At 38.4% G+C, this 576716-nt stretch overlaps 4 protein-coding genes across 11 annotated transcripts; 1 reads left to right on the top strand and 3 right to left on the bottom strand.

Annotated features, from left to right (window-relative positions):
* Positions 1–226840: 226840 nt before the first annotated feature.
* MTRR (5-methyltetrahydrofolate-homocysteine methyltransferase reductase) lies at positions 226841–255208 on the bottom strand. 7 transcript variants are annotated; one of them, XM_063399688.1, is made up of 16 exons: positions 254169–254299; positions 252594–252706; positions 251208–251372; positions 247020–247173; positions 243774–243891; positions 242484–242856; positions 239507–239629; positions 237722–237875; positions 236845–236933; positions 234965–235145; positions 233588–233630; positions 232993–233179; positions 230605–230723; positions 229055–229147; positions 228788–228967; positions 226841–227833 (listed from the first exon to the last, which is right to left on the bottom strand). In XM_063399688.1, the coding sequence occupies exons 3-16, from the start codon at positions 251349–251351 to the stop codon at positions 227689–227691; spliced, it is 2103 nt and encodes a 700-aa protein (XP_063255758.1). In that variant the 5' UTR covers positions 251352–251372; positions 252594–252706; positions 254169–254299; the 3' UTR covers positions 226841–227688. The 7 variants fall into 7 exon arrangements, with proteins under 7 accessions (XP_063255758.1, XP_063255776.1, XP_063255785.1 ...); XM_063399706.1 differs by lacking the exons at positions 251208–251372; positions 252594–252706 and adding an exon at positions 255056–255208 and having other exon boundaries at positions 254169–254296; XM_063399715.1 differs by lacking the exons at positions 251208–251372; positions 252594–252706 and adding an exon at positions 255040–255196 and having other exon boundaries at positions 254169–254296.
* A 27-nt stretch (positions 255209–255235) lies between these two features.
* Positions 255236–262188, top strand: FASTKD3 (FAST kinase domains 3). Of its 2 annotated transcripts, none has more exons than XM_063399745.1 (7): positions 255236–255385; positions 255646–257106; positions 258200–258285; positions 258692–258854; positions 259867–259936; positions 261220–261334; positions 261907–262188. In XM_063399745.1, exons 2-7 carry the CDS (start codon positions 255675–255677, stop codon positions 262003–262005), a joined length of 1965 nt encoding a protein of 654 aa, XP_063255815.1. In that variant the 5' UTR covers positions 255236–255385; positions 255646–255674; the 3' UTR covers positions 262006–262188. The 2 variants fall into 2 exon arrangements, with proteins under 2 accessions (XP_063255815.1, XP_063255824.1); XM_063399754.1 differs by having other exon boundaries at positions 255275–255389.
* Positions 262189–265285: 3097 nt separating this feature from the next.
* On the bottom strand, positions 265286–273166 carry CFAP90 (cilia and flagella associated protein 90). Its single transcript, XM_063399767.1, has 3 exons — positions 272851–273166; positions 269035–269148; positions 265286–265514 (listed from the first exon to the last, which is right to left on the bottom strand). Exons 1-3 carry the CDS (start codon positions 273025–273027, stop codon positions 265368–265370), a joined length of 438 nt encoding a protein of 145 aa, XP_063255837.1. The 5' UTR covers positions 273028–273166; the 3' UTR covers positions 265286–265367.
* A 4150-nt stretch (positions 273167–277316) lies between these two features.
* On the bottom strand, positions 277317–487542 carry ADCY2 (adenylate cyclase 2). Its single transcript, XM_063399668.1, has 25 exons — positions 487088–487542; positions 467134–467331; positions 422519–422680; positions 387790–387939; positions 354243–354391; positions 353081–353192; positions 351881–352008; positions 346914–347072; positions 346055–346187; positions 345549–345725; positions 344191–344234; positions 341822–341902; positions 337610–337679; positions 335211–335308; positions 329159–329243; positions 317333–317470; positions 307889–308008; positions 304018–304202; positions 302402–302486; positions 296590–296748; positions 289312–289458; positions 288137–288244; positions 285989–286103; positions 281804–281928; positions 277317–281282 (listed from the first exon to the last, which is right to left on the bottom strand). The coding sequence occupies exons 1-25, from the start codon at positions 487313–487315 to the stop codon at positions 281130–281132; spliced, it is 3309 nt and encodes a 1102-aa protein (XP_063255738.1). The 5' UTR covers positions 487316–487542; the 3' UTR covers positions 277317–281129.
* Between the last annotated feature and the right edge of the window lie 89174 nt (positions 487543–576716).

Here is a 576716-nt window from a genome sequence, read left to right as displayed (position 1 = left end):
GGCCAAAATTTAGCTTTTATGATTTTCAAGCAACAGGACAAGAAGGTTGTTATCTTTGAAAGGGTCTAAAAACCTGTGTGCATATATTTCTGTATGTTGCATTCCAAACAAGCTGTCTGCTCTCACTAGATATTCATAAAACAGGACCTTAGCAGCATTGTTGTCTCAGCTAATTTAAGGAGATCCAGCAAACCTTTGCTTTAGCTGTAAGACAGCCCCCCTGGTTCTTTCTTTACTGGCAGTCTTTTCCTAGGTACTGCTTGTGTTTTTAATTCCAAATGCTATTGACTTTTATCTGATATCTAAGAGGGTACAACCCAATACCTCCCAGATTGTATCTTCAGCCCTTTAACCCTTCAGGTTATATTGTGTGATTTGTACTGATTTGAAGGAAAAGAAGCTAACAGCAGCACTTGCTTTTAGATAAAGAGTACTACGTATCTTGAAATTTTATTCCCTTTCATGGAAAGAAAATCTGTGATCTGAAAAATGATTTATTTATTTATTTTCCACAGCAGTCTTGGTGAAAACATAGCCAAACTCTGTTTTGTGAGATGATGAATAGCAATAGTTCATACTCCAATCATCTCCAATAATTCACACTTACAGAATAGGACGAGTGCTGATGGTTACACAGAGACAGTACATTCTTAATGGGCAAAGCCTACTATGTACTTTATGAAAACAGTATTTTGTTACATGCAAACTTCCATACTACTGCAGAGAATTGGTAGAGTGCTGGAAATTGATGAGATAATAATTAGAGAGAAATAAACGAGGCTGAGACTGTGGAATAATTATTTATGTACTTTGCCCAAGCCTTATCACATCTTGACACTACTGTTTTGAACAAAAATATATAAGCTGCTGATCTCAGATGGTGCAAAGTACTTCAGAGTGGCAGTGCTACCTTCTTGTAGGGAATTCTGCACAAAAAGTGCAAATGAGTAACACAGCTGTAGTTTGCATTGACATCCAAAGCAGAGTGGTACAGAACCACCAGAAAGTACAGAAAAGTCATTTACTGTGACCCCAGATGTACTATATAGAAATGAAAAAGTCTGTAACAGAGAACAGTTTTCAAAGTGCTGATGCAAATAAGGTAAGAGTTTAAAAAAACAGTAAGAAACAGTCTAGTCCACATTACTGGTGCCTGTTTTGCAAGAAATATCCTGCCTCACATTGTAAGCAAGGCTGCTTCCTGCCACTGGATTTCACTGGAACCATCTTATAGGCAACATCAGCTTCTGAGCTGGAAGTTCAGCCTGCTGAATAAGACCTCACCCAGTGCTTATACAACTGACCACTTACAGCTCTGGGCTCCTGACACAAAGAGCTGGATGCCTCCAACCTACTGCACCTCATGCCTGAGCCCAGCCGTCCCTTTAGCCCAGGCTGCAGCCAAGGCTGGGTGGCCCAACCAGCCTGGGAAGGACAACTGAGGAGCAGCACCATGCAGGCCCCAGCTCTCTGCACAACCATTATAACATTTTTTAGGAGAATAGAAGCTGAGGCAATTCAGGAAGCATTGAAATATTTCTGACGATTTTTATATTCTCTGTAGGATGAAGTGTTCACGGAAAGAGAAGACATCATTGTTCACACAGCTCTGGAAGAGCTGGGACAATTCCAGCTGTTCAGACAGAATCTCTAAACCCACTTGGTTCTGAATATTCAAATTTCTTTCACAGTGCTTTTGAATGTATCAATTAATTCTCACAAAAAAAAAAAAAAAGAATAAATTAACTAAGTGAAATTGTTTGTAAATATCTTTTTCATAGTTTCCCTGGCTATGTTGTACCCTTATTAATATCCATAATTTTCATCTGCAATGCCAGTTGCTTTGGCTGTTTCTGTGTCAAATAATTTGTCTTTCTCTTTCTATCACATAAACTACAAGAGCATTTTTGAGATCGCTGTCCCATTTATTCCTTGATGGGCTATAATAATCCTAATCAATATTGTGTTGGAGTCCATTTGGCCCACTGTGCTGTCATTTTTGCAGCAAATGGGAGTCATTTGCTGTCTTGCTGTCTCATACAAAAATAAAAAAGAGATTTATACTTTTTTATTCTTGCAGTTAACTCTGCTTGTTCTTTGTGCAGAAAGAAAATAAGGAAAAGTGGGATTCTGTTTTTTCTTTTTTTTTCCTACTAGAAATCAGCAATATATTTTCTGTAAAAATGTTGGATGGGAAGGGAAAAGCTGAAGAACATCCTACCTGCTGGACACCAAAAATTTGTCACTGACCATCTCCCATAAATTAAGGATTCATGCTCATAGCTGTGAGAGAGTCTTTTCTGCTGTGTACGTTTTACACTCTTGGAATATCATGCTGATCTTGACATAAATTTGCCTGGATCTCAGCTTTAATACCAATTGATTTGTCATAGACACACCAACTGGAAGGCAGGAAAGCATTTCCTATAATTTTGTAAGTGTTTTCATTTCCTATTTTATTTCATACCAAATGCAATCAACAAAAAACCTGCTTTTTTAAAACAAGAAACTATAAATGCCAAAACAAGTTTTTTCCCCAGAACCATTCCATATTCTCCTGAACATGGCATAGCTCTGGATTGAATGTCAGATGGAGAACAGAAAGTTCAGAAAGCTAGGTTTTGCAGAATTTTTATGAACAACTACATTTAAAGAAAAAACAGGATGGAGGAACTCTTAAACTAGAGTCTCCAGTTCTAGCTTCTTTTTTCAGCTTCTCTTTCTGCACCACTCTAAAATATTCCTTCAGGCTGAGTGTTCTCAAGGGTGTAGAGTCGCGGCTTCTGCAGAATCACAGACACCTGTCCATTTTGAGCTTGTTAATTTTGCAATTACAATGGAATACTGTCTGGTAAAAAGCATGTCTGTCTTTCCCTCTCTTCTATCAAAATTTTCTGTGTGGGTCTATGGTGACTGTGAATATTATCAAAGCTTTTTCTGCAGTGTGTATGACTTAGGGACTTTTCCACTACCTGCACCCTTCTTGCTCTGCAGAAAGTCTTCATTCAACGTCTCGCTGGTCAGTTGGTCACCTTTACAAATTTTTGTGTACACACAAGGAGATTAACTATTGCCTATTTTCCCCAATGCACTGGAAATATAAAAAGTTTCTTCACCACAACCCAATTCTGCCTCCTTACAGACACAAATAATATCGTACTATTAACTTTATAACATCAACTAGCTCTTCTCAGAGAGGTCAGTCACTGCAATGTCCTCAGTATTTCATTATCTCTGCTTTTCATTAAGTTATTTTTCTGGTTTGGACAGATCTGTATTCCATCTCAGAAATTATTTCCTTCCCTCTTTTCCTTTCTTGGCCTTTCCCCACTTTGGTATGTCGTATAATCTTTATCAAAATTAATCTCCACGGAAAACAAAGACATTTAAAAAACATTTTTAAATGTTGTAAAATCTGTAGCCAAACCACATGATAAACTAAGTCTTTATACCAAAAATTAGTTGTTAATTTTCTGCCTCTCCCTCCTTCCACAGTTTTCAGAGAGATTTTTAGTGATCACATAACAGTGGCTCAAAAGATACATTCCACATTATTTGTTACATGTGTTTTTAACATCGTACACCTCTTATCTTTTTCTAATCTCCCTTCTGCAAAACAAATTATGTTAAAAGCAAAGCTCTGTTTCTGCCTGTGATTTACAAATTTCTGGTGACTTCAGGATGCAGGACTGCAGTCAGTCTCTAACTCAATTAGTTTTCATTGACTGTTTTGAAGCTTTTGCTTCCCAGTAGGAATGCAGTACTTCAGTGTACAGTCATCCAAAGGAAGGCAGAGTTACTCTTCATGTCCATAGGAAGGACTCGTCCATCAGCTAATATGGATGAACTTTTGGGTAAGGTTGTTAGTGAAATCTGGTCATATTACAATTTGAGACTGCACTATCTGTTTATTTATTTATTTAGTTAGTTAGTTAGTTTTATTTTTTATTTTTTCAATTGTGCACCATGAAGAAGATACAAACTGTGTTAGGTCAACCTGAATAGCATAAAGATAAAATTGTTGGGGCAAAATTCTTGCAGAAGGAGACCTACTGAGGGAGGCAGCAGAATCAGAACATGCCATGGGTGCTAGCAGTTCATACCAGGAAAGAACATATTAAAAGAAAGAGGGAGCTTGCATATACTTCTTCCTTATTTGTATATTTTTTAGCTTTAATTCCACACTGTGAGTAATGGATTTGATTCTACATTTCCTCCTTCTCTTTACCCTCAAACCCATATTTGAGTGTGTCTGTGCTCAGCAACGTAGTAAGCAGGTAGGGCACCCTAAAAATAACGTTTCTTCATTTTTAGAGAAGCTTTCAGTTTGCCATAACCATATGCTATAAATTCATGAGCTGCATAAACGTGTATTCTGATCTGGAATCTTCACTACCAGAAGAAAATTGCCTTAAAAATACTTCACTTGGACAGAAACTGGTGACTCTTGTGGACAGGTAAGATCTGATCCTGTAGATCATGCTATTTTGCTCATAGGAAGTTTGACCTAAAAGCGTTCCAGTATATTGGAAGTCTTGTGTGCGTTGTGACATCTGCATCTTTCACCTGCTTTATATTTTCAAAGGTTCCTGCTTCACACTGGCAAAAGGAGCCATCTTTGCAAACCTTTTCAAAACAGACTTGGCATGAAAGTCAAGGAGAACTAGGTAAGCCAGGCCTTGGCACATGTTTAATAGTTTTAAGATCAGAAGGAGTTTGGCCTTTACAAGTCTCATTTTGGAATGATTCATTATTTTTTTCCTGCTTCTGCAAATAGCTAATGTCAATCATTCAAATGCACACCTAAATGTGCAGCTAAGCCAGGAAAAATATATCTGTCAAAAGAGAGACTGAATATTATCATTCTGTCTATTTGTCTTTGAATACTAGTGTTGATGCAGGAGTCTTTCTCCAAATATTGTCTGAAATGAAGCTTTCATCTTTTCTTGTCTTTTTGGAGAGGTAATGCTGTTTTTTCCATTGAATAGAAACAGGGTAAACCAAGACTGTATTGAAAGTTCCTAAGAGTTGGGTGTCAGTTGTCTGAAAGAGTTCTTGGGAATATATTCAGATTTTTTTGAGGGGCATTTAGTAGGCCTTAAAGCTTATTGTTTCTGACTTAAAGGGGAAAAGGAAGGTTTAGTGAAGGAAAGAATGGGAAAAGCTACATATTAAGACAATTTGAGTAGAAGTCACAGTAACATCAAATAAGGGAGTTGGTAATTTTCAGAGATGTTTTGATAGAGATTCCAAGAACTTCAACTAATTTGTTTTGAGAAGAACCGATTGCAAAATCCCTGGATACTTTTCTACCCAGTCATTTCCTGAAAGAAAGATTTTCATACTACAAGTTTTCAAGAAAGATTTTCACTTATTTACCCATAACTGTTATACTTGCAGGCTATCTTTGTGCCCCAAGGTTGTCAGTACAATCTTTAGATGAACAAGAAAACACCACTCAGAGATAAATTGCAGAAAATTGTTTTTCCATTACCTGATAATGTTGAACTGACAAGTTGGATGGCTAAAGGATAAAACTAGGAATGAAAACAAGTGTTTCATGCTATAGCAAAGAGCAAGTGAAAAGAAAGTGTCACTCTTCATTTGTTGAAAATCACCCATTTCTAACCAGACTGGATTTGAAAACACCAAGGATGTCAGTAGCTGAAGATTGAACACTTCTGTGCTTTACCATCAGGCCATTTTTTATTGATGGAGTCAGATAGGAGAAAAAGAATGACAGCAAGGACTAACATAAGATAAAAAGACTTTTGAAAGCTGCTCAGAGGTTTTAAGTCTTCAAAATAATCCTCCTAGAAGTGAGTTAGTATACAGAAAGCTGGCCAACTGTTGAATTCATTCTAAAAATTCTGCAAGTGTGAAACACAGACAAAGCATGTGACTTTATTGCAGCTTGCCATAACACCTGCAGTGAAGATTATCTGCCCCTTTCTAGGTCAGAGAGCCTCTTCATTGTTTAAAATACTATCAACATTTTAACTATTGGTGATAAAGTATCCCTCATGTGGTGCCTGGCAGTATTTTTTTCTAAATTTGAATGAAAATATGACAGTTGTATTAAATGACTAATGGCATAATATTTTGTCATTACCATACATCACAAAATTTTATTTTATGGCCTTCTATTTCATCAATTACAGAAAACACTTGAAATTAATCACAGGCAGAAACTAGAGTTTGCATATTTGTATCCAATCTGAGGGAGAGCAATTTCAAATGGTAAATATTAAGACTACGAAGAAGCATTGATATGCTTTCATAATTTAATTTTGTCGTATATTTTAGTGCTGTTTTGGAGCACACTTTGTGCAAGCAAAAGCAAGGAGCAGAAAAATCACTGTTTGAATGTTAGGGTTATACATTAATACAATGAAAAATCATTGTTTCCTTCACTTTAAATTATAGTTCTCTGACAATTAGTAATTTTGTCCTGTTTTGTAAGGTTTTGCCAAGAGTACCTCTCTTTGTTACTGTATTAACAGAAATTTTTGACTGAGGTTTCCTCCCATTAATAACTAACCACTGAAAAGATCAATCAGAAAGTGTCAAACACAATACAGCATTATTACTTATGAACAAATTGATTATCACCACTTTCTATAAGACTCTTCTTTAGAATTTATCAAAACTATTCTTGTCCATCAGACACAGAAAAAAACATTCCTGGTCACATTTATATTCTACCTGCACTATGGAGTTTGGCATCAAAAAGGAAAATTTCTCGAAGTATATTTAAATAAAAGGTAGCTTTCTAAACCAATCATTGCTGTAGTTAAATTCTTCTCATTCCTCCTTTTGTCTTGACAGCCTAGGAATACTGAGAAATTACATTACTTTCCTTCAAACTGTTAAAATGTAATTTGCCAGGTATCACATTTTATAACACCCAATGCAATCTGTATTATATCATTGTCAGGAGACAAGGCATTTAAAGCACAGACCTTCAAGCAACCAAGTCCAATGGGACAAAGGGGAAAGAGAATTAAGTAGAAAGAAAACATAATTTGATATCTGAAATACTGACTGTGCATAAAAGGTGGATAACTCTTGTCACAGTCACTGTGTTCCACTTGACTTCCAGCTGTCTGAATTTTATGCTATTAAAAAAAGGAGAAAACCAATATTTTCAGATAATGAATATTTCTGAAATAATTCAAATGAGTCAGACAGAAAATGAAACATAAGGTGCAAAATATACTGGAAATGAGATGTTATTAGAGAGCATTATTTTTCATGGGGAAGAATTACGAGTTTTAGGGAAGGTAGAAAATTTCCTCATGAAAGTCCTGTTTTTGAGGGGATCTACAGGATTAATAAATATGTACTGATCACGTAGTCACAAAAACATTGATGTTGGAAGGGACTTCTGGAGGTCAGCTGGTGCATCCCCCTATTCAAGCAGGTCTACCCAGAGCTGTTTGACAAGACTATGTTCAGTCAGATGGCTTTTCAGTATCTCCCAAGAGCGACGTACTGTGTGTTCCATTTCTCCTGGTCCTCTCGCTGGGCACCACTGAAAAGAGCCTGGCTTCTTCCCCCTCTTCCTCTTCCTCTTCCTTCTCCTCCTCCTCTTCCTCCTCCTCCTCTTCCTATCACCCTTTCTTCATGTGTTTATATATATGTATTTATACACATTTATAAGAACCCACCACTGACATCAGATAGCACTCACTGTATCACTCCTCCTATTTTCCTATAAGACAGCAAAGAAAGTAACCTCCTCTAACAACAATCATTTAACATGGTAAATAAAAGGGTTTTCAGGTAAGGATCCATGAAAAAATACAGAAGCAAAGGATTTGGAGTAGCTACTGAAGAAAGGGATTTTTTTTCATTCAACTTTCTAGCTGGTGGATTCTCAAATTCTAAGTTTCTGTTATTTCCTTCTTTAAACTTCCTGTGTCACAACCTTTCACAAAATTCTCATTTTAGTATTTAGCTTAAGGATCAGTCCCCTAAACTTGTGAAGAAGAAACAGAGTGGTAATATAAAACCACTGAGAAAATGTCACTTGAATGGGTGATATTTTCCACCAAATAAAATTGAACTTAGGTATATGGTGTTGGGTTACTTGGGGAAAGAAATGATTGACTTTAACTAACCCTTGTTAATACCACTATAATAGTCTCTAAACACAATCCTGTTCGAATTTCTCCCTGATATTGTTGCATTTAGAGTTAGGGAATAATATGTTTCAGCTCTCCTATTCACTTTAATGTTGTATAAACATAAATGTGTGTTTGTCCAACTGGTTGAATAAAATAGCTCTAAAGAGTCTCAAAGATTTTATCACAAAAAATTCAATATTCATCTTCTAAAGAGAATCAGGTAACCAAAGCACCATATACCAGCTTGTTTAAACTTTCTCTTTGAATCTGGGAATCTTTTACTGAGCAGTGTAATACTTGGCCCTTAAAAGAACTGAGGATTATGCTGTACCTTTTTTTGAAGATTGAAGTGTAGACTGAATGCTGCAGAAATAGTTCAAATTCTTGCAGTTCATGGAGATTCTGTTCTGAACTACACAACATTTGGAACTTTGCTGTTGATTCCATCTATTGTAAAGAAATACAAATACTTATCTACCTATATATCAAAATGGTATAAACCGAAAAAAGTGTACCCATAATTCTGAAGTGATCTGTGGTCACCACCTTTATCACTGACAAGAACAACACGCCTCACCCATGCAGGAAACACACTTCACACAGGGACACTGGGCACTGAATAATGAAAAACAGACTTTTACAGATTTTACAAACCTGTATCAGGGAAATATATATTTTTAAATTTGTTCTTTCTGCTGCAGAAGTTCAGGATAGTTTGTATGTGTCTAATTAAATAACATGAGAAGAAAAATATTCCACTGTGCTCATTCTTCCTTATGGGAGAGACATTGAAAAAACAAACATATGGCGCATGTTAAGTACATTCCTTCAGACTTTATTTAGGAAGTGCTTTAATGAGATGGATAATACATAAAAACTTATGGAATAGAATGTGTTTGATAGAAGGACTAGTGTGTAGAAACCACAATTTATGCTTAAAATGTTTTTTAAATTCCTTATAAGTTAGAAGAAACACTGCTGTTAAAAAAAAATAATTTCAAACACATGAGGAGTTGAAGACACAAAGATATGAAACAAATCTTGAGAGCGGGCATGTTTTACCCTTCATTCTTAGTATGTTCAAAGTCTCTGTGATGATCACTTAGCTTTCCTTCCCACAAAGTTCTTTGTTTCCTGTCAAAACTATTAAAATATGAATAATGGAATGAAAAGAAAGTCTTATAGAACACTGGATTAAAAGCACACAGTAGACATTTCTGTCGAGTTAGAAGGATCTTCCAGGATACTGTCTTGAATGAATCTAAAAAAAAGGTGGCGTGCTCAGAGGACAATTCTGATATTTGGGATTCAGGGTTTGGCTAAACACTGCTTGGGAAAGCCCCTTGGATTCTCGGAAACTTGCGCCCAATAGAACGATCAGTACAGGCTGGACTAACTCCAGGGCTGATAGAATCTGCAATTATTTGTAATTGTGTATTACTGTAGAGTCAAATGCCCTGTATAATGGGTGAGTGTTACAGACATTGCAACCTTGCTCCTTTAGAATCCTGCAGCAGCTTAATACAAATGTCTAAAGGTAAACCAGATTCCCAAGAAAATTAATGTTTTAAGTAACAAGTTTCCATAAGATGAACCAACCAAATTTAACCTATATTTAATTGCCCTTCTTTGGTCATTGTGATTTTAAGCATCCCCTTAGAATACTTTAAAATGTGCACCATTTAAGAAAGACAATATTAGCAAGCAGATTTAAATAGCTATTTTGTGCAAGTATCACCATGCTGCCATGAGTCTTTTTTAATTATCTGGTCCAATTTTCTGTGTGTAGCTCCCATGAATGGGAGAAAATTTTCTGGAAGAATTTGGATTTTTGATTTATATTTCTAATCGGCAAGTGGCTGAGCTTCTCAGGGAAGGAAAAAAACAACCAAACAACCACCCAACTCCCTGTCAAAAAATACACCAAAAAAAAACCCACAAGAAAAAAAAAAAAGAACTTCAGAAGGGCATGGGCATTGGGAGCTGGATAAAATCTACGTCTCATATTTTTGTTTCTGTGTCTGTGTGAGTGCACCAACACAACCGGTGTGCTCAGATAAAAGACTAGAGTAGTCACTGGACATTGCTAAAGGTAGGGTCTTGGGTCTCTTCCCCTCTTAGGAGGGAGTCTCCCTTTCTCATCTGTAAAATGTAAGGCATGTCAGGTGGAAGCGTCCTTTTATGCAGACATCCAGTGGAGCAGAAGAGAGTAAAATACTTTTTATCTTTTTTTTTTTGCTGGGAAGTGATCTAAGGCTGAGTCACAGACTCTATTGGGGACAAACCTGAATCCCGAAGGTATGAACAAAGCCAGGATAGAATTTCCTTCTGTTTGGCTGAGGTGAGTCAATACAGTTTTAAGGAGAGGAAGGCAGCACAAAAGATTTAACTAGAACATAATTTACCTGAGGATAGTCTTACCAGAGATGGTAAAATCCCACACTCATACTGAGAACTGTGAACGCATTCGGTGGTATTGTTGCTATGGTGGCAACTCTGAGTACAGCTGAAAATTTTCAGGGCTCATTTTCTCAGAAGAGAAACATGTATATTGATGCCAAAAGCTGAGATGCTCAAGAAATTTAAGTGCCTCAAGAGCTAAGTGGGTCAGGCTACAAAAGGCTTTAAAGATTTATACCCTGATCATTTAAATTGTCGTTAGAATGTCACCTTAGGCATCTCAATGCCAGTCTGGATATGGACCTATGATCTTAGTGGTGCTGGGCCAAACAGAGTGTCTCTCAAATACAGAAGTGCAAGCAGAGTTACGTGGCAGGCATCCTGAGATAAGGCACCCCAGCCTGCCACAGAAACAAAGTACTGCTATTCAGCTGATTTGTAGTATCTCACAGCTCTGACAGATAGATACTGGATGCAATAACCACAGATGTGTTTGCCTTTCTACTGGCTATGACACAATGGGTATAGAAGGAAAGAATATTTGTGATTTCTTTGAGAAGCCAGTTGCCATCTTTCTAGAGTTCTCTGATCAACACAGTGTTGTGGTCTTACAATGAGGATTTCTAAGAAAATTTTGGTTTCTACATACCACAGCATAGCAAAAAATGCAGGATTTATGTGTAAGAAGACAGGAAAAAATTATTAATTACAGGATCATTAGTATATTTCCAACAGGAATAAAAATCAGATTTTGGGGGAAAAATATGTGAAGTCATGAAAGTAAAACAAAAATGGAAATAAACTTTTTGCCAAAGCTATAATATACCATATAACAGTTTCTTATCTTACTGTAACTGATTTTCCAGACTAAGAAAAACAAATTTTAATCAAATGACAATACTAGAACCAAACAAGTAGATAAAGGGCCTTTATTAAATTATACCCAGAGACTGGATGACACTTTCTTTTGCTAAGTTTCCTAACAAAGCTCAGGACTGAATTTTTTATTTAGGACTTTAAAATTCTCCTTGTTTTTCCTGTAGTGGTCCTCAAATATTTCTTACATGGCTATTTCAATTAACAAGTCTAATTGATGAATAAGAATCTGAACATCAAGTAAAATTTCAGAAGCTCCTTTATCACTTGGAAAAAAAAAATGGGCAACTTAAATTTTCTGTGAACTTTGAATAACTAAATAAAACTAAGAGACCTGATGACCAAGTGGTAGCATTAGATTATTAAATGAAAATGTCATTTTGCACATAGATCCTTCAGTTTATCAAAAGACATTGAATAAATGTATTTTTTTCTATAAGCAATGGTAAATTTCCATACGTTTTTGTAGTCGCATTAGTGAGTTATTAAGCTGCACAGATGGATTTTTACAGCTAACGAAGATTCTACAGCCCATATGCTACCTCAGTGTTTTTTGAAGAATCAGGAGAGAGAGAAGAGGGAAAGCTTGTTTTAGGTTTCTGTTGGAAATTCTTTCTTATTTAGTTTTTAAATTCACTGTTAAAATAATAGAGATACATCAGTCACAGTTATTTCTAGGGTACTAGACCCTTTCAACATTCCTCAGTTTTAGACATCTCAAAGACAAAAATATAAAGTGATCAGCAAGGTGATTAAACAAACAAGCAAGCAGACAATATGTACTGGGAACAAATCACCTCTCCAACTTCATAAAACTCCACTAAACAGAAGGCTATCTCAATTAAGCTGTTAAGTCACTTTTTATTAATTGCTTCTTTCCTTCATCAAATACTAATGTGTCAAAGAAAAATCTTACTGAACAATCGCTGTGCAGGCCTAGCCAGAAAACAGACTGGGGACACAGGTCTGGGTGTAACAGAGCAGCAGGGCAGAAGCCCCTGCCCCTTAGTTTATTTTGCCATTATATACCTGTGGCAAGGTGACCATGGATTGGAGAAGGGTATCCCCACCTCTCCTACCACATTGGTCCAGGAGGCTGTCATTCAACCTCCCCTTCTCTTGGAGAAGGCATTCATAACATTGCCAATATTTACAAAACATGGTCCTGTGTTTACAATTCACCTGCGTGAGAAACTGCACATTTCTCCTTTAATATGAATGCTCAGCAAACCAGGAAAATTCATGGCAACACCAAACTATCTTGGAAGTAATTAAAAGATATCAATAGTTGTGTGTTGAATTACTGATAAAAATCAGGCTGATAGTTGCAGTGATGCTGTAAAGAAGGACCATAAACATACCCATTTTGCAAGATTACAGAGCTGTGGCATTATTTATGAGGAAGAGGCAACATGAATTTACAGAGCAAACAAATCCAGGCAGTCATACAATGAACTTCTTCCTCACTTTGAATGTAGATTATGTCACATTCAAGCACTTATTAAGTATCTGAGCCCCAGTCTACATGCCCTTTAAATAAACTTAGAGGCTGAGATGAATTGCTTGAGGCAGAAGAAATATCCCCACTGAAATCAACAGGCACAGATGCAACACTTGTTGTGTGACCAGCATGAATGTACAAACACACTCTCGTGTTCCCTCTCAGTGAGGCTGTCAGGCATCCCCCAGAGGCACATGGAATGCTCGCTACTGTCACAGAGCACAAAACAAGGCTGAGCATCCATGTTTCCCACCTTGTACTGTATCTTCTAGGATACTCCATTATTAATATTTCATTGGAGGTCTGCTGGTCTGGCTCTCTGATGTGGTTAGGGTGCTCCAGATTTGGTGCACAATACTTGAATTGCCAAGTGTGTTGTTGTGAGACTGCTTTAGCACTACAACAGGACTTCCAGGGTACCCCAGCTGTTATTGTGCATTAGGTTTCTAATGGATGCTTCTGGTGGTTTTGCTCCCAGACACAGTCCATGGACTCTTGCTGCAGCACCACAATCAGTAACAGGCCCTATAGATTCACAGAGAAGACACAATTGAGATTAGTGTTGGGAGTCACTCACTACACATCTACCAACATTATTGTAATATGGACAAAAACAAACAGCTCAGAGGCTGTGTTATTATACTGTTAGTGAATCTAGTATTAAATACACTTGTCAGGTTAAGAAGTCATCCCCAGCATGCTCCTTGGGGCAATGAAGTTAAAAACAACATTCAAATGTTCTGCAATATTTAGCTTACTCTTGCAAAACAAATCACTGTGACAAAGTAATAAAAACTCTATCTTACCTGGGAGAGAGAAGTAAAAAGTCTCAACAGAGAAAATTTTTGGTGCTTGTTTGGTTGTTTTTTCGCTTGCCCTTCAGTACAGAGGCTTTATTAATTTGAACTACTCCTAACCACACATGTAAATGATATTCTGGTCATTTTATCCTGACCTTCATTCTTCTAGGAGTATCTTTCCTGTCTTCCACTGAGTTCCAGTAAATGACTTGTGTTCTGTGTATTTTAGAAGGACTGAATCCATGCAGCAAGAAAACATTAACTGTCATAGCACAGCAAAATGTAGAGTCCAATACAAACCTGTATCAAAACATGAAAGCTCTCACAAAGAATTTTAGATCATAAGGCTTGGGTCATTAATTGTTAATTCAGGCTAGAGGCCATTATGTAATTGTCAGATTCACAGATAAATAAACACAATAACATCTGATAAATTTTCAGTACAGAAAGAATCGAAACTTTCTGATCTTGTTTCAATTTTCAATCATATTTTTCATCATTTAGTGGTGCTAAAATTGTTGTTGATTGTAATGACCCTAACCAGTATTGCAAAAAAAAATGCAGCATCTCTCAAAGAGAGCTTTCATCCTATATAGCCATCTTAATTACTAGATTGAGCTTCAAATGCTAGATGCTAAGTAAGTTTTCCCAAATATGTTTAAATCATCCATTTAAAACATCAGTTGTTTAAATCATCAGCTGAACAGATTCTTTTCTTTCCCTCCGCTTCCAAGTAACTTCTTTCCTCCACAAACCTCCTCATAAGAATCATGGGGATTGTAGTCCTAAAAGAATTCCACTGTTGGCTTTTGAAACAAAGAAGTGAGAATGAAAGTGCAAGTTAACAAAGAGAAGAATTAACATAATAGACACATGGATGGATATGAACTGCTCCCAATGGAAAAGAGTCAAAAATATATCTGCAAAACAAAGTACTCCTTCTTAAACCCATTAGAGGTGATTAAAAGCAAATGGATAAAATCCAGTTATTTTAAAGTAAACTAAGCGATGCAGTTCTGTGTAAGCCAGGAGGTATGGCCCTTACTAGCACAAAAGTCAGGAAATAAACAGTGTGAAGGATGAGCCTATTCTTGCAAGGAGGGAAAGAATGACAACTTTGGGATTTGTGCTCTTCCTCATATGTATGAACAACCTGAAAAAAAGAATACAAGAGGTGGCTAAATACATCATTGATACTAAATTGTTTGGAGCAGCAAAAAAAAAGGGGCCAATTTTAAAGAGACCTTCAGAGAATAAATGACATGACAATAACTTGTATTTGAATTTCACTGTAGATAAGCCTGAAATGATACACAGAAAATAGTATAATACCATATATAAAATTATTATAAGCTTTGAATTGCTGTTATCAGTCAGGACAACAAGATTGATTCTTACAATTAAAATATTTATTCAGTAGCACTATGGTCTTTTTTGTATTTCTTCCCACATATTTTTGAATGGTGCCTACAGGCGACATTGTTCACTAACAGCTTGAAAATGTGAAATTCTGATTCTTTCATCTCCGTGAGGATATTAACAAAGTTCAGAGAAGGAAGATAAATTAGACAGATAGCAGGTCAGCAAAGTACAACAGATCAGACTGCAAAGGAGGTAACTGAAGACAAATATTATACATGTCGACAAAACCAGCAGTGTCACACAGCAGCTGGGTTCTAATTCAAGAACTGGAGGGAATAAAATAAAAACAGTATGAGAAATTTTCAAAATAAGCACAAGAGAAAGTTCTTCCCACAAGTGAAGACAGATCTGCAGAAGTTGTTGTCACGGGATGCTGTAGGTGAGACAGTTTTCCTTGGGTTCCAAGAGACGTTTGATATGTCCTTAGAAGAGCAATCTACCCGGTGGTGTTAAACAGAAAAAAGTTTCTCTTGGCACTGGAAATCCCTTAGAAAGATATTAGGGCCAAAGAAATCATTTATAGTTGGCCTATTCCTTAACAATGTCCTGTGGCAGTTGTTGAAGGCAAGAAATAGATCTTGGTGCACCATTTTTGGTAAAAACAAACACTGGGTCAGTTACAACAAGAGTTTCCATCAGTGCCAGATCTGTATTCCAATGTCCAGTCAACCTGGAAGAGGCCTCCATGCCCTCAGATGTTGTGATTGCGGGAATGGTGACAATTTTTTCAAATTGATAACCACTTCTGCATACCAGATGAATTTAACAGGTCTCCATCTAACTCACCTAGCAACCTACTATAATCCTGGGTTTCATTCTAGAATTCGTCTATCCCTAGGAGCTGGCTGATTCACAAATCACTGAGAAGTACACTGTCACACTGAGCAATGAGCATCTATTCCCTGCATTTTCACAGCCTTCTAACAGGCTGCAAATTTTGGATTTGGATATGTGTATGACTTGAATCACTGTGAAAAAAATTAATGCAATTAATTATTACAATTAATGTAATGAACGTAAAGAAGAGTGTGTCTTCAAAGACCAAGTACTCAGTCTGGGAAGCATTCTTCTCATTAGTTTAAAAACTTCCATTTTCTACAAACACTTTTGAGTTAAAGTTTTTCTTTCCCAAATGTCTAGCTTGCTTGGTATAAGGAAACAAATAGTTTGAACCTAATAAATCTTATGCAAAAATGTAATGATATGATGATAGTTGTTGTATGTTTGTGCTCCAAGCCATACATTTTATCACTGAATTTCAAATATTTTCCTTTAATGACTTTTTTTTAATTCCAGAAAATGCCCGAATGCTATTAATTCTGTTTCCTCCCTCAAAAAGGTATTGTGTAAAGAGACTACTTTTTAAAAAGAAACAATCAGATATGAATACTGATGATTATCAAATCCAGAATAAAGCCATTTTGTTCCCAAAGACCCTATGAGAAAAAAAAAATAAAATGCATGTTCTATAAAATAATATTGCAAGAAATATCCTTAAAATTAGCTCCAGTATTCTTTATCAGGCATTAGTATTCAACAGTATGAAAATATTTTCCATTTGGTTATATCAGGTTTGATGAATAGATGAAGTAGTAAACTCTGAATGGAAAGAGCTTCCTTTTTCTGCAGACCTGCTCTTCTGCGTGCCTGTGCCTGAGAACAGCACATCAGAAATCAGCTTTAAGTTTGACAATTTAGACTGAAATGTTGAGTATTTTCAGATCAGGATATAATTACTTAGAAACTATGTAAGAATTTGGTACCTACTGGTGAAGAAATCAGGTGGAGAAATTTGGTTTAAGACTGTAAAAAAGAAAAGATTAGATCTTTTCTTGGGTCACTCTTTTTTAGGGCCTTTATTTAACCAAACACATCAAGTGAAAAAAAAAAACATACTAGACCTCCCTCCTTCTAAATTAAAGTGTAGTTTAAAAAATCTTTTGAAACATCAAATCTAAAAGAAAACAAAACCAATAACAACAACAACAAAAAAAACCCTGGAGACATAAACAGTTCTGACAAAAATTGAAAAATCATATTCCAACAGTTTGTGGTTTACATACATACAGTGTGACAAAAGGGCAACCATTTTTGTTCTGAGAGAAACAGTGAATAAGAAAAAATATGATTAAAATATACAGAAAATCTGATGTGAAATATCTATTTTCCTTCTTATTATGGCTGGAAAATCCAGCTAGTTGAGTTAGAATATGCAGAGAATAAAAATTACTACCCTACCTAAAAAGTGGAGTCAGTGGAAATAGCATAAGGCATATGGGACATTTCATTAATTATTTGTTCAGCAGTTGTATTCCTCCTAATGTATAAAGACACTGTCAAAGATTGTGAGCCAAAACATGACTTGTTTCTGTTCTGCTTCCAATCAAATAGATGTTTGTTTCCTTTTTCTCTTTTCTTGTTTTACACTGATGCTTCTCATTAGGTGTTAGCCTTGATCTATAGACGTCATCTGGTGTACACTCTCTGCGATGTGGTTGAGGAACTCCACTGTAATTTACCATGGTTAGTCATAATGTAGAACACATCAACTGGAAATAACTTCCATTTGGCTAGGCACATTCTTCAGCAGTTAAAGCATTTGGGAATTGTTACCAGAAATGCTGATACCATTCCTCCAGAAAAATAACTTCCGTTATCTATGTAATATTTTGGCTTGTGTTTTAAGTTTTTCTGAATATTGAAGGTGACATGTTATCATGAAATATCCTGCCTCTGTTTTTTAAGAGCTGGGCTATTTCTTCACCTTGTTCTAATTCTGGATTATACATTTGTTGCTTTGCAGGACATGGAAATGCTATGTAAGAGCCTGCAGAGGTCTGAACAGTCAAGAGATAAGCCACACTAAAACATAGAATTCTGCCTCTGTACTTCAATAGCACTGGAAAAGTTAACTACCAACATTGTAATATAATTTACAAAGAATTGGTAAAATTTGGAAGCTTCCTCTTCACCACAATTTTATTTTTTCAGTACTATTTATATATATATATATGTTTTTCTGTTTTGGGGGGTGCAGGGTCTTTTTTTTTTTTTTTTTTTTTTTAATAGTGTAGTCTCACAAGAGCAAAGGAATGTCGTTTGCCAGCTGGGATGCAGTGCTTTCATCTTTGAAACCTGTTGCAAAGGTGTACTTTAACTCAGACATCTAGCTAATCTTCCTTTAGGTTTCAAAATCTCTAAAGTTCAAATGTGCCTGGATCATGTTGTTGTTTTGATTTATGACTGTGTAGGTAGGAAGGTGCAGCTGCTCTGAAATTCCATTAATGATTCTGGCTCAAATTTAGGCTTCCTGAAATAAATGGATTCTGAATCTGGCCAATTTCTAACTGGTGATTTTAAACAGCTGCGGAAATGGAACAACTTTAAGACAATAAGAGAAAGATGATAAGGAAGACTCAGGGTTGCCTTGTAGCTCTGACCAAACTGAAATGGGAATAGCTGAATATCAGCAAATACCAATCAAAGATCACTGTCCCGTGGAAAAGAAGACTGGCCTCTCTTTGATGAAGGGATAGGAGTACCCTGAAGCCAAGTACAGAGATAGATAGCTGAGCTATGAAAGCACAGAGATTCTATCACTAGTTTTAAAGTTTTTTGTTCTGCACAAGTTGAGTAACTGCAAGACAATACATGCCATGGGAATGTAAGTACAGTTTACAGAGTAGAGAGTTGTTCAGGCTGAGGAAAGAGAAAATATTTGTTTTCTAGCTTATACATTCCCTTCTTTTTCTACATGGGCCACTGCTATTCATACCAAAACCCCAACCTAATTCCTTCTTTGCTATCACAAGTCAGTCCTTACATTCATACGTAAACATCAAGGAATCTCTTAATTCCTTGTTCAAGGACTGCAGTATTTAAATTCTGCAACTGTCAGGAAAGATCTTCTTTTCCTCTGGCCTTAACATACCAGCTGAACAGTGACATTTTTCCATTGTTTCCTCTGAACACTGGCATCCAACTATGTGACAAGAATGCATCCTCTTGGCCACAGGATCCAAAGCTGGTTGTGGAGCACCCATGTCTCTTGAAGAGTCACCAGCCAACAGGCCTGTTTTTTTCAAATATCTGGGATTCAGAAGTAGGATGGTAGAAACCATGGCAAAGGTCATGCAAGTCTTGGCTCTGGGACAGAATCTTTCATCACAAGATCAACAGCAGAGCCAGGTGCTCCACCCTCCCTGTTCTGAGCTCTTTCAGCCAGCTTGTCTTCACCAGGGAGATGATGTGATATAACGAGTGCGCACAACTGAACAGCAACTTTTGCTTCAGCATTTGTCCCCTTAGTGCACGCACCTGAAGATTAAAGCAGCATATTGCACATGGTAAGCTGTCAACCTTGGGGAAAGGGCAGAGGTTTCCCCTTGAGCTGAAAAAAGCAGGCCTGAATCACCTGTGTATTCCAGACATGGTCATGTTCCTGATCACTTGGATACACTGGTGGTGCTTGGAAGTTATTGCTGGACAGGGGTCATGCCACAGCTCTAGGAGAGGCAGTAAAGTCAGCACTGGAGGATAATCTGTCTGCCATATGTGCCAACACTTTCAGGTCTGTAGTTCAAGGGGATTTAGCAAGTGATAGATAGTCTTCTCATAGTTGCTTGAAGTGCATGAACAGGGAATTTCTGTGGTTTCAATAGCATCTGGTGCATGGTGTGAATGGCTGGGTATTTCAAAACTTTTTTTTTTGTGAAATACAGGCCCTTCAGGTCTTCAAAAATTTTATTTATGAGGGTTAAAGCCATAGAAACACATAATATACTCAGGTGGAAGGAACCCATGAAGATCATGGAGTCCAACTCCTGGGCCTACACAGGACACCCTAAGTATCACACCATGTACCTTAGACATTTTCAAAACCCTTCTTGAACTCTGTCAAGTTTCGTACTGTGAACACTTCCTTGGGGAACCTCTTCCAGTGCCCAACCATCCTCTGTGTGGAGAACCTTTTTTTAATATCCAACCTAAACCTCCCATGACACAACTTTTTGCTTTTTTTTTTCAAGCCCTGTCACTGGAGACAAGTGAAGAGATCAGTGTTTGCCCCTCCTCTTCCCCTCACAAGGAAGTTTTAGACTGATGAAGTCGCCTTTCAGTCTCCTCCAAGATGAACAGACCAAGTGACCTCAGCCACTCCTCATACAGGTTCTCCTTAAGGTCTTTCACCATCCTCATTGTCCTCCTTTGGACACTCTCTAATAGTTTAGTAGGTTTTTTATATTGTGGAAACAACACTGCACATGGGAGTCAGGGTGAGGCTGCCCCAGCTCAGAGCAGAGCAGGACAATCCCCTCCCTCGCCCGCCTGGCCATGCTGTCCCTGATGCACCCCAGGACAGGGTTGGCCCTCCTGGCTGCCAGGACACTGCTGACTCCTGTTCAACTCGCCATCGACCAGGATCTCCAGGTTGTTTTCCACTGCACTGCTTTCCAACATCTCATTCCCCAGTCTGTCTGTGCATTCAGGGTTGCCCCACCCCAGGCACAGAACCCGACACTTTTCCTTGTTGAATTTCATATGGTCGGTGATTGTCCATCTCTCTGATTTGTCAAGGTCTCTCTGCAGGGCCTCTCTGCCTCAAGAGAGTCAACATTTCCTGCCAGTTTAATGTGCCTGGCAAACTTATTTTGTATTTGTTCGAGTCCTGTGTCCAGATCTCTAAAGCAGTTGTTGAAGAGCACAGGGCCAAGGATGAGGCCCTGCAGAACCTCACTAGTGACAGGTCACCAGTCTGATGTCACCCCATTCACTGTAACTCCTTATGCCCAACCCGTGAGCCAGTTGCTCATCCACTGTGTAGCATTGTTATCTGGCTGAGTGCTGGAAAATATACAAGAGCTCTAACTATTATGACATTTTTTATTCTTGGAATCAGGAACTAGAAGATGAATGTCAGTGTTGCTCATCTCTGATTTTACTAGCTGGAATATTAATATTAATGAGAATATTAATTCTCATGAGAAACTTGGAAATTTAAAATATCTTAGGTCAAAGTAGTATTTGCATTAAAATAATGGCAGTAACAATCATTGCAGATAAACAAAGTATAAGAATTTTTTAAATTAGATAACCATTTTTTAAATATCTGATATAATAAATATTTCTATTACATCTTCTAACAAAATCTAACACAGTTTAGATGGAGACAACCAATTCTCATTTTTTTTTAAACAAATGAAATTAAAGGACAAAAACATAATTCTTGCATCAGGTAAACCCATCAAAATCTTGAGAAACCCATTTCTGTCAGAATACAGGAGTTTACCAGTCTGAATTCTTGAAATGAGGTATTATTCTCTACAACAGAGTAGAGTTACCCTGCAGGAATTGAGTATCATTATATAAAACGTGCTGAGATGCTCCAAGTTGTAATATCTACTTAATAAACCAATTTACATAACTTGCTAGTTTAATCAAGACATTCTGAGCCTCAAATATATTTTATCATCTTTCTTCCAGTTGAGCTGTCTTTCTAAATTCTCTTTTCCCAGTGGAAGTCCATTATCCACTAAGAAGATTAGCTAAATCCATTTTTTTGTCTGGTTTGAAAAAAAAGCTCATAAGGATACAACTAATCAAAGTGTACTGGCATAATGAAAGTCCATTCCACCGTCTTTTTATCTTGGGAAGTTTTATGGTAAGCTTTTTCTTTTACTAGACATTTTCTTTGCTGAGCTCTTTTGTTCTAAATTTGACCTAAGCACCATAAATTCAAGCAAAGCATGATGGTAGTTCTCCATTTCTTCCTTGTCCAGCTCTCTTCTTCATTATGGAAACTGCAGAGTCCTATTCTAGGCAGGATGTAGGGGAACATCACATGCATTTCAGGTTTGGTGTGCTGGATGGAGAAGTGGAGTCAGAACCTGCATTTCTCCCACTGTTTTGCTCTCCTGTTACCATGCAGAAAACTAGAGAAGCTGCAGGGTCCTGTTACCTAGCACTATACTGTAAAATAGAAATGTGTAGTTACTAATTCCCTTTAATACCCAAACTACTGTTTACACAATATACTCTGTATTTTGCTTCTCTATGCTTCCTAAACTAAATTTGAGATTTAATTGTATCAAATATTTCCAAAGTGAAAGTGTCAGTAAAGCCATCTCCATTACACTGTAAAACACCTTGATGTATTTTGTGAAGACAACTGGAAAGGTCATGGCCTAGCATTGCCTAGAGCAAGACATACAGTTCACATTCCAAGGGTAAATAAATTTGGATTACTGTGTTTCAGTGCTTATTCTGGATTTAAGTTTTAAAGGATCTGGCTTTTTTTTTCTTTGCCTTTGTCATGTCAAAATTTGCCATTAGATGACTGGGTACATCAAGAAAATCCACATAGTTTGTAGGAGGATAGCTTGTATCATAAGGTAGAGCTATCCACACCTGGGCCTCAAACCAGGCCTCAGACCAGGCCTCAGGCCTGGTCTAGCAGGCCTCAGTACGTTCAGCATACGTACTGGCAGATAAACTTATCTACTACTAAGGATGTCTCAAGGTGGTAGTGTCACTAACATAGAACAGTTACTGGGAAGACACGGTGGCTACCTTAAACTGCAATAGCTTACATATTTCTGTATTCTCACTGCCTATCAGAATGCACCTGTTCTTGTAAACTATTCCGTCTGTATTTAACCCACCATCTCACAGAATAAATCGAATTACGTGCTTAGAACCATATTGGTGTGGACGCACGTTATTCTAGTCCCCAGTCTTTCCAGGGTTCAACGTCAATAGTTGAGTGCAAATCTCTTCCTTTGGTCATTGAATCAGTATTCCCATGGAGCTCACCTCAGTGTAATTTGGCACAGTCCCCCATAAAATTTACATTTTAGAGGACAACTCACAGTTTAGCTAGGCGAAAGACAATGTGTTAGATGAGTCCTTTTTGCTGTAATGAAAAGAAATCTCCAGACTCACCAGAAAGACTTATGAACCAGATTATAATAGGAAGATTCATGGCCTCCAGCAAATTCACAGCCCTAAGGCAATTACTTTTTTTTCATCTGCTGGCTGAAGAAATAAGGAACTGATGAACAATTGTCCTTTCTGATGAGTCTCAGTGACAGACTTCAAGAAACAAATGAATTTTAGTTACTAGTCATCTTCTTTCTTTGATGCACTCCTAGACTGTATGAAATTCAGAAAATAGTATATGCAGCCTGTACATAGTAGAGAAAATCAAAAATTCCACTAGAATCTATATAAAAGTCATAATCAGATTTTAAATACCAAGCCCGATGATCCTTTTTCTTTTCAATTAGTACTCAAATCTTTTAAAACATCAGCTTTATGTACAATTAGCATTGTTGTCTGTATTGCATTTGGAATTAGATGGTGACTGCAGGGAAACTTAATAAGCTGTAAACTGCACGGGCATTTTTTGTGTTTTCTATCTCTTGTTCTTACTGACCACTTTTGGAATGCATCATGGCTTTTTCAATGTTTTCACACTCTTCAAGATTTTCAATTCCCTGTGTGTGCAGCACCTTGATATTTGTATGCAGCTCCATCCCAGGGCAAAAGGAGATTTTTTCCAACACTTTTGGAAATAAAATTTTAGCTCTAGAAATTCCTTAAATAACACCTAATTTACTTGGTAATATGAATCTTTTAAAAGAAGTATTAGCTACTCCTTTCAGTCTAACACTCACTGTGATTTAAATCTCATCTATTTCTTATTCCAAAGATTTATGTAATCTGGATTGTCCTGGAACTGTTTAATGTTCCAGTCTTCGTGTCCTAGTCTGTGAAGAGACAGTGCTAATGGTTGTTTCAGAAGGGCTGGAAGTTCACAGGTATTCAAAACACATTTTCAACTCATATACTCTTCTAACAGCAATTGCAGAGGATTGCTAGGATTCACATCTTTAAAATGCACCATCTGAATCTATGGCAGATGTTATTTACAGGCATACAATTAAACTGAACAGGGATCATGGCTCTGATGTCAACTGGCAAGACCACAACAAACTTGGCCAAGCTGACTGAGGGGTCACCAACAGAAAGGTATAGTTTGAAACGGAAACTATGTCACTGGAAAAGAAAAAGACTGAATGATAATCTTGTTTTCCATTAAGAGTGTCTTTGAACAGAACAGGTGGAATTCAAATTCTGGAAGAGAGAGCAATTTTTGGTATGTAGATCTATGTGTCTTCCAAGGACTTCAGCCTTTATGAAATGTCACAGGATTGGAAAGAAACTATTACAGTGTGTTGCATTCACTGTGCTCCCCAGATCATTTACATTCTTGGAAAGAAAAACAATTTAGTTGTTCAGACAGAAACATGACAGAGTAAAGAATAAGACAATATTTTTGAGCAACAGAATAAGCGGGATGGAAAAGTGGTATAAAATAAGTATGAATCCCGACTCTATTCTGTCTTAGTAGAGACTCTCTTAGGGGATATTGGGTTATATTCATTCTATCACTGTCAACTTTACAGTTAAGATAGCTTCACTGCTGGTATCAAATCATACTGTTCAAATCTACTGTAGGGGTTTGTGGTCAGTCCTGAAGAGATTTTCCTTAAAGCTTCTGCAGTAGTGTTTGCTATCAGTGCACTGATTTAGCAAATTTTATTGTTGTATTCCTGCAGTGACATAGGAAATATTTCACCTCCTCTGTCCCAAAGGTGTGATCCCCTTCTCACAAGTAGCAGGGCCAGGAGAAAAACAAAATTGTGCATCTGATGGAGAACCATGACTCAGAAGTTCTACTCATCTGCCTCTAGAATTAAATCTCATATCACCCTGCAGCAACAGCAGCAGCAGCACCTGTTTCCAGAATATTTGCAAATCCAAGCTTGCAAATCTTCATATCTCTTCATATCCTTCTCCAGAGATGTTACTCTAACTCACAGATTCCTCCATTCTGACTGGTAGTTAATCATAGAATCACAAATTGATTTGGGTTGGTAAGGACCTTAAATTAGATAATTTATTCCAAATCCCTGCCATAGGCAGGGACATTTTCCATTAGACCAAGTTGCTCAAAGCCCCATTCAACCTAACCTTAATTTTTATCAGCTTAAGGGCTTCACTTATCTTCCAGACATGCATTCAAATTTCCATTGACATTTTCTGGTATTTCCAAATGGACATCTGGTTGGATAGCTCTAAATACAAGTCACCTACTAGAAAGCTCGTTACAGGCAGGAGAATTTTCAGAATCCAAAATTTTAGTATGGGTATCTGTATTGCATTTGGAATCAAATGGTAACTGTGAGCAAACTGAATGAACTGCAAACTGCATAGAAATATTTTGTGTTTTCTATTTCTTGTCTTTACTGAGAACTTTTGGAATTAATTAGGGTTTTTTCCATATGCTTTTGGACTTTCCAGCCTATTCAATTCCCTGTGTGAGCAGTACCTTGGTATGCATATTTAACTTCATCCTATGACACACAGCAAGATTTCTTCCAACTCTTTTGGAAACAAACCTGTGGCTCTCAAAATTCTCTAAGCAAAGTCTGCCTTATAAATATGAATTTTATAAAGGAAATCTTAATTATTGCTTTCAGTCTAAGACTGTAATCCAAATCTAGTCTGTTGCTTACTTTGAAGATTCACGTAATCTAGATTGTGCTTAGGAACAGTTTAATAGTCCTGTCCTAGACTGTTAAGGCATAGTGCTAATGGTATTTCAAAAGGGCTGAAGGTTCACTGTTACCCAAAAGCATATTCACAAAAAGATGGAATGGACTTTAAATTGAGCTAAGCTATTCCAAATCTTATATTCTGCTAACAGCAACTGCAGCTAACTGTTTTAGAGTTTTAGGAATAAGACAGCATGGTGTAAAGATGCTAAAACTGGAACAGCTGTTTGGCAGGTTTGGTTGGTAGTGCCTTGAGAATAACCTAACACAAGTTTAAGTATTCCTTTTTTGGTTTGCCACTTCTTTCATATTGCCGCTAGGCAGTAAACAATGGAGAGGAATAATAAAAATCAGAAAGCAAGAGAGAAATAAAATCTGTCAGTTGGCTGGCAAAATCCCCCCAAAATCCCTCTTTATGTTTCATTTCCACCACAATGGCTGAACTCTGTTGTCCTGGCTTTCACAGGAATACAGTTCATAGTTTTTCTGTAGCTGGCGCTGTGCTGAATTTTGGATTCAGTATGAGATGCTGAATAGCACACCGATGTTTCAGTTGTTGCTGAGCAGTGCTTACCCTAAATCAAGGACTTTTCAGTTTCCCACCCTCTGCCAATGAGGAGGTGCATAGTCAATACAGCTAATCCAAAGTGGCCAAATGGGTATTCCATTCAAGAGAATGTCGTGCCCAGTATGACATTATAAACTGTGTGAGTAAGCTGGAAGAGAGAGCTGATTGCAATTCAGGGATGGGATTTTGGCATCACTGAGAAGACGGTTAGCAATTGTATTGTGCTTTTTTTCAAACTACAAGTTTTTCTTTTCATTACCAGAAGTGAGCAAATGGCTGTGCGGTGGTTAGTTGCTTGCTAGGGCTAAACCATGACATATGTGAATTTCCAAAGGCAACTTGGCCATTTTATTTTATTTTATTTTGTCTAGTTTGTAAAGTTGTCACTTACTGTATCCTGATACAAAAACTTTCCTGCAGAATGCCCTACTGAAATGGTTTATCTGAAATTTTGCTTTGCTTTAATGCATAGAAAATTATAACTATATAAAATAATGCTGAATAAAAGATGACCAGACAAATAGAGGAATTTGTGGATGACCTGCAACTGAAAAAACAAAACAAAACAAAACAAGACAAAACAAAACTGTTGTCAATATTCACATCTGAAGGCAGCTGTCTAAAAATTGAACTTACATGAAGAGCTGCCCTTTGACAATTCAAATATTCCTGAGATGCTAATATACCTTGGTATTTTGTTGATTCATCAGGCTGCTTTTGATCTTAAGCTGTGATTTCCTCATTTTATACGTAGGTTGATGAATTGTCCAGTTTCTTAACTAGCCCATGGATTAGATTTATTTTCTGTAGTAGATTTTGTTAAGGATATTAAGATACTGAATTGTCATGGTAACAAGAGGCAAGTAGTAGCTGATGAAATACAGACACACTTGTATTAACCTTGGTATCAATATATACAAATGCATTAGATTTTGCATATTTTTTGTTTCTTTTATGAATAATACTATGAGATAGTGTATGTTACATAGTAAATTTACGGTCCATGCATTAAAAGGTGTAGTGAATTTTGGAGGAACAAGTGTTTTATTTTTATATTTGGAGAATAATGCAATTGTGTGTGAAGAATAGTATAACTGGCTGACTAGTACAGCAGACTTTGACATTGAATTGAAGTGTGCAACTTTAGATGAAGGAGGCTCATGATTTTGTGATCTCCACTTGGTGATACAATCATTTGCAGGTGTGTGAATGGACACTGCTGTGGAAAACCACAGCCAAAATGCAAAGAGTAGATTTATCTCATTATCTTGCTAACAACATGGGGACATGGGCTCTGTTTGGCTTAGTTCATCCCGGCAAACAGGGACACAGGGTCTGTTCAGCCTAGTACATCCCATGGGAGGGTTGTTGCCTGTCCCACTGGAACAAAAAGCTTCAGGCATGTCTGAGATTCTCATCTCTCCACAGGAACTCTTCTTCTCAAAACAGGCAGAGGATGCACCACACTTGGCATAAGAAATGATATTTTTCCACACTGACATTTTTAGCACTCCCAGATACAAGGTCACTTTGGAGCTATTTCCTTGTCCTTGACAAATCTTCTGGTTTTAAGCCTTTCCTCCCAGTAGTAAATTTCTTTTTCTGATCATTGACATGGTTATCAAATTGTGTACCTGCTGGTTAAAGCCTTTTCTTCTTTCTCTCCACTGCATAAAAGCCAGGAAACGTCTTCTTATCTTTTCTTTTCTGGATACAGAAAAATAAAGTCTGCTTTTAACAGCTGTTCAAGATGCCATGTGCTTTTGAAAGTAATGGTTGATAACACCCATGGCTTTGAAAATGGTAAATTCAGGGTGAAAAACCTGTGAATTCGAACCAGAACACATGTGCAAGTTGTGCTAAACTTGGTAGTTTCTTTGTGTTTGATGGCATGCCTGCTCAGAACATTTATTTGGAACAGGAATCCTTCACATGGTTACCAAAATACTCTTGCTTTTGCTCATCCAAAGCCATCATCAAACACAGGAAATATGTCCTGCATTGATTTGTAAAGCAAACATTCAGATAAAGAAAATAGAAAGTTACTTAACAATCTCTCAGAAAAAGGTAGAGGCAAAACATATTGGCTATTTGTCTAAGGTAGAGAGGAAACAAAAAAAAAATGCACTAAAACTATAAACACTTTACACAGAAGCTGTGAAAAAGAAAATTCCATGCCAAATATGTAAGAAAATGTACATAACTTTATGCTACCTTTTTGAGTTTACAATCCTGCATGGCTTTAGGAGGTACATTTTTTAGGAAAGTCTCTGCCCAATATCTTCACTTTGTTGCCCTGTCAGCTCTGAAATGAGGAGACTCTGTCTTAACTTCTTGATAAAGCACAGTCTTGCACTCATGTCTTGGACTGCCAGTGTTAGAATTCCCACAAGAGCCTCTTTATGGCAGCATTTTGCCTCCTGAGGAAAGGCTGGAGTAGTATTGAGAGTATTAAAAAGCAGGATTTCTTTTTTATTGTCTCATATTGTCTAAGCAAATGGAGCAGTGTCTTTACTGTCTCTCTGCTAAACAATGCTCATTTCTACTGCTCAGGGTAATTGATCACTTTCACATAAGTAGTGCTCCTTCTCTTACAAGCACCTATAAATGTCTACCGGTACATGAAAACAAAATCTAGCAGTGTGTTGTATGTTCTTTTCCCTGTCGTTCTCAACCAAATTTGAATTTTAAGAATCCTATAGGAAAATATTTTCCAGTGGTTATGTAAAATTCTTCACAGAATCATCCAATCATATGTTGAGTCAGAAGAGACCTGTCAAGAAAATTGAGTCCAAATCCTGGCCCTGTGCAGGACACTCCAGGTGTCACACCATGTCCCTGAGAGTGTAGTCCAAAAGCTTCTTCAACTCTGTCAGGCTCGGTGCTGTGACCACCTCCCTGGGGAGCCTGCTCATCAGTTCAGCCTTGGGGTGAAAAACGTTTTCCTGATATCCAGCCTACACCTTCCCTGACACAACTTCAGACCATTCCCTTGGATCCTGTCACTGTCACCACAGAGAAGAGACCAGTGCCTGCCCCTCCTTTTTTCCTTCGTGAGGAACTGCAGTGAGGTGTCCCCTTAGTCTCCTCCAGGCTGAACAGACCAAGTGACCTCACCCACTCCTCATTCTGTTCCCCCAAAAGTCCTTTCACCATACTTGTGGCCCTCCTTTGAACACTCTTTAGTAGCTTAATGGGGTTTTTTAACATTGTGGCACCCAAACCTGCCCCAGCACTGGAGGTGAGGCTGCCCCAGCTCAGAGCAGAGCAGGACAATCCCCTCCCGTGCCCGCCTGGCCATGCTGTGCCTGATGCCCCCAGACAGGGCTGGCCCTCCCGGCTGCCAGGACACTGCTGGCTCATGCTCAACTTGCCATGGACCAGGACCCCCAGGGCCCTTTTCACAGCAGTTGTCCCTTTCTCCAGCCTCTTGTTCATGTCTACACACACAACTAGGACTGACCTATCCCAGGTGTAGAGTCCTTTATGGAGGAAAATTTATCTTAAGTAGAAAGACTTTCTATGAAAGATCATGAGAACAAATAAAATTAAACTAAAAATATGCTATAAAAATGGTACCCTTCTTGAAAGAGAGATCTGCTTGTGTTTATACAGAGCAGAATGGGAACACAAACAGTTTAGAGACCTCAGGTAGCACTGCAACAGACAACAAACCTAAAATCAGAGGAGAAGTTCTGTGCCTCATCTTCAGAGAAATTTTTCATCCAAATTTTCATGTGAGCATTTATTTTCAGCTCTATGTTTTATTTCAAAGAGAGTCTTGTCTTGTAGTCATTTGAACAAAATTTCATTCTGTCTGGAATTGACAGTTCCCACACATGCAAAGATGAACTCCGCAGAGTTGACACAGAAAATCCAGAGTGCAGAACACACCAGACCAGCTACTGTGATGGGTATTTAGTTTGCAGCTCTGTAGTGTTATGGATACATTGCACTGACAGCATGTGAACAGATTGATTGTAAAGGACATGCACAGCACAAATGGATCTAAAACATGCTATTACCCACCATTTTCAGGAGCAATAAAACACTTTTCTGCTTCAAAACCAAAAGCAGAAATATAGCACCATCACTTCAACTACCTGGAAAAATTAATATCGTATCTTTCTTATTTGTTTCCAGATGATACCTCCTGCTTCTCCTCACCCATCTTGACTTGTTTTTTTCATTCATCGGCTAGAACTGCTTTTTACTATCATAGGTTGCTTTATATAGGATTTTCTGTTGTATTATAATTTTTACACTACCTAGAATAACGTAGATAAATATACCTGAGATATTGATATACAAATACAAGCCACTGTAGAATAACAATGATGCCTTTGTCATTTCTCCATTTCTAAATCCAACTTTCAGAACTGGCGATGATGATTATTATTATAATTGTTATTATTTGCAACTAAAAAGATTATTTATGTCAGTGTGGGCACAGTACTTTATCAGTTGAAGTGCACAGAAGCATTTAGCAATGAACAATTTGTGATTCAGTGTTATTAGGAAACAGCAAGAAGTTTTATCAATAAAAAAGGCCATTGAGCTAAATACCTAAATCCTCATAAATTAGTTCAAAGCGAATCAGCTCTGATATTTAGTGGATTCAATTCCCACTTCATTAATTGCTAATTGTCTTGACAATAAAAATATCAGTTCAAATAACAAGCAGTGAATTACAATAACTGCTCAAATGTCTGTTCAGATAAGCATGAAAAAACATAAGTAACTTACCATGAAAATTAATGTAAAAATCCATTCAAAATCCATTGGTATAGGTATTAAATTAGAACTGGTTTTCTTCATGTCAAAGAAAATTATACTTCACAGAAAATGCTTACAAGTGGGAAAAAAAAGATATTTCTGTTAATGGCACAGTAAAAAAGACATTGTGATGATCACTTTAGTAGTTTTGAATATTTCACCCAATTTTCTACTGTCATAGTAATAAATATGTAATTGTGTGGAAGAAAAGAGAAAAAATAGTAATTAATTAGATTTGCAGCATACAAGCACTTTCGGCTGTTTTCTAATTTTTGCTGTCTGAAGCAGGTCATGAAATTTTACAGCACAGTTGAGTTTGATGCTTTTGTGTAATGATATTTCCACTCCCTATCTAAATGTGAAAGTCTATATTAATGCCACACTTGGAGTGAGGATTTATGCAGTAAGAAATTCAGTACGTTTAATGTTATGTTCATATAATAATACTGCTCCTATACACTAAGCTAAACTACTAATAGCTCTTGGGAATTCCAATGAGGAGAAACTTTTTCAAATTGAACTGGAAGTTTCTTGATTCTTCACTGTCCAACAATGATACTGAGACCTTGGAGAGACAATAAACCCTCACTGGACTCATCATTTCAACTTGCTGCTGGATGTAAAACCCTTTTTCTAGTGTGGCAAGATTGTTAGTCTAGTCCAGTTAGTGCAGTGTGAAAGCTTTCGTGATAAATTCAGAGTGAAAACTTTCCTCTCCTCGGCCGTGACTTCTTAAAAAAGTAGGCATCCATTTAAAATATCATTGAATGTGTGGTGGCTTATCCTAAGAGAGTAAAAATCTATTACAGAACTTGTCTCAGAATCCAGTCTTGAAACATTCTTAAACTTTCTAGCTTGTCCAGAAATTCAGTACATAGGTTGTTCCATTCATCTCCATTCTCATTTTCTTTCTACAACCAAAGCTGTGTCTTCAGCATAGTGAAGACCAGCCTTTGACTCATTTTAATGTCTTTGCCATTATAACTCAGATTTTCAGGTTGTTGGGCTTGCAGACTCGTGAATAAACTGTAGCTGAAGCCTGTGAAGTTCCAGAAGAAAAGTTTTTAAGTTATTGTAGTCATGCCACTTCAATTCTTAATCATACATAATCAGTAGCTCCAGAGAAACATTTTGGCATCATTTTGCTGCCCAAACATCAGGTTACTTTTGGTACAGAGCCCAGCATTTTCTATCTCAGCATCCTTCCTGGGCATTACTTAGAGAAACAGATTGAAAAATATGAAGTATCAGGCATTGTTTATGTTTTGAAAGTATTCATTATTCCTCTTTGCTCTTCATTTAAGAATGTATCTTCATTTCACAATGTTAATCTCTTTCTGACTATGCCCTATGGGCAGATTTCTATTACAAGCTTAAATACAAAAATAGATGTAAAAAGAAGGTAATTTATTTCTTCCTCTGGGGTCATCCAGTCCAATATTCCGCTGCAAGGCAGACAATCACCAAAGTAATCATGCTAGCCATGGCTATGTCTGGATGTCTTACAAACCTCTAAGACAGAGATGAGCTCGTTTTCTGACCCATCAGCAGTTCCTGAGTTGTATCACACTCCTTGTGAGTGAGAGGACGTTAGACGTATGGCAAGAAGTTTCAGGGTCAGAAGACCTAAACAGATGACTTTGAGGAGCAGCTTTGGCTGCCATGTATGACTTGTCCAAAAAGTGCATTTCTAAGGCTGCAACTGTAATCTAAAAGGGAAGAAAAAGGAGACTTGCCATGTCTAAGGAAGACATACAATTGCATATAGCAGCGACAAGTGTTTTAAAATTTTCATTTTCTTCTTTACCAAGTGTTCTTTTCATAATATTACAGTCAGATAGGTCAGACATCTGCATCCACTGGAGTACATACATTGCTATATCACTGGTATGGCAAGCAATTATTTCAGTGTTAGTCAAGAATAACATCTTTTTTGTTGATTTTTTTTCCTACTGTCATCCATAGAGAACAGATTGTTTACTGACTAAGGGAAGAGTATAATTTATTTCAATGTAATTTTAGTATTATCTTTTTTACCATCCCATGTATGTAACAGTTAGTGGAAAATAAAGTCTGAGAAAGAGTGAGATCCACATCTGAAAGATATGCAGTCTGACGTGTCCTGTTGAAGGTGTCCTATTCAGTACAGAATATGGGTAATAGGCAGATGATTTTTTTTCCTGTCAGTGGTCCACACAGAGCATGTATGAATGGGGAATTAAAAGAAGCCCCAGTTAACTTTGGGAGCGCTGGTGCCATGGTGGTCAGGCTATGTCAACACCATCTTGTGTGATACTTATTCATGTGATGAATCTCTTTAATTCTGTTCTTTTCCACAGAGAAATCAATTTCACTGGTATTGCCTGGATGAACTCAGACATTGCACAACAAGCTAGTAAGCACATCTGAATTAATAGCTTATTTGCAAGTGTCAAGCTGCAAACAGCACAGGCATCATCCTTAGCATTGATCATTACTAGACATCATATTTCTAAAGCAAGTTTAATGTGCCTCTGGTAGCTGCTAACTGTGAAATAGTATTCTAAGCACATGCTAATAAAAATGCATGAACTCGTATGCTTTAAAATAACATCAATTTCCCTAGGCCTAGGGAAGACTAACGCATAAAGGCTTCATATTTGGATCTTATCCAGACTTTTTCCTGGCAAATGAAACACCACTGGTTAGGTTTTGAACTATATGGACTTAAATTTGCCCTTAAATGAAAAAATACACTCATGACTGAAATACTTAATAGGTGATTTTTACAATTAACACAACATCCTGGTAACCTTCCTCACAGCAGCTGAAATGCTCATCTCGTGCTGGCAAACCTCCAGGCCAGCCCATACAGCCCATCTCTGCCCTTTCACTGGCATAAGCATTCTACACTCACTTTCAGAAGAACTGTTGTCTCGTGCAGACATATTTTACAGCTGCTTTTCCCGTCGTGAGAAGCTTTATTTCAATAAAGAATAAGATTATTAGGTGAGGTGATTTGGAGGAGTTTTCAGGATCATTCTGATTCTGCAAGGATTCCAAAAAGAAGAGGTAATTGCTCCTATTAGAAGCTTTTTAGGATGTCTTTTCCACACTTGTTTTCCACCCTAGAGCCTTGCCAACGATGACAGGACTATTTTCCTCCTTTCAGTGACAGTGAAAGTCTAGTTGAAATTTAGCCACCACCATTCCACTTTCTTTTGATTGCTTTGTCAAGCAAAAGCTCCCCACTTCCATAAGTTTCTTCAGCTGCATGGAAAATTTTTCCTGTTAATTTTGCTCCGAGAACAAGCTTGTGTTAGTAACTAGAAAGACTAATTTCATGATATAACATCAATTAAATGTCAGCTTGGCAGCCTTGCTAAGCTCTTTGAACTTAAATGAAGAGAAAATAAGCCTCCATTTGGTGGTCTCCCAGTACCTGATGAGAAGTAGACATTCAGCCACAGACTGGGGACAGATACCACCAGTACTGGGAACAAAACTTAGGCTTATGAACTGGAAGAACAGAACTTGAAGAATACTTTTTAAAAAGACATTTCTCATTATGAACAGAGGGAAAGAATCAGAGCTGACCTGGCAACATGCTGAGGGCTCAAATTGGCAAGCACTTCTGACAGGCAAGAATTCCACTGAAAAATAATTGTATGGGAAGAGGGTAACCAGTCTCAGTATTCAAGTTTTTTTTCTAGGGTTCAACAAGCATTATTTTTTGGCTGCTAAATAAATTTTCTTCAAAGGATTATGTTTGCAGATTGCTATTTTTAATACCTCTGTGCTAATAAATAATACTCAGTACTAAAAAATAATAATATTCCTTTATAATTCACAACCTTTCCCTTCAAATCATGGCACTTTCATGGATAAAATCCAAAAGCACAAAATACTTTTCTCTGGAACACCCTTGCTTTTGGAACTCTACCACCTCTTATAGACCTCTCTAATAAGGCCAGTGCAGCTATGTTCTTCCCAAAGTCTAGTTTGTTTCTTTCCAAACTCCTCTGTAGGTCTCAGGAGATGTATGCTCTTAAATTAGTAGCAACTTCTAGGAAACCTAGTTAATATGTGCATTCGGGTTTTCATGTATTATCCTTTTTTTTTCTTTTTCTTTTTTGTACATACATGGTAAAAAAATCAAACTATTTCCTGCAGGGACAGATTAAAAAAAAAAACTTTGATGAACTCCTGTGACAGCAGGACTCACAGCAGAATACAGTTATCCGCTGTTACCGAAGACTTCTCTTCATCTCATCATTTTATTTCAAATACGAAAATGAAATTAATTTTTGAATGTTAAAATTATATTTGGGGAGATCAAAAAGGAATTTGTATGTTTTCAAGGAAGAAATGCTTGGCAAAAGGCGTATAAGAAAATTGACAAAAATCTTCCAGCTGGCATAAAAAATTGCATGAAAATATTCAATGATCAATTCCACATTACTGTGAAATTCAACCAGAAAGAATATAAACTACTTCTATTTAGATTTAGCATTTTGTTTGCTTTTTGGATCATGGAGAGCATATTTATTGGTAATGAGTAAGTGTTCTTACTTGTTCAGTGATTTTTTCAAAAAGGAAAAAAACTTACTGTCCATAGGGCCTTGACATCTACTTCTTCAGTCTGGTTTTGTTTCAGCAGCAACTGAAGTAGATTTGAATTCTTTGGATGTTTGTACTTCATGGAGTGTATAGTCATCTTTTTTTTTGAGTATGCGAAGAAGTGATATCTTTGACAACTTTGTGTTTTCACACTGATCTGTGAATGGCTGGCTGCTGTTTCCAGAATCCACCATATGAACCTTAGGACTAGAGTGTGCTCATATGTGAAAATACACCTTTATTTTCATCACCATCCTTATCTTGATATTGATATGAATGTACAAACCCTGAAGAAAAAAATAGTATTGTCATTCCAAACACCTCCCAAATGTGAAATCTTTTGTTTTATTCAGGACTTCAAAAATCTTCCATTCTCATTTTCAAAAGATATCAAATAGCTTTATACATTTATTAACTGTGTTTAGATTTCTTTTATCAACATTTAATTTAAGGAAAGTAATTAACTCAACTTTCTTAAAAGAGTCTGTGGAAATTGTTTTAGGATCCCTGTTAGGACAGAATGTCCTAAAGCAATTATGTCTTAGAGGTGTTCCCATTTTAGTCCTTTTCCATGTCTAATATAAATCATATTTGATTAAAGGTTGTTAGGCATTTTGGCTTTCTTCCCATGAGGAGGGAGTAGATATCTAAGTGTGTGAAATCAGACTCATACCATAGGATCTGATGTAAAGTTCTAGTGGAGCAGTGTAGGCCTTACATGTTTACCGGGGAGGGAACCCCACCTTGGAACTCATAGAGTTTGAAAAGTGTAACTTCTGGTTGCTAATCAAAATCTCTCTGTCTCATGTAGCTCTCTGGCCAGCAAAGCATAAGCTAACACTTGTCTGTACATACAGAAGGATAATCCTTCAGAGTAAACAGGATTGTTTGCCATTTGGCTCTTTTCTGATTTGGATAGATTTCCAGCTATGGTGTCCATAACTCAAGCACTGAAAGATGGGCCTTAAATCAGAAGTGTCTCATTTCCTTGAAATGCTCATGAAAATCACATTGTGTTTGATATCTATATGTCAGAGAAGACTGCTGAGAGAGGTGAGGATACTCTTGGCATAACAGAGTTCACTGCTGAGCTGGGTAGGCAGGCAGCCTGTGAAACCCAGCGATACCAGCAGCAGTTCTTTTTAGTGTCTTGCTTTCTTTCTTTACCCCAAAGACCTAACATTAGCTCATGTGTTGCCATTTAATCACCTCTGTGAGACAGGTGCAGAAACACAGTAACTTAACTTTTCTGAGATAAGTTAAAATGGGTTATTTCATCAAGGGCTGTAAAAATCCTAACAGGACATGCTGATTTTATAGTAGAAAATAATATAACAGTCAAGGCTATGACTTGATCGAACCACTGGAAGATTAAGGTAAAAACATTCAGTGCTGAAAAAGAAGTTATGGTTTCTGTATGTAACTCAAAAATTATTTAGCGTGTATGCTTAAAGTGTGTTGGTGTTCAAATTGCTCCAGATTTGTTTATAGGAAGGTAGAGAGTCAAATCATTCTGACTAGCATAATTCATGATGCAAGTTATTTCAACACAAACTATGAAAGTAACTCACATTATATAATTAGATTATTAGTACTGAACACATCTGATGTCCGTGAACACCCCTAAGTCATGAGAAAAATAAGTTTGTGATATGGATTGCTTACATAATGTGATTAAAAATCTACCTTCCCAATGAATTCTTACAATCAGAGAAGCCTCCGACAGCATAGATTGGTGCATTATGCTGTTTCAAACTGAGAAAGATTTTTTAACAAAATCAAAATTTTCTTCCTTTCCTTCTTTCCTAATATGACTTCTGTCATATCAAGGAAAGGGCTTATTCTCGAGAACGAACAAAATAAAGATATATTTTCTTTCATAAAATCTGTATTTGGCTGGATAAGTAAGCAAAAAAGGGATAAAACAGAGAAGCAATGCAGGTAAGAAATTAAGCTATATCTGCCATCTGTAGTGTAACTACATTTAACCCACCTGTTTGGGGTTTTTGGTCATGGACATGTACTGAAATACCATATATCTTCTGAGTTTGTTTTTATGTTTCAGAGGTATTTGCAATCACAACACAGATGCTTCTCATACATTCAGACCACAGTCGAGTGAGGGGATTTAAAAGTACTAATAATAGTGTTATGCTTATTTATTTTTATGCACATGCTCAATTCCAGACAAAGAAGAATGTCTTTTTGATAGAAGTCTTTCTACCTACTTCTAGCAGGAGTCTTTTGTAGCTATTCCATTGTGACAATGTTCACTCTCTCTGTCTTTGCTAAATCTTTTCTATTAAGATTTGTAATCTTAATCTTTTGGTATTGAATGCTAACACACTTTGTTAGTTAGAATAAGAAGTCAGTGTGTGTGTATCAAACACACACAAAAAAAGGTGTGCTTGCCAAAACCTGCTCATGTGTAAGTGAAAGACCGGCATCAGCAGGATTAAACAGTAATGGGGGAACTTTAGAAATAAAGAATAAATTAATCTTGAAAGCAGAATAAAAGAATCAAGAAAATTCATATCAGGAATCAGAGACCTTGGAGTGGAAACAGCAAACATCAAAACTTGGTTCAACACTGCCAGAATTTGTCCCACCAGCATCATCCCTTTGCTTTGACCAGCAAGAACAAATTCCCTGTGATGCCTTTTTAACTTTCCTATTTTCAGATTCTGTACTGCCTTAGTGTATGACTCTGAACTTCATATAAAGTGTTAGCAAGTTCTCTTCACAGGGTAGTTGGGCAAACTAATCCTTTTCTAGCCTGGAGAACTAAAGACACTGTTGCAGCTTCAGGCCTAAAAAAGTATAAACAACAGTGAATTGAGGAGAACAATGTGGGAGTATGAGACTTCATAACCAGAAGCTATAATTGGACAATCAACCCCACTATGTAAATGGACCAAAACTTATAGAAGTGTGAAGACTCGTGACTGGGCATCCATCTTGCATCTATCTTGGGTCCATCTTGGCTATAGCCATGGCTGGGCTCTTGTTCTGCCCAAGGTGTATCCTGTGAAGGCCTTTCAATAAATACCTACTTTATTCCTTTAACTCTGTCTAGCCTCTGTTCCAGATCAGCCTCTTTAGGCACCACTTGTGAGACACCATGAGCTGCCTGCTCTGCAGCTGGTGGGACAGCAGTTCAGTCGGCAAAAACAGGGACACGCACACCACGGGTTTGTCTGTGCAAAAGAACTCATGAGGTGCTTTCTCACCAGCTTTTAAATTGATAGGTTATAGAGAGTGACACAGACACCTATAAGGCTGTAGCATCCATGTCTTACAGCAAAAAATGCAAGCAGGGTAACTGGTACTTTTGAAGGAGTTTGTAGACCAGACATCCTTTGAGGAGGCCATGGGTGTGATGGTAGGTCTGTGAACATCTGTCTCTTTGTGTGTTTATGTTTATAAATTTTAGGGACTAGTTATTAAAAAAATTTAGACAGTTTTAGGTGTTTGATAGATTTTGAAAGTGTCTTGTAGTGTGATTTATATGTTGTATTACTGATATTGTCCCTGAAAATAAGATGATTGAAGGTTTTGTTTATTCATTTATAAATCTATAACTTGTTTCTGTCCTGATTCAGTTTAAACTAAATAAACTGAGATTTTTTTATCTATGACATAGTAGTTCATCAATTTTCCCCTTAACTTGCTCTGAGGACTTTTTGTCTGAGTTTACTGATAGTATAGATCAACCTTACAATGTTATGAATATTAAGTCTTTTCATGTTGTACTACCAGACACCACACTGCTTATACAGGTACGGTCCAGAACCCTGTAATTCCAACATGTACACCAGGAATATATGAAAGCGGGAAGTTCCTCATTCCTCAGGCTATTTTCTGTGTTTTGAAACAAGAGTATGATGAGGATGAAACACAAGCTGCTGCCCTTTGTTAAAAATCCTGGAAGCTTGTTCAATTGAAAGGTGCAGTTGTAAGCTGGTATAATTTTTTTGGCTCCTTTTTCAATAAGTAGATGAGGAGAATTAGAGATAGATCAAAAATGGAAAAAATCTGGAGAAAAGGTGAAAGTCTGCATCATGTTTAAGACTTGGAATGTGGAAATACCATAAGTAATATAGGTGAAATAATTTATTTACATTAATTTCAGAGTACCTAGGGCAATAAGTAACACTGGCTTAGAGCTGGAGTCCAGGAAAAACTTTGAGAATTCTATCTTAGTTATAGTCACAGAGTGACTAACAATACAAACTACAATCACATACACAGATCTTAACGTAATTGGTAATACAGGACAAGGAACAGGAACCTCAGAGTATGAAACCAGGAAATATCCAATATGAAGGAGGCCACCTCCATTTTAAGCATCTGTCATTCCTAGCATATCATTTTCCCAAAACATAGATGACTCTTTGACAGAAAGATTAGAAACATCTGAAAGTACTGATGAAGTGGCTGGTTATTATGTCTCAGCTGAATGTCATTCCATGATTTCTGGGTCTATGCAGAATAACAATTTAAAGAATAAAAGTACTGGAGTTAATATTGAATAACAATCAGGTGTAAATTCCTCAGCGGCTCCAGATGACATACAATTTTTAAGGCTGCTTTGTAATTGTAACAGTTTTTTAACTGCTCTTCATTTGCTTAGAGATTCAAATTTCTGTAGGATGCTTTACATTTCAAGCACAAACCTTATCCTCATATTTAACTAGTTCTAGGTAAATAACTTGATCTTCCAAGTGAAAACTGGGCCAAATAATCAACCATCAGAAACATCTGAGAAAACATAATTAATAGAACTTATGCATAGTATTTTATATATTTTCAAGCATTATTCAGCTTGCCACTGGCAATAACTCTGTGCCTTCATTTCTGTGTTTTATGTCTCACTCTATCATGTTATCAGGTGTCCAAGGAGCCAAACTATAGAATCACTGAAATGTGGAATAATAGAAAAGTCTGCAGTGGAAGGGATCTCTGGAGATCATCTGACTGAACTCTAGATTAAATGACCCAGGGCTCTGTAAAACACAGTCCTGTATATTTCCAGCAAGGGGTATTCCATCATTTCTCTGGGCAAACTATTCCAACATGTAATTGTTCTCATGGTGAATGAGCTTTTTCTTAGTCCAGGTGGAATTTCCCTCGAAGCAACTCATGACAATTTTCAGTTATCATTCTAATCCTTGTGAAGACAGTAACTTTACCTTCTCTATAGCTACCTTGGGACAACCAGATTCCCTGAGTCTCCTTTTTCTCCCTAGGCTAAAGTTTCTCTGGTTGTCTTTGTCTCCATGACTGTGCTCATTTTGGTGGGCTTCATAAGACCATCTGAAGGTTTGCAAGGATTCTCTTGAACAGCAGTGTCACAGATGACACGAAAAGAACGACACGAGGACACACAGGTGTGCAGAGCAGGAGAAAAGGGGCTGAGTTTATTTACAAAACTCAATTTATACATTTCCTAAGGGGCCTGTGGATTGGAGGATGGAATTCTACTTCTCAAACCACTTTGGTCAAGCCAACTGTCAATCAACTTTGTCCTCCCACCTAAAAATATGTAAACAATGAAAGACAGTTAGCAAAACATGGCCATTGTTTATAGTACAAACTGTGAGAAAGTAAAAATTCTGACTCTAATATGAAGAACATTACAGAAGACTTAGAAAAGTCTTCAAAACCAGGGTGACACAGCGGAAACCAACCTGGACTTCTGCTCGTTACCAACATACCTGTAAAATCCTTGTTATTGTTAGCACCTCTTTGCCAGGTTGAGGCACCTGAGCCCTGCTTTGCCATTCTGGGCCACCACACTTGCTGAACCCAGCTAAACAGCAAACAGAAAGTGAGCACAGGCACATGCTTGTCGTGTGTGAAGCCCCATGGGTCCCACTGAAGCACATGATGAACCCTGCCCTGCCCCCGTCCCTCTTCATTTCCGTGTGTGGTTTGCTTAGCTCATGAGTGCAGCTGCTACCACATACCCACACTGCTCTCACTACAAAGTTTAGGAAGAAATCACTGCCTATTTTTTTCCAGCTGGTTTTTTTATTATTATTTTTTAATGTATAAGCTCTTTCAAACAGTGGAGTAATTCTCAAGCACCAATTTGCTAGAGTGGGAAAACTAGGGAAGGAAAATGCTGCATTTGTTGCTTATCAGCTAATGGAAGCAGAAAGAGACAGGGCTGAAAAGTACATGTATATTCATCTGTACCAGACAAGAAAACAATAAAAAGAAATTTGTCTTTCTGTCAAAGAGAGACAGCTGGAAATAACTATCCTGCTCTGCTGCTGACAAGTAACACATCACATTATAGTGCCCGTATAAGCAGAAGGAACACAATCATACTCCTTAGAATAAACTCTCATATACCAAATTAAACAAATTCCAGACTGGCTTATACACTTCAAACCATAAATGTGTTAATATGACATAGCTTTTTGCTTGCACTTTTTTGATCAAGATATTTGTGCAGATTGCTCTGACCAACATAACTTTAATAGATGATAAATTATTCGAATATGCAAAGTGCATAATTTTTAACCCATTCTCAAAAAAAACAAATACTATCAACAATAATAATTATATTATTCTATATGTCATACAGTGTTGCTGGTGGGTCTCAGTTGAGTGTTTACAGATGAGCAATATAAATGATTGTTGTGAATTATTGAAATTCCCTTTAACATCTGCAACACTGAAAAAGTTGTGAAAAGGGTCTGAAAAAGGGTGCTGGCTCTAGTATGAAAAATTAGTTGAAGCAGTTGTGAGTCTGTAAACTAATTCTGCACATCGATTAAACACTGATTTCAATAATATATGTACATGCAAATATGCTTGAACAACCGTGTAATAAAGGATAAACAGTGCATTATGTTCAAGTGTGAAGAATTTTGTCTTCTTATGCCAGTATGTTTGTATTACAATGTTGACTAAAAATTAGGCTCTGTACTGTACATGGAAGCTCTGGAATCTTTTGCTGTTCAGGTAGCATGAATTGTAGAGTGCTGTAACCCGGCCATTATGGTCCTTTTTCTGGAAGAGACAACGATTAGGAAGAGGAAGAATAATTGAATCCACAATAATTGTTTAAGATTTCAAAGACTTCCTACTTCATCAAAAGCCAGCCTCCCAATCTGAGACATTTCATATCAACACAACTTTAAGTTCGTAGCATTTGAACTACACTATTGTCACTATCTAAAAACACAATATAAAAAGTATTTCAAAATATTTTTAAAAAGTCAAAACATGAGATTCCATAGAAATGTAAATCAGAATATGTAGGAAAGGCAGCTATCTCCTTTCATACAATGAAACGAGGCAATACTTTTTTGTTGTGCTATGTATCATCATCTCTAGGTGAATCTAAGATGGATTTTCAAATATTATCATCCATTTTAGAGAACAACCAATCTATATCACTTTGCTGTAACAATCTTTGGTATTCATCATCCCCAGAAACAATATCTTTGTTACTCCAAGTGAAATAACAGGATGCAAAAAGAGTTACATTCTTTTTCTAAAAGGAGGCAATGAGTCCTACAATAGGAAAAAAATCTCATTTTCCTGAAGAGAAATTAAATCTTGAATACACTTTGACATCAGCTGCATTATTTATTGGTATGATTAGCTGTAGTACAATATTAATAAATATTACAAATGAAAAAAAGAAGTAAATAGTTTTAATATAATGATTTTTAAATTTGATCTCTCTCCATATTAAATTATATTAAATATAAAATACTAGCTGGATACAATCTATAAATATTCTCAAGCTTTTTCTAATAACCTTGTAAGAATCTAATAAGATAGCAATATTTCATGATAGAATTCCATACCTGGAGTATAACATTATGTTGTACTCAAGCATGAAATCTTTCCTTTAGGTATCTGATATTAATTGAACCAGTTTCAAGCTATAATTTACACATTGAATGTCTATTTTGGTTTTTCCAAGTCAGGAAGTGTTTTTGCTATTTTGTAAGAAATGAGATTTATGATTCTGAAGATGTGGCATCCTCATAAATGCAAAGCATATTTTTGTGTGTTCCTTGCTTAGATGGTGGAGCTGCTGAATAATACTTTAGTGTGTGATTTGTTGTTTTGGTTTTTTGGGGTTTTTTTGCAAGTTCTATGATGAAATATTGATTTACATACATAATTACCACAGCCCTCATGCTCAAGGGGTTTATGTAGAAAGTCCTTCTTCATCTAACACTCGCCCACTATCAAGTGAAGAAATACACAAGTTATTTTTTAGCCCTTAGTGGAATAATCCTGGGAAGCTGAGTGTGGAATGGTGTAAGAGATTCTTCTTTCTGCTGCTGTTTAAATTGAAAAGGAAAAAAATGCCGACTTTTCTGCTCTGTCTGTCCTTTTCCTTTTCTGTCCCTCCCATCCTCTCAGCACTACTAGATTATTGCATGGTTACCAGAAGCTCCATGCAATTTCAAAAGCAGGAAACTATATTTTTTCTTTTTTATTTCTTCACCCCAATGTTTTGCCATGTGACACTGTTTCAAACACAAATTCCGTTTCCATGTTTTTTTCTAATGTAGCCAGTTAATAACTGTGTCATTGGCCAAATAGTTATTTGATTTAGTGTAATCAAGTCTATTTCCATTTGATCTATTGTTATTCAAGACTACATTCATTTAATCAAAATCTACTAAGTCACTATGCCCACTTTGAAGTCTTTCAGACAATTAATTTCATTCCAACAATTTTATTATATTTTCACAATACTTCTTTCTAAGAGATCCCTGAAGGGTCCAAAGATCTTTGATTACACTTAATCAGAAGATAAAGATGGGATACTAAATTCTGATCTTTTGGTGCAGTAATTGGAAATTCAAGTAAGGATTAAAACACTGAATGAAGTCTAATGTTCCTTTTTTTCCATTCAGCAATGGACAAGTGCATTTTAAACTTAATAAATCACAAGATAGACACCTACAGTATTTCTATGGATAATATAAAATGTAATATATATACCATATTTTATATAATATATACTATACAATATATACTATATAATATATACTATATTATATATTACATATTACATATTATACATTAGATGTTATATGATATATGTTATATGTTATATATAATATATAATGCACCTCTCAGTTCCTTATCTTTGTTTTTAGTTTATAATTGTTGTATAAATATATTGACCTTATTTGTTCAGTGTTTTTTATTTTATTAAAAATTTTAAAGTACAATCAGATCCTTATTTAATGAGTCAGTGGGTTGATGCAAGTCCAGTTACAAAAACAGAACTGTAGATTTATTTTCTGATGACCTGGTTCCTTAGGTAGGCAAACTGGGTCTAGAAACATGTATTAGACTTGATATAAATGTTTAAAATAGGTTTTTAAAAACATAAAAGATTGGACTTTTAACAATGCAGAAAATGAGTGGTTTTTTTTCACAAATAAGATGAGTGCACAGGCAGTGGTCACACAACCTGAGGTATGAGGATAAATCTTGTACATTGCAAATAACATTAAATTATCTTTATTCATTTCTTCTGTTTAGTTCTCTTAGAAGTAATATTACACATACTACGTGAGTTAAGCAAAGCCACTTTTTTTTTTTTTCACTGATGCCATTGCTGGTTTTGGACATGTGTGTTGTCATAAAATCACATAAACTTTTTCTAAAAGTTTATCTAAAATATTTGGTATTCAAGAATTCCACTGTTTTAAATTCACTGATATTTGCATGAATCACACAAAGCAAATAAACCTTCTATTAGGTGTCGGGGTGCTCACTCAGAGCCGACGGCTCTATTACAACCAGCCCAGATGCCGCGACAGAGTTTGCGAGGGTCAGCCCGCGAGCAGCGCAGGCAGTACTGACTCCTGTGGGCTCTTGTCTTATCAGGGGCTTGGGTGAGCGATGGAAATTCGACAGGCAGTGGAACGAAAGGAGGAAACAATTCCAGACGAACAGAGGGTTTATTACAAACACCTCTCCAGCCCGGGACTGTCCGGGGGGAGGAGGGTGCAGGGGGTTTTTGTCCGAGGGAGTCGGAAGGGGGGCAAAGGGAGTGGTCAGCCGCTGCCAGCCAACCAGGGCAGGTTGCTAGGGGATCCGGGGGTAGGAGAACATATTTTGGACTAATCAGGAGAGTGTAGGAGGGGTTTTACAAAGGCGGGAGAAATAACAGACAGCTAACCGTGTGCCGCATAACAGGTGCAGGAGTCATGTGAGTTAAACAAAGGAACCATCAGGGGGAAGGGTACAGAGAACTAAACAAGTAAAAAAATATATAAAGCATAACCGATTAAATTAATACACTGCCACATTAGGAGTAGGAATGCAGTAAACTTTTTTTTTTAGATAAAAAAGCCTGAAGCCAAAACATTATATTTGAAGTGCTCACTCACCAAAATTCCATATCAATTCTGAAAAATACCAAGATAGGAAGATTATAGTTATTATATTATGTCTCATGTAGTTTGTGAGATATCCTAGCAACTTCACAGGCTGAACATACTAAAATAAGAGCTGGAGTAACATATTTGCTTAAGAACTAGATGTTTGCACTGAATGACATAGTCTGAACACTGATAAGGGGGAGGAAAATTTTGTTGTTCAACTTAGCTAAATATTAGTGAGAAATAAGAGCTAAATAGTTTTGGGGTCATATTGACACAGCTCTGGGCTGTGGGAAGATAATGTTGTTCTCAATAGCTCCATGAGCTATTCAAAAGAAAATCGTACAGGAGATGGAGAATTTGACAGATGTATTTCACTTTCTGCTTACACAACAGAGAAATTTATTCCTTCCATAATGTTGCACATGTCAATAGACATTTCTGAACCTGGGAAAACCATGATGCAAAAGTCACTATAACGTAGGAGCAGCATTGACATTAACACATTTATTATGCAATTTTTGATTAATAAAAGACCTGTACAGGGTTTTAAAATCACCCACATTCAGCAGTCTAACGCTGCACATCATTAGATATGAATGTACTTCTTCCTGAAAGTCATTGTTATTTGTAAGCCTTTGAGTATATCTTCCAGAGCAGTGAGGTTTGACTGGAATTTTCAACAGTTTATTGAGAAGTTTGGGAATTCTAATGCCCTGCTTAATAGCTTTTTAACTTAATAACATAATAATTTTTTCAAAATTTGAAAAAACATCTTTGCTGACCTGGTAGGATGTCGCAGTTAGACACGAAATGAAGATGCTTGACTCTAGCAGGCAGAAGAGCATCTGAAGGCTTTATTACCAATTCCTTTCAGCCTTTTCATAACCCGCTGTGTATTGGTCTACAGGATGGACACCTCTCTTCACTGGTTAAGTAACACAACAACACCTGGGAGAGATGTTGTTATGGGAAAGGAATATTGTTTACCCAGAAATGTTACGGGAAGAAAAGTTATTTACACAAAGCTGCCTGAGAAAGGAGAAACTGCTGAAGACTTTCTCTTGGGAGAGCCAGCAATTCTCAGGCTTCAGCAAATCAAGCCCACAGTAGTTTATCCTGCAGAATCAATAATGTGAATAATTTTTAATAAACTGTAATCTGTATTACAAAAGTACTAATTCTTTTCCTGCCCTGTGTGGTTTTCCTCTGGAGTAAAACCCTCTAGGGATTTTAATCAGTGTTTGTCTCATGATGTTCCTTATTTGATCTGAAACATTGCTTTGAGTCAATTCATAGGCTGATATGCTATTACAATGAAACACTTTAAATCAAACATAGGATGAAATTAAGTTTTCTTTTTTGCAGTAAGTACTTATGAAAAGCAGGAAGTTCAGGACTTGTTTATTTAACTTCAAAAGAAAGCCCAAAAACTTTTATCACTTATCTTGCCTGTTAAATGCAAATGTTACATTCTGATTTTTGAAACTACAGCAGTGAATTAATGGCAAATTAATAAAGTATTGCAACTATATTAGTGCAGCAAGTTTAAGGGAGGCAGACCTTCGTCTCCAAGACAGCTTATTTTTTTCCAAAAGCATACAGAATTGTGAGATGGTAGAATTTTCTTAGATGAGATATTGGTGACTGGCCTACCCCTGAAAATTATTGTCTCCATTGATTAAAAATAAGTCAACACCTCTTAGACTAAATAATAATACATAGGCAAAATAATTCTCTTTAATCTTTTTTCTTTGGTAGAGGTATACTGTGGAATTGCATTACCATGGTGATTGATGAGGACCAGTTACAGAACACATATTAATTAGACCAAAGAGTCTTGGTTGAATGAATCATTCAAAGCCATAAGTAGCATAATATATAATATATATTCCAATGAATATAGCTTATTCCTGAAAGATTGCTTGAAGACAGGGTTCTTTATATTTTTGAAGATGATGGAGCCCTGAAATTCCAATTAGATCCAAGTGGCTTTTAAAATATTTTTTTCATGTTAAACACATTTTTAGAAGAGTAAGGGATTCATGTTTAGCATCCTTATCTGGACTACAGATCACAAAAGAAAAACAGCCCCTAAGGATAAATAAAACTGGCATCAGCTGATTTTCTTCACAGCACAGAACAGAAAGCGAGGAAGAGTGGAACACATTGAATTGCCATGGGAGAAGTTAGAGCTGCTTTCACATTTGGCTTGCACTGCCCCAAATGTGTTTTATTGTAGATCATTTCTCACTTCAGTCTCTAAAGCCAGCTCCTCTCCACTGGATGTTAATGTGTTCAGCAGTCCCCAAAGCGTATTTAACTAGGCCAAACAGTGTTTGCCCTTGAAGAGCTGCTTTTGGAGCATTCCAGAGCTTGACTATGAACTTGTGGAGCTTCAGCCTTCATGATTTTATTGTGTTTGATCCATCACGCCCTGTACTACAGTGGAAACATTATGGAAACAAGATGGCTCACAATTTACAATAATGATGTTGAAACCAGCTTTCCCATCTTCTGGAATCATGATCAGCTTGGTTATGTGGTAGTGAAATGGCAGTAATGGGCAGCCTTCAGCCTTTTTATTGTCTGCTGGAAAAGAAATTTTCAGCCACAAACTTGTGAGGAAACCTGCCAACCCATCTGCAGGGCACTCACCTCTGTCCAGGGAGTTTTGGGCTGTGTGGTTCCTGTGGTGCTCATCTGCATGGGAAGAACTGGGTCCACTGTGCTTTAGGTTTGGATCTTGTTTTCCTTTAGATGTCGACACTACAGCCAGAATATCTGATCTTAAAATAGGAATTTGACTTTCTACTATACGTCCTTAACACAAAAAAAGTATCCAAGAAAGTAAATGCTCACAATTTAATAACTAAGAAGTTTCTAGAACAGATCACATGGAAGAGTTACAAAGCTGTCACAGAGTTCAGGAAGCAGTGTCAGATTTTCCATGTTATTTCCATGGCAGTAATAAATCTCTTATAACTCCATATAGAAGGCTTTTTTTTTCCCTAGCGTGCTTGACTAAAAGAGTGTCTTAATTTTTGGTCACTGTGATAGAGCAATTGCATCTGTGCATACATATGCATACAGTCTGGGATTGCCTAGGTACTGCCACTTGCAAATTTAAGGAAAAATGAAAACCTAAGTTTTGCATCAATTCCTCTAGCTATAGAAAACCATTATTTCAGTCCAAATAAAGTGATTTTACAGCTTAAAATTCCAAACGTCACAGAAATCTACCTTAAGAGACCTATTCTCAATGTAATAGATATAGGAATGGAAAGGTATTTGGTTGTTTATAGGGTCCAGTTTGCTGTTGGGAAGGTGTTGGTAGTGGTGGAGAGAGGAGACTCTTGCAGCAGTGGCCTGAAGTCAAGACTCTTTTTCTAGTAACTAGTGAGTGTTTTCCTAATCTTGGTTTTGATCCAAGAGTTTCCTACTCCTATACCTCCTCTTTTCTCTCCTGTCCCACTGGTTGTGTGGGGATAGGGAGGTGAGCAAACGCCTGGCTGGGTCCCACCTGCCAACAACAGCCTGGGTCAACAACCCACAGACAGCAATTTTAAAATTCTTTGGCATTTTAGTTATAGATCTGGAATTTGTATAATTGTTAAGTATTTTTTTCCCTAACACATACACGTTGAAATAAATAATGTATTTTCAACCACTAATTTTAAAGGGCCAATCACCAACCCAAAAGAATTTCCCTATCCAATGACTACCACTCTTTTTTTTCCTTTTATCTTGCTGGAGTTTAATAAAAATGCAATTAAAAAAATCCATTCTTTGCTGTTTTACATTGACATTCCTGACTGTTCTGCTTAAGATTGCAGCCTCTTGCTTTAACCTTTGTGCTGGCACATTAGTCTGCTCAACCACAGCTCCAAAAGGCTGGATGATAGCCTTTTCCCATGGTAGGCAGTTCCATTTTTATCAGATATTTCCCATTTCTCTTTTTCCAAACAGTTTAGCTCAACTCATTTTCTACCAGACTGTCAGTATAGCACCATAAGGCAGTAATGATTCTTAATTAAAAATACAGGGCTACCTGCAGTCTAATTTGAGCAGAATCCAATTGTGAGAGAATAATTTTAGTGGAATCACACCTTTTTTGTATCTCAGAGCTAGTAAAGTGAGTTAATGTAATTGTCATCGATATGACATTATGATGTTCACGGTTTCCAAAACTTACACTATCTGTATTGTATCTCTGCAACACAGAGATAAAACATAAGCTTAGTTTCCTAATTTTTTTGTTGTCAAGTTTGCAGCAATTAGAAGAGTACAAAGCACACATGCACCAAAAATTCTTGTGAAACTTTTGCATATGATATTTGCAACCAGTCTTGCTCATAGTCACCTGCTCTTCTAAAATTCATATACAGCATTTCTATTGATACAGTGTTTTTTACATTATAAACATTAAAATTACACTGCTCCGCTTGTTGAGAAGACAATATTTTGTTTTGATGAAGCAGAAGTTCCTCATACCTATTTTGACTTATTAGATATATATTTAGATGAGCTTTATATATGTAATAGAATACAATAAGATTATTTTTGTATTTTGATTGGTGTGACTGATCTTAATAAAGAGGCTTAATACATATCAGAGGTTATAACTTGTAAGAATACTTTTCAAGCTTACTTTTTGCTTAACAAATATATTTTGTTTAATTTTGACATATGCAGTCATGATTTCATAATCTCATCTGGAACATAAAATTTAATGTATCTACTAAACTCCAAATGCTGAAAATAACTGTAGATATCCACCATAACCTTAGAGAAAACCTGAAATAGCAAATATTACTTATTTATTCAAAATAATTATCATTTACTACTAGCTCTCTTAAACCATATGTAGTTCACTTTATGGTTTTTACTTTTTAATTTATTTTTAACTGTTTTTCTGAATTTTTCATATTAAACAGTCAAAGAATATGGATTTAAATTTCATGTATAAAATGTTGGAAATTCATGGAGTATAGTTCAGATCCCTTGCATGTGCCTTAGCATCAAAAGTTACACATAAGAAATCATTTTTTCTGCATCTCAGAAAAAATGAGACTATAACTCATTTTCCCTTTGAAAACTAATCAGAAAAGTGTGCTTTAAGTCATGTTTTCACATTTGAAAATAAAAAACATGCAATATTAATCTTACTGGTAGAAGAGTTGTTACTTAAATATCCCATTTCTCGTGATTAGTTCAGCATAAAGTCTTTTGAAGTACAAACTAAACATCCTAAAATGTGTCCTGATGTCCACAGTTTCTCTTTTCCAAATATTTCTCCTTGATACTACTTCTCTCACAATCTATCATTAATACTTTACCAAAGCAAAAAAAAAACCACCCTCAAATGATTACTGAGGGTCCCTTCCCTTCCCTTCCCTTCCCTTCCCTTCCCTTCCCTTCCCTTCCCTTCCCTTCCCTTCCCTTCCCTTCCCTTCCCTTCCCTTCCCTTCCCTTCCCTTCCCTTCCCTTCCCTTCCCTTCCCTTCCCTTCCCTTCCCTTCCCTTCCCTTCCCTTCCCTTCCCTTCCCTTCCCTTCCCTTCCCTTCCCTTCCCTTCCCTTCCCTTCCCTTCCCTTCCCTTCCCTTCCCTTCCCTTCCCTTCCCTTCCCTTCCCTTCCCTTCCCTTCCCTTCCCTTCCCTTCCCTTCCCTTCCCTTCCCTTCCCTTCCCTTCCCTTCCCTTCCCTTCCCTTCCCTTCCCTTCCCTTCCCTTCCCTTCCCTTCCCGCACCTTCCCTTCCCTTCCCGCACCTTCCCTTCCCGCACCTTCCCGCACCTTCCCGCACCTTCCCGCACCTTCCCGCACCTTCCCGCACCTTCCCGCACCTTCCCTTCCCTTCCCTTCCCGCACCTTCCCGCACCTTCCCTTCCCTTCCCGCACCTTCCCGCACCTTCCCTTCCCTTCCCGCACCTTCCCTTCCCTTCCCTTCCCTTCCCGCACCTTCCCTTCCCTTCCCGCACCTTCCCTTCCCTTCTCGCACCTTCCCTTCCCGCACCTTCCCTTCCCGCACCTTCCCTTCCCGCACCTTCCCTTCCCGCACCTTCCCGCACCTTCCCGCACCTTCCCTTCCCGCACCTTCCCTTCCCGCACCTTCCCTTCCCGCACCTTCCCGCACCTTCCCGCACCTTCCCTTCCCTTCCCTTCCCTTCCCTTCCCGCACCTTCCCGCACCTTCCCGCACCTTCCCGCACCTTCCCGCACCTTCCCGCACCTTCCCTTCCCGCACCTTCCCGCACCTTCCCTTCCCGCACCTTCCCTATTTTTTTCCCTTGGATTTTTTTCCCATTAGAAATCTCACATCTGTAACACACTGAACTATTTTAAAGAGCCAACCCAAATAAGTGAGTGTTGCACGTGTTCACATAAAGCAGTCACCCAAGGAGCAGCATTCAGCAGCCTGGTCAAGCTGACAGGCTGATGCAGACCTGCAGTGCCCTCTGCCCCCTAGAAGCTAGGAGAGAATACATTTCAGAGAGTGGGGAGAGAAAGTCTGCAAAACCTCGGGGATAATGTCCTCCATAAAACTCTGTCAGATGGAAGAGAACAGCCTTGCATCAACAGACCATGTAACCAGGATTAACTTGTAATGAAACCACCCTAGAGTGCCTCTGTTATCCTTTCAAATTACAGTCAAGACAGTGTTAATTTGGTGTCCTTTTGGATTTTTAAAATCACTAGGTGCTTTTGCGCAGACTTTTGGAGAAGTGGGTTTACTGCATTGCTTTGAAAGCACTTGTGGGGCCAGATTTTTGTCATCTGTCCTACTCACTTATTTGTGGTGGTTCCTAAAAGCATGGTGGTAGCTTACTGTAAGCCAGACCACCACTTTAAAACAGCCTGGGCAAAACCAAACAGACTTTCTTGAGATTGCCAGGTCCATTCAGAATACTTCAAGTAAATGCCAAGAGCTGGGGAGCTGGGAAACTGAAAAGGATCAGAAGGGATATTGTTGAACAGCTTTGAGCAGACAAGGCATCCCAGATGGCTGCTCCCTCTTGGTAACTGAGCACAATACAAGAAATTAGGCAGCTGTAGAGCATGGGTTCTGCTGCCATTCTGGGATAGAGGGAAGCCCCTGCTGCAGTCCAAGGCCACCACCTAGCATCTGTGGACCTGTTTCCAGCAGCCTCCTTTCCTGACAGCCCTTCTCACTGATCAGTTTGGAAATGTCTCACCAGTGTGATGGGTCTTAGTCCAGAGCTCTCACAGAACAAAGTCTTATATCAGCAGGGATTGTGGTACCTTGGTGTTGGGAGTAAGGCAGCCTCCTCTGGCTCCCATTCCTCCCCAAACATGACAAAAACCTGCTACCAAGCTGGGACTGTACTCCCATAAGTCTTCCACCTCTCACACTGAGCACTTGCAGTAACTTCTCTTCAAAATTACATTTCTACATACTATAATGTCCTTATGTGTTCTATGTTCTATGGTAACTCATTGTGTCATTTCTTCTGTGTCTGTGACCAGAATCATCACCATAGCACAGAAATTCTCTTTGTTGTTACATCAGAGATTAATTTGTTTGCTAAAGCCAGTGACATGATTGAGACATTACTCATCAAGAAGCAGAGATCTGCATTTTTTTCTCCCCTCTATAGGCACAGAACCAAATTGTGTTCAGAACATTCAGCTGAAATCCGTACCCTTAAATTAGGTCATTGCCCTGATAAATCCTTCCTAACTATATATCCAGAGAGCTGATTAAAATCCAATCTATTTGACATTATAATTAAACCTCACATCTAGTTTACAGTTTTATAATTACAGCTCTGCATCCTGAGAAAGATCAGAGGTCTCTCTTTTTCAGCTGAGGGATCAGAACAGTTCTGCTGAGAGCATCTGAGGGGAGGCAGAACTGGTCTTTACACATATGTTGGAGATAGATAAATGCTGCTGAAAGAGACCCTTGCTGATAAGCAGTTCTGCCCAGACCTGCAGATGTGTCCTGCAGGAGACATGTGACATTTGGAATAAGAGGGGGATATGGGGAGACTGATTTTTCAATGCAACTTAGCAAGTGAAGGTCTGTGACCAGAAACAACACAGGCTGAACCTTTTTTATCATTATGGTATAATCCAGCTTTCTACAAAAGTCTACTGTTGCCCTTATTTGCCTAATTTTTGTATAATCCATTTTCTTAGGCATTTTTTTCCTTTTTTCATGTTTCTGAAAAGCAAGGGAGGGCACAGGAAAAGGTGAGAATTGCCCATAAAACCTCAAGGTTTTTGTGTCATCATGAACTTACTTAAAATGTGCCTTGAGGAGATGGAAGTTTGTGCTTTTTCTTCTTCTGACAGCAGTGAGTCTGAAGTTATTTAGAAAGTTAGCAGAGAAGACTGAGATACAGACTCACTTCTACTACATATCCCAGCAGAAGAGCACCCTTCCAGTAAGAGGCACAAAAATCCCTCACAGTTTCCTTGTTAGATTGCCACTTTCATTATGCACAGGTTTCTCCTCTTCATTCAGAAGTTTCCTTTGTTCAGTCAATGCTGCTTGAGCATCTGACATGCCCAGGCGCCTTCAACCTCACCCACTGCAAATACCCCACAACTTTTGCCATGAGCTGAAGCATGCACTCCACTTTCTGCTGAGAGCAGTGAAAACTGGTGCACAAGAACAATCCATGTGTTGTTTCCAATGGGATTTCCTTAAAAGGGTAGCAACCTCTGCCCTTAAATACTTTAAAGACCATTTGCCTATTTACTTACCTGTTAAACACCTACATGAATAGAAGTACTCTATTTTCACCACTGTTACATTGTTTGGAGTAAGTGTATACAAGGGCACACGGTCAAGGAAAAAAAAATCTGGTATTGTGTTCAATCGAAAACAAAACCTCCAGGTACCCATTGCAGCTCCTCTGTATATCATCTTTCCTTTCAAAGCATATCAGAGATTTCCTAATCACCTTTTGCTCAGGTCCTCCTGTACAAAACCCATTGTCAAAATTTCTTTACTGATATGTCTTTAAAAGACAGAAAAGTTTTATCACATTATTACCCTCAGAAAATTTCTGGTCATGGTGGAAAGGTAGTTTTTCACAGCTGTTATGTGGCAGACTGGCCCATACCTTAGTTGCATTTTAGGTGTCCCAAGAACTGGTGGTTGTTTACATTTATTGTCTATTGAGTTCACTTGCCATTACTCAGGTTACATAGCATCATTTTGTTAGAGGAACCTTTACCTCTGTATTGCACAGCAGGATCAGGAACATGCACTGATCAAATATTTTTTCCCGTTCAAACAGATGGTGTGCTACTCTTCGTTACCCTGGGAAGCTTCCCAATTCATCCTAATTTTGCTCTTTGCTTTTTCACTGTAAAAAAAAATAGGAAAGAAAAAGGCAAAGCAAAATAGCATTATAGTTAGTTCTCCAAATAAACCCATTTGTCAGCTTTGGAAATTATATTGTTTTTAGAAAGTGTGGTTCTTCTACACATAGCATTTTTATTTGATTTCTGTTGTACTGTATACATCTTCAAAAATATTAAAATATTTTCTTGTATTTTTGTGATCAGTTGTTTCAGTGCCTGCAGACCTCTTTTTTAGTGAAGAATTTTATAAGGCTATTTTGATCTGCATTACTTTAACATTATATTGCTGGCTCTGTTTACCAAAGAACTATCTGTATTTAGGTGTTGCACTGAGGAGACTGGAAAGTATCCTCTTATCAGTGCATTCTCCAGCTGAAATATCATTTCCTTTTTAGTGCATGCTCCTACATAGGGATCCCCTTTTGTAAATGTATTTCTAAGTATTTGCAGTTCTAGAGTTATCTACCCTTTTTATCAGGCAAATATGTATTTCAACACGATATTAGGTGCTTCCTTTTCTGGTGGGAATTGCACAGAAATTGCAAATTAAATTTGGCTTTATTTTCTGCATATGGTCAATCACATTCAAATTTTATTTTACAACACAGACTAACCTGTACATAAAATGAACCTTGTGATCTGCAAAGTATTCTGCAGTAAGACAAATAGGGTTTGTTTTTCCTTTTGTATGTCTTTCTTTTGCCTATTTTGATTGGTAATGTGCACCTCTTGCTCCATGAAAATCAATCCCTTTTATTTCTAACACCACTTTATTTTTCATCAGTCATATAACTTAGCTTGTGATTCTTGGGGTGTCCTGCATAAGGCCAGGAGTCGGACTCAGTGATCCTAATGGCTCTTTCCAACTCAGCATATTCCATGATTCTATGATTCTCTTTACTTATCCAACTTCTGTTTCTCTCTATGAGGCAGGAATAAAATTCATGTGTTCCTTCCTACTACGGACACAGAGGCAAAGTTAATGTAATGTTATCTAGATGGACCATTTGTCAAAGCTAGTTTTCTGAGGTCAGTGTCATTAAAATCACCCTTTCCTAGTGGGAACCCAGGAGCCAGTCAGTGCTGTCTCTCTCAAATACAGGTCTGCACAGTGAGATGGCAATTAAAGTTAACACAAGGAAGTTGTATCCCCTTGTTACCATTTGCCCTCCATTTACTTAGATCAGTCTGAGTTTCTCTTTTATCCTACTTCCTCTGTGTTTTAGTGCATGTGAAGAAGCTTTGACCTGCAATCAAGCTCAAAAGACCTGAGAAAAAGGATTTTTAACTAAGTCAATAATAATTCTTTCTAAATTCTATTCCCTCCATTCAATTAATTTAACTGTAGCCTGCTCTGAGAGGATCAGACTGAGACAATTCTTTTTACCCATTGTGTTGTGCAACCAGGAAAACATTTACAGTTGGTTGTATTGTGTTTGTGTAGGCTCTAGGGTTTTTTTCATATTAATACTACCACTACTGGGAAAAGAGTTAAACAATTTCTAGCTAGAAAATTGTCTGTCTAATTCAACGGAGCACTAAAATTTTATATATAAAAAGTATTGAAATATGAGTGTGTGTGGGGATATGAATATTTTAAGTAAATAATTAGGCTGACATAACTTGAAGTTCTAATAGAGTTTTCTGCCCTACTGATTTATGTAGCTCACCTTTCAAATTGTTTGGCAACAGATATTCATATTCATGCAAAATGAAATTAACCACACTTACTAAAATCTGTCGCTGCTTGGTGAGACAATGTCTTCTAAAGTCTGAGTCTCATCTATATCAGTGTAAAGCATCCTGAGGAAAGCAACCAAACACAATGAGTTCAAAAAACAGGATCATTTGGAAGAAAAAACCATGTTGTTTATGATTCAGTAATACTCCCTGCATGTTGGCTGCTGAACTGGAATCTACAAAAATGGGTTGTAATGGAAGCACAGTGACAAAAGGTGCAGTGCCTTCATTTAGCAGGTGTAAGTTTCCCTGAATACTAAAATGCTGCATTTTTAGAGAGAAGATGTAACAAAAGATGGCAAGTGAATGAGTAAGTCCTCAGTGCTAAAGCTTTGTGCACTCCTACTATTATTTTAAAGATATTTATAGTTGAATTTCCATGGGAAAAGCAGTTATATATAAAGCTAGATATAACTTGTGATAGAGAAATAAAAGAAGGAAGTATGTAAAGCTAGAACAAAAACAGCAACAACAATACAAAAAATAGGAAGAAGATGCTAATAAAGTTCTGGTACTATTTTAAACACCTTTTGTATAACTTCTTTGCTATTGTTTGCTTCTTTCCTATTTTTTTTCAGAAGTCAAAATGGTCACGTAATTATTTTCTCCACTATCTGATATACATTTTTTAATGAAAGACTGACACATTGGAGGACTAAAAACATTTTATCTTGCTAATGAGAACAACAAATTAAGCATAACAGTCCAAGTGTAAAATAAATCCAGTCACTTGGGTCAAGTGTTCCCTGTGTACATGAGAATCTCAAAGGGGTCATAACTAGGTAATTTCTATAATAATGAAAATTTTAAAGCAAACCTTCTTTCTGTAATGATATTTCTTTATATTTGTGAATCTAAAGTCTTGTGAAATAGACAACTGTACTAAGTCAACATCATCCTGAGCAAAATGAGGCAGGAAAGAGGAAAGCAGGAGAATGAGTAACATGTGAGCAACATCTAGTGGCTAACATCTCATTATGAAGCCTGGAGGCATTGGGCATTATTTTAAGCCTATTTTTGACACTGAATGTATCTGTGAGGAAGTGAAGCGTATTAGGGGAAAAGGAAACCCTGCCTGCTGGTGAAACCTCTGAACTAAAAGTTCCCAACAGCTCCTCTTGACTCTTTCTTCAGCTTGTGGCCTCAGGTAATAAACTGCATTTTAAGGATAAGCCAATACCTGCTCATTACTGTATTTTAGGTTCACTGGAAAGATGTGACACATCCCCTTTTTTGTAGTGTGCACAATAGCACTGCAACGCCATTTCTGAGATAAGCTGGAACTTGTTCGTAACAGCCCTCTCCAGATGTGAGGTAAAAAGTGGGGGAAACACCCGATCTTTGATTTCTGAGAGTAATTTTTATTCTGTCTGAGCAGTTGCTGAGCTCACATATCACCCACTGGATGTACAAATGATGAAAATGATCCTACTATAATCCTTTACTATAATCCTGCCTCTCATGCCTTCTCTTCATTAAAGACACAAAACTAGTGATATTTAAAAGATATAGACATAGATGATTTACCAATAGGTGTTTTGAAGGAATTTCTGATTGTTTTGTATTGCCACAGAAACAGACAATCCATTTAAGTGAATAACCCATAATCTTGTCACCTCATCCCACTGGAGAAGCAGTGCAGCTGTGGAGAATGAGAACTCAGTGTTCTTCTACCTAGCAGAGGGAAGAGTCAGTAGATGATTATGGATGGTTTTTGCAGCTTCTACTACAAAAACAATATGTTGCATATCCACACATGTCCATGGACAACCCTTAAAGCAATGTTAAAAGAATACAGAGAAAAAAACATAGTATTCTCTATGCAACTATTCTATGCTATCCCATTTCAAAAATTTTTCAGATGTGCTAGGTATCTGATTCTCCACATGCAGAAAGTAGGAAATAGGAATTAGGAACACAGACACCTCAGCTAATAAAAAATCTTGAAAAAAATTACATATGTCACTTCATGATTGTACCTTATGAAGTAACACTGGGTGCATAAATTATTCTGAAGCATTATAGATTTCTTTGTCAAGAATGTTAGTTTTTCCTACGTGTGGAAGGAAAAATTATCTCATTTACAGTTCCTTTGAGCAAACATTTTCTGTTGCTACTGAACCAAATCCCACTCCTACAGATCTGCTTAAATTTTTTCTAGCTATATGCCAAAAGTGGATAACAACATGCCTTCCTTTAGCAAGATTTAGCTAAATTGTCATAAAAATCATGTAAATTCCTTGCTTAAAATATTTTATGTTTAAACTTTATCTTCTGCTACCACTTTTTGAGACAGAATACTACTGTAATAGGAATACGTGTTTGAGTACATTTTATAATGTTCTTACCTTCTTATTTTTTCAGTGGATTACTGTTCACAACCTTGTCACTGGAATACTGCCTTCTTCTGCAGTTAGAGAAGATCCCTTTTTCCTTCTCTTTTTCAAATCCTCGAAGTCTTATTGGAAGCTGAGAAGCAACTCTGTGAATCTGGAGTCAGCACACTCCTCACTGAGAATCCTGGTGGAATGATGCGTCTCTCCCTACAGTTATGTAAGTGTTCATGGAGACAGAAGGCTACATGACTTCATTGACCTATTCCATACTATAGAAGCCTTCTAAACTAAAGGAATTATTGTAAGAGATGCTGTCAAAGGACACAACTTTTGCACTAAAATCAGTTCCTGAGCAACGAATCTAGAGTCACAGGCTCTTCTTGCTGGGTTTCGACGTACAGAAACAGACTTCTTTTTCAGACACTTCTACTGAATGCCCAGGTAGTATTTCAGTGTTTGTCAGAGTATTTTTCATAGCTGAGTGGGACCAGTACCTATTCTGTTCCCTTTGGAAATGCTGAAAACACAAGAGAAACAAAAAACTGTGAGACAGCAGAAGAAGTCTGGAGGTCCCTTATGCAAGTCATAACTCTCTAGCACAAAGCTGGACAGACTCCACAGGCCTCACTCAACCCTCATTAGCTATAGAGATATTATATTTTGTGGAAAAGCACACCATCATTTTAAACTGTTTCTTCTCATTTAAAATGCAAAAGCCTCTCCCCATGCTGCTAAGCCCATCACAGTTTGGCAAAGAACCCACTTTGAGAATACATCCTTTAATTTTACAATACATTGAACACAACACCTTCTATTCCATCTTACCCTGCATTTGGGAAAACAGCTCTGCTTGTCTTCAACTAATAAACGTAATTGAAAAGCTATTTAGAAACTTTCCTTGTTTCTTGTTGTATGTCCTCCTGGCAAGCTTTAAGATGTGACCAGCTGCAGAAGAGATTACCTGGTGACTTCATTAAACAGTAGTCATGCCCATGACAAAAGCTTTCCTGAGAAAAAGAAAAATGAAAATATTTCTATATTAACTCTGAACTGTGAACTGCTATCTTTTGACATCTCATTGTATCATGCATTTAAAAGGATAACTGGGAACGTGGCAGGCCCATTCTGAATGGGAGAATGTACAAAATTACCTCTAGACCACCCCTCTATTTCTTTACTTCTGTGAAATAATCCCACACTGACTCTCCAGGCTCATGAATCAGCCCATAAAGGAATCTAGCTAGAAGCAGAATTCAGGACCTGAACAGACTCCCAGAACTGTAGTTTCCTTCATCTCAGACCCTCAGAATACATCACCTATTTGCCTCCCAGCCTCAGCTGTCATTTTTAGTCTTTCATAGAAAAGTTCTGAGTGAACTCAGAAATGGGCTATTCATTTTTCTGCCTGCATCTGTCATATCTATGGAATTTAGGCCATATTGGAAGATTTCTTTTAAAGGGTCAACAACCTTATCAGGCAGCGCTAAAGAAATATAATCAAAGACCAATGACACTAAATTGCAATAGATTCTAAATTACATGTTTTGCACTTTCAAACGATGATTCAAAATTTTCTAGCTCCTCAGCTGACATTGGTTTCAAATTGGTGCTTCAAAATGCCTGCCTTTTAGCACCCAGATGCTGACCTTAAACCTGTTATTTGAGCAAAAAAAAAAAAAAAAAAAGAAAAAAAAAAAAAGAAAAGAAAAGAAAAGAAAAGAAAAGAAAAGAAAAGAAAAGAAAAGAAAAGAAAAGAAAAGAAAAGAAAAGAAAAGAAAAGAAAAGAAAAGAAAAGAAAAGAAAAGAAAAGAAAAGAAAAGAAAAGAAAAGAAAAGAAAAGAAAAGAAAAGAAAAGAAAAGAAAAGAAAAGAAAAGAAAAGAAAAGAAAAGAAAAGAAAAGAAAAGAAAAGAAAAGAAAAGAAAAGAAAAGAAAAGAAGAAAAGAAAAAAAAAAAAAAGCAGGAGGGAAAAAGAACTATTACCTGAGGAAAGACAGTGGTAAAAGCATTATAAAAGGAGCAACTGAAGAAAAAATATAGAAATGTTCAAAAACAGGACAGGTCAAAAAAAGGAGGAAAAGCAATTAAAATGGAAACATAACAGGGAAGGTGAATGGAAAGATAACAAGGGAGGTGAATGGAAATGAAGAAAAGCTAATGCAAGGAAACACTGCCTTATTGAAAATCTTTGTTTACTAGAGGAGGTATATTTTTCTCTATGTATTCATGTTCTGTATTTAATATCAAGGTGATACTTTGAGACAATATTCAAGCAATAGAAATATGCCTTAGTTTCAGTTGTCTGTCTTAGTTTGTGATCTCTCTTGGTGTTCATTAGTCTTTTTTGAATTTGAACTGTTTGAGATATGACAGAATACCCAGAAATTCTTTTTGGCAAACTTGTTCTCTGGAAATTTTACCGTAAAAAAAAAACTGGTATATAACAGGATAGAAGGAGGAACTATGATTTTTATATCTAAAAGATCATGATGTCACATACTTCAGGAGTGTCCAAGATTTAAAAAGAAAGGCTTGGGAAATCTTCCTAGTGTGTATGAGTACTTGATGAAAGACGCTGAAGAAGTTGCGGACAGACTCTTCTCAGTCATTCCAGTTAAAAGATGGGAGAAAATATGAACTAATTATATTTAGACCTAGGAATTCCACAGAGGCTGTGGGTCTCCATGGCTGGAGATAATCAAAACACAACTGTGTAAGGCCAAAGAATAACAAAGACAAGACTAGACACATTCATGTTCCTTTCCAACCTCAGTGATTCTGTGATGTTATATGGGTCTTGGGAGAGTCCTATTTGGAAATAGACTAAGTCTAGATTTGGCTGGCAAAGCCTCAGAACAGAAGAGGAAAAAGAAGAAAAGAGTGGGAAAATAGAATACATGATAAAAGATACTTGGATTTGCATAAATCTTCAAAGCAGTCCTAAGAGGTGATTCAAATAAAATGACACTGCTATGAAAACCGAGCATGATTACTCTTGGTGAAGATATCATACCCTAAAAGACATGTGAAATCTCTGGTTTTGTTTCAGGGAACATCAAAGACAGGGTTGTTGCATGAGGGGGGCAGAGCTGGAAAACAAAAATGACCACACGGACAGAAGGAGACAAATTTGGAGACAAGAGTGGAGACAAGGCTATGATATAGGACTAAGGTTTATGTGTGAGAAAGGATTGGAGACAGGTTTGTTACAAAGTCTGCTCAAGGTCCATCAGGAATAAAGGATGGAGACTCCAAGGATTGGAGACAAATATGCTTACAGCATAGCTGGGGGAAGCAAACAAGGCTTAGATGTGAACTTAAACGGACCAACATATAGAGTAGGTGTGCGTGGACACTGCAGATGAGAGCGTGCAGGGGGGTTAAGGACCACTTGTGCACACAGAGCCCTGGTGTGTTGAGACTTCTTGGGTTTGATGCTCATCTTTGAAGACTTTATTTTCATTAAATAATGTGCTGATATCACAAATTGTTGAAAGAACAACCAAAACACAGTGATTCAATCCTGCTGACATTTACATTGATTGCCTCTAGAATCCTTACGATTACTACTGTTTGTGTCACTGATGGTAGATTTTTGGCACCAGTAGAGACAAGGGTCTCAGGCTTACCCTTATGGATCTATTCATCCACACTCCATTGTTTACAGGAGTAAGACATGCAATTACCTAGTCAGAATAAAGACTTGTGAAGAATTAAAACATATTCTCTGGAAAAGGAGTAGAAATTTTCCCCACTATACTCTATGTAATATTCATGGAGTGTTCATGAACTGAAATTATTTTCAAAATTAATTTTTGTTAGTCTTACACTAGGTCATCAAAAAGTCTATCCATGAGCAAAGAAAAAAGTAACTATTATTTAATTCCAATATTGGCATATTTAATAATGCACAGGTTTCTTATCATCTTATTGTCAGAACTTGCATGACTCATTTCCAGAACAAAAGCAAATCTTCTCTTCAGCCTCAAGCAAAACACTGACACAGGGAATTTCATTCCCAACCTTTACACTGATAGGGAACTGACCCATAATAAAGGCCATCATGCAAATTATTTGGTAAGATTAAGAATTGTCAACAACCCCCCTTCCCAAGTATTTTACTTTGAAGTATGGTTTGAAATCCTGAAACTTCAATTTATTACCCCATTTACTGAGCAGAAACATCTTGGGTACAATAATAAAGTACAGTTTTGCTTATACAGCAGTATTAGATTCTCAGTATTAACTCTTAACACAGGATCATTTTCCTTTTTTGGATAGTACTCATCTTTGCAAATACATTTGCCACAACTTAATCCTTTTAGAAAAGTAGTAAAAAAAATTTCAAGTCCAAGTCAATTATCAGTCGTGTGTAAATATTAACTGAATTTGAAAGAATGAGTAAAGGAAAAAAACACACTGATTTTTTGAGCTTTCTGCTCCTTTTTGTGCTGTGAAAAAATAATATGGTTAAAAGGATCACACTGAAGCAGGGATAAGAGTGAGAGATATCAAAATAAAGACAAAGCTATATTGGCACATTGCTGTGGTATTTCTGTATATTCTTATTTTATATTCTGTCTAGAAAACAGTTCCTTTGCTTTTAGAAGTAAACCCTCCCCACATACAATTCGAAACAAACATGTTGAAAGTGACTCCTAGAAGAGTGAAGGACTCAATCAGTTATGTGAACATCTATTAAAAATATCATATGTTTTTGAGGGATGAATTCCGGATGAAATATTGAAGGATGAAATATTTAACAGCTCTATTTTGCTCTAGATGAATCTGAGATAAGAAACAAATTCTAAGAGTTTTATCCCACATAACAGGCAGAGACTGATGACTCATTTCCTGACACCATTGAAATTAGCATTAATATTTATCATGCAAAAGGTGTAGTAACAAACTTTGGGTTTATAATCTATTTAAATTCAATTAAAGTGTCAGCTAATGACCAGAATTAATTATTCTGCAAGCATGCATCCACTCAAAGGTCACATTCAGTGAATCTTGCTGTTCTCTGGCATTTTATACACTGAGATAAAATATTTTGTGGCTCCATCTATTATGAATACATTACTACTGTATAATATTTTCTGTATTTAGATCTGGTTAGTTGAGAAGTTCATTAGTTTAGTTCATTTATTTTATTCAAATCGACAGATGATTTTTCAGGGAAAGGAACAGGAATAGGAGCAGCTCAAACTATGTCACTCCTCAGTAGTTGTTTGAAAGCAGTTTAGTCACCAGCATTGGATATTTTGCCTCCATGCCTGCCACCCTAAAACAGTATTTAAACCATGAACAGAATCCCACAATGAATAACAAAAATCAAGGGAACTATCAAACAAAAATCAAGGGTTAGTTTATGAGGAAAACTTTAGGGAATAAATAAGACCAATTCTTTGAAGGAACAAGATTCAAATGTGAGCCCTCTAAAAATATCTCTAGAAGTTTCTCATTTCCATTCTCATAATAAACCAGTGTGGAAGTCTTTTAAAAAAACATTTCTCTAAGCACTTGCATATATAAATAAGAAAAACAAACGAAATTTTTGTTTTGAGGAGATGATTCTATCCATGGATTGCAGTTATGACAGTGCAAGAAAAGACACATTTTGGACATCCAAGGAGGGAACTGTTCAGACAGCAGCCTAGGATCAGGAGAAGTGGCAAAATTCCACCAAGGAGCATGGAAAGGCAAAACTTCTGTCATACAGGAGGACAATATGGAGACAACAGCTAAAAGTAAATCAAATCCTTTCATATGAACTCTTTATTCATATTTTCTGGATAAATGGTCAAGAATTTTTTATGTTTGAAGAGCTGTGTTTTCATAGAAATGAATTATTATTCCCACAATGCATCCACACATACGATTTAACTAGAAATAAGTATTGAATTTTCAAGGAAAAATTTTGCACTTGCATGGCTGCTAGAACTATGAAACAAAGCTTAAGCCACCATATTATCTCACTGTCTTTTAATTTCTTATGCTGCTTCTACCTGATGGTAACCCAGAACTCAGCATATGTGGCATGACTTCTCTGTCCTGTATGGGTCAGTCCTGTCATAACCACTCTCCCAGAATGAAAACACTCCACACTTGGACTGGGACTAACCCTCCTCAGTGCTTTGTTTATCTCAGTGATGACTTCAATCTTCTCTGCAAACAGTACAGTTGTGCCTGAAGGGAGGTACTGGATGTTCCCATAAAGGTACTGGCTGCTATCATAAAGTTTTTGTGCATCTCCTTATATGGGGTCTAGATCACTGGATGACTTACAAATGAAACCTTGAATTCAAAGGTGTGGAAAAACACAGGAAGTTCACAGTAGCCTGCAAAGCACAAAAGCTGCACCATTTTCTGGTGGAGAAATGAAATACACTGTTCTATTCTTGATGTCAAATCTCACCAGTAAAGGAAAGTATATGCATGACAATGTATTAAAAGTCACAACTGCACATTTCAGTCTCTCTGGTTTCATGAGATATTACCCCGTTTTGATACTCAGTCACTTCTCCCTTTGCTGCTTCTCAGCTGGCTATGGCTTAAAGACACATAAGACACAGTTGGTTGGGTTACCCTATCACTCAGCTGGACCTTTACAATGTTTTCTGTAAAATAATTTGTTCAATTTGGAAGGCTGGATACATAAAATAAATGTGTACTATATAAAATGACTCTTTCTATGAAAGCAAAAAAGCAATACTGTATATGAAAAATTTTGTTGCAGTTCTAACAGTGTAAATTATCTGAAAGCCATTAGGGCATTTCTCTTTGAAGGTTATTGTACATAAAATGCATTATTAACTTACTAAATGTTATTGAAATGTACAGTTAAAATAATGTGATTAAAAGACAGTGACTCTAAACTCAAATTGTCCTTTCCATTATAGAATTTTCTTTTTTTAACAGACTATAAAGGTATTTAGTTTACTAGCAGGAAAAATGTTCATTATAAAATGAAGATTTTACTTCTCTCTCAGCTGGAATTATTCAGTTATGGTAAAATCTTTCAAGCATTTAAGAAATAAAGAATAAATTTGAATCAAAAGTACTAAAATGTGTTTTGGCATCTTTAATCTACTGATGGTAGAAGCTGATTTGTGGAAAATCATAGAATCACAGAATCATTTAGGTTGGAAAATACCTCTAAGATCATCCAGTCTGACATTAACCCAGCACTACCAAGTCTATCATTAAACCATGTCCCTCATTCCCACGTTTACACATCCTTCAAATACCTCTACAGTGACTCCACAGCTTCCTTGGGCAGCCTGTTGCAAAGCTTGACAACCACTTTGGTGAAGAAATTTTTCCCAATATCCAATCAAAATCTTCTCTGGCACATCTTGATGCCACTTCGTCTTGTCCTACCACTTGTTTCTTGGGAGAAGAGACCCACACCCACCTCACAACAACCTCTTTTCAGGTAGTTATAGAGAACAAAATGGTCCTATGAGTATGTTACCCCACAGAGGTATCCTCAACACACAAAGGAAGCAGCAGACCAACAGGGATGCTGGACCTTGCAAAGCTCTAACTACATCCTTGCAGTAGAAGATGTTAACAAACATAAGTGTTGTATGGTTACACAATTGTCTGCTTTTGTACCAGTGCTGAGAAAGCATCCTTCACACTTGTGACTGGCAGTATCCATAAGCTACATCCAAACACAGAGCCATGCACATGAACCCTCACTGTGCACCAAAATTATTAGGGATAGCAACTTGCAAACACACTCTTTTTTGCCTTGCTTTTTTGAGAGAAGGGAATCTGATTGAGTGACAGGAAAGGGACATTACTGTTCCCTAGGTGAGTTCCTTCTCAGGATGGTCAAGGTGTCAGTGCTGCAGAAAATGTCTTGGCATATACTCACTCTTGATTCAGTCTAGAAGATGATGCAAAGGCAGTTCAGAAGTGACAGATTACCACATTTGGGCACTCTGGCACGTTTCAGACTTCTGGAAATTAACATACTTGAATGAAAACTTGGTTTTGTTTCTTTCCATGTAATTAAATCTTTAAAAACCCCTAACTTAATTTTTCATTTTACTTATCTCTTGCAAATCTTCTCTTGCAAAACCTCTACTTCTTGCAAAATATCAGTTTTGGGAAAAGATGTAAATATCCTTTCTCTACTAACACATGACCTAGATGTCACCATTGTATGTATTCTGGTGTGTGTTTATATTGGGGTGTAATTCAGAGAGCCAGAGTGTGGCACACTACCTGTGTCCTGTGCCACATAAAACAAAGCAGTGTCTGACTCAATGATCTTACAGTATAATCAATGAAATTCTTCATTTGCCAGTGTATGTTGTTGAGTGATTCTGTGGAAGGCATTTATGTTAATACATAAAGTCAAAGAGGGAAAGCATGGAATTTCTTATATATATCGAATAACTCAAGTAAAACAACTTCAGTGATCTATGAAGTATCAATTCACAAGGACTTTGAAAGAAATCAAGCTTTTTAAGTCCTCTGGGAAAATCCACTAAGTTTTAACCTGTTTCCTGCAATAAAAGATGGATTTGTGGAATGAATTATTTACAGCTTCAGAGATCTCCATCTGTTCTTATTTTGCAGTACTAACACTGTATACGCACTTCTTTATACCTCACTTGATCTGGTATCTGTCTCTGTTTCTTAATAATTCACTTCCAGCTTCATGATCTGTTAATAAGCAGCCAATTCCCAAGCTGATGTCTACAAGATCTCTTCAATGATCCTTGTGTATATAAACCACTGGTTAACCATACAAATGTTGCAACCAGATAAGTAAAGCTGTAAATTTCTAGACAGCTTTGAAATCATTAGTCTTATTTACAACATTGTTGCAACAGCTGTTATGCATCTGAAACTTGACAGTTGGTGGAAATTGTATAATTGCTTTATTAAATCAAAACTGTATTGAAGACCGGTTCAAAATATGTACCTATTTTTATATTTAGACTTGGAAAGAAATATACAAGCTCTTTTTGTTGGTTTTGGTGTTACTAATAGTTAATTAGATATGCTCAACGTTCAAGGGTAATCTACCCTTATCTTTTTGCAACTCGAGTTTTCTCACGCTTTCCTGACTGTTAAACAGGCCACATGCACATATGATCAAAGGAAAACCTAATTCTTCTTTCAAGAACAGTACATATGATACCTTCATGGAGTTTATCTACTTAAGTTGAAGGTGCTCACAAATGACAGAGATGAAAGCGATCAAAAGATTCTTCATTAAAAATAAGCAGTGAGGAATGACAGATTTCAGATTTTAAATGGAGAAACATCTTGCAATTTCTTAATGTTTTTAAGACATCAAATGTAGAAGGTCATGTCTCCTTTTGCTCTCCATGTTGCTTGTACCCTAATTCTAGTCAAACATATGCCAAAAGCCTGAGTTTGGGCAAATGTTCAAACCATTGTACTTCGCCTGAACTCGTTTATTTAAGGAGCAATGAGCTAATACTGGTGTGGTCTCATGGGTGAGCAGGCCACTCTGTTGCTGCTGACTTTCAGTGTCAGCAGACAGCAATATCCTCAAGCAAAAAGGAACTCACATTCTTGGTTTTATTGGGATATCTTCTAGTGGTTGTGTTCATGCTGTGATTCACTGCAGCTGTCACTGCAGTGTCTTGCACTGAGGGATGTGTATTTCACAAAATGCTTGTTCCCAGTACTGCCACTGGAACTGGGCAGCTTTCAACAGTATGTTTATTTACTCCAGAGTTTTGTCTGTGCCCTGGTATGCAATTCAAATTGGTCATCTTCTTTTCAGACTCTTGTTCAAGATTAGCTGTTTTAACTGACTGAAAAACATCTGTGTGTCTTGGCAATATACAGAGCCTATGTGGACCAAATTAGATAGACAGCCAGTTCTCTCACTGGTATTAAATGTGGGGTTTTGTTTGGGATTTTTTACTGTTTGCATAGCAAACGAATTAATTGTCTATTTATTGCTTTACTTACATATGATTCACATTTCACAGTGTGGTAGGGAAAAGGACATAGAAAAATTACAAATCCTTCAACCATTTAGCCCAATGCCACATCTTCCAGTCTGAGAACTTTTGGGATAGGTAGGTTCAGAGTTGCAGCCTCTTGCACTGAAGTGGATGAACCAACCTTTCAGATGCAGGTAAATTATTCTTATAATAGAGCCTTTTCAGACATTATTTCATTCTCATACTTGACTTTTTGCTTTTAAACTTGTTGATATACGCTTTTCTCATTGAATATTTGGGAATGAAAGGCACACTATCCAGTGGGTTTTTTTCCTGTGAGCTCTCTTTGTAGCTAAATCTAGGAAGTCATGTTGCATATGTTATCACTGTGTATGTTATTATATCAAGAGATAAGTTGAAAACTTTTGCCAACACGAGAGAAGAACAAACTTTAATACTTTAAGTTGTTAAGCATATATTGACACAAAACTATTGTTTTGTATTGTTGAATGAAGATATTCTTTTACTATGTGACAAATCATATGCTTTCACCTCTAGTCCAAAAATAATTGAAATATTGTTAATACTGCAAAGTTGAATTCATCTCCATATGAAACTTCTTTCCTACCTTAAGGAGGTACTGTTAATCTGGTTTTTGCAGTTATGGTTACCTATCAATTTCTCTGTTCTGTCAGTTACTGTTGGGAAATTTAGGCAGATGAAATGACCTTTTCTAATTTTATGTAAGAGCCTAGTCTGCCAAAGAAATAAAGCATATTTGTCTATTCTTTTTTTTTCCATAATTAACTGATTTTTTTTCCTTTAGTACTACACAAAGAATGGGAGCACAGAGAGCTTATTTAAATTTCTGACACTCAATAAAGGTCAGCATTACAGGTGGCTCCAGTGCCAGATTCTGTCTTTAGTGAATCACCGTGTGGAACTGCATGGGCTGCCCTACAGAGAGGTGGAGCCAGCAAGCAGCTGGATGGGGATTTTGCAGTTAGCCAAGGCTAACCCACCAGAGGAACTAAACAGGATTTCAACAGCAGCCTTGAAACTAGCATTTGTCACCACAACTACTCACTAGGAAGAAATGTTTGCACTTGCATGTAGCCAGTTGATTGTTTTTAATTGATGCTATGTTGCTTCAACCCAGATATTATTGTTTCACAGAGAAGCAGACAAACCACTGCATCCTCCATCATCAGTGACCTAAATTACAGGTATATCTTGTGTGTCTGTATGGGCAACTGTACTTTTACATAGATTTTACCAAAAATCTGGTGGAAAAAGTAAAAAATATTCTTCATTCCATATGGGGCATTTTTTGGTGTACTTGAATACAGTTACTCTTTCAGTGAATGTCATTAAATGTAGGAAAAAATCTTCAATACTTTCAATATTAATTAATTTACTGATTTAAAGACCTCCCTATCTGTAGACACCATTTGTTTGGAAAGAACAAATGAAAACAAGTTTAACAGGACAGATTTAGATAACAAACTCATAGCAATTGTAGAGTCAGCTCAAACTGCTTTGTAAGAGACAGTCACTGTCTCAGTGATGGCACAATAAAAAAAAAGATAGAAAAAAATTACTAGGAAAAAGAAAATAATCTCTCTGATACATTTATAAATATTACATAATTCCAGGACATTTTAGAATAAGCAGTTAAATTTTTGTCCCATATATATATAGTTATTCCAAATTAGTTCATAAAATAGACAATATGTGAAAATAGACAAAATATGAAAATCACAAATCAAAATATACAAAAAGTGATGAGTGAATAAAAGTTTCTAATTTGAAAACGGGTTTGTTGATTAGTCTTCATTAAGTAAATGCATTTTAATGTTATCTTGCTAGTTAGTTATTAATAGAATGTATTTTTTTCAATAATTACTATATCTAGGAAGCCTAGATCCAATTATCTAGAACCTTTTATTAATCGTGAATGAGTCATCATTAGGCAGTGACTTGAATATGATAGTCATATATTCCTTGAAAAATGGATTTGCATATTTGCAGAGATTTCACAGAGTTGTTTAAAAAAATCAACACAAAGGTTACAGATGTGAACATGAATGGTGGATAAATATAGAAAAACTATGATACTCCTTATATACAGTTAACAGATGAAGCTAATTTAACTGAGTACATTATTTACTCATCTTCAGTCTTAAACAGTCTTGCTAAAATGACATTATGTTCAACTCTTCAAATTTTAAAATGATTAGGGTATTGAAGTTATGTTTCTATTCCCATTATACCTGTAATAAACTTCTCTTACAGTCAGCAGTTTTAGCTGGCCCAATTATTTCTACAGTCTGTAAATACAGCCCTTACATTTTGCCATCAAAAATGACACTGAAACCTGCATGGTTAAAAAATTTATGCACTGTAACTTTACTGAAATAAAACTGTAATGTTACCATAAATCTTCAGTATTTAGTATGAAAATGGATTTCCATATTATTTACTGATGCTTTTCATGTATTTTTGTCTAAAATGTAAAAGGAATAGAAATCTGTGAGGTGATCATTTTGCACCTGAGTTTTTTGCAAAAAGAAAATTGTACAAAATAGATGATCTGTCTGCAATCATAATTGCTACCTGATAAGATTATTCAACTGCTTATTAAAGATACTGAAACCTGGGAATTGCAAAGGATTGGGGATTCTGTAAAAACTACTATTCCTGTTAGAAACTGTCACTCAAACTCAGGACTGCGAAGACTCAAAGCATGCATTGTGAATAATTTTTATGATATCAGTCTTGATGGAAAGATATGTACACTGGAAATAATGAAAACTTAAAAGAGTATGGGGGAACTAAAAAACCCTTGAAAGTACAGCACATAGTGAGACCTAAGCCCAAAATACCTAAAATGCCTGAGTGTGTCCACATAACTAAAATATAATAAATATTTGATAACCTTTTTTACTTTAGTGGGACTACAAAGTATATCGTCCTCTAGGATGTCACTGTGTGCTTTTGGAGATAGAAATTCAGGCAGTGCATTTCTCTGGTGTAGTATATTAGTTTACAAAAAATGCTTTTTACATCTATTTTTCACCATGGAGCAAAGATGGTTGATTCCTCTTTATAGCATTGGATGCAGCACTCCAGCAGAAATCTCATGAAAGAAGAGTAGAGCAGCAGAATCCCCTCCCTCCCCTGCTGCCCACGCTGCTTTGGATGCAGCCCAGGACACGTTTGGCTGTCTGGGCTGTGAGTGTCCACTGCTGGGTCATGTCCAGCCTCTCATCCACCAGCACCCCCAAGTCCTTCTGGGCAGGGCTGCTCTGGATCTGTTCCTCCCCCAGCCTGTGTTGGTACCAGGGGCTGTTTTGACCCAGCAGCAGAACCTTGCACTTGGTCTTGTTAAATCTCATGTGATTCCCATGCACCCACTTTATGAGTTTGTCCCTCTGGATGGCATCCCATCCCTAAGGTGTGTCAACTGCATCACTCAGCTTGCTATCACCTGCAAATTTGCTGAGGGTGCAGTCAGTCCCTTTTTCTATGTCATTAATGAAGGTCATAAAAGCAACTGGTCCCCACACAAATCCCTGAGGGACACCACTTACCCCTGATGTCCATCAGGATCCTGAGCCTATGACCACTACCCTCTGGATATGATCATCCATCTTACAGCCTTCTTATCCATCTTACAGTTCATCCATCAAATTCTTCTCTCTCCAGTATGGAGAATAGGATATTGTGGGGGACTGTGTCAAAGACCCTACAGAAGTCCAGATAAATCCATAACCTTTCCTTTGTCTGCTCATGAAGCCAATCCATCATAGAAGGCCATCAAGCTCATCAGCCAGGACTTGCCCTTGGTGAAGCTGTGCTGGTTGTCTCAAATCACCTCAATCTAAATTCTAGGAATTCATTATATTCCCAGGCACAGAAGTAAGGCTTTCACGTCAGTATTTCCCAGGGTTCTCCTTTCTATTCATAATGAAGATGTACAAATCCATATGATGAAATTCTGGGGCCCGAAGGAACAGCTTTCTCTCCTCTGCTTGTTGTCTGTTTGTCAACAGCTGTTTCAACATGTCAGCTGCTGTTAAATTCCTCTTTTTCAGTAGTACTTTCAATATCAACCCAGAAGCCTTATCTAAATTTGAAAATAATTCACTTTTATACCAGTCACAAGTTCCAGGAAAAAAAATGGATTAATTTATTGTGTTGATGGTCTAAGATTATTAAATAGTGAGTCTAAATTCCTTTTGTGCTTCTAGATTGTCTTTGTGTTCCTCAATAATTTACACAGATACAATTTTGATCTTTTGTTACCTGCAGATTGTGTTTAAATTATTTTATTTCAGTCTTGAATTTCAAGTTCAGGATAAATCTCATTTTTCATTTAAAATATATTGAACTTACTTGGACAGAAAACCAGCAAAAGGGGAGAATTGGTAAATAAGAAACATACTTATTTAGGAGGCTAAAAATTTTGAATTAAGAGCTTGATAAATCATTGCACATACTATGCTTCATGTGCACATTATTTACTAAAGTAGACTGAATCATCCTAAGAAGCTATTTGCATTTGAATTCAGCTCAATGCTTCATTTTATCGTGGGGAGGAGTAAAGAGGGTTGTCGAAAACAAGAAATTATGTAAGACAAGAACATTCTTAAAGTTTAGGAGTATTTGCTTAGTCTTTTCATTTCTTTATTGTTCTTGTACATTTGTCTTAATCTTTAAAGGGTTTCAAACAGATAATAAAAATGTAATCAAAAATAGGAAAAATGTCAGAGAATCTAAAGCAATGCAAATGAGGGTATTTTTAAGAATTCAAATGGACTTACAAATATTTACCTTAACTGTGAATGTGGCCTACCTTTTTTTATAATCGTGTTTAAACAAGTAGTATTTATAGCTTATCAAGGAAAAAGAAGAGTTCATATATTATTATTATTACTACTACTTTCTACCTTATCCAGCGACCACCTCATCCACCTTATGCATGAACATAAATGTGTTGAGCCAAACAAGAGGCAACAGGATGTCAATCATTTGCACATGGATGATGGTGTCCATCAAGTTTGCTACAATCTTTTCAATCAAAAAGAAAAACATCAAAGCCTTGTAGTGATTGTAAATTGCATGGATTTCCCATTCTCGTGAGCTAGTTCTGGTTTAGTTATTAAATCCACAGCCCATAGAAAGGTTTCTTTATATAAATATCAGTCTTTCTATCGATGGCGCATGAAACCTACCCAGCAACATAAAGTATTAAGATCATCCATCAGCAGCCTTATAGCAATCAAAAAGGTTTCTTCACTTTCTTCTGTTGACTGGCTTTTCTAAAGGCCAAATAGAACTTAACTGGATATTCACACCTCAGAGAAACTGTGGCCATTAACTATGCACACATGAGAAAATGCTGACATTTGCACTGGCAGGAATAGCACTGATTTAAGCATTTTGCTTTCATTCCTAATATTTTCATGACCAAGAAAGGACAGGTTTTTAGAAACAGAGAATTTTTTCTCAAATTCTGTGTGTTATTGAGGTTCTCCATTTTGTAAATTTATTGTTTCTCAATTGTGTAACAGGGAAGAGAAATATTACCTTGTTAGCATGTCTCTCTGTCTGATAAAAAAATACAGTTTGATGTGTGCTAAGAGAAGTGTGAGAGAGAAAGTATATGTATGTAAGCAGTCATGTATTCATAAAAAAATGATTTCTTATGAAGTAAAATTGAGGAAGTGAGGAAGTTAAATACAAACTGCAAAGTTTTAAATTAAATCTCAATATTAAAAAGATTCACTCATTCTCTCCTAGTATTTCACTCATTCTGCAGCTGAGAACTGAAAGGTCAACACACTGCCCACCATGTCACAGTCTTTTCTACAGAATAATTTACCACACCAGTAACTAAAAATACAGTAAATCAAAGTATTTGAAGATAGTCACAATTATCTTGTTCCTGTGATTACTCATGTTTGACCAAGGTAATTATTGCTTCTTTCCAGATTTACAGTAATTACCAAAGTGTGTTTTTAGAAGGATAGCTGGCAGAAGGGCAGAAGAAACAGCCCAGAGAATGCTAATAGGACTTAAAACCAGCAGCTTTTTAAAGGGTTGTGACCTTTCACACCAGAGTATCTGACTGCTGCATCTTAAATAACATCAGGGGAGTAGGGCCAGTAGTTTGATTTTGTGATTTCACTTGAAACCGATGACACTGCTTCAATCCACAGAATAACAAAACTTATATGGCAGAGATCACAGTATTTATGATTCACTGGAAGGAGTAGGTGTTGCCCTAAAGTTCATTTCAATACTTCGCTGGCAAAATATATCTTTATATATACCCAGATCTACAAGTTTAAAAAAAGAAAGACACATTTTCAATTACATATATTTGTTGATGTTCAGTAGGCACTAGATTTTAAAGAGAAACCAACTGATACAATTTTGTATAAACCCTGGAAAAAATTGATGGCACAGCTAAATCATGCAGAAAGTGACACAGAATTGATAGAAGCTTTGGTGGGAAGGCTAGTAAATAACTTACTTCTTCCCACTGTAAATGAAATATGATTCTAAATGTCTTATTAGATTAGCTACAGCATATTGCAGTATCTTTAATTTTGAATATCAGATTATCAACATTCATGAAGCAAACTGTTTGCAGTCAAACCTTAATCAAGGAATATTTTTTTAAAAGTAAGAGCGTAAATTTAAAATTCTACTAACTTCAAAGATATTACTCTTTTCTTAGACATCCAAGGCAATAAAAAGAAGTTAAAGTTGAGAAGCACATTCTTTAAAAAGTGCTGTTTATTTTGTCCTTTAAAGGCACAGAGATACTGCTGAAAGCTGCAGCAACATAACTCTTCTAAACCTACATTCCCTATTTCCCAGCAATACTGAGTAAATAACTGGTGTGACATGGAAAAGAAGGAAATTTTTAGAATTTAATATTTTACTATTGTCACTAGTACAAATCTCATAGCAATTAAGCTGCTGCTATTACCTAAGCAAAGAAGACTCAGAAATAAATCCATAATATAAGTCAAAATATAATATAGGTCCAGCCATGATTGAGATTTAGAGTTACAAAGGTGATGCATCTTAATGCAGTAATTTGCACTAAGAAAATCCTGACCAATCCCAGGTCAAGGTTATGGGAGACAGATCCATGTGTACCTATAATCTGATACAGTTTAAATTCACTTTCTGAATATCCCCAAAGGTTGTTTGCCATTACGGGTGAAAGCACAGAAATTGGGAAATTGATGATTTTTGTTAAAATATTCAAAAAGCACTAGACCAGAGAAAGGAATTGAGAACAGCAGTAAGTATGACTTCAAAGATTAATTATTAAGCAGGTAGGATCAAAAGAATCATTGCTGTCTAGCACTAATCAAAGGACTGGTAATGTTCTCCATGCAGTGACTTCATCTGAGAACAATACTCAAATTTCCTATCAAGGACCTTATTTTTGTTACACTTTGACCATCCCATTTCATCTAGCAGTGAGCCGAAGAGGAAAGGAAGTGAAGGATGTGCTCTGACTACTCAGCGTTGAGACTTGCAAAAGTCCACTGGAAGTGCAGCCTTTGTGTACGGTACAGAGTGTTATTCCTGTGATTACTTGGTTGCTTATATGTCCATTTTATTTCTTAAAATTCCAATATATTGTCTATCAACATATCACATAAGAACTTTCACTTTACTTGCCTCATTATCTGACAATTTTTGTAGTATTTCTGATTCTGCAGGATACACCTAAAATAGGAATCTACTGTTGCCAACATCTAATTTGTATTGACTGCACTTTGTAGAAAGGTTATGAAATTTTATGGTACTAAAACATTTAGCTAAGCACCGGCACTCAGCCTCCAAGCACTGTCTTACAGGTAATATGAATTACTTTCTTCTGACATATCGGTGATTTTATTCCATTTTCTTGGATATCATTAACACGTTTAAGTGCTACAGCTAATAATGAAATCCTAAGACTGGGTATCACTGTGCCACTGGAAGTACTGATCAATCAGTATCTAGGGGAGATGAAGCCAATTTACTTTAATATCATTGAAAATGGTCTGCCTATATAAGATGTATGAGCTATTTAACAGTTTAAATACCCCCTTGTTTGGATTAGTGCATTTTATCTGTTCTGTGCAGAAGATGCAGTGCAGCAGTGTCTGAAAAATCAGGTATGGTATTTAGTGATATTTTAATACCTCTGGGGTACTCATCTAACAGAAATTCCAATTCTGATCTAATTAGTCATGGGAATAAGCTAAATGTAGGAATGATTTTCCATTTTTAATACACTGAGCTCAGTGAAACTGTGACAGTAAGGGTAATGGGGTGAAACTGCTCATATGGCTGTTTTCAGAGTATTTTTTAATAGGACCCTTTTCAGCTAGACCATGCAAGTCTTGTTGATAGCATTGTATTACTGTGACTTTATTTATTGAATCAAGAAAAAACAAATGCTTATATTTTTTAATAATTTCTTCCTTAGAAATAAAAATGCTTGCTATGAATGAACACCACATTGAGACTATTCATAATGTAACTGCTACAAAATACATGGGTTTTTTCCAGGCAGGGTTGATCTTATGCTGACATTGGTTCTATAATTTGTTGGGAAAACCCTTCAGGAGACTTGTTCTTGCACACAGTGCTGGAAGACCTCTCTTGTACTAAGACCTCACTGTCAGTAGATCCTTACAGGGTTGCACAGACAATTTACTGTCTCTGGGATTTGAACAGAATGGCAAAGATTATTCTTTTTAAAGCAGAGGTAGACTAAATCAGTCCCCAAACAAGGACAATTTTAGCTAGTTTTCTAATTCTTGTAGTTAAAGTTCCATGAAAGAATTGTCTCAATCATATGTACATGGATTTAATGCTAGGGTTTGAAAAAACTGGATAGGAATCTCTTTGCAGTATTGATGCTGATTTACAGTAGCACCTGAAACACCTGGTAATGACCCAAAATACTGAAATAAAACAAATACTGTGATTGTATTTTGAAAGAGAGAGGCAGGCAAGAGAAAAGGTCCGATGGGGACATAATCAGCACAAGAAAAGAAAGTACAAAATCTTGCATGGGGAGGAACAACCTGATGCACTGCTGTAGGCTGGGGACATCCAGCTTGAAAGCAACTTTGCAGAAAAGAACCTGGGGTTTGCAGTGGACACCTAGTTGAACACGTGTGACCAAGAAATTGGGTCCCCATCCCTGGAGATATTTCAGATGTGCAGTTGTGGTACTAAGGGACATGGTTCAGTGGTGGACTTGGCTGTGCTGGATTAATGGTTGGACTCAGTGATCTTCAGGATCTTTTCCAACATAAATTAATCTATGAGCCCGTGCTGTGCACCTGCCACAAAGAATTCTGATGATATTCTGGGCTTCCTTAAGCAAAGCACAGTCAGAAGTTGAAAGGAGGTGATCCTTCCCCTTTATTAAGCACTGGTGAGGCCATGTTTGATGTACTGGATCAAGTTCTGGACCCCCAGTGACAGTGGCAGTGAGGATAGAATGAGACATCTATGACTGCTCAGTGTTAACAGTAGGCAGCTTAGAGGAGATCTTAATGTCTTGTAAAAATGCCTCATGGGAGAGCAGAAGAAGATGGAAGCAGGCTATTTTCCATGGTGCCCAGTGGCAGGACCAGAGACAATGGGCACAAAGTGAAACACAGGAGGTTCCCCCGAGGATCAGAAAACACATTTTTAGTGTGAGGGTGAGCAAGTTCCAGCACAGGTTGCCCAGAGAGGTTGTGGAATGTCCGTCCTTAAAAGTATTCTAAAGCCATCTGGACACTGGTCCTGGTAAATTGGCTCAATCTAAGTGGCCCCTCTCAGTGGACCATATGACTTCCACAGAACCCTGCAAACCTCAACCCTTCTGTACTTCTGAAACTCACAGTATATTTTTTTAGTTTTGTCAGCTTGACTTTCATCTTAGAAAAAAAAAAGTATATATAAATGAAACACATTGTGATAGCTCACGTGTGTTTAACTGTTCATTTCACACTGCAGTGTCCAATCCTGAAAGATGAGTGTGCCAAAATCATGTGGATTCTTGTGGAAGAAGATAGTGGATGGCTTTTTCTCTTATAATTGTCTGACCCTTCTACCAGGAAGACTTGAATATGGGACAGAAAAAGCAGAATTATTGAAACTTATTTTTATCACAAAGTTGTATACCAATTTTAGCAATGACCAGAAAAGGATCTATTGATACTGTTTACAGATTACTCAAAAATTGAGGGAATGATAAATAAAGGGGAGAAAAAATCATCAAGACAAAACATTCTGAGTTTCAATATAGGGAAATATAAAGTCAAAGTTTCTTAAAAGAAGGTTTGCCATGGATATCTGGCAGAAAATATTGTCTCTGATGAAGCTTTATTAAGAGTTGAAAACTTTAATAAACTTCATTGTGACCTATAAAAATTCTATGACATGGTGCAAAGATGTTCATCGAGACATACAAAGACAGACTAACTGAATTAGACTGAACCCTAGTAATTGACATTCCTACAAACTGTCAAGAGTCCCAATGGTAAAAAATTAGAGTCAAATAGAAACAAACTAAAAATAGTCAAATGAGTGAAAATCTTAGTGACAGATTTTCTCATATTACATTATTTGGGGTGTACAAGGAGACTTCACTGTGGTTTGTGTTTTCTGGAAACAACATAGATTGATGTCAGTTCCAGACAACACTGACTTTGTTGACAGAAACCTGTCAACTCTTTCACAGTTGCCAAGCCAACTACCTGAATTCTGTGCTACCACAGGCAGAGAAAGAAATAAAGACAAAATCTGAAAACCACTATATACCACATTGCCTTCTCCCTGCTCCACACATGAAGGGAGACTTGGCTCTTGCTGTCACTCCATTCTCTGCAGGTCTTTCTGCTTCCCCTCCTTGTTTCTCATGTTTTTCTTAGTCTCACACTTTTTTTGCTCCCCTGTGAAAATCCTACCTCAGACGTTAAAAGACTTCATTCCTTATGCTGTTGTTTTGTGCAGGCATACAGAAAAAGAGAATATCTTGAAAAACGCCTTTGTATAAATCTGTCAGGACTCAGGAGACCTTTGTTCCCAGAACTAAAGTGGTAGGTAAAGATGAAAAGGTGAAGGTGTATAACTGAATTTGCAGGCGAGCCCCTTCACATATTTAATTTAGTGTTCCTGGTTTTCTCTTTTTATGTGCATGTTTATTTTATGGTAAAAAAATGATCAGACTTTTACGATGACCATGAAAACAACATCCAGTTTATTTTTAAATGACTTTCTCATTATTGTGGAAGACTAATTATAACTATTCTAATACCATTGGAAAGGCTGAAAAACCCTTGGCTTCCTTGAAAAGCGATAAGTCTTAAAAAGAAATCCTTTAATATCATATTTTGATATTATAAAGTTTTATTTATCTTTACCTTTACTGAAGAGGATTCTAAAAAAACAAAATTACCAGTTGCTATGCAACTAAGCAAATTGAGTTCTCTGCCTTTGAAATGTCAAATGTTACTTAACCATTTAATATAAATGTTATATATCTATTTAAAATTGTACATGAGTGGGTTAAAGTGATTTTGTGGTTCTTCTAGGCCAATTTATTTAATCAGAAGTACTACAGCATCTCCAAGTGCAATGATTATCCCAAAGGAATAAAGCAATATTCTGATTTATGTACATGTAATTCTCAAATGGCAGCAGCTGGAGTCCCTTATGTCTCAAATTGGGACTTCAGTCGATGCTGAGCACAGTCATGATTTCAGAGCAAAAGATGAATGTTAATACATGGTAGCTGGATAAGTACTGAAGAAATCAGAATCATTAAATCTCTGGGAAATATTTAGGGAAATATATCTTCCAGTTTTGTATAATGGGAAAAAGAGTAATTTTCTTAATCATAGTCCTTACATAAATGCATTGAGAAAAACTTTTAATTAGCAAGAGTACTGCAGGAGCCTGTGGCTAAAAACTGACAGTGGAGAAGTGCAAACCACAATAAACCTTCTCTATTGTGGCACGCATGATTTTTGATCATTAAACCAAATTCTTTTTTTTTCAAAAGTGATGTTAGATCCCTTTTTCTGTAGTGTTTAAATTGTGATAGAAATACAAGTATACTCCTGTCTTCGACCTGAAATCAGACTACATTGTCATAGCAGTCTATACTACTTTGCCAGCCTGTGACCAGAGCAGTGGCCAGTGTGGAACACATATGAGACAAGGTTCAGAATCCAAAGAAATTACACTTTTTTGTTTATTTTTTTCCTACATCCCTTGGTGAGAAATAAATAAATTACTATTTTGCTTCAGCTTCATAACACAGCGTTCCTTTTAGGTTTGTAGGATGGACTTGGACTAGGGTAGAAATCAGGTAAATTACATCACACAATCTTTTTATGCCCCCAGAGAAGACTTAGAATTATTCCCAGAATATTTGACTCAATTTTCTCCAAAATATCACATCAGTAACAAGTACACTTATACTACACTATGGGGTCTTTTTGTTTTTGTTTTTTGTTTTCGGGTTTTGTTGTTTTTGGGGTTTTTTTTGACCTAGTCTTCCATATTATACCTTCTAGAGTCTAACTTCAAAAAGAACTGATGAAGATTAGTGCTTATGGTCAAGAAAATCTATATTTTATAGGTAAATTTAACCTCATTTGAACTTCAATAGTTGTACCATGCCAAAGACATTTCCTTTGACATTTTCACCTCAACTTCATACGTTACAAAATTAAAAGATTAACTATAAATCACTTTCAAATCCACATGTAACAGCATATACATACCTGTATTATATTCATTGTGATAACTTAGATGGTGCTACTCAAATAGACAATGCAATTTTTCATAGTAAAATGATTTATCCTTTATATATATACATATATATAACTATATATATACAGAACAGTGGACAGTATTTTTCTGTTTAAGAGGTAGGAGTCACATTTTCATAATGTAAACACACCCAGGCACCAGCAACATAATATTTCTGATGTGTATAAATGTTTTCATTGAATGATACATTTTCTAAAACGTTTGCATATAAACATTTATTTAAGGTCATCTTTTGGGATACACCTAATACTATGTATGTGATCTGAAGAAGTCAACAACGGGCAAGATGGGGCTAGAAGGGTACAAACACCACATCAGAGATACATAGAGCTAACCCAAAAACTAAGCATAAAATATTTTTCTCTTATGTGATGTTTGTATATCATCTTTACCTTAGCATCTAGATCTCAGATTCCACAGAATAACTTAGGCCTAATGTATGAGCAAGCCAGGGTTGCTGACTCAGCAGCTGCCAGGCTCCTCCAGCTGGATGATTATTCTTTAGACAAAACTTAATTTGCCTTCCTGTAAAGGTCCTGCATCCTCTCTAGGACTACAGAGTGTTGATCTTCAGATATATTTATCTTCTCTTTCTGAACAAAATTCCCTATTCAAATGCATCAGCAGTTTTCGACTTGCAGGTGTGAGGTGAATATGTGATAGAAACTCATAAAATGTCTGTGAACAGAGCTGGTAGGTCAATGGAAGTGTCCATTTCTAGCACCTCTATATCAAAAGTAGATGCAATTTCCACACAAGCACCTATGAAGATGTTTAATTAAGATATGTTTAGGTTACATCTCTACTTTTTAGTGATTTAGCCATCTTTCTTGAATAGCTACACAGTATTTATGCCTCTATTAACCAATAATGTTTGTTGTTACGATTTTCGGACAGCACAGGAATAACAACATGACTCTCCATGATGGTAAAGATGAGTGCAAACTTTATTCTTCTAAATTCTACTTTTATAGAGTAATTTGGTGCAAAGAACATGATTGGTTATTCAGTATCTACACCCTTTAGTAAACATTTCTTTTGACAGTAAAAATGTTAGAAAAACACCACCTATGGATGGTTTCTCACTTCTCAAGGTTTGTTTGAATTTCTCCTTTAGATTTCTCAGGCCAGAATGAGAAAGTTGCTCGCTTGCCTTTCACACAGACACTGGCAGAGCCTGAAGCCTAAGTTCAGACCAATGTCAGGCCCACATCTCACCCTTTTACTTTTTGCTGAGGGCGGCGTCTGTGTCTGTATCCCCTCCTGCAGGGCCCTTGCAAGAGAAAAAGACAAACATGACATCAGAAATCCCATTAGTAATCAACCAATCACTAAATAGAACTTCCATTGCCACCGACTTAAATGGTCAGGGAAGTTCTGTGGCATTCGGTGTTGACCCTTCACAACCATGTCCATGCACCAGCGTCACGCCTAGCTATTTACTAATTCTAATACAGAAAAACCAGAACATCATTAGCCTGCTTAAAAATGGCAGTCTAATTTGTCAAGATTCATCACTGTAGAGATGTTCAGCTAACTGATGTGGAAAATAAATCTGGCAGAAAGGAACCTGGATCTGATACAGAAAAAGTCCAGGAATTCATAGCAAGTACAGGGGAAGAGACAGAACAGACCAAGATTACCATTTTTCAAGACAATTTTCAGTTATTTCTTAGTCTTTACATCAAGATACATCAATACTCAGAGGTATGATAATATCCAAGGCTAAGAGAAATTTTTAGTTCTATTCCCAGTTCTGATTTAGCACAAGCTAACTAGATTTGTGTAGGAGGTTGATGGTGTTGCTGTTTGTCATGATATTATTCATGTTCTGCCCACTGAAAGTTAGCAGTGATGTTCCTGTTCCTTGTTTAAGCCTGGGGAGGTGCTGTAGCTCGTCAGGATTAGATTTTTCTTTTGTTACAATTTATTACAGCTACTTTGCAAGGTCAGTTCAGGTAGCTGAGGAAGGCTTGAATATCAGGCTCCAACTTTGTAGAAAATATATAAACATGAAACCTATCTATCTATGTCACAGCTGGAGAATATGTTTAACATTGAACTTGCTTCTAGCATTTCATGAGTAACAGTGAATTTGCCTGAACATATAATTCTGTATTATCCCATAATACAGTTTACTTCTTGCAGAGAGTTTACATACTCAATGTAAATAGCCACAGGCTATTTTCATAGCTATTAAATAAAACATCTTAAAGAATTAAAAGAACAGATACCATTCTACTTTACTTGTAAATTTTAGACAAAAATGTCAGGTTTTAATAGGAAATGTCCTTCCCCTTATGTGCAATGATAAATCCCCCTTTACATATTTTGATCTCCTCAGAATCTGTAGTGTACTGTAGAAAACATTTTTATTCCACCAGTTAGGCACAGCTGTAAGTAACTCAGCAATGAGTAATACTGGAGAGAAAATTTTTAAAAACCCACTGAATTGAATCCAGTTGAATCCAAATAGATCTAAAAGGAATAGTCTGACCTGGCACAGGCTGCACAAGGAAATTAAAAATGAAGATAAATACTATTCAGCTCTTTGGTGGTAGGTAATACAGCTAAATATTTATCTTTTCTATTGATGCAACCTCGTTGATTTTCCTACTGAAAATTCAGATGTAAATAATATTTAGGTAGAGAAGCTTTTAGCACACTGTTGACAATTCCATCTAATGATACTACTCTTCACAGCTTTTATTTCAAGTGTAAATAGAAGGTGTATTTTCCACTGATTCTTGTCCTGTCTAATATGAATATTTACTGAACATCAAAGGAAAATAGCAGTATTCCCTGAAGCTGTGGTCTCAAAGGACATGAACTCTCTAATGTGTTGGGCTTAGGATGTCATTGCAGCTTCTGCAAACATTGCAATGAATCCTTCTCCTGCCTCTGCAGATTTATGCCTTAATCCATTGCTGACTTAGTAATAGTGATGAGAGACAGTGATATGGCTACAAATATAAAGCTAACTTCACTTCCAGCTCGTTTTTCAGCTGACTTAGGACATTTTTTTAAGCAGCTAATTCTGAGTGAAAATGGTGCTCAGCAGTGATCTGGACAGAGCAGTTGAGTGCGCACTAAACTAAAAATAAGTTTTCCAACAATACTAATTTAGGAGGAGTCATTGATTCCCTCAAGGACAGAGAGGCTCTACAATAGAGAGGCTGTACAGAGAGATCTTGATAGAGTGTACAGTTATCACCAACCATATGAATCTTAGCAAGGACAAATGCTGGATACTGCATCTGCAGCCGTGTAATCCTGCATGCACTGGAAACACAGCCCTGAAGAAAGGGATGTGAGGGTTTGGGTTGATTTTTATCTCAGTATGAGCCAACAGTTTGTGCTGGCAGCCAAAAGGGTCAGCCACATCCTGGAGTGCATTGGGCACAGTATAGCTGACTCTTCAGGAGATGCCATTGTCCCACCATGCTGGGGACCCGAGCTGCCTCAGCTTGATTATCTGAGCAGTTTAGGGCTTCCCAGTATGGGGAATTCATTAGAATGTGTCCATAGAAGGCAAAAAAGACAGCAAAAGGAATAGAGGACATGAATTACAAAGAGTGACTGAAGATGTCACATCCCTAAGCCCTCCAGCATTCAAGAGACACTCGAAGAGTGCTTTAAGATACATGGTTTAGCTTACAGGTTGCCCTGTGCAGAGACAGGATTTGGATTGTTGTTTGTACAGCATAAGTTGCTTATCTTTTAAACTAAGGTAAGTCATTTTACTTAATCTTGACTCATTTATTTAGTTCTAATTTAGTACAGGCAAGTTTTTATCCTATGCATAGATTGTTTGCATGACTGAAAAACAGATTAACATGCTTTTCATAATCTGATTTTGTGTGCTTACACAACATCCTTGCACTTGAAAAGCTTTAACTACTTTTCTCATTGTGTACAAAGCTCTTATTTTAGGTAGCTATGAGGCTTTTGCAGCAGTAGGACCTCTTGGTTACAGTAAAACAAGTCCCAAACTAAGAAATTTTGAGGGATCTCTGCTGCATGGCTGTAAGCAGAGTCCAGTGTAACTGAGCACGGTAAAGAGTACTTTTAAGAATACATGTGCTGTGCTAAAACAGTTGTTTATACAAGCTGTGCTACTTTATATTTCCTTTTTCTTGCAGAGTACAAAACACTACAATGACACACAGTGTGAATAATTTTCTACTTCCTTTTCTGCACTGAAGCTCATGCAGAAACCTGACATAGTGTGTCCTCTCTCACAGTGATCAGTAGTTGTTCCACAATTAGCCAACATTGGCTAATTGCTCTGAGGAAAATCTTTGCTAGACTCCCTGTAAGCAAAGGGAAAGAATTTCTTTGGACTTAAAATTTTTTACACATCTTGAGAGGTCTAGTTACTTTGTTTAGCCATATAATTGTTGTGTTAGTCATATAAGCGCAGTCAGTGTCTCTTAGCTGTACCCAAAGCAATGCCAGTCATGTTATGTAAAGTCCAGTGCCCACACTACTCTCAGGTCCTAAACGATCTGCTCATAGTCACATGGCAAATCTGCATTAGTGTGCAGGACAGAACCAAGCAAGACTGCCAGGATGATAACTAAACATAGCACACTTGCTACCCCTCAGTTTATTATCCTTTTTTACCAATTAAATTACCAACATAGTGAGTACAAATTCCAAATCCTACAGATTTTGTGATTTTATATATCAATAAATAACTTTCCTTCTCCAAGCCTTATGACATATCATCATACTTCAGAGAATCTGGCCTATGTCCTAAAAACAGTTCTACTGTTGCCAGCAAAATTAGTAAACCTGCTGCTGTTCTAGGCGTGACAACATAGGCTTTTCTTACCTTTGGTGGATTGGGAATATTAAATTACTCTAGGGTTTTTTTTTTACAAATAAGGATTAAATTACATGTCTTTAAAATATATATTTATGAAAGAAGAGCCTATAGATATTAGACAGTTAAATGAAATATTTGATTGCTTTATTTCCATTTTCTTCATTTAATAATAACAAAAACCTGAATAGTATGACTTTCAACTAAGATTCACAGTATTTTTTATTAGCCTCCTTCTGAGTGACAGTACAGTGGTGCCCTGACCCGAGGTCATAACTGGTTGTATGTTGTAGTGGAGAGATTTTGTCCTCTGTTAACAAAAAACCAGCATGAACTTTACTATTTTCCTTACTGAGAATAGAACTATATCTACATATCCAGTTTTATACCTTCGGTACATCACTGACTTCTTCTCTGTTTGTTTGCATTGCCTTTTACTGTTGTTTTTAAATTTTTTCAAGAGCATTGTCATTTCAGCTTTACAAAGAACATTTGCCAGAGTATTTACTGATCAGTGAACTATGTACTATGATTAAAAACCTGATTTCATATAATTTCATGTCACTTGAAAAGATTAATGCGACTGAGTAATATCTCTGCTGCTTACAGTCATGCAGATCTGCAAATTCTCCTTCACTTGTGACCTCTTTCTTCAAATGCATCAATTTCCTAGACTTAATACTAAAAGCCTAGTCATAAAGTGTTCTGAAAGAATTTTTCTCTGGAGCTATTCTGAGATTTTTCCAATTAACTTAAAAAATGACTGACATTATAAAGGTCACATATTCCATCTCCTTTTCTGTAACACCACAATGTCAGAGAAAGGTTTGCAATAGTCACATAGCATTTTTTGTTCTTGTATTTTTTATGTTTCTTTTAATTATGATGTAAGAAGATTCCAGTGTATGCAAGAAGTGACAATAGGAAAAAAAAAAAAAAGCAGCAAAAAAAAGCAATATAAAAAAGATTTTTTTCATGGCAGACACCCAAATCACTGATATTAGCTTAGCTTCCCAAGCAATTACTATAACTGCAGGTGCACATTTGACCCCAGTACCTTTTGAACTGATTCAAGATATAGAAACAGATGTCTTCCTACAGATGAGGTAAGTTGAAGAGAAAACTCTCATTCCATGAAAGTCTGTCTCAGTCATATCAGACATCGGAGGGATCAACTACAGGAGACTTTCACAGTCTGCAAGGCTTCATTAATGTTGTCATAACTGTAATTAATTGTTTAAGTGTATTAGTTTGCTTAAAAAACTCTGAAAAGTATAGAAAAAAGCTCAGTAGAATACTCTTTAGAAAAAACCCACTGATTCCTTCCTGAGAAGTCCAGAAAGGAGAGGTGTGTGATTAGTAATTAAAATCTGTCTTTGTTAAAAAATGTAATGGTATTTGAATATTTCAGTATTTTTTTTTTCTAGATTTTCAGCTAATTTAATTCTTTCACATAAATTAGGCTTCATAGGATAGACAAGGCATTAAAATACAAAGAAAACACTTATTGGATTTAATTTTAGTTTAAGAAAATGGCCTCGAAAAGCTCAGGAGTATTTCTGCAGTTGTTGCTTAAGTATTTATTTTAATCAATCTATACCTTTGCTTTGCTTTTTATTACAATAAGATATTTTTATTGTAGCTATGTTTTTTTTCTTCATATCCAGTCATTCTCACCTAGCCTGGCTATTCTTCTTCTCTGGCTATTCTTCTTTGACAACAAAAAATATCACCAGATAATAACTCTATTGCTAGTGACCTTTGTTAGTTCTTTTCAGAGACGTTGAAGATGAAATCTCATTTTTTTGTATGCCAGTGGCCCCTATTAATGTATTTTGAGCAGGGTTTTAGACCTACTTCAAAGGGAAGATAAGAAGAAAGTGTGATGGAAATATTTCTTGAGGAGATCTACTGCTTACCATCTTGTGTCCATGGCACATTTACTGAGACCTGGTCACCAGATCAAGCTTTCTCAGTAGTGAAGGTAAAATGTCGCTTCCTTAACGTGTGTCAAAGGTCAGCTATCAAAGCAATCTCACCAGGAAAATGGGATATATTTTGTAAGCCTGGTATAAGCTTACAAAAATCTGACTGATGGGAAAGCCAAGAAGCATGGAATGGTGTCTATGCATAACACTGCCTTATACCTTCATTGTGAACCTGGAAGCAGTTATGGGTTCAGTAAGACTTAAAGAAATTACAGCCAATATTTGACAGGCTGACACGGCACTCAGGACAATAATAAAACACCTGGGAACAGCATTCTTTTCCCATCATTTTTAAATAAAGACTGCAAATATGAAGTGTTAGGATATTTATAGGAACATATTCTATCAAAAACATCACAAGGAAGGATTCAGTCATCCACTGGAGAGACTCAGATTGTTACTGAACTCTCATATTACTGAATGCAATGTGCCACACATTACAAAAACAAACTCATAAGGAATGGAAAAGAAAATTGGAAAAGCCTCTACTGAAAGAAAGAACATACATTGACTGCTTAGAGAATTAATAAAGCATATTCCTTCACTGATGACTCAAATTCACCTCTGGATTCTCCATGGTTATAAGAATTTCAAGCTTCAGATAAGCAAAAGAGGCCCATGCAATGCCATGAAAAAATGCAGAAAAACTAGAGACAGCAAGGAGGAATTAATAAGGAAGCTCTACTTCTCTGAAGACACAAAAAGACTGGAGTGTATTGTGTTGGACACTTTCAAAAATAAGAAGTTCCTATCAATTTTTTTTCAATGTGTTGAGCTCGAAGAAATTGGAACTTAAATGAAATAATATCTTTCGGGTTAAAATGAAACAATTCTGAGAAAGCATTTTAATTTTTTGTGCCTGCAGTGAATCATACCACAGAAGTAGAAAGGCTGTTTCAGTGATTGCCTCCAAGCCCATGCTGGCTGTGGGGAACACAATGCTGATCAGTCCAGGTTGCCCAGATCTCGCCCACACTTCACAAGGAAGCAGGCAGTGTCATAAAACCTATCTCAAGTCTTAACCTGGAAAAAAGTATCTGCCTGTTTGCAGATTTAACTATCAAAAACTTCTGGTTACGGTGTCGCAAATCCACCAAAGCATCTGTCACTGTATTAAAGCACATCCAGAACAGCTGCATTAATTTTAGAGCAATAGCACATTCTGCAGTCAGTGAGGGGAAGACAGAGATTGGGAATTACATTGCACTCCCACTTCCCAAGGAAATGAATCAGGAGATGAAAGGATGTTTTTTCTCAGACTTTTAAAATCACTTTAGTGAGAAAATTTCTGAAATCTCCATGTGTTTCTCAGGAGTAGTAAAGGTAGCTATTTCTTTGATTAAACACTAATTTCAGCTTATTATATCTTTAATCATTGCATCATTTAATACAGATCATTTAATTTCTTGTGAAATTATTTTGACATTATTTTTCTCAACATGTGTTGACAGAAGTTGTTATCCATGAGCTTGTCAATAGGATATGACAGAGTAATTTCTGTCTGTCTGTAGTGAACTGAACAGGTCCTGACATGCTGGAAAGCAGTTTTTCAACTTAACACTCCGATTGAATTTAATATTAATAGCATTAACATTCTGGCTATGCAAGGAAATATAATGACACAGGTTATTAAACTTCATGCTGGAGGGAAGAAGCTAATTGTCTGTAGAAGTCAGGAAAGAAGTTCCCTTTACTACAGTCTATCATCTCACAATAGGTTGCTGTATTACCCAAGAGTTCACTTTCATTTAGAGTGTCAGCTTCAACCTCTCTCTCAAGGGACAATATCAGCTGAGTCAATGTTCTGCCCTCAACAGGAGTTCCTATATTTTTGCATAGGAGCATTTGTTTCTTATCAGTTACTTTTAATATTAGACAACTTAATACCCTACTTGTTTATGAATCTTTGCCCCACTCATTGACCTGGGAAACACATCTCCTAGGATCTCTTCATTTTGGTTGAGAATGCTGCCTAATTCAATGTCTTACACTCCCAAAATCACATGCTGAATGCCCTTAGTAAAGCAGAAGTATCAACTATCACACAAAGTATTTGAAAGCACTTTTTCACTGGATATCGTGCCATTTATAGAGCTTGATTTCTGCTGGCATAAAGCATTGCTCCATAAATACTAATCAGAAATTCAAACATGCAAAGCTGTTTAAACTATATTCAAAAAGAATATAAACAGTCAATTCATTTTCCTTTTACATGTAGAGGCTGCTGCTAGGAAAACTCCATATTTTGGTAGGGAAATTAAGTGACACAAGGACTATGTTTGTAAAAAAACCTGTAAAAATGCCTACCCACCTTGCAAGAGTACTTGAAATCCAAGTACTGTCGAAACCACTCGATGTTCCTTTGTGAAATAATTTCTATTCAATTTAATGTAACAGCAACACTCCTAGATGTTATTTGCAAGCTGGTTCATGCGTTGGAGGTTTACAGGTGTCCCAGAGATGTAAGGCACAATGTGGGATCCAGTATTGATCCCTGTGGGACCTCACTTGGGACAGGCTTCCAGCCTGGGAAAAACCCACTGATTACCACTCTCTGTGACCTGTTAGCCCATTTCCCACCTATCTCACAGGCCACCCATCCAATTTGTGTCTCTCCAGATTGTCCATGAGACTGCTATGGGAAGCAATCTTGAATGTTTTTCTCAAATGCAAGTAAACAACATCCACTGCTCTTCCTGTGTTGATGGAAGAATTTTTTTGTTGTTGTAGAGGATGATTAAGCTAGTCTGGTGTGATTTAGCTTTTGTGACACTCCTCACCAGTTTGTCTGAAAACTTCCCCTTCTTTCATTAGCTGCCAGTTGTGTGTAGTGGAAAGGCACTTCTATTAGTCTCTAATTTGCTCAGGGTGTAGAAATCTCATTCTGAATGTTGTTATTTTCTTCTTGAGATGACCTCTTGAGAATAACCTTCCAACCAGGAAACACAGGAGTGAAAGTGAGTGAGCCTGACACCAAAAGGGATTCCTTGCTATAATTTAATTTCATAATTACTTTATTTCCAGGACAATCAGTTCTATTTTCAGACTTTATTTCCCAGCTATCAACTATATTATGTGAAAAGTGGAAAGAGGATTCTACTAATTACAGCTTAATGACTGAGTCAAAATTTTGTTCCACTTATCTGCCCTGCCTCTTCAAAGAAGAGAATGCTGCATATATTTGTCTGCTGACAAATCCTTCAGGATAGTGTATCCAGAAATAAAATAAAATGGATCATTAATTAATAATTCTCCCCAACCTCTGGGACTTCAGTTTTGGGAGGGGAAATGATGAATTGTTTGCAAATAATTTTTAATTGCTTATTTTTTATTATTACTTTTAATTGCCTACTCTAGTCAATTAGAGTCAGCACAGGCTGGCTGAATTTACACTGAGCTCAGGGATCCATAACAAACTCTTGACAAACGTTCTTTTCTGCTTGGTAGGTGACTGAGCAAAGGCTTTAACTAACCAAATGTGTTAACAGTGAAAATTCCTTTTAATTTAGTATTTTAAAAGTCTTTTCTGTATGCAGTGATGTAATTTGTTTTGCCGTAGTGTTGCTGTTCCATTAACACCATGAACATTATAGCAGCAATAAGGCTGACCAGATCTTGAGCTATGGGACACTTACATTGTCTGGAGTGGAAGCCTTCATATTAGTATGCTTAGAAGGACTGCAAACTTTGCAAATCCAGAAATCTGATGGAGAGTTTCTTTGCTAACTCAGATGCTGAAATTACAGTCTTGGACTAGAAACGGTACTTTAGAAAACTTTGCAAACAACTTGTTACAGAGAAGTCAGGCTTTTCAGGGCCTAGAGTGTTTCTTTTTCTGTATGTATCAAAGCCTGTTTTACCTCCTTCATATAGGTATCCTCCAATATTTGGACTGAATTCTTAATAACTTCAAAAGTAGGAGACAATGTTAACAACAGAAACTGTTTCTCAGCTAAAGATAACTTATGTTTTCACTTACCAGTTTGTAACTGGAATGAGACAACCATGGAAATATTTACTCTGGAAGTAAACTCTGGGCATCTCTAGTTCAAGCTCCTTCTCCAAGAATGTCTCAATTAAAAGCTATATCTGTTTGCTCAGGACCTCAAATAGAGGTTGAAGATCTTCAAGGATGTAGATTCCACAGCTTCTCTGGTTAATATTTCCCAATGCCAAATAATTTTCATGATGACAATTTTTTACTTTATCTTCATCCATACAACCAACATTCAAACATACCACCAACTTGCCAAGTATTTATTTGCATTGCATAATCATATCCAAAGTCTAACTGGCACTAAAAGTTTTCTTTGTTAAGTGTTGGAGTCCAGGATATTCCTCTGGCCGCCCTAGAGGATTTGAAGACTGTACAGGGGGGTCTGGGATCGGTACAGGGGGGTCAGTTAGACCCACACAGGTCCCAGGAGGACACTGACTCTGATTCCTGTCCATGGGAGTGAACACTCACATGCAGGAAGAATCACGAATCCTAAGAATTTAGAATAAGTAGTGGATGGTTTATTATAGAATATAAATATAGAAATTAGAATTCTTAGTATATGGGGCTGAAGAGGCAAGATGGAGGAATTGGGGAGTGGCCCTTGTCCTCCTAGTTCTTGCTCTCGTCCCCCATCTTGTGCTGAGTTGGGTTTTAGAGATTGGCTTAGAATAGAACTGACATGTTAGTATAGGTAATAGGTATTGGTAAAATTTTGTAAATAAAAAATGCGTCTCGGACAGTGGTTGGGTCAGGGGTACTGTACATAAGGTGCGGGGCTCTCTGATCCGCCCCAGTCCAGCCGCGTGTCTTGCTTTGCTGGGGACGCCTTGCAAAGCTAGACAAGAACTGATAGATAATTAAGAATAAACAGCTTGATAACACGAACTACTGGACTCAACTTGTCGTCTCTGGCTTCGGTGTGAAACACCCAGAGCGAAGAGAAGACTGAAAACCTTATTACCCCTAGGAACAGCAACCCAGGGGAAACTCCCAGGGAACAGCAACCCTGGGGGAACCCTTATTACCTTGGGGAACAGGAACCCCAAAGAGAATCTCAGGGAAACAACAACCCTGAGAGTTAAGAAAGGAACTTTTCCAGTCCCACCGAACTATGAGAGAGGAGTAAAAAAGAAAACACAACTACTTGAGGAGCTAACTTCCCAATGAAGGTATTTGTATTGGGAAGCAGCTGGTTGCTATTTAATTCCTTCTTCCTTAAAGAGATACAGAATCCTATTGACCTTTTTGACATGGTTAGCTAATTCTTAATTCTGACTGTGTTTGCCTTCAAAAGAGAAAATCTGATCACAAATGAAAACTGTAAAGCTGTTGGCATAAAATTAAATGAACAGACAATATCCAATTCCTTTCTCCATCACGCCTGCAATTTGTCTTGTAACAGTGTAGGTGATTTGACATGGTGTTGATTTTCATCATAAGTCACCTTCTACATTAAGCCCCCTCTTATCCTGTTTGAATGATACACTTGGATTCCCAGGTAATGCTCAGATGTCATAAATTTGTCATATTTAACTTTCCCCAGACTGCTAGCATACAGGAAAATTGCCAGTGGTTTTGATTATCTGTGGTCAGCCTGTTTTCTACTTTGGTGCACCGTCTAGCATAGTGTTAAACCACCTGAACACTGAAACAAATATTAAGCAACCAGTGATATGACCTTGTCAAGGAAATAACTCAGGAACTGAAATCTAGTAGCAGCCAAAATATTGATTTACTGTTGTAAGCATGTTCTTGGAGTCTCAAGGTTTATTGCCATGTCATATGAAGTATCAAGCAGAACATAATCATGGGCAAATTCTGTTCATTTATTGCTGCATCCCAAGGGTGCGAATGCTGGCAAAACATCCCAATTTTATTTAGTACTGATGTAGTTCACTGGGTTTTTAACATGCTGATCTCACAGGGAAAGTTTACATCTGCTTAACTAGAAATTAACTGAACCACCTTCCCCAGTAACACTTTATATGCTGGTTTTTTTCCAACGCTCACAGATTTTAAATTTGAAGCAGTGACAGATCTCCTTGCCACCATTGTAAGGAATGTGAAAAAACATCTAGAAAATATTCAGCAGCCTGAGGGATCTTAGCTGGGGCTCTTAAATTCTGCAAAATGATTAGAGGAAGGTTCTGGTCCTTAATAAGACTTTGACCTTTGTACTGAAATTAGTGCTTCTTTCATATTCTCTCTGACTTTATTTCCTTGAACATCCTGACCTACATAACAGGATCTCACCAGCTGTGACTTGTGTTTCATGAAGGGAAAGAAATGGAAAGCCCTATGGTTCAATGTGGCATCACCTGTTGTGTTTTTCCATAGTTTGCAGCATCAGCTGCAAGTCCATGTTCTTCTTCCCCTTTCCTTCTTTCATCCTTGTGCAAAAACTGTCTCCTAATCAAATTCTCTACTCTACCAAACAGCCACCCAGATCCTTAAAGACTAACAAATTTCTACAACACTCTCACTATTTTTCAGTAACACTGACACTAAACAATGGCAAAAGGAAATCAACCATTCCACTTTGAAGTGGCTTCCAGGAAAATGCATTATCTGATTACTCCCCAAAAGGGAAGACACTGTGTCCATTATTTATCTCTTTCTGGTGATCAGAGCCATCTTCCGTGGTTCTTCCAAGCCCTTGATGGTACCCTGGTACAGCATTTGGTACAGCACAAACACAAGCTGTTTGTGCTGAGCATTGCTGATGGGAACTTGGTTTCTGCCCTTCTACTGACATAATATTGGCACTACTCAAAGTCCAGGCTCATGACTTGTTTTTATTCTTTTTGCTGCCATTAGGATCTTCTCAAATGTCACAGCACTCTTCAGTGTGGGCCAGCCCCATCCACCTTTATCCTCACAAGCCATGAACACCACAAAAGTGCACTGTTAATAGAGACATCACAAATGGCTAGTTGGAATTCTGTTTATGTACAGAAGAGGGTATTCCAAAATCACTTTTCTTCCATCCTTGAGACAAGAAATAATTACTCAGGTTTTCAAAACTCTACTGAAATATGCTCTAAGTTTTCCATCAGAGTCACCTTTCAAACAATTTGCAAGTGTTTGACAGCAAACACACCACACCAAACCAGGCCCTTGCCCGTGTCCATTATTAGGAGCAGTGCAGGCAGCATTCCCTGCTGATATCTAGTCTAGTGGCTTCCTATTTTCTTCCCTGCTAATAAACATATGGACAACTAACTATTTCTTCATTCTACCTGACAATTCCAACAAAATAACTTTGTTGTTTGTTCACAACAAGAGTATTGAAGTACTTAAATCTTACCTTAATTTTGAACGCTTGCAAATGATCAGGTTGCTGAGTTTAACAAACCAAAAAAGGAGGGCTACTCCATATGATATTAGAAGCTGTTGGATGTGACAGATAACAGTATAAAAAGCTGCCAAAAGTCAGATAAAACCCTGTGAAATATAAGTGGACTTCACAGGTTGCTAGGGAAAGTCAGTTGAGGAAAATGGCCAGACTTTACATATGATGGAAGGGGAATATCAGTGACCTTTTGGGAAGTGAAGCCATAGTGTGGGCAGACAGTATCTATGTAATATGCATATTAGTAATAGAATTTACCTAGATTCAAGGTAAAAGTATCAGAAATATGAAATTTTGGTGTAGCAAAATCAGGATCAATCGCGAGAAAATAATAAAAGTGGGTTGCTATTTGGGAGGAAGCTGGAGTGGAGAAAAGATGGTACCGGAGCAGTGAAAAGGGGGATCAAAAAAAAAGGAAAACAGTTTAAAAAATCAGATCATGTTATTGGTGTTCTCTGGAGTTAGCCATGGGACAGCCTGGATTCTATCCTGCAGGTAAAGCATGATAACAAACTAAATCTGTTCTGACCATGACACATGTCAAAAATATTTCCACAGTCATGATGAATGGAGCAGAAATTTTACCTGTCAGGACAACACCTGGATGATCAGATGGAACATTAGTGTGTCACTGCTCATGCTAGGCCTGATGGCATTGACATCTTCCCAGTCGCTTACAACAGTGCATTACATCCTTTAAAATTTTGTAGTAGCTCCTCAGGGAAATCTGGGTGATTTTTTCAGTCCAAATCAACCTCTGCTTGGAAGTCCTCTAGGAACTGAGCAAAGGAAACATGAAAAACAAATGTGAAGCTGAAGAATCACTGCTATTTTTTCATTTTATTGCCCTGGAGTACCATTAACCTCTGACATTTTCCCAGCTGTTTACTGGAGAGGTACAGAAAATGTAACTTTCTCAATTTGCTTAACACAATATTTGTACAGCTGAACTTTCCAATAACTATTTTCAACAAACATTCACACAGAATTAATACCCACAAGCTTGATGTGCTATTCTATTTAAAAATTCCTACCAATAGAAAGTACTCTCAAGTCCTTTTTATCTTTCTCTTTTTTGGTAGATTTATTTTTAGTTTTTGGCTAATGTAACAGAATTACCCTGTAACTTGTCAGATATTCATAAAAACACCTTCCCACAGTTCAGCTGCATTTTTCCCAGGAAAAGTAGAGACAACTTTTGTTGTTATGTGGACAACTTTTCTTTGGGGAGTTTGCTTTTTTCGTGCAGTTGGCTGTGGACATTCATATGTGTAAGTTTAAAAGATGCATGAGCTGATTTATGTAACACCAAGATTTGCTTGTTACTGGTCGTGTAGGGATTGGAAAGCACTACCTCTACATACAAGGAAAGTTTCCAAGCACCTCCAGTGCTTAAATATAAGAAATACACGAAATTTAGAAAATATTAAACCAAAGGTAAGAACAATGTTTATTTGACATTGTCTTATATTTTCTTCTACATATGATCTGAAATACAATCTCTGATTACATGTTCACATAGAATTTTATTCTTAGGACTCTGTCTTACTCGGTACATGAAGTAGAACTGCTGTATTGATTCTTTGTCTTTTTATTAAAAAGATGTAAGGAAGCGGCTATTAGTAGAGTCTTCGCCTGTTTTGTTGCAGAAGCTAAATGTTTGGAAACAAATGAGAGAGAAATTGCAGGTGCATAAAAGAGGGTTAAAGTAAACGTGTATTGGCTGGAAAAGTGCTGTAATATTCTTATATCATACCAAACAGCCTTTTTATTTTGCCTGTTAATCTAAAATATTATTATCACCTGGGAGCTATGTAGCTCATGTTGGCAGTCAAACTTATACAACACTGGAGGTCATAGTCTTTCTTGCCCTTCTATACAGAGTGGAGATTATGGCATTTTCTCATCTACTTGTGCAAATGCATCATTTTTTAAGTATTCAGGTCTCTCAATTCACTTACATGTTCTCCATTCTAGCTTCACATGAGCAAACGCCAACCAAAATTGAGTTTTCTCCATAATATTGTCATGTCAGCGTTTCCTTAGTTGGGAAAATATGCTTGGGGTGGTCCATTTCTGGGTTTATTTTGTTGAAGTCTTCCTTGTCCACCTCTGCAGAAAGTTTTTATGGACTAGTTACATCTACATTCTCTGTGTTCAATGAAATCAATCCTACAACAGGAATGGGAACCTCTTGACCAGGCAGGTTTTCTACCTAGGATTTCAATCAACAATTAATAATAACAAAACAAACAAACAAACAAAAGTCTAGGCTCAGCAAGAAATTCTCTTGAACTGTCAAAAATTCTCCTCAGAAGCTCCTTTAACAACTGGTCAAAGGCTTGATTCTTTTATGGTAGCATGTTCAGTCATTTAGTTTCAAGTCAAGTCATCTAAGGAAGCATTTCAACATTCCTCAGAGTCATAAGTGGAATTAAGTCCTTCTATTGAACATTATCTTTAATTGTAAGACACCATGATGCTCTGGTTCCTTGTTATTTTCAGGATCCAATGTAAGCCTCATTCCAGCTAATATTTTCTCTAATTACTTCAGAAACACATGGGAGAACGCATTCATAAGTGTGTGGAGGAAGAGCAGAAAACCTCTACTTACCAGTTGAGATATTAAATGAAATCTGTTGAAAAGCAGTCCTCATCCTGACCTCTGATGAATCCTTTTAAAGGGCCTGCCCTTTTCACCAGTCTGGCAGGCTTCAGAGGGCTGAGCACACTCTGCACAGGTCCACTCACTCCTGAAGAAAAATTTTTCCCATCACCTCATTTCTAGGCTACATGTGGCATCTCTGCCTCCCTTTAAGCCCTCCAGCTTGCAGACTCCACTGAGTTCTAGCTGTCTGCACCATCCTCCTGCCTTCTCCACCCTGGAGCTTCTTGCACTCGCATTATTCCAGTGACACTCAGGAGACATCTAGAACCCATGCTTTCCCCTGAGGTCTGTGCATACCAAGGTGTGATATCCAAGATAAAGGAAATAAAAGTCCTGCTAGCAAACAAACTAGAGTCCTACCAGATTTTCTTATTATTTTTCTTAAGGTGGTTACCTTAACTTCAAAATACAAGCTACACCTAAGAATAACTTGAGGCAAAGGGCCTTTCAGCCCTCCTGCTTCTTTTCTAGGGCAGTTGTTGCCTTGATCATTAGTGCCCAAAGCATGCTCCCAGGCGCCCAGAACAGGAATGGAGCCTGCAGTTAGGAGGCAAAGCCCAGAGGTCCGTCACACAGCACCAGCATAGACAATCACCAATGGAAGATAACAAAATTCCAGTAAAAATGTTTCCTAATAGGAAACAATCACAGCTTTTGTTTGATTCACTTCAAATTAATTTATACATTCATAGGTTCATTTATGCTCTTGTGGCTGTTGCTTAACCTTGAGCAATCTTGGTAAGATGTTTTTTTATTTAATGAGTGTGTATGGAAGACTGAAGGCTAATGAGGTGTTAATATGATTTATCTGCTTTAAAAATGCTTCACGTGGACTATTCTTCTTGTGGTGTATCAGCCTTTTCTGGTTTGGTGGCACTGAAAATGTCAACAGCTGTTGCATACCGAGTCGTATAAAACATAATTACAACATCAGTGCGATTAACCCATTAGTTCTGTAAAACTAATACATAGAGATGTTATTCTGAAAGAGATAAATAGCCCTGAAACTGGTTGCACCATTACTTCAGAAACAATTAAGGGCTTTTTTGAATATGGCTCTTTATAAGGAGGTATTGATAATGTAAACACTTTCAATTAATACTCCAGTACAGAGAAATTTGCGTTGAAATGCGTTTTTCTATGCAAGCATCTTACAAAGTGCATGCACAGCATGTTACTATTAGAGGTGCTTTGTTCACAGTGGTTCATGGGCCACATTTCCCCATACAGGGGCAGTTCCTCAGATGATACAAACTGTTGTAACATTGGTGACTCTGCCATCATGATGGCAGTGTGCAAGGACCCTGAGCCCATGGGTTTGGTTGCCTTGCAATTCCTCATAATTTTGTTGCTTTGCAATTCCTGGTGATTGCCAGCACACATACAGTCTTCAGAATCAAGGGATTTGAGGTTAAGAGTGCATGGAGTCCCTAAGATACAACATGGCATGATGTAACATGGCATGATATAACATAACATAAAACATACCATAACATAACATACCATAACATAACATACCATAACATAACATACCATACCAAACATAACATAACATAACATAACATAACATAACATAACATAACATAACATAACATAACATAACATAACATAACATAACATAACATAACAACATAACATAACATAACATAACATAACATAACATAACATAACATATAACATAACAGACAATATATAGTACCTGACTCTCCATATTCTTCCATAATCAAGAGATATTTTCAAACAAGCCAGGACATGAAAACTGCAGCTGGTTTCATCGACCATAGCCACAAAACTAGGGTCCTGTGCTCTTAATGCTGACATCCTAAACCCTCTTCCAGCTCACAGAGAAGCTCCCACAGCAGCAGAGACACCTACTTTCCTTACAGTTAGAGTTGCATGGCTTATGTCACCCTACCTGTATTATCTGGACCAGAATACAAGTTTTCACTCTTTCCCTAATCTCTAGTAAGCAGGTTTACTGCTCACTGTTTTATTATTATGAGACCCCAAGCTTTCTACCCTGTACTTAGTGAAGTAGATATTGCCATAAAATTCTCACTCTCTGTGTGCAGTTATTAACATCTGTGCATGTTTATCTTTTTGAAGGCCTGACACAGAGCATTTTAATCTGGAAACTGCAAATGAGCTGTTAGTTATGTTATTAAACCTAGCAAAATCTTTACTGTCACATGTCAAAATTCTAAGAGTTATGGCAAAATTCCTAAATAGAATTGAGCATAATGATAACAATCAATGAATAGAACAAGAATATGGGACGTTAAGGGCATTATCAAATTAAAATGTGAAAATGATGTGCCACATCTACACCTGTATGAGTTTTGCTTGTATCTCATAGGGAAATGTTATCTTTTTTCCCATGTTTGCTACGCATTTGTTTCACAAATATTTCACACTAGACTTGAACCTATAATTTACCTTTTGCAATATTGAATAACATCAAAATGACCTATTATTTCAACAATGTTGTGTTAGATAATCCCACAATTTTACAACATATTAGGAAAGTTTTGTTAAAGGACCTTGCCTTATTTTCTTTTTAAAAGTAAAAAACCCTTTCATTTTGTGTGGACTTAAATGAACTATTAATTTAATTGACTGTAATTCCCATTACACTCTGAGAAAAGGGCCTTGGGAGCTACCCAACTGTCAGCCTCACCTCTGTGCCTGAAAAGGTCATGGAACAGATCCTCCCAGAACATTGCTAAGGCTCAGGGAGGTGATTTGAGACAGCCAGCACGGCTTCAACCAAGGGCAAGTCCTGACTGACCAACCTGGTGGCCTTCCATGATAGAGTGTCTGTATCAGCAGACGAAGGAAGAGTGACAGGTGTCATTTATCTGAACTTCTGTAAAGCCTTGGTCACAGTCCCCCACATCATCCTTCTCTCCAGATTGGAGAGTGATAGATTTGATAGATGGAGTGTTCAGGGTGTAGCTGGATGGTTTGATCAGAGAGCAGTGGTCACCAGCTCAGTGTCCAGAGAGCTGTCAGTGACAAGTGGTGTCCTTCAGGGGCCCGTATGGGGACCAGCCCTGCTTAATCTGCATCAGTCACACAGTCAGTGAGATGGAGTGCACCCTCAGCAAGTTTGCCAGCAAGACCAAGTGACACCAAGCTGACACACGTGATGGAAGGGATGCCATCCAGAGGGACCTGGACAAACTTAAGAGGTGGGCCCATGCAACCCCCTCACCAAGGCCAAGTCCTGTACCTGGGCCAGGGCAATCCCAAGCACAAATACAGGCTGGGTGGAGAATGGATGAAGGCAGTCCTGAGGAGAGGGACTTGGTTGATGAGAAGTTCAACATGAGCTGACAGTGTGCATTTGCAGTCCAGAAAGACAGTGGTGTCCTGGGCTGCATCCAAAGCAGCGTGGCCAGCAGGGACAGGGGGGATTCTTCCCCTCTGCTCTGCTCTGGTGACACCCCACCTGGAGTGCTGTGTCCAGCTCTGGAGCCCAAAACATAAGGACACAGTCCAGAGGAGGGCCATGATGGGGATCAGAAGACTGGAGATCCTTTCCTATGAGGAAAGACTCAGAGAGCAGGAGTTGTTTATCCAGAAGAAGTCTCCAGGGAGACTTCTTTGTGGCCCTTCAGTATCCAAAAGGGGTTTATAAGAAAAATGAGGATATATGTTTTAGTAGGACCTACTGTGATAGGGCAAAGTTTTAAACCAAAAGATGATAGAGACTGATTTTTATCACAAGTGTGGTAAAACAGTGGAACAAGTTGCCCAGATAGGTGGCAGATGCACGGTCCCCAAAAACATTCAAGGTCAGGCTAGAGGGGGGGTCTGAGTAACCCGATCTAGTTGAAAATGTCCCTGATCATTGCAGGAGGCTGGACTAGATGATATTTACTGGTCCCTTCCATCCCAAGCTCTTAAATTAATCTAAGAATAGATCTTGATGCCACAACATTGATTCAGGTTGATTTTGCAGGATTTATTTCTCTGCACAAAGAGTTGATGCCAAGAACCTATTAAAAATGCCTTCAGAGCAAGTATCTCTAATTGAAACATTTGTCTTTTTTCCTGTAATTATGTATTATTGACCACCCTCTATTTGTTGTGATACCTTGATTTATGGCATAGTGGAATGAAAATATTTATGTGACTGTAAATTCCCAGAAAAGATGCATCAAAGGAATTTTTTCTTTACTACTTTATTATCGGAGGTCAGTTGGCTCATGATTATTCTCTGAAGATCAGATTTATGTATAAATATATTGGTGTTCAGAGATCAGGGAGGAGGTAGACTGATGCACAAGAGTTTTGCTTGGTACACACAGAATAAATACTTGGAAGATTTTAAGCAACATATTGTAGAATGCTTCATAGAAGTGTTACAGAAGAATAATTGCGGCTCTTTTGTCTCAAAGTATTTATTACTTGTTTCTTTCTGAAATAAAAAAATATCCAGGTAGAGGCTTCTTGGGTTGCTTTTTTTGATTAAAAACCTCTCTTCATAAAATAAATAAAATTATCTCAATCTTCAATTTCCAAACTACCTTCAAGCTCCCACTGTACCCATTGTTCAATATTTTAAATTTTCAGTCATGATGAGCCTTTCTATTCACCACAAAAGTGTTTAGGTATCATTTAGTGTGCTTTGTTAAATAAGTTAACTGGTCTTTATGCTACTGAATTTCACAGGGATTATTGAAATCTAACCCTTAAAATTACATATTTTATTATGTTCCCTGTTCCTACCCTCCTGTGTATCTGTCTCCAGACTTTGCTTCATGAAATTGATGTGCTATGGACTTTGGTTTGTAGATGAATGGTACCAAGAATTTAAATCTCAAGGTCATTTTTAGCAAGCCATATAAGCACTGGCAGTTATTGGATTACATAAAGTCAATGAAGTTAATCAGGGCCTTAAAACCACTTCTAGTAATTAACATGTACAACGTATGCTCTGTGGAAAAACTATATGACAGTGAAAAGGATAGTATAAATCAGACAAGTGCAATCACTCTCTCAAATTAATACAATTCCCAAAACAGTGCATAAGATCTCTGATTAAAGCTTAAATAATTTCAGAAGTTTCTATAACCAATAAATACTTTCTAGCACACAATAAAAGACTACTCTAGAGTATCCTCATGGTATTTCAAATTTCAGTGTACTAAGATTTATTACGATAATTAGTTGAAACTACTCAAAAATTGGATCATCTTAGCCAGATATCAGCTGTTGTTAGTGATCTCTCGAGTAGAATTAAATAAAATATTATTAAACGTTGTACAAGGTAAATGGCTTAATTTTTTAGCAAACACATGGGATACATATAAATATATTCATATAGAATTACATACAGTTTAGTCAATAAAATATAGAATTAAACACATGAAAAGGCAAAATACTTAGATTCCTTTGAAAGAGTCTAATTTTACCTCTTTAAATTTTAGCCTCCCAAGCATTAGTGTAGGTCTTGCCATCTACTGAGAGAAAAAATTATAATGAATGTCAATATTTATTTATATTTTCAGTGTAGTCATACAAGTCTAATACTAATGTCTGTATACAGAAAAAAGCATTGCACAAACAATTCTCAGAAAGTGCACACCTCAGGAAGTTCCCTGTAATACAATATGAAATATTAAACTATGCTCAGTTGTTGTTATTTTATCCCTCGGTCGTCATTATGATACAAAAGCAGAGGAAGACCGAGGAAGCAGAGGTATTTTCTACAGGTTCACCATGCATAAAATAAGAATAACATGAGAACCTAAGAAGGATTTTGTAATTACTGTTGCTAATTTTCTGGAAAGATACTAAATGTAAAGAAGTTTCTTTCCTTAAAAAGAAATCCCAGTAGAACACTCAAAATTAGAAGTATCACAGTGAAGCAATGTACTTTATTGAACTATTTTGCTATAAGGTTTTATTCCAGGAGCTGGAGGCATAGATTGCTTTTGCAGCAGCCACTGAAAGCAATTCAATTATATATTTGCAGCAGTATTTACCAGCAAACCCTGTTGCTCAGCAGAGTTCTCCTTAGAAGTACTGTTTCCTTTCAAAGAGTCTCAGAAAGGTGTGGAATTTGATTGCTGCCTACTCTCTCTTTTAGCAATATTAAACTGTTTAAACTGAGATGCAAGAGTGGCTGAATTGACAAAGCCCTTGTGCTCTAGAGCAATTCAGATATTCTTATTTTAATTTTAGAATAACTTTAGAGGTAGAATATGCTTCCTCTCTAAAGCATGAAGAAGGGTAGAAAGGGTAGATATTTATATTTGTAGGTTTTGAGAAGTATGGGGACTCCATAGTCAGCTTGCCTCTTGCCTGTGTTTAATGTTTAGTGGTAATTTAAGATATCATCACATTTGTATTGCATTCTCATGAAATACCTTGACTTAACCTTCTCACTCCACAATACCGATCTTCCACTAAAGTTTTGTGCCTGATTTAGAGCTGCCCCCATAAAAAACTGCATCCTTTCACTTATTTTGTCATTTCTCTGAGGTTGCTTCTTCAGCATCTTGACTTTTTTACCATTTTTCTCTATATTAATTTTCAGATTTTGCTGAGGTACAGCCCAGAACTGTAGGCTGATACCATTCATAACATCCATGAACAGTGAGAGGCTGATACCCTCTTGCTGTGTACAACTCACAACAGCTTTGGTCCTTCCTAGGTGTCAGCAAAATCATCAATCACTTACTATTTGGTATCACCTCTCCTTGGGTCTGTACTGCTGATGTCCTTTTCCTCTTCCCTGTCAAAGGACTTCAATCCAGCCAGAGGTCTGAGGAAATTTTTTCCAGAGGATGCTGATCCAGTCCAGCTTTAGAGGAGGACTATTCAATGAGGTTTATAACAACACAGACATTATGAACAGGGCAGACCCTGTTTTTGTTTCTTTTGGTGTTGAATCCTACCACAAGGCCTTCTTGCAGACATCAGTTTCACTGTGTATGAATACAGCAATTTCCACTACTGGGTAATAAACAAAAAGCCAATTCCGTATAGATCAAAAGTTTGTTTTTCAGTCAACTCTGCTAAAAAAAGCAACTGAAGTGACAAAGATCATTGCTAGCAAGGCACATTATGTGAGAGATTCATCAGAATGGCTCACTCCTCACAGGAATGTGGAATGCACAGAAACATTCAACTGCACATGAATTGGGTGTCTTTGCATCAATGATTCATATGCTCATTTTGTTCCCCATGAACAGCTGATTAATAGTGAGTTTTGTGTTTGGGATTGAAAGATACATAAAAAACCCAATGAATTCTGAAGTCTAAACCCAGAATTCTGAATTTCCTTTCTTAATCCCCATCTTTTGTTCTTCCTCCTAGTTTGTTTTAGGTAAATCTCATTGGTGTTCATCGCACCAATCGAAGTGCAGAATGTAAAGAAATTGCCACAATAGTTGACTGATTATTTCTTTTTGCTGCACAACTTGCAGTAAGCTATGCTCTGTTTTAAGGTAAAGATGTGCACTGTTGTATCTCCTCCCATGGTTTCTATTTTAATACAAAAGGGTCAACATTAAAAGCTTTCTATGTGAAATCAGAGGTAGGTGAACATAGCTGAACCTCACTCCAAACCTCAGTGTGTTTTACACAATTTAGAAATTAAGGGCTCACACTTCCTCTGTTTAAGAAACAATAATTAATCTGTCTTTCTGCAGGATTTGGAAATTGTGTAGCAGAAGGGGTAAATGGCAACATTTAATGTTCTTATTCCTCAGTGGCATGGGGGGTAGAATGAGAAGAATGAAAGTGACTGAACTTGTGTATTTATATAAAGGTAGTTTAAAAGGAAAAGCAAACGCCACACATACGAACAAAGCAAAACAAGTAATTCATTCACCATTTTCCATGGGCAGGCAGGTGTTCAGCCAGCCCAGGAAAAGCAGGGTTCTATCACATGTAATTGTGATTTGGGAAGACAAACACCATCACTCCAAATGTCTTCCCTTTCCTTCTTTTTTGCCCAGCTTTATATGCTAAGCATGATGCCATATGGTATGGAATGTCCCTTGGTCAAGCAGGGTCAGCTGTCCCACTGTGGCCCTGGCCAGGCTCCTTGTGTATCCTCATTCCCCTTGCTGCTGGTGTGGGGTGAGGAGAAGAAAATGCCTTGGCTCTGTGTAAGGGCTGCTCAGCAATTGCTAAAACTCCCCTGAGTTAACAAAGCTGTTTTCAGCACAAATCCAAAACATGGGCTCATACCAGCTACTGTGAAGAAAACTAACTCTATCCCAGCTAAACCCCGGACATTATTGACAAAAAAAATAGAACTTCTAAGAGGCTTTAAAGTATTCATGACTTACCTGGTTTTCTAAGATGTCTGTGATTTTTTTTTTTTTTTTTTGCCATTTTCTGTCAACAGCAGGATAATAGGCAACATGTTGCAATGTACTTGCATTAAAAAAGCGAACATATTTTTAAGCAGCACTTGTACACACAGTCATCTGATTTGCATCTATGTCAGCATGGCTGGAAGACATGGTAAGTGAAAGCTTCTGTTACCACTTCTATCAAAAAAGCTATCAGGCTCACAATCATGGTGCAGTTATCGCTAAAAATATATAGAATTTTGCAAATGTATATATAATACGTGTATATATTTTGTGTGCTGCTCTGTGATGCACTTATGAGAATTCTTCCCTAATCCTTGGAAAGATTCTCTGTTCAAAGCAGAATTCAAGCTCTGAGTATTCCTAGTTTTTATATGGCAGCAAAACTGTCTGTTTAAATGAAACATGAGGAAACCTTCACAGCAGGAGATTGCTGTGAAACACTGATGTATTCTTCTGACATTTTCAGATATGTTGCCTGGAGTTACATCCAACTACTTCCCACAGTTTTATTAAGCAGTTTGTTCCTGTGTGACAAAGCAGAGATAACATTCAAAATGCACAAAATTATATTTCTATTATTTTCCTCTTTTAAGTAAGAACAAGGCTCACAATGATGCTGCAAATCAATAGGAAAATTTAAGAAAGTCATTAATATCAACTGTTTAACTATAAAACTGTCAAATATTCAAATGAATCAGGAAGGAGGAAGAGTTTGACTTCTCTTACAGCTGTGAGGGGAATGAGCATATCATATTTCCTCCTGTGTTATCTACAGCATTTAGCCTTTTATTTTTTATGTAAAAAAGCAAAGCCTTTTAATTTATAAGCATTTAAAATCCACTGACACTATTTTTATACTGTTTGCTGGTATTTCCTAGAGACTTGGAGCCACAATTCTGATACCTATTTTCAAACATATTAGATCTGAGTCCTCTATTTTTAGTGACCAGCAGTTTACTCCATCTTTAGTCAGTGTTTTGAATCAATCTCAATGTCAAGGAAATTTCCTTCTTCATGTGTTTATAAAAGATTAGGTACAAACTATTACATAGGTAGTAGGTCACAGAGGCTCAAGACATACAGTGTCCCAAAAGAACACGTAATCCTAACTCTTCCAAGTTTTCCTTGTCTTTGCCAGCCACTTCTCATTTGTTTTTCAGGGCTTTCATATGAAAAACTAAGTATTTTTAAATATGCCAAGGAACAAAAGAAGAATCTGACTTTTAGTTATCTTCCACCCATTCTGATAAGCATATTTGATAAGCCTTCGGATAAGCAAAAGTTTTCTTTAGAGTTTGAAATATATCTGAACAATCCAATAACTGTTTCTCTAAAATTATTAAAACAAAATGTAATATTGACTGATGAGGGCTAAAATATTTCAATTTTGTAAAAATTATTGCAATGTCTGGTAATATTTTAAGAAGCCAAAAATAATTAACACAAAAGAGAAATTATTTGAAAAAGTGATGTTTGCCTCAGCTGGGTGAAAAAAAAATTTAAAAAAATAACCCAGATAGTTTATAAACTAGATTTCTATGAACAAAGAGGGAATCCAAAATTCCATTTGAAAATGTTAAATATCCTGGAAATTTTAATGTCTGTGGTTTAACAGTATCAGCTGAAGTATCAGCAAAAGTATCTGCAGGTGTGCATTCATAAATAAATATCCAAAAGCATCAGTGTCAGACTGAAGGATAGCCACCAGCTCCTAATAGATAGAAAGGGAAGCAGGACTGTCTCTATATCTGAAAACTGAGTGTTTTGATAAAACCAAGATATTGTTTGATGAAACAGAATTGCTGAAGACAAAAAATTAAATATGTGTTTGAATTCCTGGGTATCTCATGTATTAACATCTCCAATAAAAATAAATTATGCATCTTTGCTTGGTATTTATATAGGTATTTATCTTATGTGAGGCTTCCTCCTTTCACTGGTGAGAGATAAAGAAGCACTGCTCTGCTTGCCTCTGAAACAAACGTGGCACAACATGGCATTGTAACCATTGATCTCTTCACTGAGGATGGCCAGGCATTGGAACAGGCTGCCCAGGGATGTGGTGGAATCACCTTCCCTGAAATGTTCAAAAGACACACGGATGTGGCAGCTGGGAATATGGTTTAGTGGCAAACACAGTGGTGACGGGTTTACAGTTGAACTCGATGATCTTGGAGGTCTTTTCCAACCTTAGTGACTCTCCAGTTCTCTCTCCTGCATGCTTAAGACCAATGTCTTGCATTTCATATGCATAGGCGTATGAAACCTCCTTTTGGGAATTTTGAGGGAATCTGTTTCTTGGAAGTAAGAGGGAGCTGGTATTGCAGGGTCCAGCTATGCCTGAGATTGCTCATAACTCTTTTCCAACAAAAATTACCTCCTTACCGTGGACCTATGTGTCAATTCACATTCATTGGGGAATAGCTGTCCTGTGGAACTTTCTGGATTGCACTCTTCAAGGTGACAGACCAGATGTCTGTGGGAGGACTCAACTCTGAGGTCTTCACTGATGCCACTTTCTTCTCATCCACTTTTGAAATGAAGCTGTGACTCAGCTGCCACTGAACTCAGCTGGCTAATTTCTAGGAGCGGTCTAGTATGAGGGAGAAGAGTTGAGTTTGGAGCAGATACAAAGAAATTCTAAGGGGGTCATAATTCAAGTATTTGTATTCTTTCAAGTCTCAGCTGGAAAGGGGAAGGGAGGGCAGGGGCAAAGTGCCTGTGACAAATCCGTGCCTGTTCATCTGCAGGGGTTTCAGAGAGGTGTGGTGTGCCCAACACTGTTCAGTGAGACATCCTCAGCTGAATCAGACTGTGCAATGAACGCTTAATTTTGTTTAAATGTGACACAGATGGCCCCCCTCCCAGATACACACTGCTCCCGTTGTACAGAGTTAGCGTTTTAGTTCGTACATGCAAAGGCAGCAGGAAAGGTTCGGATCTTACACAGAACACTTCTAAGGCTGCAAATCCTCAGAACAGATCTTTGTCCTTGCATAAAAGGAAGGGTGAAAAAGCAGCTGTTTCCCCACTCCATTTAATACATATATTCTCTTCTTTTGCATCTGATATGATGCACTCATTCTTTATTCCCTGCCTGCAATAATCAGTCATCTCGTGTCGGAGGATTTGCCCTATCATCACTGTTCCAGCCTGCTGTATCACTTAGCTTCTTCTCAAAAATGTATAACCTAAACAACTGCAAATAGCTCACACTTGTTATGGCTACGTATGTGGAATCTCTTGACAAAACAGCCTGCACTGTTTTAATCATCCACAGTGAGTTTTCAGAGAACTTGAACTGCACTGCAGCTTTTGCCTGTTCTTTGCTTGGGCAATGTTTTGTTGCCTGGCTAAAGTAAAACCAGAGTCTGCATGCAACTTTAATACACAGAGGATTTTGACTTCGAAGGAAAATGATGTTTGGACTAACTGCAACCATGCTGATATTGTGCTGTAGTTTGGCTTTGGCTCTGGCTCTGCAGGGTAGTGATGAATAATACATTCTATAGGGAGTAAATTAACCAACAGAAAAAATTCTGGTTATTTTCTTTTGTTAAAAGCCAGGCATTTTTATGTTAATGTCAAAGTTAGTGTGCCTGTAAGGATCAAGGCTTTAATCATGATGTGCTGAAGGAGTAGCTTGTTTCTGCTCTGGGTACCAATATTTAATACTGTGTATTTTTGTCTTGTGCTGCAGTGCTGCTGGTTTGCTGTTTTTCATACTACCAGTTTTCTTCAGACTGTAAAATCTTAACTAGAAAAGCCATGTATCTATAGCTGTAGGTTTTTATACATGTATTTATAGATAGATAGATGATAGATACATTGAGATAGATAGACAGATAGATAGATAGATAGATAGATAGATAGATAGATAGATAGATAGATGATAGAATTCAGCTGCAGAAAGCTGAAAGCCATCAAGTAACTGAACTAAAACATTAAAAAAAATATTATGAGAATGCCATGAAGGGAATGCCTCAGTAACTCAAAAACAACTTTATAAGAGTCACTTCAGGAACTAAAACCCCCACTTATTTTAAAATGTATCAAATTATTCAAAACACCAAATAACTACCCCATGAGATCTTGCTGTGACTGAGTGCCTTTTTTTATTAGAGTAACTTCCTTTACCTAAATGTTATTTAAAATAGTAGATAGCATGTGTTTCTTGTTTGGTTGGTTGGTTGATTTTGGTTTGGTTTGGTTCAATTTGGTGATTTTGGGGTTTTTAAACTTCATTATGAAACACGTTCTTCTAAGAAGAGAAAGGATTGGGGAAGGCAAGTCTCTGGAAGAAGGAGAGTAAGATTGCTTGATCCCCCTGGAATAACCAGGAGTTCTTGAGAAGAGAAGGTGGACACTTCAGAGTAAATCTGAAGGGGAGGCTTCCTTGGTGAGCAGGGACTGAAGAGAAGAGTAGTAATAGGAGCGAGCACACCTATGAGATGAGCAGCATCTCCGTGAGGGCTGAAGAGGAGCACACAAGAATATATTTTTTCCAGAAAGTCACTGAGTTAACAGAAACCAAACACAAGTGCAATGACACATCCTCTAAGGATACAGCAGTAGGAGGACATTGATTTATCAAATCTACTTTTCTGTCCTGATTTAATCATTTGAACTTTTCTCTGTTCTAAAAGTTAAATAATCTGGTTTACATTCTGTTCATGTAGACTTGGATTTAAAGCTTTCTTGAGTTATAGAGAGACCTTGAGCTCACTATTAGAAAAAGTGTAGTTCAGTCCACCTCATAACTCTATCTGATTTATCTTCCTGTGACAGAGACCATAATGGTTTATTAAAGAATGTTTTAAATAGTGTGTGTGTGTATTTGCAAGTGTGTGTATATGCTTCGTTTACATTACACTAGAAATAAATTGGAAATCTGAAATCTTAAGGACAAAAAATTGGTTGAACAACATAAATTAGTGTCTTTGTGATTTTACAACTTAAGAATTACCACAATTTTCAACACATATTTCTTTTCTATTCTTTACCATGGAAATAATGGTGTTGACCTCCTTCTGGGAAGCACTTGAAATTCAGTGGAGGTAACATGTAAGAGTAAGGAATTATTAGTTACAACTACTGTAAATACACTCCTAGCACTACCATGACACCAGAGATATTAAGCAAGCAGCTCTTTCTAGTGATAAACACCCTGGCCCATGTTTGATAAAAGAGTTTAACAAAGGGAATGTCCCTTTCTCTTTACAAATTGCCTCTTGTTTTCCAAATATTAGTAATACACAATTTTAAAATGCCAATTTTATTCGTGGGTATTATAAAATAATGTCAAATTCTTTATTTCCTTATGTACAGAATTACATTTTCCCCTCACATTTATTATTTTCTATTTATTTCATTTCTATTTCCCCCCTTCTATTTACCTTCTTCTATGATCTTTAAGCAGGTCTGGCATATAGAGAAGCCAAATTCTCAGGCAGATTTAAACTATTTGAAATTAAATGATAGGACTTGAATATTTTCTGTAAATTCATGAGATGTCTAAAACACAATCCGACTTTCAACATTTGTATAACAATAATAAATAATTCTTTAGGTGTGAGTTGGTTGTTTGTTTTTTTTTTTGCAGTGATTAATTAAATTGTTCCCATTTGCTGACCACTTCAAAAATAAATAAATGCTTTAATTTTGCTTTTCTTCTGAATAAATATCATTTTACAAAATCACAGAAAGGATGGGTAAGGTTGGAAGGGACCTCTTTGTTCCTGCCTTTCTCAATAATGCATCAGGGATGCCTAAGGCATAGTCATGATCTAGGTGTCAATCTAATCAGAAGATATCCATTAATTGTTTGTTCACGGGTGCTGTAAATTGTGAGTGTCCACAGTGTGCTTTCATTTAAATAATAGCATATAACCTATGAACATTTCCTTAAAAAGAAGCTACATTTTAGGTTTTTTCCTTCTAATGATTCTGACCAATCAAGTTTTAGAGGTATTCAATTTACATTTTCTAGCTAAAAATGCTTCCTAGGCTATTTACCTTAAATTAAAAGTTCTGATGGTATGATCTCTTTATACAAAATCATAGTACAAAGTCTCTGAAGAGTAGTTAACAGAAGGAATAAAAGATAATAACTTTTTCTCACAGTATATTAGGAGCAGAAAACTTAGTTGCAAATAACTTGGACTAATAGAAGAACAACATGGGAAAGGAGGCTCTGAAAAGAGCAGGATTTTGCAGACACTAAATCAATTCTCTGAGTTTACTGTGACAGAATCTAGGAAAATTCCCATGCTTGATCTTTTTTTTCCCCGAGGAAATAATCTGATCATTTGCTGAAAATGGAAAAGAGTATAAAAGAAGGAAAGAAACAAATTTATAAAATGCACAATAAAAAAATTACCAGAGCCAGATGGATTTTATCCAAGAGTTATAAAAAATTAATGGAGCCAACTGTAGAACTATAAAGGTTGGCATTGTGTTCCTTGCTTGAAATTGTGTTGGTCTGACATCAGCTTCTAAAGAGGCTTCCAGTGCATCTCTGGAAACAATAGATCTGTAAACCTGATGTCTCTAAGGACCCAAGAGCAGGAAATTTAATAAAGCAGAGGATTGGTGAGCATTGGTAAATATTATCCTGCTAACAAAAGTCAACACAGCTTTTTCAAAAAAATGAGGCAGGACTAGAAGAAATCACTGCCATTCTTTGAATTGTTAAACAAACAGGAGGATAAATGAGTCAAAATGGATTTCTGAAAGACTTCTGACAAAGCACGTCACCTACAGGCTTTTAAGGAAATTAAGATGTCATGGAATAAAATGGAAAGTCCTTGTTTGGATAAATAACTTCTTAAAGTAAACAAACAGAAAGAAAAAACAGATCATTTTTACTGTGAAAAAAAGCAATCCGAGAATTTCTGTGGGATTCTGTTACTGTCTGGGTACTGAAGTTCTGTTTGTCTCTCATATGACATCATATTTGTATGGCCATTTGTTGTTGCTGTATAATTCCTCTTCTTTTAAATCACTTTCTGCACACAGACTTTGGCTGATTGTTTCGTCTCTAAAGAGTCCTCTGTTGATTGAAAATCAATCTTTATTTCTCTTAGTCACGGAGGAGCCTTTAACTTGATTCTTACTCTGAACTTCTTTTTTTCCCCCATGATTCCTCCTTTTTGTCCATTCAGGTTTTAAAATACCCTATAGAAACATTCTAGGTGTTTTCAGTGCTTTGTCACAGTCTTGACTAAGACATGCAAGGTGCCACTGCTGATTAGCACTGATTAAAGTGTTGTCAAAGCAGTGGTGCACCATCTCCATCATCACTGACTGGCTCTCAACACTGTTGGTTCATCCTTCCCTGAACTGAAGAACGGCAGCCTCGCCCCCACTTCAGCTTCCAGTTTCAAATGTTTACATCTCGGGGTCATTAGTTATGCTTGTTGGCATTCATTGATCTAGCCAGAGGATTTGGTGGTTCTACTGGTGACATGGCTGAGAAGCAAATGTGCTTTTTTCTGTGCTCTCTGATCTCATCTGGATGCAAACACCTTTACCTATTGACCTGTGGAGTGCTCCCTATACCCAACTAGTAGTAAAAAAAAAAAAGCCATTATATTTCATATTCCTCTCACAGGTACTTTAAAATTTATTACTTAGAGCAAGTAAAATCCTTAAAAAATCCTAAGTGATTTTTCTTCTTTAGAACTAGATGCCTGGTTGCTCTGCATATTGACAATAGAAGGCAATCCTTGGTTATAGAAATATTTTGAAATTGATTATAGAAGCATTAAAATCTGAACTTTTTCTGATGTCAGGAATTAACTGTGATGTCTAGCAATCTATCCAGAGGAGGTAATTTCTGGTAAGGCTGTATAAACACTAGCAATTGCTGCAAAAAATATTTCAATGAGAAAAAGTCTAAATTGAAATATGATAGGTTTTTAAAAATTACATCCTTATCTGAAATGTGATGCTGAAATGTTGATATTCGCTATGGAAGACACTTTAAAGGGTACCTCTGATGCTTCATTTTTTTAACAAAGCAATACTGATAGAAAAGTGATGTTAAAAACTGATTCTAAACCTAAGAAAAATAATTGATTATTTCTAACACGTTAAAATAAAGACATTTTCTGACACAGGAAATGGAGGCGGGCTTTATGATAGAGTGGTTTAATGGAGTTTTCTTTGTAGTTTATTTTTAGATTCATATGGCTCACCAGGTTTTGCCCAAAAATTTATTTAAATTATTACAGGGGGAAGGTGCTTGCACAAAAGCAAACAAAATTTGAATTAATTTTATTTCAACAATGAAAATAGTTCATTTTATGAGACAAGGATGGAACTGCAGCACAGGATGAAAGGCAAGCACTGCTTGCTTCATGGATGTAGGTCCAGGAAGCAACTCTTTGACAGCCTCACTTTAATTTTAATTTATTCACATATTTCATCTATACTTACATTAACCTTCAATCACTGTGTTATTTAGCCCTGTCCAAAATCTCCAGTATCAAACCAGATAGTCTTCTGGCAGATCTCCTCTGCTGTGAATCCCTGTTCTCCCTCTTTCTTCTGAAACTCAGCTGTTGTACCACAACATAAGGAAAATATTCTACAGTCCCTCCAACCAAGTTTTTCACAAGATTGATGACTCAATTCCTTAATTAGGCAGATACAAGTGCTATGTCAAAGGTAAATTACACTTTCCCTATATTCAAGCTTTACTTTACTACTTTTATAAAGCCAGAGTCTTTTCTAACTTATGTCTAACCAAAATCATCTCTATGAGTAGCAAATAAAGATAAAACCAAGGCAAACAAACATGAAACAGTTGCCTGAGGAATTCAAAACTTTTTAGGTTGTAAGAACTTCCAATCACATTACTAGGCTATATGTGAAGTTTCAAGAACACAATGTATTTATTATGATCTGCCTGCAACTTAATGTGATCCTGGGAAATCTTTTCAGCATCTTGGCAAAAATTGAGGTCTCCCTCAGAGTTTTGCTCCTGTTTTCTTGACACCTTTGTGGCACATAAAAAAAAAAGTGTGCAATCACTGAATTTCAAAAAACATATATATATACAGATTCATAAAATAAATGTTTACATTTTCTTAATGGAAATATAGATTTATCTTTTGTGGCCCATGTTAGAAACTAATTACTAAGACAAACCAGGGAGGAGGGGGGCAGCTACTGAGTCAGGAATAACTCTAGGTTTGTGAAACTGCTACTTCTTCTCTGCATTGTGTGGGCAGTGAATTTCCCTGGAGAATATACCTAAGAGACTGCAGCTTTAACCCTGACTTAGTAGATCAAGATTCTGTTCTTCAAATTAATCACTGCACAGGACCTTCATAGAAGTTCCACACAACTGTGAAAATCTTTCTGCTTCTCTGGTAGTTTGAGGTCTCAACGAGAAAAACATTGTATTAATGCAAAATAAATAAAATGGTCTGGAGGGGAAGCCATATGATAAGTAGCTGAGGTCACTTGGTTTATTCAGCCTGGAGAAGAAGAGACTGAAGAGAGAGAGACCCAACTGAAACTTCCTTGGGAGGAGATGAGGAGGAGGGGCAGACACTGACATCTTCTCTGTGCTGACAGTGACAGGACCCAAGGGAACAGCCTGAGGCTGAGTCAGGGGAGGTTTAGGCCAGATATTAGAAAAAGGTTCTTCATCCAGAGGGTGGCCAAGCACTGGAACAGGCTCTGCAGGGAAGTGGTCACAGCACCAGCCTGAGAGAGTTCAAGGAGTGTTTGGACAACACGCTCAGGCACAGGGTGTGGCTCTTGGGGTGCCCTTTGCAGGGCCAGCAGTTGGACTGTGGGCTTGTGGATCTCTTCTAATACAAGATATTCTATGCTTCTATGAAGTTAATCGCAAAATTATTCAAATTACTTTTACCAAATAATAGAGAAAAGCAATCTCTGTACATGATGAGAAATCTGATTGCTTTAGAAATTACTTCTGGTTTTAGTTATAAGTTGACAGATCAACCTGTAACCAATGCTTTATCCTAAATTTTCCACAGTGCCCTGATAACAGTTGACCCTCATGGACCAAAGGGTCGTTCTATACCATATGTTGGCATTCTCAGTGTATAAACTGGGGGAAGAAGGAGAAAGGGAGTGGGGGATATTTGGAGTGAGGGTGTTTGTCTTTCTAAGTAACCATTGCACATGACAGAGCCAAGCTGTCTGAGGGGTAGCTGAAACCCAGCTGCCCAAGTGGGGAGTGAAGTACTTGTTCAGCTTTGCTTGTGAGTGTGCAGTCTTCTGCTTTCCCTGCAAAACTGTTTTTATCTCAAAACACAAGTTTTCCTACTTGTACTGCTCTGAGTCTCTCCCCCATCCCACCAGAGGGTAGTGAGTGAGCAGCTCTGTGGAGCTTAGTTGCCAGCTGGGGTTAAGCCACGACACTTATTTTTCAAAACATACATGAAAAGTTATAATGTCTTTGGATACGTTCAACAAACAATAAGTCTGCTTGGAGAGTATTTGCAGGTGGTGGACCTTTGAAAAATTTTAGTGCCTGTCTTTGAACACATGCAAGCTCTTGACAACTTTTCTTTATGCAACTGTTGTGCAACACTTTGTCCAGAGAATACCTGAAATTTGAGATACATTTAAAATATCTAAAACAATATTGATACATGATTGTGAAACTGGCTCTTTTTAAGCAGTCACACTGATTAAAATAAAATATTTTAAGTACTTGTGGCTGTAATTTCATTGTGATGTTTCCAAGGAGTCTCATATGTTATGCACAACACCACAAGAGCTTGTAGAAATCACATGTGAAAGGCAATATACAAACACAGGAGAAGTGAATATGCTCAAAAATTCAGGAAGATATTACTGTCAGACTTTACAGTGTTCAGCAACCTCTGTTGCTAATGCCAGGTGCTGCAAGCGAAAAAGCAAAATGTCTCCATTCAGTATAAAAGAAAATTGAAGCAAAGGGGTATTTTAACTCTATATATAGACATTCTCCCTCTGAAAAAGATCTTGCCTTGTTCTCCAAACTTCAGATATGGTTCTACTGTTGCTAATATGTACAGAGAAATGAAACAGTGCATCTTTTTTTTGTTTATTTGTTTGTTTTACAAAGGTAAGAAGGAAGGTAAGATATTTTTCCTACTACTTTAGGTTTCCACCAAGGTAGTAGCATAACTTTTATTTAATGGAGATGCAATACACATTTAGCAACACTTTTCAGTCACTATGCTGCTGGAATATTAATAAACTGGGTTATTATCAGCAATGAATTTAATTTATGGAAGTATAGTTATGGGCAAGTAAATGTAAAACTGAGAACACCCTAGACGACAGGATCATAGCATAATTTAAATTGAAAGGGGCCTCTGGAGTCATCTGGCCTAAATCCCAGATTGCAACAGGCCTAAATTCAAAGTCAGATCAGGTGACTCAGGACCTGTATTTCTCACTTTTAGGGATCAATTTAAACTGCTGTAATGTATGATTACTGGTAGTACTGATAACATGCACTGGTACTGAAACTGTGGATTGGAGGTCAGGTAGCCATATACAGAATGACAATGTCTGACCCAAAAGGCATATAACTTAAACCAGCACAGGAAGCTGAGCTGAGTAAATAATCCAGGTGAGCTGATGCAGGTAACTCAAGCAGTGCCAAGACCATGCCACCATCTGTAAGTAAGTATCAGTGTGCCAGCTTTTTATTTCTGAATCCTGCATAAAATGTTTAGCACCATCAGTTTTCAGTCTCAGCCAGAAGCAGATTGATTGATGGTTTTTCTTGGAAAGGTGTTACAGAGATCAAGGTCTGTCAGTTATGGTCTAGAGCCTCAAAGAGGTTGACATTGCAAGTAGTAATGCTCCATAGCGTAGTGAGAAAAGGAAGCAAACCTGATAACAGAGTCTGATTGTTACTTCATGGGTTTCTCCAAACTAGCACTCATTTAGCTATATAAGATACTAACTGCAGGGGAAATAACTTGTGGATTAAAAGGTGCTGTATTGGACCTTCAGATATCCTAGCACAATATGAAAGCTATTAATTTAATGTTCTCCAATAAAATCTTTGAAAATGTGAATTAAATGATTATTTTTACAACCAACTGGAGTTATGTGTATCTCAGTCTTTTGGGACTGACAACAAATGTGAATGTTGTTCACTGATGTACATTTAATAGCTTCAAAGTTATTAAACTGTGATTTATTTTGCTGCAACAATTAATTGGGTGAACTCAAGAGGTTCAGTGCAATTTATTATTGATTATTTTATATATATAACTTAATTTTGGTCTTGTATCTAGTAGCATAGTTTCGCAATGAGTCTAATTTAAAACTACAAGTCTAGAATACCATTTATGTTTTAAGAAAGCTCTGAGGAATGGAAAAAAATGCAATTTTCTTTTCCTGAAATACAGGGCACACACTAAAATTAAAATTAACTTTCAATTCAAATCATCCACTGCTGAATTGCTGCTTTTTTATGCATTTGATTCCTCTATTCTACAGAAAATTTATTTCTAATAATAAAATTTATTTCTAATTTCTTTTTTGCATTAGTTTTCCTAAAACATAGTTATTTTATACAGCCTAACCATAAGGTAATCAACACTGTATTTGAAGGTCACTTTAAGAAATTCACTAGAATGACAGGAGAAAACATTTTTATCAAATTTACCATTTGTTAAGGGAGAAGAGAAAATCCATTCAGAAAAAAAATGTGGATCCATTCAATTCTGAAATCCAAGTAAAAGTAGTAACAGCAGAAGTAAACTCAGGTCTAAAATATTTTCTTTTTGTTTTCTTTTGTAACAGGAAATTAATTCAATTAGTTGGAATAAACCATGCGTGTTTAATGTGACAATTTGAACCGGGAATGCTACCTTTTAGCCTTGAGAGTTCTAATGATATCATTAAGGTTGTTTATAGAAATCTACAAAATTAAACGCTTGCTATTAAACACCATCCTTTCTGAGATGGAAGCTGTAATGGCTCCTGGGTCTGATAAGAGACAACAGCCTTTCATTTCTACATCACTGCTTTGAACTTGAGCCAGGATAACAACAATGAGAAGTTATTATCAACAAAAGACAGGCAACATGCACTATGAAAGGAGATTATGGTGTCAAGCAGTTTCTTAGGATGCTGGTACCTTCCTGGGAAGCTTGTTTTGCATGCAGTGCTGCTCTACAAGGATATTAAGGTCAAGCTACTGCCTAGCTGAGAGTACAGTCACTGCTCTGCAGAGAGACTACAGTCCAAAATATCATCAAATATCCATCTTCCACCAAAATTAAAGTCATTTTATAAAACAGAAAGTAATGGCCTCTAGAATACAAATTCTCTTTGTTTAGGAGAAAAAGTAATCTACATCTACAAACTAAACAGCCTCTGTGATGGGAGAAATCCTGAAGAATATCCCGGGTGTGACTGGCAAGTATGTTTTCGATCTGGACCCTAATGCTGACTTGTAGACTTGATTTCCTGCCTTGTCCTTGTGTCTGCCTCACCACTTTCCTGGAGAGCATGGAGCTGTGGCTCAGTGGTTACTACTGAGTAACCTGGTTACTGTGTCTGGATCTGACCTGGATCATGGTTGTGCCTTGCTGGCTTGACTTCCTTGTTTGATTTCTTACTTATCATGACCTTATCTGGGAGCTGGACTTGTGACTTGTCACCACACCTGCGCTGCTCACCTTGCTCAGGTCTGTGGGATTGTTCCCTTGTTAGTGAGGTCTCTTTGACTGCTTTGTTCCTGTGTGTGCCCCTGCCTACCTGTGCCTGGCAGAGCAGCCTTCTCCTGCTCTGCCCTGCCCACTGCGTTGGGCATAACCAGCAGGGCTGGTGCAGCAGGAGCTGTGAGGTGCCCTGCGTAGAGGGAGGTGGTGAACCCCCCTGTGCTGGTCACTCATCTCCCACTGGCTTGGCAAAAGCCAACACCATTCCACTGCATGCCAAAACATCAGCCAAAGGAGAGCACAATGCTCCTGCTGAAATATATTCTTAAGGGATAGCGGTGGGAAAGACAGAATGGGCTCCTGCTTGTGTCAGGAGACACCGGAGATGTGAGACCACACACATGAAAGGACACAAAGGAAGATACAGGAGGAGAGATGTGAAAGATGACAGGTCAAAGGGGCAGAGCTGGAGACCCTGCCCTAGACTGAGGCACTCCTTGCTAGAGCAGGTGTGAACAGACTGGACCCAGTGAAATAACCAAGGTAGACCACAGGGAATGAATAAGGAAAGAGCAGTAGAAAACAGGAGTAAGGAGCAAGGTATGATAGAAAAAAATAATTTTGTTTCTCAATATGTCAGAATCAGAAATTTAAAGTTTATATTATTTTAAAATAAAATTAATTCAATGAACTTCCCATAGTGGAGGCTTGTTTTACTCATGACACCCTGGCAAGGCAAGTTGCAACAAGTTACCCAGACTTGTTCTAAAAAAGCTGCTGCAGTGTTGATTCTCCTGAAGTCTTGGTGTGAAAGGTTATGTTTAGAAGACCAGTATGATTCCATATATTCCAGAGACTTCTCTTCAATGACAATTTTAAGGTATGGCTGGATGATATATATTGTGTGCTAGCAGATGGACAAGGAGGTTTCCTGTTCAGCACTTTTTTCTGGAGCTCACCTCACAGATCTGACCAATCTTTAACCCCATTCTGCAAGACACTACAAATTTCTACCAAGCAGGTTTGGAAATGATAACATATTACCAGACCTTTAAAGACCAAGGTGTACCTTCTGAAGGAATAGCTGACTGTCTCATTTCCCTAAAATAATAACATATGTTCTAGAAAAATAAGTGGATGACAAACAATGCCACAATAATGCTGGTAAAGAAAATATCTCTTCACACAGTTTGGACTTTTAAGCTCAGACATGCCATTTTTAAAAATAAAATATTTTCATTCAAGTGATTATGTATAGAATTTGGCACATTTTTTTGGCATAAACAGTAAGAAATTATTATTTTTATGCAGAGGCCTGTATTTATGGCTCTGAAATTAGCTGAGAGAAATGGCACTGAGCTAGTTTAAACAGTTACATTTTGTGATAGTTGTTCTCAGGGAGACTTTTGAAGTGCAGAATATGTCCTTGGTTATGTTTTTAACAGCTTCTCTGAGTTATAGCATGCTAGTACAGACCGTATGAAAGGATCATTCTTTGACTGCTGCAGCCTCTGAAAAGACTGGATGTGTTAATAATTTTATTTCTCTTTACAGAATCCATCTTGATGTAATTTAAACTACTCTCTTTTTTTCACCCTTCCAGAGCAGTGTTAGAAAGTTGCAGTGGTTATAAATCCTTCACTGTGGCTTTTGAAGCTGGAAATGCCAAGGTGCACTCACCATTTACCTCAACAGGCCTGTTCATGGCAGCTATTACAAATGAGGTGAAATGTATGTCAATGTCATGCAGCATTATTCTGACTTATCACTGCAGCTGTCTTTGTAAATAACCTTTACAACATCAAAAATAGAATCTTTTGCTATTTCTAGAATTTAAACACTTGTTTTTAAATGGCATTTCAATAAATTGCTGGTATCCTTCAATTGCAAACAAAGAACTACTTCCTGGAATGCAAACACATGGCTCCAAGTTATCCACACTGTTAGACTGTGTCTGAGTCCTGCTTTGGAGCTAACTAGCCAGCTCCTTGGGGGTGCAAACTTGGGATAGTTGTGGGGAATGGATTTTCAGAAAACCCACCATACAGGTGCTAGGGTTGAGACTGCTCAAGTATATCCTACTGCACTTGGCACAGTCCTCTCAGTCTATGCCAGCCAGCTCATTTGCCCTCCCAGTATTGCTCCAGGGAATTCTACCCCACAAAAGAATCACATCATAATAAAACCATACTTTGAGACATTAGATAACATCCAGTTGTGCAGATAAGTTGAAGGGATGATGGCAGAGTTTTCTATATCTCTATCTGCAGTTGCAGATACACAGAGCTCTTTTGCACAAGAGTGTCTCCAGACACTGACTTATATCCTATGGGACTCACCCAGGATAGACAGTGGGTTTATACAAGAAAATTTGTTAAGGAAAATTATTTAGTAGGAAGATTGGCTAGATTGAGGTGATCAGGAACAGGGCTCAGACAAGCTGATTTCCAGCAGACTGTTTAGAAAGCCTATTTTTCTACCTTTTCCATATTTTCCCAAGTTTATTCCTCTTAGATCCACCCTGAACATAATTTCTCAGCCTCTGGCCCTTCCTTTAGGCTTTCCATAATGAGTTTTGCAAAGTCACAGAACCCCTCAAGCATCCCATAATAGTCAGCCTTGTTTCCACCTGCTTATCTGTTCCATGGTTCAGCTTGACCCTCTTCTAGACTGTGCCTGAGTAGTTTTTCAGTGAACTATCAAGCAGTTCTGGTTTTCGTTACTGTCTCAGTTATCACCTACCTGTCAGATTTGTGTATCTTTGTGTTCAATTTATCACCTTTCTTGTTATTTATTATTTAATTTATAATGAATAGTCAGGTAATTAATGAAGCAGATGGTCTCACGTTCCCCGTATTCTTACAATGATCAATCAGCCTGAAGGGTTGGCAAATGAAGTCCAGGATGCATCATGTGTGATAATAGGGTTTTTTCCTTTGTGTGCACTTTGATTTCCAGAATGCAAACATTTTTGTAAAGTAATGTAAAATGTATTATGTGTGCTTTGTGAGGACTAGGTGGATCCCCTGTATGGCCTTCTGCTGTGTCAGTGAGTAAGGAGGCTCCTGTAGGCACATAACCACAAATGCTGTACTTTTATTTTTATCTGTCTTCTCTGCTGTATGTTGAACTGTGGCAGCTCTCCAGTTTCAGATTGGATGTGCAAAAGCTGCAGGGCCAAATGCCACAACAATTAATCTGTAAGGAAAGGCAATAACATTCTCACACAGGTTGTGACAGATGTAACCAGAACTCTTTCTGTTCAGGAGATCTTGATGCCCAGCCTCTCCTCAGCATTTGCCAGCTCGTAAGCAGCGGTACATTTGCACATGCCAGATTTCTCATCCATCAGCACTGCCAAGTCCTTCTCCTCAGACCCTGCCCTGCTCAGCTTCCTGTCGCCTGCAAACCCATGCTGAGGGGGAGATCCAGCCGCTCTCTGTGTCTCTCTGGTGCCAAGGCAGAGCTCTGAGGGACACCCTTTGTCCCCAGCCTCCACCCAGACATGGAGCCAGGGACGACAGATCCCTGGCTGCATCCATCTGGCCAATTCCTCATGACCCACACAGGCCACCCTCCAAAGGTAGGGCTTGGCAGTGCTGGGCTCAGGGCATCATTTGGGACTGTGTCCAAAACCTCACAGGGCGTATGGGCACATCAGGGCTGCCAGAGCCTGAAGTGTTATGGTTAATGGCTTAAACATTGTATGAAGGAGTTTTGCCCATTATGGCAAAGCTGTATAAAGAAGCTGTGACCACCCAAGCCCACCCCTCTTGGGTGCCGACTGGAACTTCGGACTGTGAGTTAAACCACTGAAGGGAACCTGAGATACGATAAAGGTGACTCTGTGGTTCAAGTACTTCAGGTCGAGGGACAAGTAGACAAGACTAAGGGAGAAGAATGTATCCACAAGAAAGCCAAACTCAGCAGATGTCCTGAAAATCATTGTCTTGGGTTATTGTAGTGGTTGAGGGGGAGGTGAATTTTCCAAGAAGTTGTGGGCAAACCAATCAATGATCAGGTTTTATGCTGGCACTTGGAGTAGCCACTGGGAGGTTTGGACACCTCTGAGAACACAAGGGTTAAAAGCAAGGACTCCAAGAAGGTCTGCCTCTTTTGTGTTCCAGTTTCAGCAGAGAAACATCTTTGCCTCCTCCCCTGCTCAGCTTACAAGGGTAGGTGGGGGAGGGGAACCATGTGGCCGGGCTGAGGTGAGCCGGGGCCCCGGGGTGGGGAGAGAGTGGACAGGACTGGAGCTGAGCTGGCCCCATCCAGGATGGAGGGGTAGAAAACTGTGGAGGTGCTTTCTGTGTCTTCCTCCCCCCCGCCCCTCCGGGAGAAGGTGCCCAGCTGCGAGTGGGAGCTGCTGAGGCAGGGAGTGCCTGAGCCTGCAGCCCCGCTGGGAGCCAGGAAATGTTAACTCTTTCTGAGGCAGAAGGAAACTTTTCCCAAACATTGATTCTCATGGCTAGTAGTTTCAGAAGAGAAAGAGAAACAGCCTGGGACCGAGATGATAAAGCACGATTGAAAAGAACCCCAGATGATCAAAAATTGAAGAGGAGTGGCTTCTGAGCTGGACTTTTCTTGCATAATGTCAGCCATAGACTGAACTCGAGTCTCTTTTGAACATAAACTGCATTTGTGTGGATGCAGCTGGCTCGACTTTGCTACAGTGACTGGCACTTTAAGAGTGGAGCGAGCAGAGAAGAGAGGGGGAGGGTGAGGTGGCGCCCTCTGCCCTCAGGGGAGACCTGCTCTTGGAACCCTCAGCCCCTGGGAAAAAATGGGGAGAGCTCGGCATGCAAGTATCCTTAAAAGAGCCCTGTATGCAGCTTTCAGCCTATGGACAGCGGTGAGAGCGTTGGACATAGGAAAAAGAGAGTGTCACCCTGGCAGACTTCTCCGGGCGGTGCCATGGAAACACGTAAGGGGTGGACCCGTGTTTTCTGAGGAGCAGTCTGTGGTGCGAGAGAGACTCATCTCTCCCTTGCTGAATTGAAAATTAGTTTTTCGAGTGGTGATTGTTTGATTTAAAACCCAAGGTTTTGGTCAATGGCGGGTAACATGTAGGGGGTGGAAACTGGGGGAGAAGAAATGTTCTGGGAAGTTTTCATCTCTGTTTTTGTGTGTGTGTTTAGAGTTTTCCTTTCTATTTCTGTTCTTATGTAATGTAATAAAGTTTTGTTCTCTGTTTTCAAGTTTTAGGCCTGCTCTGCTCTGTTCTTGACCACATCTCACAGTAGCTCATTAGGAAAAACATACACTCATGGGTACATTAACATCTGACCAGTGCTAACCCATGACAGTTGTGTAACCAAAAATGTTTATTCTATTTTTCCATCTATTGAAACTGGTTGGGGAGACATTTTCTTTATCTCTTGTATGACACATTCCGCATAACTCCAGGGAGGAGGAGGGTGGATGCTTTCTGATAATAGGTCAGCTGTTAAAACCAGGTGGGGCAGTGTTTCTTATCTCTTTTATCCCCCTCCACTCTCTGGGGGAGAATATCTTCTGTTAATGGGCCACTAAGGCTCACCAATGACATGACACATTACATCATCCCATTGTGAGATGCTCCACCCAGTGGGGAGGAGCCAACTGTTCCTATCTAGATAAAAACTGAGACTCAGGAACAGCTGGTAGCCGATTTTCCACTGGATTCCCAGAGGAAGAACCAGACCCATCTCGCCACCAGATCCCTCTACAGGATTGTCTCTATTCCAACAGAACGACATCTGTTACTCCAAGAGGACTGATTTGGACTACTCCCAACACCCTGACCAGGGTGTGAGCTTGTATTCTGACTCTGTCAGTGCTTCTAGGATTTGTTTGTTTGCTTAACTACATTTGTATTTTTAATGTTCCTAGTAAAGAACTGTTATTCCTGTTCTCAAATCTTTGCCTGAAAGCCCTCAATTGCAAAATCATAATAATTTGGAGGGAGTGGTTTTACATTCTCTATTCCAAGGGAAGCTCCAGCTTTCTCTGGAAAGCCTGTCTTTCCAAACCAAGAATATAATCCCTACCTGTGTTCAGGGCGGGAGAGGCCATAGCCCACAGGCTTATCTGCTCAGGCCAGCAGACACTGTCCCACAACTAAGGGGGTAAGAGGAGACTTTTGGGGATGTGGCATAACCTCTGGTCAGAATACACAGAGCAAGGGCTGTCCCAAGGAGGAGTCAGTAGCTACCATTCTCTGACTGGAATGAATGCATCTGGAGCTGACAAGTCCTCCCAAGGAGGAAGATCCTCAGCTCTTCTAGCCTATCCCATCAGCAGAGCAGTGGAGACTGGTTGTCTAGCTCCCAAATCTCTCCACACTGTGAGAAAGCTGTTGGCCCCAGGAACTCAGGCAGGCCACCAGTCTGATGTTACTGACCATGGTTGGCCCACTGCATTTTTAGCTGCACCTCCAGAATGTCTTGCTCTTATGACACACAAGCAACTTGCCAGATGCTACAGCAGAGAGTGAGAGTTGTGCCAATGGCCAGCAAAAGTGCCAAACCAGCCTGGTGAAACACAGCCACGGCCAAAGGATCAGTTACCAGCAGCTGCAGAGCAACAGATGATGCAGCAGGGAGCCTGGCTTTGCTGTAGGCGGCAGATACAGACTGCCTACAGGCTGCACCCTGGTGTGGAGGCTACTGAAGCAGTCACAAGTCACACAGGGAGCTAATGAGCAGTGGGCTTATTCCATATTGAACTAGTAAAGCACTTCCATGAGAAGGCACAAAGATCTCTTTCATGTGGTACAGAGATACCCCCTCAAGTGCAATGCAATGTGGATATAGCACTTCTCTCTAGAGTGCTTGCAGCAATATAGTCATGAATGAATCCACCTAAGCAGTCCAGAGGGGCAGTGAAAACTCTCCAAGCTGAATACTGTCATCAGCATAGGCACAGAAATAATGCACTTAAGATGGTAAAGAACAAAGAAATATCCCTATGTTTTCATTATTTTTTTAAGAGCCAAGCAGATCGTACACTTTTTTCTTGATCAGATTGAGACACTGTAAAGAAATAAAAATGCCCTGTGTAGGAGGCAAATAAAGCAAACTAGATGAAATAATGCCCTTATTATTTTTGATGCTGAATTGCAATTCCTCAGCAGTGTTATAGCAGGATGATTAACTCAGTATAATACTCCCAGTCGTCTTATTTTCCTGTTAACAATGTTTGTTTCTGTCTGTGGCTGAAGTAACTCTTCACTCTTTCCACAAGAGTGATGTATGGAAACTTCTGCTAGTCAGCAGTGACTGCTAGTGGAGAAAACACTAAGGAAATATTTTTCTTCATCTGCACTATATTATCTATGACATAAACCAACATTTCCTGGTGAAAGAGAGCAGATAAAAAACACAAGAGACAGGGAAAGACAGGGAATGGCTGAGAAGGTAATTTTAAATTCTCTGCAATTTTTTTTTCTGTAAAACATGAATGTGGAGAAGTTACAATAATTTCTGGGATAAGACAAGTCAACTTTCAGCCATTATTCAAATTAAGTGTAGACTATCAAGGCACTTGCATTTCCAGTGGCCTTTGATTTGCACTTGGGCTGCACTGTGATATGTCTATGATCTAAAACTTAAGGATCTAAATAAATGTATGCAGTCAATAGCCCTTAGATTTTAATTTTTTTTTTTTTAACCAGAAAGCTTCTCCTGCAACAGCCTCTGCTGTGGAAGAAGATCTGGATTGATTTGGAGTTGGAGCAGAAGGATTTGGGAGGGCTCTGGTCCTCTCCACCCACTGGAGAGCATATTCCTGTGTCTGCTTCATCTCCCCAAATTCTTCCTTCTTCTCTTACATGTTTAGACTTAACTGTCTATTCTTAATTTACAAAATCAGACTCCATAGAAATCAATATTTTTGCCATTGATTTCAATCATTTCCGCATGCACCCTCTGTGCTTTTCTGGCACACCCACACATTCAGTATGTTCTAGGAATACACGTCCAAGTCACAGCAGGAGGGTCTCCAGTGGGCTCTTTGATGGAATAAGCAAGGCAAAAACATCTGTTGATGCACACAGGTGTAATTGTGTGTGAAGAGGGAAACATGGTCCTCTCTGTTTGCCTATGGTCTTTACAGTAATTTGATTTGTGCCACAGATATATCTAAACATCGTTGAGTCCTCTAAAGTTGAAAATTGAAAGATGGCTTCAGTTTAAGCAAAATTTGATAGTTTCAACTTATTTCCACCTTGCATAAACCGCTTAGCTAAACTTAAAATATAATTTTTCATACTATCATGACGATAGCTGGTTCTCCTATATCTTTGTTTCTCAGTGTTATTGGCTAACAAAGCAAGGAGAAATCATGTAATGACGTCTTTGAACACCACATCTGGAGAGGACTGCTTAAAATGTAGCATTTGGAAAAAGCACTTTGATTGTGACACTGTTTTAGCCTTTTATATTCACAAACTGAGTGAAAAATTATACTTTTCATTTTGCAGCATTTTATTATTTTAATTTTGACCCATCAATATGAATAATGTTAATTAAAAAAAACCCCACAGAATAATTTCGCTTTAAAAACTTGATATATCCTGGATTTTCTGTAGCTTTCAGAATATTACTCACAGATCTTCCTGTGCTGGTTCACAAAAGGTCAAAACTATTTCAAAGATAAGATAATTAAGGAAATGGCACTTATCCCTTCTAAGAGAAATAATTTCAGAGCATTCTTGTACCCTACTGAAAAAGAGAAAGGTGTGCCTTACAGAGCAGATCCTGAGATTAGATATGGCATTCATTCCTAAGGTTGCTTATATCAGCATGATGGACTCAAGACCCAAATCCATCAGTAAGGACCTTGAGCAGATACTTTGTACATGCAAGTTGTCCCATTGTCTCCATCACTTCCCATCTGTAAAAGTGTGAAGCAATACTAAGCTATTCCCTATGACAGCATGAAGATATCACTTAAAGCTTATAAAGATGAATTCATTAAGCATTTGAAAATCATAAAAATAAGTGCACAAAAAAAAACCCCAACTTAATTATTTCTGTCAGAGAGGGATTTGGATGTGATTCAGTAAATAAAGTATGCAGCCACATGCTCAATGAGTATAAAAAGATGTATAAAACAGCTGGTTCCTCCCTTGAGCAGATCCATTCTGTGTTGCAAGGCCGTAATCCAGTCAGTGTTTGTCACAAAAAGGTTTTAGCTAACAGGAGTCAGCTGCGGACTAACTCTTGGCAAGGAAGGCATCTGCTCTAAAATTAGAAGCAAAACGTGTCTATAGACTTAGAACATATACTCACACAAACAGGAAGGACCTGGAACCATGGAATAATTTGGCTTGGAAGGGACCTCTGAAGGTCTGCAGCCCAACATGCTGCTCCAAGCTAATCGCAAGGACAGGCTGCTCAGGATCTTCTCCTCTTGAGATTTTAAAACAGACAATCTCATTAAATCCAGCAGGCAGCCTCTTCTGGGACCCAGACACTCTTGCTGTGAAGTCTACGTGGTGATCATCCTCCAGAAACTTTCTAGCTTTTTGGTGTTAAATTTTGCAGGTATGCTTTTAGAATAGTTGCTTTTTCAAGTTTGTATCCAAGGTCCCTGTACATATGTGGGTAAGCTCTTTGAGAGGGAGCTGCATTTTGCACAAGCTGGGATAGACCCCATTCTTAATTGGTGAATTTGGTAGCAAGTGTAACATCAGCCATAAAATTAGGATCTCAAGTAAGCAAGATACAGTGACATTTTATATTCAGTGGCTCTTTGGGTATTTCAAGCCTCTCTCCCTTTAAAGGTTCTTTGTCCTGGAGATAAGAGTGATATGTATCCGCCAAGAAATTACTGACAAAAATGTGAACCACTTTAGAAAATCCCTTTGTTCTCTAATGTAGACAAGAAGGTTTTACCTATGCTAGGACACTTAGGAAGGTGAGATTGCATATATATTCAACTTAATAATGCATAAGGAAAAAAATTTCATGGGGAAGAAAAGCAGCTTTTCTGCCATTAGAGCCACCTAAAATCACTGAGTTATGCAGCACCTGTAGTGACACAGATGTTTATTCAGAGAGAAGTGAAGACTGCCTTCAGCATGCACACAAAATAACAAAGCATTCTTTCCTCTTGTCAAATCATTTTTCTAGATTTAACATTCTTGGCTTATTACAAAAAAAAAAATTCTTGTTGCCTGATTGATTTATAAATGTTTACGAATTCTGTTTTTCATTGCAATGCTTGTCTGTGGTCTTTGACTTGGTAAAAGTTGTTAGCCAATTTCAAAAAACAGACTTGCTCTAAGGACTGCAACCAGCACATGGTATCAGAGAGTTTACATAAAATCTCATTTTCTGGTGTGTTTGTTTTTTGTAGGCCATTTCATTATCATGCAAATGGAGTTAGGCCATTTTGCAGACAATCTAATTGTTGGCATAATACGTCCTCATTATTTGCATAGTGCAGCAGTTTGCATTAGGCATTACCAAGTGTAAGAGATACCAATATAACAGCATGATTTTTGAGAAACTGGGGCTACTTTTCATCAAAGGCTGTGCATACGGCTTTCTAAATCCAGTCTAGAATCACCAACAGCCCTCAGCAAACCTAAACTGCACAGCTTTCACAGGCTAAGCATGCACTGTTTGTGTCAATAGGAGCAAAATCACTTTTCTGACCCATACATTTGAAGTTTTCATCCTTTAATGTTTTCATTTCTGCACAAGCTTCATCTCTTAAATGTTGAAGACAGTATAACGCTATTCCTGCATAGTTGCAGCAAAAGAATAAAGATAAATAAAGCACTACTAAAATAGCAAATGGAAACCAAACTGATCTCTTTTTAGCTAGTAATAGGAATGCAAAGCTGAAACTTTCATCCTGTTTCCAAACAGTAAATCTTATCTTTTCAGAAAATGCTGCCAATTTAGCACTGTTGAACTTTGGAATACAGCCATCCACACATAAACACATTTGCGCATTATTTTGGTTGGCTCTTGCTAAAGCCATATGCTGGGATTTTTTTTAATTAAAAAGACACCTTAGATAATCTTACAGTGTTCACACAGAATAAAACATTCCTAAAGGTTCTAAAATGTCAACAAAATACTAAAGTAGAAAGGACAGTTTTATCCCCTCAACTAATGTAAATTATGTCGGCTGAATGAATTTTAACACCCATTTTTCATGCCTTTATGAAGACAGTTCAGTCACTTGCATTCTGACATTTAAAGTTTTGATGCAGGAAGGATCAGACACTTCTAAACCCCAGTGACAGAAAACAAGCAATTCATACTCCTTTGCCTGTTACCAGAGCTGAAATCTTCATCTACATAGTGCTGAGTATCAAAGCAGCCAAGGAGTTGGTTTTCATTTCTTAACAATATGCAAAATTACTGAATGTAATTGAGTAGATGAAAACTGAGGTATCAGAGATGGGTTTATTTTTTTTCACTCTCAATTTCCAGCTAAAAAATGTACCCTGGAAATACCTATGTTTTGCTAACTAAGAATAGATTAGACTGCAACGGCCATAATACCTCAAATACAAAGGGATTTGTGTCTTGTTTTCTTTCACTTTTGGCACTAAACTTGTGGATTGTTGAACAGTACTGAATGCAGATTTGCCTCTTCTAGTCATCAGGAAGTACCAATCACTGTTGAACTATGTATATAACTGCAGGATACCAAGCTGCCCTCACTAGTGCCACTATTTCTCAACCATGAGAGGGGACAATATAAGTTCCCTTTCCTTCCTTGCACAAAAGCTCCAACATTTAAACAGATTTCTCCAGTCTTCCAATAGCTTCCAGTTTGTGAGTCTCTTTGCTGGAAAAGGCCTGAAAGTCTTTTATTGAATTAAATTGAACATTTATCTCTTTAAAAGGATGGAGAAAAAGAAGAGAAGAATGAACCAGCTGTGTGGGGGGCTCCATTTTGAGTCCTTTTTTATGTTGCTTCCAGCAACAACTCTGCTGCTGGTACTGCTGGAGTAGTTGCAAGGAGCCATGGCTCCATTTCCTGCACTGGGGAGGGTGAGTGGAAGCTTTTTCCCTTGGTATGAAAGTGAGGAAGAACATCTCTTTGTTCCATACAGATCAGCCATCTCCTGAGCATTAATCAGACAGTGATTATTTTAAATGAAGATTCATGTCTACAGCAACCCACAGCAGCATAGGAATCCAAATTCTTTAAGGAGCAACAGATGTGCTGTCCAGAGGATGTGTACACACACACTGCTACCACTATGGTAGACTTCTGTACTATCAGAGGGAGCAGCAATTTGGTGCATGTTATCTCCTTTGCAAAGACTTCTGTATGCCCTTATTCTCCTGGTGCCAGTGATGGAAATGCTGGTGAGCTCCTAATCTTGTCTCAGGATGTGGGTGGGTTTGGATGTCAGTCAGTTTCTGTAGAGCAATGGCAGCTGGAACCAGTCACAGGCTTTAGGCTGATGCTGTTTGCCTCACATTAGCAGATCCTTTGTACTGTCATCACTGCTGCCTCGTCTTCATGGGACTGAGTTCAGCCTTGGCTCAGATCTCCAGTGTTTCTGCAAATACCCTTTAGAATCTCTCCATCTTTTCTCCCAAAGGCTCCTGTAGAAATACTGGCTGATTGCAGTATTTTTATATGAGATTAGAAATACACTGCTATAGATCCTTCCAGCAATTTGATTTATAGCAGTGTGAACACTTTGGTAATTGTGTGTAATAATTTACTGGTCCAGACTACAGTATTTTACACTTATAAATGGGGATGAAAACTTTATATTTGTAAAGATTTTCTGAGTCTTGTCGACTTTTCTTGGGTTTTTTTTGATACATTTTTAAAAGGATGCTTTGTTGCATTGGGAAAACTATGTAATGGGAAAGTCCTTCTTAATGTACTTTGTGTTTATGACCTCAGACAGAAGATATATAAACAATATTTTAGATACATTTTTTCACCATGCATATTCTCATCCAACAGATGAATAAATATTTCTAGTAAACTTTTGGACTAAACAATGGTATAAAATTATAAGAGCCACAGTTATAAATATTTTTGCTAATAATGATATGATCACATTATGTGAATTAGTCTCTTCTTCCTGATTTGTGAAAAAGTGAACACTTTATGCTTCCCAACTTTTCTGTTTCTACTTGGGTGCATTATTCATCTTGGATACCTTTTGTTTGGCAATCATGTTACCACAGGGAAGAATCTGAATGTATACTGTCAATGTATAGTAGTAGAGTAGTATAGAGTAGTCTTGTGTTGCTTTAACCTTTCTGTGTTTATTCCTCTCTTTATTCATTTTCATGATCTTTGGTTTTTCATTGAGCTAGGACTTTTCATTTGGAACCTGTAGCAACCTGCAGCTTTTTCCACCTGTTGCAGTTAATCTAGCATCCAGGAATATACTTGGTGGTCAATATTCCTCTGGAACTTGGATTTAGCAACAATGAACCCCATTTGATGCCAAAATTTTTGCTTACCTGACCAGATATGTTTGGGACTCTGAAAAGCCTCCATCTGCCATAGTCTGAATAACATCCTGCCATCTGAAAAATATTTACTTCTTCTTCTTTATTGTCCTTTCAGCCTTGTTAACATATCTTAGAATGCTCCAGAATTCAGTTTTATTTTCATCTGTCACCATCATTTATTAGAATTATCAGAAAAGCTGTGACTCCCAAATCATAACAAAAAATCACATTGAAGTAATGGAGGCCAGTCTTTATTGGAAAGATGTGAAAGAGCTTGAAACTAAAGTGTCCAATCCATCAGGCAAGAACACAGTAGCTAAAAATTGTTTCTGCTACAAAAAAATGCAATTTAATGACATCAAGATACAATTAAACATTGTCACATATACATGGTAAGGTCCATTGGGAAAGGCTCTGAAAGTTGTACCTGAAAGATGTAGGAGTACAACCTGTAAGAGCTGTAAACAGGGATGTACTTGGAAAGTCTTGAGCCAGGAAAATGTTCATATTGAAGTGCCAGTGAGTAAGCTAGGGGTGCACAAGAAGCTGGGAAGGGTCACAGCTGGAGACAGCTGACCCCAATTGGACAAAGGCACATTCCACACCATAAAGCATCACGCTGAACAGTCCAGCTGGAGGGAGTTGTCTAGGGAGCTGTCCCACAGCTGGAGCAGGCTGTGCAGTGCTTGGTGAGCAATTGCAATGTGCATCACTTGTTTTGTATACTGTCTTTTAATAATTACTAACATTTTCCTTTCTTTTTCTGTCCTACTAAACTGTCTTCATCTCAACCCAGGTATTCTACCTGTTTTCCCATTCTCTCCCCCATCTCTGGCAGACAGAGTGACCCAATGGCTCTGGTGTTCAGGTGTTGTTCAGCTGCCTGAAGATTAAATCATAGCAAAGGGATAAGAAAGTTCTGTGTTAGAAAAAGAATTCTTCCTAACATACAGCACCAGGTGGGATTGCTGAAGAGGCTGTGAAGCTGCAAGAGCCCTATAAAACAAATGTCTGTTGTGAATATCTTGGGGCATTACATAGCTGGGATTCATCTTGCCCAATTCTATCTGTCAAAAAGCATTCACCATTCCGTTTATCCTCTGGGAAGCCTTCACAGTTAGTGGAGGCAGACTTAATGCCAGAGACAATTTATCCTATGCTAAATGAGGTGTCTAGACTTTATGGAATCATGGAGTGTTTGCTTGGTTAACCCAAAAGGAGTCTGGAGGCACCACAGAGTTTAGGCCCTGTGACTGGCTTCTATAGTATTATTTTAATGGTTGTAAGAAAAAGGAAAAGTGCTCACTCTTTTTCACAAACCAGGAAGAAGAGACCAATTCACATTATGTGATCACATCATTGATTAGCAAAAATATTTAAAACCATAAATCTTATAATTTTATAATATCATTTAGCCCAAAAGTTTGCTAGAAACATTTATTGACCTTTTTGATGAGAATACGCATGGTGAAAAAAGGTCGAAATGTATCTAAAATACAAAGAATTGCATTGTGCTTGTTCAAGATATTTATATCTTTAGAGAACTGTAAGCCACACAGATTGCTATTTTTTCCCATGAGTGAATGTAAAAATGCATGAGTATGATTTGAACCAGTTGCTCATTTTAATGACAGTTCATCAACATATAGAAATAACTGAGGAACTCCCAATATTTCAAAATCTTTAGCATACAGCTTTCCCTGAAAGATGCAATTATTAACAGTTATCTTTCATTACATGCTACTTGTTCACACTTTGGAAAGCTTAACTTGTGCAGACAGACCCAAAGGCTTGCGTGAAACTGTTGTGACTCTACAAATCAAAAAAGGAGAATATTTTAGGAAAACAACTTACAAGAACTCCATGAAAATATAATGAGTCATGTATTTTGCACTTACAAGCCATATCTGCATTCAAAAATGAAAACAAAGGTTATCATCCTTGAATGGTTTATTTAGCAGGAGTTATTTTGCTGTCTTTAATAATAAAACCAATAATATAATTAATAATAATTTTGTAATAAGTAGTGCAGGAAAACCCCCAAGATAGTGAGAAGGATAAGGTATGAAGGAGCATTGATCCTAAGCAAAGAACAGAAATTCCAGAAACAACATTCTCACTGTCAGTTGACTTTATAAAGTTGGCATAAATAGGATCACAATACCTTAACTGATACTCATATTAAGTACCTTCCATTTGTAAGCAGCTCAGATAGGACATTAAACCAGAATGTGTTAAATGTGATATGACCATTGTACATGAAATTTCTTACCTTAGAGAAATACAAACACTTTGGAAAGAAAAGGCCATGTGATTATCATCATGCTAATTATTATTGATGGGTTCACTAGTGGTAAATCTCATCCCTAGTTATAAGAGAAAATCGTAAAAAATAGAGAACAACTCCCATTTCTTTTCCTTTTTCCTTCCCAAGCCAGACTGCTCAAACAGGTCTGCAGTCCAAAAGCTCCAGTGTCTGTTAATGAGAGCTGAGTCCATACAGCTGTTGCTTTTGTACCCCATTTCAGGTTGATAACATAGAAAAATATTCCCTTTTACCAGTAGCAAGTTAACAAATGGCTGATGTGGGAGCAGAGGGAATAAGTACTAACTTCCGAACTGACAATGCTCTGGAACTATAAGCTGTCAACTCTCTTCCACATCAACCAGCTACAAGAAAACCTCTGAAACCATTAAAGCTTTGATTAAAGCATTGATCTAAATCTGTAGAAATAGGAGATTAATTAAGTGTACCCAAAATAATTACTTCAAAATTAGCTTGACATTCACACTGGACACACAACAGGAAGGAGAGGCTTTCTTCAATATAGAATTAAAATGGCAAACTAGATTTCACTCAGGCAGGAAAAACTTACAGATTCTAATGCAGGAAAATATACAAAATTGTCCATGGGTGTAGTAACTGATCCTGGGCAATTGCAGTGTTGAGGATTTGTCCTAAAGTTACCAGTAAAATCTGACTAGGCTGGTGACTTGGAAAAATGCCATCAGTGCTCATACTTTTTGTGATGAAGTTTGTTCAAGATTTCAGCTTAAATAGAAGAGGATATATACCTTACACAAGGGTATAAAAACTTTCTGGGATGTGAAACTCTAATAAACTGGGGGGACAACCTTCTTGGAAAATGACTGTGGAAATTTTTACTGTTGACACATAAACCTGGGTTTAAATCAATATGAAGTGGGTTTTTTTGGTTTTTGTTTGTTTGTTTGTTTGTTTTGGTTTGGTTTTGTTTTTGTTGTTGTTTGTTTGAGTTTTTTTGGTTTGGGTTTTTTGGGGATTTTGTTGTTGTTGTTTTAGGGGTTTTGGGGGGGGTTGTTTTTGTTTGTTTATTTGTTTGTGGTTTTTTTGTTTTGGTTTTGGTTTTGGTGGGTTTTTTGGTTTTGTGGGGGTTTTTTGTTTTTTTGTTTTTTTGTTTTTTTGTTTTTAATTTGGGAAGGAATCAAATCATAAGCGTTATTATCATAAAGTGACTTACACATGACATCACTGATACAGTAAAAGGTGGAAGATAGAATGTTGGCAGAAATATGGCAAGTATTAGTCTTTGCAATGTACAACACATTATCCAAAGGATGGAAAGATGAATTTCAACTGCATCTGTCTGCATTTGATGGATGCTTTTGTTTTTCTTTCAGGAATACATTCAACAGAAAAAGAGCATCTCACTAAAATGTCATGTCTGAATACGGATTACTCCTGTGGTGTTTCACACAGCTTAACACTGAAAAACTACAAGATGCCACAAAGACATGGTATTATAAATTATGAATTTAAAATGCCAGTCACGTCACTCTTTATAAAATGCAATAATGCAGAGTACAGCCTAATGTCCTGGAAATATTAGGGTTGAGATTCATCTGCTACAACTTCAGACAGCTTTTCAGAAACTATCTGATTTATGTTGGAAACCCACATTCAGATAAGAAGAATCTAATTCTGAGATTGTCTCTTTCTATTGTCAACAATAAAAGGAGTCCAAACAACTAACAGTGTATTAAACACCTACAGTCTAATACTGCATCATTGCAATGCACATTGCAATGCTGAAAAATTCTATGTGAAGTCAGGTGAATGTCAGTCTAAGAGAGTTTCTCTGAATTTGATAATTTTGGAATTGCTTGCATTCCATTAGAATTATCAGAATGTCTCTGGAAACCAGTATGAAAGGAGGTGTCTTCCACCTCAAAATATTTTGTGTATCAATAGAGGACAGAATACCTGTATCTTTGATCCTCAGCACACCAAGCAATCTTTAAGCATGGACCTATCAGAAGGAGCAATGGTGAAACATTGCAGGAAGCATGTGAACTGTGTCTTCTGCACACAGTGGGCTTTCCCTATGAGCTCAGGTCTAGCACAGGACTCAAGGAGCTGCCCAAAGCAGTAGCCCTAAAGATGCAATGCTAACTCCCACGTATGCTCTTTGAACCAGTAATCCCTTTGCAGATTTTAGTTTGTGTTGTGTTGGGCAGCGTCAGCAAGTACTGATTATCAGAACCTGGTACATGAGAGATAATACCAACTGCTTTAGAAATATTCAGAAGTGAATAAAAGTAGAAAGAGGGAGGGATCCCTTTAATCATGCAGAGTAAATCTGAGAGTGAGCTTCCTTATATCTGCAGTGTCAGTCTCACCAGGATCACAAAGTAGCAACCTGACCACTAAGCTGAACCAGAACACTGCTTATGAGACATAGAATTACTAAAGCCTGTACACAAATTTTAGCATTTCAGACCCTGAGCAAGCCTTTGCACTCCATGAAAGAGCCCCTCCAAGCAAAGGTTCTCTGGTGAGCAAACAGAATTAAATTTAAGTGTTAATTAAAAAATAGTAAATACTTGAATTAATAATCATTCTATTCAATTAATAGTCATTCTTAAATCTTTACTGTGAAAAAAATGTCTTAGGTAAACTATGGTTTGCTCACTTCAACTTGATTTGTATGTAGAGGTCAAGGAGGTCTGTGCAGACCCGATGTCATAATCCACTGCCTCAAGTGAGCCACCAACACTGTTCCAGTGTCTATATGTAGACAGACCAAGTATGTGGTGTATCAGCATTCTGTGGTAGCTGTAAAATCTGCATGCTCAGGAGGCATTGACATCAGTGCCAGAAGTTCATATAATGCCACGGTGGCTCTCTCTCTAATGTGCATATTTTAATACACCTGACAGGAAAATATAGGTGCAGTTTTGCATGAAGACTATTTCTGCAAAACCTACCACTACCAAAAGCTGTGGCTTATTCTCCACTTTTACTCTTGACTTAGATAGCATTTTTTTCTGTATATCAGGGTGTGTTATTTCCATGCCTTGCAAGTCTGAAGGTGAGATGATGTTCAGTTGTGGGTAGTATTTTTTGTATTTTGCCTTGAGCTCAATAGAGCTGTTAGAGATTTAGAGGGTCACAGCAATGTTTGCTAAATAACACTGCTGCAATCTGACTTTTTACATTCTCAAAGAGAAAAAAAAAACAAACCCAAAACTCTTGCAAATGCACTAGCCAGTATTCCTTGGCAATAAATTGGATGATATGAAATCTCAGCATATACATGAAATAAGACCTTGATATTTCAACAGGTAAATTTCTAATCCATTTCAGGATCCAATTGTTTGAATGACGATTAGGCTTCTGGAAACATATATCCTGACTAATTTGGAGTGTTACTTGTGTTTGTTGCTGCATTTTTTTATGACTGCTCTTCAAAACGTAGTGCTACAAAAAATCAATTCTGTAAAGCTGTCCAGGCTTTTTCTAAAAGTACGTGCTACACCAAAACTTTAATCAATTCAAGTATCTCCAGAAATGCTATGTTGTTTTAGTTTACAAGAGTCTCCTGAAATGTTATGTTCTTGTTGCTTATGTTAGTGGCTGATGGTTTATGTTGGCCACAATTTCAGTTTTGCTGTCATCTGGCTGTATTCCTCCTGAAGACAGAAGGGATTTCACGTGATTAACTTAGATTTCTGCAGGCTGGATAATAACTTGATTTAACTTCACATAGTGTGTTTGGGTCCTTGCCATCAATTACATTTCCAGTTGTGTTCTGCCTGAGTTTATGCAGGTTTTATCATATCATCAACTCTTTAATAACAGTGTCTCCAAAACTTATTGTTCTTTTCCTGAAACTTTTCATTAACTGGCCCTAATGGAAAATATAGACAAAAATGTTTATAGCACCTAGGTGCCCACTTGAGAAATATACTTTGCTCCAACTAAATTTCATATATCTGACTTTCTTATCCATGATAATATTTTTAACTGCTTTTTTGGCTCCAAATGTATATCAATCCAGAAACAGAAAAGTTCTAACTCATTATAGCCTTGATTAAACTGATGGAATCCAAAAAATGCTAAAATACGTAAAATAGCCATAAACAGTAACATAATAATAAATCCTAATTCCTAGATAAAATTAAATAGGAACCCTGATCTTTAACCCTTACTGTAATCCTAAAATTAAACAAAACCCTAAACATAAACCCAAAACCTTAATTTAACCCAAATTTTAAACCTAGCCTTAATCCCAGCCATCAACCTAAAACTAACTGCACTCAAACACAAAATCCAAATATTAAGTGCAACACTAATCCTAAACTCTATCATAATGCTAAAGCCAAATTCAATCAGAATTCTATCGAAATCCAAATAATACCAGTGAATCATAATAACAACCTTATATGTCCTTCTTTGAAGAGTTGGAGTAATCCTAAACCATAATCCAAATTGTTGTGTGCAAGTACAGACATAACTTCTAAAACTAATCCTGACCCAAACTCTAGTTCTGTTCTGCCCAAACCCATAATTATAATTTCAAGCCCTAATACTAAACCTAGCAGTACTCTTTGGCCACTCTGTTACCTTTACCCTAGCAATACATCAAATCCTTAGCTTGACATGAAGCATTAACAAAAAAACAAACTTGAACTGAATCCTAACTCCACTGTTATCCACAAGATCAGATTTAGGGCTTTGGTGTTATAGCATGAATGTGGGGCTGGGTGTTAGAGGTTAGGGGTTTGGTTATGGTTTGGGATTAAAGTGTTAACTACGGGTTGATTTTTTGGTTAGGATATATTATATAATGGGGTTGGTGACTGGAGTTTGTTATAAGGTCTGGGGCTTGTGATTGGGGTTGGAAGCTGAAGTGAAGGTTGCCATTACAGAGTGTTTTTGCATGGAATGGGGAATGTCATAGAAAAATCAATTTTAAATTTAAATGTAAATAGACTATTCAAAGAAAAAAAAATAGTGATTGCAAATTACTGACTCGAGACAAATTTCACTCAGGCATTCCTTAAAAAATGTAAAGTAGTTGAGCAAGTAAGCCTGGCTTGTAACCTCTCACATAAACCCAGAATACAGTGTTAGTTTTTAATTATATTAGTGGGATCAAATAAGCATAGACCAATGCATTTGTTGCTTACCCAGTAAAATTATTAGCAACCGTGATAAAAAGATACAATTAGAGAAGTCATAGGTAAATACTGGGCTTCTGGGGAGGTCCAGAAAAGTTTTGTAGTGTTTAAATATGTTTAATTTATCTCTAAAAAGACATATATAGAGTTTGAGATGATAGACATACAATTCATAAAGTCTTTGTAGACTTGGAAAGGGTATTCAAAAAGATTAGTCACCAAATGCTCTTCAAAAAAAAAAAAAAACCACCCTATGATAGGATAATACACAAATCCTTCACACGACAGAATAACAATTAAAAGATTGGAATCAATTATCTGGTTTTGGAATATATGGAAGCTGCAAGTGAACTACACTCTGCATCATCATATTGATGCATATTAAAGTGACAGAGTTTGATAGCTGATATTTGTGATTTTAAAGACAACAAATGAATGTGCAGGAAGATCTTATGAGACTGGTTGATACAGAAGAATAAAGGAGCAAAATAACATTCAGTGTAAAATGGATGCAAAATGACAGAAAGAAAAAAATAATTTTAACACTGTATGCAGTGTGATTGACTCTGCATACACACTGAGTGGCAATTGATTACTGGGACTTTAAAAAAGGTCTTCAAAATATTTCAGAAAAAAAACAGAAAATAGACTTCTACTACACTCTGTTCGGAAGGTAGAAAAATACAGAGCAGAAAACATGACAGTATCAATGTACACAGGAAATATCTACCTGTTCTTGGAGTATCCTGTGTAGTTCCAATACCTCTCTGACAAAAAAGGATGGAGTAGATTTAGAAAAGAAAAAAGGGAGAAGGGTAATTGAACACCTGAAATAATTTCAGTACAAAACCAAATTAACTAACTAGTATTTTTCAGTGTTGTAAAGAAAGCAGTGTTGTGAACAGCTGTTCAGTGTCTCTGCCAGTATAGGAACGAGGCAATACCAAATACAACTAGATTTAAAATATGAAAAACGTAATGCATAGTTAAACTGAGGAAACACTTTCTTGTTCGATGTTGTGGTGAAGTTGACAGAGGTTCACTAAATGGATGGCTGATACTTCGAAGAAAAGTTGATTGCGTTGAGAAACTCAGAGATATCTCTAACTCAAAAATCTTAGTTTACTAGGAGAATTTCTGCAGTGTAACAAAATATGTTCACTTATGTATTTATGGTCACTGGCCATGGTAGGAGATAAGATTCCAGACTAATTATACACTTTGATTTATCCTGAAGTGACACTTCTAAAACTTCAGTTTGGTAGAATGGATGGGGAACCAGTCCAGAGTGGATGAATAAAAAGGAAAATCATAAATGAATCAAAGCAAAAGCAGAATGGAAAATAGGTCAGATCACAGAATGAAGAACAAAGAAAGATGAAAAAGAACAGTAGAGCAGTGATGGAGAAAAAAAATATAATAAAACACAGAAAACAATAGAATCATCTTTCAACATGCATGTTTTCTGACTGGAACAAATGTAGAGAAGGACTGCTGGCATAAATAGAACAGGAGCATGTATCACAGGAAAAAGCCAGAAAAAAATTAACAATTTGTAGGTCCATCAATCTAACTGAATATTGAATAGACGTGTTACTTTTCTACACAAATATACTTACCTACATCAGGAGCATAAGCTGAAGGACAACATCGTGAGAATGGAAATGTGTAAGCTGGCCACGTATAGATCAGGAATGCAAATTCAGTCAGCAGAGCAGTGAGACTGTGAAACAGACCTTGAATGGAATATCTGGCGCAATTTCAAAAATTGTGAAAAAATTTGTGAAAAAATACTGCAACATGTCAAAACAGGAGACAAGAATCTGTGAACTCATAATCTATTACAATTCTAGATCCCATGTTTTAAATGCCAGCAAAAAATTTAAAGGAAAAATATTAGAGTTCTCTGAGGTTTCTTTTTGGTTTTCTTTTTTTTCTAGGATGGCTTTATGCATCTCTCTATCACATAAAAAAATAGGTTCACACGGTGTGGAGATCATTTAGTTACCTAGTTAGGTGTCCAGTAACATCAGGCCATTATATTTCTTTCAGCTAACTCCCTCTTGAGGGCAATAAACTTTCTTTGCCCAAAATACATTTTGTAGGTGAGTGTCTGAGTTCAGTTTAAGGAATTTGAAAAACTGAGAGTGCACCACTGCCTTCAGAATTCATTTCTTTGGATGACCATGAGCTCAGTTAAACCTGTTTATGGAATATTTCTTATTTGAACTTCTTTGCCTTAAGGTTTTTACTGTAATATACTCCATGAGGTTAAAAAATCATCTTGGGAACTAGTATTTTCTGCCTGTTCAAGTATTTGTACAATACAACCAAGTAACTCAAATCTGGAAAAGATAAAAAGCCTGAGCTGAGCCATTTGTTGTAAATTATTCCTGCTAACCCATAAGTACTGCTTCTGTATATCTTCTAATTTTTCTTATTTTTTCATCAATCTTCTTGAAACATGGATAGCAGACTCATTTGTACAAGCCTTCTGTGCTGGGGTTCATCTTTTGGAATCATAGGGGCTTCAAATACAGACATATTGAAAAGTTATATATTATTAATCCACAAAATTTAGCAAAAAACTGTTATATCAATGGATCCTTGTTATATGCACCTGTTTTCCTGGCTCAGTGAGTGATGATTTTTGGAGAAAACACTGAAAAGATGAGGGGAATTGCTGTGATTCATTAATGAAATATATTCACCTGTGGAAATTTCCACATTCAAGAAGCTTAAAAAACTGCACAATGAGAGGATATGTACAGGACATAGATATCAGCAACAAGGCAAAGTCTGTAATGAAGATCTGAAAAACTTGTCCATCAGAGTCTAGTATTCTGACCAATTTGTACACTGAGGATTTAAAGTTTAACATCAAATTTACTGATTTGAATCTCATATGACGTTTCATGGAAGTTTGATCTTGCAAGGTGATAACAGCAACATACTTGAATCACAAGTACAAATAATCAGAGTATACAGCTGGAATAAATAATTGAATCACAATATTAACATAATTCTCAATAACATGCTTGCTATCCTCAGCTGCTGGCAAGAAGTATATGACAAGAATCCAGATCACGTCTGTCATTCTCATCAAAGTCCTTTTTGTTTGTTGTTCAGTTTTTCAACTCTGTGTTGTTCATGTTCTGTATTGGGCACCTTATTAAAAGTTGTGCAACTATTTCTGCTCTTTTTATTGACCATGGGACAGAAAAGTGGTTGATCCACTCAGATGGTACTATTGGTTGATTTACACAAGTAGTACAGCCACTCCACTCCTATAGATGTCTGATCACAGATCACAGAATATTCTGAGTTGGAAGGAACCCACAAGAATCACCAACTCCAACTCTTAAGGGAATGGCCAACACAGAGGTTGGCACACATTCTCTGATCAACTGAGCAAATCCACTCAACTGACATCTACTTATACAGAAGACAACCATTTAGTCCTCTTTGTGGTGAGTTCAGCTTTCTTTTTAGCCATGACCATTCCCTACATCTCTCTCTGATCTTCATGGGCATGCCCCCATCCACATCTCCTGTGAGCCTTCTAACATTTTTGTGGGTCATTGATCAGTCACAGCCAGAGAGGCTCTGGACAAATTGTAAGAAACACAAGAAATGCCTTTTATTTTAATATTGTTCTCTGCTATATGACCTGCATTTGCATCTTAAAACCTAATCATCACTAGCTAATTAAATAATTTCTTAAAATAAGGTGAACTGCATTTTCAGATCAAAACTTGGACCTGAGGTGATGGCAGATGGGCTAGAGTCATAATGCTGGTCATAATGTTTGTGGGACATGAATATTAATTTCATGAAGAGAAGTAAAGTTAGAAGATTACATGGCACAGCTTTGAGTCCAAAGTAGATCTTTTATATTATGCCATGCAGAGTAAGTCTTCTCTGGTGTTCCTTCCTCATGCAACCAAGTATTGTGTTCTCCTTGGTTGTCACATTACAACATGAGAGCTAATAGTGAGTTGGCAATCAGTTGTGTTCCTTACATTAAATGGCTTTCCAAGGTAACATCTTCCATTTCAGCCCAGTTCGTCAGAGCATGGTGCTAAAAATCACCGGGGTTGTGGTTTCAATCCCTATAGGGATTATTCACTTAAAAGCTGGACACCGTGACCCTTCTGGGTCCCTTCCAACTCAGGCTATTCTTCACTTCTGTGATTTGTTCAGATGGTCTTAATGATGGTATTCATTATCTTAAAAGATATATAGAGTAATTCAAATTTTTCTGCCTGGATAGCTCCTTTCCCATACAGCCTCTGACTAAAGAGAGATATTGCACTCCAGGATAGCTGCTCTGTTTGTCATGGCAGAGACCATCAAGCAGCCCTCAGTGTCACCTAACTCAGCCATGAGGAGCTCTAATGCCCTCGAAAGCTGCACCAAATTGTGCCAGATTGCCATTCCACACTCCACTGGATCATAGGGACACTTCTCTTTTTCTGGTAACAGGCAATTTGAGCCTGTATGTAAAATGTTATGTGCTAGAAATGAATGTCATAATAGCCGAGACTGGTACAAACAGGCAAGACAGAAAAGGTTTGACTGCTGGAGGTGGCTCTGGTTTGAAAGTTATAAACAAAGCAATGAAAGGCTGAAGAAGAAAGTCCTAGGATAATTTTTAAAAAGAACCCTCAAAATGTATGTTTTTACATTATAGAACTGCTGATGATGGAACAGTCTGAAAGAATGGTAAAAATTTCTTTACCAAGAGAAGGTGGACCAGAGGTACTGGCAGATCACATTCCTGTGATTCTGTTCAATATATTCATGTAACACATGACTGTATTATATATAAACTGGAATACAATGGCAAAAACAGGTGTCTCCAAACCTGTAAAGCATATCAGACTTAAAAACATTAAGAATATCTTTGCAGAATTTCACATTCCAATTTACATGAATGTGCTCCAGAGTTCTAACCAAAACATATTACTTTATTTTAAAGTAGTTTCTTTTTTTTTCATCTTGCAATATTTTTTATTTGCTGCTCAAATAAAATAATAAAAACAAATAGGAAATATATGCTGAAAAATGGATAAAAATCTGTCTATGGAAGAATATCACATGCTAAAATAGTATCAGAAACTCAGCCCAAGGAATGTTGAAATGTGTTTTTCTCTGAATATCTGTCTATGGAAATAAATGTAATCCATATACCAGATGTTAAGTTAAAAAAAGAACTACAACCTTCTTGAGGTGGATTCTATTTTTGCTTTAGTAAATATGTGGGCTTTCTTTATTTGAATCGGGACAGATAGCTTAAAAATATCTTAACACAGTAATCTAAACTATATATATCAGTAAACTAGAATGCATACATACAAAACTTATAAGTAAAATAGCAAGATTGCAATATAGTTGCTTTTTAGTGCCCACCTTTAGGTGCCATAGGAATGTTGACATTTTACAGAGAAGTCTGCACCTGGCTAGCTCACTGAATACCAAATTTACTGAATAGGAACTTGGCTAAAATTATTGCATCAGACTCAAAAGGGTATTGTCGGTTTATTTTGCAACAACATCCACAGAAGAAATGCAGTTTTAATTATTTGTTTGGTGTATTTAACAGGTAGGTAGAAATCTTCTCTTTCAGTCTGCAGTAGATTCTTGAAAACACAGCAATATTAAGCAGTCTGGATACTTGAGAGAGAATCAGCAGTATCTCAATGTTTCAAGGTTGAAATCACCACAGCAAGATACAAAATCCAAAAGAAATAAAACAAAAACAAGATTGTTTTGGTTGCTCAGTCTAATTGGGACCTCACTGGGAGTTATCATGTCATCAAATGGAGTTTTCAGAGTAGCTAGTTTTGGCTGGAGCTGGTTTTAGGCAGCAACTGGACAGCAATTAATTTCAAGCCAGGAAACTCCTCCCCTCTGTCTGGCCAGCAAAGATTTCTTTAGAATCTCGTTGGGATGATGAGCATGTTCATGTTTAGCTAATTGCTCTTTGCTCACAAAGGGCTTTGCAGGGATTGGTTGGGCACCTAAATGCCTCCTTTCCTCCTGTTTCTTTTCTCTGGCTCTCCAGCAACAAATTTATTGTGATACAATCAAGCAATTATAACTACAGTTCTTATTTGCTGGAAGCTCTCCTATTGGAAGCTGAGGGATGTTGCTAGCTGCTGCACTGGAGAGGTGAAGAAGGTATAGAGTGATCATTATAATCTTCCTTTAATTCCCTTCAAGAATTTGACTACACAGGTATTGAGAACATCCCAAGGGAGACACATTGCTGCAGGGACCCCCAAGGAAAGCACAGAGCATCCAAGGACCAGCATGTTATGCTGAACCAGCTTCTACAGGAAATAGGGGCAAGAGGATAAAAGTCATGGGTAGATTTCAAGTCTACCTTTGCCTTGTTCAACCATAATTCCAGATGTCTTCAGGTTTCTGTGAAGGTTGTGACTAGCATTGTCCAAAATCTAGTGTATGAAGTCTTTTTTTTCCTCCTTGTAGTCCTTTCGTTCATTGCAAAAATGCAATTTTTCTCCTCCTCACTGTCATAAATTTTCAGCTTACCACTTATAATTCTGTCTTGATAGTCCCACATCTCTGAGTGGCAGCAGATATGAGCCACATTAATCCACTGAGCTCAGCTTTATGTCTGGTGCCAGTTGGTGTCATTTGGGTGGCTGAACAGACGAAGGCAATGCGTTCATGTCATCGCTGCGGTCGGTTGGGTGCTGCTGGCACAAACAGGACTCTTGCCCATGGCACCTGTCACCCCTGTCACTGGATCAGGTCTGGTTCAAGGCTCGGAGCCCCACGGGTGTCAGTGGAAGTACTTCTTCCATATCTTGAGATTCTGCCTGATTAACCTCTCTGCATGGTCTGAATCTGATTCTATTGCACTGAGCTGTGAAAATATGTTTAAACAAATAAACAAAAACTCAGAAAGGCCATAAACCTTAGAAAAGAGTCCTGTTGGCTGCTTCTGCCTGGGACAGAGCTCTGTCCAACAAACTACAGAAGCCAAATAGATGAAAGTGAAGAGTACACAGCTATGCACTACGGAGCAAAATATTTTGTGACATCCTTTGAATAGAAATATAAGTAGAGGATAGGAAAGAAATAATGAAAGAAGTATGATTAAATTCTTTTGCATTTTCCTGATGCTTCATAAAAAAGTGAAAATCTGCTTCTTCTCTGTGTGAAATTAATATTATTTTTTGAGTTCTGATAGTCCACTGGGAAGTGGTAAGGAAATATTTTAATGTTAGGGAAATAGTTTCTTTAACCTGAAACTAAATAGTTTTCTTTAATTTATCAAATTAATTTTTTTTAAAAAATTGAAAATCCCAGGAGAGCTTATGAAAATTGGGCTTGTGTGGCATTGCTTTGAAGGTCTTGGTCACTAATTTTTAAAAACAAACAAACAAACAAATAGCTCCATCCTCTTAAAAGAACAGAGACAGTATTTAAGTCCTATTTGCAAAGAAAATACAATTATCATCACAAGCTCTCTTTCAAAGTGAACAAAAATGGGAGTAAATCTTTTGATAAGATTTCCAGTTAAACCCTAATCTTTAATTAGACAGATTTCTACAAACATTAAGGATATTTTTTCCCCTTTATGTAGTTCAAAATATGCATCAAATCGCCAAAAATTTAGGAGACCAGTAACTCAATACATATTTCCCTATGGAAACTGGGCTTCTCACATTTAAGTGATACTTCCATCTGTTTTTCACACCATGCAATAATTTTTCAAATAAAACACACACAAAATACCTAGGGAACAAATACCATTTCAGCAGAATAAAACCTCACCAAAAAGTGCTCTAGAAACAGAAATGTTGCCATATGAGCAACATCTGAGAAAATTCTCTGCCATAAACAGATAGCAGAAAAAGACTAGAGAAAACTTTGCCATTTACTCCATTTTTGGATCCTTGACCACAACAATTTTTATAATGTTGTGACATTAATTAAAACTCTCTAATTACTTTTGTTAGTCCACCCAGCTATGTAAAACATATGAGGACAATTAATTTGTCATTTCTTTTCAAATTTACATTTCTTTTATGAGAGTTATTTTTCTTTTTTAGATTAAAATAATTTCTTGCAAGTGAAGGTGCTACTTGTGTCGCCTCAAATGAGCAATTAAGTTTCCTGTCTTATTCTCTTCTTTAACTGACCTTTGCCACACCTCTTTGTATGCTATACTTGATGTTTTTCTACTAAGGAAAAAGATTAAGAATTTGTAGGAGGTTGCTTTTGTCAGCTCAAGAAATCAGATTTTTTTGCTGAGTAAGTTTAATGTATGCTGAATTATGACTTTAACACATTCACTGGGATCAAGACAAATGAACAGAAACACATTCTAAACATTCGTCATTTTTCTAGGAAGCCATAGTCACATAAGAAACTGTTTTGTATGCACAGAGTGGTAACAATTAATTTTTATATATTTGGTTAAGCTTAATAAGCCCTTTCTTCTTTGCATATTGTGACTACCTCTTGAATTAAGAACCATTTAAACATACTTACAAGATGGATGTTGAATGTGAAAAGGGTACTTCTTTTATATTTTTCTTGTAGCTTCATCTGCAGCAGTCACAGAAAGGGCTTGTTTCCCCTTGAAAGGGTTAGTGTCTCCTTCACTAAGGAAACTGCTCCATAATTTAGAACACCATTGAACAAACCACGATACATCAAGGGGAGTCCATTCAAGTGCTTAACCACCCTCTGGGTGGAAAGCTTTTTCCAATATCCAACGTAAACTTCCCCTGACACAGCTTTATGAGGCTCCCTCAGGTCCTATTGCTGGTCACCAGAGAGAGAAGATCATTGCCTAATCACCAACTGGCAATGGCTCCAAAGTAAGAAGGAAGTATAGTGCATTTCCTAGATGCTGCTGAACTGTAAATTGCACTTTCCTAGGGTAGTCACTATTTTTTGTATCCCATTGTCTCTTTAACCAATGAAAATAGTATATTGTAAGGGAAAAGGGGGACAGAAGTCACAACGTGACTGTTGCATAGCGTCTACATTGCTATGGTTGTACAGCATCAAGATCCATTACCTTCCTTTCTTCTGGTGAGAACCCTTTATAGCGCTTTATAAAGCAGTTTACTAACAGATTGAAAAGAAAATGTTTACAAAATGTGTAATTTTTGTAATTTGTGACTACAAATGAAAAAATGCAGAGAATATTGGAATGTTGTTTAAGTTTTATCATTATAATCATCATCATCTTGTTCTTAGCTACCTTCATGTAGAACTACAATTTCAGTCTCTGCCCATTAACACCATAAACCACTTTGATATTGAGGTGTATATTTCAAAGATAAACATCTATGTATTGTTATAAATTAGGTCATTATTACATTGATAAAAGTGTCAAGCATTTGAATGCCTTAAACAAATCAACATGCCAATGACATTTTTTCCATAATTTCTTTTGTGACAGAAAAGAAAAGGTCATAGATTTTCTCCATTTTCATTGGACTTCCAGTTTTTTTGAGTGCAAATGTGTCTCCAAACTTGCCAACTGGGCTTAAGAGTTCCTTGACATCTTTCACCCGCAGTGTAGGACTCCCACAGACACTGAAAGCAAGATCTAGATACTACTTAGATCTGATTTTCCTCTGCCCAGTCCTACCACTTGCTTCTCTAAACATCTCCCAATATCCACAGGGATGTAGTGCAGTGGTAATTCCACATCAGTTTCCTAACTCACTGCACTGATCCATCACCAGAAGATGCCCTCCAGAGATAAGATCTGTGCATCCAATGCTGCACAAAAGTGGGGTTCCCAGCATCTAGAGTGATGTCAGATTTAATTGTCATTTGCATTCCTTTTTTTATTCCAGCATTTTAACAAATCTTGTTAAAACCTCTGTTTTATTAACTTATTAGTTTCCAGCCCTATATCATCGAGCTCAAGAAAGAACCTGCACTGTTTCTCTCTCTCACCCCCTGTACTGGCACAGACCAGTTTCAATCTCTGCATAAGCATCTATGAAAGTGTCTGCAGCAGGGGTTCTGCTTAGAACAGTGCTTTTAGTGATCCTGTTTCTCTCTCTCTTCCATCCTAGTGTGCAACAAATGCACAGTAATACCACCCATACTTGTAAATTTTAAAAAACTGACAAATGGACAAATTTCAGTCATCCTTTGTATTTTCTAGCTGAGTTCTCTTTCCAGCCCCATGCTGAAATAAATATGGTCCTTGTTCATTAGGGCAGGCAGTTAAATTTAAAAACACAAATAACCTTCAGCTAGCTATTAGAGGGTTCTTCTCTTTATGATTAAGTGTTTCAATTCAGCTCTGTTTGTGCCTGGCCATGTATCCCACTAGTCCAGATCCTGATCCCTGGGACACATTTCTCACATTCTCAGACCTCCTTCATCACTCTGTGCTTACATGATGATCACTGGGCCATGGTCACCATCACCAGACCTGATCCTGACTTCTGTTCACAGTTTTACCTTGGACTTGCCTTTCCCCATGGTCTTACCCAATGATCTGGACCTTTGGGTGGCCCTGATTGTCTTTCTCAGGTCAGTCCTACCTGTCTTGGGGTGGTGGGGCTGAGCCTCAGCTGTCAAGGTCTCTGTCCTGCCTTGGTAGCATATTGGGGTCACCACCTGTTGGAGGGCAGCTGGGTTTTTCTGCTCCCCACCAAAACAGTGTGACAGTCTGTCATGCAGCTGTGTACTACTCTGTTTGATCACCGTGTAAGTTATTTGTCATTGAGCACCTTAAAGGACAAAATTAAGACTGATGTATTGGCTGTGCAAACCTCCTGGACCAGAGGGAAAAAAAAAAGTCAGATTGAAAGTAAAATGAAGGCTCGGTTGAATGGTTCATCTAACATCATTAAGAAAGCAAAAGGATGTAAAAGTGAAGGAGAAAATTAATAAACACCAGGAATAAAAATGACAGGTTTTGACTGCATCTCAAACTTTAAATAATTGCTAGAGGCTAGAGGCTCCTGGGATGATTTACAATGAATACTAAAAAAAAAAGCTTGTCGACCTTAAGTAAATAAATCCATGACTCCAAAGGATTGTGCTGGTCTGACATAATTCAATATGCATAGTATAAAAAAAAAATGTGTAAACTACTCAGCTCACATCTCACATAAAGTAATAAATGTTGTCAGATGAACACTGAAGTCAGGACGTTATTGGTTCTTGAGAGAAAGTTACTTCTAGAACTCAACTCATGCTCATTCTCTAAGCTCTCTGTAGGGTACTATTTTGTAACTACACATACATATATCTACTTTGCCATTTAATGGTATTTGAGAAACATTATTCAGATCTTTACTGTTTAACAAAAAAGCCTAAAAACACTCAATGTTTCAGCAAATTAATTTGAGTCTAATTGTCCTTTCCAGTGGAAAAGTGAGGGCAAGGATGGAAAAATCTGAGACATCTCAGAGACCTAGCTCTTCAAGGAAGCTAATCATTGTATCTTATCCCTTTGGGGACTCATTCTGAAAGATAAACAGAAGTCTGGAGTGGTTCTGTGAACAAATGGGTGCAAGGCCTTTATCTTCTAAAAATTAGTATCAGTAAGGAAAACAGAGTTTAGGATACTGTGAGTCTTGCATCATCTTACCTCTGACAGCAGGAGACTTCAAGAATCATATTGCTGTTGTTCTCCCCACAATTTTCTCCTCAGTCTTACACCAGAAGATGAAGGGTGAAAGTTAATGGTATTAAAACTAGATTAATTTACATCAATTTTCCAACTTTCATTTCAATAGTGTGTTAGAAGATAGAATCTAATGTCAAGTTCTGTGTATCTTACCCTTAACACCTGCAGAAAAATGCACAGGGCTCTTAATTGCCCCTGGCTACAGATATTTTGCTACTGTTCCTGTTGCCCTATGCAATAACAGGCTCAGTCAGGATCAGGTCCTACTGTGTTGTGATCTGTAAAATCCAAAAGACAGAATGTTTGCTCTAGAAATGATATATTCAAAATCAAAACAGGGAAAAATGCACCCATGCACAATAAGACAAGAAAAAGGTATTAAAAAACCACTTACCTTTCACTGAAATCATGTTTAAGAACAATTTATCTATTTGCTAGAAATCACCTTGAAATTAAGAGATAGGGTGTGAATAGCTAACAGAAACAGTAATTGCATATACAATTCATATCACTTTTACAGACTATAAATCTTCATGGAGGTGTTTGCCCACAGCTTCAGCCCTAATAGGTCTTTTATTAATGTCTATATTAATTTTGTCTTGTTTATTGTTGTAAATGTATCACCATTCTCCTGCTTACTGAGATGAAACTACATCTTTTTTTCTTACTGCTGCTTCCCAGGAGTATGAAACACAAATGAGTTACACCTCATCGAATCTTACATTTTTCTTCTGTGATATAGCTAGTCATGTTTTCTTGCAGGTACATAATTCAACTTGCAGATGTCTCATCAGCCTCCCTCTCTCCTTGACACCTGTCAACTCTTTGTCCTCTTGGTGAGGGTGTTCAGTGCATTATTATTCCAATCTGAGGAAAGTCCTTGGAAAGTGTCTGTCAAATAGAGTGTGTAAGAGCACTGACATACAAACTCATACCTTTCTCTAAGCCACTAGTCAAGAATGGCATGAGTCAGAATGCTAAGGTGATAATGAGAAAAACTCATTACATCCCTTATGCGTTAGAGACAAATCAAATTGCCACCTGTGCTGAGGATCCTGATCCTGCAACAGGCTCAATGCATGTAATAGAGAACCTTGGATAATAAGTTTTCACAACTGGCTTTAAGATCTTGTTTTTAATTACCCAACCTGTGTGAAACTACTTAAAAAGTGGCCAGAATGTTGGGGTTTTTTAAATTTCAATATTGAAATAGGGCATCCAAAAAACACCATGCCATACCATATTTATTACCTGGCATGCTTTAAAGGGCAGAAGTAGGCAGCATGAACAAACAGTAAAGATTGAGAAAACTGCTAAAGATAATGTTACTGACAAGGATTCACAGTCTAAACAGAGATGTCAGTGGCTCTTACATGAAAGGGAAGGACAAGTGCTGACAGGTGAGACTATTACAATTTTGTCAGAAAATTATGATCTTCAGGATTTGTTCAGTGATTTTTTTCTAGGCATGCGATCTCAAAGTCAGTGCAGGATTTCTGAACCGTGTTAGACTGAAACACACACAGAGGTAAGTGATAGAATCACAGATTGGTTTGGATCGGAAGGGACATTAAAAGCTCATCTAGTTCCAGCTCCCCTGCCATGGGCTGGGACACATTCCATTAGACCAGGCTCAAAACTCCTTATCTTGAACATCTCCAGGGATGATGCATCCCCAGCTTCTCTGGGAAACTTGTTCCAGTGCCTCACCACTCTTTTAGTAAAGAATTTCTCCCTAATATCTAATCTAAAGTTACCCTCTTTTAGCTTAAAGACATTACCCCATTCCCTTGTAAATAGTCCCTCACCAGCTCTCATGCTGGTCCCCTCCAGGTACTTGAAGTCCTCAGCCTGAACTCAGAAAACAAAAAGAAAGCAGCCTGGGATCAGCAACTTTGGGCCCGTTCTGAAGTGACCAAGTCTTGGAGTGATAGAATATTTAGCCTCAAAGCTGTTTCAATGCCTGACCACTGGCGACACTGCCAAATAGAGAACAGTGGCAGTTATATACGCTGTGTACATATATATATCTCCAGATATCTACTTGTATAAAGTAGACATCTGTCTGCTGAAAATTGACCACTATTTTTGTTTCAGTGAAGCCACTAAAAGCTGTCACTCAGAAGTGTGCCTCAAAGGCAAGCCTGCAGAAGAAGGCTAGAGTGAAATGCTTTCTTCAGTGAGGTTTTTTACCTTTCCAAATAAAGGCAAAGAATACTGAACCAGCATAAGCACACAGGAAAAAAAAAAAAAAAGATGCATCAAACACTGCAATGAGTCACACAGGGCTTTGAAACCAAGAAGATAAAGATATGACAGAACATTAGAAGGCGAAGAAAGGAAATGAGAGAATCAGATCAACAGGGCCTTAGAGACTAAATTTTATAAAGGGCTGGGTGATGGGTGCATTTGGAAAAGCAGGAAGAAAGGTGATGGTACTCATTGAATGATAATATGTCAGCCTAAATGGGAAATTTGGAATAAGGTGATGAGAAGGAGTTGATCTGGGGTAATACTGAAGATGAAAACGCAGCAGCACAGGGACATCTCATGGTTATCTGATGTAAATGAGCAAAACATGATCCTCAGATCTGGTTGTTCAAAGCTGTCAACTAGAACAGAGATGGAGAGGAAGAGAAGTGATGAAATAAACTTAAGGTGTTGACTTTTGGTCATACTGAGTTAAAAATGATGATGACTCATCCCAGATGAAATACTGGGGGTGCCACCCTCAGCATGCGATTAGAAAATACATAAATCAGCACAGAGCAGATGTGTATGGATGAACTGTCAGAGGAATAATGTACTTAGTGGGACAAACAGAGAGTGAGTGAAGGATAATGTTTTGGAGTACCTCAGGGACAAGAGGAGAAAAGAGACGCCATCAAAAGAGCTGATAAAAGAACAGTTAAAGGAAAACAAAGTGAATGGACTATTATCCTGAAAGCAAATGGCCCACAAGCACCAGCAGCGTTGCTCACAACTCTCAAAGAGAAGAAATACAGTCAATTCCCTAAGATGCAATAGCAACTTACAAATTATGGGTTCTGCTTAGGGCAGTACTCAGAAACCCAGCAACAGGAGACCAGCAGAAAAGCAGCAATATCCATCTCAGTTAAAAAGAATAAAGATGATGGAGCTCTGAACCTTGGGCATGAACAGACATTACCAGCAGTAGATATGCATTATACATATTTGGAGGAGGGAAGTAAATATGTAAACAGCGTTCCTGAGAAACAAAAGGAACCATCAGATGAAAAGACTGTAGTTTGCCTAATATATTCTTACTTGTTTTCAAAGAAAAAAAACAGAACTCAACCAAGTTATTTGGTGCTACAAATCAGTATTTCAGGAATTTCAATTAATAAATGCCTCAGAAGTATTTGTCCATTTATTTCCTGGAAAAAATGCAACTTATGAGTATATGCCCTGTTTACATAAAAATATGTCCCATTTTGTCAAGAGAATAAACAATAAAAGCAAAATAGCTTATATGCCATAGAAGAGATATAGAATTATATAGTTATGATATTATCAATTAATACAGAAGGGCAACTAAAATCAAGTCTAGAGTTTAAAAATTCCACTTACTGAAAGTCAAAGTTTTGTTGAGGGATTCCTAACTACAGTAGGCCACAGAGCTGAACTTTCACATTTAAAATCATAGAATTGTTTTGATTGGAAAAGACCTTCAAGATCATAAAGTCCAAATAATTTCACTCTACTGGGTGCATAACATTATTGTCAGCAGCTCTATTTACTCCAGGAATATTTGATAACCACCATGCCTGAATTCTGCATGTCTCTAGGGCCTTCACAAAGAAGTAATGGTTTTGGAAAAATGAGCAATATTTTTAGAGGAAACTTCTGGTATTATAGTAAATGGATGCTAAAGGCAATCTGTGGACACAAACACAGCTTTCTGTAGTGGTATAATTATTGCTAATTTTGTGCAGGAACAATCCAAAACAGCCAGAAACAGTTCCACCTGTCAGCTGCCATATTATTTTCAACTTCTTATGTGTTTATTCTCCAATGCCTCTCTCCATATAAATTAGTTTTACATGTGTTACAATAAAATCAACTCTTTTTTAGCTCAAAAAGTATTCCAAGATTACTGTATCTAAAAATAACTATTTGGTGTCTCAGCCATGTTAATAAAGAGAATTTCAATTAAAATATATCATTCTTATTAAGTGAAAAATAAACAGATTGAGGAGCAGCTTCATGGGGCATTGAGTACTGAACCCTTTTCATTTAAATGAGCTCTGCCACTAACTTCAGCTGGACCAACAATAAGCCTGCAGTTATTTGTTCTCAGTTAAGTTTTCAATAAGCTTTGATTGACATATGTGTACTTTGCTGAATTCAGCAGTACAGCACAGTAATCAATGTATTGTAGAACTAAGCTACTATTTCAGAAGCACCTGCCTCTCATATCAAGTAAAAAAAATCTTAGAGAATAAGCTATTTGTTTCCTATGACTCTGGAAACAGATACTCAAGTTGTGTCTATCTGTTTGTGTGTATTTTGTGTGACATCCTCAAAGAAAAGTATTTCTTAAACTATGTAATTTCCTATATTTCATTTTCATTATATTTAAATAAACCTTCACATTTCAAGAGAAGTCAATTATTTTAAAATGCAAGCTGTTGTTGTTTTATCAAAATTACCAAGAAAAACTAGGTCTGAGTGTTTGCTCTATAACACAAAGCTGAGGGAAGAGCAACATAAATCTGTCCCACGGGGATTTTGCACAGAATGCTGAGCTCAGAAACATGCCAGGGAAATTGCTGTGCAGGAGACATACTGTGAATTGTAAACACCATATCACAAAGCTGATAGCTTCAGACTCGCCTTCTTTCTTGGTAGGACTTTCATTGGTGGTTTCAGATGACAACATGGATATTATTCCCACATATCTACCTCAGTCAAAAATTTATCCAAGCTACAGCCTTCCCGCATTATTTCTTGTTGAGTCAATTCAATCAGAAAATTTCAAAAAGTCATTTAACAAGGAAACAAACCTCTGTATGTATGTCATCATCCTCCTAACACTCAAAAGGTTGCTGTGGCTTGGGCCCAAAGGACAGCATTAGCCCTGAACGGAGAGAAGGGCAACACTCTCTTCTCAACTCAGCTAATCTACTGAAAAGCTTTTATAAGGAATAATATTTTTTTTGTTGTAATAAGAAGACCAGAACAAGTTGCTTCTTTGAAATGTGTTTGAATATCTGGGCAATAACGATAGCCTTAGATCAACCCTAAAATAAGCTAGAACCTGCTCCAAACATTAATGCTTTGAGTCTAAAGGTGAAATAAGTAGTGAGAACTAAGATATGGATGGGGTATTTTTTCTTCTAAATATACTTTTTCTGCTATATGCACAAAATATACTTTTTGTGTTATTATGTATATAAGGATAGAAGGAGTGATAATGCTGAAAACAGCACAAGAAATCTTCTTTTCTAATATTTTCAGTAAAGTCATAAACAATACTCACACCTGGTTGCTCATCCGGGGTAGGGGAGGGAGGAAAAAAAAGAGAGAGATAATGTAGATCAAGAAATTTAGAATCTCATCCTTGAGCTGTTCATACAGGAATGGACTGATGGCTTACTTTGCCAGGACTTGTTTGATTCTAAAAACCCCACACAGCTATCAGTACTTGACTCAGCTAGGCACACAGAAAAGACCCTCAAGAGAAATGAATCCAGGAATTTTTTTTCTTGGGCACCAGACTGACTAACACAAATATGTTTTCCTTGCATCAGTAAATGAGGGATTTTTTTAAGCTATTATTACCTAGCTAATGACAAGCTGGTGTGCTAATTAATATCAATCCCTCCAAAAAACATTTTACTCTGGAATAAGAAGACTGCTAAGGGAGAACCATCAAAGAAAAATGCAAGATTGTAAAATTGCTTTTGAAAAGAGTTTCATGCTGCCTTCCAAAATAAATTACAAACAGTTTTGTTTTAGAAGTTCTCCTTAACTTCCCAAATTAGAGGGAATTTTAGGGAATTATTTTTTTTCCCATAAAAATATTTTTGGCCATTCCAGAAAACATAATTTATGCATTTCTTGCTCTCTCATTCTTTCTTTTTCTTTTCCCCCCAGTCTGTGTGTTGGTTATAGGTGGATACATGACACAGCAATTAGTTATTAGCTATGTGAGTTTTTTGTCCCAGACACACTGCCTTTCATTTTTAATGGGCATTTTTCATCAACTTGGGTGGGAAATAGCTCAGACAAAGTGAACAAATATTTTTATATATGAATGATTTTGTCGACTGCAGCTTGGAATGGACACGTTCTCATAACTGCTAACAGTCTTTACAAACCTTCCTATAGATAAGGACAAAGGAGCTTGAGGTATGACCAACAACAGGCTTACAGCAGTTTCTAAACTTCTCCCTTCTTCAAAATAAAATACAGGGTCTTTAAATTCAAATAAAAGTGCAAAATCTTATAAAGCTGTACATTATTGCAATCCTTCAGCAGGAAATTCTATATGTTGGCAAACGCTACAGATGTTTAGAAAAATCTGCATCAAATTTGCATGTCAAAACCTCCCTTCCTCTCCCATCTACCACACAATTTATGAAACTTGATTCCCTGGGTATAGTCCTCAAATACATTTTTATAGATTTTCTGGCAGATTTCACCTGATGGATTCTCTGGAGACATTGAAAAATGGGAAAGCCTGAGTTACCTCAATTTTTCAAATTTGGTGTTAATAAAACTATCATGATTGCTATGAAATGTCAGTCGATTTTTCCTTTTTAATTTGCTTAGCTAAATTAAGAGCAGCTAAGTTCATGTCCTGACTCATTTTTTCTGTGCTCATAATATAATGCATTTGCATAAAGCAAAGAGGGAAACATTGACTAAGCTTTCAGCAGCTTTAAAACCCCCTAAGGACACATTATGATTCTGCCAAGTGACGCAGGGGAAGGTGCTAATATTACACAGTCATATTCATACTAGTTGGGCAATGGATTCATGTTTGGGTTAACCTGCCACAGGAAACCTAAGGAATAGAATAATAGGATTTTTTTCCCTTTTGTAATACAGATGCAGTCCTTAAAGCCTTTCTAGCTACCACTGAAAAAACCCTTGTTTCCTTTTGTATCTTTAACAGCTTTAAAACATTCAGTCCTCAACCAAAAATAATTTGATGATGATTAAAAAAATATTATCTGTCTTCATTTTTGGAAGATTCATTTTTCATCAGACAGCTCAACTAAGTAGACCCTGTCAGGACTATTGCACTGGTTTCTTGGTTTGACCAGTTCATATCTCTTCTGCACTCACAGTCCCTTCTCATATCTGCCTAACTTCTTTCTCAGCCGCTTTCCAAAATACCCATTCTGTATTCGGTCTCTTATTCTGGCTGATTCCAGTCTTGTCTGTAACCTATTTCCCACTGACGGGGAAATTCTTCCTCTTTTTTTGTCTTTGCACCAATCTCTGTTGTTGTTTAAATTTTGGGGGGGTCCTGGGAAGTGGCCCCCGGGAGACCCCTGGGTCCTTGGGATCGTGGGATTCCCGTTCTGGCAGGCAAAGAGACTCAGACTCACCTGATGAGGTGAGGGTTTATTCACTGAGCGAGAGGGGAAGGGAAGGGGGGCAGGGGAAGGGGGGAGAGGGAAGGGGAGCGTCCAGAGGCCTCCAGCGGGAAGGGGGCAAAGAGGCAGAGCCTTCTGCCTTTGCACTCTTAACACCGAGGTTCAAAGGGGCGCGGTAACATTCTACAGCCAATAGAGTTACAGATACACGATACTGCAGGGAGGGTACAGACTTGGGATAAACCATACATTTTCCAGGGGTTAACAACAGCAAACCATTTCAATAAAATGCAATTCCACAAGTCACCCTTTTTTTCTTTAAAATGTGAGAAGAGAAATATGACATATGACAATTAACAATTTAAAAATGAAACAGTAATTACACAGTTTTGGAGCATAAAACCAAATACAATTGCAGTAAGGATTATGTTATACTGTGAACTCTTATCTAACCTTGTAATTGCAGTAGACAGGTTATGTGGGTTTATATTGCAAGATTTGAAACAAATTAACAAATTTGTTTGAGCCTTTCCAGTGTGACTGGCCTAATAGTGTCTAGCCTTTTCCAACTGGCTTTTCAGCCCACCACAGCCCCCAGTTTTAGACAGAGGCGCTGACCTCTGCTCCCACTCTAGGGACAGGAAAACACGTGGAGTTCCCCGGGCTCCACACACGGCCTCAGATTCTCACCCACGGATCTGAGCCAAATCACTCCTTTCACTTTCCAACTGGTTCAACCGAAAGGACCTAACTCTGCATGCAATTGTTTACATTCGTCCATATGTACCCATTGGGGATTTTTTTCATCCATACTTGCACCAGAAGTGTCAGAGACCTAACAAAAGACCCCCAGTTTTAGGTCATCAAAAGAAAAACAAAAGGAAAAAAACTACAAAAACCATCAAATACTTTCTCAGACACCAATTTAGGTTATCAGTCACCCTCAGAACTGAGGACAGCATAAACCCAAAAGCGTTACTGATTCAATAGTCTGCCACTGAATCGCGCCTTACAAGAAGACAATTCAAAAAACTGCTTCTCTTGGATCTACCCTTGTGACTTGAAAAAGCCTCTGCTTTCTGAAACAGAAAACAGGGGAATGTGCAATATTCACACACACAAAACTAGAAAGGCATAATTGTAAAACTACTTCATGGGGAAAATAGAATTAACAATTATACAAGGCTGTAAAACTGGTATTACAAATTCACTTTAGCTTTGGGGTTTGGTTCTTCTCGCTGCTGTCCAGTGGCGTTGGCTGCTCAGGCTCGATCGATGGTGTGCGGGGCTCTTCTCGCCGCTGCTGCCGAGCAGGGGGAGGGGCGTCTGTTCTCCGCGCGGCTTCTCCAGGTGCTGGGGCCGCTCCGCCGCCAGGGACGCGCTGGAGCCCCGCCGCACCGGCACTTGGGCCCGCGCCGGGCTTGCTGGGCCGGCCCAGGCAGCGGGGCCGCGCCAGGCCGGGCCCACGCCGCGGCCACGCACTGCATCAGTGGTCCCGCCGCGCCGGGGCTCACGCTGGAGCCTCGCCACACTGGAGCCGCACCGCCCGTGCCGCGCCGCCCGGTGGGGCTGCACAGCCCGCGCAGTGTCGAGGCGGGCCGGGGCCCCAAGGGGCCGGGACCCGGGCCCGCGCCGGGCTGGTCGGCGGTGGTGGAACAGCGGCGTGGTGGCTCACGAGGTCTCTGCGCGGTGGGGGAGGGGCCGCCCCAGGCCGCGATGGCCCGAGACAGCCGCTCCGCCGGAGACGGCACCGAAACGGAGTTACCATGGTCCATCTTGTCTCAGGGTCGCTGGTGCTGTTGCCCGACGTTGGTGCGTCATCTGTTGTAGTTTAAATTTATGGGGGGCTCCCGGGGAGGGTACCCCGGGAGACCCCCGGGGTCCTATGGGGTCGTGGTGTTCCCGTTCTGGCAGGCAAAGAGACTTCAGACGCCAGTGGGGTGCTGATGAGGTGAGGGTTTATTCACTGAGCGAGAGGGGAAGGGAAGGGGGGCAGGGGAAGGGGGGAGAGGGAAGGGGAGCGTCCAGAGGCCTCCAGCAGGAAGGGGGCAAAGAGGCAGAGCCTTCTGCCTTTGCACTCTTAACACCGAGGTTCAAAGGGGCGCGGTAACATTCTACAGCCAATAGAGTTACAGATACACGATACTGCAGGGAGGGTACAGACTTGGGATAAACCATACATTTTCCAGGGGTGAACAAGAGCAAACCATTTCCATAAAATGCAATCCCAGAAATCTCTTTCATGAGATCAGTAGTCTTGTTGAATCTGTCACTTCAGCAATGAGCTGGAACTAAAGCATCTGGTTAAAAGGTTTCAAACATTCCTTTAGGTGATCATACATAACTTTAATAAATGAATACAATTTTTCTAAGTTTATTAGAGCAACCTAATTTCTTGAAACAAATGTGATGTTATTGGTACTAAAGAAAGTCTAGACCATGTTGCAAGTCAGCAACAGAGAATGTGCTTTGCAAGACAGTCACTGGCTTATTTGAAAGGCATTGGGAGTTTCCTGTATTTTAGGATTAGGATATGCAGCAGCCAAAAGCAAATCCAGTTCTATTCAGATTGAAACAATTAATTGATACTTCAACAGCCATCATAAATAATCACTGCTAACAATTTTTTCTTTAAGGGCATTATGTTTCTGTCACGCTATCCCAATGGATAAGTATAGCTACCAGATTCCTCTTCATTAAAGGCTTGTTCTGCATCATGTCACAATTCCTCTGTTGCATTGGTAAGGAATGTTTTCAATTTCATATTTTCTCATCATTGACTTCCAGAGTTAGGGACTACTACCTAGCTGACAACAGGGATTTCCACTGTCTTGCCTTTTCTTCTCACTCAGGTTGCAGAGATGCTGATTTTTTCCTTCTCCTGAGAGCTCATGGCCTGATTTGTGTTACCCTGGCTATTCATTTCTGTTTTGTTTTGTTGGTAGGGTTTGAGGTTGTTTTTTGGGTTTTTTTTCTGGGGGAGGAGGGGTAGTATGGGGAGGAGCAGGCAATCCAGACAGTCTCATTTTTCAAGTATTCTTTCTCGGACTTTCTGAACTTCTTATTTTACTACTTTTCCTAATTTTCACTATTTTGAGTATTTGTCTGAATGTTCCCCATCATTTAATTTACAGCAGTTCTTCAAAACATGAGAGAAATTTTCATGCTCTGCCTGAATGCCACAATAAATTTAATCCATCATATGCATTTTAAAACTTTTTCAGCTCATGTTCCCATTCTACCTTACCTGTTGGGCACTCCAGAGCTTGTCTTAGTTCCAGCATATGTTATTAATTTAAATTAGAGCTTCTGTAAGAAATTCATCAACAGACTGATGTTTGATGAAGAAAGCTTCCTCACATTCTTGTATGATTATAGCTTTTCTGAGCTAGAGGAAAAGTGCAGACCAATGGAGGGAAGAAGGAGGGGGAAGTGGGGAGAAAATAAATTAGAATTAAATTAGAATCATACTAAACAAGTTTGGAAAGACAAGCTACACCAGTATGAAATTCAATGGATAAAAACAGTTGCCTGTTTTGCAATTACAGGCTTATGATGCAATTGCCTGTTAATGGCCCAGCTAAATTGTGAAGTAGATAAAAAAATATTAGTTACACAGATAATAACAGATATCTCAGGCTATAAATTTGATTTATATGAGGGCTGTTTTCCATGACTTCATCAATGCATTAGCATTAAAATCTTCACAGAAAATAGTTGCTGAGCTAATAACTCTGTCATCCATTCTCTATCATTCCATTTGGGCAAGAGCAGGACTTGTTTCTTCTGGGTCACTACTGTGGCATTTATAAATGTAGCAGGGCTTGACTCAGTAAATCTATGGATATCTGCAGTTTTCTCATTTTTCCTCTAAGGCTACCATCCTACCAGTTTGGCCAGTGCTGGATTGCTCCTTAAGGGTTAGTACAATGATACACAAACTCAGATTTCATACAGACACTTATTCCATTGTAAGCACAATTCTAGCTGCATGTCTCATTCTGGGTTAAAAAACAAATCACATGACTGGACACATCTCCCAGGAGGGCTCTAGAATATACACCTTCCAAAAGACTGTCTCTACAACACCCATCATTATATACTGACTGCCACACAGCTCTGGGAAACAATGACTTCTGATGCTGTTTGGGCAAGCTGTAAACAAAATCAGGATAGAAAGTTGATGCAAAAGTAAAGCAGCATAGAAGCCTTGTTCCCTTTCCATGCAGTACCACAAGACCCCTGCAGCTCAGTTAGCAGTAGCCACAGGGAGAAGCCAAAGCTGTGTGTCACTGCAGTCAGAGAGCCCTCAACTTGCAGCCACGGGCCAGAGTTCACCTTTATGTGTGACGATATTTGAGACATTTCCACATGCTCCCACCGTGTTTCACAAGCAGGAGACTCTGCTGCAGAAGAAAAGGAGACCTCCGTATGAACTTGCCGAGACACTTTTCCTGAAGACCAAACAGCCTGGGATCAGCCAGTTTACAGTGCTCAAGCAAGACCAGTACCTAATCCCCTCTTTCTAGGCCTGCTTATCATAGCATAGTCTGCTTCCCATTTCAGGCTTGTTGGAATCTCCCTGAAAAAAGCTAAAAAGTGACTATGCTGCTGCAGCCATCTTGACAAGACTTCTCTTTCTTTTAATCCAGCATAAAGTATTCTAAAATGTCTAAGGCTTGTTAGCTCCATTTTACAGACTGGTTAAATTCCAGAGCTTGAAACAGCAACCTGAAATCTATGCTTAGCCTAAAACTCTAAGACTGTGAGAATGAAAGACTGTGATATTAAGATGAAAGAGCTGACATGGTGAAATTGATATTGATGGTAGATTTCAATGAGTAAGTCCAGAATCATATTCAGATGTTCTCCTACAGTCACTATAAGGAATTTATCTTCCAAAAAGCATTCTTCCAAATAAAAAGAAAAGAACATCTATTATAATACAGGTGTAGAAAGCTGTCTACCCAAAGCCTCAAAAAAAGCATTAGATATTTCAATAAATTCCAAAATTCTGTTTTTCTCTGCCTTCCATCTGTGCACAGCTTGGATGTGTTAGAAAATACTCATTGTTTCCTGACTCCTTACTCAAGCATATGTTTAAATACAGTCAATTTCCATTAAATTCCTTGTTTGTGGTTTCTGAGCAGAAGTTCTTTTTATTGCCTTTATTTTGGTTTTTGGCCCTGTTTATTTGTTTGCCAAGGAAATGACAAGTTAATGGTAAAAAGGAATAAAGAGTGTTTATGATCCATCTCAGGGGACCATATTTATTTCTGTGTTCAATTAGTTTAATGATCTTACTGTCACTGTCACTACACAAAACTCCTACATCTCTAGGTAAGAACTTCATGCATGTAGCAGAAGATGAAAAAAATTCTTCACTTCATGTTCATGGTTATTTTTGGAACTTGTAGAGGAATTTTTTTGGCCAACTTCCTCCGTGTTCAAATGGCAAATTTATTCGCAGAGCCCCAGGTAATAGGATCTGTCTGCCTCATCTCTTTCAAAACATCTTCATCCTAGACATCTCCATGTGATCTAGTTTCCTAGAACTCTTCCATAACAAGTAGAAGAAAGAGCTATTGCTATATCCCATCTCAAGGTAGGCATCTGAAGTATATCAGATGCATCATGCACCTCACATTTTCCTCTCTTCACAAAAGTGATAAGGCAACTGCCTCAGACACAGATATTCAAAATTAATTCAAAATTATAAGTCGAATTCCTCCTTCAGATTGTTCTGTTGCAAGATCAAAATGGAGACTAACAATAATTCTTCCATCTGTGCATCATGAGATACATTTTAGCATACAGATTCTAACTAATAGGCCATTCAGAGATAAAATGCTTGGAGCAAGCAGGCCCCTGTAACTAAACTGAGCAAAAAGAGGGCTCTAAGCTGCTGTAGGAAGGAGATGACCAGGCTGTCCATCTCTGAAGGCAAGTCATAAAAGAGGCCAGGAGTTATCTGGGTGCAGAAGAAAACAATAAACCACCTAAAATACTGCAGACTCCTTCAGGTAGATGAACTGCGTGAAGAAGTACAGGAAGTTCTTATTTTACTGCATGTGCTTGTCTTTCTGATGGGCATGTGATATATGTACACACATTTCTCAAGGGAAAGGATTGTTCTTGAACTATAGGATTGGAGGATCTCAGTGGGGAAAGGGATGTTCAGTAGCTTCTATTTGGAGTCCAACCTCCAACTCAGCAGTTCCAGTTTCGCTGCCTAAGTTGAAACTGGAGAGGTTTATCAGTAGAGCTTCCAGGAAAATTAATGCCCAGTGTCGCTGTCAGGCAGTCATTTGTGGGACCGTCATTGGCATAGGTACAAACACTACTCTAAGCCCACAGCTGGTGAACTCATGAGCTATATTCAGGAAGCACTTTACAACAGCATTACTAAAAAGTCTAAGATACATAAGTGTTGTCATCACTTGGCTCAGAAATTACTGTTTTCCCCACAAGTTCAGTTATGTGCACCCTTCTGTCAAATTACTTCCAAAATCCGATTATGCAAATCTCATTTTTCAAACAGCATGGTCAGCATAAACAGTGTCAACTCACAAACTACGATACATGGAAGACCTGCATGCCAGGATCCCTATTTACAGACCACCTGCCATGTAAAACATACAACAAAAGCTAAAACGTCAAGGCAAAGTCTCTTCTACCATTGCATTTGGTTTGCAATAGCCACTTAGTAAACAAAAAAGGACTTTTATCCAACAAAGATACTTAGAGAAATTGATCATTTTTCTAAGAGTTTCCTGAACACTACATAAAGAATTACCTAAGGAAAAAAATAAATCCCACTTAGCACACCCCATTCTATCTTGGAACTTGAATATAAAGTCATTTAACAGAGTTGGAAGAAAATGCTGGAAGTAAATCTTTCCAAAACCACATTCCTGAGACTTTAAGCAGCTTCTCAGTCTCATGAAATCAACCAACAGGAGCAAATTCTCCCTAATCCCTGCTGCACTGAGCACAGACTGCACACAAGCTTCTCTGTACTAATTGCAATGAACACTCCCTGCAACAGCCCCCCGAGCAGCTTTGGCTGCCACACTTGGACAAGTGTAGGAGGCTTCACCCAGTGCACCAGAGGTTATCAAGGCATGTAGGTAACTGATAATAGACAACCATTAGTTACCAGCATGAACTGATATATCCAGGCTGTGCATGACAGAAATATCCAGCTGTCAGCGAAAGGCATTTCCCAGGAAACAATCATTCCATCTTCATCTTTGTGGAGATATTTTCATCTCCACAAAAGAAACATAACTAGAAAAACCTCAGAACTCTCTTTATAACATAATATGATGTCTTCCCTCAGCACTGACCTCTCCATATGCCACGAACTATACGCTAAGTCTCATTCCCTTAAGTGATAATAATCTATTCACCTTTCTCAGCTTCTCTTTCTCTTGCTTTTCATGCCTGTGTTTCTCTCCATTCAGTTCTTTTCATGCTCCAAAGGTTCCTTCTGCTTCCTGTGTAACAATACCTATTTCTTACAGAGATGGTTTAGCTGATGCATTATTAAGTAAATTCTGAATAATTGTTCTTAACAAATATTTTGTTTTGAAAACTGCTACCACTGTTTTGAAACCTGAAAGACACTTCCAGCTCATGTCCAAGGTAATTTTTCTTCCCCAAGAATATTGGCAAATCTACTAAAACACACTGGCTGTGCCTACAAAAGCCTCTCTTGTCTATGGATCCTTAGAAAGCCCTGTCAAAGGATAAAATATTCGCATGATTAGTTTTCCTAAACAGTTAAATTTCCTATTTAAATTTCCTAAATGCTTTTCATAATATACATTTTATGAAGTTATCATTTGTTCTTGCTTATGCTGTGTAATACATTAATGATGAAGTAGCAAAGAGATGACATTGAAACACTTTCTGACGGTATTAAGTTATTCAATATAATAAAGATGGGAAATGATTATGAAGAAGATTTTGATTCTGAATAACTGGGCAATAAAACAGTATATGAAATTCAATGTAGACAAAATTTTATGCACATTTTTAAAAACGTCACAGACTCTTCATGGAATACTGCCTCTGATCTGATGCAATTGTGAGCCTGGAATATATATTTGGGTTGAGGAATCTTATTCAATAGTTGTCAAGATAGGAAACTAAATGTTAAGTACAATTAAGAAAGTACAGAACAAAACAGAAAATATTATTTATTAGGCTGTGGTGTAAACCCATGCTGCACCACTTTCTGAGATACTGTGTGAGATTCATGTCTCTCCATTAAAAAATGTAAATGGAATCTGAAAGGAAAAACCAAGTGGTGTGAACACATAAGGATTTGGAAGGGATTCTGTAGGAGGAATGAATAACAAGATAAACTTCTGGCCAAAGGACAGACAGAGACAAGAATGGTGTGCCTATAAAGTCATGTGTAATGTGGAAAAGGTGAGCGGTCAACAGCTCACTCTATCTGCTAGTACAAGAACCAGAAACAGCAAATATGCCTTACAACACAAGCCAAAGGGAAGAGCTTTTCTTTGCAAACAATGCCCAGCTGAGCTGTCAAACTCCTTCCATGAAGAAACAGAAGGTGAAAAATATTGACATTTTCTCTATAAAAGATGGTAGAAAAATCCATTGATGGATATGGAAAACAGAAATTACCTCTGTTCCAGTAACCTCAGTGTCACTGCAGGATGAGTGTCAGGAGAACAATTTGGAGAACCTGCTGACAGAAACAGGATATTGATCTAAATGAACCTTCAATGTGAATCCATGCAGACACTCAATAGCTTTTTCTGGGCCTGAATCACTAAAAAGTTCTTAAGGAATGTCCCTGCATCTGAGGTATATCAGATGTATCATGCACCTCACATCTTACTCTCTAATCCACAATTGATGGGAGTTGGATGACTTCTCTATCAGAACTAGCTCAGAATAACTATTCTCTGGACAGGTTGCTTGCCAAGGTGACCTTTTTTAAAGATGCAGTCCCCTTTGATGGAAAATGTTCCAGATTAGCCACAATGATCATATTTCCTCACTGGTGAAGCCCTTAAACAGAAAGCCTTTGGGCTGGTAGTTTTATGTTGCTTGACTCTAAATCTCCAGCAGTCTAAATCTCTGAGGAGTTTTAACCCAAAAAGTTTTTGAAAAAGAGATAGCATGTGGTGGTGTGGTGGTTAGGTTTTTCCCATTTACTGTATGTTTTTCCCTCTGAACCCCCCAGAGAGAGCTGGACTGTAAGAGAAGGAAAGGCAAGTGATTTGAAGGACTGTGACAAGGAAAAGAAGGACAGACGAGGGAGAAGATTTGAAGAGAGACTTAAGAAAGAAGGAGAGGGTGCTGGAAGAAGGATATAAGAGAGAGAGTTTGAGGCGGAGGAAAGATGAAAGACATAGGAGTGGTTTACTAAGTGGTGTGGTTTTAGAAGTGTAATAGTTGGGAAAATTTTAAAAATGATGGGTTCTATGTTGTATGTTCTTTGTACTCCCTCCCCTAATTGTTATGCATGAGTTGATACATCCTCCCTACAAGTCCCTATTTTTAGCTCCTCTTAGTTACATGTAACTTTACCTCCTTTTCCCCCCGTTGTGTTACCCCTCCCCTTGTTCCCAATTGGCCCGAAGGTTGCAACCCCTCCCCTTGTCTCCCTAGTGATATTTTCTGATTGGATACCACAAAGAGGGAACTCCCATTTCTCCTCCCCTTCCCCAGGGTTTTATAAGCTGTTGCACTCCTTTGTTCGGGGCTCAGCTCAGCTCTGCTCAGTCTAGCCCTCAGTTGCTGTTGGTGAAGTAAAGTTTCTGTTCGACTGTTGACTGACTGAGCCCTCCTTTCTTACACTCCGCTCCGTCGCTTGGGACATCTAGCTGGTGTTTAGGCTTCTCTCAGGGCAAAAGAACCTGCGGAGTTGACCTCTCCGATCGCTGCGAGGGGCAACTCTTTTGACACTTGCTCCGGTGCCTGGGCTGGCTCGGGGTGAGGCCGAGGGGCTTCAAAATCAGCACCGCGACAATAGCAGAATAGTGCTGCCTTCTAGCAATACACATATACAAACCAGATGAAGCATGTTTAAAGAGTTTCCAACAAATAACACCAGCCTAGGCATGCCTAACACCTTTAAAAATTATGTATGAGCTATAGGAAGGCCATATCATCTTGCTGTTCAGAATGTTTGCCATGTCTTAAAAAGACAAAATATCCCATGTGCATTTTAATTGATTAAACAGTCCATAATAGCCTCAAATTTAAATTCTCAACTTTCATTAATTCTTGAAATTATTAATGCTATTCATGGGCTCAAAAATATTATTCTACCAAAAAATCCTCAGACTTATGAGCTCGTCTAAATTAAAACACACTGTTTGCATTATTCATGTTGAAAACTTCATTTTATTTCAGTGGGATTATTCATTACAGGAAAGATTGTGAGTATAATCACTGGACTCCAACCGCAGTTACTGTTCCCCAGTCTGAGCCTATTCCTGTCATCTGCTTACCCACTCTTGGCTCTTTACCATGATATCTGAAAACCTCCTTCTTTGTTATTTGCTAATATTTTCAGATATCTGGTGAACGATATCATGCTTAAAAAAACAAATTAAAAGGTACAATTACAGATATAATACCTTTTCAGGGTTTGTTGTCTTCTGAAAATTTTAGGCATCCTGGTAGCACGCATTCAGAATATCAAGGCTGGAACTATTTTCTTTAGGAGTGCACTTAACAAGTCTCTAACTAATTTATGTAATCTAATTCTCTGTCACCCTGTGACTCTAATTTAAGCAAGCCTTCTTTCTTTAGGTGTCCTACAACATCCAGTGTCTCCACCTCTTTGCCTCCTTTCTGCCCAAATTATGTTTCACTTTCTCAGGAAGATGTCAATGACAAGCAGAAGCAGAAAAATGTTGTCATGTTAGAGAACAAAGATATAAATTCTGCAGTGTCACATACAATTAGATTTTTTCAGAGACTATCTCAACGATGATGTGTAGTACTCCTTAACCCAGGGAAAAGTACAGCTCCTATGTAGTTCCACCCATACTGGCTGCCCTACAGTAGGACCACGTCAGGTTCCTGGTCAATATGTTCTGAATATGTCCCTTAGCACTGAAGCTGCACACTTGAGAAGCTGAGAATCGGGTCTCCAACACTCATCTGTAATTCCACTTCAGCCGTCTCTTTCCAGTTCGTGGCAGGGTTCACCCTTTGTTACTTGGCCTCTGATCAAAACTAGCTAATTACCAAAGCAGCTTGAAGCTGGCATGATTGACAGATAACACCCTGTGAATGAATAAAAAGCTGCTTTTTGAAAGGATAAAACAATAAAGATGTTAAAACAAGAAGATAAACAGCAGGCTTCCAGCAGGGAGTGTTAAAATGTTCCCAGAATATCACACCAGAATGGGTTTTTGTCATCTGGCTTCACAAGAAGTGACAAACTCAGCTCAGGGTGTTTGGCTGACTCTAGCTCATGCATTCAACTTTTGAAGCCACTGATATTCTGAGAACTCCACAGGAGAAGGGGACAGGTAGCAGATTACATCCAGAACTGCTTGAAAAAATACCTGTAAGTTTTCTGGAGCCAGCTGGAGAAAGGAGATATGGAGCAGAATTAAGTGTTCAGTGCACATTCTCTTTGTAGCTACGTGGATGTGGGTAAGGAACAAATTTGAACTGAGTTAACTAACACAGACAAACACCAGTCTCATACATAAGCCTGTATACAAAAAGAAGGCATTGTTATTTCTGCATGTAGAAGCACTATATTCATTAGGAACAGTTTTGTATAGTAAATTAAAGCAAGTTCAGTCATTTTAATAAGAGTTTTTATTTGTCTGGAACACTGATTTTATGAGGAGTTTCTTCACGGTGATTTTGTTGCTACTTATCTCATGTAACAGACAGAATAAACTGAATTTACTAATTCAAGATGGCAAAGTCACCACAAGTTCATGGTGCCACTCCATTCAAAGCTGTATTTACAGAATTGTTCTATTCCTCCTTAGTTATATGACAAAGAGTAAATTTCAAATAAATTATTAAATCCAAAACCAAGTTCTACCATTACAGTCAGTTTATTTATCTAACATTCTATCCTTAATTATCTGCTGTGCCATAATGCCTGTAAAAATATGGGTCCCTTCCAATTCCAGATAGTCTCTGATTCTATGAAAAGTTTTCTGTGATATTTTGTGAATGGAAATTAATACATAAAGGAGTTTCTATATGTGCTTGTCTTGATAAATTTATATCATTATTTGGTCTGACATTAAATTTATCTGCTACCCCATAAAGAATATTTTGTGGCTTGCAGGACAGTCTTCTCTGTCAAACTGTAATAGTATCAGACAATCTATCTTGGTTCATTATATTAATTATATTTATCATAATATTACAGCATATTAGAATCATGCAGCGGGCTAGTAATCATGTTAAATCACAATTCAGATTTCATTTTGGAAGATTATTTTCTAATTTTTAAAATGTGTTGCAGGAAAACCACAGATCTGAAAACATAGGACCAAATACAGCTCTGTGGAAATAAACACTCTTTAGAAGCCTGGTGGTTTAGTCAAGGCAATGTTAAATTTCTATTTAACTTGCATCTCTGTGAATATACAGAATTATTTTGATGATTCACAGAGGACTGTAAGTAGTGCTTCAAACACAAATGTGAAATTGGGGCAAATGAAAACAATAAGAAAGAGGAAATATCTTGTGAAAGTAATCAAAAATGTTATGTTGGTATACAGCTATCATTTATAACTGTGTACACAGGACTGAGGAAAAAAAACCCCTCAACTAGATTTCTTCATGTTTATGGTAATTCTGAAAAAAATTATAGGCTGCTGCAATATCAAAAAGCTCATTTTCTATTAAATGAAGATTTCCTGTTTTGAGGACCACCCAAGTGTAAATATTTGCTTTTCCAAGTGCTTTAAAATGTTGTCATATTGATTCAGCATATAAACAAAATTAATTTTGTTTAAGAATTTTGTCTTTCTGAATAAATAAGATTAAGCTGGATAAATCACTTCATCCAGTCTTAAGAGCAGGTCAAATCCAAAACTGTATTTGATGAGAAATCTCAGTGTTTATTTCATGTTCTCTGCATGGTGCCAGCATACTCAAGAGGAGAGAAAAAAGCCACACTACATGTCTCATATTTGATTTTGAAATTGGAGTAATAATTTACTTGTTAAGAGCTAAATATTATTCTTTGTACAAAGTATCAGGCTACAATATTTTAGGCAGTCCTCATGCTGGTTTCCTCATAGGTTTCCTGCCCACCCTTTAGTCAAAAGCCTTGGCTGAAGTATCCTGTATATCAAATTGCTCCTTTTCACTAACAGGAGAAAAATGCCAGAAAGTGCTTCACATATTACCTAAACACAAAATACATTTTTTGATAGATATCAAGTTCAAGGATGAGGAACCTCTCAAAAGAAGCTCACTTGAATTAGGAGGAAATCTTAACTCTAATTGCAGTTCCTGCTAATGTATCAGCTGTAACATCTTAATGTTGCCACCCAGACAGTGCTAAAGCAGACATTAAAGAGAAACAAACTAAAACCAGAAGAATAAAATGAGAAAAAGGGGAGGCTGAAGTAGGAGTGTATAGCTGATACATATTGCCTTATAGCAACTGGATGCATCAGCATTTCTAAAAATGATGGGGTTTGTATGTCAATGTCATTTTGAATGCAAATACAGACGGGCTAAGATTTTGTTCCCATTTCCCAATATTTTCCTTTCAAACAAACAAATTTCAAGTGTATCCTTTTTTAGGTTTTGATTGAAACACTTGTAAGTATTATGTGTCTAGATCCCTGTGGTGTCTTGGATTTAAAGAAGTATTATTTTATTTGCACACAATGAACCATGAAATCTCAGTTTAACTTAAAAGATATGATTGTTTTTTAAAATTGCAGAATACATAACATTTAGAGTAAGGTGAACAAACAAATTTGCCCTGCCTATTGTAAAACACAATACAGTTTTACACTGTTTTGTGCCTCTACATAGTCACTGATCACTGTCAGCGAGTTAGAATAAAATTTGAAACAACAAATTAAATCAACTGAACTATTCCCCCCTCTGTCTAAAAAAAAAGATAAACTGATCTATGTTTGTATAATTATACCGCTCAACTTTATTACCTTGTCTTACATTAGTTCCAGAGGAGGTTTTGGAAGTCCTAAATAAGATTTAGCATATAATACAAAACTTTTTCTTTAAAAGTAGGAGTCCTTATTTCACCTTCCAAGTATGAAGTTTGGACACAAAATCTTCACAATGGTCATTAGACTATAAATAATTGTCTTTATTTTCCACTAAAGCTCACATTAGGTCTGTTCAAGACTTAGTCAACATGTCTGTTCACTTCTTCCTGCTCAAAGACTTCTGAAAGGTTACCAATAGTATTTGCAAGAATATGAACAGTAGAAAAAATATGTGAATTATTATATCTTCTTAACAATAGGCTTAGAAACCATAATCACAATTATAGTTCTCCATTAGAATTCTCATTCTTTAGAATTCACAGATTTACTCTACCATTTTTCAGCTCTCTTTTAGTAGCTGCTAACAATCTATTATTCCAAAGCCTTGTGCCAATTCTACATCTATAAATCACCAACCCAACCAAGACTCACTAGGTCATTGGAAATTGTCTACATGACACAGGAAGGTAAGTGTAGAGTGAGTTCTTTGAGAATGTCTTACTGCAACCACTAAGATTCCAGCTGCTTCTTGTGATGATTCCTGCCAGATTCAAGATAACAAAATCAAACATCTAAGGCAGGCAACAGAATTTTATTACTGCAGTCCCATCCTTCCCTTCAAGAACTATTTGCAGTCCCCTCGTGAGACTGCTAAGCACAGAATTCTTTCTTCCTGTGGTACCTTCCATTATTCAAAACTTCCTTGCCTTAGTATTATTTTGTGCTTATCCTCAAAGCAAATCCTAATGCAACTGGTGTACACAATCTTGTACTTTAACACAGTATTCAAAGTTAGACGTTTTCATTTCTTTTTTCCTTCTTTTTTCTTCCAATACTGTTCACAGTGATTTCTCAATTGACATTTCTAAAAATTCTGATATCTATTCCAGCAAATCTATGGTTCACTGTCTTCAAAGAAAAGTAATAAAATCTTTAGGTTATTTTTCAAAAAGATAATTTTAAAAAGAAACATTCAAATTGAAACTTCTTTAGGGAAATTAAGATGCTGAACCTTATTCTATGCATTTTTGCCTTCAAGAACAGCTTGTTCCAGAACAGCTGGAAAAGTGTAGAAAACACTTTTCTCTTTTCTTTTTAATGTACATTTTTCCAAAATAAATACTTTACTTCACAATTGAAATCAGACAAGATATTTCAACTAAGAATACAATGGTTTGAGGAAGTTATGAGAAAGGAAAAATGGGGTCAAAGAGGAAAATGGAAACTCACATATAAACAACGGGTATGTGTTGTGATGTTGCATTAGAGCAAAAACAGTTTTGTATTTCTACTGTGACATGTGCTGCACTTTCTGCCACTACTGGTTTTTCAGCAATTAAACACTATGAATTCAAAATCTCACTCTAACTGTCTGGAAACTGTGCTGCAGTCCCATTTTAAAATAAATTTAAAAACTCCCAATACTGCAGCTGGCCTATTCATTACTTTTTAATATCAATAATGGAAACATAATCAGTGGAAATTTTGGTACCATTTAAACACTCCTCTTTAGAATTTTTTCAAGATATTTGAGTACAGCACCAAAAAGAAAAGATCATTCCTTAAAGAATACTGCTTCATTGAACAAGTGAAGCACATATTGCAGGCTTCTGAGGAGGTTTAGCAGCCTGTCTTCAATCTAAGGCATAAGAACTTGGAACTCTATGAAGCATCACTGCCAGAGAAGCTAGGATCACATTAATTAGAATTTCTTACCTCACAATTGATTTAAAAATACTCTCATTCATTAAGCCTTCATGCCAAAGGGATAGTAGAAAACCATATTAAATAATAATTTTAATGTAAGAAGTATTAAATTACTTCAGTTTGGTCTGGACCAGTAGCCAGAGAGCTATCTAGGAGTCATTAATGGGAAAATATAGCTTCAGCTTCAGTGATTGCAGAACTATGAATTGCGAATTACTCTCTGTAGCACAGATATTTCTGACTCAAAAGCAGAAACTTTATAAAAAATGCATATAGAAAATATCTCCTTTCAGAAAAAAAAAGCATATTGGTTGTGCAATTCCACATAACATTCATGTTAGCAATTCACTGGTTCTAGGGGATGCTTGTGAGAAGCTAAGCTTAATAAAATACTTTTAATTTAAATCTTTCTTTGTTCCCAAATTCACAATACCACGTTTCCATAAGGCTGTCATGAGAAAAGGTTGAGTAAATAAAAAACTGACTGGTAAATAAAAGGAACAAAATACATTTCTTAATTCCTAAGGGAATCATCCTCTACCCAAGTGTATGCATTTTGCAGGGTATGCATAAAAGTGTTTACTAGTTTTTGAAGGAGAGCACTTGCACGAGGGTTTGTTATGCAATGTTTAATCAGAATTTTTCAGGAAAAATTGCAGAAAATCCAGTATTTACTACTACACTTTGGGGCAGGTGAACCCTTCAGAAAAGAAGTGAAAAATGCATTTTGCCTGGAGACATCCAAGTGTCTATCCACTAACAGAATTTTTTAGAGAGCAGTAAGAAATGAGAGCTTCCCAGGAGTGTTGTATACAGATTGCAACAGAGACTGCTTCAAAGAACAAGGAGCAGGCACACCATGAGACCTCCAAAGGGGTGGAAGGACAGAATTCCTGCAAAGAGACAGACTGTGCTCTGCTGCCACCTAGAAAGAGACTTGTTTTAGGGTTTTAAAACCAATCCAGGACATAGGATATTTCCTGCAAAGGGAGTACAGACAGAGATTGGTCCATGATGCCCAATTTTTTTGTCTTCTTCAAGTGACTTTGTGCTTTCTCTCTATTAGAAAATCCCATGATCTTTTGTTGAGTAACCCCTGTGTTTTAAAATCTCTTTAGTGTTTTGATGTGTGCACAGTAAGGGATGAGTTTAGAGAACTTAGCTTGAAGTACTGTCACAAAACCACTCAACACAAAGCTCACATTATTTTTCTGAAATCCTCCCTCAAATATGTCATTTATTGTCTGTAGGATCACATGATTATCAGCCAGTGGCCATTTAAGTCTCCAGCTCTCCGCCTTGTCCTTCCTCCAAAGTTTGTGATGAATTGTACTGTTAGAAAGCCAAGAGAATATTTCATCCACATCTAAGAAATGAAAAGCACTTCCAACATCGCTATAACAAACTCAGTAATTCTCTTACAAAAGGCAAAATCTTTGAAGGGCTAAGGTACCCTGGGGAAGCACTGGAGAGATCAGAGGCAGCTGGTGTGTCCTGGGTTAACTGCTAAGTGACAGTTCTGCAGCTACATTTCTGATAACAGAAAAACAAAGTTCCAAAGTGACTTGTAGGGAAAAAGAAAGAAAAAGAAAAAAAAAATAAAAAAGAAAAAAGAAAAAAAGGGGAAGAAAGAAAAAAGGATAAAATCCTTCTTGAACTCGTGGTTGCAGATTTGAAAGGGAAACTTCTCACACCTGCTGGCAGTCATTGTTACATCAACTAAGGGACACCTCTGCATAGTTAAAAGACATATTCATTATTTGATTGTACAGGATACTGAGTTACAGGATTTAGCTTTGAAGTTAAAATCTGCCCTTCTTCCCTTCCCTGATCCTCCATCCGTACAGCTCCTAAAATGGCCTGGATCAGGATGAGAAGATCCTTCCAGCCTTTTCCTGTATCCCTTCAGGACCTGAGAAGACCAACAGCTCCTGGAAAATACCACACCAGCAGAGCAAGACCTCTTGGGTTGGCAGCATCACTGCTGCCTGCACGTAGGGGAGGCACAGGCAGCCCCAGGGATGGCTCGTGGTGGGCAGGTCCACAGCTGCCCTGGCAGTGCCACAGCACGGCCAACAATCTCCCTCTGTGCCCCTTCCCCCGTGTTCCTCCTCCCCAGGACAGCTCCTGCCCACTCGCCCCCCTCCCCAGGTCCCAGCTGCTGCAAGGGTGGATTCACAACTCAGGGAAGATGATCCCAGAGCAGACCTGCACTCAACAAGCCGTAAGAAAGCTCACAGGTTCTTGCTGAATAATTTTTAAGTATTATTATTATTATTATTATTATTATTATTATTATTATTGGTTACTTTCAAGTGCTGATTATTTCTTTGAATTCATAAATATAAGAATTATAAAAAGGTGGACATTTCATCCCACCTCTTAGTTTTTATCATTTCTTGTTTAAAAAAAAGCAAAGAAGGAAAGTAGTGAGTATTAAGCAAAATCAATCTGCTAAAAGGTGGATAAGGCTACGATTTTGAGTATAAAATTATTAGGCAAACAGTGTTCATGAGTTCAACACTGACACAAATTCAAAAGATGATGTATGCATTTATTTGGCACCCAGCAGTAAGAAGATAACAGGGGCAGACACACAGTAAAGATCCGTTTATGGATAATCTCATTACAAGGTGTCCTTCAAAAAGAGAAAATGAAATTTACATTTAATCAAGGCAGATAGTAGAGAATTAAAAACTGACTTAGGCCGAGAAATGAGTCCATGTAAATAACCGTATTGAAACAAAATATCTGCAAAATTGGCACTCCACTTATTAAGTTCTTTTTTCTTCTTAGAAAACCAGGCATCGTGACAGACAGATTTTTGCATCTTTAAATCTCCTGTGTGTCAGGGATGAATAGAAGGATGAGTACTTAAGGAAGGGCCAGGGTGATCATGACTTCCTAATGGGAATGTTGAGGCAAATGCTGCAGTTTTCTCTGCTGGCAACCCTGCTACCTGCAACCAAACAAATGTAATGAATGCTTATAGTAATACAAAGAGTTAGAACATATGAAACAAGTGATATACTATGGAGTTGGTTACCACTCACCAACTGGTGCCAAGCCAGTGACAAGCAGCAGCCCCCCAGCCAGCTTTCTCACTAGTTATAAACTGGACATATGGTATGGAATATTCCTTTCTCCAGTTTGGGTCAGCTATCCTGATGGTTCCAACTTTTAGCTTCCTGTGCTGCCCAGTCTCCTCACTACTAAAGTGATGTGAGAAGCTGAAAAGCCTTTGATTTTGTTTTAGCACTATGTAGAAACAATTAAAACATAAGTGTTTTATCAACATTATTCTCATCCTGAATCCAAAACACAGCACTATATGAGCTACGAGGAATAAATTTATTCTAGACAAAACCAGGACATTATTATAATTAAAGACTTCCATTCATCCATGATTACTGAAAACAAAAAGGTTAATATAATTCAGTTGGAGAATTATCTGTTTAACAGTATTCTGTCTCCCGAAACATTTACCTTTGTGTGGCCATGACTACAATCTTAATTTCAATCAAGACTGCTATTTGACAATTAATTCCCACGTCCTTTCAAGGGTAGAAAAGAAAGAAAATTAACATTTGGTGAGGAAATTAAATGTACCCTTTACCCCTTTACTCGAGGTGATTTCTAAGCCTTAGCTGATGGTGTCTATATTCCCTGTCTGTCTCCTCAGGAAACTGCAATACCAACCTGCAATACCAACACTGGATGGAAGCCCTTAGGTGCAGCTACTGCTGATAACTCATATATACCAAGTAGTATTTCAGCCCTGAGTATTGTGAAATTCTTTTTTTTTTTTTTTTTTTTTTTTTTTTTTAATAGATTCTTTCATTCATCAGCAAAATGCTGGGTTTTTGGAAGTAGGAGATGATATTTTGTTGTTAGTACTATAAACTGTATTTAAGAAAGGATCTTAAAAACTAATTACAAAAATGCTTAACTTGTAGTAATTTAACTGAAGTGAATATTTCATTATACTGAGACAATTTTTTTAGCAGGCTCAAGGAAGAATGGAAATCATTTCTGTTAACACTCAAGTCTGCCCTAATGGATTCACTTGATGTTGATCATATTCAAGCTGAGTTTGCAGCCCAAGTGGATATGCCCATAAGCATTAGATGTTAAAAATCTAACAGTTTCTATTACCAAAATGTCCTCTACAAAAATCATACAGTCATCATGCTCTCTAATTAGCCAAGAGTCAGCTCTACAGAGAACTAGGTGTGTGGGTTTGGGGCTTTTTTTAGTAGTGCTTTTCATATATTGGAAAATACTGATCTATCAGAAATAGAGCAGCAGTTAATAACTGCACAGTTTAGTGTTTAGATCATTCACCTAAGTAAGTCTAAGTTGAACTAGATCAGAGCCTCTGCTTTAGTTAATGATATATTGAATATTAAGAAGAAGAAAAAAAACCCCTTAAAAAACCCTGAAAATTAAACTAGGAATACATAAAAGACACAAGAAAGTAAACAGCCTTGGCTGCCCAATACTGACATGACTGAGTCTTCTCCATGAGAAGAATACTGGGATCTCAGACTAAAGGTCAAATTTGACAAAACAGAAATCCAAACCAGCAGATCACATTCCAACTGAAACTTCTCTTCTGAAGCTCATCAGGTCTTCTGTATGGTCTGACTCATTTTTGGAGTCCTTGCAAGGTCTTGGCTCAGCTTACTCCACAGTGGGAAAATCCTTGAAACTTCAGTAAAGTTACATAAAATGGTAAAAACTGTTCCTTTTGTGGCACTAGTTCCAAATATATACTTATAATCCCATCAGGAATTAGTAAACCTTAAAATGGATTAGGTAAATCATATTTTATGCTACTCGTTACCAAGGCAAGTTTCTGGCAGCATTCGTATAAGAGTAGTTTGATATATTTTCTCCACTAAAAGGGAGAAACCCTCCATATCAACGCACTTCCCACTTACAAATCATACAAATTTATTTTCCATCACAGAGTGTGTCACTGGGGATTGAAAAATTAAATTTAAATCCACTTTCCTCAGAAAAAGGACCAAAAAGTGCTTTACCATGTCCCTTGGTTACTCGAAAAATTCTTAGTTTTGAGAGGGAATGTTTATGGAAATTAATCTTTAAGATGCCAGAGATCAAAATGTTTAAAAAAATCACATAAAATCCTTAAAAATTTAAGCTTTAGTTTTGAATTGTTACTATATCTCTGAGCAGATGCTTAAAACTATGCTGACTCACTGTTTTCACATCAGATATACTTATTTCTTCAGAAAATTCCTAAAGACATGACAGAAACGAATGGCTTCAGTGAGCTGTTTTTACTAAAATCACAGTTCCTGTGATTCTCAAAAGCACAAAGTTCTGGATCATTTACTTGATCATTTACTCAGTTTTATCCTATGAAGATATTAATACAGAGGTTGATTAATATGAAAGGGTTTATCAAAACGGTAGTTCAGTGCAATTCCAGTGTTGGAAGAAATCTGGGTTGTGTTTGATGATTTGACAGCTGACAAAGGCAAGAGAAAAAAGATTGTTATGTTTAATTCGGTAAAGCTATTAATCTCTTTGGGCTTGTGCAATATAATGTTTTATTATATTTTTTCTTTTCCAAATGGTCTACATCATAATAATTGATCACTACTAAACTGTTTCTAACTACAACCTTGACAAGGGTAATAAGTCACTTATCAGTTTAAATTTAGTCATTCTCTAATTTGCCTTTTTTTTTAGAGACTGATACTTACTTTAAAGAAATATATCTTTACTGTCACAAAATAGTTTCCTGCTTCTGATCACGAACTTGCTGAGGCTATGGGAATAGACACTAAATAGACACAAAAGACAAAATTCATTATAAAATTTCCCCCTCATTATTAAAATAAAAAAATTGTTATTCCAGTGTATTTGAGAGACTTGCTTTTGTCATTTGTATTTTTTCATGGCAGATTCTTAAACTAAAAGATCAGAGGATGAACTGGCCTTAGTCAGCAGTGCTTGAGAGATTCCTTTTGTAAAATCTTTCCTTTTCTCCCATCCTTCCAGAAACATTCTCATTATATCCACTTTCAATCTAATTCCTCAGAAAAGATTCTACATTGTTTCTGAGACAAGTCTGGAAAACCTCCAGGGATGGAGATTCTACCACACTTCTCTGTGTGTTCTTGGAAAAAATGTCCAATTCAGCTTACAGGTTTTGTCCCTTACGTTGCCTGCCACAATCAAGAAGAGTGGGTTTAAAAGTGCTCTTCAAGCAGTTTTAGGCTGCTGTGAGGCTACTTACCATTTAACCCCTTGTTTTCCAAACTAAACAAGCCCAGCTCTGTTAACCACTTCTCACAACTTTATTGCAGTGGGCCCTGGCTCTCCTGTCCTCTGCTGGACTCTCTGCAGCTTGCTGACATCCTCTTGAAAGGGGTTGTCGAGTCCCAAACCCTGCCATCTGCTGCACTCTGCTGCAGATGACCTGCTCAGAAGGGCTAAAGGAAACCTTTTAAATGTGCCTGACACCACAGGCTCAGTCACTGCTTACTGAAGGAATGCAGTTTTGGGAGTTAGAATAGATTTCAGTATGCGACAGAAGTAAAATGAAATATATGTGCAACATACACAGGGAAAGCACAGGGATGACAATAAAAAAGGGGTAAAAGACGGTCACTGTGCTCATAAGAACAGGAACAAAGGAAGAACAAATAGCCAGGATATTTTTCAGTGTACCATTCGTTAAGCCTCAAAAAGTTAGTTTCCCTTTGGCAGAGTGAAAGCACTGCTTTTTGAGGAGTCATTTGTTATATTTCATTACTGTAGTTTCTGCAGTCTTCTTTTCTTCTGCATAATTTGGATTAGTGAACAAGATTTTTTAAAAGCATCACATGTCTGTGTGTTTTCTGCCACCCCCTTTTTGCATGACCAAGTAGTTGATGCTGCAACACTGAGTCAGCACAAACTCACCACACCAGGAGCCCTCCTTTAGTACTCAGTGTGAAAACCCCCAGTCTGTGAGTGCTGCTGCTGGACCTTCAGGTGCCACTGCTTCTTGCCTTCCTGCTCCTACCTGAGAACCAAAAAATCACCAAAGGCCCATCCCTGGGTTTCATTTTTCTGCAGCAGCAGGCTAGGTGTCATTATGACTCTGATATTTGACATTCCCAACAGTCAGTGGGAGGCTTCCTGAAGTCCTGCATTATGCTGAGAAATGCCTTACGTTGTTGACATCAGGCTTTCCTTGGGAATTGTACTCTAGTTAGAGACAGACACAGCATGCAAATTGGAGATGGCAAGAAAACTCAATTTCCCAGAAAGTTAAATACAGTGATTGATAAAACATATCTTACAAAATTTAGTTGCAAGTAAATCATAGTTCATGAAAGACATTTCTAATGTATTTCTTTATAAGTCTTGTTATAACAAAACATTAGCAGAAATCATCACTTCTGCATATGAAAGGCACATTAAAATGTTTCCACTTGTCAATTTTTATACTAACTCTATAGGTATGGAAAAGAAACACTGTATCATAAAATCACCCTTCTTGGCTTTTCAAATGTATTTTTACCAGAAAGGTTTTTCTTCATTAGCACCTTCAGATTATCCTGCTTTATTATGTCAGAGAATTGTGTAACTGTGCTCTGTGCAGCACACACCTGATTCAAATGCTGGGAAGATGTGAATTTATTTCATTCAAGACTGAAAAAAAATTCATACAAGTACATATAAATAATTCAAGTAATGGAAAAAAGAATATTTCTGTGAGAGTTTGCATATAATACCATTATACATACCTGTGCTTTATTGCTCTAGAAACTGTTTGGAGAGGAAAAGGTAGCAAAAGTAATGACAGAAATGGTAGGAAAACCAGAGTAACTGCAAAGAAATTGTCTATCTTATCAACTCCTTATACTGAGTCTGTTTTCTCTGGCTGTGGCTTGATTGTTTCTTTTCAATGCAAGGTCTTAAAGAGTATTATATCAACAACTCCTTATCAAAGGCTTGTTGACCTATTATAAATAAATAAAGAGAACTTAGTTTCTATTTAGCTTTGCTGTCACTAACTTTTCCTAGGTAGGAAACTGGCATGAAAAGCTCGACAAGCACCCAGCTGTTTAAATTCTAGAGGCAGTGACATACAGGCTGTACAACAGCTGCAGATAAGTTGTCCTTCCCATGCTGAAATCTTGAACACCATGGCTGCCTTTTGGCCTTGCTCACTAATCTTGAAATATTGATTTGACTAGAAATGTGAAGCAGCTTTATAAATGCTCCATAGGAAGAATAGAGACCCTCTGAGGAGGAGGAGTTTTCCTTTTAGCAACGAGCAGTTGGAACAGATGCAGCTGTGACTGGGGACAGATGATGAGGGCTTTCACTGGAATATCACCAAACTGGGAAGTGAGAGGAATGTCCTAGTGTTGAATTGGATAGAAGCACTGGTGACAAGGGGCAAGGAAAGCACTGAAGTACTGAATGTCTTCTTCATCTCTATTATTTTTGGCTAGATTTGTTCTCAGAGATACGAGGACCCTCCAACCCATGAGAAAGTTTGGGAAAATGTAGATATACCCTCAATAGAGCAAGATAAACTTTTGAGTGAAACATTTGAGTGAACTGGACATGCACAAGTCCATGGGACCTGACAAGATCACTCTTGAATATTAAGGGAGTTGGCATTGTGAGGCCACTCATTACCATATCTGAAAGGTTGTGGGAATGGGGAAAGTTTCATGGGTATTGGAAAAAAAAAAGCAACATCAGTCCTGTCTTCAAGAACAAGAAGGAGAATGAGGAGAGCTGCAGTCCAGCCAGCCTCACTGCATTCCCTGGGGCGTGCGGTGCATGAAAACCTCCTGGAACCCATTTCCAACCAAAAGTCAGTAATTGGGATTAAGCAAAAGTCAGTAATTGGGATTGTTCAGCCTGTGTTTGTGAAGTTGAAATACCTGACAAACTGCTCGTCTATGATGAGGTGACTGGTTCAGTGGACAAGGGGAAACCAGTGGAAGTTGTTTGTCTTGATTACAGGGAGATTTTTGACACCATCTCTCATGACACTCATAAGAAATTCTTCATTTTCTCCAGATTCCTTCTCACTCTCTCAAAGATATAGTGATGTGTTAAGGCTTTATCCACAATTTGTAGAAATGTGGAGAAATTATTTCCTGTCAAAGTGATTTTGCATATTTTGCTTAGTTCCTCCCTTGCCCTTGTATTCATCTATGAGCATATTTAAAATGGACATTGACAGATGTGATAGACTGTGCATTTATTTTGTCCTTAGCTTTCGTGTGACTTTTAGCTTGTATTTATAGTTGCTGTACACATATAGCATGTGTCAGAAGAGCTGAGAATTGGGATGGCACAATAGAGTTGACAGCAGAAAGATAATCAAAAAAACAGATATTTTTCAACAGGCACTAGAGTACTATGAGTTTGTCAATAAAATCCAAACTCAGAGCAAGGCTGACATATCATACAGAATTACTGATACTGAAACATCAATGAGGCAGCAGCAATGTTTTAAGAAATACCCCAGATTTTTTAAATTAATAATATATGCCTAATATGTTTTATCTGTAAAATAAAAGCTGCATTAATTTTGAAAATAAAGGAAGTCTTTTGTGTTCAAGCATTATAGTTTTTTGCTTTGTATTATAGAGGCTGACTTGTGCTCAGTCACATCACAGATGTTGAGCTCATATAATGATCCCACAAGCCACATTATGCAGATTACTTTGTTACACTTAACACTCTGATTGAAATCCCAGAAAATCTCAGAAGAAACACTTTTTTTCATTTGGAAGCTCCTGAAAGTGGGTGGCATTATAATCAATGGAGTGAAAAATGTAGAAGAAGCATAGAAAAATTGGAAAGTTTCAAGAGGCCGGTGCTTTTAAGATAGTAGATAATAGTCTAGTTTTTGTCAGCTTCATCTTAAAAGTTGTAAGGAGATCAGTGCTGCAGAAAAATAAAGTCCTATGTAAATAACTCCCCAAAGCAAATGGGCTATGGAAGATCTCCTTGAAGTTTTTCCAGATTCATCTGGACAAAGCCATGACTGGCCTGGCCTTATGTTGGCCATGGCCCTGATGCAAGAAATTGGATGAGGTGCTTCCAGTGGTACCCTCCAGCCACACAACATCTGTGATTCAGTGAAATATGCCTGACCACTGTAAGCCATTGGCACTATCTAGGAAAAAATAAAATGAGAAGTGGCAATGACTGGAAGGAGCACAAGGGTGGGAATGGGCTTCAAAATACTTCAAACATATCTCTTTGTTTTCCTAGCTGTTTTCCTACTGCTCAAACTTCCTGTCTTATTAAATCAGAAAGAAAAATGCCTGCAATTAGCATGTGCTTTACAAAACTTCATTACCATATCCAACAGAAACAAGGTAATTTTACTTTGATGAACAGAGCTGTCTATACACTGTTGTCCAGTTGTTCATGCTTTGGTTAAAGAAAAAGAAAAAAATGCATCCTGCTGCATTCTGAATAGCCAAATCTTCAGACTTTAACTTCCTGTGTCTCATCCTACTACTACAAGATATAAACTAATTTCAACTATAGTATATCCTGAACTGAATTTTCAGTAGTGTCTTCTGAACAAAACGATGAGTTTTGTCACAAGTATTAATCAAATTCAGCCCAATAACACAAATTCCTTTTGGAATTTGTCTGATAACACAGCATATACAAAACAGGGTGATTCTCATCTAAATATGGCAATGTTTAAAAATATGTTCAGCCTTTCTCTTCTGATGGAGACTAGTGCTTATTTACTTAAAAAAGTACCTAAGCTGCTGGTGAATAGCAAAACTGTAGCCTTTCAGGAATATTTAATACTCCAGGACCACAGCAAAAAGTAACTGCTTACACTCTTGCCACTTTTAGAACAGCCTTTAAGAAAAGGCATGTTTGTCAATACTTTCAACATCCAATCTACCCAACAAAATGCAAATTCTATACTTTCTTGTCTCCTCTGCCTGTTGTCTATGACTTCTAAAGGTGAAATTTAAATCATCGGTGGTTTCCAATCAAATTATAAATATTATCTTACATTATGCTAGAAGATCAAGAACTGCTACTTCTCCTATTTATAGAAATGCAGCTTGTCACTCAGAAACATTACAAGACCTGATCTAGAAAAGAAAAAGCGTTTAAAGTGTGATCCAAAGCCTACTGAAGTTCCACAGAAGTATCTGGAAATATTTTACTTCTGGGCCTTATTTGCATAAACTGACATTTTGTTTCTGGCAGCTCTTGTATCTGTATATGTAGACCATACAATTTAGCCAGTTGCAGGTGCAGTTTTCTATAGCCACTAGGTACTAGTGATAATTACCCCTGAAAATAATTCTACAGTGACTTCTCATTAGTACCTTTGAAAGGTAATGTCAAAAAGCACAAAAGATAAAGATTTAAAGACATGATCAGCTGTGGAAAAGAGAGCTTCCCTCCTCCCCTTTTACCAGTGAGTCTCTGTACAGTGACTTTATCAAGGCATGAGTACCAGACAATCAGATAGTAATCTCTGCAAATATTTATTCTTTCTATAAAACAAATTTCTGAATAACCCAAGTTCATGTTTAAAGCCAGTATGTTTTCCTACACACCTCATCCTCGGAACAGTGTCCATACAAACTTCTTCCTATGTACATAATTTTGCCATATCTTACATTTGAAAATGATAAGAGTAAATACAGTTCTGTATTTTCCACAATTTGAGTACTTTGTTCTTTAAAGTATCAAGTGTCTTAAACATTTTCTTGGCGTTACTTCCAAATTTAATACATTCTTCTAAACACCCTATCTTCTTATTTTTTTTAGTTTCGCAAAATTTAGAGTACTTTTAAGAGTGAGAAAAGATATGACTACACTCCATAAATACATCATCAGAAACATGAATTCTGGGAGGAAAAAATACTTAAATCAAAGGATGTTTTTTGTCACAGGAACAAATGGTTCTCTGTTAATGAATAAATGTGTGCTTGAACCTAGAGGTTTAATGCTACTTCAGTGAGTTCTGGAATATCTTTTTGAGTGATACAAGGGGTAGAAAACACATACTTGGTGTTAAAAATTGAGTTTCTATCAGTGTATGAAAAAGATCAAGTAGTCTGGCTGTCTGCAACAGCAGGAAAATGTTCTCAGTGAGTCAAGTGACCCATCCCAGTGTATATTCCTACTCATTTTTACAATAAATATAGTCAAGAAAACTTCAGCCACTGAAGTAGTAGCACTGTAAAACTTGGAAAACTCTTCATAATGTGAGACAATTATATATTTGCCCAGTAAAAACTGCTTTATTGAACAGAATTTCATTACATACATAGTAAAAATACTACCTTCTGGCATTTTCTCTCCCAAATTACACTAAATGACATCTGTAGAATCAAGATGGGAAATATTTTTCTTTACTGTTCACCTATTTACATGAAGTGTGTATTAGAACCGCACACATTAATCACTGAAGAAGACAAGCATCTGAGAGAAAGAAAAAGTCTTTATCTGATTTAAAATTTTTGTGCTAAATAGCTTCCCTAAAGGGAAGAAGAATGATCTCAAGTTACCAGGTGTTGTTGGGTTATAGAAATGGCACTACAAATCACCTGGGAAACCTGGGATGGAACTTCAGCTGAAATTCTCTTCTGAGCAGCCTTGTGTTCCAACTGATTTTTACTTGATTAATTTAACTAATTTAATTTTGGATGAGCCCTCCTCTGCAGTGAGAATCAGGAATTTTGTGAGGAAAGATGTTTTACCTCTTACTCTGCCTTTCAGCCTCTTTAACCTGTCTACTCTTTCCTATTTAGGAATGCCCTGATTGGGAACTTGCGGAACACAGGTCTTTTTTTCATTGCATACATCCCCACTGGTTGCTTTAATTACTGAAGATATAGTCATTTTTATATAGTGCTATTTGATATGAGAAACCATTCAGGATGCTCTACACAAAGTTTACTTATTGTTCATGTGGTCCAGCTTCTTGGAAGTATGTCTTAAGAAAAGGACGCTGCTCTGTGACCAAGAGAGAAACACCTACACAATACTGTTGTTTACATCTGTAGTTTCCTCACAGATGATGAAAATTGACAGTGCTGTGATCACTACTAAATACTATAATCTAGAAAATCATTCTGTTAATTCACTGCACCAGAGATGCTGATGAAACCTTTTCACACTGTTAGACTCTGTACTGCTGGGTGTAACAAACAAATCAAAGAGAAGTTGGACATTTGATCTGTGAGGTATTTTAAGTCAATATAAGCCTCCAAGCAGAGTTAATTCAATGCTTCTAAACAGTCAATCACACAAGAATTCATTAGAAGTCTGGGTAAGAACCACTACATGATTTCTAGGATGTTCTTCCTTTCATTATCTTTGCAACAAACACACTGCCACTAACGGGAAGAAAAAATAGGTGAGAAGCAGATTTAGAATGAGGAATCTTGAGAGAACATCTGGTAGGCTCTTTGAAAGTTAATGGTTACTGGAAATTGTTGACTCGGTTGTCCTGTATTTCCTGTCTTAAAATTCAGATGTCTTCTGCTCATGGACTTAATACTGATGCATTCTTAATGGATTGCATTTGTCTATTATGGTAGAGCACACTGGTTTTGCTTAAAACTCTGCTTCCACCCATTATCCTCCACCAGAGCAGTTAATTAGCTGCTTCATTTACAAATGCTTACATTTGGCTTCAAACTGCACTTAAGGAAGTAATACTTTGTGGGCAGGAATTTGATGTCACTAGAGGCCCTCCTTATTTAATCTTTTCTTGGTTTGCTTTTCAACTAAATTAGCTGTAAGTTAGTTGGCATGTACATGTAAGGACATGAGTGTGTCAGGAGACATTTTCCTGAGCGTCTGAGAGCTACTACCAACTCTACTAATTGCTAATTTTTGCATAGATGGAGTTAATAGTGAATGCAGCATCTGTACGTCATTAATCTGGGTAAGGAAAACATAAATTTCTTGATCATTTGAGAATATTGAAGAGGTAATGTTTTGTTGCAGCATTTCCGAAAGAGCAAAAAGGAGTGTAGAATAGCATAACAAGTTGCCTATTTTGACATCCAGCTTCCTGGTACTTGAATGACTAGGTCACAAGCTCTGAATTTCAGTTCATGAAGGAACATGGCTACTATTATTTCAGGTGAATTAAGGAATTAATGTCTGTATTCACAATTGCTTTGAGTTGTTTCTTCTGCAAGGACACAGGCGGTTTCTTTCTTCAGGCAGCCGTGCACAACACTCTGTGGTGCCAGAGCAATTGTGCTCTCAGACCAGTTGTGCTTGGGAGACTGACGTTTCCAGTCCAGTAAGACAGAGAAAGAGACAGAGTAGAAAGGATCTGCTAGCTGGGAGCCTTCTGCAGAGCCAAGGACCTCCAGGCAGCAGAGGAGAGGAGAATACATATATCACACCAAGGTGGCAGAAGCTAGGTAGGGTCAGGATTGAATAGAGACCATTCGATACAGTCTCTGAATTGGCCTGAGGGAAAGCCTGACAGAAAAAGCCATTTGAATTCAAAGCTCCTTTCAAAGACGTTCACTATAGAGAAAGGGACAGCCTGGGCAGCCCAGCCCAAGCAGTCATCACTGACCTATGGTCCCACCACGCTGCCAGTGAAGAAATACAGCCAGCACGGCTGTAGCCTCCTCTGCACTGCGAGACAGTGCTCAGCAAGCAGATTCCAAGGAGTGTGGTACTGTTGCTGCTTACATGTTCACCTGTCCTTCTTCCTCCAAGGAACTGTATCAGCCTTCCCTAATGCATCTGGAGTTGAGCACTGTACAGCCTGGCATTATTAATATCCACAGCTCCCTTATTTGGTGTGTCTGGCATGCGTATTTTCAAAGTGCTGAATGCAGTTGCAAGTCAATGATCATTTTTACACCACCACCACAGAGTTAATTCACCTAGAGAAGCAATGTTAATTCATCTAGGGAAGCCACACAGGCTGTGAAGCAATAACCCAGCGGGCAACCTGTATGCTTGTCTAAAGTGTCATTTTTGTCTCCCACAGATGCAGCCTTCAGCCATCATTTAACTTACTGTGATTAGTTTACTGAGAAAAACGTGGTGTTTTGTGTCACTGTCAAAAGTTGCCCTTATTATTTGTCTGAGTGCTTGGACATCAGAGCTCCCTTCCTTATGATTTGTAGTGTTATAGTTTGCCAGCAAATGAGATTCTCTTTGGCCCCTTTCCCCTTGTACTTTAAGCTGTTAAAAAGAAGAAAAAAACTTAGATGCAAAGGGGAGAATCTACTCCGAAGCTTATTAATGGTATTTATATTTGTCTCATACATGGCACATTTAATATCTGCATTTATTCCATTTAGGTGTTCCTTTGTATCAGCAGTGTGCCTCTGCAGCGATTGAAATGCCAGGTTCTAATATAGCAGTACTCACGTGATGGGTGTGGGGAGGGGAGAATGGGGTCCTCTATCAGATAGCCTCATTTGTATTTATTTGTTTATTATTTCAAAATTAATGATGGGCTGACAAGTTTCTGAGTTCAGTTCTGGGGTTAAAAAAATCTGAAAAGAGCTTGCCATGACATAGATCCTGAAAAGATTTCACTTTCAAATTTTGCAGAAAAAAACTTGTATTCATCAACACCCCTTTATAAATGATCAACCTTTAAAACCCATGGAGCTGGTTTCAAGCTTCACTATTTTGTAAATGTCAGCCACAGAGTCATTAGTGAGCAGATAAAAGGGATGTACTTAGTTAGAGTTGAAGGTCTCAGGATTGAAAGGTATGAAATAAAAATCATAAATGCTGCAGCTGGAGTTATCAAAAATAGAAATTGCCATCATTTTGAAGTACAAGATGAAAATGGAGAATGTGATAACATGAAAAATGGGAATGATCATATCTATGACATTCTTTTGATCTTCAAAGCACAAAGGGCTGAAATTTTGCCAATGAATCTTGCTAAAATCACTTCATGTCATTCAAATTCTGTGTGGCACAACATTGGAGAAGGGTTTCAGGTGATATTGTTATGGAAAAGGGAGGCTTGTTAGTCTTCTGATGATCTTTGCATCCCAGATGACAGGAAAAACAAGCTGCAGCTGATGGGATTTGCACTGACAAGTAGGTTTTTATTGTTTCTCATGAACTTGGTATCTCTCGGGCTTTCAAGAAGCTTTTGGAAATAAGGCTCATGTATCTTTCAGAAATATTGCCTTTCAGAGAGATTTAACTTCTCCAGTGCAGTGAGGAAAATATGAATTCTCTGGTATTAAGTAAATTCTACTGCTAGATTTTAAGGACTCTGTTGATTTGCTGCAGTGATCTGACCTATATCTTCTAATCTTCTTTGTTGAAGTGCAACTTCAAACCAGTGCTTAGAGTAAGCAGAGGCACACGAAAATTGGCCCTTCTCTACAAAATGCTAAGGCAGGGATTTCTGCATGTGACACTTGTGATCACAAGACCTGCTCAGAGCCCCCTCTATCAGCTCTGCTTTGGTGCCTGTTTGTACGGAGCAGTCAAATGCTGCTGGCTGCAGAGGGCAGTGAGGGCAGAGGGGCTGAGCTCAGGAACCCAAGAACAGACAACTCTGGCATCACAACCCAGCTCACCCTTTCAAGAAAGGGCTGTCTGAAATGGGCTCAAACAAGGCAACACAGGGGTTCCTCTGCCTCTCAGGCAAAAAGCAGTGTGCTGAAAAGCCAATCCTTACTATCCTGAGGATTGGCTCAGAAAGAAAGAAACTTCCTGCATATACTCCATATATACATTCTCACTGAAGAGGAAGGAGAGAGATCTGGAGTGAGGAAGGGGAGCCATAACCTCACACCATGGGGTTAGGAGGACTTGGGGTAACTGCAATTAAATGCAAGATAGTATATCTTTTCAAGGATAAATGAAACAATCTGAAGAAAATTGCTTCCAGCAGATGGGAAATACAAGTCACAAGGCGTGAATGCACATAGCTGCTGTATGCTGGCAGCAAAGGTTAGATTTCAAGACACCCTGAATTTAGGAGAAGGTAAGGAAGAAATATTTTTTTTAAAGTCCTGCATCTAAGTTGAATTCTGCATATTCTTGACCTATTTATTTCTAATAAGAATTTTTAGAAAGAGGAATTTTCAAAATTAAGAGCTGTGAGTTAGAGACCCACCAGAACTACTGTTCAAGAAGTTTTATCATTACTGTACAGCAAAGGAAAATGAACTTACATTCTTCCAGTGCATGATAAGACATCTTTTCTGTGACTGAGACAGAGAGGGAGTAAATAGCAAACACAGCATCGCTGCTATTATTCATTCCCAGCACCAGCAGTAGCCAGTTCTTTTGGATGAAAACAAAAGCATTCAGTCTTAAAGACCCAAAAAAAAAAAGCCCTTATTAACTAGCGGCACTCTGAAAAACCCAGCCTCTGGAAATAGTAGTTTACGTGGAAAAAAAATATTTTGTGTGTATTTTTATTTGGATGTGAGTTTTTCTGTCACAGAATCATATGGTAAATATATAAATGTTTATTGAGGAATTTTCTAACTGGTGTCATATTTATCAGCTACATTTTCTTCTACACTTAAAACAAGATTTTACTGAAATTTTTCTGTAATTATTATCCCAGGTCCCGTAAGAATTCTTTTAAACTTGTTGCTTCAGAACCCTTAATATCACCAGAGGACAGCAAAGGACACTGTTACTGAAAACACCTAAGAAGAAACCTTTTTTATCAATAGTTTTCTTTAAAAGATCTCATGCATCAATAGAAAATTCTGTTTCCACCTGTCAGTCTTGATTAGAATTATTGTCTTAGATGTTACCTAATAGATGTTTGTCCATAAACAATTTTTTTAAGTCATAAAACTTTATAATGAAAAAAGTTACTTCATTTGTGCTGTTTCTAGTGCCTTCAGGTAAGGCAGGGAAGGGCTTATCCAAGCCTCAACAAGTTGCACTAAGCTGTGGCAGCATTTCACAGACTTTTCACTCATCAAATGGGTCAGCAAAAGTCCATTCAACCATAAAAATGAAGATATAAAACTCCTCCTTTCACTGAGAGAAAACCAAGGATCTCTTGAGTAAATGATGAGAGAAAACAAGATAAAGCAAGGCAATAGGACCCCTTAAGAAGGAAGAGCTGCAGGATCAAGCCCAGCTGAGTGAATGAATTGTGCAGGAGAGGGCAGAAAGCTGGAATAACAACCCCAACTCTTGGCTGAAAGCCTCAAGTCTCTGATGCTAAATGTCTGAATCTTTTGACAGTCCCCAATCCAGATTTCCAGCCAATACAACAATCACTTGACTGCAAATTCCCAACTGTTTTATTAACCTGTGCTTATTTGACCTTTAGCATCTAAACAGTTTACAACACAGGGAAAGCTTCCTATCTTGCCAGTGCAAATCAACATTTCCTGGCAGGGCTGGTGACTGGGAATTGTTTGGACATGAATGTATTCAGAAACCTCTCAGGGTTATTGTTTCCTTGAGATTCTCCTTGGGGTTGCTGGTCCCCAAGGTAATAAGGGTTCCCCCAGGGTTGCTGTTCCCTGGGAGTTTCCTCTGGGTTGCTGTTCCCAGAGGTAATAAGGTTTTCAGTCTTCTCTTTGCCCTAAGTGTTTCACACCAGAGGTAGAGTCGACACGTTGAGTCTGCTGGTGCACATTTCCAAGGTTGTTTATTCTTCATTATCTCAGTCCTTTTTCAACTCTGCCAGGCACTTCCCTGGCAGGGTACCTTATCTTAGTTCTGTCTCAGCTCTGCAAGGCTTCCCCAGCAGAGCAGGACACGCGGCAGACTGGGCGGATCAGAGAGCCCCGCACCTTATGTACAGTACCCCTGACCCAACCACTGTCCGAGACGTATTTTTTATTTACAAAATTTTACCAATACCTATTACCTATACTAACATGTCAGTTCTACTCTAAACCAATCTCTAAAACCCAACTCAGCACAAGATGGGGGACGAGGACAAGAACAAGGAAGACAGGGGCCACTCCCCAATTCCTCCATCTTGTCTCTTCAGCCCCATATGCTAAGAATCCTAATTTCTATATTTATATTCTATAATAAACCATCCACTACTTATTTCAAATTCTTAGGATTTGTGATTCTTTCTGCATGTGAGTGTTCACTCCCATGGACAGGGATCAGAGTCAGTGTCCTCCTGGGACCTGTGTGGGTCTAACTGACCCCCCTGTACAGATCCCAGACCCCCCTGTCTGGTCTCCAAACCTTCCAGGGTGGCCAGAGGGATGTTCTAGACTCCGACAGAAACCCAGCACAGGAGGCAAAGCTACTTGCAGTGTGACATTAGTCCTAACAATACCTGAGTAAGAGCAAGACAATGCCCACAGTAATATTATGTTACTGTATTAGTGAACACATAGTGGAATGAAGTGAGTTAAAATACCAGAGACCTATAATGTGTTGGAGAGACTGCAGAATCCATAGTTCATGATCAATCAGGCAGCTAGAGCTGGAAAATTAGAATGTGACTTGTAATAACTCAGCAAACTGAAATGTGCAAAATCCACAAGAATTTTAAATTGATTAATTTATTTTTTACTGCACTGGTCATTTATTTACATTTTTTTCTCTTTATATATGTTTTATTATATTTTTTGTGAATGTGCTCTATTTATATTTGAGTTATTTGAAGAATAGGTAAGGGAAATAGTTGTATGCTAGTGCTCTTAACATCTGTTAAAGTGCCAAGTAATGAGCTTACAGTGAACTTTTGTAAGAATGGCACATTTTAAAATTAGACCAATAAAAGTTTGGGAAAAAAAGAAAAAATAAAGGAATGGGGTTTTATCTTTTATCTGAGAATGTAGAATACTTCACTTTCTAAACAGAGAAAACAAAAGGTAGCTAAAAAAACCCCCCTAAATTATAAAACTGGGCAAACTAGAAAATTTACAATCTCATGAATCACAATCCCTGCTATCTAATGTAATCTTTCTTTCAGTGCAATCAGAACTTTCTTCACTGCAGGAAACAGCACAATCGTCTTCAGCCTTTGGGGTTTCCCTGCCATACCTCAGGTGTGGGTTTTATCTGCTGCCTCTAGTGTCTCCTGTGAAACGCAGGCTCCCGTTCTTGGCCTCTATCTGCAGTCTGTGGGCTGCAAGAGCCCTCGAGAAACAGTCTCAGCTACTTCCAAGAGAAAAGACAATCTGAATTGGAGGGTCTGATCCACTTATTTGCTTTTTGAAGGCACATAACACACAAACTGAAAAAAAATCCCAAATAGATGCTCTCCATTACATCCCGAAATCCCTTGGATACAATTTGCTTTGTGGTCCAACATAAATAATCCTTGTAATTCTCTATTATTCATGCACACAAAGACCTTAAAAAAAATCTGTGTCTTCTTCCTTATAGTAAAACTTCATAGGAAAAATTCTAAGATAAGAAATAATAACTATCTACTGAGAAGATGGTTTGTCTAAAATGAATATTTTCCTCCTACTTCCTGCTGATAATTTCTACAATAAACTGACTGAGCTGAATTGCTTTATTTCCATCATATGCATCTGATAAATAATTTTTTATTTCTTACCCAGATTGTTATCTTTTGAAAAGGCAGCATATGCCTAAGAGCAAAGAAAATGAATGTAGTAAAGCTTAATATAAAAATTGAACCCTTTTTGTATATTAAAGTATTCTATTCTTGGATCAAATATTCTATAAATCACTGGTACTTCTTCTGGACATTATTATTATGCATGGTCTTGGAGAGACAAAAAAAAAAGAAAATTTAACAGGGCTTAGGGGTAAAGCAGCCTGAAGGGTATCTACTCTTTTGCCTTGACTTTTGTTTTCATTTAATAGTAGAATACCTGCAGAAACTGCACAATGTTGTCCTTAAGAACTGGATTGTTTAGAACTGGAGATTAAGTTTTGCAAGGGAGCGGGGAAGAAGAATCCACTCACATAGCTGGGAAAATGTCTCAGATGTCTTTTCCCTCCTTTCAGATTTTATTAAAGCGATTTCAACTTTAACTAAGAGTCATTTAATCAAAATTAGTTTTGACAGGCTCTTAGTAATAGCACTTACAAATACTCTGAAGTGTGTCATTTCCAATGAAGGACTGAGATTCCAGCACATCCAAGTTATTGGCACAGCACACTACATCTCCCAGCAGAGCCATCACCCTCCAGCTTGAAGACAACCCTGACAGGATTAGGAAGGAACTGCAGAACTGAATGCAGTTTCTGTTCTCCAGGCTGCCTTGTTTTTCACTGCTGCCTACAATCTCACCCACTGCAAGTCTCAGTCAAGCATCAGGTACAGCAGGATAAAAGAGTGATGGGAAGACGCAAGATGTGCTGAGGGATAGTGGAAGGTATTGGGGAATGGTTCTCAGTACAGGAGACATTGTAGTACATGTGAACAATAAGCTGGGGATACCTGGAATGGCATGCAGAGCTGTAAATGCTCCAGGCATGCAAGAAGAATGGATGGAGCTGGAAAAGGAGGACTTGTGAAAGCAGCTTATCAAGGAACAGCAGGAGGACTGTAACAACACAGTAAAGAATAAAGAACAAAGAAACACGAGGTTAAATAAAGACTAAAGCTAGAACGAGCTATTCTGAACTATTATGTAAGGTAACAGAATAGACATTTCAGATATGTTAGACAAGCACAGAATGTTTATGTCAAAGGATAACACCTAATAACCTTTATTTTCTTTTGTACTACTTTTGCAGCTTCCTTGAAAACTTTTTTCTCTGTTCCAAAGACCACAACTGAGAAATTGTCCAACATGACTCCACATGTTGGTTCAGTATGTGCTCTTTTTGATGCTGGGGCTGCTTCAGATCCTGCCAATGCAATATCTGCTCCTAAAGTTCAGGCTGATGCCTTAAATTCTTGTGCTTTGCCATTCCTTGCTTCATCTCCTCTCTGTCCCCTGCAACAGATGCCAGAAGATTTCTCAGTGTAGATTTCTCTAGTAAGATTTCTCCTCCAGATGACCTCAAAAAGTCAGAACGAGAGGAACTCCAATGTTATCCATGGATGATTTGACAAATACATACTTCAGCATCTCTTTTGCTTTCTATCTCCTTCAGTGGCAAAAAAAATATTATCTCAAAAACGCAAAAACCTTTTGAAAAGTAGAATCTCATGTGAGTCAAATCATTTTGCTACACCGTGAGCTCTCTTAGCAGGTAAAGAAAAAGTTCTCTGGCAGTTTCCCTGATGATCTTCAATTATGACAACGTGAATTCTTGAATATTGCACCATTAAGAGTTGCAAGTTTTGAATCAGATTTGTGAGTGCTTCAGCCTTCATTCTAATATGACTTCATGTACAGAATCTCCTTCAGGAACCGCCCAGCCTCGGGTCCTGTCTGGGCAATGATTGTAGTTGCACAAAGTGCTGCCAAATTTTGAAAATCTATGACACCTTTCAACAGTCCAAGCCAGGAGAGCAGTTGTCAGCTCTCCACATGGGCTGCTGGGGTAGAAAATTAAACTAACTTGAGCATTGTTTCTGGTCTGCTCTTGTCAAAATTGATTTGTGTGTGAAACTCCCCAGTTCTTAGCCTGTATGTGTAACTCATTTCTCCAAGTGCTTTGAATGCTCTGCTTCACAAACAGCCATAGGGGTTTCTTCAGATTCAGAGAGAGCAGCAAGAAGCCTCCCCTTCTGGAGAAACTGGGCAAAATCCCAGTGATTGTTACCAGGGTTTATGAGTACCCAAACAGAGGATGAAGGATTTTACTTCAGGTGCTATCTTTTCAGAGGCCAGGACAGGATATTCTACCCAACAGTAGGTAGTATAGGGGATGGTATAACAGTCCAGTCTTTTTATTACTTTTCTTGTAATTAGCTTGTGGCAGCACTGGATTCTTAGTATATGACAGTCAAATTAAGTATTTCAAAGTAATTTGAAGACAAAATTATTCCATTAGTTCCTCTTTGAATTTGGAGAGCTTTCCCTGGGAAGTCAGGAATTACATTTTGAATGTAAATCCATGAGTTTCTCATGACAGAAATATTATTTTATTCACGTTCATTAAGAAAAAATAAATATATGGAATGTTATTCAATTTCATTTTGAAGCTTCAGATGGAATTAATACAGATAGATATTAGATCCTTTCATTCCTGGAGGAATTCTATGTAATTCTCAGTAAACCTGATCATTTTCACAACTTGCATTTCTGACATTGGACAAAATTTTCATTAAATGCATGTAAACCTTTTAAATGCTCTCTCCAAACTGGTGCACCAGGGACTCGTGTCAGCCTTCCACTCCTTCCACACACTTATAGCACTGTCCTGTCCAGGGGACTGCACGTTGTCCCTGATGAAGAGTTAATAAAGGATTCCCAGTTCAGGTACAGATCTATTACACTAATATTTATGAGTGATTGAGTCTGATGAAGAAAACTTTTCTTCACTGTCTTCTTTATATTCTTAGAGCCATCCCTGGATAAATGACAGGAAATTAGAAATAGCTGGTGTGTACGACTCTACAAGACATAAATGCTCCATGTACAGGGTAAGTCCTGGCAGACCCAGTTATTGTTTTCCATTGAATATATTTGTACAAAGAGGGATGATTTTCTGTTTCTAACACAACCCTTTCTGTTACTGTGGACCTAAAGGAGCCCACAGGCCACTGCTCTACATAGTACAAATGCAGAAAAACTTAAGCATTTTCTGAAGGCATTGTAAAGTAGGAGCAAGGTTAACACTAAGTGGAAGAATTATCACTGTCATGTTTACACAGCTTGGATTCTGAGCCTACACAATTCTCCAGAGGCCACAAAAGAAATGTGTGGCAAAACCACAAATTAAAACAGGTTTTCTGAACCTCTACAAAAGCCTTACTCACAAGGCAATTCTTTCAGGTTTTCTGTTTTTCATCAGCAGTTGATGGCTTGTAAGTACTGAAGAACTGTTCGGTTTATAAGTCAGGATTTTCCTGAATAACACTTAATAATGAAAGGTGATGCTTACAAAAGGTCAGCCAAAAAATAAATAAGTAAAGCATGTGATGACAGAAATAATCACTGGAGATAGAGAACTCTGGAACTAGACAGAAAATCCTGCCAGTGAATCATCCCATTAATACAAATACACATGCTGTACTTTGATAAAGCCTTGTGTGTAGGGATAACCTTACAAATATCATTCAAACAAATTATTTATTTAGATATAAGGAAAAAGACAACTGAATGCAAAATTAAATGTGATGGATTTGTGGTGTTTGATTTTTAATCTAGACTGTCTCCAACAACCAACAGATTATCTTATTTGAGAAAAATGGCATATGGGGTAAATATAGTTTTATGAATTTCCTTTATACATTAAATAAACAATACTGAAAAAAATATTCTGCCACAGCTCATACTTTTATTCTGACATCTCCATCTTCCTATCACTTTGAAGCTTCTTTCACTTCATCACCTCTGGGACAGATGTGAAAAAGTAGCACGGAAGAGACAGTGCTTGTGAGGTGAAGCGTAACAAGCTTTGGTAATTTTCTCCAGGAAGATGAGGAAGACCTGAAGAACTGCAAGAAAGTTGAAAAGGTGAAACAGGCTCAGACAGCAATCATAGGCCTCTTCTGGTTGGTTGATTATGGGAGATATTGCTAAATAAACAACCTTTCCAGAAATTCAAGAACGTGTAAGGCATTGTTTAGTACACATAAGTCAGTAACAGCCTGACAGAGAGCTCTGCTGTCTCTTTACCCACACTCAGCCTCTTGAGGTGTTTCTGAGCCTTTGCTGTCCTTCATTATGTTTTTGCTATGTGTGTTTTTCTCCTTGTGCTCCCTTTGTACCCTTCTAACACTTCTGAAGGAATTCAGCTAACATTCTAGCACTTAGATGAGGCATAATCAAACAGACCTACCTGGTCTTCCTTACCGTCCTGAGGCCTGACTATGTGGTATCAATTCCCTCCAAACCAAGCTCACAAGGACTTGTGTGAAACCAGACAGCTGAGAAGACACAAATAGCCTACTGTGAGAGGAATTGAATTCAAAATGCTGGCATGTCACAGCTCAGCTCTAGTTTCCAAATCCTGATTCTATGGTGACTGGGCTGGGGTCTCAGAGAGGATCCCTTCTTTTTTTCTGGCTTCCTTTGTTCCCCGTATCCAGGAGTGGTACTTGCTCAAATGAAGGTGGAAGCACAATTGCATTCACCACCTGCTTCCCACTATCCCCATTAAACAGCAGCAATTTTTGCACAGACTTTAGAGGGGCCAATCAACCAAGTCCACAGGCATCCAGAGAGGGAGAGAAAACAAGTCTCAGAGATCATGAGGCTATCTATTTCCAGAAAAATAAAAGTCTCATTTATTTTTTGTTTGCCTATCATGAAGAAGCGGCAGACTGCAAATCTGAGTACCACAACAGGGTCCTCAAACACCTGCCAGGTCAGGTCTTTCTAGTATATAATGAAGAGAAATTTGATGGCAATTTAATTTTGCTTCATTATTTGTATAAACATACAGCTGTAAGGGGCCAGTCTGCAGCTTTTCATCACAAATGGAAAAAACAGATTGTTTCTTTACGACAAGGTTCTTCACACAGTTTATAAAACATTTATGTTTGGATCTTTTAATTCAAACATTTTCAGTAGGGTGTGATCCTAAGACAGTGAGTATTGCCAGAAGCAGGTCACTTAACTTAGAATTCACTTTGTTTATTGACCTGGGGTGAGACAGAGGAGGACAAGGAATCACTTCTGATAAGCTTGAGCTGTGCCTGTAGGATCTTGCCTTAAAACTGTGCTGCTTCTTTTTAGCTGCCACCTGAGGGAAAACTTAAAGCTTAACACTTGGCTTTAGGGCACAACAAACTTGGGGTTTATTTGCTTAGTGTGGAAAGTACATTTAGGAGCCTGCTACACTTCTCATTTTCCTAACTCTACATCCTGTCTTTCCCTGAAATGCCTCAACACAGACACCCTAGGAAAACAATATTTTTATATGATTTAAAATTATTCTTAGACTGTATATCAAAAATATGAAATATCCACTTCCATTATTATTGTATTATGAGCTCAATCTTGGTATAATAACACCTCATTCTAAAATCAAATTTGGTGTCATATGCTTTGGATTTTACAGATTATGTGGCAGTAGTTCTTAAGGCAGACCAACCCCCTTCACTTTTCAAAATATTGAAGTCTTTCATCATTTTTTGAATTAAAAAAAAAAAAAAAAAAAAAAAAAAAGGAGGGCATATAATGCATCTCAGCCAAAATAGCTCTCAAAAGAACAGAGGTTAAAACCCAAATCAATTATTTCTACTTATACCTCTTGCTTTGGCTTGAGATGCTATTGTTTTACATAACAAAAATTTATTTTTCAAGATAAATTAGAAAGTAAATAAATAGATTGAAACAAGTAATAAATAAAACCAGTTCATAAAATCAAACAAAACAAACAAAATAAATATTATTTAAATCAGCTATTCTTTTTGTTGTTACAACACATGCTCCATGACCATTTGCTGGGGGTGCTACAGTTTGTCCATGCCCTTTGTACACCAAAGAGACCAAAACCAGGCAGAGCAGACCTGATCTGTCTCACCCTCCTTGACCTGCTGGAAATGGGTCAGGCACAAGGGGTTACAGTGAACTGGGTGACACCAGATTGGTGACCTGTCACTAGTGGTGTTCCACAGGGCTCCATCCCCCACCCTGTGGTCTTCAGCACCTTCATTAACAACCTGGATGCAGAATTGGAAAGAACAGAAGATATAAAATGGGAGGAGCTGTCAACTCTCTCGAAGGCAGGGAAGCCCTGCAGAGAGACTTCAAAAAATCAGAGCAATCACCAGCCATAGGAAGTAGAACAAAGGAAAGCCCCAGGTCAACCCTGGATGTAGGTAGACTAGGGAATGAGATGCTGGAAAGCAGTGCCATTGGAAGGGACCTGGGCGTCCTGATGGGTGGCAAGCTGAACATGAGCCAGCAGTGTCCTGGCAGCCAGGAGGGCCAAGCCTGTGCTGGGGTTCATCAGGCACAGCATGGCCAGGCGGGCAAGGGAAGGGATTTTCCTGCTCTGCTCTGCACTGGGGTGGCCTCACCTTGACTCCTGTGTGCATTTTTGGGTGTTACAGTATAAGAAAGACATTGAATTACTAGAGAGCATCCAAAGGAAGGCAATGGAAGATGGTGAAGAGCCTTGAGGGGAAGCCGTGTGAGGAGCAGCTGAGGGCACTCAGTCTGTTCAGCCTGGAGGAGAAGAGACTTAGGGAAGATCTCATTGCATTTACAACCACCTCATGAGAAGGACAGACAGGCACTGATCTCTTGTCTCTGGTGATCAATGACAGGACCTGAGGGAAAGGCCTGAAGTTGTGCCAGGGGAGATTTAGCTTGGATATTAGAAAAAGTTTCTTCACCCAGCAGGTGGTGGGGCACTGGAACAGCTCCCCAGGGAAGAGGTCATAGCACCAGCCTGACAGAGTTCGAGAAGCTTCTGGAGCTTCTTGAATGCACTCAGGCACATGGTGTGACTCTTGGGGATGGTCTTGTGGAGTGCCAGGAGCTGGACTGGATGATCCCTTCCAACCCAAAATTCTGTGATTCTGTGAAACAGCTTTCCCAATGCAGCCTGTGCAGCATAGGCACACTGCTGTCTCATGTTCATCTTGTTCTCCTTTAGGACTGCCAGGTCCTTGTCTGCAGAGCTGGTCACCAGCCACTCAGCCCTGAGCTTATGCAGGTGTATGAGGTTGTTGCTTCTGTTGTACCTCCTCCATGGGGTATTCAAGACTTTGTATTTCCTGTTGTTAAAATTTGTGAGACTATTCCTCCCGCTGTGCAGGACTCTGCATTCCCCATTGTTAAACTCCATGAGACTCCTTCTGGCTTCATGTTCCAGCCTGTCAAGCTCCCTGTGAAGGACAGGACATTCCTCTTGTTGGCTAATCACTAACCTCCCTGCCCTGGCTCTGCATTATCAATCAGTGCAGTGAGAGTGCACCGCCCCATTGTCCAGGTCATTCAGGAGGCTAAGCATGATCAGACCCAGGATTGGCCCCTGGGGCACACCACTAATGCCTGACCTCCAGCTGGGCTTTGTGCTGCTCTTGACAACAGTCTGAGCCCAGCAGTTCTGCTACTTTTCAATCACTGTCTACTCGACTACCCTATACCTCATCAGCTTCTCTAAGAGGGAGGTGATGAGGCAATGTTGAAAGCTTTTCTAAATTCAAGATGAACAACAGCCAGTGCTCTGTCCTCACCTGCCAAGCCAGTCATCAAATTATGTCAGACTGTCAGACCCAATTTCCCCTTCAAAAATCTATGCATACTACTCCCAAACACCCTTAGAGTGCTGTAATAGTCCTTTTGATTTTAAGACCCCATATCTCTGCCTGTAACTGCAGCCACAGAATCTCTGCCTCTTTCCCATGTGATGTTTCCCTGTAAACTTTTTCAGATAATAAGACATGAAAACTTGCAAAGGAATCTGTTGTGAAAGGGAGATCCTGGGATGAACTGGAATTTGTCAAGAAGGTGTTCAATGACTTGGAAGAAACCTGCTTTTGGTTAAAGCAGAAAAGTTATTTCTACATACAGTACCAAGAGCAAATTCCTTTAAGAAAACCACATTGTCTTAATACCAGAAATAATTCTACAAGTTTTAAAATTTTAATAACAGGTCCTCACAAAATTTATGGTCATGCATCTCTCTTGTCTTACTACCAAAATAAACATTTATCCCATCCTTTTCAAAAACTTCACTTGTATCAGTTTAATATATTTAATATTTCTGCTTTGTGGTGGAGTTAAAGGGGGAATTTCTGAACCACCATGTTCCTTGTTAATGTTTTCTAGTTCAGCAAGAGATGGTAACAGTTGATTATTCTCCAACAGCTACAATACTTTAAGTGCAGAAAATGTATGATTATGCAGTAAAAACACCAGTACAAATTAAGAACAGTACATTACAAAATTTAAAGTAATATTCTCAGAAAGCAATAGCAATCAGAAGATAGAATGGATACTAAGAAAAACTGCTCCCTAAGAATAAGCAGTACTTTAAAGACCAGTTCTTCACATAAATCAAGACACTTCAGAGATGTTTAAATATTAAAACTATAGAGGTTCAATAACATATTATGAGATCTTCAGCCATGAAACTTTCTTCTCATTTTTAAGACAGGCAGGAAATCAAACATAATAAGTAGTGTAGACACACTGAAATATTACAGACTCTCATAAATTAGTTTATTTCTTGTTTACCAACTAAATAACATGCCTAAAAGCACACTTTTTCCTTATGTTCAAAAATGTCTCCTATTTCAGAGGCTTAGAATTATGCTCTAAAAAGTACTTATATCCTGACTGGTTTACTGTACTCAAGTTTCATTCCGCATGCCATCTTGCACAATTTTTACAATGCTTATTCCATACCTGAGAACAAGCAGAACACCACAAACTATGTGAACACAGCTCCTCTCCCCCTTTCTACTGATTTCACCGGTGCTGTAGAGTAGATCTGCCCACAGAAGCTCTGATCAAGGCCTGCTCCAGAAAGCAATCACTGCTTGCCTGCAAGCCCTGAGACAAATCTGTCCAGCAGGGAGGAGGAAATGTCAAGGGGCTAAAAACAAAAAATCTAACCCAAGTGAAACACTTGTGCATGTCCTTTTGGTTCCAAAGGGGACCTGGAAGCCCTTCATTACAGCAGCCTGTGAGTGATCTGCTGAGGAGGAAAGAGGCTGGCAGCCAAACTGGCCCAAAAGGAAGAAAGATATTTAATATTCTTCGAAAGCTTTATTAGTGTTGACACATTTCCACAGGGTGTTTCACCTTCAGTGCATCAGCACTCTGTGATAGAAATGTGCTTGTATGGAAAATTTCTGCTGATGCTAAAGCAGGTGGCTCTGACTGCATCTAAATCTGCTCTTTTCCCCTGCTTTTGAAAGGATTTAGAAGAGATCTTGAACAATTTGTTTGAAGATCATCATCAAAACTGTGAAACTTTCTAAAATTAAAACAGAATTTATTAGATACCATGTTCACTCTGCTACATTAATTATCTCTGTATAACTGCAATACTTTCAGAATTTTAAACGGAAATCAAAATCCAATTTGAAATGATAATCTAAATTTTGAAATGTTATACTGATGTATGTACAGCTACATGTCCTCCCCTACCCTTGGCAGATTTCAGACTGCAGGACAGCAGGACAGTGTCACAGTTAACCCAAGATAGTGCTGACTGTAGTAGGAGTGCTCTGAGCAGGAGGCTGGACAAGAGACTTCCAGAAAAGGTGGGTTTTTAACTAGGAATTCCAAATGCTACCTTATTTTCACTGTGGAAAAAAGTAATGTTAGAAAGGGATCCAGTAGTTTAAAAACATTTGAGTGATTCTAGAAGAACATATTGTGAAATAATATCTTCTGAACAGTAAGGACTCATTATAATCAAATATTTTACTGAACTTTAGCTATAAATATAAAAGAATTGCATTCAAATACAGTATAAAATTAAACTCATATTATTTTCTTTGTAACATAAAATCAAACTGATTTCATAGTTCCACCTGAGCACAATTAAAAATTATTATGTATATTTTTAAATCCCATGGAATCTATCTTTATCTATCTTTTTCTGGTTAGTACATACTTCTAAAAAAAAAAAAAATTGCGCATTTAAATCCAGGAATATTTTTTCAAAGCTGAATTTGCTACAGGTACAAAGAAATCAGGCAGTGTTTCAATTTTATTATTTATCAGCATCAAAACTCCCATGGCATGTAATTTGACTGAGAGAAAAGTGGGCTGTACAGGTTAGATAAAGTAACATGCTTCAGGGAGAGAGATCATTATCTCAGTCATTTTAAATTGAATAATGCTAACACCTAGCATGCAAGCTGAAAAAACAAAGTCCTGACTGCCAATATTTGTTAATCATTTGAATACACTAAATCCTTTATGCTTTGGGAGAAATACAGAATAAAATTAAAGAACATATTTAAATACACAGAATTTTCAAGACCAAAGGGTGAGCTTCAAAAACATTCTAGAGTGTACCATACTGCGAAAAAAAAAAACCCCAAACCTATGAACTATATATTTCTATGTAACTCATGGTGGAAGTGGACTCCAACTGTAAAAGAATAAAAAAGACTTGATAAGAAAAACAGGCCCTTTATTTGTTGGAAACAGCAGTGTTTTCTTTCTATTTCCTCGCTGTAGGAGATAGACTGTTGAAACCCTGACAGAGTCGTCTTAGTCAGCCTCAGCCACTTTTCCTGCAGCAGTGATGACGGTTGATAAGAAATACTCTCAGTCATACATATTCTCTCTATGTCTATATTATCTCTTAGCCTCTTGATCAGGTTAAGATCTAGTTCAGGCACATTTCAAAACCCTCCAAAAGCAGAGATTCCACCATTGCTCTGCAGCACTTGAAATACTCCACTTGCAGTAATGTTTTCCTTGCCCAAACAGATTTACAGAAGTTGGCAGCAAGAGATCTATATCTCCTAAATTGCAAACTTCTCCCACATCAACATTTCATGGTTATGATTGAATATAATGTTCCATAAAGGCTGAAGAAGCAGCACCTGAGACAGGGACGTAAAAATCTAGGAGATTATGCACAGGAACCATGATCTCTCTCAGAGAGAGAAGATGCAGATGATAGCTTATTCTCAAGGAGTATATCCAACTGGAAATCATCAAGAATTCAAATCTTAGAATGGTTTGGCTTTGAAGAGATCTTAAAGATCATCTAATTCTAACCTCCCTGCCATGAGCAAGGAGACCTTCCCCTAGGCCTGGTACCTCAAAGCTCCATCCAACTTAGCCTTTGACATTTCCAAGGCTGAAGCAACTATGAGCAAACTCTTCTAGTGCCTCACCATCCTTACAGTAAAGAATTTCTTCCTAGTGTCTAATCTAAATCCACACTCTTCCAGTTTAAAACCATTATCTCTGCCTTATTTTTTGCCTCTACATTTTTGCCTCTACATTTGCCCCTACATTTGCCTGTAAAAATCCCTCTCCAGCTTTCTTGTAGGCCCCCTTTAGGTACTGAAAGGCTGGAATAAGATCTCCCTGCAGCCTCTTGCTCTTCAAGCCAAACAATATTGAGACCCCACCTGCAGGCTCTGCTGGCCACACTGCTTTGGATGCAGCCCAGGCTAATGAGCACTGGCCTGTCTTAGGACTGCTTCCCACAGTTCCCTTCCTTGGCTGAACAGATCCTCAATAAGTCCCCACGTCCTGCCTGCTTTGAGACTTTCCTGGCCCTGTGAGGGGTTCCAGGCATGCCCTGCAGCTTGAGACCTGCAGAGAGGCATCCTCCTTCCAGAGCAAAGTAAAAACACCAATCTGTGGGTGTGAACTTAGTGGTTATTCCAGAATTTTCTAATGAACACTTCAATTTAGAGAGCAATTGTTTTGCCATCAGAGAAGCTTTTGTGGTCAGGAGGATCAGTGCAGGGATGGATTAAGACACTTTCCCAGGATGGAAAAGGAGCATCCAGATGGATGAAGGAAGAATCCTGTGTCAGTTTCTATCCCAGGCCCGAAGGAAAGGGTCGATAATCTCCACTTAACAACAGCATTCAACTTAAATTTCCCTTTATTAACTTGTAAAGATTTTCAGTCGTTTTGCAAGTGAAAAGGCTGCTTAATGCAGACTTTGCAAAATGACTGAAAGCAATAAACAGAGATTATGCTGCGATAAATTTGCAGCATGGCATTGAATTGGTCCCGTTATTAACTGGGAATATGTTATGCTGAGGTAAATATTGGCAAATTCTCCCTTTCCACGGAAAACTGGTTGAACAGAATGAAATGTTGTGATGGAGAGATCTCCCCTTGAGTCATAGAGACTAGGTGGTTACCTATGGCTGCAGCAAGCACAGACACAACATCTGTCAGATTTGTCAATTCAGTAGGCTGATAACACTGAATACTAAACCTAAACAAACTAAACAGCAGTAAAGGCCACTGATAATCACTGACAGCAGCAAGTTGACACTTGAGATCAGCACAGAAGAGCAGGCTTATTGCAGAATTTTAATCCAGAAAAATGGCTTGTAAATTCTTTGTAAACAGATGATAGGGAATTCCCACAATCCATTCCTGTGAATTAGTGTCTGCTATCAGTATCATAAATACATAATATTTTCAGTGAAGTAATCACCTAGAAACCTTCTTTGAAGATGTCTTAAGATAATCACAAGCCACAGCTGTAAAAGCTTTAATTCTTGGATATTTTATTATTTATTTTATTCAGTTTTTGTGTTTCTCTGCAGTATGTAGAAATCAAAAAGATATCACAAGTTGAAAGCACACAGTCCCCATGAATCCATTGTTGTGAGTCTGACAGCACAAAATTGTGAGATATGTTTTTTGGATGAGCTATCATATGCATGGTTAGCATGGAAATGAAAGAAGCAGCAGGCTGCCAGCACTCAAGCAACCAGATTTATTACAGCTGTTTGTGTCCAAAGATTTCTTGCAGAGTTATTTTGTGAAACCTGCCTGACTCAGGTAGCACACGGTTACCAATAGCTCTTACCAACATCCAGGACCCAAGTTAGGTGATTGTGAAGCGATTATGACAGTCTTCAAACAGTAATTCTGAGTGGTAGAAAGCTCCTGGAAGAAATGACAAGCTCAACACTTACAAGCTGAAGCCTTGTAACTTTAACAGTTGCGTTTGTTTACTGCTCCTCTGAGTGAAAGAAAAACTGCCGAAAATTCACTTTTCATTATATACTCAACGTTTTTTCACAGGAATAGTATGACTGAATGTCCAAGAGGACCTTTTCCACACTTTAGAACTGCTAAAGTGAAGACAGTAATTTCAGTTCTGTCTGAGGCTTCTCAGCTTTTTGTGGAGTACTTGAGGAACATTTGAGGAGAACAGAGAGATACTAAAGATTTGTCTCAGTCAGCAAAACATGTCTGCTTTCAGAATCACACTGTGACATTACAGGTGCATGGGTTCATCTGCCATTCAGTTGCAGCTTTTATATTTTAATGTATAGAAAATGTTATTACTTAATTTATCAGATTTTGCACATAAGATTTCACACAGACTTGAGTTCTATATTGCTAATACTACAGTGGTGTGCAAAGTACTTTTCATTATTTCATTGATAGATCAAAATGCTTATTTAAACAGTGCTGACTCAAAGTCTGGAAAGCATAATGAGAAAATAAGAAAGGAGAAAAATTCATTCACTAATACAATTGCTGTAAAAAAATAGAAACAAGAAAGAAATGCCAAATAAATAAATACAAAGTTGATGGATATATTCAAGTTATTATATGTCAAGACTCAAATTTTGAATTTTAGCTTATTTTTATTGTATTTTAAAGCAGTGCAATCATTTCACGGCAATACACACACAAATATTTAGTCCTCCTTACCCTTGCAGAACTCAAAATTGTTTTTTCCAAATATTAAACGTTTGTTTCCTATCCTAAATGTGAATGAAAAAAGCTTTATAAGTTTTACCACAAGAACTATGCTTAGCACCTCCAAACCTTATTTTTGTAAGTAACTGAGAACACCTAACTTCCCAAGCCATATTTAAATCAATTTGGAATATGCAAATTCTTCCGAGTTTTAAGGATAATTTTCCTTCAGGCTCTCAGCCCAACCTCTTACACTTCCAGGAAGCAAAAAGAAGGATACATAAAGGTAAAACTTCTTTTTGATCAGTATTGAAACCTACAAAATTATACACTGTTGACTAAGTATCTGAAGGCAGATGAGCCTTAACAATTATAGTTGGCAATAAAATAAATTGATCCATTTAAATAGGTTGATCTAATAAAAGTAGAACACATTTTAAATCTAGATTTTTCTTTCCCAGTACTCCAACTGTAGGAAGACCTTAAGAAAGTACTGCTCTCTCTAAACTACCCATAGATATTCTGGTATCACCTGTTTCTTCTTCTTGCGTTACCCAAAACCATGTCTGAGAAGATAATGGGATCCATTGTAACCGAGTATTTTCATTTGTTTTGTTTTTTCCTGTTTGTTTTTGTTGTTGTTGTTGTTGTGGTAGGGTTTTTGTTATTATTATTTTATTTTATTCACAGGTAGAAAGCATATGATTTTGCCATGCAAAGAAATAGGACCATAAACTATCCTCTGATGTTATTCTGCAGAAACATCTCCCACAAGCTAGTGGTTGATCTTACCAACCTTGCTTGCAAAAGATTGCAGTCCTGTTAAGAGCTAAGATGGAGCTCTTAAAATGTTACTGAAGGCACACAAAACAGCCATGCCCAACAATGGAGGAAGATTCAGTCTACAATCTCATGCAGACCACACTTCCTCATTACTCAAAATGTGGAAATAGACAGTGTGGGTAAATCTGTTCTCCCCTGTGTGAGAACAGGAGAGGTGCCCATGGTTTACTTTTACCAAATGAAGGTAAGTGACTGATGGCTGGCTTATTTCCCCGTCTGTTTCTGAAGTAATCTCACTGAAAATGACAATCTTGCCAAGTGAAAAGGCTGCACCCTGGTTCACCTTAGGTAAGTCAGGGCAGACTAGTTCAGCACTGAGGGAGCTCCAGGCAGCTTTATGCAGAGTTTTATGCAGTAGCATGCCTGACTCTGACAGGGGTCTCTCATACAGCCTGGGCAGTCTGGGGGAAAATTGATGTACAGCTCCTGAAGCATCTCATGCTGAAGATGGAATAAGCAACATTTTTGCTCTCTGAAGACTTAATCCCAACTCACTGAGTCTATACCAGAGAGGTTTGATTTTTGCACGTTTACTTCTGTGAGGTTATACCTAATGGGCTCCTAATACCTAGGACCCAGAGCAAGCATTTCATGGAGTAATAATGTTAACAGGCAAGTACCAATGTGAAGAAAGAATTATACCATCCTCAAACCCCAACCAAACAAAGAATTACAATTGTCAGAAAACCTGTTTAGTTCACTACTTTTTTCACTTGAAATAAGAAAAATAAATAGGTCAATTAAAATACAGAATATCTTATATTTCACTGTTGTTATATTCCAGTCTACCTAGTAGAATGGTTCAAATTCCAGCCTTCAGGGGCAGTAATAAAATTAACAGCTTTTAGACTGTTGGAGGCAAAGGAAAAACCTCCCTGGGGAAGAATCTGAGGACACTTTACTTAAATAACAAAATGAGTAGTCAGTCTTTTTATTGTTACCTGTGATCTGGAGAGCTGAACCTGGGTACTGACCAGCCTTGCCTCAAGCAGGGGCAGGGGCTTGCCTCAAGCCTTGCCACTGCAAGGGCAGCATCCCAGAGCTGCTTGTCATCATGCAAAGATAAACTGAAGCTCAGAAGTGATACACAAGAAATTAGTTGTTTATTCAATTTCATACCTTACATTTCCTCCTCGTGTTTTTGTTTCCCAAACATAAAGACAAAAGCACTGAAAAATCAGGCAAGTTTGCTTCCCCATTCAAAGAAAATTACATTACAGGTTTGTAAGATAGGTTTTATCCACCCTGCTGTGCATCCTTGCTGACAGGATTCAGAAAACCAAAGCAACACTTTTTATTGTCTCTCACAAAAGAAGCAATAGATGTAGACAAATAGACTTAAATTTGAACATCCAAATGTTTTTGTGCAGCAGGTACATTTTTTTTTGTGCTCACAGCTGGTCTCACGCCTGGTTGCTTTGCCTCAGCACAATCCTGCAGGCATATATCAAACATGACACAGTCTGTAGCTATCTAATGGCACTCAGGAGGCATTCTAAACTGTATCAAAGTTGATTTGCCTTGGTAGTTTGGAATTCCCTACAGGTGATCTTCTGTGGAGAAACAATGCTTGGCTTAGGCAGTAGCATGTCCATGCTCTACAGCAAACCAATTTCCTCATAATGAAAAAAAAATCATGGCTAATTCCATGTGTTAATATCCTGATAGGGATTTAAACTCACCTACATCCTGCTGGGGGTTTTTTGTTTGGTTGGGGGTTTTTTTCTGAATCTTGACACAGTTCCTATTAGGTCCCCCCAACACAGTCTTTCCTGAATTAAGGGGCCAAAACAGGACACTATTCTAGATGTGGACTTAAAAGCACTGAGTAAAGGGTTGCTTCCCTCAACCTGATAATACAATCCAGGAAACTCTTGGACCTTCCTTGCTACCAGGGCACTCTGATATATTTAGCTGGGGTCTGCCAAGACATTTATGTCTTCCTCTGCAGAGCTGCTCTCCACACACTGCGTTTTCTGAGGCAGCTGTTGCTCAGAGCCTGTGAGACATTGCTGAGCTGGGGGTATGTGGTGAGTGATGCCTTTGCACCATTGGTGTGGGGGTGGTTTAGCCACCTCTTTCCTTCACTTTTCTTCACTTTTGCTCTTGCTGTTTTCTCTCCAGTCCTGCTGGAGATTGTGTGGTGCTTAGCAGCTGACCAGGGTCAACTCATAACCATTAGATGCAGAAATAGCATGGATAGCAGTGCCAAAAGGCTTGCTGAAATTAAGGTAAAAACATCTACTGCTATCTCCTTATCTACAAATTCTGTTATGTTATTCTAAAAGGAACTTACATGCTATGCCTTTATTAAATTCGTGCTGGCTTTTCCAATCTTTTGCCCAAAAATGCATTTAAAGGAGATTCTCTGCTCAAAAGTGATTTTTGCAGAGAAGAAAGAGAGGCTGATCAATACATCACTTCTCTAGTTGTCCTTTTAGCTTGAAATGAAGCTGGTGAACATTTGCTTTTCTTTCAGCCTGGGGACATTCCCTACTCTATTCAGTACCTCAAAGCAGCCTGTCCAGTCTTGTGGGTCCGAATGAATTGATCTCAGGCGATTCCAGATCCACTGTTGGCAGTTCCTTCTCTTTAAGCAGAGAGGCCTGGAAGACATTGCTGCTGAAGACTGAGTAAAAGAGCAACCAAGTATCTCCACCCAGTGTGTTTCAAATGGCACTAGAGCACCTGCCCTGCTCAGCAATGGGCCATGTTTTCTTTGGTCAGCCTTTTGTTACAGATTTAGAGGTTTTTTTGATGCCCTCACCATCACTTGCAAGTGATAATTTCTGTGCTCTTTGATGCCCTGTATAGCATTCTTACATGAGTGGGCAAGGTCTGTAAAATCCTCCTTTGTTGTTTATTTTTGCCAAAAAACAAATCTAAAACATATTTTAATAGATAAAAGCAATGAGAAAGCAGTGGGAAAGGAAAGATAGTGAAAAATAACCAAATAAACTCAAATGCTAAAATGCTAAGGACTGGGTCAGTTTTCTATGTGCATCCCAGAAAATTAGAAATGTAAATAATTAAGCTGACTTGAAAAATATTTTGAACTTCTGGTATGTATTTATTTTTGTGAGAGCAGAAAGACCAATGTCCATAAGTTTCCCAGACAGGCCCAGAATTCCAGCTCCCAAACTCTTCCACTGCCTCTTTCTGAGTCCTTGTTGCCAGTGTTAAATGGCCATTGTTAAACACTACAATTAAGCCATACGAAGAAGCATAAATCCAAGTTTGGACCAAAATGACCAGTCTTGGAAAATAAGTTGCTGCTCTAAAACATTTTTAAAATCATTGATGGTTTGGTTGGGATTCTTTTTTTGTTTGTTTGTTTTTTTCATCTTATTAAGAGAAGTATTACTACAAAAGATTATATCTCTCTTAAAAAATCAATAAACAGAGAATCAAGATTGATGAATCTTCATTATAAGATGTGACTTAGTGGCTACATGAGGAATTTGCCTTACCTTCTGTTGGAGATCAAACCTTCCATAGATCAATATCTAAGATTTCTGCTACAAGGGTTTTAAGAAGCTATTTAAGGCCTCAGCTGAAATACATCATAAATCAAGAAGTCCATCTGTCATTGCTTCTGAAATGAAGCTAATTCTACCAGCCAAAAATGATAAATAGACGTGGTTGAGGTTAAATTTGTTAAACAGTCTCTAGACTTGCAATCATTTTCAGCTCTTCTAAAATGGTTCTGAACTTAAATCAATGGACAGCCTCATTTTGCTTTTTCTCCTACTGTTTTATTTTAAAGTGATCTTTTACTTACTTTTGAACATTGCCATGATACTTTCAACTCTCCTTACAAAGGTCATCCCAATGGGTATCTCTTCATTTGCTCTCTCTCTGTATGATATAGATGTTATTGAGGCATGTCCACAGGAGCAGAAGAATACAACCACAAAAATAAAAAGAGAAGAACTAGCTATGGTTCCTGTGTTCTTTCTCTGACCCACTCAGGGAAAATAGAACTGTGAGAACAGAGTAGAAGAGTATAAAGTTAATGGCAGGTAAGTAGAACAGAATGAATGTAAAAAATTGCAGAAATGATATGTCAGGTATCAGACTAGAACACAAACAACAGAAAACAATAGATCCCAGCAATAACTATTCATCATGACACAATGAGGATGGCACACTGCAAATAATGTATTTAGCCGTCTGTAATAAAAACACAATGGATTTATTTTATGCTTCACCCTTAACATTGTAATTTTTTCACCAGTGATTTCACAAAAAGACTCGAGTTACAGAGAGGTTGTGCCACGTATTCATGATCTAATTCCAGACATAAGAACTGCATACTGGTGTCCAAGTACAAATTTCTGCTCATTGACAGTGTTATTTGTTCAGAAGTTCCATCCCTGTCCACTTCTTATATTCATATTTTGCCTTATTTTAAACAGAGTAACAATTTCCTCTAAAGCAATCAGAATTTTTCTGGCTAGCAAATCTGTGATATCGTGGGTTTTTTTCTTTCTACAAGATAACGTCAGACAACTTCTTTTAACATCACACAGTCTGCTGTTTCCAGGAGCATTTTGCCACCTTAAAGGCAGCAGCCACTATAAACACCATCAAAATGTTTTCTCTGGTGCTGCAACTGCCCATGGCCCAGGCAATGAGTGATCAAAGATGTTGCATTTGTGCGACATGTTCAGAGTGTTTGAGAGTGCAGGAAGCTGTCGATACCCTCAGCAGCGTGTGACACGGGGACACACTCTCACAAAGAGGTCACAGAAATCACTGAAGGCAGGTGCCCATAGCACTCTTCAAAAGAGTGTCTCACAGAAACTGGCCAGAAAGCAGGCATCCTTCAAAGCAGGTGACTGACCATGTTTGTTCAGCACATTTCCCATATTGCTGACTTTGGTGGAATTTTTATCTAACTTCAGCCACAAATTAAAGCTGACTGCACGACAGCAGAGTCCACAGCACCCTGACAGCAGTGAAAGCATCCTCTGCATCCTCAGAAAGTAGGTCCACCTGTGGCAGAACTGCCTTCACTCTATTCCTCTGCTACAGTTTGCCAGCAGAGATAAACTGGGCTGTCTGTCTCAGGAAAGCCACTGTGTTTACTTTGAACAATCCAGGCAATGAATCACAGGCACCCTGTCAAGGAATCCTCTCAACCCTAGCATGCAGCAAGGAGACAAAAATCTGAGAATGAAAGCCATGTATACTGAAAACCAATACTCATTATACCTGCTTTAATGATTCGTCTCCTCCTTTCTTAAAAAACAGGCTGATGAATTTGCCAAGGGCAGATTCACAGCAAGAAAAATCTGTGTATGCTGCATTGATCATTGATTGCTCATTTGCTGGCTCTCCTGGGGAATGATTCACACACACTCCCTGCATGGGTGGTGATAAGAAAGAGGATGCACACACGTTCTCCTGTCATCTTCCTCACGACCGGTGCTGGAGGTGCGTATATCATGCATGTGTATTTTTTGTTTCCCTTGACAGGGCATTATTCAAACCTGGAATTAAACAAAGCCAAAGGATGACACAGATATCTCCATCACATTCACTAGGAGTTTACCAGTATCAGTGCTAAAGAAAACAACAATAATGTTCCATCTCTTTATACTGAATGCTTTGCCAGAGAAAAAGGGCATATCCTCTCCAGAGGACAACCCAGAGTCTGTAGAAAATGCCCAGTATGAGTTCAGAGACAAAAAAAAAATCAATTAATTAAGAGACAAAGAGAATATTCTATTAAAAATGGGGATTTTATAGCAATTATTTCTGAAATATATAGGCAAAGATTCTTCCATTGCTGACTCCTGGCTGCTTTACACTTTATTGCAACAGAAGTGCCAGAAAAGAAAGACAGAATTCCAGCCTCAATGCTGACATTGGAATTATTGCCATAAACCAGAAAATCATATTGTCTACCTTGCACGTCAATGTTACAAGCAAGTATCAACCATTCTTTTCATATGCCTTAGAAATATGTGGTCATCTGAAACTCACAGTTACCTGGATCTCTTTTCAGATCAAAGCCGACTGTTATCCAGTGCTGCAGAGCCTCAATAAATGACTCAAAAAAAATAGCAATTCCTTGCACAAGCGCAGTGGTAAAAGTATAAAAAAATATGGTTTATTAGGCCAGCTGGCATGTATACTTTGTCTTTCTGAAGCCTGCATGCACCCATTTTTTGCAGCCTGACTCACAGTCAAACAGTTTATTTTTAATTTAGCTCTGCTGGGGACGAACTTCCCCAGATGTACTGAATTGCAGAAGTTCATACCATGCCTTGAATATTTTCTTTTAGGAGATTAATCTGGCTTTGGACCGAAGGAAAGCAGGAGCACAAATCACATGCAGTCACATACCAGTGCTTAAGATGCTGTGCTGAAAATCTTATAATGGAAAAATACTGTTGAACTTCAACATAGAAGTTTTATTAGGAAACAAATGTGGTAATTTTTAAAGCAAACATCAGGGAAAAGGTTCTACTGCATAGATGGCAGCAGTGGTCCATTAAATCCCCTCCTCCAACCCATCCCTTCCAAATATGTGTAATATTGAACGAAGAAAGCACGAAGTGTCAGGAAAGCAGAAGACCACAGACATCACATAATGCTGTAGATACCAGAGGCATCAACAAACAGCTCAGACTCCCCAGGGTGCAAGCTTTGGGTAACCTCTACAGGACTCCCTCCTCATTTGCAGGTTTCCTGGGGTTGTATTTCTTCAGTGTCTGAAGCCCATGTCCGAAGCTATCTGGGTGAAACTACACCCCAAGCCAGAGAGGTGCCAGCAGATGTAAACTGGGGACAACCACATGCAAAGGTCAGTTGCAAGAGAGATTCCTGTTGGCTCTGTGTTCCACACTGTCAGAGCCCCTCACAAAAAGGCAGCACACTCATCTTGTCTATCAAACACCCCTGCACTCCCAGTTCTCCAGCATCTGTCAGCTTGCTGAACCTGCGCTTGCCCATTGTCCAGGGCATTGAAGAAGGAGCTAAACAGGACAGGACCCAATACTGGCCCCTGGGGCACTTTAGTGACAGGCATCCAGCTGAGCTAATCTGTGGAGACCAGCAGTTCAGCCAGTTTTGAAGCCACATCACAGTTATTTCTTTAGACCCCATTTCTTCAGCAGGACAGAGGTAAAATCCATTATGAGCTCCAATGATTTCCACTGCTCTGCCCTGATTCAGCACTCTAGTCTTCCTATTTTGGAAGGATATTCCGTCGGTCAGCTGCTATTTCCTCACCATCCATGGTGACCAGATCACCAATTCCCCTTAGAAATGGTTTCCAGCAGGATTTTCTCTATCACATTCTCAGGGAACAAGGCAAAGCTGGCCTTAATCAGACCTTCCTTGTGGTTCATCTTGAAGTGATATTTTCTTACCTCCAGCCCTCAGGAATCTCTCCTGGTTGTCATGACCTTTCAGAGATAATCTGGAGTGGACTCACAATGTACATGTTGAATACATAAATAGAAACACTGGATAATAATGAACTCACAGAATACAGATTCTCTTTCCACTAAATTTTGACAGCAATGTCAGTTGATTAAATGAAACTCTACAAAAGCCTTTAGAGCTGGTGAGATTAATATGAACAAGATCAGTTGTGTTTCTTCGTGTGTTTGAAAGCCTCTAGCATGCTACAGGCACTGTAAGAAACAATGAGTGAGAGAAATAAATATTTTCACCACATCTGTAGAGCAGTTTACAGATTTATGCCCTCCTTTTTATTTACCATTTGCGTATTTACAAGTTTCTCATCCTCTGAAAAACAAAAAATCCTATATTCTTTTGATATCAATAAATGGAGGCAACTACCTGGAAGCTATTTCTTCTTGTAAGCATTCATTTGACCTTTTCTGAATTAAAGTTTGCATATATTTTATTAGTCTATATAGCTGTGCAAACTGAAGGACACAGTTATCCAGATAGGCCTTTCCAAATATGTCGTACATGTAAAGCAAAGACAAAAACTGTATGCAGATCTTGGCAATGCATATATAAATATATATATATTTATATTTATTTTTTATGCTTGGATATATACATGCATGACTATAAAGACAAAAAGGATGTTTTACACACCCCATTAAAAAAAGAAAAAGAACTCCAAACTGCTGAGAGAATTATTATTCCTATTGCTTATGGGCAATGAAAGTTCTGAAGGGACTTTGGTAGAAGTTTTACAAGCATGAAAAATGTTAGCATTTACCTTAAAATGCAATACTCTCTGTGTGCAAAGTTGTAAGAGGCTTAACAAACTTGCCCATGGGTAGATAAATATAGCCATTTCTACTTAGGAATTACCTTTCTGTTTGGGATTTTCTCAAAAATAGAAACAAAAATAAATATCAGCGTGTTCTGCTTCTCATAGGAACAGATCTTTTAAAAACTGATGTATGTGAAATTCTTGGGTGTCCAGTAATTTATTTTTAAAAATTACAACATTCATTTCTCCCCCTCCTATTTGTGTTTGCTCTAGCTGTTTTAGGCAAGGAAAACATAAAGAAATTACTACCATTAAGCTGTGCCTCTGGGGTGTCATTGGCAGCAATGCCACCCCTTCCCAACACGCTTAGGAAGGGTAACATGAATAAAGGGAAAGAGATTCTGCCTTTAAAACAGTATTTTGCAAATATCACAAGCTGATATTTGACTGTAGTTTTGGTAGCTCATAATCTGCTCCCTTCTCATCCTTGCAGAACACAAAAAGATGACATAAAGAGTAGTTTATCTATAGGAATCTGTTCCCACTGTAAGAAAGAGAGTGCAGTATTATCTTAGTGTCAAAGTAGTGATCTGTAAGATTCACAAGCAGGGAGCTGGCACTTATCTGGAAAACAGAGGAGTTTTTACAGACACACAGGATGCACACAGAAGTGCCTATTTCAACATCTGCCTCCACCCAAAAATGCTGAGAAGTCACAGCCCCATAATTCTGCTTCGGTTTGGTTTCATGTTCGTAAATCAAAGGCAAGCAACACCATTTTCTCACAACACATGAAAAACTGAAAACACTGAGAAGAAAGTACTGGAAGCGGCCTTCCTGATCTTACAGCAAGTTACCATAAAATGCATTAAAAAAAAATAAGGAAACCAAATCAATCTTCCATGCAATTGAGTTAAAAGCAGATTAGAAATGAATATTCCTGACTGATGGAGCTCTGCAAAACTGCTGTTTTCAAACCAACAGTATAACCTCTTCTTTTTTAATAAGCACAATTGGCTTGGAGTGCTTTGTCAACGTGACAAACCTTTTCCACCACAAGTGAAGCATTTATTCAAATGCTAATGAAAGTGAATGTAATTTGTAGTGGTGCTGAATCAACTTTTCAAGACTGTAATTTGCGCTTCTATAAAACTCTGATTCTTTCAATAGAGAATATATTTGAATAGGGTTTTGAGACTAAACAAATTGATACAATGTTTTTCCATCAACTTAAAAGCCTTTTGATTTCTTTATGTGAGGCAACTCTAATACCGAGCAGCTTTTTATATTTACAAACTTTTTTCAATTAGAGAACAGATTCTCAAAATTAATTAAAATTATCTATAGCTCTTATATTAAACCATTGTTATCAAATAGCACAATTTTAAGATCCAAATCAATTATTCATAATGCTCTGCTAATGTAGATCTCACCTCTTATTTACTATAACTGACCAGGGCTTCAGGATCATAACTTTCAGTGATGTAATATTCTTCCTATAATCACTAGCAGGCACACAGTGATTCTCCCATTTTCACTCCCTCATGATACTCCAAAATCCACAAACTAATATAGAACTATATTGAAATTATTGTTGCTATTTATTATATAATCACTCTCATGTCTCTCATGTGTCGGTCTTCCCAACTCAGATGATGCATAACTGCAGTGAATGAAACAGATCCATGTGAGGAGCAGGGATAAATCTGAAGCTGTCAGGGTAAGATGCAGAATGACAGAGAGCTACTCAGGGAAGAAAAAAAAAAAGTCCCTTTTATACAAAGGACATCCAGTGAAACTGAGACACTAATAAATTGGTTGTGCATAGCCATTCAACATACCAAACTACTAAATGAACAAATATGCAATGAGAACATCAATTTTTACATTATAGAAAATAAAAGTTGCAAGCATATGACTTTGTGGGAGCCATAAAACTCAAAGCTGAGTTACAGGCAGGTCATTTCATTTCTGCTGCTGTAAGTGCTCTTTTATTCTTCTTTTAAAAAACTCAGCTACAGAATAATGGCTTGAATAGGTCTATTTAGTACAATTCATCACCACCTAGACCTGCAGTTGAATATGTCCATTCAAACAGGGTATTTGTGAGTCAGATACATTTAAAATCATCTCTGGCATGATGTTGATCAAGGTTTTAAAAAGCATGAAGTCTTCAGATATAGGCACCTGATATGCTATCTGCTATGGACACTACTCTAGCCAAGCATGGAGCCTAACAAAATATTTCTGTCCTCAACAGCACAGAAATATTATCATCTGGGAAGCAGCATTAGCCAGGATACAGCACAGCATTCAGATAAAACATGCAGTGTGTATTTTCCATATGGTTTATGTGACAACACATCTTTGTATAGTAAGAGTAATTGCTATTAGGCTGCATAAAATATTACTGCTGGAAAAGAATTTGCAATACATTCAGAGAAGGTTTCAAAAAAAGATGGCATTTCCAGAGTATGAAATACAATACAGTAACTAAGAGCAGTGAAAAACTGGTTAATGGGAGAGTCTACACCAAACCTGCACCAGTGCCACTAATTACAGCATTCCATGCCTCTCCTGCCCTGTGCACAACATGAATAGGGCAAAGAACAAACAGGAAACTCAAGAACACCTAACAAGCAGAAATAAGGTGTTTTTTCCATTGAATACATTGGAATAGTAACACCTTCACTGTTATGATCCAACCAGCTGAATAAAAACTGAAAAACATTACCTGCCCAGTAAATGCTCTTAGAACTTTTAATGAAAACCAGTTATTGCTGGGCACTATTAAAAAAAAACCCCAACAATCTGAAAGCACAAGAGATTAATAGAAAAATAATTATAGAATAATGAAGGGGTGAGGAAGACACTTCCATCAGAAGAAATCATCACAAGGACATTTCTGTTGGGCAAGGAAGACAAAAAAAATTTTGTCCCATGAATCTCCCTAAAAGCAGGACGTATCTGAAGCTAACACCTACCACTGGATGCAGTTGATGGAAATGACAAAAACCATACCTTGTCAAAAAAACAAGAAAACAAACAAAACCCCATAAGATGACTTCATCACATTCCTGAGTATAAGCAGCATCTGAGGTGTTAATTATCAGCTGTACAGCTACACTGAGAGTGACTGGAGAGTAAAAAGGATGTCACAGGAGTAAGGAATACCTCATGACTTTGCAGAACTTCTGTTTATGTGTATTTATATGAATATACACATGAGCAGTCATTTATAAAATGAGGGCTAGGGGGTGCAGACACAAGACCTCTGCTACAAAATCTGTATTGTGGGTTCACACATATTAAAATGTACATGTTTCCATATGTGGCCTCATCTTCAGGTAAACTAGATGCAAACAAAACATTAAATTTTGGCAAATATAGGCTCAGGGGGTTATTTTAAAATACATTTAAAAGTCCATTATTTGAGGGATGAAATTGCAGACAAGAACATTCCCTGGTATACACATACATGCCAGCCTGTACCAGGCAGTGATCTGAGCTGGGAGGCTTTGTTCATTTCCTACTTTACTTTAGGCTCTCAGACAGAATAACGTAAGTACTAAAGACAGAAAGGAAGAAACTTATGAGCATAGTTCCTAATTACAGTACTGGCAGAACCTACTTTCTCTTTAACTAATACTCTTATTCCCTATTTCCAGTTTCAAAAATTGGAACACAGTTAAGCCAAAAACTGTGGCTTTGGGGCTTAATTTCCAAAGGAAACAAGCAGACAGAAATACATTACACATTCTCCAGGACTAATGAAAAATAGGACAAGGCTTCTGTGTGAAATAGATTCAACAAGCATAGCACACCAGTTGATACTGGTCTCCTCACAAAGCTGGGCAGAACAAGTATTGACAGAGGACAAGCCAATTTTATTAAATAAAGCACTGTTTGCAAAACTACTCAAAAAGATTCACCTCGGTGATCTAAATCTCTTTAGAACGTAACATTTTGTGTTAAATACCTGTGTGATTCATCACAAACCATGGTTGTTGACAACTGGAAATGTTAAAGGAACAAGTGACTTCCCTATTTCGAAATTGCCTATTCTTTGCAATCCAGCCCTCACCTTACTCCATGAGCTTACTTGCTTTGAGACCTAATCAACTTGTGCTCCCAATAACCTCTCTCCAACCTCTCACCCCTGTGCTACTCAATACCTAAGGTGCCATTCAGTACGTTCAACCCTTAAAATGGACACACAATTGATGCTCTGTGATTCTGAGAATTCTTTCATCTGGCCTTGTAATTTTTCAAAGGAACTTCTCAAGATGCTCAGTATTTTCAGAAATTGCTAAAAAAGCTTATTTGTTCTATTTCTACCAATATTCTAGATTTCCTGAAAAGTTGGGAGAGAAAGGGGAAGGAAAAGGAAAGGAAAAAGGTGCAAGAAATACGCCAATACTACTTTTGCTTCCAGGTGCAAGAAAGTCAGCTTCAATTTAGAAGTAGCAAAGTGAAAAAATATGGCACGACTTTAATAATTTGATAAGTTAACCCTCTTCTAAAAACTGCAGTTTAAAAGAGAAATTTCAACATCGACCCTGTTTCACCCAAATTCAGAATAGCTTTAAAAATCTACTGAGAAAATAGGCTATAAGGAATGCTCTGGGACAACAGCTTTGGCACAATAACCAGTTCCTGTTAGCAGCATAAAAACTGCAAACCTCCTGCAAAACTGCAAATGTAACAGCACACAACCTTCAGTATTTCTTTTAAATAACAAAGGTATTCTGTAACAAATTCGGTAATTTTGAGGAAAAGCAGATACATGGTATTTCTCTAATAGAAGAAAATTAAAAGACATTAGAAAGAAATACTCTGCTTTAGAAAATTTAGTAAAACTCACCCTATATGCTTTTCTAAATGAAACAGGCATAAATCAGCATTATCTAATTACAGAGAAACACAATTCAATTAAGAAAAGCATAGCATTTACTGCAAGCCTTTTCCATCTCCATGATTCCTATATCTCAGAAGTCCTCCTTGTTCAATGTCACCAAAAGAAATACCTCCTTCTCAGGTGAAAACACAGAGGTGTTTGCTGGGGTTATTTGGCTTTGGACTTTGCACTATGCAGTTATAAATTTAATAATAACCTACAACCATTTTTGGGGTTCTAATAATGCTCACTTGCTTAAATAAGGATTTACCATTGTCCAAATGTTTTAATTTTGTAGAGGACTGATAAAAAGAGAGAAATGCATGGATACCAGCTGTGTATTGCCCCTGTCAGATGAAACACACACAATCAGAAAAGGACTCTCAGCTGTCAGTATCCCAAGGGGTGCCATGCAGTGACCAGCAGTATCACCAAAATGGTCACTGCAGCTCCTGGACTGTGAGATGTGACACAAAAATGGATACCTGTAAGAGATGTGGGGAAAGCTGAAGGCAGCAGTTAGAAAATCATTGCTTTTCCTGTCATCTCCATACACTTTTGAGTGGAACAGAAAACCCTAAGCCCTAGCTGAGAATGCATGATATAATATGTGCTTTTTCCAAACAAACCCCAGCCAATAGAGGGTAGTTAAAGATTTCTCTTTAATGTTCCAATACTAGTAGATTTTTCTTTTATTAATAGTTTTCAAAAATATGTAAGGCTGATTCACTGATGCAAAATGTTGACATTTGCATTGTGTTCATTTCCATTAAAGTTTAAAATTGGAGTACTTTTGAAAACAAAGCACTTCTGTTCTCCTTTATGTGCTAGAGATTAAAAAATGCAGTTTGCAATTACTGTAAGCCACCTCTCTCTACAGAGGTTTTTCTGTTGAGGTTACTTGACAGAGATTGATATAACCACTCTGCTGAAGAACTCCTGCACAAAATTTTAGTTGATCTCTTCCAAGGTTACTTAAATAATCATTGCAGAGGTTATACCATAACGTCATTTCCAGGCACTTCACTAGAATGTTTCTTCTTTAAAAACATGATTTTATTTTAATTGATCATCCTAATTTTCCCATTTTTAAAAATTTATCTACTAGTTAAGTTATAATCATTAGAAAACAAAAAGAAGTTGCCGTAAGTGATGTGGTTCTGATTATAAGTAGAAACAAAATAACAATTCCTCAGAGGAAATAAATAATGATTTGTCTAAGATATTCACTCATACTTTTGTGTTTATCTTTAAAGGTCTAAGCATAACCTGGAATCAAGGAGACAACATAAATGTTTAGAAGTTAGGAAAAGCAGAGCGAAGAGAGCAGGGCTCTGAAGAGAAACATGAATGACTTGTACTTTTCCATCTATTTGTACTCCAAATGCCCCTTGTTAGAAAGACAACCAGACACTTCAATAATATGCTTTCAGCCATTTTATTTTGCAGTGGGTGGCCATACGTAAGGGCAACTAATTTCAAACCACCATATTTTCTGTCTTTAACTTAAGAAGATTAATTTAGTAATCTGAGAAAGTATTTACCACGCGATACTGTTCCATCAACCAAATTCAACGCAACTGGTGAGTTTGCTCATAAATTAAACCACAAACATTGCAGAGATGGGAATGAAAACAATTTCAAAAGAATTATGCAGGAAGATCTAATCAGCCTTAGAATGGTGTGTTGCAAATTTTGAGACGATGTAATGAAAAAGTGAATTATTTAAAGAGAATTTTGGAGTTGAAATTTTTCAGTAACCAGTAACATCCTGGACATTCATGTCTTTTGGAAGTTACTGTCATTGCACAAGAAGAAAAAATATAAGCAGTCAAAGGAAGTATCTAGGAAGTGTTTAAGTAGATTGTGGCAAGTCAGTAATGTATTTCATGATGCATAGATCAGTGTGTACCATATTTACTCTGTAGCTTCTTTATGTATATAAGAAAAGATACATGATACAATGTCAACATACAATCGTGCTTGTACATGTGCAGAAGTTTTTAGTTTATACAGCAACTACATCTTAAGATGACAAAATCAAGGCACTGGTACAGTTCATTATGAAACACTGCTAGAAAACCATACACTTCAAAGGCCAGACTGGTTTGTTGTCATTTAAAAGGTTTCATGTTCCTGTTGGAAAGGTCAATAAAGAAAGATAACCTTTGTGCAACTACTGACACAACTTCTGGCAGTAACTTTTAGTCAAAAACATATGTGTAAAAGGAAGTATTTTGCATTGCAAAGATATAGGAAAAACTAAACATTTAGCTCCAAACATCCTGCAAATATCGTTTTGTTTCTCGAAGCATGGCCAGGATTTTCATTGCTTCCAATTTGTCAGCTTCCATTTCCATGCTTAAAATGTCTACTATGGCATTGCTTACATCATCAGCCATGTGCTTCTTGTCTCTGAAAAATAAAAAACAGAGGGAGGAAGAAAAGTGTAATACTATATTTTTCCATTTATCAATAGCTTCAATATAGGAAAGAATCATTAAAAAGCCTCAAACAAAAATATAGCTTTTATATTGTACAGCATGATTCTCAGAGTTTTCCTGTAGCTGAGCATTGACACTAACTACGGTTTCTCTCAGTCAAACACTACATAATTTTCAGCATGCTGTAATTCATAAGTAAAAAGTCTTGCAACCCTAGTTGAGCTGCCAGAGAATAATTGGTTTCTTTCAGGAAGAACTGCTGAATAACTTTTGATTCCTAAATCATTACACAGTTCCAATATTAAAGAAAAAAAAAACAAAAACTACTACCAGCCCCCTCACTTATTAATAATGCTATTTTTAATACAAATAGCTGACATTTATATCTGTAGGAGAACACATTAACATTGGGCCCTAAATTCAAATAGTTTGCCCATTTATCAACAAACCTTCTAAAAATCTTGAACCTCCAGGTAAGTTAACATCCACAAACAGAACCTCCCACTGTAAAACTTATTACTATGACAGAGCTCTAGCATTCTGGAGCACCCAGACTTAGAACACAGCAGAACACTGCTATTGTCTCACAGATGAACAGCTTCTCATCACATCTATTCATAGATCTAATTTCTAAAGAGAAATCTATTGGCTTGAAACCTGCTATAATTTAATTGAATGCTGAGAAAAAAAAAAAAAAAAAAAAAAAAAAAGAATAAGCAACTAAAACAACCAGTGGAACTGTGTGCTTACAAGCTGTATTTCAAGATTCTACTGAAAAACGGTGGACACAGGGATGACAGTCTAGCTCTCCAAGAAGACTCTTCCAGCATGATACTGGTCCTTTCTTTCAGACAGCTCTAAGTCTTTCTAAAGCCTCAAACTTCTGCTATTCTCTTTCTGACCAGTCCATTTCCATTCTACTCACCCACATACATAGAAGTAACCTCTCTCTTTCAGCAGGACTCTGGCAACTTCCTTAGCACAAAGCCTAAGGATATCTTGCACATATTTAGGTGGGGTCACTTCTGCAGTTGAAGAGTCTCTTGAGAAACAAACCTTAAGATGAGTTAAGGTTCCGTTTTCAAGAAAACACTGGAGCTCATCTCTGAAAGGCAATAAGAACCTGTTAGCAATGGCTCAGAGATGAGCATTTGCTCATGAACACAAAGTGGATGTTAAATAGTGAACTTGCTTGAACAAATAGTCTCGGTCCTGATGCCGACAACCAAAAAACAGCCATGTTTCTCCAAACTCCCAGTCTGTGTGTTGTTCTCTGAGCTTTTGCCTAAAGAGACAAAAAAAAATCCAATCCTGTTTTAGAAAGTGCAGAATCTGAAACATTGATAACCTAATTTTAATTTGAAGTCGTATTAAAAAAACCTCTCTGGAATGGCAGAAACCTGAAACGATTTACGTAAATCAAAGTCAAACCCTCATTTGATTTTCTTGACTACTCACTTTCAGACCAGTTCAAGATCAATCAACTTCAAATTTTATTTTTTTTGCCACAGTTTCATATTGGAATAGTCAAGACTGACACTTGCAAACATCTCAAAAAGTAATCCCGACTGCTGAATATGGAGATCACTACATTTTATCCTTCATTGGAACCTATGTAAAACCACCTGAGAAAACTAAGTTTTAGAAGGCTTTGCATTTAGCTGCAGATACCTGCTAGATTTTATGAATAACAAATTATTGATTTACCACATCATCAGAAAAATTATTTCATTTTCTTGAAATAATGCTGGAAGTATTATTTTAAAGGAATTTTAGCTGCCATTTTCCAGTAACATCGTGAGAGAGAGATTTCATTTATACTTTAAAATAAAATGCAAATTCTTTTGAGAGGTAAAGGTATATTTGGGAATCAAAATTAAGGAGTACATAATGATTTGGTTAAAGCAAAGCATGGAGTTAGAAATATCATGTCAAAATTTCACTTTTCTCTCAAATAAAATGTTTTAAAAATTGTTATAGGACCCAAGAAACTTCATTATCTTTCTGGAACTAAAGAGTCACGTTGGAGTATGTGTTGGTTACCTTTAAAAATAAAACCATTCCCACCAAAATACTTCACTCCTCCTGTTCTTCTTTTCCTCAGAATGATCAAGTTTTTACATACTCTAGGTGATGTGCTGTCACTTTTTAGACAAACACCTCTTTGCCTCGCAAAATTATGCTGCTGGAGTTGGAGAGGGAAAAGAATAGATCCATCTTCCCCCACACACAAAATCCCAAACACCAAGACTACTGCTGAGTTGAAGGTTCTGGTGAGAAGCTCCTTATCTTAAAATATCAAAACGTAAACCACACAGAAATAAGAGAATATGGGAGAAAACCCGACACTCATCATGCCTTTTAATATAGAAGTAACTTCTCAAGGAATTGGATTCTGAGTAACAAACTTAAGCCAATCAACGCTTTATAAAAACTATCATCCTCTTACAGGACTTCCACCAGCAACACAAACAGAAAAAGGATTTAATTACTTATTACCATTTCTGAAATTCTCATGTATCTACTACTAATAGTAAATACAGTCAGATGAAAATGTAAGTTTTATTACTCTGAAAAACAAATAAATACACAATGCTTGTTTAAAACTAATAAAACTGTTTATAATCAGCATATCACGATTACAAAAAGGAAAAAAAAATTAAATGCATTTCTCAAACCCTCAAGCTCTATTTCTCCTCAACACAAAAAAGGCTGCTCTCCAGGTAACAACTTGGTACATACCTATGTTGTAGGAAACCAATAAATGGTGAAATTCCTGTTCCTGGACCAACCATAATGAATGGCACAGATGGGTCTGCAGGTAAGTGGAAAGCATTGTTTGGACGAGGAAAAATAGAGATCTAAAATTAAATTAGATAAAATACAATTGAAGGGTATTCTTAAGCACTGAAAAAACCATGACATTTTTAGAACCTTCAGGATATTTACACAGCATATGTACCCACACACCCTTCCAAATCCTGAGCTTCAGAGTTCATCTTTAATGCCACACAGAAATTTAGAATAAAATCTCACTGAAGTCTGTGGAGAAAAAAAACAACCAACAACAACAACAACAACAACAACACACCCAAAAAAACCCCCAAAAAACCCCACACCCCAACAAAACCACACCATATTTACAAACCTATTAATCCATCTGGAGGAAAACTGAGATAAACCACACAGGCATGAGTTTCTGAGTATGAAAACCGGCATTTGAAGGGAAGTGAAGCCAGCTTATTGCTATTAAAGGCAACTCAAACTTTTTTTACATTGTGGAATGTCAGGATTTGTTTACAGTGAATTGAAACCTAATGGTAAAGAGCCTGCTTTCTTAATTTTCATAAAAGTTTGACACGATTTCCTAAAATGCATATGGGTGAGGGGAGCCACATAACAGCTCAAAGATCTTGGAAAATGTTTTATATAATCCCACTGATAAACAGTAATTCTAATTTTCATATCTGTGTCAGTAAGGAAGACATTTTCACAGGAGCTCTATACCTATCCTCTGAGACATGGCCAACATAATCTATAGAAAACAAGAGATTACAATTTTTAATTCTAAAGGATTATTCAAAACTCAACAGCAGCCATAGTAGAGTTTCATCTATTAAAGTAATAAGCAAATATCCAACTTATTTTGCATATTAATTATGAAAGGATTTGAATTTACTTTCAAGTTTAAGGAAGGAGAAAGGCACTAGGCCAAGTTATTTAAACTTTGTTGTGTAAATCTGAATGGTTTAGCGGTACTCATTTTTTTATACTTTAATTCACTACAGATATAACAATGTTAAAGAGCATTATTTTCCTAGTTTCATGACGATAAAAAAATATAATAATTCTTGCTGGTGGGGAACAACACTTTATGTATATATATACTTCACATCACACTTGAGTTAGGAGGCTATTTACCCTATTAATGATTCCAAACTGGTCATTCTTTCAAAACAGACTGCAAATGGTAAACACATTTATACTGTAAAGTGTATTCAATTAATCTAATATATTTTTGCATAAGACTACATTAATCTACTTTGTATTGTTATACCATATATTTCTGCGATCTACGTGCATTGCTGCACATTTATCTATGCTGAATTCTAGCTTATGCAGAGGATGGAAATAGTTCTAAACTTTATCCAGACTCGTTTTGTAATAATCTTTTTTTTTTCTTTTTAGCCACCTCTCTTTCTTGTTGAATCTTAAATTAATTTCAAATCACTTATATTTTAAATAAAGAGCAGATGTGAACACTGGAGTAAATATATGATGCACACATTAATCTTTGCATTAGTTTTAAAAAATTAAGATAATTTGTATGGTGTTTTTTTCCCGTTTTGTCTGAGTGACACCTTGAGTTACTGGAACAGTTTTCTTTCAGCTGAATTCTATGCCTGTTTCCATTTTTCATAATCAAATATAGATTAGACTGCCAGTAGTTCTTTTTGAGAAAAGATATGTATATCACATACATCAATTACATAGTAGAATTCCAATTTTTTAATAATTAGCTTAGACCTAGTGACTTTGAGATCAATTAATTACACAGAATCTGTCACAAAAAAAAAGAAGGGAAAAAAATAAAGTACCTATTCCCAGCAATATCAACTGTGCCAAACAATCACTGATACACATTGGAAAAAAGCACAAATGACTGTACCCTGTGTCATATTCAATAACTTGGCCTTTCCAAACTCTGGAAGACCTAACAAGAAGTGTGAGTTTTATAGTTTCTCTGTTGTTACCTGCCACCGTTTCCTGGAAATGACCAAGTGCCATCTTGTGATGCAAATAGTCATAACCATTTAATTACACAGTGGTAGTTGAGTCCACAAAAACATCCTTCAAGATACACTTAGGACTGCAGAGGGGTGGAAAACAACTGTGGCCTTTCAGTAATGGAAATTCACAATTTAGGTATGCATAGATAAGTAAAATTTAACTTTAGTGTTTAGGAATGAAGTTCTGGACATGTTATACGGAAGCAGGGTAGAACTGCAAAATTAAGGAGTTTGATGCCGGAACACCTGCACTGCATCACAGCAGAGAATGAAGAAACCCACAGTTCTTTCAGACATGCATAAATTTAACAGTTAATGATCTTAGATCTAATATTCATACCTTTTCAGTTGAAGAGCTTTCTCCTTTTGTATCCAGACAGTTTTTACTGGGGTGTAGTAGAGGTGCAACTAACTCAGCAAGCCACCCTGTACATACTCCCTTCCGTGAGACTGGTCTAGAGGGACTGGCAGGGAACTCCACAACATTAAATACAAAGTGCAGCCTTCCTGGCTGATATAAGTTTGAACTGCAAAGACAAAAATATTAAAAAAACAACCAAAACCTGAGAGACAGCTGTACAATCTTGCAGCGGGTCCATCTGCAGCCCAAACCATTTCAGTTGAATCAAGATTCTCAATGTTCCTTTAGTTACAAATTGTCTTAAGGTTGGACTCAGGCCAGTGTCTACAGAAGGGAATCCAAATTCCTAACAGATTCATGTGTGTGTGAGCTTGTTCTTGAGAGCTTTACCAAAGCTTTACCATACATTCAATATTCTTTGAAATAGTCAAGCAATGGTTTTTGCAATAGGGTCATAACTACATTTTCTCCTTCACTCATCTCTTTCTTCCTCAGATTATAACATAGACAAACACATATGAGAAAAACCCCATGCCTAAATAACTAAGAAGATATAATTTGAATATTTCATTACCTTGACACTGAGTAGGATCTGGCTTGTAATTTAGGAAGATGTTCTGAAGAATAGAAAAAAAAATCATTTATTTGATTCACCCCAATGAAGATATCGTATAACGAGTGTTTACACTACAACAGATTACAAGGTATTTTAATTTAACTGTAATTTTATTCTAATAACATTCAGTGTTTGTGGTTCAGAAACAAGCAATTAAGACCTGAACTCTATTTTGAATGTGTTTCAGACTTTGTGGAACATAAATTAGAGATCCTATACAATGAGACCATAATAGTTAATTTATGGGGTTCTTGGTCAAAGAAATGTAACTGTAAGGTATACAGAAGAGATACCAGTATCCAGCAGATGAAGTGAAGCTTGAAATTTAATTTTCCCCAGCTTTCCTCTACGAGCTAAAAAGCTCTCACAATAGAGATTGCTTGATTGAAAGTTTCCTATACATAATGTCCTAGAAGCAGATGTGCCAGCTCAATTTCAAACCACTGATTAGTTATGCGAAGTTTTGAAAAAACAAGACACAGGAGTTCATGGGGCATTTTTCGAACAAGCAGCCCCCTATATATATATCACACACATACATTTATATCTGTATATGTATGTACATAAGCAGAACTACCCTTTTTGCCAATACATGCACACCTTGACATATTTTAAAGGTGCTCTGCTACATAAGATAGTTGCTAGGCAGAGTTAAGAAAAGGTAGTGCAGTGAAATCACTTCGGACACTAAATCCATTCAGCAGTTTGGGGTAAGGGGGACAAGATGACTGCAAGAACGCAGAAAGCAATTTCTTTGACTCATATTATGAAACATATTAGGAAACTCTGGATTTTAAATTGAAAAATAACTGCCAGCAATTTCAGATGTATTTGACATGGTTAGAGTTTTAGTCCCATCCTTTCAGTATTTTATATCAGGAACCCAGTGAGTGTGTTAGACATAACATAAATACAAATATATTGGGAAAACCATTCTGTTTTAACAGGTAAAAGTACAAGAAAAGACCATGTAGGCAGAGAAATTAGGAGTTGCAAAAATATGTCTTTTTTAATTGTAAGCAATTGATGAACCAATTCATAAAGACCTTCATCCTGCAACCTTAAAAGTAACCTTATGTTTACTTTGTATGTATGGGTGTAATCCAGAGTCAAAGAATTGGTATGAACCTACATGTATGCAGAAAGAAAGCCAAAGACTACAAACTGTAGAACAGAGCTTTGTTCCCCAAAAGAGTTTCAGCTTGATCACTATAGAAACTATAATATTCCTAAAGCAGTTAACTGAACAGTTACTCCCCTTTCCTGGGAAATTGAACATTTAGTCTGACACATTTTCAGAAGGAAAATCTAATTAAATCTAAATCAGTCTTTTACCAATTAACAGGCTAAGTGAAGGCTTGCAGCTTGGAAAAGCATGAAGTAAATCCAGGAGGCAAACATTAGAATCTCTAATAAAGCGAGTGTAATCAGAGGCTCCTTGTCTGCTGCAAAGCTCTTGAAGCCTCCGTTTTTCTCCCACATCACTGGTACATTCCACAAGAGCTCGCAAAAATGCCTGTAGGGAAGAAAGATGGGTAAAAAAACTTATCCATTTGGGAAAATGGTCACTAAACTGGGAAAAACTTGGGGTGCCTGGGGATAGGAATTAGGTTAATGGATAATACACTTTACTTCTCAATTTTTTTGACTGCTTTTCTAATGTCTGCAACAAGCTAACACATCAGAAAATCCTACCTAGCTTGAGCAAGAAAGAGACAAAAAAAAAAAAACAAAAAAAAAAAAAAAAAAAAAAAAAACCAGGCACAAGCCATTTGCCCAAAAATTCCAGATGTTTGAAAGGTGTTCTTATTGCCCCTATTTACACTTCAGTTAGGCAGGTCCATAACAATTTAAGACAAAAACACCATTTGCTAAGTTACAGAAGCCAGGAAATGAATAAAAAAAATCTTAGAAGAGGTATGACTATAAATAAAGTATGGTATTAAATGAGTCATGTTAATGTTGTTGTGGTGTTTTATTCTATACTTTATGCCTACATACTGGTAGTGTAAACTTTTCTTAAAGGAAAGTTAAATTGAGCATTTTAAGATAAAGCAAAGATCAGAAGTAAATAGTTACAAAGTTTTTTTAAAAAACAAAGGTGGAAATAGACAAAGTGCATAAAAGAAAAGTAATAGAAAACACCAAGTACAATCAGGCAACACATTCTACACAAAGGAATACTTGGAAAATAATGTGTGTTCACCCACAGAGCTTCCAGACAATAGTTTTGAGTATGGAGTTACATAAAGCACATTTTAGGCTGAAGACTTAATACAGCAGACAGGTTATAAAAACTGGCTTCAGTGATATTCCCCAGCCAGTACTCTCTGCCTACTCTTATTGCTGAGACAAAATTTCAAAATCATTAAATGTAGTTTTGAAAAGGTTGAAACAACAGGAAGATTCTCTTCTGCTGTAAAATCCACTAAATTGAGTAAAAAGGTCCTCCCAAAAATTGATTTCCCTCAGAGACCCAACCACACAATCATTTAGTTTCATCTTTCATATAAAGTTATCTTTAAAATATATACCAGAAATATAGATGCACTTTCAGTTAGACGCTTTGAATTTTTTACATGCACAAAATGAAAGGAAAAAAATATAAATATGTTGTGAGAACAAATACTATAAAAGCAAAAATCTTTGAATTCTCCTAGGTTACTAAAATGTTAAAGAAAAGCTTTAAAATTTCACAGACTTCACACAGTATTGTGAGTTGCAAGGGCCCCCCAAGGATCACTGACTCCAGCTCTTAAGTGAATGGCCCACACAGTGTTGCTAGCACCACGCTCTGACCAGCCGAGCTGATGTGAAGGACACTGTGGAACATTTGCACACAGCAACACGTGTCTCTGGAGCACACAGAACTTGACAGATATGGCTCCTTCTGATTAAAAAGACATTTTACTTTAAAATGACTACAGGGCTAGGTTCAGTCAGCCTTCCCAGTTATCTGGCACCAAGTTATCTAATACTTTTCTATTTACTTCCAGACTAGCCATAAATCACAATACCGCAGAGCAGGAATGTCTGCCAGATAAAACTACCAGAAGTGATGTTTTTCAGAGTAAAGTGCAAACAGTAGCATACAAACTGACAATCCTTATTCACCAAGAGATACCATAACTATATACAAAGCAAGGACAGATCTATAAGAAACCACACAGCATAGAATTACTAATTTCTCTTTAGAAGAAAAAACACATATACACCTTTTTGGGAATTGCTCTTATTTCCAGACACCACGTTAGAATGAATTTGAGAGTGCTTCTTTCAGGGATGTGTTGTGGACGAGATGCTCCTAGTTCAGTGGGAGAAAAAAAAACCAAAAACTAAGTAAAATGTTCATCTATTAATATACAGAAGTGGCATCACACATCTCACTCACACTTAATGGACAACTTGTGCAGCCTCAAAGATTCAGAGAATCTCACAGTGACAACTGATTTAGCTCTAACCATAACAACAAAGAGCCCGACACCATCCTGTGGAAATAAAGACACAACTCAGCAGCACCATTAAGACACCAACTGCAATGCAAGAATGGAGTAATTCACACAGGTCCAGCTGGAGTACACAGGCACACTCTGAACCTGCAGCTACTCTTTCTGAAGCATGGCATCGCCAGACTCAGCAGAACACATCCACAGACCTACAGGTCCATTTGAAGGCACCTTGCAACAGCACTAAGGCTTGTCCTTGAGGAGTGCAGCCCTCTTAGGATGTAAAACAGATTGACGTGCAGTGTTGTGCAAGGAGATTTTATTTTCAAGTGAGGGATTGTAAGGTTATGTGATTAAAGCCTTATCTCCATAAACATGAAGGAGCACAGAGTAAGAACGAGACGGATGAATGCCAATGCCAGGCTGCAGTTCTCAGTCAAGAGCTCATCTACTCTCATCTACAGTAAATCCAGCAGCAGCATTCTTATGCATCCTCTATTTTGACACGTTGCTGTGATTTCCAACATGCCTGCATGGAAAGACAACTGTGTTCCCATACCAAAGGTAAAAATGTTCAAACTGATGCACACCAACTCCTACACACATAGAAAGGAGCACCGGTCCATGACACTGCCTCACAACATACCTTTCTTTTTAGTGCCCTGCTTAACTTTTACACAAACAAAGTCATCTCCTTTTTCAGAAAGTCCCAAAATGTGAAGAACCTCTTCCACTTCACTGACATTGTTGGGGCATATTACACAGAAAGCATCTCCAGGTTGGTACTCAAAGGCTGTATCCTGTTTTAAGACATGAAACACTTCTATTAAATCTTACTACAAACCAAGACATTCCCATTCCTGACAACAACCTTCCTAACACTGTGCTCACATTAAGTCAAATATTCTTTTACTCTGTACTAACACTTTGCTGTTTTGAGCACATCAGAAATGAAGCAGTCGTGTTTTCTTTCCAGGCTTAACCTTACTAATTAGAAAAAGTCTTTCCTTATCTGGTTTAAATATTTGGACACTCTTTAATGAGCACTGCTGAGCAGCCCAAACAGAAGGAAAATAAATACGTATTAAGAGGTTGTGTTATATAATCAGCCCAGATCATTAATTACTGATGTTCTACATTTTCTGGTTTGAAAAGAGCAGAGAAATGAAGTCCTCATAATTAATGCAACTTTTTATAGAGATACATCATCACTAAAGGAAAATTTGCTGGTTAAACTATTAGATGAATTGTGACAGAAATGGCCAGAATTGCTTTTATATTCTGAAGGAAGAAAAAGAAAAATAACCAGACAACAGCATAGTGAAAATTCAGATCTTAAGACCTAGATTCTACTTAGCTGCCTGACATTCTCGTGTGCAACTGCTGAAACTCGTGTGCAACTCAAGTTTCTTCCTGTTAAAGCAACATGCAGAATTATACTTGCACCATTATGTTTCCCTTATGCAGCAGGTGAGTGACCTGCATACACAGACTGACAAGAATGTCAGGTGAAAAAGGCAAAAAAAAGCTGACATTTTCAGTGGGTGCTGATGACAGAATGCATATATACACACAAATAGAAGCAAAAAGTCACGTCACTCAAAGAATCAGTTGCTCAAAATTTAACAGAATCTATTTATAACTGAGATTTAAAGATGTCTCATGTATATTGAGGCAGATTCGGCTAAGAAAGTCGAACAGAAAGTACTGCCAAAAATCACAATATCCCAAAAGTAATATTCTATCAGTTTGAGAAATCACTCAGAAGCAACATCCTTTCCTTTTCAAGATTTCTTATAAAGTTATATTGAGCACTCTCTGCCTGCCTTTCATTTTCAAACCAGTATACAAAATATGATCTTCACTGAATAAACTAAACCAGTTTTTTAACTGAGGGTAACTGAGATTGAGTTTGAGTAGCACGTTAACAAGGCATAGCAAATGAATGTCAAAGGCAGAAACAGTGCTCAAGAGCAAACAATTCCTTTCGCTTGATACTATTAGTGAAATTACTACTTGTGTACATTACCCACCATAATGAACAGTCACATTTATTATACAGTTTCTGAATATTCTTTAAGTTGTACACTTACAAACTGAAAGATTACTTCAGTATTCCCTGACTGCCTTTCTCCACTGCAAATTCCCTTCATAAAGGTATTTCACCCAATATGATATCCATGGAACAACAAAGGCAATAACTCAACACTTTGTTCCTGTTTTGACTTTCATGGAGTCCTACTTTTCTGCAAATAAATCAAACTTAACATTTACAAAATGGAGCAGTGAAAGCTGACATCCCATAGTATAAAGAATTATTTTTTCTTTTTAAACAGTCAAATAAATAATTTCCCCCTGCAGTTATTATACATAACACACGTTTTTCACCCTTTAGTTTAACCTACTAAAGAAAAAGCCATCACCAACTTACTGCAACATCAAGCTCTAAGAGCAATGCAGTCTTCATCGCATCTTCCCTAGTGAGCTGCACTGCTTTTGTCACTGGCACTTCAAAGGTTGTTCCCTCTGAGATAAGTGAAGACAGATGCGGATTCTGCAAAAGACGACACAAAAACTTACACTAAAAATGCAAATCAGCTTTATGACATCTCACTAAGACATACAGGAATTGGTGTTGGTACAGGTTGTTTTTGAAACAATCTCAGAGAAAAACTCAAAACAGTAAGGGAAAACATGAATCTTCTATATACACAGAGTGTTTTGCTCTTTTTAAAAATTCACATCTATGCAATGGCTGGCATATATTCAATTACAAAAAGTCAGTAGGCTTGAACAGTCTAATGGGCCTACATTAATATCAAATGCAGTGAGCTGTTTCATTTTTCAAGAACTGCCTTGAAAATAGCCAATTAGAGAATGGCATTTATGTCAAACCCCAGAAAACTCCTGCCTAATTAAAGGATTATTAGGTGTATAGAATGGACGTAAGAACAGAAGTTACATCATTGCAGGTTTACAGCTTAAGGGTTTGGGGTCTATTTGGGGTCTACTATTACAGGCAACTTATAAAAGGAATTTTAAATTAGAGCTAATGAGCAAAACCCACTCTACAAGACAGCATCATGTTATAACAACACAACATTTCTACACAGGTAAAAATAACAAGTACCAAGAATAATTCCAGATCACACATGTCAAAGGCTGTCGATCAGACCACAGCCCTCACTTCTCCATTACCATAGTCAGTAAGTTTCATTTGAGATCAATGCAGACAAAAATAAGAAGAGGCAGGAGGGATACCAAATGCCTATAACAGTACTCTGTCAAATGTAAAGGAATCATCCTACCAATAGGAGAATTTTTGTTAATCTGAAGATTTCCTATTGAAAAAAGGAGACAAGAGAATCACTTGAGACCAACAGTTGGAAGTTTCTTTGTTGTCTTAAGATTTTGACACAGTGACTAATGGCTTGGGCCATATCAAGTCACTGTGCATCAGCTGGACTGTTGTAATTGTCTACATTTGTATTCCCTCCAAGTAAAATTCAAGGCATAATGAAATCAAGATTTAAGCTAAATTGTATTATCTTACACTTCCCACAAATGCTTTAGACCTTTGCTATTCTGCTATTAGTATGCAGCAGCTTGTTAATTCAACCCTAGACTCAACAGCCCATGACAAGATCATTTAAGTAACTGGAGAGATCATGTACCAGGCCTTCTTTAAATGGCAAGGAGTCTCTGGATATATTCAAACCTCAACTCGATGCATTTCAAAACACACCAACTTCAGCTGTGCTTGGCAATAAATACCCATAGGTGCTGTTGCAATGTGAGCTACCAAACAAGGACATGAATTATGTGATACCTGCAAATCCAAACATGACCCTACATAGAACCTACTTGTTGATAAGGTCTAGCCAACTATGTCAAAAATAGTTCAAAAGGAAAAAAAACATGAACATTCATTTCATACTTCCCAGGGCTCAGGACAACCACTCTGTTTTATACCTGAAATCTGGACTATAATCTTTAATCTGTCACTGAGTTCCAGATTAGCAGATTCATATTTTTCCATTTGCTGTTCAAAAGCAAAATTAACTTTCTTTTCTACATACAGAAATTAAAGTCATCAGCATTAGAACCTGGTTTCAGGGATCAGTCTGAATATATGCTGACTTTAAGAAAATGGGCTCTTTTTAAGATTGTAGCAGCACATTCAACACAACTAGTTTTTAACAGGAGAGTACCTGTAAATCATAAACCTCCAAGAATTTAATTAGGATTATTATATTTAACAGCTCCAGCAAAACCAACAACACAAGGTTTAAAAGAAAAGCAAAATTATCCCGTGTTTAAATCCATACACCCTTCTGTAACTATATTAGCGACAGTAAGTGATTCTCAGTATTTCCATTAATAATCTCAACAGAGAGAGTGTCAGTCCAGAGGATACCAAAGAGCTTTCACGATCATGAGCAACCAGAGGACTGGGCCCAGAAACCCCACCTCAGCTCAGTACTGGCTCCTCAGTCCTGTCTGCAGCTACATTACAGCAGTACTGGTCGGTAGCTCAACCCCAGTCGTGCTGTTGATTGGACACAGATCTTTTTGATCCAGGCCTGGATCTTGAGAAGTTTCTTGGCTTGGGCCAAGATTCCCACAAACTTGCCTGATGATCTGCACTCTTGGCTGATCCTGGCTGCCACCTCCTGGTTTGCTTTGCTTGGGTAGTGGGTAGCAATGCTGGCTGTGTTACCACACTCAGCTCCTGGCTCCCTGTCATTTAAAGAGCAGCCAGACTTCACTGCTCCCTTGCATGGATAACTGAAACATCTGCCCTCTGCAGGCAACCAGAAAAGTTTGAGTCACTCTTGCCAACTGGAGATGATTTCGAGCTCACACTAACTCTTCTCTTAGTACAGCAGGTCTTTGTTCAGCGTGGCTTCGACATGAAAAGCATACTGGCTTTTGATCTACAGCTCATCTTCCATTTCACACGGTAAAATAATGATCATGTTTGCACATGATCAATGACAAGTTTCTCCACTACTAAGTAAGCAGCAAGATTTTGACCAATTTTACTGCCTCTTAGCGCATTCTGAAAGTACTAAAAATTTGAACAGAAACTTTACTGTACTTCTCACTACAGCAAGATGTTTTCACTGTTATAAGCCACAGAGGATTTGAATTCTTTCCTTCCTGAGTGCAATACCAACTTACTATTTAGCTGAATTACATCTTGACATAAGTATCCATAACCCATATGGTGACACCTACATTCAATATAAATGTACTTTTTAATTAAAAATTCAAAAGCTTTCTGTGTTTGGGGACATATCTCCATTATGTAAGCCTTCACTTGCTCTTTTGAGCCTTATGTAGGAGTATACACTTACACTTCTACAAGAGCTAGAGGCTTCCATCACTCAAAGGGAAGTCCTTACCTCACCCTGGGTGTCCTGAAACTCCACCTCTATATATTCAGGTGGCAGGGCAGGAATATTAAGAGCAGACTGAGAGACAGGAGGGACAGAATGAACAAGTGAAGGTTCAGTGTCTCTAGCTGGAGCCACAAGATTGACGTCACCCGGTTTCTGTGACAGAACATCAGAAGCCCTTGCTCCCTCATCTTCTAGCTTCAAGTTCTGTACTTCAGAGCTTAGCTTTAGTTCATGCATAGCGTGTGGAGCTGTAGAGATAGAGCTGGAAACAGCATCGACAGCACTGTTCATGCCTTCTTTCTCTTTCTGCAATTGTAATGCTTCCTTGAGGGCAAGCCAAAGTCCATCAATCCAAGGATCAACCACTAATTCCAAACTGGGAATGAAGGGGGAAAAAAAGAAGAAATGCATGGATGAACTATTGTGACTTCCTGGACTGTTAATCTACAAATAACGAAAGAGCATAAAAGCAAAAAACACTGTTCACTTTCCATTTTTAATATATATCTGCAGCTGTTACCAAGATTACTTCTTAGTCAAAAAAAAAAAATTTAGTTGTTATCACTATGTAAATTTACGAAGTCTAAAATGTATAACAGCCTTGCTATTCTTTCAGTTTTTCCTTTTTAAGTGCTGAACTTTTATGACAGAAATTTGAAGGAACGGCAGCAGAGTTTGCAACTTTTCATTGTGCAACAGCAACATCAATAGCTTACACTAATGGCCCATTTTTATTATTTCAGAACACAAGAGATAAGTTTTATGGTTATGACAATGTTTGTATTCAACTGCCTTGCATCATCATGCACAGAACCAATATAATCAGCAGTTCAAAATAACTAAGCCAAGACTGCAGCCTACCGGCCAGAAAGAACAGCAGAACAGGGAGTTGTTTTCTTACATAATTCCTCTACAGCAAAGAGAGAAATCTTCTTACATAATTACTCTAAAATGATCCTATGCCCATCCCCAAAAGATAAAAAATAAAAAAATAAAATAAAATAAAAAAAAAAAAGAAATTACATTTTTGAATCCCTCTACTCACTCTGACTTATTTAATTTCTAAAACAGCTAAATACTATTTTTTCAGGCATTACAGATGTTTCCTCACAGTTCAAAAATGGAGTTTTACTTAATGGCAAGTGAGACTGAAAAGGCATACTGTGCTCAGGCAGAATTAATTTCTATGAGGTGCTGAGTATCCAGTTTCAATGGACTTCAAACGGTTCAGAACATTTAGCCAAATGCCAATGCAACATGAAGAAATAAAATCCAAACCCATTCTGCTCTTACCCTACACAGTCATCTGCCAATCCTGTGTCATAGAAGTGTTGGGCACCAAGTTCTTGAAGTCGTCGGTCTACTGTCCTTCCACCATTACAGAAGAACATGTACTCCGAATCTCCCAGACCTAGCAAATTCAAGGAAAGAGGAACAGTGTCAATCAGGCAGCCCCCCAGGCTACACAAAGTCAGGACAGACTTTTCTTGCAGGCAAACAGAAGAATCAGATATGTTGGAGAAAGTCCACAACAGGGCACCAAGATGATCAGAGGGATGGAGCACCTCTCCTAGGAGGAAGGGCTGAGATAATTGGGTTTGTTCAGCCTTAAAAAAGAAGGCTTTGGGGTGACCTAATTGTGGCCTTTCAGTACCTGAAGGGAGCCTGCAAGAAAGACATGGAGGACTTTTATAAGGACATGTGGTGACAGGACAAGGAGGAATGGCTTCAAACTGAGAGTAGGTTTTGATTGGATGTTAGCAAGAAATTCTTCTCTGTGAGTGTGGTGAGGCACTGGCAAAGGCTGCCCAAAGACACTGTGGATGTCCCATCCCTGGAAGTGTTCAAGGTCATGTTGGATGGGACTTTGAGCAACCCGGTCTAGTGGAAAGTGTCCCTGCACATAAAAAGGCCCTGTACAGCAAAGGCATTCTATGATTCTATGATAAATATAATTATATATCTATACATACTTCAACACTTGCATATGTAAGTGTATTATTCAGATGCTACACTGAAATATACATACATACATGTATATGAATTTCAAACAAAATTGTGTTTGTCCCAAAATTGGACTGAAAAAGTGGCTCCTCCTTCCCAAATGTAAGACAGAGAAATACTCTGAAAACATTTTGCTTTCAGTATTTCACATTTCAGAAGAATATTGCTTTAGTTTGACGCTTTTAAAAAATACAAAATTCCTCTAACAGGAAAAATATAAGAAACTAAAATCATTTAAAAAGTAAAACTGATAAACTATGGGTGAATTACCAAAAGAAATTATCTTTCAGGATTAAGTTGTTAATAATGTCAGAGAGAGACATGAGAGAGTATTAAAAGAAATGAAAAAATATTAGAAACTTGGGGGAAAGAAAAGAAGGATCAAACATAGCAGTGATTTTAAACAAGAAGAAAGCTGAAAAATCTGCATGAGGGAATGTAGTCCAGCAACTTCCTCTGCAGGAAAGATTTCTTTGTAGATCTTGTTTCACCTGCACTGGGTTTTCTGCTCCTTAACTGTTGTGAAGCTGTTTTAGATGAAGATGCACTTTGTTACCAGCTGAACAGTCAACGTGCTCAGGAGGTATGTCAATGGAAGATCCAAGATTTTAAGAGGTCAACCAAATCACTGACCTACCCCACAAAAATGATCAATCATCCTTTAGAGATCCTTGCCCAACAATCCTAAAGACTACCAGTTTTAGGTCCATCTTCACAAATTCTCTAAGTAATCCACACCACTGGTTCACTATTGCTATCAGAATTTTTCACAGCCTGACCCTTTCTTGTATGCACTTTCAAACCACTAGATCTTTATTACTTCAACTTGTGTTGGTTTTGGCTGGAATGTGTTAGTTTTCCTCATCATAGCTAGTATGGGGCTGTATTTTGGATTTGTGCTGGAAACAGTATTGATAACTTAGGGATGTTTTAGTTATTGCTGAGCAGAACTTACACAGAACCAAGGCCTCACCTCTCCTCTCCTGCAAGGAGGGTGGGGGTGCACAAAGTGGACACAGCTGGGACAGATGAATCCAACAGAATGACCAAAGAGCCATCCCATGCCACAAGGCATCATGCTCAGCACATAAAGCTGGGAAAGAATACAGAAGGGGAGGACATATGCAGTGATGGCATTTATTTTCCCAAATCACTGCTATGTGTGATGGAACTCTGCTTTGCTGGAGTTATTTTGGCTGGATATATTTTGGCTGAAACACCTGCCTGCCCATGGGGAAGGATGAGTGAATTCCTTGAATAGCTTTAATTGTGTTCATGGCTTTTGCCTTTCCTATTAAACTGTCATTATCTCAACCCACAAGTGTAATCACTTTTATCCTTCCTATTCTTTCCTCTGTCCCACCAGGGAGGGATTGGGGGAGTGAGAGAGCAGCTGGGGTTTGGTTTTCTGGCTGTGGTTAAACCATGATGCCACCTAATAATGGAGCATTCCTCTCTCCTTATAACAGCCTTTTTTTTTTTTTTTCCCTTTTTTACTGTACTCAAGTACTGTACTTGGAGCAAATATTTCACTGGACCAGTTTAGATGGATACCATGAATGTATTTTAAGACTGCTAACTTGCTGAACTTCAATCACATTGTAATTTAGACACCATAGTAATTTCTGCCATAATAAAACTCAGGGTTAATACAATACTTATCTTTACACATATCCATATGCAGCTATGAAAAACATGACCATTTCACAAACTATAATGTGTAACTAGGCAACAGCATAACAGCTTTTCAAAATTCTACATGATTAGGATGCATATAGTTTGGACTTCAACATTATATACCTAGTAGAAATTTCCTTCTAACAGGTCCCTTCTTTATTAGAAACTTAGAAGTTTCCTCACTCCCATCTATCAACTCAAACTTGTAAGGTAAAAATAACCTAGGTTCAAATAGACATTTCTGGAGTTTTTTTACAAAAAAACTTTATAAAGTTTTATGAATGAAATTTGAAGACTCAACAAACTAACCTTACCATCAGCTCAAGATATATCATGCATTCTGCCAAATCTGTATATTGCTTATCCACCTTAAAGCTGAAGATACATTCATTCTCTTGATGCATACAACATTCAAAACTAAAGTATTATTGCAAATTTAAAGGGATAGGAAGATTAAAGGCTTTTACTTTTAAGAACATTTTATACTGCCTTTCCCTCTGTAGAGAAAAATGCTCAATGACTCACACAGTCAAGTAAACTAATCTAGTTTACCAATCTCTGTAGAGACTTGACATGAAATTTAAACTTCAAAGAGTTATAGATAGTTTATATCATATGTTTTTATGCAAAGAAAATTAAGCTATAAAAAATTACATTAGTAGCTTACATTCAGATAATTTTTGTGATGCTTTTCCTTTATTGCTTATAGAGGACATTATATAAAACTGCTGTTTATAAAAATAAATGTTTTATAAGCACTTAAAAAAGCCCAAACCACCTACTCAGAATTAAAAAAAAATTACAAAAATTATTCACTGACACACAAGTTCTGCAATAATATAGAAAATACTAAGTCACCTAGTAATCCATACTGGAGATGTGCAAAATGGTCTGGAGGCAAGGTCTTGTCTTGAATTTTCTTTACAAACTTGCGGGCAGTGTCTGGTGGTTCTCCTGTCCCAGTAGTGGAAATAACAATAACTACAGGATCCTTTTCTGTTTCCAGGTTATACTACAAGCAATAGAACAAGTTAAGTTACAAGGTGCCATTTGATACATAATTGTGGCCTCAGATAATCCATCTCCCACCTTTCTTCTTCCCAAGGGTACAAGGGTATCTCATTTTACCTATATTAAGCCACAGAAAGTCCTTTAAGTAATTACAAGTAATTTTGAGATGCAACTTACTATAATACTTTCGTTTTCAAGACCAGATTTCATAAAGCCCTGAAGAACCTGCTCTGACCTCAATTGGCCTTGCTGCAAGATGACCTCATGAAGCCTCTTCCAACCTGAAATAACCTATGATCCCACACACACAGATGTCCAAGGGCAGCATTTTGAGCAGACTAGTGCATACACGAAGAATACTCCACAACTGCACTCAGACAGCTGAAATACACAGTTCTTACAGTATTTTGTCAAGTGGAAAAAGTATTTTTCTATATGATCACAATCACACAGCCAAGTGGCCTGTGGCCATACAAACTGTAGGGATCATTTCTAAGTTCCACTAAGTATCATTTGGTCCTGTCTGATAACTTCCCTGTTACAGAATCACAGTATCACAAAATTAACTGTATTGGAAAAGACCTTTGAGATCATCATACCCAAAAAACCCCCCAGTGCTTTTGGGGAAACTAAGGTAGCTCTGAAGAGTGATATTCAGACTTCGTGCTCTACAGTCTGATTAATTTTGGCCCATTCACCCTTCTCCCAACTCACTTGTCTCTCCTTTGATAATACTGGTCTACATTTCCCAGAGTTTCATGGGGGTTATCCCATTATACCAGGTTGACAGCAACTGCCTGTGGAAAGGACTGTGTGTCAGTCCTATAAATTCAGATCTCATGCAACCATTTATTACTTCTCAAGTAAAAAGCAGTCAGAACCTTTGCCTCTCTACCCTTTAGCAGGCTGCAGCACTGTGCCAACGTGCCATGGCTCAGGTGCACAACTCATTCTGGCAGCACCCCTATGGCCTATGGGGTAGCGAGCTCTGTGAAACACAGCTCCAGTGCAGTGTTTGGCAGTGTCCTCTGGAGACCACCTCGCCCCACCCATGCCCCAAGTGTGACTAGCAGTCAGTGCCACACTCAGTCAGCTGTAACTGGCTGAATTTTGAAAACTTCTAAGGGTAGAGATTGCCCTTTTCTGGGCAGCTTCTTCCATGCAGAACTTCTCCATTAGTGTCAAATGGGAGTTTATCAGGCAGCACCCAATGGATCTGGCCTCCTGTTGTCCAGTTTGGCTCAAAAAGGCTGCTATTAGATCACGCCTTAGCCTCTTTTTTTGCCATAATAAGCAACCTACTGCTCCCTGTGAGTTGCAGTTTAAATTATCTCCCAGCATTCCAAGTTAAATAAAAATAATAGATTTTGAGAAAATAAAGATTGCAAGAGGAGCTGCGTTTCACTCAGAGTAGTTTCAAGACTGCAATTCAAAACTCCAGATTTTGAGGAGTTATGTTCTAAACACCTCCCTCAATAAATCACTCAAACTTTATCTCCTTGTCAAGCCATGTAAAAAATTACCTGACATCTACAAACCAAAAAAGCTGGGAATACATAGAAACAGACTAAGGTGGTTCCACTGTTGGCAATGTTTCCAAGTCTTTTCTGAAGAGGCTAAAATCAGTTGCATGGTAAACTTAAATTACTACATGCTTTGCCTCTGACAGTGGCCTACAGCAGAGGCCTAGAGAAGCACAGGTGAACAGAGCAAACATGCAAGGTATAGTCCCTGGGCACCCTGACAGACTTCAATGAGTTGTGGTCCAAAAATCTTCCAAACAGAGCTTTTGTCTTTTACAAGTTCAGGCAAACTCCAAGTACTCATAAAATCCTGAGACTTTCAAAACTGAACTCTGAGTTGTACAAAAAAAAAGCCTTAAGGATCCTGTTGCAACAAGGACTCAGATTTTCAAAACTTCCACAGCTGATTTGGTAAGTAGAAATCCACAGCTTTTGCACTGCCACAGGTGACTATGGCATTTACAAAGAAAAGCATAACACATGAGAATATACACTAAAATGAGCTCCATTATAAAACCAAAAAAGATCAGGAAGTATGAAGCAGTGTATCAGAACAGAGGCATGATTAGCTCACTAAATTCTTGCTTACTCCACTGCAGATTCTCATCTGCAAACTTAGACACCTTTTGAAAACCAAACATTTGGTGACACAGGTTCTGTAATAACTTGTGTCCATTAGTGCAAGGTCTGCTACATCACTGGACCAGCAAGAACCTAACACAACTACACAGCTTTTTACTCTACCTTCCACTTCTTCCTATATCCTTTGTTTTTCAGGTTTGTCTCATTCTTTCTCTTTCCTTCAAACGTTCTCCTCAGCTGAGGACAGCAATGCCACACAAGAGCAGAGAGCAGCCTGCTCAAGTTGTGCATGGTTGCTGAAAGAAGAGGATGGGATCAGACAGCCAGCTTTGTCTTATCCAGAACAATTCCTATCATGACAAATGTACTTACTCAGGTAACTCATACAAGGCTGACTACACACTCTGTGACCCAATATGATCTCCATTTAGCCTCCCACTTTTCACTGCTCCTACCTCACTTCCACTTCATCTCAGTCTTCATAAAACATCATCACTGTAACCAACCAAATATTTCTGACCTTATCTCAACCCTGGGACTGTAGGTGAGAGAGACTCCTTGGAAACAGCCAGTGCTCCTGAGACATGAGCAGTATTTGACCATTCATTTTTGAAAGGCAAGAAGATCACATGACTATTACTGCCTCTGTAACCCCCTATTCCATCCACAGACCTTCACAAGGTCTGAAAATACCCAAAAGCTACATAAAGACAGACATCCTTACTGACAAGTAGGGAAAAAAACAGAAGCTTATATGTGACAAAATTTACAAAGCTGCAGAAAATACTTTTTGTCTCAATGCCCAACTCTCAGATTCTGAATTCATAATTAATTTGCAGCTCTGAATTGTCTTGCCAAATTTGGCAAAATACATTTATTTAAGTGGCAGGCCAATAACAGGGCTAGAAATGTTCTGACTATCACCTTCCTGAAACTAATCTCCAAACCTATCAAATGTAGAAGAAATTAAATGCAAGAATATAAGGAGAATCTTCACATTCCCTGCTGGCTGCATAAAACTCTCTTTCTAACACTCAGCTACATTCTTACTGCACATTGATTCAAAATGTCTCACATTTTCAAGTGCATAAAAGAAACTTTTTTAGATGTTATTTTCTTCTCATCTCATATGAAATACCAGGCTATCAAGTTTTGATTGTTTGTTTTTTCTGTGTTTTTGTTGGAGGCCATACAGTTGAGAGTACTTTGTAAAGAAAATTACAGTCCATAATGCTTTTAGTTACAGAACTAAGTTTTTACATTCTTACTCTTGGATAACAGCACGTAATAAACAGGCACTTCCTCGTTCCAGCCAAGCTTTTTATTTTGTTCTAGAATTTAACTTGAAGTGAGTTCTGTGGGAATTGAAATGAGTGCATATGCTAAGAAACACAAGAAGAGGCACAAAAGCTCTGGGCCATGCTGGAGCCCACAGTTAACAGAACATCAATGCAACAAAAGAAATAGAACAAAAAAAAACCCCAAAAACCTCAAAACTACAAACACAAAAACCAAAAAAACAAACAAAAACAACAAAGCAAATAAACAGCAAACAAACTAACAAGAAAAAAAAGTGCATCATTTCTAGTAGCAGCAGACCTGACCAGTAAATACAGAATTCATTCACTACTGCATACATAAAAAGTTTTCAAGAAGTCACTGAATCATTGTTAGAAGAGAGATAAAGACAACACTTTACAGTTCTAGTAAGAAAAATCACAAGACGTATTTTTGGCAGAAGGCTATTAAGCAACTGTGAGTATTGGTTGAAATTACGGATTCACAAAGAACAAAAATTTGACCCGAGATAGCGTTTTTTTGATGGCTGCATCTGCTGGCCTTCTCGATTATCAACAGCCACCACTCTAGCATGTGAAGAAGAATTCAGCTCTTCAGTAAATATTTTTCAAAACAGCATGGAATATCTCACCTTATCCATTTCACTTATACAGTGCATATCAGCTTCAAGTCCATGTGCACCTGCTTGCTGCCATATTTCCTCAGCTATGGCTTTTGCCTGCCCCTTCTGTGTTGCATAGAGAAGCAAAAACCTCCTTTTTGACTCACAGCACATTTTATATATATTTTAGAGACACTGCAGGGGAAAAAAGAATTTAAAAAGTGAATTTCTTGTAAGCAGAACAGCAAGATTTCACTTTGTTTATAAGATTAAAAAGAGATAAAAACAGCAGCATTGGTGTTTAAATCAGAAATGAGGCATCTACTCTGAAGTGAAGCCATTTCTTGTAAGAAAGCTTTGTAGATCAGGTTGCAAAGGACATGTGGTGTTTGTCCTATGTGCTGTAGTGCCTTGATGCTGCAGTAATGTTACAACATCTCTGATATCAAGAATCTAGTTTGTAAGCAATACAACATGAAAACTTCTTAAATGAAAATATATACTATTTTTATTATATTATTATGTATTTTCCATTTCATGTTAATGACTGCTTTGTTCTCTTTTCTGAGCTTTGAAAACAAAACAAAACATAGACCTGGTGAAGTCAAACTACAAAGCCTGAGGAAAAAAAATTAAATGCTCAGTTTCTTCTTTTTTGAAATCAGTAATTTTTGCTGCAATGAATTATACTTTATTGTCCTCTAGGTATTTTGGAGCACAAACACTGACTTTAACTTTGTATTTCAAAAAGGAGCTCCTTACACAAGTGCAACCTGACCCTGAGATTAGCTCAGTTGGTCACAAAGCTGATGTTAATAACACCAAGGTGTTGGTTTTGATGCCCACATTGGCCATTCACTTTGGAGGAGATGGACTCAATGATACTTCTGGGTCCCTTCCAGCGCAGACTATTCTGTGCTTCTGTGAACTACAGAAATGGCTCTTTGGGGTTTTTTCTCCTAAAAGTAAGAAACAATCTTAGAGAAATCTGCTGCGGTGTCACCAAGTTCCTCGCAAACAGCAAGATGAATGAGATGCACATCTTTATCCATTCACCTGTCCCATGAAAATTTGAATGCAAGAAGATTTCTTCCATTATTTTGACATAGAGAACACCACAGATATAAATTCAGGCAGCAGTAAATACGAGAGAGAAGAGAATGTCTTTAGAGTGGATATTGAAAAATAATTTTCTGTCAATATTTTGTCATTGCTAAGGAGGTGCAGTAGAACTCAAATACCTAGAATTAGTACTGAGAAATTTTCAGCTCCCAATCCGAGGTATGTCTCCCATTCCTGGGCCCAGTTTGCTGTATTTCACCTACTGCTTCCACAAAGTTCAACTACAGAAAGCATTCAGTGTCCTAGCCAGACACACTGAGTTATGGAAACCTGTGGTGACATAATTTGAGGTACCTCTTTTTCCTCTTTCTCTCAAGTGAAAACAAACATAGTGCACTTGTATAAGAATGCCGTACTCCATTGATAGGGCAGGATACTTCTCCCCACAGTACTGTAAAAGGATTTTCCTACAGGAAATTTATAAAAGCATAATTATACATCAAAAGTAGCAAAACTAAGTGATAGGTTCTTAAGACTGCCTATATCATACATGAATTTCATGAAAAAGTAATTACTAGAAAATTTTGAGGTTTTCCTTGTATTTTCTTATGTTTTTCATTTTAGTTCCCATTTTAAATTAATTACATATATATTATCTAAAATTATTACTAATTACCTTAACAGTCACCTTTAAATAAATTCATTTACATAACTGGTTTCATGTGCATGTGTGCACACAAAGTGCATACCACAGAACAATCCTCAAAACGATTTTTTACCTTCCTTTTCCAAAAGAAAGAAATGTGCTAATTATGATGATTCGTATCAAATAGCATAAATACAGTTTAAATGCCCCCAGATTCCTGTAGTAATACAGATTCATCCTGGTCATGTGCTGTGTTTTCACCTAACTCTCTTGTCAGCAGGTGGCATCACCCAACCATGAATGGATAAAACAAAGTCAAAGCGGTGCTTCATTACTACTCGTTCTCATACCTCAGAAAGGGAGAAAAGATAATCCGTTTACCACTAAGACCACACCATAGCACAGAAAGCTTCTATACAAGAAAAGCTGAGGAGTAAGCTGCCAACATTATAGCCCAGGCATTACCAACGAAGAGTCTGTTAGCACAAGAGTCAGCTTGGGAGCCTATCAGTGTTTGAGAAGCACAAAAACTTGCAACAGTAGAGGGAATGGACAAGGCAACAGAAGGAACAACAGCCAGGATGTGGTCTGACATGGTGAGATGTTGCCTAACAGTGTTATGACCTCTGCCTACATCTGGCAGAGCAGTCAGGATTCCTGTAAGACATTGTGAGCTTTCTACTCCAGCTAGTATAGCAACAATAAAGGGTGCAAAAACAAGCCACACACATTTTTGGTGCATATATGTGAACTTGGAGAGAGGTTTTTTTCACTGGTGAATGGACCAGTAGATTGCAGAGAGACACATAACCTGGAGCAACCACACCTCCCACAGACAGCATGTGGAAACAAGAGAACCCACGAAGCCGGAAGGGGCAATGATGCTGGAGATGCACCTGCAGACCTCCTGAGACAGGGTACCACGTGTGCATGCAACAGTGTGAATGAATCCTTGTGGCAACGGGAGAAAACACAATTAGACAATTCCTTGGAGTTAGAGACAGAAAGCTGCTTAAATATTTGTGGCATTTATTAACATCTGTTGCACTGTTGCTACTGATCTTAAATCTATAATTCAACTAACTGACTAGTTTATTTAACGCCCTAGAAGTTAATGATGTCAACAATAGACCAATAAATGCCTTTGATTGTGATTTGATCCAAACTGCACAAGCTGAAGAGTTTCACCCTGAGAACACGTCTTCTGTCATCAGCCATAAGATCTTTGTGCACAGACTGCTAAGTGATGCCCGTTCAAAGAGAGGAAATTCAGCCATGCCTACCTGCAGACGGACAACCATAAAGCAGGAACACACTTGCACTCAGACGAGCATGCTGCCCACACTGCTCTTGCTCGGCTGCTCTATACACTCTTCAAAGACACTATGCCACTTCCGTGATACAAGTTCAACTGGAATATAAAGGGGAAAAAAGGTAATTCTTGAGCTATCAAACTTTCTGAAGAATCCCTGTAACTTTAATAGTACTACCACACCAGCAGCCTTTAACACTTTGTCGTGTTGCAGACACACATCAAAAAACAACTTTTATACTGGGAAAACAACCTGTGATTTGCTGGATCAAACCACGGCTTAACACGAAAGAATTATGAAATTCCAAATTACAGCTCATCTGATCCAATACTTGGCGGAGTCAGCAAGCTAACAGTCCCAGAAGATTAGCAGGGAGTGCAGCAGCTCCCTAAGTGCAGGAACGGCCAAGGCACCCAGGAGTGCCGCTGCCCCAAACCACGCGTGGTGCCCCGGCAGTGCCGCGGCTGCACGGCGAGGACACACCGCGCACGGACCCGCTCTGTCAAATATAAACTGCGCGGGGACAGGCCGGATTAAAAAACAAACCAGAAACTTCAGTGCACACACTGTTAATTATGTCATCAGTAGATGGATAAACTCCTTAGATCCGCATTCAACCTGAAGTGCACACATGGAGGCGTTTTCCCCCTTCTGAAACTTAGAACGACGTCTTCTTTCTGTCATCAACCAGAGGAGCTTCACACAGTGCTCTGTGGCTTTAACCCAGCTTGTGCGACCGTGCCTTGAGACATGAAGCCATTCCCAAGCCACTTTTTCAACAGCTTGCGACTGGCTTAGAAGCATTCTAGGGCCGAGACAAATACAAAAGCGAAATACAAACCCTCCGCCCCGCGCACCTGCTCCGCCCGGCCCCGGTGCCCCCCAGAGCGGGGAACAGGAGTACTTGCGCTGGAGGACGCGGTGCGCACGGACACGAATCCCACTTCGGAAGCAGAGGGGCAGCGCCAGCCGCGGGCCAGGCCGGGCGGGATGCAGCGGAGAGGAGGCAGGGCCGGGGCGGAGCGGAGTGGGCCGAGCCGGGCGGGCCGAGGGCGGCCCCGGAAGGTCCCGGCAGGCGCCGCGCTGCCCGCGATGGCCGCCGAGGGGAGGCCGCGGGTGCTGCCCCGGCACGGCCGTGTGCGCCCCGGGGCGGAGCGGCGCGGCCCCGGCCCGCGGCAGTAGCAGCAGTAGGTGCTGGGGCTGGGGGATGGAGGGGCCTCGCCTCGTTGGTGTCCGTCTGCTGTTCGTCCGCCGTGCGGGAAGGCGCGGCAGCCTGTCACACGGGCTCGCCGCTCCCGGCATCGCTCTCCGCATTGCCTTGGGCTCGTGGGGGAGAGGGATCGTACCCACCTTTCCGGCCACCAAAAGAATTGGAGTGGGCTTTTTTCTGCATTTTAGTGACCCTGGTGCTTTTTCCCAGACTACATATCTATTTTTCTTCCTCTAGGTATCATTTCAGAACTCAAGTGATTCAAAATGGCTTTGATTAGCCGGAAAAGTTTCCAGTTGTATTCATCCAGCACACCAGCAAGCAGGTCTGCTTTGATGACCCTAAGCAAAAGGTTGAACTTCGTCAGGGGGCAGCGAAAGCCCCAAAACTGGAGCCCCGTGGCCATGAGGATGCTGTGTGTCAAAGATAAATCTCAGTATCTGTTTTGTAGGAAAAAACATGTTCAACTGCAGATGCAGCCACTCTCTGTTAACGAAGCTGTGCATCTTTGTGGCGATATCAGGAACTGTGCTAAATCAAATAATGTGTGGATGGATGAACAATTATTTTTCAAGAAGTTGAACAACCTTTGTACATCAAAAGACATTTTTTACTTTCTTAGCTCTCTAGAGGTGATGTCTGATACTATGGCCGCAGGAGCCCTGCAGAGGATTTCTGAAGTTGAGGTGGATGACAATGGTCTTAAAAACCCCGCACTGTTAGAGAATGAAGTTTTCAGGGCATTATGCTTCCAGTTGGAATTTGAATCCTCAAAACTGTCGAACACGGGCCTGCTGAATGCATTGCAGGCTTTGATAAGGCTTCGTGTAGATCCGCAGAGCACGCTGATGACGAGCCTGCTTTCGGAGAGCGAGGAGCGGCTCGGCGGGGGACAGCTGACTGCTGAAAATCTCTGTTCTCTTGGAGAGAGTTTGCTTGAGTTCGAAGGACCAAGCTGTGCGATGCTGGAACAAATTGTGAGGCACATGCAAGAAAGAGACATTGAGAAGTGGAGTCCCAGGGAAATAGCGATGGTTTATAAGATACTGCAAGTGACTGCGAGGGAAGGGCAACAATGCCAAAACTTGCTAAACAGACTGAACAGTGTCACTTTTCACACAGTTTCTCAGCTAAGCCCAAACTTTGCAAGTGTAATACTGAATTCACTGGTGGTTCTTCGTCAGACTCGGGCAGTTCTCTTAGTCACTGCACTGTGTAAACATTCAGTGAAGCATGTTCCCTATTTCACAGATCATGAACTGGTAGATGTACTGGAAGCTTTCCTGTACTTTGGGCAAAAATTGGAAACTTTTACAGAGGCACTGGAAAGACATGTCCCTGAGTCCATCCTCACCATGCATCCCCAAACAGTCAGCAAGGTCATGCATTATTGCTGCAAAAAGATGATCCTTTCAAAGCCCATCTTTGATGCAGTGGCAGAAAGTTTCATTTCCAATGCTGACAGACTTACCACTGACCAGATTGCTGCGTATATTATCCCATTTGGGACGCTTAACTACCTGCCTCCAAGTGCTTCTTCCTTGTTTAGGAAGCTTGAAGCTGTGCTGCATACCCGCCTGAGGCACTTCCAACCTCACACCTTGCTAAACCTGCTACACTCGTGTGTCCTTATTCAACGTTACCCAATAAATTTTCTGCCAAAAATATTTAGTCCCTATTTTCTGCAAAAGCTTCAAGGTAAGGAGCAGAATTTCTCCTGGGATGTTCCACATTTATTTCAATTTTGTGGTTTGTCTATTGTCAAGCACCTATTTTTTATCACTTTAATTTGTCAAGTCAACACTGACCTGATCAAAGTGACTGGAAAATAGGGACGCCAAAGGCTTTTGCTTCCTTGTCACAGTTGCCATTGTCTTTCATGTTATGTCATTTAGTTGAATTTGAAAATTGCACTGTACAGTTTTAAAATACAGACTTGAATTCCCTTAAAAGAATTATTTCAGTTAATCCTTCTGGTTTCCTAAAAAAATAGTGACCTGGTGTTCCCCATGTTTGTCCTTTGTCTAATACAGGATGCTAGAATTTCCTCCATGTGATAGTCTGTTCTTGGCTCTAATTATTGCATATTTCAGTGCTTTTGGACACAAATCTATTATGAACAACACATCGTTTTGAGTTATTCTCTATTTAATACTAAAGCATTTTACGGTCATTGTAGCGACATGTAAGCTATTCCAGAAAGATGACTGACTTAATAAGATTTCAGCTAAGATTGCTCTACTAATAAAACTAGGCTAAAGTTTTCAAAGTGATTAGAAATTTTGGTCATGTAATTTTTCAAAAACATGAACTACCTGAAGGAGTGGATTTTTACAAAGCAGACAAATCTCCAGAAATTATTTGGTATTATTCACAATTTGCAGGTTAAAAAAGATTAAAAAGTGAAACAATGAAATCCTGGGATTATAACTGGGGAGAAGTGGTTATAAGGAGATATTTAAATAAGACCTCAACTCAAATTTATTTTTCTGTGTAGAATGTCCTGTGTCTTTTGGACTCTCATTTTTTTGTGAAAGAATATGACAGTTTTAGCTAAGATTTTGCTAGTTTTGTATTTTTGTATTGATATTTCTGTAAATATTTTTCTCATTTTCTACCTATGTAATTTCATACTGATCTTTCTGTTCACTTAAACAATTACTGAGAATTTTAATGATTAAATAGCTTTTCTGCACATTGTACTGAATAGCTTTTCCTGACTTCTGCATATGGTTTGTGTGAAGATACTTTGTTGAAAGTACACCTGAAAACCAGAATGTTGTTGTTTCAGCTCAGCCACCTGGTTTGAACAGAGTTGTTATGTCCCAGCTTACCCAGCTTTTTCTGACTGTCACTCTGGAGTGCCCATTTTATGAGGTACAGTACATGTGAAACCAGAATTGATGTTAACAAGAGGTTATAAGGTCATTAGGGCCCTGTTTGTACTTAATTGTGTGTATTTCCCATAAAAAGCATTGGAATTGGACAAACCAACTTTCCCTGATGAAAATATGAAGCATTTCTACCTGATTGAATGACTTGATGTATTTGTATGAATGGAAACAGCTGTGTATTTCTCATGAACATGACAGCATTGAAGCTTCCTGAGGATGTTCTGGTAGTTGTTTGGATGACTTTAAGTTTCCATCAGATCATACCTCAGACTGTAGGTCTCTCAATAGACCTGGCTTTGAAATGCACAGAATACATTTGCTAGGATAATGTGAAGTAATTACAAAAATGTTGCCTCCCTTTTTTGATTTGGCTTTCTGTCCTTATCCAGGGTCCAAAACTTCTTTCAAAGTACCAAGTAAAGGCCTGTCCCACACTTCACAGTTCCCCTGATGTTCACCTCTTTAAAAGGGTGAAGACAGGATTACTTTATTTACTGAAAAAAAGAATATATTTTGCATCAGAGGTATCAACACCGTATTTCTATGTACTTGGTAAGTATCATTTCTTTCAATTAGTAATTAAATTTGTGTGTGTATGGTGCCAAAGCTTTCGTTTCCTTTGTGGGCATTCTAAATTCTGCAAATACAGAAAAAGTAAACTGGGATGCAAATTTCTGTAAAAGATCTGAAATTTGGGAACTTTAAGTAAATAATTTTTAGAGTCAGAGAAAGGAAAATGGAGAGAAAAGCACTGCAGCATTAATTGGTATTTACCCAGCCAGTTTGCGTTGAAAACAGCTGCTAACAGCTGCTTGTATTCTGTGGTTTTACTGCCAGCTCCTTATCCTTTAAACAATTTGTATAATGTAAAGCAAAAGGAGGCTCGCCCGATCTCCCTGCATTAGTGATGAGTAGAGAAAGGAAGGTGATCAGCCATGTGCCCTGCTCAGCTGGCTGCTCTCCCCTCAGCAAGAGCTGCTGATGGCACAGTTTGTGGCGTGTAAGACAGGAGTGAGCAGAACAAAGGGTTGTGTGCAGCAGGAAACACAGAAGGCAGTAAGGAACAAAGGCACGTGCCCAGGAGGGGTGGATGATAATAAGATGTTGAGGGAAGGGAGTCTTGGACACTATGGATGTCAGAGGGATTTAAAAAAATAAAAAAGGGGATTAAAAAAAATAAAAAGCAATTCCAGAATTATTGTGCATGTCAGCTTTCACCTGAATGTTGAAGTTAGCAGAGGGAGAGAATGTGTCTCTCCTCAAAGCTCTCAAAATTCCAGAGACGCTGGCAAAGTGCCATTTAACTGTATTACAGTTTTTAATGGACTTGGAATACTCCTTTGCTTGTGAGCATTATGAAAAGCTGAACTGTTACTAATTATCACCCATTTGTGTTAAGTCTGTACAACATTTGTCAGCCTTTTTTTGTGTGATTAAAAGAAAAAAAAAAAGGTGATAGTATTATAGTTATTTAACAAAACAACTGTGAGGGGATGAGAATTAAAGTAGAAAGTTTGTTATAAGAAATGACTTTTAATGTCACTTCTTTTTTCATATTCACAAGATATTGAGATTAAATTAGATGAAGAAGGTTTTGTATTGCCTGCGGCCCAACTTGAAGAGGTACACAGACGGTAAGACAACAAAAGAAACCACTGGTAAAATGTGGATTTACACTAAGCAAGAGCATATAGGGTGAAAACCTGGCAAAAATTAAGCTATTTGTAGTTTTGCTATTGACTTGAACAAAGTTCAGATCTCACACTGAAACCATTGGCAAAAGGGCAAAATTAACAGTCTGGTTTTTTGCTGATTGTTTTGCCACCTGACTATACAATGTCAGATGGTTGGTTTGTTTACCCAGTGACACCCAGAATCAAGTGATTTTTATTTGGATTATAGCAATCTATTCTGATACTCTGTAATTCATTTTCAAATTAAAACAAAATTCTGAGTGTATTTGTACAGATTGTACAGAGTCTGAAAAGAATCCTGCATAATAAGGATATTTGCTACAGATGCTGGTTATTTTTCATTGAGAAATGCCTAGGTTTGAATGTATATTAAGCAAGGGTTACTTTGGGAAGCCATGGATACAAAGTTAAGAAACCTGCCTGTGTGGTATTTGCAACTGCACTGCTGTGAATTCTTTGAAGAGGTTAGGCTTTTTCCAGAGTAACTATCTGCTGTGGTTTAAGCTGAAACCAGGACACCTTCACAAAACTCAGACACCAATACAGGTTCTTTCCAAGACCCTATGTTTAAATGCTTAAGAATGACCTTTAATGTTTCTTTTTAAGTAATAGCTTTCATGAAGTAAACAAAGTCAAAATATACTTAACATACTGAAAATTTAAACAACTTTTTAACAGTAGATATAAAACCTTGGTTTAAATTGATGGGATTTTTATCACCCAGAACAAAAAATATAATACATGCTATGAACCATGTGTACAGGTTTAATTTAAAACAGACGTAGGTTAAACTCAGCTTGAACTCTAATGGATTCAACAGGTAAAGTAGTAAGTTCAATAAATGTAGCTGCTGAAATTTTTTCTAGCTGAGGCAAGGTTTTTTATGTTTTTTTCCTAGAAGAATTCAAAACAGCTTACTTATCATAGCATTAAAAATACCAAATTCTCATTGACTTGCATGGTAATTTTTGTTCAGAGCAAATAAAAAAACTTTTCAGATCAGTTTCACTAAGTTTCAGGGTTTCACCTCCCCCCTTAAACTGAATGATTTAAATTATCCTGAACTAGGTAACTCCCATCCTACAGCTGAGTCAATGAGGTGTAAGAGGGAGGTGTTGTTTCATGCTTCTTAGGAACTGCAGTAGTTGTGGTGATTAAAATAACTGTAGTGGGTTTGTTGGTTTTTTTGGTTTTTTTGATATTACACTTATGCTTAATTTTAGAATTGCCCTGTGTGTTGATGGTCAGAATAGATTTTGTGCTCATAGCCACAATCTGCTGGGAGAAGAAGCTATTAAACAGAGACATCTTCAGCTACTTGGTTATGAAGTTGTGCAGGTAAAGTCCAAAGACAGTGATTTCCTTTTGCTGTGGCTGAGAAAACAAGTAAAAAATACTTTACAGTACTTAAAACTGTAGTTTCAATTAATTCCTAAAGCAGATGAAGTTTTGTTGGTTCTATATTAGGTTCTCTCTGCCTAGCTTTTGTCTTTTTGAGAGTGTACAGAAATACTTTTCTTCCTCGGATCAGTTAGTGTTTCTGTCTGTGTTTTTTGCCATATAGTTGCTGTTTGGAAGAGTTCTTCTCTTCAGTGATTAAGATTGAAATCTTGAATTAAAGGAAAATGTTATGGATTCTTGAGATTTTATTTTCCACTTATCATCACTTATTACATAAGCCTAACCCATAATATTTAGCTTAGTTTAAACTAAGTAATAGAGATCACTTTTTTTTACAGTAATCTCTATTCAGGTCATTTACAGATCAATAGTAAATGTAGGATTAAATCTTTAATTTTAAAACAAAAAAAGTATTTGATGTACAATTTTGCACCTCCTTAATGAATATCAGTCTTACCGAGTTGTTTATTAAAAGGTATTTCCAGCAATCTTTTTTGTTTTGTTTCCAGATTCCATTTTTTGAGATAAAAAATCTTCAAAATACCAGAAAAATGGCAGATTATCTACACAAAAAAATCTTTCCTTGTACATATGGACTCAGCAGCTGACACTGGAGAATACTACTGGATCACAAGCCTTCTATACTAAAAAGTGTAAATTCTGTGCATGGAAGAAAAAGTCTTTTTTCTAAGTAACTTCACCTCAGAGAATTTGAGCTTCTAAGTGTGAAACCTTCCAATATTTGGAACAATTGACATGTAAAGAGTAATAAAGATCATCATATTTTCTTATGATTTGTGTCAATACTATTACCAGTTTACAGATATAAGTGCCAGCCAGTCAGTGCTGGTTTTCCCTTGTATTTTTAACTGGTTCTAATTCAGCTGCAAACAGCCACATGTGACTATTGAAGGATACCAGCCAGTCTGAATGTACAGAATATGTCTATAAAATACCTACTAATCTGGGCTTTTCTTGACAGTATAAGAAAAAAAATTGTGCAATTTACTTACAGCTGCTCATGTAATTTCCCAAGTGTTTCATAGAACTAAAATTTGAAGTAGTTGCAGGAGCAATATTGGCTTATTGGTTTTACTTAAGAGATGTAGAGTGCAGTTCAATAAATAGCAATGCCTTACAGAAAATGAGAGCATTTTTAATAAAAAGGATTTGCTTTACTTTGTAAAAGTAAAGCTGCCACAGAATAATGGGCTTGCACAACCAACTCTGTGGGACCACCCAATGTTCCAGATATAGTCTATTTGTAGTTTGGCCTTTGGTGGCAGTTTTAGCTAAACTGTCTAAATGGGGCCATGTATGCACTCCAGAGTTCCTCCAGGTTGCAGAAACTCTGAGCACTCTGAAGCTCAGAACTATGTCCCATGGCAGCCCTTTTTGATGTATGAACAGAAATTCTGGAACTGAGAATCAGAACCAGTACCCACTTCAGTCAGAACAAGTGTGCCCTAACTTGGGTCAGTGCACTGCTTTTGCAAATGATGAAGGGAAAACAGGAGAGTTTTGGTTCTGACCACATCATGTATACTTGATGAACTCCCCTGCATTCCAAATTCAAAACGCATATTTTGGTTAGCTTGTGCTTCCTCCCTGTCTGGAATTACTATTTAGGAGTAGCAAAGCAGAATTTCCATTATCATCTAGTTTGATTTTTACTGTTGTTTTGATACAAAAAAGGTGAAACTTTCACATCATTGACATTCTGCATATTTTACCAGTAGATACAGAATATGGTCATTTTCTTCCTTCCAAGGCTACTGTCAATAATTTGTGAGTTGCAAGTGTCTTTCAATTGGCCCAACAATCTCTAGAGATTACTGGATGCAAAATCCACATCCAGAACATGATTTACATTATATATGATTTACAGTATTATACTGTCCATTCTGTTTGTGTTATTTGTTGCGTGTATAAAACCCTTCCTCACAGGAGTATGTCAACATTGACAGGTAAGGGAACAAGAAAAGGTAATGAGATGCTTTCCAACAGTGTAATAGTAAGCTCAGAACATCAGTAACCTAAGAATTTGTCATTCTAGCAAGAGAAATTGAAGGAGAGCAGCTGAAATGGCTTTGCAAACTAAATTTATAAGAAACTTATCACTAATACTGAAGAAATTGTCAGGGTGAGCACCGAAGAAAGAAGTGAACCATTCAGAACTGAATGAGAAACAAGTAGCGGGAGGAACAACCTGTCAAAGACCTTCAAAAGTGAGTAGGGATTGGAAGGGTGTGACATAAGCAGAGTAATGAGATAGAAAACTCAAGGTGGAGTTTTGATACTTTCTCCGTGGTAGAACTAGTGATGCCTGTTTCTCACACAGGCCAGAAGGTGGTGGTATTCTCAAACAAATTTGATTTCCAATAGATGATCAAACACAGATGGTTTGTAAATATAGTAAGTATACTTAAAAAAAAGCAATTTGTACTGACTGTCCCAAAGTAAAAATAACCTGCTAAGAATATGGCCATATTCCACCTCATTCTTTACTGGTATAACTTTGATACTGATCTTTGAAAAAGCATTGTGGTATTACAAAACATTTCCTTCTCCCTTTGTTCTTACTGTGATTCCTTTCAATTAATGCTGCTGAATTTGTTTAGTGAAGTTTTTGAAAAGGAGTGTAGCTGTTAAGGTCCTTTTGTCCATAGCCCATTGAAGAACTGCAGGTCATGGATAATGAAAGTAACAAACACCTCTCAGAATGGGCTGCTATGCACTCTGCTTCTCACATCATGCCAAACAATTAGGCTATCGATTGCCTAATTTTTTTTTAAGTAATGTACTACTTTTTCAGGTCCCAGATTAAGAAGTTGTTTTTGGTTGGGTTTTTTTGTTTTGTTTTGTTTCTTTCACTAGGTGTCTCACTGTACTTACAAATGACACAGATTTCCTGTGTCTAAATACCTGACAAAACCAGTGTCAGTCACAGCTGTGGACTTCCAGTCCTTTTTCTGCTAAGATCACTCTGGGTGTTCCTTTCTGAACACTACTACCTCAGCTTTAAACAACAACAGGATCAGTGGCTCTTGGGAACCAAAGTGATGCATACTTTGCAGGAGAAACTCCTCCCGAAATTACCTTAAAATTTTAGTACTAGATTCTGTGAAAGTACAAGGCATTAAATGTTTAATCAAATTTAGACATTTGTGCTAAACATTCTTTTTAAATGACTACTGCTCAAATCCTTGTGTTTTTTCCACCCTTTCTACCAAATTATTTAGTGCTTGTTCTGCTAGTATTAGTCTTTTTTCCCATTTTTTTTTTCAAATTGCATGCAGAACCAATGATGATTTTTCTTGTTAAATCAATCAGAGACCATTCCTATAGTGGAAGTTAGTGAAATGAATGTCTGAATTCAGCTAAACCCAGATTTTGTCTCTTCAAATGCTAAGCGCTCAGAAGTTCCTTTTAACTCAAGTTCCACTTGAAGTCTACTGAAACTGCTAAGCACATAAGCACACATTTTTGAAAATTCTGAGCTGAATATCCATTTCAGCTTTTGTGAACATAAAACAATGTCTCACAATTCTCTAGCAACTCTGTAAGGATTGAAAAATCTGAAAAACCACTGATACCTTGAGGGTCAAGCTTGCTCAATGTTAGATCTATGAATGGTTATGTAGAAGCAGTGCCCAGAATTACAGAGACAGTTTTTGACCCAACAGGTCTCATTCCTGGTGGTGCTGCCTAAAATGTTCTAAAAAGCTCTTGTTGGTGCTGCTCTTCATGAGATTTTTATGAGAACGTAAGGAGAAGACGTGCATTTTAATTAGCATGAGAAAAAGTGCAGCTGCTATTTCACCCTACTTTTGATCCAGATCATTCTCATTAACTAAACTGTAGAAGAGAAGGGAAAAGCACCATATTGCTTTCCAAAATGGTTTTTATTTTTCCCAGAGAAATGTGGCTGATGAGATGTCCCGTGGATGCAGGCCTGGAGAAGGTTCTTTCAATGCGTAGGGCGGCTGCCTTCGCCGTAGATTGCTGCGTGCAGGCTGTGAACCCTTGCATGCTCTCTGGTTGCTGGTTCCAAGGGCTTATGGACACGCTTCCCGTACTCTGAAGAGGTCAACACAGGAACAGGTCTTGCCATTTCCTGTGAAAACACAAAAGTCACCTTAGAAGAAATCACAGGGTGAATAGACAACATGGCAGCTCCCTATTGCTAAATGTGCTGTGGCCAGGGGGAAAAGGACTGACAGAACTGTACAGCATCCGCTATATGGATGTGTATTTCTTTAGTGCCCTTACTGTTCCATCCCTGTCCTAGTTCTTATGTTATTTTATCTTAATAAACCATGAGTGTGTCACTAGATGACAAGATGGTAAGATACGGAGCTGTGGGTTGATAATTTTTTACACAAATACATACACACACATGTGATTACTATGTGATTACTGGTAAACTAAATGCTAGAAAAGCATAGATTTTATTTTTCTTGTGCTCTGAATTGCATGATTCTTTTAAAAAATAGGAAAGATTTGTGCCCCCTGTTACAGGAACACCTACCCTGCTTGCACAATTCACTGAAAGCACAGCATGAAAAAAATCCAAGCCTAAGAAAAACCCTGAGCAACCACTAGCCCATGCAAGCTTTCCCTGAAGGAAATAAAGCATATACTACTTTATTTCTGCACAATGAAAGGTTTTACTAAAAATACTTGTAACTGTAAGATTACAGAAATAACTGCTTTGCAATGATGGAAAGTGGACTTGATGAAAAACAACCTGACTAAGAAAAGATTTTAAGCTTGTTCTTAGTAAGCTGCACTTTTAGGTGTCTGTGTAGTCACTATCTGCAATCAGCAGTTCCTTCCTGTGTTATAGCAACAGGGAGCTATGGAGTCAGAAGGGAAAGACAGGATTTGTATGTTTTTCTTTCCCTAGCCAAACGTCTCAAATTTATCAGGCTGCTTGTATGTTTGCACACTGACCAACACAGTAAGCCTTGGTCTGCAACTTGTTTTTCTAGTCTTAAAATATAAATAGTATCTAAAAGGCGAATCAAAATGCAGATGGCACACCATAGTTCAAACACAAGGACAAAAAAATCTGCCTGAGCAAATCAGCACTTATGTCCTGCAAGGATGCAGGTGGGAGACAGATTGGAGTGATCTCATAGCAGGGCAGCTAAGAGACATTTCCAGCTTCATGGAAAGAACCTGAACTGATTTTAAAACAAACAAACAAACAAACAAACAAACAAACAAACTAACTAACTAACTAACTAACTAACTAACTAACTAACTAACTAACTAACTAACTAACTAACTAACTAACTAACTAACTCAATAGAAAATCTCATTTCAAAACAACCATTTATCCCCCAGTTCTCCTGCCCACCTTACTCCACTTTATTAAAATCAGTACGAGAACTTTTAGCCCCAGCAGAATGAAAATCAAGTCAAGGAGACTGGGAGGCAAAATTAAGACCATTTCCTCCCCTGCCCTAGTTGTGAATAAATGTTGAAAAATGAGAAACTAAAAAATTGTTTAGCCATCAAGGAAGACTGCTAGAAATTCAGGGTTTACAGTGCTAATGACAGGCAGCAGGACGTAATTCCAATAGTTTGTGTTCCTTTTAAATAAATAAGGTTCAGTTTTTAGCATCCTTGGTAGCACAGCACTGACTGTGCACACTGGCATTTCATCTTTGTGGGTTTGCCTTTCAGCGAGTTTCAGATTTTCCAACAGTTGGCTGGGAAGCGTCCTGCTACCCGCCCTCGCAGCGTGTAATTCCAGCACCGCTAGCACTTGGAATCAGCAGTGGCAGCTCTGTGCATGCACTGCACTGCAGCTACTCAGCTGCATTAGCTGAACTGAATACCTGTCACTGTATTCTCGAGTTCTGTGAGTGCACCCAGGCTATCTGCAGGACATGAGGGGCTTTCTTGCAGTAGTCTGCTTTTTTCCACTTCAAGTAAAGCAGTGTACTGTGGTGGGTTCAGTCTGTCTTAGGTGCTGTACTAGAACTATGTCAATTGTGGTATTTTTATTCATTATATTTTATATAGTTATTATTATATAAAGCCTGAGAGGCCCACTGTGCTAATTAAAGATGAGTAAGTGACCTGCACTGGTTACATCCAGTGTTGGGTGTCATCACATGCAGGAGGATCACGTTGTGGTATTGAACAGCTGCAGGTTTGATGTGTCTCTATGCTAATTAAAGGGCTGGATTAAGGGACACCTGTTTGCTTAGTCCCTTGTGTGCACTGCCCAGCAGAGCTGGCATGAATTTAAGTTTGCCATAAAAATTTGCTCTAGGAAGAAAACTAATAGGAAAGTGAGTTTTATTGATACAAGAATCCAGAAAAATGCCATAACTTTATATTGATGAACTTAGTACATGGATTTCCCACTTAGAGGTTGGGCTTGGTACTAGGGGAAGGAGGTTGTCTTTGTTTTCTTTAAGCAAAAAGTTTAACTTCTAATTGGAGTAGTCATTTACATAAATGCACAGATTTGCAGCTGAGTTATTAGGCATGAGCAGGTGATGCTAATGGGCACTCCTGGGCTTTCATTTGGGAGCATCTAACACTTCCTGCACTGTCTGATAGAGTTGAAGGAAGGGCATTATGGCTATACACTTGCACTCAAATATCTGGCATATATAACTGCTGATGAGATGAATCACAGTCGGTGGGCTTTGTCAGAAAGAAATAATTTTGTTGCACAGAAATCAGAGTAATTTGAACTCTTGTGTCCCTCTTTCTTCTCCGTAACAAACCATCAAAGTGAGCAGCCATCCCTAGCCTAGCCATCACTTTTACATCCCATGAACCCATTGGGATTTTGAGGTCATTAGTACACAGAGGTTACCCTTCATTTAGTTTTAGGCAGCCTCTACCTCTATGTGCAGTTTTGTATGTATAAATATAATTACATACACAGGCACTTAAATACATATGTGAATTATTCAGATGCTGCATGCAAAAATATGTACATATACATTTATGCATATATATTATAATATTTCTGTTTCCAAGAGAGTATTACCTATCAGTTTGCACATCAAATCCAGATTCTGCTGGCCTGAAATGCCCGTGTTTTCTGATTGACCACACCTTTGCACTAGCTCCCTATGAATTTCCTTCCTGCAGGGCAATCTGGTGTAGGTTTTCCTAACAAAGTCACCAGCTTCAGAGACTCGGGTTTTCTCAGCAAATGCTGGCCTAGAGAGGGTGGGTGTCAGAGGACAGCAGTGAAGTCATGGCCTCTGAATCTAGTCCCCTCAGGGAGAAGAGTTTTTAAGTATCACAGAAGTAACTGCAGAACCACCTGAAGTACAACTCTTGAGGGGCACAAATGGTTCAGAGTACACCCTGCACTCTGCAAGAGAGGATTTACCTCTTCCCCCTTGCTTTAACTTGCATATGTCATGTCACCTGGAAATCTGCAGGATATGAATGAGCAAGAGCTAATTAGGGTGTCTTCATGGGATAAAGCTTTCTCCAAAACCTGCAGCCTGAGCACAATGATGTCCTCCTTCCAATTCCTTTCTTACCATGTGGGCTACATTATAAAGGGTAAAACAATGCCTATAGCCCCCAGTCATGTCAAAATGTATAAAACACCTTAAACAAAGATAATTATGAATTTATCAAAGGGTTACCTCCTCATGAATTTTAAGGCCACGACCCTTTACATGTTTTCTATCACATCGTGAAAGATATTGGTCATAACCTTCTGACATTCCGAAAATGGCATCATAGGTGAAATCTCCTGTCTTGAGAGAAGAGGAAAAAATGGCTAATTCACACAATTGCTTTACTTCACAAATTACAGAATACATGTAGTCAAATCAATAACTAAATAGTGCATATATTGCATTAGATGAAGAAAACTGTAATATTACTGACCTCATTAGGGAGTTTGGGCCGGCCCTTTTGAATAGTTTGCAAAATTACCTAATGACAGTGGTATCATTTATTTTGTTTAGCTCTGAAATTTCCCTTGTGGCAATTTACTTTATTTTTTCTCCCCTGTAATCTGTTGTAATTTTGGAAATTTAACTGATCTGTTTTAATTTTCTGCACTTAGTATTATCCTTCCTAAATTTGTGTATTTGTCAAATGATCTGGCACAATTATATAAAAGCAAAACAGGAACTTTCAAAAAGACAAAGGTACCCTGCACTGTAAACATAATTTAATTTCTGATTAAAGCAGAATTGAGAAGCATGCCACAGTGGTAATCCTGTGGTGATCCAGTGGTATGCATCACACACATTTGTCAGGCATGAAAATAAAGCACACCCCAAGCCATAGTGTTTTTCAACTGCTGATATAGTTTGCATCCAAATAAGCAACATAAAAGATCTGCTCTTCTAACAGAGAAATTTATGAATTCCAATCAAGAAGTTCTCATAAATGGAATCAAAGCAATTTCAAAACTAAAAAACTTTTCAAAGAAAAAAAAAACAACACCAAAACCAAAATCCCCTACTGAAGGATGCTGCCAGTTGTTACTGGACTTCATTAAAAGGTCTATATTCTATTAAACATGTCAATCATCATTGGCTTTGTGCAAGGCTGACTAGAAGAATGGTGCATTTTGTTGGGGTTTTCTTCTCTAATTTTAGTGTGTCCAATTTAACCTTTGAAAATCTCATGCACTTTGAGTCTTTCAAATTACAGTAGTATTCTCCAAATATAGTCAAGTCATGGCAGGTCAGGAAGGTTATAATGGTTCCATTAAAAGGGAACCATAATTAAGAGCACTAGTGAGACACTGCTGTAATTTCAGGCTTTATTTGTAAAGGTATCTCCAATACTTGGTTCTGCAAGAGGAGAGATTATTTTGTATTTAACCTATCTATCCCTTCACTTCTCAGAAACCATCGAGCTTCAGAGGATTTCAGGCATGTTCAAGAGCACCCTGCACATGATTTGTCATTCCATGATTATTTCTGTGCTTCCTTGCTTCTCCTTTCCTCCCCATGCTACCAGTTTCATTCAGTGGGCATTTAATTTGTATTCACCACCAGAAATATTATTTGTTTTTTGCTGGTATTCATGTGGCATTATTTGTTACTCATTTCAGAGTATGAGTGTCATTTGTTGCTCATGTCAGAGCAGATAATTCATCCTTACTGGAACTCACAGATAGTCAGCCAGCCTGTTATATCAAAAACTAGCTCTGTCCCAGATATCTGTTGAAGATTTTCTGCCAGATTTGTAGAGACAACAATTCTTTGCTCAATACACTGACAACTTTCTGCTGCTGTTTCTCTTTGTTGTAAAAGATAACTTGGTTGGCCTGAGTGGTGGTGGTGGTGGTGGTGAGCTGTTTCTTAAACTATCAGAGCAAGTGAGTCACACAGAGCTGATGATGAATGTGCACTCAGGCTAGGCATCCTCTGTGTACTGCTGCTAAAGCTAAATGCTTTGCAAGCATTCATTAATATTCCAGACACACATAAAATAGGTAATAGCTTTCTCCACATCTCAGAAGAGGAAACACGAGGCACACTGGCTACGGTAATTTACGTAAAGCAATCCAGGGAGCAACTGTCAGCCAAGGGATTAAAAGGCAGGAATTTCTGGCTTCTGGCCGTGCAATGAGCCCATCTTCTCCCTACTTCTCTGTGCTTCAGTCTCTGATACATGGTTGGTTTTAGGTATTTGAGCTGCAAAAAGGAATGAGATTCCTTTTGCTCTATAAATAAAAATATCCAAATTATCTAATTCCTAAATTGTGCAGAAGAATAGATTGAATCTGCTTCCTCCTCTGTGGCCAAGGCCTGGGCTGTGAAGAAACCTATTAAACAGCTGTTATCACTTTTTGTTTCCGTGCCACTGGAGCAGCATTTTTCACAAACTAGGCCGTTGTGAGTGTGAAAGCAGACCTCTAAGGAAAAGCTTTACCATATTGGCTGCTACTTCTGTGCAGACTGGTGAGCTTCACCAGACCCAAGAGCACCATGCCAGCCCTCTGACCTGCCCTTGCCTTACTCTTGTTGTGCTCTCCCTACTCTTTTGGGAAGCATGGCACCAACTCTGTCCACTCACCTTTGGGTCAGATCACCTTGCCAAGGTAATGCTGGAATCAACACCAGAGAGTCTGATATTAGAAATCTGCTTGTCTTTTAGCAGGGCCACGTGGTCAGTGCAGAAAATTTGCTGTTTTTTTCATGCCCAGCACAGTGCTCTGGTCTGTACCCTGCCCACATCCCTGGGACACAGGACCTGCAAACTCTCACAAACCACCAGTCAGGGCTGCCCCATGCTTGGTGCATTCAGCAGCTTGTCACTTGGGTGAGGAGAAGATTCATGGGTTGTACTGATTGTTATAAATTGCCATAGCATTGCTTGTTACATTGTCATAATAGGCATTTCAGAACTTTTTTATACTATTTTTTTTGAGAAAAAAGCCTGTTAACTTCAATGTCTCATATGACAGTATCTCATTCATAGAAAAGTTCACCACCCAGGAACTGTAGCTCAGCTGAGGCAGAAAGTGTAAGATTGTTTTCATTTCTGATTTTCAATATGAGGACAGAATGAGGAACTATGGTGACATAATGCAGCAGAGTGAGGAGTGAGGCTCTCTGCCAGCGCTCTTGAGTTACTACATATTGAGTGGCAGTGTACCACCTTCAGAAGCATTCAGTTATGGAGGCATATGTTCATGTTACTGTTTCGAGTAGCTCTATTGGCTTTATTACAGCTGACCATGTGGAAAATTTATGCAATGCACATGGAAAATCTTTTCCCTCATATGAAAATGGAGAAGTTTCTTATAAAAGGGTTCACAAGAGTGTGTGTTACGACAAAATCCACTGGTGCTGCATCAAACCCTAGTGACAGATAATGCCTTTCCTAGTGTTCCTCCTAAAAATGCCTCTCATTTCATTGATACCAAGTGGTCTGTTCATCCTCAATCCTTGGCAAACAATGTCTCTGCCTTCTCTCATTATCCAGTGAAAGACTTTACCCTCATTTGCCATTCACAAGCAGCAAACACACTTTGGAAAGCCCTTTGATGGTGAAACCTGCTATTTTGGCATTAGATAGCCTAGTGATAGAGATTTATGTGCCACATTTCTGTATCAGAAAAAAATTCTTCACCTTGAGTGTGGTGAGGCATTAGAACAGGTAGCCCAGAGAAGCTGGGAATGCCCCATCCCTGGAGGTGTTCAAGGCCACGGTGGATGGGACTTGGGTCCACCTGGTCTAGTGAAAAGTATCCCTGCCCACGACAGGGGGTTGATACTGTATGATCTTTAGCTCCCTTCAACCCAAACCGTTCTATGATGCTATGACGATTTTTGGCACCTATCTGACCAGGTCCCTCATGATGAGGGCCGAGCCTTTGCACCGAGTCGGAGCAGGCGGTCTACACTGCGCAGAGACCCACGGGGAAAGCTTGTCTCTTCGCCCCGCGCCGCTCCCGGCCTGTCCCCGCCCGGCTCCCTTCACTCCCTCACCTTGTGCGGCCGGTTGAAATAGCTGAGCTCCGGGGGCTCGTCCCGTTTGGTCGGGACGAAGCTGAAGGCGGAGAAGGAAGCGAGGGCAGGCCGCCTCTTCCCCGGCGCGTTGTCGAGCGCCTCTAGCGCCAGGGGCGTCCCGCAGGCTCCGGGCGTGCGCGGCCCGGGGGCGGCCATGTTCCCCTGCCGCCGTTACCTGGCGACGCCGCCGGGGCCCCGCGCCCCCGGCCGGGGCAGCCCGGCAGGAACCGGCCCCGGGCGCGGCCGGGCGCCGGGCGGGCCGCAGAGCTCTGTCAAGCCTGGAGTGTGAGTTCCTGGACACCGGATAGTGGAGATCTGGTCTCAGTCTTGCGCAGCGGCTCCGGCTCCCTAGTCCTTTGTGTCCTTAGAAGCTGGGGAAGAAGGTTAGAACAAAGCCTAGCCGAAGGGGACTGATTTTTTTGCTGTGGCAGCTTGCACTAGGCCCCAAATCTCCCTCTAAGTGGGTAAGGTGAATAAAACCACACCACAGCATGGAATTTCCACCAGAATAAGGAACCAGTGTCTTGAGGAACTTGGGCTTCTCTCTTTGGACAGAAGGTCACATACTCGGGCACAGGCTTTCACGCTCTTGAAGTCTGTCAGGCTTGATGCTGTGACACTTCCTTGGGGACCCTGTTCCAGTGCCCAGCCACCCTCTGGATAAAGACTTTTGTGTAATATCCAGCCTAAACCTCCCCTGATTTAGCTCAGGTCCTGTCATTGATCACCACCAGAGGTCAGTGCCTGCCCCTCCTCTTCCCCTCATGGGGAAGCTGTAACTGCAGTGAGGTCTCCCCTCAGCCTCCTCCAGGCTGGACAGACCAAGTGCCCTCAGCTGCTCCTCATACGAGTTCCCCTCCAGACCCTTCACTATCTTTGCTGCCGTCCTCCAGACACTCTCTAACAGCTTAATGTCCTTGTGAAATTGTGGCACCCAAACCTGCACACAGGACTCGAGATGAGGCTGCACCAGTGGAGACCAAAGCAGGATAATTGCCCAGCTGGCCATGCTGTGCCTGATACCCCCCAAAGCAGGGTTGTCCCTCCTGGCTGCCAGGGCACTGCTGACTCATGTTCTACTTGCCATCAACCAGGACCCCCAGGTCCCTTTCCGTGGCACTGCTTTCCAGCATCTCATTCCCTGGGTTGTACGTACATCCAGGATTGACCCATCCCAGGTGCGGAATCCAGCATAGGATGCATAGCCATTTCAGGCAATGCAGTTGGAAAGTTCTCTCACATACTTACTTGTGTTGGGAACACTGAAAATAAGTGTCTCCTGGGTTTAAATTTCAGACTGACTGTAAAACTGCTCTGCCCTAGTAGCACCTGGCTCCTAGTTTTGATATTCACCCCATAGTTACCCTGGTTTGATACATATATCTAACTATGCCCATGCCGCTTCTTACTGTCATCCTCATCCTCCGGGATCTGCGAGTAGCTTGGTTTAGTTTTCTGCAATCACAGTTGTTGAGCTACTGTCCTGTAGGCACAGCATTATTGTTATTATTGCTAGAAGTATCTTTTGGTAAGCACTTTCACAATAGAAATCTCCCAGGCATCTTGAACTTTAGCAAACATCCAAAATTTGTTTTAAATCCCCCAACTTTCAGAGTACTAAAAATCTTCTCAGCTGATTGTTTCAGGCATCTTGGAGCCAGGCAATAATTTGGGCCTACAAGTCTCATCCCTGTTATGTAGCTGTCATTCTCCCTTCACAAATCCACTGAATAACACAGACTCCCGCTTCTTTGCAAATGTGGCATGGAGGCTTTATAATCCGCAGACTGGTGTGGGTGGTTTTTTTAATCATTTATGACAATTTCCATCTGCTTATCTAATAATGTCCCTCTACCAATTAAGATCCTCTTCTTTCTGTAGCATAGGCCAAATTAGCACAGCGTAAGCGAGCAGTGAATTGAAAATCCAACAGCTGCCTTACATCAGCTTCCTAAGCAGAGACCTGCTTGCCATTGTGCAAGTGCTTTTCTGTAGTTTAGTCCGAGCACAGAGAGATAGCAAGCCCATTTATAAAAAGCAGCTCAGCTGAAACTGCAGCTAAAAATAGAGCCACAAGAAACTGTTCGTCAGAGATACCAACTAAGCTAGGCGAGAGCTCTGAAGTCAGATCTGAAAGATTTCTCTCCAGTTTTCTTTCTGCTGTTCTCATGTAGCTTGTTTTTATTAAAATTACATTGAATTACAATATCTGGATGCAATACAGATTGTCACAAACATTGCTGAGTGCTTGTTACAGATTTGCCATATCACCACCACCCCCCCATTTGAAACAATTAAAAATGATGCTTTTCACTTAATTTTTCCTTCCCAATGAAGGTAAAAATCCTTTCAGAATTATTTGAAAGTTACAAAGGCTTTTCTTCCTGGTCACCTTTTGCAGACTCCCCAGAAGCAGGATATGAATGCCTGGGGGGGGTTGTTCCAGTGGCAGCCAGACTTTATTAATATGCTACTGTTAGGTGTATGTTTGTATTATAAAATAGCATGGAAGGTCAGGCTGTTTCCTTAGTAACTTCAGTGTGAACACGTGAACAACGGAGCAATTCTAGTCTATATGGTGAAAACTATACAGCTGAGCTAAGAGACCAAAGTGTTAAAAGTTGCTTTGAATTTGGTGTGTTATGGAGGAGAAGTTCAGTTGCCTGCCCTTTTGGAGTGTAGTAACACACCCTCAGGTTCCACTGCGAAGGTGTCCAGCTTTTGAACATGTTGGTATGTACTTTACAGCCATAACGCGTCTCAAAGGCAGGGTCACTGTTCTGTAATATCAAACTGGTTTGCAGAATAACTCTGAAAAATCTTTCTAAAAGGAATATGAAGCAAATTATATTGGAGGCAGGGAGAGGGGACACAAAAGGGACAATGGGAAGGGAGACAGGATGGACACAAGAGAACAGGTGACATATAACTGGAAAGGGCACTGATGCATAGAAAAAACAGTAGCTGTTTTCTTACTACAAGCTGAGGTACCTGTTTTAACCCTATGTCACTTAGAGCTGAGATGACAGCCTGCTGTCAAATTAAGGCTTAGAAAAAGCCTTGGAAAAAGCCCTCTCCTGTCCTAGCTCTTTGGCCTCAACATCTATCAGTTTGCCATGTGGTGCTGACCATCAGCTGAGCCATGAAGGAGACAGTCTTTGCCAAATATGTTCCATTTGATGGTTCTTGAAAGAGGCTGAAATAAAAATGGCTCGAAATCTGTCCCCTTTCTACTACTCTAGCTTCGGGTCAAGCCAGTTGTTTCACAGAATTGCTTGTTTCTTCTAGATCCTGATTACCGACTGAATGCCTGCCTCAAACAGGAAGGCTCTTCAGAAGCACTGAATCCCTCCCACAGGAGACAGTTCTCCAAGAACTTCTCCCCTGTGAATCCTTCTCACAGGCTGCAATTCTTCATGAATGCTCACCGTGGGTCCCTTTCATGGAGTGCAGTCCTTCTGGAACAGGCTGCTCCAGTGCAGTTTCCCCATGGGGTCACAAGTCCTGTCAGCAAACCTGCTACAGCACTGGCTCCTCTCTCCATGGACCCACAGGTCCTGTCAGGAGCCTCCTCCAGCACAGGCTTCCCACGTGGTCACGGCCTCTTTGGGGCATCCCTCTGGTCCAGTGTGGGGTTGTCTGTGGGCAGCAGTTGGGTCTCTGCTCCACCATGGACCTCCAGGGGCTGCAGGGACACAGCTGCCTGACGATGGTCTGCACCACAGGCTGCACGGGAATAGCTCCTTGCTGCCTGGAACTGTTTCTGCCGCATTTTTTATCTCTTCTTAAATATGTTATTCCAGAGCTGTTGTTGATGGGCTCAATTTGGCCAGTGGTTGGTTGGTCTTGGCGTTGTCTGGCTTTGGCTCTGTTGGACATGGGGGAGGTTTCTGGAAGCTTCTCACAGAGACCACCCCTGTAGCCCTGTCCCCCTCTCCTCTCTACAAAAACCTTGCCACACAACCCAGTGTAGCTGACTGATAGCTGCTCCAGTTCAGATCAATATTCTATTCAACAACTCTCTTGGTAAGTAAAGTTATACACATTTTACACATGAGATGACATAACTTTCATAAAAATTGCTATTTGTATCACTTTTTTGTAATCAAACATGAAAAATTCAAGTCCAGGAATGTCAACCTTTCAAAATACTTCACATACATTTTTTCCTGTCAAAACTGAGATTTTCATGAAGAGCATCTCAATGGCTACAAATAGATTTGAAAAATAATGCATCCAAAAAATTTTAAAGAATTTGTGACAGAATCTTTGTTTTAATCAGGGCATCCTTTTAAATAAAGGGGTTCATATCTTCATAGTTGCAAACATTAATAAAATGCCCTTATCTTGCATTTTGATATATGAAAAATTACATTGACCTGATTAATCCCTGCCTCTAAATTTGAAAAGGCTTAAAATTAATATGTAGCAAACTTTAGGGTGAACAAGTTTATTTGATTTATATACCATTTTTGACAAATCCACACAAATCGGAATGATTTCAATAAACAAAAAATTATCTCTTAGTTACATACTTTTTTAAGGCACATATCTCTCATTCTACATATTCTCCTCAGAACCACTCCGCTAATTTAGACAAAAAATGAAGACTAAAACAAAAAAAATCCCTAGACTTAAACTTGTTTGGGGCTTACTTGTAAAGTCTTGAAGGGTACTATCTACACCTAGAATCTGCTATGTGAAAATTAAAAATTAGTGTGTGTTCATACATAACCACAACAAGACGGAAAACTATGCATTAACGTACAAGATAGTAAAATCTTTTAACAATAAATCTTCTGCTATATAAAGCGTCTTGACAATATAGCTTATTATTTGTCCTGATACGAGGTTCTAAAAACAAAGCAGGAAAGACTTGCAACAGCTCTTCCCTCACATCACTTTAGAGACAAGCAGACTCAACTACCTGTGTCTCAGTGGAAAAAGGGAGGATTGGTAGATATTTTACAAAATGGAGGAAGCATATATGAATATCAGAAAATTAAAAATGCTTTTCACATATCATAAATAAAACATGTTTCTGTTTAGAAACAGCAGCTAAATAACATTAATTTGCAGGTAATCCAAACTATTTACATAGTTTATAAAAACGTCTGCAAGGCTTATCTTTCTTCCTGTCCTTTAGTAGCCCTCCATAAATTGAAGCAAAGCACTGACTTGGAAAAAGAATTCCAGCAGGCTTTCCAGGTGTTCCCATTTGATTCTTTTTCCCAGAGCACAGTGAATCACTCTTACATGGATCTTTCGGCTGCTGCCTCACAGTGTGAAATGCATTTGCATTGTACTTTTGGAAGTCCCACTCTGTGGTTCACTAACAAGCTGTGAGCTATGTCACCAACATGGAAGTTGTAAAACTTGATGACTCTTACTGTGATGTGGAATATACGGAATGGCAAGTGCTGATTTACATCAATATCATAAAGTTTTTCGGGTTATGGGCTGATACATGAGTAGTGTTACATCCAGTTACTCAGTCCAAAATTGCTGCAGGAGGAGGAAATAAAGTTCTTTTCATAAGTGAATCTAGACAGAGGAGAAATAAGCTAGTATAAACAGTAGATGTAAAATGCATTGGAAGACAAGAGGTATTTATTAAATACAAACAGCTTCTTAGCACTAGAAAGACAGCAATACTCAGCAACTGAAGGCTAGAGAGAATGGTATGCACCTTTCTTTGGGCAAACATATGTGTATCTTTTGTGTATATTCTTATTCTTTAGCAGGATTTGGCTGCAAGAATCTAAATGCAATTACAAAATGTGAGAAGAACACCAGTGAAATATGAGTGCCTTGATTATGGGCATTTTTAAGGTGTCCTTGGAGGGCACATACCTACCTTTCTTTATATTTCATTGGACTGGTCTGCTCCCCACCATTCATATGTTTTAACATTTCGTAGCTTACAGAAATAATATTGTTTAACTTTTACAAAAATCACAGAAACAAGGCTATGGAGTTAGGTACAAGGTTTGTTAATGATGTGCAAGGATACAAATGAAAGCAAAATCCTGAATGCACAGGTTATACCTGAAAGCTGTACATACATACAACAATATAATGGAATCAACTTGACATAAGGGTTTTCATCCACAGCAAGAAATTACTGCGTTGACCTGTGGTAATACCACAGCGATTTTAAAGGCCCAGAGTACATTCAGAGTCTAAGAAGGAGATCAATAACTTATTTCGGTATTCCTAGGACAGATTTATAGTAAGTGGTGAAGGAGAGATTTAGGAGAAGTCTTAAGTGACATAGCTAACTGACAGCTAGCCAATGACTGGGACATTGGTTTTGCGGCCATGCAAGCTATTTGGAAAGTCTTTATTCCACTGGAAAACATTTCTCTTAAATTATTAATTAAAAGGAAGAAATCATAAAGACAACAAAAATATTTTTCATGAGATTTTATTAGACTGAGCACCTGTCTTGAAAATTACTGTTTAAAAGTCTCCAGGACTGGATGAAAAATAAGGTGTGTTATGTCGAACATAAGTGAAATAACTTACATTTTGCTTTTAGACTTACTTAAGGGGATCAAAATTCAGATTGTCTGTTTTACAGCAAATTAGGCACTTTGAAATCTACTGTCATTCCAGTTCACTAGTGGGCAGATGGCTGCTGTGAGTAAACTGTGCCACATTCAGTAAGACTGGACTGATGCCATGTATTTGTGACCCACAATTTTGAGAGCTTCAGAAAGGATACCAATGCTATACAAATATGTATGCATGTTTCATGAATGAGCAGTCTGAATACTTTTTACATTTCAGTAACATGCCAGAGGTAACAGTGCATAAGTTGACTTCCATATTCATATGGTATCACTCAAAAAAAAATCTTGTAAGTACGTGCTATTTTGTAAATAGTATTATTTTCTTGTTAGGATGCTATGACTAAAAGAATTGATTACAACAACACAAAACTTAATTGTTGCTATCTGTGCTTCAAAGGAGCATAGATAGTAAAATTACCTGCTTTTACTGTCTTTCACCTGTCTCATCTATGAAACTCTGCAAATATGATACTTTTCAATTCAAAGGGATTTAAATTAATCTCAAATATCCACAAAATAGCATTTTACTCATACTCATGTCCTAGAGAGTATAAATGAGATAATTACTTTAAGTGATAAATGAGATTATTACTTTATCCCACAAAATCCAGCATTATGAAGGTTAAGTGAAAGGCATGCAAGGGCAAAAGAGGTTGTCAAAGTGCGAAACAGAACTTTTTCTTCTCTTGTAAGCTTCTCCTTGTTACTGTTTAAGCACTGCAGGCCAGTTAAGTAGCACTGCTACTGTTTTCAGTATCCCCCACTTTGCTAGTGTTTATGGATTTGAGGTTAGTCTTCTGTATCACCTAGGTAGTGACTGCAAAGTGCCTAGGATGCCACTCATGACTGAAGACAGTAGAGGTGATTTAGTTTCTGAAAGGCAATAGCAAGTCTAGCAGATATTATTAACCAAGGCTGTTGAGGTAGCTGGCCATAGCCTGCCTCACCTTCTAACTACTGAATAAAAAGCAGTGGCAGCAGCAGAAAACACGCAGGTTTAGAGCGACAGAAGCCAAGAAAGGAAGCAAAACTAAGAGACAGCAACAGTAAGACAAAGTACATATAAACTTTTAATGAATTAACCTTACAAAAGACAATAGCTTCAAAACATTTGACACGTTTGTACAAAACTATTCCAGCATTGTTAGTTCTCTCTTCAGAAAGAATGCCAGCAAGCCACCCAACGTGTCCCTGGCTATGAGATGCAATTGGTGATCACATCCAAATCATGTGTGGACAGAGTAAACTTATTTACAATACTGTATACTTTAATACCAGATTAGTGGATGCTATTGGGGAGCGACTGTATTTTCCAGAAAACACCATGCATCAGAAAATAGTATGCACCCCTAGCTTTATTGCCTTTTTTCCCCACATTTGTCACTAACACTTCTCTTTAGTCCTTTCAGTATGCTTTACCGCTTTTTGATTCCTATTCCTTCTTGTCTTGTCTTTGAATAACAGTGCAAGTAGCAGTACAATCTTCCAGTCCTATCGCGTACATATGTCCTTGCACATAGAAATATCAAGGTGCAAAATGATGGCTCATGGGACTATTCTGCAGCCATATTAAAATAAGTGCCACATACCAGAAAATAGCACGCATGTTAAGGGCCAAAATGTAGTTAAAAAGTGCGTGATACTTTCCTGAAAATATGGTACTGATGACACGTACAAGCATCTTCAAGATGCCACGTTCCCTTGTGAGAGGGATCTTGTCATTTCTGTATGTACAAAGTATGTCTTTAATTCTCCTTTTCCTTTTACATTTATTATTCCTCTGCAGGTGCTCATGTACCCCAGTGTTTGCAGGACGTTGTTTGTCTCCTCTGTAACCTGCAACAATACAGTAATACAGCCAGTGTTGATAACAAGGCAGAACAGGATGTTCTTCCAGAGCGTGAAGATAATATAATGTTCCTTTCAGTTATAAGGAGTTTGCTGTAATGCTCATAAGGCCTTTAAGGGTCTCAGGTGAGGTTTGAACACCTGAACTTTCAAGCACTCTGTTGCTGGATGCCAATTCTAATCACTTACATCTAATGTCAAATCTTGTGTAACCACTTCTGTACCCAGGGTTGCCAGCAGAGAGCTTGTAAATAGATAAATGGAACTAGGGACAATACTCTTCCTCATGTAGCACTTTCCTCAGCTTCAGGAGCTTATTTTCACTTGAGTAGACCCAAGCTTCCCTGTCTTTCTACCAAGGCTGTGCAAATGTAGTGATGGTAAGATGAAGGTTAGCATCACCTTTCTGAGCTGCTGTTGCCAGTTTCTCACACAACTGTCAGTTAACCAAACTTTAGGCCATTCTGCCATTTTAGGTGAAAGCCTACTAGCACAAAATCAAGACTTACCTGTATTTTGTCTAAGACACCAGTGCTGTCCATCCTGCTGGCCACATTTACTGTATTGCCCCAAATATCATATTGTGGTTTTTGAGCTCCAATTACTCCAGCTATTACAGGTCCATGGTTTATACCTGGAAAACATCAGAACTTAACATTACCAATGAAGAGAAAGGCAACAAAGGTGGTGAAGCCCCCGGAGCACAAGTTCTATGAGGAGCCTCTGAGGGAACTGGGGTTGTTTAGCCTTGAGAAAATGATGCTCAGGGGACACCTTATCACTCCCTATAGCTATCTGAAAGGAGGCTGTAGCCAGGTGGAAGTTGCTCTCTTCTCCCAGGCAAGCAGTGACAGGATAATATGACAGTCTCAAGCAGTGCCAGGGGAGATTTGGGTGATTATTAGGAGGAATTGCTTCAGGGGTGACTAGACGTTGGAATGGACTGCCCAGGGAGGTGGTGGAATCACTATCCCTGGAGGTGTTTAAGAAAAGAGTGGATGTGGCGTTTGGTGCTGTAGTGTAGTTGACATGGGGATGTTCAGTCATAGGTCAGACTCGACAATCTCAGAGGTGTTTTCCATCTTAACTGATTCTGTGATTTTGTGAAGATCCAGCAAACAAGGACACACAGTGCATCTGGCATATAGCAAGTCAATGAATGCAGCATTTGGCCCTCACTGAATAGTGAGTACGGCAGCAAACCGTTGTTCATCAGGGTTTTATCAACCATTTATGACAGCAGAGTGTTAGTTATAAAAATGCCAAAAGTCAGTTCATCTAATCTTAGTTTTACAGCTCCCTGAGTAGTTTACTCTTTTCAGCCACTGGTATCCTAATAACCTGCTGCTGCCTTTATTATGTAGCATGAGAACCACACTGTGGGTTGAGCAGCAGCTTCTGGGAAAACAGATATACAAGAATTTCTTTTAATTTCTACTTGTAGTGAAAACATCCTCACCTCTCTGCAATAGCTGATGGCCCAATCAGGTTACTTTTTTAGCTTCTTTGCTTCTTAAATGTAGAATAAACCAATGCAAATGGGCTGAAAGGATTTGAAACCTTGTTCTGAAGGCTGGATTGACCACAGAATGGTATTAAAGATCTACAGTATAAATATATGTATTCAAATAATTTGATTAAGCATGGAGTAGAACAATATAGTCCTTCATTAGACTCCGGGCATTTTTTATCTTGCAGTCAGTTTTTAACCTATATTATGTCTGTAAAGGGAGTGAGTTGTACTCACTAGTAGGGAAAGAAACTAGGAGGCAAAATGCAAAGTAATCAGCATCAAATGTAGTACCATTTGTAGTAGCTGTACATACCGATGAGCAGGAAATCCAAGTTAGGCCTAGTGAGAAATAAACCCTGAACAAGTGAGTTAGTTGGATTTCTAAATTTATCTCAATGGATCATAACTAATTTCTGCTAATTCCTTGACAGAAACCATCATTAGGGATATACTTATGCAGCAAAATGACAGTGTGATTGTAGGATGGAAAGGGATCTTAGAGCTGGCTCATCTGGTATGTAACATGGCAGTGCAGATTAGCAACCACACTATCAGCCCACTTGGAAACCCTGAAAAATGTGACTGTAGAAGTTAAATTGGAAAAATATGCAAACACGACAAGATATCAAATGGAACCTAATATGTATTTGTTTAAGTGTTTGGGGTTACGTGCAAAAAGGGACTTGGGCCTTACAAAACTTTGTATTAACAATTGAGCTATGGATAGGTTTTTCTATTTCATGACATACAACTTGTAGAAAGCACTGGGGAACTAAGAGTGGAATCCACAGAGGCCATCTGCTGGGTAGCCCAATCTGGCTAGCAGGGAATGTTGAAGAAATGTGTGTGGCCATGGTCCAGAAACAGGGGCAGCGCAGTGGGACTTTCCTACAAAATACAATCTCCTTCCTGAACCACCACCATTGTTGGTTTGAGAAATGCCTCAGGGGCTCAGGAATCACCTTCAGATCCCTTCTCCTTTGAGGAAACTTCTGCCCATATATCTCAGGAATGTGTTCTGGCCACCCAGGGATTGTGGGATATGCTGCTCTATGTCATTCCTGCTGGTGTGAGGTTTTTTTGCACAACACACATGAATGTTTGTTGGGGCAAGTCTGGAAGAGTAGTACTCTCACTATAGGTGAATGCTCTATCAGAGGGTGATATCATCTATCTCTTTCTCTCATATCCAAAGCAATATTTAATCATTCCATGAAATGCAACACTGTTCAGCAGGAATGAAGCAGATACTTCATTCTGAAGAATCCTACAGGCTGGGCTCATGGCCTAGCCTCACCCAAAACCAGGAACCAAATTAAGTCACCTATTATACATACAAATATTCCAATAATGACATTACATGGAAAACAACACACCAGCTTCTCTTCTGAAAGAGAGCAATACCTGTGCAAAACCTGCAGCAAAAGCATATCTGAGCTTGTCTCATAAATCAAGCACCTCAACTTGCAGAAGGGGAGGAATGCCTAAAATGTCATCTAGATGCTCCCCTCCCTTGCCTGACAAGATCAGAGCACTGTGTACCTCCTAAGTCACATTAGTATTTTGGGCACTCACAGAAAATTATGAAAGCTGAGACATCTAATGAGTTGCAAAAATTTCAGTGTTAGATGCTGGCCAAGGGAGGCTTTTACAAAGGACAGTTTGGGTACAAGTCCTTACAGTGGGGATTAGGTTAGAAGTAGTTGTTAAAATGTTTCTGTGGCTATAATTAATATGGATATCAGAGGCTTTCATCATCCAGTGGTGGGAAGTGGAGAAGTGCAGTGAAAATTAAGATCTCAGTGGTGCCTATGTTGGATTATGGTGGCACAAATACCACTTTGGGGCCTGTGTTTCTTTTTAGAGTTAAAACATTGTTTCATTTCATGAATTAAGGAGCCTTAGTACTCTGTAATCTTTAGCAAGAACTTTAAATATCCAAAGTGAGCATTTTGTTTTGCTTCATGGTCTCCACTTAAAAGGACTCAGTACTGCTTTAAGCAATTTGCAGATGTAGCCCCAGCATCCAGCAGCTCTCTGCGTGTACTGAAGCTGCTGATACAAATTGTTTGCAAGTATGTGCCATGTCAGCTATGGCAAGAACCATCAAGTTCTGTAACCCTCTGAGAAGGAAGCATACTTCTGATTTGCTTTGTCATTTTTAGCTCTAGCAAGGAATACAAAACATACTGGCAAAGGAGTGCCCTAAGAAGCCCCTGTTTCAAAGTCAGAAGACAGCAAGTTTTGCCAGTGGGTGGCACTGTGAAATAGACTTGAGAGGAGTAGCTGAAAGGAAAAAACAAGCGGCACAGCAAGAAAAAGACAAGACAGGAGAATAACTGTTGGAAATCAAATACTTCTGACACGTTTACAGAATTTATGGGTTTTCAGTATTTGTTTACTGTTTTCATTTCACACTTTCCACGTTACATATTGCATTGTGAAACTGCTGTGTACTGCTATCAGGAAATAAACACTTTGGAACATATGGTTCTTGACCAGCTTTGAATTCATTTATTTCATCATTCTTTTTACTGCTTACTGCAACTGTCTATTTCTTTTTAAAAATACCAGGATGCACAAGAAGAAGCAATTAGAAACTGAAACATAAGGGATACCTCTTTCCAAGATAAAAAACGAGTTATCTTTGCTCTTATCTGAATAACAAAGACAAATACTCTCCCTTGTCTAACACTGCAAAGGAAAGAGTGCATTTTTGTGTGCTTGTGTGAATTTAGTACATGTAAAATATTTCAAACTCCAGCCTCACTGGCCCCTTATAGCTCTTGTCCTCTGAAAAACCATTTATATAGTTTTGCAAAGCCCAGTCTAGAGTTTTCTTGTGTATTGTTTTGGTATTTGTAAACTTCCAAAAATGTATGGCTTATAACCACTACAATAATTTTTACAGAGTTACCATAAAACCATTCAGAGCCATGTGAACACATTTTTTTCAACCATTCTTTAAACAGCAATGCTGCCCTTTTCCAAGTCTAGCCTAGAAACACTCCAGGGGCTGATGGGCCTTACTGTGTAGGCTGCTTTTAAACAGGGTGAGGATGGTGCTGTTTACTGTCATGGCCCTTTTGGTCAGTTCTACTACTACTTTGATCAGCTGGTACTTTGCACTGAATTCTCCCCCTTGTCTATGATAGTCTCCTAAGAATCCTGTGATACTCACCTACTCGTAACTTGAAGTCATTGAATGAATGCTTGTTTATGACATCCAGTTTTGCCACCAAGGCAAATGCAAACTCCACCATGGTTCCTATGTGCATATACTGCCGTTCAGGTTCCTGAATTCAAAAGACAAACAAACAGTGTAAAATCATTCTTGTGAGCCTTGGATGCTGTGAGAATACAACCAAAATACGCTGAACACTTGAAGACACTTAAGCCCTTAGGGATGTCCTAGTGTCAGCAGGCAGATGGAGAGGAGTAATGTAGAGGGTGGTAGCCTGTTGAGCATCAGTTAGATCAAACAATGCCCAAAGGACAGGATGGGTTTCACTTGTGTACAACCGGGCAGTCTAGAAGTGATAGATCCAAACCATGCCTAATCTAACGTTTTGATTGTCAAGTGACTGATTAGCTGCTACCTAATCCCACAGGCATTCAATATCTATATGTGTCTAGAATCAGTGAATTCATTATGTCTAAGTGTCTGCTTCTATTGTATTCCCTTTCATAATAAATAATGCTTGTGGACAGCCCCACAGAGATTTTCCCCCTCGCTGTTACACAGCTCAGCAGCCTTATAAAATGGTTAAGATCCAGTGAAATTCACAATTTTAAGAATTATTCCACCGATTTCATTGTGCAGATAAGCAAGGATCTCTGAGAACATTTAATAGACCTGAAAATGACTAAAACACAAGAGGAAGAGGGCAGCCCCACTCTGCCTTTTTATTTACAGAGTTTATACCACTTATCAAGGCTGTAGACTTAATCCCTCCTCATACACAACAAAGTGACCTGATTTTAAGTGCTACTGAGTCCTTTCAGGCTGAGGAGAAAATTGATTTTTAATGTCCCACAGCCCAAGGTAGGATCCTAACACGTGAATTATTTCATAAGACATGGATGGACTCTTTGATTTCTATGAGAAATTACTGAATCTTCCCTAGTTCTTGAGATAAAGGGATGGAAGAGGTGGACAGATGACAACTTCAGAGATGATTCATGCAGTGCATGCATCTGCCTGGGGTGGGACAGTAGTAGTGCTTGCAGGAGCAGCAGTTTAGATAAATGAAGCCTGTTTCCTTTGGAGTTCACTCCTAGCTAAAACAGATGGTCCTGTTCAGACCCCTTCCATAGGCACTTAGTCTTCCTTGGATGCTTGTTTTAAGCTGGGGGTGGATCCCAGCAGTATGTCTAGCAGTCAGTCACTGCCACACTAGGTACTGCAGGATCTGTGCATCTTTGGGAATCTGGAATGAAGGCTGCTGAGTTCTGGTGGATTTGTTTTGAGAATGTGTACTAAATCACCAAAGGAGTGCTAAACCGTGGATCTCTTCATTGTGTAAATAACTCAAATGATAAATTTCTTCCTCTGCATACATTAGTTTTAGTTGTGTTTGAGAGCTCTCTATGTCTTCACATCTTCGATCTGTAGTTCTGCATTTTCTTCATCCCTTTCACCTCCCTGTATTAAATGTCAGAGCTAATTTAAAATAATTCTTTGTCCCAGGATCATTAGGGTCTATAGTTCATGTGGTAATTGCTTGTGTTTAGAAGGAACATGAGTTTGGCAAAAGCACATTAATCCTTAGCAGAGACTGTGATTCTTAATTGCTGTCTCTCTGTTGCTAACCTAAAGTACTCTAAAAATCATGGCAAAAGCAACATTTTTGAATAAGTTGTGAATTGCATCTCTGAACTGGATGTACACTGACTGTAGTTCTAAATCCTACCATATTAAGTAAACTAGAAACAAAGGAACATATTCTCAGTGCTGAGTCTGAGGGTTCTATTAGTGGATAGTTAGTAAAGCAAATCACCCCTCCCAGCTCACAATGGAAAACATTAATTCTTGCAATCTTTTGTATGCTCTGAAAATCCAGTCCTGATGCAGCACATAGGAATAAAATGCTGTACTGTATTTATAGTGGAAGGCCTGTTTTAGCAAATACAGAGGTGGCATTTTCAAACTGCAATATGAAGAAAAATTCACAGGGACTACTAAAGTATATACTTGTCCAGTACAATACAATCTATGCTAATAAGAAAAAACTAGGCCACATTATTATAAATAACCTGAAGCTTAATAAGCAAAATTTTAGCCTTCATTTCAATATGCATTTTATTAAGCAAAAACATTTTCCTGTACCTGACACTGTTCTTGGTTGGGTGTAGCACTCAGTCCTGTTGCTGCCATGTAAGTGCTTCCAATGGTCTTTATTTTTTCAACTCCACTGAACTTTGGCTTTGACAGTAACTGTAAAACAAGTAACAGCCATTCATTATTCAGATCAGCAGCCCTGTTACTCTAACACCGATCAGAGAGTCAAACCTTAGAACAGTTTCTGTATGGACCTCAAATGGCTTCACAAATATATACAGGATGAAGGACTCAAGGATGGATAAAACAATGGTTACAAAACTCCAAGTTTCGGGAATTTCTGTCAGCTAAAATACCTTTTACTATAAAAGGGATGAAATTTATAGCAGTCAGAATAAATTCCATCCTATTTTACATACAGCTTTTAAAAGTCAATAGACTTTACACTCATGTGATATTGGAACTGGATCACCATGCCAGCCAACAGTTAAACTTTAGGCAGCTTTCTGAAAGTAAGCATCTATTTTATGCCAGTGGAATAGCCCATGTCAATGGGACCAAAATCCAAGTATTTTAGTTCATATATGCCAGTTTGTTTTGAACATTGGACACCCAATGAATTCCAAATGGGTTTGCTGCTAAAATACCCTCTGTAGCTGCACATCCACAAGTCCAGACTGTGCTCTCTGACTCATGACACAATTTTAATACCTTTTACTGGTATATTAACCACTAATAACTTCCCTATAGAGAAATACTGTTCTCAATGAGGCCTTTGTAGATGCCTTTTTCCAATCCATCTGTAGTCATACTCTCTACTTGCTTCTGACTTCAGAGACTGGAACATTACAACTTTTATAATCCCTTGATTTGCTTGTGTATCAAATCATCAGAGCAGATCAGGTATAACACAAAGTTATACTTGACTTTTGACATTTGTATCTAGAACTTGTGGATAATGCATGCTATGCAATGTAACTGCTTCAAGTGCTGCAGCTAAAGGGAAAAAGATACACAGGATTCTTATTATAGCAAATCAAAAGCAATTGAATATTATGTCAAATCAATATCTGATTTATCCCACATAAATCTCTTTTTCCTTTAATAGTCCCTGTAAGTATCTTCTGACGGCTCTTCCACTCTCCCCTTCAAGTATGTTTTCTGACTGTTGAATGAGTTGGTAAGATTGAAACCATATGTCAATCACTGTTGTAGGTACATACATCATCAAAGTCTGCAATGATCTCATTTAGCAGCCTGAGACATTCCAACCCTTCCTTATTTACATCAGATTCTGTGTAAAATTCCTTGAAATCCGGAACAGAGGCAAACATGACACAGACGCAGTCGTATGACTGATGATACAGATCCTGTCCAAAAGAAAACAAAATAAAGAAAAAAAAAAGGATCATACTCTGTAGTAAATAAGTTTCCTTATTAACATGCAGGGTCCAGGATCTAAAAACAGACATAGTGCAGTAGTTGGAATGCCTTAAGATGGAGGTTGGAATTTTTTTGCATTTAGTTGCATTTATTAATTTTAAACAGTTTATAAACCTGTTCACAAAATAGACTTAACATTTAAAGCTGAAAATATTGTAATGACTTTTTTTCTTCCTGAACATTAACCCCGTGAAAACAAAATGTTCACTAATATATTAGATAGGGCCCATCTCTGAGTCTTCTTATGAAGAGAATTTAGTCTGCCTTGCATGGCTGAAAATGTATTTTGTAAAACAGTATCCAATTTATTATCAGCTGTTTGTTATTGTACTAGCTAAAAAACTGAACCAAAATCACAAACTCAATGTACTAGAAATAATGCCATACGACCCTGATTGATAGTTCCCAACCTAAAATGACAGTATGCCTAAGAGGACAAAATAATTATCCTTTTTTTTGCATAATAAGGAGCTGGGGCAAAAAGAAAGAAGTCACCTGTACTGAAACTTACTTAGGGCAGAATCTGCACTGCCTTCTGTGATCACTGAAACGAGAGCATCTCTACCCCACAGAAAGATTCTGGTGCTAAAAATGACCGCCTCCCACTACCCTCTTCAGTTTCCTCTCCACTGCCCTTGAACATTAGACTATCTCTTCTTTCAGAACAAATTCATATCCCTCAAAAAAAGACAAAAAGAAAGAAAACTTATTAAACTAATACTTAGAAAAGAAATAGTAACTATACACAAAGGTAGATAGAAACAGCAATAAAAGAGGCTGTTATCTACTTTAATGTAAAACTACCTTCAAGTTGTTAATTGAGTAAAAAGGGTTTTCAATATTCACATGAAAAGGATTTATTCTGTGAGTTTAAGAAGCATAAGGTATTCTTTCCTTTTTAACTTAGCAAAGCTAAGCTAATTGCAATTTGACAATCAGTGTGTTCTTTTGTAAGAATGTGGTGTGCCTGTACACAGATGTGCACAGACACAGTGGATCTTTACTGCTGATGTGTAACTAAAAAATAACAGAACTGTGGGAAAACTGCTGACTGCTGCATTCCATCACAGGTGTGAGGGATGAGCAAACATGAAAATAATGATGGACAGGGAGGAACATGAGCAGCTGGAGGAGATAAATTATTTACTACTAAATTTTGTGCCTCTTGTATTTCCTAGGGATTCTATACTCATAGCATTGCTGAAGCTCCACTGTGGCTGTGTGCTGTAGGGATGGAATATATTGTTGCAATTCACGGCTCAAGCAGTTATTCTCTTGTTGCACCATGATTAGATCCAGATTTCTGAGACTGCTGTGGGAAATCCAAGGGTCAAGCCAGTAAGGAAATCTGGTCTGACTGTGAGTGTGTGGTGTGTGGGGAGTCAAGCAGGGCACCTGTTGGCTCACTGGAGCTCACTGTGAAGGGGATTCGGTCCCAGCTCAGGTGGTGCAGGTGTGACTGCCAGAGTGGCTCCTGGATGGTCTGATGGGAGTATTTCCTTAAGGAGGTACAGAGACTGCATTCTGTGGTTAACTCAGGTCACCTTCCCTGTAACTTCATTTCACTTATAACAACCCATTTGTCCTTCCTATCTAATACTGGGGCAATATCCATCCCCACTAATGCTCAATAACAGTGCTATCATGGAAACAATAACAAGAGCCACTATCTATAACCAGAGGAGTAGTAATTGTTAATATCACAATAAATTTCAGAGAATTTTTAAGGAGTCATCCCCAGCTAGATTATTTTGATCAGAATAATAAAGGATTTTACAATCGAGTGCCTTAATTTTCCTGAGTGCTTCTCTTGAAACAGTACTCTCCAAAACATGTAGTCAGAAAATTAAATGCAACACTATTCTAGGAAGAAACAGCTTTTCTTATTTGAACAAAAATAAAATCATCCTGTCCTTTGCATTCAATCATTTTCTTTTTCCTCTAACATCTGAAATTCTGCAAGTATGTTCCTTTTACTGTGTGGGATTGCATTTTATGGAAATGGTTTGCTCTGGCTCACCCTTGGAAAATGTATGGTTTATCCCAACTCTGTACCCTCCCTGCAGTATCCTGTATCTGTAACCTCATTGGCTGGAGAATGTTACCACGCCCCTTTTGAACCTCTGTGATAAGAATGCTAAGGCAGAAGGCTCTGCCCCTCTTGCCCCTCTTCCCCTGGAGGCCTCCTGATGCTCCCTTTCCCTCTCCTCCCTCCCCCCCCCCCCCTTTTTCCCTTCCCCTCTCCCTCAGTGAATAAACCCTCACCTCATCAGCACCCCACCGGCGTCTGAAGTCTCCTTGCCTGCAAGCCCGGGAACACCACGACCCCAAAAGACCCCGGGGGTCTCCGGGGGGCACTCCCCAGGGACCCCCCATAAATTTAAACAACAACAGATGATGCACCAACGTCGGGCAACAGCACCAGCGACCCTGAGACAAGATGGACCATGGTAACTCCGTTTCGGTGCCGTCTCCGGTGGAGCGGCCGTTCTGGGCCATCGCGGCCCGGGGCGGCCCCTCCCCCACCGCGCAGAGACCTCGTGAGCCACCACGCGGCTGTCCCACCACCGCCGACCAGCCTGGCGCGGGCCCGGGTCCCGGCCCCTTGGGGCCCCGGCCCGCCTCGGCGCTGCGTGGGCTGTGCAGCCCCACCGGGCGGCGCGGCGTGGGCGGCGCGGCTCCGCCACGGCGAGGCTCCGGCGTGAGCCCCGGCGCGGCGGGACCGCTGCTGCAGCGCGTGCCCGCGGCGCAGCCCCGGCCCACCTCGGCTCGGTGGCGCAGGCTGCGCGGCAGCGGCGCGGCATCCTCTGGCCCGTGGCAGCCGCGGCGCGGGTGGCGAACCGGCGGCGGAGCGGCCCCGGCGGCGGCACGGCCCCGGCGGAGGAGCGGCCCCGGCCCGGTGCGGCCGCAGCGCGGGGCAGTCCCGGCGGAGCCAACACGTGGCCCCAGCCCCGCCGCAGCGCGCGCGGGCCCCAGCACCGGGAGAAGCCGAGCGGAGAACAGGCGCCCCTCCCCCCGCCCGGCAACAGCGGCGAAGCAGCCCTGGACAGCAGCTAAAGGAACTCAGCCAGACAGCCAACAGAGAAGGAAAAAGCAGTCTTCAGTTGTGCCCAAGCCCCGCACCTTCCAAAACTCGGTTTTGTAAATTGTGTAACCTCCTTCCTCACCCTTACCCCCTCCTCCCCTCGCTGCTCCTTCTCCCTAACCCCCTTTCCCTTAACAAACCCCCGAGAGTTAACCCCTTCCTGCTAAACCCGGCACGGCACAGCTAACACCACGTGCTGCGCTGTGACCGCATGGCCACCATGGCCACGTGCTCTCAGTCCCATCTTCCGCTTTTCAAGTCCCACAAGGTAAACGCTAAGAAACCAAACCCCAAAGCTAAAGTGAATTTGTAATACCAGTTTTACAGCCTTGTATAATTGTTAATGCTACTTCGATTCCCTTTCCCTGTTTTTCTGCCCCTGTCCCTTGCTGTTCTGGCCAAACAGCAGGGTGTCCCAAACCCCTCCATTTCCTTCCCATCCCCATGAAGTAGTTTTTACAATTATGCCATTCTAGCTTTTGTGTGTGTTCATATTGCAGATTCCCCTGTTTTCTAATTTAGAAAGCAGAGGCTTTTTCAGGTCACAAGTGTAGATCCAAGGGAAGCAGTTTTTAGACTGTCTTCTTGTAAAGCGCGAATCAGTAGTAGACTACTGAATCGATAACGCTTTTTGGGTTTATACTGTCCTCAGTTCTGAGGGTGATTGATAACCTGATAGAGTGTCTGAGAAAGTATTTGACGGTTTTTGTAGTTTTTTTCTTTTGTTTTTCTTTTGATGACCTAAAACTGGGGGTCTTTTGTTAGGCGGTTGAACCAGTTGGAAAGTGAAAGGAGTGATTTGGCTCAGATCCTTGGGTGAGAATCTGAGGCCGTGTGTGGAGCCCGGGGAACTCCACGTGTTTTCCTGTCCCTAGAGTGGGAGCAGAGGTCAGCGCCTCAGCCTGAGCTGGGGGCTGTGGTGGTCTGAAAAGCCAGTTGGAAAAGACTAGACACTATTAGGCCAGTCACGCTGGAAAGGCTCAAACAAATTTGTTAACTTGTTTCAAATCTTGCAATATAAACTCACATAACCCGTCTACTGCAATTACAAGGTCAGATCAACTGTTCACCTTATAACATAATCCTTACTGCAATTGTATTTGGTTTCATGCTGCAAAACTGTAATTACTGTTTCATTTTTTTAATTGTTAATTGTCATATGTCATATTTCTCTTCTCACATTTTAAAGAAAAAAAGGGTGACTTGTGGGATTGCATTTTATGGAAATGGTTTGCTCTGGCTCACCCTTGGAAAATGTATGGTTTATCCCAAGTCTGTACCCTCCCTGCAGTATCCTGTATCTGTAACCTCATTGGCTGGAGAATGTTACCGTGCCCCTTTGAACCTCTGTGATAAGAATGCTAAGGCAGAAGGCTCTGCCCCTCTTGCCCCTCTTCCCCTGGAGGCCTCCTGATGCTCCCTTTCCCTCTCCTCCCTTCCCCCCCCCCCTTTTTCCCTTCCCCTCTCCCTCAGTGAATAAACCCTCACCTCATCAGCACCCCACCGGCATCTGAGTCTCCTTGCCTGCAAGCCCGGGAACACCACGACCCCATAAGACCCCGGGGGTCTCTGGGGGGCACTCCCCGGGGACCCCCCATAAATTTAAACAACAACATTACTGTCCCCTCATCTCTAGCACCTGAAGATCTTCCTGGGACAGAGAAGGCAAACCAGTCCAATTTTATCCCTTGGAAGGGAGTGGTGGTCAGTTTCTCTAAGGCAGAATTTCTGCTCTAAGTAAGATGCTAGTTCCATCCTGTAGCTAATAAAGCACGATTCCTCTTTCTCAGTGATGGGCTTGCCAGTAAGCTTACAGCACAAAAGCTACAAAAGCTCCCAAGCACTTTTTACTAATAGGGAATCTGAATGATAAAAGCATTAAGGAGAAAGCTGCAAAAGCCAGTTGCAGAGATTTCATCCTGGCCCTGTTTCCTGCTTTTCATTTTAGATTTTGAGCCTTTCTCTCAATTGTAAATAACCTGTCTTGTATCCAGCATGCAGACTACTAGCAGAAACCCAGTTCTGGAGGTTCAGGTAAAGCAAACAAACCTTTATTATTTGCTCTGAAGGAAATTTGCTTTTGATGTACTGGCAATAGTAAATGTATATCCTGTTATAAAAAGACCTATGATGGTCATTTGAAACTACAGTCCCACTGCCCCAGTTAGCATTCATCCACTCACTTTTCCCTTTTCATTTCTTTTGCCTGCTTTTCAGCAGCACACTTTGTTTTCCCTTTTCTCAATGCAGCTGCATGCATAAAATACTAAGGGAAGTAGTATTTTGAAATAGAATAGTCATCCATTTTCTTAACCTCAGAATCTGTTTGAAACAGAAAAGAACACACATAAAACTATACTAACTTGACTGTTGCAGCTAAGGAAAATGTGGACAAATTTCAATATTGTATCTTTTGTATTCAATATTGTATAATTGGGTATCCACACATAGAAAACAAAGGTCTAATCTTCCCTAATGTCTTTAGGTGTATCTACACACACAACCTTGCTGACATGGAAACAAATCTACAGACATGACAGATACTTATATTCCTGAACACTTTCAGAGATTTCAAAGGGCCTTCCTTTGAAAACTGTTGAAAAAAACCAAACCAAACCAAACCAAACCAAACCAAACCAAACCAAACCAAACCAAACCAAACCAAACCAAACCAAACCAAACCAAACCAAACCAAACCAAACCAAACCAAACCAAACCAAACCAAACCAAACCAAACCAAACCAAACCAACAAAACCCCCTCGAGTTTGGGTTTTTTTTTTTAAATGGATGTAATTAAAATCATGTCAATTTATTTTTACTTCGCCTGACATGATGAGTTGAGGAGCTCAGCACATTACAATTTCTGTGCTTCATTAAATTAAATAAACTCATTCCAAATTAAGAATCTTGAGGGGTGACAAGACAAATTCCAGTAGCCAATACAAAGGTAAGCAGATGGTGTTACTCTGCTGGGGAGCTGAGGTGGAGTAGCACATAATCAAGAAAGCAATCTCCTGATGGTTTGCTGTGTTTAATGCCTTAACTGAGAACTGGAGCTGAGTCAACTTGGCTTCCAGCCAAAATCTTCACTGCATTTGAAGGAACCCCACAGCAATTTTTGTTCAATGTTAGCTACCAAATGAATATTTGCAGGGAATACTAAAGTATTGAAATGCAGTCCTGATTAGTACTGCTTAATGAAAACCACCGTGAAAGGGAAGACGTTGTCCTTTTCAGCTCAGGAGATCAAAAATTAATCCCTGTATGTGCCCTCTGCCTTTTTTTATCAGTTTTGAAACAATTAATTGGCATGCACAAGTAATCCAAACTCTTATATTTAAGATTTCTATAGCTGTTATTCTCTCTAAATGGATATATTTTTTTTTCTTCTTTATTATTACTGTAAAGGAATATTAGGAGCAGGTCTAATTTCCGGCAAAGTAAAGATGGATCTTTTGGGTGAATTTTCTGGTGCTTGGGTTAGGTCCATTAAGCAGTGAGTAAACAGGTAATTCAGTGTTCAGAACATCTTTCCAGAATTAAAATAGCTACTGTTTCAGGGAAAAGGTTAATTTTCACTCCAATAAACAAGCTCTCCAGTGAACAGAAGAAAATTCAGAACCTGGTTGCAACTCCACTCTGATCATGGAGAAAAAAGTGTCTGAATGCATATAATTTAAAATTAAACTCCTGTAGATTCAACCATTCTGTTCTGCCTCCTCCTCACCTATTTTTTACCATTCTTCAATAGACAAAGTGCATTGCCACTTAGGAAAATTTCACCTTTGTATTTCAGAGTGTTATAGTGCATTCAGTGCTGTAAAGTAAAGCTTACAGGAAGGAAAGGGGAAATGAAAGTGACTATAAATTTATATTTTCACTGTAAGGACCTACTGTTCAAAACAGCATTAAGTGGTATTTCCAGGGTACACTGCTTTCTTACAGAGTAGAGGATATACAGAGACAGCTGACCTCATTCTTCAGGTTTCTTGCCAAGAAGTGTTCAGCTACGTGGGCTGGCAGCACATTCTCCAGAAGCACCCGATTTAGGTTTTCCATGGTTTCAATCTCCTCCCGCTCTTTTTTGAACTTGTTCTTCCACAGGAAGTCTAACCTACAGTAATATTCATTCTGTTACAAGAGGACACAGAAGTAAAGAAACAATAGGCATCTTGTCCTGCTGGAATACAGGTTTAAGAGACAAAATAAGCACAGTACACAACCACTACAATGCTAGTATTTGGCTACTCAAATATAATTCCATGTCCCACAGAAGTCACACCCCAAGCATATACTTTGTGACATACATTTTATCAAATCCAACAAAAAGGCCAAGGAGAAAATAAGAAAAGTTGCAAGGTGCCTTAAAAATGAAAGATTCATTTGTCTACTCTCAGACTTGAGTAGAAATTCATTCCAGTAATCAAACACTGTAATGGAAACAATGTATAGTTTTGCAACTTAATATTATTTTGTAAGTGCAGAATGTCACTTACAATAATGGGCATTTCAGGAAAACCTTAACTTTTACTAACTTTAAGTAACACCATGCAACCAGCCTGGCAAAAAGAAAACAGCGTATTGATATAATATATACGTTCAATATATCAAATCATGGTCAGACTATCAAAAATGGCTCAGTCTGTTGGGCCAACTCAGGTGAATTTTGGTTTTGTTAGTTGCCTTTTTTTTTGTTGGTTGGTTGCTTTGACACTCCATTCTGTAGTGCTTTATCCTCCTTGTCTTTTTGTCCCAGAGTTTTCATAATACCTTTCTAGTAACCACAACAACCATACCTGGAACTATATGAAAATAAGTAACATCCTTGGAGAATCAGTATGTTTTGAGATCCAATTTCACTAGATAAGTGAAAAATTAATAAAAACTGCACTTTTGTGGAGCTCTCCCCACTTCCTTTCAATATTGTCAATGTATTGCCATAAATTCTATGGCATTATTTCCACAGTAAAGCTTCCTCTGGCCTCTCTCATTTGACTTGATAAAAATCAAGAGCTATTTCAACATAGTCTTAATGGTTTAACACTATCAGGCAATCTCAATGAAGGCTATGTTATTAACCAGGAGAATACAATTATGATGGCAATCTTATTATAGAAAAACTTAAAAATGCTAGCTAGAGTTATTAGCAGTCAGTAAGCATTGACATAAAAAATGAGAGTAGTCCTTCTGACTGGGCAGTGGCTGTCACAGCTCAAAATGATTCATAGGTATTCTACTGAGATCACGGCCAAAGATAAGAGCAGAAAGTTGAAATTAGAATTAATGGTATAAAAATGATTTGGCAAGCTTTTAAAAGGCAATGAAAGAAAAAACTGATGAAGCAAATACCGTATCTGCCAAATACTTGCAGGATGAAAAAACAGTAAGAGGAAAATGATTCCTCCACTTAAACACATAGAGAGAAATATACTCAGGTTTCCTTTAAATTGGTTGATAAGGGCCAGATACATTTAAACATTAATTACAAACTGAATGAAAGAGAACATCCATAACATGAAATCATTGTTAACATACTCTCTTTGTGCTGATACCTACACTACTAAGGACAGAGTGCAGACCTCAAATGTACTGCAAAAGAAATATTCTGGTTATTCTGACTCAAAGATGATATTCTTCTGAAAGTAAAAGGGGTCTTGACATCTTAGAATGGGTCGTGCTGCATCCCAGAAATCTGGACTTTGAATGTCAAATAAACAAATAAGCTGGATATTTTAAATAATTATATGTTACTAAAGGACATTTGCAAACTATAAGCAAAAGAAGAGTTGGCAGAAACTTAAATACTTCTACAGACAATCATAAAGGTACTGAGAACCTGAGAACAGATTTCTGCAGGGATATGGAAATAGGATTTTATTGTTGCCCTGTCATTCTGCCTGTATTAAATGGCAGTTATCAGTCCTATAAAGCTTGAGGTCATGAACAGGGATTTTTTTCAGAACTGTCCATATAATGCAAAATACATACAGTCACTTTTTTCAAATGTCTTTTTATATATATGTTAGATATTTAACCATCCAAGAAATTAGATTAATATAAATATAAATACACATAGATGGTAAATTCAAATGCCACCAACTGTATTCAAGCAGAAAAAATCCAATAAAATCCTGGGATGTCAAAATTCTTGGCATAAATTTAGAAAAGTAAATGGTTCATACATTGTATCGACTTTGTATCAAAAAGAAAAGGTGTAGCTAAGTGAAGTTTCCAAAAATATGTTTCTTCTTTAAAGGCTAGTATCAAACAGATAATTTATTTACTACCTTACTATTTACTGAATTAAATTTAGGCTGCTCCAAAAAAGCACAAAGAGCACTCAGAGACCAGGAAAGAAAAATCAGAATGTATTCTACTATTTCCTTTGAAATCAGAAAAGTCAGCTTATCATATTTCAAAAAGAGAAAAGCAGTAGCTTGCTAACTTGCCTTGAATTGTTGTGGTGGGGTTTTTTTTTGGGTATTTTGTTTGTTTGTTTGCATGATATGAAACTTTTGGTAGATATTCTGATCAGTCAAAACAGACAGTGTGTTAGAGAACTGACAAATGGTACAGATATGAGCCAAATGTTTGGAAAAGAAGCAGGAACAACAGAGCAAGGTACTTCATGAAAAAACAGTGAATGCTAAGGAAAAGAGCTATTTAGACATACTGGCTAAAGCTGATACAATTGGACGAGTTGACATGCTTTCTGTAAACATGCCTCTGTCTATTACAAAGGAGCAAGTTGTCATGTGACTAGCAGTGAAATTTGAAATAAGTTTTCATTGAATTCTTTCATAAGAGACTCTTGAAGAAACTGCTGTTTTTAAAAAGAGAAGAGTTCCCTCACAAAATAAAAGCTCACTAAAAAATAGAACAGAGACAACAAAGAAACAGTTTTTACAGCTCAGGGAAGCTGCCACAAGCACTTCAGCAGTAGAACTACCAATGAAATTAAGTGTGGATAACTACAATATAATCAATCATGGAAAAAATATACAGCAAACCTACAGAGTAAATAGACACATAATATTTTAGGTACTGTTGAGAAAGGAATTCACAGGCTGTCAATACTGGATTCAAAGCAGATCATAAGAGAGATTGAGTGCTCAACAGCGTTTAAATGTGAGCACACTCTTTACACAGTCAAGCCCACACCAATCTGGATTCTCCTGGGAAGGGTGGAAGTGTCACCATTCCCAAGACATGGTCTGCCTGTCGCCAGCCCATTATCCAGTAACTCTCAGGATCTGTACGCAGAGTGAAATGAGTCACTTCGTCTCAGTGGCAGGAAATGCTTGTAGCCTATGCTGGCAGGGCCATCAAAAAAACCCAAAACAAACAGTTTTGCCTTCTCCACCTCACTTTTGTCTGTTCACTCCCATTCTTCTGGCACAAGCATTGCTGTGGCCACCCCATAAATCTTGAAAATAGATCTGGCTCAAAACCAACCATTTCTGCAGGTTTAACTTTTAATCCTGTCCATTTCCCTATTTTGATCCACTATATATCTTCACAGTGAGCTGTACCAGTACAATGAGGAGACAAAAGGATAAGAAATAAGCAGCTGAGGAAAGCTCTACTCCCTCCAGTGGTGATGCTAGCTGTGCAGCTAAAAGAATTAAGTAGGCTCATAAACTGTGTAATGATATACTAACTCTCCCTCTCTTCATCCCAGCTGAACCAGAGGCACTTATCTCTTGTCTCTGCTTTTGATTCAGGAGAGGCATCACTGTGACCAGTGGTCAGCATGTTCACAGAGCTAGGCTTGCAGGAAAGCATCCACTTTTTGTTTGGATGAACTTTTTGGTTACTCATCCTGCGGACAGAGGAGCACCAATGGCAGCTGAAGGGAAGTAGAAAGGCCACTCTTTTCATGGGTGGCTATTATCTTTAGCATTTTTAAATCATCAGAAATCAAAAGAAGAAAAAATACATATTATCTGCAAAAAATGCAATAACTAACAGAGAAATTACTTGTGTATTGCCCTCTGTGGAAGAAGGGTAAGGAGGAATTTGACTTTGTTGACGCTTGCCAAGGTGGCTCAACAGCATCCTGCAAGTGCTACTGAATGAAAATAGAAACGAGGAAGTTTAAAAACAGAAAGACAAATATTGTCACATGAATTTCTATCAAACTGTGAAATTCATTATCGGTGTTGGGAAAACCAGGAAGACAAAATGGGTTAAAAAAGGGGTAAGAGAGTGAAACACAAGGCAAAACAGCCAATAGCTATTAAACACAGCCACAGAAATACCAACTGGCAGAAGGTGGAAAGTATATGTCCCTGGAAAAGTCACTCTATGCAGGTTGATTTCCTCCCCTATTCTTTTTCTAAGCATTTGCTACCCATCAATATTATCAAGAGTAAGTTAAAATGGCAGGTCTTACGCCAGGTATGTATTAAAATTAGTTCATAACATTTTCCAGTAATATTTAGACTTTGCTTGAGAGTGTTTGAACATGCAGAAGATTTTTTTCTCCTTCTTTAAGGAAGAATAAGTTAGCAGAAAATCAAAGGCTAAAGACTGAAGAGGTATAAATAAGTGCTTTCACGACAAGGATCCTGGTCCTACAGCTCTGAAAATGAAGACTTTTTCCATTACACAATAATTTCTTAGTTGGTGTGTCAGAGAACACCCATAGCTCTGTGCAAAACAAACTTTCTTGTTGATGTGACTGAAGCAACTAAGAAATCTTTCCCAGTGAAGATGATATTTCTTCTCTCCTTTATTCTTGGTATTGCACCCTCTGTCTCCATCTGAAACTTGGATTGACAGGGACTAAAGGTTCTCCACTTATGAAGTGGGATGGCACTTAGCCTCTGTCTGAGGGAAAGTAGCTGTGCTGTTATAAGACCTACCATCAAATGAATAAACTCCAATGTGCTGCTAATGACAAGGCAGATGAAGAATGTTATTTCTAAATCACAAAGGATGTTCCTCACTACAATAAAAACTGCAGAAACTGCCAGATAAGATTTTTTTGTGTAGTAACCTGCAGGGCCTGCATGCCAATTTAAATGACAGTCATTACCTTTTGAGGAATTTTAATGTAAATTAATGATTTAAGGACAGTCTGGAATTCCCAAGGCTGCAGTCTGTGAAGGCTCAGGCTGTTCATGACATCCCACATGCATTGCCTCTTCCATTTCAGAGCCCTGTCTTGTGCACTGTGTTCTGGCACAATGGGCTGGAATTGCAGCTTTTACCCATGAATCCTATACAGGCCTGAGGATTTAGAGAAAGAACTGCCTTGGCATCTTTCTTCAGCTTAGTACAGGGTAAGGCCATTGACATCGCATTTGTTCTGGAAAAGCACAAGTGAGTAATAAAAAGAGTAGTTTCCTGTTGGGTCACAGTTTTAGTGCAACCGTGGCCTCAGCGTGTGGCACACGTCTGTGTGCATGCTATATTGTTTCTGTGTCTGCACCAAATTGTAATAACTGTGAAGAAAATAGCTTGCAATTAAGCAACCAGGGCGACAGCAGATGGATGCAGACAGATGGGAGCAAATGGGGAAGCTACGAGCCAGTGTCGGTCAGGACGACAAGCAATAGTCACAGTGCTCTGTCAGCATAATGCCAGCCAGAGTTACTGGGGAGTTTTAAGGGAGTATTGGAAGGCAAGAAAGAAAATGGTTTTATAGATCCTCCTGACACCCCTGTGGAAGGGTATGGGGAAGAACAGGAGAAAGGCATTTCTCTGAGAAGGTGACAGGCTGCATGAGGCAGCTGGCATTGTGTCCTCTGGTGCAGGTGAAGAGAAGTGTGTGTCTTACCTGTCTACCCAAAACCAGTAACGTGATGAAGAATATGAACAAGGAAATTGAGCCCATTGTCTTCAGGTCCTTCAGTATTCCTGGCCTATAAAATAAAAAACATGAGTAAAGCAGGCTGCTCAGAAGTTAAACCAACACTACTTCAAGTGCAAAAGTAAAACCACAATTTATATGTACTACTTTCTGGTATATAAAATAAAAACATTTAAATATGATATGCTATATTATTTGATGAAATATTATTATTTATATTATGTAGCCTTAAACACCTCTACTACATTCTCTGCAAATGTGCCTACATTTTGAAGTCTGATAATAAGATAAGAATTTAGGAAAAATAATATCCTTTTTCACTTGCAAATGGAGAGAATTTTATAGCTTATTCTAGACAAATAGAATAAAAATAGATTTTAAATACAATAAAGCTATTTCAGTTGTGGAGAGCTCAACCATATCCAATGAATATGAAGAAAAAGAAATTAAAACACCTATCTCCCGAGATACCTTTTCACCTCAGAATTACAGGAGATATAAACGAGATCTTACGGAGTTTATTAGAAACTCTGCTTTGGCAAAAGTCACTAGAGGTAATGGGAAACAGTTCACACTAGAACTCCCCTACCTATGCCACTGAAACAAGAACCTTGGTGAGAGATTTAGGAAGGAAAATATCAACAGACACAGACCTTCACTGACAAAATCAAAGCTGCCGGAAGCACAAGCTCGATCTAAGCTCTCCCCTGGTTCTCCATACCATCACACACATATCCTTCCCATTAACAAAATGGAAACAAAGACTTGGGTTTGTTTATTTAATCTTCAGATTTAAGTGCAAAGAAAACCTACACTTTTTTTCCCCAGTTTTTCAATTAAGATCCTTTTCCATGATTGTTACAACACAGGAAAAATGATAATGAAACTACACTAAATATCGGGAATTTCTGGTATGGCATATACCATACACTTGGCCTACACAGAAGAGAATCACCTCTTTGTTTTGAAAATGAGGTAGAAATTACACCTGTCTAAAAATTATTTTACACAGCAATAACAGGAAATGGACTCATAATTTTGGTCTTACCGATTATCACCTGTAACAAAGATTTCAGCAGTCTCACTAAAAACTTGAGCTACAAATGCACAGGCACAGCAAAATAAAACAAAAAATATCCCCACTATTGGTCTACTAATTTTTTCAATCACTAAGACTTCATTTGTAAACATTTCAGACTATGTACTAGTTCTGGGGAAGTTTCTTTGTCTTGCAGTAAATATGGTCTAAAAGCCTTAATGATGTGCAGCCTGAGCCCTTAGCAAACTTGATGATGACTTCTTTGTAATGCCCTTTAAGACAAAAATGCAAATTAAGCCATATCCTATTTCCTATAGTATGTGATTTAAATGCCTTTGTCAGACTTATTTTATTCTAATCCTCTGAGGTGTGATATTAAATCAAATATTAACTGCAGCAGGACAGTGATTTTACATTATGACTCATTACATAGCCAAACACGTATATTCCATGGTGTAAGAACTAGCCAAACACGTATATTCCATGGTGTAAGAACTACCATGGGTAGTATTTATCTTCAGAAAGACTGGAGTTAGCCACCTACCTTCTAAGAGGTGCCATTGCATACATAAATTTGCTGTAGTCATCCAGCATGGGCCCATGAGTGTGCAGAAGGATAACATTGTAGCCCACCAATGCAATCAACATTATTACCATTTTCAACTCATAATTTATCCTCAGGAAAACAGAACAGGAAATGAGCCCTAATATGCAGCTGTATATAAAATACTGGCAAAGAGAAATCAAATGGAAAAATGTTTAGAATTTGGCTCTTGAGTAGGAAATCATGCATAATAAAATCCTCAGGCTACTTTAAAAAACAAATTGACTGACTACTGAAGTGTGTAATCTATCACAATCTGGGACACTATAGTTTGTAGACAGCCAATAAAAATAATTTTATGCTCCCTAATTTTCACCCTTGGACACATTTGATTTACTCATCTACATTTGTGGGATACCACTGCTGGTTTTGAAATCTAATGTAGGAGTCTGCTGCCAGCAGACTGACATAAGATTTATTCCTGTTCCACTGTAAAATTTTCATTCATGCTCGAGTCTCAGGATTACCCTGTATGTCTTGCTAGCATTTGGGTCAAGGTCAAATGTCTAAAGGCCTGAAAACAATAATTTCATTGCCCAAATTTGCAGTTGTTATAAAACTGATGTTTTATAACAACTGCAGTACACAGTTGTTATGAATATCATAGATAGGCAACTTTACAAACTCTAGAAATGCAGCTAGGATAGAAAAAATACAAAGCTATTAACAGGGCCTATGAATAATATAAATATAAAAAATCCTTTTCTCAAATCCTGTGGAGTAATACCTGTATAAGAATACATTCAATTGGTAAAAAAAATAAAAGCCTTTTCTTTCCTATGTCATATATATCAACAAAAATACATATAGTTGAAGTTAAATTCTTGGAAAAAAATATTTTCTCATTATACTTTCTGGAAATCCATTACAACATCAAAATTAATGCTAAAACAGAAATCTTCTCTAGAATCATTATCTTAGTCTTTAATACTCAACCGCTTTTCCAGAAATGCTTCCTGAAAATTACAGTCCTGCACCTTGAAGGGAAGTTTCTTTTCTGAAACTACAAAGCATTCTATTTCTAGTCGTGCTATTTTCGGACTGCTGTTGACTTGTTGATGGCAGCACTTTTGGCAGAACCTGAATCACTGTATACTAATTTTGGAGGATCACTAAGAAGGAGAATTTTCACAGGACCCATCAGACAGAATTTATCTGCCATCTCATCTGGTTGAAATAAGAAATAGATAGAACTATTGTTCAGAATCACCAATTCTCTGGTAGCTGCATTTCAGAGGAGGTCACACTCCAAATTCAGTGTTACATAAAAATAGCAGCATCCTTTTTTGAGTCAATAAGGCGTTCTACTGTTGAAATCAGTTTTCCAAAAAGAAATCAGCAGAGGCAGTCTTGAATCTGCAACTGGATACTGTTTGACAAAGACCTAGAAATTTTCAAGTGGAACAGTCTCTGACAGTGTTCCATAGGAATGCAGAGAATAGATTGAAAATTTCAGACAAGGGTGGATAAATTAGAGAAAAGTGGCACAGCCTCACATTTAAGAATGCAGACCTTGCAGAGAAATGCAGTGTTTCAGTAGGAAACAAGCAGATCTGGAGAGTCTGGCAATCCACAGAGCAGTGAAGCTGAGCAGGCACAGGCCCCTGCTCTGCTCAGTGCACTCTGGCCACAGGATAACCTCAGCCAGCTCAGCCACCTTGTCACAACCCAGGAGCCTGCAGGCAGCTCCCACTTGGTACCAGTGTGATGCCACCTCTGCAGCCTTGGCTTTATCCAACAGTGCAACAGCAAGTTCTCATGGACCTCATCTCTTTGTCTGACAGCTGAAGCAGTGAATAGAAATACCTCCTTTTAAGAAAATCCTCTAACAGCTCAAAAGAGGAAAATGCTGGGTAACATCTCCACGGACAGAATCTGCACCTCAGCATCTGAAAGGGTGTAATTCCATCTATTCTCTTTTTCTTTCATGTGCTAGCTAATAAGGGTATTTTAACCAATACCTTACAGAGTCTGAGTGTCTTTCTTAGTGGGATCACAGGTCTGGTGCCATGCACCAGGGTTCTACACATATAGATTCCAGCCCAATGCATTCGGTCTCCTCTTAAAATTGAAGACCTACAGTTCTGTGAGTATAAAGATCTTTATTGAAGTAATTAGGAATTCTACTCCTATATGTCTATAGAGAAAAACTTGGGGACAAAGTAATTTTGTAAAAGAATTTCCTAGTCAAATAAAATAGATTCCAAAACTGCATCTTTTAAATGTCAGTATTGTAACATTGTATATTAAATGTCAGTATTTCAACTTTTATTTATTTAACGTGTGGAGCTGCAGCACTGATACCAGACTGTATTTTGTCCCAGGAGCAGATATACTCATCTACTTCTATTACACGGAAGCTACAGAAGCATCATAGCAAAACTAAACAAAACTAGACACAAAAAGATCCCTATAATTTACTGAGGAATCCCTGCTAAGTCTTTTTAAAAAGTAAGGTATACTAATCAAAAAAGTTTTGGGGAGTAGAGAAGGAAGCAAATCAATTGCTTTGCTTCACAATGAACTTAATTCAATTGGGGCTAAAGTAATTCGTGAAGCTTTTATGTACTCATTTTAGATGACATAGTCAATAGATGTCAGGTTTACTATCATAAATCACATAAACTTTACTGACATGAATAAAGCTTAAAACTAACACACAGATTCAAAATAACAAATTTTTAATTTAAGGAAACAAACATTTGTCATCCTAAGTAATCAATATCTTATAGAGTGACGAGAGAGAAATTTTAATCCCAGGAAAAAGAAAAAATTAAAAGTTGTAACTCAAAAGGAATTTATAGCTTATTCAAGCTAAAATATATGCAGTGTGTGGAGAAAACAATGTATTTCGGAGCTGTTTTAAAGTTTTTAAAATTTTTAGCTAACTGTGATTCTTTATTTATTAATGTCAGAAGTGAAATTTTAACATAAGTTTTTGGGCCAATCTATCAAAGACAATTTTTCATAGATGAAAGAAATTTTTTTAATACTTTAAAAGCTATAAATCCTGAAATCCGGACACACCATTTTGGTAATGGTCTCATTATTTCACCATAGAGATGAAATAAACTCCCTTCTCTTCTCACTGCCACCAGCTTATTCACCCAAACCCAGCTGACCTATTTTGACACAATATATGGCTTGCTCTTTTCAACTGCAGGTCTTTTGTAATCCTTTTAAGAATCACTGCTCTCTAGGATACAGTTTCCACTTTTTGCAGCAATGTCCTTCCCCCTCTTCCTGCATGTGCCATTGTGCTTTTGTTCACACTGAGACATCTTCAGATCAGTTCAGGTCTCTTAAACAGTTTATATAATGGTACATGAGAGTTTTATTTCTACTCCTCTCACACCACCTCTTAACAAATATACAATGGCAGGAGTGTGACAATTTCACACTTGATGAAAATGGTGAATATTTTCGGGTCAGCCACCTGAAAATATTCCCACCGTGGGAAACCTGCCTGCAGACTAACCTGGCTTTCAGTGCACAGTCTGCTCTGCAGATGCTGTGTGTTAACTTGGTGTCGAGTAACGTGCTAGCATGGGTGAGTTAAGCTTCCTTGTTATTATGCTGTTTCCTGCTTTTTTATCTGATATTCATTAAAACCTCTATTTTCAGAAGTACTAAGCTCATTTAACTTCCCACTTATTTCAAATGCAGTTTCAGCTGACTTAAAAAAAAAAAAAAAAATCAAGCTTTTACTGCAGTCTCAAAAATGGGTGGGTGTTTGACTTCAAGCAGATCTAGTAACAGTCAATTTAGGGTAATTGTAGTAAACAAACAAAGAAATGTGAAATGAACTTACCGGTAGGAAAAAACAGTTATTTTGTATACACCACTGTGTCTGATTACTCGAGTTAGGAAAACTTGCATTTGATGAATTAAGAACTGAGGGAAAAGCTATCACAGCATTATCCAAGAAAAACTAGAAAAAAAAAAATCAACATATAATCCATTAGCATGACAGCTGTTTAAGGTCAAAATAGAGAATAGGAATGGAGAAGCAGAGACAGCCTTGCATGTAACCATTTAACTTTGGTATTTCACTATTTTTTTGTATTTTAATTTGAAATAGGAAAAGAAAGATGACAAAACATGATTACTTGTTCCTGCATTTTCAAACAAAAACAACTTTGCTAACCTTCACCTGACACTTTCCACTTGAATAAAAGAAAAAGGCTCTTTGTTGTATTACTTTCATATATCAGAAGCTCACACACCCACAAGACAATGAAGAAGGAAACTCAATATGAATAATTCCTGGATTTACCTCAACTGAATGTCCTATTTAAACACAGGAAGAATTAAAGAAAGAATAAGAAGTCTTTAGTGAAGTTGGTTTACACAGATGCAATAACATAATAATGCTGACATTAATATCAGGACTAAAGTAGTTGAAACTGAAAAGTGGATCCAGTTGTCTGTTGGGTCATCATATTCAGTAATCACACAGGAAACCATCATCATACAGAGCCCCTTGCTGCAGTGATCCAGTGCTTTCTTAACAATTTAGCTTTCAGTGACTACATTTATTCCAGTAGTTTGAATCTCAATATTTAAGCTGTTTCTACATTTAACCACTCTTCATGGCTAGTTCTCTTGTTTTTTGTCTTGTCATAATCTTATCTTCTAGCTTTCACATAGCTTCTTTCTCTCCCTGTTATTTAAAGTCCTAATTTTTAGTGTCATCTCAGACTTCACTGTGCTCATCAATCTATGTTTTTTCTTGTTCCTTCCCTGAAAACAAGCTTTTCATTCCCCTAATTAGTCTAGTAGTCACCCTCTGTACATATTTCTTTCAATTCAACCTTCTGGGTGACCAAAACTGCCAACACACTTCCCAGATTTTATCAATGAGTCATGCAATAGCACTAATACTAATTCTGCAGAAAATATATTACCGTACATCCTAGAGTCACAGAACTTTTACGGTAGGAGGGGACCTCTGGAGACCATCCAGTCCAACCCCCCTGCGGTGGCACAGTCCCCTAGATCAGGTTACACATGGACGTGTCCGGGTGGGGTTTGAATGTCTCCGGACAGGGAGACTCCATGACCTCCCTGAGCAGCCGTTTCCACCCTCAATGTAAATAAGTTCTTCCTCATGTTGAGGTGGAACTTGTCTTTTAGTTTATGGCCATTGCTCCCCATCCTGTCTCTGGGCACCACTGAAAAGAGTCTGGACCATCCTCTTCACACCCGCCTCGGAGATATTAATATGTATTGAATAAATTGAATATAAAAACTGAATTTATATATCTAGAACTTATATATCTAGAATTTATATATCCTCCTTTATTCACAGCTACAAAACCTTAATAGCTCACTGTAACTCATGCAGCTGAGTCTCAGACAGATCTTGATGTTACAGGAGCTTAACACATTCTGCATATGGACATCACCCCAGCTATTAACATCACAAATCAGCAAATGTGAGGTAGCTTTCCTTCATTTGCACTTACCTAGGTAAATGCAGTTTATACTTATCATGGGTTAAAAGCAGTCACATGGATGATTATTGTGATTCAGCTGAGTTGACATTAAACCCACATAATTAATTAAAATCCTGAACTCATTGCCTATCCATCTGATGAGCTTCCAACATGTATCAGAATTTCTTGTCACTGATCTGTCAGACCAGCTATAATCTTGAGCTTTTTACTACTAATTTTTTTCCTAGTTCTTTTACTCAAATCCACACCTGACTAAAATCTAAAATCCCAAGCCTTACCTCACAGACACTGATTGTCACCTTAATTTATTAGCAAATTTCATAGTTCCTCTTATACACTAAATATGAAAATCCACACGTGGCTGACCAGAGTAGAACTCCACAGGTCACCTCCCTCTCACACGCTGTTCTCTGCAGGTAGTCACTCTGTAACCCACCTCTAAATTCTTTCTCCATTTCTGTCTTTAACTACTGTTACAGAGAAAACCTGAACTGCTTCATGCAGAGCAACTAAATGTGGGTCAAAATGGTTTCTTGATTAACTAATGTTAGATCTGGTCAGTCACAGTTCTGTACAGCCAGGTCTTGGAAACTTCCAAGGACAGAGACCCACAATCCCCCTTGGCAGCAGTCAGCACTGTACATGCACAGTGACTTCTTTTGTCTTTCTAAAGACTGACCAACCTCCCATGTCACCACCTGTGTAGAGTGCCTTTTGGTAAGTTTTATATCTCTGCTGAGAAGAGTCTGAAGCCACTCTCTCTCAACTCTCCTTCAACAGAAGTCCAAGGCTGTGGATTTGCAAAGGTTATCAATATGCCACCTATTACCAAAACCAAGCTGGCACTCACCTGTGTTTATGCAGTTGCAATTTTGGGTTCTCCTGCTTTGCCAACTTAACTGTGCATGTGAAACTACATGTAATTAACCTGCCATCAGATAAACCAGGAAAAACAGACCCTACAAAATGTTAATAAACACCTACAGATTTTGAAGCATTCTTGTATAACTGATCCCAAAGAGAATCACAGAATCGCAGAATCACAGAATAATGAGGTTGGAAGAGACCTCTAAGATCATCAAGTCCAACCTATGCCTTAACACCTCAACTAGACTATAGCACTAAGTGCCATGTCCAGTCTTTTTTTAAACACATCCAGAGATAGTGACTCCACCACCTCCTTGGGAAGACAATTCCAGTGCTTTATTATTCTTTCAGTGAAAATTTTTTTCCTAATATCTAACCTGTACCTTCCCTGACGTAGCTTGAGACTGTGTCCCCTTGTTCTGTCAGTTGCTGCCCGGTGGAAGAGACCAACCCCCACCTGTCTACAACCTCCCTTCAGAAAGAGCTCTAATGACGTTCACATGCAGAATTACATGCACATCTGCCTCTTCCCACAGGATGTGCAGGTGAAATGCACACACTCCCTCTTCTGGGAATGCAGGTTCCCCTACTGGCACACGCTGCTGAAGGGAGATGCAGGTACTCTAGTTTTATGTGCACATGTGCAGCTCCCTGCAAGCCATCAATGCACATGCTGGAGACAGAGCCCTGTGAGTTTGTGTGCAGGGGCAAACCTGAGCAGTGGTTTTCCCTGCTTGTCCCAGCCTGTGCTGTTGCTTGCTCATTTGGGCAAGGCTGCTCTTGCTGGCTGAGACAGAGGTGTGATGCCAGAGAGGTGACTTATGACAGTGTCATCATAGTGTTTTGACAATCATCTGTTTCCACTCATAGCTCTCTGTCTCCTGGTAGACATTTCCACATTGCTCAGAGAGGCTGTGGAGTCTCCCTCACTGGAGATTTTCGTGAACCATCTGGACGCAATCCTGTGCCCTGTGCTCTATGATGACCCTGCTTGAGCCGGGATGTTGGATCAGATGACCTCTGTGGTCCTTTCCAACCTGACCCATTCTGTGATTCTCTGTATTTTTTTACTTCTTTTCACACTATTTCACACTATTTCTTTACTTAAGGATTTTCTGAAGTTGCTTGATTACTTTTTAAGCCAGCTGATGCTCGCCTGCCTCTTTTAAGAGGAACAATTTTGGTCAAAAACCCTTCAGACAGCTGTGAAGATGTACTCCCCCTCCCTGCCTCCAGCCATTTAATAGCTTTTGTTAACGAGGGCATTTGCCAAGGGAACCCACATCCCACTAACAGTGCATATACTTTTTCTGTAAACATGAAATATTTAGTTTCAGAATCCCACCTTATGCAAGTCCCCAGAGTAAAGATTATATAACATGAAGAACTCAAACACAATTATATTATAGAAACATATATGGCATGCATATTTATATATGTTAATTTTTATTAAAGCATTTTAATTTGGATTTTGAACTTTGCACAAAGCATTTCTGATCTCTAAATGTTACCTGTGTATGCAGAACACTATATGAAATATGGTAGATCTATACATATATTAATAAATATAAAAAGGGGGAAAAAAGGATATGGAAGTTTTGTCACCTGCCATGAGCCAAACAACACTTATTTCTGAATGATGTGTTTGCACTTGTTTTTCTTGTCTCTCCTCAGCTATCTACATCTGCTATCATGCTTTGAAGATACATATTGTTCTTCAACATAGTATTTTTTAGAAGAGTAGGTTCACTCCTACTAAGCAGTCACACCCACTCAAATGACTCAAATGAAAGCAGTATTTTTTGTGAATACCAACGTTTGCCAGGGAACGTCTGAGCATGCTACCATTAAATTCTTATTTTAACTTCGTATATTCTAACAGATTTTTCTTTTCTTGTGTTCACATGATCTGCAATCCTCAGTTGTAAGTTTTCCACCTCACGTAATGAAAATACCTGCTTTCAGAGAGAGCCATGTGGTGACACACCCTCCCCCCAAAAGATGTGATGAGCAAATTAGCACATCTCTCTTGATGTCTGAAAACAACAACATAATACTCTAGTTTAGATCTCATTAGGAAATAAGTCATCTTTCTCACTGGGGCATGAAAGTACCTGGATGTAGAATGCATACCACAGCTTCCTTTGAAAAATGGCAGTTGGACAGGCAGTTGAGTCAGGACTTCTATTCCCAGATCCTCACAAGAATGCCCCAAGAATAGTGTGAATAATCACAAATTCTGGTGTCATTCCCCCTCTTCCCAAGCTCAAAAGGAGAGGTTTAAGGACGGCCTGGAATGCTAAGCTCCTACCAAGACTATTGTGCAATTTTCCACCAAATAAAGGTGATGCTGAGATATTGGTAAGTTGTAAACGGATAATGAAAATCCAGAGAGTACTGAAATGCATTTGGCAGAAATTTTAGAGCATTTTGACTTCGGGTTTGTAAAACATTTCTTTACTTCACAGTGCTCATGCCTCTGTGTTATTTGGTGTCTCTGGCGTCTCTCTTGTTAACAGTCAAAGGGAGCAAATTAAAAAATGGCTCAATAATTTCTTTTTTTATGAAAGTTTGTATGCCAAATGAAAATGCGTAACTATCTTCGAGCCGCCATGTATTCAATTCCCAGCTCCCTGTAGAAGCAATATGTAGAGGCAAGTCACTGCCTTGTTCAAAGTCCCACCAAGAGGAAACATGAGGAGCCTGCTGGCCCTTTACAGACTCAGACAGCATGACTTTTGCATTTGAGCACGCAGAGATGCTCATTTAGAAAGGCAGTGACAGCACGACTCTATCCCTTCCCACATCCTTGAAAGAAACCAGAACTGCTGTAAACATTATTTCAGAGCAGAGTCTCACCTGCTAGTGCATCTTTGTTAGTCTGTGTACCTAGACGGATACTGATTTTTTAAAGTTCCTTAAATCCTGGAATAGATTTGTGGCTGGGCAAGTGGCAAGTACCACTTAAATGACATTACTTCAGCTGTGCTTTCTCCTTCCAACCCTCTGGCCAGGTCAATCTCTAGGCAGTGTCTGTATATTCTTCTTGAAAGACATGCATTAGGCATACTCCAAAGCAGGATCTTCAGTGTGCCAGGTTCTATGGGGACATATAACTAGAGTGTATCTGCTAAAGTGCTTAACAATTAAAAATACAAGTTCAGCAACAGCATCAACTCCACTAAAAGGAAGTATAGTAAAGAAAGCAACTTTCCATCATGAGAATGAAAGCAGGTTTGATTAATTATTTGTCATTATTTTAACACAGGATATCATTCATGACCAATGAAGGGGGGGAGTGGCAATACTTGCATCATTTAAGGCAGGTCGTGCTCACAGATGTACATTAACCAATGGAACAGAAATACTAAAACCTTTCTCAATCTTCACATTCCTAAACGTGTTAAGAGGAAACAGTCCAGTTACTAAAATTCACTGGATGAAAAGACAAGAAAGCAAGTAAAATCTAGAGAAGGGCCACAAAGATTAGCAGAGGGCTGGAGCACTCTCCTGTGAAAACAGGGTGAGAGAGCTGGGGTTCTTCAGCCTGGAGAAAAGAAGGCTTCAGGGAGCCCTTAGAGCACCTTCCAGTACCTGCAGGGCCTAAGAAAGATGGGGACCGACTTTGTAGCAGGGTCTGTCACAATAGGACAAGGGGTAATGATTTTAAACTAAAGCAGGGCAGATTCAGACTAGATATAAGGAAATATATGATGAGGGTGGTGAGGCACTAGAACACATTTCCCAGGGAGGTGGTGGATGTCCTGTTCCTGGAAACATTCAAAGTCAGGTTAGACAGGGCTCTGTGCACTCTGATTCAATTGAAGATGTCCCTGCCCATGGCGAGGGCGGGTGGGGGGGGGTGAACTATATGACTTTTTAAGATTCTTTTCAACCCAAATGATTCTATGATTCTATGATTCTATGATTCTATGATTCTATGATTCTATGATTCTATGATTCTATGATTCTATGATTCTATGATTCTATGATTCTATGATTCTATGATTCTATGATTCTATGATTCTATGATTCTATGATTCTATGATTCTGTGGTCCTGAATCTTAAAGCTGGTAGTTGAGAGTAATTAAGAGTTAGTGGGACAGTACAACCCTGAGAGCTTGTTACTTGTGCCAAGAGCCGTTCATGCATTTGATGCAGAATTCACTGAAACCAGGAGCTGCTGCAGGACTCTTTTACCATGCCCTATTCCTTGAGATCAAATAAATCCCAGAGGATGGTGAGGCACAATCATTTGATGTACTCCATGCAGTCATTCATTCAGTTTTCAAGTATTAACCCTTCACAGTCACACAGTCCTGCAGTCTCTCTGGGCCGCCTGGATTGCTCCATGCAGGATACTTTCTCCTGATCAGTTTAAAGCAGGTCAGCTTGACAAAAACAACTTTCCTCAGCCATTGAGGGATGTCCTGCTGTCTATATAGCACCAGATCTAATGCTTAACCTCTCCCTTCAGCTCAGAACTATTTGATACTTATGTGACATTAGATACTTATGTGACATTTTTAACTTCCCTTTGCTGATCAGAACTGCATATGTCTCAAGCCTGAAGAAGAGATTTAGACGTCTGCTGAAACAGATAATTTCAAATAAAATTGCACCCCCACTCTTCTCCAGTCTCCCTTGACCATGAAGACTGAGCTTTGTTTGACATTTTGGTCTTAATGATGATTTATCAGGTGTCACACGGCTAGACACTTTTTATCTCCATTAAATCTTAATGGCTACATTTTGCCTTTTTCTACTGAAATGGTTCATGGAAGTAAATGCAGTTAACAGACCCTGCTATTAAGTACATGTTGCTTGGAGATATAATAATGATACTTCAGAGTCTCTCCCACAATTTGCTAATGCAAATTTCACAATCACATTTAAAGTCATTTTTGCTAGTCAAACTATTAAGGTTTAGTTTCGAGGTGGGAATTGTGCTTAAAATTATCATCTCATGCATATCATGGAACAGGATTATTTGTAACACTGTAGCATTGCTGATAAGGCACTAAGACTTTAAAATAAAGCCTATTAGCTTTTACTATAACATCCAGTCCACATAAAATTGGACATGAGCCAATAAAACTAAATTTTTTTTCTAAAAATTATGTACTGAACAACTCCTTTTTTTTTTTTTTTTGCTAAAATGTCTTTTACTACTTGAAGGCCAAATTTGAAGTGGGCTGTACACACTAGTAGAACTTTCGTCTAAGCAAAAAACAGTTGCTGACTGTATCTCCTTTTACAGTTTTATACTTAACCATATGCATGAAGTCTAACTCAAAGTATACTTTAAACCCAAGTAGGTTCTTTCTTTTCTTCTGATATATTTACAGAGTTCAAAATAAGAGAAAATCTAGCCTGATATTCATTTTACAAGTTATTAAATCTCTGAGGTTTATGCTGTTGTATAACTTTTGCATGGCTAAATGTTATAATTCAAAAAGGCATATAGTCTTCAGCTAATGGAGAATCAACAGCTTTTTAGAATAACTGTTTCCATTGCTAACTGCTTTCACTGATGAAAAGTCAGTTTATTTTCTCATTTTCAGCCACTGCTTCTTTGAGTTTCTCCTCTCCCAGCCTTACACACTAAATTCACTTATGTGAATTTTAGATTTTGGAAATGGAATTGGTTTTGTGGTTCTCTCCTCTCCTTCAAAAAATGAAGGAAATAGAAAGACCAGAAAACCAACATTAACGAGACTAGAAAAATTTAACAGTAAATTTTGGAGTAAACAGTAAAGAAACCCAGTAAAAATGGAGAGAATACTCTACCAGAATTTTCAAGTGTTCACATTTAAAAGCCCACATCACATCATTTGGGCAAATTTAGTATTTAGTGCAACAAATTATTGACTAAGTGTCCCTTGAAATGTGGGAAAACAAAACAGTGTAGGTATTATCAATCTTAAAGTCCTTTATGAGTCCTAAGTAACAAAAGTACCAGCAACTCAAGGAAGCATTAGAGTTGCAGTTTCAAAAGCACTGAAATGTGAATGTCATTCACTTGAAACATGAATAATATCTATGCACTGATGTTGTGATGAAAACATTGCCTAAATAAATGTTAGAGTTCCCACTTTGCAGATAAAGAACTGAACTGGAACAATTTCACAGGTTTATGAACAGAATCCTCCTTAGCCAACAGGACAAAACAAAAGAAGACTTTTGATCCCTCGTACTGCTCATCCCATTACACAACCGACCCTCAGACTAAATGAGATTGTTAAGATTCATGCTTTAGGCAAACTAATGACATATTTACTCTGTAATTGCTATAGCTGCAAAAGAACAATAAAATTACATGGATTTTCCCAGTTAGGAGAGAAAAGCATAGGTTGAAATCACTTAAGTAGATGTAAGCCCTAACAAAGTTGTTAGGTCAGTACTTTTGAAGTTTTGACATAACTTTGAAATTTTTTTCTTATTTAAAAAAAAAGATAAGCATATGAAATCAATAATGTATACATAATGTTCATATTGAGGTCAGCAGAGGAGCATCACAAAAACTGAATAAAGCTTAGTTTGTTTCACAAAAGGTCTTCCACAAATCCAATGAGGAGATACTTCATTTGTTCAGCAATGCTGTTTTTCCAAGTGATGCATAGATGACTAAGGGACTTGCACAATTCAAAGCTGCGATTTAATTGTTTTCAGTTCATTATAAATAATATTTTCCTTTAACAAATTTAGCCAGGGTCTGAACTCTTGCCGAGCATCCTGTCTGCAGAGGTCTCAATGCCACAGTATGTTTTCTTATGCTCTGCTTTACATTTTTGTCTCTGGCAATTATCACATAGGTTCCTGGCATAGCCACAGGCCATAAATTTAACATATACACAAATACTGAAAAACAACAACAACAAATCTTAAATGGACAAAAACCATGAAAAAATACCCCTTTTGCCCTTACCATGTTGAATACAGCCATGGTTAATATTATAGCAGTGGTTGTCAATGTAAGAGTGATCCTTGGCCAAGGACGGTTTGCAATTATTCCAGATGATTTCAGGATCCACAACAAAGAAGCTGATGCTTTCTTGCTGCATTGCTAAGTGCAAACAGTTTGTAAAAGAGAAAGAAAAAGATCTTTAGTATATTTAATTAGTATAAACAGGGGTAGAATCAAGATATCTCAGGACTGAGGGCAGCATTAATCTTACAACATTGTACAGAACTATTTAACTGTTATAGTCTCACAAGAATTACTGACAATGATTAAACATGAAAATAAAGTAGAATTTGTTTAAATATCTGCCATAATATTCCATTAAATAATTATAATTTGCAAGTAAATTACTAAACATTCAATACATATATATTTGCTATTCAATAATAGGAAAATACAATTGGCAGCAGCGTCATTAACTTTAACATCAGCATCATCCTTGAAAATGAACTGACCTGCCTTGACTGAATTAAGTCATGTTTAGTAGCCTCTGGAAACTTCAAAATGTAAATAATGACTCTGCAAAATCTTTGACATGGAATAAAGGAAGCCCACAAAACAAGAGAGTTTCCACGCTTTTCTTTCATTTTTTGGAGTATTGTTGGATAATTAATTTTAAATGGAAAATAACTCAGTGAAGCAAATCAACCTTCCCTAAAACTACCTAGAAGGCAAATAAGCATTTCATAGAAAACTGGGCATAAAATTTGACACAAAAAGTATTTAGGAAATAGAAAAAATTTCTTATATAGTGGCAAAAATTAACAATAAAAAACCCTGACTCATTTAATCTGCTTCTAAGAAGACATTGCAAAGTCTCCATTCATACATGCATAGTGCCTAGAGGCACAAGAAGCTCACAGAGAATAAACAACGATTTGTGACACATCCAATAAACATTAATTTTCCCAAAACTTTAGCAATGAGGAGGTAAGGTTGCCTAGAAGCATCTTGTGCCCTTTCCAAATGTCAAATTCAGTTATATGGAAACCTCTGTAAAAAAGGCAAAGAAAATTTAAGGAACATGACAACCCCAGAAAAATAATTGGTTTTTTCAATGCCTTTTCTCTATTTACTTAATTTACATTATCCAAGATGGCTTTGCATATTGTTTTCACCCTTGCCCCAACCATCAGCAGAGATACAAGCTCAGGAACTCTCAAAAATGAGAACTCAAGCATGAAAAACTACCAAATATAGGATTTAATTTACAGCATGTAAAATGCATTTTTTTCAGGTTCAATAGCTGTGGCAGATCATGCCAAATTACATCACTACCCTGCACATGGAATGCATTTTGCATGAAGGTCTTTATCACATTGCACATAAGTATTTTGCTCCTAATTATATATTATTTGGACAAATCCACTGTATATGCAGAGCTCTTTTTACATTTTTTTTTTTTTAATGACAGGGAGTTTTGCATACTGAATTGAACAGATTCTGAATTCAGTTCCAGGAAGGTCAAAACAATCACTGGAATCTTAAGGATGGACAAAGAAAAGGGAAAAAACACGCAGCTTTTGTATAGACATTACTCCTCTCCCTTATTAAAAACCGACCCAAAATCATAAAAGGACCTGCATTTTTTAACAAAAAATTCCTGCTCAAAAGCCTTTTTGAACTCTCTAACCTTGTTCTTCAGCCCTAAGTACACAGAAAATTTCAATATAATTTGAATCCATACATAGATTTTACAAAACTTTTGTCATCCCACACACTTCAATGTAGTAAAAGGCACAAAGCATTGATTGCTGCTGTTGCTACAGGAGGGAAGTGTTCTGATGGATGCAGGGAATGGATCTGTGTGACAATGAATCATTCAGTTATCTGTCTAGTCTGCCTAAAACCCAATGAGTCAGGGAGCATTGATTTATGGCAAATTAAAGCAGTCATGAAATTGTGCCCTAATTACTCTTTACCTTTACTATAGCTCACCCATAGCTTTACTACAACTTAACCTATATTGTTCTGTGATTTCCTTGGAAAATTAAAACCAGCTGGTAAGTCTAAGTTGCATTAGACACAAAAAACTAGGCAAGTAGACTGAGAAAGGACTAGGAATACAAAATAGTTAAGAAGTTATATATATATACTTACATATGTATATGTAAAGCTGTACACTGTGTTCTTTCTGAGTTACATTACAGGGAACTATAATGCTCAAGGAAAGTCTTTAGGATTAGAAAATCCAAGAAAATAAGTTAATGAGGGAAATAAATTATCTAGTCTGAACAAGATATAATTTATTATGAATTTTACAGGGTTTATGTCAACTGATAAGAAGCTAATCAAATCAAAGACCTGGTGATGATCAAAAGGGCAGTGATAGTTGATGAGTAACATCAACAACAGAAGCCACTGAATTTTCTGCTTCTAAGATGACTGAAAGAGGTTGCTGCAGTCATGATTTCTGATGGAAAACCTACCAAGAAGCTTCAATGAGAAATCTTCCTTTCCAGGACATCCCGCAAACAAAGGGTGATTCCTGCCTAAAAGGGTAGCAGGCTGGCATATGGCAGTTAATTTTGCTAATCGGACAAAGCAATTTGGAATTGTGTAAAACACTGGTATATCTTAAGGGCATTGTGGGTATGTGGAAAACTTACATGGCATTTAGGGGACAGGACACAGGAGAGGAAAGGAAAGCATAAATGTGGATCAGAGATGTACAAATACAGGTAGGTGGTGATGAGAAAGGATGAAAGGAAATGGATGCAGGTGAGTACTTTTCTAAATGAGTCTATTGCATTTTATTATTAACTTCTCTCTCTAATTATCCTCTGTGTAAGTGCAGTCCTTATTCAGAGCCTGCATGTGTGTGAATGGCAGCAAACTTCATGCTGGAGTAGATGGGAAGGGGCACGGGATGGATGCCAGGCCCTGGAGAGAGATCACATAGGTGAGACAACTGAGGGCTGGGTGTCAGGAGCTGAACTGGCTCAGACCAGTCCCTGAGGAGACCCACAGGGTGTGTGTGACCATAAAGAAAATTCAAACAGAACTGTTTGGCAAGTAGGAGATCTACATTTGAAAGACCCAAGGTTTGAGCTGGTCACTTGGTAAAGGGTGCAGAGCCTGGGTATGGATATTGTATTGACTAAAATTCCACGTGCCAGACCCGTGAGTGAAAGCGTGCCTGTGGATGGTGACAGTCAGGAAGTGTATAGTCCATCAGTCCTGATCCTCCAGAAAGAAAGAACTAGACCATCAGTGTTGATCATGTTTATGTGAGTGCTGCTTATTGTTATGTGGGTGCTGGAAGAGAGCTGTTCTGTCCATGGATCTATGTCATTGGTCCTCTGTGTATCATACATGCCCATTGGGAACACCTCACGACAAGTTGCACCTCAGACTTCAATGGGAGTGGGACAGGAGGATCCCCTCCCTGGGTTTTAAATTCCATCAAATTCCTGGCCTCAAAGGGTCAGGAAGGAGCACTTCCCAGCTCCAGAACTCCACTGGACCAAACAAGCTCTAGCAGCCCTTACCTTCAATTTCAAACCCTTAAAAACCACAGCTCAGTAAAAAATGCAAAACAATGCTGCAAAAAAGGTGCTCTCGTGTTTTAGTAGCACTACGCAATGTAAACTGAGTGTTCTCTACTCATATGAACAATTTGCAGTATCTTAATTCTGAGGATAAAATTAACTTTCACACAGAAAAATCTCCATGGAATCCCAATATCTAAATACAAGAATGTTGGCATCAAATGATGGTGATTTTTCAAAATTTTCTACTTAAACATCAATGCTTCCAATTGTTAAATTTGAACTTTTTTTGTGTTTGAAAGTAATAATTGAACAAAGATACAGTAGAGAATTGCTGAGACTACTTAGCAATGTCCATGCTGAGAACAGCATGTATTGCTGAGAACTCTCTTCATTTTCAAAGTACCTGGAAAACAGGTACACACTTATGTCACTTCTGTACTAAAATTCCTTGCAATAATTCCAATTTTTCTTTGTTTACAAGAGTTTTGAACAATATCACCTGACCTTGCTAATATATTTTAGTAAGGAGGAACTTATTGGACTGATTTTCTACATTTCTTTAAAAAAGTGTTTTCCTGCTACCATTAAGGGGAAAAAAAAAAAAAGAGAGGAACTTTATCACTTAGAAAAGGTCTGGAGAACAACATAAATTTCAGGAAACAATATATCATCCAGTCAATGTGATTAATCAACGAAGAGATTCTATTATTTCTATTGCTCTTGCTAAAATTACAAGATGCTGCTGGCTCTAACCAAAGAACAACGTGAGTGGTGTTAAGAGTGCAACTTTTAACATTAAGTTCTAGATAGTTATTTCTACTTGTCAAACAGAAGCACAACTGAGTTATGTACGTCTTACCAGGCTGTTTAATGCACAACTCTGAGTTCTGGACGGGAAAGACCCCTGTTAGTTCAGTACATCTGCCCTGCCCACCTTATTTGTCTGAAAGGAAAACTTATGACAAAATCCTAAAAATCTTTAAGCCATTAAATAAATATTCCTAGGAAAACATGAAAGAATATACTATTAAATAATAATTCTCTGTGTGAATAACAGATTTGCTGAACTTCGTTTCACTTTTGAGCAGTCCAGATCCAGTCCATAGGTAGTAAGACTGCAGCAGTTCAGTAAAGCTGAAAATCTGGGGAATCCCTGGAAGCAGAACTGGAGGGGTGGGGGTAATCATTAAAACCACTCTTAAAAGCAGACTTATGCAGGCTTATTTTGCTGATTCCACCATACATTTTTTGTTGTAAATATCATGTCTCCTTTGCAATTTTCTGAATAACATGGAGAATGAGATTAAAGAAAGAATCAGTCCTTGGAAGCATGCAAGTAGGATAAGACATCAGATCTCTATCACGGTATTTATTCTAAGTGGAGCTTGAAGAATATGGTTCAATGTTTATCATTTACTGACTAGAAATAATAGGTATTTGTAGTATGAGAGGTGACTAATGTATTATCTTTTCATCTGAACATGTTAAATCTGATGACAGCACAACTTGATAATGAGCAATAACTTATTTTGAATATTCAGGACATTAAAATATATCCTGTGTTGTCTTTCCACACACAAAAACCTACTTCAGCATTTAATAAGTTGACTGCTGTCTTTCTAAGTGGGATCAAGGAACTGGTGCGAGAATTAATTGTGACAGCTATGTTGTAGATGAAAGACAGTGTTTCAAGAGCTGTCACACTTCTCCTTCACAAGCTAGTTGAGGTTGGAACATTTCCACTAAAAACTTCTTATTTACAGAAAGCCAGTGAATCACATTTTTTACAGTTCTATTGTTGCTCTTTTCATTTGGCATTCAAATACAAATTGATATTTTACCAGTATTGATGCTTCAAAGAATGCAATCAAGAGAAACAAAATTCAGGTTTTTTTACACTCTTGTTTTCACTCAGAGTTGAAGAAGACACCAAAGTTCAAACCTAAAGAACTTGCTGACAGCAATTACACTGACATAAACTTGGAGAAGGAGGATTTTGCTATACTGACACAAGCTTTTACTTTACATACTTATTAATGCTCCTAATGTCAACAAAAAGGACCAAAGTACTTTTAAAATGAGTATTGTAAAACCAAGCTTTTGAATTCCATAGTGGCACCTATAAATCTAAGCTAGGAATTTTGAATCACACAAAATGTGTCCAGGTGAAAAGTCTGCTCAATTCTACTTCATGCAACTGACTGGATAAAATCTAGAATCCTGAAAAAAGAAATAACAGCAAAAACTAAAGTCATCATCACATTTTTAATTTCCCCATACTTTGCAGTGCTAATTATTCTTTACAACAGGTGATGTTAAAATGGCCACTTGATTCCCTTCAGCTGTGTCTTTCAAAGGAAAGAACATGTCAGTGACCTGCACAAATATGCCTTTAGGCAGTCAGAGTTCAGTCCTGGCACTTCCTGTGCTGCTTTCCTCACTGAAACATACTATCACTGTATTATATGCTATTTTAAGTTGTTCTCAGTCCCTCCCATCAAGGTTTCTAGTTTTCTCAGAAAATACTGAAAGAGCCACTAGTTTTGAGAAGAATCAAACCTGAATGACATTTTAAGGACAATGCTCAGGGCACTGAACTAGAGGAAGAATTTCTGAATGCCATGTTCTACACTGGCCAAGTCTCAATCTCCAAGTGAGATTCTACCAGCCAAAAACTGTCTCACACAACAGGAGCTCTGATCTGTGCCCATATTCTGGTACTAGCACATCATGTGTATCAGCTCTCAGGTAATACTTCTATAGACCCTTGAAAACAATCTGGATGCTCTCTGCTTTCCCGCTTTTTCAATAACTGCAGGAAAAATGGTTTGCACATGAGGAAGCATGCCAGGGTAACTCTTTATTTGAAATTACCTTACAATCTCATCATGGGCAAAAACACTAAATGACAGCATTGCAGGATTTGAAAAGTTATTAAAAGAAAATTTTTGGCAAAGCAGACATAAAGAATGCGGTTTTCATCGAGTTAGGAAATTCTTCAGCTGGCTTCAATCATGCAACTAATGTCCTAAACATGAAACTCAAGAAACTGAATAAGAAGAAGGATTTTTGTTAGTGAAATCAGTACAATTATAACAATTCCTGAAGTCTGAAAATGATACTAAGTAAGTGGTGATGGATTTGCTGTTGTAGTGCCTCTGCTAGAGACTCATTAGAATGATTTTTAGCATTGATGAGCCTCTTTCAAGGACCTTGTTGTGGGTGCCAACATGCCTATTTAGGTTCTCCTCACCTAAACATCTTTGTTTTAATCTTCATTCTAGTAAGGCAAAACCTTACTAGGGAAGAAACTAAAGGGCTTAGATCTTTCATCTGTATCTGCATTAAAAGACACTCATATGAAAGGTAAAATTCCAGACTGAAAATAATTTCCAATTATTGCTGGTGCTGATATTTCTTTCCTTACAGAGCTTTTAAATATCTTATAGGTACACAGTCATTCTGACTGTACCTAAGTGCCAGTGCCAATTGCTTTAGAGTAAAATACAACCCCCTGCAAAAAAAAAGGTAAAGATTGTGTATCACTCTTTCTACAGTGGTGTGGTGTAAATAATGTGCTCTCTTCTAGCAGGGCCAGGGCTCATGGCTGCCCTTTGTCAGAGACTTCAGTAACCTCAAATCAGAACATCTTTCTCAACTGTGAAGCCAGTTATTTCTGCTGCTTGTTTTGTTGGCATGGTGTTCTGCTAATTCCACGATTCAATTGGGTATTTAAGAGAGACTACAAATATGTTCAGATGAGATGACATTGCTTCTATCTTCTCTGTTAGTAGTCAAACAGGTTTGCAAGGCATAAACATATACAACAAAAAAAATCCATGTCATATTAATGGAAAGTTACTGGCACAAGGAGAATTTCACATCAATTAAGTGCATGCATGTCCCACGTAATGCAAATAGATTTTTGAGACAGTATTTGCATCAAATGCATAAAGAACATCTTGAGATTAATATTTCTTTGGCCAGCTACCTCAGCTACCCAAAAGATCTTTCCTTTACATGCTTAGAGTGGTTTTTTTCCTACTGAGTGCATTACATTTCCCAATGTATCATTTAGATACCAGATGTCTGCTTTCTTGCATTCACAGCAGGAGGTAAAACACATCTAACACTTGCTAGGTCTGAGGCCTTCACATGCATTCTATGAACTCATCTGTACTTCGAGGAGGTGAAGAGAAGAGACATGAGCTAAAGGACAATCACTGTCCTCTATCCCTCTATTTGGGAAAAAACTCCTAAAGGAAAATTCAAAGAAAATAGTCAAAGTTCATTAAAAAGAAGGGCCTACATTTAAAAGATAAAAATACAAGACAAATATTATCTTTATGATCAAAAATACTCATAATCTTTAAGACTAAGTATCTTTGAATACTGTGACTACCCAAAAAACAACAAAAAATTAAAAAATGTAATAGGCACAAAAAAGTAATTAGAATATAGAAGATATAAATTCCTTTCAAGTTTCAGGGTATATGTATGCCATTTTAGCTAGGACTGAGCAAAGTTTAATGCCTATGGGCAAATGACTGTTTCTGTGAGAGCTGTCAGCTCTCCCTGCCCTCAGCCTGTTTGCCCAAGACCAGCAGGGGATGCCACAAGAACAGGCTCTAGAAGTCTGTACCCTCCTTATTTGTGCTACTATGGTGCTGCATCTTTGATGGAAAAATTCCTATTCTTCTCTAATGGCTGAATTATCACTTCACCCCAGACAGAGCTGGGCCACGCTGCAGTGCTGCTGAACAGCAGAATCAATTAATAAACTCAGAGTGAAACAGTGAGCATAAATCTCTTCTTACAATATTGCAATTAAATTCCATAAGAGCTAGTAATTTTAGAATTACAGTCTGGATCGGGTTTTTTTTTTTTTTTTTGCCAATGGAATGAAAATCATGCAGAGAAATGTGTTCCATGTTGGTTTTTGTGGGACTTACTCCGTGGTGGCTGCAGCCATTTGTAATAAGTGAAGACTGAGAGTGCAAAGTGCCAAAAGTACTAAGACAAGCATATACAACACAGTGATATCCAGGTGTCCTAAGCTGAACTTAGATTTTGCTGTCTTTACTGGCATTTCAGGTCCCACTCTGTAAATCTTGTAACAGTCCTGTAAATATTTGACTGCTACTGCAAGTTTGTGTACCAGGTTCTGGTGCTCAGGTTGGTGATGAACCTAGTTGGGCACCAGGGTGTTGCTTTTAGGTAGAAGGTTGGTGACTTGGTATTAAAAGGACAGCACGGCGGCTGAGCTTTGCTCTAGCTTTTTGGGCTATAGACAAACACTGACACTAGTATGGTGGATGGTTAAAATGGTGATTTATTAGCTTGTATCTTGGAGTTAAATACTCGAAGGAGTTTCGCTACGTTACAAAGGGACGGTGGGTCTTAGTAAAGGGGAATGGAAATCTACTGAAGTTAGAGGGGAGTTGCATACTTCAGAGGGACTTTTTTCGCTTATCTCTATGGACAAGACTGTGGATGAGGGGGAGGAAGAGTCTTAGCTGCTTTCTTGTTACATTCTGAAATCTTCCGCAGCGCCTGTGTCCTTGCCTACCACACCAGGGCAAGAAAGAGCCCAAAATGTTGGGCAGAGAGAAGGGGAGGGAACACAAAGGGAGAAACAGAGGAGGGGACCCCAGGGTTGGAGGAGCAGGCACTCCATGCTGGAGCAGACAGCCACACTGCAGGAAGACCTGTGCTGGAGTAGGTGATGTTCCTGAAGGAACTGCAGCCTGTGGAGTCCTTAAAATTGAGCAGCATTGAACTGTGAAAGGAAGGAGCAGCAGAGAGAAAGGTCTATGCACCAACCACTCTCCACCCCTACTTGGACTGCTTGAGGGGAGGTAGAGGACTCTGGAGCAGAGGAGTGAAGATAAATTTGGGATAGGGAGGGGTAATGGTGTGGCTTTAATGTTTCTTTTTGTTTCTTACTACGCAAATCTATTCTGATTTGCAATATATTAAATCAATTATATCCAAGTTCAGTCTGTATTTTCTATCAAAGTAATTGGTCAGTCATCTCCCTGCCCTGTCTTAAGCCTTATCTGAATCTTTCTCATCCTGTTTTCCTACCCTGTCCTTCTGAGTGAGGCAGAGTGAGTGAGCAGCTGGGTGAGTGTCTGGCCTGTGACTAACTCACCACATTACATCTGTCAGGGTCAGACAGGCACAAAAAATTCTTCATTTTTTTGGTTGCAATTTTAGAAGAGAGATATTGGGTGATTTTAAACTCTGTAATTGTGTGCAAGTGCATGTACACACAAGGAAATCCACATTTACTACATGCCTTCTATAAGGGAATCCAAAATGTACCTCTTTAGAAAAAGAGGTGTGAAAAAACCCAGAACAAACCCAAACCAATTAAGCCTTAGGATGACAAAGCCTGATTTCTGCTAACAGTGTCACTGTTGTGTGAAAACTCAGATATCAATATTAGTTTCTTTGAAATTTTAGACTGTTTCTTCCAAAAAGAAAATATTTAAAGTGATGGGTCAGATAGCACAATAAATATGCTACCAAAATATAACATAGGCTGTCACTGTGGTTAAAGCTGCAAAACAATACTTTGATTTTGACACAAAGGAAGAAATCTTAGGGAGAGACCAAGGGAAAGGAAAACCTACTGCTTATTGGTTAGCTGCTTCTCACCTGTCACCTTAAGAACTACATCCATGCACGTGAAGGAAAGACAACACTGCATCAACTATGGTCATAACAATATGAAATCTTTTTAGCAGCACAGTTTCTGTATTAGAGGAGCTGAACTCAGAAATACATGGACATAACTCCTCTTCAAGTTATTTAGGTCAGAACATGACAACAGGCAAGTCATCAGAAATGCAATGCTAGGTCTCCATTTCTATTTACAGTATCTACAGTACTTATGTGACATGGGCAAAAAAGATTGAAAATAGGAGTTAGATATTATTCAAGTGGCCCAACTCTACCAACTCTGACTTGGGATATTGTTTTGCCATCCCTTCAAATGCAGAAAAATGTATTCCTCATAAGTAACACTATAAATAAAAGCCCCAGGAGAATGTATGTGGCAGCATTTCTTGATACTATTTCATTAGCACCTCTTTTTCCTACAGGAAAAGGCTGGCTTTTCTTTGAAGGATTTTTCTTTTAATTTTCTTATTCAAGAGTAGTACTCTGACTTCATCATTTTACCTCAATTTACTGTCAATAACAAATAGCAATCAAGTATAATATTGTGAGACAACTAATCTTTGCTTTTAAGTAATAGCAATACTTCTAAGGCCTCACTCTAATGACGAAAAATATTTAAGAATATCATTGCATTATATTTCAGATTAATTCCTGGGCAGTGGCAGCATCTCTAACCTGTTGGAAAGGTAATTGAAATGTATATTAATTCTATTTTCTTAAAAACGTGTCCTGATTAATTACAAGCCTCACAAGAGAAGAGAGAGAAATTATAAAAACCTACTTCCTCTGTTTCTTTCTCTAATTACCCTGTCACACTGTTTTACTGCATACTGAAGTAATTGTCTTTCCTACATGCTTTTTTAAATAAAAGATCTTTCTGTTTTCTCTATGTGAGCTTATGCAAAGACAGAGAAGAAGTGGGTATGCCACATTCAGATTGCATTCACTTTTATACAAATCCAGAAACTCCTCATAACAGATGGAGTTCCATATTGGATCTATTTGAGAACAGAAAAGGGGGTATGCTGAAAGGCTGAAAGGTTTATCCAAATATTGAATTACATTCTCAAATTCAGCATAATAGTACATACACTAATAGATATTATAATAATACCTGGACCGCTCAGTGACAATACTGGAAATTTAATAAAACATTTTTATATTTCAAATGAAATTGTTAGGCAAAATTGTTATGTGAAATATTCTTTAAACTCAGAAAATGGTTTTATACAATACTTAAACAAATACACAGTCCTGCAAGTTAAAGTACTCACAAGATGAGTCACCTCCTCTAAGCACAATAGCAAAAACATTATAAAAGGCAATCTTCAAACAATAATGAAAACCTCTCAGATGATCCAGCTTCATATGAGAAACAGAATATTAGTGTCAATACAACCAATGTATTGGCATTTTCTGCTTTTCAGATAAATCAGGAGATTTTACAAAAAAACAACATGGACAAAACAATGTCTACAGAACCCCCCAGAGCACGCAAATCCTGTTCCTTTAACTGATACTCTGCAAAGGCAAAGTGACTTGGCAAAATCAGAATATGTTATTTGAAAGAAACCATCAACTAATGGATTGGATTTCCTTGAATACCTACCAAAAGCTGTCCAGCGAAACAGATAAACAAAATGAAGGAAAGCAAGAGAAATGCAGCCCCAAATGAAATTCCAAGAATAGATGTTCTAGAAGAAAAGGATAACAGGTATTAATTTCTTTGGTGCACATTTGTAACATGACATTTATTTGTCTGTAATACTGATGATATGAAAAATTACTACGTACAAGATGCAACTTCCAAACACTGATATCATGGAAAGCCAATTCCAACCTTCACCCAAATGCCAGGCATTTCCCTGCCATTTTCTCAATTCAGGAATGCTTCAATTAAATTAACTCTGACTTGCAAAGTTATTACCATGAGAAGCTAATAATTTCTACATGTATAAAGACAGAGTACATTAAGAGAAGCTATGCTTTGTTCTGTTTTAACTTGAGAAAGCCTGTATTAAAGAAGAGCCTTATTGCTTTGCTATTTCGTTGTTGATTTTAAAATAATATAAGAGCCTAAGAGACATACAAAATAAACTTGCTGGTGTTGTACATTCACCCCTAAAAGGCAGAAAACCACACGGGTCAGTGATGCCCATTTTCAGTGCCTCGCAGCAGAAGCTGCAATATCTGTGACGCTGATCACCCTTACTCAGTGTTACCAATCATCCTTTTCTTGTGTGTTATAAATAGGAAGGTCTAGCCAAAGTAGCATCCCTGGATACTCAGCAAACAGGGATTCAGTAACAATCTGTGCATTCCTTCATTCATTCCACACACGTGGAAATCTCTCTATAGGAAGACCACAGTAGAGCATAATTGCTCCATCAGGCACCATGTGAGAGCTTCTCAGCACAGCAGCCTAGGGAAGGATGCTGTGGAACCCAATTATGTTTAATGAATGCCAAGAGAAGACCAGAAGCTCTGGGTCAACTGAGTTGTTTAAGCATGGGAGCTAGATGAAGTCATGAAGTCCCTCACCTGAGTAACTGCGTTCAGGTTGAACCTCAGATTTGACACTTTTACAGAATTAATACCTATTTCTCAACTCCTTTGAGCCTCAGCAAATATCTTACTTTATCAGACATTATATGCCAGAAATACTAAGAAACATTTTGATCTGTTTTAACAACAGTGCTATATAAAATATTTCAGGAAAGCACAAAAAAGCATTAACATCACCAACCAATCTGATGCCATTAAGAGCATTTTGGAGAGTAATTGATGAGCTTCCCTGCCAATCATTCAGAGAAGTTTTTATACATTAAGTATTATATGGGCTGATGTGCACAGCTGATGAAAACCAAACAACTGGCAATTCATAACATATATTCATCATAAAATATTATTTCTTTTAAAAGTCATTTGAAGATCATTATTGCTTATCAATACATGTTCACGAAGATTTTCTCATCGAGACTGAGACAGTAAGCTGTACAGCAGAGCATTCAAACTAGTCTTTACTCCTAGGAATTGAAAATCTCATAAGCAACAGAAGAGAGGAAAGGGGGAAGGGGGAAGGGGGAAGGGGGAAGGGGGAAGGGGGAAGGGGAAAGGGGAAAGGAAAGGGGAAAGGGGAAAGGGGAAAGGGGAAAGGGGAAAGGGGAAAGGAAGGGAAGGGAAGGGAAGGGAAGGGAAGGGAAGGGAAGGGAAGGGAAGGGAAGGGAAGGGAAGGGAAGGGAAGGGAAGGGAAGGGAAGGGAAGGGAAGGGAAGGGAAGGGAAGGGAAGGGAAGGGAAGGGAAGGGAAGGGAAGGGAAGGGAAGGGAAGGGAAGGGAAGGGAAGGGAAGGGAAGGGAAGGGAAGGGAAGGGAAGGGAAGGGAAGGGAAGGGAAGGGAAGGGAAGGGAAGGGAAGGGAAGGGAAGGGAAGGGAACTAAAAGTGAAGCAAATTAGAGAAGAAAGAGATTTATTTTTTATATATGCATAAACACTTCCAATCATATATCCTTCATTAACATTCAAGTATCCTTTCCTGCATTTCAAAATATAACTATTCTTTTTCTTATATGAAGAATACAAAAGAGGGGCCTGCACACCTTAAAAATGACTCAACACAAGAATAGCCTTATCAGTCAAGTTTGGAGTGCATCCTTTTAGAAGAAGAAATGAACATGTTTATGAGAGAAATTGGACAGCAAGAGAAATAAAATTAACATGGCATAAAGAGAGCTTATGCAAAGAGTACTTAATCTCCCGGGCAACAGGCAAGAACAAAAGGTCTTTGTAGCTGTTTCACATAATCAATGATGTTACTGAGGGAGCGCAAGAATTACACAGCAAAGTGAGCAGGACTAAGAGAAAAAGACTGAGGGTAATAAAAAGTGGTATCTTAGAATCTAGATTTGAGGGTGAAAAAACCCATAGTATTTTTGCTCCCAACGCCCCATTCTTTTCTGGGAACAGCAAGACTTCTGTTTCACTTAAGCTAAGATGAAATAGTTTCATGCTTCTCCTAGAAGGAAAGAAGTGGGCTGGAAATGCTATGAAGGGAAGCAAAATGCTAAAAATGCCAAACAAATCTTACTGAGAAATTGACCATAGAAAAGCTATAATATGATTTAATTTTTGTCACTGAAACATTACAAAACCAGTACAGGTCTTTACAGTAAAGTAAACTTGTTTTTGTTGTGTAGAGTTATCAAATGCATTGCATTGACACATTTGGGCAAAATATTTAGTCAGACGAGCACCTGAACTTGCATAAGCCAGGTAAGATTTTACCTGCCTCTTCTATGCTTCAAGGATTGACCTCATTCTGCTCTCTGTTACAGTCCCCCACCAGAAACCCAAACAGGACAACTCTTGATCATAACCTACTGAGGGACAGTTTAAAAGTGAGGAAACAATATGAGAACTTCTCAAGCTTCAGGAAGTTCCACATCTAAATAATTTATGGTCTTAGCTAAACTTGCATTTTTCTGGTTTCATTAGGAAATACCTGCTTTGAACAATTCATTTTTATCACTGGTACGAGATCAGAAAAAAATTATATTTATGTATATCTTATTGGTAACTATTTAACTGAAAAACAAATTAATTGATGAAGATAAAGATACTGAAAAATGCAGAAAAGAATGTGGGTTTTTTCTATAATTTTGTAACTTTTAGGAAAATATGTGGGTTTTGGCACATGTCCCTTAATGCAGAGGATTTCCTTAGCTTGTAGATAATTGTTATCCATGTTCTGAACAATAGGACTGCAAAGTCTCTTGGGATGATAAAATAACAATGAAGCCACTACAACTGACAATTATACAAGCCAATACCGAATTCAGACTTTTTTTTTTGTATCTAATAGTAGCTATTTCTTTCTTAAATGAATTGATACTTTTACTAAGCCATCAAAAGATTCAATAGCTGTGGAGACTGTATGGCAGTTTCAATGTTATAACAATATCAGTTCAGTTTTATAATTCCACTTGAAGTGTTGGTGTTTGTTTGTTTTAATACAGCAGAAAAGTAGCTAGTAATGATGGTTTCCTTTCACGTATACTATCTTATATCTTATGTGCCTGCTTTTGAACAAACTGTCTAAGTACTACCTTTCCTAGGAAGAAATTCAGTTGTGCCTGATCATAAATATTATGTGAAGGCCTCCTAACCATGACTGTTTGGCGTGACTCAGGACAAAAGGACACAGTTTCCTGAACACAACAGCCTCAGAGAGTGAAGATTTGGTAAGAATCTTAAATGTAGCCTAAATGCAATCCCTTACTTGGATACTACAAGAAGTATCTCGTGTTCAGTAGAAATATACTTTCATCAATTCACCAGTCTACATTTGAAAAAACGAACACTACCAATTCCATGTTAGTACCAATTCTGTTTGCTTAAATAGAGACTGTAGGGTTGCTGTGAATTAAATGAGATACTTTCCTCACTTGGGAAACCAAGAATTCTAGAGAGCCACTGAAGGCCTGTTCGAAGGAAAGGTAAAGATAAAAATTTGCTTACATTTTAATACCAATGAAGACCTGCTCCTCATCATACATTTCACCTCAAGATACTGTCTTCTTGATTTAATTTGTAATTACCACTTTGTGTAAAGTGTATTATTAAAACACCGCATCACTTTACTGACCCCAAGAAAATTAAAACATTAATAAAGTATTTCAGTCTTGAAAAATATGTCTTGTGATCTTGAAGATAGCACTTGCAACTTGCTGGATGTTATCCATCATCAAATATCTCCAAATCTACTTTTAAGTAGCAGGCTGTGTGCCTGCACAGAAATCAATGATATTACACTAACTGCAAACCAGATGAATGGAATAGTGAATCAATAAAGCCCAGTGGCAGATTTAGTTCATCTCCCTGTCTTCATTAGACCATCATTTAAAAATCCTCTAGAACTTTTGTAAGAAACCAAAAAGGGTAGAAAGAATTTTAGTAGAAAATAACATCTGCAGCATCGGAGCGTGTTCAATTTAGGTTGCATTTGTTATGACCGCATACACTGCTGATTTTTCAGCTTTTGTTGTTGTTGTTTTAACTTGCAATGCTCTCAGTTTTCCAGCAAAGATGCAGATGCATATATAATACCTTGCCTTTCTGTGCTCCATTTTTTATCTATTAAAATAACCCACAGACCACCTCATGCTGAGTACCATTTATGTTGGTAATACCTGATTTTACACTTTTGCTTTTACAATTTCACAATTATGCAGCCCTATAAAAGGATCAGATCACCAGACACTTAACATTTTGGTAATGAAAATGACAAAGCATTTGTCAGTGTCTTTTGCTCTGATTTTAGAATTACCAGGAAGACCAGCAAGCTGGAGGACATTTTCCTTAGTTGAATACAGCTCCCAAAAGTTCACTGATATTCTGATATATTTAAATGAGCAAAAATATTGGCTTAAGCAACATAGTAAGGATAGAGGAAAATGAATATCTGACATGTAAGATAGATGATAAATCTAGATTAATTTTTATGACTGAAATCAAAACCAAAAAACAGATTCAAAAATTGTACTGTTTGCTGGGAGAAGTTAGATCCACCCTTGGCTTTTGAGATGTGGCAAAACATGAATTTCCCTGAATTAATTCCTATAGTTATCAAAATACAGTATGAGCTTGTAAAATAAAATTTGCCCCATGTCTTAATTTCCTATTTTTAATAATGCCCAAAGTCACACTGGACCACGTGCAGGATACTGCTGAATTCTTGAAAGAGCGTCCCATTGGTTTGTGCCTCCATTTTAGAAATTTGCTGGGAAACTGCCACTATAACATCTGAATAGAAGTTGATAAAAGTGTATACATGTTATAAGTTTGCAGTATGGAAAGTCTATACATAATATCCTAACTATTCCTTCTGGCTTTGAATTAAAATGTGAGTAAATACTACAGAACAAGACCAATCACTCAACTGTAGTTATAAATAATAATCCTGAATGTACTCTACAGGAAAAAGGACTACGAGGTAAGAATTATTGTATGACAGGGAATATGAAGTGTTGGCTTTAGAAACAATTGCTGTAAAATAAATACCAACTTCACACTGTGTAAACAATCTACTGCAAAATTTAATTTTAACAAGTCTAATAAAACATCCTATATTGGAACTGTCTTCCAGTTTTCAGCCTTTCTAGAATAAGCACAAATATAAATCACCCAATGAGATACCGATTCTGATAAAAAGATTTATTCCAGAAATGGATTTTAATATTCTAAAATTAATTTTATAAATATACACTTTATGATTATTAATGCTTTGTTTTCATGCTTAGTATAGCAGTATTATCATAGTGATATGTTAAATACATTTACTTATCACAGTTCCAGCTCTGCAATTCACTTTGTCTCAATCCAATGTCCAACTGTCACACTTACTTTTAAATGCAAAGAGAAAAATTCAAAGGAAAGAAGAATTTTTACTAATGTTTGGCATAACACTATCAACAGTGTTTAAAATTAGAAACAAGCCTAAATTTGAAAATCAGCTGAAATTCCCAGTCTTTTCTATTCAATTTAATTTCCATGAATTGACATCTGTAAACTAACAATTCCACAATGTTTTACTTTATATATATATATATATATTACACTAATGAGCAAATATACATAGGAATGAGTACACAATAAATATCACTTACTTTGGCAATACCAGAATCTGTACAACAAAAATGCAGAAGAATATGAGACAGGCACAAGTCACATAATACTTGAATGCAGGCAGAGTAGTTGCTCGATACTAGAAGAAAATAAAAGCAAATGTTAAAAAGACAATTGCCAAAGCAGATGAAATAGCACCAACAGAATTTTCAGCTTAAAGGTGCACATATGTATAGGCAGTTTTTTCAGTAAATTTCCTGTTCTTCAGTGACTTCACATCCCTCACATAGGGCTAGGGATTATCAGACATAGTAATACTACTTTTGCTTGTTGAAGAATAGCCATGTCAAACAGTTTTGCCTTCTTTCTTCACAATTTTACCTTGTTTCTCCACTGAACAGACTATCCCAAACTCATCTTAAAAAGTTCAATTAAAAAAAAATCCCCTCCCTCCAAAAAAGGCATATGTTAAAATATTTCTAAGAATGGCCAAGTATTCTTCACAGATTCCAAAATTCTTTGTGATTAGTTCCTCAAATTGATTTTCAATTATTGATAAATACTGAATGGGCTAAAACAGTTATAAGAAATGCCATATTAATTGAAACAGGAAACTTAGGAGTACAAAAAGCAGCAAAGTGTAAGCTGTGCTACAGAGCATAACTAGCAACCACACTGATATTTACTGAACCTATATTATTACTTCAAGTAAAATATTTTATGTCTTCATTAAAAGGCCTCATATGTCCACTGTTACTACTAAACACTTGACATTCTTAGGAGAGACTCAATATAATCTGTTTTGTCATGAGAAAAATCTATTTATCTCTAATTAGTCTGTCTAGAGACATGAGAATTAAGCAATGAAATATTTATCAGAGTTGCTCTGCTATTTGAGATAGATATATCTAGGCTGAAACCAATTAAGTACTCAAAGGGAAATGATCTAAGTAGCAATTAAAGTTTGTTACCCTATCCTAGGTTTTTGGGTTTTTTTTTCCCAAAGGATAAAAGTTCAAGATTTAATTACTAAAAAAAAAAAAAAACAAAACCCAAAGATTATTTTCACAAAGCACTGGAGATGCAAACTTCAGAAAATAGAAACTGCATGAGCTGTGCCTTCCAACTGCAAGCACACAGCTGTGTCTCTGTACTTAATGCCAAGCTCTGCCTATGAAACCAGTGCACTAAACTTTACACGAATATGTAGAAACTCATTTTAGCAACACAACAGCTTTTTTCACTTTTGTATGACACGTTGAAAGCAATTCTTATCACTTATCTAACTGAATCACAAGGCACAAATGTGTCTTTGCTTGATGGATACCTTTGCAGAGAGTTCTGCTCTTCCACCTGTCAAATATGTTTGTAAAGGTCCTGTTCAACAATTTTGAACCTTGAGCTGCTATTAAAATTTCACAGAATACCAATCTGCTTTTAAATTTGTTTCACTGTTTCACACTACTCCAGGCATTTCCTAATGAGGGCAGGCAACTCACTCCTTAGGTTAAACGATTATTTTGCTTTATTATCTTTCTGTACTTTCAGGTCCCAGAGGGTCAGAAAAGCTTCTGTTTAAATAAAAAGCAGACTTCTTATCAAGTCCTTTAAAGCCAAGACTGGACTGGTGAGTCATTAAAAGGCAGCAAAAAAAAAGATAGTAAAAAAGCTGGATCCAAAAATAGTAATTACCTCCTTGGTGTTCCACAGCATTCTACATCAAGATATTAGACTTCTACTAGGAGCATTGACTCAGCCAAATAACTCAGCTCCCAAATTTTCTCCCAAGTCATTGTCCAAAGTACACATGTGACATTTTTCTCTCAAGTTATCTTTCAGAATTCATTGGTTTGTAACACCCACACTAAAATCTCATGTGCTGCTAGGCATGGTTTTGATCCAGTCAGTGAACCCAAAACCAGGTCTTGTTTCTTTTCTCTTAGGAAGTCTTCAAAACAGGCTCAAGGAGCCTTGAAACCTTTTCTACCCTAATGCATTGCCCAGCAACATATGCCTTTGTCAGCCAGCCATAACAATTATTCTGCTGAGCTGTGAAACAATCTGAAAATCATTTTAGATGCTTTGAACTGAAAGATATCAAAAAATTATTAAGTACGTCTTCAACCACCACCTGGGACACAGAGGATACTTGCTGGACAGTGTGAGCACAACATGGTAACACTTCCTCTAGCCACTTCCCATCAAATTCACCAATTTATACAGCCAGTTATGGTCCAACCTACCTCTTACTTCCCCCAAGGACAGCAGAGTTATTCAGCCATCAGCTGCCCTATGCTCGTGAGAAAGCAGAGAGAGGCAACTCCCCAGTCTTCCTGCTGAAGCTGTGTCAGTGTGTAGAGAAACACTCAAGGCCCACAGGACCATAAAACAATGAAAAGGCCTGACTTCTGAAAATCAAATCTTATTGAAAATAACTTACTTCTTTTTCCAGAGTCTTATTGTAGAAAAGAAGTGATATCCTTTGAATGTCTTCAGATTTAAGCCACTGCCTAGAACAGAGAAGGAACATTATCACTGACATAGAAGAAAGTAGTCCTGTCCTTTTCTATTACTGAAATATGGCAAAATAAGTAAGTAAGTTGGAATTAAGCAAGTTCACACGTATTGCAGTGTATATGGTGAATTTCATTGACAGTAAAAGTGGAGAGTGAAAATCCCCCCTCCTTTTTGGCTTCTATTGCTAAAGTACGCATGAAAAAAAAAGCTCAGATGAACAACTGTTTTTCTGTTGATCATGCCTAAGGAGAATCAATGGAGAGATTTCTATTGGAATGGAATATATATGAAATTCTAACAGTGATATTCCACTCATGTCCAAAATACTATAACATATCCAGTGGACAGAGGAGGGCCTGAGACAAAAACAGGCCTTGACAAGGTACCTTTAGGAAGGGCACTGTTACCATATGCAGGACTGGTGGGTAGGTAAGTTACAATTCATAGACCCCTATTGCAAACAAAAATGGAACAAACATTAGGTGGAGGGATTTTGTCTTTGAACAGTTTAGGTGTCTTGACCACAGCTCTGTACTACAGAGGTAGATTTCGATCTTTTTGCTGATTATAAAAACCTTCCCTGCTTTAACATCAGAAATAACGTAAATACTTGCATTGAAATGAAAAATCTATTTTAAAATAAGTGAATCTTGACATAACTTGAAATAACTTTTACAAAATGAGACGTTCTAATACAAATGTCTACATTTATTTTAATAGACACTCAAAAAGATAAAGAATTATTCAAATGTCAAGAGGGTTTGGCTGCTTGTTCCTCAAGAGCACCACACAAATTTGAAAACAAAAAAATAATTAAACAGATTAGTTCTGTGAACATACAGTACTTGAGCTTGAACAATAGTAGCAGGGACTGAGATTTTTTTTCCCAACATCTCCAGCAATAACTTTAAATTAGGCTCTAAACTAGTAGTGTAGCTAATGCTTTCTAAATAAAAGGGAATGTCTCAACTGACAGTCTGTAATGCAAATAAGTAGCAGCAGTGAACCGCAGTGGAACATATCCTAAATTAAAGTCCTGGAGCACAAGAGTGGACAGAGTAGAGTGTAAGCTATTAGCTTTAATTTGTGAAATGGAAAATATTTGTTTGCTTGCCTGGGAGACTGTTCCTGTTCCTATGCAACCAGTTGCATTAAAAAAGGGTCTGTAAACATATTCAGTTCTCAGAATGCTTAATTCAAAAATATATTTCCCTTTTTGTGCTGTAATGGTTCCCATCTATGTGTGATCATAGGATTCTGAGAAGAAAGGGAACTGGAAGGCTGGTGTACATATAGCACAATTTTGTTTGGGTTCAGCTGTAATCTACTGCAGAAAACATTCAGTTTGCGGAATATTTTTGATAAACTGTGAAAATGAAAATGCAAGTTTTTTTCCATTTAGTTACAGAAGTTAAACAAGAAGTAACCCTCTTCCCCAAATAGTTAAATAATTTCCTGTTTTTCCTTCTGGTATTTGACAGGCGGATTGATTTAATTACCATCAGCACACTGCTAAAAAGTTCTCTCTGCAGATCTACTCCCAAAGGCCCAATTTGGTTGCACACTTGATCGCATGTGAATTCAGGAGTGCCATTTAGAGCACGTGCTGCCTCATACTCCACATCACAAATTCACGTTTTCAGAAGCTTTTAGTTCTTCTTAAAAGTTCAGAAAAAAGCTCTACTGGTTTTACATAGCAGGCACTGAGAGGTCTGAGATGGGGAAAACAGTACAACACAAATGGAAGCGGGGACTGAGTACAGAAGAGGGAGCACAAAGTCACACACCTCTTTCACAGAGCTAAGGGCTAACAAATTCTGCCTTCAGCCTGACTCCCCAATGAGCCTAAAAATTGCCAAAGTATTTGCAAGTACCTGAGGACATGTCTCTTGGGAAACTAGGTACCAAAGTTTGGCTTGAATTCTTTTGCAATTCCAGGAGCAACACAGACAGACATCTGAACTCTGCCTGTATCCACAGAGGTGTGTGGTTTCATAGGGCTTGTACTGCTTGAGAATGTACAGCAAGGAATTATGCACAGAACATAGCAACCACCATGACTTAAAGGAAAAAAAGCATAGAGAGTGTGTCCCTTGAACACAGCAACATCCTCTCCAAAGACCAACTGGCTTTACTTAAGCCCCTTCTGTAGGATCTATATTGAGCTAGCAGCTGGCCATCCCTCCACCTCATGTCCTACAGGAATTCTCTAAGCACCAAGGCTTGGGATGACTTAGGTAGGGCTTCTCATGTCCAGCTTGTGTAGGACAGGCACTTTGAGCCAGGAGTGCTTTGTTCAAGTTACAGGGAAAAGAAACTCATGGAGAAAGTGTGATCTTACACCTCTTGGCTAAGGCCTGGAAGCTCTTTGTTTTTTACTCTTGCAATAATGTTTTTTAATTTTTCTTAATTCAGTCAGAGACTTATTTGCCATACAATCCAAACATTACACTTAAAAAAATTTAGAAATGCCTGTTTTCTCACAGACTTCCTTAAAAGTTTTCTCCTTGATTCACAAAACCTTCTGTTTAGTTTCACAACCACTCATTCACTCTAGCTGCTAACGTTATTTTCATTTTACAGATGAAAAAATTGAGGCACAAAAATATGCACAGTAATAAAGAAAAAAAAAAAAAGTGATTGGATTTGTGTCCTAAATGTAGAAAATATTTTATTTACCTTTTTGTGTGTACTTAGCCTTCACAGAGTTAAAATATTATTGAATTACCTTGATGTTTGAGGAGTCAGCAGTTTTTATAACTTATTCCTGAGTATTAATCAATTGAATCATTGCTTTTAAGATATTCATTCAGCAAATCAATACTGAGCTAGGTAGAGAATCTAGTTTTGGAAGGTGACATTCAGACCTTCTGATATATAAGATACTTATCTTTCTGCAATTTCCTATGTAATTCACAAAATGCAATGAAACTTTTTCAGAAACCTTTTTTATCCCCAAATTTCTCTAAATTGTATGTAATAATTAGATAAAAAAGGGATTGTCTAAGATAAAGCAACATACAATAGGGTCACACCAATAATTTAATTTAATAATGCAGATGCATTCATATATATGCTTTACTTTTGACATCAAAATATCTTTTTTGAAATCCTTCTATCACACCAAGTGCACCTAAAGACACAAAAAATCTGCCAAAATTTATGTAGCTGTTTTAGGGAAGTCTAGTATAATCCAATGGCTTTGCCTATCTCATGACCTACCCTATTTCACTGTGTTCTCTCTGACCTATAAATATCAACACTCTTCTAAAATTACTGAAAAACATTTTCCTACATCCAAGTACCATTTAATAGAGGTAAAAGATGAAAAAAAACCAAAATGTGACATATGAACATTTAATAATTAGGTGTAATACTCAGATGATTAAGATTTTGAGTAACAGAAGTAGTGGGGGAAACATGTAATTCATTACAATTATCGTCCACATTTTTAAATGTCAATCCCCTATTTCATCAGAGAAATATAAGAAGCTTGAGCACTTATTTTGGACTGGAATTGACTTCTTTCTAGCCTTATCAATTCACCAGAAAACAGAATACATCATACTGCCTCCAGCTCTTCCTAGGACACAGAAAAAATGGCAAGTTGTCTTGCCCAGCAATTCTAGCATGCCATCAAGATTAGCCTTTTCTAAGAAACCAGCCAAGTGAGAGACATTAAACTGTGGGTTTAGGGAAAGTTTCTAATCCTGAGGAATTGTTTCTGTGACAATTAGGAAGCACCAATTTTCACATCACTCTGATTCCTGAGCCAGTTATTTCTTGTCTGTTACTTCTCTGCCCCCAGGTAAGATAAATTTGTAGTGTTACAGCCATGAGTCTACAGACACAGTTACAGAGCAAACTCCCTTTGCCAGGAAGATCAGGACAAGTCAATACCTCCGTCACACCATGATTCAAAGGCACTGTCTTATCTCATATAGAGGAAAATGTTATTTTATAGCCCATCTTCAAAATGTGCAGGGCTTCCTAACCAGTATTGGTGTCACCTTTACTGTTTTCAGACTTGGTATGCACGTGGGAGCAAAAAAATATTAAACATTGCCCTCTGTTACACATTTAAGTCAAAGTTGGAATGGACAAAGACAACAAAGGATAGAGGATAAAGCCATACTTTTGGGCATTGATTCCATCAATGGCTTGGATCATCCTCTCATTCAGTTCTTCCTCAAATCTTCTTTTCTGTGATTTTGTTCTGAAATGAAAAATGTGGGAAGTTACTTCAAAAACAACAGCTATCATAAACTTGAGTTTATCATAAATTTTTAACATTTATACTGCAATAGCAACTATAGGCATCAGGCACAATTATCCTCACAATAAGCTCTTAAAACCCGTCATTAGCCACAGTCTCATGCACAAACACACACACACAAATCTAGAGCTTAGCTATTAGGGAGCAATGAAATGCAAACACAAGGAAATATTTCATATGAAAACAAGAGAGCTCAAGAAATTCTGGTCTAAGTCTTCCACACTGTTATGAACTCATGAAAAAGAATGGGAATATGCTCAAATTCAAAAAGCATTCCTGTTTCTTGCAGATTGTTTTTTTTAAACTTTGTCAGAATTGTATGATGAGCACAATATATTAGTGCACTGAGGCATAATAGGTATCCTCTACCAAAATCCTGGTAACTTTTCTTTTCTTGGGAATACTTTATTATTTTTAATAAGAAAACTGAGCACTACCTGAAATTAGTTTCAATTATACATCGTGTTTCTCTATTTATGAGCCTTGTAAGTACTCTGCAATAAAAAGCTTCTTTCTTTTGGCTGGATTCAGCATGAATCCAACAGAGGATCATCACAATGAGTTTACCTTTGCTAACATAAATTGCTGGAAAAATCGTCAATCCTTTCAGTAGTTGTGTTTTCCTTGAAAATGACATATCTCAAATATTGACAGGTGATGTCTGTAATTGAAAACTTAAATCCACTGCTAACTTAAAACTAGTGTTTTCTAAGAAGTCATTAGTCAGATCTGAAATTTTACTCTTTACTCACCAAAACGTTCTTAACCTACAAACTGAACCCAGTTGAAGGTAACATGGATTTTTTTCAATATCAAGTTTTTGGGTTATTTCCCTAAAACTGATAACCTGCTGCAGATTTCAAATTAATATAGCAATTGTATTAGTTTACCTGCAGGAACTTCAAAAAACCCCAATGTTCTCATGCCTATTCAGTGCTAGTGAATTTAAGAAATGCTTAAAGAAGAAAGAAAGCGCTTAAAACTCATTTTTCACAGAAATAAATCGCAGAAACAATCTAGGAGAAACACACAGACAGATGAGGAGACACTGTCCAACTACAGTTAATCCTCTTGGCAGATCCTCAACAACATAAGACTATTGTGGAATATCTAAGAGCTAAGATTTTCACAAACAGAAGCCTACAGTTGTCCTTCAAACCCTACATTTTCATATTTTAATAAAATACTGATTTTCAAAGTGCTTATGATCACTGCAGCTCTATCCTGTGAAAATGATTAACTAGCTTATCTAGAATCCTAGTTACATGTCTGTCTCACTATGGCCATTAGACATCAGTAATGGAAGAAATTCCTTCCATAATAAGGTATCAAGACACTTTTTTTGCCTTCTGAATCTATTCTGGAGTGAGGTTTAGAAACACTTCAGAATTTTCAAGAACTGCATTATTTCCAAATGCCACAGTCCAATGGTCATTCATGGACTGAAATTCTTTGGACATACTGTCCAAATATAAATGTGCAGTTTTAAATTTAGACTCTTTTTATTAATATCATGCATGTTCAGTCAAAACTTGTTCACCTTCTGGAACTCAGCAATATTTTAGGCAATTACATAGTAAACCTAGACAACAACAATTCAAATTTTTAGAAGGTTTGTTTAAATGACTTTATGGTATTTATGATATCACCATCTTGCCCTAGTCATCAAGGTATCAAGCAGCAGCATAAAAACTTAAAACTATTGTGATCTTGCAAACATTTTGTATAGCAGGAGCACTATAAAAGACCACAAAATACCCTTTGAACAACTACTGCTGCAAACATACTAAAGACTTTAAAAAATAAACCACAATACAAATGCAAAGCAATTAAACAAATATACAAAATGCCTCTTTTAATACATATTATTAGCTGTTGTAAGAAAAATTATTGACAGCCCTTTCCATCTTCCATTTTCTTACCCCTCTCTGGGCTTCCTCCCAATTTTCCTGTATGTAATTTTCTTCCCACTGATAGAGTACCTGGGTTGTAGTAGGTCACCAACATAGCAATTCAGTATAAAGCTATTTGTTATCAGGATGTGAATTTGCAATTCATAAGAAACAAGTCTGCCAAATCTGTTTCCATAGCCCTTCTTTATGTAAGATGTATCAGCACTTACATAAAAAAAGAGTCTGTGTGGGAAATGGGCCTCAATATTTGAAAGCATACCAATGTATATTTATTTATATGGACTTTCTATGACTAAGTAATTTTTTAAGATTTACCTCTCTCTGCAACGCTGAAAATGATATTGCCCCATAGGAACATCCTAAAAACAAACAAACAAATAAGCAAACAGATTTCTATTAATTACAATAGACTTTAATAATATTAAATTGCTTCTAAAATAGTCTTGAAAACAGGGAAAGTCTTCAGTGTAAATATTTTTAGCATTTGATTGAAACAGCCCTAAAGAAAAATACAGCTAGAAGTGAAGATGGAGTGACCTGGAATAAAACTCATCTATTAGTATAAACACAGGATAAACTAATACAACAGTCTGAATACAAGAGTGTTTTGCTTTACCACAAAGACTTCAATGCCATCACTATTTGGATGTAGCCCAAATTCTTGCCAGCTTCAGCAAAAACCAATCTTAAGTGTTTTTGAAAAAAACAGACCTGAGTGACCAAATACAGACAATGGTCATTATTTTTTAATTAATAGCAACGGCAGCAATCACAGGCACATTTATTTTGTGGTTAATAGTGATGGCTGGGTACTTCCTGTAATGAACCTGTCACAATCCACATTCTGAGGCACTATATTTATTAAACAAGAATATGTCTCACCTGTACAAGAACAAAACTGAATGCCAAATGTTGAAAACTATTAGAATTTACATTTGTGCATTCTCTTTTAAGAAGTAGAAGATAATGTAATGTACAATGTACTGTAGACTGACTATTTTACTGAAAGCAGTATAACAGTTTTAGTAAAATGATAAAGAAATCCATTCAGTGTAAAAGATATGACATTGAACTATAGTACTTGAAAACTCAGGCCTTCAACCATAGGTAATGAATTGTAGATGCACCTTCCAAAGGTGGATGTTACAGTCAGTATGGATTTGGTTCCTGGGGTACTCTGGGAATAAAATCCACTCAAAGTATCACAGGGATTATTCTAACTTCACAGCCTTTGCTCCATTTGGCCATGTTCCAAATGGAGAATATGGCTAAACAGTGAATAAATCTCTAGGAATTTCTCTGTATTAAAGGATTTCCTTCCTAAGGGTGCTATATTCTGGCGTTTTGTTCAAAATATCTTTCCACAAGACGAAGAGCAGCCACTGTACATGCTGTGACTGCGGGGGGGGGTCTGAGCTCAGAGGGTCAAATTTTGTACTCTAGTGCCAGACCCCTTATAATTCAGAGATGCACTTACAGGAAGACATGGCTTCTTAGAACCTAACCCAAAGTTCCCCCTCCAGTAGAAAAGCTTCCATCAACTTGACTGGGTTTATGCCATGTACAACTACATGTATCTTCCTCTACCAGAAACAACCAGGTATTTAGCAGCGAGCAGCTTTTTCCTTTCAAATATTGCTATATTGTACGAAATGACAGAAGTAGGCCCCTACTGTTGTGCTTATCTTGCCGTTTTCAGTGGTCATGCTGTCCCTGTGGTGCAGGTGTGCAAAGGGCTTGGCTGCTCCCCAGGACTCCAGGTACCGGGTCATGCGGACAGAAGCTCTCATTTTGGCTCCATCGAGAGTGTGCCGAGGCCGGATGTGGTGCTGAGGGCTCCGCTTCTCCCCCTGGTTGGCAGAGGACAAAAGGTGATATCAGCCTTTGTGCTCACGACCTTTCGAAGCAGCAGTGCGTCATCTGGCACCACGGGTCTCCATCACCAGGGACTTATAAATGGAGAGATGCTAAGAACCTGCAATTCTTAATGATATTGCTGGGAAATATCAGAGACTTATTTCTGAAGAGCGGGAAACATCGGCACTGCAAACATCATATATTTGTAGGCATCAATAACAGCTCTGATCAATATCTTATTGTAGTGAATTATTCAATAAAGAGATTAGTGGTCCTGCTCAAAAACAAGTATGACTGGCCACAAAATAAAAGTACTACTAACCTTAGGATTGATTACAAAGTAAGTTTTAACATTATGCTCCTTCAGATATGGGTCCCTCACATCTCCGTCCCCATCTTCCACTTTGTAAGCTCCATTCAAATGTGCCAAGGTGACTGAAGTGATGTGAACACGGCTGAAATTATATTTTGAAAAAAGGACAAAATCACAAAAACCGATCAAAAGCATAATTTAAGCCTGATCAACATTTTTTACTTGCTTTTGGACACACCTTTTATTTGCTGCTCACTTCTTTTGCAGTCCCTCTAATCTAAATTTTAGAAGTTCCAAAGGGCATAAATCTAAAGGTTTCCATCCAGAAAAAAAAACGCTCTTTAAATCACAGGCAATATTGTGATTATTACAGTGAAATACTGAGTACTTCTGTTTGTTTTGGTTTTTTTTCTTCTCAAGGCAGTGTCACCATGAGATTCTCCTAGTTTTCTGAGCATCCATATTAAAGTAGAAGTGTGCACCTTCTCACCCTCGTTCATGTAAACAAGGAGATTGTGTTTTGTAAATACTGTCATTGTTTTGAATTCCTTCCCAAAGAGAAGGGGAGGTTGAATGACAGTCTCTTAGACCAATGTGGCTGAGAGGTGGGAAAGCCACTCTCCAATCCATGGGCACCTTGCTAAAAGCATATAATAGGAAGTAATAAACAAAGCCAGAGATTCTCCCTGCTGCTCTGATCTCCCCAAATTCGTGGCTCCGTGTGTCTTTTCTGGCGAGGCTCACAGTGACAAGGCAGCACCTAAGAATTAGTTCAGGCATCTCCGTGAAGGCTTAAGACATGGTGCCTGTGCATTTCTCCATGACTGAAAAATCCCCGTCTCCAAAGGCTAACAGGGCAGACTCTTACCCTGGGACGCCCCCAGCTTCCATGTGGTTGGCCAGGGTGACATCGTGGGACCAGACATCGTACTGCCACTTCTGCAGGCCGATGACGCCGCAGAGCACGTTCCCGGAGTGCACGCCCACGCGCATGTTGATATCCACCCCGGTCGCATCTCTCACCTTCCTAAGGTTGGGAATAAAGCCTCTGTTAGTACACGTGATAGGCCCTTTGTTCTCTTTTACTTTACCAGTCAAATTATGTGGATGGCACACCCCTGGAAGCGCTCAAGGCCAGGTTGGATGGGGCTCAGTGCAACCTGCTCTAGTGGGAGATGTCCCTGCTCATGGCAGGGGAGTTGGAGCTAGATGGTCTGTAAGGCCCATTCCAATCCAAAACATTCTATCATTCTACGATTCTATGAATGTAGCAGTAACAACAGTAATAACATTTACCTCTTCTTAGCATTGCCTCCATTCTTTTAATGCTATGATTATATATTATCTTTCCCATTATCTATATTTGCAACAATTTGCAGAAATATTAATTCTCAAGTCTGTGTCTGAAGTTCCTTCTTTTATATTAATCTGAAATTATTTGGGAGGTCTGTGAAGAATAGTGGAAATATTTTGTCTCAAGGTAGAACTTAAGGACTGTTTTTGTTCTACCAGCTGCTTTTGGAGGCCTGGAACTACGTGACACAGCCTTCTATCTAAAGAGCCTAATGTTTACAGTGGAGACTCTCTCATATCTGCCATATCTGAGAGGCAGGATGAAAAACACAGCACCTCAGGATATTCCACAGGCTGGGCCTTGTACACTCTTTGGGGATATGAGGTCAATGCCATTCAGACTGTGGAGAACATAGGCTTAGCAACCCTCCACATGCTTAGTGAATGCTGCACCCACTAGAACATTATACAGCAAATGAAAGGCTACCCTCACTGTCCAGATCACACCCAAACCTTTGACCCCTTCAGTGACTGAGCTGAGTATCTGTTCACCCCATCCCAAATCTCAGAAGAGCCCTACACATAAGACAGGCATTCATCTTTGCAGAAGCTGTTCTTCTGAATCACTGGAGGGAGACTGAGGTCAAACAACATTTCCAGACATCTGTCATATGGGTACCTAACCACATATGTAAAGAGTAATAAAACTAATTCAGATATCTACAGGCTTAGCTCTAAGAAAGTGGAAGATCATGACTTAACTAGATTTATGTATTTAAATCCCAACTGATGTGGACCCAAACCTAGCAAGTAATAATACATGCATATACACTTGGAGAAATTCAGGGTGTTAATGGAAGAAACAAGCACAGAATGAGGAACCCAAATGGCTCCTGTATATGAGTTGGGTGCATAGCTCCAGCAACATCTCCATCCTCAGTGATGAAAATCATTAGCTCTGTACCTTCTGAATTATTTAGTTAATGTGACAGTTTTCTCTCTTTTTTTGTTACTTTTTGCAAGGGAACATAGAATGCAACAGCCGAATTTGATATGGTAAATCCTGCATTTAAACAGTTATTCTCAAGTGTTTTTTTTCTGGGAAATGAAAGTAACAGGAGCATGACTGAAAGTATTCTAATTCCATCTGTCTCTCTCAAGTGTTTATTGGTGTTTCTTTTCACATTGCCATTTTACACTGCTCTTGTGTAGCTGACACACTTGAAAATGAATTGCCTGTAAATGATCTTTGTAAGCAGTTTGCAAATCACAAACACCACTTTGCTCTGCACAAGGTATATGACACAAGCCTACCACTTTGGAAAAAAGCATTTTAAAAACACTGGTCAAAATGGAAGCGGAACATTTATCCTCTGTGAGTGCTTGTCAAAAGACTGCCCTTCCATATTCTGCAGAGCAAGCTGGCCCTGAATAAAGTCTGCTTTATAATAAGCTCTCAGGAGTTAAGCAGGGGAGCAAGCAGAATTGTACCAGAACTGAATCTCTTCTTCTGTCTCACAAATTGAAGAAACCACGGAACATATTAAATTAACAGTGTAACTCTACACCAAGTTAGGGTTTACAGCTTCTCTCCTGAACTCCTTGAACAATTGCTATGACAATGCAAGCTGTGAATGCATCAAGAATGTAGACTATCACATCCTCAGAGGACATCTGCATCACCTACAGAAGCATATCTGAAACTTCCCACCTTTATTTCATTTTCTGTTTCCCCTGTCTCTCTGGTTTCCTTCAGCACAGCATAGTCTGTGTGCCCAGCCTGGTTGAGAGTCAAAATACTCATCAAGACTGTATTTTTCATATTGAAATGTGAAATTTGAATTTGTAAGCATTCTGCATTTTTCAGAGGCATGGCTATCTTGCAGGTAATTGTAGCAACTTTACTTCATACAAGCAAGAGTTCAGGTCTTTAGGAAAGCATCTTTGTGCTTTATCTGAGCTTTATTCATCTATAGTTCTAGACCAAGGAATCTAAGACTCACCTAGCCCTTTCTTGCACACTGGAACACATTGAGTGAGCCTTAGGCATTTAATTCCCTGCAAACTGCCAGCTTTAACAGCATAGTTTCCCTTTGGATCAGACCTGCAAGAATGAAATCATACCTAAAAGAATTCTTTTATTTTGTACCTAGCATTTAAAATGGTATAAACATCTTATATCCAACAGTTTATTTTACTTTCCTCTGAAATGGAATTTGTTCCATGATACCAAATGAAAGGAAGTCTTTGAGAATGTGTGACTGAGCAACATGCAAATAAGGAAGTCACCAGACAAACAATGGGGTAGAGTTTGAGCTGAATGGAAACAACACATATATTCACACACAGACATTATTTTGCCTTAAAGCACCCAATTCTGTCCTTAAAGCACCCAATTAAGGTGGCCAGCTCTCAGCATCACAGGCAGCACTGGCATTTATGGCTTGATGAAGTGAGCATCCCTCTCCCAGGCAAGCATGCTGCAGACTACAAGAAAAATTGGATTTGCTCCAACATAGAGCAGAGAAGCAAATCAATTAATCAGTGGGACTACAATCCATGTTTAAATGGGAACAATCCATAGCAGAGGGAAGCTGAACCGCTCAAAATGGAGCTACACAACATTAGGTAAGAAGACTGAATAAGACTTTGTAGTACAGATCACCTGGCAATTTGGCAGAATTCCTCCTTTTTTGCTTCAAAGAAAACTGGAACTGAAATCATATTCAGGTGGTAAAATCTATATAGAACTACTAATATAAACTGCAAACTACTTTCTTTCAGTAGCTTACACACCAAGGGGGCACTTTGCACCTCAGTGACTGAATATAACAATAATTTCTAGCTGACAAAAAAGATATTTCAGATAGAGCAAGTCAAACATACTGAGCGGCACACTGCCAATAGAAAGAGTATTACTACTTATCATTTTACAGGGCACAGAAGTATGTCAGGAGATGCTTCCATACAAAGATGAAGCAATCACACAACAAAATATGGAGTTGATTAATAATCAGCAATTTTCATTCACCTGCAGGCTGTGACACTTGACAAAGTTTGAAAGGATTTGAAAACACAGGGTACAGATTCCTCACTCCTTCTGTAAACAGGCTGTGGTAATCAGGCATCTCTCTATGGGAGCATTGTGGTTTCTGACTTCAGTAATAAAGTCAGATCAGAATATGCTTTACAACTAACATATAATTTTCTAGTCTATAAGGCTGCTCTTACCAAGAACCTGATCTTACAGCATTAACAATGAACATACTTGATAGCAGCCTGGGCAGAAAGATATTTCAGAGAAAATTGGAAGTTCTGAAGTGTGAGGAACTGACAGATAGCTCTCTGAGCTCCAGTAAAACATTGCATTATGATGTGTGGTATACTTCGGTTCTCTGTGAGGGACACTTTATGGCTCAAGTTTAGCGTTGTATTTCCACCACCCTGTAACCTCTTACACTTTTTTGTCTTAAGTAACAAAGCAACAGGTTGATCAGAAACTCTATGCAAGTACTTTTAACTCACATTTTTCACACAGCACAGAGATGTTTTGAAACGCGAACCCCAAAGCTCTCATTTTCACTCAAAGGCTGGTAAAAAAAGTCCCAACATTTTTAAGCCAAGCAACAAGGGGGGCCAGAACTTTGGGACTGACACCCTTTTACCAACTGCTCTACAGAAGGGATGGTAGCTTTACTGCCTAGCATGCTAAAAAAGGAAATGACTTAATTGTGATACTGTTCTAGTATATCTAAGTGAAAAAGAGAAGGCATCCAGTGAAAGCAACTGAAATGCAACCAAATCTGTAGACTCTTATCTTGCTTGGCAAGGAGAAATACTCCCAAATGCCATTTAAAAAATAGAATTTCTTTGGACACTGTGTAAGGTACAACCATTTTTGGATGAAGAAACAACATTTTAGAGAATGCAGCAACCTGATTCCTGTTAGTTTTACAAAAGATTGCTAAAGCAAGGAGATCAAAATACTAGTTTCCAAAAATACTACACCTTTTCCATGAACACGTAAAAGGAAAAAGAACCAAATTTGCTTTAATCAACTTACCCATCCAGTAATTACCCTGGATTGAATTAGAAAACCAGAATGCTAAAAGCCAAGACCCTCTATGGCTACAATTGCACACATATGAGGACAGCATTTAAGAATCAGAGGAATAATTTTGTATGATTACTTCATTAATCATTAAGATCAACACAGTTCAACATAATTGTCCATTTCATGATGAGGTGCACACCACACATATACTTCTCACAAGGATGGGTCTATTTCCTACTTTGCTACATGGACAGTGGTTAATGTGATCTAGACAAAAACATAAAAATTGAAACTTACATTTACAGAAGAGCATAAAAAGTTTTAAAATCAAAGTTCAGCTTATTAAAAGAAATAAATCACACAGAGGACTCCCAAAAATCCAGATCTCCACACGATACACATTTTTGCCAAGTGTAGCTCACCTAGATAGACTTTAATTTTAGTGAAAGGAAATTGGTTTTAAAGGTTTTTAAAAGTTTTGTACTTACTTAATGGCTTCACACATGTCCAGTCCCATTTTCACACAATTCTTGGCGTGATTTTGAAGAGATATAGGTAGTCCAGAAACACAGTAATAGCAGTCACCTAAGATCTTAATTCTCATACATTCATTTTCCTGGAGAATAAAAAGCAAGGTGAGACAGTCACTTTCAGTTTGAAATACATAATAAAGGGTTACTGCTAGAAAGACAGACTTAAATGACATTAGCAAAGTCATTTTATTAAAGTTTGTTTCAGTGGAGAAGGGCTCACTACAACAGAAATGCTGAGAGAGTTTTGTATGGTTGATCCCTCCACCAGTTATGGTCCTTAATGGGCAAAACCAGGAAGTCATTTCACTGCAAAACATGGTCACACCTGAGAATAAAGAACTGGACTAAACTGTCATGCCCTCAATCTAAATAAAGCCTTTTTGAAGAATGAAATCAAAAGACATAGTCCTCCACATTGATGTGTATGAAGATGTACTATAGAATACTTCCAGAAGCTAGCAATCATAGTAGTATTTCTATATTTTATAGTCTAAGGCCATGTAAAGATTTTTAGCTTTTAAAAACTGAAATTTAATTTTAATTTAATGTAATTTTTAAAATACTGGACAATAGTTTCCCAACAAATAAAAACACAGGAAATTTTTATCTGTTCAGAGGTTTCTGATTTTACCTTCACACATGAAGTTTGATTTAATTTTTATAAAAATGACATCTAAATAAGCAGAAGAAAAATTTGTGATTGTATTTGATTCTTTTCTTGAGTAATAAAGAGGTTGTGGTCAGTAAATAAAATTTATTCGATCAATATTGTCTCTCTTCTCCTTCAGTCTCATAATTGCTTTTTCTCAGACCAAAACAGTGACTAATACTTTTCCATCTTGAGTTTCTTAATCCTTGTTATTGCAAAAAATCTATTTAAAGGACCGTTCTTCTGCCATTAAGCTTTATTGGGCTCCATGAGCTGTCTCTATTGGTCCTGTTAGAGAGCTGTCTTGGGTTTCCCAGACTGTCACTCTGGCAGAAATGCACTGGTGCACTCAGACCAGAGCCAGAGAGTTTTCTTCACACGTTTCAAACCCAATCTTCCTGCCAAAGCCTCAGAAATGCTGCATGAAGACCCCAAGAGGAAAAAACCCACCATTTTAGAGATGACTTTCTTACTCAAACTAACAGCAGCAGCCCACAGCAGCCCACCTTTGCAATCTGATCGAACTTGCCGAACAGCTCGTTCAGCATGTGCACCAGCTCCCCCGGCGAGCAGTCGCTGGCCAGGCGAGTGAACCCCACGATATCGGCGTACAGGATGCTGCAACAGGAACAAACACAATCCTGCTCACAGCCTCCTTCTGCAGGGCTCACACCCATCAAACAACAGCAAAACCTGAAAGCAAGCTCCCTGGACGTCACTGGGATATGCCCACACCCAAAAAAGCCACTACTAAATGTAGAACAATAAATATAACTACATTTTTAGGTAAACATATAGTTACCTTTATGGGTGTTGTGTTCATAGGTAATATTTATCTTTACAGATATTCTTCTTGGGTATAACCTTTATAGGCATGTCTATATTTATAGGTATTTATTTATAAACATTCTATACCTCTATCTGTTATGGTATTGAAAAAAATAGAATAGTCACAAATCAGCAGTATAACAATAGCAATATAATAGTTTCAAAGAGTATTTGTGCTCCCAAGAGAACATGAGCTTCATCAAAAGCCCTGCAACATTTTTAATAAATCAGTTTCTAAGAATATCATTCAAATTAACTTGTCCAATCAAAACAAAACAAAACAACAAAAAAAAACAACAACAAAAAAACCCCAACCAAACAAACAAACACAAAAACCTTGTAAAGAAAGAATGTTCGAAATGAAAGTGATTTATTTTTCCAGCTACTAGAAATTTTAAATCAATAAATAATTAGATCTGTCAGGAGAATATTGTATCTCAGGTACTTTGTAAAATACATATGTGATACAGCTGCCTCTGTTTACATGATACAAATCCTGAGATATTGTTCCAATTAAGAAAATTGCAAAATCAGAGTCATACCACTGACATGAATTACAATTTTGACTATTATACATGGAAGCAGGATTTGGTACTTCAGACTGAAAAATGAAGACATTATGAAAAAAGACCAATTTTTGTGTGGCTTTTTCTCAACAACTCCTTTGTAATAACATCTTTGTGGCTCTTCTGGAATATAGCATTTGAATAAATTAAGGGATTCTACATATTAAGCTGTGAAAAGCACATTTAAAAAATATTTTCTTAATTCCTCCCTAGACCCTTTCTTTCAATTTTTTTTTTCTGAATGTTGTTGATACATTTTATTACAGTACAATACCTTACATTGGTGTGCCTTTTGACATACAAATTGTGGAAGTTGTTGGTGTTTTCCAGCTGGCCTGCCTTTGGACCTTGTAACCTCTGAATGATCTCTGCTTTCATTTCCATGGCAATGTGAGCAGGCAGTAAAGAAAGTAGAAGGCGCTCCTAAAATTTAAAATGAAATGTGCACAGTTTCTTTAAGGAGAATAAAGTTAGTTAGTATGGCATCAATACTGTGCAAGGCACACCCCATTGTAAATCCTAGAGACCATTTTGAGGAGGCTTGCACTCAGGCCTGGTATGAGCTCCAGAGTTAATCAGTTCCTTGAGGAGTGTGACAGAGATATACACACATTTCCAATAATGCCTGCCCTCTTCAAGGTTTTGTGTGTATTAGAAAAAGCTTAAGCTAAGCCTTACATTTGATCTATTCAATATCTGAGTAGGATGCAGCAAATGAAACAGGAGTTGCAAGGCCACTCCAGAGGACTTTCAGGGAAATGCAGTCTGATTCAAACAGGAATAAGCTACATGTCTTTTTTTTTTTTTTTTTCTTTCATGAATTTTAAATGCTTTGCAATAATTTTTGCAGTTAGACAGAAGAAAATAAAATACAAACACAGAACATACTGGAAATGTTGAACTTTTGCAGAGCATTTTGATAGGTACCCTCTCCTTTAATATGGCATTTGACAATTTTATTTTTTAAATTAACCTAAAAGCATATTGAATATTAAAAAAACCCAAACCCTACACATTTTTCTTCATCATTTGGTATTAGGGTCTTCCTCTTTTAAAGCTCTCTGACACTTTCATTTTACCCTTTTTACCTGTGACAACTTTAGACTGATTTCCTACTTCTCTGGAAAACAGATCAAGAAGAACTCTGCAAAAAAAAATCCTTCTTGCTTTATCATATTCCATCTTGAAATTGAACAAGAATTTCCCATTTTCTCATAGGCAGACAGGAGAGAGTCCTTCTGGCTAAGGATAAAAACCAGAAGCCTGAACCAGTAAAGAGAGGCATCTGAAAAAGCCCCTGACAGAGTCAGATAGAGAAACAACTACACCAGAAAAGATGATGACCTCAAAATGTGCATGATCCTCAGGTGTTACTCAGAATGATGCATTCTCTTTGGCTCACAAGAGTATTTTTGCAGACTTGCAGTTCTGTTCATGAAGGCACCAGAATGTAGCCATTAATCCAATCCTCTGCCTGGGATAATTACTCCTGTTCAGGTCTGATGACCTTGAGTAGAGCATGGCAATAACGAGGCTATAGACTCCTCTAATATTTGCAGCAACCTTGGCTATCTGTCTCTGTCAAGTATAATGAGAAATTCACATTCCTCATAGCACTTGTGCACTTGTAAGCATAGCATTTAATTACATGAGGCCCTGTGAAACTGATCCTGCACATATTTGGCAAAAAACCTTCTATTTCAGTGAATCAAGACAGAATCTTGCTTTGCTACTAATGAATATTGAACTGATAATTTATTTTTTAAATGCAAGATTAATTTAGTATATTTAGGCATTTTAGCAAGTTCACAAAGTTCACATCCAAGAGACCAGTGTATTTTTGTTGCTTATGTTCATTGGTAATGTTTCACTTCACTGCTCCTTGGTGGAGGCATTTTGCTAACTTGTAAATAATATCTCTACAACCAATCAATTTTTTTTCCATATTGAAAACTTACTCTTCCAGGTTGCTCCTTATCTAACAGTACGGGATTGTTCAGACTTGCTAACAACTATACTTACACAGTTAATGAAGAGGTGAGTGCTCTTAGCTGCAACTGTACATCACTATACTCCTTCTGTACCATGGATAGTAAATGCAAGCTGGTTCACTATCTTCCTATGATTGTTATGATTCCAGACATACAGTGATGCAGACACTCAGTGTCCAGGTTACTGCTTACATCTTTGAAAGCCAGAAAGGCTGGTAAAAGGTCATAAAGCAACAAATGTTTTCAAGGAAGCAAGCAAAAAAACGGAGAGAAAAAGTTTTCATAGGAAGCAGCATAGAATCAACTACAAGCTAAAGAATCATATGAGGAAAAGGAAAACAGAATGCCCTCATTTTGTAGGGGACATCGGGAGAGATGGAATATTTTCTCTTCTTTTTCTCTTCAGGCCAGCCCACTATTCCATTCTGCTTGAACATCCTGATGAAGCTGTTTACCACACCAGAATTTCCTCCAAAGAATGTTTTCAATCCTCCATTTCCACTGTACAAAAGAAGCGTGAGGTTGCTTCAGAGAACTGCAATTGGTGAGGCACGCTGTAGAACACCTTGCCATATCCAGCTGCACAGAGCCTTCAGCCACCCTTTCCATCCTGCAGGCTGCCACCACTCACACTTCGGTCCTGACGTTATCACTTATGTGATAACAAGGATTGTTTATTTTCATTTCTTTCACTAAAAGACAGCTGTAAAAGAAGGTGAATCTCCATTGCTCATGAACACTGTGGCTGGGGTGGTTAGCTGAAGATTTGAAGAAATGCAAAGCACATAAGAACACCTCTTCCTTCCTGTTTTGTCCTCACTGTTGGCTCAAAAAAGCATAGTGGAAGGATCAGAACTACTTACTGATCAGCTTGTAGTGCATAATGTTTTACACTGAAATTCCTGCGGACTGGAACAACACAAGGAACACCACAAATCAAGACTGCTGCTTATGCTGGCTTTATATTTCGTAATACATTCCATTCTGTACTATTCTCTCAAAAAGAAAATCTACACATCAAAAACAAGTTGAACTGAGATAAAAGACACTTTTAGACAAAAATCTTCCTTATTTGTAGTAGACAGAGAAGCCACTCTCTTCTTAGAGCTATAGTCTGTAAGAAAAAAGCTGAAATAATTCTGTATACAGGTCAAGAGGTACCATTTTGAAGTCTTCAGACTGAAAAAAAGAATACCTGCTTCTGGTGAAAGAGAAACTGCTGTGCTATGACAACAATGAAAATCTCCTTACAAATGTCCTTCCCTAGAATATTAACAACATGACCCTAACAGCTTATGCAGGGGATTCATGCACACAAGACTGTTTCCTGACTGTTCATGTGCCCTGGGACTACGCTTTCCTCTCAACCATTCAAGTCACTTCCAGCTGATACCTTTTATGTCCTAGGGCTAAAAGAAGGAGCCCACTATCTATACTGAACACAACATTAAAGTGGCTTTCAATAGTATAGGTTAAGTACTTCTCTCTACCTGGACCCCACTAAAAGGACAGCAAGTAGGCATCCTCCCTGTGTTCTCCACCTGAAGATTTTCTGTGCTATATGTCAAATTGTTGAGTTCCTGTTCTCTTAATCTCTCAGATCCAAGTTGATCTCTTTGTCAGAATTTTCCCTGAATCATACAGATGACTTTAGCAGTGATTCTTAGTAACACATCACTGCTCTCAAGCTTGATGAACTCTGGTTGCTTTCTTAGCTAGAATAAGTTGGCATAGCTCAGTTAAAGACATAGCACTGTGCTGTTTTCTACAAGGTGGCAGTTGCCCTTGAGTTTCTCACAAAATATCACGCTGTTGTTCTGCAGCAAACAAGCAAAATATCCTCAAATACTAGGTACAGGTTATTTTTAAGAGTGCATGTTTCACAAATCAACCTCTTCGTGGCCTGAGGCAACAATACGTTATTTATTTGCTCGTTCCTGTTTTGTTATGCAAACTACCAGTACTGATTCACTCATTTATGCAAGATTACAACACTATTAACACTTTACTGAGCATAAATATAAGAATTTATAGATTTAAAGGCCAAATAGTCTTCCATCTAGTCTGATCTCCTGAATAATATAGGCAACAGAATGTCATTAAGGAGAAACAAAGGTAGTCTGACAGAATTCACCGTATTAAAATCAACTTTGTGCCTTGTTGTCAATGGAGAGAAATTGTCCTTCAAGGCAATTCACAGAATATAATACTGAAATTCTGAGGTAACAATGCTGTCTCTCTTGCTCTCTGTTGTTTAGGGAGGGAACTGCAGGTCCAAATTTTGGTCTTACTGGAAGAAATGTCCATCTTTGTTGTTAAGCTTTTTCTGATATTCAAGAAGTCTGCAGAAAAGCTATATATTTGTAGATCAGTAAAGGACTATAGGAATATTTTTGTCCCTATAATCCCATGAAGGGATATTTTTGTCCCTTTCAATGTCATTTAGGGTACTTAATATTGACTTCTGCTGTTCTGTGTGCTGGATTTTGTTTTCAGATTCCTGTGGCATGTATCTAATCATCTATTTAGTGAGTCTGACAAACCAGGTCAGTAAGCCAGCAGTAAGAGCTCGAGAAGCAATTAGCCTATGCATGCATCCTGCTTCACTACAGAGTTTAGAAATAAACACAAATAACACCAAATTTTCAGCTGTCCTTGAAATGTATAAAGAAATAACCTACAAGAAATTAATTTTCTGATTCCTGATCACAAAATAATGGAACAGTCAAGAAGCTGATAGAGATGGTGATCCAGAGGGTATCTGTCAAATTACTGTAATGTTAACCCAGACCTCATGATCACTCTCTAAAATACTCCTACAAGAATAAAGAGTTGTAAATTATTTTTTCTTAAAGCTAACTTGGACTCCTAACAGAAAGGTGAGAAGATTCCTAAAAGTTACGTGCTGTTACCTCCTTAAATTTAGCCTATGTTAATGACCTCCAACAACCTCATTACTTGTGTTGAAGCCAATAAATTGATTTTACATATGAACAACAAGAAAAGTATTCAATCTTGACTACAGAGACATCAAGAGATAGAGAATTCACCAACTTCTGGTGGTTAATCAGCTGAACTGTTAAAAACTGTTAAAAATGTGTTCTGTATTTCTTACTTTGAAGCCTTGGCCTTGTTACATCTTTCTCAGCTCAAGATTAATGTCCCTACTCTTATTCCTGTAAACACAGATAACTGTCTTTTTCATCAGGTAAATGGACTTAGGTGTAAAAATCTTCGTCTTCTAAGTATTTTCTACACTCTCTTCTCAAAATCCTCAACAATCTTCAAGCATTTTTAAAGGTTTTTTGACACAGATTCTAACATCTTGCTCCAATAAACAAAGACGTATGTCCATGACTTACTCCATGCAACCTTCTGTTGTAACATCTCTGGAGTTCCCTCTCTGCTGCTTCATGTCTCCTATTTTCTCCAAAATATTGTACAAAGTTGCAGCCTTACAATATTTATTCTCTTTTAGAATTATCTCTCTTCGGAAGGTTATTAAAAACTCTCTTCATTAATATTGTCTAGAAAGTATTCAATATTATGGTATTTATTATCAGACCAGGATTTACATTTTCTGCAAAAATTATTGCCTATGAATGTCTTCACATACCTCCTAGATCATTAATAAAAAATACATAATAGCATAAACAATGAGATGTGATTCTTGCAGAACATGACACGCATGCCAGTTCATTAAACATCTCCACTGATAACTTCCAGTTATCCCACTCAAAATCCATTAGACTGTGCCCTTTTGATGGGAAGTGTCAGTACTTTTATGCTGACCATCACTGCATCATTTATCTTACTGAAATCTTTTGATTATGGAAAGTTACTTAACCCACACCTGTACCCATTAAATACTAAAAAACATTTTCATATTACTTGATTTTGTACCAAATTGTTGAGTACATCACTCTATTTCTTTCCAAATACAATCCCATCACAGCAGCACCTTTTATTTCATACAGACCGTTTATACTTTTTCTACCTAGTGGCAACCCCTTCCTTGGCTAGGATGGCTTTTTTCCTGGAATACTTCCAAAACACTTTTATTTGCCTTGACAAAACCAGACAAGGATCAAGGATTTTCTGTGACATCTAGAAATCTCCTACACATCACATCTTTTGTCATTTTAAACTTTTTTATATATATATCTAATTGCTGCTTTTGCTTATACTTGTGGCTAGTGCAGGCTTTATGACACGGAAAACATCTTTCCTGGTGGCAGAACCATGAACTCTCATATGTTTTCATCTGTCCTCCTAAATGACCCAACTCCCACTGCTAACAACATACATTTCTGATTTCTTTTTTTTCCCTTGGAAAATGAGTTTTTCCCAAGCATAGCACCATAAGAACTTTAGTTTTCATGACCCTTTTGGTGAAATTTCAACTGTGGCAATGCCAGGAGCTACACTATCAACACTAAAACTCAACACATACATAAGGGGAATGAAAGCACCATCCTCTCATTCCTCACTAGTTCCCCAGGCATGAAATGCAAATGCCCTGATGAAATTATTCTGCAGAAGACAAGCTCCTGTTGTTGTCCAGGAGCTGCTTCCATGAGAATGGGAGCCCCGAGTGGGGGCTGCCACTTCTCAGGCCAAGGTGGCTGCCGAGGTCACGGGCTCGGGTGGCAATGAGCTGTGTCCCCCCAGGAGCTGGGACAGGACCAGGGCCAGGGTGAGGCCCAGGTGGTGCCAGCCAAGGATCTGCCCCCACAGTGCTGCCTGGGAGCCTCTGCCTGGGGAAGAGGCTCTGCCCTCCCCACTCTGCCCCTGAGCTCCAGCCATGCCTCCACAAAGGGGACAGTTGTCTTCAAATAATTTTTAAATTGCCAAATGTCAGTGCTATGACTCGCTCATTTCACAAGAGCAGTAAAAAAGCCGGCTGCCAGGTTAAGGCAAGGGTCTGCAGCCTAAGTACACAGCGCTGTGCACCCTCAGTGCAGCCCCTTTGCTGCAGAGTAGCTCTGGGAATGTAGAGTGGCCATCTCACCAGTCACCTCCACATCCAAAAAACACTAAAGCTACTCAAAAGCACCACCACTGTTTCAGTGTAGGGGACTGAAAGCTCATTTAAATTCACAGGCTCACCACATATTTAGCGAAGACAAATTCCTTCACAGAACCTAGGGGATGTGCAGTGTTTATGCGTAGATTACAGTTTGCATATGCAGCCTGTTCATGACTAATTCTGCAAATGATGTTCACTGCACCTCCAGAAAGCGTGCCCATCCTGCGGCTGCTCAAGGGACGAGTCACCAACAGCACAACAATAGAGTCAAAGAGAACACACCAACATACACAGCCAGAGCTGCTCAATTAACTGGCAGATTTTCAAGGTTTGTTTCTGTCTGATGCTGTTAATCCTTGCTTTAAGTTTTATATATTTCAAGAACAGATGAACACACAGAAGCAGCATTTTGCAAAGAATCAGTTTGAGGAGCATAACATGTTTACTACTAGATCAGTCTTTAATAATGGTGAAGTGTTATAGTGCTGGCAATTGCTCAATACCATTATTTTAAACAATAAACTTTTTAACTCTGGTACAACTCCCTTCACATTTTGATGAGAAGAATTTTGTTGTTTTTTCAGTAGAAAGGAAGAAAACCAAACTCTTCTCTCTTTTTACATATTTTCCTTCTTGCAAACCATTTATGAGATATGTCAGGGAAGATATTCAAGAGTACTGCTTGAAAGGTGTCTATGCAGCCCCTTTTCAAAGACCAGAGTTTTCTGTTCATCTGCCCAGCCTAGAGCCAAACCGTGTGGTTAAAAGCATCAAATCCAAAGCAAAACCAAAAGCATTTCTAAGGCACAGCACTGCATTTAAGTTAGGAGATCACGTCTGAAGCACATTGACAGCACCACTCCTCTATGGCCTCCTAGGTAGCATGAAAGTGAGAGGTTTTTTACCTTTGACATTGCCTCTGGTGTTTTAGCCATCTGCTTACAGACTGCCAAGTAAGCATGCAAAAATGGATTTCTTTCTCTATTTCGTTGGTGATGCCCTAATATTTTATTGGATAGTCTACAGATAGCATACATTTGAGTGATCAAATGTTACTCACCACACAGAATAAAGGTTAAAAACAAGAATCAGGCACCTAGCTGCACTTGTCAGGAGCTTATAAACACTTAAAAGTGGGTCAGACAGAGCAGGGAGAAGCAGGGCCACACAGCAACAGAAATTAATCAAAACAGTCAATCTCTGTATTAGATCAGTCAAGATCAGAAGTATCTAAACATAGTTTTGACCCATACAACAGCCAGTTTAAATAGAGATAAAAGTTTATTCAAGCAGAAGTAGGGGTTTATTTCACCCATAAATTAATGAGAAGTCAACCTACAGTAAGGAGCTGTCCTACTTCTTGTGGAACAGAGATGATGAATTTTAATGTTGCAAGCTGTATATTTTAACACCTCTTTTCTAAGCACCACTATTTATTCAACAGCTCACTTCCTAGCCTTGAAGACAGAAGAGGCTGACTCACACTAGGTGGAAATCAAAGAACAGGCAGATGTCTGGAGGGTGTATGCTGTTACTGCATTCATAAAGTAGACCTTTTGTTTCCTTACAATGGTCCAAATAATAGGGAACAAAAATGTTTTGCATTATATTTCCATCTCAGGAATGACAGTTTCTTGTCGAAATCTCCCATTTGCTCTTTAATGATTACATTCACCAGCTACTAAAGATGGAAAGTTTTCAATGAAATCTTTGATCCCCCTGGAAAAAAACCCCAATATAAACAGAGTTTTGAAAGCCAATTCTCTTTATTTTGAGGAATCTGATCAGGGAAAAAAAGCAAGAATTTACTGTATGGCAGATATATGGCAAACGAGTAATTAACACCCATTACTAGGCCTAACCGCAAAACAAAATTTAGCATAAATCATAGCAAGGATTAAAGCTTTCAGAATTAGCCTGGTGTTATTTTCTAAACATTTTCTGAATTTTATTCTACACATTTTATTTTCTGAACATTTTCCACGTTTCTGAGTGCAGTTTTGGAAGTGTTTTCTGTGGTATGTTCCAGAGGTACTTACACATGTAAGTTTGCAGACAGGAACACAGACTTAATCACAGAAAGACAGGAATGGTGACTACCAGACCTCCAAGTGCTTTGTCACCCAGGAAAAGCCTGTCCCCCTGGGACACCCAGTCTGTGTGTGCAATGCACTGAGAAAGCTGGAATCCTAAAAATACAACTGAGAGAAATGAGATCTGCAGGAGGAAGCCACGTGAGTAGAAAATGCCCAGAAGAGGGTGCTGATTCTGATTCTACAAAGAGCCACCAGGTCATTAGCTCCAGGCTGGAAGGAGGCACCTTTATGTGCTTGGAACTCTGTTGTAGGCAAAACAGTCTGCAGTCAGGTAATTTTAATAGAATTAATTTACTGTAAACAAAAACAAACCTCTCACTGCTGATTGCATTTTTGGGAAAAAAAAAAAAGTGCAAAGATAAACACTGAGACAGACACTTACACAACCATCTACCCACCACACCTCCTGGTCTCAGTTTTCCCTGGTTTTGCTGTGCATTATGCTCTGTCCATCAGAATTGCTGTGCGGGTGGCAGGCAGGGTAGGAAGCTGAGATAGCAGGTGTGATCGTGTCTGTCTGTCACTGTTTGCTTACCCACTTGTGCTGCTCTAGGATTAAAGGTTTCTGCTGCCCTTTTCCTGCACGATGCGACCTCAAACACTGATGGCCTGCAGTGCCCTCTGGTGTGTCCCTGCTCCAGCATGGATTGTCCCTGTGGCACAACCCCTCGGGTGTACCTTTTTTGGGTGGAGAGAGTCCTCTGCCCAGATCAGCTTGTCTCCAGCCCCCAGGAGCTGCCTGTTTCCTTCTGAACTGTGTTTGGGCAGGGGCACCTTTGGTCCCGGATTAGATAACTTTTTACTGCCCAATGGCTAAGATTGTGTACACAAAGCTGGCTTTCTCTGTGACTGTTCCATGTGCCCCACGGCAGGCTGGAGGCAGCTTTGGCAGGCATGAATGATTCACAGGGTCCCCTCCTCCAGCTCGCCACCTCAGCCCCCTGCCACCTGTGGCCACCAACACAGGCTCCATACAAAGCTACAGCGGCCAGGGGTGCAGAAATGGGGTGCCAACTCCAGAGATCTAACAGGAGATCCACAGGTTAAACAGTGTTCTCTGTGTTCAAGCCTTAATCAGAACAGCCCTCTGCCAAAAGGAGACCTCAGCTCTCTTCCCATCCCCACAGAGACATGCTCATCAGCGAGCATGAGGTTATTTTGGAGGTAGAGCCCTAGCAGCCTTTTCAGGTGAAACTAATTTTCACCAAAATAAAACCATTTAAAAATCACTGAAGCAAATACTCATTTTCCTCTTTCTGCGGTGCTCCAGGTGAAGTCCCTAATCCCCAGGCTCCTGCACAAAGGCTGCTTTGCTTCTCTTTCTCTCTCATGGGATGTGCAATCCAGTGGAGACATTTGGTAAATGTCCTTCAGCACAGCAAAAGAAGGGGCCCAGTCTGTCTCCTTGAGGGATTAGGTCTGAGTTCTTGGTCTCACATGCTGAAGGGTTTAAAAGAGGTCTAATTCTTACCAATTCCACTTTCTATGTCTATTATTTTGGAATCCTGCTTTACACACTGACGTCTGCACGTTTGTATATGTGAATACCCATACTGTAAAGAACAATACCACAGCTGCAGCTGACTGATTTTGGCAGCATTATTTGTAATGGCAGATATGCTATGCAGTAATGAAATCCATTCCATGATTAGTGCACTTAAATAGCTTCCAAACTTTGTAGAAATTTGGGACTAGTTTGTGACTTCTTGACACAACACTGATTTTGGTTATTTCCAGCATACATAATCAATATGCTCCATGCCTTTATGTAATTTGATTCATTTTGAAATGCTGCATTTTAAACATGGATTAACAGATAGATCCATTAGAAAAACATGTTGACAATTAGTATCGTTCAAAGAAATAAAATTAAAAGAAACTGAAAAGTAATATATACTAACTGATAACATTTTCCCATGTAATTCACACTATCATAATTTATTATTCATCACTGAAACCTCAGCATACAGGCACATAATACCAACTGCTCAAGTCACAGCCACCATAATCCCTAGAAATGAAGAAAGAATAAAAAATATACATCTTTAGTGTATTTATTTTACATTTATTTTCATATTTAGTTTCTGCTTCAGTCCTCTTGGTGAATTTTGTCACTGCTTAAAAACTTTTTCTGTAGGATATTAGCAACAGTTATAGATTATGTACTTCCTTTTTAGACTGGCACTGCTATTCCCCCCATTTACATTACATAATTTTGAAGAAAGTAGTAAAATATAAGACTGCTGTATGTTTTCAGCCACTTATTTTAAGAAATGCTACAAAATAATCTTTCTCAGTCTTGTTAGCACACTATTGTTATCAATAAGCAAGAGGGAGCTAATTTCTTTTTCAATCCCTTGTCCAAGGTGCACATCAACATAGTTTCCTCCCCCGGAGCCTCAAAGCTGTCTTTAGCAGCACTGGCAGTGCCACATCCAGCACAGCTTAGCAACATTCAAATGCTGAGTGCTGCCAAGAAACCACAGAACATGTGCTCTGTACACGGATGTGCTCTGATGAATCAGGGCCATCCTACATATTCCGTTTGGGTCACTGCAGAACTTGCTTGTTTGCAGTTTGCAATACCAGTATTAAAAAAAAAAAAATCTCCTTTTTTAATTTCTTTTTTCTTTCTTTTGTCAACAAGTGTAACTGGAAGAGAATGCTTCACTCTAAGTCAGGTGGATCCATCTAAATGATTGTCACTTAGAGCTGCAGCAGAAAGAAGCTTTGGATGGAGCAATCACAAAAAAAGCACAAAGAAGTGAGATATTACTCTGCTGCAGTGCACCCAAATTCAGCATTTCCTACTTTCTTGACAGAAATATTTCCTAGAGACCCTGGATGGGACTTGCTGAGGTTGTTTCAAACATGGAAGCCACTGCAAGCTGAAAGGCTTTCTAGAAGGCCGTAGGAAACTCTGTCCCGCAAGTACTCAATATGAGATTTAATTTCAAGTTTAGTATTTTCTCTGTTTTATCAGCAATTCAGCCAAAGAAAGCTGAAGAGTAAAGTTCTTAATAAATAGTGAAATTTAGTAAAAATTCTAAATAGTAAAAATTCTAACTTATTCTAAATAACTTTGCTGTAAATTAAACGTTTCCTTTTTTTGAGACGGGCAGCTATTCCATCCAAGCACCTATGAGTCATGCTCTGTCATACCAAGTGTGGTTTGAAGTTTGAGTAATCTCTCTCAGTGATCCAGCAGATGAAGCCTTTGCAGCTGTGCCTACTCCTGTATGGATGCCAGCCCATGCAGTGAGCAAATTCTATAAATTATTTGGGAGCAAAATCTTGTCATGTATTTGGGCAATTGGAGAGAAACTCCCATTGCAGAAGCTCATCCCTTAAACCGTAACTGCTATTCAAAGGACAGCACACATACACAAGGCAATTATTATTTAATGTTTGACAGATAAAGGTCTGTGTCTGGTGAGATATGAGTTCCTCTGCTGTTCCCTCATATCATTTTCCTTTTGCAGTCTCCAAGGAAGCCCAGTGCTGTTGATGCCTTAAGCTTTAGCTTTCATATTTTCAGATTCTGTGCTGCCCAGGGATGTAGTTCTGAGCCTCATATTAACTGCCAGTAAGTTCTCTTCACAGAGCAGGTGGACAAAAGAAATCCTTTTCCTGCTGAGGACCAAGGACAACTTTCAGCCTAACAGCATAAACAACGGTGGACTAAAAAGAGAAAACAAGAAGGATGAGACCTCACAGTCCAAGGCTATAATTAGACAATTAAACCCCAATATGCAAATGGATCAAAACTTATAAAAATATAAAATCTCATGACCAGTTAGCCATTTTGTGACCATTCTTAGTCCACCCTGGGTGTAGCCTTGGTCAGGCTCCTGTCTTGGAGGAGGATCTCCAAGGTGGATCCTAGAGACCTTTCAATAAATACCTACTTTATTCTCTAGCTCTGTCCAGTATCTGTTTCAGGTCAGCCTTCCCAAGGCATCAGTGTGGTCCGAGACTGTATGCTGAAACACTGACAATTTTTCAGAGCAAGAGCTCAGTCTTTCTTGCACAAACCTACAGCTCTCCCAGCAGGGCCAAATTCACTGGATTCAGGGCAGTAATGGCTACCTAGACCAGTCACCTCACATCTTCCAGCACAACTTCTTCAAAGTTTGTTTTTCTCTCACCACTAAGGGGAAGGTGACATTTTGATAACAAGTTCTGCTGGTTTCAGCTACCTTTCCTCATCTAGGTTCACATTTGCATTATTCAGGTGCTTGTTTAAAATGCCCAGATTTAAAATACCTTCAGTTACCTAAATCTGCTGGGTTTGCTTTTTTTTTGAAAATCATCAATAACAATATGTTGGGCTACAACAAAAGCTGGAGCTCAGGCTACACTGCAAGATGGAATACTAAAAATAGTGGCTGCTTGCAAACACTAGACAGAAATGCTTTTACTGTTATATATTTCATACTAACAATTGGCTCTACCCTCCATATCCACGTTATTTCATAAACAAATCTATCTAGTTATATTAAGGTGAGAAAAGAAAGCCCTGTAAATCTGCCCCTTATGAATTCAAGTAAAATTACTCCTTGAGTATTCTTTTCATCTTCTAGAATTGTACATAAACTACTGTCTGTATACATGCATACTCAGGCTTTATTTTATACATGAACAGAGATCTAAAAATATCCTATAAAACAAAGCAAATTTACTTACAAATTTCCTTTGGGTAGCATAAAGCTCACTATAAAAGCTGACAGATCTTTGCATTGTGCTGTACTATGTGACACAACAGCACTTCTGTGAATAACAGTCTGCAGATTGGTGGCACAAGCTCCAACAACAAATTATTGTTTCTGGGACTTGTAGATATTTTATGGTCGATAAGCAATTTTCACTGGAATGTTTACGTTTCAGAGCAATACAGAAAGCTACTTAAAGATAATCTGATTATGAAACAAAACTGAAGAGATTTTTTTAAAAAAACAACATTTAAAAAAATTCTCAATGGGAACAAACAATAAAATTTTAAATCTTTAATCATGTAAAGACATTTGTCATGTCCCATGGCTGCTTAATTTCTTCAAGACCCTTATGTGATGGATCTTGTCTTCCAGAAATCCAGGCAGCCTGTTAAAGTGGATTATTCTCACCCACAAGATTTGAAATCTTCAGAGAATTCTTATTTTTGTCCTCTACAAAAGCAGTCTTGACTTTTATTTCATCTATCACCCTCACCCAAATTTTACATTCTACTTCCACTAATATGCCCAAACAGGCACTGGGTTTCTAAGTCAGCAGCCTGTGGTCTCCCTTGGAGCTCTGCAAAAATTGGAATCACAGTTGTCTCCCTCTTGCCCTGAGCTATCAGCACAATCTGGGTGACAGACTCCATGTGAGAGGTGGCAGCAGCATTTCTCTCATTTCATCCATCCTTGAGCTTCTTTATGTCTCTCTGCTGAATACACAGACATGAGGATTCATTACCACTTATTTTATTTAATCTATCTATTCCTTGACCTCTCCTCTTCCTGCTTCACCTTGAGATAACTCTAGCAATTAATCTTCCGTAAGTGTAGAAAATCCCTTTCCCCCACAATGAGCATGGAAGCATTTAAAAAACTATTCAATAGATTTACTATGGGGAATCACATAGCATAATTCTGAATATGAGCTTACTCTGAAAAAGAGAAATCAGCTAATTTCTGCACAGTTTAAAAAATATTTAGTGTTTCTTTCTAGTAATTGTTAAACTTACAGTAATGTTTGTCTTCTCAATTTGATTTTCAAAAGAGATAGTTTTAAAAAATTTTCTTTTGTAGTATTCTCTTTCATCTAAGCAAAATTTTGTACTTATTGAAAAGTACTCTATTACCAATTTTCACACATGTTAACAAAGTATTAAACACTAGAAATGGATTAAATTGAATGAATGCCTTTCTATTAATTTTTAGCTTTTTTTTCTTTTTTTTTAAGCTGGTCTAGAACAAACTAAATTAATACTTTGTTTTCAGTGGGGGAGGGAAAGTAGCTTTCTTATGATTGATTTTTAACATTTTAATGAATTTCCGAGGAAACAAAGCAAGAAAGCTACCTAATCATTCTATCTATGTACCTATATATGAAAAAATCCTGTCCAATAATGCAGTGTATTTCAACAGTGGATGTTACATATTCAAAATAGGTTATCCCCTGTCATTCAAGGCCAGATTGGATGGGGCTCTGAGCAACCTTGTTTAATGGAAGGCATCCCTGCCTGTGGCAGGGGGCTTGGAAATATAAGATCTTAGAAGTCCCTTCAACTCAAACAATTCTATGGTTTTCAGTCTACTCCCTTTGAAAAAAGGAATTAACACCATGGCTCTACAGCTGAAAGGCTAAAATATTCCTTTTGTTAATAAAGAAAATTTGCAAGCAAATTCTCCTGCACAGATATTGCCCTGCACAGAGATATCAGACACAAGACAAGATAGGAACATGTGGCAAAGGGGATACAATGGCAACACTGCAGCAGTCATAATTACCACAAAGTGATGGGTACAGTGGGCTTACAGCAGTCCCTGCAGGGCTGTTTGTTAATCTGCTCAAGAGCACATCTTTCACTGAAGGGTAAACAACCCTGCACTGCTGTTAGCACAGTTAGTGGCTAACAAGAAGCTCTCACTGCACCTACCAGGCAGCTGATGCCAGAATGTTCCCAATACCAATCCTATCTCCCAAAATAAAAACCTCTTTTGAGAGTATTTTTTTAAAATATGTGGCTTTCCAGACTAAGAAATCAACTCATTCAGTATAGTTGGGCTAATAGATCACATGACCAGCTCAAGCACACATGTCCGTGATCCTATCCTATCCTATCCTATCCTATCCTATCCTATCCTATCCTATCCTATCCTATCCTATCCTATCCTATCCTATCCTATCCTATCCTATCCTATCCTATCCTATCCATATGTCAATCTCATCATATCAGTTTTATCTCCTTCCCTGCTTCTTAAAAATGTGTCATATTACCCACCCATGTAAACAGGTTGAAATTGCAGCATCATTTAATATAATTAATATTATTAACCATATTGCAGTACTGCAAGTGAGTTTGTGCATTTCTTGACAACTAAAGCTAAACTTTTCAGTTACATTACCCTCTGTTTTTTCCTCTCAGTGAAAATGTGTTTCATTGCAGATACTTGCCAAGTTGTTGTGATGTTTTTAGGGTAAAGAGTTTTAGAGTTTTAATTTATGAAAGAAAGTTTCAGATATTATGCCTGGAAAGGGAGAAAGACAGTGAGTCACTTAAATGGCAACAGTGGTGTGTAGAGTCTATGCTCATGAGCAAGAAAGACAGAGGAGTTTTGAAGTGGTTCTCTCTTTGAATCCAGCAGCAGTGCAGCTCCTCTCTAAAAACTGTAATATAGTAAAGAAAGTCACTGACTGAACCATATGCTGATCTTGTACTGAATTTTTCATGAGTATTAAAAACCCAAAATTGTTTGAGAGCTCCACAGTAAATCTCTTTCCCAGAAAAGGCGGTGCTAGAATGCCCTTTGAAGCAGGCACATGAGGACAAAGATGCTGCAAAACTGAGTAGCAGTGGGTAATTGGGGAAACTCTGGTCATGTCCTTTCACGGACTAAATGTTTGGACCATCCTATACAGAGCAAAGGTGCTCAGCAACAGCCTCTCCAGACATGAAACCACCAGACTAAGGTGGTTTTGAAGTCTGCTGTGGGCACACATTATATCCTTTTCCTCTTTGCCCCTGAAACACAGCTTTTAGTTTGGATTTAAATAGGGTTTTCTGATTATCTCAATAATTTTCAATGTGGATTGCATATCTTCACGTTTTTAAATCTGGGAAGTAAGTATCACTGAACTGGATCAATTCACGATCAACCTGAAGCCTTTTGGAACAAGGTTTGAGGCATCCACTATTATGCTCTGTCAGGATCAGTCATCTTCAGGAGCTTTGGGGACATCTGTGGAGGATAAAAAATCCTTTGGTGTATGCTGAATGCTGTTAGGGCTTTTAACAGCATTAATTAATAAAACACTATTAATTTTAACAGTGATGCCAGTGAGCAGGACCACATTTTAATGTGATTTTGGGTATTAAAAGGATATTGAATCTCCTCTGAAAACCTGCAATGTACTTTCAGTAGTGGTGTACATTGTGGCCAGTCCTTCAGCTCCCTCCATCCTAAGTTCAAGACAGGTTCACCATATTTCTCATGGCTCTCCACAGTCCACAGTTTAATTGTCTAGTTGTCCTGCCTCATGGACTATGTAAGATCTCAAAAGGGCTGAAGTCCTTATCTATTTCCATAGCATGGATTTTTTTTACCTTTTCACTGCAATTCTGAGTACTTAGTTTACTCCTACAGGCATAGAAAATAATAGGATGCTTTTTCTGGAAGTCACCATAAATTCTCACTATGACTAGCAGACATTTATCACATGGTTTCTACATTTTCATCATAATATAGAAAAGTCTCTCTCTTTCTCAAAATGAATAGTTGTTTTCCTATATATATATGTACAACATACAATTTTTTTTTACCCAAGTCCCCCCAAGCATCAAGCTGACTTGATTCTTTTTTTATAGTGTGTCCCAGACAGCATAGCAGAAATTTTGCAGATTTTACAACTGCCTGCAATTTACAGCATCCCAAACATGCGTGGTTCTATTTCACTGTCACAAGAGTTTCCTGAGAATCACCTACTGCATCCACGTTTGTGATACAGCCATATTATACTACAGTTCTGCCATTTCCTTTTCTGTTCATCAGCATTCATATTCCTCATACTTGTCAACCAATTCACCTTCACTCTGTCATATCTTTAAAATACTAATGCATTCTATGCTATGCAGCAATGTGCTTCTCTCTTTTACTGGCTAGATGAAAATTTTAACTGAATAGAAAAAATTAGGAAGAAACTGTGGTGCAGTGATTTATGTAAGTTATAGTACATCTATTTATAGCATCACACAGCTTTTTAATGATAGTCTGTTGGCATAATTAAGAATCCTTGCACAGAGTTTGAACAAAAACACAACAACAACAATAATATTTAATTGCATTTTATATGCAAAAATCAATGGGGCTTCAGCTAAGAGCAATATGTTATTCATATGCTACTGATTCTAAATTGGGTTGTGACATACTGTTTGTTCCTCAAACTCATTGAAGATGCACACATTAATTTACAAGAGCTCCAGAAAATGCATATGGGAAAGAAAAATGAGGCCTACAGTTTACACAAAATGAGGAAAACGGAGAGAAACTTTATCACAGGGCACATGCAAGATAAGCAATCAACTCTCATTAAGAAGGCATATATTAATAGAGTAACAAATGATTACATATAAAAGAAAGGCTTAGCCTAAAAAGCTGGTACAAAAAGAAAACCGAAAGCTTGTGATTTTGATTATATTATCTTGTTAGAACAACGAAAACCTCAGAAATCCTTGGACATATTTGCAAAGTATTTGCATGTCACAGTAACAGCACCAGGCACACTAACTCTTGCCTTCTATTTTTATAACTCCTCTAACAAGCTGAACATATTTTTTCCCCTATGATATCGGAAAACAAATGTTCCTTCTTACTGTGTGCTGTCTGTGGAAGGATGTATTTTAAAATAACCTGGAAGAATCACTTAAAAATACAGAAATACTATTGGTGCCATTTTCTTCTTTTTTCGTTTTAAATACGGAGAGGAACGTGAAGTTATTATCAATTTAAAATTCCCTTTTTCACGGATATATTTTGCCCAACAATCCCTACAACTACAAAATCAGTGATGAGGAGTTACTCCCCTGGAGTAAACTTCTTTCCTGTAACTGTGCTTTTAAAGAGTGTTGTCAGTGTGGAGAGCGTTACAGCAGCACATAATCCCTGTGAGCACTAGGCCTTTTTTTTTTTTTTTTAATTACGTAAAAAAAGACGAGCAGCCACAGTTGTTGCAGCATTATCAGCCCTGGGCTGCCTGAGGGTTCCCTTCAATGCTGAGAGGGCATTATTAAAGGTATCTGTGACAGACTAACTCACAAACAAAACCAGATGTGACCTATAAAGCAAAGGGAATTTAACAAGCCCTATTTATAACATTATTTTCCCTCAGTCCTCTCACATTTGAAAGATCACAGTAGCCAATAAAGCTCAGAAATGGGAAGGAAGGCAAGTGTCAGGATCTACTCTGGCTAGAGCAGTACTAAAGAATCAAATATATGTAACTGGAGAAAGGCACCCTTCCAAACCTGACATTCCTTCCAAACATTAGGAATAGAGAAGAGCATGAAATCATTAAAAAACATGAAAAACAAAGTTCTGGAGAAACAACTTGCTCTGAGCAACAGAAACAAAGGATTTTTGTTTTCTAGGAGTTTAACGCAGAGTTGGGCAGGGCCAAAGGAAGATTGAAATATACTGCAGAAAGACTCAGAAAAAACGATGTAACTTTACATTCACACCAAAAAGATGAGATTGAGAGGATGCAAAACTATTAATTCTTGGTTACAAATCAAAGAAGTTGATACAAATTAATGTTGGAGTAGAACGTGTTTTAGAGCAAAGCGACAAAATTGACAGGATAAACTACCAGGACCGTTTTCTTTTCTTATGATACAAAGTTATTTGTAACTCTCCACCAGGAGAAAGGTGGGACTGTGAATAGCTGAAGAAAGGTCTCAGAGGACCGAGGCTGTGCTTTCCCAAGACATGCAATACCGAGTCCAAGGAGCTGTCACCAACAATTCCCTTCCAGCCAGCCCCACCTGCAGCTGTTACCGTCCCCACACCCCTACGGTGAGATCTCTCTTTCCATCGGGCGTGGGTGGCATGCTGGGGACCTGCAGAGGTGGCCTCTGGGGAAAGAGGTCAGTAGCTCTGCCACAGATCCACTGCAGAACACAGCTGAGTCCATCAGCAAAGCTGGGGGCACCTCCGGGGAAGTGCGCGTGAAGAAGGGCAGGGAAAGCCTGACAGAGAGAGGAGGAAACAAAAGGAGTGAGGTCCAGCAGAGGGAACACCAAGATCAGCAGAGGAGGAAAAGCTCCATTCTGGAGCAGCATCCATGCTGCAGCCCATGGAGAACAATGCCAGCCAGATGGATATGCCTGATGAAACTGCAGCTGGTGGACAGCCATCACTGGAGCAGAGGACAACCGCGGGCAGGAAACAGCAGCAGCAGAGATGAACTCCTGTGTACTGACCACCCTTTATTCCTCTCCATGGTGCTTGAACAGGGTAGGGGAGCTGGGAGAGATGGAAGGAAGCTGAGCCTGGGAAAGGTGGGAGGAAAGATGTGGCTTTATTATCTGTCTCTTTTGCTTCAACTAGCCAAAATGATGTTATTGTCAGGAGATTATATCTGGTTTTCCCACAACGGTTATTGGTAAATGATTTCCTTGTATGAATCTATAGTCTTTCCCATTCCTGTTTTTTTCCTCCCTATTTTCTCCCTCTTTCCTGCTGGGGGGCAGTGAGTAAGTAGCTCAGTAGATGTTTGGCTGTGGGCCGTGGCTAAACTACCTCAGTATTACACTTTTCTCTAAATACTACAGGAAATTTCCTATTCAGTGTTGAAAAAAAGGTTGGGACTGTTAGGCACCATTAGAGCGTGAAAATTTATTTTCCTATGTAAAGTCACCAATACAGTAGTTTTCCATTATCTGCTAAAAGCAGAAAATTAAAAAAGGCTACACAAATTTAGTACTGTCTTACTGCTTCAGTAGTCACATTTGATGACCTATAATGAGAAATCTGGTAACTACTGAACTTAAAAAATCCAATGAAAGTAGGAAGGAAGAAGAAACTTTAAAACAGGCACACAGTAATCTGAACCTTAGACTATCTGAGACTGATTAAGCAGTCATGAAATAAAACTATGCAGTCGATAACTAAAACAACCAAAAGGAAATTATTTTTCACACCTTACGCAGTTGAGGTGAAAATGTGTGCCACAGGATTTGAGGATATTAATATTTGTTAAATGCAACATCAATCTGGTTCATTAAGTAACTGGGTCATACATTTTCTTGCACTCAGATCACTGAGGAAGTACACGCCTAAGATTGTCTATTCCATTTTTTTGTAGGCATATACTTTTGTTTTGGTTTCTTTCCCCTGTTTTAACCATGCAGGGATGCTCACAGACAACATTCAGCAAGGCTTTCCTAGAGAATTTCTACTATTAGCTTAAAGAACTGAGAAGGAACTTAGCTTAAAAATTTTCCCCTAGTAAGCTTAGGCCTGCTGTAGCAGGACCCACAACACACCATGGCCCACAACATTCACCCAGCCCACACCTATGTGACTGGAACCTCCTGCTCTTGTTAAATTTGCCATCTATAAAGATACTCCCATGTCTCCTCTCTCTCATATTTCATGAGCAGTTCCTCATACTCAGGGAGAGGCTGAGAATATTCAGTAGCTGGGACCTTATCTTTTGCATTTTAGTGTTTTCAAAATAGATTATCCTTCTTTATGCAGAATATCCAGGGAGGAGTAGCAGGCAGGTTGTTGTACATTTTTGAGGTCCTCATTGAACAACCATCTAAAAAATGGCATGTGGGGATAAGGATGCTGAATACAGCTTGAACAGGATCTAAATATCAGATATTCAGAAATATTTAAAAACACCAATCTGATTAACCAAACAAAATAAATACAGTGGTAGGAGTTGAACTATTTTTTCAAATAGTAAACCAGTCAAAGTCTTCCTAGGGCAAAAGGTCTCTGTGAAATACAGGAAATAAATGTACATTGAAAGAAGAGATATACATGAGGAATGTAAGATCTGTTCCAAGAGATGAAAGGAACCATGGAAGAAGACACCTATTCACTGGCAGAGAGAGATATGAAAGAAGGAAATGGAATGATATTTAAGAGTATAAAATTCCCTTTGAGATAATTTTAACAAGAATACCTGAGAAATACTAAGGATGCACAAATTCAAATGACAGGAAAAGGAGTGCTCCTTGACAAAGTTATTTACAGGATGGTTTGGGGTACTCCAAGTGATGAATTTGGAAAAAGTCAACTGCAATTCTTTTCTCCAGCAGATTTCATTACTTAGCGTAAAATAGAAAATCCAATGCAGTGGATATAAATAACAGTACAGCAGAAAGGCAATAGTCACTTTATTAAAATACAGAGCAGCCACAAATGCACGATAGCTGGAAGCAGAAGACTTACATAGTCAGCAGAACAAGACAGTGAAAGAGCCTTCAAACACAACCAGTTGCAAAAAGACAACTCTACATGGTGTTAAGGAGGAATCTAAAGTAACAAAAAAGGCTGGGAGAATGTATTTTCTTGAATTTCCAGGGTACAAGATTTGAGAGATCTTGCAGACTTCCCAGTAACTTACTAAAGGGCATTGGTGTTGCAGCTGTTTTGGGTTTTCCTTAGATGAGTTTAATATCATAAACTGACAGTTGAATTTTATTAATAATATTTAAAATATGAAACCATTTAAAATTGCAGTTGTTCAAAGTGTTGGGGAAATTTTCTTTTTCTCATTTTAGGAGGAAAAAGATGGATACTACATATTTATATTGAATTTTGGTTACAGCAAATAAGCAAAAATCACTTCTCTATTTCAATTAAGTGCATGGTGACTTATGCAATTACACTCTAAAAGCAGGAAAACTGCTAGAATGGAGTGGTCAAAAAGAAATGAAACCATGGAGACAGTTCCAGTCCAGCACTGGTATACAATGGAACTGATTTAATTAGGGATTCTATCTGACCTGCAGTAATTTGATTTTTAAAAAAACTTTTGAAAATGCAAAGGTAAAAGGACAATAGCACATTATATTCCAAGGTCCTCTGAAATGTCAAATTGTACTTACAAAGAAACATAATGCTGGCAAAGTATTTAACATTACAGAAAATTTCCTGGACCAATTGGAGAAAGTTAGACAATACAAAAATATCAGAGGCCAAGAAAACATGTCCTACAAGCCACAGTGGAGGAAACAGTCTACCTTATTTTAGCACTTACTTTATCACAACAACTGAGAGGGGAAAATAGCCTTCAGGTGCACATAAAGTTCTAATAAAGAGGAAAGAAATATTCTTTATTTATATCCAATGCTATTCACAGGCCCAGATTGAATTGTGGCTTATTAAGTTGAGCAAAAGGGAAAATATTCCCCAAAGATAAAAGCAGTCATCTAGGAAAGGTATAGAAGCTCCAGATTTTATAGGACAGTTAAGACAGACACCTGCTGAGGACGTTTCAAGTACTGTGGGTCCCACTCAGTATGCTGGGTCTCCAAGCAAGGAGAAGGTTGAAGTCACCTCTTCATATTTGAGACTTATTTTTCTACACTGTACAAAAAATCATTCTGAAGTAGGAATAAATTGTATAAATTGCATAAATTGTATTTTGAGAACAGATCTAGTAGGGTCCACTTCCAATTCTGCTCATGATAGTTCGTTGAACATTTCAGTTAGAGACAAAATTTTAAAGGAATAATTAAGTTCACAAAATCGGTTTCAGTAGATACAAAGGAGGTGAATGTAAATGTTGTAAATAGTTAAGCTTGTGGACTTTTGCATTCTCTCTCATTTCTCTTTCTCCTTGTTTCCTTTTGAAACTCTGCCATCTGAAAACACATTAAAACTGGAGGAGGAGGCCAGAAAGAATTCATTAGTGGCTCTGGTAAGGATTTAGAAAGCAAGTGTCAGGTTTCAGTGAAATAAGGAAATACAGGGAAAGGAAGTTCAGAGAAGGTGTTTACTGTCATCACTACTGCATTTTTAAAAAGTTAAATTTTCATCAAGATGTCATGGTTTTTTTCACCTATAATAATACACAGAACTTCATTTCAACCCAAACTACCTCAAGAACCAATGCAGCTGTAATTCTTGGGTTTGTTTGCCTTGATGCAGCAATCAGACTTTTTTTATTTTTTAACAAGAGGACATTTGTCAACGATAATGACTGTTCATGTGATAATTTAGATTTATACAAACATATCATTTAGTGTTATACAACATTCTGGTTTAAAAATTAGCACAGTAGCACAGATTGAATGGCTTGCAATCGAACTTCCTGGCAGATTTCTAAATGCAATTTACTGAGAAACATATTTTCATGTTGAGTATTTTGTGTAGCAAGCCTGAGACATCATAAGTTTCCAGAAAGCTACTTGATAATCTGGAAGAACAAATAAATGTAATGCTTTTAACAAAAAACCTACTTGCCTCAAGGTCCCTACACTCTGAGAGCTCTTGTGCACAACCATGCTGCAGGTGTGTATATGCCCAGGCATCTGAGTTTGGACAGGCACCTTTTAGCTCAAAGACAAACAGCATCACCACGCTCATATTACCTCCCCTTCCACCCCATATAAATTCACATTCCTCTCAGTCTGAGAGACCTTTTTTTAAAAAAAAATCTAAAATATAATAAACCGTGAAACATGGCTCTAAGAGTCAGCAAGGCACACAGGCTGTGAGCACCTTGGAGGGCAACACAGTTCAAGAACCTCTGCTTATTATTAAGTAGCTTTTCTTTCTCATTTCATTAAGCATCCACATATGCAATTCTTACCAAAACCTCAAAGAAAAATGGGATTGCATGAAGAGAAGCCTGGTGACCTATGGGAAAAGATTCATTTTCCTCATAACACCTTGGAGCACTAACAGGTGACTCTAACGACCACTCCAAAGAGAAGGAAAGGGTTTTTCTCAAAAAGTCACATCTGTGGGTTGGGGTCCAGACTGACAAGTTAGAAGGCACTGACATGACTGCAGTGCAGCTACGATGCATCTCAGGGGGAAAACAAGAGTGACAGCCCCAGCAAAAAGCAACTCCTAAGGGAAGGAGTGAGGAGACTGTACTCTAAGTTCTTACAGCTTTCATAGCAGGTCTTAGAGAAAGTTGGTCTTCAACACAACCAGCTGAGCTCCTAGAAGGTAGCTGAGGGTGCTCCTATGCTTGACATCTACCACTTGGTAGGTGCTTTTGGTTGAAGGCACCTGGGAATAGTATCTTTTGCAAAGTTGTATTTTCTCCTAATGTTTTTTTCCTACAGTATGAAGCCTTTCAGATCCAGGGAATTGCAAAAGGGAGGTAGGGGTTTGGAGTGAATAGGAAAGAAAGAGAATATTACAAAAAGAGAAAGGAAACTGATTTACAATCTGAAAAGAGTTGGAAGTAATATCTAACTAGGCCATGGACAAGGAGGTTAACTTCTAGAAAAGTCCCAATTTAGCCAGATTCCCAAGAAGATCTTAAAGACAGTGACCACACCTTTCTATTATAACCTTAAGCACAGTAAAGCAAGAGGGAAGAACACAGTGACACATAGGATTCAAATATCCCCAACTTCAGTTGTTTAGTGTATGTGCACAGCCAGTGTGAATGTCCATGTGAACAATCATTTAAACAACAAAATGTATTAGCAGTGACATAAAGAAGATATTTACAAGTGATATGATTGTTATCAATGTTAGAAAAATACATAACTTTTTGTAAGCAGCACCGCACAAGGTATTTAAAACACCAAAGAAAATTAATTCAGAATTAAAACATCTGTTTACAATACAGAAGCATTTATGTTGGAAAGCAGTAATTCTGGAAAGAATAGAGAGTTCATGGCACTTAACTCAATGAGTAGGCTCTCCCAGCATGATGCTGCTGCTAACAAGGCCAATGTGTCCCAGAGACTTATAAGAAGACTTTTTTATCTCCTTAGGTGAACATAATTGACAACAGTGTGTTCAGATATACTTGCTATAAAAATGATACAAGAAATCATGAGTAATTAAAAGGTCACACAAATGAACAAATGCCTAGGAAATCCTCGTTACAGAGAACCCTTTAAGCCGTTATTTACAATATTATAAAAATAATTATGACATGACTAAGCAATTCTGTATGTAAAAGAAAACAAAACAGGCCTCTGGATTATCAAAATCTGTGTGATCTATTTGCAGTTTCTGTAGGCACAATACCCTGTAATCCCTATCTGTAGAGAATAATGTTTAATGTGGAGCTCTGAAAAAGACATAGCAAGGTTAGTAAGGACAAAGGGATTTAGTTGGACTTAAATAACTTTTGTCTGGAAATAAAATTGAAATTTTAAAATGAGGCAATTAATTATGAGAATAATGAACACTTGAAAACTTTGAACTTGCTGTCAAAAGACATTCTCTTTCTAAAAAGAATGACTTTTCAGCTATTAATTTTAGCTTTTGTATTGTGGCTGACAAAATTGCAGGTGCCATGACAAAAATTAACATTTGCCTGCCAGCTATGTATTTCATCCAAATTATCAGGATATCCAGGAAAATGTGGTACTCAGTATCTGTTTAAACTACACATTTTCATCATAAAACAAAGCAGCATGACTCATCAGTTTATCTGACTATGTTAGATGTAATAAATTACTGCAGATCAACACACAGAGAAGCAGCTGAAATCTCATCTAGTTCACTGCAAAATGGTAAATGACCTTTTCTCACAATGAAGTCCTGAGGTAGGAAAAAAGATTACATGCAAGAACTGGAGTGCCTCTATTGATCTTTGAAGTAGATATTTGCACAAGGCATTTACTAAGCCATCAATTTCAGAATTGTGGACAAGATGAGTGTCTTCATGTAGGTAACTAGACTTCCAATATTGGCATCTCCTCCCCTTACAGTGAAATATACATTCCCTGAGGTGAAAGGCACATTTTATAACATTTCAAAGCATGACAAAGCTTTATTTCTACATAAGGAGTCTCTCGTAGCTCATACAAATGATTTAGCAGAGAAACACTGGGAAAATAATTGTTAGGAAAAGTGGTCATCCATCAATAGTGTTTTGCCATAAATTTCAAGGTCATTTCCCAGATCCCTGAAAAAGCACTGAAAGGGAAGTATCCCACACTTGTTGGACCTCTGGAGTTCTCCACAGTAGCAAACTGCAAAGCTGCCAACCACCCTCCTCACTGCTCCATCTCTACAGGGCAGAAGCTCCTAAGAAACTTTATAAGTAATGAAGTATTATGAAAGAATAACTCCAGGGATATAAACAAGATGTAGTTTGCTATACATAGTACATGATCCCCTTGCGGGCAAGGAAGTGAATATCTTTTCTACCTTACAAAAGCTCTGGGAGCCAGGCATGCGTGAAGCCTCTGCACCTTTCAACCCTACCTTTGTTACGGCTTTTTGATCTGCAGGTCTTGGTTGTGACATAAAACTTGAAATCAAAATTTCAGATTCATACTAAATATTGAGCCTTGGGGGATAAGTAATTGCAGACTCTTGTTACTGTGGTATCATCATGACTATTTAGTGTATTTCAAATTCTTCAGTGACAGGACAACCTGAACATAATGAAGTAACAATGGGTATCTATGTGATTTTCAAATCACTCAACTTTTCTTAGCAAACACATATTCCTCTTGCAAAATTACTATTATTCTCATCAATAATTAGGAGCAAAAATAGCTACATTATTCCTGGCATCACATTTCTGTAAGCAGTCAGTGTGATAAACTTGGAAAAAAATTCAGTAGCAGCTGATAGGATTTTTTGATTCAAAAAACATTCATTTGCAATTATAGGATTTGATTCAAAGTGACATCTACCTTTTCATTTCTTTCTATCTAAAATCGTAGTATTCCTGTATGCCATAGCACTCTTTTATAGGAAAGACATTGAAGAAAACCAGAGACTCACTGAAAAATTCAGGCTGAAAGTGACCTCTTGAGATCCACAGTCCATATCTTGTTCCAAACACAGCTAATTTCAAAATTCGACGATGTTGCTCAGGGCATCTGTAGCCCAGAAAATACAATTCTACCACAACATCAAGTCCTGTATTCAACACTGGGTCTCCAGACTTCCCTGAGCTTGCCTTGCCTGACTTTTAGCTGTGGCAGCAGTTGTCTGGTGGCCACGTGCCTGTTGCCTCTCTACATTGGCTTAGCTCTGGGAGTACCTAAGGCCTGACAGTGTGGGACAAACAATCCCTCTGGGGTAATAGGACTGGGGGACAGCAGTGTACAGCCTTAACTGGAATAAAATTGAAGAGAAAGGCAGTTCAAACCACCAGTATTTGCATCTTCCTAATGAACTTGAGACATCTTGCTGTGAAACCTCTGCTTTCTGCTTTAGTAGCTGTGGTATCATTCATTTCAGGATCCAGAGGGACACACGAAGCATAATACCCAAAATTTTGTTTATGGACTGAAAGGAAACAAACCTGATAATACATATACACATACACATACATACATCTAAAGCTAAGAATGTATTGTTAGTTTACATTTCTTTTTAGCATAACTGAAATCTTAACAGTCTAAATCAAGAATCAGTATTACTCCTGCTCTAATTATTAGAAAAAAAGAAAGGGGAAAAAAAAAAAAAAAAAAAAAAAAAAAAAAAAAAAAAAAAAAAAACCAACCTTCTATATTAGCAAAGCAAAGTCCTAGTAGTAATAATATAGTTTAAATTGTTATGAATACATTTCTTAGTCTACAAACCTTTTTCTGGTAAAAAGACCTCATGCTTTAACTGTTCCTGTGGTACTAATGAGGATGGGTTTCAGCCTGGCAGTGGTGGTGAAAAACTTTTAGCAAGTCATCAGCATCTGAAGCCCATTACGAGGAGTAATATGATGCTGATGCTGATGGTTACTTCTTCCTCAATCTATGCTGTCTTTGCAGTACCTTTTAGATATCTGATAACACATTTATACCTTGCTCTTTCTTTGCTGGTCTGCAAGTCTATGCTCTCGTTCTTTGTTCCCCCTAAAAACACTTTTAGTCCAGGTCCAGGTCTGTATGTCTTCAAATGACCAGTGGTGACTGGTCACTTATAGATCTTGTAGATCTATATAGTTGTAGATCTGGAGTCTCCAGTGCCAAGCCTGTGTACTATCTCCAATCATCACATGCATGTATTGCTCCCCACTCCATTCTGTGTGTTCATTTCGTAAGGCTTCCACTATCATGTCAGGTCTGCAGTTTTCTGCCTTATGCAACAGTTGGAAATAGCTCATTCTTCACATAGTAGTTGGCCATTACTATCATTTATGTAATATCTATGTTTGGGCTGTGCCATAAGAAAAGTAAAATTAATGACCTGTATATAGGTACCTATAACCACCTTGTCATTAGAAATGCTGCTGTTACAGTTAACTCAAGTAAAAATAAAGCTCCAGGAAGGTAAAAAAATTCAGAGAGCCTTAACTCTGAGGCCTTGCCAACTCAGTACAAAGCCCATACCCATGGCAGTACTGTGGGGCTAAGTGGTTACAGAAGACTGAGGGTAATACCAGAGAATAAAAGGAGATACACTTGAATATTTTTTTATAACATTTTTAGCTTTATTTATGCTTTTTTGTATTAATTAGTGTGGACTGTGATTGTTGTTATTATTATTGTAACTACATTTATCTCTTTCTTTTTTGTATTTTCATTAGATTGTTAGGAATTGAATTAGCCTAATGAGATTCTGAGCTTTATATTTATCATGTCTTCTCATCTGCCCACAACAAGAATTGAAGCATAAGATCTGATACATCTAGGATTTGAAAATCTCCCTGCTCACACATTCCGGCACCTCTCCAAGTAGCCTTTCCCAGTGTTTAACCTTTCTCTTGGGGAACAATCTTTTATCTCCTTCCTGCCAGGATTTATTCTGTCACAGTTCAAACCTATTGCCTCTCATCCTTTCACTGAGTGCCTCTCAGAAAAATCTGACCACACCTTTTGAGTAAGCTCCTGTGCTACTAGGCAGATGTTATTTTTCCCCTCCAAGCCTTTTCTTCTCCAGGCTAAATACCTTGAGTTCTCCAAGTCTCATCATCTGTCATGACCAGCAGCCCACTAAGTACCCCTGTAGCCCTTCAATGAACCCTGTCCAGTTTCTATTTACATATTCTATCCATCTTTCCCATGGTCCACCATGCAAAGTCTAACACCTCCTCAGAACAGGCTTTGTTTCTAGTGCTGACATGTCGATCAACAGAAAGGACCCACACCACATGTGCATGGTTACAAACACAGCTGAAGTGAAAAATGGAGCCTAAAATTTAAAAGACCAGCAGTAGTTTTTATTTTTCCTGTTTACTAGCCTTGAAGCAATGAGAAATAGGAAAATAAGGAAGCTCTTAGAAAAGCTATTGTATATTCATGAAAATATTACTAGCTTACCTTTTAAAATGAATTAATTAAACCTGCAGCAATCCACATTTCATATATTAGTTCCAAATAATGTATTTCAATGTTTCTGTTCTTTACTAACAGCCTTAAGCCTCACAAATGTATGAAGCTTCTCTGTTTAGATTAATTTAATAACAATTTTGAAATATTTCGGTTCCTTTAATGAATGGCACAGTGCTTCACCATGTTTCAGAGAAAAAATTAAAATCCCACTCAATGGTTTGAAATCTCATTCATTTTCATCTGCTACCTGAGTGTTGTTTCTAAAAACCATCATTATACTGCCTCCTTCACAAAGACAGCATTTCAGAGAACTCACTGAACACCAGCACCTTACACACACCTCCCTGCAGTGTTGTAAGAACCTCTCAGTGTATATTGCTGTGTCTCACGATGCAAAGCCCCAGAAGAGAGAGAGAAGAGCAATTATACTGCTGTCAGCATTGAGATCCTGCACTCAGCGCTAGTGAGTCATTACCCCTACAAACTGTCAGCCAGACTTTTATCAGGGAGACAAATAACATTATGAGAGGCTATTTTAAATACGTATCTTGGAATAAGGCTGCAAATTAAAAAGAGGTCAGAATCGTTCCACATTTCTCTTTCATAAACACTGAAAAGAAATAAAAGGTGTGTGAGAAGCACCAAAGTGAGCTTTGAAAATACTGCTTTGTACTATAGGAGCTCAAAAGTGTCCCCTGCCCTGCTGGGAGATGTCACCACCCGCAGCTTCCCATCCCTTTGGGAGCAGCCAGCCCTTGCTGTGCCCCAACAGCAGAAATACACAGCAGTGTGGGGACAGTATGTCCAACTTGTACCTCAGTATACACACAGCCCCTAATTCACCAGATTCTAATGTACGTTGGTCTCACTTGAAAACAACGAATCTGGGGTTTCTCTTGAGTTCTTTGGCATAACTGTTGAGTGCTATTGCAATATGCTTATCTACTGATGTATCCAAATGGTGTTCTCAAAAAGGCTATTCAAAGATAAACAAAAAAATCCCAGTAGCTGAAAAACAATAATTGCCTATGTTTGTATAAGCCTACTCTCAAATATTATAAAAGTAAACTCACAGAATAATTTGAAACATAAATCGTACATCTTTCAAAAACAATTACAAAATACATGACGTCCATGATCTGGAAAAATGTGCAAATTTGACCTGGAGCCCTAAGCACTTAGAAGCACATCCTACGCTCTGCACTTGTACAAAAGTAGCTTATGTAAAATAAATTAAACTAAATTAATTTTTTTTCCTGTTACAGAGATGTAGAATAAAGGGTCATGCTACAACCTTTTACAGGCTAATAAAGGCTTTGATCAAAACCAATGCTTTTAAAAATGCACTGTGCTCTTATTGTTTCATTGTATCCCAGTTCTCTAAAAATAGTCACCAATATGATTGACTTGCTTCCTGAATACTAACAATGTGGATGATCTTTTGTATCTTCTTGGCAAAACAAGCAATGTAAAAAGACAGACTAAAGTACATCCACTTCTGATCTAATGTCTGCAAACAAAGAAGTGTGTTAATACTGGGGAAAAAAGACAGCCACCTTATACAATGAATCCTCATTTTACCTTTTCACATTTAAATATCTAACATTGCTAAGTGTGAATATATGGAGGTTTTCATTTTTTGGTTGGAAAAACCTTGACAGGAGATAAGGGACGCATATTAAGGGGTTGAGGGGATCAAGGCCAAAGAAATCTATAGAAGAAGATCTGAAGGTCTAACAAGCTCTTTTTGAGCTCACTGGAGGTAGAAAAGATCACTGACTTCCACAGAAGACTTGACTTTTGTTCAGTAAGACATTGACCCATCTGTTACTAATCCAGCCCTGCAATACATTACTTAGGGCTGTGCAGATGTCTTAACTAATTTAACAAATTTATTCCTATAAAACACAAACATGACAACACACATTTAAATATCTATTTCTAACAAATTATGTATAGTTTCCTTGATTATTCTATAAGAACAAAAACATTTATCAGTGAAAGATGGTTTTTCCTTCTTTCCGTTTTGCTAGGCTACAGCATTTTTAAAACACAAGTACTACAAACCCCTAAGAGGAAGTATCTGTCACAGAATCCCTGGTAGTTTTGCTTCTCTTCAGGTTCTCAATCATCTCTGCAAGACCTTCAGAAATGACAGTACACCAAAGCTACTCATGTCTTTCCAAAGAAACTAGTAACATTTAGCAAAATAATATGCATTTGCAGGAAACATCAGCTAGAAACACGTCTGCTGTAAGTCTGTCTACTGTCTTCTTACAAAAAGCATCCTTACTCCTTTGAATTCAGTGTCCAGTAACACAACCCACCTGCCTCTTGCAGATAAACCAACGTGTTCCCTAGGCTTACAGGGAAAAGCAGCCAATTGTGGAAGCCCAGGCCCTTACAACTGAGCTCAAAGTCCACCCATTCCCTGAACACAGCTGTGGAGGCAGAGATGCAAACAAAAATTACTGCTCTTACAAACCTCTCCTGCAATAGCACCTGATGCAAATTTTGCATCTAATCATCCAAATTTGCTTCCACCATAAACTGTTCTCCTTAAGATTACTTGAAATGTTTTCTAGCAACTTCAGCCAGTATGCAAACCAAGTGCCCAGCAGAATAAGGACAGCTCTCTGAACACATGACCTGTTAAAGTCCTGGTGTGGACTTTCCATTTGCTTTTTTTAAGGAAAAAGTGTTGGTGAGGGATCTTGAAACCTTGATTTAAAATGGCTACAGGCATTTGTGAGACAGACATGACAATTAAGGTCAGCTGGGACACACAAGGTGCACACCAGCAGTCTTTCTGGCCACAGACACCTGTCAGTGAAGACTCCATTCTCTGATCCCTAATAGTTCATAGAAGTTCGAGTCTTGGTGACCTTCAAAGCAAAATGCACCTATCTTCTTTACTATTTGATGAACTGATTTGTATTTCAAATTCTCTTAAATGAAGCATCTATCTGTCAGGATGATAGGCACTGTACAGAACTTGCCAAGAAAAAAAGAACTATATAAAGCAATCAGAGAATTCTTTTATTCAACTGCTTCAATAAATGACAGTATCATTATGCAATTTTCCTAACTTCTCTTAACAAACCTGACCTCTAGAATTATATCACATGATTCATCAGTATTGTAGATTCAAATATTTTTCAAAAACAGTGCAGTAATATCAATGATTTGCAGCACTGGTCTTGGGCATGAAGAACTGAAGATTCCCAAACACACACAAGTACATCTCACAGCTATTTCCATGAGGACAAGAAGAGACAGTCTGCAAACAGGATCTATACAGCATTTGTAACTTCCTTTATCATAAAATATTTTCGTAGAAGAAGTGAGAAAAAGCTATAATTTGACAACAGAAATAACTAACAGTTTCCTATAGTCAGATGGAAATTGTGCACAACCGTGGTCAAAAGACTTTGCATATTTCATGAAGTTTAAGTTATTCAGTGTGTTTTCCCGTTAACAGGCTGGATTACACAGCAAAAAATAGGGGGACAGAGTAAAAACAGAAAAGCAGACCCAGCCATGGGGTGTTACTTTACCTGTTGCCTCTTCTCAAACTCCAGCTTGATACGGGATTTGATGCAGTTGCACGTGTCCTGGTAGGTCTGCTGCAGCGCCAGCTCCATGAGGTGTTTGTGGTACGCTCCCGCCAAGTTCCCGCAGATGAAAATTATTACATTTGCCAGTATCTAGGGGAATTTAAGAAAAAAAAAAAAAGTTTCAGGGAATTTATATAAATATATTGACAGAAATTAATCCTAGCTTGCAATGAAGGATTGCTGCAGTTATGTATTTTGCTTTTGTTTGTTTCTAGCCAAGGTTAACCTTTCAAAAAGCCTTTAAAATTAGTGGCAACTTCCCAAGCAATAACAGAATCACAGAATCAGGCTGGATACCATTTTAATTTAGCATTAAACAGGAATGAAAATGAGCAACATTTTTGCCTACTCAATGAGGTACACGTTTTCTGAAAAAAGAATTTCAGCTCATGTTAGAGCTCACTGCTGAGTATTAATCAGGTGGGATCATCACCTACTCATGTAAAACAATAGCTATGGCTCCTAATAGCAATACTGGAAGCCATGTTATTGCTATGCTCTTTCAGCAATGTTTTCTTTTGTGGTGCCATATGATTATGGGGTGAAAAGTCACCTACACACATGAGAAGCCTGACCTGCATTTTACCTCAGCCTGATCCACTGCTACCCATCAGTCAGCTATAAATAGTGATGATAAGAAGTGTTTAAGGAGCAAGATCTGACAGCTGTCTACTGGAATATATTTTTCCTTACTACCAAAAAATTACATTTGCCTAAAACACAGAACTTTAAGATTTAGGGGGTCACACTTGCAGCATTAGATGCCATCTGCAAGCAACAACCCACAAACATGAGAAATAAGTTTGCTTAAAAAAATCAAGGCCTTTTTTGCACTTGACCTTTAAAAAGGACACAATATTGTCGGTGATGCTAATACTTTTAACTGTACTCAGCTTATTGCTGCAAATAAAAGAAACACATTTATCCATTCTAGCTCACTCAGAGCAAAAGAAACACAGTAAAGTAATGAAGCCAATTCCTAATTCAATAATAAAAGTAATAATAAAGATAATATCAAATTAAAGTTGAGATACAGCTGCAGTCTGCTCAGAGCAGGTCTCTATTGTCTCTACTTGTAAGGCCCTGGTGTATCATATACCCTGGATTACAAGCACCACATGATGTCGTAGTCCTTGTGGTGTGGAAGAAAAGGAGGAAGAAAGGAGGCAAAAATGTTGTTAACTTCCACAGCTAATCTAATAATGAAGTTTATGGTAGATTTCCCTGGTGACCGTCCATGGGTTGGTTTTGGTGTACCTATGTATCAGGCAATCTTTTGTGAATTGCTAGTAGTGGAAGATACAAATCAGGAAAAAGTCAAACAGCGTGCTATGGTGGTTCAGAGAAACAAGATATATTGTCCTAGTAACAGAAATCCATCTCCTTGTGGAATACATTTTATCCACAAAATAACTCCCATGGAGTTTTAATGTTTCTTTAACTGGAAACTTTAAAATGCAAGATTTAAATACGTGCTTTTATTTCCCTCACAAATTTTAACATCATTACATGCAATACCTGTTCCTCCATCTGTGACATTTCTGACATCTCACCTTTCATGGCTCCAAAAAGATAAAAGCAGGAGCTATTCACCTTTACTGCAAAAATGATCGATGTTCTCAATTTGGTAGAACTTTTCTTTCTTTCCCTAAAACTTTAAGATTGTGGCATTATATTGTTTCTAAAAGCAACATCTGAGTTCTTATTTTTTTTCTAAAACAGATAAATCTAAAAACAATGAGAAAAATCTACATATTTCACTTTCTCTGAAGAACTTCTGTTATGAAGTAGAGGAATAAGAAACAGTTAAGCATTTCACAACAGCCAATAATTTAAAAAAAAAAAAAAAGGAAAAAAACCACGAACGTGTGAGATTTTGGTGTAGAGTCAAACATTTGATCTTAAAATATTTTATATTTCTTTGTAAATCACAATTGCTTGATTCTGCTTTGATATCAGCAGACATGGATTGGTGAAAAAAGATCTTGTGTGACAGATCACATACAAGGGTAAGGATCTTCCAACTGGCAATCGTTGCTGGGTTTTAAAATAAAATTATGTCAGCAGGAAGAAATGCCTGAAAAAAAAGACTGCTGGGCATAGAAAATCCTGAGATACGTAGTAGGAAGGTTTAGTAATGAAATTGAACTGATATCAACAGTGTGCTGTCATAATCTCTAGGTAGATATCACTGTTTAAGGGCTGCACACACTTACTAAATGCATTGTCCAGCTTCATAAAGGTCATTTAAAGCAAAAATTCAGGAATATAATCAATAAAAATCTTTAAAAATATACTGTAATGGGTAGATGGAGGAGTAAATTATGAGTATCATCTTCACAGTTATAGAAAAACAAATTACAGTTTTATGACTGAACTAGCTGAAGTGAGAAAATAGATGGAAATAAGTGACTGACAGGCAAGGAAGCTAATTAACCAGGCTTTTCAGATACTCAGTGGGGTAATTCAGCCCACATGAAGCTCTGCTGTGGCTTCCAGTACCTGAATTAAGCTGTTCGAAGGCAGCACAAGATATCTCAGATACTGCCACACTTAGTGTAGATCTAACAAGTAAATGTGCAAGTGAATATGAAGGTAGAAACTGTTTAAAACATCCTTAATTGTTTAGGCTAACATGGAGTTCATTCAGGAATATGTCACTAAGGGATAAAATTAAAAACAAAAAATCAAATGGATGAACTGGTCTCTAAAGATTTCTTTGTTTTGCCTATATTTATTCTGTCTTGAGTGAATATTTCTGCTATTGAGCAAAAAGCATCCTGCCAATACAGTGTTCAATAGAAAGTACAATTAACATTACTAAACAAAATAATCAACATTATATACTTCTTGCTGAATATATTTCCCTTCTCAAGTCTGCATTTTCCTCTGAACTGCAGCCCAGTTTCAACATATGAGCTGAACATGAGTTCAGTCCCAGGTTTGTTCCAAAGTCTCATAGGCATTCTCCCAGAAGAGACAGCTTCAAAGTTTTCCTCAGTCTGAAAAAATTAACTGACCTTCCCTCTTCTTAAGCAAGTACTCTAATCAATATGCAATCATACAAAAGGTTTCTTCTGTTCAGGCACCTGCTCCGAGAAGACGCCATGGTGTGAATCCCATCCATACCAAAGCACTTGGAATGAAATCCTGAGTCAGACCAATCTTCTACCTTGTCATTTCTCTAGGGTAGAACTCTGCAGTGTCTTTCCCCCCGTGCTTTTTTTTTTTTTTTTTTTCTTTTTTTGGCCTCCTCCCAACCCTAGATGTGTATTAGATAATAAAAAAAGCTGTGGTGGATCTTCGGGTAAAAAAACATCTTCTCCATGGTGCTGTGAAAGCTCTGATAACTGTGCAGGTAAAAGTGTAGCTGAGAACCTCTGTAGAGAATTCAGGAATCGATGACACAACATGGTTAGGGATTTCTCCCAGGAGTACAGGCCTGAGCTGTGGAAAAGAGTATAAATAATGATGGTAACTCAACAGCAGAAAAAGGCCAGGGTGACCTCAAAGACAGCATTGCTTGAACCTGGCTCACACCCTTTAAAAACTGGCACTGTATGACCAAAACCCCAAAAACCCACAGTACACACAAATTCTACTAAGCTCCCACTCAATCGTGGGAAAATATGGAAACACTGAGCAACCCTGCAGAAGTTCTCATCTCTCTGTAGAGTCAGAGTGGAGAGAGAGGCAAATCTATCTCATGGGCCATCTGCACCCCTTCAGATATATCCATTAACTGTACACTCTGCTGAAGTTTCTATTTGATCAATGAATAAATTCCATGTCTACAGCAAATGATCTAAATATGAGTCAAAAATTAACACAAGGAACACCAAGATACCACCAGGAAGTATCCCTAACCACTTAAGGAACATAATCATGGCTGATGAATCCTCAGTCTCTTCTGACCTATAGAAAACTCTGAGTGCTTCCAGGCAGTGGGGCGATTTTACATTAAAGCACAGGTATTCTTCAGTATCAGTGAATATTAAGTAATCAGATGTCTAGTGCTTCACTATCAAAATAGACTGTATTTAAAAGCAAATGAAGACAAAGTTAAGTAGCTATGACTAATTTCTCAAGAGAGTACTACAGTTCACTGAGCTGCTCAAAAAATGTAATGCATCATATAGAAGCTCAACCGATGAAAGGTCTCCACAAAGATACATGCATACAAAGAAGTACTGTGCTATATAAAAGTAGAAGAATTATAATACAGACTGCTGATTCAGATTGAAGTATAAATATTTTGTTAAATGTCTTAGAAACTGCTGTTCAAATACTGAATATAAAATTTAGAATTCTTCACAGATTTTCCCTGTGTTGGAAGTTTTCAGTTTATGAGTTACTTTGCCACATTTCTTTCCTCTTAGGTATTTTACATATCCTTCCCAAATAATTGCCTGAACAGAATTTTTAACGACAACAACAAAATCAACACAAACTATTAACAATTTTTTCCATAGTTAAATTTCACTTTTCATCTGGATAAGAAAACCGAGGACATGAAAGATGAGAGGTGCGGAAAAATTTGCTATCATTTATGATGTCTGCATGGAAATTAAAGTGAGAAAGAAGAATTCTTATGTCATTGCCAAAGTTCAAATTCTTTAGCTCTGCATGGATGAAACGTCTCTCCCTTCATTTGATCTTTCATGTGATGGTTTGTGATGTGACTAGCCAAGTTGTGGAACAAGACTGTGCTGCTTTGGACCCTGCAGAGCTTTAGACTCAGACATAATTCAGCTAAAAACAATGGAGTAAGTGCTGCATAGAATTAAAAAGCAGCCTTTTACAAGGAAATGCTTAGCCACTGTGTAAATTCAGTTGGTCACCATGCACTATGCCCAGTACCATTATTTTAAGTAGATGTATTCAGAAGGTTCTCCAGCTGTTCCATGCAAATGTCTTCAACATGTAGCTCTGGCCAGTCATACAATGTTGTCTTTTTCTTCTTTCAGATTTACAGACCTATAGAAGTCCAACATTTCAATACATTGCAGTGCCAACAACATTTATAGCTATGTCACAGCTCACAAATAGGATGGCAAATTTGAAAATGGGAAACATTTTGCCATATGGCAACTTCTGTTTCAAAAACAAGGAGCTTTGGAGAGGAGCAAAATTATGGGACAAACATTTTTGTAGCTGGCCTAAAACTAGTGATCTTGTGGTGCCTGATCTGCCAGCAGCTGTCAGAGAAAGTAACACCTGGCCTTTTCCTGTACTCAGTGAGACCACTAATCTGAAGTTGTTACTATGAAAGCTCCTGTGGTTCCTGAAGAAATGTAGCAATCTCTTAGATTTCTATTTCTGTTTTAGCGATGATGGTAAAAGCTTTTGAATTCAAGTAATTCAGGTGCAGAACATGACTGCCTGAAGGACAGAGATTATGGGCAACTGCATATTTATTTCCTCATGAATTTGAAGGAAAAAAATCAATTTCTTTAATCACTGCAAAAATTCTTAATAGTCTGAAAGGTCAAAAATATTTAAAACCTTAAATACTTATGAGGGCCACAATAAGAACACACTATAGATAAAGAGAACAGGAATATCCAGTATCCTCAGACCCTTTGTCTATATCAAGGAGATTGTCAAATGTTTTACAGCAAGGTAAGTAGAAAAAAAAGCTGCAATTTTGCAAGAAACAACTCAGTTAAAAGAAAAACCACAAACCAACCAAAAAACTCCCTTCAGTCTAAGGCGTCTCAAAATAACTGAGAAGCAACAAAAAAATAAAGATTTGAACTACTCAGTATCCCAGATGGTTCCATATTTTCAGTGCTAAAATAAATTTGGTAAGGAGTCCCTTGTGGAAGGGGAATTGATGTCATTTTACAAACCAGGAAGTTGTGATGTTGTCTTCCAACTGGTATGTGTAATTCTCTTTGTAGCTTTTGCAATCAGAGCATCGAGGACAGCAGCAGGATATTCCTTTTTTGTAATACCTATGTTATTTGATGTGATTTTCTTTTTTATCATTATTACAGATTGAGCTTTCTCAATCTGTAGCTCTAAGCTGTTCTTTAGAATAACTGGATTTATTTCCTTCAGCTCTGGGCATACACAGACCCTGTCTATATGCCAGTGTAGATAAAAACAGACCATAAACTCTAAGCTCTTTAATCAAACCCAGGAAAAATAAACTAGAAACAAGAATCAGAGTTATGGTACCTTTAGATCATTCCTGTGTAACACATATAATCAAGATCATTGACTCTAATTAATGACTCTTAATATTTTGAATCTATTTTTTTGTTGTTGGTGTTGGTTTTGTTTTTGGTGGGGTTTTTTTGGTTGTTGTTTTGTTTTGATTTTGTTTTTTGTTTTTGCCAGAGGGGAATTCATGCTCGCTTCAGTGAGAAGGAATCAGGCAGCCACTGCACTCTCCTGGCTGCCTGCAGAGAGGTCTTCTGTGTTTACATGTACCTCTGGGATCATTTTATTTCTTTACTACCAAAATTGATCTTCAAATACTCTCTCAAAATAACTGAGATTAATTTTGAGGTTCTGGATCTCATGTAGTGGTGAGTATTAGTGTGCTATAAAGAGAGAAAAAAAGACAATAAAATTAAAACAATAAAAAAATAGAATCTATGGAGTAATATATCAATCTTTGGCATGTTACAGAAATAATCCTACGTGTGATCTTAAAATACCTTCAGTCTTTTCTAATAAACCTGGTTTAATCTTAAAAAAAAACCAAACAAACAAAAAAAACCCAAAAAACGAAAAAAACCAAAAAAAACAACCCACCACTAAAATCTCTACTATAAGTACATTTACAGGACCAGCAATATGCTGCCAAGTTTAATGTGTACCAGTAGATTTCTCTCTACTTGCCCTGATCAGAAATACTATCAGGCTATCTCTCCTGCACTGTCTAGCAGCCTTCATGAAGTTTATTTCTTATTATTATCTACCAGACTTACTGAAATTTCTTCATATATCTCTAAACATCTCCCTTTCTGGCAAGTTTTACAGAAGTTAATCAATAGGTTCAAAAGTTACCAGGAGAAGGAAAGATAAACAGATAAATGAAGTGATAATCACATATGTGCTCATTATTCATGTACTGACATGACTAACCCTAATGTAGATTTCAGATTTTTCCCCTAATTACTATAGTTTATACTACATGTAACTACACTGCATATTAATATGCTACATACTCTCAGTTATCAATAGACATGGAAACTGAAATCAGTTTAGAATTACACAGATAAATTACAAAAGAAATATATATACTCAGTGTAATTTTTCTATTGCATTTCAAAGAGTTGGCAATAAATATGTGCTTTAATCTATTTGATAAACATTTTGAAATTGTATTTTTTATGATCTCTATATGAAATTCTGATTTATGTGAGCATGTTTTTCGAAGGTAATACTTTTTCTATCAGTGTTCACAATGATCTGATAAGCTTCTTCACTGGATATACTTAGGAATTTTTTCTGCTTGTCTGACGACAAACTTCAATCAAACTCACTTTTCATAATTTGGCAGTCTGTGCTAGGAATCAGTGATCTTTGGCTATATAGTTCACAGGGAATGGTGTGGAGCAGAAGGGAGGATAATGGTAGTCGTGTGTAAGTGAGGAAAGTGGTGATCTACAGAGTTGGATTAAATGGGTTCCAGAATGTCCTCAGAGCTGGAGTTATTAATTATGACAATGTTACAAGTGTTTGTAGTGTTTCTTAAAGTTTTTTAAAGAACTTGGTTACCATTTTGAAATATGTTGAGATCTCTATTCAGTATTTGGGTTAATTCCTAATTGGAAGTCATCTAAATTTGCTCTCAGGAAACCTGAAAGTTCTATTTTCTGGTGTCGGGCAAATGCTGTCAAGAGTAAGCAAGGTGGGGCAAAGAAAGTACTAAATTTGGGTTACATTCAGGAAGAAATAAAGAAAATATTTAAACCTTTTCATGTTGTTGTTGCCAATTCAGTCCATCTGTACATAAACCACATCATTTTTCTCTCCTTCATGCCTCAAAACTGTCAAGATGTCATTTGTCAGGTCAGGCTTTCTGTTCCAAAGCCCTAGTGTGAAGCATCTTGGACACCCTGAAACACGTGGTTTGTGGGAATATATTCTGAGTAACACCTTGAAAGTTAGCACAGTACCTCCAATTCATAGAACAGAATCACAGTCATAGGATCCTTATGGTTGGGAAAGACCTCGAAGATCATCAAGTCCAAACATTCACCCAGCACCACCATGTTCACCACTAAATTCTGTCCCTAAGTGCCACATGTTCTTTGAACACTGCCATGGATGATGATTCCACCGCTTCCCTGGGCAGCCTGTTCCAGTGTCTGATCACCCTTAATTCCTAAAATCCAGTTTAAATCACCCCCTGGCACAACTTGGTGCCATTCCCTCTTGTCCTATTGTTTGTTACTTGGAAGAAGAGACCCACACCCATCTGTTTAAAACCTCCTTTCAGGTAATTGTATATAGTGAGGAGGTCTCCCCTGAGCCTCCTTTTCTCCATCATTTTCTGTTCATACCAGCATTAGTGACACCCCTACAGGCACCTAAAATACTACACAGCATGGTTAGGAATAGGCTATTACTCTCAAACTAGCTGAGAGCAATGATTAAACAGATGGAGGTATTTGTCCAGGGAAGAGAAATTTTCCATCCCTCCAGACTTGTTCTTTTACTCCTATTTTCTCTTCCTTGTCTTTTCAAGTACTACTTATCCATGCACAGCTCTTCCCTCTCAGTTCACTGAAGAGGCTTGGGCAAAGGAATCCTTCAAAGGTATAGACCTATCAACAAAATCAGCCTCATCTACGTGTTTGTTGATGCATTAAGTCAGATTACCTTTTGCTCCTTTCAAAACAGAATGTGTTTATCTCATTCTTTATTCTTACAGCTTCATTTTTTGCCTCATGTAGACACTGAGTTTACAGACCTAAAGTCTCCTTGACCCTCTCTAGAACCTTTTTAAAGTTTATTTTCACATTTTCTATCTTAGAGTCGACAGGAACCCAGACCTGTTTCAGACCAACCTATACATGCTCTCCGTCACCCATCCCTCCGAGAGGATTTTAATGTGAGATTTTCCTCAGTTTCTTCCTCACTGAACAGGTATCCAGAAATTGTTTCTCTGTGATAGCCTTGTCCTGCCTTAGTATTTTTGTAACCTGGATGTCAAATGTCAAATTCCTTACAGATTCTCTCTGAAAGTCCTTTTGTTACTCAAGTGCTGAAACAAGGACCCAGCATGCAGGGAAGGGGAGATTGATTTGGTTAACTGCCATAGCTCCAATTGCTACTATCTGCAATCTATTTGCTAAAACAAATTACATACTTTTAGATGTATGTTCTTCAAACTCCTATCTGACCGGTGTAACGGCATACGAAGGCATTTTGCAACACTTTAAAAAACACTTGCACAGATTAAATGTTTTCACTTTGGCTAATTAACTTTAGTGGTGCAAATAGATTCCAAAATTGCTGATAAAGCATACTAATTAGCAGAGTGAATAGCAGGAAAAAAATTGCAACTACAACAGGCAAGGTGGATTAAGATAGCTCCATAAGGTATTTTATAGGTAGACTACTGTGCATATAAGGCAAATGTTATTTTAACTGAATTACAATTTAAAACTGCTTATGATTATGTAATAGTCAAAGTAAAAATTTTATTTCCTCAATATAATTTTCTTGCTCATATCTTAATTTGCTTTTTCCTGTATTCAAAATATTATCTAGAGGTTTTTGCTTTGTGAATGAACTTACAAATTCTGTGCACCATTCAAGAAGCAGCTTTTAGGTTGTGAGTGCATGGAGGGAAGATTAAATGCTGATTGAAAAAGTTTTCTCTTCCAAAAATTGTACTTAAAAAATCAAATGGGTTTAATGCTGTGAAGACAGATAGAGGTCACTAAACTGGCAATATTGCCATTTACATGATAACCTTACCTAATACCTATACCTCTGCCTTACTACCAGATTTTGCACTTAACACACTTCTTACAAATTTCTTTACAGTTTGTATACCACATTTCTACATATTTTAGAAACAAAAAGCTGTGAATCTCTTATTGAAATATATTATGATATTTTGCAGAAACTCAAAGGCTTTCTTATGCACAAGGAGAAGTTGCCAATAATATGAAGGAAAGAATACAATTTCCAGATGATTGCAGCTATATTTATTAATTTCTGACTTCTTTCTCAAAAGTGACTGGAATATTATTGGAACATTATGGATAAATTAGAAATAGTCACATGAAAATACAATCTCTTTTTGCAAATTCTGATTCACGCATAGCAACAAAAATAAAAAAAAAAAAACAATTTCCCTTCTCTAATGTTTTTAGTCTCCTGCCTGTCTTTAAAAAAGATGCCTGTTTTGAATCTGGCATGTTCTAAGATAATAGAAAAATTACATCCTAAGTGCTCATAAGCAGCCATATGAATAGTGCAGAAAGTGCACATGACTTGCAGGATTTTTTTTCTGCATTGAATGACTACTTTTTTAATTCTCCACAAGAAAAATAATCCTGGACAAAAACAAAATTCCTATTTAAAGCCCATCAGTTTCAGTTGCTAATCCAAGTTATCTTTTACAGCAGAGTGAGATTCACCCTGCAACCAGCCTACCTTTTAATAGTACAGCCTGCCACAAGAAAGATTTGACAATACATCATGAAGATATGAAATAATACTACCTGAAAGAAGACCCGGGTGCAGCATTTCTCACCTACCAACCCTTCTTAATCAGAGAAGGCTGCTGGAGCATCAACATATTGCAAAGTCATGTGCTATCTGATGACTGTGATCAGCACCACATAGAATAGCAGACTTACTTTGCTTCTCCATTACGTTTAAAACACAATTTCCCAAACCTGTCAATCCACATACACACTAAGTTAATTTTTCTTCACTTAACATCTCAAATTCAAGTTAGTGAATTTGAGTGTATGGACATTACCCATGTTCACCTCTGGGACTCTGTAACACCCCTTGCTCTGTTTTACTAACCAGTCAAACATATTCATGTATGTTTCTCAGTTCTCTGCAATAGGCATTCATTATTTTTGCTTTGAATATCCCAATCCATCAACAAACCCTGCTACCTTGTTATTCACCCCTTTCTGCAGAGAAAGGTTTTCAATATACTTTTCTCTTCGAGGAAAAGACAAAATCGCAGCTGGAATTCCACAATTATCCAATGGCTCTAAGCCCACAAACTGACTCCTCTCCTTCCCCACTCCCACTGCTCACTAGACATTTCTGTTAGCCGTAGGATGCTGAAAAACAACCCTGGTAAATCAAAGCAGTTCCAACTCTCACAATTCATTTCAGCACAAGTTCATCACTCTGCACAGAACTCTTCTCCAAGCAGTTTTCTGAGACAGCCTGCAAACAAGAGGCTTTGTGGAAAGCAGCTGACTGTTACAGAAGACTTCAAAATCGACGGGCAGGTCAGTCACTGAATGGCCAGTTAGATGGACACCAGTAGGTCCGGCTTTTGCAAGAGAACAAACAAGGGCTTGGTCCCTGCCATCGGGCTTCTTGAAGCAGAAGCATGAGAAAGGATATGATCAGCAGCTCACAGGAGAACTCTTCAAGTGCCTCAAACCAGTATGATGGGAGCTGCATGCAATAGTCACAGAACAGATAAAAAACAGCCCAACACTTCATTGCTTAAAATGCCAAGGGACAAAATGAGTAATCACTTAAAGAACAGAACTGAAATGAGTACGGAACTTTACTTCCTTTAGCCAAGGCTTACAAATTCCTGTGTTGTATTAGTGCTCCTTTATTCGGTTACTTTGCTTATATTTTTCAGTTGCTTGCTCTGAAGACTCTTTGATTTGCTGTCACATGAACATTCAAAATTGTGACTTTCTTTGGTCTTCCTACAGGTTTCTTCATCTTCTTCCACCTCCTCTTCTTTGCACTGAATAGGTGATGTAGATGGTGTCCATGGAGGTAACACAGAAATGGACAGTGAATTACTTCAAAGTTTTCCTTTGCAAGGTACTCTTCAGTAGAAGAAATGAGCAGCAATATTATGGCTATTAGAGACAGCTAGCTGGGTAGCTCTGCAAAGAAAGTACAGAGGTACAAGCTGTGCAGGAGGCCACCATTTTATCAAGGCAAGTTCCAGAATAAACCAGCAATGAACAGAGAAGAAATCCATGCTTTTCAGAAAATAAATATTTTTTACTCTTGACCTTTTCCTACTCTGAAATAATGTTCATCGAAAGTACTTCGTATGTTGACAAAGAAAACAGTTGTGTGACTTTTTATTGGTGTTTTGTGGAGCTGCCAACATTTGCCAGTACAGCTGAGGGCAGGTGTATCCCCAATCCAGTTACCAGCATGTACAGGCCTTTATTAATTAGCACTGTGATGAACATGCTTATTGCCTGCCAAGTGACAAAAAAGGGTTTGTAGACAACACACCAGGACAGTGCACTGCTACAGAGCCCCAGAGATTATTTCCTGGAAATGTATTTTTTTCCTTCTAGCACAATCCTAACACTCCTCCATTCATCCAGTTCTGCATTGGGAAGTTTCAGAGGTCTAAATAATAAGAGACTGTCATTTAGCATCTGAATTCATCCTAAAGAGAGAAGATAATTAATAAAAATGAAGTGCACTCTGTGTTAGCCAAAGTTAATCACAGAAAGGGAGTTTTATTAGCTCTGAAATTGGAGAAGCATTCTGGGCCACTGTCTTACATTCAATACCACCAAAAATCAGAAATTATCTATAAGAAATTAAGCGGGTCTCTCTTGTTAAGAAAAATGGGTGGGTTTTTTTCCAAAAGCTATCTGTCGCTTCTGTTGCCTTTCGATGGAAAGGCAGGCGACCTGGTTTCAGAAAGCCAGCACGGCTGCTCGACCTTCTCCCGAGCCACTCGGGCCACAGACACGCTGACACCAATATGGTGGACGGCAAATGGCGATTTATTAGGTTCTTACATGGGGTTATATAGTCTAAGGGGTCTTCACTAGTCAGGGGGGGAGGGAAGGTTAAAGGCTAGTGGAAAACTACTGGGTTTGGAGGGGCTACATTGTTCTCAAAGTTAGTCACACATCTCCGAGGGTGAGGGGGAGGTCTCTGTCTTTCTGTTACAATCCCGAGATCTTCCGCGGCGCCAGGCCTTATCTTATCTGCTCACACACACACTTCTACATCAAAAAACTATCTTTTGATTTGTATTCTCTCCACATTTACATATCACAGAATCCAGACCATCTTTTCTAAGTCAGCATGCCTGGAGATGGCCTCAGATGCAAAAGATTCGGCACAATATTTTTCTCACTACTTTGTTAAAGGCCTCAGCAGAGATCCAGTTGGCAGTCAAATTCAAGGACACGATGGGATGCAACCACAAGAGCTGGGAGAGCCTGCTGATATCATTACAAGGCCACTCTTGAGTGTCTTTAAAAGCTTATGGGGATCAGGGTAGGTTCTTGAGTTCTGCAGGACAACAAATGTCACCCCTGTTTTCAAGAAAGGTAACATCACCTTGATCCCTGGAAAGGTGATAGTGCAAACCCTTCAAGAAGCCATTTTCAAACCCATAAAGGACAAGAAGGTGACTGGGATTAGCCAGAATAGAGTTATGAAGGAGAAATCACTCCTGGACAACCTTAATGTGATGAAACGGCCAGCTTTGTGGCTGAGGAGGGAGTAGTTGATGTGACGGGGCTTTGAGCACACTCATAAACCCTAGCAGCCCTCACCAGCCTCACCTGGGGGTTTTGCTGACATCCCCAGGGAGCTCTGCACTCTGCGCTGTGCTGCGGGAATGCTGGTCTCCAGTGAAGCCATCCCTGACCACAGACACCCTTGAGCTGTGGACTGACTTGACCTCAGCCCTGCCCGGTCACTGCCAATGTGCCCATAGGTTGCTGGATGTGATCCTGACCTGTGCATGGGATTTCTGGCTTGACCTTGCACCCATTCCTTGCCATGATTCTGCTTTTCACAGGTCTTGTCCCTTGGTTGAACCCAGCTACCATCTCTGGGCTCACCTTGCTCAAGTGCTGTGGGGCCAGGATCAGAGCAGTGACACCCTGGCCCTGTTGCTCTGTCCCAATTTTCTTCCTTGCACAGAGTTCTGAAAAGAAATGCCATTCAACTCAAGTCAATTTTCACTAAAAATAATATGATTCGCCCAAGAACTTCAGTTCACTGCCTTCAATATTTTCAAGCAATTTCACTGGATTCAGGTACTGAAAACATAATAAGAGCTTTATAAACAAGCAATGACAGGGAAGAATGAATTCATGAGATATATTTCTATTTGCTACACATTAAACTAGCACACTAAGACAGGAACAGGACATAATGTCAATGTATTCTAGTCTCTTTCCATAGTGGAGATCCATCAATAGGAGCATTCTGGTCAATTAACACATCAAGTTTCACCCATGTTTCATCAAAGTATCTTTTATTTACAGAGTAAAAGTGCATTGAAGCATTTACAGTTTTTAAAAACATAATTTCCAGGTACTGTAATTACACACCAGGAACGTTTCACGTTAATGCTGAAGAGTTTCATCTATATCATCATTTCTAGAACACATCAATGTCTCCAAACTTGGGTTTCAATCATAGCTTTCATACACACTTTTATGAATACCAAGTTATATCTGTGCATCAGCTTGCAGAATAAATTATTTTACTGTACTAAAATATAATCATAACTATCAGTTTTAGCATATATGTGCAAACATTTTTCATTGTATACTCATATATTAGTGAAATCCAAAAGTTCATGAACTGTCACATGAAGTACGAATAAGTCCATCTTTTAAACTGCATAGATTATATAATATTGGGGAACCTAAGCAAAGTGCAGTTTTTACTAATATCAGTGCTAACTCCCAGGAAATTTGATTTTTTTTTTTTTTTTTTTTTTACTTTCAGACTCATTTCCCTAAGAAGGCAAAAATTACAAAATATGTTGAAACTTTTAAGTGACATAAAATGATTGATACAGTCATCAAGTCTTTCACTAATTTCCATATAACTTATGGTGTGTTTGCAAACAATGGAGATAATGCTACTATATATAAAAGTATATTTAGACTTTAAAATATATTTAGACTTTACATTTAGTTTGGAAAAACAAATGACCCATTTAATATCAGAAAAGATAAAAATCTAAAACTACCAAAAATACCCATCTAATATAGCTATACCTATCTAATTGTAAATATTTTTAATGGTCAAACAGTTAACACTGCTGTGAAAAATCCCTACCATACTAAGAAGCAACTCACACATAAAGTAATAATTGATGAATAATGGTTGTTTCATCTCAATCAAAACACATTCTGCTTAAAATGCATTATGTTATTAGTTTGGTAAAAGCTTAAACAAAGCATCCTTTTAGCAAATAACAAGCTGCCATATACTAAAAGGCAAGCACTACAAATCAGTTACACAGCCTGCATCTAATGAGCATGACTGAGACACACTGGTGTGTTATGAATTGCACTACACATCCTTTCAAGGTGGTTCTGTGTGGCAGACAGCTAACCACAAAACTGCAAGACCAAAACCCAAAGTCCCAAAGTTTAAAGCCTCAGAGAATAAATTTCTGTGACCAAGGACACCAAACCGAACAGTAAAGCAGTGGCCATTTATCACTGCCAGCACACTACAGCATTAAGTGTCCCAGCAACCCTTCTCAAATTAAATCATGTGCTCCAGTACAGATAACTCTCAATCCTCTTACCACTTGCCTACCCTTAACTCTGTCAGATGTTCTTTCTGATGACACAAAAAACATGCTGTGATGCTGTCATCCTCTCTGGGACAGAGCTGTAGCTGCACACCATGGTCATACAATTACTGAGGTGTACAAAACACTCTCAGAGAAGAATTACTTCAGGATCAAGAGTGAAGTTTACCCTGAATCCCACCTCTGCCATACTGGAAACTCTCCAGGCTAGGAACTGTTTGATGTAGCTCACAGCAGTGAACCAAAAATGTTGCTTTTACAAAGTACAATGTGACCATTCCTCAAGTATTACACACAGTAGTGGTCTACTCCTTTCAAAAGGGGTGGAACAAGATAAAAAATGTGTGGAGAGAAGAGCCTGGAAAAAGGATAGTATTGTCCTTAATATTCTTCCAGCCAGTGTGGTTGGTGACCAGGCTGCCCTTCAGCTGGAGCAAACTGTCCCAACCATGCCAGTCTAATGAAAATGTACACATCCAATGGATCCACCCATTTCCACTGAAGTACAGCTGCACATCTGGCTTTCTATCAGATTTGTGCCACATGCTGCCAAAACCGTGCCAAGCAATGAGAGAAATTCAAAATCAGCCTCTGTATTTTTATTCCTCTAACCCACCAAAAGTAGCAATCTGATGCAATGGTTCTGCATCATCTATGCTAGGAATGTAACAAACTGAAATGCTACAAAGGAAAAAGCTTTTTCTCTGGGATTTCCTGTATTTAAAGCTCAAATGCTTCTTTTATAGAGTAATGGAAAGTGCTACAAAATTCTACAAAGTTACTTTTGCTTTGTTCTTAATACCTGAAAGCTCATAATCTTTTAGGTGTTTATACACAGAACTTTTCGTTTTCAGGCAGAAAGGATAATTGTCTGCTTAATGGATGTAGAACTGTGGCAGTAAAACCACACTTGAAGTACACATAGACATCATGCAGTCACTTCTTCCACGCAGATGGCTTCAACTTTGTGTCACCTTCCCACCCTAAAAAAATAATTATCAGACTTTGGAAAGTAAGTCTGGAGTAAAATTCTGTCTGTTTATAAACAGTATCAAAGTTGTAATGCTATTAAATGAAATATCTTTATGTTTTGCTTTCTTTACAGATAATCCAGGCAACCAATAGGTTACAATAAGGGATGTTAAGCAGGTTTTATGGGGAAGCTATTGGACTAGCTGGGTTCCAAGAGCAGTTTTAGCAGATTATGGGCATGGAAATGACACTATCTGGTGTTTGTGATTGGCTCACACCTACTAAATGTCAGATGAGAAGGGCCCAAAATCTATCCAGATTTTAAAAATCAAACTCAAACTTAGCTGAAAAGAAAGTAAGTGCTTCCATGCTTTTAAATACTGCAGATTTTATTAGGACTTTTCAACATTTCTTGCTTGTTGAACAATATATGTGTTCAATAAATGATTAAATGAATGGCACTTAAGATTCTTTTTAAAACAAATGCCACAATGATCAAAGAATAATCAAAGAGTTAGAGCGGGAATTAAAGTAGCAAGACACAAAACCAGAATCAGAACAGTTCATTAATATATTTAATGACTATGCACTAAACGCAAATTAAAAGTTACTCTAAAAGCATCTCAAGAAAGATCCAGCTGGATTTAACAAACTTTTATTCAGCAGTCTATTCTTTCATAAATTCTTTAAAGGCTTGCCTGCTATTATATAATGTAGACATTATTAATCTGATATTTAAATGATTCTTTACCAGTCTTTTAACTTAACCCTAATTTAGTATTTAATACCAAACTTATCAGAAGCAACATGCTTAGAGTCAGTTTGAAAATGCTCAAGAGATAAATCTAAACAACCACCAATAGTCAATTCCAACAAAATTGATAATAATAAACCACGTCACAACCCAAGAAATTATAATTTCATATGCTAAAAAAAAAAAAATTAAGCAAACTATAGCACAGTAGTTGGAAATACACTGAAAATTTCTATTATGGATGAAGGACAAAATTAATCTCCTACCCCAACTAGAGTCTAGTGTCAGATGGATATTTAAGGACAGAAGTACAAAAGGAATACAAAGATTACTGCCAAGTAACAACAGATAGTAAAACAAAACAAAAAAAAAAAGTTAGAATTATTGATAAACTATCTTGCAATAGAAGAAAATGTATACAATTTTAAAATACAGAAATTGTTGTATGCACTGCATTAGCTTCTATATTATTCATACTTGGCAGAAATATTCAGAGCAAATCAACTGCCGTAAAGACTCAGATTAAAATATGGTGCTGACCAAAGTGGTTATAAAAACACCAAAATTGTCATGGACATGTCTAAGAAAATCCATCACAGTTATAGACAAGGCTGTAAGATGAATCCTGCATCCTAAACATCTCCCACAATTAACACTTTATGGTGCATAAATAACTTTTATGCTCTCCACATTTGGTATTTTCTGCTTGTTTTAATAGTTTGATCTTTGAAATATCATAAACATTATATCCCACTCTTCATTAAACAACCTCTCTTCTTCCCCATCCTTGTTTGTCGAAGAAAATTAATGCTACATCCACGACAGGAAAAGCAGAACAAAACTAGCAGATTACAGAGCTGCCAGCCGTCTTGCCCTGAAGAATGTGACAGGATGCAGTGGTGCCTGCTGGCAGGCACTCCCGTCCCTGGGGAAGGGAGCAGGAGAAGGTGGTGCCCCACAAGGACACTGCCCTTGCCTCTGCTGCATCCCCCTCTCCTGTGTGACCCCCAGGCAGCCTGCCTCTGATCCCATGCCAGACTGGGTCCCCAGGCAAGGAAGACATTTACAGGCTGCACACAAGAGCGTGTAATACAGGAGCTGCAGGGAGAAAAAAAAAAGAACAACGCAAAAGGGAGAGTAGGTGGAAAATGACTAAGTTTAATGTGCTGCTTTTTGGATGAGACATGCATGTTACTGCTGTTAAAAATAAACAAACAAATTAAATACTCCAGATTTGCCTCCCATCTAGCATGTTTATGGTAGTTACAGGAACTTCTATCATATCATGGGAAATGTTTCCATAACTGAGGAAATTTAAATCACATTTGAATAAAGATGTTTTGGAAACAAGTTAACTGCATGTCTTTTACTTGCCTGTGCTGTGCTCAGTTGCTAGCTTTCTGAGGAGCCACTGCAGCAAGGGACTATGAAAATAGTGTGTGACGTTAGCTGAGACATGGTGATTTGGTCTTTAATTAAGGTCAGCACGACCTAGGTCACGGCAAACGTCTCCGAGCCTTAATGATGACAGGAGAGTCCATTCACAAGTCAGAATCGAATTTCCTCTCTGGTAAAAGACACAAATCAATCTGGATTTTAAAGAGCAGGTATAGCAGCGTCAGAGTGGATACAGAAAGGCTCTTTAGAAGCTCTGTGATAGAGGAGCAGAAAACAGATTCTGCTTTTCTGTTTTCTGTGCTGCTTTCAAAGGTTGTCAAAGGCAATCACCATCAACACTAACTGCATGGGGAGGGAGCCAAAAACCTTGATGAGAATTGTCAGGTGAGGAATATAATATTGATCTCAGAAACGCTGTGGCACCAGATGATCCTTGCAGCTCCTTCTGGCTTTGTAATCTACACATTAGTCTTTACTTCTGCTTGAACAGCGCACTTTAGACCCTAAGGTACTTTCTGGCTCTGGACAAGGTTATAACGATTTCCAGGCTCATGCTGGAGATACAACACACTTCATGTTTCAGGTGCAAAGTAATTAAATTCCCCACAGAGCAGGTGGAGACAACTAACAAAATTACAGTAAGGAAACCTGTTAAGTTATATTGAATTTTTTAAAACTTTAAGAAAGCAAAATGATTTTTTTTGTACCATATGAAAGATCCTAAAATACATAATTATATTCATCAGATCTGTTCAGAATAGACAAGAATATGGCCAAAAACAAGATGTTATTTTCCACTCCAGATCTGAGCTTTTCCTTTGCATTAATTGTCCTCATGCTACAAATGTAACATAGGATGTTTGAGGTCAAACTATATAACCCCAACACATTAAAATCAGCATTTAACCGATAAGGAAATAGAATTAATGGAGGCATACAGCATAAAGATGACACTTCGAAGGACTTCAAATAAATCAACAGGACTTCAAGAGACAAAGCCAGAGAGACACAGGTCAGCTCTCCTGAATCCCAAAGCAATGTACCGTGGCACACTGGCACTGATGAAAAGTTATTACTGCTCTACCTTTGGAAAATGTAGAATTTCAAACTAGTTATGAAACTGAATATAGCTTTGTATTTATGACACTGATGAAATGTTATTACTGCTCTACCTTTGGAAAATGCAGAATTTCAAACTAGTTATGAAACTGAATATAGCTTTGTATTTACTTTCTTTTGTTGTCCAGCTCAACAAACTTCACAGAAGTAGAGAATTAACTTCTGTTAAATATCTTTGAATTTGATTCTCTACAACACTAGAGGGAAAGGGGAAAACAGAACTACCCAAAAGAGTATAAATGATATTTGCTGTTCTATTTCCAGGAGCTTGCTTATATATCAGTGTAGGAGACTTACCAACTTTTAAAAAATAAATTACAGTTTTCCATATACACTGCGGTTTAGCACTGTCTCTTACCACGGCTTTCTCCACCAACCTAAAACACTGTAAATGGCTGCAAAAGAAAACTGAACTTCAACAATCTCAATCTGCCTAGGAGGTATATACACGACTTTCTTGTCCAAGCCTATTCTGCCCCTCTCAGAGGCAGCACTGTGTTCCCATGGTCTGTGATTTAAGCTCCGAGTAGTCCAACTTGATGGCCCATTGCTGACATCCTGGCAAAGTACAAGAACTTGATGAAGAAACAGAATTTGTGGAAAGAGGGTTCTATATGTGGGTTCAGGCTTATAAAAATGTACTGTGATATTCAGATGTGTTTAATTCCAGCTAGACTCACTGAACTAAAATAGAAGGTACTTGGACACAAACATAATCAAAAAACCTCACTAACCACAGCTGAAACACAACAGTACAGTCCAGAGAATTTGATTTGCTATTAAAAAATATGTGTAGAAGAGGAGAAAAAAAAATCTTATATATATAATATAATACATTATTTTATATATATATATACACATACAGGCACTAATATTGTCAAGACACCATGTAATGCAAAGCATTTTGTCACTGCTAAAATCCTGAATACCACAGAACATATCGTGAACTTTCCCTGAAAATACTGGAATTAACTCATTTCAAAAATAGGAACAGATCTGCAATCCTGAGTTCAAGAAAATATGTGTGAGTTTCAAGCCCATACACACTGTAGTTCTACTTTGATCTATGTCTTGGACGCTTGTTAAGGGAACATTTTAATATCTGAAACATAACACTCCTCTGAGACAGTGCTTCTTGCTCTTTTGTGAACTGACTTTGTCAAGATGAGGCACAATATCCGTCATGCATTCTGAAGATTTTCTTAGCAGCAGCTACACAATTATCACTGCCTTCTTTTGGCATCCAGTTAATGAGACAGTAACTGCATTATCATTCAGATACACTGCAATTTTTAAAAAAATCCATTTCTATTTATATGTCCTTTTGGTGAATACATGTTTTTTAAAAAGGAATAGAGTTACTTAGAAAAAAAAGAAATATCAAATTTTTCCACCTGGTCTAGGAAGGATTCTTTGCCTCTAAGTACAGATTTTCATTTCCTACATCTCTAGTAATATGGGTATAGAAGCATATTTTTCTTTCATATTCAGCTTCACAACTCTTAAATCGAAATTGTTAAAAAAAATAATGATAATAATCCAATATGCAACAGCCCTGCAGAAACAAACCTAGTTGCTCAGGTTTTAGCATAATACAGCCTAATCAGAACCACTATTTTCTCCTTTAGAATTATTTTTAGTACAAGCAGACCTCAACATTTTAGCTTCTGACATGAAAAGTGAGAATATTTATTTCTCTTACTTCACCCTAATTAATGCATAACAGTTCTTCTGAACCTCCTTCACAAACTACAGAATCATGTGCATTTTGTTAAGCAAAATGTTCTAAGTCTTCCCCTCAAGATTGCAGGGGTCAGGTCACAGATTTTTCATTTCCTTCACTAGTAACATTTCAGCTAATTTGTGCTTGCCTTGAGCATCAGGCTAGTCATTCTTTTCCTCTTTATTCAGGGTCATCAGAATTTACAATGACCTAGTTCCTTACTAAACAAGCATGTTATGAAGTATTAATGGATTTTCTGTCTTATAGACTGTGCTTTCGTACCGTGTAAGAGAAAACTTTCAGATCACAGAAAAGCAATAAGGAAGATCAAAGGTATGGAATGGCTTCTAAGCAAGCAAAGATAAATAATTTTCAATTCTGCAGCCTGGGAGAGAAATGAGTGAGGAGGTGTGACAGAGGTTTATAAGATCATAAATGATCTGGAAAGGGTGAACGGATCTCAACTGTTCACTCTTTCCCACTGTAATAGTTTGGGGGATGCAAACAGATGACAGGTTTGAAACAAGCAGAAGATGATTCTTCTTACAGCACAGATAAGTTGATGAACTGTCAGTCACAGGAAGCTGTTAAGAAGGATGAACTATACTGAAATATTAAAAACCCACATAAATTAAATTTTTTAAAAGGCTCAGCTAGGTCAGAAAAAGAAGCAAAAAACAGGTTTGTAAGAAAGAATAAGTAAAAAAATAAGCAAAAATGGATTTTAAACCAAGGTGTGAGGGAAGTGGAAAGAAGACATAAACCTTGGGAGAAAACTTAGAGCAATTTACAAGGAGAAATTTGAATCTGGAAAACTAAAATAAAATGGCAGACTTCACAGAATCACTGAAGATTCTGAAGGGACCACAATGGGTCATCCAGCCCAAACTCTCTGTTTAAGCAGGGTCATCCTAGAGCACATGGCACAGGATTGTGTCCAGGTGGTTCTTGAATATCTCCAGGCTTCTGACTTTTGCTAATTTATAGTCAGTTCTAACCAAAGGGTGTCTCTTTCAGAGCTATCAACATGATGGCAAACAGTCCTAGTTTTCAGGAAGATTTATTTTTCTTTCCATAGTTCAAAAGAAGCCAATTTAACTGCACACACCTCAACAGCAAAAGAGCATTGCAGACACAGAGGAGCATCACCTTGAAGCCATTAAGTCCAACTCTTGCCCTTCATCTTCGCTCCTCAGTTCTCTGAGATACCTCACTACGCTTCATATCAAATCATCCAAAATGAGAGTGAGGATCTCAGCACCACTACCTTCCTTGAACTGTTTTCACAAACTAAATAACAGCTAATGTAAATTTCTAATAAGAACATAAGGAACTGTATCACATATTTCAGGGATGGAAAGAGCATTCATTACTGTAAATCCCTTTTCACAAGCTATATCAAATCTTTCTCAAAAAATTATAACAAATTTCTGGCTTGACTCTAACACTCTGAGCTCACCTCTGCTCTGTCTCCTTATATTTCTTTGAAGAGGAAGAGGAAAAAAATGTGCTCTGCTACCTGAATGTTCAATGTCTCTCTAGGGACAGCATTGTCTGCTTGGGCAGTTTGCATCAGAAAATCTTTCCCTTCTCTCTGCACCCCCAGAGCAACTGCCTGCAGCAATCCTTCACTGCCAGGTATCATATCAGTTCAGTAATTATGGAGCAGCATTTCCACACGTACTCTTCTTTAACTCTGATGGCCGACCAGGATGAAGGCAATTTAGCACAGAATGCACACACAGATACATTATATATCCCTCCAGGAACTGGCCACAGATACCCAATCTGTTCAACACCCAGCCTCTGGATCATCATCCACCTACACAAACAGGTCTGTCTCTGGTCTGGCTTGGACTCCCTGCTTCCTCCAGCAGTCAAATCACATGGCCTCTAACCTCTCCAGGATCCAAGCCTAGCTCATGTCCTCATGTCCCACACACCACTAGTGTGGTGTGACCAGTGCTGAGATATACACCCATAAAATACATGTGCAGCTGCCCCAGCTCTTGAGCCCCTCTGAACCACAGCCCCCTAAGTACCAGACAGCACTCAGACTTCCCCACTCTCTCCAGCTGCTCCCCTACGACACCTGGGACCCTGTGACAACACAAGGCTTCCATTCTGTGCTCTCCCCACACACAAAGGCACACACACACAGAATGGGTGTTAGGAATGGAGGTGGAGAAGAAAACAGGACAAGCAGCGTGGGTCGGGGACAGGGCATGGCCAGCTAACAGTATTGACCACAGCCTGTTAACACATGGTCGTCTCCTTTAATTGCTTTGTTCATCTAGTTTCCCATATTTGTTCCTCCTCCAAACCACTATGATCCTTCCCTTTCCCCACTTTTGTTCCTCCCCTAAACATGCCATCTGAAGTCAGTTGAGTGTCTAACCTGCTTTGATTAAGTTATTTGGGTTCCTCTGTCACTGTTTCTCTGCTCCTTCATATTTTTGAAGATTAGCTTTTAATTAACATTGACATAACAGCTGATCCAATCTAAGAGTCAGTGGAGCTTCGAAAGCACAGACAATGGATATCAGATAAAGGTTAGACAAGAAAAATATCCAAAAATATCCAAATCCAGTGTGTAGAGATTTTTTTTTTTGCAATTATTATCTCAGTGGTAATATGAGAAGGATCGGAGTCACTGCTGAGGTTGCTCCAGCAGGACCAAAATGGCTCTCCAGCACCCCTTCTGCTGCCTGTAGTCTTCTCCTCTCAGAGGAGGGAAAGGGGCAGAAATTTGCCACTCAAGACCCATTAGTATCAGTCTCTCATTCAAGACCTGCAGCAGGTGATTCAAATGCAGAGCTGGGTTTAACACTGACTCTGCTGGGGAAAAGAGGGTTGCAAAGTGGGATCTTTATTTGTACTCTGTTCTAACCTTGCAGGAGCTTAAAGGTTACTGACAAAGCCTAGGACTGACGGCACAGGTAGGTCCAGGGAGGATACAGAACATGTCTAAAAAGGTTACTGCTTGATCCCCCACTGTCCCAGGCAGGCCAGCTCTGCTTGTGTGCAGCCCTGGGATTTGAGTCAAGAATATTTTTAGCAAATGCAGCTCAACAGAAGCTGAAATAATGTAGTTCAGAGAAAATAACTAGATAATGATTTCAGGGACTATGTGTGCACCATGCAAGAGATTCTGAAGTGACGCAGTCAATACCAATAAGAATAGAATGGGATCTCTGCCTTCAGACATCATCGGTGCAGTATCAATAAACTGAACTGAGGTGAGAAAGCTCCACATACCCAAGGAAAACATCCACTGTCTAAATGACAGGATAGCACAAAAAAAAAGTGTCATTGCTGATGACTGAACAGCAAATAAAGCAAAATCTTGGAGCAAATAATAGAGAACATTATTAAAGGTGCCTCATTACCCACCTCTAAACTTGTTAGTTTTCTACTTCTATTTATTAGCATTTATACTTCTGTTCCCATTTTTGCACAGATAATTTAATGTTTCTTTTCTGTCTCTCCTTTTTGCTGTACTTTCTTTTTTATACATTCTGGCCATTTGTCCACTTTTAAGAGTCTCAAATTGCTATCCTATGCTTATTTTATTAAAAAAGAAGAGAGGGGAGAGGGAAGAGGGGGCAAGAGAAGCCCTAAGGATCTTAACCAGCCTGACTGTATGTGATGTTATGAAATAAATTAAACATGATAAATGAATGGATCTAAATAGTCTGTTAGGGCAAAACAACTGAGGTTGGAGTGCCACCAGCAACAGCCTCTCCGGGTGTCACACAGGGAGAACACCATCTCCTCTCTCTGCTCCTGCCCACCGGCCTGTGGAGATGGCTGGAGCAGGCAGACCACCTGGGAGCATTGCTCCTTGTCACTGTGGGCTGTTCTTTCCACAGGCCAGACTTTAATGACTCACTCCAGAGGCCAAGCACTGTGCATGTCTGTGCACATGGAGGTCAGCGTCAGTCAGCGCTCAGAGACCATCAGCAAAACCCCAGCTGCCTTCCATCAGAAGCTAAAACTCATCTCATCACCTACATAAAAGAGGAAGCAGGATAATTGCACACCTCATATTTGCATTCAGTGTGAAGCTATCTCACACAAGCTGTTGCAAACCTCCTTGAATAAACTCAACTGTTTCACTAGAAGCACCTAGGTGAGTAAACGCTCATCAGGACACAGTCTTTTCCTGTCTGAAAATAACTTGAGCAGGATCTCATCTTAGTGTGTCTAGGGGCAAAGTGTAGCAAATAACACTAGTAAAAATAGGACAGACAAACCTGTTGTGATTTTCATGAACAAGTATTACTGTGACAGAGAAGCTACTAAACTAGAATCATACAGAGTAAGATTACTCAGGATAAAGAAGATTGTTTAACTTCTTCAAATTTCTTCACAGTAAAACTTGATTTATCTCTTTGGAGCAAAACTCAGTTTTGGCTTCTAAAACACAAAAGTGTGCCTGTGTTGAAGAACTCAGAATCTCATGTTTCAGAATTTGACCTACTCATTTGCATTCATTATGTTGCAATAATTTCCCCCAATTTAAAACTGACCCAATGGAACTTTCAAGTCCTTCTTTTCATCCTCTTCCTGCAGCAGCGCATAGTGGCAACAACTGTTGGAATTACAGGCACCGGGATCTTTAATACCTGGTGTTCAGCATGCATCCAGAACAAAACATCTGGAATCCTTTAGGGTGATTTTGCTCAGGAGGTTGTTTCCTGTCCTGCTGAGGCTTCAGTCCATGATAGCCCATCAGCCTTAGTTCTGGGCACCCATAAGCAGTTGAATCTTCTGCAGATCTCTGCTAATTCAACATTGGTAAGATTTAATCATTTGTTAAAAGACTAAAGGGCTTAGGATTAACCATGCTATTGTATATCCAAAGACACAGAAGCTGGATTAAGGTTCAGATGCAGACAAATCTCTGCACAGCTCTGTGTTTCCAGAGCAGCATAAGTGCTTTCACACAGCCTGAACTCCCAAAGCCTATGCACCTGAGCTAGCCTGGGGCAGAGACAGCTTGCTTACTTCAGACCTGTGTTCTTGTGGCTTCTGAGCTGATAGACTGCCACACATCTGGGAGAAAATATATCCTCAAAGGAACAAAGAAAATAAAACTACAAATGGATTCATGAATATAACTTTATGTCTGACGAACCCCAGCCTTTGCTGTCTGCAGACTGCTGCAATCACAGTTGTAACTCATACTGCCCTACTCAGAAACAGGTAAGAGCTAGCAGAGTCCAGGCAGGTGACCTTTGCAGCAAATATGCAGCACACAGCATTTAGTATACCCAGAACCAGTTCTAAACTGATGGCAGATAAACATAATTTATTACATGCAACTAGAGAGAAGCACAGGAGAGACATGATCTCTTCTCGGGCCCACAGATAACAAATAATGATGCCACTCACTGGGTATGTAGGAACACATATACCTTGAGAGGGGAAAGAATGTGCAGTGCAATCTCCAAAGGTGCAATCCCTGTGAAGACTTTGGAATTCATGAATGCACAGAATCAGATTCACCAGGGCTGGAAGAGACCTACAAGATCATCCAGTCCAACTGTCTACCACTGTAACCCCTAACCCACTAAACAATATCACCCAGCACCAGATCCAGGTTTACTTCAAGGTTTGCAGACGATGTCCTCCTGCTGTGTCTTGAGTTCCATGATCATTGCAGGCTGTTACCATGCTCACTAGAGCCATTTTGATCTGGGTAAATCAGTATTTTCCCAGAGCCTTGACATGTCTTAGAGGACAGAATATGTCAGGAGTGTTTTGGAAGAAGTTGACACCTGATCGTTGTGTTTGGCGAAGGGAAAGGGGGCAGGAATTTAGGCAGGTAAACAAAAGCTGTGCTGTTCTAGCAGCTCCAGGGCCAGAGAACAGTTCCTCTTTTACCTGCAGTACAGCTGTAGCTGCTAAGAAAAAAACCCCAAAACACATGGCAGAAGTTTACCTCCTTTGCTCCTGGTGCCCGCATGCTTATTTGGGATCATTAACAGATTCCATCACAGGACCTACAAGATGGGCACTTGGAGGCTCCAGTTAAGGTATTTCTGCAGCCAGCATTTTACTGAAACCCATGGCAGAAGTGCTGAGAGAAACAAGGGCTATCCAGGGACTTCCATGAGCACACGCGGCCATGGGTGCACAGGAGTGAAAATTTTGGAATATGACTGGAAGAGGAATGATTTCTTCTTGACCAGCACCTTAGCACTGGTGGGTGGCAGGGGCTTAAGTGACAAACAGATCACATCCTATTGCAGGCATCGACAAAGAGATGGGGCCTTGAACCACTGCAGGGTGGATTCTGACTCACCAAAGTCTTCTCCACACAACAACAGGTGTTTGTGCTCCTGATCCATATTTTATGCTGCACTAAAAGTGGCTGACAGGATGGGAAACTGTATTCACATATTGATAGTGAAGGATATTTTTCTTCTACAGAATTCTTACAAAGAACATGTGGAGCTAGACGGTAATTCTTTGAGTAAATAAAATGACAAAGCATTGTGCCTAGAGTGAGCATCATTCACAGAATTTAATGTTCCCACTGCAATAAGAAAAGAACTAATTCACAATAAATTTGACAAAAAATACCATACAAGTACTATATAACTGAAAAGGCTGGTCAACATCTGTGAAAAGGGAAGGAAATCAGCAAAACTCTCAGACGAAGTAACAGATTCTTTACCCAAGAAAAATCATCTGGACCAACAGTATCACAAAATTCTGAATTCATGGGTTTAACCTTTTACTGGTCAGTTATTTACATTAAAGTCATCTTTAGAAGGATCTGGAACACAGCTCCTTTGCAAAAGGTATGCTGTATAGGTGACAGTTTAGTTGCTGCTCCAGCCTAGAAGTACTGGAATTTCCAAACACCTGTTTAAATTTTTTTACAGTTTTGGAAGTACATTGAGCATTCTGACATAGACATTTTATAATTTCAAGGACATACTGAAGGACTGGGAGCTTGTTTAATAAATTAATTTATATTTTGAAAAATTAAAAGTTGTTACAGAAATTGTCATCTTTAGAGTAGGAAATGTAAGCTAAAATAGTATGAAAGTGATAAAAATATTCTCTGCTGAAAAAAATATTAACTTAAACAAAGTTAACAAAAATGTCAATCTAATCCTTTCAGTAAAGCTTAAGAATCAATGCTAACCGGAGTTATTTGATAATAATTTGCTAATAACTTGATAATTTCCATGATTTTAAAAAAGGAGGCATTAATTAATTACTTATCTTCTGTACTTTGATGATTTCCTACACATCTCACCAAGACTATTTTCTATGCAATTCTTAGATGCTGATTTTGGTTGCAGGTAAATGGTGCTTTTGAAAAGCCACATGGCCACCTGCACACATGATTTCATTTCACAATACAATTTTATGACTTTGCTGAATCTTCCATCACACTGAGTATTACAGGTCTTCCCTTTACAGCCTCAGGGACTTTTTGGAAGGCATTCATATTCTCCATGTTTATGTTTAAATACTCTGAAATGCAATTATACCTTCTCCTACATATCTATACTCTTGTAAGCAAGTGGCTACTTTGTAAGCACATCCAAACTGCACAGATTGTCTTAAAGAATGAATGAAACCCAAAATACATCTGCTGATTATGAAAAATGGTTAAAAACCCACAGATGGCATTTCCATACCTGCCTAGATAAAGCATAAAATCAAGAGTAAAGAAAAGGTGCAGTAATAACAAATATGCCTGCTGCATTGTGCAATGCAGGACAGAGCCTTCCCCTCTCAAAGTGGCTCCCAGCTGCAGCACAATGTGCTGAGCCAGACTGCTGCTGGGGTGGGGAGAGCAAAGGGGAAAAGGCACAAGGAACAGGACAGTGGCAGCTGCTGCTACAAGGAATACAAGGAATACAAGGAATAGAGCCTCCCTCCTTCCACGGCAGTCACTGCCCTCCACACCAGCAGCAGGAACAGCAGCGATTCACCTCGTGAAACTGAGCAGCAGAAAGTAGGAGTTGTTTAAGCTGCATTACCTTCACGAATAACCCTTCCCCATTTCCTTAAAAAAAAAAAATGTATTCAAGGTAAAAGTATAAATTGGATAAATTCAGCCCCCAGTAACAGCTTTTTGACATTCAGACTAAATGAAGTTCCTATGTGTTAAAACTTTCACTGTGCAACTTTACAGCCTAAGGGGTTGTACAGTGCTGGATGTACTTAAAGACATGGGCTTTTTTCCCAGACTTTTTTAAAAAACACGATATTTTCTTGCACTGTGTGATAAGAGCATAAACTAATTTCTGCTCTATTTCTTAGTCCTAGAGCTGTGAATTTTCTTCTTTTATAAGCCAATGAATACTGGTGGGTTTTATTTTTATTTTTCTGCTGTGCTACTCTATTACACAAAACATTTTTTGTAAATATCATCACCTCTTAAAGTTACTAAGTTAACAGATGAGTTTAAATCAGTGTTCTAAACAAAAGGTATATGCCTTTTGCATGATATGTTACATGTGGATTAGAACGTCTAAATATTTATTATAGATGAAAACCAAAATTATCCATCTTTGAAAATCCTGCTAGACTTCTGATTATGAGCTTTTGGTATAATTTGCTTCAAGATGTGTAGTGATGAAGAAATTGCTAATTACTTTTTTTTAATAAAGCCAATTCCTTTCTTCAGTTCACTGTTGTTTGGTTTACTTTTTTTTCCTGAATAGGCCATAACCATTGACTTTTAATTTTGTACGAGGAGACCTCAGCTTTGCTGATGGCAAATGCACAAGATCTTGTGGATGAACCCTTGGAATTTCCCAATTCAAACAATCCTGAAAATAAATTTTTAATTTAGTATTTTTTTTTCTCACACCACAGTAGAGTATTACTTTAAGAATTATCCCAGTTATGAGATCATACAAACAAAGATTTTCATAAAAGTTGTTACAAATTATTTCCTTTTGGTGTATGCATTCTTGAACAGAGTCCAAAGCCAATATAAAGTTGTATGTATGCACACATGCATTCTGCCTAGCTCTAATTTTGTGCCTTTAAAAGTGGCTCCTTTTACAGAGCTGCAAGAAGCCACCAAAAAAAAAAAATCCTCTAAGGTAAAGAACATCACTTTTAACAAAAAAATTTAAAAGGGGAATTTGTAGTGATTTAGCCAATGTTTGCAAAACACTTAGCCACAGATCATGCAAAATGATTGCAAGAGCAACAATATTGCTTCCTGAGAAGGTAACACAAAAAGACTAAAATAAAAAAAAATCAGATTCCTCATATACATCATAGGGGAAAAGAAAAATGGAAGTATGTTTAGTTATTTTGGTTATCTCTCTTTTTAACAGATTAAGAACAAAATTGCCTCTAATGATAGTATCAAGCTGTTATGAGATCAGACTGGTTGACTAGTTGATAATAGAGCAGGAAAAACACAAATATTTGATTAGAATCTGTTCTGGTTTGGGGGAAAACAGGTTGTGTGTTTATAGCAAGAGATGGCGGTTAAATAATTTTCATTCCAGGAATGACTGAAAGGGATGTTAAAGCTGTGAAAGTCTTCTGAGCCAAATGCCTTTACCCAGAATTAGAGCCATGTTCTCTTAGAGCAGACCAGGAGCAGACAGAAGAACACCCTCTGCTTGGCAGTAGGATTCTCACCTGGAAAGAGGGGGCAGAGTCCCAGACTCCAGACCGTGCGCCTCATAAAAGTTAGCATTAAAATTTTCAACAGAAAAAAGCCCCAAAACAGACAGGCACAGTTCTCCTTTTTCATAAACCCAAGCTGGAACACAGGACCCTTTCTCCCCCTTCCCGTCAGAGCTGCCCAGCTGTGCACTGCACTCCCCACGGAGCACACGGGGAGGCTGAGCCGGGTGTTTCAGTGCAGGGGCTGTGTCCGGGGGTGGGGCACAGCAGCACACTGACCCCTTTGTGGGCCTGGCCCCTGTTAGCATTTGGCACGGCTGCAGCTGCTCCTGGCACGCTCCTCTAAGGCAAATGCCCACGCTGCAAGAAAAATGTTGATGAAGCACAAGTGAGCACTCAAAGAACAACTGTGAAAGTGATGAAAGGCTCAGCTAGTGCAATAGCAGGCAGCTCGTTTGTTTTGCTGACAAAAAGGTTATGAGGCAAATTCATGATAGTCGAGAAGCACTCTCAGGGGAGGAACAGAAATTGGATCCTGTTGGGTCTGTCAGCCTACCGGCCAAAAAAATGAGATCCAGGAGCTGGATGACAAGGCTAGACAAATTCCTACAACGACAGATGAACAGAATTCTAACATTGACGCTCAACAGCCCTGGAAAAAAAATATGAAGGCTTGTGGAAGCGCATCTCCATCATTCCTGATTTTTAAACCAAGGTGGATTCCCTCTCCCCAAAAGACATGTAGGTCAAAGAGAGACTACCTCACGCAACCAGCAGAGAGTCTGTTGAAGGATTCTTTATCCCAGCAGGAGGCTTTCATCTCAGTATCTCTAATTGCAACAGACCCTGGATCAAGAGCATCCTAAGCTTTGAGGCTTTAGGGAAGCCACTTTTTTTATGTAGAATCTTACAGATGATAACAAAAGAATGACAAAATCCTTCAGGCTCTGCCAAATTTCAAAATGAGCAGATGCTTCAGAACATTGATTTTTCTCTACTCATAGACTGAAGGTATGATTAACTTTTAAAATGTTAGGGGATGCCAGTCAGTCACTGAAAGATGCTGAAAGATTGAAGAGGGTCCAGAAAAGGCCTATCAAACATATAATATGGCATGACAACCTGACATAAGAAGAAAGACTGAAAAAACATTTGTTCAGCCAAGAGAAAGCTCAGAGAAGATACAGTGGAAGTCTCAAAACATAGGAAATTACTATGAAGGTCATGCAGGTATTCTCTACAGAAGAATGCTTGCTACATATACAAAATATATATACTATAATATCCTATATCAACTTAAGGTACACCATTGATAAATGTTATTTTTCTTTTTAGTGCAATCAGTACCTCAAGTCTAAGCCCTTATTTGTGGTCTTGATTTTCGAAAACAAAGAGCACAAAGCAAACACTTTTTGCTTCCACTCCAAAGTATAAACAATAATAATCTAAAAATGTACAGAGGGCAAATGAAATGGAATCAGAGAGCATCATTTAGTCCTTCCCACAAATTCACAAGAATGCAGTGCACTCAGTACTTCCAGTAACTGCCAAGCTATTTGCAACACTTATCACATTTTACAAAGACAGAATAGAAAACTAGTAACAACACGGAAACTAAACATTCTTAACAAATTTACAAACTGTGGAGAGACTGCCACTCTTTCTGAATGAAACAGGAAGTTACAGAAGAGATGAAAGACAACAACTTTGCCTCACAGACCGTGATTTATTTCTTTTGATTCTGTAGACGTGATGTGTCTAAAAATACAACATCTTCTGAAAGTACTGTTTTAGATGAACCAAATGTTAATGACAGGCAAGAAAAATAAATAATTTTTGTAAACAGAAACTTTAACTCAAAACAATTTTAGAGGATTGGCAAACACTAATACTGCTTTAGCAGTGTAGCGATGCCCAGAATAAAAGCCATAGATTAACAAAAAACTGAGTCAAGTTCTCCCTGATTTTTCCTGCTACAAATATCAATAACTGTTTTACTGAGTTATTTAAATATTAACTGCAGATGGCCACAGTTCCTGCTTAACATACAGCACAACTTTGCAATCCCCACAAAAAAACACTCAACTAATCCAAATCAGCAAGAGAAAAGCAAAACTAGCTTGTTCATCATTTAAAATTTCTACAGAGAATTACATCTTAAAACATATTTTGTTTACCAGACACCAATTTCAATATTCCGTAGAACATATTTCCGCAGCCATAACTGGAAATAAAATGCATTTTCCTGAACAACAAGTTAAAAGGCAGGACATTTGTAAAATCACTTTGAGGCACAGTGTTTTTCAAAGTAAGCCATAAGTATCTTAAAAGGTAAGTAGAAACTAATATTTGCTTTGTTCTTAATGCTATTCACATTAAATAGTATGATGTCTGTCTTTCTTGTTCTATTAGTATGTTTATATAAATGTGTTTACTTTAAAGCTTCAATATCATTTTGATACAAAAGTTGAAATAATTCTGTTTCCTTAACATGGCATAACTATACTAAAAACCAAACCCAAGTTATTGTTTTTCAGAATTAAATCTTATGTTTTCTTTAAAAAATACAGATTTCTATCAATGTCAGCTAGGATTGTCACAGTATTACAACTAAAACTGTAAAAATTCAGCATTTAAAGGATCTTCTGTAAAACAGAAAGGAAAAACAACTCCTAATATTTGGATTTTTACAAATTATTAATCTGCAGTATGTCATGTGGTAGATTATCAAAGTTGAGTTACAATCCAAGACACAACTGCAAACACAGATGGGTTCCCAAAATGTCACAGAGTCTGCAGCCAGCCAGATTCATTCAATCATTGGGACCAGTCAGGATGAGGCTGTAAAATTCCTATAAATGGCTGAGAATTACAGAAGAAGGAGAAGACCTACAGCAGGCTTCACAGCAGAACTTTAACCCAGCTGACTAGAGTGTATTCAAAGGAACAATGTCAAAGATAACATTTTGCTACTTGGAAAAAAAATCCTTGGTCTTGGAAGCAAGGCCTCAGTGAGGTGAGGAGATGAACAACTTGATTTACAAATCAGAAGTGCACTGCACCTACCACAGCACAGCTGAACCACATATTTTTTCAAGCAATGTAAGTTTTCACATTGGTAAGTGCTACATGGCTGCAGATTGCACCGCTCTTGTGTGTAATTCAGGAAGACACAACATTGCTGACACCCCCATTATTAGAGAGCGAATTACCTGTGAATTAGCAACTCAGAAATCAAGACAGAAATAAGTTCATACTCCCAAGCACCCACTGAGGCACTCCTGCTCATTTACCAGGCTGTTCAATGCACAGTTAATCATTAACTCCACAAAGCACCTACCTGCCAGACCAAGTGCTCCTTGACAACAGCTGTGCCCGACAGACAGACGCTCAGCACAATCGTGTGCGACGCAGAGGTCAAGACGCTGGCAACTATGGCATCCCTCATGTTGAAGGGCAGCATGGTGTACACCACAAAAATGATGAACAAGAAAAATGATACCTGGGCAAGACACCAAGACGAAGAAAGAAGCATGTCAAATTCACTTTGGAATAATATTAAAAATAGCATTTAATTTTGAACTGTCTTCAGCATAAATTTAACACACCAGTTTTTCACAGGAAAGTCATTGCTAACCACTGAAGAAAACTGATTTAGGAAGAATTAATTTTTAACAGTGTTGGAAAATTTACATTATATTAGACTTAAGAAGAGGGGTTTCAAGATATTAAATCATGGTTTCAGACCTACAGAATACTCCAAACTTTTCAAATTTTGCTTCAAATTTATACTTTCAAATTTTTTATTTTTATTAATACTTTAATTACAAGTAAAGACTTATCCCAGGAGTGCTCAATTCTAATTGTGACCTGCAGTCAAAACAATCTGCAAAACTCCTCACAGAGCCTTAATTTCAATACAGAGAGAATTTGTACATCTTGATGAACTAAAAATTCACAAAATAATATACACGACATTATGCATAAAAAAAAAAAAAAGCGCTCCAGTTCAGCCGAGAAATTTGATTTAACAAGATTGTATTTCATGTGTATCTACATGACCTATGTCAAATTCCATAAAATCACTACATTTCAGGGTCATACGTTTGTTTAGTCATGAAGATCAGCTTCAGAAAATCACAGTCCATATGCAGAATCTCCTGTCAGTTTCTTTTAAAGGGTACTACTGTCCAAAGTAACATTATGGAACAAATGCACAGCCCAACCCATAACAGCAAAAGGGATTCCTTCGCTATACATAGAAAATATATATTTGATAGTCTGTTTATGTTCCAAATCCCACCACACATTTGAGAAAATGTAACTAGATTTGAGACACAAGTTTTGCACACATAAGTAAGTAGGCGATTCTGAAAATGTGCCAGCTTGTATATAATTCTATCTCCATGTAAGGCTTTCCATCAGTTTGAGTTGACTTGCAAGCCTGCTCACCACCCAGCAGCTGTGGTCAGACAGAACACAGAAGGCTCCCAGGCAGGTATGAGCAAGAGTAATTTGCTGCTCACTGCCCTTAGTGTCAGCCTGTATTCTTCACATCTGCGTGTGACAACTACAGAGTCAAAACTGAAGCCTAAGCTATGTGCACCTGCACAACAGTGGAGGCATTCTTTCCCATCATGGGGAAAGATGGCTGGAAAAGGATGTCCACTTCTGTTATCCATTTGTCTTTCTCCAATCCCTCCATTAAGATCAATCCAGCTCCTTCCTGATCTCTTATATCCTTTTCAATGCTGCCAGCTCTCCCATATACTCAACAGTCAAATAGTTCAAAGGCATGAAATGAAAGAACTACAAAGGAAATGAGGGATATTAAGAGAACGCAGCAAGAAAAAGGCAAAGCCTTTGCTTTGTCTTTCTACTCTTCCAATCTACCAACAGATAGCACAAGAAAAGAAAAGTGTTTGATACTTGGTTGGTTTCATCCTCCCTAAAAGTTTTCTCAGTGATCAGATGTTAGCAAAACCAACAGCAAAGACAAGGGTGTACAAATTTGGTCTAGAAAGAGAAGGTTTATGCCAGTATGATATTTTAAAACTGTCCAGGCTGAGGGAAAATCAGCTGTGATACCAACAGAATCAACTGTTGGTATCTTAAAACTGGGTGTCTTAAAACTTGGGAAAGATGTAGAAAGTTCTGGCAAGCTAGAAAAGGGAAACATAGCATGTGCCATTGAAAGGCTGGGAAAAGGGGTAAAACTCATCAGTTTCACCCTAATTCCTATAGCAGTAACAGACAATAATAATGCATATACAGCAACTTCATAATCAAGATCCCCAAAAGTTAAGAGAAACATAGGTAACAGCCAACGTGATTTTGCTGAGAATAAATCATGTTAAAGCAATTACATCTTCTGTCATGGAAACAGGCATCAATATAGGCATCAGTTATCAACACCAAATAATGAGTTAGACAGCAACAAGGTATGTGAAAGATCCTCTAATATAGGTATAAGATGAACACAAGATGCCAAAGGCAAAATATCCTACTGGCGTGTAAGGCCAGCTGCAAAAAGTATGTTTCCAGCTAAAGACCAGGTTGGGTGGGGCCCTGAGTAACCTGGTCTGGTGGAAGGTTGTCCTTCCCATAGCAGAGGGCTTGGAAGTAGGTGACCTTTAAGTTTCCTCCCACCCAAGCCATTCTGTGATTTTATTAATAAAAAATAGTTTGAAGAAGAATCCCAGACCCAAGCCCTGGAAAAAGGATTTCAAAATGCCCCCATTCTCAGTGATCTTTTATGTAAACAAGGTTTTGTTGTTTCCAAGTTTAGCTTTCTCATTGCCTATGTGGCATTCACATATGCGTGAAAATTTTATTATTAGGAAATAAAAAATATATTCTTCTTTAACTAGCTTGTCTCAAAAAATATAACTTGCATGTTTTTTGATATCTGACTTCATAGCCAAACTAAAGGATCCACTCCATTTGTGCAGTGCATGCTAGGTACTTTTCCAATCTTCTCAGTAGATGTAGGACAGAATATGATGCTGTTGCTTTTCAGCTTTGACATAAAACAGGCTCCTAAGCATGTGAGCAAGATTTTGACATTTTGCAGTGCTTCTAGGGATATCAGCTATATCTGCTCCAAATTCCATGTAAATCTGTAAACATCTGTATATAAGTTACCTCACTGCTTTCATGGTCAAAATAAATGGATAATTTCAACATTCAACAACTACAAATAGAGAACACTTTTAGGAGGTTAAACCCCTCTTGACATTAAATATTCAAATAGGCCTTGATGCAGAGGAACTGTGTTAAAGAACACTTGATTTAAAAAAAATTGACCAGTCAATTTGTATATTTGCATATATTTTCAGTCTTGAAATTTGGCGTGAGAATGCTGTTGCAAACCAAGACATCTATCAGTCATGGTAAGACAGAAACTCTCCTCCAAAACACATGTAGGAAACAGCACCTGTCAACAGCTCTTTAATTCTTGGCCACACTGCTTTTCTCCTATTTCTAGAAGTAGTCCAATGACCTAAGAGAGCTCCTTTTGTCACAGAGGTTAATTTTTCATTTCACAATGGCTCAAGACTGTTTTCCACATGTCCCACACAAGCTGAAAAAAGATGCTTCTACCCTTCACCTTGATTGCAGACATACATAAAATGTAAGAATTGGGACCTTTCAACATATTTCAAAATGCCAGTACACACAAAGGCTTTTGAGCACATATAAAGAGGAAAAGGCTTCTTGGTCTGAGTCACAGTCTGCAGAATGGACAATGGCCCTTGCCATTGATCTTTTTCATGAATGGCCCTTTCCATTATCATTTTGTAAGAGCTGGCAGGATATTGCTGACGCTGACATTAAAAAGCAGTGATGTCAAACTCTGAAAGACCTCACTATCTCATTGCAAGACTTGCTAATGCTAATGATCACAGCATGCCTGCAATTGGTGTGTGTTCTGGTCAGTAAACACAGTATTGATTTACAGTGCACTATTTTTGACACTGTTAAAGCAGCCTGTTCCACCAGACTGTGCCATAACCACAAGGCTTGTTGTTGTGTTGGAAGCAGTGTTTCGTGTGGGTCATCACTATGACTGCCTAGTTGAAACACACTTCTTGTCCTGATCTGGACCCACATTGCTTTAGGAATTTGATTCTCAAATATACTTCATCCATGAGTTTACCTTGGAGATGGGAGTGCTTGGGCATTGATGTTGCATCACAGCATGTAGCATTCCCTTTGGATAACACTGGTGTAACATCTTACACAGGAGTATGTGGCTTTCCTGCTTTGACTGAGGGGTATCCAGGACTCTGGCCCATCACTCTTGACTGTCAGAGGTTAGCAAACTCTGAGTGGGTTTGCTGCTCTCTGTATTTCTTCTCCTACACCTCAGCAGGGCCACATCATCACCTACTATGTAAGGAATTCTCTCCCTCAGTGATTTAAAGGATGGTGCACTGCTGTAGTGTAGCTGCCTGGATGGGTACACAACAGCTGCTTTTTCTGCAGATTTTGTGCAGCTGCTTTCAGAAGGGCAGCCAAAGTTCATATACAAATTGCTGCAGTGATGTCACTGGAGAGAGCTGGACACCAAATGGTAAAATGATACCACGGTCATGGTTTTGTAAGGGTTCATTCTTGTCACAGAACACAACATAAAATTATGAGTAAACATCTTCATCATGCAAAATGGAAAGATTCAGGCTGCACAAGATAGAGAAGTAGATCCTTCTTTAAATTAAAGCCATTCTGAGCATTTTTCATGTGGGCAGTTTTGTCTCAGCACCTCTAGATGTACATTGGCTACTAAAGACTTTAATCTGTTCTGTTGACTGTGAGCTAGGAGAACTGGTATGAAGTTGACAGTATTTGGTGCTTCACAAACTTTGCTGCTGGAAATGTCACTAGTTTGGACTGTGATGGCACAACTACAGTGGAACCAAGCCAGCAATCCATGTTGGGTTTTGTGGACAAACCTCTTCTGAGACATCTTGCCTCCCTTGTGTCACCAGTTTCTACTCCTCAGTGGGCTTGTCTTAACAGTAAAGAGTATGTGAAATGTAAAATAGAAATTTTAATATATTTTACACATGAAAATTGTCTTTCCTAGCACACAGGTTATCACAGGGGATGCTGCTTTGGCACTGAGAACAACTGTAAAAAGATATTAATCATTCATTTTATACAAATTATGTTCTAACAATGACTCACAATTTCCCACCTAGACAGCCTTTTTAAACACTGTGTTAAGATGGTTAATCAAAACAGGCTTAGCATGTGTAAAATTCACTCAAGCTAATGTTACTGTGACCAGAATTTCCCCCTGAGGAGCACGATACTTTGGCACTGAAGCTGGTCTGCAAATCTAAATGTACCATTATGGATATGAATTAGGGAAAAGCACTTATTTGGACACAGCCAGCAGTAGTGAGGCTACAGCTAATAAAATATCTGTAGTTCTTTGGGACAACTGCAACAGTGCTGGCTTCTCACTGTATAACCATAATTAAACTGTTAAGGCTACAAAAACTCAAACTCAGTGGTCAGTCCACTACAGGATCACTTTCAGAGGCTTTTCAAGATCAGTTTCCCCATCATTGTGTAAAAGGAGCAAAAATCATCAGCTAACTGAAGAATTTTCCCTTGGAAAGACACTTAGATCCCAGCCACTGATTTCAAATGTTGTCTGTATACCTAATTGCAGAGAAGACTCTCTAGCTTTTCTAAAGAAATAGCTAGGTTTCATAACATTTGGTATGATCCCACTGATCTTAAAAAATAGTTACAAATACTATGTTCATGGTTTAATACAATGTATGTTTTAAGGCATCAGAAGGGTATTTATACAAGCTATAAACTGTATAATAAAAAATTTGTGTTGGCAGCTTAAAGGTTGCAAATATGTAAAGCTCTTTGCCATTGTAATTCTGAAGTCCAGCCCCCAAACTTCTACCTGAGCAATGTTCAAAGAATAAAACAAGCTACCCACAGAAAACAGAAAATCCAGAGTACAAAAATCAGCTTCTGTTATGAGTCATACGCAAAAAGGCTAAAATTATGAAAGCATTGCACAGGTGAAGGTGGAAACATTGTTCACCAAAGCCTGAAACACCATAAGAAAGGGCACTCAATGGAACTAGGAGTCTGGTTGAAAAAAGGAGAAAAGGAAGCCACTATCCTTTACCTAGTGGATGGTGACCCTCTTGAACTTCCACTATCAGGATCTAAAAGGTATTAAACTAATTCATGGACACCTTATCCATAAACCAATAAAAAAACAGGCCAGGGAAATGTACCCTGTGATGTCACTAACACACGTGTGGAGGCTGGACAAGGTATGAAGGAACCTGACCACACAAAGTGATCAGTTTGGCATGCTGCCTCTCAGTAGCAGCTTCTCTTGCAATTCTTGGAGTCACACTACTGTGCTAGATGGGCCATGGCCTTACCCTGCAGGACATTCTTGTGTTCTGGCAATGACAGTCAAAAGTGCTTCAAAGTCAAAAGAGGAAAAGAAAAAGATAAAGCAGTTATGACACAGTTACCTTCCCTGGCTTTAAAATAAAGCAAGGCAGTTCAGAAAAAGAACTAAAAGCCTAGTGAGACTACGACGAGAAAGGGTTGTAGAACCATTCCCTATTTGGAAGGGAACTGGGAGAGGAAAGTTGAACCCTGAGCAACAACAGGAAAAAAATACAAGAAGCTAAATATAAATTTTGTAAAAACCAATATTTCCTAAATGCCTGATGTCATAAACCTCAAGAATAAAGCCAATAAGGAAGATTTGTTTGTGGTATACTCTACAAAATCATTTCCACAATAAATTATTACTTCACTGCTTTTACCAAATATAAAGTTTTATTTTCCAATAATTGTCACAGAAGTAGTAAACGACTCTGTAAATCATGCCTTGTTCTTAATCATAGAGAACTCTCAAAGTAAAAATCTCTTCTTTTGTGCACAGGTCTGGGTTTAAATGTCATCAAGAAACAGTCATTACAACCTCTGCCAAAAGATTAACAACAACCATTAGCAAAATGGGACAGAATAAAAGCAAGTTGATTGCACTAAAATGGATATTTTAAAACAATTTTACAATAAGAGACCGTCAAATGTCATATATTAGCGTGACAGTAAGATGAAAGACTCCTGGAAAGGAAGGAAAATTAATATTTGAAATAATCAAGATATAAACTAATTTATATGCTATCTACTGTGCAATTGCTTTCTGTGTCACAGAATCTTTTCTTGCACTTCATGGGATCAATAAGAGAGACATCAGTATGAGAGACTCCCTTTAAAGGAGTGACCCAAGGAACATCAGCAGTTAACCACCAATTCATAACAATTTTTGGTCCTTCCTGCTACAGAAAGAGGAGACTGAGCTACCATCATCTCTAGTAGATTTGAGATTATTCCTGAACACACTCAGAAAACAAAGAATTTCATTTACCTCCTCACACCTGTTTTTACCATCATCCCCTTCCTCACTTAATTCTCATCTTTCTGCTGTATCTTTCCACCCTTATTTCAGCCACATGATAGTCTAAGCAGTCAAGACAGATTTGTTCTGCTGCACCCCTGCTAAATCCTTGTGAGCAGAAGGACAACTTCATAAAGCACCATAGAGCCCGACAATGGCATCTGTTTGCAGTGATTTCACTCTTAACTGGACCAGATAAAAATAAGCCATGTCTTTGGGGTTTTTTCAGTGATGAGATAAATAAAAATCATCAGAGATAGTGAATTCATTGTTCATCCTTGTTATCCTTCCCTCCTCTGTTTTACTGTGTTAAATATTAAGATCAGAAACCTTTTGCAACAATAATTCCAGATCATCACAGCAAGCATTTTCTCTAAAAGGGACAGTTAATACCCTCTTTCATGCTATGTTACTAATTTATTTTTTGTTGTTGTTGACCATGAGAAAGATATTATAGCACGTTATTAAAACTAAAGCTTTGTCTTTCTATGCTATCATAAAAGTAAAAGCAAATGTATTTACTTCTGGCTAAGACCATGCTGCATCCTATTCAGAAGTCTAAACTGCAATTAACACATTTTAAAAGTAGAAAGACTCAATAATTATACAGTATACATAAACAGACTCAAGTCCAAAGCAATGAACTCCAGTTTCCCATGGTCTGTTAAGGAGGTAATTTTTCACCACCTCAAGCACCATACCTCAAATTTGAAGGGAGTCGAATAAGAACATGCATTGAAAACATTTACAAAGTTTCTATGAAGAGACATACACAACTGTGAAGGAGACATAAGATACATTAAAACCTAGTCTGGTTAGAAAGAATGTGAAAATCCATGGTAAGATATGCATGCTTGCACATACACAGAAAATATGTGCAATGACAGCAATTTTAAAAAAATCAAATGAGCTAGTAGGACAGAAGAAGCATATACCATATTTCAGGAGATCCAAGGAATTTTTTCTGCATGTTACACATTAAAAAAACCTAACAGTGAATTTTATCAACTATTATAAGAGAAAGTAAAACTGTTAACTCCAACAAAAGAAAAGCACAACAATCAAATTAAAATGCCTGTTCTCTATTAAGGGAAAAACTAAAGGATATGTTTTCATCATGCTAATTAATAATTGTGGTACAGTTTTATGTTCCAAAATATTAGCTCACAAGTATAGAAAGAAACAGATACTAATGCTGAGACATATTGGAACAGCAGGTCCAATAAAATATGCTCTAACATCTTTTAAGAGTTCATGATTATATATGTTTATTTTCCAACCTTCCTATACACCAAGTCAGCTCCAGAGAACTGAAGAAAAATTAGATTGGTAAAAGGAAAAAGAAGGAAGTAAGAGCAGAAAATAAATGGTCAACTTTTATACTGAGGACTGATTCAGAAGACACAAAGCATTTATTCAGTGTCTTCCTAAATGCTTAATAAAAAGGAGTGAAACAGTGATGTGGCAATGATTGATAGGGGTTTAATATTGTTTATGGTATTCGAACTCAGCAAAACATGGGAAAAGTTGCAGAAAGGATTCACAGTGCTGTGACTGAGCCATAGCAGATGAAATCCAGCATGACAAATACAAAATAGGAATGAAGAAAAGGATTTTAACCAAGCACTTCCAAAAGTGGGCTTTACCTTAGTTATCACATCCTCTGAAAAAGATACAAGACTCTTGTGAATAGCTCTTTGACAAAATGAGTGATAGCAGGGAAAGGACAGCAATTATTAGGAAAAGAATAGAGAATCAAGCATCATTATGACATTGCATGAATCCATGATGTGTAAATTACTTGAATAGTTCACGCACTTCTCTCCCTATCCTAAAAAAATTCAAAGGAAAAGGAAACCATGATGCCAACAACCTCCCTCAGCACTGTGTTCTCTAGGCTTAACAACCCCAGCTCTCTCATCCTGTTTTCAAAGAAAGATGTTCCAGTCTCTCAGTCATCTTTGTGGCTCTTCACTGGACTCACTCACTCAAAACTGTATTGCTTGTGCACTGGGGAGTCCAGGACTGGACCCAGCATTTCAGATTTGATGTCACCCATGTCAAGCAGTGAAAAAGGATCACTTCTCTCAACCATTAGAAGTGCATAGCTCTTCCTAATGGACCACAGGGCATGATCACACAGCCATGTCCAATACCACCCAAACCCCTGAGAAGTATAAGCCCTGACAGACCTGTGCCTCTGACATACTGACCCACAGGAACATTGCAGCCATCACAGTGGCCTTAACAACACATGGAGAAGCCCTGGAAATCTGAGTTCATTATTGTCAGAGAACCCACCAAGAGCCGTGCTTGAAAATAAAGAAGGAGCATAAAGATGGTAACACTGAGGAGCCATTTCCTTTGCAGATCTAAAGCCCCCCTTTTCTTGAGATATTTAAGTGTCAGCAAAGGGCAACACTCCTGGTGAGCTGACATTTGCTGTGGCAGGTGTCAGAATGAAAGGAAAATAACCAGACAGTGCTAAAGGGTCATGGCTGGGGTATATCTGGTAGAAAAATTTAGGTGAGTGAAGTGCTTGAACAAAGGAGACTCGAAGCTACTTTGCAAAAATCAATAGTCTCATTTAGCAGCTCAAGTCAGAAACTGCTGCAAAAGAAAAATGTGGTAAATTTATATGACTCTGCTTACAGAATCCTGATAACCTGAATAGATGGGGTTTTGCAAATTATGGTTTATTCTAAGCATGTATTTTTAGGCAGAAAATAAACACAAGACATTCCCAAGAAGAGGAGCCTCTTGATGACTGTCATGAAATACTGTGACTGTACAGAATGGTAGTAGCATAATGTTAATGGGAAGGGAAGGAGACAAATTTCTTCTTAGGAGAGCTGCTAAAATAGCACAAAACACCTCCTTGGAAAAATTCATTAACCATAGAAACAACATGCCTAGAAGTGTGTGACAGCGAAAAAAAGGACAAAACCACGCTTAAAGAAACTAAATTGTGAGGTGGAAAAAAGTCACAGCATTTAGTTGTCATGAGGCTAAAACAGGTTTTGTAGCACTTACTCAAAAATCTGAGTTATTTTTCTGTGACACCTGCCTTTCCCAAAGACTTTCAAATCGTCTGCTAAAACTTTCCCAAAGACTTTACTACAGGATGAACTGACCACCCTGGTTCCTGCACAGTGCCTTCAGGACCTCAGCCTGTTGCTCAGAGCTTCCTTCTTGCAGCCTTGGCTGTTTTGCCCAAGGGCCATAACACGGGCCACGCCAACCCAGCCAGTGCTGCTGTGCTGGAGTACATGGAAAAGGATTGCCCCTGGCATGGGTATCACCTCATTTCCGCCCTGCCCTTCTCCCCCTCTTCAGCTCTGGGGTTTGATTTACGTGTTAGGGGACCCAAACACAAGCATGCAGGGTCTCAGCAGCCGCTGACATCAGCGTGCTCCAGTCAGCGCTAGCAGCATCCCATGCAAGAACCATCCTCTGGGAGCCTGAACAGCTCCTGAAGAGAACCACAGAGGCACAGCAGGGTTAAGGGTCACTGGGAGAGCCACATGCTGAACTAGAGGGGACACACAAGAAACTAAGTTGATCTGGAGTGCCCCTGACGCTTCTCCTCCCAGATGGCCACTGGGAAGAGTTTGCCTTTTCCCTTTCTCACTCTTTCCTATTTTGTTTCTCTTTCTTCACCATTACAGTCAACAAATACAATCAACTACAAACCCTGCCAATAAATCCTTGAGCATGAGAACTTCTCCCAACATCTTTTACTCAAGACTGTCTTCCCACTCTGCTTTTGAAGTCTACAAAGTGATTTCTAATGTCAGAAATCACTTTTTTTCTACATCATAAAGTGTCAGATTTTGATGGCCACTAAAGTGCCAGCCTCCACATGAACACTGGGGACCAACATCACCAGCAGCCTGGATGCTGCTTCCTTAGCAAGGAAGTAGGGAAAGAGAAGTCCAGGTTCTCTTTCACTCCAAACAAACCTTCCCATAGGGCAAAAGGCACAAGAGCAGGATGCAAAATTTGAACATTGATGTAGGAATGGACATGTGTATCAAATCTAGTAATGATAATAGCAATAAAAATCATCACCTCTTCTCCAGTTTCGACACGTAGAATTTCCATATATTTTACTCATAATTCTCTCCCAAGAAAAACAGAATGAGGAAGAAGGTATTCATAAATTTATTTTCCACTGCCACATTTTTTGAACTGCCTTTTTTGGGAACACTAATCCATACTAAATTCATGGTATAGATCAAAGTTGTTAATTCTCTTACAGGGATTTAATTTTAATTGAAATTTAAGAAAAAAAAAGTGAATAAAATAATTTTATGGTAAATTGTAGAAATTTGACCTATTTTAATAACACAGATAAGGTTTCACTTGAGATCTGTCAGAGGTTTACCCTGTTGTACATAAAGACTGAAAGGAGAAAGAGGATTAAACTGGAAAGGGGTTACACAGAAATTATATGGAGACTTGAATTTAACCAGGCAGGTTCACCATTAACATAAATCATCTCAAACTTCTCTCATTGCCTGCCTCTGTCCTGTTCAAGGTCAAATGCTTTCCTCAGCCCAGGTTCTCCACAGTGATCTTCTTTTTCTTCTGAATCCAAACCTTGTTGTCATACTGTAGCTGGGTCTTACTCTCCAGATATTTTTGTGGGGTTTTTTGGGGATTGTGAACACAGGAATGTGGAAATAAATCAAAATGATAATATAGATAATGCCTTTATAAGTGAGAAATTCTCAGATGAATTTCAAACACACATGCTTTATCATGGAAATGGAAAAGGTAACAGTAGTCATTTCAGTATATAAGTAAATAAATATAGACTTATGTTACTTTAATGTAACATCTGTATTTAAAACAATGTTATGTAAAGTTTAAAGTAATTTTGCAATACAGAGTAACAGTGGAGTATTTCCTTAGAATGGGTGATCTTAATCTTTATAATCCTGATTTAAAATTGAGTCATTCATATTGGAAATACTGCAATTATTTTTATAAAATGTTCATTGATTTAATGAGTAAATTAGTCCCAGCTACTCATGAACTAGTGATGTGATTCCATCTGTAACTCTCAAATGTTGCTGTCTTCTAATTACAAAAAAAAGTCATTATGCAGTTGTAGGATTAGTTAAATTAATCCCAGTAGGATGAATACAGAGAAGTTATTCCAATCTGTTTTAACAAGCATAGGATTTCATGTCTCACTACGCTGCAAGCCTTAAAATTAGTCAATAATTAATTTACATGTTATTTTCAGAAAGTTCTGTTACTGTTTGCTGAAAAGTCTTCCTTTTTTCACACCTTCCATTTTACACCTTTTATGGTACAAAGCTTTTTCTCATCAAAAGTTTTCAGTGGAACAATTTGTGTGGTAGTCTGGATCTCCAAAGTAAAACAACATATACTCAAAACCCCAGAAAGTATTTCACAACCTCGAAAAGAATCATAATAGCACCTTTTTGCAGTAAAATCTCTCTAGGTAATATATACCACACACATCCAGAAAAATTGTCTGAATTAAACAAGGAAATATTTGGTATATTTATTCACTTAATAGAATCAGAGCAAATTTAGGTTGGAAGGAGCCTCTGGAGCTCATCCTGTCCAACCTCTCGACTGGTTTCAAACACAGATAATGGTCAAATTACTTCATATAATGGGCACAAATTTCAATTAATTTATTTTTGTCTACCCAAAACTGTATGTATTTTTATGGAGTGCAGTATTAATTAAGATACATTAAACAGAGAAATATGATATAAAAACCTAAACTGTTCTTTAATGCTCCTTTTTACAATAGGAAATAGCATTTGTGTTATCAATAAATACATTCAGTTTTTCAGGTGAACAGAACAAGGCAATTCTCCTAAAATGAGCGGAATACTTTTAATCTCTTTATTGAAATACCCAATCCCCAAACACTATTGAGGTCAAACTCTCAAATCCAGTCAGTTCCCAATCTCAGTGTACAAGAAGGACCTGCCAAGAAGAATCTGCCAAGACAAGATGCGTCACAAAATGGCAAAAGATACACGGCCACATTCTGCCTAAATTATCGTACAGTCTCACTTAATGGAAGCATACAACTTTGCCCATGAGCAACAAAATAGCAGGAAAGTAAAGGCAAGAATTTGCAGGTACTGCTGGGAATGGAATGACAGAGACATTGCAACAGAATTGTGAAATGCAAATATGCTCCTTGCAGTTATTGCAACAATACAGTAAAGATCTTCTCTCCTATTTTGCTGCCTGATTGTTCACATCCAGAGAAATAGATGCAAACACAGAGGCAGCCACAGTAACAGAAATGGCTGAATGCTACCTTCCAGTCAATGCTTGTGGATCATAATATAGAAACCAATGGAAACCATACATGGCATGTATAAAAATACAGTCATATGATGATATTCTCATATATTTCTGAGAAGACCGGCCAACTCCAAGTAAGTGTGGCATATCAAATCCAAGGCCACTGCCAACCCTGCCAACCTGATTTAGTGCTAACAAATAAAATTAAAAAAACCCAAACCAAACCAAAAACAAAACAAAACAAAAAAACCCAAACAAACAAACAAACAAACAAAACCAAAAAAACCCCACCACAACAAAACATGCCATGCATCTGAAAATCTGCTGCACTTGACACCACTTTCTCAACACTTGAAGTGAACATATCCAGTCTTGCAGTCTGTTCAAAGCCTGAGCATTTAAATAAACCAGAGAAATAAATTAAAATTTAAATTAAACAACAGTCCTGCATCCTGCATTTCTTTCTCAGGCAGCCTATCCGTAGGATTAACACATTATCATCACCAACATATATTCTAACTGAACTCGCTTCTCTCTGAATGAATACACAGCTCTCTGCTCCATGGTAGAGAGGAATCTGACCAGCACAAAGAAAGCTTCATAAAGGTCAGAGGGAAATGTTTCCTCTGTTTTGCTTTGTGCTTTTTTTCAGATAGAAAAAAAGAAATGGGGGGAGCTATATGGAAGCAACAGGATATATTTTCCTTCTGCCCATTATCATGCCAGCTGTTGGGGTTGGTTAAAAGTCAGCTAAGAGACTGGCAATCACTCTGGCTAATCCACACTAGTAAGCCACAGATATTAATTCCACTTAAAGGAGAGGATACAGGAAGATTGACAAGCTACAGCTGTAACATACTATGTAAGATTCAAAGACTGAAAAGATTGTACATGGAGCATGAACATTGCCATGACCACTGAAGGAAAGTGTTGCACCTCACATTAGGCTGGCAATTTGTAGGTTAATAATTTTACACAGCACTGTGTCTTTGCACGGTCCAGTGAGATGGGACTTAATAATTCTCTGCCCTAGGGTAGGAACAGCTTTATCCAGGCAAGAAAGGACAAAAGGATGATGAAGTGAATCTTAACAGAACCGTAGGCCTGATTGGATGTAAAGAAAACACAGACATCCAGATCAAATTTCTGTTCCATGAATAAAAATATAGAGCTTGCGTAAGAGCAGGTTTCCTCTGCATAAGCACACAATGCCCAGACACACAATTAGATGGATGCTGCAGACAACCAGACAGAAGGAGAGAGGCTTCAGGGCTAATCTAAGGATAACTCAGTCTAGACGTGATCTTCCTTCACTTGTTGCATCCTATCTCAAAAACATTTGCAACTGTGTATACTTTCTGTATTCCTATTTTGTAAACAAATTGCTTATTTTATGATTATTTTAACCTGAATTTTGTTATGGGCAATTAGTAGGTTAGTGGCAAACACTATTCCTGCCAAAGTGGTAATCCTGAAAAATGAGATACTGAATGATGCTCTCACAGTGCTCAGTACAACTCCAGAGACTGTAAAAAGAAGTCTCACGCTCAATAAAATGTTTGGAAACCAGGCCAGCTGGAGTTTGTGTGGCAGAGATATCTTCTGATGGTAAACACAGAAACACGTGAACAATGACCTTACCTCCAAGGGTTTTCCAGCAAGTTTGAAGTACCTATGAAGATAATTCAGTTTATTTAATCTGTCCCCTTGCATCAAGAATGATAATTCATATCTGTTTTTTTTCACGCTAAGGACGTCAATGAAAGCCACACAGGTGCACCAAAATGCCATGCAGGAAACAGAGAACAATTGCTTTTAACACAATGGATGTTCAAATCCATTGACAGTTAAGTATCTTCTGATTTACAGACACTACTATTTTAAGGTGCAGCATGACTGTGTCAGGAACATGACTTAGCCATTGTTAGCTCCAAGGAGTCACAGACAGGTTGGATAAATATCATCATCCTTGAAATAAGACAGCCTATGCCAGTACACCCTAACAACGACAGACAGAGCTATGACAGTCCTTAGCAAGAAAGGGAAACAGAGAACATCAGCTATCACAAGACTCCAGCATCCCCATAATCACACTTCTAAATCATCAAAAAAGTACTTCTGAACTCCCATTACAACATCTAATTATACACATCTTACAGACACTGAAATTATTGTGCCAATATGACAGGAGAAATCTGAAGCAGAACTCCACAGCTCAGAGATGCAATTTTCTACACTTTGAAGTACTAATGGACAAATCTCATTCTGCACCCGGTACATCTCTGCAAGAAGCTTTTTTGTAAAGGAACAGTTTACTGAAAGCTTTAAGTAAAAATGGAAAGAAGCATGAATTAAAGATGACAGCAATAAAATGTAAAAACAGACTGCTATAAAAAGTGGAGCTTTCAGTGGCCCCTTTCACAATCATTGCTTATCTGAAAAGAGAGATAGTCAACTACATTTACAAGACAAGGCAGTATTTGTCATCATTTCACAGAACTTGAATAAAAAGATAATATATGTACCCCCCCACACACACACCCATTTTTAGGCGAAATTATTTTTATGGCAATTACCATTTTCTTTTTTACCACAGATATTGTAATTTTTATTCCAAACATATTTTTAGTATATATAAAAGCCATGAAAAAATTTATTTTCCAGATCAGGGCACTTTCATTTACATCTTCATATGAGACACTAGATTCTCTTCTATACCCCAAAACACAAATTCTTTGAGTTGAAAGCCCCTCCCAATCCCCGGTGTCAAAGCCCAGCAGTACAATGTCCAGTGATATTATTACAGATGCATGCATGGATTTTTCCTCAGTTTGCATCCTGGAGATTCATGGCCCAAAGAATTAAATTTGCTGGTTCTTTTCACTCCTAACAATCTTATTGGAATACACAAGTTTCCCATTGTGATCATGTAAAATTATAACAATTTACTTCTTTCTCGGTAATTTCCTTCCTCTTCTTAAGTGTTATCAACTGTTATCAAGTGTTATCAAATGAGAGTTTGGGTTTGTTTGCCAAAAACTACACCCTCCAGAGTCAATTTGTCTCCATCAAACTTTATAAAAGAGTACAGCAACTTGACTTTTCTCACAACACACATCCCACACATAGGAGAAAAAAAAGGCTCATTCCTCTGTTGCTTCCACACTCTGACAGATACTAGATAATGGGGGGAAAAAAAGATAGGATGTAATCCAAATGGGTTTGACTAGGACTAGGAAATGTTGAGAATGCAAGAGTTCAAAGACTCCTTCCATCCTCATGCATGAAACGTCAAATCTGTCATGCCCTTTGAAACTTTATAGCCAAGCTCTTTTACAAGCTTGATTTATCTTAAAAAGATAGTCAGGCATCTTACAGACTATTCTTGCCACTCTTCATTAAATAATAAGGCTTTTTATTCCATATTTTACTTTTATACAAAATACAGAATAGTAAATTTTTGGGGGAAGGAAGAAGTACAAGCTTACTTCTCACTTAAATGGTTATGCTAATTGATAGCAGGAGAGTTAATTTTGATACACAAGAGTATGAGAGCAGAATCAAATTTGAAAAGTTAGGAACTGATTTGGATTCAGGAAGTAAAACAAATTTCTAAACTTTTACAAGTTTTTAATTTATTGACTTTGAATATTTCAGTAGTCTCATTTAACTAATTTCAGTAGCTGGCCAATAGCATAAAAACCTCAAAACTCAGAGAAATCATAAATATGGTGAAATTGCAGCTAGAAGAGCCACAACCACCAGATCTTCTGAATACATATACACAGACGAACAGATACCAAAACTTTTAAGTTAAAACATTATGAGTTGGGAGAAAACGAAGTTATATGTCTAAAATGAATGAGAAATCACAGCATGCATTAGCCTGAGTGCCATCTTATCAACAAAGCTTTTCTTTTGCAATATAGCGCAGTAGGTTTTTTTCCCTAAATGTGCTTATATTTCTCCTGTGCTTTTACCTTACGCCCACTGATCTATTCACTTTGGCACTAGAATAAATGAACTTTACATCGGTTTCTGCAGAACTGAACATTTTCAGCATGCTTTATTTTCTAGCTTCTCCCCTCACACTTCTTCCTATTTCAGTTTGGAAACCATTACTGAGCCAAACATGCAAATTTCACCTAACCAAAAGAATAACTGATGATCTGCCAAAAGACTGAAGAGCATCGGTACCATTTCTAAAATGAAGCCTGACATGCAGCCCACAGAGATGTAAATCTTCCAGTGATCCACCCCAAATCAAGGCAATGTCTACATTACTCTGGTAACTTATAATGATAAATGGTTTCATCTGTACTGTAGTATTTCACATGCTGTGCAGAAAAATATCTTTAAAATATTCAGCTTATTCTGCATATGCTACCAGGAATGGAAGTTTTACATGGCAAAGAAAGGTTTTACAGGTTTATAGCTCGTATTGAGCTACCTAGATGGTTTATCAGTATCTACAGTCATAGTTCAAAGGTTCAATACATTCGGTCCTGCTATGGGCAGACAGAGGTTCTGATTGGTAGTAAGAAAACAGGACTCTCACTTCTCAAAGGGAGCTAAATAACTATTTTTAGTTTGGGTATCTTATTCTACATAAAAAGAAAATGTCTCTGCATCTTCAGTGTAAGAGTATGAAGGACAATGACGTTCATTGTAAAAAAAGTCCTGCTCTCTATTCCCCAATGCTCTATCCTCTATTCCCAAATGCCTGCTAATGTCATAAAAATAATTACAGAGACAGAAAGATCCTAAGCCTCCAAAGCAGAGAGACATCCCTCTTCCCAAATGCTGTCTGTCCTTCATGACTACATCACGTCTTTGCCTTTTCCGCTCACTGGTTGGTTTGGGGCTTGGGGGGAAAATTGGGGATTTTGATTGCTTGGCAGCAGCACAGATGGGTACTAGAAACAGCTAGTTCTGCTTTAAAAACAAAGGCAAACCCCACAGACCCAGGCAAAGCATGTGAAATAATTTGCAGAAAATGAAAGGAAGTAGGTAACTGGGAAATAGTTGTAATGTTAATGGACTATGACAGAGTCAATGCAAAAAGAATGTACATGCTTTTAATGGCAGCATATTGGACCTGAGCTACCGAGTTCCTAAGCTCTTCTCTTTTAAATTCTGTTGCAGGCAAAATTATCTCCACTTGTGAGCTTTTAACTTCATTCAGTACCAGCTAATGCCAGCCTGTGATCACTGCTTTGGTTATCAGAGAAACAAAAAACAAGACAGCCAAGTTCTAAGCCACCACTGCCCTGGCACAGGGCACCCATGGCCACTGCTCCACAGGGGTGTCTATGCCCCAGCACGGGTCACTCACAGCCAGTCTCTTCTTAGACTGACAGAGCACAGATTTAGGATAGATACTAGGAAGAAATTCTTTACTGTGAGGGTGGTGAGACACTGGAACAGGATGCCCAGGGAAGCTGTGGGTGTCCCACCCCTGAAGGTGTTCAAGGACAGGTTAGATGGAACAGGTCTGAACTACCTGGTCTAGTGGAAGGTGTCCCTGCCAATGGCAGAGGGCCTGGAACTAGATGTTCTTTAAGGTCCCTTCAATCCAAACCACTGTGTCATGATTCTGTGCTCCAGAAGGATGCCCATGTTTGATGGAGTGTCTTCTTCCAGGCAGACACCTCCAGCCATATGTGCTGCCACCAGCCTCTCCCTCCCTGTATCTCCCCAAGATCATCTCTCTGCCTGCCTCTCTCCAGCACCTGCAGCCATTTCAGTATCTGGCACACACCAAGGTGCTCATCCTGGTTTCAGAGCTATCTGGACCCCACTGTGACCAGGACAAAGAATCTCACAGCTTCTGCTGTAAGTCCATGCCAGGTATCCCATATGTTTCCCCAAAACGCTCTCTTTGAAGTTGTGGTTATTGTTAGTTTGCTGCTTGTGGAAAAAAAAAAAAAAAAGTCTTCTGACATCATTTGTATTTAACTCTTCTGATCTGTAAATCATTAAATGTGCAAATAAATATTTACAGGAGTCTATACCTCTGCTAATGTTTGAATTTATTTCTAAGGAAGCTGATGAAAAGTTCTTGAGCGTTTCCCCACACAAGACTATTAGAATTACACAGCTGTCAGTACTAAGCAGAACTGTTTATCACAAAAAATGCCTATTCTTCTAAATATGATGCAACACAGATACCTCTGCATGCACTGTCAGAGTGCAGTGAAATGAAATCTAAACAGGACACAAAGCCTTCCTGTGAGGCCAGGAATGGAAAACAAAGAGTGATAATAATTTAATTACAAGACTAAACAAACCTAGTAAATATTGCTACATATTCACAATGCTACTTAATTAAAGTAAAATTATTAAATTCCAGTACTGCGGAACATTTCCCTTCCCCACTTTTTTATGATTTGAGTTGCAGAAAAGCTTAAAAGTGAAAGGCTGGGGAGGCCAAAGTCTGCAACCCAGCTGTGCTCCACTGAGGCTTCTAGGCTCTGGTTGTGTTTGTTTCTCAGTCATAACAAAAAGCTCCTCCTGCTGGATCGTGTGAGCTAGTCTCACTTCCAAATGAGAAATTCCCTGTCAGAAGACCCATATTACAGATTTACAGAACAGAATTAAGTACAAGAGCATCAGTGCTAAGAAAAGACTAAGCAAAGCTAAGCACAGCCTAGTGCAAAGCCACAGGTCTCATTCATGTAGCTCAGTAATTATGACAAGTACCCACTAATGCTGCAGAAAGAAACTTTAAAAAATGGTTTAACTTTTGAAGGTGAAATACTCTATCAATGTGACCTTCTTTGTTCAGAAACTGAAATGAGCCATTAAAACAAGCAAAAGTCAAACTGATTTTCAAATTTTCCTTTTGAACTTAGTAAATAAGGAAATGAAATTCCAAATAAATATTCCACTGTTTACAAAACTAAGTCCATTTGATTACATCAATAATAAACTCAGAAAATAATTTCAAACTTTTTTTTAATGGCTTTGTTCTTTTAAATGCTTCCCTTGCAAAACCTAATATGTAGTGCTTTAAATACTTCCTTTAGACAAACAAGTAGGTCCACTGACCTTAGAAATACAAGACTTCGCACCTCCTGATGTGTCATCAATTCCATCCTCTGGGAGGTTATGGAAAAATAATAATTAATGTACTGCCAGAAAACTGTCTCAGATTTCAGCCCATTTCCTTAGCTACCAATTGATGTCTTAGTTACTTTCCTTTTATTAAATGTGTAAATCAATGGTTGCTATTTTTTAAAGGGGATAGTAAATAGCTTTTTGATTTAAAGTGCCCACTTTAAATCTGGACCTATGTCCCCAGTCAATAAAAATACACTTTTGAAATGCTAGCCCATATGTCAAACAAAAACCTGAAACAAATTCTGCTTTTATTGAAAGGATTCTTCTTTTAATTTTCCACCATAAAACCTAACTTTTTTTACAAGAACTTTCAGATCACTTAAGATCTGCCCTTTCAGTCGTTAATTTTCACTTTACAACACTTGAAATCTTAAAGAAAGTTGTTTTTGAAGAATTAATGTAAGGCAGCAATGCCAGGAATGTAGCTGAAATTCCCTAGGAACAGCACATTCAGATCTACAGCATTCTCTCTGTTATCCCTTTCTCAATACTTTTCTCATTTCTTTATTTCTTTTTTTTTGGATTTGTGAAGCAAGGATAAACAAAGGCACTGTTCTCAGAACATCAGGTCATTTGAAACAATTAAAAATATTTCCAGAGAAAGCCACGTTGCAGGATGATTAGTTACCTGCAGCACTGAATGTGGTTTCTTTCCTGTTCTCATTTAAACTGTGCCACAGTCACTTACTTCTTCAAAGGCTTGTTTAAGAAAGGTGTTAGAGTGTCCATTTGCTTAAACATGACTTTGAATTGAGTGGCTGTACTCCTCAAACCAACCCAAACATCTTTTTCTCTTTCTTGTCTTTCTCCAGAACCTCATTTACCAGCTAAACAGACAAGAATAAGAACAGTGACAAGAGGACACTTTCTAGTCTATTTTGTCTGCTCTCTGCCATACTTCTCTGTTCAAAACAGCCAGCAAGCCTAAATAACACAGAAGCCTATCAAAACCTGAGGGTAAAGCTGTGCAGAAAAAAGACCACCTCCTACTAAATGCAAGACTGGAAAGATAAAGAGCCTTAAGGAGTTAACAGAGAAGAAGCCAGAAGGAGGGCAGTTAAATGGCCTTGAGGGTCATCACTCCACCTTCATGAATGCAAGCATTGAATAGGAGCAGCAGCATCCCAATGCTGCCAGTTCAGTGGAGTTTACATTTCAGCAGCAGTAAAACTCACCTCCCTGAGCCCTCAGTCCTCCTCTTCCATAGCATAACCCCAAGTTAACATATGCAAGGAAAACTAGTGGACAACCTCCCAAAACTGCCCTTTCAGGGAAGTCATCTTGTGAGGGTTGCAAGAATATTTTTGTCCAGCTTATTGCTGAAAGAAGACACTGCTCACTGGAGTGAAAATGATCCACTGGACAATCCAATTGTTCTCCTTATTTACGTTGACTTTGTGAATCCTGGCATTACTGACACTAGCACAGCTGCCCACTACTACTGATATGCAAGGAGAATCCAGTTGTATAAGTCTGGTAAAATGCCTTCTTAAGAGAAGTATCAAGGTATTGCAGTAGTCCTGTATGTTAATGAAATATCACTGTAATTTTCCTCAAAAGAAGATTGCTAATGCAAAATGCTACTGCTCCTCCATTTTCAGATTGCTGTCTTCCATATATATCTTCAAGGTACAAGGAGCAGTATTCAGAAATGTTTGTTCTGCCAGCAAGTTCCCTATTCATCTCTGCCAAGAACAAATTCATTCCAGAGCAAATATTCCTCTTATTCCGCTCTTGAGACAAGGTCTTACCTAGAAGTTACAGCAATAAAAAAAAAAAAAAAAAAAAAAAAAAAAAAAAAAAAAAAAAAAAAAGTGCTGATTTGCTTTTGAAGTAAAGACAAATCACTAGAGTGGAGTTTGGTTTGACATGCTGCATGGAACCATCTTCTCTTTTTGATGCAATTTTCTATGTTTTGTACTGTTTTGTGAAAGGTGGGAAATAGATAAACAATGCTATGGCATAGGGTTGCTCTTTTGCAGGGTATGGAATTCAACAGGGCCTTTCATCCATCCAACTAACAGTTTCCCTTGTGTGCAGCACTACAGCTGCCCTAGTATGCTTAGTAAGGCTGTCCTCTCAAAAAAATACTTCTTGAAGAGGGTGAAGTTTGATTTAGAAGGGAAAATGGTCCCTGCTGGGTTTTGGAAGGTGTTTCTTCTCATGAAAAGACCAGGCTCTTTTTGCACATCCTGATTCCTTCTTAAACTTTTCATTCTCAAGCACATTACTGAAGTCCTTGCATCTTGAGGCACAAGATGTGCCTCTGTTCACACAAATCTTTCTGCCAAACCAAAGATAAAATTTATCTCTTATTTCTGTACTGTTTGCCAAGCAGTCAGAACAAAACCAAGCAAAACAAAAAGTGAACAAACAAACAAAAAACATAAACAGAAAACCAAGACCAAGCAGCCAACCAAAATTTTCAGATTGGCTAGAAAGAAAGAGACTTCCTTCCCCCCAGCTTCTCCTTTACTAGTCACATGAAGATTATACCCTGTATTGTTGTAGCTCTTCTGTCTGCACTCATTAAGGCCAGAAATTTATTTCTCTTAGGCGACAGCTAGGATTGTCTGATGGTAGAGTCTATGGGTTTTTACCAAGAATCAATCCTAAGACACAAAAATTAAAAATACTTACATTCTCTCTCCTCCTTCTAAATTTGCCTTTTACTTCACTGATTTACCTGTGAAGAAATCTGCATCTCCTTTGCACTTGTCTTTCATTTTTCTTGCCAACATCGTGAATGTTCCAAATCATGAGTGTTTTTTTCCCTTCCTGATCTATCTTGTTCTGAAGGAAAGCAGTATCTCCCTACTTCTGAAAGTGACTTCTCAGTTTACAGCATGAACTGTGAAGACACAGCTCGAGCAGCCCATCTGGAAAAACAGCTAGTGGGCATGCACAACATCCATCTGTGTGAAAATTGCTGTGCTGGGTGGAAAAGGTGGGTCCCTGAAGCCATCACACCCTACCTAGGAAGGTAAAAAACTTAAGGTAATAAACTCATTCCTCCTGTTAGATCACACTGCAATTGCCCCGTGTCTGAGTTTCCTTTCACAGGAAATGGCAATGGGGAAAGAAGGATGTGCACCCAGGTCTCATCAAAACATGCCATCTGGCCAGGGTTCAGTCGTGGGTATCAGACCTACAAGACACACCACAGAGTAAATAAGATACAGTCTTTCAGATCTAAACAATAAAAAGGCTGATTTGCTTTCTCTGGATCTGTCTCTCTTTCTCTGAGTCTTTCTTCTTGTTCAAGAACAGAATCAGCAAAGAACATTTAAGAAGTTGTCACAGTGGCCAGTCCTTTGTCAGAAACATATGAGACCTACCTCCTACTTAAGTGCTCACCAGCAGTAAAAGCACCAGTTACAAACCAGTCCTCCCATACATACCAAAGACAGCTGTCTGTCAAACTACCAACTTATTCCACTAAAAACTGGAAAAAAACCCCTCTAACATCTAAATGTTAGATTTTCAACACAATTCAAGAAATGACATCCTTAAGATCATTATGGTACTTCTATGCTTCTGCTTCCCTTCCATTTCTGATGTCCATTGTGATCACATTTCTCGGGAGGACTGATGTAGCACATGCAGCATTTATTTTTCAGCATTGACAAAAAGTAAGTAACAAAAGTTGTTACCACATAAGTCTTCTTCTACGTAAAAGATAAGCAAAGCTCAATTCTTTGTCTGATGCACATTTATGCATCAGACAAAAAAAAAAAGGGCTGTTTTCTGTTAAATAGTCCACCTTGAAATTATTCTATGAACAGCAGAGAACACAAGCTTTCCTCTTATTCCTGATGCTAGCCTACAACTGAATGAAAAAACTAAATTTATACATAAAATTCCATGGGAATATTCTCTTTAGAAGCCATATTTTGAAGGAAAATTGTTTTGAAATGAGAAACATCTTTTAAAGGCTTTCCTAGAAGAACAGGAAGATCTAGTGCTTTGCTGAAAGCTCCCCGACATCTCTAGTCTACAGGCAATATATTTATAGGGATGGTTTATCTCACAAAGCCATTACTCACCTATTGGCAATTGCAGAGACTAAATTCATTCCCAACTGTGCAACATCCCCTAGCAACTTTGGGACTGGATTACATATGGGAAAATAACATTGAGATCATATTTTAAAATTTAAAACTCTGCTCAGCCTATTTTTTGGGTTTTGGAAACACATGTCCAACTCTTTTGTATATTTTACACAGGGATTAAAAGCCATGCTGATTATACATAAACTTGAACAAGATGAGGCATGGCAGTATTTGTCCAGAAGAAAACGATATGCATAACACTTCTGCATACATCCTGCATATGATAATTTTGGGGAAAAATCAGCAATTATCAATCACTCAGACGGAAATAAATTATGTTACTGAATTATTCATAAAGACCTCTAAAATAGTTTCCTCATCAGTCCTGGTTGTTTTTTCTTTCCTCAGTGTCCTCTAGATTTAAATCAATATATACTAGCAACAGTGTCAGTCTTATCCAGGCAAATACCGAGCACTAACAGAGTTCTCTCTGTTTATTTTGCTGTCTGGACTGCTGCTGCCTTTCATGGTGAATGAAAAGATGCCTGTCTTCCACAACTGTTTGCTGTTGGCACAACTTCTTTCACTGACCCTGTTTTCAAGACTAATGACTTTCATTTCTAGTTCAGCACTTTCCAGCATGGTATTCACTTAACAAAAGCTACAGCAGTATATTAGTCTGAATACACTTGGTGTCTCGCCTTCAGTGCTCAAGCAACATTTATTTAAATACAAGGTAAAATATTTACTTCTAAGTCAGTTGTATTTTACACTGGTCTTTTGTTACAGAGGAATTCAGTCCTTAGTGGGTTAGGGTTTGCAAGACAGGGTAGGCTACCATCTTAGGAGAGATTTAGTCTCTCAGTTTTATGAAAGAACATACATAAATTCAGGTAAATCAATGACCCATATGATTTCTTTAAACAATTTAAGTCTCTGAATGCACAAAAACCTCACAGAAGTGCCTAGGAACAACTCTATTTTAAGTCTGGCATTCTAAAATCAGCTTCAAATGGTATCTGCAGTCCTGTTTTCCTCTAAAAGCTGATATTTAAAATCAGTCAGAAATGTCAGACAGAATAATTGTTTAACCTTCAGACTTACTGGCAGGTTTTGGTTGCTTTCTCTCACATTTTTTAAGATAAAATTCAGATATTGAATAAATCATTCCTTGGCAATCCTGATTTTCACTATTGACCAAGTTATCAGCAAGAAAATGTCACCTGTCCTGTGAAAATAGGAAATTCAATAAATCACATAATGCAAATAATGTTTTTTTAATGGTTGGGTTTGGTACTTCTTATCATTAGCTAAAATAAGCAAGTGGATGCACAGATAAAAGTTATACCCATAAAATATGCTACATTACAGTAAAGTGTATGTACTGCTCACACAGACCTAACTGGGCTGTGCAAGGGAACAGCTACAGAAGACAAACTCAGAAACAGCAGAGGAACAAACCAACTTGGTTCTCATTCAGTGTCATAATTTCTGGCTTGCTTGAGAGTTGGTGTTCGTTTTTCCTAAAATAAATGCTATTGACTCATTTGTGATGAACTTTAGAACCTATGTATGATTTAGTTCTGATGAATTCTGTGATGTAGCTTTTGCTTAAAAACTGTAATACAGAAAGCTCTCTCTGACACAAAGCTTCCAATAGCATTGAGTAGCTAAAAGGCAACTGCAAATCCTCAAATTTTGATACTACCTCATGCAACCCCTTATCATAAGATAAGGGGAACCAGGAATTCTTCCAATCTCCTGAGATAAAAATGCAGAATGGAATATCCCTAGGCAAAGGGAATAGGCTGAGAATATTAAAGATACTTGGCATTAGACAGAGGATATCTTTGACTCTTTTGACAACTTTCCAGTTATCTAGAAATTATATAGACATTATACATCTATATAGATAGTTAGATATTTTGAATTTGACAACATGCAGTTGCACCTGAAAGAGGTTGTAAGGAATTGGGATAAAACAATGGGAAGATGTGATGCTGATCCATCATGCTTGTAGTGACAGAGGGAGCAGCAAACACAACTGGGAAATACAGGAAAAGCAATATCCTTCACTATATGACACAAAGCTTATGGACAGAAGAAAATTCTGTGTCACACAGAGTACTCCCTGTGTTTCAGGTTGGTAGCTATTTTAGAATTACTGAAAGCTCTGATATATTTCTTTTTCTTACACTGTTTTTATTTTTTTTAATGGACACTATATACTTTAAAGTTGCATAGAGCAAGGCCAGGTGTATGCACCCCAATAAGAATATAGCTATGAAATCAAAACATGAGTGTTTACTCTTAATTTTTCATCAGCTGAACTCCTGACAAATCCAGAACAAGGGTTTCCAAACAGCAAATGGCACATAAACATTTAAGGATCCTGGAGCAGCTGCTGCTGGTGCCAGACGAAGCATTCAAGCAGGAATGCTTTAGAAACCCTGATCCGGAGCTTTTTAAAGCATTTTCTATAAGCTACAAATAGACACTGAGATTGGCACCTGAAACATCAACTGCTTTCCTCCTGCACCTTTTGACCCTGTCACTTCTGTAGCAATTCAGCCAATGTTACATAAGGCAGCTCAACAGAAAGAGCCTCTCCCAAGCATTAATTCTTTCACATGGGTAAATCAACTAACCAGACATAACTGAAAAAACATTAGTTATTCTAGTGAAATCAATTATTCTAGTCCATATTACATTAATTTAACAGCAGAATAACTATTAGGATGTTTCCAGATCGATTTCTGATGTGCTATCTTGATAGTAGTCCCTGAATTGGATTTAGATTGGTTCAGTGATGAAAATGAGAATTCAGATGAACTCAAATGAACATTTAGAAAGAGTAAAGCGGGGGACAGTGGGTGGAGGAAGATCTGAATATGTGCCTGCTTCATCCCATTTATCCTGCAGTGCTGGTGTAGCTCTTTGAAGTGTCAGTATGGGGGAAGAAACCTCATTACCCAAATACCATTTACATAATCATTTTCTTCATATCTAGAGAAGACATTTCTCTCTGTTGTTACTTTAATTTTTTCCTTGTAATCATACACCTCTGACAATAAACGCAAAATATATGCTAATTCCCTCCATCCTTCCTACTTCAAAAAAAGAGATCACCTCTAGCAGAGCAAGTATTATCTTTATTTGGCACTGACAGGAAAACTGTACATTAACTGGCAATTCATTATTTTGCTTCCATCTGAATCCCTTCCCTGCCCTTGAGAGTACAGAAATCTCTAATTAGTATTTACTGTTCTGAAGCTTTATGGAGAGAGAGAGATGCTCAGAGGCATCTGACAGGAGCAGTGGGTTAGCCTTCTGCTCCAAACCTGTGTGTATTATTCCATGCATATGGTTACTTCTGTGGGGTTTTTTTATCATCTCCATCCATTGTCACATGATGGCAGATAAACAAATTGAGTTATAAGCACTTCCATACTGAGCAGGGATTTGATATTATCCTTACATTCACCAACATTATAATGGAGATTTCTTACCTTTTTTTAGGTGTCAGTGTCATAGCCTGGATTCTTTGAGAGAAACCCTCAACACAACCACAACAACAACTAGGTAGAATTACCTTCTGGGGGTTACTACACATGTCAGTGCCCACATTCTGAGCATTTCACCAACTCTCCACAGTGAGAACTGATCGGTGCTGGTGAGAGAAGCACAAAAAAAGTACCAGAAATGTGTGTTTTTCTCCCACTGTAATATCTTTAGATTGAACAGCTGCTGCTATCTTAAGATTTCCTCTGCTAGGAAGTACAAACACCAGGATCCCCATCTCTGCTCTCTGCCTTCAGGCCCCTCCCCAGAAAAGCCCCCAGGTCATCATGGAGAGCATCTGGCAGCCCTCAGCACTCCCAGGAGCCTGAGTAAACCAAACACTCCACAGACATCCAGGCCTGGTGCAGCCTGGGCCAAGTGGCAAAGTGGAGAAGAACAGACCTGTCTGCAGTGATTGCAGCCAAACTCCACCTTCACATATCCTCATGCAACAAAGGTACTCCGTTTCTTAGACCAGACAATTTGAATATTGCTGGTCTTCCTTTTCTCATTGCACTGATGGCACAGAAGCTCCTTATCACAGTTGTTTTGGTTGGAAAAGACCTCAGAGATCACAGAGTCAAACCATTATCCCAGCATGCTAAAGTCCATCACTAAACCATCTCTGTAAGTGCCACATCTAGACATCTTTCAAATGCCTCCAGGGATGGTGATTCCATCACACCCCTCAAAAGCCTGTTCCAGTGCTTGACAATACTATTGCTGAAGAGATTTTTCCTAATATCCAATCTAACTCCCCCTGGTGCAACTTGAGGCCGTTTCCTCTCTTGTCCCATCACTTTTTACTTGGAAGAAGAGAGTAACCACCTTGTTTCAATCTCCTCTGACCTAAAACCCACTGCGTGCCTCCCATCCACTTTGCCTCACACACCTACGGATCCCAGCTGTCCTCCAGCCAACCTCCTGCACAGTGTGCATCACACAAGCCACTGTGCCACCCAGTGTGCCGACTGCCACGTCCTGCCACTGGCACAACCACGAGGAAGGTGAGCAATCACACCTGTGATAACCTGATCCAAGTGGGAACGCTCCAGTTTCTTTCTTGCCTCTTCTCCTGGACTATTTAATTACTTCAGACAATACCAGGAACACATCTCTGATGCAGCTGCAAAGGCTTGTCCAGCTGGAGGAGCTGTCTGAGCAGCTCCTGACCAGCGGACTGGCAGGCAAACAGTGGCAATATCAGTGGTACAACAGCACTGCCAGTTTGTCAGCACTGCCCAAATGCCCCCAGCACCACAGGGTCCTTCCTCAGCCTGTTCCACACCACCTCCACACGATCTTTGCCACTTCATCCTTTCTCTAGGCTTGCCACCTTGCATGCTCTCCCAGGAAATCAACACCTGGCAGGAACACTCTCTCCACAGCATTGCCTTGACCCATTTTGAAGCAGTCCTTGGAGGTTTGAAATTGCTTTTGAACCGCAATAAAGCAGGATGTTGCCAAAGCACCACTGTGACAAGCAATCAATTCTGCTTCGCAAGGGCTCCCTGAAAAATCTTGAGATGTAAATGCTTTTGATGACCACTAATCCACAAATATAATCCATCCAACAATTTTCAGTACTTCCACTAAAATACAGCTGTTGTTATAAGTACCTGAATTTGTTAAACCTTCACTTTTGACTATCAATATAGACAAAACAGTATTTTTTAGCCATAAAACTTCTTTTACACAAACATACAAAAGATGCCAGATAATGTAATTCCCTATTCCATTTTTACCTGAAAAAGGACACTATTCCAGAGAAGAAAGAAAGTACTTTCTTCAGCTTCATAATCTGCACGTGGTAAATGGATTCTCACATCAAAACACCACAAGTGGGAAGCTGAAATACTAAGCACAGAATTCGAGAGTCCTTGACTTCTGAGACCAATGGAATTTTGTGTCCCCTTACTGTTTTTAAAGGGCAAAAATAAAAATATGAATAAGTATAACTTTTTTTTAACTTTCAATAGAGAATGAAATTTTCCAACATACAGTATCTCTTGGAAATCCAGTGTAATCAAAGGTGAACAAACATTACTGTTGACCTATTTAATAACCAGTCATTTTTTTTATTCATGCAAAAGAAATCTGTTGAAGGTTTCATCAGAAATCTGAATGAAGTTGGTAACAGACGGTATCTGTATCTCATTTGAAATGTAAATGAGTCATTCCTGTCTTTTGGAGAACTAGGATAGAAGAGACTCCTCTTCAGTCTTGTGGTTAAAATAACTTTCCACTCGTCCCACACAATATCCCCTTTAATGATCCCTGCTTAGCATTACTTTCATGATGACCTACTAAATAAAGGAGTACATAATGCAGCCTCCAAAATTCAGCCAAAATCAAATATCTGAAATAAAAATAAGCACACGGAACACAAAACCCGATACTGCATTACATAAAAAAATTACATACTAAGATTCAAAAAATCCAAAAAGGACAAAAGAGGAGTGTGAGATATTGTACAGAAGGGCTTTGAACTCTTGCCAGTCTTGAATGTTCAGAAGAGGGCCCTGATGCTCCAGGGAAATTTTCCTATTTGACTTCAGGCCCTGACAAACTTTGGAATTGTTCCAGCTGGTACCTCAGCTGCTCTCCCTTCCCCTAGAGCAAGCTGAAAAGTGTGAAGAGGCTGTGTAACCTCTGCCTATATTCATGCAAACACCTTCCCATAAGCACAATAGAATGCTTGCCCAAGCACAGTCGATCAATTACTGCAAAATACTCTCATCTGAGCTCTTCTGTGGTAGTTTGTCAATATTAAAACTACTAAATGTCAACATGGACAATAGCAATACATTGTCTGGGAATTTCTAGCTGTAGTAGTTTAATTACAACCTTACAACATTGTTTTCTCACTGCAAAAGGTTTAAACTGAAACGAAGACCTCAAGAACAATATTACAGGATGCTCTTTTGTAGGTTTAAAGCCCATTTTTTGGACTGGGGATGAGACTGGATAGACAAATTGAATGACAGATACTGTTCTAGAAGAGATTCTGCTCTGGATACATTGGTGGAGAAAATCACAGTTCCACATCACGCTTGGCCCATTTTGGGGGATCCTGCACACTGCGATGCACATTGAAATAGTCAGATGCTTCAGCTGCATCTAAATTTCCTCAAGTATCAGAGGCTGTATCAATGTACTACCTGCAGTATTATAACCAGGTTCATGTGCTGTGTCAACAAGGTCCACTGCCAGTGATTCCCAAACCTCCGGAACCAGACAGAACTTCCCACCACAATATCACTCGGCAGCAATATCACTATCAGGAAGAAGCTCTCACAAATCAGTGGTGATTATGTCTTAATATTGCATAATGGGGGTACAGGAGTTGGGTTGTGTTGGAGGAGCGACAGATTTGTGCTTTCAAGGAAATGAGGTGGGAGTTCAGGAGCAGAGACATTTCTGTATAACAGGGAGCTGGGTTTCTATGGGATTGCTCAGTGTTATCTTGGTTTCTCTTCCCACCAGCTGCCATGTGCAGCCTGAGCCCTAACTCAGGACTTCAGTTGTAAAAAAAACATACAGCCTTAAGCACTAAAGTTTTGTAAAATTAATTCAATCTTAAAGATTCTCCAATACCTCCAGTAAAAAAAACAAAAAACAAACAATGATATAAGCAAAATATTACTAGTCTGAGAACTGAGAAATGGGATTTGAAAGCAGCAATTCATTTAATTGTAAGAAATCTAACTAGAGTAATATTTTAATTGCACAGGCAGCTATGAGTATTTCACTATGCTGTTACAGTTCTTGTGGTGGCTTCTTCTGGAGGACTTGAAGCATAAAATTGCTCAGGATGAAAGAAAGGTTAGAGTTCTGCCGTTTTAAATGACAAATGTTGGGAAATCATTTTGCTACTCTGTTGTTCAACAATTACACTGTTATAATTGTTGATTGTTATACTTTGCCACCTAAGGGGATACTAGGTATCAGTAATATGTTAGATTTTAAACCTTTTTTCTCCCTTTTTTTTTTTTTGTTTTTCTGAAATCTGAGTATTACAAAATGCAGGAAAGTAAAGTGGGAGAAAAGCAAAAAACTTCACTTTTATTACCAGTAAGAAACTGAAGCCATAACATTTTCAGCTACACATTTCATAAGAAGAACATTTTTAGACAAATTCTTTTTGCCCAGAAATCTCTTTGCTTTAAAATGTATTCCAAAATTGTGACAAGTTTAATGTATTACTTCATATTGCATGACTTCAACAACAGACCATGCCTAAAAAGAATGACATCCTTATGCATATTCTGCACTAAAATGATTCTATTCAAAACACACCCCCTCTTGCTAGTGTTATTTTCTTCAAACACCTGGGGAGCTATATTAATATTAGTATGTCAAATGTTAATTTTTATTTAAATATATTTAAGATAAATTTTCCTATGTAAGGTTCTTGATGATAAGAAACCATTTCCATAACAGCAAGAAACCATAATAGTTGTACGATTTAGTAAGATACAGCAGCCTGAAATACACAATCCTGTTGACCTTCAATACTTCAAAATCATTCCAGTTTTTATAGCTTTTGTTGTTTGCCATCCCATTTCTATCCACTGCCATTGAGTATACAAATGACAAGGGTTGAAAGTCTATTTTCTGTACAAATAAAATGCACGCTGCTCCATGCCTACTCAGCCGGGGATTTTATTTACCATCTGCTTACTAACCTACCCCCACCTAAGGACTCTACTTCCTTCAGTTTTAACTCAACCCTTCTTCACCTTTCCCTTCAGCCATTCTCCATCCATGCTGCCGGCCAGGAACCAGCTGTTGTCCAGGGCTGTGTGACCAACTTTCACAGCTCCCAGAGAGAAGGAAAACACCAGAGTATCGTGAAAAAACATCTGCTAAAAAACCAAAAGGCACCGCTTTCACCCAAGCCGTTCCTTTGTCTGCGCGCCCAGCTCTCCACACTGCACAAGCAGAGGTGCTCAGCTCTTCTCACATCTCTAAGTGGCTTTGTCCCAACATTTCTGCTGCGTCTGATGCTCAGCCTGAGCATGATGAACAGCCCATGGGCACAGGTCTCATCCCACGGAAACAGCAGGAGGCAGAGGCCAGACACAGTGGTGGAGGGATCTGTCCTGACTTCAGTCCTCTCCCACCCTCCCTGAGACTGCAGCCATCCTGAACAAAGTGGTACATCCAGCCTGACAATCTCACTTTTGATTAAACAGGTTGAAAAAAAGGCCAAACACCACCCAAGAAGGCCCTCATGTAAGATTTGCAACAAAATAGCAAAAGTACAGAAAACTGAAACCTGGCATTTTGCTAAGTAAATCCCATTTAATTTATAAATCCGTAAGATATGTGGTTGCTCAGCATGGTAAATAAAAGAGAATACAAAGTCTGCAAGAGCACAGGAGGCAAAGTTTTGTTCTGCATTTATACATCATGTGAAATCACCACTATGTGACCAAAACCATCAGCTAAATAATGCGTCACAGAAACTGTGCAAATTCTACAGATCCAGAAAGATTTTCCTTTTGTAGCTTTAGGAGCCACATGTCTCCAAAATGTTGTAAAAGGTCATTCCTGGCATGTTCGCATGGCCTGAGAAAAGCAATACTTACTGAAACGTGATTAAAACTAAACAAAGAGAGATGAAGAGAAAAGAAATTTAAGCGTTCCAGAGTACAGATTCTCTTGCTAGCCTCTCTGGAGAAATATGTCCTGTATGGCCACATCATCAATGAGCACAGAACTCTTGGGCTAATCTAGAGGAAATCATAGTATAGAAATAAGTATGACTGACACAATGTAATGTGCATTTATACTGCACTTTTCTGCATTTGGCATCAATCAAGATTTCTTTCCAATCTTCATCTAAACAAGGAAGCATGACCTTCCTCAAGCTTTTTTTTTTTTTTGCACACCAGGCCAACATTTTAATGGAATTTAATATACTAATTAATGCAATTCAGACTACATACTTTCTTTCTCTAGTCAATACCCTGGGTCAGCCAGTAGACCTGGCAGTTTATCTACATCAAACCTAACAAAGACCCAAAACTGTAACTGATATTCTTAAATAAGTTTCTAACTGGTGATAAAATTCAGGTTAGTGCAAAGAAAATAAAAGACATCCATATCTGCCTAACAAGGACTGTAGTCTCCTCCATGCAAAAGCCATTTAAGGCATCAATTTATACTTGTTTGTTCAGGTGTGTAAGTAATATGTGCACATTGTTAGGAACTGGCATTAGATAACATAGGCAGTCATAATGGATAATCAGAGTGTGACATGGGAAAAAATGACTTACTCAAATCTCTGCCTCATTAAATAGCAATAAAATACTTTTTTTGTTTTAATTATTTTTGGAAAACAGAAGTATTCAGACATATGTACATTTAATGTGTTTTATTTAGATGTTCACCTTTACACGACAGGCTTTTGAATCCATTTCCTTCATAACTGTATATTATTTGAAAAAAATATTGGATATTATTGAAAAAAAACTTGCCACAAAGGTTTTTTCCTTTCCTTTTTTTGGGGGGGTGGCAGGGAGGTACAACTGCAAGTGTGCTCAAGGGGAATATAACTGATCTCAAACTGAGCCCTCAGATATCTGAACTTGCAACACCATCACTGTCATAATGATGCCTAAAAATTGTTATCTGTGAAAATTCATCCATATTGAATAAGGCAAGAACTATTTTTATGAAGACGACAGCTGGTTGTAAGGCAAAAAATACAGAGTGGTAACAAAAAATAGATTTAGGAAAGGCTGTCTTCATTAGTAAGTGGGAGAGGAAGCAACTATTGTGGTAAATATGAAAAGGTGCTGCAAACTTGGGAGGAAATTTATGAAAAGAAGAGCTGAAAAATACAAAGGAATTGTGAAGTAACCAAAACAAGCAGAAAATAGTTAAGGACACATGTGCAAACTGATAAATTACAGAGGCCATCTCAAGTTGGGATACTACAACAAAGAAGAAATCTCAAAGCACTAATGTGTAAAGAGACTGTGCAGAGTACAAAATGCAAATTGCTGTGCAACGCCACATGAAGACATGAGACAGGGTGACTGCAGTTACTGAGTCATCACTTCACCTGCCATTTTGGTTCTTGGAAAATGAAGATATTCACAAATATAAGTAAAGTGTTACAGAAATCAGAATATTTGAGAAGCTATTCAGGTTTGACAATTTAAGCAAAGATAATGCCCTTAAAAGTAACATACAGAATTTATATACATATATAAATTAGCTAAAATGCTATGTACAAGAAGCAAATGAGAAAAAAGTAATTTAGAATTTAACATAATTAGGTTATGACTTAACATAGTCAGGTTCTAAACTGTTCAAAGTAAATCTGCCAGAACAATATAATCCAAGAACTTCTGATATTAAATAAAATTGACACTACTGATAAAGGTGTTATTTTACAGCAAGATTATTTTAAGCTCTAAAATCAATATGAAGCTTTGGAGTAGTAACAGAAAAGTACTTTTTCCCAAACTTGCATAACAGCAGATGCTGCACTGCATGAAAACACAGTTTATTTTTTGAAGCCTTGTGAATGCATTTATGTGGAGAGACAAAGGGTGGGGTTTTTCTCCCCCCAATAGACTGAAAAGGCTTTTCCTGTGACCGTGGTCTGGGAGGATTAGCTTTTCTGCAGTACTGAAGCTGGGAGATGTTGTGTCCTTCTCCCTGAGATGGATCTCACAAGTAGTTAGTCGTTCCCTTCTGAAAAGCTGCTCCTTTTGAAACCTGCGTTTTGAAAGTCTTCTTGCCCTTTCTGTTCTCAACCCTTCTCCAAATCAGTCTCATATGTTACCTAAAGAGGAGCCAGAATCATAAAAGATAAATACCTCTAGGATCATCTTTCATTAACACTGAAATGTTTTCTGAGAACTGACCATTTTCTCAGTCCACTTCTTTCTCCTTCCAATTTTTTTAGACCATCTATTGCTGAATTAAACATGAACATCAAATCTATCTCCCAATAAACAAGCAAGCTACACTGCTTCTGTACAAAAAGAAATCACACAGTAAAATAAACCAAAAAAGTCACTAAATGAACATGAACAATCTCTTGAAATCACATCTGTTTTCTAGTTCTCAATGAACTTATAATTTATGATGCATAATTATTTATATAACTTACATTCAATTATACACTTTTCCTAAAAATCTGAGTTTCACCACACTTGAGATCATGCAATAACACCATCCTATGACCTAATTATATTTTTAAACTTAAGATATCTTTAAAAATTAATTTACAAAGATTTCACTAATTATATTTTCTATGAATATATAAAACTGAAACATACATCTCCAACAAGTTGTATTGAGTGAGCCTTACTACATCAAATGTATTTTTTTACTTCTTTATCTCTTACTTTTGTAAAACTCTATAAACTTAGCACCTTGCTTGTCAACAAAGTAATGTATCCTCTTCTTTCAAGTATTAGTTAATTTAAAGTAAGAGATGTTTCCTACTACCTGCATAACTGTAGATTTGCATCCTAACAGGGGAAACAAAAAGGATTTCACAGCCAGCATACTACAAACTGCAGGGATATGGGGAAAAATCATGTTACCTGCTTCCTTGACTAAAAGAGAAGTGATCCTCTGACAATCCAAATGCTCAGATTCATTTATTTAACCCCACAGTTGTACCTAACACTTAATAAAAATCTACAGAAACAGGGAACACCTCCAAACAACTAAATTGAGGTCTTCTTATGCAGTTTTAGGAAACATTTTCACCATCTATTTTATTAATTCTTTGTTCAATAGCTCACTAGCTACATTTTAAAGCACTAGAAACCTGCAAACTGAATCAGATTTGTGACAAAAGGCAAAAGAAATGACCAAAGGTCAGGCTCTATGATGATACACCCTTTCGCCACCCAACTCACAAAAAACAGAACATACAGGATTGTGTGCAATGGCCATGTAAAGGTACAAGCTTTTCCATGGCAGGCAGGTATGCAACGTCTAACAGCTTAAACCAACAGACTAATGCAGTATCATGCCAAAATTTTCCTCCTGGAAGTCAGGCAACCTGTTACATTTCTGAGTAAAAGACAATTCCAATGAATGATATTCGCATGTCTCCCTTAAATTAAACCTGCTAGCAAGAAGTACTGGATAGTTGCTTTAATGATTCTCCATTATACAAGTAATGGTTAACTATATGTGTACTATGTAATTACTAAATGTTTATTTCCTGATGTCAAATCAATTATTAAGCACATAAGAAGCAATATGAAGGGCTTAAATTATTCATTTCCATTTATCACTTGGTCTTTCAACTTCAGCAACATCAGAAGAGTATGATGATATTTAAAATGAGCATTGGCTATTGTCAATGCTCTCTGAATCATTAATATTCTTATTGATAAATGCTATTTCCCATGAGAGAGAAAAATCTTGCCACATTCAGTTTGTGCATATTTATCTGAGTCTTACATTTCTATTCTACATCAATAAGTACATTTGCCTTTGCAAAGGTCATTCACATGATTTGCACAGCAATTGTCACACTGCATGTAAACTATGCAATAATCTTGATGAAAACTACAGTCAGTTCAGCCATTGTACTTGTCCCCTCCAAGATGAAAAACACATTTCAAGAAATGGAGTCAAGTTAAATAAACTATCAGAGAAAAAAGAATTTCATAAGGTTCTTTTGGTAAGTTCCAGGACACATTCAGTCTCTTCTATTTTATATTATATCAAACGTCTCTCATAAATGTTATAATGAATGCCTAAAGAGTTCAGAAATAGACCAAAATTATCATCCCCAGATGTTTTAAATTCTGAGACTACTTCTGCAGAACACCGGAAGGATAAAAGATATTTAGATAGCAAAAAGCTATGAACTTTTAAAATTCAGAAAATGCAGCTCTTCAGCTTTTATAGGAACTTTTGGGACAGGTCAAAGCAAATTCTCATTTAAAACACCTCAGTAGTTTCCAGATGTTCAATGGTCCATAGAAATAAAGAACTAAAAGGATGCTCCTGAATCACTGAAGTCCATTCTCTTTGAATGAAGACACTGAGTGACTCTCAGCTAAGGACAGCATCCCATTGTAAAACCAATTCACTATTTTAATCTTTATTATCCTGGGGATATTAACCACCACAAACCAAGTACTCAAATGGCTATGGGACAAATTTTAATTTTCAGTTTAATTTTCATTACTGGTCAGATGATTTTTATTCTTGTGTGGGTGTAGGCGTTTGTGTCACTAATTCTTTGTCTTCTGTAGCTTCTCCTCAAATCTGATGTCTGCAACCACGGACTATCTGTAGATGGCAGTCACACCACTCTCAGAGTTCTTCTCCTTTGTTGATCTATACCCAAGTCAAGCTCTTCTCACCTCCTCTCGCAAAACTCCTCTTTCTCCTGGTGATCTTTTGAATAAAGGTGACTGGAAGTTTACAAAGTCATCCAGGAAAGGATTCATCTTTAGCGGGATACTCTGCAGTCATAAATGAGTCTTTTCTGGACACTTGTCCAAATGACCCAGTGATCAACTAATGCTTCCTCTCTTAATTCTGCTTGTCCTTGCTTCTTTTTCTACTGATGAACTCAGACTGTAGCTGTAACTTCTGCTGTTAGTCTCCAAATGCAGGCACCTCATATTTCCTATTATTAAATTTCATCTAGCTGCTGTTACTGCAGTCTTCAAGGTCAAGCTTTTCTTCCCCATAACATTGTGATCTTTTGCTGTATTAGGAATCCTTGAACTGGGTCATCAACAAATTTCATTACAGCAGTGACACTCAGTCACCCCTTCACTAGTAAAAAGCACCAATAAAGGGAAACATTCTCCAGAGAGCTCTCTGAGAAATCCAGCCAGAAATCTTCCTCCTGCCTGACGCCCTCTAAATTCACACTACCTGCCACCTCCCCTCACCTACAAGTGCAGTTACCTTAATAATGGTCAGCTTTTTCAGCTCGGCTTCTAGTCTTGCATCTGGCATGAAAACAGATCTTTTTTTCTTTCAAAAATACGTTCCCTATTTAAAACAGAAATCCTTTCTTTTTTCACCAGCTGCTCTCATAATGCACTGCCATGACATAGCAAAGGTTAACAATGGCACATTGGTTCTGCCAGCCAGTATTTCAGGGGTTTGCACGTTATTGTATTACATTAACCTACTGTATTACTGATTTTAATAACTGGCAGATGTGTCTAATAGTTCATCTTTTTCCTGTCTTCTATACAGATATAACCATACCAGACTTGATAAAAACACGTAAATGTCTTGCTGTTAAGCCTGTGACTTTATATATCTATAAAAAAGTATTAAGATAAAAATCATCTGTTCTCTTTCCAAGATTATAACTGAAAATATGGCATATACTGGTGGACTGGGGGGGTTCTTGTTTTTCTATCACACCTATTCCTAAAGCAGAATGTCATCAGCTTGGCAGTATCTTTCCCTTTTATACAACCCTCCTGGTTTTCTTCATGTCCTTTTACAGAGGAATATTCACCTACAACGTACTGAACCATGCTCCTACAAGATTTAGGGTTTTTTTCAGGATACTCATTCCTGAGAGTCTGATTAATCTTGAACTTTAAAAAAAGTCAAGTCTTCCCCACACTCCAGATCCTGGACAAGTGTATAGCACCAATTCATCCTCACTTTCCTGTGCTGCAGGGACTTCACTGATACCTGCTTTGCTTTCCTCAAATATCTAACTATATTTTTTTTATACTGCTTAACCACAAAATATTTTATTGATGGTTTAGGGCAGGGCTGACTTTAGATAAGACAAGGTGTGGAAATCAGACTCAACCTAATTCATGCAAAGACAAGTCTCCCCTTTCTGCAGACCCATTGTTTCACCAAACTGCCTAATACAGGAGCTGATTACCACAACCACAGAAACTTTGTGCAGGCCCTCACCCCTCAGCACACAACAGATATCCCCAGGTGCTAAGACAGTATCAAAAAGAAGAGAATTATAAATCCTAGGACATAAAATTTCGTCCACACTTCTTAAGCCAGACTACTGCAAGGCCTAAATTCTATATCAGCAGATTAGAACAAAACAAAGAAGTACTTTAAATTCAGCTCAAAAAGTAGAATTTAGGATAAAATATTCAAATACATATTCTAAGCACATCACTCTAGATTTTTTTTAAAAAACATAAGTGTCAAATTCCGCTTGAAGTCATTTCTGTGCTGTAACTGAATATAGAGAAGGAGGTACACATCTGGTGCCTGTACTGTGCAAATGTATTTATGATTAAATAGAATTGAATACCAAATCCTGCAATGATAGAATTCATTAGACTAGTATAATGCTGCATAATTACTATTTTTTTTATATCATCCACTGCATGCTTTAAGAGCTCTTTTTACCCACTGATATCAAAGTGCTCTGTCATATTCACATACACCCTGTATGAAAGGCTGAGGAAGTATTGACATGTCAGAGGGTGACAGAGAAAGGCAATGGTTATACAATAACTACACTGTCAGCAAAACAAGAGAAAACTGATTTAAATTCATTCCCAGCATGAAACTCTACAGACAGGTACTGGCTTGACATTTTGAAAGGAAAGGTGCTTCATACAACAGTGAGGAAGAGTTCTAACACAACAAAATCGATCCATCACTCTACCAGCACTCCTTACTCAGCCTGCCTGCCTTGCATTACTGGCCCCCTACCAAGACACCATCCACAGACTTCCTCACGGACCTTGCTAAGTAAGCATCGTCCTTCAGTCTTTCCTCACTGAAAACATCTCCAAATGTTACTGCTCGCACCTTAGACTTGGAAGAAAGTTGCCAGCAGGCAGTGGCTCTCTCTGAGCCTTGGCATGACTACCTTTGCTCTCCTTCCTTCCTACCAACCCAGGTGTCTCATGACTCCTAGCAGGCAGCCCAGTCTCCCTCCTGGCTCATGCAAACTGTAGCACATGAAGGTTTAACAAAGGATACAAGTTCCCCAAAACACTAAGGAAAACCAGGGGTTCCAATGTCACAAAAACTTGGGCTGAGACCAATAAAGGACAGTTGCCATGCTTCTTTACAAAAAATTGTCAGATACCAAAGACTTTTGCCATCATTGTTTCAATTTTTTTCATGTAAAGCCTCCCACTGTCTCCCTAAGGCACGTTCCATCTCCCTCTCAGTGTTCTCACTGCTCTTCATTGTTGACACAGAAGAGCAAGGGAGTTTGGATTAACTAAATAGGTAAGTTAGCTACCAAGGCTGATGGTGCAAATATGCTGGCTGCTCTCCTAGATGGGTTAGGGCTGATGCCCAGGCAGTCCAGTGACAATACCAGCCTTTGGATCAGGCTCAGCAGGCAATTATGGAGCCAGCACAGAGCTGGCAGATTGGTACAAGGGACAAAGTAACTGTCCACAGCCACACTGTCCTCCCCCTTCAAACAGCAGCCAGACACCACCTGATAAGAGCTCTTCCCCAAAGCTGTACCTGCAACCAAAGAAGAGTCAAGGAAATGGAGACTGATAAAAGCAGTCTGCAGGGACGGCAAAGAGATAGCTGAAATCAATAACTATTTGCACTTATTTCACATCAGTCTACAGGTTTCTAACAAAAAAAAAAAAAAAAACAACAAACCAACAATGGCCCTGACCAACCACTTCATTTCCAGCCCTCTCCTAATTGTGAGCTATTTGAACTATGTGCCTGCAGGCTAAGGAAGAACTGCTCTGCATTAAATACATATTGGGTTCCTAACCAAAATAATCTCTCCCAAATAGTATTTTTATTGTAAACAAAAGCCACAAAAGTTCACACCTCAGGTTCCTTAAGACAACAGAGAAAAACTACATTGAGCAAACAGCCAAACAGCACAAGAAAATCATCAAGTCGAAATTCAGAAGACGCAGAGCTGTCCACAAATGGCACAATAACATGCTCTTTCTAGCAAATGTGGTATGCAGAAAATCCATCTTTCAATATTTACTAGTACAATAAGTAATGCCATATTCTTAACAAGCTTAAGATTCAGGGAACATGAAAGTTATGACATTTTTAAACTCTCCTGGACCAGAAGAGAAGTTAGGCTGTAAATTAAAAGTAAATGAAAGTAAACATACATAAGCATGAAGAAAATTAAAATAAAGCACTTGTTTAGTAAGTAACCGTGCATGAACTCTTTCATTTTCATCATTTTCTAATTAGTTAATGTTGACAGAGATATATTTGAAACCTAACTAATTTAAATCTTACATCAGGTCTCCTTTCTTTCGTAAAAAGCATAAAGGAATCAAAAAACACTTTAATATGCCAAGTAAAACAATTTAAATATTAAAAAAATATAAAATTTCAAAAAAAGAACCTGTCAGTGATCACCGTGGAAGAATTTTTCTGATTTGGCTTCACATATAAGAGATAACACCAATTATTGACCCACATATTCTTGACGCAGAGCAAACAAAACACCAGCATCACAGGAACACAAGGCAGTATTTTACTGCTCACAGCTCTTTTTCAAACGTTTGAAAACATCAAACCTTCAACGAGTCTTTTGTGTTAGGTGTCAAATTCCCAGGAAGATTCGCGTATTTCCAGTTTACTCTTAACTGACACTAGGCAAAAGTACTCGTACAAAAGCAGTCCACAAAACGGCACTGCTACTCAAAGGAAAATAAAAAATAAAAATTAAAAAAAAAAAAAAAAAAAAAAAAAAAAAAAAAAAAAAAAAAAAAAAAAAGACGGTTTGGAGAAATGAAGGGTTCTACTACAAGTCACAAGACCTGGGACTCTCAGAGGTGGCCAGGGGCTACTCTGGCACAGCCCCTCTCCCAGCAGGTGCCAAAGACATCTGCAGCCAGGTCTGGGCACTCTGGAAGAGCCCAGCCCGCTCCCAGCTGGAGCCCGCACAGCGCTCGGCGAGGCGGCTCCGTCCCACAGCCTTTCCTCCAAGCAGCTCTCGCACGCAAAGCAAAGCGAAGACTGAACATCAGAGGAGTTGTGTCCTGCCAACCTACAGGAAGGCATTGCCATTTCCCAGAGCTCTACAGTCCTTCCCCCATCACGGGGCCGGACGCATCCCTTGCATGCTGTGGGAATGCCTACATTTTTCCTAAGAGGAGAGCAAGGCAGGACAAATCAGCACAGGCTAAACACGACTCCGGGGCTGAGACGTCAGTATCCCTCTTAGATCTCGTTCAGTCCATGTGCCTTTGAAAATCGTCATCCCAGCTTTCAATTAGCAAAACTAAATTTAGTGTCATTTACAATGAATAAATAATACAGCTAACTAAATATTTGCATCTAAGCTTGAAATATTCTAGCATGACATGTCATAAATGCCAGTGGAAACAAATGAAAAAAGTAAGACCTTGTGAATTACCTAGATGTGATATTACAAAGACATAAGCACTCCCAAGGTGAAATCCATATCTAAGGAAAACTATTTCATGTTCTGATTGTTTTTTATTACACGCAAGTGTGACCTGGTTTGGTTGTTTAAACAATTTAAAAGATATAAAACCTAAACCAAACCTAAACCAAGTAGGAAGTTTCTTAGATAATTAGATAATTAATTTCTTAGATAATCCCAGAACCTTCCAAGAAAATGAAAATATAGTCACCCACAAAAATAAGGGTTCCTAAAGTATTACCAACATGCACTACTAATTGAAATAATTTACATAAAAGAGTTTAAAGGAACTTCTTAAAGTTCAGTATTTGCCCAAGTCTTTGCAATATCTGAATAAAAATTCAGAGAATTTATTTCAAGTCTGTCTCAAGGACCTTGAAGGCAGTCTGGAGAAAGTAATACAATTTAAAGGTTAAATTCATAGAATCAGCATGAAATCTTCAGAAGACATTTATATCTTTAAAAGACTTTTTCCATCCTTTGAAGAGTGATAAAAATATTATATGAGCCATATTCCCATGTACAGTGGTTTGGAGAAAAGAAAATAACGTGACAGAGCTCAGAAGAATCGATCAGACACAGTGCTGGATATTGCACATCATTTATTGATGTTTCAAAAGTGCTGCTATTAGGCTGCAATTATATTTTGCTTTTTCTTCATGACAAAATTTAAAAAATGTGGAGAGTACTTCTCTATTCATCCATTTTTCTGGACAAGCAAGGAGACTGCCAGTCATTTTCCTCATGCATTGCTTGAGAACACCTTGCAGACCACAGCAAGCCTACACTGAGAGCTCAAACATTTTAAACTGGAAAAGATGGTAAAGAGGCTGATGATTGGAATCAAGTATTCACGATTAAAGGGGTTTAAAAATATAAAAGCAAAATCCTTCTAATATTTCCTAATGTATTTTAAGTTTGTACATCTCTGGTATTTATAAAACAGATGGAGGGAGTCTCAGCATGCAACCACTTAGTCACAAAAACATTTTGTGAGACGTCCTGCAAGAATGAATGTGCATGCTTTTGTATAGAATGGTTCTTGGAAATGTACCGAATGGAAGTAAAATTAATAATAATGACAGACTTACCTGGTCCCAGGGACAGATGATTCCTCCAAAACACATAAAGAGATATCCCATGGCAACAAGACATACCCAGACCACCAGAGAAAATATACGAAGCAGCTTCTTAAATACAGGTTCTACGCAGACAAGGATAAATATAGCAAAAAAAATTGCTAGGGCTGTTGGAACAGTTATTAAAAATGCCACGTGGTCTTCAACTTCCTGAAAACAGAAGAAAATGAAAAGGAAGTTAAAAACAAATGTACTTAAAGGGCAGACATCAAAAACATACTCTAAACTTATTGTACATGGAGATGGCAGAAAGACAAGACTGGATATCTAAAGTGAGTTAAATCAAAATAGGATTTTCTGCATGGTAAGAAGCTGTTATGTGGAGCCTTGTAACTACTACTGTAACTATTAACCACAACAGCACAACTCTTCTTTTACTAGTCTGAGTTGCAGCAGGCTGTGGGACCCACTGCCCGTGGCCAACCACCCAACAACTCTACTGCCAGCACACACAGAAGAGAGAGGGGCAAAATGCAGAATGGAAGCTTGCAAGAGCATGAATCTGCAGGAGAAAGGAACCTCCCCTGAAGCCTGGACTGCCCCTGCAGAACCTCTTCTCTGCTCTGCAGACTGAAAAGACCCATCGCATCAGGAGAGGTGCTGGAGCTGAGCCAGGCAGCCCCATCTGCTCTGTAACAGCCAAGGCAACCCTGAGAACGTGATGGGTGACAGCAGCAGGGGCTCTCTTGTGAGAGGTACAGGGGTGTGCCTCTGACACACTCCAGGGAGCTGTGCTGCTTACTGTGGCTCAGAGCAGGGCCGTCACCAAGAGACTCCCAGGCTCACAGAGCCCACTCTTGCCCACTGCTGTAGTTTCACAAGAGCGCACCAGTGACACAGCCAGGAATAGTCTGAGCAATACCAAGATAGATTGCAGAGGGTGATGGCAAGGCACTCTGGAAGGCAAGTAGTTCTTCATCAATCCTCATAAAATTAAAGTTCCCACAGGAACAGAACCTCAGTCCATTCCACTTCTACAAGTTTGATGCCAATACCAGAAAGAGATGCTCTGAGTCTGAAAGAGGACTGCAGGTCATCAGGAAAAGGAAATCCAGCCACTCTAGCCAGTATGTTGGCTTTGGGGGCATGGGCAGTAAACAAGAAATGTGCACCTAGGATCTTGTCACACAGATGTGGTGGGATGGCTCCTACCACAGGAGAATTGGAATGGAAGGATACTGGGTCTCCAGGAAGGAGAGGAGAGGGGACACAAGGAGGGCATGTTTCCCTCTATGTCAGTGACCAGTAAGAATGCATGGAGCATCTCCTGCCAGGTGATGGATGAGTAGCTGAGGGCTTACAGGTTGACTTAAAGGGAGAGCAGAGATAGGCAACATTACAGTGGGAGTCTGCTACAGGTCATCCAACTAGGAAGATTAGAAGATGAGGCCCTCTATAGACAGACAGGAACAACCTCATGTTCACAAGTCCTGGTCCTCATGAGGAACCTCAGCCACCCCAACACCTGTTGAAGGGGCAACACAACAGGGCACAAGCATTCCAGGCAGTTCCTGGAATGCATTGATGATAATTCCCTTCTCCAAGTGATACAGGACAAGTCGGCTGGGGCTTTGAGCAGCCTTTTTTAGTGGAAGGTATGCCTGCTCATGGCACTAGGTGATCTTTAAGGTCCCTTCTAACCCAAAGCATTCTATGATTTAATATTATTTGAAGCAGATTGAGAAAACTGTAAATCACCCTGAGAAATGCAGCTGTCAAAATGCCTCACAAATCAACTACGTCCATAGCTCTATAAAAGCCTTTTTGACAGTGATAGTTGAAAGGTACTACATGCTTTGATTCTGCTTAAAGTATTTATCTGGAAGTACAGACTCTGGATTACATATATACATTTTCTCCTAGCAACTGCTTACTTTGAAATGTACAAACAACGCCCAGGGCAAGGACTAGAATATAACGTGAAGTAAGATTCAGAGTATTCAATATTTAAATTTATATACAGAACTTACTTGGAAGCTATTACACTAACATCTTTAAATTATCTAATGATGGGTGCATTAAAAAAAATAAATATTTGATTTTCTATTGCTGTACATGCTCAAAAGTACGCCTGGTTGAAATACAACAGCACTATATCAAAGTACAGTCACAGGATCTTTAGTCATTCCCCAGCTGTTATGAATTCTAACAGCCTCATTTGCAGCAACAAGGATTCCCAAAAGCAGGCCCCAAATGCTACTGCTGCAACAGTAACCACAGACTTCATGCAGAAAAGCCTCAGATTCATTTTTCATGGTAAAATCTTCAAGAGAATCCGGAACTGCTTATCTGATGATCTGTAAGACATCTAAGAACAAAGAAACATTTATTTTTCCCTTATTTGTAGTTGCTTCCTTAGTGACCAGTTAAATCTTGTTTGTTGATGGGTTTTCAACTTAAATACATAACATTTTATTTACAAGTATCTTAATATAACTTTTTTCCTTTCTTATGCATAAAAGATTTGCTACAATTAAATCAGAACTAAAAATCTACAAATAAATTTGTAAATTTATGAACAATTTACAAATGCCATCAACAGGGTTTGGTTTTTTTTGTTTGTTTATTTGGCTTTTTTTTCCCCCTAATCTGGCAAACTTTACAACGTGATATCTAGAGACATTTGCTGCAAAAACCTGGCCCCCTTCACTGTTCCCATTTCTTCATTTTCCTTGCAGCCCTGCCTGTGTGTGCACTGCAGACTGTGACACCCAGCCGCCCCCAGCTCCAGCCCAGGAGCAGCCACCACACTGGCAGGCTCAATCCAAGGGAAAAACCACAGTATACCTTGCCCTGCCCAGCAAAAGTCAGCTCATCTTCCAACTCCTCTTATTTTTAATTCCCTTTTAAATTTATGAAGTCACACATTTAAGCAATTGTTACTGCAACACTGACAATCACGGTATAAGCAAAGGAAGCGTCAGGAAATTTTAAGTGGTGATGCTAACCCTGAAATGCAAACACTAAGCTTCCAAATATCAAATATACACATGAAGACTTTCAAGTCACACTGAAAACAAAATTATGGCCTTAAATTTAGGCAGAGGAATAAGTGTCTGCAAGAGTACAGATCTGCATAGAGTAAGATCCATGCCATCTTGCATAGTAAGAGCAAAAATATAAAACCTACCTACTAGTAGGAAGAACCACTGATTTATATTATCTGGATGTTGTGATTTTTGATCAATGCCATCTCTGAAACTTGTTTCAGTTAATTGATTTAGTAAGTGGCACAACCAATGTCAGCTCAGTTAACACCAAAAGCTGCTAACTTCAGCCTTTGACTTCTGCATTTCCAGGTGGGATTGCCAAACTCTTCCTGCAAGAGACAGGTGTCATAGGCAACAGGACAACATCAACTTCCTTGTACCATCTGTCCCACAGCCCAAGTCACAGCACCAAAGCAAACAAAAAACTCCTGGAGTAAGCCAAGAGAGTGGAAAACCACATATTTAAATGATGGGAAATTTACATTTCAGTGGTAAGAATCATGCTACAAACATACTAGCAAGAAAATCCAGATGCACTTCAACTAACTGCATGCTTCTCTACATCAGTAAAAAAGTACTAAAACTACTATACTTTCTGGGAGGATTTGGCTTCATAAGAGATCAATATTTAGATGTCTGTTTAGAGCACATGTATGCTCAGGCAGCTACATATATTTATATGTATTCTATAATTAGATCAATCCATCAAAATGTTCCAAATTAACAGCTACTCAATTTCCTTTTTTTATGTGTACACTGATCTCAACACTTAGCTGAACTATTTTGATCACTAAATTTTATTTTTGCTTTCTCTCCTTCTGCGGTTGCCTACTACACACTTTTATATTTTGATTTCAGTGTATGCAAAGAAAAAAAAAATAGATCACACAGTATCAGCTCCTGAGCACAGGTGACCTCCCTAAGCTGACACAGGACAACATCCTTCTGCTGTCACAAGTCGCTTGCACCCCACCATACCCCGAACAAATTTTGAAGTAAATTGAAATTTAGAAAGAGAATAATGTACACATTAGGCAATCTATAAAATAAATAAGAAAATAATACTTTATTATAATTTGTATCCTTTACAGAAAGCCTTAATGTGTACAGGAGGATTTTCACAATCTTGCCCTTAAAATACATGCTAATGTCATCTCAAGAAAAGCAGGCCCTGTAAGGCATAGGTTTATTTTGGAAGCTACTTTGAACAATATTTTCCTATTACTTCAGAGGAACTAAATCTTTATAGAATTGTAGCTTTAAGAGCAGGACATTTAGAACTTGCACCTTCCTGATCAATTTTTGCAATTATCAGTGTGTTTAGCAAGTTGGGTGTTGAAAAATCCTGAAGGTTAGCTGTTCTGTTACTTAAACCACTTCCCAAAGAGGTGGGGGGAAGAAGAAAAGAAAACAAACCCAAATGCTTTGCTTTTTTTTCCACTAGACTCAAAAATTAAAATACACCAGAGGTAATGAATTAAAATATCAGCATGACACTTTTGAACATAATGGCTAAGCCTGCAATAGATGGATCTTACCTGACAGCTGTGTCTCCCTGAGTGTTTTCTATCTTGCTGTCTTTTAATTACTGAAGAAATTAAAAAGTCTACTGTTAGAAATTTGTCCAACCCCCACAAATTCTTCCAAAGTATGATAATCTTGTTATCACCAGTAAAATCTGAAGAGTCACTTTCAATCATCTGTCCAAAACCCGCAGCCTTCTCTCAATCTACATCCTGTTCTTTCCTAGATAATGTGATGTCCCCAGTTTAATTTTAAACAGCAAAGCTGCTGTAGAGCATTTCACTGTTATATATAAAAACATTATCAGATGAAATAATCCATAAAAGTGATCAAATAAGCAGTTAAAATGCCAATTTTAGAATAAAATCGTTTAACATGATCTCTCATTCTTCTGACACTTTTTCTTTATTTTTTTTGTTTAGTGGAATTCAACAGTGGTTTATATATGGAGGACTCCTGCTGGGATCTGAAATATCACATGCTTTGAATTAACTTAAACCATGTTAACTAAACATTAAACTTTTACTAAAATCCCTTTTTGCTGAGATCAATGAAACATATTCAAAATGTAAATATAAAACAAGTGATTAAAGTTCTTCAGACATTGATTTACTTTTTAATTTCATACATCTATTTAATTTTCAGTTTCTTCAGTTTCATGCAGCTATTTTCAAAAATGTTGAGTGTTAGAAGAAATGTTACAAGGCTCAAGGATTACTAGTTTGCTAACCTCTCAATCAAACATCTTCCTTTAACAGAACTGACTGAAAGAGTGTGTTGAGTTGTCTCTGCAGCAAAAACTGCCCATTTTTCCTGTAAAACCTTTCCCAGGACTTGAGACAATGATTTTCAGAAGACATAATCATCCTTCTCTTTGTAAAACTGGACAGCATTTAAAATCTCTAATATCTCAAAAAATATTTATCTACAAAATCTGCAAAAGTCTTCTGGCTCCTTGTGACCCTTCTCCTATGGTTTTATGTTTTGGTGAATTTGCTGACGGCTGACTGCACTGTGTGCCATCTGCTAGACAGCTGGAAAAAAATCTCCATCTTATTAAGAGGTGCCGTGTCCTGCTCCTGGCCAAGTCGCTGTACAGTTTCATCTAGGATTTCATCATTTAGGACAACAACTGAAAAGTTCTTGCCAGCAGTCTCAGGTTTCTTTTCCATCAATTCCATTAGTATCAGTCCATCTCCACTTCAGAAATCATGCAGTGTCTTCAAGGCCACATGCTCTTTCCAATACCACATGATGCTTTCTGAATCCACAACTCAGAAAGACTCCTCTGCCTTTTGTACCCACCATTTAACTTTCATAACATAAAATTTTGCTCATTATTCTTGCTTAGCTGCCTGGTTAGGAGTTTTCTTATGTGCCTTTTTTTTTCTTTTTTTTTAATCTTCCATTGAGTTTTGTGCAGCATATTCAAGGACATTAGCAAAATTAACTGACCTGTATCTTTGAATCAAACTCTCCTGAAGTTTGTGTCAATGAAGCTTTTCATTTCCACTAAGGACCTATGTAATTGCATGCCTGATTTTTTTTTCTCTTTGCTTTTCAGCATTCCCTGTCTAGCTTAGCAGATCAATGATAATAGCATCAGGTCCAAATCCAGTTGTTTCATGATGTCTGTTGTCTTGAGAAATTCAGTTCTGTCCATTAATGAGTCTGATGTGCAGTCTACACTTGCTGCTAGTGCACAGAGATCTGACTCCACATGAGATGCATGCCAGTCCAGCCATTTGCACATCACATGGATCGTGTGGCACTACAGCTGCCCAGCTGCTGTGTGATGTTGTAGGTAACCTTGAGAAGCAGTTCTGCATCCACAGCCACGCTCTACACCATTTTGTATTCATTAGTACATGGGAACACAATTGGAGCAGCAAGATTTCATCCAAAGCCTTCAGATGACATTCTGGCCTCCTGAAGCCTTTCCCCAGCTTGAAAGCCATGAACCATGTGTGCTGTAAACGTGCTCCCCATATGAAAGGTGTGCAGTTTTGCAGCAGTGCAGCACTCCTGTTGCAATCCAAACAAGAACTGTTCTTTGGCGTTACAGACAATGTCCTTGTGAGCACACAGGACCAATAGTGACCATACAGTGACCATACAGTGACCAACCCTGCAGGTCTTGTGAACACCCACATGCCTGAATACCAAGCCAAGCCAGTGGGTATGGTTTTTTAGTAAGTCCACTTACATATAGATATTATTTATGTTCTCAATTGATCAGCAGAAAACCATTGTATCCAGATTTTTCCGAGTTTGCCTGACAGCTATAAATGAACCTCGCCTGCTTCAGTGTTGCAGCAATGATTATCAGGAATACAAAGCTGAAACACACCAGAGATCAGTGACTTCTCTGTTTTAATGCAAAAAAATCAGACCTCACAGGGCATTTGGAAAGGCTCTTTGGAGGTGCCAGGGATGCTGTGCAAATAACAGTAACATACGAAGCTGGAAAAAAACTTCTGGAGGTAGAAATATTTGTTGCTAGTGAAGAAAGCAGAGAACTATCGTAGCATTCCCAGAAATGCTCCCCAAAAAAACCAACTGGCTGTCAAGCAAAGTTCAATAACCAGGTAGGAAAATGTGTTCAAAAGGGAAATAAAAGAAAGCAGGATATTTGGGGAATAGGGATTTTGTCTCTATAAGGCAACTGAGCTTAAGAAAGATAAGAATGAGTTTGCTAGCACGTCCAACATCATAGGAAAACATTCAAATTGAATAGATATAAATGGTATAGATTGATTGTTATAGAACCAGAGTGCATGGTATAAGAGCAGCAGTATTGTCAAGGAGACCCGTGAGTCTCAACTAAATGAAAGGACAGAAGTTGATTAAACTAAGCTGAGAAGATTTCAGCAAAGGAAAGGCAGAACAGTCTCTTTTTAAAATCTGGCAGGGAAATAAGACACCATATGAAAGGATACACTCTTCTCTACAAGCCTAGGAAGCTAGATGGAAGAACTAAAATGCCCATTGTTGAAGCATTATTTACACAACAGTCTTACTGAAAACTTGGTGTAAAAAAGACCATCAGCAGAATAATGAAAACGTAGAAAAAGACTGAAAGCCATACTCTTCTCCAGAGACTGAAGAAAGGCCTGTATCAACAGTCTAAGAGAATTAACAAATAGTATAAAGTGGCTATGAGCCAAAAAAAGGAGACTGAACAGCAAAGCCTCATAAAAATAAATTACTTAGAGGACTGGTTATCATGCAGATATAAGGAAGGCTGTCAAAGAAGAAAACACAGCAGGTCAAGGGATACTTTAGTGACTCCCAGATGGACTTGCTAAGCATCACAACAGCAGATGGAAGCTGAGACCACAGTCTGTGTCTCATGCACTGCTGAAAAACAAAACAAATACACAGACAAAAAACCCCACCCATACAAAAAAAAAAAAAAGGAAAACAATCTTGAGGTCAGTCTGATCTCAAGAAATGGAAAGAACTGGTCCACAAAATATTGCTACTGAGGAGGTTCTTTATAACAATGACAAATCTTGTTAAGCAAACAAATGAAAAACAAAACCTAAACACTGAAATTGAAAGGGGGAGCTATAAGCTTACAGATTAAAATCTTTGTAGGTAGCCTGAAGACACCATAAAACTCAGACGCACAGGGCAAAAGCTAATTCCCCTAAGCAGCTTCAGAAAGACCAAAATACAACCAGAATGCCTCAGCATCCAAGTAAGGAAGCGTCTAAAAATTATCTTCCATAAAGGGAAAAAAAAAAAAAAAAGAAAAACCTGAAAGAGGATTTAAAAAAAGGATTTAATATAAAGACTCCATTAATACAAAGACACAATAATGCAGGCTAAGAAAAGAACTTGCTTGAGAAATTATTTTTAAGAGTATACAAATAATTAGTAAGTTCTTTTTTGAAACATAATCATGAGTTGGTAGCCTGCTAAAGGACTTCCAAACAGATGATGTAGGTATTAAAAAGAACTACTAGAGAAGAACAGCTTGTAGCAGAAAGGGTTTGGTTTGTTTGGTTTTGTTGTTTGGTTTTTTTTATCTGTGTTCAGTGTGGGAACTGAACACAGATAACTGTGGGATTCTCACTCCAATATAATCTATGCATGGGGAATAAATACGAAAGTCTGTCTCAAACTGTAGCATTAGGCATTACAGACAAATGCAGAAACATGAAATGTAAACAAACCAAAATAACCACAAGCAGTCAGGATTCACCAGAAAGGGCCAATAAGACTCAAAGAAGAAAGAGCTAAAACTATAGTAGCATGTAACCTGCACCCAAGAGTTCCACAGTATCCAAAGACAGGCATGTGATGAAATGCCAGTCTCTCCTGGAATCCCTCTCAAAGACTAAAGGAAGTAGCAGCACGTCTGGCATCTACCCTAGGAAAATTTGTTAAAAACAAAGGTACCAAAGTCTTCAGAAATCCTAGGGTATATGTTCAAAATATGCATAAACAGTTCAGAAAAATGCTGAACAGCAATCCAGCAAAGATGAAGGTCAGCTATGAAGAAACACAAAAGGATCTCATAAGAGTCCCTATGGAACAAGAAAATGGCTGATGAATTTCAGCAGAGATGTGAGTGCAGAATGGACCTTGGGCAGAGCAATCCTAACTTTATACACAAGACAACAAGCTCTTGGCTGGCTACTAATACTTAGAGATATTTGGTGTTTATCATAGCTAGACCCATGAAAGCATCACTTAGGTGCTCACCAGCAGTCAAAAACCAACCCAAAATGCAGAACACAGGAAAATAGAATAAAGAAGAGAGAACATCACAATGCCTCCACCTCAATGCATGATGAGCACCATAATTCTGGTTCAATCACCACTTCCAAATGCATGCAAAGGAAGAAAAGTTTTCAAGAACAGTCAAAGCTGCAACACAGTGGCTAGATTCAGGAGTAACATCTGGTTTTAAGATTTCCCTTCTCTGCATGGAGTGAGTACAACTCTCCTTTAATCCAGCTCTTTTGATGTTTAAAGGTAGTGCCCATCTCAGGCCAACAGGAACAACCTCCGCTGGAGCTATCTGCAAGCAAGGATGTGAACTTGCAACCATTCCTACTGTATCATATGCCATGGAATGGAGAACAGACACCTATTCCTGCCAAAAACATAGCTAGCAGAACCAGGATGTATGGACCTGTATATTTTATATTCAAAAATATGCCCTGTGCAAACGCCATGAACTCAGCCTGAACAGTGAGTGGGTTTTTTATACATCCTCATTTCCCATATCAGCAGTTTTTCTCTCTTGGTTTATTTTCCATCGATTTGTGTCCTCTCCTCTTGTTAACCACATGTCAGATAAAATCTGTCAGTGCATACAACAATGTATATAATAAGCTGGCATTCAGAGGGCCCAGGAACAGGGTCTGGGAATATAAGCAGGACTGCCATGCCTTTCAGTCATCCAGCAGCATCTCAACCTTCTCTTAGGCTGGCAATCACCAAAAGCTTTGCTTTAAAACATGTAACAGCACAAGAAAAACAGCATGGTCAAGCCCAATTACTAGTGGCTACAACACTCAGCTGGGTGCACTTCTAAAATTGTCCCACTCAATGGCAGTAGCTGGCAGCCACAGAAGATAAGCCGTGTCCCAGAGAGCGAGGACAGTTAATTACATTCTGCTCCCTGAAGTGTCCCCTTCAGAAGAGGGGGGATACAACAAGCAGAAAAGTGAGCAAACGTCTGTACTTTGATGAAACTAATTATTTCATGCTCCAGAGGTAATTGGAACCTACTCACATCATTTATTATTTTTTAATACACATATAGTGATCAAAATACCTTTCTTGCACACTTTATTCTACATGCATTGTTCTGACTTCCTCAGTTTAGCTTGTTTTTCAGATATTCTCAAAATCCTTCCTCATATTATGGAAACACTTTTAAAGAAATTCTCCAATAAATGCAACTACTATTTATACAAATCACAATACATGGAAGAGAAACTGAGTATAACTCTTAGAAAGAACCTATATTTTGTAGTTAAATATATTCAATCCAAGTCATTGAAAAAGCTCCATCATCTAAACATTATAGATAATACAACACTTTACAAGACTCAAAGGCATGTTTTTCAGATTAGCTGCACTGCAACCTGTATTAAAAGTAAAATTATGGCCTTTCTTGTACACATATAGATTTGTGGAAGTCTGAAATACTCGTTTAGATTTCTGGAAGTCAGAAGTACTCATCTGACTCTTTGAGCTACTTAAACTGACAGTTACATATTTTGGCTGTCACTTTTAAATCAAAGCTAAAAGGTGGCTTTCCCTCACCATTTTCCTCATGACATAATAACTTGAGAATCTGGCTGTAATCAAGAAAGTGTTAAGATGCAACTCACTTAAAAGCAAGAATGACAAAATCTGAACCAGGGAGCACATGAGCTTCAGCACATAAGGAAACTGCTCATTTTAAGGGTCTGTTTAATGAGAAAAAGGTACACTTGAGCTTCTCTCTGTAATGGATCTTTTAAAAATACATTTTGCAAGAATATTCCTAAGATTTAACAAATCAGCATAATAGGATAGCATGAAAAATAGAGTTAATATTGAAAGGTACCAGTGTCATTTTATAATTACTTCTCAAGTGTTTCCTAAGGTTGTGCAGTTACATTCTAAACACCTATTACTACTGTAACAATGTCTTTAAAGTTTACTCCCCTAAGGATACTTTCCACACTCTCATATGTCTCCCAGTTCAACTGACTTCAAACCTAAGAGATTTGTTATTTCATTTTTGATCCCATGATCAGGACCACATTCTGCAGTGGCTATTATTTCTATTACAATAAAATTTCAAATAAAGGTTACAAATATGTTACTTTTAAAATATAACTGGCAAATAACATCTCAGGAGTAAAACTTCAGACTTAATCATAGGAAACAGAGCAGAACAGATTCTGCAAATGCACGCATTTTTGTGCTAGTTGAGGGCTTTTTCATAAGCACTGTTACCCTGTTTCATTAAAACACAGGTAAGAAAATAATAAAAATCAAAGAAAGCAAAACCAATCTGGTAAATTGTTTTATTGTGAAAGAGATGTCACATCATTTGAAGCAACTTTATAAAATCCCACCACCTATCAGTCAGGTTTAAAAACTCCCAGAGCTCAGTGGTGCAGAAAACAATCCCCAGTGAGACCCTATGGCCATTTTCTGAGTTGGCATGCTGGGGAACTCCAGTGGGGTTTACAGGACAAGCTACTGGTGTGGACAACCTCCCCTACCACATCCTAGGTCTCAACCACACTAGACAGTTCTCAGACCACTGTGCTGCTACAAAGGACCATCACAGTACCTGCATCAAGAGAATCCACCCACCTGCCAAGGAATATGAAGCAGATGAAGTGACTCATGAGGAGCAGCTGAGGGAACTGGGGTTGTCTAGACTGGAGAAAAAGTTGTTCAGTGGGGACCTTAACATTTTCTACAATTATCTGAAAGGCATAGCAAGGTGGGTCTTGGTCTCTTTCACCCAATAACAAACAATAGCAAAAGGGAAAATGGCCTCAAATTGCATCAGAGGAGGTTTAATTGCATATTAGGAAAAATCTCTTCACCAAAAGGGTGAACAGGCTACCCAGGGAAATGCTGAAGTCACCACTCCTGGAGATATTTGAAACACATGTAGATGTGTCACTTAGGGACACAGCTTAATGGTGAATGTGGCAGTGCTGGATTAATGACTGGATTTGATGACCTTAAGGGTCCTTTCTAACCTAAATGATTCTATAGGAACAGGAGCACTAGCAAGCAGGTGCTGAGCCAAGTTCAAAGAGCATTTGTTTTCCTAACACGTCTCTCAGAGGAAATAACATGTCCAAGTCCTCAGCCTGAAATCAGTCTTTCTGGAAAACAAGCTGGGGGAATCTAGTCTTCCTAGGATTTTCCTGCCAGACTGACCAAAGTACTAGCAAATTGGAGAAAGAGGTATGGGTATTTTACCTGGAATCAAAGGACAATAATTTTTCCAGTCAGTGAGCAGATCCACTATGCCAGGCATAGCATTTAGGGTCTCTAAAAGGTCCCACTGCACAGAGTTCAGCTGTGAGGAGGCAGGTGGAAAAAAGTAATTTCTAACTACTTTTGCAAACCTTACTGAGTAGCTCTGAGAAACCATCTGGGAAACAGATAGGTAGGCCAGAGCACCTCTCATCCCACTTGGCCTCTGGTGTATGCAACCCAAAGCCATTGCTCCTGCACTCTGGAGCACATGTTCCAGGTAAGAAAACCTTCAAAACTAGAACCATGGATGGTGAAAGAAGAGAATGCTCATACTAACACATCATCACCTGCAGTCATTTCCTCTGCCTCTCCCAGACACAAGCCTGGAACAGGGTCACAGCAGAAACAGCAAGGGGCTTTTATATCATATATGCACCACTAAGAACAAGAGTTCTGTTTAGAGAAAAGATAAAGAAAATGTTTCTATACAGGTTGGTGAAACAAACAGCTGGGAGAGTAAACGTAGATACAGCCTCATGCTCTTGTGTACAGATGGTGCAATTGGCCCTTCAATTGTCAGCATCACCTGAATAAGGTTCAGTGTCTCAAGGTTGCTTATCAAAGATATAAAAAGAAAAGATATGGAAAAGAAAATGCATGGAGCTGTTTTGGGGTTTAGGTTTTTTCATCATGTTTGATGCTCAAAGAAAAAAAAAGTCAGGGGAAAAAAGAGTAAAACTGTGCCAATTCACTTATTTTTGGATCTAGATCCCCCAAAATGGAAGTTTAATCTGTTTGCATCTTCTCATCACCACAGATGAATATGGCTTGAGCTGATTCAATTCTTTTTTAAATATGCAGAAGTTACAATGGCAGCACATAATTATTTGGGATCACAGCTTGGCTGTGACTGGGGAGGTAGGCACAGAAACAAACACTTCAGGTATTCAGCTGCACTTTGTTCCCATGATGCCAGCACACCCAGCTGCTCAAGAGATTTGCAGAACCCATCAATCTGTGTGAAGTGTCCATCAGTTTGGAGTCATGCATGGAGCAGCCTGGAAGACTCCAGTGACCACCACTGTTATAACAAGTTTTCTTAATCGCAGTGTAAACGCAGGGACTATGACCTCTCGTTAAGGTCCTTAATCTAGAAGAGCTCTTGAAGGCTCAAAGAAACATAGTCACCATTTTGTAGGACTTTTAAGATCCTCACAAATGGGTTGGATATATCTGTCCACAACAAGGAACATGAAACCAATTTATAAAAAAGTAAGGAAGATAAGCAGGCAGGTATTCACAGCTCCACGGCAGATCCACTATGAAGTTGCCAGTACAGGATTTCTAAATCCACGTACCTGGCTTGAGGCTGATAAAGACAGCAGACAATCGGAGCCCAGTCCATCACCTGTCTTATTCCCACTGCACATCAGTAAACAATAGCTCTAGTCATATGTTATTTATCATTTCTGTCAGCTGCAGTAATGATTAGCAGTTGTGGATCCACCATTTTGAATCACATTTTGTGGCATTAAGTTTTCTATTGCCAAGGTATTAATAAAACTTTAATTTAGTAAGATTACAATTAAAGGCTAAGCATTTTTCCAATATACCCATAGTTTTATCCAATTCTTATTCAGAATTTAGGTTGTTCAATATGTAAGATGAAAGAGGCATGGAAAGTGAGGTTGCCACCAGCACCTCATTAACTTGATGGCTCTGTTTCCAGGCTTGTTAGGGACTGGCAAATGAGACAAGCTCTTAGCAGCAATAAAAGTAACCACAGATGTACTGCGGGTGTCATTAGCAAATGAAAGAAGCAGCAGCCCAGACTGAGGTAGCACTGAGGACTGAAACCAGACAGAAAGGCAGGCAATGCCTGCTTCAGACAGGAAGATACAGCAACCTTCCCTGCCTGACTAAAGGGGTAATACTGCCTTAAAAACGTCACTCTCACAGAACATCAGAAGGAACATCTGGCAGGGACAGCAATACTCTAAGACTGTATCAAGTAACCAGCAAATATAGCTAGAAGAATATATTGCTATATGCTGTTTGGAGACAAGAAAAAGAGAATTAGAAACATGGGATTTCCTCATGGAACATTTTAATAAGGGACTTGAAAGCAGAACTGTACAGTCAGTTATAACTGGGATTGTGGAAAGGCATTCTAAATACACTGATGTTTATTTTGAATTCCTTCTCATGTTGGTAGTAGCAATAGTATGGCAGAAATAGTTTAAGGAGAGGTAGGACATCTCCTGAGCACAACGACCATAGCATCAAGCATGCAAAAAAACTCTGCTTGTCCTTCAATCAGTGAGGATTTTCTTACTTCATTACCTTTGCTGTGATTTAATTTTCTTCTTGGGGGAATGAACATATCGGAGTTTGAAAACACTATAACAGATGCTTTGGCTTACTTTCAGTCTGCAAGGATTCCAAGGAACGTTTTCAGACCTTGGGTATTCTTGGACTTTGGGAAAACAGTTGGCATTCTTAAACTAAAAAAAGCTGTAAATTACACAGGGTTGATCTCAAAAGATATCCTAAAATTGAGGGTACAAATAGTCCTATAGTATGGCTGTATTATTCCATGCAATTAGTTTATAACAGAGCATCTCAAGAATACAGATACAAAATCACATCATCAGTGTGGTGACCTTTTGGCATGGATGGATGAATTTTTCAGAGGCAGACTGCTGAGATGAGAACATTACCAGAGGTACACATCAGATGCTTTTAGAGAATGATGAAACACGCTAAAACTACTTTTTCCACGTGGACTTGGAAGACTTTTCCCCCTTCACTTCAGGATGAGACTCTGATCATGGAAATCTGGAATAGCTTGGCCAATGTCCAACTTTTACCAGAAACAGCAAGAATTTATTTCAGGAATAACACCAGTTAGAGGGAAGGAGGATTTTCTGTCCTTCTGACCAAGGGCCAAAAGAAATGGCATACCTCAGCTCAATCCCCAAGAGACTTACAGGATTCTCCTGATCTTCTCTTTGCACAGGAACAGTTCTCTGCCAAACAGATTGGCAGCTACGAAGTTTTCATCTACTGCTTCAGAATGAGGCAGCTACTTCTTCCATGCAGGATCAGCTGACAGTAAGTTCAGTCAATCTGATGCCAGAAAACCAATTCCTGCAGAGCACATATCTGCCATGCTGCAGGTACACCTACTTAGTTAACTGTACCCCCTCTTTAGAAACCATTGACTACTCCCCTTTTTGCTACAGAAGGTATTTGGGCATGTCAGTAAAATAGACATGCAGCCAACCTTTAGTTTCTTGAATTTATAAATCCATAAAACGGTTCAGGAATCTAAACTGAGCCTACCAGCACGATCTTGAGCTTTTCAGGAACTTCAAAGAAGTGGATGAGGGATTGAACTAATACCTCTGCTCCACAGACAGTCCTCAGGTGGCTGACCCAGCACAATCTCAGAGTGCTTTGGAAGAGGGAAGGCAACACCACTCTGCATAGCAGAAGCACTTTTTGCTCAGCACATACTCTGGCTGGCCTCAAGAAATATGCACCAACACACCAGAGCCTACACATCAGTAACCACATCTGAAGAGCTTTACAAGGTCACACATGGCAGCAAGAATTTGGCAGGGAGATAAGGGCTGCAACTAATGTTAACACCACACAGCAGGCTTACAGGTCCTGACCAAGGGGAACAGGCCAGTCTAAAAGAAAACACATGTATCTGGTAGCAGACTGGTGAACTGTAAGTTTTCAGAAAAGGAACAGAAAGAAGATCCCAACAGGATTATATCTTCCCCCACTTAGAACACAAGTGCTAAAAGATTTTGATATCGCTGAAGTGTAGGTTCTTTTTGAAGTCTGTAGCTATGGACTAGGCACTCTGTAAGTCTAGAAAAATGCATGGATAAAGGAAAGTTTTGGCCTTTCAATAAATGGTACAATTTGGGCATCACCTCTGTCTTCAGAGTTTTTGTTTAACCATGTAAGAAATTAATGACAGCTTCAGATATTTCAGGTACACTCAAATTTTACACTATGAATTTAAACTTATTTTTTTCAATCTCCTGCAAATTGTGGTTATAAGAGATATTCTCCTGCCTGAGACAAAACTGTTCTAGATACCACTAAAAATGGCCATAAGCTTTCAGTACTAAAAGGGGAGAGATGGGCGAATAATGAGTTTTTCATATCTGTTGCATTGAAAGAACAATGCAATAGTCAGAGAGAAAATGAAGCTGACCTCTGGCATTTTTTAAGTCCTGAAATGCTTTCACAGGTCTGGGAAAATAATTTACTCTCTATCAATTAAAGCAGCAGCTAAACATGGATGGCTGATCTCATTTTGCCAGTTTGCAGTTCATGCCAGGTAGAGAAATACAGAGGATACTCTGATACAGGAAATTCAAAGGTTGATACTATCGCTACATTATTTAAAACTGCAAGCTGTGAATGGTCATCATTCAAGCTGACTCTAGAAGTTTTATATCTAGTGTTTGACGAGATAGAGTGCTTAATTCCAAAGGTCAAAATCACAATAGCTCTCTAAAGCAAAAGCAAAATCTCCCAAGAAACCTCTCTCAGTAATAATACCAGTACATTGTCTGAAAGAAATGAAATCAGATTTCCAGGCACACTTTGTAAGTAATCTTGTTTACTGTAATTTTGCAACAGCTTTCATAAATTTTTCATCTGAAATCAGGAAGGCTATAGCTTGTATTCTGACATGTTGCAAGAGCTGAGTAAGTAAAATACACCCTGTGTGGCTGGCTGTGTTTGGGAACACTTAAGAATAATTTGCCACATGAAAAAAACCACACCAAAAAGGGCAACTTAGATATCACAGTGATACACTTTAACAACCAAATAAAACATTAAAATAGAAGGAAAGCCTCCTCTCACTTCCACTGATTTCCAATGTCTTTTTTTAAGACAGCCTAGAACATAAAAATGGTTCACTCTTCATGAATATCCATCCTAACAATGTCCAATCCCACATTCCATGTTCTAAGCTGTTCTATGAAGCACAAGCAAGAAATCCAATCTGAGTGTTATAGTGAGTCATTTTGGAGTTTTTTCTCCACAACAGGCTTAAGCAATTTTCAGTGAAATCTTAACTGCTTTGTACAAAATCTAAAGGAAACAACTGTTAAGAAATATTTCCCCTAGCTTCAGATGCATAGCACAGATCTGCACAGATCTATCCCACTTCACTTCCATTGGGCCTTCTCTACAAAATGAAGTCTTCTGTCAAAACAATCACACATGTACAAGTTGTGCAAAATCAAAGATAAGGATATTAATACCAGCTTTTGTGGCTCAGATACTCCTAACTATATATCCCCTTTATATCATAGGCACAAAAAAATGACTAAAACTCCACAGCTCTATAAAACGTGTATCCATTATTCAGATGTGAGAGAAACAGATCTAAACCTTCAGGAATATTTTAATCACAAATGCAACCAGAAAATAGACTATAATAAAGCGCTTTTAGGTGAAATTCTGGGCAGGGCTCCAAAGGATTTTGTCCAGCATCCTGTGGCTGAAAGTTTGTATAGGCAAGCTTTCTCTCTTCAGCAAGCCCAGAGTTACTTTTATCTATTGACTGGAAACTTCAATGGACCCCACCTCTTTCTCCACTCACCCATCCCGTTGTTAGCTACAGGAAGATAAAGGCTCGGGAAAACGGTTTTTAAAGCATTTTTTTCCTCTTCCGGTATGTCTGGAATTCCAAATGCAGACTGAGCTACAAAATTCACTCTTTCTGAAGAAGTAATGCCTGGCAAGATTCAGCCAGCTCACAGTTTTGTTTTCATAACTTTCAGTTGTCCTTCCATCTGGGTACAGTTTTATGCCACCTCCATTACTGTGAAGGATTTACCTCAAGAGATGAAATTACAAAAATAACCACATGCAACTTGTAAACAAGCTGTAGACCATACCACAACTGAAAAGTACAAAATTTAGTGCTAAACACTATCAAGCCCAAATTCTGGCACCTTGACTGTGGGCAAGTACACTATACATCTCCACAGTTAACTCTGCCCGACAGACTTCCAATTCCACCTTCCACCAGTATGGGCAAACATCCACATTAATTTACTAGAAGGAGATAATGGTCAAACCTGTATTTGGCACACAGAGCTCCAAAACTTAAACCCTTGAACATTAAATAACTGAATTATGAAGCATCACCATTACTGGCTTCACTTTTACAACTGTTTTCTATTAAGTAGGAATGGTTGAACAAAAAGCTTAAAATACAACTAATACAAACACCAAAAGGAAATAAACCACCAACTGACTCAAAGCTTAGCTAATCCTGCAGGCGGTTCCTGCAGGTTTTAAGACAAAAGTTTGGTCAAGCAAGAAAGCAGGATTCTCTGTATAAGCAAACACGAGCTCCAGTGCCTCTAGGAGAATCCATTAGATTATACAGACCTGCTGATCCTTGCCTTTACAGATAACTAGCTCTATTCAATAAACATTCAGCTGTCCAGAAGACCATAAAAAGATTATTTTTTTAAAAAGGAGGGGGGGGAGCGGGGGAAGCGGGGGAGAAGAGTCTGAGACCACTCAAATAGCCATTTACTTCAGAAGTATACAGTAATGCCAACAGCCTGCCTCTAATCGTTAACAGCGGGGAAACTCTGTAAAGGACCAAGAATTTTACTGCCCTCTGCAGCTTTTCCTTTGCAAGGGCAAAACGCCACCCATTTCAGGGGAGATAAACTGCTACCGACAGTCACCTGCTGCTGTGACACATTTTTCTTCCCGAAGCCTGGAAAGCCCACACTGAGCACGCAGAAAAGACATCCGACCAACCAAACTTCTCCTTCCTTAAAAACGAAGGCTGTGGTGTCCCAAAAGCTTTCTTGAGAAAATGGGTCAAATGCTAGAGAATGATATCATGGGGGAGGGAGGGGGCTAGCACCAGGAGGGCCACGGTTCCTGCTTACTTGCAGTAAAAATATTACTTCAGATACAGGTACCGCCTGCATTTTTGTGCGGCGATTCAAACCCTGCCACTACAAAGGCCACCACGGCCAAGCCGCCGGCTGGAACAGAGCGGAGCCAAGAAATTAAGTGAATTAAACTCGACGCGCTTGTTGACTCAGTTTTCGCTCCATCAGCCGCGCGGCCGCTGCTCCAGCGTCGCCTCTAAATATCGGGCAGCAAAGTTCGGGCGGGGGCTCCCCGGCCCCCGCCGCCACCTCGGCGCCTCCCGCCACCAACTTTCCGCCGCAGCAGCTGCAGCACCGGCTCTCGGCCGCCCCGTCCCGTCCCGTCCCGCCCCGTCCAGCTCGGCTCGGCTGCGAGCGCCGGGTGCGGCGATGCCAGCGGGGCGGCGGGAGAGGCGATGCCGGGCGGCGGCAGCGGGGATGCCCGTGAGCCCGGGGATGGCGCGGGTCCCGGAGCGAGAGGGCGTCTCTTACCAGCCCGGAGGCGAAGAAGACGGCGAGCAGAGCCAGGCAGGCGCCCATCACGATGAGGAGCAGGAAGACGATGAGCGGGTGCTGCTGGCTCATGCAGTAGTAGGACTCGTAGAGCCAGTCCCGGGAGCGGGACTGTTCGCCCCTCGCCCCGCAGCCGCCACCCGCCTGCTCTGCCCGCTCCAGCAGGTAGCGGCGTCTCCTCCTCATCATCATCGCTTCTTGCCACATCGGGCAGAGCCCGCGCAACTCCCTCAGAGCCGCGGCTGCTGCAGGAGGCAGCCGGGGAGTGGAGCGGGGCGCGCTCCCGCGCGGGAGGCGGAGAGGAGGAGCCGCGGCGGCGGCATGGGCACGGTGCGCCGGGATGCCGCGGCCGCCGCGCCGCCCGCCCGGGGCTCGGAGCGCCTCCGGAAGGCGCCACCCCGCACGCACCAGCCTTGCCCGGCTCCCCCGGAGGCGGGGGCGGCGGGCGCGCTCCTCCTCGCCGGGGAGGGCAGCGGGCGCCCGCCCAGAGTAAGCGCCCCAGGGCGGCGGCGGCGGGAGGTGCCTTCGCGGGCGGCCGTGAACGCAGCCCCTGCCTCGCACCAGCGCCGGGAGATGCCCCCGGGGTCCGGGGTCGGGCCACCTGCCCCGGCCTTCGCCCTGCCGGAGGGCGCGGTGCCGCCGCAGGGGCCGCTCCCGGCGGCGGCCGTGAGGCGGAGAGCGCGGCGTGTGCCGCTCCCGGCCCGCCCCCGGCCCTGCCCGGCTCCGCGGGGACGCCGCTGCCTTCCCCGGGCTGTGTGGCAGCACCTCCCGGCGCCGGAGGGAGAGACGCTTGAGATTGCTCTGGAATTACTCCCACGGGCGGAGGGCTCTTGCAGGACTGTTTCACTGGGTACCTCTTCCGGAGGAGGAATCCCCTTTTAGAAATCATACCTCGATTTTTGTCAAAACGAGCATTCGAGTTAGAAAGAAGCATAACATACGTTTTCCCCAGCCAACGATGTTCCCAAGGATTTGGTTAATTCCTATCAAAAGCAGAGACTGAAAAGATGTTGGACATCTAACACAATAAAGTTACATATCTGTCATGCACAGCATTTACAGGCAGTTCTGCATCCCCAGCCCGTTGCTTCCCTGAATGTCCCTCCCCACAGAATGAGTCTGTCTCTGCCCTCTCTGATCTACCCTCCAGCCTCTGTTGTTGCTTTGTCACAACCTTAAACTCGTAGAGGCTGCCAAAATGCTCCCAGGAGAGGAAGAGACCAGAGCAACACAGATGCTAATGGGCCTGAATGTCCCAAGAGTGTCTCCTGGTGATTGGAGTAATGTCAGAAGCAAGAGAAACTTGGGAGTACTATGCTACTACAAAAACTGAAAAACTGAAGCTAAAGTGATCATAAATTGTCATAAACGAGAGACATAGAATAGAGAGCTGACCATTAATCAGGTGAGAGAGAAGGCAAGTAACTAGGATGAGATAGATCAAAACTATATGAACTGTGAACTAATTTATGTTTAAGACCTAAAGTCTGTGCCACTGATTTTTCTATCCACAAAAAGAAGAGCTGGGTCCTCCACGAGTGTAACCATGCAGAGAAACCACTAGTACCTACAGCTCCAAAGCCCTGTCCATATATTTGCACCTCTTATATCCCTCGGGTTTTTAAAAGGGATGAGACTTAAGCTTTCCTGCCCCCTGTTCCTCTCAGCTGACTGGATGGAAGAAAAGCTGCTTGTTTTTCACTCTTCCTTCCCCTGAAGCGCTTTCTGGGGCAGGAGGGGCTCATAAGCGAGAAGTGGAAAGTTACAACCGCACCCACTGTTTTGGGAGAGAGAGGGTGAAAAACTCTCAAAAGCAGCAGTGATAAGATTGAAGGGTGAACACAAATCTATGTGGGGAGAACATTCTGGCAGAATTAATTGCTGGGAAGGAGTTAGTAGAGGTGGGTGTGAGAATTTTTGCAACATGAAAAGGCTTTACTTGCAGTCACTTCAAAAATTATGGAGTTGGCCACCCTCACTGTCACACACATATATAGTGAGATAAGCACAGGGATTTAAAAAAAAAATCAAGAGCCAAACCAGAATTGTAACATAAAACCTCTTTGAAGAGCAGACCTCAGAATCTGCTATTTGAAGGCATCCGTGTTTTGATCGCTCAAAGGTGGCAAGGCCAGTATCACATATACACTTCTTTAAAATTCAGGAATTCCATGATCCTGTAAGTACTCACAAAAATGCAAAAGATCTGAACAGGCAAAATGAAGAATGTTCTCTGTCCCATCTGAACAACAACCATCCTCACAAAAACATTTGAAACTTAGACAGTATATTAATACAGATGGTAGAAGTGGTTGTCTTCTTCCCCCAGCTGTTTCTGCTTTAATAGCTTTCCACTGATTTCCACTTCCCTGAACCTGAACAGGAAAGGCCATTCCAAAGAGTTTACCATGATGATCATGTCATTTGTTTGTTATTTCAGTAAGATCTTATGCCTGTAACAGCCAATTCCTCATTATATTACTCTCATGCAATTTCTCAGGAAATAAAATTATAATTGTACAGCAAAAACTTAATTAACCCAAAGGTTGCCCAGTGGTATCTCATGCCTTTCCATAACAATGGGATAAGCATAAGTCACTTCCGTAATGCCAGACATAAGGTGTTTCAACAGCAGAGCAAGAGAAAGTTCATGGTAACAAGAGGAAGCAAAATGATCTTTTATACACATGCCTCCAAAGGGCACAGGAGCAGGCAATTCCTAGATGTTTCTAGTCAAACAGGTGAGGCAGGAGGCCACTTTGGTTGAACAGGGATCTTTTTTCAGAAGTAAGATGAAAAGGGAAGGTGTATGCCAGTGGAAGTAAGGTCAGGTGACGTGGGAAGAATACCGAGATGCTGCTTGCCACTGTAGGGAGAAAATTGGTGTGGCTACAACTCAACAGGAGTAGAAGTTGGCCAAAACTGTAGGGGGAAATAAAAAAAGGGCTTTTTGAATATAGTCATTGCACTAGACAGAGAAGAAATAATATCGGCCCATTAGAGGATGAGGATGGTCCCAAACAGGGAGAAGGCAGAAGTGCTTAATGCATTATTTGCTTCGGTCTTCAGCATGGATGATGGAACAAGGGGATCTCAGTGCCCTGAGCTAGACGATCACAACTGAGAGAATGATCAACTCCCAGTCAGCCCTGAAATTGTGCAGAATCTGCTGCTCCCTCTGGATCCCTAAAAATATATGGGGCCTGATGGGATTCATCCAGGAATCCTCCAGGAGCTAGTTGATGTCATCCCAAAACCTCTGTTGATTTTTGAGCAGTCTTGGGAATCCAGAGAGGTCCCATCTGATTGGAAGCTCGTGAATGTTGTCCTGATTTTCAAGAAGGGCAAGAAGGAGGACCCCAGAAACTACAGGCTATCACTTCAGTGCCCAGTAAAGTAATGAAACATTTTATTCTGGAAAGTACTGAAAAGCACCTACAGGACAATGCAGTAATCTGTCACAGCCAGCACAGCTTAAATCCTGCTTGTGAAACCTGATTTCCTTTTATGACAGGATAACCCACCTCTTTGATTTAGAAACACCATTGTATGTAATCTTTTTGGACTTCATCAAAGTTTCTGATAGCTCATGAAGGGGATGAGATACATCACAGCAAAACTGTGATGTATCTTATCTCACAGTATTCTTCTGGACAATATATGTGGCATACAGCTGGATCACCATGTTTTGTGATGGGTGAGCAACTGACTCACAGATCAGGCACAAAAAATCACAGTCAATGGGGTTGCACCAGGCTGGTGTTCATCTCAGCATAGTCTACAATTGTGATTCTACAATTCTATGATATGATTCCATTGGACTCTTTTGTTTTCTTGTCCAACTGATGGACTACCCCATTCTACTTTCCCTTTCCAAACTAGAAACCTTCGATTCATCCTTCAAACTTCAGCTAGAAACATCCCACACCTTAATGTCTAAAACCCTCATCAGTTCTTGGAGCAGATCTCTAGAGCGACAGTGGCCCAATGAAAAAAAACCCACACACTGTCATGTAAATAATGACTGCATTTTATATAAGGTAATTGAAACTGTGCAGTACCCAAACCTGAATTTGAACTTCTAATTTGAATGCTCTACTTTTTATTTAACATATTAACACTTTTTTTTCTCCTCACAGGATGTATTTAATTAAGTGAACATTATAGCAGTTGAATGACAATTATGTCATTGCCAAAGTTGAAATGCCATATGTTTTTAGAGACCAATTACCCTAGGTAGCTGAAAATAAACAGCCTTACTTGGCTCAACCTGAAAGTTTGCTATGCCTCAGGGAAAAGGAAAGTACAGTGAATTCTGTAATTTTTGGTTGAAAAACAAAGGACTTTCAAAAAAACCCCTCTAGATATAATCTACCTTACTTCTCCAAACAGGGAACAAAAGCAAAGCTAGCACTTAAGATTGTCAGGAACTATCTCCTGTGTACCCTTGGGACTCCAACATGAAAGAATTTGTTCCTTAGCCAGCTGGTGTCTAAGCATCTGTTGTTCCCCTCTGGAGAAGCAAAACAACACAGAACAAAAGGTTGAGGTCCACAGCTGCTTGTCAAAGCAACTGTGAGCCAGAAGCATTACACAGTGCAGTGGCAGATTAACTTAGAGAACTTGGTCCCTTCCAGCCTCAACTGTTCTGTGATTCTGTGTTATCACAGCTGATTTCCAGTGTCAAGGGATCTGTGATAATTCTTAGGAAAAGAGATAAAAAGGAACAGGACATACAGGAGAACCTCTTGTTCCCTACATTGCTCTCTTTGCCACTCTGGCTCAATCTCCATCAACTCTTTCCTTCACTTTCCCTACTCTGTTGTCTTCCACATGAGTGTTCTGGTCAGGGATACAGACAAGCTCTCAGCAGAGGCAGATCCTTTGCTCTCAGCCACTATATTCAGCTATAGGACAACCTGAGCCATGGGAAATAAATTGCAGGGAAAGATGCTGAATCCCAGATAGCAAGATAGCAAGCACACAAAGGAGCCATGGCAATTGGCCTGAGCAAAACACTGCCGACGAGTCTGCTGGTGGTCAGGTTTCCCCCCTTAGCAGGTGGCCACCAAAGCTGCCCATCGCTGGCTGCAGCCTTGACCCTGCCCTGCCACAGCCCAACTCCACCAGGGCACCTCACGCTGAGCTGAGATTGCAGGTCAGGTTTTCCTGCCAGTACAATTTCACGTAGCCAGTGCCTCAATGGCACTTCCAGAGCTTGGATGTGGCAGCATGGCCAAACTCAGGTCAGCTTAGGGCTGTTCTGGAGAGCCATCCCTGCCACAAGATCAATGTGTGAATACATCTGATGTGACCACGGTCTTAGCAACATTATCTTGTCCACTAAGGATGCATAACTTTTGTTGTTGTTTAAGACTGAAAACTGCTAATTTTTACAGATTTTTTTTTCTGGATTCGTTTTACTGAGTTCAGTTAATGGGACTTGCTCTTTCAAACATTATAACTGCAGCTGTATGTTCCTGTTACTGTTCAAAAAATGAGGACACAATTTCCTACAGAAATGTACTGGATTTCACACACCTGGAACCGGGTGGAATTCAATTTTGTTTTAGATATAGACTTCACTGAGGTGTTTAACATTGTTATTTAAGGTGCTAAAAACAGTCTGACTGTTCTATAATTCCTTGTGTAATTTTTCTCCCTCCCCCTTTTTGAAGATAGTATCTAACTCTGGGCCTCTCTCAATCTCCATAAATTTTTAAGAGTGTTTGGTAAAAAGTTCTCAGGTTATTGAAGGAACTACTGAAGTTTCAGATGAAATGAAAGTACCTCAGTAACCTCTCTTCTTGCACTATTTCCTCACAGATGGTGACTACTTTGGTCATCTAATCATAGATAACCTTTTTATTAAAGATTGAAGCAAAATATAGATCTGATTTTTAAAGGTTTTGCACCATCTGTTATTAGCTGAATGGTGGGCCAATTATTTCCAAAGCCTCCTTCCTTCAAAAAGCATGTGACAAACAAAAAATTATCCAGAAGTGCATCACTTTTCTTTCTGCTTATACCTTGGCCTTTCTTATTTTGATCATGCTATTCTTTACACTCACGGTTTTAATACTACTTATTTTCCAAATTTTATATAATATTATACTTTTTCTGTTTCAAGGCATTAGGCTTCAATTACGCACTTCTTTGTCTTTCATATTAGGACAGTTTGCACTTAATGGTATTACTTAGGAGACCACCTACTCTTCCAGATAACCTGTTTTCAGGTGGGAGATCTAGGGAAGGTGTGAGGAAAGCAATAGAACTTTGGAAATTTGGAACTGCTCAGGTGGTTTTATAAAATTGCAAATGGACTGGACAAACTAGAGACAAGTACCATAGGCAGCTCAGGAAAGACCTGTTCAATATATTGCTACAGTCAGAACACTTTTACAGCTTTTGAATGCATAAAGAATAACCTAATAAATAATTTAGAGCATACAATACTACTCTATAATGATCAACTATACAGCTTCATCTTGAGTAGTATTACCCTAATTACCCTACCTCATAAAAACCATTGCAGAATTAGAGACAGATTCTTCAGAGAACAGTTAATCAAAAACAAGGAAGAGTTTCTTCTATTTAGCAAATATATTTACACAAACAAAACATAGGAGGAACCATACTAATGCACATAATATTCCTTTAGAAAAATTGCCTGGATTTTTTGTTTTCTTGATTTTGCTTTTTAAAAAAAAAGGTTAGATTGAAAATTAAAGGAATAAAATGCAGAATTAGTGGCATACATTATTTCACTGTGGCAGTTAATCTGTCAGAGAGAACTGTGTCACAAGAGGCTTCTAAAACAAAAATTTCAGGGTAACAAAAGTGATTTGGTTTTATATGTTTGTCCAAATATGTTTGATAATTGTCAATAATAAAATAAATTACGAGGAATATGGATGCTGCTGTGTCATGATTAGCATCAATACAAGGCAATAGGTGCAGAGATTAAAAAAATACAAAAGGCAGATTATGTAAAAATGGGTTTCTTACATCTACTGAATAATGATGTGGCTTTTTTTTCCATTCTCAAAGACTGGTGATTAGCATGGATTATTCTTTTTTGTCATTCATTTGGGGCAGTGGTGTTTCATTGAATTAATTTGATTGAAAGAAATGTTGATTTCCTGAATAAAGGGCAAGACCATTGATTAAAAGCCCACTGAATCACACAACACAGTCTACATATTCTTCCTTCAATAAGGAAGGCATATATATAGTAGGATTATTTTGATTCTAGACATTTTATTATGATCTTTACTCCATCTGTACAATCCACTGAAAGTAAAAAAAAAAAAAAAAAAGCACCTTAAGCAACTTATAAGTGTGCAATGCTTCAAAATTATTCCAATGATTTAATCTGATACAAGGCACTTACTGACCAATTCAGGTTAATCAGGTTAACTCCTACTATAGAACAGAAAGACATAAATCTAAATATAAAATGAGAAGCTGAAATAGAGAAATGCACGTAGGTAAATTCATATCCAAGAAAACCATATTCATGTGTATCTAAAAAACCATTTTTGCAAAATGTCTGTATTTCTTCCATTTTTCCCTCCGTAGCTGTCATAGTTATGTTAAAGGAAGCTTCCTCCCAATAGAAGCTGTAAATGGCAGTGCAAATAAATGGCACAATCCTGCAAAATTCAATATATAAACTGAGTTCTGAAGATACTTAAAAGCAAACAAAAGTCTATACATGTTAATTCTGGGATTTCTGTGACACTTTTTGAAAGGCTGGAATTAATTAGTGAAATAGGTTTTTGCAAGATGGAATGGCAAGTATTTCCCCTAGATGAAAAATTTCCTGCTTTTAACTATATAGTATTCTCGGCTCCAAAAAAGACAATCTCAACTCACGATTTTATAATTATTGTGGGATTATTTATTTAATGGCCAAAGTTTTGCTTAGACTGAGAAAAGAACTCTAGGAAATGTTATCAACAAGTTAATATTTAAATTGGATTGGACTTAAGCACAAAACTACAGGAGAGTTGAACATCACTCCAGATTTGGACCTCAGGTAAATTTTATCCATAATTTTTCTACTTGCCAGGGCTGTACTCTGTCTCACTCCTTCAGAGGTCCTGCATCTCTTCCTCTCCTTCTTCTCAGCTTCATGTTCTGATAGATAAATGCTGCATGCTCTCTTTGGAGATGGAGCTGGCACTGCTTGCTTTCAGACCTCTATTCTGCCTCTTAGTGACCTTAGTAAAAACATGTTAACCACAGATGGCTTCCAGAACCGTGTGAAGCTGGGTGAGGTAATGGTTTCAGCTGCATATTTGATAAGAGCACCCAGCTGACAGCAGAAAGTTGTAAGAATTGGTAATGTTCCAGGACCCAAGTCTGCAGAGTTCTGCCAAGAGTAATTGATCCCAGGATTTTGGTGGAAGTGTTATTTCTGGAGTGAGGAAGGAGAGACTGAGCTGCTGCTGAGGATAAGAGTCCCTCTGGCCATAAAATCCCCTGGTACTGAATGAGTGATAAACCAGGGTGCTGGAGCTGAGAGGTTGGAGAGTTTTTCTGAAGGGAGACTTTGGGTGTGTGGGCTGAGTCAGGTCCTGGCACGGTGTCACACCTTAAATAGAGATTGTGGGCTGGCAGCACAGCCTAACCCTACTTAGCACTAAGGAGTGGGGAGCTGTAGAGTAAATGTCATTGGCAAACCCAGTCCAGCCCTTTGCCTTGCTGGTGAAATCTACCTCATGTTGGGAACACTTCTCTTGTAGCTTTGGAGAAAAGGTATTTATATTAATCAACAAAATATTCCAGCTTTAGAATTTTTCTTCAAACCAGCTGATGGATACACAACTGCATATCCACAATGTGCATTTGGAGGGGAAGCTTATAAATAGCTGCTAAAGCACTCTCTCAGATATATATTTGAGCACCATCTTATCACTAAGAGTCTTTGTGTAAATTTTTCCATTTTTTGAGATCCAGATCTCAAAAAGTAAAGTACCAGAGACCTATCCATTTCACAGGAGCTTTCTCACTCCTTAGGGCTGAAAGAAAATTCACAATTGAGGCACCAAGGGACCTCCAAAGATTTCTAGTCTGACTGCCCCTGCTCTAAAGAGGATCATCTAGAGCAGGTTTCTCAGAAGTGTTTCCCGTTGATTTTTGGGTACCTCCAAGAATGCAGAATGATCAACCCCTTGAGCAACCTGTTCCAGTGTTTGATCATCCTTACACTAGAAAAGCTTTTCCTCAGCAGTATTTGTTTCTCTGCATGTTGTGCCCATTGCCTCTTGTCCTTTCACTGAGCAGCACTAAGAGTCTGTCTTCATCTTTTCTGTTATCTGCCCCGTCAGGTATTTAAACACTCTTATATCCCCCTGAACCTTCTCTTCTCCAAACTAATCAGTCTTGAGCTTTCCTCTGAAGACAAATCCTTCGATTGCTTAATTGATTTTGTAACCTTAGGTTGGACAGATGGCTTGGAACATTTGCCCAAAGTCCAGCTTCAGGCTCCTGATGAGTGGGAAAGTAAAAAGAGGGCAATAAACGGATAAAGAAATACAAGAGAATGCTTTAAAAACTCAGTAGAAAACAATCAGAGGCAGTGACAGCGGGGTAGGAGTATTTTGGAAAGTTATCAACATATAAAGAAAAGGATATGAGTTAGAAGGCAATCTACTAACGAATAAAATTAGGGTAAAATAATATAGTGACAGAAACTACCCTGTTATAAAATAGGTCCTTCATAGTGAAGCAAGTTTATTTTAAAAAACCCAACAACAACACCAACAAACTCTGAAACAAAAGTAGGCCATTACCTATGCAGCTGAGACATTTAGAAGAGTGGAAATTTTAAGAGTAAGTTTAAGTGCAAGTAGAAATCATAAAAGACAATCAGAATTCCCAGGAGCAAAGCATTAAACGTCATAATTCCTATGCTGATATACTTACATCAAGAAGAAAAAAAAATTCATGTAGTCTTATTTAATTCATAAACTGATTGCATTGGTCTGAAAACTTGGAAACATCCAAAGGAACAGAGAATGATAATTTGTTCAATTAAAAAAAATGGAAGGGAAGGGAAGGGAAGGGAAGGGAAGGGAAGGGAAGGGAAGGGAAGGGAAGGGAAGGGAAGGGAAGGGAAGGGAAGGGAAGGGAAGGGAAGGGAAGGGAAGGGAAGGGAAGGGAAGGGAAGGGAAGGGAAGGGAAGGGAAGGGAAGGGAAGGGAAGGGAAGGGAAGGGAAGGGAAGGGAAGGGAAGGGAAGGGAAGGGAAGGGAAGGGAAGGGAAGGGAAGGGAAGGGAAGGGAAGGGAAGGGAAGGGAAGGGAAGGGAAGGGAAGGGAAGGGAAGGGAAGGGAAGGGAAGGGAAGGGATCCTTTGGTATGATTACCATCTCATAGGTTAAGAAATCCTGGGTTTGCTGTTACACTGTAGTTTTATGTTTTAAACAAAAGAGAAATACAGGAGTTTTCTGGATCTGTGAAAAGCTCATCTTTTAAAATAAAATATGTTCTATTCATTGACTGTTTGGGAAAAAATAAAATTATAAAATCTGAACAAATATTTTGGTTATGAAAAGTCATAGTAATATATTGTGAGGTTTAGAAAGGTCAGCACTAGTTTTGTCTGCTATCAATGCCTAATTAAGTTTGGGAGCTGCTTTCCTACCATTCTCCCTGAAGTAGTCATGCATGTGTCCCTTTTATTACCAGTTTCTCAGCTCTGGTTGAAAGAAATGACTTGCACCTGATTTTTTCCAGTAAGGCTAATGATCCCAGTTATAGAAAAAGGGGATACAGTATAACAGAAGTCAAGACCTAAACATATTATTCTTCCACAGACCCTATTTGATCTTAAATTTATTTTAGACTAATGGGGTTTAGTAGGGAGAAAGACCATTCAGGGCCATGTGTTTTATCTACATCAGTTTCCATGTCTGAATCAACAGCTATAAAATTGATATTAAATATAGATTGGAGGAATTGTCCTGATCTAAATGAGATATTTCCTTATATTGTGCATAAGCAAAGTGTAGAACTCTTTGTTGCAGGATGCTGTGAATGCTAAATATTTGCAAGCTTTCAAGTAGCAACTTGAGAAAGATGTGTGCTGGTGGAGGAAATCTGATGCTGGCCATTAGGCTCAGAAACAACTTCCACTTCATAAAGTTCCTGAGCAATTAGCTTTTCACAGCCACAAGTTACCAAAGTCTGAAATAGGAGTCAAAGGAGACACTACTACACATTTTGTCCAATTTTTATACACCTTCCTGCTGCAGTCTTATAGTCCATCTGGTTTGGTGCTTTAAGTTGGTTTCAAGCATAGCTGCAAAAAAAAAAATGCAAAAAGTATCTTTTGCTCTTTGATCAGATGACTGTCATCCAGATTGTTGTAGCTGTAGCAGCAAAACTAGCCAGCTTTCAGGTGTCTGCTGCGTGTCCTGTAGTTTTAATCCTGTTTTATGTATGGTGTTGTCCACCTAGTGTTAGCTTAATTATTGCATATCTTTATTCAGCTATGTAGTTCTTCTGCTTCTAAAGGTATCATGACAATACAATGCACCAAACCTAAGTAACCATGGTATAACTAACCCCAGTGAAATTGGGAAACATGAAAAAATAACTCTGAGCAAACCCAAGGAGTGAACCGTCAACACTGTTTTCCTCTTAGCAAAAACTCAGGCCACTAAAAACTTCCTACAACAATCCATGGGAAGGGTGAGTGCCTAAAGGGCAAATACTTTGATTTTATTATATTATTTATGGTCTTTAGTAGAATTAAGAAATATGGAATATAAGTTCTTGTAACTGCACTTAGTGGTTGCTATATTTCACTAGACTGCTACTGCATAAACCAGCTGTAAAGTCCAGTCATGGATCTTCATTTAAGTTGTGGGCTCTTATTACTCATCATGAGCTTCAGCACAGAGTGCTAAGCATGTACCACTGACCAGTGTTAGAGACAGGTTCCTGGGCTGGATGGACCTTGGATCTCACTCCAAGGACTAGGATCTTTATTGAGAAGAGACTTTGCAAAAAATTATTTCAGTGAAGTACTCAAACCATTCTCCCAGAACCGTTCTGAAGTTTCCTCATCTAGGAGAGCAGCACCCTGCATGCATTGTAATGCTCCTGCTATTATAATTGGAGTTTCTGGAGTGTTTCAGAAATCGTAGAGGATAGTCATTAAGACTGGTAATAGAAAACAGATAACTTTTCAACAAACAGATCAAGGGATTCAATTTAAGCTCTCACCCACATTCTACTCTCATCCAAGGCTCCAGCTGTACCAAGAGTTAAATTCAGTAATACATAAACATCACACAAAAATGAACTGCAAAGTTGTATCCTTTCCCTCTTCTACTTTTTCTAGAGAAGTTTATTAACTGATGAACCAAAGCAACACAGCCCTTATTGAGTGAAAATGCATCCAGAAGCTAAAAAACACCTGCCTTTGCAGATGATTTATGGCCAGTGAAGATGGGACTGTGTTGTCCAAGAAAATTTTAGGTCAGATATTCCTTTCTTCCTTCTCCCCTCAAGATTCCTGTATAGAAATAGCACAAGCACAGTTACATCACAACAGGAACAGTCTTTCTTCTCTAAAAAAGACAGACATCCATAACAATGATAAAAAAGCACAAAAAATATTAGTCTTAGCATTGTGCCAGAAGCTTTTAAATATGAAGAACTAGTTAGAGGTGAAACCACTTAAATTACACAATTGCTGCAAGGAACCATAATTTAAAGATAACTTCATTCTTCTATTATTGTTGGGCCAATTCCTGAGTCTGTGTAAATACTGATAAATCCCGCTGAAATAAGTCTCAGTCCTCAAAGGCACCAAACACCCTGATACAAATAGTTTCTGGGATACAATTTTTTTCAGGGATTCAGCATTCCTAGGAGTGTGATTTATAGAACTCCTCTAATCAAAAAAGAAGTCACATCCCTGTGGCTCTATGTTTTCTTTCAGCCATACTGATTTCAAAAAAAAAGGGTATAAAGCCTTCTGCAGGAACACTACAAATGGACTTATGTCACATCTATATTAAGTAACACTCAATTTATAAACTCCCAGAGTGTTCCTTGGCAAACAACTTTGTTCATTTAAATTAGTGCAAAATATTGGATATGTGAGAATATGCTCTTGGTGATCACAGCCATTCATTACAGAGTGAAAAGCTGGATTTCCAGTGTGAAGGACATAGTTCGAGAATTTTTTTAATAGGTGGGGTAACAGGTAGGAAAAGAATTCTAGAAAAAGTACATTTGTGAGATGCAAGTGTCATATAAAGTAGAGAATCTCAGAGATTCAAGTGGAAGAGCTAATTAAATATTTTCTTCTATTTATGTCATTAAAGAGATTAAATTAAAATGCATGAAATTTCTGGGAGAAAAGACCATTTTATAAGCCAGAAACACAGTGACTGGTATAAACAGTCCTTGATAGCACTCTTAACACTTCTCACTCTTCCTCTCTGATAAAGACATATTTTGAGATAAAGACATGTTTTAAGAAATGCATCTGTGACTTAAAAAATTTATCTGTGACAGATCATAGAGGACTTGCACCAACTCACCACCGCCTCCCCAGAACATACTGATGATATTAATTACACTTTATCCTTTAGCTATCATTGTAACAGAAAATGTGCTAAATCCCTATTAGCTTAAGGAGCAACCAAGTGAGCCTGGAAACGTGTTTTCATTAACACTGCATGCTTTCTGATGTTGCAAACTAGGGTGGCAGAGAAGCTGTGAGAAAGACTAAATGAACGATGTACCTGGTACAGTGCCAAAGGATAAGGACTGAGTGTTTTCCTGTAACACAGCAGGCCTCCACACTTTCAGAGGAAATCAGACATGGGAAGGGAGGAACCATGTCTTGTGTGGTTGAGTCTGAAGGTCCCTTTGAATTTTGACACCAAATCCTGGATTTGCATGGCCACAAATTAAAAATGAAGTATATTAAGTCTTCTTCACGAGAATAAAACTTATTATGATTTTCCAGGAGAGGTGAGGCTTGAAACCAAAAGGTTTAACACAGAACAAATATTTATCCTGACTGTAATCCCATTTGGATAAATATATTGTCCTGGTAAGACAGGCATTCCTAATACAATATATTCCATACCATATTTATCAGAGGTAGGCTTTTCTTCATCCCTCATCTATAAATAACTGCTTCACTTTTTTTTATTACTTAAAATATTGTTTCACTTTGCTTTAACAAGGGGATATGATTATCATAACATTGTTACTGTTATTATAAGCAAGACAATAGCATTAATGCAATCACAAAGATGAAAAATCAAGTGCAGAAAATGCCACAGCAAAGGCTGAAAGCCTTAACCACACTCCAGGTATTTATTTGTATCCCCAGGAAACCATAACATACTATAAAACAATGTGGAATATCTTATCTAGTATGACAAACCTATATATGGAACATATATTCTTCCTTAGTGTGTTTGCTTTATAGATTTGCCTGATCTAGAGAACATGCCATGTGTAAGAAAAACTGTGGATTAGCATAATATGGGAAGAATATTTTAAATTTTAGAAGATAAACATCTTATGCTTGCAGCTTTTATTCTGGGGAAAAAAAGTGAACAAGATCAATTATGTGAATGGGTTTCTAACTTGGAATGGGTAAAATGAAGTTGTAGACTAATGCTGAATAGTTGCATAAGAAGGAGACATGCAATAAAATTGTACAAAGTATGAAGAAAAAATATATTTGATATCAAAATCCATAGCAATGTGAATTATAGATCAAGTGCTATGCAGTCTACTGGGCTGTGGAAGAGTAAACCCTGTAATTTCAATGCTTTGTTGTAAAATTGCTGGCAGAAAGCATAAATTCCTTGTGTAATAAAAGTGGACCCAGAAGGGTTGGGAATTGCATATTACCTGTAGGTAATGTAAATATTCATCTTCCCAGTGTCTTGGAAGGCACTTAAAGGAAAAGGAAGCAAATTTAATTATTCCTGGGATCAATACAGTTTATGTCGCTGGAAAAAAACCCCAACAACAAAAGGTACACAACATTTTTTGTTAGGATCAACTGAGGTGAATTCATAGAAAATGTACTTTCCCTCTGGATAAAAATAAAACCACAGAAGGAAAATCTGGACCAGTTTAAAAAGATGAGTGAAAAAATATGGCATGAAATTATGCATAGGAAGTGTAACAGTAAAACCTGCAGCAAAAAATGATTATTTTAATTACTTCAGTTGTAGAATCAAAGCCAAAGTCCTACTGAATATGAGGGGACGCTATCACTGTGGAGAGGCCCAGTGATTAGGCATAATTTTTTTCAGTCAGTTACAATCAAATAGCTATCAAAGTAAAGATAATTGAGGAAAAAAATAGGAGTCCATTTTGTAATAGAGAGGGAATATCTCGGTAGAAAAGATGCCTTCAATTCACCTTGACCTGATGTAATTTCATCCTAGGCACTGCTTGATGATCTGATTTCTGTCCATGACCACGTAACAGACTTCAGAGAAAAAAAATAATTGAGTAATATTTTTAAATCCATATCAGATGGTATTCTCATATGCAAACCGGGGAAAAAAAATCCACATATTAAATTATTATAGAGTGATGACAGAACTGCTAATGTTCAGAAAGTCTCCACTGAGGGAGCAGCTATTTCTAACTCAATATCTGAATGATTGGAGCAATCTAGAAAGATCCTGTGCAAGTCAGTACTAAGCCTGGTTCATATTTTCATATGTAGCTTGGGGATGAGAGAAGAGAATGGTTGCTTAAATCTGCAACTGAGATTAAGCAAGAAGAAGACTCAGGTTATATCTGAAGTGAAAATGAAACTTAAGATGGTGGGAATATGATACAAAAAGGTAGAATTCTGCTGTGCAGAGTGAAACAAGTGGTGCTGCCTATAGGTGGGAGAATTCCACTTCACACAGAAAATAAAAAAAAATCTGGTCTGGTACAGACATGCAAAAAGGAATTAAAGGTTGTTGGTGCCCCATTCAGCATGGGAAGGCAAGAGCTAGAGCACTCTCTTCAGAGCCTGGCACTGCTGTTACAGGAGGAGCTAGACCAGAGAAAAGATAATCTATAGCAGAAAGCATATTGCATAAAAGACTAGAAAATGCTGAAGGCAGCTGGGAGAAATAGAAAGAAAAACCTCTTAAAATTGAGGGAGTAGTTGGTTCATGTGATGAACAGGGAGAGAAGTAATGGATTGTAAATTTAATGGGGAAGATTTTAGCAACTCTGTAGGACTTTTGTGGTTTTTTTGGCCTAGAAAGATCCTTACATCACTGTAACAAGTTAGAGAGCAGCTGTCAGGATGTGAACAATAGTAAATTATCTTGTTCTGGACCATGGGGTGGGTGAAATGACCTCTTGAGTCTTCTCTTCCAGACCTATGGTGACTGCTGCAATGGTGTGACCATGACATTGCCAGTCCTGCACTGCATGGTTGGTTCTAATACCTGGAATCTTTAAAGCGAGTCTGAGATATGTGATAAATAGAAACACTGTTTTGAAAAAAGCTTGGTTCAACATAGTCTCGATTTGCACAGACTATTGGCCTGTCTACTAATATATTCAATGTGATGTAGACTTCAAAAATATTTCACCAGGTGGTGCTGTTACACATAACCTTGCAAACCTTGCCCTACCCCCCAGGACACATGGCAGCCTTGGGAAAGCATTTGTGGTTTGTGCAAAGGTGTCCCTAGAGGTACAGTTACGTTCAGTCTTTGGTATAGCTGAAGGAGTTCTGGAAAGAGGGGTCGTCTAAAAGGCTGCTTGGCAGGTTTAATTTTGGACTGTGTAAAGGATATGGTGAATTCTGCATGTGTATATAAATGTGTCTGTGTGTATGTATATTTTATAGATATATTTCCTTTATTGATCTCTCCATTCTTCAGACTCCTGGATATGACAGCAGAAGGATCATACAGCCTTGGAGCAGAATGCTGCCATCCATGAGCGGTGCATGTATAGCTGTAATACCTAAACACATGCTCTGCCAATGTACTATAATGTGCTGTGAAAAGCACAAATAAGATCAATTAATTTAGGGACTATTTTTATTATACAGCACAACAGCACAAGTGTTCTCTGTTACATGGATAACAAAGATAAGACTTATACTTATTTAAATTAAACCAAACAAGGTTTGGGAGACTGTATAACTGCTTTCTAAATACAGAAAATGTTTAAATTGTAATCTTAATGTTCTCTTTTATAAAATGAGGACATTATGATATATTATTGAAAACATAGGAGACATACAAACTTTCACTAAAACTATTAAAAAAAAAATCAAAGTATCTATAAGTAAAATCTAGAAGCAACTTCAATGGTCATCTAATACAAACAGGTTCCTGGTCAAAGGAACCACACCCATTGAGATCAGGTTGCTAGTGCAGGTGAATGAATGGAGATTCCACAATCTCTCTGGGCAATTTTTTCAAGGGCTTAACAGATTTCACATGAAATTGCTTTCCTTGAATCTAATCAGACTCTTTTGTGCTCAACTTAGATCCATTACCCCTATGCAACTCATTCTGCATTTTTGAGAGGAGCCTGGCTCCATTTTCTCTATGCTGTTCTATTAAGAACTTTAAAAAAGAAGTAGGAAATTCTCTTGACTTCTCTTCCTAAGTCTAAGAAAAACCTGTTGTCTCATTCCCTCCTGCATGCATTCCAGCCCTAATCAGCTCCACTGGACTCACTCTGGTACACCAACATGTTTAAAATGCAATTTTTGCTGCTGTGGTTGCTGCTTGTCCCATCCTCATCTAGCTCTCAAAACAATCTGCCCCAGCTTTTCCTACACATGCTTATTGGATAGTTCAAAACAATAAGATGCCTCTTCACCCTTCTCTTCCCTTGAGAGTCAAAGAAATCAGTTCTCCTCAGCGCCCTCTCACATGCCATGTGCTGCTGTCCCTTAAGCATTTTGGTGGCTCTCCACTTGACTCACACCTGGGTAGCAATGTCCTTCATGTACTGGGAAGTCCACAAGCAGTCCAGCTGGGAATAGCCCACATGGGAAGTATCACCACCCTTGACCTGCTGGCTACACTCCTGCTATGCCGTTGCCCATTCTTGCTGTAGGGACACCTCAAAGAAACATTGCTGCCTCATGTTTATTTGACATCCTTCTTGTACACCAGGATTTCTCACCCCTTTCCTGCAAAGCTGCTTTCTAGCCAGTTTGTGCCCAGCCTGAATTGCTGTACAGAGTTACTACATATAAAATTGTAGGACCGTAAATCTGTATTTGTTGAACTTCATGAGCTTCGTCTCGACTTACCTGTCCAGCTCATTGAGCACCCTCTTAATGGCAGTGTATTGATCCCCATCTTTTCTAGTCCTTGTCCTACTGAATGGACTACAAAAATACTGTGTGATATTATATCAAAAGTCAAGGTAAATGTCCTGTACTTACTATTCCCTTCTCACAGAGGCATTATTACAGCTGGGCAGGATTTCCTCTTGCTAAATCTATGCTGGCTTTTCCCTATCAGCCTCCTGTCATACATTTTTCTGGCTAGGGCTACCAGTTTGTTTGCAGTTCTGTGGATTAATGTTAGACTGAAGGTCTGTTACTATTTGGGTTTGCCTTCCTGATCTTGCTGAAGATGGGTGTAATATTTGGTTTGTTCTGTTCATAAGGAACCTCCTTTATTTGCCATGACCTTCCAAGGATGATAAAGCATGGCCGTACAAGGACTGTGTTCAGCTACCTTAGCAGCCTCAAGTGAAGTCCATCTAATGCTGGGGATTTGCATGTGCAAACTGACTTGATTACTTCCTGATTACTTCCTGAACAATGGATAATGCTAAATTCCCAGAGATTCTGCCAGTAGGCTCAGTGACCCAAGAAGCCTGACAGCAGACATAGTTGGTGAAAACTGAGACAGTTAAAAGGCATTGGGTACCTTGGCCCTTTGTGTTCCCTTGGATTTGATGGACATACAGAATTTATCATTCCTATAATTTCCATCTGCTTTTAATTTCAACTAGACCTGAGCTTTGGCTTTCCTAACTCCAACACTGCTTCTTTAGGTAACTTCTTTATATTCCTGCTGAGTAGTCTGTGCACATCTCTGCCTGTCTTGGAGCTCCTTCTGATGACTGAGCGCAATCAGGGAGTCCTTGCTCCTGTTGAGCTGTATGGACAGAGAATGACCTGTTGTTTTTTGAGGAGGACACTTTTGAAGAACTACAATCTGCACTGGGTTCCTTTGCCCTTTGGATCAATTTTCCATGGAAGTTTCGCTAAACAGATCTCTGAGGAAACTGCATTCTAACACCTGGAAGTCCATGTTCTGATCTTTCTATTCTTTTGCTTAGTTTTCTGAGGCTTTTAAAAGCCAAGATTTCATGATTAATAATGCAGACAAAGCTTTAACTCACCCTTCCTACTATCTGGCAAATTCATTTGCAAGTAACAAGTTATACAGAGCATCTCTCAGTGTTGTATCTACATTATAACCTCTATCTAGGATGGAAACTGGGGGTTTTTCCTTTCCTTAATTGCTTGCTAAAAACATATTAACCTTTAAATTAGAGACAGCAAATAGACAGATCAATAAATATTCAGTCTGTTTCTCTGTACAAGCATGAAATCAAAATGATCATAGGACAATAGGATAATTCAGACTGGAGAGGACCTCAGCAGGTCATCTCCAGCAGGGTCAAAGCTGCTGACCATAGAATAGGGCGAGCTGTGAGGTCAGACCATGTTACTGAGGGCTGTGCCCTGTCTGGTCCTGAAAGTTTCCAAGGCTGGAAACAGCACACAACTTTTTTATGTAATCAGAGCCACTGCTCAGCTGTCCTCATAGTGGACATATGGTCTGAACATGTCTTGATTCAACTTATGCCTTCTGTTTGTCATCATCTCATCCCTATGAGCAGCTTGGCATTTTCTTAATAACTTCCTCATGCAAACCATCAGACTGCTGTTAGATTCCTCCCAAAATCTCCCTCTTCTCCAGGTTGAATGAACCCCATTCCCTTAACCTGTCCTCATTTTATGCCAGCAAGTTTACCATTTCCTAGTCAGCTTGCAGCATTCTGTGGCATCAGCACCAAGCTCTCAAATGTTATTCAGGAAACTTTTAGAACCTACTTGGAGGCTGGAAATCACACTTTGGTAGCAGATGCCCTGGGACTCTGGCATTGCACATATAAATATGGCAATGGCTAAAACCCCCATGGAAACCCAAACTGATAAATTTAATTTCTGAAATGGGGAGAAAAAAAAATAGGAAGACAACGAAGCACAGTACCCTACCAAAATTTTCAGAGATTAAAACCTAGAAATATTAGGAAAAGCATCATTATAAAATAGCAAATACAGTAAAAATTTTAAAGACTTTGTGTCTTTTATCAAGCTATATAGTGTAGACAAGCTTCTTAATTTCTTATAGGTAAAAGGTAGGCCATTAAATGTACTAATAATATCAGAGAAATCATTTTACTGCAGATAAAACTCCAACTGAGAGATAACTGTGTCTGTCTACCACCTAATATGTTTGTTAATTTCTGAATTACTCTAGTAAGTCCAGCTGTTTACAATTTGGCCATAGGACAAATTTCCTGTTTTCTTCATATAAATTAGTATGTACTTGTTGATTAACTCCTCCTCACCCATGGTAAGCTTTTCCCTACTTATGTCTAACTATGTTCAAAGTATTATATATGATGGCATTATATCTTCCTGATGGTGTATTTTATCACAATAAGCAAATGTTATCTTCTTCCTTTGGATACAGAAAAAGTAAAATAAAATATATTGTATTTAAATGGTCACAACTGGTTCATGACTGTAGTGACTGAAGACTATCCAATGGCTTAAAACTAATTTCTTGTACTATTGCTTAAGTCAGATATAAATAATACAAATTTTTGAGTAATCCTTTAGCTGAGGGATGAGTTTCACAGATTTTTTAATTTATATGAACTGTATGACTAAGGATTTCTAAATGGGTGGAACTCTTTACCTGCAAGGTTTAAGGTATTGGTTGAGTTTTTTTGATTGGTAATTTTTGTGAATTATTTTACTCTTTTGACTGAACATGATTCATGTATCACAATCTCCTTTTTGCTTGAACTCTTTATGTTTACTTCTAGATGATCTAGAAATATATATTTAGAAAAATATTGGATTTGGATAAAAAGTATTTGGATATGTGCAACAAACCAAATTGTTCTTGCATACAAAGCAGGCTAGAAAAACAACTGTATCAGGTACTGCAAGCTGTCAGAAAGGTTCCAAGAATTACACACTGAGTCAGTTAAGGATCAGCTGATGGACAAAAGAGACAGAGAGTATGTCCTCATAGAAGAAAAAGATCTTAAATTTCAAGGTTGAAATGGAATGGCTGGGAAACGGTTTTATGTAGTTTGAAAGAGGTAAGAAATCTGTACATCAAGAAAATCCTGAAAATCCTAACCCAAATGTATGCAAAAATGCTGTTTCTGAGCAGTCTCATATTATTCTAAATAGGAAGTAATTTCTTTCTGTGATGATCATTGTCACCATAAGAACTTAGAATTTTGGAGGTATAAGAGTGTTAATTGGTTTACTTTGATTGATTATTTATCATATGTTTTTCTCAAATGTTAAGGCAACTTAGAGTGCTGCAAATCCAGTGACACACTGTCTTTGTACAAATTGATATGATTTGTGAGACCCCTAAGAAAGTGTCACGAAAAATTTACTACACTTAGTAGATTTTCTTTTGTAGATTATTGTTGATGAGAATAAGAGAAGAATTAACAATCTTGCCCAGATATTAAACATGCTATAGGATAGAAATAGTATATATGGATATCTATTCTATTTCAAACACTTGAGTAAGGCAAAAATCTTACTGACAACTGAAAGCATTCTAAAATATATATATATATATATTTACATACATGTGGTAATGATAGCTCAAATGTAGAGCTGTTAGATGAAGGAATAACATCGAAGAAATCCATACTGGCAATTCTCACTTGGTTTGGAGATGACTTTGCCATAAGAGCTAGATCCAGCAATAAATATGAGAATAATTATCCAGCTGAGCAGTTGGGATGTGTTTGAAAATTTCCAGGCAGATAAATCTTGCCCTAAAAAACACTCTGTTATTAATTTTTTGGCACTCATAGTTGTCTTCATGCTTGCTATGTAAATGAACAAAACCACTATTTGAGACAGTTTGGTGGCTTTTTTCATTTTCTGTTATTATTTTTACTGATTAATATGTGGAGCTTCTTGCTCTTAAATGGTTGCTTAGTTCAGAGTTCCTTATATAAGCAACTTAACCTACTTAAGAAAAAATAAAAATTGTAGCTTAGTAATTAAAAATGTGTTCTCAGATCTATAGATGCATATCGTTTTATTTACTCAGGTGAGCTCCTTCACTTAATTTCTCAGAATTACTCACAGGAATGATATTAAACATGTATATGGGAATAAATAGTATGAGCTCTCTGGACCCCTTCCAGTTCTATTATCTAAGATTTCTTTCAGATCTCTGTCCCTTTTAGTATTCTCATTGAGCAGCTTGCTCATCTGGGAAGTATGTAAAGGAATCAAATCTTACTTGTTGAGAATTATATCATTGCTTTAAAAAGAAGGAAGACCAGTATGGACGTTTTGTTACTGCAATATTTATCTTCAATTAGCAAGACACCTCAATAGTTATGGTAATAGTTGGCTATCATTAGTTCTAGTAATAGTATGAAAATTAATTGCTGAAATTAATCTCTAATGTCTCCTTATGATGTTTCTTCTACCAAATTAAAGATTATTTTCTTTATTTCAGTAGTAGCTGCTCTAGACACAGCAAAATAATATAAAGAACAAGCTAAGCATAAAATTACATTTCTTACTGTTATAAACAGCATTTTTCTCCCACAGTGTGAGTCCTGGTTCCAGCCAGGGCAGGGTTAATTTTTGCAGTAGCTGGGAGGAGCATGGCTGAGACCCTGAGGTTGTTCTATATTAAGTGATGCATTTCCTGAATCAGGACAGGGTATCCACACACAAAAAGTAAAGAATATCCTATCCTGGTTCCTACATAGAAACCATTTTAATGAGAGAACGCAATGCCAGTAACATAAATCCCATGACAATTTGACATTGTAGAAAGTCTCAAAGTATTTATCAACATTAATTTAAAGCAAATTGATTTGAATTTTTCTTTGTATAATTTTCTAGCTTCTAGAGTTGCAATGATCAGCAGGTACGCTGGACACTGATTTTCACAGCAATGCAGTGAGAAATGCACATGACATTCACTTATCTGTGTGGAAGCTCAGGAAACTTTGCCCCAGTCTCTGTTTAGTCTGAAGTGTTACTAAAAGCTGTTTTAAAAGCCTCATCCTAGTGAAGCCAGGGTCACAGCTTTGGAGAGAAGGAAACTATGCACAGAACAAGCCAACAAATAATGGAATTGTTCCTGTCACTATGACCCAGTCAACAACTCAATGCTACTGACAACAATCCACTTAAGGATTCTGGTTTCAGAATTCAGAGCAGGCCACAGGAAATGTCTGAGGGCACAAGGGGGCCAAACTTGATTGTGTCCTAGGGGAGATGTACCTAGGGAAGTGAAGATGGACTCATCAAGCTCTTGACACCTCTGAGGACACTCTCAGTGCAGGTCAATGTACATGTCCAGGATGGCGAGTCAACCTTAAACTCTGTCCTGACACTCCTGACATGCAACCAACTCCCTGAAAACATTTTTATGATTGCAGCCTGATGTAAAATATGTTAGAAAAACATAAGAGAACAACTGCAATCTGTTCAAATGATCATATATTTTTCTGCTTGTTTCACCAATTAGATGAAGGGTGTCATATTCCTCTGAAGCTTTCTCTCCTTTAAGCTAGAAAGTCCCAGCTTGCTTAACCTTTTCAAATGATATATACAACACTTCATCTGCTTTTTATTTTTATCATCAAAGTTCCATTAGTTGCTTTACATCTTTCTGGAAAATAAAGCTTTCCTAGTAGAATAAGGTAGTCTAGGCTTTATGTTTATACTTTTCTGTTTATAGCCTATTTATACTTTCTAGAGCGATGTTTATCTCTTTTCACACTATCCTGACACTGTTATATCACAGTCTTCTTATCATCCTCCAGAGTCTCTTGTATGTTTTTCTGCATAATTCTTAGGGACACACTTCAACTCATCCTATCCAGTCTTCAGGATGTTTATCGTTCCTGCATAAGATCACTTGTCACCACCTTCTGCTGAATTTATTTCATAACTTCCTTTCAGTAATTTTGTAATTGTTTCTCTTTTCAAAAGCTTCACTGGAGTCAAAGCAAGCAAAATTTGTAGCTTCTCCTTTGTCCAAATAGAGCAAGAAGTAGTGGACCTTTGCAGAGGATGTTCTGATTAGATATTCAGGAAAGAATTTAACTACCAAGAACAGCAGAAGTGTGGGATAGAGTGGGTGTAAAATCTTCACTGCTAAAGTCCTTTCAGATCAGGATCGACAGGCATCTGTCAGGAGTGACATAACTACAAGTACAAAAGTACTTTATGCCAGTAATGGAATAGATGAGGCTGCTTCAAATGATTCTGTGCGCAGAGGAAACCAATAATTGTTTGCAGTTGCATGAGGCTGCAGAGTAGATTAACCATGGGCTAGTGAAAGAAGTCTCAATAAAAGAACAAAAGCTACATTTTAATTACATTTGACAACATGTGGTCTTCAAACTTAATTCATAAAGATTTCCAAAGAAGATGAGGCATCAGGTGCTTGGAAATATAACATGTATGTAGACAGAATCTGTTGTTTGAAATTATTTTAAACATATTTATACAAAGAAAAGACAAAAATTATCTTTCATTAAAGGCTATTTTTTCCACAAGTTATATTGTTGAATATTTTTAATTTATTTAAGGTCTTTTAAATGATGCTTAGAAGTTTGCTTCCACTTCTGCAGAAAGACATTGTACATCTCTTTGTGGTTTGTTTCTCTTTCAGATTTAGAATCTCAGTTTGCAGTTGAACGGAAGTGGCAGAAAGTTTCAAGACCTGGTGATACAATAATAAGTTTTCATAGTGATATTCTCTGGGGAACCTGAACAAAATAAACTTCACGCTTCACATGGTAAGTACCACGCAGCATCTGTCAGCAGGTTGGGTTGTCTTCTGCAGCTGGTAATGCATCAAGTGCACTGCTTCATTATTATACTCTGGTTTCTGCAAAACAGCCTTGTGCTTCTGAAAACAGTAATTCAAAACCTGAAAGCCTACTGCAAGCAAAGTTATCCCAAAGGATCAAGAAGTTAGCCTGAATTTCACAATAATTCATTTCTTATTAAGCCTTTTTTTTATTCTAGTAAAAAGGATCCTTTTACAGGGTTGGTTCTTGCAATAATATGAAATGTACAATGGCAAGAAAGAAATATCATAAGAGTAACTGTAGGTAAAAAACTACTGTTTTAATTAGTTTGGTCATGATAGAATAACTACTAAGAATATATTGAAATTGTTGTAAATACCTATGCAGAAATTAACTGCACTCTGCTTAATTTTGTGCGGAAATTCTTCTCTCAAAGCTCTGCAGGAGACCAAGTATACCATTGACCAAAGGAATACTGGGTGCAAATGCATAAAGCTTTGGGGAAGACTGTTTATTTTAAAACTGCAGATTTCTCTAGCAACAGTAAGTTAAGTCAAACACAATATTGAAACCTGAAACAGTAGGTGCAAAATGGCACATTTACATCTTAAAATTTCTCATTAAAGATGGGTTCAATTTCCTTTAAAACAATTAATTCCCAAACATATGATTGAGATCAGACAGAAAAAATTCATACAGTGTTGCTGTAAAAGAGCCAAGCTGCAAAAAACTGTGAAACTGTGCTAGGAATAGACTAACAAACAGGAGGATACATGCTTCCAAAGGGAACCTAACAGTATTGTGATCACTTTCTCTTCAGATTATGGGAGATCTCCATGCAACTACTCTGGCTGTACTCAAACCCTTAGGCCATTTTCCTAACACTGGTATAGTGTTGTTGTGTAACACACATTTCAAACACATGTATGTTTACATGAGCAATTCTGTGTAAAAACCAAGAACAATTATTTAATTCTGAAGGCAAACTCTGAACGGGTTTGAACGCTGCTTTTTCCAGTTGCTGATACTGTTTGTAAATGGTGCCCTGATAGCCACTCTTCCCAATCAAAGAGAGTGCTGCCATGCATGTGATCCAATGTGGCAAGTGCCGGGGACTCTTGGGAATAAACACGTGAACTGAACAAATGGTTTTATGTACTGGCAACAACAACAAAATGTTACGCTCCCCTTTCTCTTCTCCCACTCCACTGACACTCTGCTATGAAACAGCTGCAGGATCAGAATAACCTCAGGGAAGTAGTCATAGCTCAGCTTTTATCTTGAATGTGAGAGGTTAACCTAAACCCGAGAAGACAGAACTATCACAAGGAGCTCTAACAGAACAGCAATGGTGTAAACTAAATGATATTTTAAACACCATCAAGGAAATGTAAATAACCAAAATTACTTTGCAGCATAGGAGTATCTGCTGAGTAAAAGATGCACAAGAAATGCAATAAATCCGACATAAGAAATACCTTGAAATTGTGACTTGAGTAAGTAGAAAATATTAAAAATTTGTCTTACAGCTTTAACTTCTAAATCCTCCAGATAACTGTGCCACTACACAACATTAAGAAATCAACAGCTGGCATGTGACAACTTTTAGTCAAATTCATGGAAAAAAGTCAAAGGAGCATGATTTAAAAAAAAAAAAAAAAAAAAAAAAAAAAAAAAAAAAAAAAAAAAAAAAAGCTCAGTTATCTTGAAATAATTGAGTATTTCTTTTTATAAGACAGTGTTAATCCAGAAATAGAAAGAATTGAAACTCCAGCAAAAAAATAGGTTTGGCTTACAAAACAGTAACATCATACCACCATTAAACTCTTCTTGTAATTCATGCCCTGAATTGTAGAAATTTCATAAGGTAAAAGAAGATTAGTAATGATTAGAAAATTATATGTAATTTGATTTATTTTATTTGACTAACTAACCAAAATTATGAGTACACAGTTAGAACTCAACACCTCCATTAAGGAGAAATGAGAACTAGGATCTGTGTTTCAGAGGAGTTTTACCATTTACGCTCCTTCCATCCATATACCCTATGTTGGATTTATCAAGATACCTTAGTTTTCCCTTTTAATTAATAGTATTTGCATCTGGTTCAGTCATGTAGAGTGAGATCTCTGACTTTTACTGAACTTTCAAAAGTGTGGTGCACATTTAACATTTTATTTGTCCTTATGAGTCTCTTTTTCATTCCATCATGTCCACAGGCTTCTTGCTGCATGTTTCTTATTTTGATTATCTGCAAAAATAGGGGCCATATGCTCCTCCTCCCCCCCCTTTTTTTTTTTAATAATCAAAGATAAGCACATTTTAAAAACTACAATTTAGTGTTATGAACTGAGAGGTGCAAAAAGCCTGAATAACTCATTAGCTTGCTCTTACTGCCAGTTTGAAAAAGCATCACCACTGGATTTCTGAGTGCAAGTCTAGGTTCACCAGATCATCAACTGCAAAGAATGTGTTATAGAGTACTTACAAAAATGGTATTGAGTCAGCCACCAGCAAAAAAAATCAACATGGGTTCACAACATGAAAATAATATTTAACTAATTTTATATCCTTCTATGATAAGTCTTAGTGATGAAGAGAAGGCAGTGGATGTAGTTTTTCTGATTTTAGTAAGGTTTTTTGTCCCTCACAGCATCCTTCTGGGCAAGTTATCCAGCTGTGGGATGAGCAGGATCACAGTGCATGGATGAAGAACTAGTTGAAGGGCAAGGTTGACAGAGATGTAGTGCCTGGGGCTGCACCTCTGTGGCCCTTGGTCACCAGCAGTGTTCCTCTGGTTCCTCTCTTGGGCCAGTCCTGCCCAGTGTTACACATGAGCAGCCTGGGAGCAGGAGCTGCATCAGCCAGTTTGCTCATGAGACCCAACTGGGAGGTGCCCTTGGCTGTCTTAAGGGACAAGATGCCTTGCAGAGGGATCTAAACAGAATGACACACTAGGCTGTTTATGATAAATGGGATGAAATTTAACAAGTCAAAATGCTGGATCCTGCACCTGGGATAGAGTAACACCAGACACAACCATAAACTGGGAGAGGAGAGGCTGAAGAGCAGCCCTGCAGGAAGGGAGATCTGAAGGTGCTGGTCAGCAGCAGCAGCTCAGTGTGAGTCAGCAGTGCATTCTGTGACAGCCCAGAGCCCAAACCCCCTCCTGGGGACCATCACACACAGCATGACCAGTGGGCCAAGAGATGTGATTGTCCTGATGTAGCCAGTGCTGGTGCAGTGCTGGGCCCCAGCATTTAAGGAGGCTCTAAAGGTCCTTGAATGTTCCCAGAGGAGGATAATAAAGCTGGTCATAGGGCTGGAAGAAATGTGCTCTGAGGAACGGCTGAGGACTTTGGGCTCGTGTAGTTTGGAGCAAAGGAGTCTGAGTGGTGATTCCATTGGTCTCTATAACTCCCCATAGAGAAAAGAGGAGAGGGAGGTGCTGAGCTCTTCTGCCTGGAATTCAGTGATAGGATTCCTAGTAATGGTTCAGAGCTGCAAAAATATAGGTTCAGATGGCATTAAGAAGCATTTCTCTACTGAGAGGATAGTCAAACACTGGAACAGGCTTCCTGCTGAGGTGGTCAAAACCCAAAGCCTGTCAGTGTTTAAGAGGCGTTTGGACTGTGCCCTTAATAACCTTCTTTAAAGCTTTGGTCAGCCCTGAAGTGGTCCAGCAGTTGGACTGGATGGTTGTTGTAGGTCCCTCCCACTGAAATAGCCTGTTCTATTTTATTCACACCATAATTTTAAGACAGAAAATCGATGATTTTAACTGCAGATAGCTGCAGATGGTGAACCACAAAGTTACCTTGGTTAGATGTTTCCACCAAGACCACCAAGACCACAGAAAAATACTTAATGAGCTGCAGTATGGCAGCATAGGCACGTATCTTGCTCCAGATTCATCCTTCATCTTTTGATTGTCTGTTCCTGCCCCACAGCACTTGTTTAAAACATAGAAGTCATATCAGAAAAACACTGACTTAACAGGCCATAGCCATGTCATGGACAAGGAAGAACAAGTTTCATAAAGAAAGATTACACATTTGGATCCTATAGCAGAGCTGACATTGGCTATAAAAAGCTAATATAGTTTTTCTTACTAGGGAGAATTTCTTCCTAGTATATCACAGGGCAGACTGGAAATCCCTGAGGTATGAAAGGTAGAAACAACAGAATGAGAAAAAATCTCATATATAATCTCACTTTAAGTAGCTTCCTTTTCTTTTCGTCTCCCTTTACCAATTACGTGTGGTGTTTCCAGTTACAATGTTTACTTTGATGGATGCAGAAATCAGGGCACTTGAGATCACAAATAACTTTTCTTTGTTTGTCTTACAGTAATTTGCCTGAAGAGTAATTGTAGGTGTTTGATAATGGGGTATTCCTCAGAGAATGGCCTAGTGATTATATAGATATGAACATTGTCACATCCCTCTTTCTAAAATTCAGCAAGCATTTCCCAGCAGGAGCTGTGCTTGCCCAGAGGGGAGCTTTTGTCACAGATGTCCTTAAGGTAGAACACCCATCCTTGGGATCACTAAGATTTTCATTCCTGATGAAAAAACTTGTTTCCCAAAAAGCTGATTGCATAACCCACACTTCAGTAAATTGAGTTTTAAATTGAGCTGTGCTGTATTGCTGGAAAAAAATATGGTAGTCATCAATGTTCAGTTAAGAAACACTGAACACTGAATAATGGATATGGAATTTCAAAATTTTGTTGGAAGAAAACCTGAGATTTTCACATGCAGACTGAGCAGCATATATTAAAAACAAATATTAGTTTTCTGTTTAGAGTTTCCTCTAGTCTGTAGCCTTCTCCTTTTGTTTCAGATTTTGCTGACTGATATGTTTTGGTATAAAGTACTTTCTTTTTTATATTGGTTCTGAACATGGGCTCACTCCCAAACTAATTTTCAAGTTCATTTGAAGACTCTTAGCAGCAAGTGTTGGTGAAATAATTTTTATTATATTCATTTTACTGATTTTTAGAGGAAAACTATATCTATACTGGTGGTATGAATGTTCATTAACTAGATGGAATGAATTAAACTACTGTGAAAGACTGCTAAATTAAATGCATTCAAGTAAAAGGAAGCATTACTCACAGGCTTCAAGCATCTGCCTCAGATGAAATAGGCGTCAAACACTGGAAGCAGCAGAGCCTTGTTTCACTGTGAAAAGAAACTATCTTAAGCCTTTACACTCAAGTTAATCAGTGTACTGGACTGGCTACAGTTAGAAATAATTGACAGCCTACAGGACAAACAAATGAGATAATGCTGAACAAGTAAAGACAGCCTAACAAATTACTGAAATGTATGCAGCAGTGTGAAAGGGTCGTTTTCACGGATTTGGAAAGGGCAGATTTATCTAGGGCAGTGAATGATAAAAATCTATGAGAACAGCAAAAGAACAACAAAATGTAGAGCATACATATTCCTAATTTTTAGAAAAAATATTGCTTTATCCTATTGGGGAGAAATAAGAAAATACTTGCCTCTAAAAATTTACTGATTTGTAACATGCATATAAACAAAAATGAAGTAAAAATTGCAGAAAAGCTACAAATATTAAATACCAAGGTACTTCACAGAGTAATTCCACATGTTTTCACAAATATTAAAAAAGGGGGCATAGGGAAAATACAGAGGATAATCTTTAATTAAGAAGATCTTTTTACTGGCAAACTAAAGGCCTGTCTTCTTTGTGGGCACAGACTTGTCACTGCAGTACATTCTGGGGAGTGGTGTATCACAGACTCTTAATCAAAGATCCTTGTTCTGCATCTAGATTTTTCCTAGTGTTCTAGCTTTGTGATACAGCATCACTTTTCCACTTATTCTTCTTCAGATATTGTCTGAAAATGGAAAAAATTACACATATTGGACGCCATCAGTTTTTGTTTCAGCCACCTGAATAATAATTTCTGAATACAAATAAAGGTTTGGTTTGGTGATCTGTATAAGACTCTGTCCAAAATCAACTTTCTTTTGTCTTAAAAGTTTCTAAAAGAATATATTGTTTGTCACAAGTTCATCAGGTACAGTTCCATATTTCCAGACATGACAAACAAATTTTTTTTGTTGAGTTGTATGCTTAAGGAGACAAAAATGGTCAAAGCTAGAAGTCATGATTTCAGAAGCGCTTAGAGGAGAGAAGAAAAAACCCACAGTATTTGTTTTTTCCTGTTGCTCTAGCAGAATTATAAATTCAGACAAAAGAAATTCTGTATTTTGGTCCCTTCCTCCCCTCCCATTTTTTTTCTCTCTGCAACTCACATACAAAAAATAAAGATGCTCATTATTTGTCATTCCATTTGTCTATTTAATCTTTGAAGTGTGATGAGGTATGGGGAAGTAATATTTATCTTTTTGTATTAATCAGAAGTTTATTTCTTTGATTCACTATCTATTCCATAGAGGCTGAATGACAACAGGAATACTTTCAAAGAGAAAATAAGGACTTTTGCCAACTATTTGATGGTAGAACAATGATTTTTATGTATCCTCTTTGAGTTTCATATTTCATTGGTGAGAATGTTTTAGAGGAAAAGTACATATTTAGTTTCTGAAAAGATTAAAAATTTTCTCCCTAAACTTTTCAAAGACTACTAGGATGGCTGACTAATTTGGCTAATTTTTTTTTTTTCTGTTTCCTATTCTTGGGGGCATGGGGGAAATATTTTTCCTATGTCATATGTTAAAATAACTGTCAAATTCACTACTTCTGGTAATATGCAGAACATCATATAATATTTAGATCAGAATATAAAATCATCCAGAAAGGTATTTTATATTTTTTTCCTTTTTACTTGTAAATGAATGTATTTTGATGAAAGGTCTTAATGCAAGTTCAGCATTCAGTCACATGTTAAAGCTGATAGTACTTGCAGTCTCTGTACAGGGCATACTAAGAGTTTTACTTCTGTTACTCAACCTTTGGGGAGCTAGATTTATGGCTGAGTTATCAAAGACTGTTCAAACATAATTTTTAAAAAATTTCTGCTATTTCTAGCTGAAAACATTTAGCATCATGTAAAGCATAGTATGAAGACTTTTGTATATGGATAATATTGTCAGATTCTTAACACATGTTGTTATGCAGTTAGCAAACAATATAAGGCAGTGGAGGAAATAATATGAGAAGTGCCATTTCTTCTTTCCCAAAGCTTCATTTCTGGTATCATTTTTTGTTTCATCTAGAACCGATTTGTAATGAACAGAACTCAAGTAACATAAGGAGCAGTGAACAGGTTTCCTTTCCTACACCAACCCTCTGGAAGGGAGAAGTGTTAAAATTATTGTTGACTCAGAACAGCAAAAGCACGTTATCTGCAAATCATGAGGAAGGAGATGCCTGTCTGGGACTTCCTTAGGATTTCACTTCCACTGTTATTTTCATTCATTTCCTTCTGCTTTTCTGTCCAGAATCCCACCCTTCCCTAAGCCTTCCACAGTTATACCCAGGGCACATTGGAGACTAAGAAAGAATAAATAATCAAATGAGCTCAGATTCTGTCATGCAGTAGAACTATTTAGATACCCTTTGTTTTCACAAAAAACTCTGGCAACCCGTACTGTCTGATTTCCAACTGTCATTAACATTTTGCAGAAAAATGGTGAAACCATAGGAAACTCTTGCAGATGACACTGACTCCCACAGACACAGTTTGGGTGCTGTATGCCCACCTGCAAAAGCTGTGTTCAGGTTGACTACCCACCCCAAAGGAGAGCAGTGAAGTGAGGGTGAGCAGAAGAGGAAAGCAGTGCAGGCTGATGGAAAGTGTGGAGCCTTCACCTCTGAATAAACCTGTCACACACCTGTAAGGCTCTACCAGTTTGCAGGTTGTGTAGGTCATAAACTCCCAGCTGCTTGTTGCCTCTCTCCCAGCCCTGGCAGCTCTGGGATTCCTGGGAAGCACACCAAGGCACTCCCAGCTCCGGTCAGCCTCCAGCGGTCTCCTCAGCCTCTTGTTAAAGATGCACAGATCAAGTGCCAGCAAATGAAATGATGATGTCGTCATAAGCTAAAACTTACATGTCCCAGAGGAGATGAATTTTCTTTGTGAAATGTGCAACAGCTGACAAAGCGTGATCATTACTGACTGCATTTTTCTATTATATGTTTCAAATGCTGAAACTGCTCTGAAATAAATATATCTTACTTTTGTTCCTCTTACTCTAAGACATAGTAAAATATTTCCATATTTTTAATTGCCTTTCCTTATGTATTGCTGTCTTTGCTATTTTACATTAGTCTTTTCACAGTCTGGATTTCATTCTGAAATGATCAGACCTCTGTGGAAAATGAACAAAAAGTTTGCAGCAAGTTGTCAAAGTCTCTCTCCAACTTTTATTTTTCCAGAGGACTTTTTAACTGCTTTGCTATCCAACCATTCACTAATTTTGCATCAGCGGCAACTTTGCTGTGACTGTTTAGAGCAAGTGTAGGCAGCTAAATTTTGTACATTACAATATGATTCTGGGTCATTTAAAAAAATGCTCTGAATGTTTATCATGCCACTGTGGCTTAGACTGCTTTGAGTCATGTTCTGCCAGCAGTGGTTCAGTCTTCATCCTATGAAGAATGCTGTCTCCCAGTCTGGCATTTCAGACTGTTAATAAAAATCATTTGAAAGCATAACTATGTATGAAATATTATTGGCATAGATACAAGTAAACCAGTGCTAGTAATATTATCACTTTTAAATATATGAACATTGGAGCTGCAACGTATCAATAATAATGAGTCGTAGTAATTATATTACAGTTAAAAAAATAGTAGCGATCACATGCATTCACTGTGCAAGCAATTAAACAGTGATGCATTGAACTAATGCTTGTGGCAACAATATTGCTTCTGTTTCCTGGGTTTTCTGCAGCAATACTCCAATATTGCTTATTCTTTGATTCCAAGTTTTATATCTTATTAAACACACTGTTAAAGCTCCTGCAACCATGAAGCACAAGTATTTTGATTCCTCTCTTCTGTGTATGTCATCCTGTTTTGAAATGTTCCACTCAGTGCCACACTAATCTTTTTGTCCAAGGCTATGGCAGACAGTAATTGCCTATAACCTGTGAAATAGGTTATACAAATCATCTCTACCACCCAAAGTGGTGTGATATGTAACTCCAGAACATTCAGAATGCCAATCATTGTGTCTTTGCTTTTTTTTGTACTTTCTTCCTGTGAATCACAAGTATCAAGACACCACTATCTGTCTTTCTCTAGAAAATGTATGGCTTCAGGTCACTCCTATGTAATTATTACAGTATTTAAATACTGCAGTGAACTGATATGGAATTCTGTGATCCCCTCAGCAGCCCATCTAAATGTTTTAAATACAGGTTGCCCATACAATAGTGTACTCAAAACCTCATTTTGATGTTTGAGGGTTTTGTTGTTGTTGTTTTGGTGGGCTTTTTGTTTACCTCTATCTCCACATACCTAAAGGCACTGAAGTTCTGGGTTCTAGATATTTTCATGAACAAGTCTTGTTCAAAACCTCTCACAGCAACACAGAATCACAGAATGGATAAGACTGAAAGGGACCACCAGTGGACTCATCTGGTCCAACCTTCCTGCTCAAGCAGGGGCATCCTAGAGCACATGGCACAGGAATGCATCTAGACAGTTCTAAAAATAGTTCCAAAGCTAAGTTTGTTTAAAATCTGTGCTTATGCTGATATTTGAGATTTGAGGAAAATAACAGCAAAAACTCCAGAATTTGGATAAATATTCTTAGGTGCCATAAAATAAAGCTTTTCTAACCATGCTAAAGATGAAAGGATCTCCTTTGTAAATTCCGCTTTCCATCATGGGCTGTTATTTTGAGTTTAATGCAGTACCTGCCCACTTCGTTACCCTAAATGGCTGTGTTGTTTCTCCCCCTACACTGTGTGCTGCAGTCCTCTGAGTTTCCTGTTAACTCTCCCCTGGGCTTGCACCAGGACAGAGATGTGTTTCTCACACTGGGAAGCTCACAGGCAGGTGCACCAGTCCAGCTGTGAAGCCCTGGTGCTAAACAGAGGGGAGTTCCGAACCTCCTTTGTCTTCCTGGCTGTGCACCACAGCGGCTGGGCATTCCCTGCAGAGGCAGACAGCTCGCCCGTGTTTACTCAGAGTCTTTGTTGTCCACCAGGATTCCTCACCCCCTTTCTGCAAACATCCAGCTGGTGCCCAGCCTGTGTTGCTGTAGAGTGATTCCGCCCTGTGTGTGAGATCTCTGGAGCAGCACGTTGCTATACAAAAATCCTAGGAAAACAGTTGGAAGACTTCACCATTTATTTGATCAAACATTATAAGCAGCTGACAGATACTCATCGCAGAAGAGAACAGAAGCAACCCAGTACCTTTAAAGATGGTTGTTGGGTAGGTGAATCAGCAAGGAGCAAGATGTCAGTTTTCTGAAGCCTAACATATCCATTCTGAACTGAAATCAAACTTCAAAGCCACTTGTAATGCTAACTTATGTTCCTTGTTGTGCTGTGTTTCATCTTTAATTGTTGAAATATCTGGCTAATTTACATGAAAAAGGACTCTACACAACAATACCAGTTGTTTTGCCATTGGTTGGCAAATGTTATTCTGGAAATAACTCCAGAAACTTTTAAATTGTTGTTGATAGTGGACTAGCATGAAGTCTTATGTGGAGTTAGAGATTAGTTTACTATAACAGAATAGATAAAAAAGAAATGTTACCTGCAGAAGGGTTCTCCATCTTCCAAATCAACCCCTTTCCTCTTCCACTGTTTTAAAGAAACTTGTGCTGAATTACTAATTTTATCAAGTAAACTTTGATAGTGTCATCAAACATTCAGGGATATAACTCCAGCTATAGAAACTCCAACAGATTTATAACAACCAGTTATTGATGAATTGAATTCAAAATATATAGGCTGAGATCTACAACAGATGAATGGCTAAAGCATAAAATATTGCAAAATGTAAATATAATTTCCATAGAAAAAGCCAAACTACAATTACCATAAAAGTCAGTACAAACACAAGAAAAGAGCACCGAGTAGAGTTCTAATTGTTAAGAGAAAAAACAGTATCATCACAAAGATCTGCCTGTCTCTGTTTCAGGCTCTGGTTTCTGCTGGAGTTTTATTGATTAAATATTCATAATCTACCTTTTTTGCCAATTAAATAATAATCATGTCTGTCATAAGCTGAAAGGTCATTTATCTAAAAAACCTCCCTTCTGATTCACTTCTTTCATCTCATGTCTTTTATTTGAACCAGATCTGCTTTCCCTGACAGCAAGTATTGAAAGCCAAAATTGACTGAAATGTCAACTTTTCAATCTATTCAAGAGAATTCAGAAAACATATTATAAAATGGAGTGTGTTTTATGACTTAAAGAAGCTTGGGGAAATACGTTTCCACATCTGACATGCGTTTAAACTTTACAACAATCCTCTTCCTGAAGGAAACAAAATTATGTCTTTTTCTATTATTTGTAGAGATTTTCTAAAACTTTTACAGTTTTTATGTATTTGATGACAAAATCCTACAGTATTACCTTACAGAAATATAAGCTTCCTTTCTCTTCTTTCCCTTCTTTCTTTCCCTTCTTTCTTTCCCTTCTTTCCCTTCTTTCCCTTCTTTCCCTTCTTTCCCTTCTTTCCCTTTCCCTTTTTGTCCCCCCGCTCTGAATTTCAGAAGAGGTGCATTTTCCCAAGTGTCTCAGACAGACACTTGATGCAGTCTTTTTGAGCAGGCCGTAAAACACTTACATCTTCTCTTGAAGCAGATCAGGTGTGGAACAGCTCATGTCTGGATGACACACAGTCCTACACAGGATTGCCTGTGCCTGATTTAGTACCCTAGCACAGAGCTGTACCAACACTGGGCACTTTTGGATAGCCCACAGGGCAAGCTCAGAACTGCTTGCAGTGATTCTTGCAAAGACACTTCCTAGCTTGCCAGTGGGACCTCAGCAGGATGCTGCTGGTGTTTTTTGCAGAGAAGATGTAGATTCCTGCTCAGGAGCAGGAATCAGTACTGAAAACAGAACCTGATGCCCACAGAAGTACTAGGTTTGATAATAATTTTATTGTTTTAATTATTTAATTATTTTATTAATTATAATTTATTAATTTTAAGTGGTCTTGATTAATTGTTTTAAACTGCCTAAAAATAAAATAAACCCGCTCCAGACTCAGAAATGTTCTCTTGTAAAGCAAGTAAATGGCATTCCTGCAAGAGACCACTTGCCAGAAATTTACCATTGCTATCAATTTCATTGAGGGAAGTAGAAGTGCTGTGTTTAAAAACCTCAGGCCTTTCCTCATTATCTGATTGTTTCCTGAGCAGAAATAATTTCTCTGTCATCTCTGGCAAATTAAACTTAAAAAAAAATCAAGTAAGCTACTCCCTAAGATTTATTTCCTCTGTATCAGCTATCAGCCTGTTCCCTTGCATGTCAGACCAGTGTCCATGAACAGTCTGATCTCATACAATATAGTTAAGACAGATTTTGAAGTAACTTCAGAAGAAGGGACTGGAAACATCTCATTCCGTTTGCAAATGTATGAGACGTGGAAGTGGAAATGCCAAAGCATTTTGACATTAACTCTTGATTCTAACTGGTTTTCATGACTCATTCAGTTTGTGAGTGAGCTATGAGATTGTACCAGAAAAGGAAACTATGAACAGCTTATTTAAATTAACATATGTTTCCTCAGTAAACTATCTCCTGTTCTGATTGCAGGTAGGGCTGTGCTGACTTTGCCTTGCCACAAACAAGCTTAGAAGCAAAGAAAGTGAAAATGTGGCTGAAGCATTACAAGTATCACAACATTTCTGCCTGGTAATACAGAGTTCTGCCAGGGAATGTCACATCTGTGTGCCACATGTCACTGTGTTATGCACTACTAAGGGTAAACCCTGTGTTCTGTGAGCAAAGCAGCTTCCACTAACCCCCTGAAACTCTTGGCAGACACTCCTCTAAAAGTCATTCTACTACCTCTTAGGTGACAGTGCAACAATGAGAAAGAGTCCAATGAAAAATGACCTTCCTCATGCCTCCCTTCAACAAATTCTGAGTCATGTTCAGAATCTGAGATAGATGTGATAAACCCAGACATGCTAAACATGGATTTAATTTACTATTACTGGTAAAGTTGGTCTTGGCTAGTTCCCAGACCCCACCCAGTCACTCTCTCACTCCACCTCTTGAGCAACACACTGGAGAAAATAAGATGGAAAAGTTCATGGGGTGAGATAAAGACCGATCTCTGTCACTGGCAAAACTGACTAGACTTGGGACAAAACTATATGTACTTTATTGCCAATTAAAAAATAATCAGCATGGTGAGAAGCAAAGACAAATACACCTTCCCCCTACCCTTTGCCTTTTTCCCAGGCTCACCTTCAGCCCTTCACTCACAACTCCTCTACTTTCTCTTTTCCAAGGGGGATAGGGAATGGGAGACTGTGGTCAGCCCATAACAGCTCCTTTCTCCTCACACACTTCCCCACTCCAGCATGAACTCTCCACTGGGTGCAGGGAAATCCACAGTCTTTCACAGAATTGCCTTCTACATTTGAGTTTGAACTTGCAATATTGTGTCAGCTGACACTTGCTCTCAAGGCAAACTCGCCATAAACTGAGGAATGCAGTTAGGAGGGTAAATCAGTCTGAGCCTAATGAGGCTCAGAGCCTTACAGAAGGCGGCTCCTTGTCCCAGCACAGGTGGAGCATGTTGGCAGTGTGGCTGCTGACACCTACGTACGCCACAGCGCCACTGACGCGCTTCGCCTGGCCTGGAGTCAGGGCTGAGCTGGGCTGAGCTGCTCCCACTCTGGAAGTCAGGCTCTAAACCAACACACAAGCCTGGGCTCTCTGATTCCTGCTTTCCTCCCCTTTTTTTAGTGTCTTCTAAACAGAATAATTTCCTGCCTAGTCTTTCTCTGAGGACTGAGATGCAGTATTTGGATGAGGCAGCTGTGCTGAACTGACTCATGCTCCATTTATACTTAATTTTATAGGTATTAAACTGACGCTCTCAAACATGGAAGAATTGCCATGCTGTGCCCCACTGGGTTTCAAGATTGATGCTTTCACACATGTTTTCTCAGCATTTGGCTTTTTAGGGCTTCTTTTGTCTCTTCCTCATATTTTTCATCATCACATGTTCTTTTACTTGCCTTTTTTCTTACTTTGAGTTTTTCGTACTGTTTACTCAATGGAGATTCATGCAGCTCTTTTAAAGCATCTCCTTGCCACAGCAAGGTTTTTTATACTTCTCTGCTTGTAAGGTGTTTTTATTGTCCATTTCTTTTTAATCAGAAAGACTAATGTGACATCACTACATAGCATAGAGATGGCAGACACTCTGGCTGACAAAATTTCCAGCTGCAAATACACCCAGGAGAGCTGGACTACAGAATTTATATCAGCTTGAGGTTTCTTAACTAAACAGTGGGTGGTGTGTGTGTGTGTGCGCATACTACCTAAGGATATGTCTTATCTTTCTTTCTGTCATTCTAGAAAAGAGTAGAAGTCTCTGAGCTACAATCACAAGTTCAGGTTACCTGTTGCTTACATGTTGAGGTAGGCAATCTCCACTTCTGAATGGAAGGGCAGCTAATCAAGCCTTTACACTTTGAATACACATAAACCAATGTATTTAAACCATTGTGAGCTGGACAGTCTGCTATTCTAAAGCAGTACAGCTGGTTTTTTATCAATAAAATTTTTGTCATCTCCTAAGCACATCCTAAAATCATGATAAGGACCTTTCTTTTGGGTTCTCCTCAGTTTTCTGGAGGAGTGATATATTTTCATATAACTTATCACTGCAGCTTAAAATTCTCCTTTTAGAGGTAGTTTATGTTCTTTATCAGCAGTGGTGTAAAGGCAAGGGGCAAAATATACAAGCCTCATGTTGATTATAAAACTTTGTAATGAGAAAACCTGACCTCATAGGGCTATAGAATGCAAATAGAGAAAATTTACAGGAAAGTTGAATGTTAAATATGAGAATGTTGTTCTGGATTTGAGTACCATTGTAGGTACCATCTTTTTGATGTCATGTTGCAAGAACTGGTCTAAATGTTTTTAAATGATAATTTAAATTAACTCACACAGCTCTTTTTCCTTCTTCCTCTTCTCTGCCTCTTTTTGTACATTATATTTGTCACAGTGTACTGGATAGCTTGCTCTATTTTTATAACTCCCCCCTCCCTCCCCCCAGAAATACTTTTCTGGCATTTCATCTCTAATAATCTCTTCAAATGAGCTTTTTCCAATCTTATAAATGCTTGTGTCATGTCCCACAGGGATGGGTGGCTCAGTTGAAAGTGAAGGAAGCTGGGAGTTAACATTCCACTCCACTCAAGGAACAGAAAATGGCATGGTGATGACATAGCTGGTGGTTCTCATTCTCACCTCTCTGCAGGCACTCTCTCTTTTGTTTCCTGTGTGGGCAGGGACACCCTGAAAAAATCAAGTGACAAATATACTGGACCAGCTCAGCCCTCATCCTGTGTCCAGTCTGCGTAGTGAAGTACTGGAACTCCAGGCAAAGGGCCAAGAGCAAGTGCTACTTCTCAGTACAAAGTCTGTGCTCCTTTTCCAGACCTCAGACACCCCAATTAGTGTAAACCCTGGATAGCTTTGAGGTCATTGATGGGAAACTTTGTATATGTCTTCAGATATATATAAATGACTCTAAAATATGAATCATTTTCCAAAACTGAAGTGTTGAAAATATCCATCTTGAAGCTTATATTAACCCCCCCAAGTCAATGGGTAAGAGTTTAAAAAAGAGCCCTCTGTGTTCAGCCCCAAGGTTCTGCAGAACTGATAAAAGCTGGGCAGAATTCTTGATGGGAAATGACACTTCCTGTTTTCCCCCCAGAGACTCAAACGAGCGAGTCCTTTTTTCAGGGACGAATCCTGACGGCACTCCCGAGTGTGAGCTGGGGGTGCTGCGGGAACAATGGTATCGGGCGGGAGCAGACATCCGTCTGGCCGGCATCCTGTCTGGCGCTGCCTCCGCGGACGCCTGGGCAAGTGCATGAGAGCAGGAGTTTATAGTGGTGCTTCAAACATCTGGTGATTCGGGGCACAGAGATTCTTATCATTCAAAAAAGTGTCTTGGAAGTAAGTAAGTGAGTGTTGGCAGAGATTTTTCTAGTTTTTTTTTTTTTTCACACTTTGTTTTCTTTTGAATAAGCTTTCAGACTGCACAACCTATTGTCAAGTATTTCCACAACCCAGTGACACGATGTGTCATGAACCGTGTCCTTCTATGTCTTTTAAATCCATCAGCACTACATTTATTTGAAGGTCTCTAGGTCATTCGCTACTTGAAGTTTCGTATCTGTCATTTCCTTTCCAGGTTAAAGGATCCTTTCCAGGATTTTCAGTTGTTCCTTTTATAGAAACTACTCCACATCTTTGATCAACTGTATAACTTTTTACTATTTCTAATTTATTATTCTGAGATGTGGAGCAGAATTGATTTCACAGAATCATGGAATAAGCCAAATTGGAAGAGATCCACAAAGATCATCAAGTCTTACTCCTGGCCCTGCCCAGCACCATCCCCAAGAATCATCCCATATGCCCAAGAGTGTTTTCCCAACAATTCTTGAACTCTGTCTGGCTTGGTGCTGTGACCACTTCCCTGGGGAGCCTGTTCCAGTGCCCAGCCACCTCTGGTGAAGAGCCTTTCTCTAACGTCCAACCCAAACCTCCTCTGATACAAATTCAGGTCTTTCCCTCGGGTCCTGTCACTGGTCACCAGAGAGAAGAGATCAGTACCTGGCCCTCTTCCTCCCCTCCTGAGGAAGTGGTAGACTGATTTTCATTACTTTCATCTTCCAACAGCAAGAAGCATAAGCTAATGCATAAATGTTTTAATCCCAATGTAAACAGACAAACCTCCTTTTGAGAAGCAGCAAGAGTGGGGCTGCTATACAGAGGAAGGCAAGCTGTGAGCTGAGGGTGATAGGCAGCAAGGCAGACAGATGTAGTCCCCTCACTTACAGGAGGGTGTCCCGCATCAACCAACACTGAAAAGCACATGCAAAACCAGAAACAAGGTTCAGCTGACAGAGCTGTGACTGCAGTGCAAGGCTGTAGCAATCAGACAGTGCCAAGTCAAGCCAGGAAATCATGGCTCCAAGGCAGGGATAGCAAGGTGCACAGGTGCAGCTGCACCATAGCTCAGGGCCTGAGCCTAACTGCAGCTCCCAAACTAATGGATGGAGACCCCAGAAAACCTTACAGCTCCTTCTTGTGTGCCCCTTGCACAGCACTGAGATCTGGGGTGCCAGAGAAGCTCTTTGCCAGAGCCAGTCATCAGCTCCTGCACCTGAAATCCAATCAGAGCAAAGGATGTGGCAGAATTTCTGTGTCTGGTGCAGGATATGACAGTCACTACATAGAAATGATAAGGTGGAAGTGAAAAATAACTTGTTTCAGGTGGAGAAGTGGAGAAAGCCTAATGTTGCTATTATCAGAACGTTAAACTTCTTTTAAATTCTAGATGCAGTTTTGTAATTTTATTTCAACAAATGTAGTAATTGATGTTTGTCAGTTTTGTTTTCTTTTTTATATGTTTGAAATGTTCTGTATGTTCTCCAAATGAAGTGAAAAAACTGACTACATTTGTTTCATGGTTTTCCTTGTTGATCAGTTTTGAATTTTCTTTCCTCTTTGTTGTTCCCCAAATCAAAATATACATCTACTCCAGGCTGTGAGTCACATTACTGTGGTTTAAACATGTACAGGAAAACCTATTATGATACCTGGAACAGCAGAATATAACTGACCATCTAACAGCTTCAAAATTGGTAAAACCTGTTAGAATTAGATCACAGGGAAAGAATGTAAGATTTCTTATAAATGAACAAGAGAAGAAATGTGAATAATCTTTTCAGATATTTAGCTCATTTTTCCCTTAAAGTGAATGGTAAAATCCTGTTAGCATCATTAAGAGTTAGAATTTAACCCAAAAGAGTACCACAGTTAGACAGGTCAAGCACAACAGCAGTTCTGAAGCCCCTTGTTAGCTTCTGCGCGTTATTTGAGGTGACCATGGCATTGGACGTCTCTGCTTCTGTGTGGATGTATAAATACTCACAGACTTTGTGAACTCCGTTTGGATCTTTTGCTTTGATCTATCAGATCATCTTAAAAAGGAAACCAGGCTTGCCTTCAAATCATATAATACACAACAGTGCTGCTGTGGGTCAGATCCCACAATTACCTGCACTGCTTTGTGGCTCTTCAGCTGAGCCTGTGAGCCACAGCTAATGTCACTTAGCACATTAGCTGGGAAAACAAGAGCTGTGAAAAGTTATCCTCAGGTCATGAAAGAGGCTTTGTCATAGAAATAGCTACAGAGAGCAATTTTTCCATTTGCAACCCTTGTGAGGTAACAGTAGCTGGAATAAATGAAAAAGGTTGCTGCCAAACCATCCTGGACTGAAGGAACGTACAATGTGACCTATCTGCCACACATAGGAAATGACTCACCACTGGGAGCAACAAAAATTCCAAGGAATGGCCAGGGTCAGGGTGCACAGCTAGATATGTTTTGTTCTTTTCATATAACTTCTTTCTTCATAAGAATTGAATGCATCAAAAATAAAATCAGCTGAAAGATTGTGCCATCCCTGTGGTACACAAATAAACCTTTAAGTTGATTGAATATGACTGTTGTTATCAATTTTCATAGAACATCTTTCACAGAATGATAAAATGTTTCTTAGCTGGTGTTGCAAAGTCACCACTTCTATTTATCTTACATACAGAAGATAAAAAAATTTAAACAGTCAAGTTTTCCATTTTCTCTTAGTCACCTTTGAACAAATCTTGCTCTGGGAGTGACCTGGAGAAAGCTTGGCTCAAAGTAATTTTTACTTGCTCTTTTATCTCAGACTGTAGCACCCATGCCCACAGTATTTCCAGAAATGTAAGAATTTTAATTAATTTTTTTCCTAAAATACAATTGAAACTATCTTTGTAAGAACAACAATCTGATATTTTTTGTTTACCTGTTTATATTTTTTTCAAAGATTTAATATACAAGCTCATCCTCCAAAACTTGTAGAATTCCAATTTAAAGATTTACCCCCACCTGCAAAAGCTGATATTCTCAGGCAATCATATAACCCAGGCAACAAGGCAAATACCAGATGTTATAAAGTTGGCAATTAAGACATGAAAAAGTTTAAGTTCTTCATCTCAGCGACGAAGCAATGAGGTGTCAACACACGAATTTTTATGAAAAATTATTTGCAACATTTGCATTTTTCAAGCTAACCACATGGCGAAGAATACTCAAGGGCCAACAATCCTTGTGTATTATTTTCTTTGAAATGTCTCCTTTTTTTTCCAGAAAGAGGAAAATTCTGTCTGAAAACTACCTTGGCTGTTCTGATTAAAGGGTGTGATTTTTCATATGTTAGTAAAACTACATCTGAAGTGTAAACCAATATTTACAGACCATGTGTTAACTTGACATTAATATAAATGGAATTTTTTGTTTTATTGTGAAATATACATTGTTGATAATGTAAAAAAAAGAAAAAAGAAACCCACAACAAAATGAAATATTAATATATATTCGTTTTAGAGGCATAAATACACAGACGCTGTAATAAAGAAGCTTATGACTGCCAGTGTGCTTACCAGTCTCGCTAGTCCATGATGCATTCACTGTGTCAACAGTGTGTATTTGCTCAGGAAACATTAGTTCCTGTCAGCATCTGAGTATTTTTCTGGCAGCATAAGTGATGTAGTAAACAGACATGCCTTGGAGAGCTCTGGGCTGCTGAAATGCCAGCGTCTCCTCTTTCCTAGCCAGTATTCTAACATTCAACCAGCTGCAACTGAAGCCCTCATTCCTGCTCAGCAAAAGCTCAGCTTATTCTCTCTTCTGCTTTTTATTTCTATTTCTGTCATTGCAAGGCCCTGTTTTAGAAGTCAATGCATTGTGATTTTACAGTGCAGGAGATGAGAGGTGCTTCTGCACAGCTCTCCCTCCCTCTCTTCCATCATATCCCTCCCAGATCACTGCTCCTTTGGCTTGAGAAGAACTGCATACAACTTTTGCTAAATTAAACTCTCCGTAGCCTTTAATTAAACTTTCAGTGCTTTTGTTAATAGCCGTTCCTATTTGGGTGTAACCTAATGATAATAGCTACCCTGTAAAAATATGCTGCTTTCAAGGATGAAGTGTCACCATCTAATCTTTTCTCCTTCATTTATTTTTGTCTTTCCTTTACTGGAATGTTTCTTATCAGCTTGCCTTGTCAGAAGTAACAAACTCTTTCTAAAGACTAATTCTCTTCTTGTGAATATTAATGACTTGGCCCTGGAGAGAGACTGCACAGAACCACATCTGTGCTTTGCTTCTCTTAGAGCTTAATAAGAAAAAAAATAGAGTTCAAATCTGAGGTACTTTTTTACTTGAAAAGAGCAGACATGATAAACATAGGCTCAGTTAGACATGAAAGAAAGCCTATGAGAGTCTTAAATTCTACATCTGATACATTTAGTTATTATTTCTGAAACTATTTTATCTCAGTCAGCTTTAATTGAGTAAATTGGATACAATTTCTTTTGCTATATTGAAAGGACTTCTCTTAAAAAAAACCCCTAAAAAATGTGGCAAATTTTCAAATTGTTTCTTTGTCTCTAGTAGTCAAACAAATAGTTGTAGTTGTGCTAGCTGTGAATCCAAACAGTCTGCTATGGCATTTGAACTTCCGGACTACATATATTTGTGCTTCTAAAATTATGGTAATTCTACAATTTAGCACATCTCTTGGTAACATACAGGTAATTCTCAAGCAGCTATGTTAGATTACCAACACTATCAAATGTTAACTGTACTAAAAAACGCTATTTTGTTCATTAAAATCATACAGACTCTAAAAGCCAGGAATTTAGTAAAAATGCATTTATTTTTTATTCCATTTTCAGGAAGAACTGTGACAATGAAGCAAGTGGTACTTATATTGTGTTTAATAAATTTTATATTGTGTTATGACTAATTATTTTATCAATTATGGAAATGTAATTTCATTTGGAACGGATTGTAATAAAGAATTGTTCACAGTGATGAGAAATGCAAAGTGTTTTATTAAGCGAGGATTCTTTCTGACCTACCAAAAAGAAGAAAATTATAAACAACATTTTAATGAAACCCATGCCTGGGGCCTTAGTAAAAGCAACTTAATGTTCATCCATCATATACAGAAAATTGTATTCTGCACAAACATGCCTAAATACAGATCAAACAAAAGCCTAAACATAGACTAAAGGGTTCAATGTTTAATCTCCATTATTTTGGACAACTTTAGCCACTACTAATGCAGAAATTTCTTCCAGTTGTCCTCCAAAATTCCTGTGTATACTGAGCAGCCCATTGCCTTATTAACAGTTTAATTTGTGTTTGAGGAAAGCAAAGAAAATATATGTAGCAGATGTGATCAGAGCCAGCTCAGACTTTCCTATGAAATGTTTTACTGATGCAACAAGCTGTTTGTACCCAACATGGTACATCCTGGTAAATTTTTGAAGTCCTGATTTTCCGTCAGAAAGCTATCAGCAAAATATCAGCTTTGTTTTGGCTTGGTTTAATTCTCACCAGAATGGTTTCTGTGGTGCCTTGTGAGTCCTATACTTCTACCTTCAGGTCTTTTCTTGGGGTAAGGCTCCAACATTTTTAGAGCATCACAGAACTGGTGGGATTCTTGGTGCATAGTGAGCACTGTTGTCTGGCTGGGATATCTGACACATTGGGAATCTCTGTTTTCATCCAGTAATCCTCTTCCTTCTCAAGGGTAACATTACACCAGGGAAGATACAGATTAATATTAAATTTAAATTAACACCAGCATTAAAATAGGTTGAAATTAAGCACTTCAGGTCATTTTACCAAGTCAGGAGTACCAAGTAGTTCAATTTGAAGGATTTTTAAAAAGCTTTAAAGAGAAATTGCTGACATTTCTTGCCTTAAACTCTTCAGAAATTTCCATCAAGTTCTTCAGATTCCCCTACAGAAATCTGTTGAATCTGTAGAAGGAGAATCCAATCTAGACTTTGTCTTCCAAACATTTTTTTTCTTCCTAGAGTACTTTGCTGTAGAGAGCAGTACACGTCATCCTTTCAAGAATACAGAAATATCTGAGCAGTGGACGTGAAGGCAGAGCTGACCATCTTCTGTGAATAACACTCATCCAATCCACCTCTGCAGCATCAGGTCTGCAAGGAGGTAGAGGGAGAAAACTCTTGGCAAATGCTGAGAAAGCATATATAAACACCTGTGAAGTTTTTAACTCTTTTAACCCTTGACTGCAGAAGGTGAGGACAACAGAAAATTATTTGCAAAGAATTCGGGAAACTGGGAAAATGCAAATACTGCCTGCATTATCAGAACTCTTCCAATCGGATTACTTTTTTTTTTCTTGCTTGAGGAACTTGGTTAGACCTTCCAAATGAAAAGCATTTCCTCACCATAAAAAGGATTACACATCCATAAGGTATTTGATTTTTGTTGGATTTTTTCCCTTATTTTCAGGCAAATCTTACCATTTCAAAGAACTGGTTGAGGATTTTTTGTTTGTTTGTTTGTTTTTTAACTTATGTTTTTACATTTCACACCTGACCTGTAGGTCTGAGCATCCCATCTGGACATAACACCTACAGATAAATCCTGTCTAAATTGGCACAACAGAAAACATAATGGAAAATTATGCAATACTGCCACTTATTCTGCTGGAAAAGCAGATTTAAACAGGCACTACCTAAAGTGAGTGGAGTAATATATTGATCTAAAATCAGAATACACCAAGCCAATTGAGACCTGAAAAACAGTATGACACCTTAACTCACATGCTAAATTTTACACTGTGTGACCCAAGCACCAAGAAAAAAAAAAAACTATTGCAGCACAATCATTCATAATGAGCAACAATGTCTGCATTAAGTATTTAAAGTTCTATATAAGAATGTTTCTCCCCAGTATGAGAGATAAATCAGAAATCAAGACTGTATAATTATAGTAAGTGCCTACTTGCAGCAGTACTGACTACAGTCTCATTTTGTTCAAATATCAGTGACTGGTTTAAATTGCAAGTCTGAAAATTTGCCTGATCATTAACAGTGTCTCAAGTATATAAATTTTAAAAAATCTTTTTTCCCCTTTAATAAAGCCATTCCTGCTGGGGGAGGGGAGGATAAAACAAGAGGTTTATTGAAGCTAATTTCTTTATCTTTCCAAAATGCACAGAAACTTCCATATTAGTCTATCCAAAAGACAAATACATATAAACAAAATATTACTGTTACTTCAAAGATAGTACATCTGTAGATTCACCAGTGCCATTATAGGTCATATTTCAGGGCTCTGGAATAATTTTCCTAAAGTCCTTCCAGCACTGCATAGGGATGTTGGTGGAGGAAAGGTTCTGGCTGGAAAGCCCCTGCAGCACTGGAGGGACCCTGGAGAGATTTTCACTGGTTCAAGCTCTTTCTATGCCAGAGATCTAATTTAGGGCTAAAGACACACAGTGTCTGTGCCATTCAATTCTACTTGCCACCTTGTTCCAGTCAAAAAATTAAAGGATGGACTTAAACTTGCAAACTGTGCAAGTTTGGAAGACTCTTGATGTAGCTAAGTGGGTGCAAAGAATTGTCTATTAAGATTTTGACTCTGGCTTGGAGCCCTGAGGATAGGGAAAAAAAAAAAGAAAGAAAATAATTGTGTAATATATCAAACTACGGTCCTGATTTATCCAGAAACAAAAACTGGCATAAAATAAGGAAATTGTGTACTGGCTTCAAAATGAGAAATGACTACACTTTTTCTGAAGCAAAATAAAACCCAACATTCAGATATGTTTTATAAATATTCAGAAAAAGGGCCAAAAATTTTGATCTGGCACTGCATGCATTTGTCTCTGTGCAGCAAGAGAAGCAACCTCTTATGACTGTAGAGAGGAACCTGTGCCAACAAAACTCTCAATCTCTTTGCTTTTTGCAGCTCAGGAACTGGCAGCAATGCTCTGTTCCTGCTGTGATGTTCAAGTGACAGACACTGCCTGCCATACATCTTAACTCATATGCTGGGCTGCAGAATTGCTTTCTAACTGTTGCTTTTTTCAAAAGTGATGTTTTTTTGTGGTTCCCAGCTGCAAAGGGGCAGTGTGAAGCAGGAGCAGTCTTTGTGGTAGTGACTGCAATGTTACCTGAGCTGCAAAACTAACACTTCCTCTCACCACCTCCAAGATCTCCAGAAGCCAAACAAATGCAGTCCCTCTGGGAGATTTTTCCCATTCCCAGAGCATTCAGTTACTCCAAGTTCTCTTCATCCTACAGCTATCAAGCAAGCCCAGCAAAGATTGCCTCCCACAGCCAGATACATCCCACACCTGTAGCAACTCTTGCTACCAACCACCTACTGCTCTACTCCCCATATGTCTGCCCATTTCTCCAGGGAAGGCAGCTACCAGCTCTCCTGTTCCACACATATGGGCGTGCTCTGAATCCTGCCCTAACACTGCACTTGCAGGTTGAGTTAATTAAAGGCTAACACTTGGCACATATCAGTCTGCAACATGCCTCAATGAGTTTGAGAAACTGTCCCATGTGGAGCCACACAGAACTTGGTAGGTCTGTTAACAACAGGAAACAGATGGTAATAGTGCATTCCAAAGGATCTTAAAGAAAAGCTCCCAACACAGGAACAGGATTTCAGTTGCTACGAATGCTGTAGGCTAGGATTTCCAACTGATTGTTGAAAAGCATCCTCAAGTCTTCAGCCATAAAAAACCCCTTGCCAGATCAGATATCTGAAGTTCTGCTCACAGCTCTTCCTGGGGCTCTCAGGGAGCATTTCTTCTCTCTGTTTTCCTTGGCCAGGTTGGTCTGCTGAAAGAATCTTATATTTTTGCTTTTCCTTGTCCTTTGGCTTTTCTTCAACTTCCATTAACAGTTTGGAAAGGAAGAAGCTGAATACTCTCTTACATTGTGTCTGCTTCCAGCTCTGATGTTTAGAGACACTTTGGGACCTTACAAACTGGAGAGCGGGCTTAGAGGATGCCCTTTCCAAGGGTTATCTGGGGGTGATTAGACCTCACATGGGCCACCTCTGGGTGCTGTTGCTTCTGCTTCTGAAGCTAACCACACTACTCTGACTTACATATGAATTGGTGCAAGAGAGGAAAAAGGGAATAAGCTATTGACTGAGAAAGGGGATGGATTATTCATGGCTCTGACCAGTTCTGGAGCAGGCTCAAAGTGCTGTCGATCCCTGGTGGTAAATAGCCAAAAAATGAAAAATGAGCCATTTTTAGGCTGTGTCAGCAGTATCAATCACAGCAGCATCCAAAAATCATGAAATAGATACAGCACATTCCTTACTGCTGATGTTTAAGCAGAATATATTTTAAATGGACATAAAAATCAGGACATCTGACATTAAGCTCATTTGTCTACTCACACTTGTTTCACACACTACACAAAAATGGAGGATTTTTAACATGTACCTGTTTTTTCTCTATTGTCTCTTTTCCTACTTACAAATGCTTAGGTATGTTTTAGTGTGATGCCTTTTTTGCATGCTTAAGTTTAATTTTCAGGCAGAGCAAAGATTTGTTATGATATGAAACCTAGATGTGTTATGCTGGGGGGTACTATGGAGAGGCACAGCTGGAGGTGTTAACTGGTTTTGACTTTGCTGCAGAGCAATGCCAAATACAGACCTTTTGCCTTCAGTATTTTGGTTCAAAAACCAAACTGAGCCAAACAAAAGTAAGGACAGCAAAACCTCTGCATCTCTCAGGCATTTCAAAAATGTCTCTTAAATTGTCTGTCTGTCTGAAGAACAGAAAAAGAGCCTTTATAAACTAATGTCAAGGTCCACATAAGAGACGTAAAGTAGTCAGAACATTGATGAGAGGTATGACTATTTGGGCAGTGAGTTTTCCTCAGAGGCAATCAGGCCTATGTTTTTATATTTGTGCAAAACCAGCACATTGATGGCGGTCTTGATTTGGATTTCTTGGGCTTACTGTTGTGTAAAAGAAACCACTAAAAGAGATAATCATGAACATTTAAGGAAAGGTTATCCCTCAATTCTTTGGGCAGGACTTGGAGAAGAATAGAGAATTCAGTACAGATAAAATGGGGACTATTCTAATACAGAGTATATGTTAAAAATCTGCTTTAATAACAGGATTTAAAATATTTCTTTAAAAGGTTTGGGACAAATTTTCACAAATTTTAAGTTGAAATCATTGAATTCCTTTTTTTTTCTTTTTTTGCTTAGCAACCCACAGTATCAACTAAACCACTGTGTCTATTTTCATGCCTTTAAATTTTAGCCCTTGCTTTTAAGGTGAAAACATAATTCAAATATTTAAATTTTTTATAGCAACTCTTAAAACTATTCTCTTAATTGAACTTCAAAATAGTTTAGTTGCATTTCCTTCAATGTTTCTCACTACTTTTCCAATAATCTTGGAATTTTTTTTCTTTAATTCTATATAATTCAGTTAGTAACTTCCTTTTATGTCTTAGTTTGGGAATTATTTAGGCAAAATCCTATGGTCATTAATGGAAGACCTGATGCTTCAATATTATTTTTATGTCTGTCATTTATATAGTGAGCAGGCTTATTTCTCCTCACTGCACATGATATCATATGCTAATATACTAATTTCTAAAGCATTTAGTACAAACATGTACCAACATACAGTATAAAAATCTGTAATTAGAGTGCTGCCTCTTTTCACTTGGGGCTGTATTAATAAGCATTAATATTAATTAAATTGTTATGCTAAAATTTAGGTTCTTACAAGCCCTCCACTAATAAGAATTTTGAATCCTGTGTGGGAATTCATATTAAGTGGATGCAAGTAATTAGCTTCATATTCTAGCTTCAGTTTAGCATTAAAATCCAGTGAGCTTCAGTGGGAACCTTACATCTAGGACTGAATTTGGTCACAGTGCTTGACAGATTTGTCAGCTGTTAATTGTGCATAGGCTATGCCTAAGGAAAACTAGGTTTTCATCCTAGGCGAAAGTTTGGCCTTTTTTACAGTTTGGGAATTTCATTACAATGATTAAGGTATTACAGAAAATGTTGAGAGTTGCTCATTATGTATGGCAGCTTAGAATTAATTTGTTGCCCATCTTGATTTGCAAAGCCCCTCCTGAGCGCAGAGGGACGCAGCTGGTGGGCAGCGTTGTGGCACACTCGCGGACTTACGCGGATGCAAGGCAGCGGGCTGTGGGACAAGCAGCGTGCTGACAGCATCCTGCTCCACTGCAGCCCCTGGAGCACCCCCAGCCTGGGGTTCTCTCTTGCTCCCTGCTCCACCCAGCTCTGGGTCTAGGCCAGCTTGGGGAAGAGCCAACCTGAGTCCTGGACCTCCTTCCATACCATGAACTCCCCTCATAAGCTCCCTTGTTCCGTAGCTCCAGAGAATCCTTGCTCTTCACTCTGCTCTTGCCCTCCATGCTGAGGAGGTTTGGGATGCTCCCATTCCTCTCCTAATCTATCCAGTGTCTTCCCTATGCCAAGGCTGTGTTTTTCTCTTTTTTCTTTGCCTCTCCTTAATCTCTTCCCCTCACTCCTGGGGAGCAGGCAGGCTGAGCCAACAGGGCATGCAGCTGAGGCTGTAGCTGAGCTAGAAAGTGTCACAGACTCCTTGGAAACACAAATTGATCTACAAATGTTTGTGAAGAGTCCTGAACCTCTGGCTGTGCTCAACTTAACAGGTTGTTTATCATATCCAGACACACTTTTAACAAAGGAACCTTGCCAAGTTAACAAGAAAGGGCCTTGTGCTCATTTGAAAATGGTTTATATATATAAAATATGCACTTGATAGAATTGAACAAGTATAACAATGATAACATTTCTACAGACTGTTTGTTCAATTGGCTTTTGCAATAAGTAGTCATGGTTTAAAAGTCTCTTGTTGGTATCACCTTCAATTCATAGCTGATGAAATCTCAAGCACATAGAAAAAAACCTTTTTTTTTTATTCCCTTAATTTAAAAATTGAGTGAAAATAGTATTTTTCTTTAAATTAATTGCACAAAGACATGTAGCATGAGTGGATAAACACTACGTAAACTAAGGGCAATATTCTGTATCTGGGATGATAAGTTTTAGATATAACTTAATATTTGGATGACAAACATAAAGAAGTTTAATAAAATGCTAGATAGTTGTACAGATATTATCACATACATAAAAAAGTAGTTACATGTAGTATTTATTATACTATATCACTGCAATGCTGTATGTGACAAAGAATTACATCATGCAAAAAGATTTGAACTGCATGTGCCACATCATCTCAAGATGAAAATCAAAGTTCTGCCTCTTCCAAAGCAAATTACTGCAGAAAAGCATTACAGGGACTATCTTGGTCAGAGCAGTAACATATAGTGACATTCTTCACTGCTACAGAAAATCAGTACAATTTCATTACCTTGCCTCCCTGCAGGGCAGCTTGATGCACTTACGTTTAAGTCTCCATCCCTTACCTGGTTCTTAAAATGTGTGCTGTTTATGTCTTCAGGGTTCTACCCTAATTTCAGCTACAAAGAGCCCTCTAGCTTTATAAAACAACGTTTTTCAGAATTGTCCTACTGTATTTTTTCATGTGTTTAAGAAATAAGGCAGCCTTGAAACAAAATGGGGTTTCGTTTAAAGAACTTATGCAGTGTCATGCTAATCTTATAACATCCTTACCAATGGCTTTTTCCTCTGCGTTTGTTGCAGTCTTAGATAAGAACCCTGGTTAGTTCTGCTGCTTGTTTTTACTGTTTTGTTAAGGCCATAATGCAATGAGCATTTCATGAAGGACGATAATGAAATCACACCGTTGGCCCTGAGTTGCAGCAACATAAACTGAGAGAGAAAGCAAAAATGAGAAGCGATGTGGAAGGACAGAGGAAGGACAGCAGTCCCTAAAATGGCTCTACAGATAAGAGAAACAATCTTAAACTAATCTTCTGAATCATTAGCATTGCAATAATTCATACCACACAAGACTAATGATTATTCTGTACAGTAGTGACAGTAGTGGATAAAACTAAAAAAAAAAAAAAAAGTTTTTCCATATACAACCAATGTAATTTAGTAACCCACTTTTACAACATCCTCATATTGGCTTTGCTGTCAAAGCATTTTACCTAAATATCAGTCTGTTTTAAAATAATGGTATAATTTTCTAAATTTTGTTTGTGTGTGTCAGATTTATTGTTCACATCAAGGACAACTTGAAAAAATCAGAGACTAACCTTCTCTGTAGAAAAAAACATTTAATGCAAAACAACAACACAAAGTTCCACATGTTGTTCTGTAATGTGATTCAGTACTTAGCAGGAAAGGACACTTAACAAAGTAAAATGTAGTTTGGTTCTTTGGGCTGTTTTCCCTCTCTGGGCTGCTGAATACAACACCAGTTACCAGAACTGAAAGCACATGTTTTTGTAAGAGTGGCCCAAGGGCTCGAATTCCTTCACCTTCCACAAAATAAAATGGTAGCAGTGATACCCACCCAGGTTGTGATCAGGTGAGTTTCCTGACCTGATTACAGAGCCTGTGGTGTATTAAAGGGGAAAGATGGGGAGTGTAGCTAAAAAGTTTTAAATGTGCACTCAAATCTTGGGGTTTAATTTGAGTCTGTTTTTCAGCTAAGTAATAAACAGCTGTAGAAATCAGACAGTCTGCTGGTTCATGGAGGAGAAACTAGAAATATGGAGTCCAATCATTTTCTAAGCATAACTTGTTCTGTTTACACACATAAGCCTTAGTCAATGTTTTTTGCAGCTGTTCTGTCTATCCCTGAGAAAACTGTATCCCATGTACTGCAGAGTAGCATACATGGAGATCAAATTATCTGACATTTTAAGTAACCAACAATAGCTCTATAAAATTTGCATGTCATGTAAGCAGATTGAGGTTGTGGCCAACATTTACTATATACAGATTTTGCTTGAGATTAAGAGAATAGAAAATATCTTTCTTTATAGCTCTTTTATTCTAGTCCAACCAGAACAACAACTGCTGTGACCACAGCAGACAGAAGGGTAACAATTAAATGCATTCTGTATGCAAAAGCATAATTCCTGCTTATGTCAGACTGGTTGGGAGTGCTGTGAAGGATCATGGCAGGTTCCTGCTTCACAGCTGGGCTGGCCTAGAGACATAATCTGCCTCATGGTTGCTTTGGCCGTGTATAAACCAGCATCTGTCCTTTGCCTGACCAGAACCACTGCACACCACAAAAATAATGCCACTGAAATACAATGTGCATTGTCTATCAACAGGACAGATAATCTCACTGAATACTGACAAGAACCTGCTATGATACCTCCAGGTCTCTTTGTAGAAATACTGTTTTATCAGCAGAAATGAAGACCACCTTGACATAGTTGCAATTCGTCCCTCTGGTCTCATGACAGTTCATGCTCTAATACATTCAGAAACTGGAAGATATACACATACACTTCTCCTCTTGTTCCCAAAGCTATTCATTTAGATGACACAGGTATTTTTCTTCTTGCTTGCTTTGTCTCTTTTGGATTCAGTGTGTTCCAGGAACTTGTGAACATTCTTTTACTTCAGGTTATTCTTCTGGTAAAAGTCTCATACCTTTAATTCAATAACTTATTTTATTGCTCTTGTATAATATGATTTATGCCACCCTTATATGAGAATTGAGATGAAAGTAGACACTGCAATAGCCACAAGCATTTTGATAAAGGGGATTCTCTTGTTAAAACCAGAGAAGAAATGCTTTCAATTCTGCCCTTGATGTGTGGCACCAGTCTTACTTCCTTACATAATCAAAGCAGGAAGAAATGAGTGAAACAGCTAGGAAATAATGAAATGCGTGACCTAGAAAAAGAAGAAGTACAGTGAAATTAAAAACAAATAAACATCCTGGAATGGCAAGATTTTTAATCTGGCAAAAACCCAGGAAGGAGTCTAATTTTCATTTTACATCTGATGTGTCAATTTTGGTTTGTCACTTTTTATACAGATTATCCTGAAGTCTCTACCCAAAGAGGGTAATCTTTGTTTGTTTATGTGAACATCAGCTTCAGGAGAATCCATATAAAGACAATGCCCCTCATGCTGTTTAAAAATTAGTAAAAAGTTAGCTTAAAAGAAAGAAAATGAGAGAGGAAAATATTGTACCACGTTGCTTTATATCAAAAGTCAGTGTTAAATGCATTATGTACTTTATTCACAATGTTCTTACTGAGTTTATATTGAGGCTTGTCCACGGAAAAAAATTAAATACAGCTAGTTACAGATGATCCACAATTACATGCAGCAGAATCTTTTAGATTAATGAGTAATACAGTCTTTTTTCTAAATTTGATTTTATGATCAATGTATAAATAAGTAAAAGGCATAATTCAACTTCATTTGGGATTGATAAATTTTCAGGAATTATTCATCTGATTAAGTGTGTAAGATAGTAGTTCCAGGCAGTGATTCATCTGAAGTACACCAAGCAGGATGGGATTCTTGGTGCTCTGACTAGGTAAAGACTCTGTGCCAAGATAAAGACTTATTTTATTTGCTGCCCTCTTGGCTTTTGCTGGGGACAAAAGCAGCATGTTGGACCTACTGTGCTCAGCAGACTCTTCTTTAGTATGGAAAGCTGTGAACCTACTGTTCCGGGAGTCCTTTTGTCACTGGGGTGTTGTTTAATTCATCACCTTCTCCTCATCACCTAACAACTGTGGGGGAATTTTTAGAGCCTTACGAGAGCCAGTTACAGATGCACAAAAGGGGTGTGGTGAGTTTACTTTGGGTATGGTGACCTCTCTATGTCTTGTAGGAAGTCAGTGAACTTAATCACTCTCTCAACAAGCCCAGAAGCCTTTAAAGCCTCCTATGGCGTGAACAAGGGAAGAAGACATCTGTCCCAGTGGAGCTGAATTACAGCTGCACACAGGCATCTCCTCTGGGGAATGTGGAGGATGGCTCTCAGAAGAATTTCAGCTTGAATAAGCATGAGATGAATGCATGGTGTGACATAGAACCTTTTTCTTTTCTATTTGCACTTTTGTTTTATGGTAACGAGATACATCTTCTTCTATTCCTCCTTCTTCCATGGGTTCAGAGGTTGGGAGTGTTTCTTTTGTATGTAAAGAAAAATTTCAACCAATGAATGAAATTATGTCGATATAGAGGTATCTAATTGATATCAAATGCAATGTATTAACTTCCTCTCTTCATCCTTGTAAAAGGTTTTTGGCAGTTTTTTGCAGCCCTTCAAGCTCTTACTGATGTGGATGAAGAATATTAAGCGGTTCTACCAGGGTTTTACACTTGGTCCAAGAGCCATGACAAAGATGACAGCTTTGCACTAAAACGTATATTTACAACCTCTCCGTAAAAGTATATGAGATGGATTCTGAGCTCAGCATTGTTGACTGACAGGAGGAGGGAGAGTGAGCCCCTGGGCTGCTTTTGGCATTGGTCTTGTGCCATGTGGGAGGAGGGTGAGGTGCACGCTGCCGTGACTGCGCAGTGTGCAGCGCTTGAGCGACTGTGCTGTGTGCAGTGGAGTGCTGCATGGCTTCAGGTAGGCAATTCTTCAGGTAAACTGTGGCTTCCAAAGGCACACGTGCCTGGAATTGCCCTGGTGTTTGTCACTCTTAGTCTTCAGGTAGTGTGGAGCATATTTACACAAAAAGTCAAATTATATAACAAGTATAATTTGTTATTATTCAGCCAAACTTGTATTATTTTCTGTTTTTCTACGCATAATACTCAGGGTAATATTGTGACCTGGGCAGATGCATATTTTGGTTTGTAACACATTGAAAAAGAAAGCTCTGATTGCTCACTGCCTTAACCAAATCCACCTTTTATGCTTCCTGTGCCAAAACATCTCTTTACAGGCTGGAACTTGAGTTTTCTTGAATGTTAAAAACTTTATCAAGGACCCATCCAGTAACATACTGGTATGCTTTCACTGCCAGTACAGTCACTAACTATGTCTCATGTTCTAAGAGGGAAAATATTCACTATATCATGTTACATGCTCTTAATTTGTGTCAGCTGGACTCACAAACCAGAGTGTCAACAGCTCATCTTTGTGCAAGTTTTGCATTACTCCTGGATGCTCTGCATGCTTTGGCAGGCCTGTCAAGACCCTCCAATTCTGTCGGAAAAAAAAAATCCCTTTGGATTTCAGATTTGAGAGAGATTGGATGGAATGGATATGGTGCTTATTAAGATGATTACTCCTATCACCTAAATGATGATAAAGTTCCTAGAGAAGCCTGAGAATGAATGAAAATTAAAAAGAGAGTGGAAAAAAATTCTCACAAAACAAAAAGAAAAGAGAAGAATAACTTTAATTGCTACTGAAATCTCTCCAATGGCCTTCTATTTACCATGTAAAAGGCAGGATGAGTTTAAACCTGATGAGTTAAAACCTTTTAAAATTTTGGTCTGAATCAACAGAATTGCAAAAGATTCACTGTTTAGATTTCCAACCAGATGCTGTAAGCTGAATTAACAGAAATAATAAATAACATTTGGAGAAAAACTGATGTTTCAGATGATGGAATTGCCCCTGTGTTTTTTCAGAGAATGATATAGGTTATTCTAGTCCATTAAGATGACATTTCCATGTGTCATTTACCTTCATAGACATAAATGAATTTTAAACAGAAACTGAGCTGAAACATAGCAGAAAAGGAGTATTTTTCACTTGCAACTACATTTAAAAATGTTCCAGCTACATTTTCACTTCATTCAACTGCTGCTCAGGATAAAATACCACTCCTCTACTGTACCAGTCAAAGAGTCTCAATGCCTGTTATTTTCACAAACATAAATTTGGCACGTTCTCATCCAAGGCTTTTTCATAAGGCACAAATCTAATCTTCCCTGAGCCTTTGAAGGTTTTCAGTGGAAGGTCATGATATCAAGTCTTGAAAACTGGAGAGCAAAGCTTTGCTTATGGCTCTTAACAGTACTCTGATGTCACTTCTTGTACACAAGATATTTCTTTAATTACTTACAATGCACTGGGTTCTGATTGGAGCAGCTTGGTGCAGGGGTACAGTAATTTCTGTAGGTACTGATTCCAGTACCTTCTTGACTCAAAAAACAACTAGCTATGAACATGTTGTTTATTAAATTAGTCACTATGTCATAATTGTGCCACAATCACTATACTGTATGTGCACAACATATAACATAGTAGTATTTTAATTGCTACTGTTCATACAATCTGCAGCCATCTTTCATTTCCAAGATGTGAATGAGCAGTAAAGTTGTGGAGCCGCTCATTCTTGTAGTTCAAACTACAATAAAACTCAAGTTTGTGGAAAAATAAAACAGGTACAAAAAAAAAAATAGATAGAATGTAGACCTGCAAAGCAGTAAGCATTAAAATGATAACATCACTCTTTAAAAAGGTCTTCATCTTTTGCTTGTTTGGGCTCATGTCCAATCAAATAAGGTCTTATTTTACTCTGATTTACACAAACTTACCCGTTCTTTTTTGCATTCCCTTCACCTGTCCTCTGGAAGCTCAGGTGTCTATGCATGTGCCTGGGGATCACTACAGAATCATTTTTGATTTTTGGATCATTACAGAATTCATTTTAAAACAGGAACTGGATTAAAAACATAATGGAAATAAAGAGAGAGAACACCCTAAGAACAGTCTTTTTTTTCAAACTGTGAATGTCATTCACTTAGAAAAATACTAGTTGGATGGTAGCGTCAAGAAAAAAAGGCAATGGAGTTGGAGGTGATATTTTAAATGAAACTTAAAGAACTTCACAGCTTAAATGGTTTTTTGCCCTTTTCCTCAATTTTCTAAATTTCAGGAGTATTATTATAAAATCCAGCACAGCAATTTGTTGGTGCTTGCTCTATCGAAACACCACATATTTCCTCATTCTGCAAAGGGCCCAGTATAACTGGACCTGTGCACTTTCTTTTAGGTACAAGTTAAGGCTACAGCTTTCCTTGTGTTCTGGAGCAAGAGAAAAAGAGGAATATTGATTGTTCTGCCATTGAATGCCTCTCCAGCTGTGTCCTGGGTGAGAGGTGTGTGTGCTGTGGGTACCTCTGTTGGTGTGTGGGGCAGGGTGTGTGGGTGCAGCCAGGGGCAGAGCAGAGCTTGGCAATGCAGGGGTGTGTGTGTGAGGGAGAGGTGGCCAGCCAAGGTTGACCCAGGCTAGCCACTGAGCTGCTGAAATTGTCCCTGAGCAAGAGCCAGGAGGGTCTCCCAGTGCAGCTCTGGGTGTGAAAGCTGCAGGAAAGCAACTGAAGCGAGCACTGATCCTTGCCTGCACCCAGAGATCACACCCTATCTATGGTGATGCTGAGATGCTCCTTTCCTCCTGTATTTTAGTGATTAAAATTTTAAAAGGTCACAAAATGCTAGGAGACAAGCTACACGGTGAACAAAGGGTTACTCAAAAGTTGTAATAGTTCAAATCAATTCAATGTAAAAAAATGGTAAATATTGAAGCACATTGTTATTACAGACAAGTATTGCAGATAAACCCAGCTCCCATGAGAATAAAGCTGCAGGGACTTGATTTTCCTTTTAACAACTTTCCCCCCAACTTTAGAAACATCTAGGAGAGATACGGCAAAATTCTGGGTTTTTACTGCTACCTGACTTGTCTAACTCTGTTCTGTCACTTCGAATCCCACGCTCATCAGGAAATGACAGATATTTTCACAGGCCAAGAAAAACAACAACCACTAAAACAAGAGAAGACGGAGATTTACAAGACCGCTCCAAAAGTATTACCTGAAAGGCTCCTTTCCTCTCAAGAAATATATTTTTCAGGGGAAGTATAACCCAAGAACAATCTCAAAAACTGAACAACTGTTCACATGTATAGGCCTGAAGTGTCTCTGAACTGAATGGTCATTTAATGTCTTCTTTATACAACTATAAAACAAAAATAGACATCTAGTCCAAGCATTCTTCTTATTTTTGGTCCCATTGTAGAATCACTAATAAGAACATGTCTGTTTATGTAATGCTGCATAAAACATGGTGGATTACTTAGACTTTAAATAAATGGTGTGAAAAATCTCCATGGGTTTTGCTAGCAAAAAAGCAAGGACAAAAAATGAGTTAATTCATGTATTTTTGAAGGAAAAATGCATGTTTTAACGCTACAAACATGCACTGTAGTGTTTAGATCTACCTGATCTCTGTGATAGAGACACAGTATATATCCACAACTGTTAATGAGAGACACTCTTCCTTTTTATCATTTTAATTGCTAATTATGAGGTCTAAACAAAGTAGACCTTATAAGGAGTAAACACAACCTATTTCAGCAGATAAGGCTCTTAATGAAATTACTAATGTCTCCTTCACAAGACATAATGTCCTGTAGAATCCAGGGGGAGGAACGGAAGATCCTTGATAACTTTTCTTTCCTACCTGAACCCTTGCTCCCATTTACACTGTCTGGGGTTTGGAAAACCTCGACATTTTTTCCAGCACACAGTTTGAGCAAATGTTATCAACTAAACCTGCTTTTTGTCTCTTTTCCCATGGAATCTAAAAAATGCTCTTTGATTGCTTCATGTCTAACAACCTTATGCAGTATACTTACCTATGTATCCTGAGATCTTCTGTCAGGTTTGGGAGGACTAAAAACAGAATCTGAAATTATGAAAGAATGTTTACATCCATCTGAAACCCTTGTGTGGTGGTCAATGGATGCCTACAGTTGAAATAAAAGCATCAGCCACATTTTCAGGATCCATCTTCATTTATGTGTCTTCCTTTGATTTTTCGTAGATAAAAAAGAGCAGTCCTGTACTTTTCATCCTGGCAATGATTTCCTAGCCTCTGCCTCTAAAGCTGTAAAAATTCACAAATTTAGTTTCTGCTAGTTTGACATGTGTCTAGTTCCTAAGCACAATTAGAATGCATCAGGGAATAACCTTAATTCAGTAACACAAGAAGAAAACAGCATTTTATAACCTTTAGGGCTTTCAAATAAAAGGATTCTGACAGTGACAGGTATTTTTCAAAAGCTGTGATCTCATGTTAAATTTCATAAGTTATATGATAATTTTGAAGTGCTGAATCATATACATCACTAATATACAGAAACAGACCACAAGCAAATCTTACTCCATTTTAAGTAATTATATACAGAATAAATACGCAAGAAGTATCACAGAAGTCCTTGATTTTTAAAAATGCATCTGCCACTGCTATGCATCTAGGAAGGATGTACAGAACATTCTGAGATAGAAATTTAAAAACCCCAAGATGATGGAATTCATCCTTCTGGAAGTACAGCATATGTTATACTACACTTGAGTCAACAAATTGGCATTTCTGGAAAGATAGATGAAACTATGATTCCTAACATGTATCAACAGGGTTTGATATAGCTTTACAGCATGGAAGTAATTTTTCAATCTGATTTTAAATGTTCAACTGGAACCAGTAAAATTAAAACAGCATGGCAAAGATAATTTTCAGCAGTGGTATATGTTTGTGTGCAATCAACATGTACAGCACATCTGACTTATTCTTGGCTGTATCAGGTTTATGTGGAAAGGTTTGGTAGTGCAGGGGATGAAAGCTGGCTTAGATTGGTCAAGAGGAGGCTCAGGGGAGACCTTGCTGCTCTCAACAAGGAGAATTCCAAGGGAATGCTTGAGTCACCATCCCTGGAGGTTATTAAAAGATGTCCGGATGTGGCACTTGGGGACGCGGGTTAGTGGTGGACTTGACAGTGCTGGGTTAAAGGCGGGACTTGATGATCTTCAGGGTCTTTTTCAATCCAAATTACTCCATTACTATGCAAGAAGCTGCCAGAAGCTTCCTCTATGTCACAGCCTTGTGACCCCAGGATGGAGCATACTGCTTCTGAGACACCGCAAGGCCTGGGATGGACCCCGCACTGGAATGGGGAGAGTGTGAAGAGGAAGGAGCAGAAGGGACAATGTGTGATAAACTGACCACAGCCCCCATTACTATTCCCCTGTACCTCTCAGGTGGAGGAGGTAAAGAAATCAGATGTGGAGTTAGGCTTAGATTCCTTGTTTATGCAGTATTGCAATTTCTATGTAAAAGTCCTGCTATTGGTGAGAAATGCTGCTTTGACTAGACAGTCCCAACAATACTAAAGCTTTTCTTCTGGGAAATACAGGTAGAGGTTTAGTGACATGACAACCGTGTGTGGGAATGAACAGCACTATCAACTAAGTTCAATTCATAGCAAACACATTTCCTGGTAGTGTAACTTCACTTAAGCCAGTGAATCTACCCTGACAAGAAAATCACTGCTCCATGCAAGAATTAGACACATACATGACTTTATTTTCAGAAGTGCTGAATTTTAACAGCTTTCACTGTGACTGCTAAAATCCAGACCTGCAACTGGATTTAGGAGCTTCACTAGTTATGAAATTTCTCTGCCATTGACTCTGCTAAACTGGTGCAAATGTAATTATCTGAATATTTTAAAGATGGGTGACAAAAGATGCACTGTGAGGTCTCTTTAATTAAAGCAGGTATTACTGAAGTCCAGAAAACAATGAGTGTTTAGTGTCTTGAAAAGTAAGTTCACTTGATTTTTACATACCTTTGTCATTAAAGCGTGAATATTGTAGCTTTGCATAATGCATGTATTAATGCCTATCTATCATACATATATATAAACTTTTTATAGTTCTCCTATCAGTAAAATAAACATTATCCTTTCTCGTTGCATCTCTGAAAACTATTATGAAACCAAGTTGGGCAGTCATGAAAAGAAATTCTGAAACTCTTCAGGATTTTTTCCTAACTTGCAAAGAATTCTTTCTATAGTAAAAGTAATTTGTCAAAGATCCAGTAAACAATGCTGGAGCAACTTATGTATGATGAAATACAATAAACAAAGAGGAAATGTGATTAGGCAAAAAAGCATTTCAAGGGCACTGCAATGAAAACACTCACCAAATATAATTTACCTACTAATACTTTTAAATTTTTTGCTTTTGAACATCATAATGTGGCCTTTGATATCAAGGATATATTCAAGGCAAAGATACGTCAGCAAGAGCAACAAAATAGCTTATTTATTAATTGACAAAATGAAATGTTTGTTAAAAAGATGGTTATTGCACACTTATCTTAGAGTTATCTATTTAATAACTACTTACTTCCTACCTCCCTGAGCCCAGCCTAATCCATCTATGACAGTGAGAACTGTAACTCTTATATAATGGAACCTTCATGACACATACGAATATACTGGAATATTTTAGATCTTATTTTTTGTAAGTCAGAAATATTTTCCGAACTCTGGTTCAAACATAGCTTTATAATCCTTGCAGTAACTTTGGATATCAAGAACCTCAGAGCTTTTTGCCTGAAAGATTATTTCTGTTAAAAGAGTGCAAATATGTAAAGGCCCATATGTTTTCTTAAATCCAGGATCCACAGTTTGTGAGCTCTAATGTGTTGCTTCTGCCAGAGCCCTTGTCGATCTTTCAGGTTTCAGCAGCTGAGACACAAACTCTTCTGGGATAAGGCTGATGTATTGCTTATGACAGATAAGGCTGAGATATTACATGTGGCAGCAGGAGTTGACATTGCTCGTCCTTACTGCAGTCTGGGATCTGGGATCTGTCCCAGGACCATGGCTGCAAAACGCAGAAAAATGATACAAAAAAATGCATGCAAAAAAATGATACTCCAAAACACATCCTGAAGCTGCATCAAAACATGTGAAGAAGAGAAGCAGAACCCCAGAGGGAACTGTGAACCGAAAACTGTCTGGCAGTGTAGGCTTATGATTGGGGACAATAAGCTTCTCTGATGTGAAGAAGAAAGGCCTTGGGAATCTGGAGTGTCCCAGTTTCCAACAGCATCTTTAGGAACCTAGAGCGTATCCTCAGCTTGAACGGAGATTCACAGGCATCTGTCTATCTCCAAGTAAAGACAGAGAAATGCAGAATGTGAATTTTGGCTAGAAGAAGGCCTCACACATTTTCATGATTGTCAAAATCAAAATTTAATTTGGACATGTTCCTTTAGAAATGCAGAGCCCTGTTTCCTTAAAAGTCAGCTGGGGAATTAGACTGTGTAGGAAATCCAGGGAAATCATCTCATAATTTAATGGGTTTAAAGTTCAAAGAGGGGTGAGCTGAAAGTAAATTGGGCATAAATAGGTCTTTCGTATACCAGACACAACTATAGGAGCAAAGGAAAATTTAGACTCAGAAAGAAATCATTAGTGGAGCATTATTTCTTTTCAAAGTAGCCCCAGATTTGCCTGCTGATATTAACACTGTACAATTTTCACTGTCTTCATTGTTTTGTCTTGAAAGGAGCATATGTGGGCCCCTTTGAACAAATCTGCTCTTAGATTTTCAAAAGTGTGTTCAAATGTAAAACAATTAATGGCTTGTCTATAATGACGAGTCCCACGGTAGAGGTGGGACTTGAATTCTTACCCTGGAACTACAGATGCCAGTATATTTTCACTTTGAAGTTTTGAACATCTATAAAAAGGATCAAAGCAAACCTTTATTAGTAGAAGCATGCAGGACTTTTTTCTTTCTCAATTCACCTGCTTATTAAATTTGCAGCTACCACTGATTTCTTATTTTCTACAAGCTAGGTAAAACATAAAATATTAGAGTCTAGTAGAGATTCCAGAGACAGATGGTAGAAAATATGTGCTACATATTTAGTATTTCCACTTGGAAATATCTTCTTTTTGCTGCTTAAAGCACAATATTAATTTTAATAGTAAAATAGGAACTGTAGTGGGGTCTTCATCGTGATCCACATAGCTCCCCAAATAGTCCTCTTGCTCTTTCAATTTGATTCTTATTACTTAAATTCTCTAGTGTTGCACAAAGAGCAAAGGGTTTCTTGAAGCAAGATGAAAGGAAGATGCCCTGAGAGAGGTAGCAAGTTCCCCAAATATCCAACAATCTTTAACCCAAACAACCAGTGCCTCACTCTATGTGAAAAAACCCTTAATCTCATTTGAATACTTAGGCATCTGTGCTACATGATTCATCACCCTATGACACTCTCTATTCTATCATTCTCTTTCATGTTTTGGAGTTTTCAAAAGATTTTGCAAGCATTCCCACTCCCTACTTCTGAAGACGTCATCCACCATGAACTCCATCGAACAGCAAATGCAGCTAGCTCAGACATTAAGGGATTTCCCTTATCCAACACTGCTGAAAGTTTCCTACCTCACTGAAGGAGCAGCCAAGCTGGTGATACCTGGAAGATAACCATTTCAGAGCTGCCATTACAGGAGACACCCCAACATCAAGCAAGACAAGCATGCTCTGCTGAACAGCGGGTCACGAAGCGTTGGCACATCGCTGGAAGAATACAGAACCGCATCCAGGGCAGGCACAGGCTCGGGACAGGATGGGAGGTGCTGCCAGGAAAAAACCCACAGTGCTGACAGTGTCACCACACTCCTGAACACACACCTAGATGTCTGCCTTGAGCTGGCCAGGCAACACACCAACACTCCACAGGCCACTTGCACATCCAAGCAAGTTACAGGCAAGGAAGAAGCAGCCTGTTTTCTAAGGCAGAGGACCATATTGCCCACCTGGTCAGTCAGTCTGCTTAAGGAGGGGCTTTTTGGGGGATAGCTGGCATCCTAGCTTCACTCTGGAAGAGGCTGAAGAATTTCTACACAAATATAAAAATCAGCAAAGGTCAAACCTGTGTGTAATGCAGGTAACAGCATTCCATTTAATTCTTCTAGTTGGGTAGTACAACAGTCATTGTCTCACTCTTGGCACACCTCACGTACAGATAGAACTTTGTCTCTCATGCTTCATAGCCCCCCCACTTGGCCTCCTCTTGTTCCTCTCAGTGTATATTTTTGGAGTACGGACATACTGTTATTGCTCTGAATTACCAACCCTTGGATAAAATGCAGTTCTCTCCTGTAACTTGAAGAAGAGGAAGTTCTTCATCTGGTAAGATGTCTCCAGGTATTCAGAATTCCAACCCTGCAGATCAATTCTCTACCCAGTACGGAATCCACCATGTGAGAGTCATCACTTGGTTCTGACCACAACTTCTGAGATTTCTTGTCCTGCACTTACGAATGGTTTTTTCTCCATCTCTGGAATATACTGACAAAGGAATTATAGTAATGACATGCCTGTGGTCCTCCCTTCTTCATATTAGCTCATGAAGAAGGACACAGAGAAGCTGGAGTGGGTGAAGGAACTCAGACTTGTGTTGAATTCTAACAACCTTCCTGGAGCCATCTGCAGTGAAGAACTCACGGGCTGGATTTTTCCTGCTGCTGGGTGTGGTAATGAATGAATGTAATTTTTAGTAAGCACAGACCACATTTCTTTTTTTCCAGCACATTTTACAAGAATGGTCAAAAAAATCAGTGTGACATGACCTTTTTGGTTCCCCCAAAAAAGTAGCCATTCCATCTGGCTTTCTGAAGCAGTAGAAACTGCTTTTTCCTCAGGGAAGCTACATTCAACACCAAGATTTTTTTTTTCTGTTTTAAGCAGCAATAATTTTCCCCTCCATGCTCAGCTCTACTACCAGGCTTCTTCCCTGTTCACAAACATGTAACAGACTTGATAATACAGGCTTCTAAAATACAGCAGGAAAAGCACTATCCATTTTCCTTTTTCCCTCCCCCAAGCTCTGCAGTGCTATTTGTAAGCAGAATAAGGAAGGCACTGTAGGCTTAGTACACAATTGTTAATATTTTGTAAGCTCTAACCAATTCCTAAAATTCTACCTGCTGCAGCCATTCAGGGTTTCTTAGAACAAAAATAGTCCTCTCTGGGGGTTTTTTGGTGGGTTTTTTTTTGTTTTGTTTTTTGTTTTTTTTTTTTTGGTGGTTTTTTGTTTGTTTGTTTGTTTGTTTGTTTTTTGTTTTGTTTTGTTTTGTTTTGTTTTTTCAATTAATTGAATCCCAAGTGTAGCAGTGGTAAGTTAAGGAAAGAAAAATAATATGGAGACATGCCATGTTAAAATTTTGATTGAGGGATTCTCTCTCAATGATACCAAAGAATTGTGTCACACTTTCTGAAATGGTGACTAATGCATTCCCCAGTGTGGCAAAGAACCAAAATCAATGACAATAGATTAACTTTAATATGCTGGGTGTAATGGTTACATTTTGGAAGGAACATTATCTCAAATTGGCTTTAGCCATGCTACTAGAACAAATAAGGCCAATACTTAGAAGCTAAATGCATTCCAATCCATTTAAATTAAATGCATTTAGTCGATACTACCAAACACACATTTTTCTTTGGCAGGCAGGACCCTGGGACATCTCTCTGATGACTTTGGGCATGAACATTTGACAGTCACAAATAGAGTTTTTGTTAATCCAACTAATTTTGAGGGCAGGTAAAATAACTTCAGTAGAAGATTAAATTGTTTAGTGTCTTGGCTGCGTACGAAAAGAATTGTACTTACTGAAACCAGTTAGAAAGCATTTCCAGATCCATTTGCATAACATGATATTTTCTGAGCTCCCCCTTATTCCCTAAGGCAAACTGGATATGCTACAATTCTGAAATGATGGTGTGATGTGCTGCCTTGTGACATGTTAAGGAATATATGCCTATTTCTCTACGCACTCACTTTTCCCAGACATTTTTACAAATCCTGAAATGATTTTGAGATGTTTGAATTGCTATTGTTAATTGCTTTAGAAGTAGACTGCCCACTAGAGAAAGAAGTGTGAGATAGCTGACCATCCAAATCCCTGCTTCATTCACTGTTTAAGAGGCACTTTTAAAATTTAAAGCCCTCTAAAGAGTCTGTCAGAGATAGCTGGGAGATAAAAGAGGGCAGTCAGAAAAACCCTTAGGGGATTATTTCTATTTAGTTGAGCAGCTCAGACTGCTGTCAAACATTAGTGGAGTAAGAACTTTTGACTTCATGAAGTGACAATTAGAGGGGGGCCACATGAATTCACAGATATGTGCCAGCCTCAAATTCAACAAAGCTCTTCATCTCTATAAAGGATTTATTTTATTTTTAGCAGCAAGTTGCACAGGTTGATTATGAACTGTGTTTTGACATATTTTCTTTCATCAATTTACATCGTTCTGAGAAAAAAAAAAAAGTGTGAATATCCAAAAGTATTTGTCTTCTGTAATTTTGAAGTTGAAATAAGAATCTCCTGCTTTAAAGGGGCCACCAGCTATATGCCCATTAAGATCAGAATTCTGAAAAGTCAAAAAACAAATTACAGGCTATATTTTGAAAAGCACATTGGCAATAGTGGCTGTTAGCATCTCTTTCTTCTGTATGTCCCTTATTTGTGAAAGACTCCTGGAATTATCTATGATTCTCTGGACTGAAAATTTTGCAAAAGTGGATGTCAGTTTATATGGGATATAAACAAACAGTTTTATGAATGATGATGTAGAGAAAAATGCTCATGAAAGACTGAATATGAAATTTATATTAAAAGATAGTGCAATTAACATTAAAAATGAGTTGTATCTTTAAATACAACATAGAATTGAATCTATGTAATCAATTCATTGACAGAAAAAAAGTAGAAGTAATTTAGACAAAGCTTAACAGGATTTCAAAGATTATTCATTTATACACCTGATTTCAACTTAATGGTTGGCAGACATTTGTCCATCTTCCATGTTCATTGGCATGCTTCTCCCTCTCTTCTTCCCAGAAGTACAAATACAAGATGGATATGTGTCTCACTCGAGGCACTCTGTTTCAAAAAGTCTGAATGAGTAACAGAATTAGAGAGCTCGTACAGGAGCTGCAGGGCAGGTAAGGTGCTTGCCAGAGGGGTCACTACAACTGGTACTGCTGAAAGAATAAATACCATGCCAGCGGATGGTGATTGGTGGAGTTTTTTGAGTATTGTCCCTGAAACTAATATTTTCCAATATTTTCATTAATGATGTTGTCATAAAGCAAAAGTGCAGGCCCTATAAAGCATACAGAGTGTGCTAGGCTGGGATGCATACAAGAGGACTGCATGAGAGAACCCTCGTAAAAGATGACTGCAATAACTGAATGACCAGGACTGAAACAATAAAAATGAGAATAAAATTAGTATTGCTATATGCAAGGCAATGCCCTTGAAAAAATACTGTAGATCTCAGTGTAAATTAGGAGTTCCTGCTTGGAAATAACTGATAAGCCATGGGACCTGTAATCTCAACTAATTAGCTACAGGTTTATTACAAGCTATGAAGATTAAGCACCAAGGAAGGCAAATGCAATTCTATTATATATAAGGAAAGTATTTCAAGGAAAGAGAGGGGAAGATTAATGTAATTGTAACAAAGAGTGGTCAACTCCATCAGGAAGACAAGATAAACTACCGACTATTTGAAAAATGCAAATGCAAAACACATACCATGAGAAGTACAAAACCATGCCTAAGGTGTGGATATGGGCACCCACAGTATTTTCTCCCTACATCTCACTAAAAGAATAATCAACCTGAGGCTATTGATGCTCTATTTCACTTTTGTGGCTTGATTTTCTTCATGTAGTGTGCTGGTTTCATTTGGGGTAGAGTAAATTTTCTTCCCAAAATCCAGTGCAGTGCTGTGTTTTGGACTGAGGATGAGAATAATGTAGATAACACAAAGATATTTTGATTGTTGCTGAGTAGTGCATACCCCAAGTCAAGAACTTTTTAGTTTCAGGAAATGGGGGAAAACAGATGGGTGTACATCCAGATTTCACCCCAACACAAAATAAAATCCTTCTGAGTTACACAAGTGAACCTGGAAAAGATTCCTTTAAAGGAGACTAAAAGAGCTTGGCTTTTCCTAATGTTGCAAAATTAAGACTTAGCTGAAACAGTTTCCTTCCATAAATAGAGGACAGTATTTAACACCAGAAGTAGAGAAAATCAAAATGATAAAACTACCATAAAAGCAAATTGATAAAAGCGATCTATATACAAGTGTACCTGGATGAAAAACAAGGTCTATAGCAAGTATCAGAGCACTGAAATCCTGAGCCACCTTTCCAAATGAAGATCTGTCTGTTCCCAAGATTTATTCCTTTTACAAATAGAATTTCAGGTTCTTGGGAGGCGGATTATCAGATTTTGTGCTTATGCAAGGCAAGGCCAGGACTCAAGAGGCCCTACTAAACACCTTTCTGCAACATTTCACTATAACCATTGTTTTCAAATGTCTGTTTTTAATTCACATTTATTTTTTCAGACCATTATTTAACTAGTTATATGCTGACTTTGTACAACATTGTTTTAACAGGGCAACAGGTAAGCCTATGTTAAATGTCTTGCAGAAGTTTAAGCATTATGCCCTAGCAATTTTCATTCTAAGACAAAAATTTTATGCTTCTTATTGAACATAATACTGTAGTAGCCAACAGTGACTACTTGAGACCATACTAAATACAACAAGGTACACCTCTACATCACTGTTATGAAGTATAGAACTAACTTCTTCAGCTACAGAGAGAAGTCAGAATTTGTTTTGGGTTGAAAGATATTGGGCAGCTCACTGCTTTGCTAGAAAAACGCTTTTAATGTTAAGGTCTTTTAAGAATTCCCTTTATTTGTTCCCACTACTTGCAAATTCAAGTCTACCCATAACTATATTGTCACCAGGAAAAGCCTCCAGGGTCTAACAGAACCCAAGGACTATCGACTAACGAGCAGTTCATTTATTCTCTGTCACAACCTATAAATTACTTTTCTTTTCTTTTCTTTCATCTTGTTTTCAGGCTTACAGAAGAAATTTGAGGAGACATCTTGTGCATATCCAAGAGAACTGATCCCCTGACATGTTAAATTGGTGGATCTCCAATTCATGGCCTCGGACTTGGTGCCAGGCAACAGACTTGGAGCTGTAGGTCCAACTCCAAGAACAAGACAGCTAAAAGTAGCACCCAGCTGTGTGACACTGAAGTAATCCCATGTCTCCAGGACCGTGTGATGATGCCCAGATCTGCAGCCATTGACCCAAGCATGACCAGCAGTCCCACAGCACACCCCACCTATGCAGTTTTTCAGCAGAAGAACAATAGAATGGAAGGCAATTGCTCTAAACAGTGGTATGATTTCCCAAAAAGAGTAGATACATGATTTCATTATTTCAGAGCCACACAGCTCAGCACTGCCAGGTATGGCATCACCGCAGACACAGGGACTTGCCATGGTATTTGTAGCAGTGATTACACCAGTGATGGACACAGAGCCCTCTCCAGTAATAAGATTTTGCCTGATTAATATGGCCAAATGTGTACCAAATATCCCGAAGCTTTTTTTTTTTCCCCTGAAATCTTGAAGCAAAGCCATGAGAAATGCAGTCAGCTTCTGAGAAATGCAGAACTTATTGGCAAGGTATTGCTTTCTGCTAGAGGCAGTCAGAGGGCTGATATACATATATCCAGAACAATTTTCAGGCAGTTTCTGCTCATCACAGAGTTTGCCTTCTGCTCATCCCACAGTTACCCTCCATTCTGTCTTGGTTTCTTCAAAAAGAATTCTCCATACCCTTGATATTTTGTATTGCATGTAGATGTTGAGGTGTTGGCAGAGAGAGGCTCCAGGTGTAGCAGGGATGAGAAGGAGAAGCTCTAGAGTGGAACAGAAATGCACATGCCAGCCTGTGGAGGACTGCAATCAGAGTAGGGGATAAGAGTGAAGAGGAAGGAGAGGGTACTGCTGTCTACTGACTGTACATAGCATCCCCCTGTGCATCCTTCACATCCCTCTGTGCCTCTGGTGGGGTAGACAAGTGTAAAGGAATGAAGGGGTCTAAAGGCATTAAGATCTTCTTGGGAAAGAGGAAAGGAAAGGTGGTTCCAGTGTTTAGGGTCTGGATTCTTACCACCTCATCTATAAAATAGATTGGCAATAAATTAGTTCTCAGAAAGTCAAGTCTGTTTTGCCTGTGCCAATAATTGAAAAGCAATGCCCTTGTGTTTATCGCCACCCATGAGTTTTCTCATTCCTGATTTTTTTTTTTTTTTATTTTCTCTCTCCATCCCACTGGGAGCTGGAATAAATGAGAAGCTGGGTGAGACTTTGGTTGTTAACTAAGACTAGCCCACCACATATTTACATCTGCAAGATATATATCGAGATAAAAAATGTAGCTGCTCTAAAGGTTGTAGAAGAAAATTAAATCCTAGGAGAGAATGAAAATAACTCAGTTTGCTTTCAGTTTCATCTGATTTCTGCTCAATAATCCTTCTTCTCTGTATCAGTAAACCAATTGAGATAAGAAGTATTGGTATTTCAATCTTTAAAATGTCATTCTCTTTAGAATTTTTTTTTTCTCTACCATATCAAGCCATGGACTCCTTGGGTGTTTTTTCATACAAAATGGAAGGTTCCTATTTACATTTGGAACTCTTTTGCTGCTGCACATCTAAACACAAAAGATCCCTTTCCTCAATCCAATGAGACCCCACCTGGAACACTGCATCCATCTTTGGGGTCTCCAGCACAGGAAGAGCATGGACCTGTTGGATCAAGTCCAGAGGAGGGACACCAAGATGATCTGTTTCTCTATATTCCATGCTCAAATGATTTCTCAAGAGGATGAAGTCTTTGAACAGCTCATCTATTAGTGAGGTCCTTTGGAGGTTTATCCTGCTTTTGAGGAACAAGTGAGGAAAGAAGCTTTACGCTTCATGATGTGTCTTTCTAATGGAACTCTGATCCAATCTGATTCTTTGTTTTTTCCGCTTTCCAGCTTTTCCATTTGCATGGAAAAATGTATTATTTATCAAGTAATAATTCAAACACAATTAATTTCACTAACATGTATATCAGAGGCAGATTCAAAGGTAAAGTTTACTACATCAGAGAAGAAGATAAATTCTGTCCTGCAGGCTGGGTTGAACATGCTTCCCAGAGGACGTGGGCAAGGTCACACAAATACTGCATTCCTGCTCCTGCAGTTTGCTACCTTCGCACATGTCACAAAAGCAACATGTTGAAATAGCCCCATGGATATGGTGGAGTGCACTACAAATGGGATTTCCCTGCTGGTAAGGTACTACACAACACTCCAGAGATATCCAGTGGCCAGACTTCTGACATTCACCGTGTTCTTCCTCTGAACACCTACAGTACAGTCCTACTAAATGCTAGGCTAGTACAAGGGTAACTACAGCAAAATAACTTTTAAACAAAAAGTTCTACAAAGCTGCCTCCCCTCTACCTACTGTCTCCTTTCACTGACCTTTCCAGTCCTGCTCAGACAGATTTCATCAGATTTCCAGTGGTAGACAACATTGTTAACCTTCTGTGTCTGTATGAAACAGCCTTATGTTTTACAGCAGTTCCTTAGTGTACTCTGTGCTGCAGACTCCCAACTCCCCCACTCCCATAAAAATCCAGAGAAAGAGACCACACTTCTCCCTGCTGTCCTCCCAACACCTCCCAGCAAAAGACAAGGGAAGCACTCTTCCTTTTAAGGGAAGATAATGTAGAGTATCTGTAAACTCCAGGTAAAGAGTTACTGCCCAATATAATTAGCAATTAGCCTTAAAGGATCAAAAAGATTGTCTATTAATTATTAGTGACACTAAGCTAAGGTTGAACCTTAGTTGTCTGTATGTATATACAGGATATATAAAGGATAAAAAGGGTTCTAACCACATTTACAATGAATTATACAAGATCTCAGTGTTAAAGCCATATTGCTGTATTCGTGGGGTTAATTTTTGTCTCAAACACACAATTCTAGTGCTCTCCTATTGCTCATCTGAGAATATTTTTATTCTTTTTTTTTTTTTCCCATAGCATCTGTTTTAGAGAAGCAATATGTTTCTTTGCATTAAACAAGTGCTGTACATAGGAGCTGTCTTACTTCAAAGCTTCAGCTCCTTTCTTTTGCCTATGCGCTTTTCATTGTTGCTGAAAATATTTGAGAAATGGCATATTGCTTACTTTGGTAATTATAAACCAGTAAACGACTCTGAATGCTGCAGCTGCAAAGATTTGCGTTAGTCTCTTGCAGTTTCCTAACTACAAGCCTTCCTATACTTGTATCTCTACCAAGAACACATTAACATTAGCAAAATTAACTGAATTGTATCTGAACACACTTAAAAAATAGGTCTGCACAGTTGGTACAGTTCCTGTGCAGTTGTCAAAGCCCTTTAACAGTCCTCCCCCTCCACACTGCTGTTTTGCATGATGTTGTTAATACCACATACACAGACGGTGTCTGTCTTCCATGTTAAGATTGTATGGTAGGAATTATAGAAAAATTCACGTTGAAAAGGACCTCTGGAGGTCTTCTAGTCTAAATTTACTCTAAACAGGACCAGCTTCATAGCTATACAAGGTTGCTCAGGACTGTGCCCTGGGGTATATCAGGCACAGCATTGCCAGATGGGCAAGGGAGGAGATTGTCCCACTCTGCTCTGCACTGGGGCAGCCTTACCTCAAATGCTGTGTGCCACAATATAAAAACTCCTTAAGTTATTACAGACCACCCAAAGGAGGGCTAGGAAAATGGTGAAGGGTCTTCAAGGGAAGCCGTGTGAGGAGCAGCTGAGGTCACTCGGTCTGTTCAGCCTGGAGGAGACTGAAGGGAGACCTCACTGCAGTGTGCACCTTCCTCATGAGACAAGAGGAGGGTCAGACACTGATCTCTGTGACACGATCTTAGGGAATGGCCTGGAGTTGTGTCAGGGGAGGTTTAGTTTGGATATCAGGAAGAGGTTTTCACCCAGAGGCTGAATACCAGAACAGACTCCCCAGAGGAATGATCACAGCACCAAGCCTGATAAGAGTTCAAGAAGCATTTGGACAATGCTCACAGCGACATGGTGTGACTCTTGAGGCTGTCCTGTGCAGGGCCAGGAACTGGGCTTTGATGATCCTTTTGGTTCCCTTCCAGCTAAGGACATTCTATGATTCCTGGTAAGGGAATGAAGATAATTTCCTCTTGAGGGCAAATAACTGCATGACTTTCTGGCTAGTGTGATGTCATTCAGCTGTCTGACATTAATAATACTAGCAATAATACTTATGTCATCTAAACTGCAGAACTCTCTCTAAATGTAAGACAACTAGGTCTACAATGATTTAAACATCTGTTGGAAGAGCTGAGAAATCTGATTGGGGAAGATTCCATTCATAGAGAGCCATGAGAAAAGGGGCTGACATGCTATGTAGCACCACACTGGACACTACAGCAGAAACAAGTACAGAGACAGAGGGAGGAATGGACAACACAAAAGCCAGAAAATGAAGGGTTTGTATTTGGCTGTTTGCTTACTGGAGGAATAGCTTTGATATTTTTATCATCCTTCAGCTTGTACTAGCAAAAGTCTTTTATGGAATATATTTTCTCAAGGCCTGCTTTATAGATGTATTGTGTAATGCAAAGCATGAATTTTACAAATAGTTATATTAACAATCAGGCATGAACTTGTCTCTGTTCTTCCTCAGTTGTGCCTATGCTCAGCAGCATATAAAAATTTGAAATTGTCCTGAAGAGTCAACAACAGACTCCCCTATAGAAGCAGCACCTCCAGGTGCTGTATATGAGGAGGCTGTTGGCTCTGTATAATCTGCTTTTGACCTCTTTTTGCTCAATGAACTCTTCAGATAAGGTGGGGTGGGAGTAAATTATGACTGACATGCACTGTGTTTCAGTGGTCCTGTCAGCCAGAACAGTCCCTGTGAACCACTGTAGCCACTGGAAAACAGAACAGCTCAAAGACTGGTTTCTTTGAGCAAATATTTATTGTGTCAGACCAGAGCCTGACTCCCAACAAGTATAAAACAGTGGCTGAACAAAATCAAGCTGCATGAGTCTGATAACTGGCCATTTGTACTGATTCTGAGATCCCTTTTTCTGAAATTATTATATTACAGAAGAAAGGTTTTCATAGATGATTAAAATAAGAAAATTCAAATACCAGAACCTGAGATATCAAGTTATCTCAAGAAGGATATCCAACCACTGGACCTGTGAGTTCTACAATTCTGTACATAGAAACACATGCACACACTTTTGTTTGTGTACCATACAACCAAATTGATTTTAAGCATTTGCATGAAGATTCATTTTATCATTCAGAGCTTGCTTGATTTTATTGTGAAATGAAGTTTTTTCAAAGCAAAAAGAATTCCATTTTAATGGCATTTCTAGCTTATGCATCTGTATTTCCTTTTCAGGATTAGGATATTAAAAGCATTATAATAAAGCATGAATTGAAAATTAAAACTTTCATTAAAAGTCTCTGAAATGGAGTACTGCAGAACTATTTCAGTCAGTCCTTTTTGATTTGTTTCTTTTAATCAAGTTGAAAACTGATGGTAATTATTACAGTGCATATTTGTAAAATATGTCATGGAAAATGTAATCTTAACAGATCTGATCAATGGTTTTTCAGAGTCTTTCTACTAACTTACATTAAAAAAACCCTGATTCTTAAATGTAGTCTATTTTAAATGGCATTCAAAAAGAGGAAAGAATAAAGGGGACTGATAACTGATAATAGATCTCAAATAATTAGGTACATTTTTCCCCTTAAAATTTTAATTACGCTTTTGTTTCAGCACTGAATCAGTATTGCAAGAGATGCAGGAACTATCAAATGACTACAAAGTGAAATTATTTTAATTTTTCTCCACATGGTACAAAGCAAACAACAATCTTGACACAAATCAGAGTGCCTGTTTGACATCAGGATTTCTGCCAAAACGTAGGTGGTTGGGACAGAAGACAGTCATGTCTTCTTCTAAAATTAGACAACTTGATTGTTCTGTCAAAATAAAGTTTTCTAACCTGATGCACTAGCAGAATCTGCGTGTTCTCAATCTAAATGTTGACAAGGTCTGAGGAAGGAAACTCATCTCTCACAAGAATGGAGAAGAGAGTGATAAATGTATGAGACAGAGACACCACATGATGATCAATTGTCTGAAGAGAAAGATTATGCATCCGTAGCAGTTCTTTACTAAAGGAGGGGCAAACGAGCATAAACAGAATAATTTGTTCTTAATTCTGAGAAAAGAAAACATAATGACCTTCATGAACAAATATGTTTTGCATGGCATATAGATAGCAGATAATAAACCCCCATAATCTTCAATAATTTAGCAAACGACATGCATTTTCACTAAGCTTTTTTTCATTAGTAGCCTAACTTTTATAGGAATGAAACATTGCCAGCTTTCTTGACTTCATTTTCCCTATTACTTAGGGTGTCTGGAGCTGCCAGCTCTCAGGCCCTTTTAACACCTCTCAACAGATGACATGCAGCCCAGGTTGAACATGTTATTTAGAACATGATGGATGTCACAAAGAGTGTCTGGAATTCACTGCCTAATGACCTGCAGGATTCAGGTCTCAGAACCCATCTTGTATCCGATTATGTCTGGTAACATTTTGTGTCAATTTACAGTTCAATCTTTTGTCAGGATCACTAAGTACTTTCAAAATGACCTACCTGAAAAAAAAAATTCACAGGCAACTCTGCGTGGTAATTCTGTTCACGATGAAAATGAGGTTGTTTATCTTTACTCAACAGAGCATGCCCAGCTGAGGCTTGATTGTTTGGGGTTTTTTAAGTTGGAAAAGTAGTCATACACCATGCAAACCCTTCCTGCTCGAATTATGGCACATCCAGGTCAGCATACACCTGGAAATCTTCCCTTGTGATCTCAGACAGACTCTGAAGGAATATTTCTCATTCTAGACACCACTCTTTCTGTCAGGAAGGAGAATTTCAGCTATCTGAGAGCTCCAGCTGCAAAGGATTTTCTGACAGGAGAAAAACCTGTCTTGATCATCTATAAAATGGAAGATCTCCTCAAGAGTTGTGTTTGACTTCTACAAATAAACAGGAGAGAAGCCATCTGTCACGGGCATATGGTATCCTCTCATCTGTGTCTTTGTGGTGACAAATATCATAAAATCACTGCAGGAAAAAGAGAAAAGGTGTAATACATGTTATCAAAATAAAATAAGTTACAATGTCAGTTTTTTCTAGATAACTGCACAAGTGTTTTATTTATAGGCTAGGGTGGAAGGAACTGACTGAAGACTTTGCCCTTTGTTCAGAAAAAAATTAACATGATAAGCACATGCAAGGACAAATGATGGCCTATCAAGATCATCAGCAAGAAAATGAGCTGGCTACTTGGCTAAAAAAAAATCTATAAAAGCTGAGACTGTTCAAAAAGTGGTCATCTGTCACTGGGATCTGTGCTACTATGAAGAAAATTCTCTTCCAGGCAGAGCTGAAGTCTTGAAAAAGCTAAATCACAAATACATCTGATTTTGTTTAAAAGAGATAAAAACATTTCTTCAGTTTTAATCTGCAAATTTTTTCAGATATCATAATAGTATTATGCTTAGCTAAATAATAAGAATCAGAAAAATAATAAAATGGTGGTGGTGGTGATATTAGTGTGCAATTAGTATTTATTCCATTTCATGTAATATTGATTTATTTTTTCTGTATTTCTTCTTCTGAATTGCTGCATCTTTGTAATGGTCAGGTCATCCAGAAAGATTTTGCAGTTGCCATCCTTAGAATGTTTCAAAAGTCACCTGAGTAAGGCTTTAAGTAACCTCACGTAGCTTTTCATTTAGTTCTGCTCAAAGGTAGAGTGGATCTAGACACCTCCAGAGATCCTTTCAAATTAAATTCTTCTATGGCTCTGCAACTCTATTTTTTAATAACAAGAGAAAGAAAGAAATGAGAAAACTGTGCACTTCTGAATAAAAAATTCATTGTCCCTGTGGGATGATTGCTTTGTCTGTCAAAAGGTCCCCGTTTTCCCTAACCTTTGTCTAATGCCAAATATTTAATTACCATGCTTCAGTCCTTTGCTATCTTCATAAAGAAAATGAGAAAGGAACCTTGAATATGCAACTGTCTTATTGACATCTTTAGTGTTAGTATAGGCAGGAAAAAAAATGTTCTTGACCTTATAGAGAAATGTTTAGTTAAAGCAAAGAAAATATTATTGTAGCATAAAGAATTTCAGCCCTGAGTCCCTTTAGGTAGGAATATAAATATTAGTGGTAACTAATTGTCTGCGGATTCTGCAGACAATTTTCTAATGTCCTGTCAGATCACATTTTATTTCCTATTCTTAAAGGAGGAGGTAGTGTAATACACAGCTTTTCATCTTAGTTCCTTGTTCCTAACTTCATTGCCCCCTAATAATTCTGTGACAAAACCAGTAGTGCTGTCAGAAGACAGAAAAATGCATATTTGGCTGTACTCTATAGGAGAAATGCTTGCAAAAGTATGATTTTTCTTTACATTATTTCAGTTTTGATTAATTCGTGCAGTGATTTGCTTTCCAACAGTCTCTAGGAACATCCCTTTTCAGGATCCTTTGTGCCGAACTCCATAACTGGGGGGGGTTAAGTTATCCTGACCTCACAGGAAAGCTTAATTGAAACTGTCACCAATGGCAATGAGCAATTTCACACTGTCCTCCAAGCACACATGTGTAACTACGTCACTGCCACCCCTCCACTATTCACACACCTTTTGACATGCCAGCAGGTACAAATCACAGAACAAAAATCACAGAGTGGTCAGGTTGGAAGCTACAACATTGGTCATCTGTCCAACCCTCCCTGCTCAAGCAGGGTCATCCCAGAGCACATGGCACAGGATGGTATCCAGACAGTTCTTGTGTATGTCCAGCGAGGGAGATTCTACAAGGATCACGTATACAAGCATCTTCTTATCTGTGAGTGTTTACACACATCAAGGCTATCCTTTCTTTCACAGCACCATGTTTCCCTGTTGCCTACAACTGCTGCCTTCCCTCCATCCTCTACATTGATAAAATAGTTTACACTTTCTGAACCCATTTAGCCTGACTTCCCTTCTTGCCATTCAGGGAGCTCAGCTTCTCAGAGGCAGAACTGTCCCTCAGGATTTTCTGGCAAAGAAAATAAGACGAGTCAATTTAATTTTTTAGGAAAAATGCATTCAGATTTAATTTAGTATGGTGAATATAGTACTTCTGCCCAAATATTCCCTTTATGGCTACATCTGGCTAGGCACAAAATGCCAGCAGTGCATCAAACATCTTCAGCCCTTATTTATGTTTGCAACATGCTCAGTTTTCATATCCATTGAATCCTTTGACTTTGCTATCATACTCTCAATAATGCAGATGCGGTTTCATGAGCATGCACACCAGGAGCAGAAAGTAAATTAGCCATGATGGATAATCAATTTGAGGTAGAAGCATTCCCATAAAGGTGTTACCTAAAAGTCAAATTCCTCTGAACTTTTAAGTCAGATTTCATTAGAGGACAACATTAGACACCGCTCTGCTTGGTTGCCTGGCGCAGAACCCAGCTTCCCCTCTGACACTCTGTGCTGGGGAAGCCCTTCCTGCTGTTTTGCCATCCAGCTCCTCTCCACTAGCTCTCCACGCACAACCACTTCTGCATTTCTAAGGGCACCTCTTCTTTGCAGTCAGCTCTTAAGCTTGGCCTGAGCTTGTCTTGTGCTGCAGAGAAGAGACTTTACCCCTCTTTCCCTCTCCATTCTCCACAGAGGTGTTGAAAGTCTTGCCCTACCCAATAAGATGGGAGCCTCCCTGTACTTTTTGTGCTGGGTAGCCCTGAGGGAAGCTGTGTTTCCTCCTCTCTGGAGGTCTCTGCTCAGTCTGGAGCAAGGCAGCCTCTAAAAAACAAAGAGAGACCCTCTTGCCTTGAAACAGAAAAACAATTTTTGTAATAGGACACACCACACAGTGCGCATAAATTAAGTAATGAGCAAACCAGTGGGACTCTTCCAGCATCTTTCACAGTAATACAGACCATAGAACAGGCATTAGAAAAATCTCATATGAAACAAGAAATGATCCAAAATTGTAAAACAGAAGAAACAGAAGAAAGAGAAACTAAACTACTTTGGCATTCAAGTGTCAAGTTTCATGACCCAGTTTTAAAATATTTCTTCAGTATTTTGTCAAACAGTTTAAAACATTAGGTTTCCAGATATATTGACTTTTTTTATCCCTCACAGCATGACACATTATATCATATTTTTGAATTCCAGACTGTTTACACTTTAAAGTAAGGGGTTTTTTCAGTTGCTAGGTATGACATCTTGAATCACAACTGACAGAGTTGAAGAAGATGAATGAAAAGCTATGGGACTGCTTCCTTCAATTCTGCTTATTGATAAAGAGCAAATTCACTCTTTTTTTAACCTCCTAACATTCAAATGAATATTTCAAATTTGTCCTCATAGAAGTGATGGGGAAAATGAAACATACATCAGCAGTTCTTCAGCAGAACGCTGTAATTGTGAAAAAATGCAGCGGGCAGCAAAGAGATGTGCTGAGTGTTGCTCCTGAACCTGAATATCAAAACAGATGTGCTGAGAAAAGCATCACCTTAAAAAAGGTTATGTTGTCCCCATTTGTTATATCTTTTTGTAATTTATTACCTTTCCCTTAAACCTTTCTCTGAGGAGGAAGAAGCAGATTAGTTTTCAAAGCCTTTAGAGGCTGTGGGTGTGTTTAGATTAAGTTCTGCCTTTCAGCTTCTGTGCTGTATGCCACCTACAAGGAGTGGTGATCTCTAATCAATTGCCCCTAGGATGACTTCTGTACAAGCACAGATCTTCTCTCTCCGAGGAGTCAGTCTCCTCACAAGGCAAGAGGGCAGAGGACAGAAGGAGCTGAAGATTTGTCCCTTCCTTGCCCAAATTATACTGTGACTGTAAATCAACACCTATGGAAGTCTGCCTCCAGGAATCCCCCAAGCCTCAAGCATACAGGATGCATTCTCAACCACTATCACACTAGCAAAGCACACTGCTGTGGTGGTGAAGGGAATACATAAGGGGTGCTGTATATTCCAGAGTTCTTCTGCTATTGTTGCTAAGTGATTCTGGATCACCACAGCAGCTCCGGGTATGTCCATATGAAGCTGAAGAGACTCAGATGGCCAACACTGGTGAAAATGAGAGACTTGTTTCTTTCTAGCCTCAGTTGGAAGGTGGTCTCGCTCGCAAGATGGGAGCAGCAGGTAAGCAGCATCCAAGAATGGGTCAGTCACTGTCGGCTCCTGTGCTCCATCTCCTGCCACGCAACCCTTCTGCTGAGAAATGGAAGTTGTCCAACACCATCAGTGCTCATTTTCACAGGCACCAAACACACACAAACCTTCAAATTTTAAAATGGTCACATGTGCAGCCGTTGTGGTGGTTATCCATGTTTGTGGATGGTACTGGCACTGATTTTGTGACGTGAGATTTTAGGAGGCTATGATTACTGGAATTGTTTACTTCTTCCCAGTCATAATGCTTTCCATTTTAAAAACAGAGTGTAGGAAAAGAAGAAAGCATCATCCAGATTGATGACTGGCATTCTTAGTGGAAAGCTGTCTGCATCCATGGTTATAAAGTTAAATAGATGTGAGAGACATGGAGAGTATCTAGAAAACAAAAGATTTTTTAAGTAATCTGGTTTACTTATTGATTTAGCACGAATCAAATACTTTAACCAGTTTGCTTCAATAATTATTTTCTTCATGTCAAATAGGCAACAGTATTTTCATTATTGAAAGATCTCATTCCAGTGGAGTTTACATTAATAAAGAAGACATGAAAACATGGAAGACAAAGAAACATCTTGCAAACATTTTCAATGACGATCTAAAAATAAGAACAGAAAAGCATAAGCATACATGAAGTAAAATGTTTCAAAAACATTCAATGCACTTTCATCTAATGAAGAAGCTTTCGTCTCCTATAAGAGTCAGTAATTTTTTTCTGTGACTACATGAGGAAAGTTACATATTTTTAATTTCTGTTTGGTCTCTTGCTTCTGGACTTACTTCTGCAGCCTCTGCAGCCAGACCCCAAGCTCTGTATTATTTTCTCTATTCTGTTAAGCCTTCCCAAATTCTATTGTTTTTTCCTCATCTGCATATCAGCTGTTGATTTTATCCACTTGCTTGGTTCTAGTCACCACATAAGCCTAAGTCATATTTATTTGTCAACTACAATTATGTAGTAGTTGACACACTTGTAGTCGACAAATACAACTACAGCCCTCAGCTGTAGTTGTATTTGTCCCTCAGCCTTTTCCCTGTCACTGCCTCTTTCTCACTCTGCTCTGATGGTTTGCTATGATTTCAATTTGCAGATATTTGCTAAGTCGTCATATCTGTTCCTGCCTGTTCTCTCATCTGCTTTCCATATTGCCTTTTGCATTCCTTAGGCCTGCACAAGAGAAGAAAAACACAAAAAGAGAAAGACTCAAACAGCCCTTTCATTATATAATATAATTTGCTCACAGTCTTGTGATCTGACAGCAGTGCTCTGTGAAATTTACTGGTTTTCTGGGCAATTTCCTTGGCTGTTTTATCCTTGACAGTTTTGTGCCCACCATTGCATGTTTTAATAGAATTTGATGAAAAAGCTCTTTTCTAATCACAACCATATGCAACATACTTTTTCTGAGTTCCGTGTTTCAAACTTCTTAAGCCAATTGGCTTAAGAGATTATTTTTGTCTGGAAAATCATCCTGTTTTTAAACTGAAATGGAAGTAACATACCAGCTGAATGAAAAGTATGTGTGTTTTTTGGAGTGTGTAATGAAACTGAAGAATCCAAAACTTTAGAAGAGTTTGGCTTTCCTTCATGAATGCTTTGCTTTCATGCTAAAAACAGTATTCTTGGGTAGACTGCTGGAGTAGAAGTGAATTGCAGGAATGAAAGGTTTGCTCATTTGGCAAAGAGGCAGGTAACAGTGTATCTGCTAGCCCTGCTTAAAGGACTGACAAGATTTGTTTCAGACTAAAAGAAAAGCTAGTTAAAAATACTGCAGCATTTCCCACTTTTGTCCAAGTGCATTAATAATTATTTGTAGAACTAGACACAGGACAAAAGCAATAAAATCATATTAAATCTCTGAGTGTTTTAAACTTTGTGTTGTCATTCATTTCTAATTGAAAGAGTTCCAGTCAGTTTTGTACAGATTCTGCCTTGATGACAATAATTATAAGTTCACAAAAAAAAGCCTGCTTATATAATACGGGCTATCATACATCATCCCTTTTATTCCCAGACAGCTGCTCTTTTTCTTTCCTCTAAATACATCCAGGCAGATTTCTGATAGCTGCAGCCTGGATCCAGCTTTTGTTTTTCCTGTGGGGAAAGTCAGGAATGGAGGTGGAATCAATGACAAATGGATGCTGGAGAGTAATCCGAGTCCAGGGGTGGGGGAGGAAGGAAGAATTGTCAGCTACATAAAAATAGAAAGAAAGAGATTTGCAGAGCAACTGCAGACAGTAGACACGTGGGCTGAGCATGGGGGCTGAGAGTGAAGGGGAGGAGGGAGGTCTATGTAGACGCAGAAGCTGAAAGGTGAGACAAGATAAGGAGGTGAGTGTGTGGACTGTGATGAGGAAGAGGATGTAGCCCTGTGGTGAGAAGGGTGTGCACCAGTACATGCTGGGAGCTGACCAGATAGAAAACAGCTGTGAAGAAAGGACCTGAGGGTCTGGTGAACAACAAGTTGAACATAAGCCAGCAATGTGTCCACGGGGTAAGAGTGACCAACAGTGTCCTGGGCTGCAGGGGGAATGTTGCCAGCAGGTCAAGGAAGCTGATCCTTCCCCTCTCCTCAGCACTGCTGAGGCCACACCTGAAGTCTTGGGTTCAGTTCTGGAGTCCCCAGCATGAGAGAGAGACTGATGTACTGGAGAGAGTCTAGTGATGAAGCTGATTAAATGACAGGAGTATTGCTTATATAAGGAAAGGCTGAGAAACATGAGATTGCTCAGGTTTGGGAAGGGAAGGCTCAGGGAGGATTTAATTGATGTGTATAAATACCTGAAAGAAGGGTGCAAAGAAGATGGAACCAGATTTTTTTTCAGTGGTGTCCAGTGGCAGGACCAGAAACAATGAACATTAACTGAAACATAGGAGGTTCCCTCTGAACATCAGGAAACACTTTTTCAGTGTGAAGGTGGCCAAGCACTGGCAGAGATTGCCCAGAGAGATTCCAAATTTGGTGATATTCAAAAGCTGTCTGGACATGGTCCTGAACAACCCGCTGAGGGACCTTGCTTGAATGGGAGGTTGGACAAGATGAACTCTAGAGGTCCCTGACAAGGTCCCTTCTGTGACTGTGAATCTTGGGAGGAAAGTGACTCTGGAAGAGTGTTCTAGCAGTATGGAAGTTCAAATTTGGGGAACTTGAGATGAGAACACTTGGAGGTTTGTGCTGTAAACTGACACTCAGGAACTGGAAACTTAAGAACCAGGGTATGTTGGCAGAGAAAATGAGAATTGCACTATGCTATTCCCATTTCTGTTTTGAGGACAGATGAACAAGGTAACTGGCCACTTCTCTTACACAACACTGACAAGCATAGAAGCTAATTTGGTACCTCTCTTTTGCAGTTAAGACCACGGTATTTTTGCTACTTAACCTAGGTTTGTTAGAGAGGTCATTTGTGCCTACCATACCCCGACAGCAGACTCACCTGCTTTCAAACACACACAGAGATATGCAATTCCTGCTCATGTAATCATATACCACAGAGTTAAAAACATTGTGCACTGAAAGGAAGCTTAAAATAATGTTCATTGTACTGACTGCAACACAGCAGTTTAACAACAAAACAAAATGCCATTTGCTATTGTTGCCAGCAGCAATATATTTTTTGAAAGCTTGTTTGCAATAAATCTGACAGGAAAAACCCTAATCCACAGCCTCTTTTCCATTTTATCATTTTTTGCCCAGACATACGATGAGTCTTCCAATGCTGATTTGCTGGTTTTGTGTGGTGGTGTGGATGGTTGGACTTTCCCCATTTCAGTATGTTAAACCTCAGTTGGACTCCACAAAGAAAGTTGGGACAGTGTAAGCAGGAACAAGCAGGTGCTGTGAAGGACTGTGACAAGGAAAAGAAGGATATAGGAGAGAGGGTTTTGAGGCAGAGAGAAGTTGAAAGATATATGGGTGGTTTACCAAGTAGGAAGGATTTAGATATGTGGAAAAGATGAAAGGCTGGTGGGTCCTATATTGTATGTTCTGTACAATGCTGTATGTTCTGTACACCCCCCCCTTAATTGAAATTCATAAGTTCCCCTTGGTCACATGTTACCTTTTCCCCTCTTCCCGCCACTGTGTTATCCCTCCCCTATCCACTAATTGGTTCAAGGCTTGCAACCCTTCCCCTTATCTCCCAAGTGTCAAGGTTCCATTGGTTGCCGCAAAGAGGGACTCCCATTTCTCCTCCCCTAACCCGAAAGCATATAAGCTGGTGCATTTCTTTGTTCGGTATCCAGTTCCAGTTCAGCCTGGTTCCACTTCGGTCTGGACAGTGCTATGTTGGATTAAAGTTGTGGTTCCTCTGTCTGGCTGGCTGGATCCTCCTTTCTCGCTCTTAGCGCGTCGCTTCAGTTATCCTACTGCCGTTCCGGCCTCTCCCAGGGACAAGAACCCACAGGGCTGACCCCTTCGTTCCGCTGAGGGGCAGCTCGGGTTCCGCTTGCTCCGGTGCCTGGGCTGGCTCGGGGTGAAGCCAAGGGGCTTAGTAGCGGCACCGCGACAGGTGGCTGGCACCCCAGATGGGACCCTGAGGAGAAGCCTTGAGTTTCCGTGGAGGCTCTTGTCTTCCCTCTTTGTGGTCCCCGTGAGGATTGGCGGTGCTTGCACCAGGCGCGAGCACCGAAGAGTTTCAGATCCAGGGCGGTCCCACCGCTGCGAGTCGAGCAGCCTCTTCGGAGGAGCGCTCCTCGCAGATCCAGGAGGCAGCTTCGTCGGCAGCACTCCCGGCGAAGTCTTCTGTGCGCTGAGGGTTCCCCAAGACCGCAGGTAAGTACCCTCCGTCGGGGGCACGCGATCAGGACCCCCTCTCCAAGCCACGGGGGAGGGCTCCGAGGAGAAGTCTGCGCAGGACCGGGGGGTTAACGCTTTTGTTTTCGCTCCCGGTTTGGTCGTGCCCAGGCGGTTTTTAGTTCTTTTCGTTCGGGTTTGTTTCGTTCGAGTGCTCCTGCCAGCTCTCGAGGGAGGCTCGGAGCTGGGGGAGAGTCGGGTTTTTGGGGACGTTGCGTGTGCCGCGCGCCGGGAGGATCGGTGGCTTTAGCGAGTGCAGGGTTGCCCGGTTTTTAAGTTGCGGCAGTTACGGTTTTCTGTTTGAGATTTCGTTGGTCCGGTCTTGGGTGAGGGTGGTTTTTCAACACCGGCGAGATGGGTGCCTCGCTTTCGACCACCCAGAAAGGAGTTTATTATGTTCTTGTTAGAGTTTTGGAGGAGAACAAGGTTCAGTTCTCCCGCGGTTCGTTAAAAAGGCTGGTGCGGTGGCTTTCCGTGCAGTTCAGTAACACGTCTGAGGAGCTTGTAAGGAACCCCCGTTACTGGGAGGCGATCGAAACAAAGGCGGCCAATTCGGATAAATGTCCCCAAGATTTTATGTTTTTGATTGTCAAATTTAAAACGATCGCTAACAGCTCTCCCCTGCATGAAAAGCCAACGCGACCGCCCGCCCCAGTTTCCCGTTCCCCTTCTCCCAATCCCCGTGTTCCTCGGAAGGGAATTCTGAGGAGAGCCGCAGACCTTAGGTCTGCCAGCCCAGGCTCTCGCCAGAACTCCCGGTCCCCCAGCCTCAGCAGTCTTGTCCGGACTGCTGAGGAATCCTCGGGTCGCCCTGGACAAGCGGCCCGGGGACGCAGCCCTTCCCCTGTCTCCCCACGTTGTCGACCAAAAGTTAGATTTAATCTTGCTGCGTCACAGGAGCCACAAGATGGCGCCTGCGACACACAAGATGGCGCCCGTTCGCGCCGTTCTCCTACCCCTCCCCCGCGTCCCCCTCCCCCGAAATTCAATCCCTTCCTTGACCCAACCCCTTCATACCCGCCCAACCCCTTTTGTCTGCCCAACCCATTTTACCCCTTGGTCCCTCCCACACCCGCCCCCTCTGTTCCCTCCCTTGCTCCACCCATGGCTCCTCCCACATACCCGATGTCTCCTCCCTTTGTGGCCGCCCAAACCCCGCCTTCGGTCCCTCCCTTTTCCCACGCTGACACTCCTCCCACTCCTGCCCCCTGGCCCGCCCTAGGGGCGGAGCCAGGCACTTCTCCCCACCCCGGAAGGAGGCCATCTTGGAATGGTAGTTCCCACGCTGCCTCTTCCGGTTCCCACGGTAGGGAACCGGAAGACAACAGCGATGGAAACCAGGAAGTGCATCTCTCAGCTGCGCCTGTCACCTACCGAAAGGCTCGCGGGGGTGGCGAACCTAAACCGAATTGGCAGCCATTTTCACAAACTATAATTCGAGATTTATGTAAGGCGCACAAAGAGTTTGGGAGAGAGAGCCCGTACTTCCGCGGCCTCCTTCAGGCAGACCTAGCAGCTGCAACAACCCTTCCTGCAGACTTAAAGCAATTATTTTCTTGCCTGATGACACCGGCTGAATTTGAATTATGGCTTGCTGCGTTTAGGCAAGCCCTGCGGGAAGAGCTGC

The sequence above is a fragment of the Prinia subflava genome, chromosome 1, assembly GCF_021018805.1.
Source record: "Prinia subflava isolate CZ2003 ecotype Zambia chromosome 1, Cam_Psub_1.2, whole genome shotgun sequence".
Taxonomy (NCBI): domain Eukaryota; kingdom Metazoa; phylum Chordata; class Aves; order Passeriformes; family Cisticolidae; genus Prinia; species Prinia subflava.
This window is presented reverse-complemented; position numbering and strand designations above follow the sequence as displayed.

Excerpts from the sequence above, each read along its gene's own strand:
- MTRR (XM_063399688.1), bottom strand. The coding sequence starts at position 251,351 with ATGTGCTGTGAGTCAAAAAGGAGGTTTTTGCTTCTCTATGCAACACAG. Across the intron at positions 233,631-234,964 it reads TTCACTTAGCCTGTTAATTG|AACATCTTCCTAAATTACAA; the intron begins GTAAAAGACTGA and ends TCTATTCTTCAG. Across the intron at positions 227,834-228,787 it reads GGTTACTTCTATGTATGTGG|AGACAAGAAGCACATGGCTG; the intron begins GTGAGTAGAATG and ends TTTATTTTTCAG.
- ADCY2 (XM_063399668.1), bottom strand. The coding sequence starts at position 487,315 with ATGTGGCAAGAAGCGATGATGATGAGGAGGAGACGCCGCTACCTGCTG. Across the intron at positions 352,009-353,080 it reads AGTTCGATCAGATTGCAAAG|GAAAATGAATGTATGAGAAT; the intron begins GTGGGCTGCTGT and ends TTTATTCTCCAG. Across the intron at positions 344,235-345,548 it reads ACGGCAAGATAAGCACAACA|GATGTTCCTATGGGGCAATA; the intron begins GTAGGGGCCTAC and ends GTTTGTTTTTAG.
- CFAP90 (XM_063399767.1), bottom strand. The coding sequence starts at position 273,027 with ATGGCCGCCCCCGGGCCGCGCACGCCCGGAGCCTGCGGGACGCCCCTG. Across the intron at positions 269,149-272,850 it reads ATTTCAACCGGCCGCACAAG|ACAGGAGATTTCACCTATGA; the intron begins GTGAGGGAGTGA and ends TCTTCTCTCAAG. Across the intron at positions 265,515-269,034 it reads GCCTTAAAATTCATGAGGAG|GAAATGGCAAGACCTGTTCC; the intron begins GTAACCCTTTGA and ends GTGTTTTCACAG.
- FASTKD3 (XM_063399745.1), top strand. The coding sequence starts at position 255,675 with ATGGCTTTGATTAGCCGGAAAAGTTTCCAGTTGTATTCATCCAGCACA. Across the intron at positions 258,286-258,691 it reads TGGAGTGCCCATTTTATGAG|GGTCCAAAACTTCTTTCAAA; the intron begins GTACAGTACATG and ends GTCCTTATCCAG. Across the intron at positions 261,335-261,906 it reads TTGGTTATGAAGTTGTGCAG|ATTCCATTTTTTGAGATAAA; the intron begins GTAAAGTCCAAA and ends TTTTGTTTCCAG.